Source organism: Ursus americanus, chromosome 26, assembly GCF_024610735.1.
Source record: "Ursus americanus isolate L20-20 chromosome 26, mUrsAme1.1.p, whole genome shotgun sequence".
Taxonomy (NCBI): domain Eukaryota; kingdom Metazoa; phylum Chordata; class Mammalia; order Carnivora; family Ursidae; genus Ursus; species Ursus americanus.
Genome location: NC_142152.1, coordinates 33,415,821 through 33,974,705, shown reverse-complemented (window position 1 = coordinate 33,974,705; position 558,885 = coordinate 33,415,821). Strand labels below are relative to the sequence as shown.

General features: G+C 45.8%; 5 protein-coding genes, 1 long non-coding RNA gene, 1 other non-coding gene and 1 pseudogene across 25 annotated transcripts; 5 read left to right on the top strand and 3 right to left on the bottom strand.

The window, feature by feature from the left end:
* The first annotated feature begins 27,583 nt into the window (after nt 1-27,583).
* CATSPERB (catsper channel auxiliary subunit beta) lies at nt 27,584-141,972 on the top strand. Of its 2 annotated transcripts, XM_045807604.2 has the most exons (23): nt 27,584-28,562; nt 31,600-31,678; nt 33,444-33,532; nt 35,574-35,714; nt 39,660-39,720; nt 50,197-50,292; nt 54,052-54,201; nt 59,505-59,600; nt 59,737-59,855; nt 72,231-72,383; nt 83,536-83,680; nt 94,130-94,284; nt 96,435-96,589; nt 110,748-110,938; nt 113,069-113,404; nt 119,503-119,642; nt 121,421-121,618; nt 122,638-122,748; nt 126,523-126,633; nt 127,914-128,049; nt 130,166-130,266; nt 130,949-131,023; nt 136,250-141,972. In XM_045807604.2, the coding sequence occupies exons 2-23, from the start codon at nt 31,600-31,602 to the stop codon at nt 136,451-136,453; spliced, it is 3,042 nt and encodes a 1,013-aa protein (XP_045663560.2). In that variant the 5' UTR covers nt 27,584-28,562; the 3' UTR covers nt 136,454-141,972. The 2 variants fall into 2 exon arrangements, with proteins under 2 accessions (XP_045663560.2, XP_087712315.1); XM_087856189.1 differs by lacking the exon at nt 136,250-141,972 and having other exon boundaries at nt 130,949-131,791.
* On the bottom strand, nt 48,352-49,408 carry LOC123799058 (pyruvate dehydrogenase (acetyl-transferring) kinase isozyme 3, mitochondrial pseudogene; annotated as a pseudogene).
* A 23,699-nt stretch (nt 141,973-165,671) lies between the features above and the next one.
* LOC123799085 (U6 spliceosomal RNA) lies at nt 165,672-165,778 on the top strand. The gene has a single exon (XR_006781502.1). It is a non-coding gene; the product is annotated as a U6 spliceosomal RNA (small nuclear RNA).
* Nucleotides 165,779-182,597: 16,819 nt separating this feature from the next.
* On the top strand, nt 182,598-220,144 carry PPP4R3A (protein phosphatase 4 regulatory subunit 3A). Of its 2 annotated transcripts, none has more exons than XM_045807610.2 (15): nt 182,598-183,609; nt 194,732-194,787; nt 198,312-198,410; nt 201,992-202,609; nt 205,969-206,046; nt 206,129-206,245; nt 206,810-206,926; nt 208,758-208,889; nt 208,991-209,093; nt 210,333-210,491; nt 215,726-215,895; nt 216,724-216,866; nt 217,545-217,735; nt 218,124-218,350; nt 219,422-220,144. In XM_045807610.2, exons 1-15 carry the CDS (start codon nt 183,468-183,470, stop codon nt 219,530-219,532), a joined length of 2,463 nt encoding a protein of 820 aa, XP_045663566.1. In that variant the 5' UTR covers nt 182,598-183,467; the 3' UTR covers nt 219,533-220,144. The 2 variants fall into 2 exon arrangements, with proteins under 2 accessions (XP_045663566.1, XP_045663564.1); XM_045807608.2 differs by having other exon boundaries at nt 206,810-206,965.
* A 65,655-nt stretch (nt 220,145-285,799) lies between these two features.
* On the top strand, nt 285,800-410,212 carry CCDC88C (coiled-coil and HOOK domain protein 88C). Of its 3 annotated transcripts, XR_015721863.1 has the most exons (31): nt 285,800-286,048; nt 286,777-286,877; nt 293,786-293,894; nt 336,527-336,596; nt 348,563-348,621; nt 349,366-349,449; nt 352,028-352,168; nt 352,445-352,629; nt 353,313-353,394; nt 353,760-353,918; nt 362,656-362,802; nt 363,377-363,521; nt 366,871-367,055; nt 370,819-370,956; nt 371,979-373,049; nt 375,039-375,166; nt 376,240-376,381; nt 377,201-377,389; nt 378,988-379,149; nt 380,302-380,579; nt 383,517-383,660; nt 385,995-386,181; nt 387,884-388,029; nt 390,475-390,564; nt 391,849-392,084; nt 396,907-397,095; nt 399,738-399,803; nt 402,386-402,454; nt 404,287-404,576; nt 405,369-405,554; nt 407,883-408,021. XR_015721863.1 is itself a non-coding variant. In XM_045807611.2 (30 exons), the coding sequence occupies exons 1-30, from the start codon at nt 285,989-285,991 to the stop codon at nt 408,897-408,899; spliced, it is 6,069 nt and encodes a 2,022-aa protein (XP_045663567.2). In that variant the 5' UTR covers nt 285,801-285,988; the 3' UTR covers nt 408,900-410,212. The 3 variants fall into 3 exon arrangements, 2 of the variants coding, with proteins under 2 accessions (XP_045663567.2, XP_045663569.2); XM_045807611.2 differs by lacking the exon at nt 405,369-405,554 and having other exon boundaries at nt 285,801-286,048; nt 407,883-410,212; XM_045807613.2 differs by lacking the exons at nt 285,800-286,048; nt 286,777-286,877; nt 293,786-293,894; nt 336,527-336,596; nt 405,369-405,554 and adding an exon at nt 342,658-342,983 and having other exon boundaries at nt 407,883-410,212.
* Nucleotides 410,213-414,229: 4,017 nt separating this feature from the next.
* Nucleotides 414,230-443,475, top strand: GPR68 (G protein-coupled receptor 68). Of its 4 annotated transcripts, XM_087856188.1 has the most exons (3): nt 423,490-423,687; nt 427,004-427,149; nt 440,127-443,475. In XM_087856188.1, exon 3 carries the CDS (start codon nt 440,244-440,246, stop codon nt 441,324-441,326), a length of 1,083 nt encoding a protein of 360 aa, XP_087712314.1. In that variant the 5' UTR covers nt 423,490-423,687; nt 427,004-427,149; nt 440,127-440,243; the 3' UTR covers nt 441,327-443,475. The 4 variants fall into 4 exon arrangements, with proteins under 4 accessions (XP_045663580.1, XP_087712314.1, XP_045663583.1 ...); XM_045807624.2 differs by lacking the exons at nt 423,490-423,687; nt 427,004-427,149 and adding an exon at nt 414,230-414,356; XM_045807627.2 differs by lacking the exon at nt 427,004-427,149.
* On the bottom strand, nt 414,956-423,298 carry LOC123798893 (uncharacterized). The gene is made up of 3 exons (XR_006781425.2): nt 422,682-423,298; nt 422,441-422,552; nt 414,956-421,667 (listed from the first exon to the last, which is right to left on the bottom strand). It is a non-coding gene; the product is annotated as an uncharacterized LOC123798893 (long non-coding RNA).
* A 1,131-nt stretch (nt 443,476-444,606) lies between the features above and the next one.
* DGLUCY (D-glutamate cyclase) lies at nt 444,607-518,374 on the bottom strand. 12 transcript variants are annotated; one of them, XR_015721859.1, is made up of 17 exons: nt 518,169-518,374; nt 515,659-515,753; nt 490,447-490,573; nt 488,988-489,117; nt 484,850-485,003; nt 482,884-483,082; nt 480,244-480,384; nt 479,699-479,846; nt 478,421-478,543; nt 474,902-475,105; nt 469,523-469,783; nt 463,822-463,921; nt 460,232-460,380; nt 457,364-457,483; nt 452,669-452,820; nt 445,467-448,256; nt 444,607-445,345 (listed from the first exon to the last, which is right to left on the bottom strand). XR_015721859.1 is itself a non-coding variant. In XM_045807617.2 (16 exons), exons 4-16 carry the CDS (start codon nt 489,091-489,093, stop codon nt 448,107-448,109), a joined length of 2,007 nt encoding a protein of 668 aa, XP_045663573.2. In that variant the 5' UTR covers nt 489,094-489,117; nt 490,447-490,573; nt 515,659-515,753; nt 518,169-518,374; the 3' UTR covers nt 444,607-448,106. The 12 variants fall into 12 exon arrangements, 8 of the variants coding, with proteins under 8 accessions (XP_045663573.2, XP_087712309.1, XP_087712310.1 ...); XR_015721860.1 differs by having other exon boundaries at nt 447,996-448,256; XR_015721861.1 differs by having other exon boundaries at nt 448,013-448,256.
* Nucleotides 518,375-558,885: the final 40,511 nt, after the last annotated feature.

Sequence of the window (558,885 nt, the reverse complement as noted above, 5' to 3'; positions counted from 1 at the left end):
TCGCTCCTTGAAATCACATCTTTCCTTAGCTTTCATGTCATTCTGCCCTGTTGGCTGTCTTACTACCTTTCTAGCCTTTCCTTTTCTTCTCTGTTGGCTCATCTTTGTGCACTTTAAACATTGGGACTTCTTGAGGACTTTGTCCTAGGCCATCTTCTCTTCTCACTCTGCGTTATTACTCAGGGGCAATCTCATCTATTCCCCATGGCCTCACATCTACTGGCCAAAGGCTGCCAGATTTTTATCCCTGTCCTAGTTTGCTAATAAGCTCCACTACCATTTGGCTGATGTGGACATCTTTTTTTGAACATCTCCCAAACCAAACTTTGGATTTCCCATTCTACTACAATCTGGACTTCACTGTTCCCCCATCTTAATAGGAGCTGTCATCCACCTGTTTAGTCATCCCACAAACCCAGGAGCCACTCTGGAACTTCTCTCTCTCATCTCCCATACTCAATCACCTTATTCAGTGGTGTGTATGCCGTGTAGATTCTGAATCCGCCTACTTCTCCGTCCCCACTGTAACTTCTCTAGTTAAAGACAGCATCACCGCCTACTTTCCACACCGCCCCCCTCCCGCCCCAAGTTGATCTTCCTGCCTCCTCCTGGTTTCCTCTGAACAATTCTCCACCCAGCAGTAGGGGGATACGTTTTAAATACAAATATAACGGTCACTCTTTAGTTACCATTGCTCTTGGTGTGAAATCCAAAGTTTTTCAGTCTACAAGGCCGTACGTTGTCTGAGCTCTGCCTTTCATTCCAGCCTCGTCCTTCCCACTGATGTGTTTTCAGTTCCTGGGAGGCAGTACGCCCCTCCCTCCTTCAGGTTTTCACACACATCATTTCATCCATGTGCAATAGTTTTCCTCTTCACGCTTCCCTCGGCTAATCCCACTCCCACCCCCCCGTGTAGGTGCTAGCTTAAATGTCTGTTCCTCAGAAGTCTTTTTTTTTTTTTTTAACATCTTAGGCAGTGTTAGATTCTGTTTTCATATGTAACTTTCCTTCATTGCTTTTATCATAATTGTGATTGAATAATTGCATAATTTTTGTTCCATTCAGTGTGTCTTCTCCAGTGTGGTTTCCATGAGAACGGGGTCATGTTGGTTGCTGCTTTCCTGAGGCTAGCATAGTACCTGGCACGTAGGAAGTGCATATCTGTTTATTCATTCACTTAACTGATAAGGCAGTGTTTTGAGTGTTTGGGGTACAGCAGTGAATAAACAGAAAAAAATGAATGAACACATTGAGTCATGTCCTATTTCACAATATAGTGGGACTTGAAGGCTAATATCATCCTGTTGAGAGAGATAATGCTGGATTATTTACCTTATTAGTAAATTTACTTTTAAAATTCATTGATGCGTTTCTTAATTATGGAAAATAGAAATATGATACCCTTACACTATGAGTTCTGGCCCAGAGAAGAAACTTCTGAAATTCTCAGAATTTATATTTATTTCTCAGTTTATAACATATGATTCTATTCAGTAGTATTTAATTTGAAATTTTGTAGATTGCTGAGATAGTAATCAGATTTTACCTAATTATTGCATGATAACAGCTTACTATGTATCATTACCAAGCACAAAAATTGTATTAATTTGTTTAAAACATTTATTTTCTGCAGTTAAGTTTGATTCCTGTATAAAATAAGAAGTGTGCTTAGATTGAAAATTTCCTGTACTATGTAAATAACCTATTTAAGTTATTCACCAGCCCAAACAGGATTTGCATGACTTCTGTAGAAAAGAAGACGAACAGAAGATCGGATCCTTGACAGGTCTAATGCTGGAAGGATAGAATGAGAGATTTGGAGGCCGTCTGTGATAGAATTTAAAGACAGGATTCAGGGAAGAGGCTGTAAGAGAAGCAAGCCTAATCCCACATGTCTCAGTGCTAAGGACAGGTCTTCAATGGATAATGAGTCTGGAGATGAGGAAGGTGGGGAAGATTGCTGAGTTATGTTTTCTTACTCGTAATGGAAAAGGAGCCCTGGGAAGGAGAACAGATTGGCAGCCAGAAGGAAGAGAGGCCTCAAGGAGGAAGGACAGCTTGCGGAGAGCAGTTAAGACGGAGGTGGGAAGGTAAGGATGTTGTATGAGGTGTCTGTATGCTTCCTGATACTGTATACTCTTCCTTTTACATGAGACACCTTGTAATTCAGATTTCCTTCAAAGGAATGTATACAGAACTGTCCCTCCCCCTCCTTTCCTCAGCCCTGTTCCCTCCCCTCCTTCCTTCCTCACTTCCTCCCTCCCTCCCTCTCCCTACTGTTTACCAAAACTCATGTTCAATTTTCGCTTTCTTGATAGAAAATCTGAAAATTAGTTTGGCCTAAGATAGTAAAATCATTGACTTTTATGTCTGGAAAAGACCTGAAGAGTCCTCTAGTGTAAATGCCCACGTGCCTACAACATAGGGATATTTATTCAACAAAGGAATATTGGGTGACTAACAACATTGTGCCTCTCATTTTAGGTGCTGGGAATACACCTAATAAACAAACCCCCACCCCCTAGAGTTTATATTCTAGTGAATATACCAGAACATACAGAGTAAAAATTTGATGGATTTGTGCAGTCAGTGAGCAGATAGATGAGAAAATCTGTTCCTGGTCTTTCCTTCTGTGTAACTGCTTCATATATTGATCGTCACTTCAAATACTCATGTTCATATATTGATGTGTTACTATCTAGGGTTTGTTTTTTTTTTTTTTAAAGATACACTTAAAGATACTATTTTCCTTAAGTTACTCTGAGCTAAAACAGGACACAGAGAGATGTCAAGTGACCATTTGAAAAGAACCACCTCAGAGTTCTTAACCCGGGCAAGTACTGTGATAATTTTAGGAACAACACACTTGCAAATAATTTCTATCTGTGCTGCTTGTGTGTTTGGGTTTTCCTGGCCTCAAAATACAGTAGAGATGAAGTTGATTTTCTAAGTGTGATTTTGTTTTTACTGAATTTAGACAAAAAAGACAATGGACATCTTTGTATTGTAGGAAATTATTTTCAGAGTATCTGGAAGGGGCAAAAAGAAAATATGTTTGATTTTCTGTGTTTACTTTCTGTGTTTGTTCATATTTATACACCTCAGCGTAGTCACAAGTCAATCCTTTGCTGGCTCTTTAAAAAAGATCTGTTTATTTATTTTAGAGAGAGAAAGAGAGAGACAGCATGAGTGAGCCAGGGAGGGGCAGAGGGAGAGAAGCAGACTCCCCGCTGAGTGGGGAGCCCAACATGAGGCTTGATCTCAAGATCCTGAGATCCTGACCTGAACTGAAATCAGGAGTCAGATGTTCAACCAACTAACTGATCCACCCAAACACCCAATCCTGTTCTGGCTTTTAAGGCTGGAAGCTAAAGGAAGGAAAGGCAAAAGCTATCAAAAACATTTTCTTAAAGTGGTAAAACTAGATTGTTTACTAGGTACAGTTTCTTCTCTGGGACACTGAAAAAGTGATTGAGTCTTTTCTAAAAGCATTTCATTTCTTTTTTTCTTAAAGATATTTTTATTATTTTGAGGCCTATGGGCAAGGCAGAAGGAAGGTAGGCTAAAGATAGTGGGCTTTTGTAGGGAAATGGTGACATCGGGGCCCAGAAAACCACATTAGGCAGTAGGATTTGGCTTATGGGTGCACGTGCGTGCGTGCGTGCGTGCGTGTGTGTCTGTCCGTGTGCCCTGCACACATGTCCTTTATCTTGTAGAATTAGAAAAATGACATCTGTTTTCTTGAAAGGAAGGGGAAGAGATGATTCCAACAGGGTTGGAAGAACGAGGGAAACATGATGACAGATCTGATCTACAGTCAAGTGTGTTTCTTTTCCCAGTCCAGAAAAAACCAAGCTTGAGAAATAACAAAGGGAAAAGTTTCCCCTTTCCTAGTCCAGAAGAAAGTACGTTGCAGAAACAACAACAAAATGGGAAAGTGTTTGGAATGGTGCCTTTGTTTATTTGGCTTAGAGAGTGCGGTTCTGATGGGCGGGAGCTGCTCATGTGTCTAGTATTCCATTTCCGCCATGTGGGTAATAAATAATGCATGCTCCAGGGGTTCCTATTCCTGGTTCCCTCCTGAAAGCTGAAAGCGTTAACACAATTTTTCCCCCAAATGATCTTACCTGGGTATGTAAAACAAGATAATAGTTTTTGACTTGGCTTTTTTTCTTCTCCTACATGCCCAAGGGTGGGACACACTTCCGTCACTAACAGTGAGTCACAGTGGCAATAATTTGCACCAGTTTATGGTTCTTGAAAGAAGTCCTCTGGGTGACTTGTTGAGTTATTGAAGTTGGTAGACCACAGTGAAATTCATACATATACCTAGGCTATGAAGTTTTCTGATTTTTTTTTTTAGTTTTTTTTTAAATTGTAAAATAGACATAATATAATATTTACCATCTTAACCATTTTTAAGTGTATAGTTCATTCGTATTAAATATATTCAGGGGCACCTGGGTGGCTCAGTCGGTTAGGCATCTGCCTTTGGCTCAGGTCATGACCCAAGGGTCCTGGGATCGAGTCCCGTATCGGGCTTCCTGCTCAGCAGGGAGTCTGCTTCTCCCTCTCCGTCTGCCTGCCGCTCCCCCTGCTTGTGCTCACTCTGTCAAATAAATAAATAAAATCTTTAAAGATGTATATTATATATATATATATTCATAATGTTCTACAGCCATCACCACCGTCCATCACCATAACTCTTTCCGTCTTATAAAACCCAAACTCCGTACCCATTAAAGAGCTCCCCATTTCTCTACCGTCCTCCAGCCCCTGGCAACCACCATTCTACTTTCTGTCTCTATGATTTTGACTACTCTAGGTCTCTCGTGTAAGTGGAATCATACAGTATTTATCCTTTTGTGACTGGATTATTTTACTTAGCAGAATGTCCTCAAGGTTCATCATGTTACAGCCTGTGTCAGCATTTCCGTCCTGTTTATGGCTGAATAGTGTTCCACGGCACGTAGATACCACATGTTGCTTGATCATTCATCAGTGGTTGCTTGGGTTGCTTCTGTATTTCAGCTGTTGTGAATAATGCTGATACAAACATGGGCGTACAAATATTTCTTCGAGATTCTACTTTCAGTTCTTTTATCTATATACTCACAAGTGGAATTGCTGGATCAGGTAATTCCATTTTTTTCTTAAAGGTTTTATTTATTTGAGAGAGAGAGAAAGAGAGCATGAGCTGGGAGAGGAGCAGAAGGAGAGGGGCATATGGACTGTGTGCTGAGCACGGAGCCCACCGCGGGGCCCGATCCCAGGGCCCTGAGATAACGACCTGAGCCAAAATCAAGAGATGGACGCTCAACCTTCTGATAATTCCATCTCTAATCTTTTGAGGAACCACCATACTATTTTCCGTAGCCGCTGTACCATTTTACATTCCCACCAACAGGGCGGGAACAACAAAGCTTCCAGCTTCTCCACATCCTTACCAACACGTGTTGTTTTCTGTTTTGTTTTGGTTTTTTGAGCAGAGTCCTAGTGGGTGTGAGGTGGTAGCTCCTTGTAGCTTTGACTGGCATTTCCCTGATGATGAGGGACGTTGAGCATCTTTTCATGTGCTTATTGGCCATTTGTATGTCGTTCTTGGAGAAATGCCTATTCATTTTTAACTTGGGTTTTTGGTTTGCTTGTTATTCAGTTTTAGGAGTTTTCTATATGTTCTGGTTATTAATCCCCTATCAGATATATGGTTTGCAAATATAGTCTTCCATGTCGTGGCCTGCCTTTTACTCTGGAGATACTGCCTTTTGATTTACAAAATTTTAAAATTTTTGTGAAGTCCAGTTTGTCTGTTGTTACTTTTGTTGCCTGGGCCTTTGGTGTCATATCCAAGAAACATTGCCAAATCCCAGGTAATGTGGTTAGGTAGTTTTATCTTTAGGCAGTTCACACATTAAAATGTAATTTAATCTTTTGAATTTTTCAAAGCCCTTGTTCCTTTTTTTCTTCCAAATTTTTATTTAGTTCTAGTTAGTTAACATATAGTATAATATTGGTTTTAAGAGTAGAATTTAGTGAGTCATCACTTACATACAAATGCTCATCCCAACAAGTGCCCTCCTTAATGCCCGTCACCCATCTAGCCCTTCCCTACCCACCTCCCTCCATCAGCCCACAGTTTATTCTCTGTCTTTATCTTTAAGAGTCTCTTATCGTTTGCCTTTCTCTCTCTTTTTTTTCCATTCCCCTATATCCATCTGTTTTGTTTCTTAAATTCTACATATAAGTGAAATCATGGTATTTGTCTATTCTCTGACTTACTTCACTTAGCGTAATACACTCTAGTTTCATCCACATCATTGCAAATGGCAAGATTTCATTCTTTTTGATGGCTGAGTAATATTCCCTTTTATATGTACACACACACACACACACACACACACACACTGCATCTTTATCCATTCATCAGTCGATGGACATTTGTCAAGGCCCTTGTTCCTTATTAATATTATTTAATATTAATATTAATAATGATATCAATAATAACATTATTAATATTATTTTTTAAGTCCTAAGAATGAGGAATGTAAATAAAATACATATACTTTATTTTTAAAATCAAAATGTTGGAAGGTTAATCTTTTGGCCTTTGGGCCACATTTAGGAAAATGGATTTAATTACTCAAATTATTCCTCTGTAAAGTAGAAAAACGTTTTTCAAGACCTTGCGTAATTGCTGTTGTTTGCCATAAGAGAGTAGATAAATTTGGTTGTTGCTGGAGAAGGGAGGTGGGAATAACGGGGAGACCAGCACTGCTCAGGACAGCACCACGTGAGTGACATCTCTGAGCGATGTCTCTGGGCACCCAGCTCTGCAAGGCTTGAGTTTTCATTCTGTCAGAACACTAACAAATTTGGACAATTGGCTCAGCTAACAAAACTTTCCAAAGGCTGATGTACGAACTACAACACCAGTTTACTAATTTATGAAGGGAAGAGAGTCCCTTCCATTGACAGTAATGTCTATGTCTGCCTCCGTAATTAATCTGTTTTGTGTCAAGGCACCTACAGAATTGAGTTTTGGAAGCCAGATGATTGTGCAGAGAGCATGAAATCAAAGCAAAGGGAAGTGGATTGTAGACAGAGCTATTACCCAGGCTGTGGTGTGGCCCATTTAGCAGTGTGCCCCTACCGGGATTACTGAAGATCTTACCGTCTGTGTCCGTATTTACTGTCTCTCTCCTGGACCCACGCAGTTCTTTCTGCCTCTTCCGCTTTCCCTTTTGCTGTATACCATTCTCATCATCCTCACTTATTCAGAGTCTCTGGCTGGGCAAGTTTTCACTTAACTGAGGTTTCAGCTTGCCGCTAAGTTATAATCCCATTTTATGATGTCTCTCAGACACCCAGGTCCTCTGAAGTGTAGTTTTAAGAATTCCCCTCACGTTTTGGTAATATATGAATGTATGTCTGAAGTCTCCAGGTTTGTGATTTCTGTTTTATCGGTGGCATTTGAGGTATTTAACACAGTTCGTTATTCCCTCCTTTTAAAAACACTAGTCTTCATTTTTAAGAAACTTTTTTTTATTCGTTTAATACTGCATTGGCAGGGGTAGCTCTAAGCACTGTAGAGATACGAAGGAAATATGGCACTGTCACCCACAGGGTAAGGAAACTAGGTGGGGTTTGTTTTATGCTTGTGTGAGAGGCTTCATTGCACGGGGAGGGCAAGAGAAATTCAACAGTGCAGAATTCGTCTCTGGCTTGTCCAAGAACATCTCCAGTTATCGTCATCCTCTTCCTCCTCATGTGAATCTGCATCCCAAGAACATGGCATTTTGAGATTTGGGTGACTGGAGCTCAGCTCAGATAGCTCAAATAATGATCTGTTTTCCAAAGATAATAGGGAAATTGTTGTTAATGAGACACCTGTCTCATCTTTGTGTGCTGCTCACATTCCAGCAAGATTCCCATTTTTTATTACATCATTTGGAAGTGTGCAAAGTGTACTTTTGATACTTTTTCTCATCTTAGTTGACTTATCTGAAAATGACAGTGCTCTCTTATTTTTTCTGCCTCAGGAAGAAAATGATGAGAAACAGCTTTTTCATTCCAAGTATGGTGTATAGCTGTTTTGAAAGAAACGTAGCCTTATATTGTTATTATGTGTTAAAGATTGAGATTCCCTGTACTGTCACAATAGTTTCTGCAAGTTTCAGGAGTTTCCTTATTATGAGAACATTAGTTCATAATACAAAATTACAGATTTTATACTTACAAATATAAATTAGTTTATACGTCCATAAATTTGAAGGAAAGAGATTCCTTTACGCAGTGCTGTGTTTCCCCCTTTTGTGGGGTGCTGTTACTGAAAGTTACCTGAGAGCAATTTATCATCTGCATTATTAACCAACACGGCAGGGTGGTCATTATCTGTTTGGCGTATTACTGCAGTGTTTGCTGGGGAAGTTGCAAGTTCTCAGGGCTAAAGCTGCTGAGGAATGTACTGACTCTAAAATGCACCTTTATGCTTGCTGTCTTTAAGATATGGCTATAATGACAGGAACCATCAGTAACTTTTTGGAGGGTTACTATAGCGTATTTATAAAAAAACAGCTGAAAGTCTACATTTATGGAAAAGACTATATCTGCTAAGTTTCCAAATAATTTTGTCATAGAGGCGGAGAACCAATGAGAAGACGAATACGTGCAAAATTCTAGCGTCCAAGCGTGGAGAAAAAACACGAGCAAAACGTCACTTTTACCACTGCTAATTGGTTTTAAATGTGATCATGTCCGTTTGAAGAGGTTAATTTCCATAACCAAAGAAAATTACAAATTATAAGTACATGAGAAATAGTTTATCTTATAAAGATAAGTGACTTAAAATTAAGTGGCTTTCAAATCAACCACTGTATACCGAGTATCTGTTATATGTGGGATCCAGAGAAGACTGTGTCTCTGTATTTTTTTCAGTTTTATGACTAAATCTATGTCCCAGTCATTTAAAATTTTTAATTTATTCAGCATGTGTTTATATCTTGCCTCAGATAAATGTCTATGACAACGGGGTGGGAAGGCTCAGCTGATTTTCCTGTAACAGAATGATCATTAATGGTTGGCTATCTTCCAAATTGAGTCTGACTCAAGTTAAATAGCAATAGTTAATATTAACCAAGAGAGATTAATTACATGCCAGAAGTCTCTTCAAATAGTCTTTCCTGAGAAAAAGAGAAGTAATTTGATAATAGGTAAATCCTTATTCTCTGGGAATGCTTATCTCTTATTTTCTCAGAACACAGACTAAGAGACAGATCCTGATAACATCTAAGTACCTGGTATCAGTAGCTCAGGTCTTGGGGTTTATGTATGGGTGCCTCATATACAGTGTTGCCCTTTGGGGCTATGCTCATGGTGCTTTCCACTGCCTTCCCCTTTCTTTTCCACTTTACCTACCTAATTTCTACATATTATGAGAGTCTCAGCCTACAATCACTTTCTCTAGGAAAACTTCTGTATTAGCCAGGTTCTCTGGAAAAACAGAATCAATGGGATAATTCCTATTTTAAAATATTAGTTACTTAGCCCATCTGATTGATTTTAGAACCATGGAACCCTAGAAGCTATATGAACATTTTATAACAAAACACTGGGGTCCAGGGATGACTGGGTGGCTCAGTCAGTTAAGCGTCTGACTGTCGCAGGTCATGAGCTTGGGGTCCTGGGATCGAGCCCAGCTTCGGGCTCCCCACTCAGTGGGGAATCTGCTTCTTCCTCTCCCTCTGCCCCTTCGCTCTGCTCATTACTCTCTCTCTCAAATAAATAAATAAGATCTTAAAAAGGAAAGTGGGGTGCCAAGTCAATGTAGCATAGATTTATTAGCTAATTAGTGCTGGAGCTGAATCAGGGACTCGTGTTTACTGATGTCTAGTGTAGTGATTCAGCAGCATCAAGTACCTGTTATAGCGCCGGGTGATATATTAAATGCTATATTTTGGTTAAAATCGTTTTAGAATGTATAGCAACTTTATTACATAAGTCACTGTCCATTTTAGTTGTAGAAGAGGAAATACAGAAATGTCAAATGTTATTCAGGCCGATGTTGTTGTATAATTCAAAGTTCAATCATTTTGTTGTATCTTTGCCTTAGTTATTGATAAAATTCTACTTGCTCTACTGTCTGCTACTAGGAACTGTTCCTTTAATAAGTATGCTTTAAATATCATTTATTTAATAATTATTTAACCAAATAGAGATCTGCCTGGTTGAATTACATTACTTCCCTTCCCTGTCTCTCCTTTTTGAATAATGAAATGAGGTTATTTGGATATGACTGGACAGGAAACATATCTTACTTTAAGGGGGCGCTTTGCCTTGATTTTTTGTTGTTTCCACATCAAATAAGGATTGACGTGTCAACCTATGAAGAAATCAGGGAAATCTTGTTTTTAAGTTTATTACGATTCCTTAAATACTACAAGTGGCAGTAAAACAGCCTTCATTTGAATCAGTACCCTCAGTCACCCCACACCTTTAAGAATGAATATATTTTACAGAAGCATATTGGAAAATCTGGAGTTGAATCTCAATAAATGTTAATTCCATTTTCTTCAATTACATACAGTGTATGTATGTACACACCCATGAGAGGAAGGGCATAACAGGGGTTACAAAAATTGCCATTTAGTTCTTTTAATTTTGCATTTAGTAATCATAAGAAGTATGAATCACAGTTTAAAATATTTACTTTTCTTCTGACTAAAACGTGGGCAGTTGTATTATTGAGAGCAGATACTCAGCTTTGAGACTTTGGATCCGAAACGTCGGAAGACTGTATCCTGGTTAAACACGTATTGGTTTGGCAGTTGACGGCAGGTGGTTGAAGTGCTTTGTGGTGTGAGTTGTAGCAGTTAGGATCGAGGCCCTTCTCCTGCTGGGAGGTCTACCAAAGACACCAGAGAGAGGAGAATATGCCTCTCCTTGCCCAGTTCCTGATGAGCCGGTCTTGGGGGAAGGGCAGGGTGCAGGCCATCCGTCTCTGGAGCCAAACGAAAACTTCGGGCTCCAGCTCAACTGTTACCCTACCTTTCAATGGGCAGCCACTGGTCTTTAATAAATAAAATTTTAAGCTTCTTAGAAGATTTTCTGATGCACATTTCAATATGCCATTATCAAAGATGAAAGAGAATTCATGATGTCAGACCTACTTCCAAAACTAAGTTTCTTCTTAAATCACTTTCTAAGAAACTAACAATCCAGGAATGAATGTTTTCATTTTCACCTACCTATTGTGGTTACTGGAACAGGGCGCCTATCTGATAATGAAACTGAGAAACCTTTTCGTTTCTAGAATTTCCTGTTGGGAGTGTAGAGTTTTCTAAGTAATATGTGACATTGGCTAGTTACACAATACGTTGGATTTTACTGCCACCTCTTTGTTTAAAGAGGGCGTGAGAGGTTTGGACCAACAGGAATGTGAAGTCAAAGTTAACCATGATGTCATCTTACTGCCTGTCACATTAATAAAACAGACTCATAAGTAAATACATTGTATGTTAAAATCTTTTATTAACGCTGATAAGTCAGCTATAAAATAATTAGCTTTTTCTAGCACTTACCTGCATATGATTTGGGGAAACTTTTTTTTTTAAGATTTTATTTATTTATTGGACAGAGATAGAGACAGCCAGCGAGAGAGGGAACACAAGCAGGGGGAGTGGGAGAGGAAGAAGCAGGCTCCCAGCGGAAGAGCCTGATGTGGGGTTTGATCCCATAACGCCGGGATCACGCCCTGAGCCGAAGGCAGATGCTTAACCGCTGTGCCACCCAGGCGCCCCTGGGGAAACTTCTTCTTTTCCATTCAAGGAACATGTTTAGAGGAGAAAACTTGGCCCCCAAAATTGTATCCACAGGTGAATGGACATGTGAGGGCGGTTTCTTCAGTGATTGCAGGGGAGAGGGATGTGCCCTCATAGAATATTTAAATCCCCTTATGTGGCCGAGAGCTGATTCTTCAGAATCATGTCCAACTTGCTAAGATTCAGGCCTCTGCTGTCCTCTGTCTCTAGCTACACGCACAGGTGCTTAGTTCTGCCACATAACATTTCAAGTTCTGCTTAGAATAAGAATCTTACACAGGAAAGTGTCAAGACTCTATGCTGGGTTGGTTTTTTTTTTTTTTTAAGATTTTATTTATTTATTAGAGAGAGATAGCATAAGCAGGGGGAATGGCAGAGGGAGAAACAGGCTCCCTGCTGAGCAGAGAGCCCAACACGGGGCTCAGTCCCAGACCCCAGGATCATGACCTGAGCTGAAGGCAGGTGCTTCACCGACTGAGCCACCCAGTGGCCTCTATAGTCTATGCTGTTTTTAGAGGTGTATTGAGAGACCATGCTATATAGTTTCCTTCAAAACACGTTGCTTCATTTAACGATCAGGAAAACCTTAAGTTAATATCTAATTTGTCTCTTCAAGACAGGGTTTCTCAGCCTTGGCACTACTGACATTTTGGGCTGGAGAATTCTTCATTGGGGCAGGTGGGACGGGGCGGGGGACTTCCCCGTAATGTAGAATGGTTAGCAGCACGTCTGGTCTCTCTATTCACGAGATGCATCCCTGAGCCAGCTATGACAACCAAAAATGTCTCCAAACTTTACCAATTGTTCCCTAGCGGGGCAAAAATTGCCCCTGGTGAAGAACCACTGTTCTGAGGCAAAATAGAATTTAGAGAAAAAGATCTTAGCAATTATCCAGTTTTCATTTTCTCATTTTCCATTTGGCTGTGATTTACTTAGGATCTCATGACTCCTTAGTCTCAGAGATGACTCGGGTTTCCTGACTTTTTAGTTTCTTTTCCTATCATATCATGGTTTCTTGGTTTGGGTTTCGGATACTCTGACGCCCTCCTTAGGGGCTTGTCCAACCAGGTGGGTTCTGGTAGGGCATAACCACCGTTTAGTAACCTAGTCCATACTATGTACCCCAAATCTGTAGTTATCCTTAAGTATCCATGTGTACATACTGTTTTAGGTTTTTCCTCTCCGGAAGCAACCCTGAGATGCAGATTTGAATAGAAGTGGTTTATTAGGAAGTGTTCTCAGGAAAAATCGGTAGGGCAGTGGGGAAGTGGACAGGGAGGAGAAGGGAACCACGTAAGGACACAATCGCAGGCCGACTTCCAAGGAGGTTATTTTAGCTCAGCTGATAGGAGAGCTCTGGAGAGTGTAGATCCTATCTCAGAAATTTCCAGATCCGGCACAAAAGACCTGAGTATCTACACTTCCCTGCCCATCAGTCATTGTTTATGGTGGAATTTCTCAGCCTAGATGCTATTGACATTTCGGAGCTAGTTCTTTGTTCTTTGTTGCAGGAATCTGTCCCCTGCTTGTAGGGTGTCCAGCAGTGTCCCTGGCTTCTGCTTCCTGGATGCCAGTCATCTCCCAACCCCCTCCCCCAGCCAGGGATGACAACCCAGAATGCCTCTAAACAGTTTCACCCCCCGAGGTCAAAATTACCCCCCAGTTGAGAACCAGTGGTTTAAGGGTTGCCCCTGGGGATGTATGAATTCCCAGGAATCTGAGGCTATCAGGCAAAGTGGTCTTTGGCAGACTGAAAGCAGCCCTCAGACAAAGACACACGTGGTGGCTGTGGGGCGGTTGCCAGTGTGCAGGAAAGGTTCATGAGTCCGAGCAGATGTACGCACAGCGCTGACATCATCTCCTACACATATATGAACTCAGTCCATTTCTACTCGACTACATGAGCAGTAGGAAGGATCCGATACGAAGGCCCCATTTTTCTTTAAGGGCTTGGCCTGGACTGGCTCAACCAAGAGTGACCTCACCACCGCAGCAGTCCTGGAGTCCCCCTGCCGTGGGCCGCCGTGCACCTGAACTGCGTGGGGCTCCACGGGGGCACATTTGAATCTCTGTGGAATTGCTTTGATCAGAAATATGATTTGAGAAAGACTTCAATAACTTGGAACCATTCCTGCAAGACTAGAGTTTCTGATTTTTGTCTGCTGCCTCACAGGAAATCACTGTTCTAGCTGTAATTTCAGACATACTTTCTTGTTTTCCTTCCTCCTGTCTACCTATTCATTTATTCAACAAGTGTTTATTGAGTGCTTCATAGATGCCCAGCACTTTGCTAGATGCTGGGAGGATAGGAGGAGACAAAAGAGATATGGCTCTTGCTTTCAGTCTAGTAGAGGAGAAAGACAAGAAATAAGTAGTAGTTCCAAGAGCAGGGCTGTCTGAAAATGGCCATGAGTCCTCACTCTGGGTTTTCTGGACAATGAGAACCGGGAGCTCCTCTTCTCCCAGTAAGAGGGGCTGCGCACAATTCTTGCAGGACCAGTGGCTTTGTCTTCCCAGCAGAGGTGATTGCGACTTTGCAGGGAAGCTGGCATTCTTAGACAACTCCAGTAGACGGCTGCCTGGCTGCCACAGTCCTGCCTGGCACCAAGTGGTTTGTGCATTCCTCCAATGTGAAGGCTCTATAAACAGGGGCCCGTTGTCTTTCTATCAGAAGCAAAGCCCAGTAGCATGATGTTTCCTGTAGGAAGACAGCAAGATACTCATATCTTTTCTTCTAAACACTGAGGAAGTTAATCCTATGAGGACCTAGGGGAAGAGCCTTCTAGGCAGAGGCAGAATATGGGAAATCCCTGAGGTGGAGAGGAGCTCGATGTGTTTGAGAAATTGGAAGAAGGCTAATTTAGGTGCACAGAGCAGAGTGATTGAGGGAGGGGAGGATGAAGGTGGCATGAAACATAGGTGGAGAAGTTCAAAATACGGTGGGATCAGATCATAATAAATGGCCTCATTGGCCTTGGTTAGGAATTCTTACTTTATCCAAAGTACAATGGGAAGCAGCTGATTTAGGTTTAAAAACGTAACTGTTGTTCCTATATGGAGAATGGTTTAGAACGGGAGCAGCAAGATCAGGAAACTGATGTAGGAGTCTAGCTGAGAGATGGTGATGGCGCTGGTTAGGGTGATGGCACCACTGTACGTGGAAACGAATGTAGAGAGCTGAGATCAACTGTGGAGGCACAATCCGCTGGACAGGTTGGCCAACGGGATGGAAAGGAGAGAGGGCGAGTCGAGGATGACTCCCGAGCGTTTGACCTATGCTGCTGGTAGGTGCTGAGATCAGGGTGTGTGGGGGGAGATGCTGGGAGGAGCAGATTTGTAGGACAGGATACAGACTGCCATTTTTGTTGTGTCAAATTTGAAATGTGAGCCATCTGAATAGAGATTGAAGTGGGCAGCTGAATACATACCACTTAGAAGTTTGGAGACAAGGTCTAGGATGGAAATGTAAGTTTTGGAGTCATTGGCATGCATGTGATATTTAAAGCTAAGAACCTTAATAGGTTTGCCAAGGGAACAAGTGTAGGCAGAGAGGAGTACCACGGACTGAGCCCCGAGGTTCTCCAATATGAAGAGGGCAGAGAGGTGAGGAGGAACCAGGAAAAGATACTCAGATGACGGGCTATCTACAGTACTTTTGGTTAATGTAACAAAAATTTAAAATGGGGGTTGGAAAGAGAAAGGTTTACCATGACTTGTTCTTTCTATTCAGTCTTGGAACTATAAGGAAAGTTATAGATCATGAACACATCCTTGGGCCATAGAGTTGTTTGCAGTATTCGGCTATATAAGGTCATCCAAATGGTACAGAAAATGACTGTTAGCTTTTCAGCATTTTCATAGAAATGAAAACACAACACTGGAGGATCCAAGAAACCTTCCCTATGCCAACGAGACTGGTTTTGTGCTTCTCCTATGTACTCATTACACATATCCTTATCACCGCATTGATAGGTAGGATCATATCGTGGGAAGAACCATCAGGAGTTCACACGCTGTTCCCTCTGCCCTCCCCTCTCACCCCTGTAAGTGCACAACTCTTCACATGAAGGCCTCCTCTCCCCTTTTAGTTTACGTGTCATCTCGAGAGGCATCCCCTCAATAGAACTTAACAGAACTCCCTTGCACCCGTATTCCCTATCACAGCACACGACTACTCATGATCTCTTCCTAATTTATTCAGTCATTTACTAATTTCTGTCTTTCTCCTCCACTGGATTATAAGTTCCATGGAATGCAAAGACATGGCAGTATGTCATTCCAGTCTGCATATATTCGATAAGTACTTTTTTTTTTTTTTTTAAAGATTTTATTTATTTATTCGACAGAGAGAGACAGCCAGTGAGAGAGGGAACACAGCAGGGGGCGTGGGAGAGGAAGAAGCAGGCTCCTAGCGGAGGAGCCCGATGTGGGACTCGATCCCGGAACAACGGGATCACGCCCTGAGCCGAAGGCAGACGCCCAACGACTGCGCTACCCAGGCGCCCCTGTAATCATTTTTAAGTGTGAAGTTCACTAGTGTTCCGTACATTTCATGTAGTTGTGCAGTCAGTCTCTAGAACTCTTCTCATCTCGCAAAACTGAAACTCTGTCCTCATGAAACTCCCCATTCCTTCTTCCCCTCCGTCCCTGGCACCCACCATCCCACTGTTTGTCTCTACGATTTTAACTGTTCTGTGACCCTCCTATAAATGGACTCATGCAGTATTTGTCCTTTTGTGACTGGCTTAGTTCACTTAGCATCACGTCCTCGAAGTTCACCCACGTGGTAGCTTATGCCAGAATTTGCTTCCTTGTTAAGACTGAATAATACCCCAATCCACATTTCGTTTGTCCGTTCATCTGTCGACGGAGGCTTCGGTTGTTTCCACCTTTGGGCTGTTGTGAAAAATGTTGCTGTGAAACATGGGTGTGCAAACATCTCTTCATGTCCCTACTTTTTTTTTTTTTTTAAGATTTATTTATTTATTTATTTGACAGAGATAGCCAGTGAGAGAGGGAACACAAGCAGGGGGAGTGGGAGAGGAAGAAGCAGGCTCATAGCGGAGGAGCCTGATGTGGGACTCGATCCCGGAACGCCAGGATCACGCCCTGAGCTGAAGGCAGACGCTTAACCGCTGTGCCACCCAGGCGCCCCCCGATAAGTACTTTTTGAATGAATGAGTAAAGTGATTAAGAAAAAATTTTGAAAATTAACAATAAGCGGAGACGTAAAGAGTTCTTTTTTCTTTCTCTCGCTATACAAATATCAATGTCTTACCATACGTAATTATTTTGCATTATTACTTTTTGGTGTCTAGCTATGTGACAACGCTTGCCCCCACCTCCAACTTCTCCCAATTTCTTTCAATTTCTCAAGTGTCGTGCTACTTCCGCCTACTCTTCCGTGCACGGCCATACCTGCTGCTCGCCGCCTGTAGTTCTGTGCTCGCTCCTCACCTTTTAAAACAACCTGACCTTTAATAACCATGTTCTTCCAGCCTCCTTCTTGCCTGACTTCAACTTGCTGCGTTGTTCGTATTTCTGGTGCCTGCCTCCAACCTGTCCACCTATTCCATATCACTGGCTTCACATCGGCTTCCAATTTCCAGGTACATTCCTGGGCCTGTGCTCTTGTTGGGAGCCCCCAGGCACTGTACTGATTTGAAGACCTCAGAGAGGGGGAATTGAAAGCGGGGCCAAGCAGTGACTGGTGATGGGATAATCATCTGTTACTTGGCTGATATGCCTGTGCTCTTCCACAGATAATTTACCCCTGCTTTTCTTGGAGGCCTAAGACTTTGGCACAAACAGAGGATTTGCCCTGGAACTTCTCCACTCTATGGATGTCCGCCTACGGTTTTTCACTTTCAGAGGACCTTCAGCTCTGATTTTTTCCAATAAGATCTTTTGCTTGGATTGTGTCTCTGCCTACTCACTGCAATCTTAGTTATTTAAAAAATCTTAAATAAAACAATCTGCCTTAGTTTTGGTCTTATCCTGTTGGTTTTTACTTTTTACCATAATGGTCTGATAACTATTTTTAAAGTATCTGCATATAGTAGACATTATCAAATATGTTGCATTGCCCAGACCCCCTTTTCCTATGTTTGGGATGTCCTAACATAGAGTCCTGGTGTGAAATGGAACCCCAGATCCCACATAGTTGGTATCTCAGCCTTCGGCTTGGTCCCATGCATGTGACCTAGGCTTGATCTGTCAGGTACATCCTCATGGACTTTGAATCTGGAGCGTGTGCTGATAAAAAGCAGAGGTAGTTGGAGAATCTCAGTACCATCCAGTTTCAGAGGCAGTACGCAGTATCCAGTTCCAGTGGAGGTTGTGTGATAAACAGGAGGTGGCCAGTGGTTTGCAGCTGTAGCCATGTGCTTCTGGATTCTTCTATGGCTTGATATTTGGCTCTGATCTTGGCTCCTGTGAGCCTTTCCAGCAATTATGCGGGACCAATGACAGCCTTTCAGTTGACTCCAATTTAGCAATCAGCCAGAGTTAGTTGCATCTAAGAATGCTACCTATTTTCTTAACTGGTTTTTCTTTATATCGTTTCCTTCTTGTACTTCTGATCATCTTTCTGGGGTCCTTTTCTTTCTTGAGATGCAAGCTTTAGAAGTTCCATTCGCGTGGAACTCTTGACAGTACAGTTGACCCTTGAACAATGCAGGGATTAGGGCACTGATCCCCTGCACCGTTGGAAGTTTGCGTATAACTTTCACCTCCCCCACAACTTAACTACTAATAGCCTACTGTTGGAGTGGATGCCTTACAGAAAACATAAACAGTTAAATAACATACATTTCGTATGTTTTATATATTACATACTATATTCTTAGTAAGCTAGAGAAAGGAAAATGTTAAGAAAATTATAAGGAAGAAAAAATACATTTACAATACTGTCATGTATTTAAAAAAAATTCCCATATAAGTGGACCTGTGCAGTTCAAACCCATGTTGTTCAAGGGTCAACTTAAGTGCTCTCTGTTTTTATCTGTAAATGACTATTTCACTCTCATCTTTGAAAGATAGTTTTTCTGGGTAGTTATTTTTCTTAACATTTTGAAGGTATTTTTTCCGTTGCCTCCTGGCCTTAATTATCATGAAGAAAAGTCCATTGTCTTTCTAATTATTTCTTTGTAGATGATCTGCCTCTTTTTTTCACCTACCTTTAAGTTCTTCTTAAGAACTGAAGATTAACTGGGGTGCCTGGGTGACTCAGTCGTTAAGCATCTGCCTTCAGCTCAGGGCCTGATCCCAGGGTCCTGGGATCGAGCCCCACATTGGGCTCCCTGCTCTGCTGGGAGCCTGCTTCTTCCTCTCCCATTCCCCTTGCTTGTGTTCCCTCTCTCGCTGGCTGTCTCTCTCTCTGTCAAATAAATAAAATCTTAAAAAAAAAAAAAAAAAGAACTGAAGATTAACTGATTGAAAAGGTCTAGAAATTACTAGAAATTATAGAAATATATATCCTCAGTAAATTTCCTAATTTACTGTTGTAGTCTGAATATCGACTCCAGGAGCCAAGGAGTCCTACCCCATCTGTAAAATTCATTCAGTTTAGGGCACCTGGGTGGCTTAGTTGGTTAGGCATCCGACTCTAGGTTTCAGCTCAGGTCCTGATCTCAGTGGTCTCCCAGGAGTCTGATATACCACCACCATGCCACATAGCTGCCCACTCTCCATCAAGCCCTTTCCCTCTCTCAGAGTCTGGATATAAAGTCAGTAGGCAAAAATTATGGAAACAGCCTAAGTGCCCATCAACTGACGAATGAATAAAGAAGATGTGGTATATATATACAATGGAATACTATTCAGCCATAAAAAAGAATGAAATCTTGCCATTTGCAATGACATGGATGGAGCTAGAGAGTATAATGCTAAGTGAAATAAGTCAGGCAGAGAAAGACAAATACCATATGATTTCACTCATATGCGGAATTTAAGAAATAAAACAGTTGCCTGGATTGCTCAGTTGGTTAAGTGTGTGCCTTCAGCTTGGGTCATGATCCCAGGGTCCTGGGATTGAGCCCCATGTTGGGTTCCCTGCTTCTTCCTCTCCCTCTACTGCTCCCCCTTCCTTTGTTCTCTTTCGGGCTCTCTCTCTCAAATAAAAAATAAATACAATCTTTGGGGAAAAAAATAAGCAAAGAAAAAAAAGAGAAAGGCAAAGGAAGAAACAGACTCTTAAAAAAAAAAGATTTGTTTATTTATTTTGGAGAAAACAGGGGGAGGGGCAGAGGGAGAAGGAGAGAGAATCTCCAGCAGATTGCCTGCTGAGCAAGGAGCCTGGTGTGGGGCTCAGTCCCACAACCCTGAGATCATGACCTGAGCCGAAAGAGTCAGGGTGCTTAACCGACTGAGCCACCCAGTTGCCCCATGAAATGGACACTTAACTACAGAGAACAAACTAATGGTTACCAGAGGGGAGGTGAGTGGGGGGATGGGTGAAATAGGTGATGGGGATTAAGGAGCGCACTTGCTGTGATGAGCACCGGGTACGGTATGGAAGTGTTGAATCCCTGTTTGTACACCCGAAACTAATATTACACTGTATGTTAACCAACTGGAATTTAAATAAAAACTCAAAAATAATAAAATCAGTAGGCGAGGATGTAATGAACTGAGATAAACGGAGCCCGCCCAAATCGAATGATGTTAACAGATGGGCAAATGTAAAATCAAAGAACCGCGAGCCGCAGAAGGCCAACAGAGACATCATGCCTGATGCGGAAGCACTGGAAGCACTCCCACTGAAACCAGGAGTGAAATAAGGATGAATCCACCGTAGTTACCTTTGTTCTGGAGGTGTGGGCCATTGCAATTAGACTGAAGTAGAGATAAATGGTAAACATAAACATTTCCAAAAGGAGATTAATTGTAGGAAACAAACTGAAGGTCGCTGGAGAGGAGGAGGTGGGGGGATGGGGTAACTGGGTGACGGACGTTAAGGAGGGCACGTGATGCAATGAGCACTGGGTGTTAAATACAACTGATGAATCCCCGACCTCTACCTCTGAAACTAATGATACATTATATGTTATTTAATTGAATTTGAATAAATTTGAATAATAAATATAAGAAAAAACAAATGAAGGAGATTAAACCAATATTTGGACCCCAGGAATCAACTAAAAGACCAAGTGGTGGGATAATTCAGTAAGGTCAGCAAGACAAAAAGCACAGAAATCGAACTTTATATATTCAAACAATAAACAGAAGTAGTGATGGAAGAAATGATCCCATTGCAGAGGTTTGAAAAAGATGAAAGGAATAGACTTAGCAGGAAACATGAAGAATCTCTATGAAGGGAATTGCAAAACACCATGGAGAGAACAAAAAAGAGACTTAAAGAAATATGAAGGCATTGCCACATTTAAGTAGGAAATTTTAACATCTGCGTAATGTCAACTGTCCTTCGGTTGATCTGACTGCAACAGGGTGTTTTTGTTTTTGTTTTTTGTTTGGACAAACTGATTCTGGAAATCGTGGACAAAGAAGTAACAATTACCAGGAAAATTCTGAAAAGAGAAGATTAATGAAAGGGTACTAACTGTGCTTAAAATAAGAACTTGTTCTGCAGTAATAATAATGAACTACTGGCACATGAGTGAATCAACAATTCAAAGGAGCAGACTAGAGAACTCAGACACCGACCCAAATATACACAGCAATTAAATGAAAGTCTTTTTTTTTTTTTTTTTTTTCAGAACAGTGGAGAAAAAAGGGATTATTCAGTAAATGGTGTTGGGACAACTGAGTAGCCATCTGAAAAAAAAAAAAAGTTGGATCTCTACTGCAAAAATTATACCAAAATGATTTCCAGATGAATCAAAGAAGTCACATTAAAAAAATGAAACCATGAATTACCAGAAGATAAACAAGAAAATCCACTTATTTAACTACAAGAAAAAAAAATCACATCACCATAAAAAGAAATCAAAAGACAAAGGGACAGATGGGGGAATTTTTTGTATTTTAACCTCACAGACAAAGGGCTAATTCCCTTAACATATAAAAATGCTTATAATTCAGTAAGAAAAAAGACCCAACAGTCCAGAAAAAAATGGGCAAAACCTATGACAGTTTAGGAAAAAGGGGAGAATGTGCAAATGCACATAGGAGAGGTGCAAATGCAATGACAATATGATCTTTTCTGCAACATGACAGCACTTAATTGGTGAGGGTGCGGAGAACCCGGCGCTTATGCTGGGTTCGAGTGTGCATTCCCACAACAGCCGTTATGGGCAGGCTGGATCATAGTAAAATTCTAAGAGTACGTTTCCTTTAACTGAGCAGCTGCAGTCTCAGAAATGGATCTTACGGCTATATTTACATATGTGAAATGATATGAAATGACATATGGACAGGAAAACTCTTCGTAATAGAAAAAGATTGGAAATGACTGTCTATCAGCGGTGGCTGGTTATATAGAGTATGGTGGACCCACACGATGGAATAAAAAGCAGCTACTATGAGAGAATAGGACAGCTCCAAGAGCTCCAAGATGTACTGTCAGGCTCAAAAATATGAGGCATAACAGGATGTAGAGTAAGCTACTTCAAGTAAGGGAAAGGGAAAGTGTCTATACACACACTCTCATATGCTGTGTCAGATACATAGCATTACTCCCATTTTTCAGATAAGGAAACTGAGGGTTGCAGAGGCTAAGTAACTTTTTAAAGTAACACAGTTATTGAAAAAGTGAAAAAAAAAATAACAGGTAACAATGGCCATAAGCATAAGAATAGGGGAAATGTAACCACAGGGTTCCTACCCTTTACTAACACACATTGTCTCCAGTGGGGAGGAGAATGTGTACTTTTTGAAAGCTGCCCAAATGTTCACTTTCTTTTATTTGGAGATCCACAAGCAGTAACGAAGCAGTAGTGAAACACTGATGATGAAAAGCCACAGTTCCAGGCTCAGTCGGTTCTGGTCATAGCCCCCTCCTCCAGGGGAGTCGTCTTTTAACCGTGTCTGTGTTCTTCCAGTGATTACCCCCCTCACCCCATAACCTTACAAAATACACTAATTCCTCTATTTCTTGATTTGCCAAACTACGCATTGTCAGTAAGTTCAGTTTAAAATGGTGGAAACCAATAAATGGCATTTACATTATTATGACTGTATCAGAGTTCAACCGGAGAAACAGAACGAGTAGGAGATTTTATCTATACAGCTATCAGGCTATTAGGTGTCAGTCTAGCTCTCTATCTGTATATGCACGTGTAAATAGGCATATATACCTATGTGGCGTACACACACATTAGTTTGTTTGCCATTTATTATAAAAGATAAGAATACCATGCCTTTAATATCCGTAGGCTTTCTGCCTTCTCAGTCATACCTTATACTTCATGGGGTTTCTTTCTTATTTTTTTTTTTTTTCCAGCAGGAGTCCTCCGTGATCCTTCTCCAGTGGACTGCTCACCCTCCAGGCTTGCTGCCCATGTGTCATCCCAAGACTCACCTTTCACTGTTCTCCTGGATTGATTCCAATTCTTTCTGGATCCCATGTCTTTTGTTTTGCTCGAGTATGTCCTCAAGCAATTTCTTTTCTTTCTTTTTTTTTTTTTTTGTCAAAGATTTTATTTGACAGAGATAGAGACAGCCAGCAAGAGAGGGAACACAAGCAGGGGGAGTGGGAGAGGAAGAAGCAGGCTCATAGCAGAGGAGCCTGATGTGGGGCTCGATCCCACAACACCGGGATCACGCCCTGAGCCGAAGGCAGACGCTTAACGGCTGTGCCACCCAGGCGCCCCCCTCAAGCAATTTCTAAGAACGATGCATGGGATATAAATTTCTGAGTTCTGGCTGATCAGTTAGATACTGAAGTAGAAATAGACTCACCATTTAATCAAAAAGGAATTTATTTGAGGGATAATGAGGTGCTGCTCACAGACTCAAGGAGACTCAGGCTTAGAAAAAGAAAAAATCAGGCAGGTTCAGGGAGGGTCACAGCAAAACGTGCTCATCCATCTTTCTTGCAACGTACCTCAAGAATGGACTCACACCATTGTCAGTGTTCCTGTTCTGCTCTGATTTCCAGTCCAAGGAGGGAGTACCTGTTTTTTTCTGGTGTGGGTCACATACTTGCCATTTGGCTATGGAAAGGCAGGGGGATTAGTGGTCCCATCAGACTACGTGGAGATGGTGAATCCCCAAAAGTAAAAAATTATTATTAGCAAAGAGTGGTGGAATAGCTGTTGAGTAAAATATGACATATGTTCATTATACTCTGCTTGAGTAAAAATGTCTTTAAATGTCTTTATTCTGTTCTCATACTTCCCTATGTGATGGATTATAGAATTTTAGGTTGGAAAATCATTTCTTTTTCCTGTAGGACCTTGAAGGCTTTGCTCTGTCTCTTCCATCATCCAGTGCTGCTGATAGGACTTGCACCAGCCCTTGTAGTGAGAATGCCTCTCAAAGTTTATTTGGTTTTTGTTTTTTAATAAACACTCCAGTGGCTGTTCAAAATCCAACTTCCTCCAGAGATACTTTCTTGGGACCATCTTGTTGAACCACCCAATTGTCAGGTGACTCCTTCTAAGGGAGCACAGACAGTTGTTGGTGTCAAAGGATGCTGTGATCTTTGGACACATTCCTGATTTGAATTTCAGCCAACCCGTCATGTCTCTTTAATGGCATACAGTAATAGAACAGAAGTCCATGGGAGATCAGCGTTCACTCAGATTCCAGATTCTTTTCTGATACAGATAAATTCAAGTACTCCACAGGTTCTTCCTACACTTTCGGTCTCCATGATGTGCTCGTCATGGACTGCCCCAACTGGATGGCAGGTGGCCGAGGACCGCTGGGTCCCCAGCTAGAGGCAGCTGCCAGCGTGGCTGGAGGGGAGCCATGTGCGGGGAGGGCTGAGGCAGGGAGAAGGGAGAAGGAGCTGCTCTCCAGAAGTTTTAAAACATCTTTATCCTTCTGAAATTTCATCAAGTGTGACCAAATACGAGCCTGTTTTCATTTTTCATGTTGACATTTCAGTCTGTATACTTGCGTCTTTCTTTTGCTTCAAGAAGATGTTGAATTTTCTTTGCCCATTGTCTACATTTATTACTTTTCCTCCAATGATTTTACCATTTTTAAAAATTGGTTTTGTTCTCTTGATAGTTTTCCTTCCTCTTCTCTGTGACCCTTACTATGTTTGTGGTCAAAACTGTTTTCTCTTGGACAGCTTGAAGTTTATCTTTATTTCTGAGATTATTTTGTCTTTTTCTTCCGTTTCCTGAGTTTGGTCAACTCTCATTTCACACCATCCTGTGTTTTTCTCTGTTTCTGTTCTGGCTTATTTCAAGCTTATTATTCAAGGTGATTTTTGTTTTAATGGGCAAATTCTTCTTTTAACATTTTAATTCAGGTTAGAGCGTTCTGTTACGGTTTTCTCTCCTTTGTACTTTTTGTTTGTTTGTTGCTTTTGGCAGGGAGAATATTTTCATCTGTTGAAACGTTTGAATTCTCATGTCCTGTCTTCTAACAGCTTGGTATGATGTTGCCTGCCACTTTGTGTTCATTTTCAAACATCATATTTTATCTGGACAAGCCTCAAGTAAGGGGCGTGAGTTGAGTGTCTAGCTAGGTTTTGTAATTCAAAAGCATCCTCTTCTGTTCTTTTAGTGAAGTTGTTTTGAAGTCGATGGAAACTTCTGGGGATAGGGGCAGTGTGTATTCTAATTTTGTGGTTCTCTTTTATTTCTGTAAGACCTTTAATTAGATTAGATCCACGGCATCTAACCTCTTCTTCACAATGCATCTCTCCTAACCCTGCATGAAGACTTCCAAGCCATTGCTCTAACCTGCCAGTTCTCAAACCTGTTCTTCGAATTCCCCCTCTTTTAGGGAGGACTCTTTTAGAGACATTATTTGTATTCTAACTGTGCAAACTCCTGCTGTTCTCTGTTCTTTTCCAGAGAGTATCTACCTGACCTTTATTGGTGTGGACTCTGGAGTTGGTTCTTCTGGTTTTAGAGATTGATTTATTTATTTTAGAGAGAGTGTGTGTGTGCAAGCAGGGGAAGGGGTAGAGGGGGAGAGAGAGAATCTCAAGCAGACTCTGTGCTGAGTGCAGAGCCTGAAGCAGGGCTCCATCTCATAACCTGAGCTGAGAGAGTTTGATGCTTAACTGACTGAGCCGCCCAGGTGCCCTGGTTCTTTAGATGTTGGTTTTAGATGTTGCTTTTCCTACTTATATGCAAATTGAAATTGTTAGTAATCTCTATTTCCTAGTTACTCTAGGGTTGTTTTATTAATTCTCCTTATTTATGTGATTTTGGGGGAGAATATATGGGGAAATTCAGTTGTAAGAAACCCTCAAATATTTAAATCAAAGCTATGAGTTCATATTGGTACTAAAAAACAAACCTTATTGATTGCTTCTGTGAGGGTGCCAGAGAATTAAGTCATTATTCTCAAACTGACAAGTGAAAGAATGAGGCATTTACTTTGCCTTTACTTAGGAGTGGTACCTCTGAGTAACCAGATGGTGGTTGAAGGAAAATTCATCTTTATAGAAGTATTCCAGCAAATAAATGAAGGATAAATGATAAAACATCACCATCTTGCAGCAATGAGGTACTTTTTTGCCTATCAGATTATTATCTCATTCTCAGTGCTGCATTTTCGGGAAAGCCACTTGCCAACCTGTACCAGGAGTTTTCCGTATATTCATATCCTAAGAAAACATTTTAAATGTAGGGACAGATTTTTGTTTAAGACCGTTTATTACCACCTTATTCATAAAAGGAAAACAACTGAGTGTCTTATGTTTAAATGAATTGTGTGTAGTTATTTTAGATACGTAATTGTGAAAACTTCTGAGAGAACACTTGAATTACATGAGAAAATGGTCAGAATAATGACTGAAAAGCTATATACAGAAGGATCCTACATGAAATATATAAATGTGTAGGGAACAGACTAAATATGTCAAAATGTTAACACTGATTCTGTCTGACTGTTGGTTTATAGGTCATTAATTTCCCTATACCTGTTTGTATTTTTCCAGTTTTGCATAATGAGTACTTCTATGGTCAGAAAAAAATTATGAAGGAAAAAAAAAGTCAAAGTCATCCTTCCAATTAGCCCCTTCCATGGTTCCCAAACCTCCTAACCAGATATCCAGTGCCTGACTTGTGTTTTGGGGGAAGAACATCTCTCATTGCACTGTTACAGGTAAATAATATGCCATGGGAGTTCTCTTGGTACCCATCTGCATCAAAGTTAATTCATCAGTAAGTCTGACTGAAGCAGATCCTTATCTTCTAGGGAAGGAAAGCATTACTCATGGGGGAGGAAGAATCACATGGGGACAAATGGGAAAGGGAAACAGAGGTGTTGCTGGGGGAAAAGAAGGCAAAGTCACCTGCTTCATAATTTTCTTGAGGGCCATTCGTGTGTACCTGCAACAGTGCTCAGACATTGCTATTTTGATGCAGTGTGGGGAAGCAGCTTACCACAGTGTTGTTACAGAGACTTAAAAGTACAGCTCACTTCCATATGAAAACTTCATCACCCTCTGTAATCAGAAACCAGCAACAAAAAGGAGCCCAGGTTTCTGATTACGGAGTTTCTCTTACAGAAGAAACATTTTGTTGAGTAAAGCACATTATTTCAGATGGAGGAATAACTTTCTTCTTTAGGTCAATGTCACCGGAAAAGGTAAGAGAAAAGTGTTTCTTTTTTTTTTTTCCTTAAAGATTTATTCACTTATTAGAGAGCTGGGGCGGGGGGGGGGGGGGAGGCAGAGGGAGAGAGAGAGAATCTCAAGCAGACTCTGTGCTGAGCACAGAGCCCAGAGTGGGTCTCAACCCCAGGAACCCAAGATCATGACCTGAGCCAGAACAAAGAGTCGGACACTCAACCGACTGAGCCACCCAGGTGCCCCACGAAAAGTGTTTCTTATACAGGCTCTCCCACAAAAAGATGAAACCCACATACTAGCAGGTTCTACGTGGCCATGTGAAAGGATGTCTGCAGGAGAGCATGAGTGTAAGACAGGTTTTATCATCATTGTTAAATTTCCAACCTCCGTGACCATTCATGGCTTGTCAGGTGCTTAGTAAGACAGACAGGTTCAGTCTGGGCTCAATAGCCAAAGGCAGCCTAAGTAGATAAAATCAACCAGACAAAGGACGTTCACAGAACGATGAATCTGGAGAACAGATCGGCATATCACTTGGTCTTGCTGCTTCCCATGCATCCACGGCTCATTCTCATCCTTGTGCTTTGTTTACTTACCCTGTTCACCCTGTCAACAAGGTCTTCTCTATTTTTTTAAAGGCCCAATCTTCCTTGAAGACATGGTTATGAAGCTCTCTTCGACAGATTTTCTTCTCTTAAACCCCATTGTGTGTAGTTGGCATTTCTTTTTAGCATTTATGTTTTTCCTCAGGCATATGTAGGTTTCTGAGCCTTCCTGGTGGATGTATTAAAGATGATGGTTTGGAGAAACTCCACCTCTTGGATTTTTTAAAAAAATGACCTTTGGTATTCTGAAGGAGGCAGTTAATTGGAAATTCCAACTGCCTGCCCTTTAGATTTTCTAAGCCCTCTTCTGTACTTGGTAGCAGCTGATTGGCTGTTACCGGAGTTAGTGGACTGCTAAACCAGTAAACTGAAAACTCAGACCTGGGTCTTCTTTCTCAGCCTGGATGGAAGAAAGCTTGGGAAAACACAAAAAAGAAAAGTGCAACTAGTCCGTCATTCTATTAGGAGGCAGTCTCGGTAAGAAATATTAAAATAAGGGCCCTACTTTATTACATACGGATAATGTGATCACTATTCTATCACAGAGTGAGTAAAGATGAATCAGATGGTGGAAAAGGTAGGTTCCTTCTTTGGGGCAATTCTCAATATTTTTTCTTTTTTTGATGCTAGAGAATAGAAATACCCGGATATGTGACTTAAATCTGGCCATTATATAAAATTCATAATAATTAAATGGGATTGGTAACTAGAGGTAATTGCACTGCTAACAGAGTAAGGAGTGGCATGAGGATAAAGAAGTTGCTTCAGCAGTCAGGACATGGATTTAGAGCTAGTATTTATCAGTTGCTTAGTCTATGTAAAGCAGCTGTTAAACCTTTAAAGTGTATTACTCATTCAGTTCTCACAACAATGCCTTGAAGTAGCTGTTATCTCTATTTTACCGAATGAAGAAGTTAAGTAACTTTCCAAAGATCAAACATCCCAATGGGAAGAGCCAATCCTATGCCAAAGTCAGTGCTTCTTCTCTAACCAGGAGATGGTTGGTTGTTGAAAGAAGGTAGTATGAAATGGAGCAAACTCGTAATACTGAAGAAGGGGAAAAGGAGACTAATGAATGTATGGAAGGGAATTACGGCGGACACATTTAGCAGTTTTGGTGAGAGGTCAAATCTGATCATGTCCTTCATCGCTTTGTGTTTTTACATTTTCATTTTGTGGCATCCTTGTAAGCTGACTAAATCTTTTGAATTAGGAGATCTTAGTTCTAAGCCTGACTCTCTAACCCATGATCTTGGGTTCCTAGTAATCGACTTTAGACATGGAACTTCAGGTCTCACATATTAACTACTAAAGTAATTTCCATGTCTAAATTTAAAAAAATGAATATGGGCTGACTTGCTAGAACAAGATAATGTGTAACTACGAGCAGAGCCACAGAGAGCCCAAAGGTCTTCCTTAGCTGTCTCTCCTTTCAGTTATGCTCTCTCAGGTTTCCTGCCTTAATGGAAGCACTTAAAAGCCTTTTAAAGTAGGTTTTTAGTTCTTTGGTCAAAGATAGATACAACCAAATCCACTCAAATGAAATTAGAGATCTTTTCATATTTATTCAAGAGAAATGAATTGAAACAGCTCTGAGGATAATGTAATAATACATCATTCCTCCTGGAGCCCTGGAGCACAATACATTTCAATCTGTTTTTTAGGGAGGAGAAAAACTGTTGGGTTCTTATAATGGTGTGACGTCATTTAATGTGAATGTTTAGCGAAATAATACAAGATTTTCCTGGCAAAAGCCACTATTTTCAAAGTTTGACTGTGATGACTTCTCCATTTAATGTGAAATTCGTTCTTGCACCAAAAACATAATTGAGCATAGCACCACGCTTGTACAGTTTTGCTGTACTTTTGTTATCTTACCATGTGAAAACAAACTATTTTCTCAGATGACCAAAATAGAGCACTTAAAAAAAAAAAAAAGATACCACAATTCTTCCTTGACCATGTGATAAAGATGACCAATTTAAAAATCCAATGAATGTTTGAACTTTATATTGTTGGTTAAATGTATTGAATCCAGCAAACCAATTTTGAGGGAGGAAAAACATCAGTTACATGTAATTTACGCAGCAGTTGTCAGGAACCACCCAGGATCTGGATTATGCTTTACCTACATCTGGCAAGTCTGTCTGTTACTGTTTCGTGGATGCTGGCAAGAGATGTAAGACTCCTAGGTCAGAGACAAAGGACTTAATCACTCACAGCAAAAGCAGTAGCCAGAGTGTCAGCATTCTGCTCACTCCACTTCCCCATGCACCCCCCAGCCAGGTGCCACGGAGCAGATAGCCATCACAGAAGCTGCATTAGCTTACTAGGGATACAATAACAAAATACCGCAGGCTGGGTGGCTTAAACAGAAGTTTATGGATTCACACTCCTGGACATTTAAGGTCTGAGTTCAAGGTGCTAGCAGGGTTGGTTTCTTCTGAGGGCCAAGAAGGAAGGATCCATTCCAGGCCTCTCTCCTTTGTCGTCTTCTCCCTGTGTCTTCACATTGTCTCCCCTTTGCACATGTCTGTGCCCAAATTTCCTTTTCTTATAAGGACACCAGTCACATTGGATCAGGGCTCACCCTAATGATTTCATTCTAACTTAATCACTTTTGTAAAGACCCTATCTCCAAATATGACCACATTCTGAGTACTGGGGGTTAGGACTTCAACAGATGAGTTTTTAGGGGGATGCATTTCAGCCTGTCAAAGAGGCTTGTTTACACACATAGTGGGGTGCATTATAGGAGATTTAGCATGGAAAGAAGCCTGCTTTTGTCCAAGGGGGATGTTACCTCATCCCTCAAGCTTTCTTTCTTTTTTTTTTTTTTTAAGATTTTATTTATTTATTTGAGAGAGAGAGTACAAAAAGTGGGAGGGACAGAGGAGGAGGGAGAAGCAGACTCTCCCTGCTAAGCAGACAGCCGGACATGGGGCTTGACCCCAGAACTCCAAGATCACGACCTAAGCCAAAGTCAGATACTTAAGTGACTGAGCCACCCAGGTGCCCCATCATCCCTCAAGGTTTCTTCCCACAAACACAACTCTGAGAAAAGGCATGGGTAAAAATGTGTCCAGAGCTTTGCATGCTTGGCACACAAAGAACATGCAGGGTTGCTCAGGACCCATGTGGATTCTCTCTCTCAAAATGAATGCAGTCCAAATATCAGATCAAGGTACAGCTCTACCATGCTCAAGAGTCTTTTTCGAGTCAGGCTCTGTTTCACACAGCTATAGAATTGACCACACCTCCCAACAGTTGTCTACATTAAAGAAAAACCAGGGCCACAGCCCTTTAGTTTGCAATAATGATATTTATAAATATCTTTAATACCAGCTAGGAAGTAAACATAGAACTTGGTCAACTGTTACATTGTCACAAAAAGGGAAATAATTTTAACTTAAAGGAATAGATGATTTCTTTACTGTAGAGTTATTTATAGAAAAAGGAACTAAAAGTATGTTCAGAGTGACTGAACAGAAATAATTCTTATTTCTTTCAATAGATGGAATTGCTACTTTTATATATTATAATTTTACTTTGGAACCTATTTGATTTTTCATCAGGAGTAATATATAATAAAGGTAAGTTTCAGACTCTCTTACTCTCTATTTTCTGGCAGGAGTTCTCCTTTATTCCCTTCCTTGCTAACAATTAAAATACTTTTTTTTGGTACTTCTTTACTTTGTCTTCCAATTTTTCCCAGGTATTATTTATTGTGCTTTTGTCCAGAGGTTTCTAATAATATCACTGTGAATCTATTGTTATTAAGTTGTGTACACAGACACCTTTGTTACAGAGTTTCATCACTTATAAGTCATAGAATATTTAAAGTTTAAAGAGCATTTTGTATTTGAAAAACTTTATTTAATTATTTAAATAGCTTTTTTTGCTTTTTCCTACATGGTTACATGTGGTATGAACTGTAAACTGAATTATAAGGCTAACAGATTGAGGCTGAAGATAATTTTCTGAAAGTAAGACATAGATTAAATTACCCAGTAGGACTTTAATGGTGGAAATTCTTTGTAAAAGGAATAAACAAGACAATTCCCCTCCACTTGTGCAGATTGCCTAGATTCTCTAGCATTTTGGACTGGCTCTGCTAGAACATAGTAGATGCTTAATAAAAAAAAATTGTTAACTGACTAATGGAGAGAGGGATTCAGGCTGTCTTCTATTCACAGGTGTGTTGCAGAAATGCTTGAGTTCTGGGATAACCCAGTACCGGCTCCCAGGTTCTGCTGGAGAATGTATAACACACACATGGGTGTAATCTAAGATTGGAGAGTCATAGGCCAGTTTATGAGATTTCAGAGAAGGGAGCATTTACTTCCAGCTGAGGGGGTTGGTCAGGGAAAGCTTTGTACAAAAGAGGGCAATCAATCTATGTCCCCAAAAGGAGTATCTGTGTCAGTGCATGCATGGGGGAGAGGATTTTGCAAAGACAACATCAGGGTAAGTGATGGTAAAGTCACGGAGGTAGGTAATCATATAATGTGAGGGGAGCAGGAAATACTTCAGTTTGGCCAGAGTGAAGGGATAGAAGAAGTAAAATATTTTGGAAAGATAGGAAACTGGTTCATGTCATAGAATTACTTGAATGCCAGGCTGGAATTTGGGCTTTTGCCTAAATTCATTGGGATGGAGATTGACAGAATGGGTAAAAACCTATGGTCCGACTCTGTGGTCTACAGGAGATTCCCTTCAGCTCAAGATAAAGAGAAGGAATCTTCCTCCCACCCCCCTCTCCCTACTTTTGGGAGAGGAATCTGTTTCCTGTCAATAGCTCTCTATTAAAATACAAATTGTCTCTTCAGTCTCCAACTCTTGCCTCTTTTCTGTGCTCACCAAGGACTTTTAAGAGTCAAGAACTATTTAATATTTACATTGCAGATTTTCCAGCATTGTTTTATTGTCGATCTTTAGTTTTGTACCATTGTGGTTGGAAAATACACTTGGTATGATTTCCGTCTTCTTAAATTTTATATTTGTTGTGTTTCTTTTTCTGTGATTTAGCCAGGGGATTCTTCTGTGTGCACTTGAGGAAAATGGGTATTCTATTTTTCTTGATTGGAATGTTTTTATATATATCTTTTAGAACCATGTAAAGTTAAAAAAAAAAAAAGGTTCTTATTGTCTTTGCATCTGGATAATGAAATTTATTGAAAATTTTAAAAAATTTAAAAAATGAGTCAAGAACTTGTTTTTGGCCACTTCTGAATTTAAAATATACAATTATGATTCTTACTCTTTTAAAATTATTTTGTCAGTTTAAAAAATATGATTCTTTTAATGGAAATTCTTCTATCAGTGACCTAAAATACATGTATTTTTTGTATTATTTAGGTGATATGGAGAAACACTTTGCTTGTGATAGCCAAGGCTTCCCCCAAAAGAATAAAATAATCAAGTTATATCTTTCCTCAGATGACTTGGTAAGGTCCCGTAAAAGTATGCAACAATCCCTCACAGTCTTTTTAACTCCACGTGGAAAACCGGTAGCCCTGTATTCTTTTCAAATACTTTCTACTATGTTCAGACTTGGGGAGGTAAAATCCTATGTAAATAATAATCTTTTCTATTCCATTCCACTTGGGTCAGGTGAAATAGTGATTGCATTTAGCCATTGAACAGCCTGGGTGGTTTTGCCTTTTTTTTTTTTTTTTTTTTTCTTAAGATACATCCCCCTTCCCTTTTTAAAAGGTCTGTTATAATGGTCTTTATTTTTTATGGATCTGATTTGTCCTTTTGAAGTTTGACAGATGTAGCCTGTTAGAGAAATTTACTTCACATGATCCAGGGAAAGACTCTTTCCCTTTTATAACAAGTACCACATTGCAGTTGTCATTTGGGGTAAGGAATAATTTGATTTCTTCAGTTCATATAAAGGCATTCAAACTCACACACACACACACACACACACACACACACACACACCATTTTAAATTTTAAAAAATAATGTACTATTAAGATAGCCATCTAACATGCTAACAAAAGAGTAAGTTAAGAAAAAAATGTACAGATTGTTTGAAAATCTCCGATAAATATAATAAAAACAAGGACAAATACATTTTCCCCCAAAGTCTTCTTGACTTAGTTCCTAATTCCTTCTTGATATGCCAAACATATATTTACTTTTTTATTCACAACTGTTGTGAAGTGCATGCCTTTGAGTCAAAAATGCCTTTCCTCCTTGTGATTACATATTATGGAGAAAGAGAGGAAGAGAGACCTTCTGAGCTGGGGTCAAATCCTGGAGCTATGCACAGACATGCATGGTCTGTGTGCCCTGGGGCAGGTTACCTAACCCTTCTCATCCCTAGTTTTATCCTCTTTAAAAGAGAATTAATTATAACCTACATTTTGGATAGTTGTGATATAGTAGTTCTAGAAGTGATATTAGGAGAAATAATGCCTAACATTTATAAAATGTTTATGTGTGTCAGGCATTTTCAAAGTGTTTTATGTTCATGATGACATTTAATGTTCTGTAAGATAAGTACTTAAGATTCGTGGAGGAGGACTGAGCCTACCCTCTTCCATTCGTACCTGGGGCCTGTAAAATAAATGGACAAAAGACAGATTAACAGGAGAAAAAAAATCAGACTTGATTTACACATGCAGTGCATATAGCCACAGGGAAACTCAGCGATGAGTAACTCAAAAGGCTGAGAATTAGAATTTGGGGCTTCTATGCCAGCTTCACAAAGGGCAAAACATTGTAAATCAGTGAAAAGACAGGGGGAAAAGGTTTGAGTTTACTTTCCCTCCAATCTCCGTTAGAATGTAAGTTCCTTGAGAACAGGGATTTTTGTCTGTTTTATACAGTTCTGCTTCCCCAGCCCCCATAACACTGCCCAATTCGTGGTAAGAGCTTGGACAATGTTTTTGAAATCAATCAGTTTCCCTGTTTTATAGATAGGGAAACTGAAACTTGGGCAACTTGCCCAAAGTGGTCTTAACTAGGAGAACCAAATGAGATGAAGCTGGTAGTATCCATCTTGCGTTGGTTTTCAGGAAAACCCACCATCTGTAATTGCTACATTCTCATGTACCCTCTCAAAACTGGGAAACAGCCAATAAAATGCACTAAGATGAGTTTTGCCTTATACATTTGCTCCTTTTAAAATTTAAACACAAAATAATGATTTTAATAAAACAGGGATTTCTACACGTGATGGCAGATGGCTTGGATTCTATGTTTATTAAATGTAATAACTTTATGTCCATTTTTCGACAGCAAAGATTATTATATCGATGAATTGAAACCTATTATGACATATCTAGCAGAACAGATGACTGAGTTCTAGAAGTCTACTTTTTCAAAGGAGATTTTTTCCCCCTAGAGACAAGCATTACTGAAGATAGCATCTACTTTTCATAGATTTCCCCTCACTTTTAAATTATTGTAAAATATGCTTCTCTCCATCAAATTGTCTAAATTACTTTTTTTTTGTCCTCCCCTCTTTCCTAAAGAAAATCGAGTGTTTTTTCCAATCTGAAAGTGAGCTTTCTTCGAAGGAATTTCTAGGTGTGTTCACATCAGGAGGACTTGCTCCGAGCTTGGGAATTATAAATAGTACATATACTGGCATCTTCCACTTTAATTTAACTTTGGTAATAATATTTTATTTTATTCTTTAATATTATTAATTAGAAGCATACTCTGTCTTATAGGATGTGTTTTTTTAAAATAGCTAGTCCATAATATCAATCTATATATGTTTTAAGTCTAACAATACAATGTTATACTTTTTGCTTTAAATAGTTTTTAAGAAATTAGTGTACGTGCTGTTAAAGCAAGCTCTAGTTTTTAAGAAATTAAAGAAAAAATTCGTATGGCTGTTTACTCTTTACGTACATATTTGTGATTTCCATCACTCTTCATTCTTTTCCGGAGATAGGAGTTGCTATCTGATGTTCTATTTCTTCAGCCCAAAGAATTTTTATCATTTCTTATAGAGCAAGTCTGTGGGCAATGAATTCTCTGGGAGTTTTATCCCCTCAAAAATGTCTTTATTTTGCCCTCATATTTTGAGGTAACAAAAAAAGAAGTATATCTTTATTAAGATATAATTTGCATACCATACAGTTCACCTATTTAAAATGCACAATTAAATGGTGTTTAGCATATTCACAGAGTACGCCAATTTCATATCTAATTTTAGAGCATTTTCATGACTGTGAAAAGACAGCGCATCCCCGTTAACAGTCACTCCCCCATCCACCCTCTGCTCTCCAGGTGTAGACAACCACTAAACTACATCTGGCTCTATGGATTTGCTTATTCTGAACGTCTCAGATCAATGAAATCCTCCAACATAGTAACTCTTTGTGACCGGCTTCCCTTCAGTTAGCATAACCTCTCCATGTTTTTCCACATGGTGGCATGTGTCAGGACTTCTTTTTTTTTTTAATTGTCAAATCATATTCCAGCGTATCAATACCATGTTTTGTTTATCCATTCATCAGTTGCTGGACATTTAGGTTGTTTCCACTTTTGGGGCTGCAATGAATCATGCTGCTATGAACACCTGTGTACAAATCTTTGTGTGGAAATACGTTTTTTTTAAATTTCTGTTGGATGTCTACCTGGGAAATGGAATTGCTAGGTCCTAGGGTAACAGTCTGGTAACTGCCAGACCGTTTGCCAGAATGGTTACACTCTTTTACTTCCCACCAACAGTGCATTAGGGTTCAAATTTCTCCACATCCTCACCCACACTTTTTACTGTTGGTCTTTGTTGATACAGCCATCTCAGTGGATGCGAAGCGCTATCTCGTTTGGTTTTGATTTGCATTTCCCTGATGATTAATGCTGTTCAGCATCTTTTCATATGTTTATTGTCCATTTGAACATAATCTATGTTGGGGGTTCTTAACTGGGTTGTCTTTTTATTCTTGTCTGTATTCTCAATACAAGGCCCCTATCAGACACGTGACTGGCAAATATTTTCTCCCATTTTCTGGGTAGTATTTTTACTTTTTAGGTAGTCTCCTTTGATGCATCAAAGTTATTTTGATGAAGCCTAATTATCCATTTTGTTGTTGTTGACCTTGTTCTTTGGTGTCATGTTGGAAACCATTGCCTAATCCAAGGTCACAGAGATTTACCCTTCTTTTTTTCTCCGAAGAGGTTCATAGTTTTACCTTCTACATTTAGGTCTTTGATCTAATTTGGATTCATTTTTGTGTGTGGTGTGAGGTTGGGGTCCACGTTCATACTTTTGTATGTGGATGTCCATCTGTTTAAACACCATTTGTTGAAAATACTATTATTTTTTTCTCCACTGAATTGTTTTGGCACTTTGTTGAAGAATCAATTGACTGTGAAGGTGAGGGTTTATTTCTGGATTCTCAGTTCTGTTGCACTGATCTATACGTCCGTCCTTACGCCAGTACCATGCTATTTTATAGTTAGTTTTGAAATAGGAGGCATGAGTCCTCCAACTTTGTTATTCCTTTTCAAGGTGGTTTTTGCTAGTCTCTATGTGAATTCGCTAGCTTCCATATGAATTTTAGGATAAGCGTGTCAATATTTACAAAGAAGCCTGCTGGAATTCTGATAGAGATTGTGTTGAATCTATAGATCAATCTGGGTGGTATTGCCATTTTAATAATATTACCTCCCCACCCATGAATCTAGGATGTTTTTCTATTTATTTAGATTTTCTTCAGTTTCTTTGGACAATGTTTTGTAGAATTCAGAGTATAAGTTTTATACTGTTTTTGTTAATTTTATTCCTAATATTTTAGTCTTTTTGATTCTTTTTTTTTAAGATTTTATTTATTTAACAGAGAGAGAGAGAGAGGGAGCGTGCCAGCAGGGGGAGTGGCAGGCAGAGGGAGAGGGAAAAGCAGGCTCCCCACTGAGCAGGTAGCCCGATGTGAGCTCGATCCCAGGACCCTGGGTTTATGCCCTGAGATGAAGGCAGACACTTAACTGACTGAGCCACCTAGACTTTCCTCTTTTTTATTCTATTGTAGAGGGAATTGCTTTCTTAATCTCATTTTCAGATTATTCTTTGCAAGTGTGTAGAAATACAATTAATTTTTATATATTCGTCTTATATCGTACAACCTTGAGAACTCATTTATGAATTCTAATAGGTTTTTAGTGGTCACTTTGATTTTTGAATAATAGTTTTGTCAGATACAGAACTTTTGGTTGACACCCATTTCCTTTCGACATTTTGAATATGTTATTGTGTGTTTTGAGTATGTCACCTGACGCCATTGTTTCTGAATGAGAAGTCAACTAATAATTGTATTATTGTCCTCTATATGTAATGTGTCATTTTTCTCTGGATGCTTTTAAAATTTTCCCTTTGTATTTACCCTGATTGGGTTTTTCTGGGCTTCTTGGATTAGAAGTTTACCAAATTTATAAAATCTTCAGCCACTGTTTCTCTGCTCCTTTCTCTATCTCTTTTGTTACTGGAACTCTAATTATGCACATTTTAGAATATACAATATTGTCCTGCAGATATCTAAGGCTCTGGTCATTTTTCTTTACTCATTTCCCCCCTTTTTCAGATAGGATAATTTCAACTGCTGTATCTCTAAATTCATAATTCTTCTACCATCTCCAATCTGCTCATCCAGTAAATATTTTATTTCAGTTATTATACTTTTTGCCTCATTATTTTCATCTGGTTTTATTGTTATATTTTTCATGTATGTGCTGGGATTCCCTATCCATTCTCTCACTAGGACATTTTCTTTAAGCCTACATACATATTTGTAATAGCTGCTTTGAAGTCTTCATCTGCTCTCTGGACTCACTCTGGGTCAGTTGATCATCTAACTTTTTTTTTTTTTTTTATCAGTTACATGTTTCTGTTTCTTTTCATGTCTTATCATTTTGGTTGAAACCCAACATTTAAGATAATAAGCTGTAGCAACTCTGGATTCTCTTATGTCCTTATGAGAATTTGCTGGGGGGGGAGTTGTTGGTTGTGGTGTGAAAGGCTCTTTCTTGCCTTGACACAACTGTAAACTGTCTTGTCTATGGTTTCAGCCGCTGTTATCTCTGCTCAGTTATTTAAGCTTCCATGGTTGATTTTTTTTTAACATGGCCTTCATTGGTCTCCTCTGCATTTGCGTTGCCCCAGGATTTGGGGAAATTTATATTGAACTCTTAGCTCCCCACTCTTGCAGTTCCCTTGCCCGTGGCATATTCTCCTTAAATTCCCCAATTCTCTGTCCACACGAAGCTCTGTTCTCTGACACATCAAGCCAGTAATGCCTCAGTTTTGTGCTGCCTGAGGCCAGTTGCATGGTATGCCACTTGATAGCATTCCACATAATCAATTAACATTTTAGTTATTTCCAGTCTTCTATTACAAGCAATGATGAAAAATATTCTTGAGCATGTTTTATTTCACACATGTGTGAGTATAATGTAAGATAAATTCCAAACAGTGAAATTGCTAGGTAAAGGGTATATGCATTAGATGTTTTTATTTAATTTTCATTTCTTAAAATAGGGCGGGATATAACAAAATAAGTGTTACCATTGACATTACCAAACACTGTATTCTGTTGTCTTCTTTATTCAAGTTCAGTGATCGAATTTACTGGTTGATCAATATTCCCAGAGAAAACATTACAAAAAATACAGGTAAGAATGATCTGAGTTAATTCTTTTACTCATGGGTCTGGGTTGCCAAATGTAGCAAATAAAAAACATTTATATTAAAAAATTATTTGCTATTCCATATAAATGTTTCATGTTGTATTTGGGACATACTTACTAAAAACTATTACAGTTCTTCTAAAATTCAAATTTAACTGGGGTTCCTATATTTTATCTGGCAATTCTATTATAGATAGATTGATTTAACACACATAACATTTATACTGTTCTTTATTTAAGTAAACTCATTTTCTAGAAAGAACTCAAAAATTGTAGTATGGAGAAATTCATATATCCATAGAACCTTAAAATAGTCTGTAATATGTAACATATTATTCACTACGGAACCTACTATTAAGTGTTATGTGGTAGCATAGTTTTATATGCTATCGTAAATACCCAGATGGAAAAAAGAGGAAAATAAAATTCCAGGAGTTATAAGTATTGAGCTAGTGGACTGAGCTAGTAGACCTTGAGGCATGAAATACATTTTCATAGTTCAAAAATGATGGAGGTCATATTATTTTAATATGATAGGTGCAAAAAGCAGAAACCAACTTGGCTTCACTGAGGAAAAAAGAAGAAATTTGTTTTTGTCACGGAGCCCAAAGATAAAAATGCAACCAGGTTATAGGAAGGAATTAGGACTAAGAAATGGACAACCATCAAACTTTCACTCTATTTCTCATTTTTATGTCTCCTGTAAATCTACATTTATTTCTCTCTCTCTGCAGAGTAGCTTTCTAAAGCTGCCTCGCTGCTAGTCAATATTTTAAATTATATATTTCCTGGGGGCCGACCCAATTCCAAATTCCCAGGAGAGTATCTTTAATTGGCCTCTTGTTGATCTAGCACCAACTTGTGTATCATCAAATGGCGATGAGGGACCAGGACAATGGGAATCCTACAGACCAACCCCTCCGGTTACGGGAGTAATTAAAGGGCATATGGGATTGTGTGTCCTTCAGAGTAAATGTGGGGGCTGGTTAGAGTAAGGAAGAAATGATAGAGAAGTTTCCACATAAGGAAGTGTCAAAGACAAAAGTCTGCGAAGAAGCCCCAGTGCTGTAACATCTGATATGAATTAGATCAGCATTTTTATCCTGTATTTGTCTCATTTTTTTCCAAATTAATCTATTGGAAACTTGCTGATTTTTTTTTCAAGGAATTCATCCTGAAAATTGTACTCTTTTTTTTTTTTTAATCTAACTTAACTCTCATCAGTATTAGGATGGATTTTTCTAGCTCCTTGGCATAATATTGACATTAGTTTGAGAATTGAAAAAGTGAAGATCACTTGTTATTTTTGCTCCTTCTACTGACAAACTTTAATTTCAGAAATGCAGCGATTCTAGGGTCACCCAGACAAGAACAAAGGTGATCTGAGAACTTAAGTATTTTATGGAAAGACATCATATGAGCTCTGCCTCTCTTGATACAACTCCCTGGACTGAGTAAAAAGAAATATATTTGAGCTCATAATGTATGAGGAGAGCCTGGCCTAATTAGTATATGCTAAGAATCAGGGAAAAATACATTCGGGGGAAGAAAACCATACTCGCTCGTTCACTTTTTTCCCTTCCTTAATCATATTTTATCTATTGCCCTGCTATGCATTGGAGTATTATGTAAGCATGACATCCTGGGAGGGGTAGTCAAGGACACATCAACCACAAAGGCAGCAAAATGGCCATCAGAGTAGTAGAAGAACTAGCAGGCTCATCACTACTCTAAATACTTTACCGATACTAACTCATCTGTCCCTCACTATGTGCTAGGTACCATTATCATGTCCATTTTCTTTTCTTTCTTTTTCTTTTTTAAGATTTATTTATTTATTTGAGAGAGGGCAGGGAGGGGCAGAGGGAGAGGGAGAGAGTCCCAAGCAGACTCTGTGTTGAGCTCAGAGCCCGATGCGGGGCTCAATCCCACAACCCTGAGATCATAACCTGAGCTGAAATCAAGTCAGTCACTTAACCAGCTTCGCCACCTGGGTGCCTCTACCATGTCCCTTTTCAAATGATTTTACTGAGACCCATGGAGCCCTAAGGAGATGCAGTGATAGCTAGAAGGTGCTGAAGGCACTTTGAAGTTTGAACAGCAATGTAAGGTTGAAAGTAATGCTTCGTAATTTGTCCTTTTTTTTCATTTGTAAATAAGGTAAAATTTGCATTCCGTAAACTGTACCCTTTTTGAAAAGCATCTAGTTCTGTAAGTTTGCACAAATGTGTACAGTTGTGTAATCACTACAATCAAGATACAGAACTGCTCCAACACCCAACACCGTTACCCCACCTATAGTCGACCTCTCCCCATTCCCCAAGCCCCTGCCACCACGGATCTGTTTTCTGTTCCTGTTGTTTTGCCTCTTCCAGAGTCATACACATGGAATCATGGAAAATGTAGCCTTTTGAATCTGGCTTCTTTCACTTAGCATCATTCATCTGAGATTCATCTATGTTGTAATTTCTTCCATTTCCTTGCTGGATAGTATTCCTTTGTATGGGTGTACCAGTGTTAATTTTACTGAAGGGCATTTGGATTTTTCCAGTTTTCAGTTATTTTGAGTAAAGCTGCTACAAACATACAGGTTCCCTTGTGATCATAAACTTTTGTTGCCTTTGGCTAATACATAGGATCGCTATGTTATATGGTAAGTGTAAGAAATTGTCAAACTATTTTCCAAAGTAGCTGTGTCATTCTGCATTTTTACCAACAGGTTATCTGAATCCATGCCAGCAGTTAGTATGTATAAGTGTGTGTGTGTGTGTGTGTGTGTGTGTAATTTTAGCCATTCTAGTAAGTGTATAATGGCATTTAATAATTTTAATTTGCAATTCCCTAGTAACTAATGACATTAAACATTTTTTGTGCTTATTTGCCATTTGAATTACCTATGCAAATCTCTTGCAAGTTTGTTATATATATATATATTTTTAAAGATTTTATTTATTTATTCGACAGAGATAGAGATAGAGACAGCCAGCGAGAGAGGGAACACAAGCAGGGGGAGTGGGAGAGGAAGAAGCAGGCTCATAGTGGAGGAGCCTGATGTGGGGCTCGATCCCAGAACGCCGGGATCACGCCCTGAGCCGAAGGCAGACGCTTAACCGCTGTGCCACCCGGGCGCCCCTGTTATATATTTGGACACAAGTCCCTTATCAGATACATGATCTACAAATATTTTTTTTTTCCCTAGGCTGTGGCTTGTGTTTTTCATCTCTTAAGAGTATCTCTTGAGGGGCGCCCGGGTGGCACAGCGGTTAAGCGTGTGCCTTCGGCTCAGGGCGTGATCCTGGCGTTATGGGATTGAGCCCCACATCAGGCTCCTCCGCTATGAGCCTGCTTCTTCCTCTCCCACTCCCCCTGCTTGTGTTCCCTCTCTCGCTGGCTGTCTCTATCTCTGTCGAATAAATAAATAAAATCTTAAAAAAAAAAAAAAAGAGTATCTCTTGAATATCAGAGTTTTTAATTTTGGTCAAGTCTAATTTATCAGTTTTTTATTTTATGGATTACACTTTTGGCATCATAGCTGACTCAAGTTCACAAAGATGTTCTCCTATATTTACTTTAAGAAGATTATGGTCCCAGGTTTTATATTTAGGTCTATGACTCAATTTGAGCTAATTTGTTATATGGGCTGAGGTTTATTTGGGGGGAATATAGATACCCAATTATTCCAGCACCATTGTTGTAAAAACTATTTTGTCTCCATTGTATTACTATTTCTGTGTTCTCTGTCTTTTCACCAACACCACATTGTCTTGATTACTTCAGCTTTATAAATAATAAGCTTATAATAAGTAATGTTAATCCTTCAACTTTGATATTTTTCAGAATTGTTTTGGTTAGTATACTTCTTTTGCCTTTCCCTATAAATTTTAGAATAAACTTGTTAGTTCTATAAAAAAATCCTGTGGTTTTTTAATTTGGATTGCATTAAATCTATAGTTTAGAGAGAATTGACATCTTACCACTGAGTCTTCCAATCCATGAACACTGTGTACCTCTCTATTTGTTTATATCTTCTTTGAACTATTTCATCAGGGCTTTGTGGTTTTCAGCATAGAGATCTTACACATTAAAAAAAAATTTTATACCTCAGTATTTCATGTTTTTGGTGTATTGTAAGTGGTTATTTTTAATATTTGAATTTCCAAACTGTTCATTGTTAGTATGTAGAAATATGATTGATTTTTGTAGATTGTGTGTCTTGCAACCTTGTTAAATTCACTTATTGGTTCTAGTAGCTTTTTGTATATTCTTTGGGTTTTCTACATAGAAAAATCATTCATCCAGAAATAGAGGTAATTTCATTTCTTCCTTTCCAGTATGTATTCATTTATTTCTTTTTCTTGCCTTATTTGTAGTGGTAGGACCTTCAGTACCATGTTGAATAGGAATGGTAAGAGGACTTCTTGGCCTTACTTCCAAATCTTTCATCATTACATATGATGTTACTGTAGGTATTTTGTAGATGCCCTTTATCATGTTAAGGAAGTTCCCTTCTATTCCTAGTTTGCTGAGTTTTGATCATGAATTGGTGCTGAAATTTGTTAAATGCTCTTTCTGCATCTGTTAAGAAAATAAGGATTTTTCTCTTCAGTCTGTTGATATGGTGGATTTCATCAATTCATGTTTGAATTTTGAGCTAGCCTTGCAATCTTGGTTATGATGTATTATCCTTTTTATATATGGTTGCACTCATTTGGCTAGTAGGTTCTTGTGGCTGTCAGTCTGGAGTTTTATTTTCTCCTAAGGTCTTTCTCTCCTTTTGGTATCTGGTGATGCTATTGTTGTAAAATGATTTGCTCTGCTGTTCAGTTGCTGCTACCGAATGCCAGGGGGGCGCTCAGCTTTAAGCTGAAAAAGGACATGCAGGGCTTTGGGGAGGAGTCGAGGTAGCCCAGCACAAGTGATAACGTCCAGGAGTTCTTATGGAGCCTCAGATGTGTTAGAATCTTCATCACCCTGGGAAACGTCTTCGTGATGTCCTGAAGGATCAAGTTGTTTGGTTCTTGAGCCCCAGGTATGGAACTAGGAACGCACCTGCCCAGATGCCAAGTCTCCATCGCTCCATTCCTGAGGACTTCAAGAATGTTTTTGACTGGGAAACCACTGATCTGCCCAGAATGCCGAAGCTCACAGGAGGGAGAGGGCGGAGAATGTTTGGCAAGATGCATAAGGTTTCCCAGCCACGCTGCTTTTCTTTTCAAAGGTATTTTCACTTTGGTCTCTGAATTGAAATGCTGTCTACTTAAGGAGTTTCAGGCAGGCTTAAATAAGGGGCTGTGATAACATTGCATTCCCCGTAGATAAAAGAACATGTTTCAATCATTTATATTGTATTGGAAGTCAGGCTTTCGCTAGAAACCTGTTTCTGGATATTTCTTGGTTTATTTTTAATAGCCAGCTTTTGGGTTCAAACTATACAGATTTTTTAAAAAGATTTTTACGTATTTATTTTAGAGGGAGGGAGAGAGAGAGCGAGTGAGCTCTGCGTGCGCTAGCATGGGGGGGGGGGGAAGAGCAGAGGGAGAAAGAGTCCCAAACAGACTGCACTGAAAACAGAGCCCATCCCCTGGCAACCCCATGACCCTGAGATCAGGACCTGAGCCAAAACCGAGAGTCCCTCACTCGACCGACTCTGCCACCCAGGTGCCCCAAATTATACAGATTTTCAAAAATCATTTTCATCCAGGAATCTGGGCAGAAATGTTGGCTTTTTAGTTTTGATTCATGCTCTTTACTGGACAGTGTTTATGAATAATGAACAAGCTCTTTGTTGCTGGGTCTGACAGCACTGCTGGGACCAGCAAGGGGCCGTGTGTCCAAATCTCCCCGCCCCACCATCCAGATGGGCTCTGCTTGACAGCTTGGTGCAGCTGGGGTCATCCCCAGGACTTTGAGGGTGAACATTCCCATGGAAGAGAGACGCAGAACAGCAGGGGCAGACGAGAATGCTATGAGAAATTTCGCCTTGTCTTGAGGCCTTCTGTTAAATAAAAGTAACTTTGGGAGCTATTAATTGTATAATTGCTAGAATGATGGTATTGTGACTTCTGAAAGCTGGTGTTTGTGGGTCTGCTTTTCAAGAGGGTGATTTCAAGGTTGAAAAACAATGAGCCTCATTCTAGGAAATACGGCACTTTGCACAGAAGTTGCTTTGAAACGGAGTCCTCGTGTAATTGCCAAAATGAGATACAGGTGACCACTGCTTGGAACCTGCCGCCCCCCCACCCCCACCCCACAGAGCTGCATGCGTTTGTTTGTTGTGGTTTTTTGAAATCCTGACTTGCAGGTAAACCTGGTGGGAAGGAAAAGTAAGTACACAGACTTTTAGAACTAAGTAACCCTGAACATAGCAGATTTCTCAAATGAGAAATAGACAAGTACATAAATAGATAAATATGAGGAAGAGTCCGTCCTATGTTATGGAAAAGATTTTATAGTATCACCCTTTCATTGAATGTTTGGTGGGATTCTTCAGGCCAGTGAAAACATCTAGGCCTGGAGTTTTCTTTGTGAGAAAGCTTTTAACCACAAATTCCGTTTCCTTAATAGATATGGGCATACTCAGGTTTTCTATTTTTTGTTAAGTGTGTTTTGGCAGTTTGCGTCTTTCAAGGAACTTTTCCATTTCATCTACAGTCTTGAATTTATGACACAAGAGCTGTTTGTGATATTCTTTTATTTTCCTTAGAATAGGGAGTCTGCAGTGATGTTCCCCATTTCACCTCTAAAATGACTTATTTGTACATTTTTTTCTTCTTGAGTAGTCTGACAAGTTCATTAGTTTTATAGACCCCTTCAAAGAAATATCTTTTGATTTCATTGATTGTGAATATTGTTTTCCTGTCCTTTATTTCATTGACCTTTACTTTTATTATTCTACTTACTTTTGGTTGAATTTACTGCTTTTTTCCTAGTTTCTTAAATTGGGAGCCTTTAGATTAGGGGTCAGCAAACTACACGTTTGGCCGGCAGCCTGTGTTTGTAAACGAAGTTTGGAACACATCCATGTTCATTAATTTCCGTGTTTGCTGTGGCTGCTTTTGCACTATGATGGCAGAGTTAAAGTGTCGTGACAGAGACCATACGGCCCATAAAGCCCAAAGTATTTACTACTGGACTCTGCAGAGGGCTGTTACTATCTTTATCTTGCTTCAGATAAGGGGTTCATTTCTTTTATTCACTATAAATATTTTCCTGCTATATATTTCTCTCTAGCACTGCTTTATCTGCATCTCCTAAATTTTGATTTGGTTGTGTTTTCATTTTCTTTCAGTTCAAAATATATTCTAATTCACCACGCTTTCTCTTTGACCTGTGGTTATTTAGAAGTATGTTGTAAGCATTGCATGGTGCACTGGGTGTTATACACAAGTAATGAATCATGGAACTTTACATCAAAAACTAGGGATGTACTGTATGGTGACTAACATAATAAAAAATATATTATTAAAAAAAAAGGTATGTTGTAAGATGTCCAAATATTTGGGGATTTTCCAGATATCTTTGTTATCGATTTTTTTTCTAGATTAATTCTGTGTTCTGAGAACATATTTCATACGATAATTTGTTAAGGTGTTTCCTATGAGCTGTTTGGTGCATCTTCCGTGAGCACCTGAAGAAGGTATTTACTCCACTCTTCTCAGCTGGAGCGCTCTGTAAATGCTGGTTAGCTCAGTCGGCTGATAGTGTTCAGCTTTTCTTCATTCTTCGTGCTTTTTGTCAATTGTGACAGGAGTGTTCAAATATCCCACTACAGTTGTGGATTTTTAAATTTCTCTTTTCAGTTTTATCGGCCTCTGATTCATGTATTTTGAACCCCTTGTTAAGCAGGTACACGTTTACAGGTGTCACACCTTTTTAGTGAATCGATCCCTTTGTCAGATGCGTTGCCCCTCTTTATTCCTGATACTCCCTCCATCTGAAATCTTCTTTGTCGGAGATTGATACAGCCCCTACAGCTATCTGTGAATTCGTGTTTGCCTTACGTATCTTTTTTCACACTCTTGGCTTGTTTTCCCAAGACAACCTTTAGAGCACATTAGTCAACAGAGTGGAAGCATGCAAATGAATTTTGAAATAAAACCGAGGCATCAGTAAGTAAGATCTGACACAAATGTACTGATGCCTCCCACTGAGAATACAATCAGATGGAGGGAGTCAGAAATTTAAATCCAAGAGTGGAGGAGGGATGCCTGTGAAGGGGGAAGGACCCTGGGACCGAATTACCAAGGCAGACTCAGCTGATGTCTTTAACCTCCAGATGCCTCCGGCGCTTACTGGTGGTTTGAGACAAGCATGGCCAGGGGTCACAAAGAGCAACGGGAGGTATCTGCTGTGTCAGGAATGTGGGAGAAGTTCAAAATGCTGTAAAGATTGTGGACACTCAACTCTAACAACGAGGTGGGAAGTATGAGGTCACAAGATCTGTAGGGAGGCTCTGTGCTCTTCTGTGTCAGGCACCAAGCACACTGCAGCAAGATTTGGTGAAAAATTACTCAGGTTACTAGTTTCATGGAGGAGCTGGGGCTGTAGGGACTCCATGGAAAGCAACCGGCTGGTCTAAGCCAAAACAAACATTCAAGCACTGGAGTAGCTATGGTGCTATTTTTCCAAGTGGGATACCATCACCTTGGTTGCTGATCTAATGGGCAAGTCTTCTTTATCCAAAGTACCTAGGGTCTTAACAGCCAGATATCCCTGTTCCCTAGAACTCTTCATGCAGTTCTGTTGTTCTCACTGAGTTCTTGCACGGCATCTGAAGCACATGTGAGGGTACACCCACTGCCTGACGAGGTTTGTTTGGGGCTTTGCCGTTGAACTCTTCCACTTCCAGCTTTTGAACTCTTCCAATGACCAGCTAGCCCTGTTTTGCACAATTTTTGGCTGCTTCATATACATCCTTCATTCTATTAGCCACATCGCAGGTGGGATTAATATTTCTTTATGTTTAGGATGAGCAAGATTAGTATTACCACCAAACAGAAGTGTGTGCTGGTTAATACTCATGTGGAAAGAGATGCAGTAGATATAAAACCAATCCAGAAAATAATTGGATGTTACTGTTAATAAAGATTTGAATCCATGCTTTTCCTTGTATTCAGTCACTCCAAATACCATCATAGGAACCACACCATTTCTGACTTCAGTCAGAACTCACAGAGAGTTATTCAAGACCTGTGGATCCTCAGGGCTCTTCATATTTTAAAAGTCAAAGATAGTTAATGCACATACCATCTTTGAAGCCGTCCCACTGAAGGCCAATTAAGTCATATATCAGAAGATTGACTTCTCTTCTTGGGTTAGCCAGTCACACGGGAAGCTCCTTTATAGAAACCTATATGATGTTTTCTCACACCGTTATCTTTCGTAAAGTCCAGCAATTGCTTGATGGAAAATAGTGACAGCAAGAAGCACAAATATCACTTGATCTACTCAGGAACCAGCTGCTTTAGAGCCACTGGGAGGAGGCATAGTCTCCCTAGAGTGGTGCACAGACCCAACTAGATGCCTGGGTATACATGAATGCCTGTGCAGCCAAGGCGTTTGGGTCAGGCATGTTTTTCATGAGTGTGCCCTGATTTTAGCCTCAGCCTTGGCCCATGTCCTAAGAGCTCCCAAGCTGAGTTCACCACCCATGGCTTCCCCAGGCTGCACCCATTCGTTTACTTTTAACTCACCAATGCCTTTATAAATATTTAAGGTGGGTTTCTTGTAAATAGCATATAAAGTTCAGTCTTGATTTTTACATCTACTCTGGAATCTATCTTTTAATTGGTATTTTTAGACCATGTACATTTAATGTAATTGTTGATTTGGCTGCATTGAAACCTGTCATCAGGCTATTTTCTATTTGTTCCATCTCTACTTTTCTTTTTCTGTCATTTATATTATGTTTTATTCCATTTTATCTCCACTATTGGCTTATTAATTATACCTTTAACTTTTTTTAGTGTTGCCTTACAAGTTACACTGTATGTTTTAATTAATCATGGTCTACTTTAAAATAGTAGTATACACATGAGGTGTCATCATTTGCTTTTTAAGCCAGAACAGCTCTTGGAGAAAAATTATGATCTAAAATATTATCCAGGGGCACCTGGGTGGCTCAGTCAGTTAAGGGTGCAACTCTTGGTCTCAGCTCAGGTCTTGATCTCAGGGTCATGAGTTCAAGCCCCACATTGGGTGTGGAGTCTACTTTAAAAAAATTAATTAAGTTAAATTAAATATTATCTGGATTTATGCTGTGGTAGTAAGACCACTTCATAATTCTTTTACTTATTTTACCATCAAAATGTCTGTAGGAAAAACATGGGAAACCTTATATATTAATGCAGTCAAAATGATTGGGAAATGAACATTAATGTTGTTGGTCATGTTTATAAAGCCTTAAATATCATCAACTCAGCATACAAAAAAAATGGCTGATTATTTGCCTTTTGTTTTCAGATATTGCAGCTGTAGAAGAATGGTTAGTAAGGATCACTTTACAACATGGATTAAATATTTATACTACTGAAGGAACACTATTGGATAATGTTCGAGGTAAATGCCAACAGATAAAAGTAAAATGGAACTCATAATATTCTTTCAACAAACATTGTAACCTACTATATGCCAGACTCTGTGCTAAGTCCTAAAGAGAGAGAGAAAGAGAGAGAGATGAACATTACCCTCCAAGAACGACAAAGAATTAAATACAGATGGTTAATTGTTAATAGAGGTCTGTAAAGAGTGCTACAGAAATATGGAAATATATCTTTTTCTATAGCCATGTTGGGGTCATAATAAACAATGGCTCTATAAAGTTAGGTTTTGCATCTTCTAAAAACATGTTATAGAAGATAATGTTCATTGCATTACAGTCTTTATGGTGACTATCAGCAAAAAATTCTTGCTCATTCTTTGTTAGAACATTTACATTTTTTTCCATGAAAAACTGGTTGTTTTAAGGTTATGAACACTGAGTGATAAGATTGTCTAGACTTCTCTTTTCCAATTGTCTGATTTATAGTCCAATTTTCAGATCATCTGTAGCAATATAATATAAAATTTTTTTAAAGTCCTCATTCCTGGACCTTGTACTCATCTGTCCTCACCTTCCTTTAAAAAAAAAAAAAAAAAAAAGTTTTTATTTACATTCATTAACATACAGTGTAATATAAGTTTCAGGTCCTTTTTACTTTTACTCTTTTGCTCCCACTTTGATTTGGTGCTATGTAGAATGCAGAGTAAAAATAAAGAAATATTACAGTTTATGGAAAGAATTTCCTGGGTAGCTTTAACCAGCCAACCATGTGCCAATTAAAATCAGACCTCTGCAAGTGGAGCTAGGCATCTGTAATTAAAAAGAAAAAATATCCCCACAGGTGATTCTGATGTGCAGAGGATTAAGAACAGCTCTAGAGAAAAGGTTGCATATGTGCCAAGAGACACCTGAAAATCTATTTAATTCAGTATTATTTGTAATAGGAGAAATGAGAAACAACATAAATGTCCATCAGTAGGGGAAAAGACAGATACCTGTAGTGTATTCTGTGAAAACGAAGGAAATGGACCCACATATATTATCACATATATTATCAAGAACAGGAATCAAAGCATTGAAAGAAAAATCAAGGTTCAGAATAGAATAGGAGAACATTTACTTAAAATTCAGAAAATGCATAAAGCAATGCAATATATACTGTTCATGGGTACTTACATATTGTAGTAAAAATATAAACATGTGGATTAGAAGTAGATGCAGCAATTTCATGATAATGGTTGCATTTGGAGAGGATTTGGGGATGGGGCCATAAGGGGGCAGAGATATCTTCAATCATATCACTATCGTTTTATTTCTTTAACCAAAATTAAAATATCTGAGACAAAAATGACAAAATTGTGCTTTCTTATTTTGTCATTGTGTCCAAATTTTTTAAAAATAGTGAGTCATTATCTGACTGCAATTGCAAGCTTTTCGAGACTGATATTTTGAAGTCCTGTGCTAGCTATGTTTAAGTACTAAAATAACAATATATAATTATTTCCATTTTTTAAAAAAATTTTGAAATATGAGTCATTTACATATTGAAATGGACCCAGAATATTATATACTGCATTAAAATTTTAGTGTACACTTATTTAGAATGAATGAAAGTACTGTGGTAGCAAAGAGCTTCGCAAGTTAGTTGCTGTTAAAGGTTCCAGATGCAGACATGAGATTCGTCTGTTTGAGCAACTGAAAGGAGGCCAGTGATGTGAACGCACAGTAAATGACAGACAGAGTGGCTTAGAGTAAGTTTGGAGAAGCTGCCAAGGAGCATGGTAAGAAGTGCGGGTTTTATTTTAATTATAATGAAAAGCTGTTCGAGTGTTTTAAGCAGGAGAGTGACAAATTCGGATTTATGCTTTCTAAATGGATCGTTTTGGCTGTTGTGCAGAGAATGGATCGTTGGAGAAGAATGGCAAGAATGGAAAAAAAAAAAAAAGTTTGGTTAGCAGTTTTTGCCCTGGTCCACTTGGAAGGTGGTCCAGAGGATGTGGGCTGGGGGATTAGTGGTGGAGATGGCGAGGACTAAGAGTCTTTAGCATTCGTTTTGGAAGTAGAGCTGGTAGGGCTTCCTGGCAGACTGGGGGTGAAGGAGACAGAAGCATTAGGATGAATCCTAGATTTCTTATTGAGCAATCAAGTGGGCGATGGTCTCATTTCCTGAAATGCTGAAGACACTGGGGAGAAAGCCTGAGAAGTGGCAATTAAGGGTTAAAGTTAGGGTTATAGCAGGAGCTCTTTATTCATTACTAACTTAAAAGAGATGTTTAAAAATATGGCCCTACTTCCTAATCTCCAATCCACACCCTAGACCACTCCACTACAACTGTTCCTAATCACAGGCACTCGTCCCCTTTCACATGGGTCACTTTTCTGTCTCCTTCTTGGCTTCTCGGTAATAGTCAAGACTTTTAATCACTCCCTCATTCTAGAGTATTTAAAATACAGTATCTGACTTTAAGGAGCTCGTACATAAGTAAAGAAAAGGTGTTTTCAACTCAATGCAATCATGCCCTGGATACAAGGTTCAATCTCCCTGTCCTCTAAGATGGTTATTAACTGCCTGCATAGACATGCTATACCCTGGAGAGTCAGCTGCCATACCCCAAATTTCTTTGAATTTCAGAGTGAATTAGTTTGGTTATAAATTGTATCTCTTTCCATTGTAAGCTACACTGTGTCAACCCAGATGGAAACTTAGCTCCATTTCTTGCTTTGCACAAAGTGAAAAATACATCACTTAAAGTTTTAGGGTTTTGTAGCAGATTTGGGGGAGAGGGTGAAGATTTACATTGTAGAAATATAAACAGCTAAAGAATTGATTATTAGATATCTCTTTTTAAAAGTACTTTGACTGTTTTTGAAATTCAGACAGCAGTATTTTGTCAAATTGCCCTGGCTTGCTTTTTGTACTCCCTTGTCTCGTTTTTTCAGAGGAAAAAAAAATCCTCCCATTTTCTTATCATTAACCTTTAACTTCATCCAGCTCCAACCCTTTGCATGAATATCCAAGAATAGATCGCTGGGTTGAAGGGTAGAACGTGTCCACCTCTGATTGATTTTTCCCTTGTAATCCCAGCCCAACTTCTGTGTCTCTTCCAGAAATCCCTCTCAGTGTCTCGGCCACTAATGATACCTTTCCCTGTCCTCTACTGGTATTCTGGATTTATTCTGATTATTCTATATCTGCTGCCGTGTCAATGGAATTGGAAGAAGAGAACAAAAAGTGAATGTGTAGTGTGAGCTGTTGAAGCAGAAGTTGTTCTCTGAATTATAAATGTCCTGTGATCCCACAATTCCATTTCTAGGGATAGGTCCTAGCCTATTGTACTGTAGCCAATTGTACTTTCCAAAGATGGTCAAAGCTGTGTCTCCCATCCCACAGGCTCTTCTATGGTAGTGACTGTGCTGGGCCCGCATCAAGGGCGGTTAGACCTCATTCCTTCTACTCTGGAAAATAAGAGCCAACCTACTTCTTAACTGATGAAGGGTGAGGTAATACACCCATTTTGGGGGACAATCGCATAGGCCCTTTGTATAGTTCTTTTAAAACCCTTAAAGGAGGGCACTTGTGATGAGCACTGGGTGATGTACAGAAGTGTTAAGTCACTAAATTCTACACCTGAAACAAATATTACACTCTATGTTAACTAACTGGAATAAAAAGAACAACTTGAGAAAACAAAAGAAAAAACTCTGAAAGGAAACCAGTAACGTTCCCTTTTCAAGACTGCTGCCACAATTTAAACACCTAAATTTGATTTCGGCAGAACCTATTCTTCAGTGGGATCTTGGGACTCTAATGACAAAAAATGACATCACCAAAGTCTACCCATATGTGGTCGATCTCAAAGTGGCAAAGTGTCCCTGTGCCAATGACGTAGCATTACTTGGCTTCATTTTGAATACAACATATAATGGTAAGTTCGCAGCTTTACTCAAAGTTGGAGGTGAAGTTTTGTATTTTGTAACAGTGATGTTTCACTGGTAGAGCAAGTTGGATGTATAGACCTAGGGGAGTAAAACTGTTTTCTAGAAATACCTGTGACTCTACTTTTCGTCACTTCCCCTTGTCTACCTGCAGGTGTGACTTTTGGCCATGTTCATAGTGACTGTAGCATCTCTCCTAATTTCACATATCCCCTGCCACCTCCTAATATGTTACTTCTTCTCTGAAATTATTCATTGCATTTCCAGTCCACCTGCTATTCCTGTGTAAATAGGTATCATGTTGTAAGGCCTCATAACATTATTTTATTATGTATATGTTTTTAGATTACTACCATAGTATTTAATAGCATCTTTACGCATTTCAACTGTTAATGTGTAATTGTAGTTGTTTTTCCTAGGTCATTGGTGACCTTCGAGCCCCCAGCCCAATGAATGAAAAGGGAAATAAAAGAACTAAAAGATAAGAAACAAAATTTTTCTTTGCACAGATAATATGTGCACCCCAAAATCCCAAAGAATCAGTAGCCAAACTATCAGAACAAATACAGAGTACTACAAAATTGAGGGATGAAATAACAACACATAAAAACCACTCCACCAAAGACTAAAGATTATAATTTTTAAAAATCCCATTCAGAAAGTAACAAACCCCAAAAGGTACCTAGGAATAAACGAAGAAACAAAAGAGTTGTGAGGCCTATTGGACAGAAATTATAAAACTTTAATGAAGGTCAGGAAAAAAGACTAAAATAAATATTTTATGTGCATGAACAGGAACGTCTACTATTGTGAAGTTGTTAATTCTCTCCAGATTTATCAGTCAGTTCAATACACTTCCAAGAAAAATTACAGCAGTATCTTGTGTGTATGTGTGGTAATTGACAGGCCAATCCCAGAATTCATGTGGGAGACTGAAACAATGTGAATAACAAAATTTTAAAGAAGAACAAAAACTTGCCCTACCATGACTTCTTATAAAGTAAGAGATTCAAACACTATGCTTTGGTACAGGGATAGGCAAATGGCTTTGCCCCAAACGTCTTTGAATTCCTAATGGCTTAGTCGTTTTGTGTTCTCTAGTTTTGAGAGCCTGCTTGTGCTGAATTAGTTTGGTTAGAAATTGTGTCTCTTCCCCCTCTGTGTCAACCAGATGGAAACTCAACTCTTTTTCTAATCTTGTTCCATGGATGCCTGGCTAGGACCCTCTCCTTCTCTCTCTCCAAACCTGCCTTACTTCCCTGAGCCACAGGTGAGGAGCCATTCTCATCTCTCCTGCTCCATCCTGCCAGCAACGGAGAGTCACAGGAGAGAAGGAGCAGCCTCCACTCCTTGGGATCTCACTCAACCTCTCGAGAAAAGAAATAGCTTTAGTAACATTTCTCCCCCTAGCTGCCTTCCACTCTACTGAAGCAAAAACGAATCTCCTACAGGATCGAGCTGCCACTGCCTAAACTTGCAGTCCCTTTGCGAGGCCCTTGTCTGTCCCCACCCCACCCACCCACCTCCCCCATCCCACGCACCCAGCCCCAGCCCCCTGCCCCCGGCCTTCATACCACATGAGGTTAATAGTGGGAACAGGTCTCCAGGAGCCCCGTGGGTTCCAGTCTGGACTTGCTACCTGCCTTCCTCCTCTGTGAACTCCCAGCGCATCTGCCCTGCCTCTCATCCCAGTTTTGTCTGTCATCCCCGAAACCTAAGCTTCCTGGGTCACTTATGGTTCCTATCCCACACACTGCTCTGGACTTCCTTTAATTTGACCCAAACTTCTGTCCCTTTCCATCCACCCGGATCCATTCGTTGGCATTAGGGTTCTGTCTGCAGCAATCTCCCCCATACTGCTCATCTTTTCTCTGAATGGCCCCTTCACTTTGCTGCCCTAGAGAGTAAGCTGGCTGGTCCCAGTGACATCCCCTCTTAAACGCCTCTGCATGTCTCATGCTCAGGGGCGGGGTCATCATCCTTGCTCCTTGGGGCTACTTCTTAGTATTTACTTTGTCTTCCCTTCAAAACTCCCAGCTCCTTGGAACTCAGACTTTACCTCCCTGTAACTCCTCCTGGCTGCCTGCCTATGCTGACCTTCCTGTTACTCATACTCCCTTAGGGATGACTTCAGCCTCTGGACCCCTGCCTTCCTCTCCATGCTATTTTTGTCGCTTTCAGTGACCTCACCATCCCATGCAATACTCAACTTCGAGGACTCCTCTTCTCCAATGATCTTCCCCCATCTTCTATGGCCACATTCTGGACCTCATTGTCTCCAATAATGTTATTATCTGCAGAACCTCCGCCATGAGCATCTCACACTGCCTGCGACCTCCCCATTCTGTCAGTCTCTCCTTGCGCTCCTACTCTAGCACTGCTTTGAGTTCGCTGAGACTTTCTCTACTTCTCGACACCTTTAGTTTTCTCTTTACCCCCATAAGTTGCATAGCCCACTCTTATAGATACTACTGTAACTCCCCTGCCCTGCTCTGTCTTCCGTCCTTGTGCAGACCCAACTCTGGGTAAAACCACCTCTACTCCTGCACTGGAAGAATCGAAAGTTGCCTGAGAAAACACTGCACATCATTCTCACTTTCACATTCCACTGACTGGTCTCACTGTAAATTCATGATCACACATCTCAAGTGGGCACTCAGCCCTACCCAGAAATCCTGTCTGTCTTCGCTGGTATGTTTATTTTCCAACTCTGCAAAATGCCCTTATCTCACACCTCTTCCCCCTCCTCCAACCTTCCCCTTTTCCCTCTCAGCTGTGATTTTACCTAATAGTTTATGTAGAGAACCAAGGTGGACCACAGGGAGCGCCCTCATTGTGGCACCTGCAAACCTGCCACTCCACTTGCGTTCATACTTGCACGCTTTGCCTTCTCACCTGTTGCATCGTGGGAAGTGTCTGCTGCTGTCAGAGCCACCCCAACCCTTGTTTGTCTGGATCCCATTCCCTGCAGCCATCCGAAGCACCTGGCGCCTGCGTCTATGCTGCAAGTGTCACCTTTCCCTCTGCACTGTCTGCTCTCCCTCCTTACTGGATTGGGTCCATTTGCATACAAACAAAACGTAATATCTCCTATCATAAGCATTTCTCTGTCCTCCTTCAAAGCAAAATTTATGGAAAGAGTTTTTTGTAGATGGCTTTCCATTTTCCACCTCCCCACTTTGTCTTCATGCCACTACGGATCAGTGTTTGGTTCTCGCCACTCTTCTGAGACGTTTCTTCCCAAGATCACCTGTAATCTCCCTGCGGTCAGTTTCAGCAGCCAATTCTTTTTTTTTTTTTTTTAAGGTTTATTTCTTTATTTATTTGAGAGAGAGAGAGGCAGAGCATATGTGTGAGCTGGGGGAAGGTCAGAGAAAGAGGGAGAAGGAGGAAGCAGACTCCTCCCTGAGCAGAACCTGCCCACGGGGTTCGATCTCACCACCCTGAGATCATGACCTGAGCCAAAATCAAGAGTCAGATGCTTAACAGACTGAGCCACCCAGGCGCCCCCAGCAGCCAATTCCTTATCCTCATCCTACTTTCTTTCCCAACAGCAGTTGATACAGTTGCCTAATCTCTCCTCAAACACTTTATTCTCTCGGCCTTCTCGATACCGCCTTGGATTTTATTCCACCACATTAGTCACTCATTGGTTTTCTAGATGGGCTTCTAGTTGGTATGATCTTCTTAAGTATAAACCAAATTATGTCACTTCCGTGCATCAAACACCCAGTGGCTTCCTTTTGGCCATTAGAATACAATGCAAACTCTTCACAATGGTCTACGTCAGCTTCTGTAAGCCTGGGGTGCAGTGTGGTCCTTGTTATACAGCATGGCTCGTAACTTAATCTGAGTCTAGAAGTACTAACCAGAGTAAGGGATTTATTGCACTTCTTACTTCTCTATTAACTTTGTAGGGGTCTGGTCATGTGATATCACACGGGACACCATTAGTCATCCCTACTTAGAATATAGGATAGTGTTATCTGTGGAAGGAGACTTAGTGCTTAGAAAGACAACACTTGTCGTTGGCTCTGTGCTCCCTTGAAAAAGTGAATGATAACAACACTTCCTGCTACATCTTTCCCCACATGGAAAACAGCTGAGAGTGAAAATACGCATTTCACAATATGAGCCGTCCTATATTCATCTTTGGGAAACAGAATATATGCGTTAGATTATCAGCCGTTTGTAGGCTCCCCCACTGCCCTCAATAGTTACACCTGTTGACTAGACTTTAGGTTAATATTCTGTATTTAAAACAAAAGACTCTCAACATTCCTAGTCATGGCCAGAGAAAGGTGAGATCAAAGTACATGCAGTATGTTCCCTTTTCTTCTTTTACTAGGTTCTCATGAGACATTAGCAAATAATTTTTTCTGTTTTTTAAATCACAAATATTAAAGTAAATCAAACATAGTTTCTCCCTCTTGGAATTTTAATTTTCTTCTTGGAGTTTTTAAAGTATTGACTAAGATTGTATTTCTGAAATAGGAATGTATTTACACTTACAAAAATACCGTCAGAAGAGAAAAAAAACTCTTCCTCTACTCTCTTATGTTCAGAGAATGAGGTCTGTGAATTAAATTAACAAAGGCAGATTAGCAGGGAAAAAAGCACACAATTTTTATTAGTATTTACATTCATGGGAGTTAATACAAGTGAAACCTGAGTGGTTATACTTGGGGGCATCGATACCATTTTAAGAAAAGAAAGAAGTTTGAGCTTCACGGGATGATAAATTATGGGGAAGTGACTAGGAAATATGTGGGGGGACTAATGAAAGAGAAGAGCTATTCTAGTAAAGTCTGTTTATGTAAACTTGTCTCAGCGCTGACTCCCCCTCCCATCTTGCTCTTCTCTTCCTGGTACAGGGGTGGGGAGGCATGTTTCCCAAATGGAAAATTATGCTCTGCTTCTAGGCAGGTAAGAAGAGGACAGAGAACACTTCCTGAGTCTGTTCATTCTCAATTGCCTTCAGCTCAAAGTAATCCTTAAACCAGAGGGGCATATTTTGGGGTGGCATATTTGGATCGCATTCAATAGAAAACAAGAGCCTTAACATTTAAATCAGGTGGTTGGCTAAAACCCTACATTAACCTGAAGTCACTTCATCTTTCCAAAGCTTAGTAAGTGAGATCCCAAGTGAGGGGAGGGAGTTGACGTGGGTCAGAGAATGGTTTGGAAGGTGGGGCAGATGTGGGCTCTGGCCCCAGAAGACTGAGCACCATACGAGTGGGTGACTCACTTTGTCAAGTTATCTAGAATTAATCTTCCTTTTTTCTCATGTTAGGTATTTACATCGGCCTCAGTTTTTCTGGATTTTGGGATTACAATGATACCGTGTGGTATAACTTGACAGATACGATCTATTCCCAAGTTGGAGAAGGTAATTCCTTTAACTGTGCCTCCGTTGGTATCCCGTGTATATCAGCACTTGATCAGTATTGATGAAATGTCTTTGCTTTGCTGGGGAGCTCACCTTTTCCTTACTTTTTAACCCCTGGTGTGATTTCTTCCCTTAGAACACACAGAGCTTTCAGTGGTGGACATGGTTTTAACAAATCACTTTTTAGTCATCCTCACCTCTCTGGGTCTTTTTGTAAGCGGAGATCTCCGTTACCCGTCATCCTCTGTCTTAACGGTATGTGAGTTGCTTTTAAATATCTCCTATAACCTAAAGTGGAGAGTCTTGATACTTGAGCTATGTGTGGTGTATCTTAGAATTTAAATGCTTTTTCCATCTAAAAAGTGTAAAAGAATACAGTGACTTTTTCCTTTGCCTTGTAGTGTTGAATATATCCTTTGAAAATGGTGCTAGTTTTATTGCTATACAGATTTATAGTAAGTTTTAAATAGGTGCATGTAGAAGATTATCTATTTTGTAGTTATATATGTTCCCAAAATACTTCATGGTAACTTATGAAGCTAATTACAAATTAACATAAATTAAAAAGTTAGTTTTGGGATTGAGAGAAGGGGAATATATGTGTTGGTGAGGGTATGTAATATACATACCATGAAATTCTTACTTTTTAAGATTTATTTATTTATTTTGAAAAGTGGGGGAGGGACAAAGGGAGAGGGAGAGAGAGAATCCCAAGCAGACTCCCTGCTGAGCACGGAGCCCCACACAGGGCTCGATCCCATGACCCCGAGATCATGACCTGAGCCAAAATCAAGAGTCGGACGCTCAACTGACAGCCACCCAGGCGCCCTCATTACATGATTTAAAAAAAAAAAAAAATCTCAGATCCTTTCTGAAATTAAGTTCAAGTACAAATAAATTAATAAAATGATGAAACAAAGACCAAAGATGAAATCTCAAGAATATTATATAAACTATGTTAGAGGCCGGTTTTAGTGAGCGATGCTCCCAACTGCTGGTGTATAAAAAGCATCATTTCCTTTAGTATAATTCAAATTGCTATGTTTTGTTATGCCTTCTGATATGCAAGCAAAAATTAAAGTGTTTTTTTTTTCTTGTAGTTTTCAAGGGCAGACTTTTGTGGTTTCGAAAGGGTAAGAAGCTTTAAATTCCCAAGGGTTAGTTGGAAGATAGGTGTTTCCTTGATAACCTAAGAGAGGAGGTGTAAGACAACAATCCACAACATAGATCATTCCTGTTACTATGATCTGATCTACAGTTTGAACTTAAAATGTTTCCAGCAATGATCTTCCCTTCTGTTTCAAAGGAAGAAGTGCCTCTCCTTGTTCAGAGGCCGCCCCTACCCCTTCTTTGTATGTTCTGTCCGGACTGTTGTGGTTGTTGCCGTGTATTGTGCACAATGTTGGAAAGAGAGTGGGGGCTGAGATTTGGCCAACACTTTTCTTTCTTTTTTTTTTTTTTTTAAAGATTTTATTTATTTATTTGACAGAGATAGAGACAGCCAGTGAGATAGGGAACACAAGCAGGGGAAGCGGGAGAGGAAGAAGCAGGCTCATAGTGGAGAAGCCTGATGTGGGGCTCGATCCCGTAACGCCGGGATCACGCCCTGAGCCAAAGGCAGGCGCTTAACCACTGTGCCACCCAGGCGCCCCCATGGCCAACACTTTTCTCCCCAGTCCATCTGCCCCCATATGGGTCTGTGCCTACCTGGAGAAAGGCTAGCCACAGCTCTGCTTCTGGCCTTGGGCGGTGGGGGAGTTGTTCCATCAGTTTTTTTTCTCTTCTATTATGAAGTCAAGTTTCATGATTCAACTAGGTCATTCCCATCAACACATAAGCATTTGTCAATTTGGAAACCACAAACAAAATTATGATTGTTCCTGCCCTTTTGCCATGTCCCCTCCCCCTTCCATTCTCATACAGACCTGTGGGCACACATCCATGTGTGCACACACACACACACACACACACACAGAGTCACTTACACCACCTAGAAGGAAGGGGCACTTATGTCTTAGGACGCAAATGGGATTGACTTCTTGCCATACTAGTTGGAGGAAATGTGAAGCAGAGAACCAGGAAGGCCAGACAGTCAAAATTGATGTACATTAGAAAGGACAGGGGGAAGTACCTGTCAAAATGGAACCTCAAACCTAGCTCAACTCTTTCATTCAAGAATGAGGGTGAAGAAAAGAAATTTTCACAGATAAGACATTAAGAGAGCTTCCCACCCAGAGACACCCATGAAGGAGTGGGGTGTCAGAAATAGTGACAGAGCTACAATGTGAGCTCTCAGCCCTAACAGAGGCAGGCACCTGGTCTGTGATCTCCACTCTGGAATCTGTGTCTAGCATGTGCCTGGCACAAGGTAGGCACTTAGTAAATATTTGTTCAAAGAATGGAGTTGGTATAAAAAATAACAGTTACAAAATTTGTGTTTAGTACTGGGGTGGAACCAAAACTCCAGATAATATAAGGAGGAATGGAGATAATTTTCAGTGAATCACCAACCCATTTTAAGATCCTTGTGTGGTAGGAGAATCAATATGGAAAATAACTTTGGAATTTGATAGAAAAAGGTATAGTCCCATACAGATGATAAAGTTTAAAGGATAATTACCATAAAAGAAAAAGAAATATAACCTAAAGCTTCCAACCCACCAGAGAGGTAAAAAAAGGATTAAAGAATAATCCAAATTGGTTCCCACAAAAAGCAAGAAAGGAGGAAAACAGGCACAAAGATAAAAGAATGGAAAACCAACTATAAAGTCAGATGTTAGAAATCAATCCAAATATATCAGCTAAACTAAATCACACAAAAGTGATAAAATAAGGAAACAAAAGAGACTATAACCTAAGCTTTGTTCCTTACCGCTCAGCTCCCACTAACTTCCATTTCCTGTCCACCTGCCTGGTGAGTCAAGGGTGTTGGGGATGCTGGACAGCTGGACTCACTCGAAGCCCAAGCTTTGAGGAACCCCGCTGAGGAAACCTGGCACATCTTTCCTCTCACGGGTCATGTGAGAACAAGGCCTTTGGCTGTATAGACATGCAGGTGGAGGACTAGAAGGTGGGGGCTCCTGGAGAGAGCTTGGTTTGCAGAGCTCTGGGAACCCCCCAGAGAGGGTTTCTGTCAACCTTGAGAGAGTGGCTGGTCTCCTGGAGAGAAGCCCAAAGGGAAGCCTATATTCTCCCTGCATCTGAGGTGGGCAAGTTGAAAGAAACCAGAGCAAGGAAGCCTCTTTCTGGTTCTGATGAGGGGGGAATGGCAGCCCAGAGGTGGAGAGACCTCCTGGCCTTCTGTCACTCCCATATCACCACAATCTGAGGTGCTCCCCAAACCAGACCTGAGCACTCCCTTGAAAATACATCTAAGCCAGCCCAGCATCCTGAGAGCATCAGGACATACACTGGAGTTGCTGATGGAGAAGACAACAACTGAACAAGGACAACAGAACTTAATTAATCAACTCCTTTAACAGTGATCCAATGAGCACGTCTTATATGGTTACTGTTACTGGCACTGAGATATTAGCAGGAAAAAAAAGACCACTAACATCTATTAGCTTAGCGTTTCAAGTGCCACATAAAAATACTTTCTGGAGCTAAATATCACAAATTGCAATTAAAAATGGAATAAATAGAATAGCCACTGTTCAGATCTAAATAAGTGGCATAGAAAGATGAAGAGGAAGAAACTTCTCAAACCATCTAGGGAAGATAAGTCTTTGAGAATAATCCAGGTCTAAGAGGTGAGAGAATTTTTGGAAGGAATAAAAAAGGAGCAGAAGACAGGTAATAGTACCACGAGTAATAGAAGAAGATTACACTGAAATTAAGAAGGATCCAAGGTTATCTATTGAAAAGGCCCACTAAATCCTGGAAGAATTGACAAAGATGTATGCATAGGCATATCCTAATAATATTTCTGAATTTGAAGGTGAAGGGGAAAATATTACAAGTTTCCAAACGAAAAGAACAAAAGCAAATATACGTCACTGGTATTAGATTCCACTTATGTAACAGTAGAAGCTGGAAAGTAGTAAAATCCACATCTACAGACCGTGAAGACAAAGGGACCAAAATCCTATTACCAGCCAAGAGATTATTCATCTTTCAGACTGAGAAAGAATTCAGAGACTACGTCACCCAGTTTTCCCAGCTAAAGAAAATACTCAAGAAAGAACTTTAACAAAATAAACCAATGAGCACAGATATTAGGGAGACAAAGAGATGAGCAAACAGTGGTGAGCAATGGTTTCTCTCATTTTCTGTAATATCTATGTGTTCGGTCTCTATAGATCAAAGTGGAGTGCGAGATGATCTTGGAACAGAGCATGTTGCAAGGGAAATTAGAATTTTCAACGTCTGAAAATTATTGTTTTCAAATAGTAATACATTCCCCCTAGTTAAAAACCAAAAAGTTTATATAAAGATCTACATTGAGAAGTCTTACTTGCTCCTTAGTGTATACTCACCCTGCTTCTCTCCGTCTTCTCCATCTTTTCTCTTTACAGTGATTTTTAAATGTAAATTTAAATAATTATGAATATAAATTATTCTCACTTTCTTATACTATATTCTAAATATATACATACCTGTTGTTTTCACTTAGCAATATTGGGGGGGGGAAATTCCATATTAGTACATGAAGAATGACCTTCCCCCCCTTCTTTCTTTATAGCTCTAAGTGTTCCATTGTGTGGACTTCCCAGAGGTGACTTAACCTGTTCCATATTGATGGATACATGGGTAGTTTTGTAATCTTCTGCTATTACAAACAATGTTGCCATTAATGATTTTGTACCTGCCAGGTTTGTAGTCCAAGTATATGGATACAATACATTTCTAGAACTTGGACTGGCAGATCAGTTAATAAATACACAATGAATAAATTCTTTTTTTTTTTTTTTAAGATTTTATTTATTTATTTGACAGAGATAGAGACAGCCAGCGAGAGAGGGAACACAAGCAGGGGGAGTGGGAGAGGAAGAAGCAGGCTCATAGCGGAGGAGCCTGATGTGGGGCTTGATCCCATAATGCCGGGATCACGCCCTGAGCCAAAGGCAGACGCTTAACCGCTGTGCCACCCAGGCGCCCCACAATGAATAAATTCTTAATGCAAATCATCCTTCAGAGAGGTTTTTACTATTTGCAAGGATATTGTAATAAATCTTCTTGAGATAAAATATCTCAGGGAGTTTCGGTAGTGATGAGAGGGGGAAAAACAAGTATTCCAAAAGTAGCAAAGTAGCGTGGCAGGAGAGGAAAGGGAACAAGTTAACTATTTCTTAAAAGTATAGGGATTTATCTTTAGATAAGACCTTTTTTATAATGATTGAAGGAAAGATGGTAGGAATGGAATATATGTAGTTATTTGGGCAGGTAGTTGAAGGAGTTACTACTTGATGATTTATTCCTTCATTTATTCGTTCATTCAACAAATACTAGTTGAGCACTTGCTGTCCGCCATGCCGGTTTCAACAAGGGGGATTCTATCTGTGGAATGGGACCAATGAAGTCCACTAGTCTCCCGGGGCCTACCATTCTGTTGAAGGAGGTAGACTTCAAACAGGTTCATAAACAAATGTATAATGTGACTGCTGATGGTAATTCGGGGTTGTCGGCATGAAAGCAGGGAAGAGAAATAGGGAGTGAGGAAGAGATAATAGTGTTTTAAACAGGGTGATTCTAGCAGGGCTTCCAAGGAGGTAAAGTTTAAACAGAAAATCAAATGACTCCTCGGAATGGTTTTGACAAAGCATGCCCAGAAAGAAGTAATAAGAAGTACAAAGGCCCTAAATTGGGAGCTTGCCGTGAGGCGAAATCCATTAGTTAGCCACCTGAGTCTGTTCCGTGGACATAGCAGGGACTTCAGGTCAGTTCTTTAAATATAAATTCAAACTCTTGTGAGACATACAAAAACCTTCCCGGTCAGAGCCTTCCTTACCTTCTCCAGCCTTGTCCTGTCTGCTCTTGCCGCAAGCTATCCTTGCCAGTCAGAGTCGACACTCGCCCTCCGTGAGATGGGCCAACACTTCTGGCACCTCGACTCCATTGTGTAAGATGTTTTATCTTCTCAGCAGGCCGTCCCTCCTTCTCCTTTGGATTTCACGTGGAGAATTTCTCCTCATTCTTCAGGAATCCCTCCCCAACCACCAGGGGGCCCTTCCTGAGCAATCTCCAAAGCTTTCAACACTAATTCCTCTCACTCACCACCCTCTTCTGAGTGGCCCACTAAGCAACCTCACGGGACTTGAGGCGTCATGTCGAGGACTGTCTCACCTGCCATCCTGTGCGAGTAAGGTACCATGCTGCCTTGCAGACAGGGGGTCTCAGTAAATATTTGCGGAGTCAATGCATGAGTAAATGGAGCCAGACAGGAGCCACATCTTGTCTTGGCTTAATAGCCATGTCACAGTGAACTTTGAACCAGCTGTATCACCCTCTGGACCTCATGATAACAAACTTAGAAAAATCGTTGGATTCTCTCCTGTATACGGATAGTCAGAACCTTCTGAAGGCAAAGGACAGAAACCAAACTAAAAGTGATTTTAGCAAAGGAGAAGCTGTTGGCTCATGCAAGTAGTGAATTCAAGGGGGGGATGGATCCAGCTTCCAGACACAACTGGATTTAGAGCCTACCAGATGTCTGTAGGACTCTGTCTTCTCCGCGTTGGGATCTGTTTTCCTCTAGCTTCATTCTCATTCGGATTTCTCCAGTTGTTAGTAGGAATAAGCACCAGGTTTTGATGTAGTTGGTTTACTAGTCCCAAGGAGAATGAATTATCTCTTTCCCAGGTGGTCTGGGCTGACTCATTAACCTGACTTGGGTCATGTGTTCATTCCTGACCAATCCCTGCATCTGGAGCTCATCCTTGGAATGAGGCCAACCTGGTCAGCTTAAGTTACCCCCAAGGATATTCAGTGGACTTTTACCAGTTTGCTTCCAAGTAGGAAAAAAAGCAAGGACTCTAAAGAGAAGGAAAAGGAGTAAGTCGAAGCCCAATAAAAATTCTACATCAATTGCCTAGATATTATAATGATAATTACAGTAGCCTGCAAACCTGAAGATTGATGTAAGAACACTAAAGGTTCGTTTGATATAGCAGCTTGGCTTGAAGATGTTGCACCATTCAAATAAATTGCTGTCCATTCCATTTTGAAGCGCATTTTTGTTTGCTGGGCAGTTTTATCGAGATACAATTCACATAGCATACAATTCACCTATGTCAAGTGTGCAACTCAGTGGCCTCTGGTACAATCACAGAGTTGTGCAAGCACCACCACAATCTATCTTAGAACATCTACTTAAAAGACTTTTAATGCACAGATTACAAAGACTTTCTTGCTGGTCTATGAAAATGCAAGGTCTTCCTTTTGTCTCAACAATACTTTGAACACAGGAATCTTGCTCTAACAAAACCATCTTCGAACTCTCACACATAATTCATATCCAACATATACAGTCTCACTTTCTTGGAAGCTTCTCTCTTATGACTGATTTTTTTCAAGACCTGTATTTTTGTGGCTTTTTTTTTTTTTCTTCTGCTTCTTGCTGCCATCAGGCTTCTGTGAAGCCTCCTGGAGCCTAGCTGAGTCTAATGACAAAGGAAAGATAAACATGTGACCCATCGTGACTATGGTAACTGCCTGACAGCTTCTGGTCAGAATGACCAGTCTTATACTGACCGACTGCAGCATCTGTCACTAACAGAGGCCAATTCACATGAAGTTTTTTTCCTTTTTATTCCTTTTATGTGTGTTGTTCAAAATGCATAGTCTTGTCCCTTGCCCTCACTCTACAACCTTTTCTTTTGTCGGCATACAATTTTCCTCCCTTTATTTGATTCCCATTCCTAAACTATCATACTTTAGAATTTTTTATTAAGTTTTTCAATTTTATATCTTAAGTCTATCTATTCCCTAGATGATATTTTTATTTCTTCATTTATTCATGTAGGTTGACTATGTCAAAGGAAAATTGTGGTATAATGAAAAATGTTTTGCTAACAGAGAACACTTTGAAGGTAAATTGAGAAAAGATATAAACAGGCTGTTTTCAACATAGATGGCATATAAAGATTAAATGACATAAAATAAAAATAGGATAAAGTAGAAGGGTAGGCTTGCTTTGTATAAGTCAGTGGCCTAAAACTGAGGGGAAAAAATTAAATCTGAGACAATAGTCATGCTCTAAGTGCAAAAAAATTGTATGTGAGTATACTTAATGATACATTTAGAAATATAGATACTGCTTGTAATTTCTGTACCTTTATATTTTATAGTGGATTATGTTACTATCACCTTTGAGAGAAACAGGACTCTAAGTGAGGTATTGTATTAAATATTTTATTTTATTTTTATTTTTTTAAGATTTTATTTATTTGAGAGAGAGAAAGAGAGTGTATGCCCAATTGGGGGGAGTGGCAGAGGAAGCGGGAGAAGCAGGCTCCCCACTGAGCAGGGAGCCTGATGCGGGGCTAGATCCCGGGACCCTGAGATCATGACCTGAGCCAAAGGCAGACGCTTAATGACTGAGCTACTCAGGCACCCCTGGAATTAAATATGTTAAAAATTAAGAAATTTTATTTCTTGGGTTGTTTCATGGATTGTTATTCATCTGAAAGATGGCAATTCTACAGGCCGAAAAGCTTCATCCCTCTTTGCACCCAGTTGTGCCTGTACTTGGGTTTAATGGCAGTTACCTAGTGATGTTAAATCCAAACCTACACAGTTGTTCTGGAAAAACAACCCGTGCCAGAAAGAGATGCTTGGCAGTGTCTTCTGGACTCCCAACCCCAGAAGAGAAGCATAGACATCAAAGAGTTATCACTATTATTTGGGGTCGGTCAGGACAACACAGCGGTTTGCTAGTTTGTTTGCTTAAGATAACTGATTAGAACTTACATCTTAAAAATGGCATTAACTTTTCCTTTCTCTTTTTGTAGTCCAGCTCTTGCTTTTATACCAAAGAACCATTTCGTGAATGGTTTCCTTGCTTACCTCATATTTTAAAAGGAATGAAATCTTTTCCTTCAACTTTGGTAACATTTCTTGTTGACCAAGAGCATAGTGCCGGAATCTACCTCTTCTCCAACCAGGTAGGCCATAGGTGGTTGCTCTTGATGACACAACAATGAAAATTTATCTCAGCAAACATTTATTTCCAAGTTCTTTTTTATCTGTGGCAGTAGAAGTTGATAAAATTAGCTACAGCAAAATTTATTTAAGGTTAATAATATAGTTTAAGGCACTCTAGGGATTTCTTGCCTCTGCTGGTCATTCAGTTTGATGAAAGTAGAAAATAGGACGCTCTTTGCATAGTGATTCTTCTTCGCTTATTCTCTAGGAGAATATAAGCTGAGCTTGGTTTATATAAACTTAAGGTTCCATAAGATAGTTTAAATGAACAAAAAATGGAATTAGCCTTAAACTCATAATTTTAGGGGAGAGAAAAAAATAATTGTCCTCTATCCTCTTATGTTCAGTGATTGGGGCCCTGCAAATTAAACAGGAGAAGAGAAAACGATTTATGTGTGCAGTGTACATACGTGTAGGTGAAAATCAGTGAGGAGAAAAACTAAAAAGTGGTTAAAATTTGGGGGCTACAGTGAATATCATTCTTAATGGGGAAAAACGGAAAGCCTTTCTAAGATCAGAAACAGGACAAAGATGTCCACTCTCGCCATTATTATTCAACATAGTACTAGAAGTCCTTGCAACAGCAATCGGACAACAAAAAGGGATAAAAGGTATCCAAATCGGCAAAGAAGAAGTCAAACTGTCTCTCTTCACAGATGACATGATACTCTATATGGAAAACCCAAAGACTCCACCCCCAAATTACTAGAACTTACAGAGCAATTCAGTAATGTAGCGGGATACAAAATCAATGCTCAGAAATCAGTTGCATTTCTATACATGAACAATGAGATTGAAGAAAGAGAAATTAGGGAATCCATTCCATTTACAATAGCACCCATAATCATAGGTTACCTTGGAATTAACTTAACCAGAGACGCAAAGGACCTATATTCTAGAAACTATAAATCACTCTTGAAAGACATTGAAAAAGTCACAAAAAGATGGAAAAATATTCCATGCTCATGGATCGGAAGAATTAACATAGTTAAAATGTCTATGCTACCCAGAGCAATCCACGCTTTCAATGCCATCCCAAACAAAATACCAATGACATTTTTCAAAGAGCTGGAACAAACATTCCTTAAATTTGTGTGGAACCAGAAAAGGCCCTGAATTGCCAAGGAACTGTTGAAAAGGAAAAACAAAGCTGGGGGCATCACAATGCCAGATTTCGAGCTGTACTACAAAGCTGAGATCATAAAGACAGCATGGTACTGGCACAAAAACAGACACATAGACCAATGGAACAGAATAGAGAACCCAGAAATGGACCCTCGGCTCTTTGGGCAACTAATCTTTGACAAAGCAGGAAAAAACATACAGTGGAAAAAAGACAGTCTCTTCAATAAATGGTGCTGGGAAAATTGGATAGCTACATGCAAAAGAATGAAACTTGACCACTCTCTCACACCATACACAAAAATAAACTCCAAATAGATGAAAGACCTCAATGTGAGACAGGAATCCATCAAAATCCTAGAGGAGAATATAGGCAGCAACCTCTACGACATCGACATCAGCCAAAGCAACATTTTTCATGACACATCTCCAAAGGCAAGAGAAACAAAAGATAAAATGAACTTGTGGGACTTCATCAAGATAAAAAGCTTCTGCACAGCAAAGGAAACAGTCAACAAAACAAAGAGGCAAACCATGGAATGGGAGAAGATATTTGCAAATGACACTACAGATAAAAGGCTGGTATCCAAGATCTACAAAGAACTTCTCAAACTCAATACATGAGAAACAAATAATCAAATGAAAAAATGGGCAGAAGATATGAACAGACACTTCTCCAATGAAGACATACAAATGGCTAACAGACACATGAAAAAATGTTCAAAATCATTAGCCATCAGGGAAATTCAAACCAAAACCACATTGAGATACCACCTTACACTAGTTAGAATGGCAAAAATTGACAAGGTGAGAAACAACAAATGTTGGAGAGGATGTGGAGAAAGGGGATCCCTCTTATACTGTTGGTGGGAATGCAAGTTGGTATAGCCACTCTGGAAAACAGTGTGGAGGTCCCTTAAAAAGTTAAAAATTGAGCTTCCCTATGATCCAGCAATTGCATTACTGTGTATTTTCCCCAAAGATACAGATGTAGTGAAGAGAAGGGCCATATGCATCCCAATGTTCATAGCAGCATTGTCCACAATAGCTAAATTGTGGAAGGAGCCGAGATGCCCCTCAACAGACGAATGGAATAAGAAGATGTGGTCCATATATACAATGGAATATTACTCAGCCATCAGAAAGAATGATTACACAACATTTGCAGCAACATGGACAGGACTGGAGGAGATTACGCTAAGTGAAATAAGTCAAGCAGAGAAAGACAGTTATATGGTTTCACTCATTTATGGAACATAAGAAATAGCAGGAAGATCGGTAGGAGAAGGAAGGGAAGAATGAAGGGGGGTAAACAAAAGGGGGAATGAACCATGAGAGACTATGGACTCTGGGAAACAAACTGAGGGCTTCAGAGGGGAGGGGGGTGGGGGACTGGGATAGGCCGGTGATGGGTAGTAAGGAGGGCATGTATTGCATGGTGCACTGGGTGTTATACGCAAATAATGAATCATGGAACATTACATCCAAAACTAAAGATATACTCTATGGTGACTAACATAACATAATAAAAATTATTATAAAAAAATTAAAAAATAAAATTTGGGGGCTATATATCATCTTAATAGTTTAAGGGAACAGGTGAGAAAGGCACTTAAGGGAAAAGAAGTGAAAAGATAATGGGTTAACAGGGAAACAAATAGGAGATAAGAAAGTTTGTGATAATGTTTGTTTATACAAGTATGAGTGGTTTTCTCATCTCCTCAGGGCCATAAAACTCCACAGGAGGAGGGATTTGGGGTTGGTTTTATTTGCATTCTCCCTTCTGAGAGTAGACCTGTTCTGAAGGTGAATTATTTCTGAAGGTAGCCTTATTTCTCAGAAGTTGCTGCTTTTAGTCAGAGAAGGGAAGTCTTCTTTTCTGCATCTGCTGAATCTTAAATGTCTGCAGCTTACAATAATCTCTGTACCACAGTGGCATGTCTTGGGGTACATATCCTGACCCCCTACAACTTCACGATCCAATAGAATTGGAATGTAGCCCAGGCATCCACACTTAAAGAGGTAGTTTGCCATCACAGTTGTAAGCATGGACTTTGGAATCTGTCTTTGGAGTTCAGCAATGGTTCTATAATAAAACCTTCCCAAGCCATTTATTATAGAAGCTTGGACAAATTATTTAATCTCCTGAACTTCATGTTCAACATCTGAAAATGGACACCTAAGGCAGGGGGAGGCAGAACAAAGACATATTGATGGTTGCTGATTCTTCCAGTTCTATGCTGTGTTAATGGATGCGTCCCTATCTTAATCAAAATCCACGTAACAGGAAATTGTAACATAGTCTAGTAATATTAATGGTAATGTTCTGCTGATTTGTTCATGGTTTTGCTTATCTATTTCTAGAAAAGCACCATTGCCTCTGTGAGAGTCCTAAAAAATAACAAACCAGGATTAAACCCCAAATTTCCACTTTTCGTATTTCCTTCATCATTCTCTTCTCCTGTTGGAATGGTATTCCATCCACGAAGCCATTTTCTGTATGCTTACGGCAATCAGGTGCGTACACATGAAATTTCACGCTCTGGTGTAGGTGTAAATCATTCACTTATTCTATGCTGAGTGGTCGTACATCAGATAAAGACCAGAGTCACTCTGGTGATCAGGGAGGTCGAAGGCCCAATGAAGAGAAAATGAGAGGAGAGGAGTTAGTGACAGTGAATAGAAACAAATCTTTTGCAAAGTTTTGGTGAAAAGTGGAGCAGTGAAATGGTAGCAGGAGGAAGGGAGGTCAAGAGAAAATTGAGATACAGAAGGTATTAGGCTGTGCTGATGGGAATTATTCAGTAGAGAGAGAAAAATGATGCAGGTGAGAGAGAGAGAGAGAGAGAGAGGAAGAATTGCTGAAGTGACATTTTTAAATAGGTAAGAGGAGATGCGATCTATTAACTAGAAGACAGGTTAGTCTTAGGAGCTCCTATAGTAACGGGAAGAAGGGAGAGTTTTTGGGTTCCAAAGCTGATAAGTGGGTAGATGTGGTAATGGAACGGTGTGGGAATTTATCTTTTATTTTCTCAACAAAAATCAAAATTATTATTTGAGAGTGAGGATGGAGGAGTGTCAGGGTTTGAGAAAAGAGAACAGAGAGAAATAGTTGTCCAGGGGGGTGGAGAGCAGACTGAAGGAAGTCAGTATGATCGCTTATGCTTTGTGTTTATGAATTCCAAGCATGACCAATTCAGCATTATTGAATGGTCTTCTCCGTGTTCAGTTGAGGGGATCCATACGTATTGGAAAAGACAGAGAGTTGTATTTAACCCCAGTTGGAGTTTTACGAAGAAATTATTAAGAAGTAAAAGACTGTACTGAAGGGAATGCAATAAGACAAAGAAAAAAAATTAAGAAATCAAAGGCATGAATATTAAGTCCTAAACAAACTATTTACTTGCAGAAGATATGATCGCCCAAATAGAAAACTTAAAAGATACTTACAAATTATTAAAAGAAGCAGAAGAGTTAAACAAGGTAGAAGGGCAAGTCAGTTGCATTTCTACACATGATCAACGAATTTGAAAGCATAATTTTTATGACACTATTTACAATAGCAAAAACAAAACAAAGCAAAATGACATACAAAAAAACTATAAAGTGGTGCACCTGGCTGGCTCAGTTAGTGGAATATGTGACTCTTGATTTTGGGTTTGTGAGTTCGAACCCCATGTTGGGTATAGTGATTCCTTAAAAATAGTATCTTAAAAAAACCTATACGTAAGAATAAATCTAAGATTTCTAAGATCTGTATGTAGAAAATCATAAACTTTATTGAGGGGCACTTAAAACTTAATAAAGAAATGGGTATAAACATACTTGTGGATAGGAAAACTAGTCTTACAATATCTTCCTCAAATTAATCTATAGATCTGATATAACTTGAATCAAAATCTCAAGGCCGGTTGTGGAGTTTAAGTTCATTCTTAAGTATATACGATGTATGTCATTTCTACCTCTGTTTAAAAAAATTTTAATGGAATAAAAAAAGAGAATATATGGAAAAACAAAAGACCAAGAATAACCACGTCACTTCTGAAGAAGAATAGGATGAGGGATTTGCACTAGCAGATATTCGCACTTTTTAAAAAGTTGTAGTAATTATGATGATGCTGTTTTGACCCAGGAACAGACAAATTGACCAATGGAATGAGATAGAAAGCCCACGAATAGTCCCACCATATCTAGAATGTTAGTAGAGGCCAAAAATTGTTTAACTCTTCTGAGGGAACACTAAGAGATAGCTCAAAATGGGATGGGAAGTATTGGTTACATATGGAAAATGTTGAAGTAGCTACCCACACTGCAACGAGCATCAAGTCCAACTCCTGGTGGCTTGACAATTTAAATATATATGGATTCTGAGAAACAAACTGAGGGCTTCAGGGACGGGGGGGGATGGGATAGGCCGGTGACGGGTAGTAAGGAGGGCACGTATTGCATGGTGCACTGGGTGTTATACGCAACTAATGAATCATCAAACTTTACATAAAAAAATAAATAAAAATTAAAAATTAAAAAAATAATTTAAATATATAAAAACTTTTATTTAAAAAAATTTTTTTAAAGATTATTTATTTGTTTATTTGAGAGAGAGAGAGCATGCATGCACAAGTGAGGAGGGGAGGGGCAAAGGGAGAGGGAGAAGCAGACGCCCCACTGAGCAGGGAGCCCAATGTGGGGATGGATCCCAGGACCCTGAGCTCATGACCTGACCTGAAGGCAGGTGCTTAACTGACTGAGCCACCCAGGCGCCCCTAAATACAAAAACTTTTAAAGGAAAATATAAGTGAATATCTTTCTGAAATCAGGGTAAGGAAAGCGTTTTAAAACAAGACTTAAAAAAACAGTAACCATAAAAAGTAGCATTACTTTCATTATAAAGAAAAAGTCTGGGTCTGCAAGATGGCAGATTAAGAAGCTTTAGGCCTTTGTTTTCCCGCAGACACACTGAGTCAGCAACAGTATACAGATCAGAATACCTTTGTAAGAACTCTAGAGACTGGTTGATTAGCTACAACACCCAGACCAACTAAAACCAAAAGGGCATTCTAACAAAAGGGGCAGGAAAATTTGCCCATCTATGCCCCACCTTCAACCACTCTAGTGTGACACAACCAGGAGGAATCCTCCTGCTCAAGAGATCCTCCCTTGGGATAGAAACAAAGTTGTGGACCTTGCATGCAACACTCTGGCTTCTCTGAGGGCTGCTCAAGGCACTGGTTTCGGTCTTGCCTACCCCAGAGCACTAATAGGACTTGTTTGGAAACCGCCGAAACAAGGAGGGTAATGTTGGCAAGATGGAGGAGCAGGAACCTTCAGACCCTCCCTTTCCCCCAGAGACACCAACATAACAAATGCAGACCAGAATACCTTTGCAAGGACTCTGGAATCCATTGGAGAAGCTACAGCATCCAGACCAACCCAAAGCCAAAGAGAGTCCAACAAAAGGGGTGGGAAAACTTGCAGCATTTTCCATATCCATCCACACCTCTCCTCTTATCTGACTTAATGCAGCACAACTTGGAGGAAACCTCTCCTGCCAGGGATCCTCCCTCAGGATAGAAACAAAATAATTAACTGTGTGTCCAACATTCTGGCTGGACGGGGGAATCTGTGTCATCTGACTCAGAGCACTGATGGAACTGGCAGACGTGTTCAGAAACTGTTGGAAACAGTTATGATCACTGTCGCACATTAGAGCTGCAGTTCTTTCTTTCTTTTTTTTTTTTTTTTAAGATTTTATTTATTCATTTGACAGAGATAGAGACAGCCAGCGAGAGAGGGAACACAAGCAGGGGGAGTGGGAGAGGAAGAAGCAGGCTCCCAGCGGAGGAGCCTGATGTGGGGCTCGATCCCAGAATGCCGGGATCACGCCCTGAGCTGAAGGCAGATGCCTAACCGCTGAGCTGCCCAGGCACCCCTAGAGCTACAGTTGTACACCCACATGCCAGGGGCAGCAAGAACTTATGGGTGTCTGGAAGGAGAGGGATAAACTGCTTAGGCAATTTGAGACAACTAAAAACACAGCACAAGCCAGAGAAAACACATCCTTCGAAGAGATTTCAGAAGTCCTAGAGCCTCTAGCTGGTCTGATTCGTAAGGGTCTGCATGAAGCCAGTCCATAAACACTGGGAGAAGTGGTTGTGTTATCGAATGCCCACATCTCAAAATAATAGCATGACAGGCATGGCAAAGAAACAGGGAAACAGGGCCCAATCAAAGGAACAGAATAAATTCCTGCAGAATGACCCTAAAGAAATGCAGACCTTTGGGGCGCCTGGGTAGCGCAGTCGTTAAAGCGTCTGCCTTCGGCTCAGGGCGTGATCCCGGCGTTCTGGGATCGAGCCTCACATCAGGCTCCTCCGCTGGGAGCCTGCTTCTTCCTCTCCCACTCCCCTGCTGTGTTCCCTCTCTCGCTGGCTGTCTCTCTGTCACATAAATAAATAAAATCTTTAAAAAAAAAAAAAAAAAAGAAAGAAATGCAGACCTCTGAGGTGCCTGACAAAGAATCTTAAACAACTGTCATAAAGATGCCCAATGAGCTAGAAGAGAACACAGACAACTAAAAGAAATCAAGAAAATAATGAACTAATGGAGAATATAAAAGAAACTATAAAAAGCTCAAGCAGAAGTTCTGGAGCTGAAACATGCAATAACTGAACTGAAATACTAGGGCTGAGTAGCAGACTTGATCGAGCAGAAGGAGCAGCAAACTTTGGAGAGCAGCTATGAAATCATCAAATCGGAGAACAAAAAAGCAGAAAGAATGAATAAAAGTGAAGAGAGCCTCAGGGATGCGTAGGGACTATCAAATGCACATATCCACGCAATATGGGACTTACACAAGTAGAAGAGAGAAAAAGGGGCAGAGAGTGCTTATTTAGAGAAACAACGGCTGGAACTTCCCAAATCTGAGGAAAGAAATGGGTGCACAAATCAAAGAAACTTAAAGAATTCCAATCACAATAAATCCAAAAAGACCAAAACTGAGGCACATAATCAAAATGTCAAAAGTCAAAGACAGGATGGGGGCGCCTGGGTGGCACAGCGGTTAAGCGTCTGCCTTTGGCTCAGGGCGTGATCCCGGCGTTATGGGATCGAGCCCCACATCAGGCTCCTCCGCTATGAGCCTGCTTCTCCCTCTCTCTCTGCCTGCTGACCCCCTCTCCCCCGCTTATGCTTTCTCTCTCTCTCTCTCTCTCTCTGTCAAATAGATAAATAAAATCTTTTAAAAAAAATTTCCAATCAAAAGACAAAAATAAGCTGAATGCATAAAAAAAAAAAAAAACAGCACCACCACCACCAACAAAAAACCCAGGATGCATGGGGCGCCTGGGTGGCACAGCGGTTAAGCATCTGCCTTCGGCTCAGGGCGTGATCCCGGCGTTCTGGGATCGAGCCCCACATCAGGCTCCTCTGCTATGAGCCTGCTTCTTCCTCTCCCACTCCCCCTGCTTGTGTTCCCTCTCTCGCTGGCTGTCTCTATCTCTGTCAAATAAATAAATAAAATCTTTAAAAAAAAAAAAAAAAACCCAGGATGCAACCATGTGCTGTCTACAAAAAATTCACTTTAGATCTAAGCACACACATAAGCTGAAAGTGAAAGATTGAAAAAAAATATTCCTGCAAATGGTAACCAAAAGAGAGCTGGTCTGGCTCTACTAGTATCATACAGAATAAACTGTAAGTCAAATAGTGTTACAAGAGACAAAGAAGTTCATTATATAATAATAAAAGGTCAATTCACCAAGAAGATGTAACAATTAAAAATATCCATGCAGCAAGCATAGAGCTAATTATGAAGCAAACTTTAAAAGAATCAAAGGGAGAAACAGCAACATAACAGTGGGAGCCTTAAATACCCCACTTTCAGTAGTGGATAGAAAAACCAGAAGATAAATAAGGACATGGAAGATCTGAACCACATTGTGGACCAATTAGACCTAACAGCCATAATCAGATGACTCCACATGACAACAGCAGAATACAAATGCTTCTCAAATACACACAGAGCATTCTTTAGGACGGAACATAAGTGAGGCCACAAAACAAGTCTTAATACATTTAAAGTGACTAAAATGGTATGAAATGTCTTTTCTAATTGCAATGAAACAAAACTAGAAATCAACAGCAGAAAGAAAACTGGAAAATCTACGAGTATATGGAAATTAATCGATACATTTTTATTTATTTTTTAAAATTTTATTATGTTAGTCACCATACAGTACATCATTAGTTTTCGATGTAGTGTTCCATGATTCATTGTTTGCGTATAACACCCAGTATATTTTTTTAAATGATTTTTTATTATATTATCTTAGTCACCATACAGTATATCCCCGGTTTCTGATATAAAGTTCGATGATTCATTAGTTGTGTATAACACCCAGTGCACCATGCATTACGTGCCCTCCTTACTACCCATCACCAGACTATCCCATTCCCCCACCCCCCTCCCCTCTGAGGCCGTCAGTTTGTTTCCCATAGTCCATAGTCTTTCATGTTTCATTCCCCCTTCTGATTACCCCCCCTTTCTTTATCCCTTTCTTTCCCTACGGATCATCCTATTTCTTATGTTCCATAGATGAGAGAAATCATATGATATTTGTCTTTCTCTGCTTGACTTATTTCACTTAGCATTATCTCCTCCAGTGCCGTCCATGTTGCAGCAAATGTTGAGAATTCGTTCTTTCTGATAGCTGAGTAATATTCCATTGTATATATGGACCACAACTTCTTAATCTAGTCATCTCTTGATGGGCATCTCGGCTCCTTCAACAATTTAGCTATTGTGGACAATGCTGCTATGAACATTGGGGTGCATATGGCCCTTCTCTTCACTACGTCTGTATCTTTGAGGTAAACACCCAGTAGCGCAATGGCTGGGTCATAGGGTAGCTCAATTTTTAACTTTTTAAGGGACCTCCACACTGTTTTCCAGAGTGGCTGTACCAACTTGCATTCCCACCAACAATGTAGGAGAGATCCCCTTTCTCCACATCCTCTCCAACAATTGTTGTTTCTTGCCTTGTCTATTTTTGCCATTCTAACTGGCGTAAGGTGGTATCTCAATGTGGTTTTGATTTGAATTTCCCTGATGGCTAATGATTTTGAACATTTTTTCATGTGTCTGTTAGCCATTTGTATGTCTTCATTGGAAAAGTGTCTGTTCATATCTTCTGCCCATTTTTTTATTTGTTTATTTGTTTCTCGTGTATTGAGTTTGAGAAGTTCTTTGTAGATCTTGGATACCAGCCTTTTATCTGTAGTGTCATTTGCAAATATCTTCTCCCATTCCATGGTTTGCCTCTTTGTTTTGTTGACTGTTTCCTTTGCTGTGCAGAAGCTTTTTATCTTGATGAAGTCCCACAAGTTCATTTTATCTTTTGTTTCTCTTGCCTTTGGAGATGTGTCATGAAAAAGGTTGCTTTGGCCGATGTCGATGTCATAGAGGTTGCTGCCTATGTTCTCCTCTAAAATTTTGATGGATTCCTGTCTCACATTGAGGTCTTTCATCTATTTGGAGCTTATCTTTGTATATGGTGTGAGAGATTGGTCAAGTTTCATTCTTTTGCATGTAGCTGTCCAATTTTCTCAGCACCATTTATTGAAGAGACTGTCTTTTTTCCACCAGATGTTTTTTCCTGCTTTATCGAAGATTAGTTGCCCAAAGAGCCGAGGGTCCATTTCTGGGTTCTCTATTCTGTTCCATTGTTCTGTGTGTCTGTTTTTGTGCCAGTACCATGCTGTCTTTGTGATCACAGCTTTGTAGTACAGCTCGAAATCCGGCATTGTGATGCCCCCAGCTTTGTTTTTCCTTTTCAACAGTTCCTTGTCGATTCGGGGCCTTTTCTGGTTCCATACAAATTTAAGGACTATTTGTTCCAGTTCTTTGAAAAATGTCCTCGGTATTTTGATCGGGATAGCATTGAAAGTGTAGATTGCTCTGGGTAGCATGGACATTTTAACTATGTTAATTCTTCCGATCCATGAGCATGGAATATTTTTCCATCTTTTTATGTCTTCCTCAATGTCTTTCAAGAGTGATTTATAGTTTCTAGAATATAGGTCCTTTGCGTCTCTGGTTAAGTTAATTCCAAGGTAACGTATGGTTTTAACACCCGGTACATTTTTAAACAACCAATGAGTCAAAGAAGTAGTCAGAAGGGAAACTAGAAAATATCTTAAGAAAAATAAAATGAAAATGAAACACAGCAGATTTATGGGATGCAGCAGTAGCAATACTAATAGGGAAGTTTATAGCTATAAACATACACATTAATAAGGAAGAAAAATCTCAAATCAACAACCTAACCTTACAATTTAGGGAACTATAAAAAGAAGAGCAAATCAAACCCAAAGTTAGCAGATGGAAGGAAATAATAAAGACTAGAGCAGAGATAAATGCAATAGAGAATACAAAAATAATAGAAAAAAATCAACAAAACTAAGAGCTGGTTCTTTGAAAGTTCAACAAAATTGATAAACCGTTAACTATAGTCAGTAAGAAAAAAAGAGAAGTCAACTAAAATAAAAAAATTAAAGAGGAGACATTACAAATGATACCACAGAAATAAGGATTTTGAGATTATGAAAAATTATATGGTAGCACACTGGATAACCTAGAAGAAATGGATAATTTCCTAGAAACACATAACCTACCAATAGTAACTCATGAGGAAATAGAAAATCTGAACAGACCAAAAACTAGTTACAAGATTGAAAAAGGGATTAATATCCAGAATATATAGAGAACTTCTACAACTCAGCAATTTAAAAAACAATCTCATTAATAAATTGGCAAAGGACTTCACTAGAAATTTCAGTAATCAAGTATCTCCCAACAAAGGAAATCCCAGGACCAGAAGGCTTTGAATTGATTTGATTGAATTGTTCCAAATATTCAGTAATCAAGTATCTCCCAACAAAGGAAATCCCAGGACCAGAAAACTTTGAATTGATTTGATCGAATTGTTCCAAATATTTAAAGAATTCACACCAATCCTCCTCAAATTCTTACCAAAAAATTGAAGAAGAAGGGACATTTTCAGGGTCACTCTCTGAGGCCAGTGTTACCCTAATACCAAAGCCAGATAAGTGTACTATAAGAAAAGAGAACTAGAAATCAATATCTCTGAAGAACATTCATGCAAATATCTTCAACAAAATGCTAGCAAACTGAATTAAAGAGTGCATTAAAAGGATTATATATACCATGACCAAGTAGGATTTAATTCTGGAATGCAAGGATGGTTCAACATATGAAAATTAATAAATGTAATACACTGTATTAACAGAAGGAAGATGGAAACCCACACAGTCATCTCAACATGAGATGTTGACGAGAATATGGATCAGTCAGATCTCTTATCCTTTGCTGATTGGAGAATGAATTACTACAAACTATTTTGGAAAGCAATTTGGCATTATTATCCTGTAAATTATAATGGTTGCATGTGCTATGACTCACCAATTTCACTTTTTTGGCCAGGGAAACACATATATGAAGAAATATTTTAAAATTTTCATCATGGCACTGTTAGTAATAGCATTAAATAACTGAAAATAATCCAGATGACCAGGAATAGGAGAATAAATAAATAAATTGCAGTTGATTCACATAATGAACTATTATACAGCAATATAAAAGCAAATGAACTGAGCTATGTGCAGCAGTATGAATATAAGTGAATAATGTTGAGAGGAGGAAAAGTAAGTTTTAGAAGACAATATACGGATGGTATCTTTTTATAAAGAGCAAAAAGTAAATTTAAGCAATATGTTATTTAAACACGCATACATATATATTGCTAAAACTAAAAAAAAAAACTAAGGGAATGAAAACACAAATTTCATTTCAGAACATGATACATCTCTGAGGGAAGATGCAGGATGACAGGATTGGAGAGAAAGAAGAAAATGCAAAGTACTAGCAACATGCTAGTTCCTGGGTTAGAATGTCAGTTCACACATGTTCATTATATTATGAAATAACATAAGAAAGATAAAAGTGAGCTGTACATGGATCAATAATTTAAAATTGAAAAAAATGCAATGAGATGCCATTGTTTTCATTCAGGTAATCGGTAAATATGAAAAGTAAATTTTTGATAATATCAAGTATTTGTGAGGTTTAGGAATACACTGCTAATGGAAATATAAAGTGGTTCAGGGAAACTGGAAAGCATTTTAACATTTCAATTAAAACTATACAAATATGCATAGCCTCTGACTCAGCAACTCAGTTTTTCAGCATCTGCACTAGAGATACTCTTTCACATTAATACAGAGAGACAGGTGAATGAATGCTCCTTGCAGTATTGTCTGTAACAGCAAACATTCTGATACAACCTTTGTGCCCATTAGTAGGAAAATAGAGTATCTCCCGTATGGTGTAGCCGAAATATTGGATACTATGCAGCAATATAGAAGAATGTGAAGATCCACAGGAGCTGTCATAAAATGATCTGAGCTTTCTGTTGAGTGGCAAGTGTAACTTATAGAACAATGGGTACAGTATAATGACATTTCGAATGCATTGTTCAAAGTACCTTCCCTCACCCACCCACCCACCACCACACTCACTAGTAACATTCGCAGGAGCCAAGCCAGAGTAAAATTGGAGGCCCCCCTATCCTGTGTCTAGGAGTATCGATTGTGCTATGCCAGCAATGAGCACTAATCTCCATGTGGTGTTCAATACATTTTCTCTGTAATATGTATGCCCTAAACATGTAATCCAGGGCGAGGATAAAGCTAGTCTAAAGCTAGTATGGCACCCAGATATAGAAAGATATAGCTACAGAAAAGAGAGAGTATATATACGTATATGTAATATGTAGAATTTTAGAATATAAAACAGTGGTTACCTCTGGGAAGGGACAGAGGAGACCACAATTATATAACATAAGGTAAAAAAGGAAAATTATTTAGATGGTGGTCAGACAGACTTCAGCTGCATTTACAATGTTTTAAATTTAAGAAAAGCCTATTTTCAGGTATAATTTGTCATTAAAATTAATTTTTTAAAAAGAACTTTAAAACCCTGAAATCCTCATCTGAGTAAGACTTAGGCCAGTAAAAGAGGTGGCAAGCCGGCAGGATTCATCCAGTACAGGATCCGAGTTATCTCCAAGCAACTGGTAAGTGAAAGATGAGGGAATAGAGAACCTTCCATGGTGGAGGATATATGAAGATTTGCTAAGGTCCCAGGACACACCTGCGTAAGTGTCCATGGGCTCCTGCACACAACACTTGATCACATACATATTTTCCAGATGCCTGGAACCTAAAGACTTACATTAGTATGAGGTAAGCTCTCTCCTTCCCATCCAAGTACACGCAGCCCTTCATCCTTTTATGATCAAGGGGACCCTGCTTGGGAGATGTTAGGATGACTTCATTCTTTTATACACTCACTATGCACACTGTGTTGACCTGAGACTCTGCCCCCAACACTGTCATCCAGACCCTCGGAAGGAGCTAGCTAGAATTGGCCACGTGGGTAAGGCGTCTGTACGTGTGTTCGTGCGCGCATGGGATGGATGTGGGAGTATGGGAAAGACCGTGGGACTTTTCTTACGTAGAAGGATCAGGCTGATAGGTTAGTGCTGTCAGATGGCAGCCTCTTCAGTGAGGTACTATCTTTTTATTCCCTTAGGTGTGGCTTTCAATCGACGGCGGCAACACTTTCGAATTATTAGCTGATTTTCATGATGATATCATAAAGAATACTTACCACAGTTTTTATACTTCAGATATTACGTTTGTTTCCCAAAGTGGAAATGTTTACTTGACAAAGGCAGGTAAGAAATTCACTTTCATTGGTGTAAGAACTACATGTGAGCCAGGGATTAGAACATACATGGAAAAAAGCTACCATATTAATCAACTAGTCTAAAAGTCTCAAACCTATTAGAGGAAACAGATTTTTAAAAATTAGTTTCATTGTGGTAAAATACGCATAACATGACGTTGACTATCTTACTTATTTTTAAGTATTCAGTTTGGTGGTATTAAATACATTCAAAATTTCTGCAGCCATCGACACCATCCATCTCCAGAACCCTTCCTATCTTGTAAAACTGAAACTCTATATCCCTTAAAAAATAAATCCTAATGGGGCTCCTGGGTGGTACAGCCAGTTGGGTGACTGACTCTTGGTTTAGGCTCAGGTCATGATCTCAGGGTCATGAGATGGAGCCCCCTGTCAGGCGCCACTCTTAGCACAGAGTCTGCTTAAGATTCTCATCTCCCTTTACCCCTCCCCCGCCCACTCTTTCGTTCTCTCTCACTCACGCTCTCTCTCAAATAAATAAATAAATCTTTAAGAAATAAAAATAAAAAAATAAATCCTCATTTCCCCCCTTTCCACAGCCCGAGCAACCACCATTCTACTTTCTGTCTCTCTGATTTTGACCACTCTCGGTACGTCATATAAGTGGAATCATACGGTATTTGTCCTTTTGTGACTGGGTTATTTCACTTAGCAGAATGTCCTCAAGGTTCATCCATGTTGTAGCATGTATCAGAGTTTCCCTCATTTGTAAGGCTAAATAATATTGCGTTGTATGTATATCACATTTTGCTTCTCTGTTCTGTTCATCCAACAAGGGACATTTGTGTCGCTTTCATGTTTTTGCTATTTTGAGTAGCACTGCTATGAACATAGGTATACAAATATCCCTTTGAAACTCTGTTTTCAGTTTTTTGGGGTATATACCCAGAAGTGGAATTCCTGCATCATACGGTAGCTCTGTTTTTAATTTTTTGAGACCTTACAATTCTCTTTTCCACAGTAGCTGTACCATTTTACATTCCCACTGCCAGTATAAAAGAGTTCTAATTTCTCTGCATCCTTGTCAACACTTGTTATTTTCAGTTTTTTTGTTTTTGTTTTGATAGTGGTCATGCTAATGGGTGTGAAGTGTAGTGTCTCTTAGTTTTGATTTGCATTTTCCTAATGATTGAGCATCTTTTCTTCTGCTTATTGGCCATCTGTGTATCTTCTTAGCAGAAATTTCTTCGCAAGTCCTTTGCCAATTTGTTAATCAGATTGCTTGTTGCTGTTTTTTATTGCTGAGTTGTAGTTCTCTGTATATTTGGGGTATTAATCACTTATCAAAAATTTGCTGATGTTTTTTCCCCCCTTCTGTGGGTTGCCTTAAATCTCCTTGGTTAAGGTAATTCCTACATATTTTTTTGGATGATATTATAAACGGAACTGTTTTCCTAATTTCCTTTTCTGATTATTTAGTGCTAGTGTAATACAACTGATTTTTGTGTATCAATTTTACATTGTGCTACTTTGATGAATTCATTTATTCTAATAATTTTTTTTTTTAGAATCATTAGGGTTTCTACATACAGGATCCTATCACTGTGAAGAGGGATGATTTTACTTCTTCCTTTGTGATTTGGATGCCTTTTATTTTTTTTTTTCTTCACTAATTGCTCTGGCTAGAACTTCCAATATTATGTTGAATACAAGTGGTGAAAGCAGACATCCTTGCCTCATTCCTGATCTTAGAGGAAAAGCTTTCAGTCTTTCACCATTGAGTATAATGTTCACTGTGGATTACTCATATATGGCTTTTATTATGCTAAGATAATCTCCTTTTATTCCTAGTCTGTTAAGTGCTTTTATCATGAAACGATCAGAGCACAGATCCCCAATATTTGGAGGACAGGGTCCTTTTTGCCCACCCTGGCTCCTGTAAACTGCCCCAGGAATATGTGCACAGCCCTGCCCCATGCCTCTAGTGGCTGATGAGTAGCTACTGCTAAGGGCTGAAATTAACCACAATTTACCATCCAAGCCTTCCTCTGGAAGTGGCAAGCCTTCAACAGACTCCAGAATTCCAAAATAATTACATCAGATAGATCCTGCCAATGCAACTGTTGTCCGGGTGAGGAGACAGATTCCTGGTGCTTCCTTCTCTACCATCTTCCCCGTATCCTCCAGGGGGTGATGGAGCTTTAGGAACTCCAAAAATAGGATCCTATGAACAGCCCTGAAGAAGGGAACCCTGGAACATCATGCTATGTGCTCATTTACAATTTCTGCGATGTTTTACTTTCCCAAAAGACAATAATAGCTCCTATTTAGCTGCATTTGAGCTTGGCATGTTACCAATATCATCTTGTTTAACATTCACAGCACTGGCTGAAGTAGGTAATATTAGCCTACTTTTACAAATTAAATTGATGCCACTGAAATCACCCAACTTGTAAGAGGTGACGTTGTGTAAATGTTATGTGGCTCTCCGTCTACTTTAACTTTGCGATTTCATTGATTGAGCCTACATCGCTCCTCTCAGTTTATTTGTGCAGTAAAAGAAACAGCTCGTATTGATTGACTTTACTGACAGATGCCCAATCTTTTCCAACTCGGTTGAATTTTGTGAACCAGTGTTGGAGCCTACAATGATAAAGGAACATAGTTCTCCATCTATGTCTGTATCTCTATGATCTGCATTCTCATTTTATTTTGTTACTCAATTATTAGGTCTTTGAGGTCTTGTTTTGTTGAATCTATTAATTTATTAAGGCCCTTAGATGCAAAATATGGGGGAATTTTTAACCTGCTCCTGGGATAGGCTTCGTCTCCACTGGATTCTTTATATCTTTTATATGCTGTTAGTACCTTCTCTGCCTTTTCTTTCCCCACTGCCCTCTGCTATCCCCCCACCTTCCTCTTTACCCCTTTTCATTCTTCATGCCTTCTTTCTATCTCTGCTCTTCCTTTCTTTTTCTCCAGTTCATCATTACAGTGTGTGCAGCACGGGTCAGACCTTTTATTTGCTCTGATGTAATGTAGGTGAATTATTCTTGAGACCTGTTTGCTTCCCCTCATCCAGGTAGCACTTGGACTTGTTCTCATAGTACAGTGCCTTGGAAGGTGGTAGACCCGGCTACACTCGAGAGGGCCTGATTTTTTCCTTTGAGTACCGTCGTATCCATTGCCTGCTTCTCTCTTGATAGGAGCATACTACCAAGAGTCCTTAGGATTTCGGTGATTTATCTTCCTTCTCTCTCTCTTTTTTTTTAAAAGACTTTATTTATTTATGTGACAGAGAGACAGCCAGCGAGAGAGGGAACACAGCAGGGGAGTGGGAGAGGAAGAAGCAGGCTCCTAGCAGAGGAGCCCGATGTGGGACTCGATCCCGAACGCCGGGATCACGCCCTGAGCCAAAGGCAGACACTTAACAACTGCACTACCCAGGCGCCCCTATCTTCCTTCTCTTAATATGACCTCAAAGGCCCGGGTGTAGAGTAGTGTGACCTGTTACACCAAAATTTTCTCTTTCTTTCCTTAGTGCTTTATTGTGTATGTTTTGGCATATTGTTCTTTTTCCTTTTTCGACTGTTTGCTGGTGATTTTGTTTTTGTTTTTTGCTACTTATTTTTGTGGTACAATATACTTAGTACAAAATTTAGCATCTTAACCATGTTTGACTGTACAGTGCGGTGACATCAAGTGCATTCACATTGTTGTGCAAACACCACCAGCCATCTCCCTCCAGAACGTTCCCGTCTTCCCACTACACAACAACTCCCCATTCTTTCTCCCCTGCCCCCCGGCCTCTCACAACTACTTTTGGCCCTATGAATGTGACTATTCTAGGTACCTCCTGTAAGTGGGATCATACATTTTTTGTCCTTTCGTGACTGGCTTATTTCACTTAGCACGTCTTCAAGTTTTATCCGTGTTGTAGCAGGTAATCAGTACTTCCTTTTTGTGGCTGAATAATATTCAAGTGGATATGGTGCATTTTGTTTATTAGGACATTTGGGTTGAGGGGCGATGTTTAAACAGTTTTTAGCTCTTACGAATAATGCTTTTATGAACAATTTACATTCAGATTTTTGTGTAGAAATATGCTTTCCATTCCCTTGGGTATATATGTAGGAGTCTCACTGCTGGGTCATATGGTGACTCTGTGTTTAACATTTTGAGGAACTGCCAAGCTGTGGCTGTACCGTTTTACATTCCCACCAGCAACGTAGGAGCATTATTTTTCCACATCCTCGCCGACACTTGTTACTGTCTTTATTTTAGCTACCTGAGTGGGTAAGAAATTGTATCTCATCGTGGTTTTGATTTGCATTTAACTAATGACTAATGATGTAAAGCAACTCTCCATGTGTTTAGTGACCATTTGTACACCTTCTCTGGAGAAATGTCTGTTCAAACCCTTGGCCCATTTTAAAAGTGGGTCGTCTTTTTATTGTTGAGTTGTAAGAGTGTTTTATATATTTTGGCTCTTAGTCCCTTATCAGATATATGATTTGGATATCTTTTCTCTCATTGTGGGTTATCTTTTTGACTTACTGGATGGTCCTTTTTGATGCACAAACATTTTTAATTTTGATGAAGTCCAATTCACTTTTCCTTTTATTGTTTATATTTTTGGTGTCCTATCTAAGGAACCATTCGTTGCCTAATCCAAGGCCGTGAAGATCTACTCCTATGTTTTCCTCAGAGAGGATGATAGTTTTCATACGTATTTTTTTGGTCCATTTTGTTAGGTATTCATAAGACAATGAAGCTATCAATCGTATAAAGAAATAAAGCTAAAATTCAGGAATAGGCGAGGAGATCTACCTTCAGAAATACGGCCTCTCCAAACAGTGCTTAAGTTGCACTTTTGTAGATTATTGGGTAAATTTGGAATTTGGGCTAAACTTGGAGATACCTGATTAGGTCTAACCAGAGTGTGAAAAACATTGATTGTTTTCAAGACAAGAGTGAGGTTGGGTTTTGTTGTTGTTGTTGTTGTTTTTAATATGTCAGCATTCTTGCCTGTTTAGCTTCAAACTAGTTTCTTCTGGTCTCTGACATGATTTTAAACAAGCTTTTTAAAGGTTTCTGATATGACTTCAAAAAGCAAGGTTCTTTAAACTCAGTATTGTGTCCTTGACGCCCACCAGCAGAATTCAGTGTTATCATCATGAAATCTCCTCGTTGGTCCTTCCTTGTTCAAGGATAAGAAGAGACCACCAAATTCATATCCCGTTTCCCCAGATCTTCACCACTGTGTTTATGCATTCTCTATTCTGTCAACAAAACCTTTACTCAATTTCTGTTAGTATCGGGTTAATCTTTCTGGTGTATTTGCTGGAATACTTCTTGAGACAGTAGTTGTGCAGTAGCACTTGAGAATCCAATGATCAGCCATCATTTGATCACAAAATAAACAAAAATGACTATGAGTGATATTAGGAGGGGTTGGAAAGTAGAGTGAGGTACGGAACATTTGCAGTATTCCGGAAAGTTCCCTCATGCTACTTTGCCATCAGTGTACTTCTAAGGGTAGCCATTATTCTGACTTCTAATACCATAGGTTAGTTTTAACTGGTTTTGAACTCCACGTAAATACAATTTTGCAGTATATATATATATTCTTTTATGTCTGACTTTTTTCTTTTTCAGTCAACATTATAACTGTGAGATTCCTCCACAGTGATGTATGTGTTAGCAATTTGTTCTTTTTCACTGCCGTGTAGTCTTGCATTGCCTGAATACTATATTTATCTATTCCACTCCTACTAGGTATTTACGTTGTTTCTATTTGAGGCTTATTATAGAGAAGCCGTGGACAATTTTTGTATTAGTCTTTTGCCGGATGGAGCTTTCACTTCTATTTGGAATATACCTAAGAATAGACCTGTCATAAAGTATGTTTGTTTAGATTTTGTGGACGAAAATATTAAGTTCTGTCAACATTTTCCCTACCAGCAATGTAGGGACAATGACTGTCCCGCCAGCAATATGAAGGAATTCCAGTCGCTCCCCGTCTCAGCAGGACTTCGTATTGTTAGTCTTTTAAATAGCAAGTCGTTGTGATGAGCATGTAATTGTACCCACTGAGGATTTTGTTTGCGTGAGTAATGATGTTGAGCACATTTTCCTATGTTCACTGGTTGATTTTTATATCTTTTTTGGTAAATTATCTCAAGTCTCTTTTTAGCCAAAGTTTTTATTGGAATGACTTTTTTATTGATTTCCATGAGTTGTTAATGTACTATGGACATGAGTCCTTTTTAGAAACATAACTTGCAAACATCTTTTCCCAACCAATGGCTTGTCTTTTCTATTCTCTTTATGGTGTCCTGTGAGGGGCAAAATTACTAATTTTTAGAAGTTCATTTTGTCCATCTTCGCTTGTATGGTTAGTGCTTCTTCTTATATCCTATTTGAGAAGTCTTGGCTATCCCAAAGTTACGAAGGTATTTTCCTATTTTCTTCTAGAAGCTTCTTTTTAGATTTGTTACACAGTTCTGTGTGAAATTTCTATTTCTCTGTGTGGTATGAAGTGAGGGTTCTTGTTTCCCCATATAGCTGTCAAATTTTCTACTGTGACCTTGAGTTTGAATAATCAAGATCATGAGTAAGGTTTTTTTGGTAACCTCTTTAATATAGCCATAAAAGTCATACCATCCTGCAGTCTTTGTAAAAACCATAATTGTCATTGTTGCACCCCATTTGATCATCTAAAGTGTTCCCCTCCACAGACATGCCATCCCATGCGACACCAGTAATAATTTGAATAATTGTGATGCCCGTACTTGCTGTGGATTACCAGTGTCACAGTAGCTACCAGGCATAGAGGTCATCTGTGCATTCCTTAAATATGTGAACAACTCAGTCCCAGAATCCAGCCTTGATATTCTATCTTCCAGGGATATATCTAGTAAAAATCTGTGTCACTTATAGTCCTGGCAGGAAACGTAATTCCACTCGAGTGTTTCACCTGGAGGGCCTTTATAAGGAGACTATTTGCAGAGCAGTGGACTGAGTTAAAGGAACCAACAATGATCTTAAAATACCCAGAGATTAGCAATGGGAGAAAACCATTACAGTCCCTTTGATTTAAGGAATAATGCAAATAAATAGGTGATGATAGATAGATAGAAAGAAAGAAAGACAGAAAGACAGAAAGACAGACAGTAGATAGGTAATAGCATCACCTAAGCCCAGTCAAAGCTGAAATGGAGCAGGGGTCACCCTGCAAGAGGTATAGTCTAGGAGACAAAGCTCGTGTCAGAACTGCATCACTGAAGTAGGGAGAAAGGCAGTAAGAACTACCTAGACTTTTCTCTCCTTCCCTTATTCTTACCTCCTCCCGGTGCCTTTCATTGGCCAAATCCAATCAGAAGGCATCTGGAAACACAGCACAAATATTGCAGTTCATAGGGGTCAGCCTTTCAGTGTACCAGGCAGAGAAAAGAAAGCCTGGGGATGAATCTGGAGGAACAGGCAAATAGAGAATAAATAGCACATATTGTGAAACAAAAATCAAAGCAGACTAAGCAACATTACTTTGGAAACAGTGAAAATAACACCAAAGAAAATGGAACTAAATTGTCCATGTGCGTGATAAACTGTTACATATCACAGATATCACTAAGAAACATGTCTACATGTAGAATGAATAAGTGGAAAGAATCTAAAATGATAAATATAGATGCTAAAGATGGAGAAACTGCAAGTTGGAGGAATTTCCAGTGATGACCAGAGGTCATCAGAGCGCATTCAATGGCTGGATGGGTGAATGAATAAATACTGAAAATAGAAGAAAAACCAAAGGAAACCAAAATGCACAATAAGATGTTATTTTTTAAACTCAAAGCAAAAACGTGTCTGAATTATTTGCAGTAGAAAATGTAAATCAATTTTAAAGGCACAAAAAACCAAGCTAGCCTTGGATTTTGCTGCTGCAACAATGAATAGCACATGTTCTTCTCAGAACCTTCAGAGAAAAATAGTATTACCTAAGAATTTGGAGCCAACTCAACTAGTTATTCGTATGCAAAGCCAACCGAAGAACGTTGTAAAGCCTCTCCTTAACCAAATCTGAGTCACTGATTCTGAGATGACCTTGTTCTATTAACACTAAGAAAACTGTCCAATTAATCTTTTTTTTTTTTTAAGATTTTATTTATTTATTTGACAGAGATAGAGACGGCCAGCGAGAGAGGGAACACAAGCAGGGGGAGTGGGAAAGGAAGAAGCAGGCTCCCAGCGGAGGAGCCTGATGTGGGGCTCGATCGCACAACGCCGGGATCACGCCCTGAGCCGAAGGCAGGCGCCTAACCGCTGTGCCACCCAGGCGCCCCTGTCCAATTAATCTTTAACACAGTGTTTTAACAGCGATCCTAAGTGATGCATAGATTACCCTGACATTATTTCCCCTGCCTATCATTGCATTGCTTGGTGTGTGATAAGGCAATCATTTTGAGTGTATTTCACTAGCAAAAGATAATGCAATTTCATCTACTTGTGAGTTTCTTCCTTTCTAAGGTCCCAGAAAACGCAGTAATTCTTCCAGTGTCATTTGCTTTATTGATAAATATATGCCCTGCTTTATCTTCCTCTCTTATTGCACCCACAGTAACTTTGTTTCAATGCCAAATTATAATGTACTATTTTTGAAGGCATTTTAAACATCAATAAAATTCAACATTTATTATGGTAGTGTTTCAGGAAACTCCAAGGGATGGACAATACAGAGCTGACACCAAGTACGTGCAAACGTAGCAAATTGACCACTGTAGCGTGGGTGCCACCTGGTGGACAATGACTGCAAGACACAGCAATTATAAAAGTGATCTCAATCAAGATGTTAAAACGTGAAAAAACTGTATTGTATGTTTACAGCTGAGCTACGGCATATGAACCACAGCAATTGTAATGGTTCCATTTTATGACTCAACTTGACCGGGCCAAGGGGTGCCAAGATGAAACGTTATTTCTGAATGTGTCTGTGAGTGTGTTTCCGGATGAGATTAGCATTTGAATCAGTGGGCTCAGTAAAGCTGACTGCCCTCCCGGTGTGGGTGTGGGTGGGCATCGTCCAATCCATTGCGGGCCTGAGAAGAACGAAAGGGAGAAGCAAAGTGGAATTCACCTTGTTTGCTTCCTGCCTGCTTGTGAGTCTTTTCCTGTCCTTGGAATGGGACTTAAACCAGTTGTCTTTCTGGTTCTTGGTTCTCTGGTCTTTGTCCTCTGTCTGGGAGTTACGGCAGCCGGTCCCCCAGTTCTCAGGCTTACAGACAGCAGATCACAGGACTCCTCAGCCTCCATGTTTGCATGCGCTAAGTCCTCATAATAAACCTCTTCCCATATCATACCGGCTTGTGCAGGGTGACAGCTGGAAGTGGTAAGAAGAGGTTGCGTTCTCTATATATCTTGAGGCAGACGTCAGTAGCATTTGCTGATGGATTAGATGTAGGGTGTGAGAGAAAGAGGGGAGTTAAGAATGACGCCAAGGTTTTGGACTGTGCAACAAGAAAAATGGCAGTTGCTGTGATGGAGATGAGGAAGACTACAAGGGAGGAGTTTGCCTGGGGATTGGGAACTCAGTCTAGGATGAGTTCAGTGTGTGATGCCTGACCACCATGGATCTGAAGCTGTCAGCAGGAGGCTAGATACACAAATCTGGAGTTGAGGGAAGAGGATGAGGCGGGAGGTTTAAATTTGGGAATCATTCACATAAAAATGGGTTTGAAATCCTTAAACTGGGTGAGATCTCTAGAGATCGTGAGAGAAGAGATCTAAAAATCGAGTCCTGGGGCACTCCACTGGTCAGGGGTCAGGGACAGAGCAATGGACCAGGAAAGTCTGGCCAAATTGGGGTGGGGGTGTGGAAATCAGCCTTTCGCATCTCAAGACCTGAGCTTTCAGGCTCCAGTCAGGGGAGGCAGCTTTCTCTCTCTGGACCAGTGCCTGGTTGGGTGCATGCTTGTTGTATGAACCACCAGATTACTGCCAGTCCTGCTTAACATGTTGCCCTAAGGCATGGGACAAACGCAGGACACCAAATCCGGTTCAACATATTCATCCTGGGATAGCTAATGACCCAGTGGTCTCTGCGAATAATTCTCCTTGCCTCTCCGAGGGTTCCTTTCTTACTGCCTTCTAGCTCTGCAGGTGTCCGGTTTCCTGGATCAGGAAGAGGAACCGCCACCAGGGGGCGCTCAACTCTCCTTCTCTAGACCTCTACCTCGTCCCCCTCGGTCCTTCCTGTACTTCAGCAAACAGGTTCTGTAATGAGATGGAGCCTAGAAAGGACTTCCCAGGAACTTTAAAGACTAACATGTGTTTTATTAATTCCGGAGTCTCGAAGCCCTACTCCCACCCCTTACTTAAGTGAATGGTTGTTTTTGGTTTTTTTCCCCAAGGTATGGTATTGAAAGTTCTCTAGTTGTACTATGTCAATATCAATACACATCTGTTTCTTTCCTAATAGGATTAAGAAGATACAGTAAAATCGGATCTATTTCTGATAATATTTTCACATTATACTACGACCACATGGGCTTTATACATAAACTGACTCCAGACCATTTTGAACCTGATGTGTCACTTACAACCTTGGGGAATTCCAGAGGTATTTTTGGACAGGTTAGTGATATCGTGCTTTGAGACGGTTTGCCTTGTTTTAAGAATAGATGCCACACTCTACATGCAGAATTATAGGAAAACGGGAAGGTGTTTTGCTTGGGACAAACTCTTATCAATGCATTTTGTTCCGTTTGGCTATAGAGGAATCCGCCATATACCAGAGAAAATCTCCAAAACCTTCTTCCCAGTCCCGTACAGGGTTGTATAGATTTAACTCCACCCAGAATACCTCCCTACAAATATTCACAGCAACACCACCAGATAGTCTAAGCTATGACTTAGACCTATCACTTCCAACCCAGGTTCATGGAAGGTTTGATTTCCTACCTCCCAAGGCTGACCAAGAAACACAAGTTATCTTTTTCCCGCTGGCTTACCTTTCCTCTTTTGTATTCACCCTGCCCCCCCTTTTTTCCTTTTCTAATGCTAATATAGAAAGGAGCTATTATCTTCTTCATAGGTGATACTGCACACAGGTTTTTCTAATAATTTTACTGTATAACGTGCCACTTGTGAAGGTACATATGCCTGAGAACTCATCACTGGGCACAGTCGTGACAATGGACTTTCCTCAGTATATCAGCGAAGAATCAGACTTTTTTTCTTTTTAACTGGGGCTTAATAAAACCCTCCCTTGGTCCGAAGGGAAATAGAATAAAGGCTGACTCTGGTTTTAATAGATCATTCCAAATTACCAGCCCAAGACCTGAGTTGAAAAGATGGTGTTTTCACTCTCCTTGTCTGAGATGTGTGGGGAGTGAGGTGGGAACTTCCCTGTGACCCTACAGTGCTGCCACGTGACTTCCCCGTGGACGTGCAGTACTGCCACATGACTTCCCCGTGACGGTACAGTGCTGCCACATGACTTGCCACAGATTTGCTGTCTGTTATGTGGGCTCTGCAGAGACACAAAGGATGTCAGCGGGAGGGTAGGACTTACCAAAAAAAGGAGATACCATCATTTTTCACTGACTTCACAATTTGTAGAAAACGTCTTAGCTCCCTTATGTGAAAGTTTAAATTATTAAAATCCAGGCTGGTCAGGGCTTTTAGCCTCAAGATGAGTTTGCTTCCCAACCCCCAAGGCAAACTATGCATGTGTCCTCTCCGGATAAAAATAATCGCTGGCCTTTATTTGGCTCTACGTGCCAGGCGCTGTTGTGCATTCTTAAATCTTTATAAAAACTATTTTCATTTTATCGATGAGGAAAACGAGGCATAGCAAGGCTAAATAATTGAGCCCAAGTTGCTCACACCACTGGGTAGTTGTTGGATCAGGCATCTACCTGGACAGCGGGTCCCAGGGCCTGTGCTTTTGTCAGTGTGGGGCCTTTCACTGGGCTGGTAGACACTTTTCATGGGATGTTCTTGTCACTCCCAGCCTAGAATAGCATTGGGAATTCTAAAGCACTTTCAGCCTTTTCAAGAGGCTCTTCAGAGTTCAGGACATCAATCAGTTCAGTCTCATGCCAAGTCTCCTTGCCTCTGTTTTCCACTGTCTCCTCTTCTCAGTGGGTTCTCCACCTTAAGAGGCCAGGGGACAAAGCATGACAGAAAATGGGTCTTGTGGGCACCATTGAATGCCTGTGCCCCCAACCAGTCTGTACGATCTACCATCTACTACTCATGTCATGGCCACCAGGTCAACCCCAACATCCCCTTTGGGATGGTCTTTTCAGCACACCCTTCTCTGATCCTGATCCTGTCCAGCTTTGGGAACTTTGGGGACCAACCCAAGGCAAGGAGAATTGGCAGCTGCTTTCAAGTGAGGAGACACATGCCACAGCCCCTTCCTTAAAAAAAACTCAAGTAAGAACTGAACTCTAAAATCTACACCCCCAGACCTCTCCTGCACAATGGAAGACACGTCTCCATGCACCCTCCCACCCCAGACGTCTACCAAGAGCACAGCAATCCTAAACTGAACCTTACTCCCTAGAATGTCTTTGCCTCCTTAATGGAAAAATGCATTATCCCTCGTCCACACACGGATATACAAACAGACCATATGGAGATGTTACTCCTACCGAGAAACAAAACAGTACTGTTGTGGCATGCACTGGAAACCAATCTGATATTTGCATTTTGCCCTAATTGAAGTATAAAATAGTATAAATGCAGTGTGTTTTGTTCTTCTTTTCCTTCTCCAGCCTCCTGATATGGGCTTTGAAACTGCCCTTGCGCCACAGTACATCTCCTTAAAAGAAATTATCTTTTATGCATATGTGCCTGCAAATGAACCCCAGGGAAATATATACACCAAGAAATTCAGCAACATGCACTTGGGAAAAGTGATACATTCCAGGTAATTACTGATTTGCCTCCCATTTATTTAGATTGCACATTGGTTTCTAAACTTCGAGGTGACTTCTTTGAGCAGTTTTCTTGGTGAGATAGAGTACGTCTTTTTTTGGTACCTCGGAAGGCCAAATAAATTTATAGACTCCGAGGTGTCTTGAGTGATGCCCCAAGCGTAGAAATGTGGGGCCGATTACACGCTACAGAAATGTGCTTTGTCATCTGGAGTATCGAATATGTTCTGGGCTTCACTGGACACTGTCCACAGGGTTCACACACATGGCCATTCTCACATGTCCTAAAGACAGACTCATCTAACGTAGGGAAGACCATCTTGCATGAAATACTGCTACCTTTAAGGTCTGAAACTCTCTTTGAAGAACATTATGAATGTTACGACTCCTGAACTATCTAACAACCAGAAAAGGAACAATTTCGTATGACCAGAAACTCACCCTATTCCTTTTCTTTTTTTTTTTAAGGGCGGAGGGGCAGAGGGGGAATCTTAAGCAGACTTCACACCCAGCATGGAGCCCTGATGCGGGGCTCGATCTCACAACCCTGAGATGGTGACCTGAGCCAAAATCAAGAGTTGGATGCTTAACCGACTGAGCCACCCAGGCACTCCTAAACTCACCCTATTCCAAACACAGTGGGTCCTATTCCACCAGATTGAGACCTGTTTATTGTATTTGTACGGGGCTGTTTCAGTATGCTCCCTGTCCCATAGCCAACAACTCCACGTGTCATGGGGCAGCTCACACAGAAGTTGAGGTGAAGACTGAAATCAGATATGATAGAAAAAGTGCTGGATGTAGGCTTTTTTTTTTTTTTTTTCTACGAGGATTATAGAACTTTCTGTGTTGAAGAAAAGCACCTGTGATCTCTAAAACTGTATTTTGTTTTCAGTGGTTTTTGTATGGGTGACATTCCAAGCCACTTGGTTTCTATACGTATGTCCTTGTAGAAAACATACAGAATCAGGGTGCGTGGGTGGCCCAGAAGGTTAAGCATCTGCCTTTGGCTTGGGCCATGATCCCAGGGTCCTGGGATCAAGCCCCATGTTGGGCTCCCTGCTCAGTGGGGAGCCTGCTTCTCCCTGTGCCTTCTTGCTCTGCCTGTTTGTGCTCTCACTCTGTCAAATAAATAAATAAAATCTTCAAAAAAAAGAGAGAAGAAAACATATAGAATCACTTTTTAAAAGAATATGATTAATATGATCTCAATGTTAATATTAATTTTTTACATCCTAATTATTTTAATAAGCATATGATCACTCTCTTAGGTATCCAGATAAAAGTTTCCCTCACTGTCTGAAAGTGTGGAAATTCCTACGAAGCTTATCACAAGCCGAACTAGAGTAGAGCAAAGAAGCAATTGCCCTTATTTTATATGGAAAAATTTCTGAGCATTCCCAGACCCCCCCAAAAACCCTCTATTAGGCTTTTTCTGATACCTTAGGACACATCTTGCTAACAGATGCACAAAATAAATGGTGATAGAGCCCAGGTGTTCAGCCAGGTCGAAGCTCCGGCGGCTCGATGCTGAGATGCTGCGTGTGGTTTGCAGGGAAGGAGCCAGGCGGGGAGCCCCCATACCGGCTCTGCTCACTGCAAAACAAAAGCTGGATGCTATTTTCACTTTTGGTGCTTTTTTTTTTTCCATGAAAGTGAAAATTCTCTTCCGATTTCTTTCAGTTAGCAAAAACAAGTGCTAACATAGGTCTTTTGTCGAAGTGAAGTGGCGTAAGGCGAACTTTGGAAAAGCGAGGGTACCTGTATTTGAAAACCCGAACAGCACATTCTCTGATCAGATTCAGTAACTTGGCTCTCCTGGTGCAGAAACTAGGGAAGGAGCATCTCCAAGCCAGGACAGGGGTGCAAAGAGCAAGGATCAGAGCACTGGAGGCAAGCCAGACTTCAACGGGGCAGGTCAGGGATGGGGGACCTAAACTCCCGAAGTCAGCAATAGGGCAATGCAGATTCTAGATAGCCGGGGGGTGGAGCAGGGTCAGCCCTTCATTTGTTTCTTCCACAAATAATTGCTTAAAACTTACTACATGCAGAGTGCTCGTGGTCCCCTGATGGAGCCGTGAAGAGCGCATTTGAACCCATGCACAGCTTGAACTCCCGTAATGACAGTTGACAGCCGAGGAGCCCTTGTCTGGAGGATGTTGGAAAGTTGCTCAGAGCCAGGGAGCTTATGATGAGATCGGAAGAATGAGGACAAGGGGGGATGTGGGGGAAAGTTCCAGATTGAGAGAATAGTGTGTGGAAGGCCCTAGGGCCAAAGGCAGCATATGTGTGTTTGAGAAACCAAAGGAAAACCAGAGTGACTTCAATGTTGTGAAAAAAGGAGAGAAGTCATTGAAGACCGTGGAGCCAAGTCAGGGAGGGCCTTCTGAGTCCCAGCCAGGGCTGGGAGCAGGGGTTAGTGGTCATTCCAAGTGAGGGAGAAGCATCGAAGGCTCCTAATTAGGTGAATAACTGAATTGATAGATGTGAAATTTGCTCCCTGAGTAAGCTAGAGAGACCACCCTGAATTTTCCTCCTACTGTCCTTCAAACTCCTCCATGGCCTTAACCTCCTTTCTACCTCTGGATAAAGTATCAGGCAAATCCCATAGCTTTTCTCTTTGACGGCAGAGGAACATTTCCTTGGCTTAATAAAGTCTAAGTCAGTCTGATAATCACATGACTTTCTTCTTGTCCAGTGTTTCAAAAGAGGTTCAATTCTTACCTAATTTAAATTTGTTTCCCAGCCCCTATTTGGGCCTGACCCAGACTGGGGAGCCTGGGGAGGTGGGGCTATTACTCATGCTTACTGTTTTCCAACTTCTCTCTTCCTCCCTTGAGGCTTTTGGTTTCTAGCCCTTCCAGAGTTTGGGGGAGAGAAGGCAGGTGAGGTAAAGGGGGCAGAGGTCATCCTGACGAAGACCTCCGAGTCTTTTGGGAGGACAAGGGTCCACCTGATCACAGCTGCCCCTGTCACCCCAAGGCCTCTGGAGCTCTTCTACCTTGTTGGGTCCCTTCACCCTTAGGGCAGTTCCTGGGAACCTTTCCTTTTCTTTCCTGCTTCTTCCCCACCCCCCACGACGCCAGTCTCCCAGAGATCGGCATCGTCTCAAATTTTGTATGAACGTTGAGACATTTTTTTTCTTTATGGCTTTAACAGGCAGCTATGCATCAGAAGGTACCGTTCGGTTCTGCTAGGTGTATTGTTCTTCTGTGGCTCGCCTTTTCCGTACAGCGACGAGGCTTTCTAAACTACTCGCATCGAGGCCGCTGCAATTCACTGGCGTGAGCACGCCTCGCTGTCTTCACCGATTCTCCCGTGTTTTCTTGTAATCGCTTTAAACTTTCGCTTTTCATGTTGAAGTGTTTAGTCTGTCTGGAGCGAATATATGTCGTGTGCAGTGAGAACTGATTTCGTTCTTTCTTTTTTTTATGTGAGTAACCAACTGTCCTTACAAGTCACTCCCTTCCCCGCTGATGAGCTCCCCCACCACGACATGTCAGGGGTCCGTGTGTGCGTGGGTCTGTTTCTCCTCTCTTCTATTTCATAGGATATTTGTCTTCTGAGTAAACCTCTGTGTAACACTCCCCCCCCCAACCCCCCCGCCTCCTGGATTTTCTTGGCCTTTGTCCTTGCATTTAAACGTTAGATTCAGCTTGTCAGGTTCCATTAAGGAGAAAAAAAACACAAAACACCAAAACACACTAATCTGTTGATAGAAATTACTTCTTGCAGCCAAATTCTGCCTGATATCTGCAGTTCAATCTTGGGTGGAAATTTCTGGCTGTTCTCCTCACAATGAGATAATTCTTTGTTCTCTCAGAATTTTAGGCCCGAGACAGCTTTCTGACCCTCTGTAATGGCTACAGAGTTACTATTTTATCCTTCTGTCATTCTTAACGTGTCTTTGCCTGTGCCCCATGGATGAGTGGCTTTGTTTCCTGTCCTCCAGTAGCTTAAAGCTTTTGTTACATAGGGGAAATGGGGGGTGCGGGGGTGGGGGAGGCAGGGAACCAGGGCTTCTGGGCTAGCACCTTCCAGGGACCCCTCCCAGCACAGATCACCTCTTTTGAGGCCTGTGTGCAGAACTGATTTAAGTCCAGCCTCCCATGGCTTAAAGCTTTTGCTTCCTATTAAAGAAGGTTCAGGAAAGTGGGTGATGCTTCATGCCTGTTTCCTCCCATCCTCCAGGGTGCCTAGACCACAGCAGGGGCTCCCTCTGGTTTACTGGCCCTGCTCTGGGCTTTCTAATAAGCCTCCAGGGAAGCCCACGGGAAAAAACTTGTGAGTGTAGACTCCCCTTTGAACGTGCCCTAGCTTTTCCAAACTCACACGCCAGCATACACTTAGGCTTCACCTTTTTTTTTTTTTTTTAAACAATTTTAGCTAATTCTTACTTGTGTGGTGGCCAGCACTGTGTTCTCCCTCCCAGACTCCTCCACAGGTGAGACTGTTCCTGCGTTCAGACTCCCTTTGGAATGGCTCATTCCCCTGGATCTCGTGTGAGTCAGTTATCTTTGTCGGTGACCCTCGTTCTCAGATGGGCTAATGGAAAGTGCTGACTTTGTGCTTTATCTGCTTTATTTTGTTTTGTTTTCTTTTCTTGTTGTCCTGAACTTTCTGCCTCCAAAGTCTGGTAACTGACTTCTGTATAGCAATCGGAAATTGTGCAAATTTGCTAAATTCCTTTAATTATTCCAGCACTCGTTCTATGTGTTATTCTGGATTTTCTGAGTAGTGGTAATGGTTTTTCTAAGAAGATCACCGTATCGCCTGCCAGTAGTTTGTTTTGTTTCTTCCTTAACTTTCTTAGCATAGTACACCTTTTCACTCTTACAGTGGCTAGGATCTTGTTAACTAGAAAGGGACACAGTGGGTGTCTTAGTCCGTTTGGGCTGCTGTCACAAAATGCCACAGACGGAGCGGCTTACCAACAACAGAAATAGAGGTCTCATGGCTCCAGATACTGAGTCCACGCTCAGGGGCCAACATGGTCGGGTTCTGGTGAAGGTCTCTTCTGGGGCAGACTGCTGACTTCTTACTGAGTCCTCACATGATGGAGGGCTTAGGATCTCTCAGGAGCCTCTTTTGTACAAGCATTAATCCCATCTGTGAGGGCTCCACACTCATGACCTAAATCACCTCCCAAAGTCCCCACTTCCTAATACCATCACTTTGGGCATTAAGTTTTGACATATGAATAGGGAGGGGACAGGCACGAACATTCAGGCTATAGCAGGGCTTTCTTGTTGTTCCTCACTTTTTTTTTTTTTTTTTGGAGAGAGAGAGGGAGAGAGAGAACAAGCAGGGTCAGGAGCAGAGGGAGAAGCAGACTCCCCACTGGGCAGTAAGCGTGACTCAGGACTTGATCCCAGGACCCTGGGATCATGTCCTGAGCCGAAGGCAGACGCTCAACTGACTGAGCCACCCAGGTGCCCGTGCTGTTAATGACTTTTAAAAGAATATTTAAAGCGTTTCACCATTATGTATTATGCTTTTCATCTTTTTTTTCTTTTAACCCTTTTTGCTTGTAGAAAAATTTTTTTTTCAGTTTAAGATATGTTTTATTTTTGGTATTCAATGGTCCTGCATCTACTGAGCTTATATATAGAATTTTCCCCTTTAACCTTTTATTTAGCATTGTGATTTTTTTATGGATTTCACACATCTAATTCCGGGATTTACCAAGCAGTATGTCTTGGAATACACCTATTTTGGTCATTGTGTGTTATCTATTTTCAAAATTTCTGGATACAGTTTGCTAATATTTAGGATTTTTGCATCTATGTTCATGAGTGATTTTTTGCCTATAATTTCTTTCTCATATAGTCCTCGTATGATTTCTTAAACAAGATCATACCAGGGTCATAAATGAATTTTTAAATTTTATTTTCTGGAACAGTTTGTTTAAGAGCAGAATTTCCTGTTTCTCAAAAGTGTGATTTTTTTGAATTTGGTTGAAACTTTCTTTATGGTGAAGGACTAGGCTATTTATTATGCTCAATTTTTGTAAATATCTCACATATGTTTATACAGACTATAGACTCTGTTGTTCAGTGCAATGTAAATATTTGTCAGATTAATTTTGTTAATTTTTCCAATTTTCCAGATCCTTACTGATTATCTTTTTCTGCTCAGTCTATTAATTATTGAGAGAGCTGTATTAGAATTTCCTCATGTGTTGTTGGATTTGTCAATTTCTTTCTGTGGTTTTATCAATTTTGTCTTATATGTTTCGAGGCTCTTGTTAGATCTGTGCAAGTTTAGAATTTTTTTGAGGCGGGGAGGGGCAGAGGAAGAAGGAGAGAGAGAATCTTAAGCAGGTTCCATACTCAGCGCGGAGCTGGACGTGAGACTTGATCTCACGACCCTGAGATCACGACCTGAGCTGAAATCAAGAGTTGGACACATAACCAACTGAGCCACCCAGGCACCCCATAAGTTTAGAATTTTTAAATCTTCCTGGTGAGTTAACATTTTGTTGATATTTGGTGACTATTTTTATCTCTGTAATGCTTTGGGTGTGGGGGGGATTGTTTTGTTTTGTTTTTTGTTTTGGTTTGACTTCTGTATATGCTTCAAAGTCAAAGAAAAACTGGACAGGAAATCTAAAACCAGAGCCTGGCATTCCTGTAAGAATAGCTATTTATTCAAAAATCTTCTCAAGTCATGCTGACATCAGCCACTCCAGACAGGGGATTTTGACAAGGTTTGGGAGAGTGTTGAAGAGAAAGATTATTCTGGAAACTGGGGCATTCTTAGTTGGGCAAAAAGAGGGCTTTATGAAGGTGTTTCCACAGTTAGAATGGGTGACTTTGAACGTGGAAGTACTGTTCTGGGGGCTACTGAGCTGTGAGTCATAACAGAGAAGGCTGAAGGGAAAGGAGACAAAAGGTTATCTAGAGGCAATTCAGTCATTTCCCAGTTTTACTTAGGACACATGTAGTGACAACTGCAATTGGAAATTATCCTGAATGCCCATAGCATAGACTGACCATATCTATCTTCATTACTTTGGTCTGCTGTTAGCCAGGTGGGCAGTGATGACTGGGCATTTTGCCCAGGGACTTGAAGACCCATGTTGCTGTAGAGATGATGAATGGGAAGCAACTGGTATACCTTCCCAATCTCATCTTTTTAAAAAAATATACACACATGAATATAAACAATAAATATATGGAGAAGGAGCATTATTAGAGCAACTACACATAAATACTGAAGAGTTAAGTAGGTAGCACTAAAGAGTAAGATTCAGATAAACATTTACTTGCTTTCTTAAATTTTTAAAAAATTTGTTTAAAGATTTTAAAAATTTATTTATTTGACAGAGAGAGAGCACAAGGAGGGGGAACAGCAGAGGGAGAGGGAGAAGCAGACTCCCCACTGAGCAAGGAGTCCGATGCCATGTGGGGCTCTATCCAGGACCCTGGGATCATGACCTGAGCCGAAGGCAGACACTTTACTGACTGAGCCACCCAAGGGCCCCTATTTGCTTTTTTTAAATAATGATTTTATATTGGGGCCCCTGGGCGGCTCAGTTGGTTGAGCACCGACTCTTGATTTTGGTTTAGGTCATGATTTCAGGATTGAGGTCAAGCCCCGCGTTGGGCTTGGTGCTTAGCAGGGAGTCTGCTTGAGATTCTCTCTCCCCCTCTCCCTCTGCCCCTGCCCCTGCCCCCTGCATACTCTCTCTCTCCCTCTCTAAAATAAAAATTTTAAAAATAATGCTTTTATTTTGTATTTAGTCCTTTCGTTGTAGTAAAATATACACAACATAAAGGTACCCTTTTAACCATTTTTAAGTGCACGGTTAAGCATGTTCACATTATTGTGCCATTGTCATGACGATCCATCTCCAGAACTTTTTCATCTTCCAGACTGAAGCTCAGTAACCATTAAACAGGAACTCCCCATATCACCGACCTTACAGTGCCTGAAAACCACCACGCTGCTTTCTGTTTCTATGAATTTGACTAGACTGGGGACCTCATATTAGTGGAATCATACAGTATCTGTTCTTTTGTGGCTGGCTTATTTCACTTAGCATAACGTCCTCAAGGTTCATTCCTGTCGTACCTTGTGAAAGGATTTCCTTCCTTTTTAAGGCTGAATCATATTTCAGTGTATGTCATATATACACACATCCATACAGGAAAATGTACCCCATTTTACTTATCCATTCATCTGTCAATGGACCATCTTTTGGCTTTTGTGAATAATGCTGTTACGAACATGGATGTACAAATATCTCTTTGAGACCCTGCTTTTGATTCTGTGAGGTATATGCCCAGAATTGGAATTGCTGGATCATATGGTAATTTAATGTTTGCTATTTTGAGGAAACTTCCTACCATTTTCCACAGCAGCTGTGCCATTTTACATTGCCAATAACAACAGGGCCCAAACATTCCAGTTTCTCCACATCCTGGCTAACACTTGTTACTCTCTGTTTAATTTTTTTGGTAATAGCCATCCTAATGGATGTGAAGGTGGTATTTCATTATGATTTTGATTCAAATTCCCTAATTACTAGTGATGGTGGGCATGTTTCCATCTGCTTATTGACCATTTATATATCTTCACAGGACAAATATCTATCCAAGTCGTTTGCCCATTTTTAAATTGGATTGTTTGTTTTTTTGTTGTTGAGTTACAGTGGGTTTTTAGGGTTTTGGTTTTTGTTTTCTGCAGGAGTCTGCTATTTGTATAATCTTACTAGCCTTCTTACAAGCCTATACTTGCGTGGTATATTATTTCTTTTATTTTTCTTTTTTACTTCACCTGCCTGTGTATCTCTCTCATAAAAGACATGCACGGATTTTACATTTTTTAGCCAGTCTCACAATTTTTGTCTTTCAGTTGGAGAGTTTAGTCCAATTACACTTATTATTTTTTTGCTAATATATTTGAATTCATTTCTACCATCTTCTGTGCTCTCTCTTTGTCTTTTTCATGTTTCTTTTTTTGTTCTCTCTTCTTTCTTGCCTTATTTTATTTATTTTTAATTCCAGTATAGTTAACGTGCAGTGTTGAATTGGTTTCAGGTGTATGATATAGTGACTCAACAGTTCCATACATTACTCACCACTCATCAAGATAAGTGCACTTCCTAATCCCCACCACCTATTTCACCCTTCCCCCCACCCATCTCCCCTCTGGTAAGCATCAGTTTGTTCTCTGTGATTAAGAGTCTTGTTTGCCTTATTTCGAAGGTCTCTTTGTCTCTCATTCCATTTTTTTTTTCTTTTACCGGGTTGGGACTTTTATATTCTGGTTGGATATTTATGTGTTGTTTTTGTTCTGAGAATTTTTTTTTTCATGTTATACAAGATTTTTATATGTGTGTTAAGTTAAAGTCTAAAATTAATTGATATTTAAAAAAAAGATTTATTTATTTATTTATTTTCGAGAGACAGAGAGCAGGAGCAGGGGTGGGGGGGAAGGGCAGAGGAAGAGGGAGAGAGAGAATCTCAAGTAGACTCCCTGCTGAGCACGGAGCACGACATGGGGCTCGACCTCATGACCCCGAGATCATGACCTGAGTTGAAATCAAGAGTCAGACACTTAACCAACTGAGCCACCAGGTGCCCCTAAAATAAATTATATTTTTATCCCTGCATATATAACCCCAAACCCTAGATGTCTGGTCTGTCTCCACTCTTTACATTTTCCTGGGATGAGTCAAAATCTAATCCCTATGCCCGTCAAACCTCAGAAGACATGTCAGCTTATGAAGTGGTCCCCTTGAAATTCCTCTTGGCTTATCATGGGGAGAAGCACTTTCTTCTTCTCATAGTCAAGTGGCATGGAGATGAGAGGTGAAATGCACAGCACACCATTATTACTGCCTTCTTTAGACTTATAAAGACATGCACTTTTTAAAAGAATACCACTATAGTTGTGTTGTGGAAAATCAATTGTGGATTCATTAGATCATTTAAAAGGCATTTTCAGTGGTCTAGGATAAATTTTGGTGATTTAGTCATGTAGTCTAAAGTGTTGATAGTAGAAATGGAGAGGAATCCAGGGATTCGAGAGACATTTGGGGGGTAGACTAACAGGACAACAGAGCCAAAGCAATTTCCATTACTTTGCTTCATTGCCTGGCTCTCTGTCCAAGCACAAAGGTGCTTGTCTTCTGCTTGCTGCAACATCTTATCACAGTGATGGAATCTGAGGTCCTCATGTTGTGCTTAAGAAGACCGGTACCTGAGGTAGACAGGCTATGGGTGAGGGATCAGGCAGTGTGGCAAATGGTAGGCTTGGAATTCAAAAGAGAGTTTGAGGAATAAGACTCAGGAACAGAGGTTAGATGGCAGAAAAGAAGGGATTCAGAGCATCTGCAAGGAATGTGGATCATAGGGGTCAAAAGCCTTATATAATCTCAACAACAGGCATAGGGTACCACCTACAATGAGATGTTGGGTACTGAATCATACTCCTTCCCACAGTAGGAATTGATTAAATATCCCCCCAGGTAAAAAACTGTATCTGCTTGGTGACTGGAGAATTATAGTCACTTCACAAATGATCAAGTATTGAGAAGGAACTTCTCTCATTTCAAAACAAGGTCAGTTGTTCCTAGGAATCTTCATAAACTCCTAAAAGTGGTAACAATGTCAATATTCCTACTAAATTGCTTAAAAGGAAAGCATCAACATTTACACATTTTTAGTAAGGCTATTCAATAATTCAGTTAATATTTATTGAGTGCCTAATTCGTGTCAAGTCTTATTCTAGTACTGGGAAGATAGTAGTAAACAAAATAGAAAGGGTCCTTGCCCAAATGGAGAAGACATTCTAATGACCAGAAGCAGGTAACAAATAGGTAACAAAAAACAAAATAGTTTTAGATCTCATACATGCTAAGAAGAAAGTAAACATGGTGACCAAGGGATTCAGAAGGATCAGCAAAGAGCTGAGAACAAAGAGCCGAGAACTAAGGGAAAAGCTATCTAGGCAAAAGAAATTGCAAGTGTAAATGCATGGAGTAAGAAAAAAATCCAGTGTGTTTGATAAACAGGAAGGAAGGCTGTATGGATGGTGCATAGTGAGATGGTGTGGTGGAAAGGCCATTGAGGAGGTAGGCCATTGGGGTGGGAAGGGGGTGGGGGGCAGGACGGCATCAGTCTTGGAATGGGAGCTTAGCACGTATAGGTAGTTAAATTTGATGATATTTGTCTGTCCTTTTGCAATGTTTTCCCCACTCAGATATTCCTCTGTCTGAGGAACTCACTGACTCTTCTAATTGTAAGCCCATCCTTCCAAATCTCCTTCCTTCCTCCTTTAAAATCTGATTTCTTACCTCTCCTGGAATGGTAGAGCGTGATTACCCCCAAGAGCAATCCTAGATACTTGAATACAAGAGACTCCAGTGGAGAAGTGGGGAAATTGTTTTGGTAGTTAAGGTGGCTGCCTGGCCATTGGTCATTGACTTCAGATGCAAAGAGGTTAAGTTTTTTGGTTTTTTTTTTCATTAATATACTATTTTTTGGAGAAGTCTTGGGTCCACAGCAAAACTGAGCAGAAATTACAGTTCCCATGTACTCACCCTCCACACCCACACACACCCTTCCCTTCTATCAACGCCCTGCATTATGGTGGTACGCTTGTTACTAGCTAGGAAGCTACACTGACATACCATCGTCGGGATGTACCTCAGTTGTATATCCACTCACCTACTAAAGGACAGCTTGGTTGCTTCCCAGTTTTTTTGGCAATTATGAATAAAAGCTCTTATAAACATCCTTATTTAGGTTTTTGTGTGAGCTTAAGTTTTCAACTCATTTGGATCAATACCAAGAAACGTGACTGCTGGGTGACATGGTAAGAACATTTCTAGTTCAGTAAGAAACTGCCAAGCTGTCTTCCCAAGTGGCTGTACCATTTGGCATTCCCACCAGCAATGAGTGAGAGTTCCTGTTGCCCCACATTCTTGCAGACATTTGGTGTTGTCAGCATTTTGTATTTTTGCCATTCTATTTTTATTTACTTTTCACAAAGTCTGCTTGAGATTTTCTCTCACCCTCTGCCCCTCCCCCTGCTCATACTCAAGCTCTGTCTCTAAAATAAATAAACAAGGGGCGCCCTGGGTAGCGCAGTTGTTAAGCGTCTGCCTTCGGCTCAGGGCGTGATCCCAGCAATCTGGGATCGAGTCCCACATCACGCTCCTCTGCTGAGAGCCTGCTTCTTCCTCTCCCACTCCCCCTGCTTGTGTTCCCTCTCTCGCTGACTGTCTCTCTGTCACATAAATAAATAAAAAATAAAAAATCTTTAAAAAAAAATAAAATAAAAAAAATAAAATAAATAAATCTTAAAAAAAAAAAAAAAAAGAAGAAGAAGAAGAAAAGAAAGAAGGAAATCTCTGCCCTCCCCCTCCCTACCAGGAAAGGCAAGAGGATCTCTAGTCTCCAGAGATTCTATCAGCCCAGAGACCTGAGTGGCATCTACGTAACAAATCTCACTGAGCAAGACTTCTCTTTCATTAGTTTCCCTCGTATATTAACTTTCCCACCGTTTAGCACTCCTGAAAACCGGCATGCCTTTTCCTGTGTCTTGTCACTTCTCTACAAATTTACTGTTCTTTGTTAAAATGCTCTGCAAACCCCAGGTTCTAACCATCCCCTTGAGTTTCTCATCACTGACATTTCTCTCGTGCGTAAACATGACACACAGGTTAATAAACGCTATTTGTTTTCCTCTTGTAATCTCTCTTTTGTCAGTTTAATTTCCAGGGCCCCAGGTGCAGAATCTAGGGAGGTAGAGAACAAAAAAGGCGTTTTTCCTGCTCTGCGGTTTATTTTGGATAACGGTCCTTTATCAAATGTGTCTTTTGCAATTATCCGTGCCCCTCCCCCCCCATATGTGGCTTGTCTTCTAATTCTATTGATAGTGTTTTTCACAGAGCAGAAGTTTTTAATTTCGATAAAGTTTTGGCTTATCAAGTTTTTGCTTTCATGGATCGTGCCTTCGGTGTTGTATCTAAAAAGTCATCCCCATGACCAAGGTCATGTAGGTTTTTTTCCCCATGTTAATCTTGTATGAGCTTTATAGTTTTGTATTTTATATATAAGTCTGTGATCCATTTTGAGCTAATTTTTGTGAAGGGTGTAAGGTCTGTGTCTAGATTTATTATTATTTTTTTGCCTGTGGCTATCCCAAGTTAACGTTTTAAAAATAGATTTTTTTTTCCTCGTACTTACTCATTGTACAAATTTCTTAAAAGTCAGATAAACATGGGCCTGCCTGGGTGGCTCAGTGGGTTAAGCGACTGACTCTTGATTTGGCTCAGGTCATGATCTCACGGTCCTGGGATCCAGCCCCATATCGGGCTCAGTGCTTAGGACAGTCTGCTTGTTCCTCTCCATCTGCCTGCTGCTCTGCCTACTTGTTCTCTCCGTCAGCTAGCTAAATAAATAAATAATCTTTTAAAAAAACGTCAGATAAACATGAAGAAGCGAGTTAAAATCACAACTGCTTACATTTTGATGAATTACCAATTAATCTCTTAAATATGCATTTTTAATTTTTTAATTAACATTTTTCACCTTCTTTCATTTAGACATTATAACATGACCACTTTCCTTATGCAATTAAAAACACTTCCTAAATACGATTTTAATAGTTGCATTTGTTCTAAATTAATGATGTATTATCATTTACTTAATTTTCCTCTCATTGTCTTATTTCTAATTTTTATCATAATGCCATGAGGAACATCTCTGTGTGGAAAGCTTTTTTTTTTTTTTTTTCCTCCTGTGTTTCAAGTTATTGCCTTAGGATAGAGTCCTGTCAGTAGACTTACAGATTCAGAGGGGGAAAAATATAATGCTAGAGCTCTTAATGCATAATGTCAATTTGCTTTCTGGGAAGTTGGTACCATCAGTAGTGGCTGACTGCCTGTCTCCACTCAATCCTTGCCCCTCCTGAACCCTGTCATTTGAAAATCTTTGCTAATTTGATGGGCGAGAAATTGTATCCAGTTGCTATAGCTGGCATTTCATTGATTGCTAGTGAGGTTGAACAAATGTTAACCAAATATTCATTTGTTAGCTTTTGTGGTATATTTGTAAATCATGTGTGTTCACAAACTTGTTCATTTGAACCACTGTTTTATCCAGATGGCTTAATGTTTGTCGGTTTGGCTTTTAGGAAAACTGGAACGGCTTACATAAGAAAGGTATTACAACACAACACTCCTGAAGGATTTTTGTCCTCTATTATTGCGGAAGTGATAAACCCTTTTGGAATAGAAGAAGCGAATGAGAGCTCTTGTTTGTCTAGTTCCCTTTCCATTAATCAAGCTGGAAATGCCTCCTATAAGCTTACTCTCCAATCACAAAGTAAGTGTAATAATGTAGTACATCTCCGAGGGCTAGGAAAAAATGAAGAATTATCTTTTGGGAAGATTGTTCCTGCTCATTTATAGAAGAACAGTAGATTTCAAAATTTAGTCCAATTGGCAAGCTGCTGAAGTCTACATACACTTAGGCTCCTGGAGGAATTTTTAATTTCTAATATAGTAAAACCTAGCTATAACCTCATTAATATTTCATCAATAGCAGTGCCTGGCATTTATTCTTGTAATGTTATTTTTTCTTAAACAGTATTCCAGAGAAGTGAAAGAAAATAGGAAGCCCGTGTAGATTTTGCCCTACATATTAAATAATTATGTAGGATATTTCTATTTGAAGGATTATATGCAATAGATATAAAGCCAAAGTGAGTATCATTTATTGTAAGGATTTGGCTTTTATTGTGAGTAAATGGGAAGCCATTGGAGGGGTTCAAGCAGAAAGTAACACGATTGGGCTTAGGTTTTAACGAGAGCACTTTGGTTCTTGTGTTGAGAATGGGCTGGGCAGATGATAGAAGTCAAGAAGGAAAGCAGAGGAATCAGTTTTGTGATTGCAGTGATCCAGTGAGAGATTATATTAAATTTAAGATACCTGTTACTCATCCAAGGGGAGAAATGAGGCTCCTATTTAGGAAGACAAACCTGGAATTCAGGGAAGGCATCTGGACTGCAGAGAGAAATTTGAGCAGTCAGTGTATGTGTGGTGGTTGATGCTGTGAGACCAGAGGACATCATGGGGAAGTGACTATAAATATGGAAAGGAAAAGGCCTGATTGCAGTCCCTGGCATTGCAACAATTAGTGGTTAGGGAGCCGGGGGAAGAGTCAGGACAGGAGAGCGGATGGTCTGCTCAGGGAAGAATGAAGAGAAAGTGTCTCGCAGAAGCCAGGTGAGGAAGGTCTTTCAAGAAGGAGGGAACCAGTAGGTCAGGTCATATGAGGAAGGAAAACCAGCCAGCAGATCTGTGGGCAAGGCATCGGTCACCTTGACAAAAGCTTCTGTTGGGTGGAGTAGTGTAGACGCAAAGTCTGATTGGATTAAGTTCTAAACAGTAGGAGAGGAGAGGAATCGGAGACAGTGAATGAAAGCAACTTTCTTGGGGGGAGAATTTTGCTATAAGGGGAGGAGAGAGAATATATGGTAGTTGGAGGGAATGGAGAAAAGGATTTTTGTTGATTTGTTTAAAGTGGGAGAAATTATGGGGCGGCTGGGTGGCTCAGTCGGTTAAGTGTCCGACTCTTGGTTTCTGCTCAGGTCATGAATTCAGGGTCTTGGGATCGAGCCCTGTGTCCAGCTCCATGATCAGTGGGGAGTCTGCTTGAGATTCTCTCTCTGCCTCCCACTCTGTCTCTTCCCTTGCTCTCTCTCTCTCTCCAATAAATAAAAAATAAGAAGAAGAAAGTGGGAGAAATTAGAGCATGCATGCACAATAAAGGGAACTACGAGGGTCTCTTCTGACTACTTCTATTGATACTTTCAGAATGAGGAGAACATTGGTGGTGGTGGTATATTCCCTGACCTGTCAAAAACATTTGACTGTGGCGACCTCCCCTTCCTTGAAACAGCCTTCTTGTGGATCCTCTCACATCCTCTTACATGGGGTTGTTCCTTCCGGTCCTGCCCTAGAGTCTAGTTTCTTTTAAATCTTCACACTCTTTCTAAACAATCAATTATTCATCTCCTCAACAAACATTTGTTGAGCTCCTTCTATACAATCGACAGACCTTAGGGTCCTGGGGAAGCACTGGCTGTGTTATCCTTCTCTTGTAGAATCACAATAAAGATTCTAAGTTATTAAGGCTCTTGGCAGTTCTAAAGTAAAGGAATCAGCTTTCTTGTAATTACTTAGCCCTATGTCGGTGGTTTTTGTTTTTTTCCTGTGGAGGATTTTATAGAACTAGTTTCATAGTAAAGGTTTAGGTATAGGTTTGTGCTTGACATATTTGTGATACACTTTCTACAAAATAATTTGAACTCTAACCTCAAAACTGGCCAATGTGTTCTCTGGTTAAGACCATAGTTTAAAAACTCAAATAATGTTTTCATCAATTATGGCCACCAGTATGCTTGAAGAATACTGGCTATTTTAATTTATAATAATTATTCCTTTTTTTAGCTCCAGGTATTAATTCCTCATTTCAAGACCTGGATGTAGAGAAGACTGTGGTGATTCCCGGGTACAGCAGCTTCCTGATCACTCGTGTTTTGGATGCTAAGAATGCTTTAGCTATTGCTACCATGCGTGAAAGAGCACTCAGCAATATGAGCTTCCAGAAAGACTCCTGGTTCTTATACAACTTGGGGCACAAGAATGGACGGATGTGGTCTATATATGCAAAACCATGTAATTATTGGTTTCAACAGGATCACTCCCTATCCCTCAATGTCCTGAAATACATTGATCTGGGGAAATCTCATACGTTAAAAGTTAAGGTCATACCTAATACAAAAGGTAAGTTTATTTTTACTGGGAAACATCAAAAGGAGATGTTTTTCTTGAATGTGAAATATACTCTTTGATATTTCCATTATCTTTGGCTTACATAGTAGCTGGCGTTCTGTTAATAACAGTGTTAGCTTCTAATTATTGAACACTTACGATGTGTGAGGCTCTGTACTAAACTATTTTTATGTACTTTTCACTGAATACTTGCAGCAACTCTAAAAGGCTAGATTTTAATCCTCATTTACAAATGAGAAAAATGAGGTTAAGGTAGCAGCCCAAGTTTACACAGGATTTTAGTTTAGATTCTTGCTGTCCTCTGAAAAGAAATCCATTTAGTTACTTTGGTATTGTTGTAGTTATTTCAAGTATTTATTTTAAGCCAAAAAAATGGCTTTTAAATAGTATTCTGTTTTCCCCATTTTTCCATGGCATTTATTTATTACAAAAGTAGTATTAAACTTACTAAAGATGATAGAGAAATGGCATACCGGAAAAACAAAAATTTTGGTAAATAACTGAGCTAGAAAGAGAGGGAGGGAACGTGGAGGGAAGGGGGGGGAAAGAGAAGAAAATCCTGCCACCAGAAACGAAGCGGGAACTCAAAGCCAAAGAAATTAGCTACTTTGTGGCTCACTGAAAGATGCGAGGCTCGGGTATGGGCCATATAGGCAGAGAGATGGATTTTAATGCCCAAGCACTGGCAGAATATACTATGTGGTCGGACGCTGGAACCAAAACCATTACGTGAAACTGGGAGCTTAAATCCTGAAAAGGGAATTATGAAAACTCTACCTCCCAACCCAAGAGGGAGCTCAGGGGATTATCATCTCCATGAGACTCAAAGTACAAAAAAAGGATCTCCTGTAAAAACCCCAGACTCCAAGACTGTGTATCCCCTAGAGACAGCACATCAGTTGTAGAAATCCCAAGCTGAGAAGTAATTATAACACATGGGCCGCAGCTTAGGCAAGCATAAAACCCTGGGTAGGAATATTTCCATAATCCAGGGAACATAGACTTCCATGGAAAAACCAATCTCCATTGAACATGAATCGAGGAAAACATTTTTTTTTTTTAAAGATTTTATTTATTTATTTGACAGAGATAGAGACAGCCAGCAAGGGAGGGAACACAAGCAGGGGGAGTGGGAGAGGAAGAAGCAGGCTCATAGCAAAGGAGCCTGATGTGGGGCTCGATCCCATAACGCCGGGATCACGCCCTGAGCCGAAGGCAGACACTTAACCGCTGTGCCACCCAGGCGCCCCCGAGGAAAACATTTTTAAAACTACATAACAAAATGACTTAACATAAGAGAACTTGATCTTTATTTTCATTTTATTGATTTATTTACTTACCTACTTACTTACTCATAAAGTAGGCTCCATACTCAGCATGGAGCCCAAAGCAGGGCTTGAACTCATGACCCAGAAATCAAGACCCGAGAACAAGAGTCGGCTGCTTAAATGACTGAGTCATCCAGGCACCCCAAGAACTCAATTGTTAATCTCCAAGGACTTGAAATAATAGAAAAATCAGAAAGACACTATAAACCAAGTATATTTAAAACTCTTGAAGAGACAAAAGAAGACATACGAATCATAATGAAAGGACAACCACAATTTTTTTTATTTTTAAAGATTTTATTTATTTATTTGAGAGAGAGAGAGAGCACAAGAGGAGGGAGGGTCAGAGGGAGAAGCAGACTCCCTGCTAAGCAGGGACCCCGCTGTGGGACTCGATCCTGGGACTCCAGGATCATGACCTGAGCCGAAGGCAGCTGCTTAACCAACTGAGACACCTAGGTGCCCAAAACACAATTTTTTTAAAAGGTTCTTTTGAAAAACAGAACCAAATACAATTTATACAAATGAAAATTATAAAAAAAAAATTGGGGGACATCTTTCTGTTTCAATCAATATTGTGGACCTAAATATTGTAAACAAAACAAAGCAAAACAACCTTCCTCCTGAAACTCTTAAAATCCTTTCTCATTGATTATATGACTAATTGTCCATATTTCCTTCAAGTAATTTTGGAATTTTAATTTTATAGTTTTAACTTTCCGTCTAAATCTTTAATTTATGTAGATTTTGCTTTGGTATATTGTAGGTGGTTAGCTAGTTGTTCCAATATCACTTCTTGAATACTGTGACCTTTTTTTTTTTTTTTTAAGATTTTATTTTTATTTATTCAACAGAGAGAGAGAAAGCCAGCGAGAGAGAGAACACAAGCAGGGGGAGTGGGAGAGGAAGAAGCAGGCTCATAGCGGAGGAGCCTGATGTGGGGATCGATCCCATAACGCCGGGATCACGCCCTGAGCCGAAGGCAGACGCTTAACCGCCATGCCACCCAGGCGCCCCACTGTGACCTTTCTTAACTGGCTTCAGAATACAGTAAATAATTTACCTATCATCTTGACCATTCTGGATTTTTAAAATTCTGTTCCTTTGTTATCTCTTCATACTCTGGTGCAAGTCCTACAGTGTTCTAAATATTTCAGCTTTAAAATGTATCAAATTCATTGTTGAATGGTACAGTTTTACTCATTCGGCCTGATGGAAGCAAATAGTCATCAGTGTATGAACTCAGTTGCCTCTTTGTGAAGCAAAGCCTAGTGCATGCTACTTGAAGTGTGGGTGCCTAGACCAACCACATCAGCAGCACCTGGCTGCTTGTTAGAAGTGCAGAATCTTCTGTGGTTCCACACAAATTTTAGGGATGTTTTTTTCTATTTCTTCGAAAAACCCTATTGGAATATTGGTATGGATTGCATTGAGTCTGTAGGTACAAACATTTTAACAATATTCTTGCAATTTATGAACACGGGTTATCTTTCCATTTACTTGTATCTTCTTCGTTTTCTTTCACTAGTATCTCATAGTTTTCAGTGTACAGGTTTTTTAGCTTGGTTAAGTTTATTCCTACGTATTTTATTCTTTTCGATGCTATTGTAAATGGGATTGTTAATTTCTCTTTTGGATGGTTCGTTGTTAGTCTACAGAAACACAACTGATTTTTGTATTTTGACTCCGTATCCTGCAACCTCACTTATCTCTATATAAGCTCCTGTTATCTGCAAACAGAGGCAATTTTACTTCTTCCTTTCTGATTTGGCTGCCTTTTATTTCTTTTTCTTGCCTCATTGTTCCGGGTAGGACTTCCAGTACCATGTTGAACAGAAGTAGCAAGAGTAAGCATCCTTGTCTTATTCCTGACCTTAGAGGCAAAGTTTTAAGCTTTGAGTATGATAAGTATGATGGCATATGAGTATGAAGTTAGCCGTGATCTTGTCATATATGACCTTTATTGTGTTGAGTTCCATTCCTTCCACGCCAAATTTATCGAGAGTTTTTATCACGGATGGATGTTGAATGTTGTCGAATGCTTTTTCTACATCTATTGCGATGATCAATGATTTGTACCCTTCATTATGTTAATGTCGTATATCACATTAAAAACCCTGAATAGCTAAAGCAGTCTTTAGGAAGAACAAAACTGGAGGCATCACACTCCCTGATTTCAAACTCTATTACAACACTACGTTAATCCAAACATTACGGTACTGGCATAAAAACCATACACATAGCCCAATGGAGTAAAATAGCCCAGAAATAACCCCGCATATATATGGTTGATTAATCTTTGACAAGGAACCCAAGAACACACAGTGGGAAAAAGATAGTGTCTTCAATAAACGATGTTGGGAAAACTGGATAATCACAGCCAAGAGAATGAAACTGAACGCTTATCTTACACCCCTCACAAAAATTAATGAAATGGATTAAAGGCTTAAATGTAGGTCCTAAAACCATAAAACTCCTAGTAGAAAACAAAGGGGGAATGATCCTTGACTTTGGTCTTGGCACTGACTTTTCTGGATATGACACAAAAATTAAAGGCAACAAAAACAGAAGTAAATAAGTGGGACTACATCAAACCGAAAAGCTTCTGCACAGCAAAGGAAACCAGCAAAATGAAAAGACAGCCTGTGGAGTGCGAGAAAATATTTGCAAACCATAGATCAGATAAGGGGTTAATATCTAAAAGGTATAAGGAGTTCACGCAACTCAATAGCAAAAAGCAAACAACCCCCCACAAATAATGCAATTAAAAAACGGGCAAAGAACCTGAATAGGCATTTTTCAAAGAAGACATATGAGTGGCCAACAAATAGAGGAAAAAGTGTTCAACATCACAAATCATTAGGAAAACGCAAATCAAAACCACAGTGAGGTATCACCTCAAACCGGTTAGAATGACAGGTGTCAAAAAGACAAGAGATGACAAGCGTTGGTGAGGTTGTGGACAAAAAAAAAAAGGGAACCCCTCATGCCCCATTGGTGGAAATGTAAACTGGTGCAGCCACTGTGGAAAACAGTATGCAAGTTCCTTAAGAAATTAAAAATAGAACTACCATATGATCCAGCAATCCCACTTCTGGGTATATACCTGGAGGAAACTAAATCAGTTTCTCAGAGATATCTGCGATCCCATGTTCATTGCAGGTTATAATAGGCAAGATACAGAAACAACCTAAGTGTCGGTTGATGCAAGAATGGATAAAGAAAACATGGTGTGTGTGTGTGTTTGTGTGTGCGTGTGTGTGTGTGAGAGAGAGAGAGAGAGAGAGAGATTACTCTTAAGCCATAAAAAGACGAAAATTCTGCCACTTGCAGCAACAGGGATGAACCCGAGGATATACTAAGTGAAATAAGCCACACAGAGATAAATAAGAACTGTATTATCTCACTCAGATGTGGAATCTAATTTTTAAAATTCTAACTCACAGAAATAGAGAGTAGAATAAATGCTGGTTGCCAGGGGTTAGGGAGTAGGAAAAAAATGGGACAGATGTCGGTCAGTGGATACAAACTTCTTGTTGTAAAACGAGTAAGTTCTGGGGATGTAACATATGCCATGGGGCATATAGTGAATAATACTGTACTGGAGGCGCCTGGGTGGCTCAGTCAGTTAAGCATCCGACTCTTGATTTTGTCTCAGGTCATGGTCTCAGGGTCGTGAGATTGACACCTGCTTCAGGCTCTGTGCTGGGTGTGGAGCCTGCTTAAGATTCTCTCTCTCCCTTCCCCGCCCCCACACTCCCTCCAAAATAGTAATAGTAATAATAATAATAATAATAATAATAATAATAATAATAATAATATAATAGTACCGTATTGTGTACTTGAAATTTGCTAAGAGAGTAGATCTTATATGTTCTCACTACACACACAAAGTAACTATGAGGTGGTCGATGTGTTAATTGTGATCATTTCACAGTGTGTGTGTGTATATACATATACATATATATGAAATCATCACATTATATACTTTATATACAGTTTTCTTCATCAGTTATGCCTCAATACAGCTGAGGAGGAGGATGTATGACCTCAGCGCCCTCTGCGGACCCTGGTAAATCGGAATCTGCATTTTAACAAAAATACCTAGCGACAGTTGAGGAAGCACTAGCCAGCTCGCTTTGGGTTAAGGAAAACAGCTGCAGATGAGACTTCGGGCAAATCATTTCCTACTTCTCAACCCTGATTTACTGATTAGTAAAGATGGCAGACAGACTACATGGTCTGTCAAATCTCTTCTTCTAGTAAATTTCTCAGTATGGAGGGATGGCCAGCAGGTGGCCTGCAGACAGAAACTGGCCTGATGACAGTTCATGTTACCTGCCTCGTTTTGTCTTGGCAACAGTGGGCTGATAACTCTTGAAATCAAGCGTGCATCCTTTAGTTTCTTCACTGAGCGTGACCGGTACTGTCCAAGTGACCTTTCCATGCGTTTGAGACCTTGGCTGAAGAATGAGAAATGGAGAGGAGCAATATTTCTGTGAGAAAATATTTGTGAAGTTCAATTTTTCTAAGAGCCATCAAAGATAACTCTATATAAATGCCTAACTGTATTCGTAGCCATTATGAAGCCTTCATAATAGATTCTGTAGATGTTCTCGACTCCTGATGAGCTAGCTAGTCATTATGAAATTGTTGACAATTTTCATGATTTAATTTTTTTTCTTTTCTGGTTTCCAGATTTTTCTTTAGTACAATCGAGACACAATGATTTAATTTTAACCTTTAGCCTTGTTTCCATAGGTGTTCGAACACTCGAAATACCACTACTGAAAGTCATTGTTGGAAACGCAAATCTGTTGGAAGTTAAAGCTGAAGGCTCTTTTGATGATACCGATAGTTATGTAATGAAAATTTCTGCGGCTAGCAAAGCTTTACGTCAAGTAAGATTTTCTTTAATTACAAGAAAGTCTATTAATTATGGAAAACGTAGAATATAAACTAAGAGAAAGAAGGGAAAATTACACATAATTCTACCTCTCAAGAATGACTAAACACTTTTAACATTTGGGGAATTACAAAAAGGCAGTACAGCATTACAAGGGATGTCTGGGTGGCTCAGTCAGTCAAGCATTGCCTTCAGCTCAGGTCATGATCCCGGGGTTCTGGGATCGAGTCCAGCATTGGGCTCCCTCTCCCTCTACCTGCCTTTCCCCCCGCTTGTTTTCTCTCTCTCTCTCTCTCTCTGACAAATAAATAAAATCTTAGCATTACGGAACAGAGGCTCAACGAGCGAGCTTTGGACGAGACTGCCTGGTATAGATCTCACTTCTGGTGCTGTCCGGGAACTTTACTATGGCTAAGTTTAGTCACCTACAAAATGAAGATGATAATGACAATACCCACCTCACAGGGTAGTTTTTGAGAATTCAGTGTGATCACTCAAGTAGTGCATCTGAATGTCTGGCACGTGGAAAATGCTCAATCACTATGAACTGACAGCATTTTTTTTCTTTTTTCCCTAGAACTGGGAAAGCTTTGTATACAAACTTTAAACATTTTGCCCCTTCCACTTAACTATGATTTAATCCTTTTGAGTCACTAAATATTTTTCTACATATTCCAAAATTGTCTTTATCATGAAGACTTTCATTTATAGACCAAAGTAGAATTTCCATATACTTAGTACTCCAACGATAGTCAAGACTTTGCTACTTTTGTTTTATCATCCTCCCCCCACCTTTTGGTTTTGTTTTATAGTCTGAGATATTTTAGAATGAAAGCAAACGTTGTGTCATTTCACTCTTTATGTGATTCAATATATATCTCTAAAAAATATGTGCATTATCTCTCATATAACCATTATCATGCCATTGTTGTTCCTAAAACTTAATTTCCTCGGTATCCTACAAAACCTAGTCCATAATCAAATTTCTCCAATTTTCTCAAAAATATTTTTATAGTTGTTTTGCTTGAATTGGGAGCCAAACAAGATTCTCATGGTATGTGATTACTTTTTCTTTAAGTGTCTTAAGTACTAGTCCATTTTCTTCATTTGCCATTGAATTGTAGAAATCAGATCAGTTGTGTTATAGAATGTCCAACATTTTGGATTCTTATGTTTGCTTCCTTCCTGCATAGATTCTGGTTCAATGTATTTTGGTAAAAATTTTTTAAAACATATCATTTTTAATGGCTGTAGAGTATGGGGATAGAGGTACCAGAGTCTACATCATCATCACAGTTATTAGTATTTCTACATTTAAAAAAATTTATTGATTTGTTTTGAGAGAGACAAAGAGAGAGCATGAGTGAAGGGAGGGCCAGAGGGAGATGGAGAGGGACAAGCCCCCTTCCTCTGCGCTGTTTCTTATATTCCTCATATGAGCGAAACTATGTGATAATTGTCTTTTTCTGATTGACTTGTTTCCCTCAGCATAATACCTTCCAGTTCCATCCATGTCAATGTAAATGGTAAGATTTCATCCTTTCTAACGGCTGAGTAATATTCCATTGTATAGATATTCCACATCTTCTTTATCCATTCATCTGTCAGTGAACATCTGGGCTCTTCCCATAGTTTGGCTGTTGTGGACATTGCTGCTATAAACACTGGGGTGCAGGTGCCCCTTCGGATCACTACACCCATAACCAGCAAGGAAGTTGCAGCAGTAATTGAACAGTTACTTTCAGTAACCTTCATGTCTTTGGATGTTCTCAGGGTTCAAGCTCGTTGGCATTAGTTATCTGGGGAGCATCTACGGAGTGCTTTGTCACAACAGTCGTGCCAACGTTGAAAAACAGCTGCAGTTATCTCAAATCTATGCATCACATTCCTAGTAAGCTTATCCCACTGGAAGACTGGATTAGCGGCGTTCACAAAGACAGTCAGGGTTTCAATATGATCAAAACTTTGCCGGTAAGAAACCTAAGCAGATTGTTTTAAGGGTACCCTTGATTTATTACTTTTGCGTGATTGGCTGGCCATCCAGTCTTAGCATTTCTTTCCTGAGAGGCACAGAACACTCCAGTTATTGTTCAATCTTCCTGTCCTCTTTAGGATGTGACAATTATTTATTTCTAAAATGCCAACTCTTCCTGAAATAATGACTTTTCCTGGTAACTCAGTCTCGCCATTTTAAAAATTATGTTATGCTATATTATGGTGGTATAATCTTGGGGCTTTTGTGCTGTATACAGTTAATCTGCCATTATGTTGACCTGTCCTGGTTCCATCTTACTGGTTCCATTTTGATGTAGTTCCAGTTTTAATTTCTGCCTTGTCAGAATTTGTGACACTTTAAAAAACATGTATTATTATTCTTTGCTGATGAACTTATTATTTATGATTTTCTCTGTGACAAAAAAAAGGCAACTGACCAAACTTGAAGATTTATTTACTAAATACATCACTAAGACTTTTTATAAGGTATTGAAACTTTCTTGCATTTACTTTATGGTAGCTATTTTACATACTAAAAATGTTTTTCACTTATTTACAAGTTCTAAACAATTATATTGCCCTGGGCTAAGGTTGTTGAACTCCCAGAAAAAAAAGATGTAGGGAGTGCAGGGAGAATAGAAATTTACTCTCATGGGGCGCCTGGGTGGCACAGTCGTTGGGCGTCTGCCTTCGGCTCAGGGCGTGATCCCGGCGTTCTGGGATCGAGCCCCACATCGGGCTCTTCCGCTGGGAGCCTGCTTCTTCCTCTCCCGCTCCCCCTGCTTGTGTTCCCTCTCTCGCCAGCTGTCTCTGTCAAATAAATAAATAAATAATAAAATCTTAAAAAAAAAAAAAAAAAAAGAAATTTACTCTCATGCCTGGAACTAAAAATGAAATGTTTGCTTTGAATGCTTTTCTGAAAAATCAAGATTTTTAAGTTAAAGACTTAGTAAATAATTATGAATTACATGCTTTCTTTGCTTAATCACTTACAGATAAACTACAGGCCTCCATCTAATATGGGAATTGCTATTCCACTCACAGACAATTTTTACCATGCAGATCCCAGCAAACCTATACCAAGAAATCTATTTCCTAAGTCAAAGGTAAATAATTTTGGAACCTACAAACCAGTTCTTATTTGAATTCAAGAAACCATTCAGTGAAATCACAGATGGACCTAGCTGCAGGGATTAAGTGAAAACACAGAAATTACCTAAACTGACTGAAAATGAAATAGAAAATCTCAATAACTCTAAGACAAGTAGAGAGATTGAGTCAGTCAGTAATCAAAAACCTCCCAACAAAAAAAAGATCAAATGGCTTCATTGGTGAATTCCACCAAGCATTAAAGAAAATTTAACACCAATCGTTCTCAAACTTTTCCAAAAATAGAAGAGAAGGGAACACTTCTTGATTCTAAGAGCCCATCATCACCCTGGTACCAAAGCCAGATAAAGACATTGCAAGAAAATTACAAACCAATATCCCTTATGAATATAGAGACATAAAACCCACAACATTACTACCAGACCAAATTCAACAGCATGGTAGAAGGATCATATACCGTGACCAAGTGAGATGTGTCCCAGGAACACAGAGGTGGCTTAACATAAGAAATCAGTCACTATAATACACCACTATTAGTAGGACAAAGGGGAAATACACATGATCATCTCAATTGATGCAGAAAATGCTTTCGACAAAATCCAGTGACCTTTTATGATAAAAGTACTCAACAAACTAGAAATAAAGGGTCACTTCCTCAATCTGATAAAGGGTATCTGTGAAATACCCACTGCTAACATCATACTTAATGTGGAAGATTAAAAGCTTTGCCCTTAAGCTCAAGGACAAGACAAGGCTCATGCCTCCTCTATTCAGTATTGGACTGGACGTTCTAGCCAGGGCAGTTAGGCAAGAAAAAGAAGTAAAAAGCATCCAGATTAGAAAGGAAGAGATAAAATGATCTCTATTCACAGATGACATGGGATAGATAGATATATATATAAAATTATATATAATATGTATATGTATATTAATAATATATATAATTTTAAAGAACCCACAAAAACAAAGAAAAAACTTAGAGTTTAAAAAAGAATTGGAGGATACAAGATCAATACACACAAAAAAATTGTATTTCTGTATACTAAAATGAACAAAAGTGAAATTAAGAAAATAATTCCATTTACATCACAAATAATAAAATATTTAGGGGTAAATATAGCCAAGAAAATACAGAACTTGGACACTGAAAGCTGCAAAACATAGCTGAAGAAGTTAAAGGGGAATTAAATGTGGGAAAGATCCCATGTTCGTGTTTGGAAGACTTAATATTCTTACAGTGGCAATACTCCTCAAACTGATTTACAGACTAAATGCATTCCTTATTAAAATTCCAAATGCCTTTTTTGCATGAATGTAAAAGCTGATTTTAAAATTCATAAGGGGGGCGCCTGGGTGGCACAGCGGTTAAGCGTCTGCCTTCGGCTCAGGGCGTGATCCCGGTGTTATGGGATCGAGCCCCACATCAGGCTCCTCCGCTATGAGCCTGCTTCTTCCTCTCCCACTCCCCCTGCTTGTGTTCCCTCTCTCACTGACTGTCTCTATCTCTGTGAAATAAATAAATAAATAAATAAATAAATAAATAAATAAATAAATCTAAAAAAAAAAAATTCATAAGGAATTTCAAGAGACTCTGAACAGCCAAAACAATCTTGAAAAAAGAAAACAAAGTTGAAGAACCCACACTTCCCAATTTCAAAATTTACCATAAAACCATAGTAATCAAAACAGCGTGATGATGGCATAAGGATAGACATATATCTCCATGGAATAGAATTGAGAAATCAGAAATAAACCCACACATCTGTGGTCAATTGAGTTTTGACATGTGTGCCAAGGCCACTCAAAGGAGAGAGAATAGGTTTTTTAATAAACGGTGCCATGACAACTGAATGAATATCTACATTCAATAGGTTGAATTTGGACACCTATCTTGGACCATATGCAAAAGATTAACTTAAAATGGATTGAAAACCTAAATGTAAGAGCTAAAACACAAAAATCTGAGAAGGAAGTATAAGGGTATACCTTTGTCTCTTTGTATAAGGTCATGATTTGTTAAATATGACCCTAAAGCACAAGCAACGACAGAGAAATAAATAAACCGAACTTCATCAAAATTAGAAACTTCTGTGTGTGGATGAAAGGACACTGTCAAGAAAGTGAAAACACACTCACTGAATGGGAGAGAGTATTTGCAATTCATATATCTGATAAGGATCTAGTGTCCAGACTCTCTCAAGATCTCTTACAACTCCACAACGAAGAGACAAACCACCCAGGCAGAAATACATGAAGTCTCTGAATAGACAGTCCTCCAAAGAAGATATACAGACGGCCAACAATGCCATGAACAATGCTCAATGTCATTAGTCCTCATGTAAACGTAGACCAAAGTCACAATGAGATACCACCTCACACCCGTTAGGGTGCCTATAATAGTATTTTTAATGGAAAATGACAAATGTTGGTGAGGATGTGGAGAAAGTGGAACCCTCATACATTGCTGAGGGGAATATGAAATAGTGTAGCTCTTTCAAAATGTTGTGGCGAACATTTTGGCAGGTCTTCAGAAAGTTAAACATATAGAATTACTCTACAGCCCAGCAATTTTACTCCTAGATATACGTCCAAAAAAAAATTGGAAATGTATGTTCCAACAGAAAAATGTGTACCAGCATTATTCATAATAGCCAAAGAGGGGAAACAACCAAACATCCATGAACTGATAAATGGATAAACGAAATAGGTAATAGCCACGCAATGGAATATTACTCAGTCGTAAAAAGGAATGGAGTATTGCCATATGCCGCAGCCTGGGTGAACCTCAAAAACAGTATTTGAACGAAAGACAACAGGCACAAAAGGCCACATATTGTATATTTCCACTTACATAAGATGTCTGGAATAGGAAAATTCATAGAGATAGAAAAACAGAATGAATAGATGGGCTGGGGGAAGGGGGAAATGAAGAGTGACTATTTTTTTTAAGATTTTATTTTTAAGTAATCTCTACACCCAACATGGGGCTTTAAACTCAATCCTGAGATCAAGAGTTGCATGTTCCACTGACTGAGCCAAACAAGAGACCCAGTGGGGAATAACTATTAATAGGTACAGGGTTTCCATTTAGGGTGATGAAAGTGTTCTGGAATTAGTGGTGATGATTGAACAACGTTGCAAATGTACTAAAACTCACCAAATTGTGCACATGAAAATGGTTAAAATGGTGAATTTTGTCTCAATAAAAAGAAGAAAAAAAGAAGCTGGGGGGGGCGGATGATCATCCTAAAAAAAAAAGGAAAAGGAAGAATAACATTTAAAAAAATAGAGTTGATTACCAAAAGCAAAAGCCAATCTCTAGCAAGAGTGATCAAATAAGAAATGAATGACAAGTGGACAGTTATAATGGAGATTTCAAATGGCATTACTGAACGCCACAAAGAAAGGCAAGTATGGAACGGTAGACTTGGAGAGGGTTGCATAGAGTCCACAGCCCCATCATATCCCATCTGCTCCTTCTAAGTCTCTGCCTTCATGCCCGCGATGTGCTGCATTCAGAGTAACACAGGCTTTGTAGGTCCCATGCATGTTAAAAATCAACCTGGCAACCGGCTGATACTTGAGTTCAAATTACCAAGTGAGGAAACAAAATTCAGAAATAGTGTACTGTTAGTCCATTATTAATGGACTTTTTCCTGCTCTTAACTTCTCAGGGATTTTATTCATTTGGGAAACAAGTAGTTAGCATTTACTCAATTTTCAGATGTTCTGCCACAAAAAAAGCAAGTCAACTTATATTCTATTTGCAGAGATCTGGGAAATTCAAACAGTGCGCTAACATGTCTACTCGGGAGGAGTGTAATTGCACAAATGATCAGAAGTTTTCACATGCTGTTGCTTTCTCAGATTGCAGAGAAAAGGTAAGGTAATTTTTAATTGCCTGAAGACAAAGTACTTTCATATTAATATAAGATTTTGAAGTGTGCATTTCGATTAAACATGGAAGTTAAGACGTGGAAATAATGTCTTACTGTGACATAGAAATAAACAGGACACAGAGCTAGGAAGATCTGGATTTAAATGTCCCTAAACAAGGTAATGAACCACCTCTGCAAAACAGAATACCTGCACCACACTGTCCATTTCACGGTATTCTTATAAAGATGCACACACGTGTATCTGTATGAAAACAATTTATAACCAGTCATACACTACACTAGATTACGATGGATATTGATTCGTTCAGAAATTATTGAGTATCTAATGCGTACCAGTACTGGGAATATAGAAGTTGAAGTCCTTGTGACCAAGGAGTTCAGTTTGGTAGTAGTGACAAAATAGAAGACAGCATAGTATGTTGGTTAAGAGAATGGGTTCTGTCTCAAATATTTTATTCTGTTAGTCTCAAAGCATTCAAAGGTGTATCGGATGGATATTGGTGTTTGCCTTAACCTAAGTTAAATGTGCACTTAATATAACTTAATATAACTTTCAAGGGGATCTATTTCAAAGCCTTGTAAGACTATATAATAGCATTTTATATATATTTAGCCTTTATATAAAGATAAAATCACTTAATACCATATCAAGCATAGTGTTAGCAGCGAATTATGAGGGAGGTTGCATATACCCCTTACAACTCTCCCTTCATTGAATTACAATAATATTTCTTGAGCATGTACCATCTACTAAACACTGCTCTAAGCATTCTCCATTTGTCTCTTTAATTTGAGGCACAGACAAGCCAGGTAATTTGCCAAAGATCGCGTCATTAATACATGAGAGAGCTAGATTTGAACTCTGACACCAGAGCCTGAGCTTCAAGAGTGTGGCTGAAAGATCATGGCTGGCCGGGAGAGGGTTGGAAGGGAGGTGGGCAAGATCCAATTCATGCAGTGCCCTGTGAGATATGAATTAGCCAAAAAAGTTTGAATACCATCATAGCAAATTCCTGAAAAGGTCCAAAAGAAAGTGACAAATTTTGTTACCACAATGTTTGTGTATTACTTTTGGAGTTCACATTCATTCTACTGTAAGACAGATTGTTTTTCATGTGCTGAGAAGGCGGGAGCCCTAAGAGGCACATGTCATTTAGAATGGCCAAACTCTTGGGGAAATGTATCTATTCACTCTTTACGAGGAAATGAAATTAGTTTTGAATTTTCCAAATTGACATTCATCCTTGGAATTTGAATTTTAGGTTCCTCGTTTTAAGTTTCCAGTTACACAATATCCAGTTTCTTTGGGAATTTACAGTGAGAATGGACGTATCCCAGTGGAAACCCCATATCTGGTTACCATGACTGAAGTGAATAGGAGGGAAAACTGGAAACTACGTAGGGTTTGCTTTCTTCTACAGTTATTTTGTCTTATAATTAATGTTGTTATTACCTAGGTAAGTGGCTTATAAAACCTGTTTACACAAAGAACGACCAAGAGTTGGACGCCTAACTGACTGAGCCACCCAGGCGCCCCTCTTTGGAGAAGAATCTAAATCAACCGGCACGTTGCTATTCTCTCTCCTCCTCTTGTCTCCCCCGTATTTCATTATTACTTTCAGTGCCCTGGATTCCATGGCAGAAAAGCATTTTGAAGAATTTGAACCATAAAACATTTGAAAGCCATTTTGTAGATGAGTAGTCAAAATGACTGAATTTGTGTTACTTGTTGATCTGGTTGTCTCTTTTGACTGCTTTGGCAATGTTACAGGGAAGTTCTAAAAGGTATGGCCAGACAGCCCATAGAACCTGTCTTCTAGGAGCACCAGGCTGGCTCAGTCTGAAGAACATGTGACTCTTGATCTTAGGGTCATGAGTTCAATCTTCACACTGGGTATAGAGATTACTTAAATAAATAAAACTTTAGGGGAAAAAAAAAAGAATCTATCTTCTAATTATACAAGCAAAGTTTCTTCAAAATTCTATGGTAAAATAATTTAAAAGATGCAGAAGTTTTTGTTTTGTTTTTTTTTTTTAAATAAGAAAAATGAGGGGCACCTGGCTGGCTCAGTCAGTAGAGCATGTGACCCTTGATCTTGGGGTTATAAGTTTGAACCCCACATTGGGTGTAGATATTACTTAAAAATAAAATCTTTGGGGCACCCGGGTAGCTCAGTTGGCTAAGTATCTGACTCTTGATCTCGGCTCAGGTCTTGATCTCGGGGTCGTGAGCTCAAGCCCCATGTTGGGCTCCACGCTGAACATGTAGCCTATTTAAAAAATTAATAATAAGAAAATAAAATCTTTTTAAAAAATGAAAAATGCAATTTACCACAATTCAATTTTACCTTGAATATACAACTTTTTCCTGCATATTTTCTGTTTATAAATACTTTGAGGTAATCGCTCAATCAGTAGGTAGACAGATAAATACATAGATACAATTAAATGAAATTTTGATCAGCCACTGATATGTTACCAAGTATCCAGACATTGGGTATTTGATGAGTTTTACTCTGCCTGGTATATGCATTCTAGAAATGGAAATCTAGCAAAGAAAACTACTAACTATTTTGTTTTAACTAACATCCCCATTTTCTGTGGCGTGCTGGAGACTAATGTGGAGCACCGATTATTAAATATTCAAACATTTTGTGTACCAGTTGTTAAGCCATTAGTAGCTTGAAATTAGCCATGGTGAGACTATTTACACCATGGAAATTGGCGAATGCTACTCTCAGAGCTTCTCCCGCCTTAGCTCTCCTGTACCATTATACCACTGCAACTGCTAACCCCTACATTATAAATCTGATTTTAGAAAGAATTGTAAGAAAGGGAAGAATACCTGATCACATCTTTTAGAAAAGATTTAAATGATCCTATTGTGAACGTTTTCTGCCACCTTATTGAAAATTATTAGCAACCTGTAAGGGTGAATTATCTCCTTGCCAAAGATACAAACTATGTGCAGGTTAAAACTGGTCATGAGCAAGGGCTGGAAGGAAAGGTCAGCCTGAATAAGGTGGTCAGAGGTCTTGTTGTCGTCGTCGTCCTCCTCCTCCTCCTCCTCCTCCTCCTTCCCCTTCCCCTTCTTCTTTTTTTAGAGAGTACATGTGCACGAGTGCATGAGCAGGAGTGGAGGAAGGGCAGAGGGAGTGAGAGAATCTTCAGCAGGCTCCCTGCCTAGCTTGGAGCCCAACATGAGGCTCGATCTCACGATCCTGAGATCATGACCTGTGCTGAAATCAAGAGTCAGACTCTTCTGACTGAGCCATACAGGCGCCCCAGAGGCCTCGTCCTTCCTGACCGTGTCCTTGAGGAGATGCAATTTTAGCTACAAGGCCTAATTTTCCCTAAATATATTTTCTATGCAGTCAAGTCAAACCAAAAGTCTGGGATAACTTAGCCATGTTGCAGAGTGAGATCCTTCCTTGTACCTTGATTATGTAGCAAATTTAATGCAAAATGTGAAAATAACATAAGTGTGCTTAAAATCTACTTCATGTTCTTTTAGAACACAGTGTACCAGAGAATGTAAAAAAGTTGAAAAATTACTTAGAATCACATCTTAATGCTCCAGTGTATAATCCTTTAGGCCTCAACTTAAGTATAAAGGTGAGTTGACAGCACTTTTGTTTATCCTGTTTTGAGTTGAAAGAAAATATATATGTCTCAACTAAGATTGGTTTAAGTTTTAAAGTATAAATGTCCGTCAATTGTAGAAATTGCATCTTTAAAGTAGATGGAGGATGTTTATCTTTCCTCCCTTTCTCTTGATATTATTATTTCTAAAGGTATCTGAAAGTTGAATTGAATATTAACTTACTATTCTTTGAGCTGATAGGCAAAACTAATGACTGTTTTTCAAGGTGGAGGAAAAAAGGTATTTCTAAAATTTGGGAATAAAATGGGTTTGGTATCCTTCATCTAGATGTCCCCAGGTATGTCTTCTGGTTCCAGCTGTCTGTAAGAACACATGAAGTTGATCTAATCTAGGTCATTGCTATAAAAGCCAATAAAGATGAGTGGACGTATCGAAACCATGAATGTGAGGATTAGCCCAAACTGCTTGTCAAGGCCATGTTAGGTTTTAGGTTTATGTTTCCTCACTCTAAAAAGAAGTTTCAGCTACTGTCCTCCCTCCATTTTTATTTTGATACATGAAGTAGATGCCCGAGAGCCTTAGGAAGGGGACTGGAACTTTCTGAGCAACATGTATAGGGAAAGTGCCTGTGTATTTTAACTTAAAGAACGTGCGTGCCCATGCTGCTAATGACCGGGTGTGTTTTTTCCACAGGGCTCTGAGCTTTTTCACTTCAGAGTGTCCGTGGTTCCGGGGGTCACTTTTTGTAACTTAGTTGAAGAATTTCAGGTACAGTAAATGCACAAGGTACTGATGAGTGACGGCTGGGGAAGGAATATGACAAGTGTCAGTGCAAGAGACAGGAAAGAGAAAAATGGCATAATATGTGTGATGGACAAGGCCTGGAGACGGGATCCTGGAAGTGGGAGTGACATTGTCAGTAATGATGAAAGTAGAGTGTATGACACGTAGCAGGACCCATCAACAGTGGGAAAATTTTAATAAGTGCCTGTGATTTGTTTTTGTTCTCTCTCCATCTTCCATTTTTAACTCCGTTTTCAGACTTCTGCCACCTTTCCTCTCACCCCACGCCCCCAAAGAAACATATGTCTATAACATTTTAGTTTCCATTACAATCTTCCTGATTATCTTCATTGTAACGGTAGAGTCTTAATACACCAAAAGCTACCAAGATCCGAAAGATTTGGGAACCAAAATCAGTCTCCCCAAATTACACCATGGTGTTCTTCATATGACATTTGCTACCTGTGGGGGAGGTGGGGTGAGAAGGAATGGGGATTTGATTAAATGGATTAATGACTCATTCATTATCAAATACTGTTACCACATTATCAGAAACAAGATCCCTGTCTCTCCCCTCCCTTCCTTCCTTCCTTCCTGTTTCCTTCTCCCCCTCCTCCCTCTTTCCCCACCTCTCTCCTTTTTCTGTCCTGACCCTGCCTTAAGGCCAGCCCCAGTAATGGATCCACACTGCTGTAAATGTGTGTTAACTAAACAGAATGTAAATAAAAACGTAAAAAATAAAACAAAATAAAATTGGTGAAAATACAATCATTCAAAAAAACAAAAACAAAGATGCATAGCCAAGGTTTCGAAGTAAGCCTGCAGTATAAACACCACTGAAGTTCTAGACTAACCCCTGAGTGACACAGGATCCAGAAACACACAAGAGCATAGCCAAAGTTTTCAAACTGAACTGACGCCGGAGCCACCACAGAGTGTAAAGCATGACTTGATCTGAACTCAACCAGGGTGGCCAACTGCTGAAACAAACAAAAACCCCAACATTTTCCAGAGAATTTTTAATTTTTTAAATTATTTTTAAAATTTAATTAATTAATTAATTTTTAAAAGATTTTATTTATTTGAGAGAGAGTGAGAGAGAGGGCACGAGCAGGGAGAAGGAGCAGAGGCAGAGGGAGAAGCAGGCCCCCTGCTGAGCAGGGAGCCTGACACGGGGCTCAATCCCAGGACCCTGGGATCATGACCTGACCTGAAGGCAGACGCTTAACTGACTGAACCCCCCAGGCGCCCTTCCAGAGAATTTTTAATAGGACTCAGAGTCTCACAATAGAAACATCTTAAATGTCCAGGATAAATCCAAAATTACTCAGTATGCCAATAACTAAGAAACTAGAATCAATTCTCAAAAGAAAAGACAATTAGCAGTTCATTCACCAATGAAACGATCAGACAGATGTTTTAAACCAGCCGTGCTAACCAGGCTCTGTGAGGTAAAGGTAAGCACTTTTGAAATGACTGAAAAGGAAAAGGAAGAAATTCTCAGCAGAGAAATGAAAGCCATTAAAAGAACCAAATGGAAATTTTAGAACTGAAAAATACAATATTTAAAATTTAAAAATCACTGGATAGACTTGCTAGCAGAACAAATATGCAGAGAAAAAAAAAATCAGTGAATTTCAAAACAAATCAGTAGAAATCCACTCTGAGGAAAAGACTTTAAGAAGAATGGCCTCAGGGATCTATGTGATAGTATCAAAAGTCTGACCTTTATGTCCCCAGAGTCCATGAAGGACAGGAAAAAGGGATTGATGCAGGAAAAAGAAGTAGGAAGAGGGCGAGGAGGAGGAGAAGGAAGAGGAATGTGAGGAGAGGGAGGTGAGGGGGGAGGAGTCAGAGATGGGGGAGGGGAGGAGAAAGGGAGAGGGGAAGGAGAAGGGGGAGAAGAGGAGGAAATAATAAAGGCTGAAAATGTCCCAAATTTGGTGAAGACATAAATTTACATATTTAAGACGCTTAGTGAATCCAGAGCAAGATATAGAGATCCTGCCTAAACATAACGTAATCAAACTACTGAAAATCAAAATAAAGAAAAAAATCTTGAAAGCAGCCAAAACAACGGCAAAAACAAAGCCATGTAAGTAAACAATAATTTGAACGACTGCTAATTTTTCCTCAGAAACCATGGAAGCCAGAAGAAAGTTGCCCAACATCTTTAATGTCCCAGGAACAGGGGGTTGGGTGGGGAGGAAGGACGACCAATCCGGAACTCTGTATCCAGTGAAAACATCCTTCAGGAACGAAGAAAAAATAAAAGCATTCTTAGATGAAGGAACACTAAGATAATCCACTGTTGGCAGAACTTCTCTTTTAAAAAAAATGCATAAAGAAGTTCTTCAGGCTGAAAAGAAGTGTCAACAGAAGGAAACAAAGCTTCAGGAATGAAGGAGGAACCAAAAAATGAGTAAAAGAAAGATAGGAAGGGGTTATACAGTTAACAAAGGAAGAGAATCATTAAGAAACAGGAGAAAAGGGTGTAAGTTTCTTGGGACTGTTGACACCTGCTTTTGAAAGTATCCTGAAACGAGGGGGATTTTTGCGCAACTTAAAGGACATTATTGGGATAATTGACAAAATTTGAATAACATCTGTAGATTAGAGAACAACATTGTCTCAGTGTTACTGCCTTGCTTTTGGTAATTATACCATGGCTATTTGAGATCTTTGTGTTTAAGAAATACAAACTGAAGTATTTTGGCAGTAAAGAGACATTGTGTCTAGAACATACTCTTCTATGATTCTGGGGTCTAACCTTTTTTTAGACTTGGTGTGGAATATTTGGATAGTCAAAGAAGACTGGAGGGGAAACATTTGAAGAGAAACTGTTTTCAAAAACTTTGGAGGTGGCGGTTTAGCTGGCGAATACAGAATTCAGAGGTGATATGAGTTTCAACTCTTAAAAAATAATGGATGGCTTAACTGAACAAGTGAAATGTTTCTAGTGTCTGGTAAGGTGACTGAATTTTTATTTTATGTCAAAAATGGGTAAGGAAGGCATTCTGGGTGGAGGGAACAGCTGCAGCAGAGACACCGGTAAGAGAAGGCATAAAGCTTAGCTCTGGAATGGCTTATAACCACTTGGCTGGAATGCAAGGTTCTGTATAAGACAGTGGGTAGGTTAGGGTCAAACTGTGGGAGACCCTAAAGGTCATAATGAGAACCTTAGAATGTTCCTGTCAGCAAGAAGAAGCTATTAAACATTTTTGACAAAAGGTGTTCAGGAATGGACACGTGGACTATAGCAGCCCAGTCAGAGTGAATCGCAGGATTTTTGCTCCAAATGCTGGGACATGAATTTTCTCTTTCTTGATAGCGAAGGAAACAGCTTGTAGCCCCAGGAGCTGCTGTCAGCCATGAGGGCTGTGGGGACAAAGAGGGGCGATACTCAACACTGAGGAAGCAGAACAGAAAGATGCAAATAAAACCCAAATAGACTATGATTACAATGAATTGTTTCCTCTGGCCCTTTCTAACTTCAGCATAGAAAAGAAAATTCATTTCTGCGATTACGATTACACGTAGCATACAATTGTCTCTCTCATTGGCCACAAACAGATTAGATCTTTCTTAACAAAGCTAATTATCCAAATTCTTCTGATGGTCTAACTTAAAAGGAAGATTTTTGTTTTCTGGTAGTACCACCCTGAAGACCACAAGTGAAATATCTACATCCCATGTCTAATATCTTCTATCAAATTCCCAATAATTCCAGTACCATTGGGTACACACCATTGGCTCTAAAGTACAACAGGAGACGGCTAAGCCAGCTGATTCATTGCCACGAGGATACTTACTTGTCCAGAAGGGAAAGGATGGTTTCTCACTGCTTTCCACACCACTTGGCCAGGACCACCTTTTCAATTCTGCTGCTTGTAACATCCCACTTCCCGTTACCAGTTCAGTATGGTCAAAATTTTTCACTGCAAATAAACCAACCTCACTTAAAAAAAAAAAAAAAGTGTTTTATAGACAGACGGGTGTCTTACAAAGACAAATCTGGCAATGTTATTATGTCAACATGGATTGACGGCACAGAGAGGAGGCTCAGTGGTTTGTTTATACAAAGTGTGGTAATAAAGCTCACAGTAGCAGTATTGAACATGGAATGGAAAGAATGAGTCTGAGAGAAATTCTGAAAGAATCGATGGCATACAACAGCTGTTTCTAAGAAAAGGCATACCTCCTTTGGTCGCTGGGAGGATGGTGGTACATTTAACTTGAGCTGTATCCTAAAGCAGCTTACTGACCCTTAGCACTTTCCCGTATTCACCACTGTCCTATTTCCAGTCATCTCTACTTTCTTCTACCTCAAAATATGAGCTAGCTTCCTACTTCACAGAGAAAACCTAAGTCACCGGGCTCGAACTACCTTTCTGTATGCCTCCACTTCTGTGCCTCTTTGTCAATAGTCCTGTCTCTCTTCTTGGAACCTGTTTTTACTAGTTATCCGTTCAGGTGTAGGAAGCATTTTGAATATACAGAAGTTTCCCTACATTAGCACATAGAGGATTTTCTAAAAAGATGACAGCATGAAAGAGCACACGCTTGTTCCCTCTCCCTGGAATGCCCATTCTTCTCCTTGCCTTCTTCTTCTTTTTTTTTTTTTAAGATTTTATTTATTTATTTGACAGAGAGACAGCCAGCGAGAGAGGGAACACAAGCAGGGGGAGTGGGAGAGGAAGAAGCAGGCTCATAGCGGAGGAGCCTGATGTGGGGCTCGATCCCATAACGCCAGGATCACGCCCTGAGCCGAAGGCAGACGCTTAAGGACTGAGCCACCCAGGCGCCCCACTTCTCCTTGCCTTTTGTGAACCCACTCACTCTTCAAGATCCTGAGCTCAGGAAGCGCATTCCCCGGTCACGCGGGCAGTCAGGCATCTCCTACCTGTGCTGCCGGCACTCTGTCCTTCCTCTCTAATTGAATACAGACCACTTTCCTGCCGCGCAGGGATCCTGCCGACCTCTGCGGTTAAAGACCTACGACAATAGAATTTGTATTCTGTATTGTGTGCCAACTGGTACTTGCCAGATTGTCCGGAGACTGTTTCTAGGCTTTGTGGATGCTGAATGTCTGTATGTGTCTGAGCCGGTTTGCTAAATTAATAGTGTCTCCACTGTTACGGAAGTCATATGAAGTTCAGCGTCTTAAATGACTAGATTCAGGAAGCTAAGACTGTGCTTTTTCTGTTGCAGATTTATGTGGATGAAGTGCCATTGCCATTTCCGGGACACACACTGATAGCTGTTGCCGCGGCTGTAGTGCTGGGGGGATTGATTTTTACAGCATTTATGTTTCAAATACGTAACATCCACCCAAGTGATATATGCCAAAAATTTATGACAAGAAACAAAGTGAACTTGTCAAATTTCAGTATCAATCAGATGCCTCATAGATGACAATCTGAATACTGAACCAATGATAATCACAATTTCCTCTTCATGTGCTGGTTTTACAAGACAATTCCTAGACAAATATATTTAAATGTTAAAAAAAAAAACCAAGATAAAATTCTCCAGGATTACCATTTATAATTCAAACTGCTATTTGTCACATACGTTTACCGTTCTATTTTCTTATTTTGAATACGTGGATAATTTCTTCGGTTAACGCTTACATAGGAGATTTTCCTTGAGATTTTTACACAACTATAAAATGATAAGCATCTCTGTATGGAGTGGGTTTTCTGTATTTTTTAGCTTTTATTGACTGGAGCCCATTCTGTGGGATCAGGACACCCGAGCCTTGCTCTGTTCGAGAACGAGCGTGAGTAGAACGCGATCCTGCCGGGGAAAGGTGGGTGTGGGGGTGTGCTGGAAGAGCATCATGGGAATTAAAGAGAAAGCCATTTGGGTTTCTTGAAGCAACTTCAAAACCAGATAGTAGTACCTAACAAGAGGGACCTGTGACCTCCATTATGGGGGTGTTGGAAGAGCACTGGGCAAGGTATTCGTTTACAAACCTACATACAAGCAGGGGGAATTCCAAAAGAGGTGCCTCTGTGTGCTCTCTGGGGGCGCCCATTCCCAAACAGTCAGGAGAGGGCAATACATTCCGAGCGCAGAGCCGCACTCTCTTGGAAAAGCTCCGGAGGGACAGCACACTGCTTTGACCACATAAGAGGAAGCTAAGCATCTAGTCCGGGAGAGCCTGTTTTCCTCATACATCAGGAACCAAAAAAAGCTACATGGCAGTCCCGGTTTCCGACTCAGTGGAACCATTATCGTGTTCACCGGTGGAAGCACTACTACGCTGGCTAGAGAGACCACTTGATAGGCAGAGCCCAGAGTTTCGGACACAGCAAGCAGAAATCTCAGTAGGGTTTTAAGTGAAATCTTTAAAAGAAACATTCACTCTCCATCCCCGTGTTTCCCAAGTGACGGTGCTGTAGCCGTGGGATCCAACCGTGTGTACTGGGGATTAGGGCACAGGACATATATTCCAGCCAACCAGGGAAATTGCCAGTGTCCAAGGGGCCGTTGTGCATGAATTCTCAACAGACCTTCTCTTTATCATAAGACCACCTGTTTCTGGGTGACAGAGTAACAATAATGCAGTGAACCCCAGAACGTCAACCCATTGCCTCACTTATTTTTGTGAAGTTGAGGATAGAGTCAGAGGCAAATTTGCCTCTGAGGGATTCAAACACTTAAGAGTCCCTAGGTGCTGAAAAGATTATTGTGTCTCTCCATGCGTAATTAAAATAAAATGTTGACGTAACACAAAACTTCAATGTATCTGGAAATGAGAATAACTTCTTTCTAGATTTTCTGATTGGAAAATCCTGAATAAATTCATCAAGGCTTTACTATCCTCATTTGGGGGGGGGGGCAAAGATTGCCCCTTTCTTTGCATTGGTGCATAAAGGGGCAGAGATGGAAGAATGCCATGGAAGCATGTGAGGCATTGGGAGCAAACGGGCAGGCTGGGTGTCTTCACCCAGCACCCAGAACTACCTTGTAAGTTTGCAAGTAGGATAAAATCTCAGACTCTTCACAGAGATTGATACAAACAAGACTTAAATTTGTTCATGGGTCTGCTGGTTCATGAGAAGAGAGTAACTGGATTTGTACTACAGCCTCTATTGGACTAGATGCCCCTCAAAGCCGTCCACTTGTAGAAATGCATTAGAGCAGAATATTCTAAATGGTATGGAGTATGTGCTGCCTCAACATTTCCCAAAGGACCGACCAGGTACTGTTTGTGCTTTTATGTGGTAGGGAATGCAAGGTGCTCTTGCCTGTCCTTTACTCTGGATTAGGAGGCCCCCACAGGCTCCAGAATCCCGAATTAGCCCAAACTTTGCTAAAGCGTATTCTTGTTGCGTTTGCTTTTCTACTCTATGACACATGTATCGTATCAATATATCTTAAGAAGTTGCTTCTACGTGCTTCTCAGGTTCATGAAACATACTATTCTAATAGCGTAGTGAGGTGATCAACTCGCTTCCCACCAGACTGGGGCACAGAGCCGGAGATGGCAGAACAATGAAGGTATATTGCTGCCCTGCCAGGGGAAGGACTGACTTTGAACTAGAGCAATATGCCAAGTTCCAGGGCTTTCACTGATTGCCCCTGTACCATGATTACTGTGCCTGCTCTGCTAGCATTGTAATGACGACGCTGGACATGGTTGTCCTTGGCACCTCCCATCGCCATCAAGACTAGGGGTCCAGCTCTAACTGCAGCACTACCCACCGTCATCCCATCCTACTATACAGTGTGGCAGGTAAGAGCTTGGCCTCCAAGGTAGGAACACCTGGGTTGGAATGCTGTCTTTGCCACATTCTGTGTCATCTTGGGAGAACGATTTCTCTGTGTCCCAGTTTCTTTGTCAATATAATAATGTGACTTACTTCTTTGGATTTCTTGGGAATTAAAGGACGTAATACGCAAAGTGCTTAAAACAGAGCCTGGCACCTAGAAAGGGCTGCAGAAGAGTTAGCTACATACAGGGAAGGTCAGGGAGCATGCCTTGAAAGATTCAAATACTTCCCTTATCAATCCACTCTTAATGACAAACCAAAAAAAAAAAAAAAAAAGAGAGAGAGAGAGAGAGAGAGACTTCCAGGTGTCATCAGTCTGAATTCCTCTCCACTGGTCAGGTGCTATATGGCCTCTCATGTCACCTGGCATGGTGCACACACGGGGCCAGATTTGCATTAGTTAATCCAATCCCTTAGAACCCCAGCTAGCAGCGTCAGCGAGCATACTGAATACAGTATCACTATGACAACACATTAAGAATACTCAGCACTCTGTTCCTCAGTCTTTGGCAAAACATCTCAAAACTCCTGGCCCATAAAAATGTCTCCAGAGTTTTGACAATAAAATGTGCACTGCCATTCTGTGATGTAACTCCTTTCTGTTGGACACCTTCCTGTTTATTTTGAGTCCGAATCTACCAAAGAGGGGGACACAGGAGGGATTTTCAGTTATAGCCTGCAAGGGAGGCCCACCAGGAAGCTGTATACATTTTACCGAAGGAAGAATGTAGATGGTATTTGGTTGGCCGAGCGTAGCAGTCAGACTGCAGAGCAGCAGCAGCCCTCACGTCTCAGCTCTCTGGCTCATGACACCAAACATGTATTTCTGGCTCACTGCTCTGTGGGTTGGCTGTGTGGTTCGCGTCTGAGCAGGTCTGCCCTACATGTCTGTGGTTCTGGAACACCGGCTAAAGAGCAGGGGTCACCCAGCCAGCTCTTCTCACAGCACAGGACCAGACACAAGAGACCCAGCCGAATCATCTGAACTACCTAAAGCAAGTCTGCTCACCTTCCATTAACCAGATCAAATTACATGGCCAAGCCCAACAAGACTTTCATTCTAAATAACAGGTTTTAAGATCCCTTTCTTACCTGATTGATTCTGTTTTCTGTTGCTGTGTAACCACCTCCATAGTTTAGTGACTTAAAATAATAACTACTTTATTTGCTCAGGATGGTGTTGTCTGGGCTGGACCCAGTTGAGTCGTTCTGCTGGTCTTGGCAGTGGTCATTCATGCAAAGCCTTCCTCAGCGGGGCACCTGATGTTTGAGCTTCTTTCTCTCTCCATGTAGTCTTGGGGCCTCTCCTTTTCAAGAGACCTGTCCATATAGCCTCTCTATGTGGCTTCTCTACCGGGGTCGCTGGATCTCTTATGTGACAGCCCAGGGCCCCTAAAAATGCAAAAGTGGATGCTGCCACACTTGGGCCAAGTACTGGCATGACATCATCCACATTCTGTTGGCTAAAGCAAGTTGCTAGCCTAGCCCAGCTTCAAGCGAAGAAGGCAATGCCCTGTCATGAATATTGAGAGATGAGGTTCCTTGAAGGCCACCAATGGAACAGACCACCAGAAACCATCCTCCTTAGCAAGTCCAGGCTCGCTCATATGCTGGGGCTGAAATGTCCAAGATGACTTCCTGACTCACATGTCTGGCTCCTCAGCTGGTCTGGCCGGAACAGCTAGGGGCTGGCTAGGCACCCACCTCCCCACATGGCCTCTCCATGGAGCTAGCTTAGGCTTACTCGCACACTTGTGGAATCATGGTACTTGGATTGAACTTCTTGCATGGCAGCTGGCTTCCCCCAAACACAAAAGTGGGAGCTGCCAGATTTTCTTCTATACTTGGACTTCGAAGTCTCAGAGGGTCATTTCTGTCATTCCAATCGTCAAGGTGGTCCCAGGGCCAGCCCAGATTCAACAGGAGGAGGAAGAGACTCCACCTCTTCTGTGTGGCAAGGTGACATGGCCAGGAGCCTTTGCATCTGGAGGGATGGTCATAGTCCTCTTCGGAAATCTAATCTGCCATTTTGATGCTCATCAAAGAAATACACCTGGGCTGCAAACATAACTGGAGATCCCTAAAATCATTTCTGAACCAGGCTTTCATCATCTCGGCTTTTGCCCACGAGCAACGAGAGCTTCATTCAGAAGGATCACAGAGTTGTCTTCCCGCCAAGACGATTTTGACCAGACCACTACTTTTTGGATAGTCTCTCTGACCTATCAGAAGCGACCATCCAAGCCTGAAGTAGTCACAGCCTCTTTCAGTAAGTCAACTAATACCCACCCCCATCTTATGTCATGCTCAGTGGGCCCAGGACTCTGCACTGACTCAGGCAGCTCTAGGCTATAGCAGCAGGGGTTCCTGGCCAGACCTTTTCACACGCTGCCGTTGTGTGACCAAGCTCCCACACATAAAACACAACTACAACTTCCATCTCAGGTTTCCGATTCAAGGAAAAAAGTCCTCATCAGGAATCGGGCTAAAGGAGTCTCCATGAGATGGTTATCCCAAGATCAACCAGCTATGGTCAAGTGACAGGGTCATGAAACTAAGCCTAGCCCGTCTGTTCATTGGGATCATCCTGAGAAGATAAAAATCATTTTTTAACTTGCCAGTGCCTCCATTTGGTGAGGGACGTGAGTCCTCGGGTATGTGGAGAGCAGAGAGGATGACTGAGCATGGTGGGCACAGGGACTGCAGTGTTGTGCTCCTGGAAGGGAGGGAGAAGGAGCTGGGATTGGTGAATGACTGGACAAGGCTGGAAGGGTGGCCAAGCTGTCCTTCTATCTCCAAACAGTGGTGTGCTCCACCTAGACATCAGGCCCTTTCATCTAAAGCTCCCAGGTAGGCCTGCCATGGGCCCTGAGGGTGTCCTTAGCTCAGTGCCTCAGTTTGCCCATCTCCCCTACCCCCGCTGGTGTGAAGAGTAAATATCGAGTGACACATGATGTTGTGAGCGCTGAGCTAGACTGGCTGGCAGTGCCAGCCTGTGTCACTAGAACTGCCTGCCCTGCCTTGGAATTGGGATCCTGCCCTGCTGCCCACAGCTCATCCAGTAGCATTTCCCTATCAGTTCCTCCCCCCTGCCAACCTCCTCCTGTCAGCCTCGTACTTCCTATCAGCCTCTTCCTCCCCTGCCAGCCTCCTCCTTCCTGCCAGCCTCCTCCTCCCTGCCAGCCTCCTCTTTTTCTGGTGTCTTCCTTCTTCTCTGTCAGCCTTGTCCTTTTCTGTCAGCCTCCTCCCTGCCATCCTCCTCTTCCCCTCCCAGCCTCCTCCTTCCTCATCCAATATTATTTGGCCCATTATTCAAGGCCCAGTTGAACTGTCTTCTCTATTGCAAGTTTCCTCTTACCTTTCTTTGATGATGAGTTCTTCTTTACTTTGAGTAGTGTCACATGTGCACATTTGTATATTATCATGCTTATCAGCCCGGTCCTGCTATTTACACACTTGTCTGCCCCTGCACTGGGTGCGGTGCTAATTTGCTGTCACATTTCCTTGAAATGCCAGTCTAGAGTAGTGACTAATGCATGCCTGGTATTCAATAAATAATTGAGGAATAAAAACACTTCATTATCAAATTCAGGGGAGCAAAGGAGATAATAAATACAACACAAGAGCATCTCATTATAAGAGAAGTTCATATAAAGTAGCAAAATACCTAGCATCCCACAGGTGCAAAGTAGATAATAAATATTTGTTGAAAAATTAATAAATGAATACAAAGAAAGGACTCAAAAGAAGAAGCTTTGGGGATCCTTATGATTTTATGTGTTCTGATTTATGATGGGATAGGAGTTTAACAAAAGTAAAAGGAGTGGGGTTTTTTGTCTCTGATTTTAAAAGTAATAACTGGAAAATTTAGAAAAAAGTATAGGAAAGAAAAATTAAAATCATACCACTTAAAATAGCATATTTTCTTAATCTTTTAGGTTTGGGATCTGTGTGCACGTATGTGTATATTATACATAATTAACATGAAATCGTTGGAAGGTAACATGAAGAGTTTACTGCCAAATGACATTTGTTTACTATATGTAGGTTTTCCCTAGTAAAAAACAAAACAAACAAAAAAATGAAAACAAAACCCTCCATGTCTAGATTCATTCAGTGTGACTTTTATTAAAGATGCTTAAAATTATGAAATGTGTGCATTGGCACTAATGGCTATTATGTTGATATTTTTGCTTGGTTAGAATAATCCTTGCACAGGGTCCCTACATCTTAATTGTTCCTGCACTGTCAGTAAACACGGTGCCCGTTTTTGGTTGTTGGTTGCTTTAGCTTGCTTTTGGGGTGGCCAGTGGTGAGCCCAGGAAAAAGGGTTGCCATTTGAGGCATCTCATGTGAAGCAGGAATGGCCAAATTGAATCTCGAAGCATGATAAGGTTTTGAGAAGCCAAAAAGAGAGCAGAATCCAGGCAGAAGAAACATCAGTAACAAAGAAGTAGAAGAAAAAATTTCAGAGAAATAAAGGAACATTGAGTGGCCTTGTGTAGTATAGGAGAGCATGGTAGGAGGTGTGCAAAACATTTCAGGTCGTATGCAGATTTGAATCTGTTAAAGACATTATTTACTTTCAGTTCGCATGTCCGAAAGAAGAAAATGATAGAAGGATCTAAGGCTTTTTCCAACAATGAAAATAATGTGATTTTTTTTTTAAGACCCAGCCTTTTTTTTTCTGCCTACTATTCCCTGCTTCTATCATAATTGTTAACAATCTTGTGAAGATCCTTCTATACTTTTCTTTCTGTTCATTGATAGTTTCCCCTCCTCAATATAAATTAGCCAAGTGGCTATGGAAAGAATAATAGTCAGGGGCGCCTGAGTGGCTCAGTGGGTTAAGCGATGGACTCTCGATTTGGGCTCAGGTCATGATCTCAGGGTCATGAGATCGAGCCTGGTATGGGCTCCACGCTGAGCTTCAGATTCTCTCTCCCTCTCCCTCTGCCCCCACCCCCACTCAGCGCTCGCTTTCTCTCTCTAAAAAATAGTAATTGTTGAAACAAGGAAGTGAATGATTACGGGCTCTGTTCTCAGTGATCTGGTATTTTCCCGTGAGAATGACAAATCACACTAGAACATCTGTTAGACTGACCCCGGATCTTCAAATGTTCCCTTGGGATCAAGAACATTGACTTCGACATTTTTAGGAGGACATATACATTTAAACCTCCTAATAAGGCAGCTGCTGTCCTACTCATTGAAACCTATTCAATTTTTACCCTCAAACTCAAATCAATTGTAACAAGTACTTATCAGATCCTCGGGCATCTAGCCCTGTTTTGTTATCTGCAGGGGAAACCAACAAAGTCAGACACAGCCATCGCCCGTGAGGGTTTTCTTAGCTGTATTTTATAAATAAATTCTAGTTCACTTCCTATTCAAAGTATTCTCATGTATGATTTGTTGATTATTGACACTCTAGATAAAAGACATTCGCATCATAGGAACACCCTTAAAACCATGGGGAAAGTAGACAAATATCTAGTATTTAGATACATTTAAGTTTTTGCTGTAATGGTAGGACTTTAGGTTAATAATAGTAATGATATAAAGGCCCTTCATTTTAATGATGTCTAACCTTAACCCGTTTGTGGCAACCAGCACTCTCCTTTCTGGAATGGCAAAACGTTCTTCCCTTCTCAATTCAAGACCTGGTGAATACGCTAGTGTTTGCAGGAGAACCGGAGTAGCAGCAGCTAGGGATCCTCAGGGTGATTCCCTGTGCTGCATTGCGCTCCAGGATCTATAATGAGGGAGGCCTCTTCTTTGACCTTGGAGAGGTTATTATGTTGACTGTAGGCTCTTGGGCATGTGGCAGAGGGAAAGTTATAACCACAAGTCATTCTGCCTTCTAGACTTGTAATTTGACCTTACTTGAACCATTCTTGCATTCCTAGAATAAACCCTACTTGATCATGATGTTTTCTTTTTCTAATACCCTGTTGAGTCTGGCTGTCTAATATTTTATTCTAGTCCCATTATAAAATGAGTTTGGCAGCTTTCCTTCCTTTACGGAAGTGTTCCTTTTAAGTATGGATATCTGTTCCATAAAGATTTTATAAACTCACTAGTAATGCTGTATCAATGGTAGGCTTCACTAGGCTTTGCTCTTCCTCCTACTTTATACAACGATTTATTTATTTTTAATTTTACTAAGTACTATTTTTTTCATGCCTAGTTTCTACCCTAATGCCTTCTAGAAGAGTTTCTTTTCTTGATCTTCCAAATTATTACTTTCTTCCTTAGCTATCAGTTTGACCAGTTATTCCCATATATTGAGTTTCTTGATTTGATATGATTCACTTATCTGACAAATATTTATTTGGTGTCAGCACTGTTCTGGGCACCCATTAATCTGTATAGACATTTATAAGGATAAGAAGAAGATCTTTTCCCTTCCACCAATGGACCCTTTTCCTTTAGTGATGAAAGTAACATTTTGTTCCTTAGTCAAGCACCCGTTAATATCAGAACAGATGTGTTTGTCAGTGGCACTTCTGTCTTTAATTTCATTTGTATTTGATACTAAAGATACCTCTTTTTTTCCCTATACAGTAATGTGTATTTCAACTTTGAGGTGCTCATTTTCTTTCATTTTAGAGTTTGTATATAGCATGCTTTTGGATTCTTAGTTTATTTTAACTTGGTAGAAATAATTTCCTTCTTGTTTTCTTTCCTAATTCGAGAGCATTAATATCTACTAATTCACACATATTCATTCATTCATTCATTCATTCAGTTATTCATTCATTCATTCATTTATTCATTGACTAATTCATTTACATGTCCTGTGTACCAGGTCCTGTACTAGGTGTTGGGGCTATAAAGATGCAGAGAGGATATTCTCTTCCCTTATAAAAACTGTAATATACTGAAAGAAAAAAATATATGAGTTTAACCAAAAATATTCAGGTATGGTGCCATCACAAAGAAGTGGTTATCAACATGAATAAATTTAAAAGAAAAGGGGATTTAAAATAAAATCAGTGAAGGGTTTGGGTAGGGGAGATGGTGTACATACGGGATAGGTCTTGACTATGAAGAAGGAAGGGTATTGACACATGGGAAGAGTAAGTTATTATTGCCATTGTTTTTGTTTCTTCCCTATGGTCGCTTTTCCAGATTATTGTTACATTTTGAGTGATGAGTAACTTTCCCAGAAATAAAGGGACTCAGGTGTATAAGTCCTTCTAGTTATAGAAATGCTGACCATCATCATGGACCTCTTGGCCATTCTTCATCAAAAGATGTCCCTTCTCCACCCACTCTACATGGAACACAAGAGTAGTGCTTGAAATCTGATTTACTTACTTTTTAAGATTTTCTTTAAACACGTACCATTAAGATTATAAATGCTGGGGCGCCTGGGTGGCTCAGTCGTTAAGCGTCTGCCTTCAGCTCAGGGTGTGATCCTGGCGTTCTGGGATCGAGCCCCACATCAGGCTCCTCCACTGGAAGCCTGCTTCTTCCTCTCCCACTCCCCCTGCTTGTGTTCCCTCTCTCGCTGGCTGTCTCTCTCTCTGTCAAATAAATAAATAAATAACCTTTAAAAAAAAAAGATTATAAATGCTTTTTATGATGTGTTCTTTGTTAAAGAAAACTGATGAGGGGGACCTGGCTGGCTCAGTCGGAAGAGCATGTGATTCTTGATCTTAGGGTCATGAGTTCAAGACCCATGTTGAGTATAAAGATTATTAAAAAAAAAAAAAAAAGGGGGTGCCTGGGTGGCGCAGTTGTTAAGCGTCTGCCTTCGGCTCAGGGCGTGATCCCAGCATTCTGAGATCGAGCCCCACATCAAGTTCCTCCTCTAGGAGCCTGCTTCTTCCTCTCCTACTCCCCCTGCTGTGTTCCCTCTCTCACTGGCTGTCTCTGTCAAGTAAATAAATAAAATCTTAAAAAAAAATAATAAAGACTATTTAAAAAAAAGAAGAAGAAGAAAAGAAAACTGATGAGGGGCACCTGGTTGATTGATATTCCAAGAGAAAAACATCAAGGATATTACAGGTTTAAAATGATTTGTGTTATTTCTCTTACAAGTAGGTTGTAGTTTAAATGTTAATAATACCAGTATGGAGACTTATTTTTGAATTGATCTATTGTGAATCAAATTTTGAAGTTCATAAAAACATTAATAATTGGTTTTAATCACTTTGTAATATTAAACTTAAAAAAATTCAGACCAAAAAAAAAAAATTCAGAGTAATACTTTTACAACAGTGTATCTACTAAGAAAGTGTCACATAACCTAAATTCCTAATATTATTTTAATTTGTTCTGCTCAAAAGTTTTAATGCCGCATCTCTGTGTGGACCAATAAAGAGATTAATTTCAAATAACATTTGAAAGGAAGACATCGTCTCCATTTCCAGAGAATAATAGCATTTGATTTGTATGTCTTGTATCTCTTTTATTTAGAAAACCATGTTTTTCAGGGACACCTGGCTGGGTCAGTGGGTGGAACATGGGACTCTTGATCTTAGGGCTGTGTATTGGAGCCCCACAGTGGGTGTAGAGATTACTTACAAATTTTAAAAAAGAATCTTAGGGGGAAAAAAAGAAAGAAAACCATGTTTTTCAGATCGTCCCAATTCCTATTTTTGTTTCCTTTCCCTACTTTGTGTGGAGAATGGTAAGTTAATCACCTGATAATAGTCTTATTATTTTCCTTTGTATTTCCCACAGTTTTGCTTCATATATATATATTTAAAATATTTTATTTATTTGACAGAGAGTGAGATAACGAGAGAGGGAACACAAGAAGGGGGAGTGGGAGAGGGAGAAGCAGGCTTCCCACAGAGCAAGGAGCCCGACTCAGGGTTCGATCCCAGGACCCTGGGATCATGACCTGAGCCGAGGGCAGATGCTTAACGACTGAGCCACCCAGATGCCCCTTTGCTTCATATATTTGGCTTGGTTTGTAAATGTTTCATAATAGTTAGTGCCATATTTTGTATTATAACTCTGTTATTATTACATCACTTTGTCTCACTTGATATATTTTGTCTGGAACTCAAACTTGTCTGATTTTGTTATTTGGATTTCTTTCTTTTTTAAGTTTAGAGAGACATCATTTATATGTAAGTAAAATTCTCCCTTTCTAGTGTGCAGTTCTAAGATTTTTGACAAACATATGTAAATATTCACATAACCACAATCACAATGAAGATCGCATCACTCTAAAAAGTTTTCTTCTGACCCTTTGTAGTCAGCACCTCCCCACTCTTATTCCCTGGGAACCATATTATCTGTTTCGGCTCTGCAGCTCTTTTCCTTTTCAGAATGTCATATAAGTGGAATCGTATGGTATATAACCTTATAAGTTGGGCTGCTTTCTCTGTGCAGAATGCACTTAGGATTCATTTATTGCATGTCTCAGTAGTTTGTTCTTTTTTATTGCTGAGTAGTGTTCTATTCTATGGACGAACCACAGTGTGTTAAACCATTTATCAATGGGAGAATATTTTGGTTGTCCCTAGTTTTTGGCAAGTAGAGATAAACGTTCAGCGAATATTTGTGTACATTTTTGGGGTGATTTCAACAAAAATCTGAGATTTGGGTTGGGATGGTGTTGAATTAATAGGTAGATTAGAGGAGAATTGAAGGCTTCACCATACTGAGTCTTTCAACTCCTGAGCATGCCACCTCTCTCCATTTATTTAGATCTTCCTTAATTTCTCTAATCAGTCTTTTTTAGTTTTCAGCTTATAGGACTTGCACACAACTTAAAAGATTTATTGCTAAGTGTATCATGGTTTTGGTGCCATTGTAAAAGGTACTGTTGTTTTAATTTCAATTTCTACTGTCAACGAAAAAAAGGAATATACATGAACAAATCTAATACACGCAGGATCTGTCTGCTGACAGCTACAAACACTGATGCAGTAATCAGAGAAGATCTAGGTCAACAGAAGAGATATACTGTGTGGATGAATTAAAAACAATATTGATAAGATGTCAACTCCAATTTGATCAACAGATTAAATGCAGTTCCAATCATAATCCCACAATTTTTTTATAGATCTACACAAGCTGATTCTAAAATTTATATGGAAAGCCAAAGGATCTAGATTAGCCAAAACAATTCAAAAAGAAGAACAAATTTGGTTGCTCACGCTGTCCAATTCCGAGACTTAGTGTAATTCGGCGGTCATCAAAGGAGTGTGGTATTAGGGAAAAGAAAGATACGTCAATTCATGGAACAGAATGGAAAGCCTTCCAGTAAATGGTACTCAAACAACTAGATGTCCATATGCAAAAAAATCAACCCCAACACATACTCCTAATCTTATACAAAAATTAACTCAAATGTATCATAGAAAAAACTTCTGGAAAAAAAAACAAACATGGGAGACAATTTGCATGACCTCAAGTTTGCTGGTGAGGTTTTTAAAAAGATTATTTATTTATTTATTTATTTATTTATTTATTTATTGAGTGCGAGCATGTGACCAGGGACAGGGGCAGAGGGAGAGAGAGAATCTCAAGCAGACTCATGCTGAGCGCAGAGTTCAATGTGGGGCTCCAACTCACAACCCTGAGATCAAGACCTGAGCCGAAATCAAGAGTCGGACGCTTAACTGACTGAGCCACCGAGGTGCCCCACTGATGAGTTTTTAGATACGACATGAAAGCACAATCTATAAAAGAATAAATAATGAGTTATAATTTATTGAAATTAATTACTTTTACACTGCAAAAGACATTATTAAGAAAAGGAAAAGACAAGCCATACTGGGAGAAAATATTAGCAATATTTTATTAGCAAGTCAGATATCCAGTAAAAACCTTGAAAGCAGAATATATAAAGAACTCTTCGAACAAGAAGAACAAGAAGAAAAATATATATTAGCAAGTCAGATATCCAGTAAAAACCTTGAAAGCAGAATATATAAAGAACTCTTCGAACAAGAAGAAAATGAACAATCTCTAAAATAGGCAAAAGATCTGAACAGACACTTGACGGAAGAAGATATACTTATGGCAAATAAGCATTAATATAATGTGGGGGTTGGGAGGCAGGGGAGGAAGCAATATGGTGATGTCAAATACCACTGTGGTCCCAAAGTCACAGTAACTCTTTCTCAGTGCTGGTGGGAATGCAGAACAGTACAGCCATTTTGGAAAACAATTTGTTAGTTTTACGAAAGATAAACACACATGCTCTTTGACTTAGTAATCCCACTCCTAGATATTAATCCAAGTAAATTGGAAGTTTATATTCACACAAAACCTGAATGTAAATGTTTGTAGCTGCGTTATTCATAATCCCCCAAACTGGACACAACCAAGCTGTTCTTCAACTGGTGTGCAAATAAACAACCTGTTTATTCCAGAGAATACTGTTCAGTAATAAAAAGTAATGGACCATTAATTGATGCATCAACATAGAACAATCTTACATGTATTTGGCTAAGTAAAAGAATCCAAACCCAAAAGCCTGTATTGATATTTCCGTATGATCCCACTTACACAACATCCTGGAAAAGGCAAACTAGCGGGAAAGAAAACAGACTGGTGGTTGGAGAGGCTGATCACAAAGGGGTCATACTTGGATGTGTTTAAGGTAATGGAACTGCCTCTGGTCCTGTTGTGATGGATACATGACTCTATCAAAATCCTTAGAAACGTATGCCACAAAGAGTGAGTTAAATGTATACCATTTTTAAAACATCATCCAGGATGTTGAGGGATCTCAGGATGGAATGCACATTGTAACAAATGTATTACAAATGTCTGATATGATCTTAATGAAATGGATGGAGGAAAAGGAGGTGACCTGAGTAACTTTGGGAAAAGAAGTGTCTTGACTGGATACTGTAAGGCTGAAGACAAAATGAACTGGACATAAATACTGTAGGTGTTAAGTTTGTTTCTTAAAGGGGTACAGATTAGAAATTCTGAAACTACTTAATGTGTATTCTAGAGTTGAGCACTTAAGTAAGTAAAGTGTAGATTATAGGAGCCAGGTTTCTCACTGTGAGAGAAAAAATTACAAATAACCAGAGGAAGAGAAGTAGAATGATCCCTGTGATGCTAGATTAAAGTGGGAAGTATTAGTATAAACTCCGGGGTTTTTTAAATTTTAATTTGATTTTAATTCCAGTATCGTTAACATAAAGTGTTATGTCAGTTTCAGGTATGTAGCGCCTGGGTGGCTCAGTAGGTCAAGTGTCAGACTTTTTTTTTTTTTTAAGATATTCTTTATTTAATCGAGAGAGAGCACAAGCAGGCAAAGGGGCAGAGGGAAAGGGAGAAGCAGACACCCCACTGAGCAGGGAGCCTGATGAGGGACTCAATCCCAGGACCCTGAGATCATGACTTGAGCAGACCCTTAACCCACTGAGCCGCCCAGGTGCCCCAAGTGCTAAACCCTTGATTTTGGCTCAGGTCATGATTTCAGCTCAGATCATGATTTCATGGTCATGAGCCCTGAGTCAGGCTCTATGCTCAGCATGTAGCCTGCTTAAGATACTCTCTCTCCCTCTGCCCCCTTCACCCCAACCCCCCCCCCCGCTTGTACTCTCTTTCAAAAATAAAAAATGAAAATAATAATAAATATTAGTTTCAGGTGTACAACATAGTGATTCAACAATTCTATGCATTACTCAGTGCTCATCACGATAAGTGTGCTCTTATCCCCATCACCTATTTCACCCCCCCCCAATATCTCCCCTCTGGTAACCATCTGTTCTCCATAGTTAGGAGTCTGATTCTTGGTTTGTCTGTCTATCTGTTTCTCTCTTTTTGCTCATTTGTTTCTTAAATTCCATGTATGAGTGAAATCATATGGTATTTGTCTTCCTCTAACTGACTTATTCACTTAGCATTATATTCTCAGGCTCCATCCATGTCATTGCAAATGGTAAGATTTCATTCTTTATATGGCTGAATAATATTCCATCGTATATATGCCATATCTTCTTTATCCATTCATCTATTGATGGACACTTGGGCTGTTCCCATAATTTGGCTATTGTAAATAGTGCTGCAATAAACATGGGGCTGCAAGTATCCTTTGACTTAGTGTTTTTGCATTTTGGAGGTAAATATCCAGTAGTACGATTACTGGATCATAGGGTAGTTCTATTTTTAAATTTAGAGGAACTTCCATACTGTTTTCTATAGCAGCTGCATGAGTTTGCATTCCCACCAACAGTACACAAGGGTTCCTTTTTCTTCACATTCTCACCAACACCTGTTGTTTCTTGTGCTTTTGATTTTAACCATTCTGACAGGTGTAAGGTGATGTCTCATTATAGTTTTAATTTGCATTTCCCTGATGATGACTGATGTTGAGCAACTTTTCATGTGTCTGTTGGCCATCTGGACGTCTGCTTTGGAGACACGTACAGACTTTGTTTTAAAGTCTGTTTTGTCCGATATAAGTATTGCTACCTCGCTTTCTCATTGACATCCATTTGCATGACAAATGTTTCTCCATTCCCTCACTTTCAATATGGCGGTGTCTTATGTCTGAAATGTAAACTCAGGTATATTTAATAGATAGACATAGATATGGATGGGTTAGTGTGTGTCCCCTCCCCCATCCCTGCCCTCTGAGAGGTCATACAAGCAGTGACAATCCAGTAAGGACAAGCACATCTACTGCCCAGATCTAGGTTTTTAGATCAGAATTAAGATAATAATTATAAAATACTACATTCTATGTAATCTAAATATACAATACAGCTTTAAAACATAAAAACTGAGAGACCACAAAATTAACAGCGATTATATGCTGGGTGTGAGGATAATAGCTTTTTCTAATTTTGTTATGTCTTGTGAATTTTACAATGAGCTTGTATTAATTTTATAAAAGACAAGTGTATTTAACAATATTACGTAAGATATTTTTAATAGTTTTTTTTCCTCTAGGTAATCAGACTTTATTTGGAGACATTGATGATGGGAAAATTATGGCGACTCCTGGTTACAGTGTTTCCTTATTACTTAAAATAGGGATAAGCAGAATGCTCTGGCACCCATCACAATGCCTAAAAAGCATAGAGAATTAGGCAACCATTACCATGGTCTGATTTTAGAATTTATCATCACCTCAGAAAGAAACCTCATACCCATTAGCAGTCACCCCTCATTCTGTACTTCCAGACCTAGGCAACCACTAATCTACTTTCTGTTTCTACAGAGTTGCTTTTTCTGGGCATTTTATGTAAACTGAACCATACAACATGTGATCTTCTGAGACTTGCTTCTTTCAGTTAGCAAATGCTTTTAAGTTCATGCATGTTATAGCATGGATCAGTACTTGATTCCTTTTTGCCACCAGATAGCGTCCTATTATACAGATACACCACATTCTGCTTAGCCACTCATCAGTTGATGGACATTTGGATTGTTTCGACCCTTTGGCTTTCTTGAATCATACTGCTCTGAACATGCACATACGAGTGTTTGTGTGGGCGTATGTTTTCATTTCTCTTGGGCAGATACCTAGGAGTGGAAGTGCTAAGTCACGTAGGACCTCTAGGTTTAACATTCTGAGGATCTGCCGAATTCTCAAAGTGGTTACATTGTTTTGCATTCTCACGATCAGTGCGGAGGGTTCCAATTTCTCCAGTTCTTGCCAACACTTTATATTGTCTGTCTTTTTTACTGACATCCAAATGTGTGTGAAGCAGTATCAGTGTGGTTTTGATTTGCATTTGCCTGATGACTATAATATGGGGAATCTTTTTGTGTGCTTATTGGCCATTATATATCTTCTTTGGAAAAATGTCTATTTGTATGAAAAGACTATTCTTTCACATAGGTGACTTTTTAAAAGTAAAATTTATTATTTATATTCTCATTATGAAAAATAATATATATAAGGGGCGCCTGGGTGGCTCAGTTGGTTAAGCGTCTGCCTTCAGCTCAGGTCATAATCCTGGAGTCCTGGGGTTGGGCCCCACATCTGACTCCCCGCTCAGTGGGAAGTTTGCTTCTCTCTCTCCCTCTGCCCCTCCCCCTGCTTGTGTTCTCTCTCTCTCATTCTCTCTCTCAAATAAATAATAAAATCTTAAAAAAAGAAAAAAGAAAAGCAATATATATAAACTTGTGGAAAACTTTAAAAATACCAGAAAGAATAAAGAAAAGAAAAAAATCCGTATTGCTACTACCTAAAGACAACTAGTTTTAACTGTTAAAATATGCAGTATGTGCATGTATGTGTTTGACTTGAATGGTATTATGCTGTAAATCTCATTCTGTGTTTTCCTTTATCACTCAAGATTTTGTTTGGTGTATACCGAGTCTGTTGCTTTTAACTAGTGCGTAGTAATTCATATTATAAATGTGCATTGGCCACATTCTAGATACCCATTCCGCTAATGATGAAACCTAGATTTGCCTGCGCTTTGCAACCATAAACACCACCGCAGCAAGCATCCCATTATATGCCACCTTAAGGGCAGAAGTGGTGTATACGCCACTCCCAGATATACATACACGGATGTGGATTTCTCTTTGCTGAGTCAAAGAGAATTTACGTTCTTCCACTAAGTACCTCTAAGTGATTATTTCTAGAATGTCCTAACCAGTTTATACTTTCACCAAAACTGCAAGAGTTCCCACGTACCCTCGCACTTAGTTGCATATGTCTTTTTTATTTTTGTCATTGTGATGTAACATAGTTTTAAAATGTACCTGCCAGATTACTTTTAAGTTTGAGCACCTCTTCGTATACTTAGCCATTAGGCTTCTCTCTGTGTTCATTGCCTGTTGGGATACTTTCTCAATTTTCTGTTGAGTATCATTATTTTCTCTGTGATTTGCTCAAACAAATATCAAATGGTTTTCACTGTTTTGATCATAATCGACAGTAAAATATATTTAACATTATAATCAACATATACACGTTATCTATAATATATATCATATTAGTACATATGAAGATTATATGTAAATACAGTATATGTTGGTTATATTAATATATAATTGTATATTAAGTCTATGTAATTAGATGTGATTAATTATATGTTACTATGTATTGATATGTATATGTAAATATTCTATTCCCCACCAATACACATTGTGTATAATGTATATTTTAATTTGCATTTTATTTACATAACTTAAAAAGTCAATGAGTGTATTTCTCTAATACTATGATCTCTGATACTTTTTTTTTTAAGATTTTATTTATTTATTTGACAGAGAGAGAGAGACAGCCAGCAAGAGAGGGAACACAAACAGGGGGAGTGGGAGAGGAAGAAGCAGGCTCCCAGCGGAGGAGCCTGATGCGGGAATCAATCCCAGAACGCCGGGATCACGCCCTGAGCCGAAGGCAGACGCTTAACGACTGAGCCACCCAGGTGCCCCTGATCTCTGATACTCTCCATTCTATTCTACTTTATATTTTAGTGCGCATTGCAATCACTACACTGAATTTATCACCCAATAATGGTCTATAAATGAGAGTCTAAAATCAATTCTCCAATACAATCCCTAGTCAGTCTGTCATGTCTCTTAATTTTGCCAATGGGTACATGTTTATCAGAAATTTTTCATTTTGATGGACTCAAATTCATGCATTATTTGAGTCTGGGTTAGGACGTTTCCTTCCACTTCCTTCCACTTTCCTTTCATTTCCGCTTTCCTTCCACTTCTAGTTCATAGATATTTTCCTACATTTTCTTCAATTTGATTTGTAAGTTTAACTTTTGAATTTAGGACTTCAGTCTGAGACACCCCCCCCTTTTATTTTAATATAAGATGGTGATTTAACTTCATTTTATTTTTCTCCATAAAGTGAACTAATTTGCCCAGTACCATCAATTAAACAGTTGGTTTTTGGTTTTGTTTTTGTTTTGCCATTCCTTTGTGGTGCCTTCTTTATCATATATCAGATTTCCACATAGCATGAATTTATTTTTACTTCTTGGTCCATTTGTTGGTTTTTACACTAGCGCTCTATGGTTTGATCACTTTTTCATGAGATTTATGTCAAAAACAAAAATGAGACAGGTAAGGAGATTGGTGTTTTTCAGTCAATGAGTGGAACATCCAAAATCCAAAGATCAGAGCGTCTCAGCAGGATGTTTTGCCTTAGACTTTTCTAGGGAGGAGTAAACAAGTTGCAGATGGGGTGATTTATGGTTGGGGTTGTTTTTCAAGCAGGAGAAGTCTCGTTCAGTTATGTGAACAGGAAATGTTTTTCTCTGTGGTTAGCGAGTTTCAGGGGACAGTTTTAATCTTAGCAAATCAATCATGAGACAAAGAACGGGGAGTTGGAGGACCAGTGTCTGGCCTTGTCAGTGGATTCAGGCAAAAGGGGAAAGGTCTGTGTTTGGCCTTGTCAGTGCCCCGTCTTGTGCAAGACAGACATCATTTGTCTTAGAACACTCTTAGGGGTTAGAGTAATCACTGTGGGGTCTTGGGCAAGGCTCAGTGAAACTGTCCACAGAGTCAGCAATTCCTTGTTGGCACTCTCCTTGGAGCACTGGCTCAACCATCTGTGGAGCTCTGATGGTGGTCCGGAGCTGAGAAAGAGTTCTGGAGGCAAGGCATTTAGTTGGGAAGATAATTACAAGACAGAGGAAAAAAGAGATAGCGGCTGTATTAGGAAGCAAAACCAAGACTTGAGGCCAGTGGGAACCCATCTAGTGAATTTGAGAAATTGGGATTGAGCAGTCCTTTGATGATGGGTCAGGACCATGGTTGCCATGCAGTGACTTTCTTGGTTAGATGTGGAGGTCAGGGAGGTTTAGTCCAACAACCGGAGACCTTGAATGTTTGTAGGTAGATGAGGAATAGAGAAGGAAATGATAAGGAGGGCAGAAATGAAAAAGAAAGGGAAGGCATGACTCAAGGAAGTGCTGGAACTAATGGGTGATAGACAATGAAAGAACGACAAGAAGGATATGAAGGACTATGAAGGAGACCAGGTGGGAGAATCTGAGAGACTTGTGTTCCAGCTTTGGGCAGAAGCTGACCCCACTGTGATGTCATCTATTTGTTCCAAAGTCAGTGAGAAAGCAGTCTGTCTCATGTCATTATCAAAAGAGCCTCAGTTTAAGGTCTCCTGTTGGGGTGAATCTCCCCCAGCTTCAAATAAGACTCATGGGTTTGTTTTGTTTTAAGATTTTTAATTTATTTATTTGAGAGAGAGAGAGCACAAGTAGGGAGTAGGGCAGAGGGAGAGGGAGAAGCAGACTTCCAACACGGGGCTGGATCTCAGGACCCCGGGATTGTGACCTGAGCTGAAGGCAGATGCTTAACTGACTGAGCCACCCAGGCACTGCAAAACTCGTGTTTTTTAAGTTGTGAAAAATGAACCCAAAGTTGTACACCTTACAGTTTACAGCAGTGAGTGGTTAGGAAGACGGCACAGTGGTTAGGAAGAACAACATGGGTTTGAAATGCACAGGTTCTCTCGTTCACGGGTTTTTTTTCAATAGTTTTTTTCGATAAATGCAGCACAGTATTGCAAATGCATTTTCTCTTATAATTTTCTTAATTGTCCAATAGCCCCCCCCCCTTTTTTTTTTTTACAAGATTTACAAGTATCCCTCTCTATGGTGGTTGTGGAAGGAGTAAATTGTCCTGGTTGGTTTCTAATTGTTTGAGTTGCGAAGCAACAAAAACAAACTGAAAGAAAATTTGAACCAGGAACCAGAACCAAACCTTAATCAAAATCAAGCCCATATCAAAAGTAAACTACAAGAATACACTACTGCATAACGTGTTTTTAGTTTTTTAAATTAAGTTTTAAATTTTGATTCCAGTATAGTTAGCATACAGTGTTATATTAGTTTCAGGTGTACAATATAGTGATTCAACAAAAATTCTGTACATTGCTCAGTGCTCATCACAAGTACAGTCTTTAATCCTTATCACCTGTTTCACCCATCCCCCCTGGTAACCCCTCTGGTAACCATCCACCTTTTTTCTATAGTTAGGAGTCTATTTCTTGGGGTGTCTGGGTAGCTTAGTTGGTTGTATCTACCTACAGCTCAGGTCATGATCCCAGGGTCCTGGGATCAAGTCCCATGTCACGCTCCCTGCTCAGCGGGGAGTCTGCTTCTCCCTCTCCCTCTTCCTCTCCCCCCTCCCCACCCCGTGCTCATTCTCTCTCTGTCTCAAATAAATAAAATCTTTTTTAAAAAGAAAGAGTCTATTTCTTGGTTTGTCTCCCTCGTTTTCCTTTGTTTAGTTTCTTAAATTCCACATATGAGTGAAATCATATGGCATTTGTCTCTCTCTGACTTATTTGACTTAGCATAATACCCTCTAGTTCCATCCATGTTGTTGCAAATGGCAGGATTTCAGTTTTTTACTGCTGAATAATATTCCATTGTATATAGATACCATTTCCTCTTTATTCATTCATCTACTGATGGACACTTGAGCTGTTTCCATAATTTGGCTATTGTAAATAATGCTTCAGTAAACATAGGGGTACATATATCCTTTCAAATTAGTGTTCTTGTATTTTTTGGGTAAATACCCAGTAGTGAGATTACCGGATTGTAGGGTAATTCTATTTTTAAGTATTTGAGGACCCTCCATACTGTCTTCCCCAGTGGCTGCATCAGCTTGCACTCCCACCCACCCACAACAACCCTTGTTGTTCCACGACCCAACTATTAGAATGGCTCTAAAGATTGATCATTCCAAAGGTTGGTTGTAAAATGGTACGACCATTTTGGAAAACAGTTTTATCATCTCTTAAAAAATTAAACATCTGCGTACCATATGCCTTAGTATTTTCCCAAGAGAAAGGAAAGCACATGTCCATACAAAGACGTGTACACAACTGCTCATAGCAACTTTACTTGTAATACCCCCGAACTGGAAACAACGCAAATATCCATCAACAAGTCAATAAATAAACAAATCGGGCTGTAACCCCACCATGGAATACTACTCCGCCATAAGAAGGGATGAACTATGGGTATGACCAACAACCGGGATGAACCCCAAATCATGATGCTGAGCAAAAGAAACCAAAGAGAGTCCACACCAGATGCAAACCGATCTATAGCGACGAAAGTAGATCAGTGGTTGCCTGGGGGTGGGGTGGAGAAGTGGAAGGAGCGTTGCGGACACTTTAGGGGGTGATGAATAGTTTCATTATCTCCATTGTGGTAATGTTTTTTACTGGCATATGCATTTGTCAAAAATTACCAAATTATACACTTCGTATATGTGTCTTCTATTATATTCCATCTCAATTACATCTCGATAAAGCTAACAAAAGTAAAGAACAGAAACGTGAAAGACAAAATAGCCACAAATATTGGCAAGATGAAAAGATGTACGAGACTTCCAAGGGCAACTGGATGGAAAAAAACGAATTTAAAAAAGCTGGAGGAATGCATCCTTCCCTACCAAATTCTAAATGACCAAAATGGACCTAAGAAGAGATGGAAAGTTTGCAGAAACCAAGTGTCATAAAAGAGATTGGAAAGGGTATCAAGCAACTGTCCCTGAAATAAAAGCCGAATCAGAGAGATTAAGAGCTGAGATTTACGTCATCTAAAAGGAACAGATAATTCCAATGTTATTTGAACATTTACTCGCCATAGAAAAGAGCGGAAACTCCCCCAATTCTTTTTATAAAGTTTATGTACTGTTAATAATAAAAAGGAGCAAAAATTCCGGATATTAGTGAATTGAATCCAGCCATGCAACAAATGAACAATACAGCGTGGCCGAGTCCTGTAGTCCAGGATTGCAAGGAGAGTTCAGTATCAGGAAGCTGATCAACATATTTCAACACAAGTTCTTCAGTAAGTTAAAAGAGAAAAATCAAATAATCATCTAATTTAATTCTTAAATGGCATTTGATAAAATTTGGCAGCTCTTCCTTTTAAAACATAGGAGTAGTTATGAAAGAATGGCAAATCCTATCTTTAAGGGGCAAAACACTACAGCTCCATCAGTGAAAATCAGGAACATGAACAAACATTTGTGGAGCAAAGGTACTCAAAGTCCCCTTCCCTGGCACCCCTTCTAGAATGCAAGCATCACGTGTCCAGGGACTTTGCTTTAGTCCCCCAGGTATCCTCAGCGCTCCCTGCCTGACTCTCAGCAAACATTCAGTGGACATTGGTCAGATGATCTAAACCATTAGGAACAAAGCAGGACTACCCACTACTATTCTAATACTCTGCATTGTCTTGGAAATTATAACAGAAACTCTAGGACAAGGAAGTCAGGGACCTGGTATAACACTGGAAAAGCAAAGATAAAAACCATCTGTTTGCTGCTGATACTACTTTATAACCAGGAAGGCCAAGAGATTCTGATAAGAAAAATGCATTAGAATCCATAAAATTCATGAAGTTCATAAGGTGGTTTATAAGTTAAATGTACAAAATAACTGTTCTCTATTTTAGTAATAATTTCCTAGAAAAAGATACGGGGAGATTTTTTTCCATGCATAATAGCAACAAAATCTATTAAGTACTTGGAAGTAAATGTAACAAGATTAGAACCTATATGAGGGAAACTTATAAAAACCCTTTTTGAGAGCCATAAAATAAGATTTGAGCAAAAGGAAATACACATCATGTTCCTGACTGGGAAAAAAATATGAAAATGTCTTCCTTTAACCCTCCTTTAACCCATCATAAGAGTAGACAAATAGATCACTAAAATGTATTGTCCCTAATATAAATATAATAGCATTCATATCGACAAAGGTATTATTTCAAATAGGTGGAAAATAGTGGATTGTTTATTAAATGGGGCTGGCACAACTGGCCAGCCCCCTGGATGAAAATAAAATTGAATGCCTATCTTAGCACCATCTCCAAAAATATTCTATATGGATTAAAGCATAAACGTCCTTTAAGAAAATATAAAATACCACGTGTATAATCTAGGGGCAGGAAGACAATAAAACTGGAGATCCAAGAGCTATAGAGGAAAGGCGAGCATTTTGACTATATAGAAATTAAAATCATGTTTTGGAAAAAATACCATAATCAAAGTTTATATATAATAACAAATTTAGAATCATTAAGGAGAGGAGCTTTGGTGTCTCAGTTGGTGACGTGTCTGCCTTCCGCTCAGGTCATGATCCCTGAGTCCTGGGATTGAGCCCCACATTGGGGCTCCCTGCTCAGTGGGGAGTCTGCTTCTCCCACTGCCCCTCACCCTGCTCTTGTGCTCTCTCTCTCTCTCTTTCAAATAAATAAGTCTTTAGAATCATCAGGGAAATATAAATCAAAACCACAATGAGATATCACCTTAACACCTCTCAGAATGGCTAAAATCAACAACATGAGATGGGGGCTCAGTTGGTTAAGCACCAGACTCTTGATCTCAGGGTCATGAGTTCAAGCCCTGCATTGGGGTCCACTTTGGGTGTGGAGCCTACTCAAAAAAAAAATTTTTTTTTGTTTAACCTACAACACAACAAACAACAGCTGTTGGCAAGGATGTGGAGAAAAAGCAACTCTGGAGCACTGTTGGCAGGAAAACTGGTGTAGCTACTCTGGAAAACAGTATTGAATTTCCTCAGAAAGGTTAAAAATAGAACTACCCTACAATCCAGCAATTGCACTACTAGGTATTTACCCCCAAAATACAAAAATACTAACTCAAAGGGATATATGCACCCCACTGTTTATTACAACATTACAATAGCCAAATTATGAAAATAGCCCAAGTGTCCATCAACTGATGAATGGATAAAGAAGAAGCGGTTTATGTAGACAATGAAATATTGCTCAGCCATAAAAAAGAATGAAACCTTGCCATTCATTCTTTGGCTGGGGCTAGAAAGTATTGTGCTAAGTGAAATAAGACAGAGAAAGACAAATACCATATGTGGAATTTAAGAAACAAAACAAATGAGCAAAGGGGGAAAAAAGAGAGAGAGGGAGAGAGAGGCAAATCAAGAAACATGATGGTTACCAGAGGTGAGAGGATGGGGGTGGGTTAAAGAGGTGATGGGGATTAGGGAGTGCACTTGCTGTGATGAGAACCAGGTATTGTATTGAATCACTGTATTGTACACCTGCAACGAATATTACACTGTATGTTAACAGGAATTTAAATAAAAACTAAAAAAATAACAAATTTAGAAAATACTGTAAAAATAATGAATTTTTCGTGATCTTGAATATACAAAGAACGCTTACACGTCAACAAAAAGGGATCACGTCAGACCAATGAAAACGTAGATTGTTCGCAGAGAGGCAAATCCACGTGACAACAAGCACGAGAAACTGCTCAAATGTGATGACCCTCGGGGAGATGCAAATTAGGACAACGATGAAATGACCCTTTAACCGGCAGCCTGGCAAAAAATAAAGAAGACATATTGCGTCTATTCCTTTTAAGGATATGTGATCAGAGGACTCTCAGATACTGCTGGTAGAAATGTTAGCATCAGACTTTCTGGAAAATAATCTGATAATAGCCAACAGTCCCTTTCCTGGGGACCTAGCCCACAGACATAAAAGCCTATATGTTCTATGAACTTTACTGTAGCATTGTTTTTATTAGGAAATAATAAAACAAATACGAAGTGAACGTGAATCAGCAGGAAGATAGATACATCCCCCAAACCATGGAATATCATATAGCCTTTATAAAGGCTGATTTAGAGATATACTGGTTGACTTGGATGAATTTCCACAAGATAATAAGAAAAACAAGATGGAGAGAAGAGCGTTTAATTCTAGCTTTGTAAAACAACCTATGTTTACAGGTATATGTTTATTTTGTATGTGACGAAACATAAGGAAAAGACAGGATGACATCAATTAAGTCGTCCACCTCAATCACCCTGGGCCATGGTGTGAAAGTAGGGAAGGCTGTAGTAGCGGAAAAGAAGGAGAATGAGAAGAGAAACAACCAAAAAGCTAACGAAAAAAGACTGCATTTTTTTAAAAGTATACATTTTTGTAAAATTATAAGGGGGTGTTTTCGCAATTTTACATAGAGTCGATTCTTATTATTTGCAGATTCTAGAGTTCCCAGTTTGCCTACTTACTAAAATTTATTCGTAACTCCAAATCAATCAGCAGAAACATACATTAAAACAAGGTTATGATCAGTTGATGAAAATGTGACCAGAGGCTCACAAGAACCTATGCCTGTGTTTCCTTTAGAAGCAATGGTTCAGGGGACACTTGGGTGGCTTAGTCCATTAAACATCTGACTCTTGGTTTCAGCTCAGGTCGTGATCTCAGGGTTGGGAGATCCAGCCCAGCATCAGGCTCCGTGCTGGGCGTGGGACATGCTTAGGACTCTCTCCTTCTCTCTCTGCCCCACCCCCACTGCCTCTCTTCAAGAATGTATCTAGCACACATAATAGGATCTGACTTGTGTCTAGTTTTAAAAGATGAGGTAAGGAAGAAAAGATATTATGTTTTCCGTGCTGAAATACTTGAGCGTTCTTAACAGCTATATTTATCTTGTTCACAGTCATCTTATTAAATCTTCTGGTTAGTTCTGGGAATTTGCTGATTTCTTTGGATTGTATGCTCAATACAATGATGTCACATCTTAGTCTCATCATTTCCAACAGCTACTTCTTGTATTTTTTTATACCTTTATATATTATCAATACTTTTTAAACAACAGGAAAAAATGGTGAAAATGAGCTTCCTTGTAATTTTTCTGAGTTGAAGAAGAATAACTTTGGGGCCAGGCACATCATTTTGCCCAATCAAGTGTCCTGGAAGCGCCCCCTTGTGGAAACTTCATGACAGGCATTGCAATTTTCAGTGTTGGCAATTAATTTAGAATTTTTGAATCCAATGTGTGAGCCAGATACAGTGGAAGGGCTGCCAGTTTATGGCCTCTACTCTAGAATCTTGCCATTGAGTATAATCTTGATTTTTTTTTTTAAACTTAGTTACTTTTTTCATTATCTTACCAGGTGAGCGTTAATAGTTGTTCAGGTTTCCACAGCAACTGCTAGTGTATTGTATTCACCATTTATTCAAGTGTTAGTTGGAAATTTAAATGTGCTTAAAATAAAAACTAGAAATTATATGGATGATGCTGCTAGCTACACAGTAGAAATAATAGCTTCTGGTAAACTCTACCATTAGAAACATGTCTGCCTGGTTCACAACTCAGTATTAAAAAGAAAAAAAAATGTTAATCGTTTTAGAAAGAAAAAAATGGCATTTGTAAAGATTTTGGATTACTTTGATACAATTTTTAGTTTCAGTTAAATTTTCTTATGTTCTCAGCAAAAGAAAAACAAATTAGATAGAGAAACGAAAGAATTAAGGAACCTCAAAAGTGATAAAAAAAAAAAAAGTCACACAACCTAGAGGAATTTTCGTCCTTTTGAAGTCGGCTGAATTTCTGGAACTTAATTTTCTTGCAGATATACAGAGAAAAAATTGTTTTTGAACTACTCTGCTGGCTCATCTGCATAGAGTTACCTGGCTTAGCTGCAAGGTACTTACTGATTCTTCTAAGAATGGTCAGAAACTTACGGGCTTACGGGGCCACGCATCGATAAGGAAGCAGGACAAGTGAACCCTGACAGGTGCGTGCACCCTCTCTAATAAAGCTGGTTTCTGTTTCGTGTCACCTACCCGTTGTTGTCCCATGGGAATGTGAGCAATGTGGCCAGATTTCCCAATCCTTCAAGGGAAGTCAGATGTCCATACTTTTTATGTAAAATTTCCCAATTTTTAAACTATGCAGGCAAATGTACTAGATCAGTGAACTGGACTTGACCCCCAGATTAGTAGTTTGCAACCCCTAATCAAAGGATTAAACTGTTCTCCTGGTAAAGGACTTCAGAGATTAAGCATGCAGAAATCAGAAGCATGTTGACTGTTAAAATTTCACCTGCCATCAGTGGCCCAGTGGTGCAGTGGACCATAAGTTCTGTTCTTTATGTCCTTCTCCTCCATTTAGAAATGTAAAGATATTCTGAATTTCACTTGTCTTTTAAGAATGCAGCTCTTTGCCAAGCATTCTTACAAATAGTTTATCAAAAAGAGCCAACACTCTTTCAATGTTGGTACTATTATTTGATGTTTAAAAGCTCAAGAAGTCAGTTCCATTATGAAGTTTCAAAAAGCCCACTCCTAAATTCAAAAAGATAATGTTGAACTTCTGGGTCAGGAGCTGGTGGAGGACATTGAAGGATGACCACTCCAATGAGAAACGTCTTCACCTGGCTCAGAGAGGCACGCAACAGAGAACAGTATACAGAGCCACGTAGGGCCAAAGCACTTGGGGATGGAAATCCTTTTGAAATGAGTATAAAATTGGAATTTTAGTATATATACATTTTGGCTAACTGCTTACAAAAAAAGTTCTGAGGATGGCATGGGCATTCAAGTTTCTCTGTCAATCTATGTTATACAGGAGGGTCGTCAACCTGCTCTGAATGGGTACCCAGTTCTGGAGCAATCATTGCTAGCATTTCAGAGATAACGTACCCAATTTCCATGCAGCTTTATTTGTTTGTGTGCGGAAAGCATAGTGCACATGTAATCCCTCTCTCTTTTTTGGTAACTGGATTGATAGGAGGATGGATCAGTCCGGGTCTTAGAAGGAGACACTTAGGGAAGGTGGAAGATGAGAAAAGTATAAAGAATAAGACACTTTGCAGTTTGACCCAAAGCAGCCCTGATCATGTCATGCAAAATGTCTTGTGAACGTTTTGCTAGTTGCCAGTCTCCATTAAAAAGATGGAGGAGGGCGTCTGGGGGGTTCAGTTGGTTAAACATCTGCCTTTGGCTCAGGTCCTGATCCCAGGATCCTGGGATCGAGCCCCACATTGGGCTCGCTGCTCAGTGGGGAGTCTGCTTCTCCCTCTAATTTGCCCCTCCCCACTGCTCGCTCGCTCTCTCTTTCTTTCAAATAAATAAATAAAATCTTTAAAAAAAAAGAAGAAGAAGAAGATAGTGCTCGCTTTGGCAGCACGTGTACTAAAATTGGAAGGATACAGAGAAGATTAACGTGCCCCCCGTGCAAGGATGACATGAAAATCCCTGAAGCGTTCCGTATTTCTTCAACTGTGCCATTTTATTTTGTTCCTTTCCCTCCCTTTTATAGAGAAATCAAGGTCTAGAAGTTAAAAAAAAAAAAGACAGAAGATAAAGGATATCCAAGTACCATGGTTGTAATCCTATGATTACCTTTTTCAATTTTATCCTGTATTCTTCAGGACTATTTGAGAGGTTTGAGCTTTAAAATTATCTAGTACCAGTAGAATCCCAACATTAAACACCTAGTTGGTAGTGAAACTGTTATATCAGGTCAATATTCTGTTAAAAAAAAGTAAATCTGGGAGTGCCTGGGTGGCTTGGTTGGTTAAGTGCCTGACTCTTGATTTCAGCTCAGGTCATGATCGCAGGGTCATGAGTTTGAGCCCTGCATCGGACTCTGTGCTGGGCATAGGGTCTGCTCAAAATTCTCACTCTCCCTTTGCGCCTCCCCCTCCCACAAAAAAAATAAATAAAAACAAATTTAAAAAGTAAATCTGTTGCTAAACCGTATGGTGGGGCAATACAAACTTTCTTTAAAATTTAAAATAAAGATTCGACATTCCCTCTATAAATCCTGTTAACAGGCAATAGTAAGCCATGGTTTCAAACAAAGTAACGGGGGCGCCCGGGTGGCTTAATCAGATAAGCCCCCGACTCTTAGTTTCAGCTCAGTTCCCGATCTCAGGGTCACAAGATCCAGCCCTATGTCGGGCTCTGTGCCCAGTGCAGAGCCTGCTTGAGATTCTCTCTCCCTCTCCCTCTGCCCCTCCCGCTCGTGTTCTCTCTTTCTCTCTCAAATAAATTGTTTTAAAAATAAAAAAATAACAAGTAGAGAATATACTTAACACTCCTCAATGTATTAGTATGCTCTTAATAAAAGGGCTTCTTTAGAGGCATTGTATTTGCTATTCGAAGAAGGAAAGTTACACATCTTTTTGATGAGTGGTTTCCCACGGTAGAAAGAACATTGAATTCCGGGTCTACAGGCCACCTTCAAGCTTCAAGCTTCATCTTCTCTCTTACCAGCAATGAGAACCTTGGGCAAGTCCTAATTCTCAAACTTATTTTTCTCATCACTAAAATGAGAGGCTTGGATTTCATGATTTCTGGGGTTCAATCCCACTGTAAACAGCTGTACTTGCATTTATTTTTATTCTTAAGGGTGCCCCTTATTATGCTATTTGATGGAACCGTAAAATAAGATACCATTTTTGTAGCAGAAGACATATAGTATATGAAACTGGGAAAACCCCTTTAAATACAGAGTTATCCCATGAGCCGTCATATCCCCCAGAGAAGCTGAAGTACAATCATCTTAGGAGGAACGCCATGCTTTACATATAATTTACATTCCTCTTCAGAAGCTACAGTCTTTTCAGATAACCTTTCCGGATGCAAAATTTAAAATCAAATATGGAAGGTACAGGTTTCCAGCTATGGAGTAAATCATGGGGATAAAAGGTACAGCATAAGGAGAGAGTCAATGACATTGTAATAGTTTTGCGTGATGACGGATGGTGGGCATACTCGTGGTGAGCGGAGCATAACATATACACTTGTCGAATCACCGTATTGTACACCCGAAACTAATTATGTGTCAATTGTACTTCGATTTTTTAAAAAATTCAATTTAAAATTTAATATTTAGGGGCGCCTGTGTGGCTCAGTCGGTTAAGTGCCCAACTCTTGGTTTCTGCTCAGGTCATGATCTCAGGGTGGTGAGACCAAGCACTGAAGTCAGGCTTTTCACTCAGCGGGGAGTCTGCTTGAGGTTCTCTCCCTCTCCTTCTGCTCCTCCCCCTGCTCACACACACACTCTCTCTCTCTTTTCCAAAATAAATGAATAAAATCTTCAAAACTAAATGAATAAAATTTAATATTTAAAGATGTTTATATTAAACTACATATGAAAATTTTCAAATATGCAAAGAGTTGCTGAATGTAAATTCCTATCATTCATAGACATGTTACTAAAAGGATGACAACGTTTGAATACATTTGTTCTGTATATTTTTACTGGGTTTCTCACTTAGGTAGGTGAGCGAGTTGGTGTTTGCATAATGTGCCTGTACAATTTAGACTGCTGAAAGACATGTCGATATTTTAACAAATCGTATTTATAAAATGGTGTTTATAGAGACAGGATTCTATGTAATCTTAGCAGTTAATGTTAGCATTCAGATTCCAGTTAATCAGCATTCTATTTGATCTTACAGTCTGCTAATGTTTAGCCCTTAACATCCTTTCTCCTAAAAAAAAGAATGATTCACCTTTTTCATTATAAACCGTCCAAAAGATATCCTCACAGTAAAAATTTGTGTGTCGAACTTTCTCCTCTTTAGTTGGCGTTGAATGTAGTCCGATTATGACTTTTTCTCAGGGTTCAACATCACTTGCTTGGTTACGTGATGATATCACCTGAATGCTTTTTATCAACAGTTGTCTGGAACTTGAAAAGTATCTGTAGTTACATGAAAACTTTACGTTTCATTTTCAGATATTCTGTTCTTTTAAATAATTGGGATAGTGGAGTACACCAAGACTCTAATGGTTTCAATATGATGAAAACACTGCTGGTAAGAATTTAAGTAAATTAGATTCAAGTAAACAATGTGTATTAGTGATGTAAATACCAGGTCTTTCTAATCTAGTTCCTTTTCTCTGAGATGCTTCAAACCCTTTATGACTATTTAATATATTACGTGTTTTCTATATTATTATTAGAGAGAGAAACTATGTATGTGTGTGTGTGTTTTTATAGAGAAAGAGAGAGAAATAGAGAAAGAGAGACTTTTTAAGACTTTCCGTTTAGCCAGGCAGAAAGAATGATCAAACAATATTCAAATGAATTTTCTACTGTCTATTATCCATCTTAACAAGATGTTATCACAAGAAGAGCTATACCTAACTTTATTTTACATCATATCACCTGTAGTGGGCTCTGTGGCGTTCCTTAAAAAGATATAGCCGTGTCCTAATCCCTCGAACCTGTGAATGTTACCTTGCAGATGTAATTAAGTTAAGGATTTTGAGATGGGGAGATGATCCTGGATTCTCTGAATGAGACTTAAAGGCCATCACAAGTGTCTGTAAGAGGAAGCAGAGGGAGATTTGATACATGCAGAAAAGAAGAGTAGAAAGCAACATGCACAAGGTGGGAGAGATCAGGGGCGGTGCAGCCCCTGGAAGCTAGGAAAGGCAAGAAACAGATCCTTCTCTCTCCTAGAGCCTCTGGAAGGAGCCCCACTCTGCTGACACCTTGATTTTGGACTTCTGGCTTCCAGAACCGTAAGAGATGGATTCCTGTTCTAACCCAGTTTGTAGTTATTTGTTATGGCAGCTCTAGGAAACTAATACATTACCCTTGTTACACCACTTTCAGATGTGTTTCTAGGACGTCAACTGCTTTAAAATTGTCTGCTCTTTCATAGTTGCTCATATTTATTTGTTTTAATAGCAGAAGCTTTAAAAAAGTGCTTCAGAAAGGACTATTATATTCTGGATTCAAAGATGATTGAATCCGTGACAACAAATTGTAATATTTCCAGATCTTATCGAATGAGGTTTCAATGGTGCATTGTTTCTCCAGATCACGTCGTTTAACTACGTAGACCCTGGTAGCTACTAAGAATTTTGTATCTATTAATTAAAAAAAGATACCATATATTATCCTAGCACAGAAAACGAATTTATAGGGTGAAAACAACTAAAATTGGCGAGTAAACATTTTAAAAAATCTTAATAGCACAACCAATGATAATACGGTAAGAAATTATACAGCGAAAAGTGAAGAGAAACCAATTCCTCAGGAGAGAAGGATGGAATCAAAGCCCAGGACATTAGGAGGAAGTCTCGTTGGACAGGATGGCTGGAAGTAGAACAGCCCTCACAAAATTATAGCCAGTTTTCAAGTCACCTGGTTTGACACGGGTATCTCAAGCCTTAAACTTGCTTTAAGGTGAGTCTTAATTGGTAGTAACTGAGGAAGCTGACAGAGGCAAAAGCAACTCTTCTTTGAAGTAAAGTGCCCCCATTCTTGGCCTCAAGTTCTACCTCCAAATAATTTTTTAAAAGATTTTATTTATCTGGTAGAGAGAGAGAGAGCAGGAGGGCAAGGGAGAGAGAATCTCAAGCAAACTCCACACTAAGCAGAGAGCCTGATGTGGGGCTCGATCTTAAGACCCTGAGATCGTGGGGCGCCTGGGTGGCACAGCGGTTAAGCGTCTGCCTTCGGCTCAAGGCGTGATCCCGGCATTATGGGATCGAGCCCCACATCAGGCTCCTCTGCCGTGAGCCTGCTTCTTCCTCTCCCACTCCCCCTGCTTGTGTTCCCTCTCTCGCTGGCTGTCTCTATCTCTGTCAAATAAATAAATAAAAATCTTTACAAAAAAAAAAAAAAAAAGACCCTGAGATCGTGACCTGAGTTGAAACTAAGAGTCAGATGCTCAACCAACTGGGCCACCCAGGCGTCCCTACAAATAATTTCTAATATAGTGCCCAAACTATGGCCAAAGAATATCAGGAAACCCCCCAAAATCAGACTCTCTGAGCAAGAGAAAGCAGAAAAACAAACAGAAAGAGACCCACAAAGCCGTCAGGCATTGAGGTTATCAGGCACAGGCTATGAAACAGCTGTGCAAGCTAAGTTTAAGAAACAAGTTTGAAGGTATCTTCAGGAAAAGAGAGCGTTAACTGGGTCCCAGGTTGTTCTAACTAAGTAGTCCAGTGAAAAAGCAAAGAATGTCAGATTGGAGAGACAAAATGACGGAAAATACGGAAGAGAAGGTAGATTTAGAAAAGACAGTAGGAGACAATCGGAGTCCCCCAAGGGGAGTTGATAAGAGGGCGAGGGCAATGCTTGAAGAATGATGGCTGAGAATGTCACACAGATGATAAAAAACAGCATATTAGCCAACTTTATAGGGTGGTTACACTGGTTGTTGGCTTCATATTCACATTTTTATTTATTAAATTTTTTATTTTGAGATAATTATAGATTTACATGTAGTTGTAAGAAATAATACAGGGGGATCCCTTGTAACTTTGAACCCACTTTCCTCCAAGGAAATAACTTGCAAGCTATATATAGTACAATATTACCATCAGGATACTAACATGGATACAGTCAAGATACACAACGTTTCCACCACCACGGGGATCCCTGCTGTTGCTCTTTCCCTCCAGCTCCACCCACCCACCTCCTTAACCCCTGGCAACTATTAATCTGTTTCCCATTTCAATCATTTTATCATTTCTAGAATGTTCTATAAATGAGATCCTAGAGTAGGCAGTCTTATAGATTGCCTTTTTTCACTCAGCATTAGTTCTCTGGCTATTCATACAGGTGGTTGCATTGCTTTTTATTGGTGAACGCTGTTCCATGGTATGGATGGACCATAGTTTGGTTAACCATTCATCCATAAAAAAATATCAGGGTTCTTTCCAGTTTGGGGCTATTACGAAGAAATTGCTAGAAATACTGTGTACAGATTTTCATGTGAATGTAAGTTTTCAAAGTTCTTTACAAATGTCCAGGAGTGCAATCCCTGGGTCATAATTAGTTTTTGTTTTTTAAGAAAATAGCGAGCTGCTTTCCAGAAGTAATGTACAGGTGGTCCACTTTCTCTGCATCCTTACCAAGATTTGGTATTGTCACTACTTTTTCATCTTAGCCATTAAGCGTATAGAGACATCTCATCATAGATTTAATGTGCATTTCCTTAATGGCTAAAGATGGTGAACATCTCCTATGTATTTCCCATCTGTGCATCCTCTTTGGTGAAATGCCTGCTCATATCTTCGGTCATTTTCTAATTGGATTGTGCAGTTTGGGGGGTTTTTTGTTTTGCTTTGTTTTGTTTTGTTTTCTTGCTGTTTTGAGTGTTCTTGATATATTTTAGAAAAAATCTTTTGTCTGATATTGTGGTTTCCAAATAAATTCTCCCAGTCTGTACCTTAACTCTTCATCCAGGATCTGTCACAGAGGAAGTTTCTAATTTTGATGAAGTCCTATTTATTGATTTTTTTTTTTCCTCTTACAGATTGTGTTTTTGGTGTCGAGTCCAAGAATTTTTTTCCTTCTCCTCATTCCCAAGAAATTTCTCATATGTTTTTTGCTAAAAGTTTTAGAGCTTTACATTTTACATTTAAGGACAAGATCCATTTTTAGTTAATTTTTTGTAAGGTGTGAAAATGAGATCAAAGGGTTTTTTTTTCGGGTTTTTTTTGTTGTTGTTGTTTGTTTGTTTTTTGCCTGTGGATGCTCTAATGCTCCAGCACCATTTGTTGAAAAGGCTATCTTGCCTCCATTGAATTATTTTTGCATTAAAAAAAATCAGTTGGGCATGTTTGTGTGGGTCCATTTTCTGCATCTATATTCTTTTTTTTTTTTTTTTTTTTTTTTTATTAATAATGATTTTTTATTATATTATGTTAGTCACCATACAGTACATCCCCGGTTTTCGATGTAAGGCTCGATGATTCATTAGTTGTGTATAACACCCAGTGCACCATGCAATATGTGCCCTCCTTACTACCCATCACCGGTCTATCCCATTCCCCCACCCCCCTCCCCTCTGTAGCCCTCAGTTTGTTTCTCATAGTCCATAGTCTCTCATGTTTCATTCCCCCTTCTGATTACCCCCCCTTTCTTTATCCCTTTCTTCCCCTACTGATCATTCTAGTTCTTATGTTCCATAGATGAGAGAAATCATATGATAGTTGTCTTTCTCTGCTTGACTTATTTCACTAAGCATTATCTCCTCCAGTGCCGTCCATGTTGTAGCAAATGTTGAGAACTCATTCTTTCTGATTGCTGAGTAATATTCCATTGTATATATGGACCACAACTTCTTAATCCAGTCATCTGTTGAAGGGCATCTCGGCTCCTTCCACGATTTAGCTATTGTGGACATTCTGCATCTATATTCTGATTAACCTCTTTGTCTATCCCTTCACCACACAATCTTGATTACTGTGGCTATATGTAGTAGGCTGAATAGTGGCCCCCAACAAGATATGATCATAACCTAATCCCCAGAACCCATGAATATCCCCTTAGATGACAAAAGAGTAATATTACCTTAAATGACAAAAGATGTGATTAAGTTAAGGACCTTGACAGGAAGTTTCCAGTGAAACCATCTGGGCCTGAAGATTTCTTTTGAGGGTGATTTTTAATTACATATGCATAGGGTCAACAATCATAGAGCTATTCAAATGATCTATTTCATACTGAGTAAGTTGTGGTAGTTTGTGTTTTTCACGGAATTGGTCTATTTCATCTAAGTTACCAGATTTATGTATATAGAGTTGTTCATAGTACTCCCTTCCTACCCTTCTGATGCCCACAAGGTCTGTAATGATATCCCATTTCATTCCCAATATTGATCATTTGTGTCTCCCCCCCCCGCCTTTGTCAGTCTTTTCAGAGGTTTGTCGACTTTATTGATCTTTTCAAAAAATCAGCTCATTTTTTCATTGATTTTTCTCTATTATTTTTGTTTTCAATTTCATTGATTTCTGCTCTAATCTCTATTCCTTCCTCTTTCCTACATGCTGTGGATTTTATTTTGTTCTTCTTTTACTGGGTCTTGAGGTGAGAGGTTAGATGATTGATCTGAGAATTTTCCGCTTTTCTAACCTATGTGTAACTATAAATTTCCCCTCCACTCTGCCTTAGGTGTGGCCTACGAATTGTAACATGCTATTAAAATTTGCATTTTAATTTTCATTCAGTTCCTTTTTATTGTTGCTAAAACTATGTATTTTTATTGTCCTTCAGTTCAATTTCTTAAATTTCCCTTGAGACTTCCTCTTTAATACATGAGTTATTTATAAATGTGTTGCCTAGTCTCTGTTTGCTGGAGACATACCTGTTCTCTTTTGCTATCAGTTTCTAGCTTGAGTCCATTGTCATTGCAGAACATGTCCTATGATTTATATCCTTTTACATTTACTGAGGTTTGTTTTAGGGCCTAGGATATGGTCTACGTAGGTATATTTTGTGGGCACTTGAAAAGAAAGTTTATTGTGCTTTATGGGGTGAAATTCTATAAATGTCAGTTGGATCCTGGCTGATGGTGTTGTTGAATCCTTCTACAGCCTTGCTGATCTCCTGTCCAGTTGTTCTATCAATTTCAAGAGGGGTGTTGAAGTCTCCAGCCCTAATCCGAGCGTTGTTTCTTTCTCCTTTCAGTTTTAGCCACACATTCAGAAGCGCTGTTGTTTGCATCAGACGCATTTAGGATTCCGACGTCTTGTTGATGGACTGACCCTTTAATTACGATATCAAGTCACTCTCTGCCTCTGGAAATTTTCTTTGATCTGAGTTGTCTCTTTCTGATCTGTAGCCACTGCAGCTTTCTTTTGATTGTTTGCACGATAAATGTTTTTTCTCTCCTTTTACTACTGAGCCGTCTACTTGGTTATACTTAAAGGGAGGTTCTTGGGCACCTGGGTGGCTCAGTTGGTTAAGATTAGTGTGGGAAAGGAGAGACCTGGTCTTCTGCTCAGGTCATGATCCTCAGGTCCTGGGATCAAGTGTCACATCGGGCTCCCTGCTCAGTGGGGAGCCTGCTTCTCCCTCCCTCCCTCCCCCCCCCCCCCCGCTTGTGCTTGCTCTCTCACTCTCACAAAAATAAATAAATAAAATCTTTAAAAAAATAAAGGGAGATTCTTGTAAATACATATGGCGGGGCTGTGGTGGGGCTGTTTTTAGCCCACTCTGCCAATCTCTATCTTTTAATTGGTGTATTTAGACCATTTATATTTTATAATTTTTGATGTGCTGGGGCTTAAGTCTGCTATTTCATTTTTTGTGCTCAGTTCTCTGTTTCTTTTTCCTGCTATTCTGTGGGGTTTCTTGAGTATTTTTTATCAAGGTAAATCAAAATAGATTTCTCTGTAGTGGTTGAAGTGTGTCTCTTTGTATAGCTTTTTAAGTGGCTGCCCTGTGTGTGTGTTTGCTGTCATTCAAATGTCATTCTTTTCCTTAAGGCGGTGTTTCTCTCTCCCTGCTTTCAAGACTTTGTGGTTTTTCAGAAACTTGACTATCATGTAAATGGTGTGATTTCTTTAGGTTTACCCTGTTTGGAGTGGACTCAGCCTCCTGAGTCTGTAGATTTACGTATTTTGTAGATTGGGGGCAGTTTTCAGTCACTGTTTCCCTGAGTACTTTTTCAGGCCTCTCTTCTTTTTACCCTCCTTTTGGGTCTCTAATAACATGAATGTTAGATCTTTGTGATAGAGACTGGATTCACACAGGTGTGACCTGATGGCCTCCCCACAGCCGTGCTTCTCCCTTCCCTCCCCAGGGCTTCTCCGGTGCTGGAGTGTGGGGTGCTGGGAGAAACTGCTCCATGTCCAATCATGCAGAACCCAGAAGTGCGGGAGTATAAGGCTGCCTGGGGCAAACTCTCTCTCTCTCTCTCTCTCTTTTTTTTTTTAAGATTTTATTTATCACAAGCAGAGGGAGCGGCAGCAGAGGCAGAGGGAGAAGCAGGCTCCCCACTGAGCAGGGAGCCCGAAGGGGGACTCAATCCCAGGACCCTTGGATCATGACCTGAGTCGAAAGCAGACGCTTAACTAACTGAGCCACCCAGGCGTCCCTGGGGCAAACTTTTGGCTGAGGGACACGGGAGCTAGGGATAAATGCTTCCCCCTTCTCCCTGCAGATTAATGGTTCTGTGGAACCAAAGACTCATTGAACCCCGGTGGCGCTGTTTGGGACCATCTCCCAGCATTGGTTCCTCCTTCTCTGCCTCGTACCCCTCTTGCTTGCTTTTCTCCAGGGGCTCACACTCCCCTTCTTAGGTCTTTGTCTCAGGCTCTGCTTTCTGGGATACGCCTCAGCTTCAGCTATGCTTCAGTTCTCTCCTTTCCCACACTAATCTGGCGAGCCCACGTTCTCAGTTTTAATCAGTCCTGCAGAAAGCCTGAGAAAGTAACACTGACCTTTAACTGCCTCTTAGAGAAAACACACTGTTCCTATCGTCACTGATAGAAAGAAGGTCCTGCCCCTACTTTTTATCATCATCTCCCCCCTTCATTTTTTTCTCCTTTGATCCAACTTTAGATAGAAATAAAATAAGTAAAAGTTCAGTTTAATAAAACAAAAATGTCAAGGTCACCTATGTTAAAAAAAAAAAAAGAGAGAGAGCGAGAACACAAAAAACAAAAAGCAAAACTACAGAATTTCAGTATTGCAAAACATCCGTACAGTCCCTGTAAGGTTGATTTAACAAGATCTGATCTAGATTTCCCAAATTAAATTTTGGAACCAGAGTCAGCTGTTAGAGATCTAGACCGTGCTCAAAAATCCGTTCATCCGGTCATCGCATCTAGTTCAGAGTTCCATGAAAGGTCAGGAACATATCAGAAGAAAAGTTTTTTGAAATACAAAACTATTTAGATCCCATCTATTCCACCGTTGGAAAATGAATGACAGCATCTCTTTGAGGTTAGAACGAATTACCCACGCAAACATAGGTCCTGGCTACTATTGCTATGTAACAAATGACCTCAACAGTCTGTGGTTTTAAAGTAGCCATGTTATCTTGCGCTCATTTTTATAGGTCAGGAATTGGGGAAGGGTTTGGCTGGGCAGTTCTCATTTGCAGGTTGTCATGCGGTTGCAGTCAGAGAGGGTTGTGCTGCCGTGCTCCAAGAACTCAGCAGGGTCAGGGTTGTTTAAAATGAAGCATTCACCAGGCTGTGGGCCATGGATACTGCCTGTCACCTGGGAGCTCAGCCAAAACTGTCCACCGGAGCAGCCACATGTGGCCTAGCAGGGGAGTTGAACTTCTTACCTGGCGGCACAGAAAGCATCCCGAGAAAACCAAGGAGGGGCGCCTGGGTGGTTTAGTCAATTAAGTGTCCAACTGTTGGTTTTGGCTCAAGTCATGATCTCAGGGTCAGGAGATCGAGCCCAGCGTCAGGCTCTGTGCTCAGCACAGAGTCGGCTGAGATCCTCTCTCCCTCTCCCTCTCCCCCTCCTGCTTGTTGTTCTCTCTCTCTGTCTCTCTCTCAAATAAATAAATCTGAAAAAAAAAAAAAGCACACACACACACACACACACACACACACACAAAACAGGCAGATGTGGCCTAACTTCCAGTGTCGCAATGTCACTTCTGCTTTGTTTTATTGATTACAAACATGTCATCAAGGCCAGCCCAGATTTAAAAGGGAGAGACAGAGACTCCATTTTTAGTGGGGAAAAATGTCAAAGGACTCGAGAGCAAGTTTTTTTTTTTTTAAGATTTTATTTATTTATTCGACAGAGATAGAGACAGCCAGCGAGAGAGGGAACACAAGCAGGGGGAGTGGGAGAGGAAGAAGCAGGCTCATAGCGGAGGAGCCTGATGTGGGGCTCGATCCCACAACGCCGGGATCACGCCCTGAGCTGAAGGCAGACGCTTACCCACTGTGCCACCCAGGCGCCCCGAGAGCAAGTTTTTTAACTACTTTACTAACTATGTTTACTCATGGAACTCTAAGGAAAGAGATTGCATTTATGACCAATAATACAAGATAAGTTTCAGAGGCCAAGGTAGGGAGGGTATAGATGAAAGGACAACTTCATCTCACTTTAAAAAATATATATATATATAATTATTTTTTATTTTCGAGAGAGAGCAAGAGAGCATGGGGGTGGGTCAGAGGGAGAGGGAGAGAGAGAATCTCCAGCAGACTCCCTGCTGAGCACGGAGCCTGACTCACGAGCCTGAGATCACCACCTGAGCTGAAATCAAGAGTCAGAGGCTTAACCGACTGAGCCACTCGGGCAACCCATATTCATCTCACTTCTTAACAACCTCAGAACAACAGACGTGGTCTGGCTTGGGAGATAACTGGACACCCAAAAACATGTGCTGCTCTCTTCTCTCTGATGCAGACATATTTGCCCACACCGGGGTTGGGGTAGGGAGGCAGGGAACACCTGGGGATAGGCTGTCATGTTCGGGAGGTTAGAACATTTCTCACCCAGTGACAGTCTGAAAAATCCAGGCAACATCTTGATTGTTCTGGCTTTTGTCAAGTACTAACCTAACCGCCGCGGTCAAGGGGCAAGGTACAGAATTGTTGCGTCACGTAAATATAACCATATAATTCTCAAATACAAAGTTAGGAAGAATATTTGGAGTGACAAAAACTAAGTCACAAACATTTGATTTCTGCTTAAATAGAGCTAAATAAATAATTTTCATGCTTTCATGTTGATACCACCATCCTTGTCCACCTATACTACCTTTCTGGTTATCAAAAGGTGGAAAAACAAATTAAGAATAAGGAATGTATGGATGCGTTTTTACATTCAGAATATACTTATACTATTTCTTCTGTGACAAATAATCTGAAAAAAATTATCCACCACAAAGCACTCCCTACAAATCAGGAGACCTTGTGATCTGGTCACCAAAGATAGGACCCTAACACGACTCAGTCCTTTTGGGGATGAGTAAAGTGTCAGACATTTAAAAAAATAATAATCCAGATTTGACATGATCTAAGAGGAATCTGGTCTGCTCAGATGAGAGCAGGGACGATATGCATGATCTTTTCATCCTGAAGTCCTTCTCAAAACTCAAACAGATGTAAATTCAAAAAAAAAGAGAATCTCTTTTTTGTTTTGCAAACCTTTTATATTAGAAAGAAATCAGAATTCTTAGGAAAAATCTGAGAAAGAACAAAGTGATAGTTGTATTAGAAACATTCTTCTCGTTCTGTAGAAGAACTTTAGCAAACGTTATAAAAATCAAATACGTCAAGAACATACATATTAACTCTCAGTATATAATCCAGCAGGCCTCAACATAAGGGTAGCTGTGAGTTAATTTTAATTTTCTCATTTCCAGTTAAAATCTTATATTGTGGATATAAATCAAGATTTATCTCTTTTTACATTTAAAGACTTACTGTGCCTAAGAGCTGAATTTAGCACTAGTCTGGGTCCTCCAAAAAGCACACACCAAGATGAGATTAAGCATGTAAGGATTTTATTAGAGGAAACACTTATGTAAAAGGAAATCGAGAGCCAGAATGGCTGGGAGAGGATTGAGTCCAACCCTGAGTGAAGTAAGAGGGACAGAAGGTTGGGTGGAAGCATTCTAGAATGTAGTGCACCCTAAAGAATGTTCGACAAAGCTGCTGAAGGAGTCCTTGAGCCCAAGCCACCCTACAGATGTTTCCCAGGAATATCTGCCTTAGTATCCCGCTGCATGCAGTCACCGGGGGGAGCAGCCGATGGGAGGTATGCTGTTTATAAGCACAGTGAGAACTTTCAGAGTGCAGCAGCTGGGGTCCTGGGTGAATTATGTTCCTTGTAAAAAGAGGTCTGCAAGGAGGGCACCCGAGTGGCTCAGTCAGTTAAGCGTCTGACTTCGGCTCAGGTCATGATCTGAGGGTCCGGGGATCGAGCCCTACATCAGTGGGGAGTCTGCTTGTCCCTCTGCCACTCCCCCCGCTTGTGCTCTCTCTCTCAAATAAATAAATAAAATCTTAAAAAAAATAAAAAGAGGTCTGTAGGGCATGTTCTCATGACTGCCACCTTTGGCATCCCCTGAATAACATGCAGAGCTAGAGCTATTTGAACAACTAGCAAGAAGCAGAAAGGGGCTGAGGGAAATGTACAAAACTGAGAAAGCATGTGTACATTGAAATTCCCCATGGATAATTTCAATACCCAATCTCCTCTTTCTCTTTATTACTATAACTACTTCCCTTGGCCAGTCTTCAGGAATGCTTGCTTTTACTTCTGGATGCATGGAATGTCCTGCATGAGGGCTTGGGCGATAGGTGGGAGATGGTCTTGGTAGCAGGCCGACTGAAAGAAGTCTCTGGGTTCTTCATTGCCCAAACTAATATAAATGCTGATGCAAATGCTGCTATATTCTGCTAGTGCCTGGGAGTGTTCCTCACAGGACTCTGAGCCATTCCATTTCAGAGTAACAACAGTTTCTGGTCACCTTTTGTAACTGAGTTGGAGAATTTCAAGTACAACAAATCTTATGGTGATGACCAAAGAAATAAAACAGCAGAATCAAACCCAGGGGATATGAAAGAGAAGAAAGTTAGCAGGCCTTGGTGAGGGACTAAGTACAAAGGTGAGGGGGAAAAAGTGAAAATGACTCAAATTTTTATCTGAAGTATTAGAAAATGGCTTGGGACAAACTTGTTTTGCAGACACCTCATTTCGAATCTTCATGAACTCTGTGCATCTCCACCACATAAAGCACTCTTTGACACCAGTCTCGAAAAAGGGTGAGAGAGGAGACTTGTCAGCTATGGTAGAGAACAAGGAAAGGCTGTATTGGTATCAGTCACCTCTCTGCTCTCCCCGACCTGATTTCCCTCCCCAGATCGAAAGCAGTCTTAGGAGCTGGGTCTTCTTTTTCAAGACAGATTTGTATGGTGAGTGACGGGACGTCAATGGCCCTTTTAGACCATGATTTAGTTCATTCTAGACCTCTTTTTTTTTCAAGTGCTTGGCTTGTTCTTACCTGGGAAGTTGGCTTGGCTGTGAAAGAATCCACTCAAGGAGCACATTGTATATCATAGCAGCACCTGCCTCCTGAGTAGACACCAGTTTTATTTTTATTTTATTTTATTTATTTGAGAGAGAGCAGAGTGAGCGAGAGAGAACACGAGTGGGGGTGTAGAGTGGGAGAGGGAGAAGCAAACTCCCCGCTGAGCAGGAGCCCAACGTGGACCCCCATCCCAGGACCCTGGGATCATGACCTGAGCCCAAGGCAGATGCTTAACTGACGAAGCCACCCAGGCGCCCCTAGACACCAGTTTTATAGTGTTCCACTCCACGGGTGCCCTCCTACCAACACCTGCCACCATGGCAAGGGCTGATTTTCAGGAGAGGGGTTTTCTTTTTTTTTTTTTTTTTTAAGATTTTATTTATTTTGACAGAGAGAAACAGCCAGCGAGAGAGGGAACACAAGCAGGGGTAGTGGGAGAGGAAGAAGCAGGCTCCTATCAAAGAAGCCTGATGTGGGGCTCGATCCCAGAATACCGGGATCACGCCCTGAGCCGAAGGCAGACGCTTAACGACTGTGCCACCCAGGTGCCCCAGGAGAGGGGTTTTCTTTCAGCGGCTCAAGTTCTTTCTTTTACTTAGAGTAGGGAAAAATGCAAATAGGAGAAATAAAAACATTTTGGCTGGCTAGATTGTACTTACTTGGACCACAGCACCACCAGCTATAATGTAGAGAGTTTTAGAAGGAAGGTAAGAGTGATGGCTGTGAATCCAGGTGATGTCTTTCCTCAAATTATTTCACATTTGGTTTGGGGATCAAGTAAGCAATGTAAATAAATTTAATGATGTCTTACTGCATCGAAAGTGGACAAAATTGCTGTCATGTCCTGTTGCTTGAAATTATTGCGTTTTACTTTTTAGAGACAACTTTTATTTTTATAGTTTTCCTTTTGTTTGGAAAAGATGAAAGTCTCTGACTGTTCTTTGTAAGCACCTCTTTGCATTTGGCAGTGAGGGAGGAAGGTCCCAACCTCTGATTTTAAAGAAAATCCCACATCCTGGGAAACCCCTCAGTATCGGTCATGCTGTCAGGTCCTCTTCCTGATAGATGGGTGTAACTCAAACTGCATTAGCAGGTTTGAGATGAGATTCCTGGTGATGTTAAGCACCTGAACTTGCCATAATGGTGGCCACTAGACACATGTGGCTACTGAACACTTGAAATGTAGCTACTGCAAATAAGGAACTGAATACTAAACTGTAATTTTAATTAAAATTTACACTTAAAAATCAATATTTTGGAAAAAAACTTAACTTGTATATGTGAATCTACTTTTTCAATTGTAAATTTAATAAACTCTAAATACAGATTAAGTATTTCTGCTTCCAAGTAGAAATTTACACCAGGGGTAAAGTACACATCGCATTTTGAACTTAGTACGAAAAAATGAATGTAAAAATCATTAATTTTATATTGATTAATATTTTGAAGATACTGCATTCAATAAAATACATTAACACATATCAGTTTCTTTGTACTTTTTCAAAAATTGGCTACTGTGAAATTTTAAACTACATGTGGCTCATTTTATTTCTAGTGGACAGCAATGACTTCGACGGCCTGGCAAATAGAAGCCCCCAAGGCGGCTCTTAACTTTCGTGAGAATGAGAATTTGGAATGAGATTGATTCCTTTGTGAAGATTAGCAGTGCTTAACCTCCCACGTCGAGAACTACTCATCCCGATTATACAATATCGTATCCGTATCTGGTTTCATGAGCCCTTCAAATTCTTTTTTGCAACATGGAGGACTAGAAAAGAACAGCTCTGATAAAGAGTAAGGGAATGGCGGTAGCAGCTGGACTGTAAGGTGAGGTTTTAGACTTGTCACTTCGGGCCTGGTGCCAGCCGTCCCGTTTCTAGACTCGCCACACCACTGCGTGTCCCATGGCGGCTCCCAAGACCTGCGGCTGCCCTCGCCATGCAAACCTGTGGCCTTTTCCGGAAGCTTTTCAATGTCTCCCCAAAGGAAAAACGCCTTAAGTTCGCGAGGCTCCGGCGCCTCCCCAAGTGTGCGCTCCAGGCGCCCAGGAGAGGACACTCGTGGACGCGGAGGCGCCGCGGGAGAGTGCTAGGGCGACGCGGCCCGCCGCTTGTAAGGCAGGAAGGGGCAAGGGCTGCGGGACAGCGAGGAACCGAGAAGACCGCCGCCCCCGAAGCCCGAGACGCCAGGCGCGCGGCGGGTAGGCGCGCCGAGGCGGTAGGCGGGCTCCACGCCCCTTTCGAATCCCCGAACTGGGCTGATGACGAACACAGGGCGCGACGGCGCACACGCCGCCCCGCGCTCGCACGACGGTGCGTGCAGGGAGCGCGAGGGAGCCCCGGGCCGTCACCGGCGCGACCAGCGTTCCGCCTCCTCCGCTCCCTGCGCTCCCGCCACCTCGGCAACTCGGCGCCCGCCTACCGCCTCCGTCCGAGGCCTCCGCCGCAGCGAGGCTCCCGGCCTCGCTCCTGTCTCTTTAAATGGTGGGGCCAACGGGCCGCCCCTGCAGCTTCTGCCTGGGTGGCCCCGCGCGCTGCTATTGAGGGGCGAACCAAGATGGCGGCGGCTTTGGCTGTGTGAGGAAGACGGAAGAGGCGGTGGCAGAGGCGAAGGGAAAGGGACTTCCAGGAGGCAGGAGCGCTCGTGCGCCTGGGGGCTCTCGCAGTCTCCCGCGCAGTGGTAGCAGCTGCAGCAGGAGCAGGCGCCCCTCGGCTTGGGATATTTGAAGCAGGGGAGCGGAGCGGAGCCACTGGCTGCGGTGGCAGGGCCAGGTATAAGGAAGGAAAACATGGCGGCGGCGGCCTGAGGAGGCGGCGGCAGCGCGGGAAGCGGCTTCGCGGAGATCATGGCGGAGGCGGGAGCAGGGCAGTGACCGGCGCCCCGAGTTGCTACCGCTTGGGGCCGGGAGGCTGTAAAGCGCTGCGCGCCCCTCTCGGGGCGGCCGGCCTTGCCGAGCTTGGACAATAGCGCTGAGGAGTCGGAGGCGAGGAAAGACTGGGGCCCAGAGCTCGGGCCCGGGAGCGGGCCATGCGGGCGGCACCGCGGCCCCGCGGCGGCCAGCGGCGGCAGTGAGGCCTGGGAATCCTCCGCTTGCGGGTGTCCTCCCGCCTTGGCTCCCGCGTGTCCCGGCCCCCCTTCCTGGGCGACGCCAGCGGGGCCTCTGCCCCGGCCCCCGGGCGGCACGATGACCGACACCCGACGGCGGGTGAAGGTTTACACGCTCAACGAGGACCGGCAATGGGACGACCGGGGTACCGGGCATGTGTCGTCTGGCTACGTGGAGCGGCTGAAGGGCATGTCCCTGCTTGTCAGGGCCGAAAGCGATGGTAAGTGAAGCTCCTTGCGGCGGGACCCTTGCCTTCCCCCCGGCTCCGGGCCACATCCCTGGTTGTTGGGGGGGCGGGCAGTGGCCCTCTAAGAGAACGGAGGGGGCGACCGGGGCTGGGGGCGGCTGCCGCCCTGGAAGAGGGCGGGCCACCAGCACCCCAGTCCTCTCGGAATTAGCTGCACGGAGAGCGCTCGAAATGTCTTTTGCTTTCCAGCGCCTGGTAGCACTTGCGGGGACGAGGGGAGCCCAGCACGTTTGAGCTGTGCTGCCTGGGCGTGTGGAGAGGTCGGGGGCCTAGGATCGGGAGCCCGGACTGTGCTGTTCTTTTGCACTAGAGTGACCTTGAGAAAGGCACTGATTAATCCGATCTTCTGCCTTAGTTCACTCATCTGTAAAGCAGGCGTGAAACTTTCTCGGAGCGAAGAAAGTTCTTAGGTGTTTCACTCTTTGGAGAACGTTTTGCTGTGCTTCCCCCCCCCCCCCGCCCCTTTTAAACTATTTTTCTGCCACATCTTTTTGATCCTGTTGCAGGTTGGCTACACCGGTTCATGGATCCGGCAACTCTGCATTCGGCAGAGAAAACTCTTCTTTGCCTTGAGAAGATAGATTTGTGTTTCCCAGTATTGTCTTTTTCACTAATAATGCAGAATTTTGTGTACAGTTTGTGTAAACGTCTTACAAGTGTGAAACTATTTTATGCGAGCTTTTTTGAGTCACAATTTGGTTCAGTTAACAGGTGGGGAGAAGTTGGCAGATTACTTTGGGAAGACCTTTCCTATCTGCCCTAGTGCCTATGCTTTGCGTATTTTGAAATAGCCCTCAAGGTTCAAAGACCTAGTTTGAAAATAACTGTTTAACATTTTTCAAAACTTTCTTTAGGGTTTGCCACTTCCCTCTGTGACATACCTTCAGTTTCACTTAACATGTTCACATCAGGTATTTCCAAATTGTTTTTTCTGAATTGGAAAATCTGGTTACATTAGTCTATAATTTCACTGTAGCTGTTTCAGTTTATTACGATTGTAGTTGTTCTGTAGCTGAATTATTACAAACTCGTGTCAAGGAATTTTAATTGGACTTTCAATCCAATACTCCCAATTCTATGAAAAACAAGACTCACCCTTCTGTAATTAAAGACTGTAGGGACATTGATTTTCAATTGGAATTGAAAAACTGTAATTTAGAGTTCCATTGCCCACAGGTGATCTTTATAAGGCTACCCCAAATAACCTAGTTGGAGAGAAGTTATTTCCCTTCAGAGGCATTTAAAGGATTTTGAATACATTGAGTGTATTTTTCTGAGGTCTATTTATTTGCCTCTTAAAAATACAAGTTTGTGTCGGTGTACTTTTGTATGTTTCTATCACATAGTCATTGAGTACCCTCAAATGTCCTTCTTTGCATGTTTGGAAAGCTTTTTACATAATGAGTTGAAAAGTATGGGCTGTGTAGGTTCAGTTAACTGCCAGATGAAGGTGTGTGTAGATTTGAGATCAGTTCTTTGAAGTCTCGTAACTTACCAGGAATAATTGTCACATCACATATTTAATTGGACTCTGTTAATACAGAGCCCGTTGTTTAAAATATTTTTAAGCATTAAGTTTTAATGTCATACTATGCTAGGGAATCCTACTCTACTAACGTACTAATGTAGGGGTCTGGTTTTTTTCCCATTTTTGTTTTTACCACTTTGGAAATAGCCCCTAAACTCTCATCCTTGGGAAAGTTTGGGACTCTGCAATGAAACAGGTTGAATGGCAAAAACAAAAAGGCCTTAATTTTTTATCCATTTTATTTATTTTTTTCTTATTGTTAGAGAAAGCTGAAATAAATGTAACTGGTGTGCTCTTATTAATTTAAGATGTAAGGAAAACTAAATCCAAAGAGTGGGCTTAGAAGATAGCAGCATACTTATGAAATACTGTCATAAATAATCTCTAGTTTGATGATTAATGTTTTTTTTTTAAACAGGAAGACTCCAAATAGGAACGATAATCAAAATTTATCGAGTGCCTACTGTGTGCTAGAAACTCTTTACTTGTATCTGCTGATAGAAGTGCTGTTATTAGCCATATTTTGCAGATGGGGAAACTGAGGCTCTGACAGCCTATGGCTTGAGACTGTTACTAATTATTCTCATTAACTGTTTATAGTGTGTTTTAAACTCCCCTACTGCTCGACTAGCCTCATATGTCCTCCTTTGCATGTTTGGAAAACTTTTTACATAATTAGTTGAAAAGTATGGGCTGTGTAGGTTCAGTTAACTGCCAGATGAAAGTGTGCGCAGATTTGAGATCAGTTCTTTGAAGTCTTGTAACTTACCAAGAATAATCGTCACATCACATATTTAATTGGACTCTGTTAATACAGAGGCCGTTGTTTAAAGTATTTTTAAGCACTAAGTCTTAATGTCATACTATGCTAGGGAATCCTACTCTACTAACCTAATGTAGGGGTCTGGTTTTTAGCAAACTTGCATTTGCTGCTAAATACTTAAAGGCTCAAAGTTTATTTCAAAGAACATGAAAAGAATTTTTAGCCTAAAGATACTTAAAATTGTTTATCTTCAAGGCACGGGGTGGGGGGGTTATGTACAGACTGCTGTTTTTGGTTATCCATTATTGTATGCTTCTTCCGTTCTCCATTATAGGATAATTGAGAAGTTTCTTTTTATTGTGGTGAGCAAAGTGGAAAGTATTTCAGATTTTCCATAAAATGAGACATTTATCTTGTTAGAGGTGCTTATACACTAAACTGAAAATCAGGAAGGCAGTTCTGAATGGAAGTACTTGCGGCCTCCCTATTAACAGGGCGCATCTTTTCTAAGTGTGCCTTTCCCCTCTGAACTGGATGGTTTGGCAGATCTGTAGCCCACCTTGCCTTGGAGGAGAGAGATATCCTGCCAAGCTACTGAGCCCATTCCCTAGGTTGCATCCTTATTCGGTAGGTTCCTTTTGGCAAAGTGTATTGTAGGAACATGGCCCTTTCTTTAATGAAGATAGATTACCTCATTTCTCGGGTTTTTGTCATAGCCAGCTATCTGCAAAGTTCCATCTTCCAAAAAAAATTACTTGGTGTTGTTTTTTTTCTTCTTTCAGTTTATGCTGTACCTGTTAAGTTGCATGAAGGGTAATAATGTCGTCCCTTACTTGCTTGTCACTTTATGTTCAATTATTGGGGCGCCTGGGTGGCTCAGTCGTTAAGCGTCTGCCTTCGGCTCAGGGCGTGATCCTGGCGTTCTGGGATGGAGCCCCACGTCCGGCTTCTCCGCTGGGAGCCTGCTTCTTCCTCTCCCACTCCCCCTGCTCGTGTTCCCTCTCTCACTGGCTGTGTCTCTGTGTCAAATAAATAAATAAAACCTTTAAAAAAAAAATCATTCTATTATGGTTTTTACCACTTCCACCTTCCAATTTTAGAATTGATAAAGACTTTGGAATTTCTCCACACACTGAAGGATGTCTTTTTAACATAAAATCATATCCATGCTCTTTATTCTGGATTACTTGCCAGGCATCAAGAATAGTTTCATCTATTATCTGAGTTGCTTATTGCAAAGTTTAAAAGGTTAAATTTTCAGTGTTACTTGAGTCACAAAGAAAATGAGACATGGGGAAATGTTTTTGTTCAAGTTAGCACTGCTAGCTAGTGGTAAAAACTAGAATCCTGTACCTCTGCCTCTTGTAGATCTTGGCTGTAGGTAGTGCCTCACCCCCACTCTAAGTAGAAAAGGAGGTCAGAACACTTTGGGTGGAAAGCCTGTTTTGTTTTGTTTTGTTTTGTTTTGTTTTGTGTGGGCTGTTGTGAAAGAAACGAAGAGAGATAAGTATCAGCAAAAATTTTTTTTTCTCTTATAAATTAGTAAGCAGTATAGAATCTTGCCTGCAGTAAGCGTTCCAGATTTAGCTACTGAGAAGAGCTCAATGTCAGTACTGGGAGAAATGCTTCACTCTGAAAAGTTCATTTAAACCCTTTTTTTCCTTCTTATGTAGACCTACTTTGTAGAAAATTACTAGGCCTAGGGTAAGCAAACCCCTGTTTATCATCTTCTGTGTGTGGTAACTTCTGACAGTTTGAAGTCCATCAGCCACGCTGGGTATAGGTGATAGGGCCTGAGTGTAGTGAAGGCCTGACGCAGGCATGGGACCTTTTCATGTAAGGCTACTCCTCCCCCCCCAGCCTTTGTTTCAGTTTTTAAATGCTGTGTGTAATGGTGAGCCACAAAATTAGGAGAGAGGGAACACAGACTAGGTTTAAAGCCTACACCAGTGTCCTGTCCAGATGACGTTTTGGACTGACATTAACTCATTTTTGATGGTGTTTTCTTCCCACTAATGAAACACGGTACTTAAGCTCCTGCTCTTGGTTTTGAGCATTGATAAGGACAAAATATACCAGCGATGCCTAGATGTTGAACTGTGGAGTGACAGAGCTGAACCTGGTCATTCTGAAATCCCTAAGTGTTTATCCAAATCAAAATTAAGACCAGGACCAATGTGTCTTTAACTACCTGAATCTGATTGGTTGGTAGGTTGATATTGAAAATAGAACCATAAAAGTTATAGAAACTCTATAATATATCATTTCTCCAGTGAAAGGAAGTGGTATCTTCTAAATAAGCAAAATTTCTAGCTAAAAGACACTGTATCGGAAAGATTACAAATCTGAACAGTTTTCTTGGAATGTTTCCTAAATATTATATACTAAAATGTTTTTCTTAAGCAGTATAATAAAACTGATGGTTAATCTTTCGTTCTAATGTGTTTCTGGGTTGTAGTTATTATCACTAGTTTTTCTGTTCAGCAGTACAGTGATGCTCGTGAAACGATACGTTGTCCATGCTCTAAGAAAAACAAGTATTGAGTGCTGGTTATGTAGTATATGCTAGTATATTCACTTTAATATGAATTTTTAGTTAATACAGCAACCTTATGAGGTATTATTTTTTCTAACCATAAGTCTCCCTGTATTGATTATTTGATTGGGTAGTTCTGTGGTCTTTGTTTCCTGCACTCAGCCAGACACCTACTTTTTTTTTTAATGTACAGTTTTTCCGTTTTAAAATATTTGCTTGAATTCGGTGTATGAGTATGTGTGTTAGACTGAAACTCAAATAAGCTGTCTGCTGGCTGGATCCAGGCTGCAGGCACTAGTTGTAGTTCTCTGATTTAAACACTTCTGGAATGATATTTCACTCTGCACTACCAGCTCCTTACCACCCCACTCCCTGGAGGTGTTGTTTTGATAGAGGTGTGTTGGGGATTGGCAAAAGAATACAAGAAAAGCTCTCACATTTCGTTTTGCGGGGAGGGAACATTTGTAATGCCTAAAATTGTGCATACTCGTAATTGTACTAAATGTTTTGTCCATCTTTCTTGCTTATTTGTGTTTGACAGCTTCTACTTGCAGTTGTCTTGGTAATGTTCTGAGTGGCATTTTCCCTCTTGTACCATTGTTCCCCTATTTTCTGAGAGTACAGACCTCCTTGTTTATTTGGGGCATCTATTTATGTCAGGATACACAGATCTGTCATCTAAGAGTAGCACAGTATTTCACTGTATATATTTAATTCACACAGTCCTCTGTTGGTGGCATTAGAGTAGCATTTCTGAAACCCTCCTTAGGATACCTTTATACTCTTAAAATAGGGGATTGTCAAAAGCTTTTGTTTATGTGGGTTGTATCTACTGATACTTGCCACATTAGAATTTAAAACTAATTCTTTAAAAAGCTTTTAAGTCAGAAGAGTGTCACTCTTTTACAGTTTTACAGATCTCTTTAATGTCTGGTTTAATTTTTAAAAAAAGATTCTTTTTTTTTTTTTAAAGATTGTATTTATTTGACAGGGATAGAGACAGCCAGCGAGAGAGGGAACACAAGCAGGGGGAGTGGGAGAGGAAGAAGCAGGCTCCTAGCGGAGGAGCCTGATGTGGGGCTCGATCCCATAACGCTGGGATCTTGCCCTGAGCCGAAGGCAGACGCTTAACCGCTGTGCCACCCAGGCGCCCCTTAAAAAAGGATTCCTAACCTGCTTCTGCATTCAGTCTTCTGCAATACCAGTATAGACACTGAGAAAAATAAGGGTGAAAAAGGCAAATAACTTCTTAGTAGTAATACTATGAAAATAGTTTTGATTTTCCAGACTCGCTGAGGTCCCACACGTTGAGAACAGCTGGCATAGAGATTGTTTCTAGATTTTTACCGTTATGAACACTGCTAGTGACTTGCTTGTTCATATACTTGGCACTGTGTGAAGATGTAGGCTAATTTCCTAGAACTGTTGGGCCAAAGAGGACTGTGTTTCAAAAGCTTGGTAGAGAAAGATAAAATGACCCTTTCAAAAAGTTGTGCTGATTGTAGTTTTGGTAATGGTAAACAAGAATTAAGGACCCTCTTTATTTTTTGAAGAAGTATGTGTATAAATATGGACTTGTAGGCCTATCAGAGCTTCTGTGGAACAGACTCTTTTAACAAGCACTCGCTGTGCAGGAATACTCTTTAGTTCACCTGAAGATGGTTGATTTTGCTAGTGGTCTGAAGGAATAGATTTTGCAATGACAAGTGAATTACATGTATTGATGCATTCCCCTTAGTTTGATCACTGTCTTGTTGTTTCTTTGTGTCTCCATATTTCCTTTATGTTGAAAGTGGGAAGGCCTTTCTCAAGTCTTGATATTGGGATTTGCTGTGTAGGCTTGTCTTTCACTCCGTGTGACGGAGTGTCTTTGTCAGATGGTGAGGAGGAGGTGTCATGGAGAGGGTGAGAGTGAATTCTTCTTGGGGGATAAGGGCATTTATTGGAGAGGATGGGTATGTTTCTCAAATAAGTTGGGTGGGGGCCGTTGTGCATATGTGCTTCAGTTATTAAGATAAACTGAACCTACCCTGTATCAAAAGCACGTGTTTCTCCCTTTAACAAGAACCATCTCTGCCTCCCCTTGATGTTGCTTAAGGTCTGCTGCTATGGATCATCTTCCTCATTTTCTCCCCTGTTGTTTCTGTTACCATGATAAATGCCTCTCACCTACAGTTGAACTCCACATCCCCAGCCGTACCCATTTATTACTAGGATGGAATTGCTGTTCCCAGTGCTGTAGCTATAGCAACTGATACGACTGATCTTGTTGGGAGAAAGGATTGTGTTAATGCATATTAACACTCATCTGGATCTTTTTCTATTGATTGGAAAAGCGCTGATAACTTGATCCAGTAGAAACTAAGAGATGGGGGAAGGGAATGTATGACCTAGAAATCAAACTGTGAAGTTTTTGATAGATGACCTAGAAATAAAACTAGAAATATATCTTTGTTATTATCCTAGCCCCCAAACTAAAAGGCAGTTTCACACGCTCCAGCCTCTACAGCCTACTGATTTTCTAGGGAGCATGGTATTTGGGGACCAGAGCTGGGCTTCCTAAGGTGGTGCCTTAGACCAAAGCCATGGGATATGGCTGTGATGTGTTTCAGGAGAGATACTTCCCCTTAACATCTTGAATGGCCCAGTAAAGAAAAACTTGCCAACACCAGAAGCTTCCAGTTATCTACTTACTCTTGTTTTAGCTAGGGCTTTGGGAGGGTACACTTCAAGCTTTCGGTTTGGGATTTTTCCTTTCTAATTATCTTGACCCTGTAATTTTATGTAGTTTTGAAGCAAATGCAAAAGGGATTGGTACTTGAAAAATAATAGTTACACCCCTGCTGGTTTTGTTTTAGTAGCAGCCCAGTCAGGTGTGTGTTTTTCTTTCTTTCCTTTTTTAAGTACACTGCACACCCACCATGGAGCCCAAAGTGGGGCTTGAACTCATGACCCTGAGACCAAGACCTGACCTGAGATCAAGGGTCAGATGCTTAACAGACTGAGCCACCCAGGCGCTCTCTCCTTTTTTTTAATTGAAGTGTAGTTGATGTACAATGTTTCAGGTGTGTTTCTTGAAAGCACAGTTTGAAATGATAACTTTACCCCACTGTGCCATATGTTGTTTACCCCTACTCTTAAACCTTAAAAAAAAAAAGTTTTGAATTGTAATAGATCAAAAAGTTACACAAATGCTAAGTATTCAGCTTGGTGAATTTTCACAAAATAACCAGCACTCTGGAAGCTTGCTTCATGTCCCTTCACAGTTACTATCTCCCCCTGCCTGCTAGTACCATAGATTAATTTTTGCTACTCTTTGAACTTTATGTAAATAGAATTATATGGTATATATTTTTCTCTGAGGTTTCTTTCATTCATGTTTGTAAGATTCATGTATGTTGCATTCACGTATTTGGTTCATTCATTAACGTTACAATGAGGTGTTTCACTGTATGAATATTTACATCTTTTTTTTAATTGACATTGTTCACATGCTGTATAATTCATTGTTTTTTAGTATATTCACAGGGTCATGTAACTATCACCACAGTCTTTTTAATTTTTTAAGTAACCTCTACACCCAGCGTGGGGCTCAAACTTACAACCCCGAGATAAAGAGTTGCATGTTCTACCGACTGAGCCAGCCAGGCTCCCCACCACAATCTAATTTTAGAATATTTTGTTCTCTCTGAAAGAAATCATGTACCCATTAGCGGTCACTCCCCATTCACTCCCCCTTTCCTCCCTAAACCACTAATCTACACATCTTTCTCTGATTTGCATACTCTGTACATTTTATGTAAAAACAGTCATATAATATATAGTCTTTTGTGATTGGCTTCTTTCACTTGTAATATTTTCAAGGTTCATCCAGCATGTATTTTTTTTTGTGTAGCTGAAAAGTATTTTATTCATTAGGTTTTGGACATTTGGATTGTTTGCACTTTTTTTTGCTGTTATGAGAAATGCTAAGAACATGTACACATATTTGTGTGAGCATATGTTTTCATTTCTCTCGGGTATACACCTAGGAGTGGAATTGCTGGTAACTAGCAATTGAGTAATTGCCAAACCGTTTTCCAAAGTGGATGCCTTTTTGCATACCCACAAGCAAAATGTATGAGGGTTCCAATTTCTCCACGTGGTTGCCAACACTTGTTATTGGCAGCGCTGTCTTTGATTATAGGCATCCTGGCAGATGTTAAATGGTATCTTATTTGTGGTTTTGATTTGTATTTCCTTAAGGACTAATGATGTGTTGAGCATCTTTTCGTATGTTCATTGTCCATTTATGTATCTTCTTTGAAGAAATATCTATTCATATCTATTGCCCATTTTTAAATTTGGTTGTCTTTTTATTAAGTTGTCAGAGTTCTGTATACAAATTCCTTATCAGATATAGGATTTACAGATATTTTATCCCATATTGTGGGTTGTCTTTTCACATGCTTAATGGTATTATTTGTAGCACAGATTCTGATTTTGATCATAATCCAATTATCATTCATCAGTGATGTCCAGTATTTTCTTTTGGGTAGGTGTGCTTTTGTGTGGTTTAACTTTTAAAGAGGCTAACTTAGTTTGGTTCTAGGATACTAAACCTTTTGGATCTTCTGAATGTTACAAAGTAATCCGGTTGTTTCATTCTATTATTTATTTAGTTTTCTAGAAATGGATTGTTTTTTAGGACATGATATATTTCAAAGTGGTTTTTTTTTGGAATTATTTTCTCCTAGAAACCACATTTTGAGTATATGCCACAAAAAGTAAGTTTGATCTGTAATGTACCTGACATACTCTGATTTCACTGGGAAATGATAGATGGCAATTTTTGTTCTTGTATTTACGAAAAACAATGGAAGAATATTTACAATGAAAGTTGGAGTCTTACTACTTTTGAGAGACTCTAGACATTGAGTTCATTTGCTTGCTGCTTTTTCTTGTTTTGAGTACATCACTAGACAACTCTTGGTAATTACCAAAATAAAAAAATCCAGTAATTGTGCATAAAGAAAATTGAAGCACTGGGAATTTAATTAATATGGCAAAGATTAGGAGAAGAGGAGGAAGATTAAACCAAATTTCCCTTAGAATGTGAGGATACTTGTCTGAACCTCAGTAAGCCAGAAATAGTAATTTTAAAAAGCCTAAAGAAATGGGGTATTGGGGGTACAGGGGGTAGAGGTGGGAAAAATATGGAGACTGTTTAGTTACCTTAAGTATAGAAAGAATTAGAGACACATTTAGAGTTAAGTTTACCTGTGTTAGACACAGTGGGAGGATTCGAGTGAAGTGGGAGGCTGTGTGCACAGGGTGTTCACAAATTAAGTCCTTACATCTTGGTAAATGCTGGTATTTTACTGTATTTGGTATCACTTAACACTGTTCTGAGCACAGAGGAGTGAACGGTCAGTAAATCACTAAATGGGACAGTATCATAAGATTAGTAAATGAATTTTAACATTAAAAGCCAACTAATTAAATTTGGGAATGTTAAGAATCACCGTTTTCCTCAGCTCCCTAGCCACTATTTGGAAAGGAAAGTTAATGGTGATGTGTAATAGGAGAAGAAATGAAAGATTTGGATGAAGGACAGCTACAGAGAAAACTGCTGCTTCTTAAGCATTTTGGGCCAGTATTTGTCTTTAGATAGTACTTTGGGGATAAACTGGAACTAGAGTGAGGGGAGAGGCATAAAGCTGGTCTTAAAATTTGCTCTTTGTTATAAAGCAATAGTTATTTTCTGAATAGCACAAGTCCTATGATATGGCCAGGGAAAAGATAAAAATGTGCAAATTAAAATTAGTTTACTATGAAAAAATTGATCATTTGAAGACGAAGTGTGATAATTCTGGAACAGAAGTAAGAGACTTTCTGAAAGTGAACTGTAATGTGGGGATGTACTGGGGCAGTGGATTGTATCCAAGTCACAATGTACGTCACAGATTTAAACTCAGGCCACCTGGCTTTATGCTGCGCTGTTTCGCTACCCTGTGCTGCCCGTACGTTGTTAGATTTCTGTTACCATCCAGTCCTTACTCTTCAGATAATCGTGTCCTTGTTAAAAGTAAGCATGCATAAAGCAGGCATTTCTTGGGTTATAAGTTTTGTTATATTTAAATTTGTTTTTAAAATACTATTTCCTTAACTAAAGTTACATGTGTATCAAGTGTTCAGGAAAGGAAGTATGTGTGTATGTGATGGAATGTAATTATGCTGCTTTGCAATGACATAATGGAATGTTTTGTTTTGTTTTTCTGTTTCCTAGGTTCTCTACTTTTAGAGTCCAAAATAAATCCTAACACTGCATATCAGAAACAACAGGTAAAATTTTGAAGATGTTGTGTTTTACCTTGTATGCTATCCTCTCAGTTGGGTGATTAAATGAAAATTTACCATAGATTCCTTACAGTTAAAAATTCAAAACAGGTTACAGCATACTTTCCCAGCCTAATTCTAAAATGTGATTTCAGCCAATCTCTGTGGTGTATAAAGCAGTCATTTTATTTTAAACTTAAAAAAATTGTTTCAAGTTAAGCTAAGTTTTTGCTCCAGATATTTTTGCAACTTAGTTTTCAAAAGTTAAAACTAAAACAATACAGTTTTCCTATTTCTACCTAAAGAATAAAAAGTGACCACTGATGTAATAATCAGCTGTTAACACCACGAAAAGGTAGAAATTGCTTCCTTTGCTCTTGTAGATGCTAGTGCAGAAGGGACATTTCTGTCCCTACACAGCAACCCAGTGTAGATAAAAATCTGATTTCTTACATAGCCTGAATAGGACCTTAGAATAATACGGTAATAGAATAATGCAGTTTGTTAAGGCATCTTTCAGTTTTAGTACACTCTTTCTTGTATCCTTCGGATGAATAAGCAATATCTGAAAGTAAATCTTTCTCTACTTGGTAGACCTACTAGCACTGTCATCAAAAGGATAAGAGCACGTGTGTGCGCGCGTACACACACACACACACACGCACACAGATGTACTGAATACTGTACAAAGCCAACGAAAGCAATATCAGTCCCCTCAGTGCTCTGAAGGTACAGAAATAAAATTTAGAGTAAAGAATATTATTAGCACATTCATATGTATATATTATTTTATAAATATATTACTCTATAAATAAATTATGAAGTGCTTTGCTTCATCATTGACCATTAAAATACTACTAGAAGGAAGTTAGTGTTGGCTTTATTTTGCGTGTTAGATGATCTCTAAAGATTGTGACTTGCTTGAGCTTACACAGATAGCATATAGGAAAGCTGTTATTAATTCCTGTGTCTGCATGATGGTGTTTTATTTGTCCAGAAAACATTTGGTACAATATGAAATATTTTCTTGATAGTCTAATGGTCTAATAGTTTGTTGCTTTTAGTGTTCTTAAGAAAACTGGTTTGATTGGAGTGGCTGGAAACTAGAGTATTTTGTCTTTGATATTCTATACTTAAATACATAAATTCGTGTTTTGAGGCTTCAGTCAGTTGAAGAGTAAAAACACGTCCAAAGAAAAAGAAAAGATGAAGTCTGTTTTGAGGATGAATGAAGAAATCCTTATGGTGTAAGCTGTAGGTTGTTGGATGATAAATAAGATGATTTGGTGAAAATTAGACTCTTCAAGGAAAACAAGAAGAGCAATTCCTAAAAATTCTCAAACTTTTAAATTTGTCAAATGGGCACTTGAGAGCGTATGTCTAGTTGTGCCCTGTTTTAAGCCTACAGATGATTCTGAATTTACATTGCTTATGGTCCTATTCAATCTACCTTATTACCAATGTGATACTGGTTTTAGGCTTGTTTGGATCTTTATCACTGGTTTTCATAACTGTATGTATTATACCCATTTTAAAGATGAAGAAACAGACTCGGAGACTACACAGCCGACTAATATCTGGCGTGTTGATCTTACAATGTTTTGTGTGGTTTTTTTTTTTTTTTTTAAGATTTTATTTATTTGTCAGTGGGTGCCTGTGAACACAAGCAGGAGTAGGGACACAGGCAGAGGGAGAAGCAGACTCCCTGCTGAGCAAGGAGCCTGATGTGAGACTGATCCCAGGACCCTGCAATCATGACCTGAGCCGAAGGCAGATGCTTAACTGACTGAGCCACCCAGGCATCCCTTGATCTTACAATGTTAATGTGAAGTGTTTTGAGTTTGAACAGCTACTTAGTCACTATGGAACAGATGCCTACCTGGTATCCATGCCATGATCTCTAGAAGTTCATGAAGATAGTAAAAAGGGGTCTTTGACCTCTTGTTCAAAATTCTGAATAAAAATTGTGGATTTGTTCTATTAGTAATGCTGTACAGCCCAATCAAATTATCTTTTATTTACTTATGGCCAGTGTCCCTTTAGTTCAGTGACAGACTACTGGTTCTCATCATTGACAGTTACATAATTGACTGAAAAGACTTAATATGCAGTTTAGCAGACAAAATCAGGGGATCCATTTGTGTACAATAGGAGGTATCTTTGATAGTGAAAAGTATTAAAAACTGCCTCCATGTAAACATATTTTTTAAGGTACCTTAAAGATGGTCTATCGTGTTTCCTTAATGTAGGAACTTTTACCCTCCCTATAGATGCTCACCTAGCCTTTGCTTGGCTCCTTTCAGTTACTTATTAGATTGAATTATTTTTTTCTTTATATTGTACTCATATCTTTCTAACTCTGACTTCTCCTAATTTTTCTCTTTGGACCAGCCTGAAAAACTGCTACATGATCGCTGTTATGTTAGGCTTCTTTTAATTTTTTTTAATTAATTAATTAATTAGAGCACGAGCAAGCATGTGCGCTTATGAGCAGGAGGGGCAGAGGCAGAGGAAAAGGAATCTCAGGCAGATTCTGCACTGAGTGCAGAGCCTGATGAGGGGCTTGATCTCACGACCCTGAGATCATGACGAGCTGAAACCAAGAGTCAGTCGTCTAACCGACTGCACCACCCAGGCGTGCCCCAGGCTTCTTTTTTTTAAATGTAACTCTCCCTGGTACCATTCAGTATTTCATACATAAGAGGATTCACAAACCTCTCTCAACGAGCGGGCTCTTTTTTGAAATGGTTGATGGTTTGGAAACAGTGTATGTGTTTATTTTACTGTCTGTAAGTTTGAAAAGATACCTTAGACCCTGTAAATATTTTTATTATGCTATGCATATTGTAGAAGACAGACTGTACTACAGGGAATATAAAATGGTGTCAGTACTGTAAGTATAGTGTCTTGCAGAGATTACATCTTAATAAAAACTGTTGAACTGTTCATTAAACTTAACTATCATTAAATAAAAGTCTCTCTGAACAGGAGTAAAGGGACTGTGGGTGGTAGGAGCATCTTGCTTCTTGAACCATAGCACTTTGGTGAAAGCTAAAAAAAAAACCTATCCAGATAAAATCTCATATATTACAGATTTAGTGAATAATTTCATGGGCCTTGTGTGTCTCGGGTAAAAAACATGCAGTGCTGGTAATAGATGAGAGAAAGGGTTTTGTTATTAATCCCACCCTCCTGACATGCCCTAGTTACTGAATGCTCAGACTTCCTCTCTGGGCAATTTGGAGCATAAAATGAAACCTAGTACAAAGAATTAATACAATGTTTAGTTTGTATCTTTTAGTACATTTAGATTGGTCACTTTGTGGTGCTTCATATTCTGGTTAACTTCTTAAGGAAAACATTGTTTTCATTTTATAGACTGAACAGAGCTAGGTGTGAAAAGGCATTGTCAATCACAGTATCAGAGTTGCTCAGTACTGTCCTCAACTTGTTGCTTTTTTCATTTGTCTTATACTTTGACGTAGTTTGTGATAATTAAGGGATGTTAATTACACTTTTTTTCTCTCAAGGACACTTTGATTGTGTGGTCTGAAGCAGAAAATTATGACTTGGCCCTTAGCTTTCAAGAAAAAGCTGGATGTGATGAAATTTGGGAGAAAATATGTCAGGTAATTTTAAAAACTAGAAAATCAACATGCTAAGTATTTTGGTTTTTTGCTGAGCTTTTAGCTAATACCCAAGATTTTAAATAAATAGCATTTCATATTGATCTATTAAATTCATATTGTCTGTGAAAAGCTTGATTTATAGGAAAGCACAGTTTATTGACACCAAACTGTCCAGCCACGACCTTTGCTGAACTCCGCACTCTATATCCAGCTGCCTTTGAGAGCTCCTCCATCAGCGCTCACTGGTATTTCAGATCTAGTAGTCTAGAACCAAACCTAATCTCCACTAGATCTGTTCATTCTCCCATCTCTCTCATCTCAGTCAGTGTCATCCAGTTGCTGAAACCAGAAACTTGGCTGTTTTATTTATCCTTCCTTCATCACTTACATCCATTTAGTCCTTCAGCTATAAATCTTAAATCCATTCATTTATCCTTGTTTTCACTACTATCACAGTTTACCAAGCCACTCTCATTTCTTGCCTGGATTATTGCTTTCATCTTGATTGGTCTTCCCAAATCCATACCACAGATAGAGTGATCTTTTAAAAAATGCCGATCTGATCATATCACTTTATTCAGTAACTTCTTGTGACTCTTGACTGTCTCTTCAGCTTCATCTTGCTTGTTCTCGGTTGATTCTGGAATTTTCTAGTGACTCTAGTACCTTGGTCTGGTGACATAATCTCCACAGTCTTGTTGGGTGTACATTTATTATGCATTCTATTTTGCATTTATTATATGCTAAAGCCATTGGCTCTTGTTATAGACTCATTTGAACCATTGCATCCTAAGGACAGTTTCTCTATTTCCACATTTATTCTAGAGTATAATCTTCAGCAGATTCTTTGCTTTTTTTTTTTTTTTTTAAAGATTTATTTATTTGAAAGAGTGAATATGCACATGAGAGAGGGAGGAGGGACAAGGGGAGAGAATCTCAAGCAGACTCCCCCCCTGAGTGTGGAGCCTGACACCGGGCCGATCCCACAACTTGCCACCCAGGCGCCCCCTTAAGCAGATTCTTTAATTCATTGGTTCTCACAGCAGCATGACCTGGGAACTGACAGAAATGTAAATTCTGGGACCCCCCCATCCTGGATCTACTGAATCAGATGTTCTGTGAGTACTTCCCAGTAATTGTATTTGAATTATATTTGAACAAGTCCGCTAGGTCAGATTTTCTCCATAAAGGGTGAGATAGTAAATAATTTAGGCCTGTGGGCCATACAGTTTAACAACTGTTCAACTCTGCTGTTGTTATATGAAAGTAGCCATACATAACCCATAAATAAACAGCCATGGTTCTCTTCTAGTAAAATTTTATTTATGAAAATTGTTGGTTGGCCACATTTGGCTCTAGTTTGTCAATTCCTGCTTAAGCTGATTCTCATGTACCCTTGAGAGCCACTACCTTAATAAAGCTACTTGTCCTTGAGGCACAGTGTTTCCTTACCTCGTAGAATTTACTTCTGCTAGGTAGTCTGCTCAGCTCTGTTTTTCATATAATAACCTGTCAAACTTCCCTTTCCTTCTGCTGTGAAGGGCTTACATTTATAGCTGAATGCCTCTTCATACTTGCTGTTTGCTTTCTTTCCTGTACAGCTTTCATAGCCTGCCTTTAGATTGTGTCCTGTGGAGTTCTCCCACAGAAAGAGAGATGAGATTGAAGAGCTTGGGTATTATAAAAGCACCCATTGCTCAGACAGATTTTGTTCTTCACTTTTCTGAGTCGAACAATCCCACCCTGGACACAGTCTTCTATTAAACCAATATTTAACTCACACCTGGACTCAGTGCTTTGCTCTCAGGCCTGGCTCTCCTTTAGTAAATTGTCGGATCTTTACTTTTCCTTGGTCTGTAGTTCTTCACTTACACTTGGGGTAATAGTACTTCTGTACTTCTCTAGAGTAACTTTCCTAGGAATCACTGGCTATTTTTTTATTTTCTATCTAATCTTCCCCTTTAACTTGTGCATACTTTATGATCAAGATATAGTTTTCTACCAGTGTTTTGTGATCCTGTCTGTACTTACCAATTTCTAGATCCTGGCTTGTTCTAGAGAATTCATTACATTTTGCTCTTTGAGATCTTACATGTCTTCTGTTTCTTGAACCCTGCTCATTTTTTGATCTAGAAACAGCAAAAAGTCTCTCCATTTTCTAGTATCTTCCTTGATAGTAGTTATTAAGTCTAGGTGTATCTCTTTTTTTTTTTTTATAGACCTTTCATGGCCTTCACATTCTCATTTTCTTCATATCTGTCCAGACTGCTAAGACTTATCCTTTCTCTTAAGGAAGATTCTCTCTTCTAACTTATTCTACCTTTCTTTTGTTTTCATTCTTCCATTGCTCCGTTCAGTAAGACTGAAACATATTTGTCAAATCATTACAATTCCACCTTAATTCCCTGAGCAGATCAGATTCCAGGAAAATTCTAACCACAGACCTTTTTGATGACCTTTTAGCCTTCATATTTGCAGATAAACTAAAAATGATAGCATTTTCATCCATAGTAAGAGCTCTTGTCCCTTTACATTTGGCTTTTTAATCAAACACTACTAAATTGCTTTAGGTAGAGCCGTAGTTTGAGTTCCAGGAATCTAAAGCTATATTGAGAATTTATGTTGTTAACAAATTGGAGCCAACTCGAGACCATGCCGGGTACAGTCTGTGAATGTGCTTAGCTGCCTTTCAGTGGTACTGCCCACTGGGTTAAGGTCAAGACAATATCAACTTGCAACATATTTCAAGACCTGTTCCAGGCCTTCTTCCCTTCCGGTATCCATTTACAGTCTCTCTTAATCATGATAAGCAATTTAAGTTTCTTGGCCATTTCATATAAGGTCTAATTTTTCCATTTCTTTACTGTTCAACTTGGCCTGTTTTAGTGATGGTGTCTCAAATTATAGGGCCAAGATAGCAAAGCTCATTTTATTTCAAAATAAGTCCTTGACTTTGGGTAAAAATATTCTTTTATCTCAGAATGTATTTGTGAAAACTTCTAAGTTATGTTTTTATCATTAGAGCCCCTATACTGACATAAAGTTGGGGTTTATGACAAACTTTCAGGGCTTCTGGGGGTGATCATGAAAGCTACAGGTTTGGGTGACTAGAAAGGAAAACTTCTATGGTTTGGTTACTTTTAGTAGATATTCTTGGGTGATCTACTGTATTACACTCTGCTACATGTATGCTGCAGTTACTTTTTATATGGTTTCATTTTTGTGTGAGTATACTTGTTTACCACAGTGTTCTTACTCATATTTTCGGGCCACCAACGAGCATTCACAGCGCATCGGTGACCCAGTTTGGTCCAGAACCAGTTTGCACATATTCTTTGGCCCTTGCTTTCTGGAATTAAGGTTACAGTTTTCCTCATTGCTTACAATTACATGTATTTTCTGTGATCACAACATTATGATGTTTGATATTTATTTGAATTTTACTTAAAACTTCGAAGGGTTTGGTGGTGGCTATTCTGGAATATGATGCTAGGATTCTTACAACATCTCTTGTATTCATCTAAGAATATTTAGATTTGTTTGGTTATATTCTATTAGCTCTCATAAATCTTATTTAATAGGTTCAAGGAAAGGACCCTTCAGTGGACATCACTCAGGACCTTGTCGATGAATCTGAAGAGGAGCGTTTTGATGATATGTCATCACCAGGTTTAGAATTGCCGTCTTGTGAATTAAGTCGCCTTGAGGAAATTGCAGAACTTGTGGCATCATCTTTACCTTCCCCCCTGCGTCGTGAAAAACTTGCACTAGCACTGGAAAATGAGGGTTATATTAAAAAGCTCTTAGAGCTTTTTCATGTGTGTGAGGATTTGGAAAATATTGAAGGACTGCACCACTTGTATGAAATTATCAAAGGCATCTTCCTCTTGAATCGAACTGCTCTTTTCGAAGTTATGTTCTCTGAGGAATGTATAATGGACGTCATTGGATGCTTAGAATATGATCCTGCTTTATCACAACCACGAAAACACAGGGAATTTCTAACAAAAACAGCCAAGTTTAAAGAAGTGATTCCCATATCAGATCCTGAGCTGAAACAAAAAATTCATCAGACATACAGAGTTCAGTATATCCAAGATATGGTTCTACCTACCCCTTCAGTCTTTGAAGAAAATATGTTATCGACACTTCACTCCTTTATCTTTTTCAATAAGGTAGAAATTGTTGGTATGTTACAGGTGAGTTAGATCATTTTTTTCCCTACTTACAAAGATACCTTCTTGATTGATACCATCTAAACTGTTAATTGATTCAGCAGAAGTAATTTCCTGTCCCTTTTAAATACCAATTTTGATTTTTGTCTAAAGGTATATATTTGGGTGGTACTAGAAAAGATTATAGTATTTAATACTATGGGACCAGAAGGTTGTTTTGTTTACATCAGGAACATAAATGTGATGAAGTCTAGCTTGAAAAAATTACAGGGGAATGAATGGTCTTAACAAAACGATTAAATGTAGAATTTTCAGTTATGCATAGAACAGAATCAGAGAGAAAGATAAAAAAGATAAAATGAAGAGGCCAAGAAGTATGTCATTAAATATAGAATATAAATAAATAAATTCTGTGGAATTGGTAGCACTGTCAGATCATTATATATTAAAAGCCTAGTATTAGGGTCAAGAGAATATAGCAGATATTGGCAAATTATAGTTGCAGGTATCCTTACCAAAAGGCATGCTTTTGTAACAGATGAAAGTATGGGGAAGTTGGATGTGAATATGAGTTACAGCTCAACCTGTCACTTAATAGCTATGGGCTACTTGGCAACTTTCTTACCCTCTTAAAGCTTCAGTTCCCTGATTTGAAGGATGGTGGTATTAGTATCAACCCTATAAAGTCATCTGAAGATTAAAGAAGATCATGCATGAACATGATCCAAGACTCTTGAGTATTTTCTTTTTTTTTTTTTAAGAGCATGTAGGTGTGTGAGTGGAGGTGTGGGGCGAAGGGCAGAGGGAGAGAATCTTGAGCAGGCTCCATGTCCAGCACAGAGCCCGACACGGGGCTCAATGCAGGCTTGATTTCACAACCCAGAGATCATGACCTGAGCCAAAATCAAGAGTTGGACGCTTAACAGACTGAGCCACCCAGGCACCGGAGCATTGTTTAAAAATATCTATTAGTAATTACTGTATTAAACTCCAGATTTTCTTTCTACAGTATGCCCAGTCTCTCAGGTCTGGGTTTTAGGGTGCTTGCATCAGAATTGCCTAGAGTGTAACGTTTCCTGGATTCTGCACAAAACACAGAAATCAAAATTATGAGAGCTGACAATCTACATTTGTAACACCCCCAAAGTCAGAGAACCTCTCAGTATATTACCCCATAGTGTAGGAATTAGTCTGTTCTAACTGAAATAGAACTTTAAAGTTTGTGTGGTGTAAAGATTTGTGAGTTGCACAGTGCCCATGATTTTTATTTCTTTGATGCCCATGATATTGGAAGAATAACGGATAAATGGTATGACTTGGAAGACTTAAGACCTTTCCTCAGATCTACAAATAAAAATTATTTGAAACCTGGATTTGTTAAAGGAGGCAGAAAAAACATCAGAGCTCTTTGTAGCACATTAGGATTAAAGCAGTAAGTTTAATCTGTATGGCTATTCCTTTTTAGAAAATTGCTGTATTTTAGAGTCCCTGTCTTTGACATCTTCCCAAAAAAACCCAAAAAACAAAACATGAATTCGAACAGAAAAATCAGTTTTACCAACGCTGCTGTCCTGGAGCTAGGAATAATTCTGGTTCATGTTGACCAATTTGATGTGCTTCCCGTTCATTTAAGACAGACATGTAAACAATACAGGCAATACAGTCTGGTAAGGACAATAGTAATCTCTATACAGTATATTGTGTTGATAATGGAGGAGGGAGAAGGTTTTGGTACCAATTTTTATTCTTTGATAAGAATCTCGTTTTTACTGGCTACCTAGTAGATACAGCCTCTGTTCTGGTCCACTTTTGATTCCTGGTTTCCTGGGATAGTCCTGAGTGCGTCTGGTCCTTTAGCTCCACATGATTCTCATTTTGTTATGCAAGGATTTGTCACTTGGGTGTTTTCTTGGTCTTCATACCTGTGAAATGCCAGTTTTATTCATTAAGTATGAATAATTTCAAGTTGTTAAGTCTTTGTTTTGCTACATTATGCTGCTTTGTAAAATCCTGGCTGCCATTGCTGTAGTTCTGTTTCTCTTGATACAGGTACTTACATCCGAAGTGCTGCTATGAAGGAAAGAGAATTTTATACATTTTGTGACAGTGGGTGATTGAGATATAATTTAAAGCAGGTTCTTACCCCCCTTGTGTATACAATCGTATCCTCCCTTTACTATTAACTGCTCTGTATGTAATACTGTTAAACATTCTTGTTTTTTTTTTTAAACATTCTTAATTCTCTCAACTTCTGTACCCCCCCAGTGCAGCAGTTCAGAGACTCTTTTTCAATCATTTGATTTCCAGTTGGTGGGATATATTAGATCTGGGATGTATCTTGAAATTGCATGCCATTTGAGGTACAGCCTGTTTGTACATTTTAGAAAAAAGTAGGAATAACCAATTTAATATCACAGAAAAGATTTCCTAAGAATGTGCCACAGTGAATATGGAGTTTATAATCTAGTGGGAGATGACATACACACATACACATACATTTATACATATGTAGATATATTTAGACTTAGGGATGTCTGTAGGGCTGAAGTAGTGCTGAATCTAGTACTAGCTGAGACAGTATGGAATTAAAGTATAACACTGTCTTAGTTAAAAAATAGTGATGGGAAAAATTTGAACAGATTATCAGGAAGGTCTGTGCCACTTGCTGTGGTTGGTCTTTGGGTAAGTTTCTTAATCTGTCTCAATTATAAAATGAGGTAAGATAACATCTGAGGTTCTTTCCAAGTTCTGTATTGATTTACCCACATTAGCAATTTTCTCCAAAATACGTATTAAATTTTGTGTGTCTGGATGGGATATCAGTCAGATAATAGGTGTATCTTTTAAAGCTCTGCATTTAGCTTTTTGAATAACTGAATCATTTTCTGCATCTTTACAACGTGAAAGCTTTATCTTAATTTTTACCTTCATTTGAGAGGTGGTAGAACTTTAACCTCTAAAGGTAAGATTTTAAGATTCTCTAAATGAGGGGTTTGCAAACTATGGCCCATATCTGTTTTTATAAATAAAGTTTTATTTGAACATAGACATACTTACCTGCATATTGTCTGTGGATGTTTCCTACTGTAATAACAGAGTTGAATAGTTGTGGTAGAGACCTTATGGTCTATAAAGCATAATGGACACAGTGTGGCCCTTAAATAAACTTAGGAAATAAGGCCTTTCCAAAATGTAAAGAAAAATCTTCTGTATAAATCTCCAGTTTATTCTTTAATAGTTTCGTTTTTCCTTCTCTTAAAAAATACTGTTGCCAATACCATCTTTCCTTTTTCCAGTTAGTGCAGTTTATATTTTACAGTATCTGAAAACTATGTTTTAATATACTCTTACCATTAGCATCAATTTATCCTTTGATTTAACAGGAGGATGAAAAATTTCTGACAGATTTGTTTGCACAACTAACAGATGAAGCAACAGATGAGGAAAAAAGACAGGAATTGGTAAGAAATTTGGTACTTATGAAGGGCACAAAGCTAAAACAACAGATCTTTTTATATTCACTTGTCCTTTTCCTTATTTTAGGTTAACTTTTTAAAAGAATTTTGTGCGTTTTCCCAAACGCTACAACCTCAAAACAGAGATGCTTTTTTCAAGACTTTGTCAAATATGGGCATATTACCAGCTTTAGAAGTCATCCTTGTAAGTTTTTCTCCTTACATTTAATTACAATTATATATTTTTATTTTTTAAGATTGATTTTATTTGAGAGAGAAAGCACAAGTGGGGGGAGGGGCAGAGAGGGAAAGGCAGGTTCCCCACTGAGCAGGACCCTGGGATCGTGACCTGAGCCAAAGGCAGCTGCTTAACTGTATGAGCCACGCAGGTGCCCCTATTACCATTATATTTTTAATCCACAAAAATATGTTTTTATGTAATATGCAAGTGTTTGACTATAGCCAATATTTAATATTAGCTGTGTATTACATAAAGTAAAAAAGCTGTAAAATTCTAGTATTACAGAGTCCTTACATGATACTGAAAGAATATTCAGAGGAATTTTCTGTATTTTTAATAATAGTTAATTTTGCCGCCTGTTGGGATGTTAAGGAAAGTAACTTTATCCATAGAACAAGCTTTACATGCCAGATTTCCCTGACCTCTCTTATTTCGGTGTTTTCTTTTAATTGGGTAGATTTTGGATTTTATATAGCTATAAGCTGTATTTTTATAAGTATAGGAGAAATAAGTGCTTTTTATCTGCAGGGCATGGATGATACACAGGTGCGAAGTGCTGCTACTGATATATTCTCATACTTGGTTGAATATAATCCATCCATGGTACGAGAGTTTGTCATGCAGGAGGCACAACAGAATGATGATGTAAGTAAGAAGTTAACAGAGCAAAAAATAACCAACAAGGTAAATATTATTTGCACTAACAGTAAGTATTTGTACATGGGGAGCTAGAACTGTATTTTTATTTATTTTTAAAGATTTAAATAGCTGATATTTGGGGAAAGTGTAGCCAGAATGTCAAATGGCTTATTTTTCCCGAAATTGGCTCCTGTCTCCGTTTATGAATTGTGTGTTACACAGGTGTTTGTTAATGCTCCACTGAAACGTGTTCTTAAGTTTCTGCGATCACGTTTCTTAATTCTGTCGTTCACGTGCTACGTTGTCGTTTTAATCATTTAATCAATAAATTGTTCTTCTGTATGTGGAATTATAAGTAACTTCCCTAGGAAAACATTGACTTTGCTAGGGATAGGTTCTAAAAATCACCAAGAATGAAGAAATGAAGCACAGTCCCTTGGAAAAGTATTTAGGGCACTTTCTTTACCGACTAACCATAAGGAGCAAGCTGTTGTCTTGTTCCCTCACACACATCAGTTTTAAAGTAAGGGAGGGAATCTGTCCTGATAATGTGAAGGGTGCTCCTGGAGTATATGGCACATGGCATATGCAGCAGCCCCACATGTGTGTGCTCTTCGGTTTTAGTTTTAGATCATTAAACCAATGATACTGATTTTTTTTCCCTCCTTTCCCCAAAATCTTACAAGTAACTTTTAAGAATAGACTGACATATTTTGCCCTCAACTGCATCTTAAAAGGGGAGGGGGGCATCCTCTTAGGAAAAAAAAAACCTATGCACCATTCCTATTGTATTTTTACAAAATGAGAAAATAGACTTCTACCTTTGGAAAAAATCTTAATGCGTTATGTCAAAGGGAAGTGGAACGCCTAGTAACTTCTGTATTTAAGGTGCTTTTTGTTTTTGTTTTTTTGTTTTTTGTGGTTTTTTTGCCAGGGTAAGTGTAGAGAAGTACCAGTTTGAACTGTTCAATATTATGTCACATTTTTCTTTAATAAAAGTCTTATCCAGAAAACCAAAATACCTGTATTAATTTAAAATAAAGGCTGTTCTTGGCCCTGAAACCTGCTAGTTGCACATACAGTGATCTACTTCTCTCACACACAGTAGGCTTCTTGATTCCTAATCTCGATCTTTAGGTCCATCCTACTACTGCATACACAGACAAGAGCAGAGGTTTCCTCACTGCATCCCCTTCTGTTTGTAGTTACTCCTTGGGCCAGGAACACCAGTCATAGAGCCTCAGGAAAACTAGTTATCAATTTTCAGTGACATTTGGGATCTGTGTAACAGATTTGTTCTCTGTGCTATCTAAATACCATAATCTTGTTTCCCCTAATTTCACACATTTGGGTACCAACTAGATTTACTTTAAATGGAAACTTTGTATCATTTCCATAAATGGGGAATAGATACAGATCTCATTTGCCAAAAATAGAAGGAATCTATAGAAATGCAGTGAAAGTGGAACAGTGGTGTAAATTCTAGCTAAATATTTTATTAAACTGAAGGTCTATTACCTTTCTTCAGAAGGGAAATTTTGTTATCAAGAAGTATAAAGTTCTATTAGCACCAAACAAAGTTGATTTTTGCTTTAATCAAAGGGACTTAAAAATAGAGAAAGAAAGAAACTTTCTTTTCTGCATTACCTAGTGTAAATGTGCCTGTGCCACACTTGAGGGAAACACTGCCGTATATCCTGTTAAAGCAGTTAGTCGTTTCATTTTGGGTGCAGTTAACGAGACAGCTAGAGCTAGGTGTAATGCTGTAACATGTCATAGTATGTGCTTTTCCATTCTCATAATAAGTGATCCTTATTGTGTGTACTTCTCTCACCAGGATATTTTGCTCATCAACCTCATTATAGAACATATGATTTGTGATACAGACCCTGAACTTGGAGGAGCAGTCCAACTTATGGGCCTGCTTCGAACTTTAGTTGACCCAGAAAACATGTTAGCTACTGCCAATGTAAGCCACAGGCATTTTTCTCTTTCTCATACTAGTATGTTGTTTATTATTGGTAGGAGCCAGTGCAGTTAAAATTCATGTAAATGTTTTTGATTCCTTAGAAAACAGAGAAGACTGAGTTTCTGGGTTTCTTTTACAAGCACTGTATGCATGTCCTCACTGCTCCCTTACTGGCAAATACAACAGAAGATAAACCTAGCAAAGGTAAGATAATGCAGGTTGGTAGTAAGGTTCTTTGTTCTTGAGTTCTGAAACTCAGAGTTGATGTAGAGTAATAGTCTTCAAAAGTTCAAGCCATTTGGTTAACACAGAGGCGTAATAATATATCTTCAAAAGTGTTCAAGGTAGACTTTCTTTAAAGTGCTATAACTGGTGATAATAAGATGTAAAAGAGGAGATGATTGTTGCTTTCAGAATTTAAAAACACTTCTGTTAAAGCAATATTGATATTTACATAGGTTAAATAAATAGAAGGAAGTAATTGTGAAAAAATCATTTTAGGTTAATTGGCACTTCAGATCTGTAGCGCAGAGCTGCTTACTATTAAGCCTCTTATTTGCATTGAGCATTATTCATAGGTAAGGGATTACTCTTATTTCTGCATTTTATTCCTTTAGCTTGCATAGTGTGTTTAATTCAGAAAGTAGTTTTAGGGTCTTCGATGGGAAATCCCTTATTGACATTTCAAGAATATTTTGTTGTATAAATTACCAGTATAGTATAACTTAAAATACAACTTAGTAAATGTTAAATTTACCCTTTTTTTATGATTCTAGAATCACGTCTTAGACACGTGATATTCATTTTTCCTGTCTACTTCATTCATATTAGGTAAAGCTTGAGGCTTCTTTCCAAAGGCATATATTTAGTCTTCAAACATTTATTTAAAAAAACCCATTGTGTGGAAGGCACTGTGCTGTAATCTTTAGGGGCTAAATGGGGGAAATGAAAAAGTGAGTAAAATACTTTCAGAGGCTTGCTGCGAGGAAGAAAGGTAAGCCAGTAATTATAATCCATTGTGGATTCATTCTATGTAATAAAGGACCCATAAAACACATTGGAATCATAGGAGCAGGGAGAGTAATTCCACCAAAGACGAGATGGGATCTTTCTGGATCTCCTGTGCTGTGTGTACATCTTATGAGGGCCGTGTTAAGACATGGTAGAGCATTCTTGCACTTGGGAATAAAGCAGAGCTAATAGATTTGTGTCCCAGCTCTTGCCGTATTCAGACTTGGGTTTTGTGAAAATAATTCATCAGAGTTAAGAAAATGTAAAGCACAGTTCTCGGGGCACATGGTAGGGATTCAGTGTTCGTTCCCTTTTCCTTAACTTTAAAATTTTGGGTCAACAGAAAGGATTTTACTTGGTTGGAACTTGGATACTTACAGTTAGAAAGGAAAAGAATATTAGTCCTTAAATATAATTGTGTTTTGTTTTTAGATGATTTTCAGACTGCGCAGTTGCTGGCACTTGTACTGGAATTGTTAACATTCTGTGTGGAGCACCACACCTACCACATAAAGAACTACATTATTAACAAGGACATCCTCCGCAGAGTGCTGGTTCTCATGGCCTCAAAGCATGCTTTCTTGGCATTATGTAAGTGTTGCTTCCGGTAGAATTATTTATTATCTATATATTATCGTGTTGCCGGAGAAGAAAAGATCACAGACTTCAGGACACCTAGATTCTAACAGGAAACTACACCAATTCTGTAGTTTCACCACAATTGGAGATAATTTTCCTCATTCGCATCTTTCTTTCATATACAGCAAAGGGCTTAGTGTATATCCACAAAATATGTTAAAGTATTCTTCTCCACTAATATGGCACCTAAGATCATTTTACCTCAGTTATTTTTTTAGTACTGCCTTCCTCATTACAAGTTAGGCATTCTTGTGAAACTTACATTAAATCATGAAGAACATTTTTGTAATTTGGAAAATCTTTAGCTAATAGCACTGAGTTGCTAAAACACATTCAGAGTTACAGAAGGCCCAGCACAAGTGTCTGTAGATGGTCAATTCGTTAATTGCACAAATATTTTTTCTCGGCGTTACTGAGAAATATTTGACATAAAACATATTGTTACCTCAGGTACTTTAGAGCAAGGGTGCCAAACCTCAGAAGTGACCAGATCCAGCCTGTGCTCTACTTTTGCATGACCTGCAAGCTGAAAAGTGGTTTTTAGGTTTCTTAAAGGGTTGTTTAAAAACAGCAACTGCAGAGGCCATATGCGGCCTATGAAGCCTAAAATGTGTACTTGTAAACAATATTTATGGGGAAAGTTTGTCAGCTCTTAAAGCAACAACTAGGTTGTTCTTGGTTATGTTATTTTTCAAAAATTAACTCTAACTGTGTTCTTAAGGCCCTAGTTTGTGAAGTAAAGCATGTTTCAGAATTGGAAGTAGGTTATTTAAGACTATTCTTGATCCCAGCAGCCAGCCTTTCTTGGTAAGTTGACCAAGACTTAGAGGCTCAGTAAAATATGTCTGCTGGTAACTTCTGTCTTTTGGTTTCTGTGGGTAAGTTTGGTTGTTTGGTGGTGGTTTGACGGCATCACAGTCATTCACTAATTAGAGGCCTGAACATACATACCCAGTTTTGCTATTTTTTTTAACCTCATTTACAAATTTTTTACTTCATGGATTTTTAAAAATATCCTAAAATTATAAAAACGTGGTTTATAAGGATGTTTCTGATGTTGATTTGCTCTAAAATATTTTATCTTTAAAATAGTATTAGAAATAAGTATCCTTCTAAAAACATGAAACTTTCTATCAGGGTAACAGTTACAGTTGCCTTAGTTTTTCTGGCTAATGTACACACTGGAGGAATGACTGAGAGTACATGTATTCACGGTATGAATTCACGGTTTTCCAACTTTTCAGGTGTTTAGTGCAGTTACTTTCTGTTGATTGTCCAGGAACTTTGATGTTACCTTAGAAATCTTTTTCAGCCAAAAGTAACAGGTAGCATTTTGTGGCATTAACCTAGACTGCTAAGGATAGCAAAAATAAATTATTTTGGTTCTACCGTACTAATATCCATGAGCTTAGCATTTGCAAAAGAAGAGCTTTTAAACTCATAGTCATTTTCCTTATGTACCTACGACAGCAAAACAGAGCCCCACGACCAAGTTGAGAGGGAGTTTGTACAGACCTTTCTTTCTTGTTACCGTAGAAAGTTTTGTTTGAGTGTGGGAAAGGGAGGTTAGGACAGAATGGAAAAACTAAATAAGTTAATCAGTTTTATTTTGATAAATGTATTAAACACCTACCATATTTTATCAGTTTTAAGCTCTGCATTTTAGACATTTATCATCTCTCAAATCAAGGTGAGTCTTAAAATTAATGGCATGTCATCGTGATTGATAGTTCTGTCTGTTTGATTTTCTTAGTAGTAGAGAAAGTTTTTTGCAATCAGGGGCATCTCAGATTTGATGAAGATGCTGGATACCTGGAAATTACAAGGAAAACGCGGACCATTAAGACCTGGACTCCGCTGTCAAGGGGTTTTGAGTTCAGTTAGGAGGAGATAGTCATTTAAAAACCAAAATGTCAAAAGTACTATATTGAGGTGTGTTTGAAAGCATAGTGGAAAAATTTTATTCTACATGAATGAGTCAAATCAGGAAAATTTCGCAGGGGAGGTAAATTGGGTTGTGTCTTGGTCTTGGGAGAATGTGACATTCTTGGTCGAAGGCACAGCTGATGTACATCTGTGGGAAAAGTGTAGCGTGAGAATGGTTTGGTGCAAGGGGACCACACAGTCCAGTGGGGGAGTGTAGGAAAGGAAAAGGCTTTCTCGGTTCAGGTCGTCTCATTGTTTTGCTTGCAGTATTACAAAGAAAGTTTCAGTTTAATGAGAACTATGAAGAGATACATTACAAGGAAGGTTTATATTGTAGGAAACTAAGCATGTTAGCAAAATTTTAGTTATGTTTTATTGTTTAACAATAACTCAGTTCGAAAAATGCTGACTCTTAAATGAATCTATGTGGCTGTCTTCCCAGATTCAGAACATAAGTAGTTTCTGGAAGAAGACGCCAATCATTAGGAATGAGCATTCTAGGACTGGCTTTAAGAGTATACAGTAGGGGTTTTTGATCAAGGATTTCTAAAAGAGCTAAGTGGGAGGTTTAAGATATTTTCAGTCTTCTAAGATTATACACTGAGGGGCACCTGGGTGGCACAGCGGTTAAGCGTCTGTCTTCGGCTCAGGGCGTGATCCCGGCGTTATGGGATCGAGCCCCACATCAGGCTCCTCCGCTAGGAGCCTGCTTCTTCCTCTCCCACTCCCCCTACTTGTGTTCCCTCTCTCGCTGGCTGTCTCTATCTCTGTCGAATAAATAAATAAAAAATCTTAAAAAAAAAAAAAGATTATACACTGAAAGTATTAGGTAGAGTGTTGAAGGGAGGATTTCATAAGTAAGTTTAGATGCCCTCTTGTAAAGATAAAAGATAATGAGTGGTTAAATGTAAACAGTTTGGGGACTTACGGAACTTCTCCTTTTTTATATCTGCTGCTTATTAGAATGCTTTTATCCTATTTAAAGACAACGAATCAGGTGTGTAGGTGAGACAAGCAGTCCTTTCAAAATTTAGGTCTTCGTAAGGTTAGATTCTGTACATACGCCACTTTTACCAGTCTCATTTCTTTGGCCTTTCAGGATTCATGTTGTCTAGTCTTTTGTTAAAAGTATGGAAATCTGTGACAGGAATAAAACACAATTTTATTGTAGATGCTTTTATTCAGCCATCACAAGTTACGTAGGAGGCAAAAAGTCTCAACTTTGTGACATGAAATCTCATGTTGTGTTAACATAAAGATGAATTACTTGTTTTAGAGATGACTGAAACGAAGCACCAGAGATTCCTGGCATGTTAATGAAGGTTAGAGATAAGGGAAGCAGAGTGTACTTTACTTTGGAAGCCCAGCAGTTCTGCCAATGTGACCTATTCCAAAAGCTTTCTCTAATTTCCTTTGAGCGATTCGACTTCATAGAGCTCGCTGGTAAATTTTTGAAAGCAGCTTTTGTTCAGCAGCAAGTAGTGGTTGGCTATTCTTGATGTAGTTTTCTTTTGGGGGAGGGGTTTGAATGGAAATAACCCAGTTCTGGATATAAATAAATCAGGGCAAATTGAAATGAGGAGCAAAACAAAGACCGTTAGAACCCCACCTCTGTCTACACCAGCAGTTTTTGGGACAGAACTACTCTTGAGGGAATGGTGGCACTGCATACCTTGGTCTTAGTGAATTCTAGGAAGGGAGTTTCTTTTCACTTACCTGGGAACTGCATGCAGCCCACGGGGTTCAGCTAGTGTGTGTTATGGTAGGACACAAGTCTCCACGAAGCCTGCAGAGTTGGAGTACCAACTCAAAATAATCGCTCTTGCCCTAATGAATTACTAAAAACTTCACATTTGGCCTGAGCTCTAAAGTACTGATTTTTATTCTAACAAATGGAACTGCCTCACTAGTTCCTTTGTCAAGTGACATTACAAAACACCAAACTCTGAAATCATTGTTTGGGGAAGATAAACCCTTGTTAGGCTTTGACTTAACACACAGGTGCCTCTTACTGTTTAAAATGTCTTATTTCACCATGCTTATGTATTTGGAAATAATTCAGTAGTTAAAAAAAAAATGCAATTACTATTCTATAAATTATTTTGAAACTCCCTGCCCAGAGTGTCACATTAGAAAGAGACACTCTTAAAGAAGTTGCATTGTTAAGGCAGTTTATAGCCAACTGTACCTAACTGGGCATTCACTTGTGGACCTCTTTTCTGCCAACTAAAGAAACATTGAGCTGCTTTACTCCTCTGCCTTCCCACCCAGAAACCGTGTCAGCATGGTTGCCTGGCTACCTGCTCATGAAGGACTTGATTAATAACAAATTGGCAATTTAACGAGCCACTTCCATGATCTCCAAAGAAACCAAAATACAAACACAATATTTAATCTTGCCAACCGAAGACGATGTGACTGCATGAAGTGAGTATGCTTTTTTGAACTGTTTACAATAAGTGGGGCATTAACTTACTGACAAACTCCATGTAGGTAAAGAGGGCTTTGTCTAGCTGTCTGAGTATATTTGGATCTTGACGAATGGTGACTTAAGTAACTCCCCATACCTCAAGATGTAAATATACCTTTTAATCTGTAAGTTAAAGCCTAATTAATTGTAAAAAGGAAAATTAGGAAAAAAATTAAAAAGCATACTCGCTGCAATAAGCATAGAGGACCACATTTTAAACACAACATCCTCTAAATTTATCTCTAAACTATGGGAAGGCAAGTTTTGGGTCATGCAGAGTTCTGTGGGTTTAGAGTAGTTCTCCTGACACATCCAGAAACCAGCCAACGTAAAGTGAACTCAGAACTCTAAAGCCAAATAGTAAAGAGTGTCCAAAAGTGATGATCAAATTATACAGTGGATTGCCCTAAGAAAACAATGGTTTTTCTCTTGTTTTTAAGGTGTATGTAAAACGATATATTCAGAGTTTTCTCATCTTAAGTAGTATGAAGTTAATTCATTTGTTAGCCCTATTTTAGCTTTTATTTTAGATGTAGAGTACATTTTGGTCGTTAGTAAATTCCAGAATTTTTCTGGCTGTCCAAGACTTGTGTTCTATAATGACATACACTACTTTTAGGGTACATTTTTCTGATAACCCTTTTGCAGTCCTTGTCTTTAGGTTCATGCTTCTGGAAGCAGTAACATATCACTGCACGAAGAACTATATTTATTAAGCAGGTCTTTTTTAATAAGTCTAAAATATGGAAGTGTGGTATGTAATTTGAACAATAATGCCTCTGTGTTTCAGGTGCTCTTCGTTTTAAGAGAAAAATTATTGGATTAAAAGATGAGTTTTACAACCGCTACATAATGAAAAGTTTTTTGTTTGAACCAGTAGTCAAAGCCTTTCTCAACAATGGATCCCGCTACAATCTGATGAACTCTGCCATTATAGAGATGTTTGAATTTATTAGAGTGGTAGGTTCTGTATTAGAATGTTGGTTTTAATTGTTTGAGAATATTGAATATGCATTATTAGTATTTTGTCTTATTCGAGATTATATTTGAAGAAAAATTTTAAAAACTTGTAGAAATTCCGTTCAAAGTAATGAAAACCAAAATGATCTTCCCTCAGCAGCTGTGAATCCTTCATAGGATGGCTTCAAAGAAAACTGATCTAACGCTGTCATGGCACTCAGCTCATTTTAGGACAGAATGACAGATAATAGAAAGTATTTGATGTGGTTTTAGTTTGTTTTTAACACTGAGGTTTTCTGACTTTGGACTTTGCCCTCTATTTTTAAAGAACAATTTTGTAACCAGTTCGATTCTTTACTAAAATTAAATAGTAGTCGGCTTGTGGTTCTCCCTCAAGTGTATGTCAGAATTATCTGTGGCATGCTTTTTTAAAAAAATTATGGTTAAATGTTTATCACATAAAATTTGGCGTTTTAAGTGTACCGTTCCTTGGAGTTCAGTACACTAACACTGTTGCACAGCTCTCCCCACTGTCCATCTCTAGCACTTTCCTGATGTGCTGATTTCACTCCCACATTCAACTTGAGTAAAAGTTATCTGGGGCGCGACCTGGGCATTTACTTGAGGAAGACCCGTAGTTAATTCTGAGACACAACAAAAATTGGAGACTACAGAGTAGCCATTTATGCCCTTTTTCATTGTTTTGTTATCTCTGAGATTGGCTAATAATTTAACAAAGTTAAACTGTTTTGGGCAGGTTTATGAATTACCTAAAGCCTATTTTGCTAAAATAACTTCTGTATTTTTCATTGTAATTCTTGTCTATAGGAAGATATAAAATCATTAACTGCTCATGTCATTGAAAATTACTGGAAAGCACTGGAAGATGTAGATTATGTACAGACATTTAAAGGATTGAAACTGAGATTTGAACAACAAAGAGAAAGGCAAGATAATCCCAAACTTGACAGGTAAATTACCACATTTTTTCGCCTATTCATTCAAGTTGTATGGTGGTTGCCTCTTTTTGCTTGTTTCATATTTGGCTTGGCTGGGGGAGGGGATGCACAGTGGTTGTAGCTTTTCTGTAACGGGTACTGTGCATGTTTTCCCGAAGGTGTATGTGGTGTTTGAAGCTAGATAATGAGAAAGAAAACCCAACCAGTACGTGGTAGTGGGGCTTCATGTGTCCAGATTAAAATCAAAATAGGATGTTTTAAAGTCCACGAATTAGGACTTGTTAGTTTCTGAGGTTAACAAGTTTAATAACTGATCTGTAATAGTACAGTTTCCATAATAGTTTGATTCCCCTGGTAACACTAGGTAGGGCGGGGTGCCTAGTTCTATGGACAGTCTGGTTCTTCATTAGCCTCTGTGTAAAAGGATCTGATTTGGAGCACCACTTGAAGACTATCTGAAAGAGTCTTTGGATGAGTCCCTTTACTTTTTTTTTTTTTCTTTTTTAAGATTTTATCTATTAGAGTATGGGGAGGGGGTGAGGGAGAAGCAGACTCCCTGCTGAGCTGGGAGCCTGATGTGGGACTCAGTCCCAGCACCCTGAGATCATGACCTGAGCCGAAGGCAGACCCTTAACTGACTGAGCCACCCAGGCGCCCAGAGTCTATTTACTTCCTTTTCTTTATTCCTAGTATGCGTTCCATTTTGAGGAATCATAGATACCGAAGAGATGCCAGAACACTAGAAGATGAAGAGGAGATGTGGTTTAACACAGACGAAGATGACATGGAAGATGGAGAAGCTGTCGTGTCTCCATCTGACAAAACTAAAAATGATGATGATATTATGGATCCAATAAGTAAATTCATGGAAAGGAAGAAATGTATGTTGAAAAGCTGGGCAAGGAGAAATGGTGGCTTTCCCGCTCTAGGCTTACTCTGTATAACTTGTCAAAAGGAGGAGTATCTACTTTGTTATGACATAGATTTTTAGAGACTTTGTTGCTTTCTAGAATGTGAATTAATAGCTGTGGGTGAAAGTATGGACCAAATTTTCTTAATCTGACTTGACCCAGGAGAAATAACATTATTTCAGGAAGGGGAGGGACACTGAATACTGAAGGTCTCATTCCTTCTCAGTAGTGAACTGAACTTGTGTTTTTCCCTAGCAAGGGAGTGAGCTAGTTAAGTGTGGTTTAGTGCCACCTCATTTGGGGGGATTAAAAAAAGAGGAGGATGGGTGACAACTATTGACACTATTCTTATTTTTAGTAAAAGAAAGTGAGGAAAAAGAGGTGCTTCTGAAAACGAATCTTTCTGGTCGGCAGAGCCCAAGTTTCAAGCTTTCCCTCTCTAGTGGAACCAAGACTTCTCTCACCAGCCAGTCACCTGCAACCAATCTGCCTGGTTCGCCAGGCTCCCCGGGATCCCCAGGATCTCCAGGCTCTCCTGGCTCTGTCCCTAAAAGTACATCTCAGACGGCAGCTATTACTACCAAGGTACATTCGGACTTGCAGGCCTGTCTCAACAGTAATTGTGACTAAGATTTCATTTGGTTACTATCTTTTGGAACTGATCTAACGTTTCTGAATGAGAGAGAGAAATTCTCCACTACCTGAATGTATGGAAAACCTGAGCAATTTCCCGAAGGTTTTTATGACCAACACAAAAGGCTGAATGAATTATTTTCGTTATCTACATTTTAGAACTCAGGTTCAGATTTGTGTCAGAACATTTACAGAAATTTTAAAGTTACTCTATCAGCTTTCCCAGTTAATACCCAGCTAAAGGCTGGTGTGGAGCAAAGGTCAGTATCTGGACACTCTGCTTTTTCAAGCAATATTTATAAAAAAGAATTAACCATCATCAACATTTCATAAGAAAGGATGACAATTTTAACACCAAAAATGTGGACAAGACAATCTCAGAATAAAAACCAATTCTTTTCACTACCTCCTCCTGTCCCAGACTAGCAGTTAACAGACTGGCGTTTGGGACGCGTCGATCTAAGCCAGGAATGTCATGCCCCATGCACAGTTCCTTTTACTCTGACATGAGCGTGAGACCCCTGAGGGCTAAGAAATGAATCAGTGTTCAAATGAAGGGGCAGGCTGAGGGCACCACAGGGTGAATTTCTCCACAGCGCCCCACAGAGGAGCTACAGCGGTGCCTGGAGACGGCAGGGGTCTGAAAAGAGGCGAGAGGAAAGGCAGGATCGCCTTCCTAACTTCTGGTAGTTGGTCTGCCCTCATTTCTGTTAGTCATTAGTCTGTTTATCTTTTGCAGTTTTCAAGATTTTGCTAATGCATTGTTAAGTCTTAGAAACCGTAATTATTAAATTGAAAAGGTTTTATCTCCTGGCTCACTTGTTTAATTTATATAAACTAAAAGTTTTGTTACGGAAAATATAGGAAAAACACAGTGACTTTCAGTTGCATATAATCTCACCGTCCAGAAATAACCACACTTAGTATAATGGGGGCAGGGGTGGTGGTGGAAATCTGTGTCCTTTATCTAGTATTTATGTGTTAAGGTTTGTTTTTTAAAAGCTACGTGTTCTTTCTGAACAGGGAGGCCTCGTGGGTCTGGTAGATTACCCCGATGACGATGAAGATGACGATGAGGATGAAGACAAGGACGACGCGCTACCATTGGCGAAGAAAGCAAAGTTCGAGTCGTAATAACGGCAACTGCCTGTGATCAGTACCTGTTGAGAAAACTGGTTCTCCACCCCTCCCCCCTACAAAATCCACAACAGAGCAGCGGTCTCTCGTGAATGACTGGTCCGGATCAGCCTCGCACACTTGACTCTGCTCTTCAAGTGCCAATTCAATGGAGCAGGAGGAGGGGATACTCTACATTTAGGGGAAAGACTTAAGCCTTTGAGCTCTCCAGCTTGGACCACACATTGCCCTTTTCTCAGGGAAGGAAATGGAAACAAAAAGCCAACAGGGCAGGGGTTTTGTAAGTGGAACTCTGGATTGGCTGGTCAGTTGCTACAATCAGAGTATGCTTTCTCGGACCATGTTTGAGACTCAGAAGAATAGGCTTTTGTGCCGTAATTCTTCAGTAGTTAAGAATGCCAGCAGTTTCTTTGTATAAAGAGACCTGCCTTTAAAATCATACATTCTGAACATTTTAGTCAAGCTACAACAGGTTTGGAAAACCTCTTTGGGGGAGGGGCGAATATAAAGTTTCCTCTTTTTTATCTGTTCCCTTTGCCCTTCAAACTGCAGATTTTTTTTTAAAGTGGGGATTTGTCCCTACTTGATTAAAGATTGAGTGGAATTCTAGATGTGGTCATTTGTGTCATAATTTTTTTTCATTTTGTTTTTGATTTTTTCTCCCCTGAGTGTATGCTTAGTTGTTGAGTATATATATTTGGGACCATTAAAACTTTTTTTGATGTAATATAACCTAACGTCGTGCTGGTACCTGTTTTACCATGTGTAATTTTTGTTCACATCACAGTTCTTAATTTGTTTAGAGTTTTATGAAAGATGGTATAGTTTTTATTGACAAAAACAAAGTAATCTTACAACTATGTGCATACAAAAGCAATACTATTTTGTGACTAAATATTTTATATTAAAATTTACATCAGCAGCTGTCTCGAGAATTCAGGGAAATAGAGTGGAATTTAAAATTTCAACAGTTTTGTTAAACCTAGAAACGTGAAATTAGTATTCCAAAGAGATTCTGAAATTTCGTATCTTGGGAAAATGACGGTACATTAAATCAAAATTGAGGCTGGATGATTTAAAAATAACATTTGACTTTTGAATAATAAAAAGAAAAGTGAAGAGTAAGAGAAACTGTATTAGTTGTATGTTTCTTTTTTTTTTTCTTTTTCTTTCACCACTCCCTTTGGAATACCAGCTGGAGTTGTACGTGGTGGTTCCTAAATAAATACTTGGCCAGAGGACCACCAGCCAGTCCCTTGTTACAGCAGTGTTTTTAAATAGGTTCTTTTTATTGTCTTAGGTGTGCTAAAAATTCTAAGGAAATGAAAAATACTTTAATGTCACAGTCCCTCACTTTTTTTATAACCTTTTAGAACTTACTGAAGAATGTGTTTGCAAATGTGAATAAAAATCCATACCCAGGAAAGGATACTATTTTAAGTATCATCTATTTTAACTGAGTGTCTAACAAGCACTGTGTGCTTCTAGTCTTCTCTTTTGCTTAGTCCTCCGTACATTCTAACGTGTGGTACCAAGAACAAGGTTATACTGAATAGCGGATAGAAAACCAGAAAGTGATAACTTGCTGTAGTCATAAAATAAGTTTTATTGTTGGCTGATTATTTTTTTAACAGAAATTTTAGGTGCATAATTAACTATAAGAGTTTAAGTGTATCTACTACAGTATAGAGCTGCTTGTGAGCCCCAAGTTCTGGCTATTAATAATTGAAGTTAATCAAGTTATCTTGAAAATAAAGAGAAGAAAGATCTTAAGTTTAATTATATTACGTCTTCCTTTGTGCCTTAACCATACTGACTTTCCTGGCTGGGCTCTCGGAGCACTTGGCCTGGTGTGCTGAAGGTTCTTGAGGGGAGGGGCATCCCCTGCTTTCATAAATTCTGATCCAATATTTTTAAAAAGGTACTGACTATTGGCCTTCAACAAGAGATGCCCCTTCACTGACAGACGGTTGCATTTTCTTAGCTATTAGTGATTATAGTGACTGAAGCAGAAAATTGACACAAGTTGCTTTAACAGAAATTAGGTCTACAACAGCTTGTCATTTCATAGAACTTAGCAACAAATTGCTAGAAAGACGACACTGGAATTGACAATCCACCTGATTCAGAAGTCTGAATCTCGAACAGATACTGTCTTGGTAACGGATGTAAACATCATGGTGTGAACAGTTATAAATCGTTATTTTCCATTTTAATGATATGTATTGGTTCTTTTGCATTTTGCAATGTTGAAAATGAAAATAATTCACTTCCCATTTGATTACCCAACAACTTCTGACAAAGACTTATAATTAACTACAGGAAACACCTTGATGTCCTGTCTTATCCAGAAATGCTACCCTGGCTTTTTGTTGTTGTTGTTTGGATAGAATTGAAGCCTGACTAAAGTTTTTCTCCCTGACTGTACTCAAATCCTGCACATAATTTTCTCTGGGAGTCAATTTTTGTGAATTTGGACATGAAGGAGAGGCATGGAATGGGGGAACATTCCTTTTGTTCTTGATTGATTTAAAGCAGTAATCTTTATAAAGTGTGCAAGATTAGAACAGCAAGCAGTTTAAACTGGAAGATATTTTTAAGTGGAAAACGAAAACTTAAGTCAACAGAGTTCTAGTATTTACCATAAATAACTGTTTAAACTGCACGGTCAAAATCACTTTTGAAGGAAAGATCAGGACCTTCAGAATTCTCAATATATATAAGGTTATATTAACTTTTTCTGCCCTAACATCCATTTTGAGCACAAGGGGATTATAAAAACGTTTTTACGGGACGGACTGTTGTCTGCCATGACACTGAGGAAACATGAAGAAGTGGGGCAGTGTCTGCTCTGCTACCTGTGGTACTGATTCCTCTCTTTGGCTTTAATGTTTCCTCTTGGCTCTTGGGAATGATAACTAAAGGAAACTGCGTGTAGAATGCCTCTCTTCAGATAGATAAATGTCTACTGGAGTTGGAGGTCTTGGTCCTTAAAATAGCCCTGGTTGGAGAGACCAATTTCCTTGACCTTTTCGCTGTCTTAGGTAAGTTCTGTGGACTCGGGAAATACAGATTTCTCCAACATGATGCTAAATGGGTTTTGGTTTAACTTACATTCCCACTGTTTTAAAGAAAATACTCTGGTGTATCACATTCTACCTACCCATTGAATGGACCCTTTTCTGTCCTTGTATTTCCTGACTCTTAGGTAAGAAATCCTAAAGCACATGGCGTTACAGAGGCCAAGGTATGGAGAAGACCGCGGATAGTAGCAAATACTGCCTTTCCATCCCCTGATAGCTCCCTTCTTCACCCCTTAAATGCTGGGAATCTCTACTGCCTCCCCATGGGTGCCCGTCTTCCCAAACTCCAGCTAGGGCACCTTCCTTTGCTGTCCCTGACCCAGTCATGCACGCTGTGCCCTAAAGACTGCCTCACCCCGTCATGTGCCCTTCTGAGTGCTCTTCCTGCCTCGCCAGCTGATAAACGTACATTCATCTTTCAGCGTTTGGAAGCGTGCCCCTGACCCTGTTTCTTCCTTGAGGAAGAGGTTTATGCCCTTTTCAGCTTTGTTGCCATAGTAGCTAGTGTGACACCCAGCCCACAGATGGCCCTCCAAAATGTTTACTGGGTGAATGAAGAAAAGACTGAGTAACGTGCACACAGAATATACAGACTGGGAAAGTTTTGGCTGATGCCCTTATGGTCAAGAATGAGTCAAACTCTTGACTCTCTAGATTCCCTCTTTGTGGATGTAAAGGGAGAGCTTGAGGACCTTTGTCCTGTCCTTTGTACCTTTGGGCCTTAGGTTAGTAATACCAACAAGGGGCAACTTTAGTTTACAGAATTACCCCATATAGAGCCATTTCAGCAACTCCTAAAATTCTATTTAAGCTTTCCTGGTCTGTTCCTGGCTCCAGCACCTTTACCTCACTAACTATGCCGCTTACTGGGCCTTTGGATCATAGATCGTCTGTGTAGCCTCATAGCGCTGGACCCCGCCAGGAGCTACCGATTCCACAGAACACTCAGCTGCTGGGATCAGACGTTCATTAAATCTCACTCTCTTACTAAACGTTCGCATCTCAGTTTATCTCCTGGAATGTGAGATCCGAGAAGCAGGCCCAGATGCATGTGATTCTCTTCGTGCGGCTAGCGGTATCACAATACAGATGACAGGCAGGTAGACACGGAGATAGTAAATAGGTCAGAGGGATTTCCTGTGTAGAATCAATTGATACTTGCCAGGCATGATAAAGAGCCTGGAAAATGTAATCACTCAAAACTAAAGCACTTCACTTTAGCATTAAGTATCTTTTCACAGAATCTGTTTTTGTTGCCTTGCAGAAAACAGATTGACCTGACTTTAATGTTACTGTAATTCATAAAGAAATTGCTACTTCGGGTTTTCTTATCCTAAACTGTAAAGCACAACTCAAGAGGAAGAGAAGGAAATAATGAGACGGTTCATTAAATACCCTCCAAGATGGTTCTGTCGGGTTTGTGCTGTGAGGTGGGAGTCCCATCAAAAACACTAAGAGCCCGGAAAAATTTAGCTTTTAGGATTGTAGGGTGGCTTTCAAAATGTTTAGGTGAAGAATGTGAGGAACAGCTGTGAGTGAAAACGTTTCACCCAAATCCACCCTGCCCCCACTGAAGCCTTTCTGAGAGCCTATTCTGGAAAGGTAATAGGGGTTGGGTGGGATGGGTGAAATAAACCAAAGAGGCTGAGGGAGTACTCAGGAAATTTCATAATCTGTGCTCCATGCATGCTGACTGATCGATGGAGTCGAAGAGCAGATTTCTTGGTAGAAATTGGTGAAAAGTTGAGAATATAGACCAAGTATTATAGAAACAGCATAGTCAGAAAGGCCTGGGTTTGAATTCTCACTCTGCTACTAAGACCTTAGGCAAGTTCCTTGAGCCTTGGTTTCCCCATCTCTCATGGAAATAACATCACAACACAAGTGTAAGGACTTCAGAATAGATGTGTGTGTAGAGAGAGAGAGAGAAAGAGAGACAGCAACTCTCCCAGTGGCAGCTACTCAATGGATGGTAGCTAATGTGTTATATTAACATGGTCCACACCCGGAAGGAGATGGCTATGGTGTGAACCCTTCACAACCCAAAACTGCCTGTTTTTAGAAGTCACTCATAATCTCTGCAGTGCAGGGCTCGGTATACAATATACTGGTTAAGATTATACATCCAAGAATGGCACAGTAAGGGGCTTGGCAAATCCTCCCTCAAAAAGCAATTTAAAAACTGGGCAAAACTGTCAGAATGAACCATTTCAGGACTTTGGAAGTTAGTCAAAGACATATAACAAACTGAAAAAAGTTGATTCAAGAATCTCAGTAAGAGGGGGCACCTGGGTGGCTCAGTTGGTTGAGCGTCTGACTCTTGATTTCAGCTCAGGTCGTGATCTCATGGGTCATGGGTTTGAGCCCCATGCCAGGCTCTGCGCTCCGTGGGGAGCCTGCTTTAGATTCTTCCTCAACCTTCTCCCTCTGCCACCTCCCCCTTCAAATAAATAAATCTTTTTTAAAAAAAATCTCGGCACAGTGAACAGTCTGTGGCATTTTGGTCTGGGGTTCCTCCCGTCTCCACCCTCCCCCACTCCCTCAGCTCAACCTGCTGGTAGTCCTACCAGCACAGGACAGCTGTGAACTCACTGTCACAGCTGGGAGTGGCTCACTCGGACTGCAGGAAAACACACATACTCGCCTGTTCACAGAAACAGTAGCTTGACCAAGAAAAAAAAAAAGGATTCAAATTATTAAATTCAGAAATGAAAGCTATTTGGTTGGGGCCGTTGTTACCAACTTTATAGAAATAAAAATAATACAGGAATTTTTTTTTTTTTAAATTTTAGATGTGTGGGCATGCAAGTAGGGAGGGGCCGAGGAAGAAAGAATCTGAAGCAGACTCTGCACTGAGCGGAGCACGGAGCCTGATGCGGGGCTTGATTCCACGATCGTGAGATCATGACCTGAGCCAATAACCAAGACTTGGACGCCCAACCAACTGAGCCACCCAGGTGCCCCAACTATAAAGGAATATTATGATTAACTGTATACCAATAAATTAACTTATATAAAATGGACAGATTCCTGAAAGACACGAACTACTGAAATTAACTCAAGAAGAAACAGACAAAAATCTGAACAGACCAGTAATCAAAAACTTCCCAACAAAAGTCCAAGACCAGATGGCCTCACTGGTGAATTCTACCAAATATTTAAAGAATAATTAATACCAATTACCAGACTCTTCCACAAATCAGAAGAGGAGGGAACACTTCCAAACTCATTTTACAAGGCCAGCATTGCCCTGATACCAAAATCAGACAAGGACACCACAAGAAAATGACAAGCTCATACCCCTGATGAGCACAGACACAAAGATGATCAACAAAATACATTATCAAACCAAGTTCAACAATACGTTAGAAGGATCGTACACCATGATCACCTGGGATTTTTTCCAGGTATATAGGGATGGTTCTGCATCCACAAATCAATGTGAATGTGACACATCAATAAAATGAAAGATAAAAATCCATGGGTGCTCTAGAAAAAGCATTTGGCGAAATTCATCTAATTATGATTAAAACTCTCAAAAAAACAGGTAGATCTAGAGAGAAGACACCTCAGCATAATAAAGGCCGCATATAACAAGCCTGCAGTGGACATCGTGCCCGATGGTGAAAAGCTAAAAGCTTTCCCTCTAAGATCAGAGACAAGACCAGGATGCCCACTCTTGCCACCGTTGTTCAGTATAGCATGGGAAGTCCTAGCCAAAAATATTAGGCGAAAAGAAAAATAAATGACATCCACTTAGGAAGTAAAACTGTCAGTATTTGCAGAGGACAGGATATCACAGAGAGGACGCTAAAGGCTCCACTAAAAACCTGTTAGAAGTGGTAAATTCAGTGAAGACGCGGGGCACAAAAATCAACAGATGAAATCCTGTTGCATTTCTGCACACTGACGACCAACTCAGAAAGGGAAGTTAGGGCTCAGGATCAAGGTAGCGCAGGAAGATCCTGAGAGCTCACCTCTTCCCGCAGAGCCCGAACTGTAGCTGCACACAGAACTGCCGCTGGGGAGGAGCTAAGAGCAGCGGACAGACCACTCCCAAGTAAGGAGATCAGAGAGTCACGACAGGATGCAGGGTGGAGACGTGTCTGGCCAGGACCCACAACCCCACAAACACAGAGGTTCTTCCTGAAGAACACGGGGTCCAGGCTCCATATTGGGCTCCACGGCTTGGGGACCTGCCCTGGGAAGATGAGCCCCCACAGCACCTGGCTTTGAAAATGGGGGGCTTAATGCCTGGGAAGAGCCTGGAAAACCAAGCCTCTGCCTGCAAAGGGCGCCCCCACGTCTCACTCTCCAAGTCCCAGTGCAGAGGGAGCGGTCTGAAAAGTGCCTGGGTTACATGGGAAGGAAATCTACTAACTGAGGGCACTGCCAGAGGGGCAGGGATCCGTTAGAACATTCCCTGGTGAGGTAAGAACTGGTGGGCACCCTTTTTGGGGGACGGTGGGGGCGGGGCACTGACCTTCCACCTGGAAGCCCAGCGCCGGCAGCCACCGTTTCTGACGGTCTCCAGCCGCTCTGCTAGCACTGCCCGCCCCTCCCTGCTGTTCCCCTGAGGACGTGTTCCCCCAACACACCTGATGGACCTGGAGCCCCTCCCAAGTGGCTCTCTGCCACCTCACGAGGTGGGTGGGCTCAGCCAGCACCGGAGCTCTTCGAAGTGCTCTTAACCCACACAGCAGCATGCCGGCAGCAGTGGTGGCCAGGCCGCGCAGGCAGGCAAGCCACGGCCACGCTTGCACCCGAGCCCGCCCGGGCCAGACCAGTGGCAGCTGGACCTCACAGGCAATCGCTCTGCGGGACAGCCCCGCACGCCCGTGAGCCTGCACCAACTGTGACCCATCCCTAAGAGGATGGTGTTCACAGCCCACACAGTGGACACTCCGAGGGCACCTGGCTCGGGGGACCAGGGAGGTTTGTGTTACTGGGTCCTAAAGGACACCTGCGTAAAGCCACTCCTTCAAAACCGGGGGACTACCTGGCCTACTTAACACATAATACTAAGAGAGTTGGGCAAGATGAGGAGACAAAGGAATATGCTCAAAATTAAAGAATAAGACAAAACCTCAGGAAAAAAGGAAACAGATCAGCAACTGACCTCATAAGGAGTTAAAAGTAATAGTCATAAGGATGCTCAATGAACTTCAGTGAAGAGATGAGCACAGTGAGAACTTCAACAAACTATGAAAGGGAACCAACCAGAGCTGAAAAATAGATTAACAAATTAAAAAATACTCTAGATAGACTCAATAGCATATAAGACGATACAGAACAGATCAGTGATCTGGAGACAGGGTAGTGAAAATCATCCCAGATGAACAGCGAAAAGAAAGGACATTAAAAAACGAGGCCAGGGTAAGGAACCTCTAAGCAACATCGAGCATGCTAACATTCACATTACAGAGGTCCCAGAGAAAGAAGAGGAAGGGGCAGAAAACTTATTTGAAGAAATACTAGTTGGAAACTTCCTAACCTGGGGAAGAAAAGACATCAGGCCTAGGAAACAGAGAGACCCAAACGAGATGAGCCCAAGGAGGTCTGCACCAAAAGAGATAATAATCAAAATGTCCAAAATTAAAGATGAGAGAATCTTAAAAACAGTAAGAGAAAAAGCAACTAGTTATATATAAGGGAAACCCCATAAATCTACCAGCTGATTTTTTAGCAGAAACTCTGCAGGCCAGAAGGGAGTGGTATGATATATTCAAAGAGGAAAAAGGGAAAAACCAACAACCAAGCATACTGTACCTGGCAAGCTTATCATTCGGAACTGAAGGAGAAACAAGAGTTTCCCAGACAAACAAAAGTTAAAGAAGTTCATCACTCCTAAGTCAGCCTTACCAGTACTGTTCAAGGGACTTCTTTAAATGGAGAAGAAAAGGCCATAATAGAAGAATATTATAAAAGGGAAAAGATCGCACAAAAGCAAACATGAAGTAAAGGCAAGAGGTCGATCACTTATAAAGCCAGTATAAAGGTTACAAAGACAAAGGTAGTAAAATCAGTTATACCCACAGAAATTAGGTGAGGATCTACACAATAAAAAAAGGACAATATGACATTATACACATAAAACATGGAGGCAAGAGGAGGAAAAATAAATGTGGTGCTTTCAGAATATGCTCGAACATAAGTGACCGTCAGCTTAAAATAAGCGACTATATACGCAGGATGTTCTGAATGAGCCTCACGGTAACCACAAACCACAAAACTCAGACACACAAAAGAGATAAAGGCATTCAAGCATAACGCTAAAGAAAGTCATTAAATCATAAAAGAAAAGAGCAAGATAAGAAGGAACAGAGAAGCATGGAAAAAACGGCCAGAAAACAACAAAATGTCAACCAATAATCTATACCTATGAATAATTACTTTAAAGGTGACTGAACGGATAAAACAAACACACAAACAGGACCCATCTACATCCTGCCTACAACAGACTCACTTCAGACCTAAAGACAAATACAGACTGAAAGTGAAGGGATGGAAAAAGATATTCCATGCAAATACAAGTGGGGGGAAAAAAAGCTAGGTTAGCAGTACTTACTCAGAAAAAAAATAAACTTTAAAATAAAGACCATACCAAGAGACAACAAAGTCATTCTGTAACGATAAATGGATCAATGCGACAATAATATAGTAAATGTAAAGATGTACGCACCCAACATAGGAGCACCTAAATATATAAAGCCAACATTAACACACACAGTAAGGGAAACTGAGAGTAATGCAGTAATAGCGGGGGACTTTAACATCCCATTTACATCAATGGATAAAACATCCAACAGAAAAATCAATGAGGAAACAGTGGCTTAGACCAAATAGAGTTAACAGATATTTACAGAACATCCCATCCAAAATACAGCAAAATAGATACCTTTTCAAGTGCACACGGAAAATTCTCCAGGATAGATCACATGGTAGGCCACGTAACAAGTCTCAATAAATGTAAAAAGACCGAAGTTATATCAAGCATCATTTCTGACCATGATGGCATGAAACCAGAAACCAATTCAAGGAAAAAAACTGGGAAAACACAAACATGTGAGGCTAAACAACATGCTATTAAACAACCAATGAGCCAGTAAAGAAAACAAAGATGAAATTAAAAAATAACTTCAGACAAATGAAAATGGAAACACAGTTGTCCAAAATCTATGAGGTGCAGCAAAAACAGTTCTAAGAGGGCAGTTTACAGTGATACAGACCCACCTCAAGAAAAAAGAAAAATCTCAATCTAATTTGACACCTAATGAAATACAAAAAGAAGAATAAACAAAGTCCTGGGGCACTGGGTGGCTCAGTCAGTCAGGCATCTGCCTTTAGCTCGGGTCATGATCCTGGGGGGTCCAGGAACGGGGCCCCGTGTCAGGCTCCCTGCTCAGCAGAGAGTCTGCTTTTCCCTTTCCCTCTGCCCCCCACCCCCCGCTTATGCCCTCCCTCTCTCTCTCAAATGAATAAAATATTAAAAAAAAAAATAAGCAAAGTCCAAACTTAGAAGGAAATAATAAATAAATAATAAAGGACAGAGTGGAAATAAATGAAATAAAGACTAAGAAACAATAGAAATGATCAGTGAAACTAAGAGCTAGTTCTTTGAAAAGATAAGCATTTAGACAGAGTCATCAAGAAAAAAGAGGACTCAAAATCAGAAATTAAAACAGCAGTAACAACAACCAATACCCCGGAAACACAAAGGACAAGAGACCACTAGAAATAATCATATGCCAACAAATGAGATTAGCTTTAAGAAATGGATAAATTCCTAGAAACATACAACCTTCCAGGACTGAAACAAGAAACAATCTGAATAAATTACTAGTAATGAAGTTGAATCAGTAATCAAAACTTCACAATGAACAGAGGCCCAGGACCAGACAGCTACATAGGTGAATTCTACTAAACATTTAAAGAAGAGTTAATACCTATCCTCAGACTATTCCAAAAAACTGAAGAGAAATGAACACTTCCAAACTTTTATGAGGCCAGAATTACACTGATACCAAAACCAAAGACACCACAAAAAGAGATGAGCAAACCAAATGAACAATACATTAAAAGGATCATTCACTATAGTCAAGTGGGATTTAATCCAGGGATGCAAGGATGGCTCAATATTCCTAAATCTCCCATGCAATACATTAACCAAAAGACAAAAATCATATGATCATCTCAATAGATGCAGAGAAAGCATTTGATAAAATTCAATATCCAGTCAAGATTAAAAAAAAATGCTCAGAAAAGTGAGTATAGAGGGAACATACCTCAACATAATAAAGGTCATATATGATAAACCATATTCAATGGTAAGGTCATACTCAATCGTAGAAAAGCTGAAAGATCTTCTTCCAAGATCAGAAATAAGACAAGGATGCCTACTCTTGCTACTTTTATTCAACAAAGTATTGGAAGTCTACGCCACAGCAACCAGACAAGAAATAAAAAACCATCCAAATTGGAAAAGAAGTAAAACTGTCATTATTTGCAGATGACATGATACTTTAGATAGAAAATCCTAAGGACTCCATTAAACAGTACTAGAATAAATGAATTCAGTGAAGTTGAAGGATACAAAATTAATATACAGAAATCTGTTTCATTCCTATACATTAATAAACTGCCCAAATGAGAAATTAAGAAAACAATACCATTCACAACTGCATCAAACAAAAAACAGAAACAAACAAACCTAGGAATAAATTTAACCATGGTCAAAGACCTGTAGTCTGAAAACTATAAGATATTAATGAAAGAAACTGAAGAGGACACAAATAAATGGAAAGACATACCATGCTCATGGACTGGGACAATGAATATTGTTTAAAATGTCTACACTACCCAAAGCAATCTCTAAAGATTCAATGCAATCTCCATCAAAATAATCATTGTAGAAATGCAAATCAAAACCTCAATGAGATACCAACTCACACCTGTCAGAATGGCTAGTATCAAAAACACAAATAACAAGTGTTGGCAAAGACGTGGAGAAAAGGGAGCCCTTGTATATTGTTGGTGGGACTGCAAACTGGTACATTCATGATGGAAAACAGTATGTGGGTTCCTCAAAACATTAAACAGAACTAGCATATGAACTAACAGTTCCACTACCAGATATTATCTGAAGAAAACAAAAACACTAATTTGAAAAGATACACACACCCCTATGCTTGTAGCAGCATTATTTATAATAGCCAAAATATGGAAGCAGCCTAAGAGTCCTTCCATCAATAGATGAATGAAAAAGATACAATATAATGAATACACACACACACACACACACACACACACACACACACACACACACACACAGTGAAATATTACTTGGCCTTAAAAAGAATGAAATCTCCCATTTGCAGTAACATGGATTGACCCAGAGGGTATTATGCTCAGTGAAATAAGTCAGTCAGAGAAGACAAATTATGCAAAAAAAAGTTATGAATATGATTTTACTTATATGTGGAACCAAAGAAACCAAAGCAAATTAACAAAAACAAAAGAGAAACAGACTCACTGATGCAGGGAACAATCTGGTGGTTGCCAGACAGGAATAGGGTGGGTGATGGTCAAAATACAGGAAAGAGATTAAAAGGTACAAACTTCCAGTTATAAAATAACGAAGACACTGAGACACAAGGTACAGCACAGGAAACAGAGTGAAGAATATGTAACAGCTTTGCATGGTGACAGATGGTGGCAAGATTTATCATGGTCGTCACTCTGTTATATATATATGTGTGTGTGTGTGTGTGTGTTGTACACCTACAGCTAATATTCTATGTCAACTAGAATAAAAAAAGAAATTAAGAAAACCATCCCATTCACAATTGCTCCAAAAAGAAAATACCTAGAAATAAATTTAAACAAGAAGGTGAAAAACCTATACACTGAAAACTATGTAAGACATTGATGAAAGTAATTGAAGACACACAGAAAAGGAGACATGTTCTGTACTCGTAAATTGGAAGAAATAGCTGTTAATATGCCCATACTACCAAACACAATCCACAGATTCAATGCAATCCTATCAAAATGCCAGTGGCACTTTTTGCAGAAATAGAAAAAAACGATGCTAAAATACGTATGGGACTACTAAAGATCCCGAACACCCACAGGAATCCTGGGAGAGAAGAGCATAGGGGAAGGCATCACACTTCCTGTTTCGAACTATATTACAAAGCTGTAAATATCAAAAGAGTAGGATATTGGCCCAACAACAGAAACTAGATCAATGGAACACAATAGAGAGCCCATAAATAAATCCACACATATATGCTCAATTAATTTACAACAGAGAGCAAAAATATACAATGGGAAAAAGACAGTCTTTTCAATAAGAGGTGCTGGGAAAACTGGACAGTTACATGCAAAAGAACGAAACTGGACCACTAACTTACAGCATACACAAAAATTAACTCAAAATGGATTAAAGACTTGAACATAATACCTGAAACCATAAAAAACTCCTAGAAGAAAGCATAGGCAATAAGCTCCTTGAGATGAGTTTTGATGATTTTTTGGGTCTGACACCAAAAGGAAAGGCAACGAAAGCAAAAATAAACAAGTGGGACTATATCGCATTGAAATGCTTCAGCACAGCAAAGGAAACCATCAACAAAATAAAAAGGCAACCTACACTAAAACTAGAAAATATGGGCACATTATATCCAATCAAGGATTAATATGCAAAATATACAATGAACTCATACAACTCAATACCAAACAAAGCCCCAAACAATCCAGTTAAAAAGTAGGCAGAGGGGCGCCTGGGTGGCTCAGTCGTTAAGCGTCTGCCTTCGGCTCAGGGCGTGATCCCGGCGTTCTGGGATCGAGCCCCACGTCAGGCTCCTCCGCTATGAGCCTGCTTCTTCCTCTCCCACTCCCCCTGCTTGTGTTCCCTCTCTTGCTGGCTTTCTCTGTCAAATAAATAAATAAAATCTTAAAAAAAAAAAGTAGGCAGAGTACCTGAATAGACATTTTTCCAAAAAAGAAATACTGATTGTCACAAGCACTTGAAAAAAATGCTCAACATCACTAATCACCTGGAAATGCAAATAAAAACCAAAAGATCTCACTTCATGCCTGTTAGAATAGTTATTATCAAAGAGAGATAATTAGGTTGATGAGAAGAGTGCAGAAGAGGGAACCCTTGTACACTGATGGTGTGAATATAAGATTATGCCACCACCAAAAACAGTATGGAGATTCCTCAAAAAATTACAAATAGAATTCTCATATGATCTAATAATTCCACTTCTGTGTATCCAAAAGAAATGAAAACACCATACACTCCCCATATCACTGCAGCCTTACTTAGCCAAGACGGAGAAGCAAGCCACGGGCCCATCAGTGCAAGAACAGAGAAAGGAAACGCGGTACACATACATGATGGAATATTCGGCCGTAAAAAAAGGGAAATCTTGCCATTTGCAACAACATGGATGGCTCCTAAGGGCTTTAGAGTAAGTGAAATAAGTCAGAAAAAGACAACCACCATCTGGTCTCACATGTGGAACCTTGGAAACAAACTGACAGAGAACATGGGGGTTGCCAGAGGTGGGGAGTGGAGGGTGACGAGCGGCTAAAATGTACCCGCTCCCAGTTACGGAATCAGTCACTTGTGGGGATGTAAGGTCCAGTGCGGTGACTACAGTTACAAATACCGTAGTATGGAATATCTGAAAGTTGCTGAGAGTAGATCCTAAACGTTCTGGTCACAAAATAAAAAACCGGGGGAGGAGGAGTCCAAGACGGCAGAGGGGAAGGAGACCTTAATTTCGGGGGGTCGCAGGGATTCAGCCAGGTCGCTGTCAAACCATTCTGAACACCTGCGAACTCAACCGGGGATCGAAGAACAGAACAGCAGCAACTCTATGAACAGAAAAGCGACCACTTTCTGGAAGGTAGGACGTGGGGAGAAGTGAACCCGAGGTGTTATAGGGGAAGACAGATCGCAGGGGGAGGGAGCCGCTGCCAGCCGCTCCGGGGAAGCGCTAGAGCCTCGAGCCCAAAATCGGAGTTTTGAGGGGTCTGCTCCGCTGAGGGACGTGCTCAGGCTGCAAAGCGGGTACGGGACACTCGCTGGGACAGTGTGGTCTCAGGAAGGTCACGGGAAGACCGGGGGAGGCTGAGTGCGGCAGAGCTCCCAGGTATCGGAGCGGGGAAGCCGGCTGCAGAGTGAGCCGAGGAGGGGGCTCTCAGCTCGGGGTGGCCATAAACCGTGATCCCGGCAGTCGGGCCACTGCTCTTCCAGCTGGGGCCCAACAAGCGGCAGATCCGGGGAGACCTGCCTTCCTGCTCTGGGAGGAGCAGCACGGGAGCAGCCGCAGGAGCCTGCTGACTCCAAACGGGGCGTGTGCCTAGGGCAGAAACGCTCGGTCACAGGCCAGGTGAGCACGGAGTGTGGACAGAGACCAGGGAGACAGGAGTGAGTGACTAGCTTTCTCTGAGGGCGCACTGAGGAGGGGGGCCGAGCTCTTAGCTCCTCCGGGCCCAGAGATTGGGAGACTGCAATTTTGATTCTTGTCCTCTAAAGCTGCCTGGAAAGCCTTCAGGGAACCAAAGCCACAGAGACCAACCGGAGCCGAGGACTTAGCCTGATCCCCGGCAAGGGCGGTGCAATCCCGCCTGGGGCAAAGACACTGGAGGATCACTGCAACGGGCCCCTCCCCCAGAAGATCAGCCAGACCATCCAGCCAAGATCCAGTGTCCCGATCCATGAGATCTACCAAACTCCAGCGCTAGGGGAACGCAGCACACAGAATTCATGGCTTTCCCCCCACGATTCTTTAGTTTTCAACTTTAATTTTAAAAATGTTTTTCTCTTTCCTTTTTCAACTAATTTATCTTACCAACTCTCTTTTAAAAAATCTTTAATTTTTATTTTTACAGTTACATTCTATCTCTTCATTGTATTTAATTTTATTTATTTTTGTATATACATAAGTTTTTCTTTCTTTACAATTTTGGGATGTAGTTTCTTCTAAGACTGACCAAAATACAGTTAGGAGATAGTGTACTGCTCTGTTCTGTTCACCTGTTTACATCCCTTCCTTTTTTTTTTGTTAGTTTTTTTCTCTTTTGTTTTTTTCTTGTCTTTTAATTTCCATTTTTACAGTTACATTCTATCCTCCCATTGTATCTAATTTTACTTTTGTATATATGTTTTTCTTTCTTTATAATTTTGAGATCTAGTTTTCTAAAAAACAGACCAAAATACACACAGAATCTAGTGTATTGCTCTATTCTTCTCACCTGTCTGATTATATTCTTTTTTTTTTCTTTACCCCAGTGTTGGGTCTCTTCTGATTTGTTTAGTGTATATTTCTCCAGGGTCATTGTTGCCATTTTAGTATTTTGTTCTCTAATCCATCTATTATTCTATGAATAGAATGACAAGATGGAAAAAACTCAAAAAAGAGAACAAGAGGCAGTACTGATTGCCAGGCACCTAATCAGTATGGACATAAGTAAGATGTTGGAACTAGAGTTCAGAATAACGATTATAAAGATACTAGCTGGGCTTGAAAAACGCATAGAAGACACTACAGAATCACAAGTGTGATAAATAAAAGAACTGAAATCTAACCAAGTTGAAATAAAAAAAGGTTATTAATGAGATGCAATAAAAATTGGAGGCTCGAACTGCTCGGATAAATGAGGCAGAAGGAAGAATGAGTCATATGGAAGACCAAATGATGGGGAATAAAGAAGCTGAGAAAAAGAGAGATAAACAACTACTGGATCATGAGGGAGAATTTGAGAGATAAGTGATACCATAAAGTGAAATAATATTAGAATAACTGGGATCCTGGAAGAAAAGGAAAGAGAGAGGGGGACAGAAGGTATACTGGAGAAAATTGTATTAGAGAACTTCCCTAATCTGGGGAAGGAAACAGGCATCAAAATCCCCCTTCAAAATAAATAAAAACAGGTAAACATGCCGATATATAATAGTGAAACTTACAAATCTCAGAGACAAAGAGAAAATCCTGAAAGCAGCTTGGGACAAGAGGTCTGTACCCTACAAAGGCAGAAACATTAGATTGGCAGCAGACCTATCCACAGAGACCTGGCAGGCCAGAAAGGACTGGCATGATATATTCAGAGTGCTAAATGAGAAAAATATGCAGCCAAGAATACTGTAGCCAGGTAGGATATCATTCAAAATAGAAGGAGTGATAAAAAGCTTCCAGGACAAACAAACTAAAAGAATTTCTAATCACCAAACCAGCCCTACAAGAAATATTGAATGGGGTCCTCTAAGCAAAGGCAGAGCCCCAAAGTAACATACACCAGAAAGCAACAGAGATAATATATAGTAACAGTCACCTTCCAGGTAATACAATGGAACTAAATTCATACCTTTCAATAGTTACTCTGAATGTAAATGGGCTAAATGCCCCAATCAAAAGACAGAGGTTATCAGATCGGATAAAAAAGCAAGACCCATCAATATGCTGTCTGCAAGAGACTCATTTTAGACCCAAAGGCACCTCCAGATTTAAAGTGAGGGGGTGGAAAAACCATTTATCATGCTAATGGACATCAAAAGGTAGTTGGAGTGGCAATTCTTAACATCAGACAAATTATATTTTAAACCAAAGACTGTAATAAGAGATGAAGAAGGGCACTATATCATAATTAAAGGGTCTATCCAACAAAAGATCTAACGGTTGTAAATATTTATGTACCTAACATGGGGGAAGCCAAATATATAAGCCAGTTAATAACAAAATAAAAAAAAACACATTAATAATAATACAATAATAATAGGGGACTTTAGCACCCCCCTCACTGCAACAGACAGATCATCTAAGCAGAAGATCAACAAGGAAATAAGGGCTTTGAATGACATGATGGACTTCACAGATATATTCAGAACATTCCATCCTAAAGCAACAGAATACACATTCTTCTCAAGTGCACATGGAACATTCTCCAGAACAGATCACATACTGGGTCACAAATCAGGTCTGAACCAGTACCAAAAGACTGGGATCATTCTCTGCATATTTTAGGAACACAATGCTTTGAAACTGAAACTCAATCACAAAAGGAAATTTGGAAAGAACTCAACTACACGGAGGCTAAAGAGCATCCTACTAAAGAATGAATGGGTCAATCAGGAAATTAAAGAATTTTTTAAAAATCATGGAAACACTACACCAAAAGCTAATGATGTACTGTATAGTGACTAACATAATAATAAGAAAAAAGAAAAAAATTTCATGGAAACAAATGAAAATGAAAACACAACTATTCAAAATCTTTGGGATGCAGCAAAGGTGGTTCCTAAGAGGGAAGTATATAGCAATACAAGCCTTTCTCAAGAAACAAGAAAGGTCTCAAATATACAACCTAATCTTACACCTAAAGGTGGAGAAAGAACAGCAAATAAGGCCTAAACCCAGCAGGAGAAGAGAAATTATAAAGATTAGAGCAGAAATCAATGAAATAGAAACCAAAAGAACAGTAGAATGGATCGAAGAAACTAGGAGCTGCTTCTTTGAAAGAATAAGACGGATAAAGCCCTGGCCAGACTTATCAAAAAGAAGAGAAAGAACCTACATAAATGAAATCACGAATGAAAGACGAGAGATCACAACCAACACCACAGAAACACAAACAATTATAAAAACATATTATGAGCAACTATATGGCAACAAATCAGACAATCTGGAAGAAATGGATGCATTCCTAGGGATGTATAAACAACCAAAACTGAAACAGGAAGAAATAGAAAACCTGAACAGACCCATAATCAGCAAGGACATTGAAGAAGTAATCAAAAATCTCCCAACAAGAGCCCAGGGCTGGCTGGCTTCCCAGGGGAATTCTACCAAACATTTAAAGAAGAACTAACATCTATTCTTCTGAAGCTGTTTCAAAAAATCAAAATGGAAGGAAAACTTGCAAACTCTTTCTATGAGGCCAGCATTCCCTTGATCCCAAAACCAGACAAAGACCCACACCAAAAAAGAGAATTACAGACCAATATCCCTGATGAACATGGATGCAGAAATTCTCAACAAAATACTAGCCAATAAGATTCAACAGTCCATTAAAAGGATTATTCACCACGACCACATGGGATTTATTCCTAGGCTGCAAAGGTGGTTCCACATCCACAAATCAATCAATGGGATACACTATATAAATAGAAGAAAGGGCAAGAACCATATGATCCTCTCAATAGATACAGAAAAAGCATTTGACAAAGTACAGCATCCTTTCTTTTTTTTTTCTTTTTTTTTTTTTTTTTTGCAGGGCAAACAGACAGAATTTTTATTAGCAACTAAATGATTTATGGCACACATACCCCGCCATCACAATTACGGCATCTTGGAGCATCCAGGGGTGAAAACATTAAACATTTATAAAAATAGGCTTTTTTTCCCCCCCAACCCTCAAGTCCTTTGTATTCCCCACCTCAACTTTCTCAAGATACGTATGTTTTGCTTAAGCTATACGAAAATTAAATACCTCCCCCAACAAAAAACCCATTCCAGATCCAGGGCGGGGATATTGGGGTGGGGGGTTCAGGGTCTGGGCTCCGAATACTGGAGGGCAACCAGGGGGGTGGGGAAACGACGGGGGCTCAGGCATGGGAGGGCTTATTAGGAACCCACAAAGGCCTTCGGATAAGGCTCAAGGATGCTTGGTGCCTACCAGAGCTGTGCCCCCACGCACAGCCCCTTCCCCTGCCTCGGCTTCCAGCAGCCCTGCGCACTGCATTTACTTTATTTCTGCAGTCAACCCCCTCCCCCAAGGCACACAAGACACAATACCTCCTTTCTCTAAACCCCCTCTCCTCTCCGTCTTTGCTCCTGGCCGTCCCGGGGCCGCACCGGGAACCTCCCGCCGCCCCAGCCGCCACTGAGACCTGCGCGCCATGCTCCAAGCGCGGACACCGCCGCTGTTCCCCTCAGCTCCGGCTATATCAGCATCCTTTCTTGACTGAAACTCTTCACAATGTAGGGATAGAGGGAACATATCATAAAAGCCATTTATGAAAAGCCCACAGCATATATCATTCTCAATGGCAAAAACTTAGAGGTTTTCTCCAAAGGTCAGGAACACAACCGGGATGTCCACTACTGCCACTGTTGTCCAACACAGAAGTCCTAGCCTCAGCAATCAGACAACAAAAGGAAATAAAAGGCATCCAAATTAGCAAAGAAGTCAAACTTTCACTCTTTGCAGATGACATGATACTCTATGTGGAAAACCCAAAAGATTCCACCCCAAGTCATACAGGAATGCAGCAAAGTGGCAGGATATAAAATTAATGCACAGAAATCAATTGCATTTCTCTACACTAACAAGGAGACAGAAGAAAGATAAATTAAGGAGTCAATCCCATTTACAACTGCACCAAAACCCACAAGATATCTAGGAATAAACCTAACCAAAGAGGTAAAGGATCTATACTCAGAAAACTATAGAATGCTCAAGAAAGAAATTGAGGAAGACACATAGAAATGGAAAAAATGTTCCATGCTCATGGATTGGAAGAACAAATAATGTTAAAATGTCTATGCTACCTAGAGCAATTTACACATTCAGTGCAACCCCTATCAAAATACCATCAACTTTTTTTTCACAGAGCTGGAACAAATAATCCTAAAATTTGTATGGAACCAGAAAAGACCCCAAACAGCCAAAGGAATGTTGAAAAAAAAAAAACCAAAGCTGGTGGCATCATAATTCCAGACTTCAAGCTCTATTATAAAGCAGTAATCATCAAGATAGTTTTGTACTGGCACAAAAACAGACACATAGATAAATGGAACAGAATGAAGAACCCAGAAATGGACCCTCAACTCTATGGTCAACTAATCTTCGAGAAAATAGGAAAGAATACCCAATGGAAAAAAGACAGCATCTTCAACAAATGGTGTTGGGAAAACTGGAGAGCCACATGCAGGAGAATGAAACTGGACAATTTCCTTACACATACACAAAAATAGACTCAAAAGGGATGAAAGACCCTCCTACACTGCTGGTGGGAATGCAAGCTGGTACAGCCACTCCGGAAAACAGTATGGAGGTTCCTCAACAAGTTGGAAATAGCGATACCCTATGACTCAGCAATTGCACTACTGGGTATTTACCCCAAAGATACAAGTGTAGTGATCTGAAGGGGCACCTGCACCCCAATGTTTATAGCAGCAATGTCCACAATAGCCAAACAATGGAAAGGGTCCAGATGTCCATCGACAGATGAATGGATAAAGAAGATGTGGTATATATACAATGGAATATTATGCAGCCATCAAAAAATGAAATCTTGCCATTTGCAATGATGTAGATGGAACTAGAGGGTATTATACTAAGTGAAATAAGTCAATCAGAGAAAGACAAATATTATATGATCTCACTGATATGTGGAATTTAAGAAACAAAACACAGGATCATAGGGGAAGAGAGGAAAAAAATAAAACAAGAGGAAACCAGAGAGGGAGATAAACCATAAGAGAGTCTTAATCATAGGAAACAAACTGAGGGTTGCTAGAGGGGAAGGGATGGGGTGACTGGGTGACGGACATTAAGGAGGGCATGTGATATAATGAGTACTGGGTATTATATAAGACTGATGAATCATAGACCTGTACCTCTGAAACCAATAATATGTTATATGTTAATTAATTGAATTTAAATTAAAAAGTTTAAAAAAATTTAGAACTGTGTGTGGTGATAGATGTTAACTAGACTTGTGGTGATCATTCTGCAGTATAGACAAATATATCCTTATGTTGTACACCTGTAACTAATATGTTATATGTCATTGTATTGCAATAAAAAAGAATAGACAATTTGAACAGATTCATATAACTAGTGTAGAGATTGAATTAGTGATCAAAAAACTACCCACAAGGAAAAGACCAGGTGAAATGGTTTCAGCAGTGAATTCTCTAATTTTCACAAATTCTTTCAAAACATAGAAGAGGGGTCACTTCCCAACTCATTCTGGGAGGTCAGTATTCCTTGATACCAATTCCAGACAAAGTCATCACAAGAAAACCACAAAACGCTATCTCACGCATATGGTCAAAACACTCTCAACAAAATACTAAGAAATGAATCCAGCAACAAATGAAAAGAATTATACATCATGACCAAGTGGGATTTCTCCTAGGAAGACATGGTTGGTTTAATAGCTGAAAATCAGTCTAAGTAATGGTGTAATGCACCATTATTGTGAATAATAATGTAATGCATAATAGGTAATAGACCATGTTTAAATAACAAAATACAAGACTACACGATCATCTTAATGCATGCAGAAAAAGCACGGACAAAATTCAACTCTCTTTCATGTTAAAAACACTCAAACAGTGGAAAGAAGAAACTTCCTCAACCTGATACAGGGCATCTACAAAAAACCTACAGCTAACATTATAGTTATTGATGATAGAATTGATGTTTCCACCTACGAGCTGATACAAAACTATCCGCTTTTGTTACTTCTATTCAAGTGTAGTGAAGGGCAATTAGGCAAGAAAAAACAAAGGCATGTAGACTGGAAAGAAAAAAGGAAAACTATTTTGTAGAGGACATGATCCCGCATATAGAAAATATTAAGGAATCTATTGTAAAACTCTTAGAACCAATACACGGGTCCAGCAAAGTTTCAGGATATAAGATCAATATACAAAAATCACTTGTATTTCTATACATTTGTAATGAATAGTACAAAAATGAAATAGAGAAAACAATTTATAATAACATGTAGAATTAGAAAGAAATTTAACAAAAGCAGTGCCTGGAAACTGTAAAACACTGTTCAAAGAAAGAAGATCTAAGCAAATGGAGAAATATCTCACACTTGTGGATTAGAAGGCAAGATTAAGATGGCAATACTCTTCAAACTGATTCAGAGTTAATGCAATCTCTATCATAATCCCCAGCTGACTTCCTTGTAGAAGTTGAAAAGCTACTTCTAAAATTTATATAGAATTTCAAGGCATCCAAAATATCTTAATCTTCAGAAAGAAAAATAAAGTAGGGGGCGCCTGGGTGGCTCAGTCGTTAAGCGTCTGCCTTCGGCTCAGGGCGTGATCCCAGGGTCCTGGGATTGAACCCTGCATCAGGCTCTCTGCTCCGCTGGGAGCCTGCTTCTTCCTCTCCCACTCCCCCTGCTTGTGTTCCCTCTCTCGCTGGCTGTCTCTCTGTCAAATAAATAAATAAAATCTTTAAAAGAAAAAAAAAAAAAGAAAGTAGAATGAGATAGCCTTCCAAATCTCAAAACTTACTAGATAGCAATAAGAGTCAAGACAGTATTGTACTGGTATATAGAAATACACAGATCAATGAATTGAAAGTTCAGAAGTAAAACCATGTATCTATGGTCAAGTGATTTTTTAAAAAAGATTTTATTTATTTGAGAGAGAGAGAGGGAGAGAGTGTGTTTGAGTGAGAGAGTGTATGAGAGAGAGAGTGTGTACAAGCAGGGGGAGGGGCAGAGGGAGAAGCAGACTCCCTGCTGAACAGGGAGCCAGATGTGGGGCTCGATCCCAGGACCCCGAGATCACGCCTTGAGCCAAAGGCAGGTTGCTTAACCAACTGAGCCACCCGGGCGTCCCTAACTAGCGTTCTTATAAGAAGAAATTAGATGTTAACTAACTGGAATTTAAATAAAAACTTGAAACAAAAAAAGGAAAAAGAAAGAGGAAATGAGGACACAGAAACACACAGAGGCAAGATATAGGAGGACAACCCTTTTTGAGCCGAGAGAGAGGCCTGAGAAGAAACCAACCCCACTGGGTTGGACTTCTGGCCTCCAGAACTATGAGAATATAAATGTGTTGTTTCAGCCATGCAGTCTGTGGTATTTCAATATGGCAGCCTTGGCAGAAATATACAATTGGAAAGGAAGATGATCTTGAAAATTGGAATGGGGGCATATGTGAAGATCTTGATGAAGCTGGAGGCATCGAACTCAATTCTTGTTTTAAAAAGCAGACTCCGTGGAGCCCAACGTGGGGCTCAAACTCCTGACCATGAAGATCAAGACCTGAGCTGAGATCAAGAGTCAGACACTCTAACCTCCTGAGCCACCCAGGGTCCTGGGTGAGTCTTAACTCTGAGAGTCTTGCCAGTGGAAGCGCTGCTTTACCTCTAAGGAGATGAACCCCACTGTGCCTCGCGTGCCCTAGCGGTCTCCCTGGAGGCAGTGGCCTTGCAAGATGCTGCTGCCTCACCTCAGCGTCTCCTCCCGCTGCCCCTGAGCTTCTGGAGCTATACAACTAGACTCGAGTCCCTACAGGCACCTAGAGGGGAGGTACGGAGTGTGACCCGGAAGGAGGTGTGCCGCGCTCCAGAAGAACCACACGATTTTCCCAGTTAATACAGACAGAAGTCCAGGGAGTCAACATGGGAGTGGATACGACACGATGCAATGATGGTGGAAGGAGCATAAAGCTGGATCAAGCTGAAGTTATTGACAAGGGTCTAGGAAACATTCTGCATTTAATAAGTTGTACCTTAGGGGGTAGAAGGGGTTCTAACAGTTCGGTTGGTTGGTTGAAATATGGACCAAAAGCTGGCTACAGTGAATTGAGCTGAAATGCCAGACGTGCCTTGGTAGACTGTAGCAGAATGGACTCGAAGGCTTGGGGATGCTGGAGTGTTAGAGATGTTTGTCATTTAAGATCTGCTCACCCGCCCTGGGTGGATACACCTGTCACCGTAACTGTTAGAAATCTGTGCGTGGAGCCCCTGCGTCCTTGAAGTGCTGTGCGGTCACTCTTCTCTGTAGGTGAGGAATTTCAGTGAACTGCCGCTAGGGCCCTGGCAAACCTAAATGCACCAGGAGTGACTGGATCCTGGGATGGTGGCGGTGGGTGGGTGAGTGACAGCACACGGAGGGAAATCCTTACAGCAATCAGAACCCTTAGCAGTGAACCTAGGTGCTCACTTTGCTGGAAAGGAGTAATGGCCAGGTGTCCAATTATATCAATTCATTAGCTGTAACCAATAAGTTGGCTGGATGGTCAGAAACCAGGGAGGAATGTGATTGGAAAACTGGTGACAACGAAGTCTGAGGAAGAGGTAGGTGGGCAGACATCTCCAGGCAAAAACACAAAGATATTTGTTTCCCATGTAAATGCTCACCAAAGTGTGACCTCAGCAGAGGAAGATTTTCATCAAGTGGATATAATGGCTCGTTCTGTGGATATTAGCTTCTTTCCCCAATCACCTGTTATCACCCCGTGAGCTCGAGAACAAAGTAGCCAGGGTAGCAAAGATGGAGGCTAGGCAGGGGCTCCAGCAACATGGACGTCGACTCACCAAAGCCAACATGGCTACAGCCACAGTTGAGTGTCCAATATGGCAGCAGCAGAGACCAACGCTGATTTCTCCATGTGGGACCACTCCTTGGACTGATCAGCCAGCTACCTGGTAGCAGGCTAATTACACTGGACTGCTTCCATCACAGAAAGGCAGTATTTTTTTTTTCTTACTGGAATAGACATTTACTCTGAATACAGATTTGCCTTCCCTGCACACATTGCTTCTCCCAAAATTATCTGTGGACATACAGGATGCCTGATCCACCATCATGGTGCTCCATGGCCCTGCTTCTGATCAGTGAACTCACTTCACAGCCAATGAAATGCATGAATGAGCTCATGCTCACGGAATTCAGTGGTCTTCCCATGTTCTTTACCACCCTGAAGTAGTTGGCTTAACAAAGGATGTTGGAATGGCCTTTGAAGACACAGATACAGCATCAGCTAGGCGGCGATACCTTGCAGGGGCTGAGCAAGTTTTACTAGAAAGCTATATGTGATCTGAATCAGCATCCATGTATGGTGCTGTTTCTCCAACAGCCAGGGTTCACAGCTCCAGTAGTCAAGTCTAGAAATGGTAATGGTGCCACTATCACCCCTAGTGACCCACTAGCAAAACTTTTGCTTCCTGTCCCCACAACCTGATGCCCTGCTGGCCTAGAGGTCTTAGTTCCAAAGGAAGAAATACTTTTATCTAAAAACACAAAGAGGATTTTATTAAACTGGAAGTTAAGACTGTCACCCAGCCACTTTGGACTCTTCATATCTCTGAATCAACACACAAAAAGGGAGTTCTGTGCTGGCTGGGGTGACTGATCCTGTTTACCAAGGGGAAACTGGATTACAACTGCCAAATAGATGTAAGGAACAGTGTATCTGGAATATAGGAAATCTCTTAGGGCATCTCCTAGTATTACCGTGCACTGTGATGAAAGTCAATGGAAAACTACAACAACCCAACTTATGCAGGACTTCCAATGGCCCAGACGCTTCAGGAATGAAGGTTTGAATCACACCACCCAACTAATGAAGGTAAAGAGTCATGACCACCCAGTGCACTTGTTGAGAGCAAAGGGAATGTGGAATGGCTAGTGGAAGAGGTAGTTATAAATACCAGCTACAACCAGGTGATCAGTTACAAAAGTGAGGACTGTTTGGGCACCTGGGTGGCTCAGTTGGTTAAGTGTCCAGCTCTCGATTTTGGCTCAGGTCACGATCCTCAGCGTCGTGAGATGGAGTCCCCCATCGGGTTCCATGTTCAGCATGGAGTATGCTTGAGAGATTCTCTCTCTCCTTCCCCCTCTGTCCCTCTCCCTGCTGTGCTCCCCCCTTCTCTCAAAAAATACATCAATAAAATCCTAAAAAAACAAAAACAAAAACAAAACTAAAGTGAGGACTGTAATTGTCATGAATATATCTTATTTCATTATGAATGAATCTCAGATATCTTTGTTTTTTTCTCTCTTACTCCCTTATCATATAATGTAATGTCCTGACTTTATATATTTAAGTGCTATTAACTACATCAGAGTATTTCAGTTACAGGATTTCAAGTAGAATAGGTCACATCACACAAGGACTGCACATTCTCTTCTGGGAAAAAGTTCAGTACATCTTCAGTTGTACACAGGATAACTGTTACCATGTTAGGCATAAACATTATATTGTCTTTTTTCAGGGATCAAGTATGCTTTAAGGAGATGTGTTTGGGTACCAAGTTGATAAGCAGTAGGCTTGTGATGGTTAATTTTATGCTCCAACGTAGCTAGGCCACATACCCAGAGATTTCATCTAGTATCTGAATATTGCTGTAAAGGCATTTTTAGATGAGATTAATATTTATATCACCAGACTTTGAGTAAAGCAGATTGCCCTCCAGAGTGTGGGTGGGCCTCATCCAATCAGTTGAGGACACAGAGAAAATAATTTCAGTCGCTGGAGGAGCAGGCAATTCTGCCCCTGGCCTGTCTTTGGACAAGATCTGCAACATCGCCTCACCCCTGGGTCTCTAGCCTGCTGGCCTAACCCTGCAGATCTGGACTTGCCAGACCCCACAACTGCAGGAGCCAATTCCTTAAAACAAATACCCCCGCATCCTCTCCCTCTCTTGATAAATTATATACATACACACACACATGTCTGTGTGTCTATACACCTGTGTGTATATATACATACACATATATCAAGTGTACATGCAAATATGACTATAGATACACACATCTTATTGGTTCTGTTGCTCTGGAGAACTCTGAGTAATACACATGCCAAGCTAAGGTCACTAAACAGGGAAAAATAGTCTTCTTGACAAATGTGCTAAAACAATAGACAGCTGCATGCAAAAAAATGAAATTGCATCCTTACCTCACACAAAAATTAATTCATAATAGATCAAAGCCCTAAGTGTTAGAGCTAAAACTATCGTATTCTTACAAGGAAATATAGGGGTACATCTTTTTGATCTTGGATTTGGCAATGCACCAAAAACATGAAAAACAAGAGAAAATTAGATAAACTGGACTTCATCAAAATTTTGAAGTTTTGTACTTCAAAAGACAACGTCAAGAGGGTGAAAAGATAGCCCACAGAATGGGAAGAAATATTTTCAAATCATACACCTGATAAGAGACTTGTATCTGAAATATGTAAAGTACATTTGCAACTCAAAAGCGAAAAGACAAATATGCCAACTAAAAAAATGGCAAAGAATCTGAACAGACATTTATCCGAAACATACACACGAATGGTCAATAAGCACATGAAAACATGCTATACACCACTGGCCATCAGGGAAATGCAAATCAAAAACCACAATGAGATGATCCTTCCCACCCACTAGGATGGCTGGGATCAAAAAGTCAGATAACAAGTGTCGGCAAGCATGTAGAGAAATCACAACCCTCGTATGTAACTGGTGGGAATATAAAATAATGCATTTTGGAAGACAGTCTGGCAGCTTCTAAAATTAAAGAAAGAGTTACTATATCACCTAACAATTCCATTTCTAGGCATATACCTTAGAGAAACGAAAACATATGCCCATACAAAAACTTGTACATGAATGTTTATAAGAGCATTATTCCTAAGAGCCGATGGGTGGAAACAACCCAATGTCCATTAACTGATGAATGGATAAATAAAAAATGGTATGTCCACACAGTAAAATATTCAATCAGAATATGGAATAAAATACTTTGAAAATAGTATGCTAAGTGAAACAAGCCTGTAACAAAAAACTATATACTATATAGTCCCATTTATATGAAATATCCAGAATAGGCAATTCTAGACAGAAAGTAGATTAGTAGCTGCTTAGGGCTGGGGGAAGAGTGTATAAGGAGGTGATGGCTGGTCCAAGATGGTAACATATGAAGACTCTGAGCTCATCTTCTCCATGGACACACCAAGTCTGTACCTACATATAGAGCAATTCCTCCTGAAGGAGAACTGAGGGCTGACTGAACAGCTTCTGCATGACAAAGGATAGAGGGACCACACTGAAAACAGGTAATGACACGGTAATGACAAGAACCACTCCCACCCATGCTCTGAACTGCAGTGGGAAAGGACAGTAGTGAGGGACCTGAAGCAGCTTTATCTGTCCTGGGGCACAGAAAAAAACCTGTGGTTTAAAAGGGCAACTAGAATACAAAGGAACTAGCCTTCTGCCAAATGGTGGGGAACCTGTTGGAACTTTCTCCAGGTCAGAGGGGCTGATGAGCACCACTGTTTACATTCCCCCTCCACGTTGATGGTGCACACAGGAGCAAGGTCCGGGCACCCAAGCTGGCTTGCCACCTGAGCGAGCTCTTGACCCCCAGCCCATACCATCCCCAGTCTTTCCACCAGGGAGGCTCCAGCACAGCACACACCAGGACACCTCTAGACAGTAACCTCTACAGCTCCAGTCATCTCACCAAAGCCACACAGGCACAAAGCACCCTGCGATACCCCAGACTCATACCTGCTTCAGCTGCATGGAGCACCTCAGACTCTTCCAGACCACATCTGCTTCCATTCCGGCTTTCTTGCCAAAGCCTGCACTGTACAGGGTGTCCTGAGACCTCTGGACCACACCCTCGTCAGCAACAGCCATCCCACCAGGGCTGCCCCAGCTCAGAGTCCTGGGACCCCTAGTCCACACCTGCTACAGCTCCAGCCAGCCAGCCAAAGCTGCCAGCCACACAGTCTGCACAGGGAATGTCCCTATGCAAGGCCATTACTTCAATGTTAGAAGTAGCTGTTCTGCCTAATTCATAGAAATAAACACAGAAAGTCAAACAAAATGAGGAGACAGAGGAATATACTCCACACAAAAGAATGAGACAAAATGTGAGAAAAGAACTAAATGAAACAGAGTTAAGCAATCTACCTGATAAAGAGTTCAAAGTAATGGTCGTAATGATGCTGACTAGACTGGAGAAAAGAGTGGATGAATTCAGTGAGAACTTCAACAAAAAGAAAACATAAAAAGGAATCAGAGTTAAAGAATGCAGTAATTGCAATGAAGAATACACTAGAGGGAATCAAGAGCAGATTAGAAGGTGCAGAAGAATGGATCAGCAATCTGGAGGACAAGATAATGGAAAGCACCCAAGCTGAACAGCAGTAAGAAAACAGAATTTTTAAAACATGGAGGTAGATTAAGGGAACTCTGGGACATCAGGCATATTGATATTTGCACTATAAAGGGTCCCAGAAAAAGAAGAGAGAAAAGAAAAGAAAACTTACTTGAAGAAATAACAGCTGACAACGTCCCTAACCTGGGGAAGAAAAGAGATATTCAAGCCCAAGATGAAGAGAGTGCCAAATAAGATGAACCCAAGAGGTCCACACCAAGGCACATAACAATTAAAATGTGAAAGATTAAAGATAAAGACAGAATCATAAAAGCAGCAAGACAAAAGCAACTATTTACATATAAGGGAAACCCCATATTACTATGAGCTGATTTTTCAGAAGAAACTTTACTGGCCAGAAGGAAGTAGCATGATATATTCAAAGTGCTAAAAGGAAGAAACCTACAACTAAGAATACTCTTCCTGGCAAGGCTATAATTCAGAAATGAAGGAGAAATAAAGAGTTCCCCAGATAAAGAAAGGTTAAAGAAGTTTATCACCACTAAACCAACCTTATAAGAAATGTTAAAAGAGGAGTGCCTAGCTGGCTTGGTCAGGACAGCATGCAACTCTTGATCTCAGGGTCAAGAGTTCAAGACCTATGTTGGGTGTGGAGCCTACTACTTTAAGAAAAAAAAAAAAAAGAAAAAGTTGTTAAAGAGATTTAAGTGAAAAAGAAAAGGTCAAAATTAAAAGAAAATTATGAAGGGAAAAAATTTCATGAGTAAAAGACATAAAGGTAATAGATCAGTCTTAGTTAGGGGACTCACCAAAATAAAAAAAATACGACAACATATACATAAAATGTGGGGTTGGGGGAGTAAGACCGAAGTTCTTTTAGAATGTGCTGGAACTCAAGTGACCATCTGCTATATATGTAGGATGTTATATACAAGCCTCATGGTAATCACAAACCAAAAATCTATAATACATGCAGAGAAAGGAATCCAAGCACAGCACTAAAGAAAGCGAGCAAGGGGGCGCCTGGGTGGCACAGCGGTTAAGCGTCTGCCTTCGGCTCAGGGCGTGATCCCGGCGTTATGGGATCGAGCCCCACATCAGGCTCCTCCGCTAGGAGCCTGCTTCTTCCTCTCCCACTCCCCCTGCTTGTGTTCCCTCTCTCGCTGGCTGTCTCTATCTCTGTCAAATAAATAAATACAAACAAAAAAAAAGTGAGCAAGAGAAAAAGAAAAGAACAGAGAAGTACTACATAAAGAACCACAGAACATTTAATAAACTGGCAATGCAAACCTATCAATAATTACCTTAAATGTAAATGGTCTAAAAGCTCCAATGAAAAGACACAGGGTAGCTACATGAATAAAAAATAAAAAAAAACAAGACCCAATCTATACGCTGCCTACAAGAGACTCACTTCAGACCTAAAGACAAATACAGACTGAAAGTGAAGGGATGGAAAGAAATTCCATGCAAATGGAAGCAGGAAAAAAAAAATACAGGGTAGCCATACATCAGATAAATAAACTTTAAAAGAAAAGCTATCACCAGAGACAAGATCATTAAATAATGATAAAAGATCGATCCAACAGGAGGATATAACAATTTTAACTATCTATGCAACTAATAAGAACTTAAATACATAAAACAAATACTAACAGACATACAAGGAGAAACTGACAGTAATACAAGAATAGCAGGGGAGTTCAACACTAATTTACATCATAGATCATCTAGATAGAAAATAATAAGGAAACAGTGTCTGAATGACAAATTAGATCAAATAGACTTAACAGATACATATAAAACATTCCATCCAAAACCAGAATATACATCGTTTTAAGTGTACATGGAACATTCTCCAAGATAGATCACACGCTAGGCCACAAAAGTAGTCTCAATAAATTTAAGGAGAGTGAAATCATATCAAGCATCTTTTCTGACCATGATGGTTTTAAATGAGAAATCAACTATAAGACAAAAAATTGGAAAGAACACAAACATGTGGAGACTAAATAATACATTACTAAACAACCAATGGGTCAACAAAATGATCAAAGATGAAAAGAGAAAAAAATACACAAAGACTAGTAAAAATGAAAACACATGGTCCAAAATCACTGGGATGGACAAAAGCAGTTCTAAGAGGGAAGTTTATAGCATTACAGACCTACCCCAAAAAGCAAGAAAAATCTCAAACAGTCTAAGCTTACACCTAGAGAAACTAGAAAAAAAAAATAACAAGTAAAGCCCAAAGTTAGTAGAAGGAAGGAAATAATCAAGATCAGAGTGGAAATGAGTGAAACAGAGAATAAAAATTAATAGAGAAGATGAAACCAAGAAGTGGTTCTTTAAAAAGATAAACACTGACAAACCTTTAACCAGACTCATCAAGAAAAAAAGAGAAGGGGGCGCCTGGGTGGCTCAGTCAGTTAAGTGTCGGCCTTTGGCTCAGGTCATGATCCTGGGGTCTTGGGATGGAGCCCCACATCGGGCTCCCGGCTCAGTGGGGAGTCTGCTTCTCCCTCTCCCTCTGCCCCTCCCGCCCCTCACGCATGCTTTTGTTCTCTTGCTTGCTCAAGCTCTCTCTCAAATAAAAACAATCTATAAAAGAAAAAAAGAGAAGGGATACAAAATCAGAAATGAAAGAGGAGAAGTAACAACTGACACACAGAAATACAAAGGATTATAAAAGAGTCCCACAAAAAATTACATGCCAACAAACTACACAACTTAGGAGAAATATGTAAGTTCCTAGAAACACATAATCTTCTAAAAGTTAATCAAGAAGGAACAGAAAACCTGAACAGATTGATTACCAGTAATGAAATTAAATCCACAGTAAAAAACAAACAAAAAACCTCCCAGCACACAAAAGTCCCAGACTAGATGGATTCACAGGTGAATTCTACAAAACACAGAGAAGAGTTAATTCCAATTTTCCTCAAACTATTCTAAAAAATAAAGAAGGAAAATTTTCAAATTCATCCTATGAGGTATTGCCCTGATACCAAAACTAGACATAGACACTACAAAAAAAAAAAAAAAAAAAAAAAAAAGAAAAGAAAACTACAGGCCAATAACCCTGATGAACATAGATACAAAAATCCTTAACAAAATATTAGCAAACTGAATTCAATAATATATTAAAAGGATCATTCCACACAATCAAGTGGGGTTTATTCCAGGGATGTAACAATGCTCCCGTATCTATAATTCAATCAATGTGATACCTTACGTTAACAAAATGAAGGATAAAAACCATACGGTCACCTCAATAAACGCAGAAAAAGCATCTGACAAAATTTGACATCTGTTCATAATATAAACTTTTAATAAAGTGGACTTAGGGAAGGAACTGTCCTCAATATAATAAAGGCCATATATGACAAACTCACAGCTAACACCATATTCGATTTAAGATCAGGAACAAGACAAAGATGCCAACTTTTTTTTTTTAAAGATTTTATTTTTTTTACTCAAGAGAGAGAAAGAGCAAGCAAGAGCAGGGGGAGGAGCAGAGGGAGAGGGACAAGAAGACTCTGCACTGAGTGCTGAGCCCGAAACGGGGCTCAATCTCAGGACCCTGAGATCATGACCTGAGCCGAAATCAAGAGTTGGATGCTCAACCAACTAAGCCCCCACGTGCCCCAAGGATGCCAACTGTTACCACTTTTATTCAATATAGTACTGAAAGTGTTAGCAGTCAGACAAGAAATAAAACATAACCAAATAGGTAAGGAGGAAATAAAACTGTCACTATTTGCAGACAACATTATACTATATATAGAAAAGTCTAAAGACTCCATCAAAAAACTATCGAAACTAATTAATTCAGTGAAGTTGCAGGATACAAAATGTAAGAAATCAGCTGCATATTTACACACTAATAATGAAGCAGCAGGAAAAAAATTAAGAAGGTAATTCTATTTATAATTGTACTAAAAAAAATAAAATACCTAGGAATAATTTAACAAGGAAGTGAAAGACCTGTATTCTCAAAACTATAAAATTGAAGAGGACAAATGGAAAGATATACCATATTCATGGATTTGAAGAATTAATACTTTGAAAATGCCCATACTACCCAATGGAATCTTCAGATTCAATGCAATCCTTATCAAAATACCAAGAATATCTTTTAAGATTTTATTTATTTATTTTGAGAGAGCAAGAGCATGAGAGTGAGAGAGAACAGGAGCAGGGGGTAGGGATAGAGGGAAAGGGAGAAGCCAACTCCTCGCTGAGCAGCGAGCCCGATGCAGGACTTTATCCCAGGACCCTGGGATCATGACCTGAGCTGAAGGCGGATGCTTACTTGACTGATTCACGCAGGTGCCCTACCAAGAGTATTTTTCACAGAACTAGGACAAATACTAAAATTTGCACGGAATCACAAAAGAACCTGAGTAACCAAAGCAAGCTTAAGTAAAAGGTACAAAGCTGAAGGTATCACAAACCCAGGTGTCACGATGCATTTCAAAGCTATAGTAATCAAAACAGCATGACGCTGGCACAAATAGACACAGAGATCAATGAATAGGAATAGAGCCCAGAAATAAACCAACACTAATCTGCTCAATTAGTATACCACAAATGAGGTGAGAATATACAATGGGGAAAAGTCAGTCTCTTCAATAGATAGTGTTGGGAAAACTGGACAATTACATACAAGAGAATGAAACTGGACCACTCTCTTACACCTTACATAAAAATAAACTCAAAACTAAATACGAGAATTGAAACCATAAAAGTCATTCTTTTTTTTCCTTCAAATTTTTATTTAAATTATAGTCAGTCAACACACAGTGCAAATATTGGTTTCAGGAGAAAAATTCAGTGATTCATTGCTTACATACAGCGCCCAGTGCTCATCCTAACAAGCGCCCTCCTCATTAACTATCATCCATCTAGCCCACCCCCCACCCTCCATCAATCCTCAGTTTGTTCTCTATCATTGAGTTTCTTATGGTTGAAGAGTTAAGATGGCAGAGGAGTAGGGGGACCCTAAGCTTGTCTCAACCATCCAACACAGCTAGGTGGTTATCAAATCATTCTGAACACTCAAGAAATCAATCAGATGAGAGAACAAAAACTGCAAGTCTACAAGTAGAAAAGCGACCACCTTTTGGATGGTAGGAGGTACAGGAGTGGACTTGGGGGTGATACAGGTGTGGATAAGGTGGCAGGGAGGAAGCCTGCTTACGGAAGCTACTGCAAACTATTATAAATATGGAGTGCAAATCTGAACTTTTGGAAGTCTGCTATCATGGGGGATTTGCCTGGCTTAACGGTGCTCAAGTAGCAAAGTGGGGAGGAATCCCAGGTGTGACAGAGTGGTCTGAGGATTCCCTGCGTCACAAGAACAGGTGGTGGTGAAGTGCTGCACTGTCACCAGGCATAGGAGTGGGGACACCAGCTGAGAACAGTGAGTCTTGGTGTTGGCTTTCTGCTCTGGTTTTGCCATAAACTGCAACCACTTTCTTGGGACAGGGCAGCAAAAGGCAAAAGCCTGGCCAGACCCTCCCCCAGAGGAACAGTGTGCGTCCACACCAAGAGAGTCCCTAAAATTTGCTGGAGTTTTGAAACTCAGTCACACGCCTGAGATAAAAAAATCAAACACAGGCAGGGTGAACAAACGCAGGGTTGTGACAGAAACCGGGAACACAAGAGTGACTGATCTTCTGCGAGGGGGCTTACTGAAGAGTTGGGGGAGGGGAGTGGAATTTCAGCTCCAGGGCTAGAGAGTAGGGCACCACCACATTCATCCCGCCCAGCCCATCGGCACTGAGTCTTCAGAGACCAAAACAGCACCACCTGGTGGAGGCCAGAGCCGCTTACCCAGAGTCCTGCCTCCCTGTGCACTGGAGGCATATTTCCACTAGGGCAAGTCCACCTAAGAATCCGCCCAATAGGCCCCCTTCCCCAGAAGACCAGCAAGTAACTAGCTCACACCAAGTCTACTAATCATAAAGTGCTGCAAAGCTCCAGCTCTAGGGGAAATAGGATCTAGCTTTCTTTTTACTTGTAGTCTTTATTATCATTTTTTCATTTATTTTCTTATTTTTTTCAATTCTTTCAATTTTTTATTAATTTTCAAAATTTTTATTTTTGGGGAGGATGTGGAGAAAGGGGAACGCTCTTACGCTGCTGGTGGGAATGAAAGCTGGTACAACCACTCTGGAAAACAGTATGGAGGGTCCTCAAAAGTTAAAAATAGAGCTACCCAACAACCCAGCAGTTGCACTACTAGGTATTTACACAAAGGATACAAACAGTGATCTGAAGGGGCACCTGCACCCCAATGTTTATAGCAGCAATGTCCACAATAGCCAAACTATGGAAAGAGCCCAGATGTCCATCGACAGATGAATGGATAAAAAATATGTGGTATATATATATACACAATGGAATATTACTCAGCCAAAGAAATGAGATCTCACCATTTACAATGACAGGGACAGAACTAGAGGGTATTATACTAAGTGAAATAAGTCAATCAGATTAAGACAATTATCATATGATTTCACTGATATGTGGAATTTAAGAAAAAAGAGGATCATAGGGGAAGGGAGGGGAAAAAGAAAAGACAAATCAAAGAGGAAGACCAACCATAAGAGACTCTTCATTATAGGAAACAAACTGAGGGTTACTGGAGGGGAGGTGGGTGGGAAGATGGGGTAACTGGCTGATGGGCATTAAGGAGGGCACTTGATGGAATAAGCACTGGGTGTTATATGCAACTGATCAATCACTAAACTTTACATCTGAAACTAATAATACACTATATGTTAATTGAATTTAAATTTAAAAAAGGAAAAAGTTATTTTTATACATATACTTTATATATACTTATTTTTTTATTTTCATTTCATTTTTTTATTTTGAGATCTAGCTAGAAAAGGAACAGCAAATAAAGCCTAAAGCTAGCAGAAGAAGGGAAATAATAAAGATTAGAGCAGAAATAAACAATAAACAAACAAAACACAGTAGAACAGATTAACAAAGTTAAGAGCCGATTCTTCAAAAGAATTAATAAAATTGACAACCCCCTAGACAGGCTTATCAAAAAGAAAAGAGAAAGAACGTGAATAGATAAAGTCACAAATGAAAAAGAACACAACCAACACCACAGAAATACAAACAATTATAAGACAATACTATGGAAAAATTATATGCAACAAACTGGGCAAACTGGAAGAAATGGACAAATTCCTAGAAACCTACAGACTACCAAAACAAACAGGAAGAGATAGAAAATTTGAACAGACCCATACCAGCAAAGAAAGTCAATCAGTTATCAAAAATCTCCCAGCAAACAAAAGTCCTGGGATAGATGACTTCCCAGGGGAATTTTACCAGACATTTAGAGAAGAGTTAATACATATTCTTCTCAAACTGTTCCAAAGAATGAAAGGAAAGGAAAGGACAAAGGAAAGGAAAAAGGAAAGGGAAGGGAAGAAAAGAAAAACTTCCAAACTTATTCTACGAAGCCAGCATTATCTTGATTCCAAAACCAAATATCCCACTAAAAAGAATTACAGAACAATATCCCCAATGAACAGGGATGCAAAAATTCTCAATAAAATACTAGCAAATCAAATTCAACAGTACGTTAAAAGGACTATTCACCACCATCAAGTGGGATTTATTTCTGGGTTGCAGGGGTGGTTCAATATTTGCAAATCAATCAATATGATACACCACATTAATAAAAGAAAGGGTAAGAACCACATGATCCTGTCAATAGAGGCAGAAATAGTATTTCACAAAACGCAGCATCCTTTCTTGATAAAAACCCTCAATAAAGCAGGGATAAATGGATCATATCTCAACATCATAAAGGCCATATATGAAAGACTCACAGTTAATATCATCTTTGATGGAGAAAAAAATGAGAGCTTTTCCCCTATGGTCAAGAACAAGACAAGGATGACTTGTTTCACCATTTCTAATTAACATAGTACTGGAAGTCTTAGCCTCAGCAATCAGACAACAAAAAGAAATAAAAGGCATTCGAAGTAGCAAGGAAGAAGTCAAACTTTGTGTGTAGATGACATGATACTCTATGTAGCAAACCCAAAAGACTCCACCAAAAAAATCACTAGAACTAATATATGAATTCAGCAAAGTTGCAGGATATAAAATCAATGTAAAGAATTTGCTGCATTTCAAAGCAAGTAACAAAGCAGCAGAAAAAAAAAATCAAGAAATCGATCACATTTGCAATTGCACCTAAAACAATAAGATACCTAGGAATAAACCCAACTAAAGAGGTAAAAAACCTGTACTCTGAAAACTATAGAGCACTTACAGAAGAAATTAAAGAGGACACAAAGAAATGGAAAAGCATCCCATGCTCATGGATTGGAAGAACAAACATTGCTTTGGTTAGTATAGACATTTTAACCATCTACACGTTTAATGCAATCCCTATCAAAATCCCACAACATTTTTCACAGAGCTAGAACATACAGTCCTAAAATCTGTATGGAACCACGAAAGACCCCGAATAGCCAAAGCAATTCTGAAAAAGAAAAACAAAACTGGAGGCATCATGATTCCAGAATTCAAGTTATATTACAAAGCTGTAGTCATCAAGACAGCATGGTACTGGCACAAAAACAGACCAATGGAACAGAATAGGGAACCTATATATGGACTCACAACTATATGGCTAACTAGTCTTTGACAAAGCAGGAAAGAACATTCAATGGAAAAAAAGACAGTCTCTTCAACAAACGACGTTGGGAAAACTGGACAGCAACATGCAGAAGAATGAAACTGGATGGCTTTCTTACACCACACATGAAAATAAATTCAAAATGGATGAAATACCTAAATGTCGGACAGGAATCCATCAAAATCCTAGAGAACATAGGCAGCAACCTCTCTGACCTCAGCCACAGCAACTTCTTACTAGATACATCTCCAGAGGCAAGGGAAACAAAAGGAAAAAAATGAACTACTGGGACTTTATCAAGATAAAAAGCTTCTGTACAGCAAAGGAAACCATCAACAAAAGTAAAAGGCAGCCTGCAGAATGGGAGAAGATATTTGCAAATGACATTATCTCATAAAGGGTTAGTATCCAAAATCTATAAAGAACTTATCAAATTCAACTCCCAAAAAACAATTCGGTAAAGAAATGGGCAAAACATGAATAGACACTTTTTCAAAGAAAACATCCAGACAGCTAACAGCCACATGAAAAGATGCTTAACATCACTTATCAATGAAATGCAAATCAAAACCACAATGAGATACCACCTCACACTGGTCAGAACAGCTAAAATTTTTAAAAAGATTTTATTTGTTTGAGAGAGAGAGAGAGAGTGAGTTTGAGAGAGAGAGAGATCATGAGTTGGGAGGGGGTTGAGGGAGAAGCAGACTCCCCACTGAGCAGGGAGCCCGATGCAGGACTCGATCCCAGGACCCTGGGATCATGACCTGAGCCGAAGGCAGACGCTTAACTGACTAAGCCCTGAATGGCTAAAATTAACAACAGAATAAACAGCAGGTGTTGGCAAGGATGAGAAGAAAGGGGAACCCTCTTGTACTGTTGGTGGGGATGCAAACTGGTACACCCATCCTGGAGAACAGCTTGGAGGTTCCTCAAAAAGTTCAAAATACACCTACCCTACAATCCAGCAATTGCACTACTAGCTATTTACTCCAAAGATACAAAAATACAGATTTGAAGGGGTTCGTGCACCCTGATGTTTACAGCAGCATTATGAATAATAGCCAAACTATGGAGAGAGCCCAAATGTCCACTGACTGATGAATGGATAAAGAAGATGTGGTCTATATATACAACGGACTATTAGTCAACCATAAAAAGGAATGAAATCTTGCCATTTGCAACCATGCAGATGGAACTAGAGAGTATTATGCTAAGTGAAATAAGTCAGAGAAAGACAAATACCACACGATTTCACTCATATGAACATATGGGAAGAGTGAAAAGAAATAAAAGGAGAGAGAAACAAGCCACAAGAGACTCTTAATGATAGAGAACAAACAGGGTTGATGGAGAGAGATGGGTGGGGGATGGGCTAGATGGGTGTTAAGGAGGGTGCCTGATGGGATGAGCACTGGGTGCTGTACGTAAGTGATGGATCACTGAATTCTACTCCAGAAACCAATATTGCTCTGTATGTTAATTAAAATTTTTAAAAACAGAAAAGAGAATCTTATATTTTGTTTCCCTCTCTCTTTTCCCCCCTCCCATATGTTCATCTGTTCTATTTCTTAAGTTCCACATGAGTGAGATCATAGAAACCATAAAACTTCTTAAAGAAAACACAGACAGTGATCTTTTTGACATCAGCCTTAGCACCATCTTTCTAGATAGGTTGCCTCAGGCAAGGGAAACAAAAGTAAAAACAAATTACTGGGACTACACCAAAACTAAAAGCTTTTGAACAGTGAAGGAAACCATCAACAAAACAAACAGGTAACCCACTGAATAGGAGAAAATACTTGCAAATGATATAACTGATAGGGGGTTAATATTCAAAATTCATGAAGAACTTATATAACTCAACACCAAAAATACAAATAATCTGATTAAAAAATGGGCAGAGAACCGGAACAGACATTTTTCCAAAGACAACAGATGGCCAACAGACACATGAAAAGATGCTCTACACCGCTCAATATCAGGAAAATGCAAATCAAAACTGCGATGAGATACCACTTCACACTTGTCAGAATGGCCAGTAAGAAAAAGACAAGAAGTAAGTGTTGGCAAGAATGTGGGGAAAAGGGAACCCTCATGCACTGTTGGTGAGAATGAACATTGGCACAACCATGGTGGAAAACTATACGGAAGTTCCTCCAGCAATTAAAAATAGAAATACTATATGATCTGATAATTCCACAACTGGGTATTTATCCAAGCATAAATGAAAATACTAATTCGGAAAGATAAATGCACCCCAAAGTTTACTGCATCATTATTTACAAACAGCCAAGATATGGAAGCAACCTGAGTCCACTGATGGATGAATGGAGAAAGAACATGTGGTGTATATACACTATGGAATCATAGTCAGCCATAAAAAACAATGGCGATCTTCCCATTTGTGACAACACGGATGGACTCAGAGGGTATTATGCTAGGTGAAGTCAGACAAAGAAGAACAATTACCGTATGACATCACTTACATGTAGAGTCTAAAGAAAGAAAAAAAATGAAACAGAATCATAAATACAGAGAACTGGTGGTTGCCAGAGGGGAGGGGTTTGGGGAGATGGGCAAAATAGGAGAAGGAGATTAAGAAGTACTAACCTAGTTACATAGAAATAAGTCACAGGGATGAAAGTATAGCATAAATTATAGTCAATAATATTGTAATAAACAACACTGTACGGTGACAGATGGTAACTATACTTAGAGCGGTGAGCCCAGCTTAATAACCCACAGAATTCTCCCTTCACTATGTCATACACCTGAAACTAAGATAACGTTGTATTTTAACAATACTTACTAAACAAAAGGTTTATTGGGTAGCTAATAAAGGTAGCTAGAAAGATCCAGGGTTTCTTTCTGAGGGGATAAAAAGCTCGAAAATTGTGGTGATTATTGCAAAGAACTGAATACACTAAGTTGTACACTTCAAATGGGTGAACAGTATGGTATGATTATTATACCACAATATAGCTACTTTAAAAATAAGAAAAAAGTTCAAAGCAATGATCTAGCTTCCACTTTAAGAAACTGGAGAAAAAGGTAATTAGACCCAAATCAAGCCAAAATGAGAAAATGAAGAGAAGAAATCAATGTAATTAAGAATAGAGAAGCAACAAAGTTTTTCTCTTAAAAAATACCAAAGTTCAGATCTAGCCAAATTGACCAAGGGAACAAGAAGAGAGAAGACGCAGGGGCGCCTGGGTGGCACAGCGGTTAAGCGCCTGCCTTCGGCTCAGGGCGTGATCCCGGCGTTATGGGATTGAGCCCCACATCAGGCTCTTCAGCTATGGGCCTGCTTCTTCCTCTCCTGCTCCCCCTGCTTGAGTTCCCTCTCTTGCTGGCTGTCTCTATCTCTGTCAAATAAATAAATAAAATCTTAAAAAAAAAAAAAAAGGAGAGAGAAGACGCAAATAGCAAACAATAAAAATGAAAGAAGAAAGGAGCATCACTACCGACACCACAAATGTTAAAAGGATAAGAGACTAGTATGAACAGCTTTATGCTCATTAATTTGACAACTTAAACAAAATAGAGAAATTCCTTAAAAGACACAAACTACCAAAGTTTGATCAAGAAGAAACAGATAACCTGAATAGTTTGTATCTATTATAAAAATTAAACTTGTAGTCCAAAACCTTCCAGCAATAGAAACTCCAGGCCCAGATGTCTTGGGCAAATTGTACCAGATATTTAAGAAAACATAATGCCAACTCTACACAAACTCTTAGGGTAGAAGAGGGAAGATGTCCTAATTCGTTGTAGAAGCTTAGCATCACTCAACACCAAAATCAGAAAAAGACATTGCAGAAAAAGACCACCACTAAGCAATGTCCTTCAAGAAGACATGGGAAAATTGTCAAGAAATTCCTAGCCAACGGAGAATAAGAGCACCTAAAAAGAATCATGGCCAACTGGGGTTTATCCCAGGAATGCAAAGCTGGTTCAGCATTTCGAAGAAATCGACGGAATCCACCATGTCGATAAAGGTGAGTGTATAGCAACATATCACGTTCTCATGGCAAAAACAAGCACCACAGGCAAAGTGAAAAGAAATGATAGACTGGCAGAAAGTACGCACAATGTGTATCACAGATTATGGGGCGAAACCTCTAACTGATGTGAAGAAACTTTTAAAAAAAATTTTAGACAACCAAAAATCTTGTAGAAAAAATAATGGACTAGAGATGTTTGAAAAGATAGTTCACAAATAGAGCTCTCCAAGGGCAGCCTGTCAACACGACGTTCGCGGCCACTCCTAATTAGAGAAACGCAGATTCAAACCACAGGGAGATGTGTTTCTCGTCCTCACACCGCAGACTCAAAAGCGGGACCGCACCCTTTGTCAGTGGGGCGGTGGGAACACAGGCACATTTTGGAGCACATTCACTTAGATCTTAACATTTTTTTAAAAAGATTTTATTGATTTATTTGGCAGAGAGAGAGACAGCGAGAGAAGGAACACAAGCAAGGGGGGTGGGAGAGGGAGAAGCAGGCTTCCCGCGGAGCAAGGAGCCTGATGCGGGGCTCGATCCCAGGACCCTGGGATCATGACCTGAGCCGAAGGTAGACCCTTAATGGCTGAGCCACCCCGGCGCCCCAGATCTTAACATCTGATCACGGAACGATGTGTCCAGAACTGCAGAGTCAGGACACCAGTGAGAGCCTGCAATGGGCCCTAAAACGTTTCGTCCTGTGCCGGCTCGGCTGGTAGGAGCGAAGGTTCTGAGGTAACTTTCTCAGTGGCAAGGTGAAGTCCTTGCTGTTGGTTTTTAAAAATCCCCTCCGGCCAGCCAGGCTTAGGTGCTGGACAATCAACAGAGGCCCCACCCACAGACTGTTCCAAGTGAGCGCGTACTACAAATGTGGATTCCGTCTGGTCTCCCTGCCATCTGCGTGGTCCTGTGCGTCTCAAACCTGGTTCTCCTCCAACAGCCACATACTTCTGATGCCTACACCACTGAACACGTTCACATTGCGACAGGCCTTCCAATCCTGCCTCTTCACCGTGACTCCATCTTTTCCAAAATGGAGGTCCTGCTAGAGGTCAGCTAATCATGAAAGGGGGAATGGAGGCAATGCTTCCCAGAGCCCTGCTTCTCCAACTTCCTGCACAGGACTCAACTAGAGATCTCCTCAAGATGCAGATTCTAGTTCAAGGAGGTCTTGGGAGAGTTCCGAGAATCTCCAGTTCTACCAAGCTCCCAGGTGCTGTTATTGCTGCCGGTCCACAGCTTGGGTTATCAAGGAAGGGGCCACGAGAGAGATGTCTGGGTAGGCTCCCCGGGGTTGGTGGCCCAGCTCAGTCTCCACCCTCTGTGCCCACATTCAGTCAGTCACAACCTCTTCTCCACTTCCTCTGCTCTAGTCTGGACTCCAGTTGTCCCTCACGCGGATTACTGCAAAAATCTCCAGACATACCTCCCGGCCTCTCCTGCATCTTTAATCCATCCCTAAAGGTTGCAGAGATGATCTTCCTAAAACACAGACCTAGTCAGGTTCCACTCAGCCTCAGCCCTTTTGATGACTTCCTTTTTCCTCATGTGAATGTCTAAACTCCCTGACTGGGCCCATCAGGCCCCCTCACAGGCCGCGTCCTGCCTGCCCTGCCAGCATCTCCCTGTCCATGTCTCAGCACGTCAGGTCACTGGCAGTTCCTCCGTGGGCCGGCGCGCATGGTATGCCCACCTCTCTGAAGACAAACCCTTACCCTTAAAAATGCTGGTCCAATATCCACCCTCAGCAAAGTGAAGGGTTAACCACACCCTTCTCAGTACTATTTCCATACCTTACATGGGCTTTCTGAGACGTCTTTGAAAGAGATTTATTCACATGCCGTCCCTCCTATGCACCAGCAGGCTCCCAAGGTCAGGGACCATGTCCTAGTCTTCATCATGTTCTTAGTGAACACAGAGTTGTTGTTGTTGTTATTTTTTAAAGATTTTATTCGTCAGAGAGAGAGAGAGAAAGAAAGAGAGAACACAAACAGGGGGAGTGGCAGGCAGAGGGAGAAGCAGGCTCCCCACTTAGCAAGGAGCCTGATGCGGGACTTGATCCCAGGACCGTGAGATCATGACCTGAGCCAAAGACAGAGCTTAGCCAACTGAGCCCCCAAGGCATCCCGAGCACAGAGCTCTGAGTGGACCCACAGCTCCACAAGGTGGCACCTGTCCTCAAAGTCATCAGAAACAGTCAGCAAAAGACTCATTCAAAACACCTGGCTTTTGGTCCCAAATCTGCCGATGCTCAGCAAACGTAGGCACAACGTAAATGAGAACGCTTTGAAAACCAGCAAGTGCTGCAATCATTGGACCAGTAAAAGAGGCCCCTCTCCGCCAAATGTTTCCAGTATGCCACGCGCTTTCCACTCTGCTAATCCTCACAACACTGGTGAGGTGGGAGGAGGAGCCCACCATGCAGACAGACAAACCGCAGCCAAGAGAAGTTCACGCTCTTACTTAAGGTGATACCCCTGGGATCCTTGTTGGCCCTGACCTTAGGCATTGTCTAGTAAGTCTCATGCAAGGTATTCTCATTGCCTAAAAGTATATTACATTGTTTAATAACCCAGCCTCATAATAAATGACATTTATTTTTATTGCTCTATATATGGCTCTTAAAAATGCTAAACATTTAACTTGACCTGTGTTCATTTCTCACTCCCTCTTGAAAAAAGGTTCATATCTTATCCAAAGTGCCTATCATGTTTAGCATGGAGCAGAGGCTTGGTGTTTATTCAATGCGTCCATTAAGAACACGGTCTTCTAACTGTAAAACAGGAACAGTGAAAATACCCATTTCATAGGGTTGCTGTAAGGACTGAGTAACGTAAAATGCTTAGAAAATGGACGAGCAGAGTAAGTACTAAGTATTTGCTATAAATTAGGTGTTTTTTTTTAGGTGAACCCCATATTAAATTGACATTTTTGTAGTCAAATTTTGATAAATATCAACAATTTCATATGGTTCAACCTGTATCCTTAACAGAAAGTCACAGAAAAAAGACACTGGTTGACATATGTTTACTTAGGCTTCCTGGCTTTCAATATAACATTTATACTTCAGCACTGCCATGTTTTAGTGTATTAACTCCTGTTCTCTCAAAAAAAAAAAATTTCTTCAAAATAGTTTATTGAAATTTCCCTTAAGTGGTGGTGGGACATTAACCAAGAGTGGGCTGGCATAGATACTCTCTTAGGCATTACATCCCGAAGGACTCCGTATCATTTACTCTGTCCCTGCATTTGACAATATTAACTTATTTCAATATTAAAGAATGTTCCAAAATGTCAGATCTGTGACAGAATATAAAACTATCATAGAATATCATCCTTTGTTATATATGTTCATGTTCCATTACTTACTTTACACTGATTTCTGCAGAGATGTATTCCTAAAAGGTGGCATTTAAATTAAACCATTAAAATTCAAATGAAATGACAAAGTTAAATAAATTCAACTAAGAACTGGCCATTTAAAGGACATTTGTGGCAAACCCTGCATGCATAAATATCCACTCAACTTATGAAGATCAAGTTTTCTTATCTGCATTTGACTTTTAAAAAATATTTTTAAGCTTCTCCTCTAAGATCAGGAACAAGGGAAGGATGCCCATTTTCACCACCTCTATTCAACACAGTACTTATAGCCAGAGCAATTAAACAAGAAATAAATGTTGTCCAAATTGGAAAGAAGTAAAATTACCTGTTTGCAGATATTAGGATCTTAAATGTAGAAAGCCATAAATATTTTGCAAAAAGAAAACTGTTAGGATAAATGCAACAAAGTAATAGGATATAAAATTAACACACAAAAATCAGTTTTGCTGGGGCGCCTGGGTGGCACAGCGGTTAAGCATCTGCCTTCGGCTCAGGGCGTGATCCCGGCGTTATGGGATCGAGCCCCACATCAGGCTCCTCTGCTATGAGCCTGCTTCTTCCTCTCCCACTCCCCCTGCTTGTGTTCCCTCTCTCGCTGGCTGTCTCTATCTCTGTCGAATGAATAAATAAAAAATCTTAAAAAAAAAAAATCAGTTTTGCTTCCATATATTTACAACGAATAATCAGAAAAGAAAATGAGAAAACAACTGCATTTACAATAACACCACAAAGAATAAACTATTTAGGAATGAACTTAACAGGAGAGATAAAAGACTTGCAGGATGAAATCTACGAAAGGCTGCTGAAAGAAATTAAAGACGACATACATAAATGGAATCACATCCCATGTTCATGGACTGGAAGACTTAGTATTGCTAAAATGTCATATTACCCAAAGCAATCTACTAAATTTACCCAGTGTAATCCCTATCAAAATCCCAATGACATTTTTTACAGGAATAGAAAAACTCATCATAAAATCCACATGAAATCTCAGGGGACCCTGAATAGCCAAAACAATTTTGAAAAAGAACAAAAAAACTGGAGGACTCATATTTCCTGATTTCAAAACCTACTACGTGACAAAACTAAGAGTTCTTTGAAAAGATAAACAAAATTGATAAGCCTTTAGCTAGACTGAGGAAAAGAGAAGACCCAAATCAACAAAATTATAAATAAAAAAGGAGACATTACCACAGATACACAAAAGATTAAGAGGCTACTATGCATTTTAAACTATACACAAACTGGACAACCTAGGAATCATGGAAAAATTCTTAGAAACATTCAACCCACTAAGACTGAATCAGGAAGAAACAGAAAATCTGAATAGACCAAGTACTAATAAGAAGATTGGATCAATAACAAAAAATCTCCCAGGACCAGGTGGCTTCACAGGTGAATTTTACCAAACATTTAAATAAGGATTATCACCAATCCTTCTCAAACTCTTCCAAAAAAACAGAAGAGGATGTCCAGTTCAAGATGGTGACATAGTTATAAACAAAAAAAAATAGATATTTCAAGTAGATTATCATATGAATTAAATCACATAAAAAAACAGATCAATACCTAGGGGAATATACTAGAAAATGTGAGAGTGATTAAAATATCAGGGGTACATGGATGGCCCAGTTGTTAAACATCTGACCCTTGTTTTTGGCTCAGGTCGTGATCTTGGGGTCCTGAGATCCAGCCCTGCACTGGGCTCCGCGCTCAGCATGGAGTTTGCTTGGGACTCTCTCTCCCTCTGCATCTCCCCACTGCGTGCATGCTCTCTCTCTCTTAAATAAATAAATAAATCTTCTAAAAAAATTCAGCAGGGGCTCCGGGGTGGCTCAGTCGTTGAGCATCTGCCTTAAGCTCAGGTCATGATCCCAGGGTCGTGGGATCGAGACCTGCATAGGGCTCCCTGCTTGGCGAGCCTGCTTCTCACTCTCCCTCTCCCTCTGCCTGCTGCTCCCCTGGCTGAGTTCTCTTTCGGTCAAATAAGTAAATAAAATCTTTAAAAAAATTAAAAAATTCAGTAAACAATCATGTAGCACATTCCATTAGCAGTAAAAAAAGGTGACATAGGAAAATCCTGAACTCCCCTCTTCCCACAGACACACTGAATCTACATGAAATAAGTTCCTATGGGGGGAAAAAAATCCACGAACCCCTCAAAACCAGTGGAGGAATTTTGCATATTGGTCAAGTGAGAAGGAAACCACACAGAAGCAGGTAGGAAAGGCTGAGACACAACCTCGCCACATACCCTTCCTGGTGGTGCAGCAACCCACACTCAGGAGGGAACTCAAAACCCCGAGAGTCTCCCTAAGGGCTGAAGGGTTCTTAACCCAGATGTGGCACCTCAATGCTTAAGACCTGAACTTGAGAGACCAGCACCCAACACATCTAGTTTTGAAAAACAGTGGGGCTTAAGCCCCTAAGCATCATGGGGCTGTGGCAAACTGAGAAGCAGCTCTTCAACGGCTTGCATGGAGACTTACTCGCCCCAGAGCACGGCACAGAAGCCGCTGTTTTAAAAGCACCCATACTTTATGTGAAACAGGCTCATTTGAAAATTTTAAAGCTTTGGACTGAGGGGTAGGGGCCTGCTGGGATACTCTCCAGAAACAGAGGCTGGTGGGTGCCATTTTTTAATTTTTCTTTTCTCTTTCTGCCCCGCCCCCCCACCCCTGGTGCCATCTTGACACTTTTCCTGCCTTGCTCCAGCTGGCAGGCACCATGTCCACACTCCCCCTCCGTGGCACCCTAGAATGCCAGGGGCTCCAGAGGGGACCTCCTTCCTACATGCATCAGGTGCCCTGCCTTTACATCTGGTCATCTGGTTTTTGCAGATGACACCCAGGCAATGTCTGCTTCTGGAGGTGGGGTGGGGGGTGGTCAGGGGTGTCCCATGGGATTGTTAACAATCGGAGAGACAGTTGTTGGCAGACTACCACTCCCAGAGCATTGCATAAACAGCACCCTGAAAACAGCCCTAGTCCTTCTGTGAAAGAGGCCTATTTGCTTGTCTGGAGCTTCAGCCTGAGGGGCAGGCTCCAGGTCTGGCGCACATCTAGGGGTCTACTGAGGGACTCTCAGGGAAGGTAGGCTGAGGGAGGCCATCTTTGGACCTATTGCTTGCCAGTATCTCCCAGAAAGGCACTTACATACGTGACTGGAGCCCCAATTTTCACAACTACCACCTGAGGACACCTCCAGATTGCTCACCTCTGGTGGCCAGTAGGGCTTACACTTATGACCCCATAGGACTGTATAGACATATTCACATAGTTTAAAAACTGCTGCCTTGAGGGTCTGGCTTCCAATCAGCCCGAACCTAGGTGCTGACACTACCAAGTCTTGGCATACCTCAAATACTAGGAGCTATTATAAATGAAATAGGCTGCTTGGACCATCACAAAGATTTGAGAGGCAACCAAGATCTAGGGCAGGTGTGAACGACAAAGTTCATCTCCTACAAGAAGCCACTCCTTCAAGACAGAGAGGTGGCTGTTTCACCTAATGCTAGAAGCCAACACAGGGAGCCAAGAAAAATGAGAAATAGGGTAATATGTTTCAAATGAATAAACAAAATTTAAACCTCAGGACAAATCCTTAATAGAGTGGAGATAATTTACCCGATGAAGAGTTCAAAGCAACAGTTGCAAAAATGCTCACTGAACATGTGAGAAGAATGGAAGAAAACAGGGAGAACTTCAACAAAGAGAAAAAATATAGGAAAGTACCAAACAGAAATCACAGAGCTGAAGAATACACTACAGAAAGTTCCTGACTTACAATGGTTCATCTTTTGATTTCTTAACTTTGCAATGGTATGAAAGTGGTATGTACTTGGTAGAAACGATAATTCAAATTCTGAATTTTCATCTTTTACCAGGCTAGCATATGCAGCACAATATTCTCTTGTGATGCTAGGTAGTGACAGCAAGCCACAGCTCCCAATCAGCCACATAATCACAGAGGTTGACAATGGATACACTTACAACCATTCTGTACCCATAAAACCATTCTGTTTTCCACTTCCAGTATGGTAGTAAATTACATGAGATATTCAACACTTTATTATAAAATACACTGTTAGATGACTGATCATATCGCCCAACTGCAGGCTACTGTAAGTGTTCTGAGCACATTTAAGGTAGTCTACGCTAAGCTAGGATGTTTGGTAGGTTAGGTGTATTAAATACATTTTCAACTTATGCTATTAAACTTGCAATGGGCTTATCCAGATGTAACCATCTGTTCAACAGAATAGATGGAGAAGAAAGGGTCAGTTATTTTGAGGAACTCACTGAATCAGAGCACCTAAAAGAAAAAAATGTTAACAATGAAGACAGCCTGAAACTTATCAGACATCAAAAGGACCAAAATTTGCACTATAGGTGCCCCAGAAGGAGAAGAAAAAGGGGCAGAAAACTTATTTTAAAAAATAATTGCTGAAAATGTCCCTAAACTTCAGGAAGGAAACTTCAGATCCAGGAAACCAAAAAAGTTCTGAATAAGACAAACCCAAAGAGACCCATAAGACACAATATAATTGAAATGTCGAAAGTTTAAGACAGAGAATACCGAAAGCAGCAAGAGTAAAACAAACAAACAAAAAACTTGTTACATAGAGAGGAACCCCAATGAGACTATATGCAGATTCTTCAGCAGAAGCTTTGCAGGCCAGAAAGGAGTGGCATGATATATTCAAATTGCTAAAAGACACCAGGCTGGGGACCAAACACTACCCACAACAGGAAAAGAAAGCCTCTGTAAACAACTGAGCTGAAGGGAAAAGAGGCCAGGACTCAAGAGCAGAGCACAGGAAGCACACACAGAAGACACTCCCTGAAGCACCAGGTGCTGGGGAACAGGGGACACTGCACTGCAGGGCACTACAGGACCTCTTCTTCAGAAGGCCGTTACCTTCAAGAGCAAGAGATGCAGCTGACTTTCCTAACACACAGAAACAGACACAGAGAGACAAAATGAGGAGTCAGAGGAATATGTCCCAAATGAAAGAAGAGGACCAAACCACAGCAAGAGACCTGAGTGAAACTGAAATAAGTAATACGCCTGATAGAGAATTTAAAGTAATCATGAAGATATTCACTGGACTTAAAATAAGAGTGGAGGACATCTGGGGTGCCTGGGTGGCTCAGTTAAGTGTCTGACTGTTGATTCTGGCTAGGTCATGATCTCAGGGACATGAGATTGAGCCCCGTCTCAGGCTCCTCACTCAGTGGGGAGTCTGCTTAAGATTCTCTTCCTCCCTTTCCTTTTGCCTCCCCCTTCCACACACACACGCTAATAAATCTATTAAAAAAAAAAAAAGTGGAGAGCATCAGTGAGACCCTTAAAAGAACCAGAGATGAAGAACATAATATGTGAAATTAAAATACACTGGATGGAATATATAGCAGGCTATAGGAAGCAGAGGAATAAATTAATGACCTGGAAGACAGTAATGAAAAGTAACCCAGGGGCGCCTGGGTGGCTCAGTCGTTAAGTGTCTGCCTTCAGCTCAGGGAATGATCCAAGGTCCCTGGGATCGAGCCCTGCATCAGGCTCCCCGCTCAGCGGAAGCCTGCTTCTCCCTCTCCCACTCCCTTGGCTTGTGTTTCCTCTCTCGCTGGCTGTGTCTCTCTGTCAAGTAAAATAAAATAATATCTTAAAAAAAAAAAAAAGTAACCCGGCTGAGCAAACGAGAGAAAAAGAATTATGCAAATTGAGCATAGTCTAAGGGGACTCAGTGACTCCATCAAGCATAATAACATTCTCATTATAGAGATCCCCGAAAAGAGAAAAGGGGGCAGAAAATTTATTTAAAGAAATAATAGCTGATGGGGTGTCTGGGTGGCATAGTCAGTTAAATGCCTGACTCTTGGTTTTGGCTCAGGTCGTGATCTCAGGGTCATGAGACTGAGCCCTGCCTCAGGCTCCACATTCAGCATGGAGTCCACTTAAGACTCTCTTTCTCTCTCCTCCTGCCCCTCCCCACTTTCTAAAATAAATAAATCTTAAAAAACTCGAAAAATAATAGCTGAAAACTTCCTGAATCTGAGGAAGGAAACAGATATCCAGATCTGGGAGGCACAGAGCTTCCCCCACCCCACCACCAAAAATCAACCTGAGGAGGTCCACACCGCGACATATAGTAATCAAAATGGTAAAAAGTGATGACAAAGAAAACAATTTTAAATCAGCAAAAGAGGACAGTTACATACAAGGGAAATCCCAAGGAGCTATCAGATTTTTAAGCAGAAACTCAGCAAGCCAGAAGAGAATGGCATGGCATGATACATTCAAGGTGCTGAAAGGGAAAAATCTACAGCCAAGTTACTCTATCCAGCAAGGCTATCATTCAAAATAGAAGGAGAAATTTTCTCAGACAAACAAAAACTAAAGGAGTTCATGACTATTAAACCAGCCCTACAAGAAATGTTAAAGGCGACCCTTTGAGCAAAAAGACCATAAATGAGAGTATGAAAAGTATGAAACATAAAAGCAATAAAATTAAGTATTTCTGTAAAAAGTCAGTCAAGGATTCACAAATAAAAGGATGAAAAATATGATACCTAACATGTAGGGGGTGGGAAGAGGAGTAAAGAATGGGCTTGAATTTAAGTAACCATCAACTTAATATAGACTGCTACATGCAGAAGATATTATATACGAACCTGATGGTAACCACAAATCAAATACCACAGACATGCAAAGAATAAAGAGAAAGGAATCCATGTATATCACTAAAGAAAACCAGCAACCATGAAAGAGAGAAAGAATAAAAGATCAGAGAAACTACAAAAACTACCATAAAAAAGTAACAAAATGACAATAAATATATCAATGATTACATTGAATATAAATGGACTAAATGGTCCAATCAAAACACATAGGGTGACAGATTAAAAAAAAAAAAACACCCATCTACGTGCTGCCTACAAGAGACTCATTTCAGAGCTAAAGACACTTGCAGATTGAAAGTGAGGGGAGGGAGAAACACCTATCATGCAAATGGACGTCAAAAGAAAGCTGGAGTAGCAATACTAACGCTGGACAAAGTGGACTCTAGAACAGTCTGCAAAAAGAGACAAAAAGGACACTATAAAATAATAAAGGGGACAATCCAACAAGATCTAATGATTGTAAATATTTAGGCACCCAACATGGCAACACCCAAATACATAAAACGGTTAATAACAAACATAAATGAATTAATCGATAGTAATACAATAATAGTAGGGGATTTTAACACCCCATTTATGTCAATGGACAGATGATCCAAACAGAAAATCAACAAGGAAACAGTGGCTTTAAATGACACTCTGGGTCAGATGGATTTAACAAACAAAACCCTAAGCCAGCAGAAGGAAGGAATAAAGATTAGAGCAGAAATAAGTGATATAGAAACTAAAAATGCACTAGAACAGATCAATGAAACCAGAAGCTGATCCTTTGAAAAGATAACAATACTGATAAACCTCTCTCCAGACTCATGAGAGAGAGAGAGAGAGAGAGAGAGAGAGAGAGAGGGAGAATGACCCAAAGAAATCAGATGAAAGAGGAAGAAATAACACCACAGAAATAAAAACTGTAAAACAGTATTATAAAAAACTATATGTCAACTAATTGGACAATCTAGAAGAAATGGATAAATTCCTAGAAATACATAACCTACCAAAACCAACGCAGGAAGAACTAGATAATTTGAACAGACCAATTACCAGCAATGAAATGGAATCAGTAATCAAAAAAACAAAACAAAACACAAAACTCCCAACAAACAAAGGTCCAGGACCAGAGACCTTCACAGGTAAATTCTACCAAACATTTAAAGAAGAGTTAATACCTATTCCTCCCAAACTATCCCAAAAAATAGAAGAGGATGGAAAACTTCCAAATTCACTGAGGCCAGTATCACCCTGTTACCAAAACCAGATAAAGTCACCACAAAAAAAGAGAACTACAGGCCAATATCTTTGATGAACATAGAGCAAAAATCCCCAAGGGAATACTAACAAACAAAATCCAACAATACATTAAAAAAATCATTCACCATCATCAAGTGGGATTTATCCAGGATGTAAGGGTGATTCAATTTTCCAAGTCAATTAACATGATACACCACATCAGTGAGATAAAAACCCTATGATCATTTCAACAGATGCAGAAAAAGCATTTGACAAAGTACAAAATCCATTTGTGATAAAAATTCTCAACAAAGTAGGTCTAGAAGGAACATACCTCAACAGAATAAAGGCCTTATATGAAAAACCCAGTGTATATGATACTCAGTGGGGAAAAAAAATGGAAAGCTTTTCCCCTAAGGTCAGCAACAAGAAAAGGGTGTCCAGTCTCACCACCTTTATTCAACATAGTACTGGAATTAGACAAGAAAAAGAGATAAAAGGGGTCCAAATTGGTAAGGAAGAAGTAAATCTTTGACTACTTGCAGAAAATGACATGATATTATACATAGAAAACGCTAAAGACTCCAGAGAAAACCTACTAGAACTGATAAATGAATTCAGTACAGTTGCGGGATACAAAATTAACATACAGAAATGTGTTGCATTCCTATACCATGATAATGAAGCAGCAGAAAGTGAAATTAAGAAAACAATCCCTACAGCTGCACCAAAAACAATAAAACACCTAGGAAAAAACTTAACCAAAGAGGTGAAAGATTTGTACTCTGAAAACTATAAAACACTGATGAAAGAAATTGAAGACAACACAAAATAGAGGAAAAACATCCCATGCTCACGGAGTGGGAAAACAAATACTGTTGAAACGTCTATACTACCCAAAGCAACCTCAGATTTAATGCAGTCCCTATCAAAGTACCAACAGCAGTATTTGTGGAATGAGAACAATCCTAAAATTTGTATGGAACAACACAAGACCCTAAATAGCCAAAGCAATCTTGAAAGAGAAAAACAAAACTGGAGGTATTACAATTCCAGACTTCAAGTGATATTATAAAGCTGGAGTAATCAAAATACTATGGTACTGGCATAGGAAGAGACATACAGATTAATGGAACAGAATAGAAAACTCAGAAACAAACCCACAATTACATAGCTAATTAATCTTTGACAAAGGAAGAAGGAACATAGAATAGGAAAAAGTCACTTCAACAAATGGTGTTGGGAAAACTGGACAGCTACATGCAAAAGAATGAAACTGGACCACTTTCTTATGCCACACACAAGAATAAACTCAAACTGGATTTAAGATCTAAATGTGAGACCTTAAACTGTAAAAATCCTAGAAGACAGCAAAGCCAGTAATCTGACATTGGCCATAGCAACATTTTCCTAGATACGTCTCCAGAGGCAAGGGAAATGAAAGGAAAAATAAACTATTGGGGCTACAACAAAATAAAAAGCTTCTGCAAAGCGAAGTGAACAATCAAGAAAACTAACAGGCAACCTACTGAATGGGAGAAGATATCTGCAAATGACATATCTGATAAAGAGCTAGTATCCAATATAAAGAATGTATACAACTCAACATCCCCCAAAACCAAATAATCCAATTTAAAAATGTGCAGAAGACATGAACAGACATTTCTCTAAAGACATACAAATGGCCAGGAGACACATGAAAAGATATGTACCATCACTCATCCTCAGGGAAATGCAACTCAAAACTACAACAAGAAACAACAAGTACTGGCAAGAATGTGGAGAAAAAGGAACCCTCGTGCACTGTGGGTGGAAATGCAAACTGAAGCGGCTACTCTGGAGGACAGTAGGGAGGCTCCTCAGAAAGTTGGATATAAAATGACCTTGAGATCCAGCAACCACACTGCTAGGTATTTACCCCAAAAGTACAAAAACACTAAATCAAAGGGATACGTGCACCCCTATGTTTATTGCAGCATTATTTACAATAGCCAAATCATGGAACTAGGTCAAGTGTCCAAAGATTGATGAATGAAGATGATCTGGTGTATCTACACAGTGGAATATTATGCAGCCATAGAAAGGAATGAAGCCTTGCCATTTGCAACAACACAGATGGAGCTAGAGAGTATAATGTTAGGCAAAATAAGTCAGTCACAGAAAAGCAAATATCACATGATTTCACTCCTACACGGAATTTAAGAAACAAATGATCCAAGGGGGAAAAAACAAGAGACAAACCAAGAAACGGACTCATAACTACAGAGAACAAAGTGGTGGTTACGAGCGGGGAGCTGGGTGGGGGGGTGGGGGAAACTGGTGAAGGGGACGAAGAGCACACTTATCATGAGGAGCTGAGTAGCATATGGAATTGTTGAATTACTATATTGTGCACCTGAACCTAATGTAACACTGTATGTCAACTATCCTGGATTAAAATAAAAAACTGAATTTTAAAAAAGTGCTAAAAGATATAACTTCTGACCAAAAACACTCTGCCTGGAAAAACTGTCACTCAGGATTGAGGGAGAGAGTTTTCCAGACATGCAGAAGCCAAAGGATTTCATCGTCACTAAACCAGCCCTAGGAGACATGTCGAAGGGTCCTTAGGCTGACTAGTAACGAGAAGACGTAGGACAGTAGAAATCTCACTGGCAAAGGTAAATATATAGTAAAAGCAGTAGGCAGATCACATACAGCTAGTATGAAGGTTAAAAGACAAAAGTAGCAAAAATAACTGTACAATGATTAGTAAAGGGATACATAACATTAAAAGATGTGAAATGTGACATCAAAAACATAAAACATGGAGGGGCAGGAGAAATGGACAGCTTCAGAATGCCTTCAAACTTAAGTTGTTATCAACTTAAAATAGACTGTTATAAATTCTTTTAGTAATCCTCGTGGTAACCACAACCACAAACCTACAGCAGATACACTAAAGATAATGAGAGAGGAATCTAAGCAGAGCACTAAAGAAGTTCGTCAAACCACAACAGAGAGCAAGGGGAAAAGTAGCAAAACAACAACAAAATACAGACGGAAAGATATTCATGCAGACAAATCAGGAGAATATTGTTAAAATGTCCATACGATTCTCACAAACTAGATTCAAAACCATTACTATCAAAATTCTAACAGCATTTTTCACAGAAATGAAACAATCCTAGGGGCACCTGGGTGGCTCAGTCGATTAAGCGTCTGCCTTCAGCTTGGGTCATGATCCCAGGGTCCTGGGATGGAGCCCGGCACAGGGCTCTCTGCTCAGTGGGAAGCCTGCTTCTTCCTCTGCCCCTCCCCCTGCTCGTGTGTGTTCTCTCTCTCTCTCTCTCTCTCTCTTGCTCTTTCTCTGTCTCTCCCCCTTATCAAATAAATAAAATCTTTAAGAAAAAAAAATCCTAAAATTTGTATAGAACTACTAAAGACCACGAATAGCCAAACCAATCTTGAAAAACAACAAAGTGGGAAGCATCACGCTGATTTCAAACTACACTACAAAGCTATAGTAATCAAAACAGTATGATAGCAGCATAAAAACAGACACACAGACCAGGGAACGGAAAAGAGTTCAGAAATAAACCCATACATATATGGTCAATTTACAACAGCGAGCCTATAATGCACAATGGGGAAAGGAAAGCCTTCTCGATAAGCGGTGCTGGGAAAACTGAACAGCCACATGTAAAAGTATGAACCTGGATGAGTATCTTACACCATACACAAAAATTAGCTCAAAAGGAATTAAAGACTTGAACATAACACCTGAAATCATAAAGCTCCTGAAAGAAATACAGGCTATAAGCTCTGTGACATTGGTCTTGGTGTTTCTTTTTAAATCTGACACCAAAAGCAAAGGCAACAAAAGCAAAAATAAACAAATGGAGCTACACCAAACTAAAATGCTTCTGCAAGTAAAAGAAACCATCAGCAAAATGGAAATGGCAGCCTAATAAACGGGAGAAAACATTTGCAAATTATGTATCTGACAAAAGGTTAATACCCCAAATAAAAAAAGAGCTCATACAAGGATACCAAACAAGGGGGGGGAAGCCCCCAAACAATCTGATTTAGAACTGGGAAAAATATCTGAATAGACATTTTTCCAAAGAGGGGTGCCTGGGTGGCTCAGTTGGTTAAACGTCTGCCTTTGGCTCAGGTCACAATCCCGGGGGCCTGGGATTGAGCCCTGCGTCTGGCTCTCTGCTCAGCGGAGAGCCTGCTTTACCCTCTCCCCCTGCCATTCTCCTTGCTTGTGTTCTCTGTCAAATAAAATCTTTAAAAAAGAAAAAAAAAAAAAAGGACATTTTCCCAAAGAGACCTACAGAGGGCCAATACATGAAAAAATGCTCACAAACCACTAGGGAAAAGCAAATCAAAACCACAATGAGACATCACCTCACACCTGTTAGAATGGTTATTATCAAAAAGACAAATAATAAGTGTTGGTGAGAATGTGGAGAAAAGGGAACCCTTGCGCGCTGTCGGTGGAAATGTAAATTAATGCAGCCCCTGTGGAAAACAGCATGGCTCTTCCTCAAAACATTAAAAATAGAATTAACATTATGATCCAAGAACTCCATTTCTGGGTACTCATCTGAAGAAAACAAAAGCATTAACTCAAAAAGATATATGCACCCCCATGCCATGTTCATGGCACAAGATCCAAGATATGGAAACAACCTAAGTGTCCATTGACCAATGAATGGAGAAAGAAAATGTGGTACATACGAACAATGGCATGATTCAGCCATAAAAAAGAATGAAATGTTGCCATTTGCAACAACATGGATGGACCTTGAGAACATTGTGCTAAGTGAAGTCAAAGAAAAACAAATATAGTTTGATATAGCTTATATGTGCAATCTTAAACCCACAGAGAACAGTCTGGAGGTTGGCAGTGGTGAGGGGGTTGGGGGTGGGTAGGGAACTAGGTGAGTCAAAAGGTACAAACTCCCAGCCGTAAAATAAGTCACGGGTATACAATGTACAGTTTGGTGACTCTAGATAACAATACTATTGCCTATTTGGAAGTTGCTACCAGAGTAAATCTTAAAAGTTCTTATGACAAGAAAAGATTTGTCACATGTACAGTGACAGGTTAACTAGACTTATCATGGTCATCACTCTGCAACACATACAAATACAGAATAATTATGCTGCATACCTAAAACATAATGTTATTAATTATATCTCACAAAAAGCCCAAAAATAAAAAACACAGAAGAGGAGGAAACATTCCTGAACTCCTTTAATGAGGTTACCATTACCTTGATATCAAAGCCAAAATATTCTTAGTAAAATACTAGCAAATTGAATTCAGCAGCACATTAAAAAAAAAAATCATTCACCATGATCAAATGCTATGTATCCCTGGGATGCCAGGATGATCTGACATGCACAAATCAATGTGATATATCTTATAGAATGATAGGAAAAAAATTGTACGATCGTTTCAATAGACACAGAAAAAGTATTTGACAAAATCCGATATCCATTTATGATAAAACTTCTTTACAAATTAGGTACAGAAAGAACATATCTCAACATCATAATGGCCAGATATGACAAGCCCACAGCCAACATCATACTCAATGGTGAAGGACTGAAAGCCTTTGCTCTAAGATCCGATACAAGACAAGGGTGCCCACTCCCACTACTCCTCTTCAACCTACTACTGAAAGTCCTAGCCAGAGCAATCCGGCAATAAACATAAATACAAGGGACCAGAAATGGAAGGAAGAAGTGAAATTTTCTCTATTTGCAGATGACATGATTTTATATATAAGAAATCCTTACAACTCCACCAAAAAACTTAGATCTAATCAACAAATTCAGTAAAGTTGCAATTTACAAAATTAACATACAAAAATCCGTAGCATTTCTATACACTCACAATGAACTATTTGAAAAAGAAAAAAAATCCCGTTTATAATAGCATCAAAAACAATAAAATACTCAGGAACAATTCAGCCAAGAAGGTGAAAGATCTCTATACTGAACACTCTAACACATGATGAAAAAAACAGAATATACAAATAAATGTAAAGGTATCCCTGGGTTCATAGATTGGAAGAATTAATATTGTTAACGTGTCCCTAGTACTCAAAGGCATCTATAGATTTAATGCAATCCCTATTAAATTCCAATAGCATTTTTTAACAAGTAAAAAAAAAAAATCATAAAATTTATATGGAACTACAAAAGACCCTGAATAGCCAAAGCAATCATGAGAAAGAAGAACAAAGCAGGAGGCATCACAATCACTTTCTGATTTTAACCAATATTATAAAGCTATAGTAATCAAAATACTATATTGGCACAGAAAATCATATACACCAAAGGAACAGAACTGAGATTCCAGAAATAAACCCATGCATATATGGTCAACTAATATTTGACAAGGGAGGCAAGAATACTCAATGGAGAAAAGACAGTCTCTTCAATAAGTGGTGCCATGAAAATTGGATATTTGTAGGTAAAAGAATGAAACTAGAGGGGCGCCTGGGTGGCACAGTGGTTAAGCATCTGCCTTCGGCTCAGGGTGTGATCCCGGCGTTATGGGATCGAGCCCCACATCAGGCTCCTCTGCTATGAGCCTGCTTCTTCCTCTCCCACTCCCCCTGCTTGTGTTCCCTCTCTCGCTGGCTGTCTCTATCTCTGTCAAATGAATAAATAAATAAAATCTTAAAAAAAAAAAAAAGAATGAAACTAGACTCCTATCTTACACCACCACAAAAATTAACTTGAAATGGATTTAAATTTAGAGACTGGAAACCATAAAAATCCTAGGAGAAAATACAGGAAAAAAGATCCTTGGCGTAGGTCTTGGCAATAATTTTTTTGGACAGGACACCTAAAGCACGAGACAAAATCAGAGATAAACAAGAGGGACTACATTAAAGTAAAAAGCTTCTACACAGCAAAAGGAATGATAAACAAAATGAAAAGACAACCTACAGAATGGGAAAATACATTGGCAAATCATCTATCTGTTAAGGGATTGATATTCAAAATATATAATGAACTCCTACAACTCAATAGCAAAAGAACAAATAATCCAATTAAAAATGGGCAAAGGACCTGGATAGATTTCCAAAGAAGACATAAGAATGGGGGTGCCTGGGTGGCTCAGTCCATCTGCCTTTGGCTCAGGTCATGATCCCAGGACCCTGGGATCGAGCCCCACGTCTGGCCCTCCTCCAGCTCGTGCGCACTTACGCTCTCTTTCTCTCCCCCCCAAATAAATAAATAAAATCTTAAAAAAAAAAAGACATAAGAATGTCCAATAGGTATTTGAACAGATACTCAATACCACGAATCATTAGGGAAATGCAAATCAAAACCACAACACCATGTTACCTCACACCTGTCAGAATGACCAAAAAGACAAGTGGTAACAAATGCTGGCATGGTTGTGGAGAAAAGGGAACCCTTGTGCACTGTTGGTGGGAATGTAAATTGGTGCAGCTGCTGCAGAAAACCGTATGGAGGTTCCTCAAGAAATTAAAAATAGAACTGCCATATGATCCAGCAACTCCACTTCTGGGTATTTATCCAAAAAACCAAAAACACTAACTCAAAAAGATACCTGTATACTCCTGTTCATAGCAGCATTATTTACAATAGCCTAGACATGTCCATCCACTGATGGATGAGGGGATAAAGAATTGGTGGTACACATATACAGTGGAATACTATTCAGCCACAAAAAAGACTGAAATGTCACCATTTGCAACAACATGGATGGACCCAGAGGGCACCATGCTAAGTGAAATAAGTCAGAGAAAGACAAAAACCGTATGATTTCACTTTTACATGGAATCTAAAAATAAAACACAAACAAAAAAACCCCACACAAACTTATAGAAATGGGTGAAGGCGGCCAAAAGGTACAAAGTTCCAGTTATGAATTAGTACTAGGAAATGTAATGTACAACGTGGGGATTCTAGTTAACACTGCATCTGAAATGATAGGTGTTAACTACTGGTGGTAAGCATTTCACATCGTGTAAGTTACATCATTATGCTCTATGCCTTTCACACTGTAGTTCAATTTTACCTCAAACTGTAAAAAGAAAACTTTAAAAGCCTGCTATAAAGCCACAGTAATCAAAACACTGCAGCATGAGCATAAAGACAGACATCTACACCAATGGAATGGAGAGTCCAGAAATAAGCCTCTGCACAGGAGGTCAAATGATTTTTGACAAAATGACAAAACGGTGCCATGACCATTCATGGGGGAAGGGGAGGTCTTTTCAACAGATAATGCCGGGAAAACTGGATTACCCACATGGCCGAAGAATGAAATCGAACCGTTAACTAAGACCACATACACACGTTAACTCAAAATGAACCAAGTACCTAAAACAATAAAACTTAGAAGAAAACGTAGGACAAAACTTCATGATGTTGGATTTGGCAATGAGCTCTTGGATACGATGCCATAGGCAACAAAAGAAAGAACAGACAAGTTGGACTTTGTGAAAATTTTAAAACTTTGTATGCTAAGGGACACTAGAAAGTAAAAAGGCGGGGTGCCTGGGTGGCTCAGTCGTTAGGCATCTGCCTTCGGCTCAGGGCGTGATCCCGGCGTTATGGGATCGAGTCCCACATCGGGCTCCTCCACTAGGAGCCTGCTTCTTCCTCTCCCACCCCCCCTGCTTGTGTTCCCTCTCTCACTGCCTGTCTCTCTGTGTCAAATAAATAAATAAAATCTTAAAAAAAAAAGAAAGAAAGTAAAAAGGCAAGCCATGGAACGATAGAAGATACTTGCAAATCAGTTATCTGATAAGGGATTCATATTCAGAATATATAGAGGACTCTTTAAATGTAACCACCACCAAAGACATTAAAAACTGGACACATCTCCAAACGGGAGAATGGCCAGTAAGTACACAAAAAGCTGCTCAGAATCACAAATCATCACGGAAATGCAGATCAAAACTACAATGAGATACCATTCACGCCCACAAGGATGGCTACTATCAGAAAACCAGAAAACCAGAGAACAAGTGTTGGGTGGGTGGTGTGAAGAAATCAGAACTCTCGTGGTCTGCCGGTAGGATACAGAATGGTACTGCCACTGTGGAAAACAGGAGGGAGGCTCCCCTCAAAACTAAAAATATAGCATTGCCATAGGATCCAGCAATCCTACTTCTGAATAAACTCAAAAGAACTGAGAGCAAGGTCTCAAAGAAGTAATTGCACACGTGTTTATAGCAGCATTATTCACAATAGCTAAAGCACAGAAGCTATGCAAGTGTCCATCAATCAATAAATAAACAAAACGTGCTATATACATGCAATGGAGTTATATTCAGCTTTACAAAGGAAATTCTGCAATATGGTCTAACATGGATGAACCTTGAGGACATTATGTGAAGGGAAATAAGCCAGTCACAAAAAAACAAATACAATCTGATTCCTCTTACAGGAGGTGCTTTGAATAGTCAAAATCCTAAAGACGGAAAGTAGAATAGGGGTCGCCAGGGACTGGGGGGTGGGGAGGGAGAACAGAGAGTGATGGCTTAATAGGTATAGAGTTTCAGATGTACAAAAGGAAAAGAGTGATGGGATAAATGGTGGTGCTGGCTGCATAACAATGAGAATATATTGAATTCTACCAAAGCTATACACTCAGCGGTTAAGATGGTTTTATGTTATATGTATTTTGACAAAATAAAAAATTATTTTTAAATCATAAAAGTAATATACACTTATTGTAACAAGAAATCAAATACGGAGACACGTTAACAAACAGCCATTCCTCCTCCAACCCCCAAGTTGTACAAAAAATTTCAGCTCCTATCAGGTAACCTAGACATGCCATCAGCTTACAGTGCTGAGCCAGCATTTTCCAGGAAGGGAAGGAAAATTCCTTTTCAGAATGAAGAACACGATTAAAATAGTTCTGTCCAGGAAGCAATATATAAAGCAGAGAAATTACTTTTTATGCAGAAATGAACAAGAAAAAAAATTTAAAGAAAGGATGATGTCTCAGCGCGAAAGCCAAGGGACATCCAGGCAGGGATGGAGGGACGCTGCTTAGTGGTTAGTAGGTGGTCTGTGTGTACGCTCTCTGAAGCTTATGCCCCAACCCAACGAAGACTTAGGGGAACAATTCTTTAAGTAGTGATAGAACCCAGCAGAATATCAGGAAGATAGTCATTAAGATCTTCATACACGATTTTACATGCAACACCTTGACCCCCCAAATTATAAAGTCATATAGGGGAAAATGTTCTTATTCTAATTTTAGGGATTAAGAGGCTTCTAGGAAGTACCTTGTCCAGGTCGTCCAGCCCTTCAAAGCTTTTCAACCCTGTAACCTGGGCACCATCTAGTTTACCTGACCCCTGTCTCCCACGGAACAAGGATGTGGCAGGGTCAAGGCAATGAACGATGGATACACCAATGATCATGAACCAGCACAGCAGCTAACTGACCCCAAATCAGAAATTCTTCAACGGACTGTGGCCCAGGGACTGCCAATATCCCCAGGGACAAATTCTCTCACCACGATGAGAAATGCCTCACCACAACTGTAAGAAAGCATTCATTAGTCCAATGTGCTTCTCAGTGTGAAATAGCTTGCTTATCAAATAACTTTAGTCTCTCCAAAAGAGCTGGGGTCAATGTGAAAAACACTCTGGTCTCACAGGCATTCCCTGCTTTACAGAACAAGGACCTGTAAACAAAGATGGATGTGGATACCCGTTACACCTGTTTTCCAACTGATTTTACAATAAGGGCAATTAGGGAATTATAGTATTTCTGGTGCATAAGAAAACCATTATGCTAGAAATTTTAGTTCCTCCGCACTGTCCCACTTTTTCCCCACTTACCTTGACTTCTACATTTCTCTTTAGGGACTCCTCGTCTTACCCCCCTTGGCTCCTGGGGGCACATTGTCCCCTCCTCAGCTCAAGATGCGGCAGAATTCGGCTGCAATACCACATTTCACCGGCAGATGCCGCAGCCTCAACACCTGGGAGCCAACTTTCAGATTACTAACAACACAACCGGCAGCCATTTACTGCCTACTGTATACTCTCTCTCTCTCTTTTTTTTAAAGTAGGCTCCGCGCCTTTCGTGAATTTCAACCGGGGGCTTGAACTCATGACCTTGATATCAAGACTTGAGCTGCGGTCAAGAGTCATATGCCTAACCACTGAGCCACCCGGGCGCCTTGCCTACTGTATACTTGCAGTACAGCAATACATTAGGCACTTCAGGTCAGCCCCGCACTGGCTGGCTCATCTGGACAACTCGTGAGTACTAGATTAGTTAAATCGCATTAAGTGCTTTGAACAATGAACTGAATTGTAGTGTGAAAGTATTACCAGCCTAAGGTGAGGTGGCACAGACGGATGGGAACTTGGGTCCACCGCAGCTGTCTCAGCAGGTTGGTCTGGGCCCAGGGCTTGCTTTCCTTCCAGTTGGGACCACTGTCCTTTCTCCTGTCGCCCTCCACTAAGCTGCTGTTATGTCCTCCAACTTGGAATCCGGGATTTGGCTCCTCTACTGCAAAGTGACTGTAGTTCTGGGGGTCGGGGGTCACAGGAGGGGCGGCCGCAGGGCGGTTCGGCCACATCACCGGCCTCTTGCAGGAACTTCTAGAAGACAGGTGGCGCGGTGGGACGCAAGAGGTCGCGCTCTTACGTTCTAAACTCAACACTAAGTTTCCTCCTTTGACCCCCGGGCTAGCGCCCCACCTGCCCGCGAGACCGACACCCCCACGCGAAGCGCGAGGGCTACGCTCTTCTGCCACGGACCCTGGAGGGGCCTCTGGCGGCACCCGGGGGGCTGGAGCTCCGCGCGGCCGATGGGCTGCACCTGCCCAGGGCCGGGAATCTCGGGATCGGGCTCCGCCGTGTCCTAGCGTGCTGTGGGCCGGGACGACTCCGCTGTCAGCGCCCCAGCTTCCGGCGCGCCCCCCGGGGAGGCAGAAGGGCGCCAGCGTCCGCGCGCGCTCCGGCCGGTACTTAGCGCCCGGCCCGCCGCAGACGCACGCGCGCAGGGAGACGCCACGTGCTGGGGCCCCGAGCGCGGAGGCTGCGCTCAGCGTGGGCGCGTGGCGGCGGCCCCACGTGCAGGTTGCCGGGGACGCCGCGCGGAGACCCCCTCCCCCCGCACACGTGCGGGCCGCCGCCGCCGCCGCCGCCGCCGCCACCGCCCCCTCCCGGAGCCCAGCGCAGCCGCGCCCGCACCCGGGCTCCAGGCCCCGGCACCGCGAGGCGGCGCGCCGGCTGCCTAGGGCCGCCGGGGGGCGGGGCTGCCGCCCGCATTGTTCCTCCCCGAGTGGCGGGCCCTCCCCTTCCCCCAGCCCCGGGCGGGGCGCGGGGCCGCCGAAGCCGCGGAACGTGGGCTCGCGCCCCGCCTTTGTCTCCCGGGTGCTAGCCGCCGCAGCCCCGCGCCCGCTGCTCGCTGCCGGAGCCGTTTTGTGCCGAGGCGCGGGGGACCGGGGCGTGGAGCCGGCGGGCGCAGCCTCAGCATGGACGTGACCGTTTCGGAGCTCATGGAGCTCTTCCTGCAGAGCCCGCTGGTGACCTGGGTGAGTGCGCCCAGCTCCCTGCCCCATTGTTGGTGCACTGGCTCCTTTCCCCGCTGCCTACAGGAGCCATACAGCCTCCCTTCCCGGGGGTCCCGGGTAGCCTCCGGGACGCGGGGGACTCAGCAAGTGCTCTTGGCCGAGGTCGAGGTCTGAGCCCAGGGGTCCCGAGGCATTTCCAACTCGGGAGCCCGCGCTCACGGCCCTGCTAGGGGCTGAGCAGGTACACCTGTTCTGACGGGGCGCTGGGCTAACGTCCCCGGAGCGGACAGGATCCAAGTAGTCACCTGGGCCCCCCATGGCTTGACCACTCGAGAAAAGGACCCACTCCCCCAAAATATTCTCGTGTAGTTTCTGAACCTCTGAGACCAGCAGGTGGGTGGCGGTGGGGACTGGAGAGCTCCGAGTGAGCATGTGTACAGGCTGGGGTCGGCGCAGTCATTTCCAGTAGATTTGAGACGTGAGAAATTTACTGAAAAGTCCCTTTTAGTTTTGTTGTTGTTGTTTTCCGCCCTGGGACACTGGAGAAGAGTGGGGAGGAAGTTTTCCTCCTGCTGTCTTGCGTCTGTTGCCTGGCGCAGGGTGGGGGTAGAGGCCCTGGAGAAGGGTGGGCGGGCGTGGGTGACCCCCTCTTCCCACACGGGCCTTGCCGGCCTTTGCCCTGGAGAGCTTTAGACAGTGCGCTCGGGGGTGACTTTTCCTGCCTCTCTCTCCGCGCCCCTTCCCGGCAGGTGAAAACTTTTGGCTCATTCGGAAGCGGCAACCAGGACAACCTGACAATGTACATGGATTTAGCAGACGGCATCTTTTTGAACCAAATCATGTTACAAATGTAAGTTATCTACGGGGAGGAAGGGAAGAAGGAAAGAACGATGCTTCAAAAAGTTTAAGGTCATAGCTATGGACCATGAAGTTCTAACAAGAGGGTTCTTTGCCAGTGGGGCCCCTGGTGTCTCAGTATTAAGGTGACTTCCTCCCATTCCTGTGGATATGAAGAATTCCGCGACAGCAGCGTGCCGGCTTGTTTGGTAAAGGCAATTTGGAATTGAATGACTGTCATCCACATGGTGTAGATAGCACAGTTGACTTCAAACTCAGATACTTGACTGAGGTTTGAGCAACGACGTTAAAAAACACACCCTTTTGGGGGCAAGGAACTGTAACAGAGTCTGGTTACAGGAAGTGTCTAGGGTGGACCCGGAGCCTCTGTGTGACTATAAAGTTGCACTGTAAGTTGGGATGCCTGTATTTGAGCTCCTTTTCACTTCGCTGTACATTTTCAGTTGCCCCATAGCAAGTGCAATTCGTTAAGGCCCTTCCCATGACATGGATTGAAAGTTACTGTGTGAAGAGAGCTCTGGGAGTCAGAATGCTGTGGCACTGTTTGTCTTGATGCACTCAGCTTAAACAGGGTCTTGGTGGAAGTTAAACTTACCAGCATGTGTGTGTTGACCACATCCTTTCCTGCAGCTGAATTCTGCAGAGCCTGTCTGATTGACAGCCTGCCACATGTAGGTGTTGGCTCCTCCCGCTGTATTCTGTTTTTAACTCAAAGTGCCGGGAACATATTGGAACTGACTGTCAGTATGATTCACAGGCACTGGAAGCAAACTAAAACGTTCTAATGTTCTCTGTGGATCAGCCACTGAGGCTCACCTACTCACCTGCAGCTGAGCAAGTTGTCCTACCGGAGCACGAACCCATTAGCTAATGAGTATCAGCTTTGTGGCCCACGCAGGAGGAGCAATTAGCTTTGGCATATTCAGAAAGTGGTTTAAATAAATCTACCTAAAAAAGGTCTGTTTCGAAAATTTCCTGGGAACACTGCTGCTTTTAATAAGTCATTTGGTGTCATGATGTGGGAGAGACACTTCAGTTTTTGTTTCTTCTTTTTTTTTTTTTTTAAAAGGCCCAACTAATCTTACCAATCTTGTGTTTGATTAGATCCTAAAAAGTGTGTTGCCAGCTTTGGCAGCACTTGTCTGAGAACATTGATGAAAAGGACTTTTCCTGGGGTTGTCTAGTGGCATATTTAAATCCTGCCAACTCCCCACCCCTATTTTGGTGGACCCCGAAAATGACTGGATTCCATTGGTGCAGTGACCACCGTGTCCTTACCCAAGCCCGAGACTGTTTAATTAAAAACAGCGGTATCCCGGCCTTTTCATTCAGTATTTACACCCGGGCAGAGGGGAGAACAAAAGCCCTGGGGCTGTTTCTCTTTCTTCCCTGACCTTTGGAATTCCTGAAGCATTTACCACTTGCTTGTAAATCCGAAAAGCCTGTTGGACCATTCCTTTGAGAAACACCGGCCCATCACTGGTTCGCACTTGGCCCGTGGCTAACTTCAGTTTGAAGGGCGTCTCCCCCTCCCTTGACAGTTTTTACCTGTTCTCCCCTCAGGGATATGCCAAGATAATCATCCTAGGAGCATGGCCTCAAGCCGTGCTTCTGGAACCTTCTGGCCAGGGTCAGGAGCAGAGGAAGGGACACCGGGCAGCCGTGTGGGTGGCTTTCCAGCCGAGAAATCAAGGAGTGAGGGGCACCAGCAGCACACAGTTTCCTGATCGGATGATCAGAATAACCCTGTTCCAGGTGATAGGATAGAAATCAGAACATTGTTTGCTCCTGGAGGTGGGTGAGGATTGTCTGGAAAGGAGACACAGGCGAAGTTCGGGGGAGAGTGGTGGTGATATGTTCTCTGTATTCACTGGAGTACATTTTATTTTTCAGAACTCATCAAGCTCTAACTTAAGATCTGTGTATTTCACTCTATGTAAAGATTATCTAAAAAAAAAAAATGTATGCCCCCCCCCCCCCCAAAAAAAAGCGTATTTCAGCCCTAGTGTTGACAGCCTAGGTAGCCAGCCTGGATTAGAACTCTAGGTCTGTCTCCTACTGACCAAGGGATGCTGGGCACACCACTCAACAATTTAGTTTCCTCCTCTGTACAATGGGAAGTAAACTGTCTCCCTGAAGAGATGGTTGTAAGGATTAAATGGGATGATGTGTTAGCAATTAGCACAGTGTTTATCACTTAAGAGGTACTAGGGTCAATTACAAATATGCCATCTTAATCCAGAAAGGATTTGAGGCACCCCATAAGAATTTTTCCAGTCTTTCTTTCTCCCACCTTCTTAGTTCCTAGATTACTGCATAATTCTTAGCCTTGGCCCTCTCTCAAGGAGAAGTAGAACAAAACGGGATTCTGGGACCCCCTTCTAAGACCCACATCTAATGCTGTATGTAAGCCTCTGTGTTCGCTTCCCCTGAATGGAGAAATGTCAGGCTAGCTAGCAGGTCAAGGATAAAGCTATGTTCTGCCTTATCTCCTCAGCTGGTAGCTCCAACTGTGTGCTATTTGCCTATTTTGATAAATTCTCCCCAAGTTGGTAGGACCTAGGAGAATTGTAGAGAGCAGTATGCTAAGTGGGTATGGAGCTCAGATAAGAGGCATGTTACCTAACACTTCAGAGCCATATGGAAGCCGGCGGGGGTCACGTGGCTGCACCTGGGCATTGTCTCTGGCAACTGAAGAAGGCTGCGGTCGTAGTCTCTTGGCCCTGGCCTCCCGGTGACATCAGTGCCTGAAAGCAGGAAAGCCCTGTGGGCTCAGCTTTCAGGGGAGGCCCAGGTGTAGGAGAATTCCCAGTGAAAGGCATTGAATGGTGTGAACCAAGATGCACGGGGAGCCTGTTGAATCGGTCCTCTGTAAATTCAGTCTTTCTGGGTGATCTGCTGGTAGCCAAGGGGAAACAAGATTTCTCATTCACTTTGGACACATTTCTCACTGTGTCGTAGGAAAGGTATTTAAGCATTCGGACTCTGAAAGCACCTGGCGGACAAGTTCACATTCCTGTCTCTGCCACTTCTTAGTTCTGCCTCCTTTGGCAAATTACTTAAACTCTTTAAGCCTCAACTTCCTGATCTGTAATAAGGGGATAGTATTTTATACACTTGGGAGGATTAAATAAGATTAGGCATCTAGAAAATGCCCAACAAACATTCATCATTGTTGGTAGTGAGGCCTAGGGCCCGGTGTGTGTGTGTATGCGTGTATGTATGTGTATGCGTGCCCGCTTGCGTGTGCGCACCTGAGCCACTGTACCTCTGTACTTTTGAAAATGGATACCTTCTGATTTGAGGCAGTGGCTATGGAGTGCAGTTGGGAGGATTGGGCTTGAGAGCTTGTGCCTTTGCGAGGCCTGTGGTAAGTCCAGCTTTATTCAGACTTTATCTCTGGTGCTTACTGCAAAATTCAGGGTAATATATTATTCAGGAGTTGGAAACATCCTCAGGTCAAACGGGAGAGTTTCCTAAATTTCTTTTTTTTAAGACTTTTTTTTTTTTTTAAGTGATCTCTACACCTAACATGGGACTCGAACTCACAACCCCAAAATCAAGAGTCGCACTCCCCACCAACCAATCCAGCCAGGTGCCCCAAGTTTCCTATGTTTCTAAAGGGCATTTTTAGGATAATTTAACTCCCTAGTGTGTTGGAAGAGGACTTCTAGTCCCATTCTGCCTATATAAAAGCTGAGGGCAAGTACTTGTTAGTTGAATGAGTTGTATTGGCGGAAAAGTGTTGGAAAAAAAAGATTTTTGTGAACTTAAGTGATTTCCTTTTTTGGCAACAGAGTACGACACTCTTCATGGGGGCTTTGAGTTCTTAAAAATTACACCAAAAATTTACCTTGGTTGTAGGAGAGTAGCAAGAGACAGATGAGCCAAATAAAATTGCCCGTGATTTTACCATGTAGAGGTAGCAATGCTAATATTCTGGTGTCTTCGATGTTATCTATGGTAGATATATGTATGCATATATGTAGATATATGTATGCATATATGTAGATATATGTATATACATATGCATATATGTAGATATATGTATGAATATGTATGCATATATGTAGATATATGCTCCTTAAGGCATCTTTATACTGACATGGGCTCATGCTATTGTCTTTTAGCATCCTTGTTTTTCAACCCGTGATACACTGTGGACATCTCTGTGTCAACAGATCATTTCTTGATTCGTTTTTAAATTTTGAAAGTCTTTGGAATATAACAAAAAGTTGCAGACTGGCTTTCCCAGGGGAGGGGGGCAAGGTTGCTATAAACGTAAATCATAACTCTTTAAAATTCTAGGGCAAGTTTATTTGCTTTTTTCTAGTTCGAAGTTTTTGTTTTTTAAAGATTTATTTATTAGAGAGAGCAGACTCTCCGCTGAGTGCGGAGCCTGATCTCACATCCCCAAGATCATGACCTGAGCCAAAGTCAAGAGTCGGATTCTCAACTGACTGAGCCACCCAAGCACCCCTCTAGTTAGAAGTTTTTATAAGGAAGTGCTGAGGACCACACAGTTTGGACTTCAAAATCTTCCTGAGTTCAGACAGGCTACCAGATGCTTTCACCCAGTGCCTCCCTCCTGTCCTCTGACCTCTCAATATGCGGCTTGTGGGCTTTTGCATTCTAGGGCTGTTATGAAAAAAAGTTCCTTGTTAGTAATGATGGCTTTTGGGGATGTACAGTCGTGCAGGGGTTTATAAGAGTTTGCCAGTGCAGACCTGGCCTTCAAGAATGACAGCCTAGGGCTGGAAGGATCCTATCGTCATTTTGCAGATGAGCACCCTGGGGCCCAGAGAACCTTGGCCAGTCCTGTGCCCCGAACTGGCATCTGTGCCTCCTGCCCCATTTTGTGCCCCACGGAAAGGTGGGGGTGACTCCGTGCTGGGAGAGTGAGGATGAGCCTTTCCTAACCATAGTTGACTTTTGTTTCCAGTTATTTCTTCATAACCTCTGTACCCTGTGAGTCTTCGTTAAAGGATGGAGTACTAATGATCGTGATAATTAGTCTAATTACTCGTTCGGTAAATGTTGAGGCTCTTTTGGAGTGTTGTTTCGGTTAGCTGAGCTGGGAGAACAAAAGCAGAGCTGGGCAGGGGCTTCTCTGCTGTTATCTGGGGGACGTGCAGGTCCCCACCCAGGGTGTGTGCTGTGCCTTTGCACACGCAGTGAGTGTGCACCGTGTATTCCAGCACGTGTGCCGAGGCCCCCTGACTTAAAGCTGGGACCACAGAAACAAAATGGAAAAAGCTCTGCGTGTTCTCTAAGTTCTGTTTTAAGAAGTACTTTAGTCACTTAGTGAAATTGCTTCTTCTCTCTTGAGGTACCTAAAGAGAGGAGAAGTGAGTCTTTAAGACAAATTGTTTGTAACGTTAAGTATACTTCTGTAGCTAAAAATGCCTTTGTGGTTGAAGTTCTGAATGCCACCTCTATTCCTAAATTAATTTCCACTGAACTGTTAACCTTTGTTTTCTCAGTAATGAATGGCTCCAAGAGAAACGTAACGTGCAAATGGCTTGGCCAGACTCCATTACTGTGTGAGGACAATAAGAAATGTTGTCACATGACGGTTGAAAAGCGATTCCCTGGTTGCCCCAAGGCTGCCCATGTGATTATTTTAGGGGATACAGGTTGATTGAATAAAATCCGTGGCTATTACTGCGTGTTGTAGGTAAAAGGCTTTGCATACACACAACACAGGGTAGGGACTCCTGGTGTATACGTCAAATATTTAATGGTCGAATTCTAAACAGTTCATATTATTAAAAAAAAAAAAAGATTGTGTTTCCAGTAATGTCTGAAATGGTTTCTACTTGTGGATTTTTTTTTTTTTTTCCTGTTTGTCAGTTTTGTGTTAATTACTGGCTTTGGAATGAGCCCTATGGCATCGGGGCTGATCTCCTTAACTGCCCAACTCCGTCTGTGCTCCTGTCCCATTGTGGGGCGATTACCGAGGAAGAGGCTGACTCTGCCCTCGTACCCGTCTCACAGGGCCCGGGATGACAGACGAAACCCTGAAAACACTCCTCATTTGATTAGACAGTGACACGGGAGGGAGGGCTTTCTTATGAGAAGTATCGAGTGGTACGCGGGAAGGTAGGAGCCAAATCCGGTCTACCCAGTCTGTTCTCTTCACGTAAGAAACATTTTCAGAAACCTTCTGGACGTGGATGAGTGGAAATACAAATCCATTGATTCAGATTTCTGGTTTCATCCCAACCAGACCTGACTTTTGCCCGAGACTGGAAAGTAAATGACACCGTGGGGGTTTCCCACATGAATTATTTATATCTCTGTGCTTGGCATTTCTTGTAGGGTACATGGGACACTGTGTCACGTCACACACTCCTGCTGTTGGTTTTTCAGGGTAGAATTGTGTCCCCGAAATGTAAATCACGGGCAGCACCAGCCCTAGGCCAATCTGGTGACAGAGGTGGGGGACCCCGGTGAGATGGAACATGAATGATTGTGATTTATTAACTCAGAAAACATACCTTTTTTTTCCCTCTTTTGGTATTTCCTATATTTTGGTTCAGCTTTTAATCTTTTCAGTCTTGAAATCTGTCTTGGGAGAGGTACTTGGTTTTCATTAAGTATCACTTTTGGGGTCTGCATTGACCTTTGGTGGTGGTTTATGGGTGCTGCTAGCAGTGGGAACGGAAATAATGTTGACTTGGCCCATGATGGGTTGGTGCTGGGGGGCGGGGGAGCAGGGAGGTGATGAGGGTCCCCCCCTCCTAAGATCCATGGCTTGGTAGTAGTGGAATAAGGATTTGACTCGAGCCACACTGTCACAGCCTCGTAGTTACTGAGGACTGGAGCTGGCTCTCAGCTGGGAACAGGGGTATGTGGCAAATGCTGGGGTATGCAGTTTCCATTCTTTTCCTTCTCCAGAGACCCCAGACCATCAAATCAGCGCATCAACAAGCACGTGAACAACGACGTGAACCTCCGCATTCAGAACTTAACCATCTTGGTGAGAAACATTAAGACCTACTACCAGGTAAGGGCCTGGAATCTCTTCCCCTGAAGTCCTGTTACGCGTCTGGTGGTGTCGTCACTGAACGGTTTCCCCGCAGGAAGCCGAGAGGAAATGGGGTTCAAGGTTAGGCATCTGCTTGCTCACGCTTGGTGTGTTTTCACTTGCGTCCTTTTTTTTTTTTTTTTTTTTGCATTGTGGGAAGGGTGTCAGATGTTGGATCACTTTGTCCAGTGAATGTCCTTTGAGCTGCGTGCAAAGCATTGTGCCTGGTATGATGGGGGCTCCAGGGATGGTCCTTGATTCACAGCCGCGGCCCCAAGCATGCTCTTGAGCGGGGACCCTGACATGGTGTCGCCCACAGCTGAGTGAGTCTTTGTTCAGGAGCAACTGAAAGGGTTGAGGGAAAGAGGGAAACGCAGAAGGGTTATGTTCGTGACCCCAGCTTGCAGACAGGAGCATTGGGGTTCACGGTGTGAGGCGTCCACTTGGCAGGTGCTCCCTGTGTCTCAGCAGCACGTAGGTGATGGGTTGGGCAAGGGGGCCTGGTGGGGAAGGGCTGTTCAAATATCCATCCCAGCCTTTGGAAGGTCAGGTGAGAATCGTTGATGTTGATGGGAAATGGATTTAAACTATGTCTCCCTGGTTTTTAAACTTCCTAGCAGTGAGCCTCCTTCTCCACCTCCCCCCTCCCAGTACATTTTTCTTGAAACCCCAGGTGAAGCCCTAGTGACTCTGATTGACTTGAGGGTTAGGGGGCCCTAGTGTTCTCTGCTCAGCACCTTCCTCTCCCGCTGGGGCATCTCTGTGGTTTCCAGGACCTTAAGGAGCACGGTTTGAGAACTGCTCAAGAACAAATCTTTTCCAGATTCATGCTGGGGCTTCGCTGATTCCTTGGGCAGACTCTGAGTTGGGGACCTGTTCTTAGCATCAGCTTCCTGGACTGTAACTCATCTCGGTGCTGGGGTTTAGGGACATCCTCAGAGTAGTGAGGTCCCTGTCAACATGAGGTAGGCCTCGGGCCACTGTGCTCGCTCTCTGTCCTCGTGCAGTCGTTGCTGGTTCTGAGGTCAGCCGAGGCATCATGCTGCATGCCGGGCCGGCTCCTGCCGAGGGCTGTGGTTGCCGTGGGAGCCCTCCTTCTGACACCTCAGGACGAATCTGAAGACGGATGAGAGGGAGGGAGTGGGCGGTGTCCTGGGTTTTCCGAGATGATGGTTTCCATCCTCCCATCGAGGTCGGGTGCATGAGAAGGGGTTACTGTAGCTGGGACGCTTTCCCAGTGCGGCCAGTTCTGCAAGCCACCTGTGCTCACTGCATGGACCATCAGTGGCCCAGCGCTGTGGGCTTCCTGAGCAGCCTCTGCGAGGCTTAGGTCCAGCCCCATCCTTTTAGTCCCAGATAGATGCCTGCTGTGCTGAGGAGGGGCGCCTGGGCGAGCTGGATCTATGGGGCTGAATGGGTCTGTTTTCCTGCCTGAGGGGTGCCACACTCAGGCCCGGGCATGCTGTAGGCAGGTGGGAAATAGTCAGCGAGTGTTTCCCTGGGGATGGCCATGGGCAGGGGAAGCTGAGCAAAGGGCAATGGGGCTGTCAGTGAACTTGGGTCTGGACATGGAGAGGGCTGTCTGGTGGCTGGGCCGGTTGTTCAGCATGTCCTCAGGGCTTGAACCCTATCTGCAGGCACCATTCATGGTGAGCAGGTGCTTTTGATGCTGTGTGCTAAGTGCCAGGGCAAGTGGATGGTGCTGGTAGCTCAACAGACCCCTAACCCATGCTGCGGGGGGTGGGGGAGAAGGCTTCCTGGAGGAGGAGGCAGCTGAGTGGAGTCTTGGTAGGTGACTGAGTTTCCATGTTTGGAGGGTCATGGGAAAGAGAGAAGGGGAGAGGGTGTAGAGGAAAATACGGGGGCATGAGACCGGTTTGTCTTTGATCTCTCAAGGTCCGTGTTTTGCACAGTTGCTCTGATAAAGGTCTGTTTTACCAAGTTTCAGATGAATCCAAACTGGGGAGGATGGGAACGTGACAAATACAGAAATTCAGACCAGGCTTGCAAGGTTGGCCAGAGCCAGTGGCGCTAGGTCGACGGGTGTATCTTGGGCCGCAGGTGTGGCTGGGGAGTGGTAATCTCTCCCTGGTGGTAGCCATGAAGCTCTCAGGTGGAGGCGAGCTCTCTGAGAGCCCCGTGCACAGTCAGGCTCTTGCTGCAAGCTGTTGGCCGTGCAGGGGCTGTGTTCTGCTCTTGCTGGCCCGGGGAGTCCCGCGCTGGGGGTGAGCCGCGGCTCCTGACCGTCCAGATGTGGTCTGGCCGGAGGGAACTTGACACCCGCTTGAGACCGTGTCAGTTCGGAGGCAGATTGCTGCTCTGTGTAGAGTTCCAGAAGATGAGACCCAGTCAGGGGGAGGAAAAGATGTCTAGTCCGTTCTCAGGGCCCAGAAAGACTCACGGGTAGAAAGGACGACCCTCCAACCTTGTTCTGCTTCTGTACTGTTAACTCTTTGTGGCTGGTGCGCGTGGGCAGCCGCAGCCCAGAGCAAGTGTTTGCCGTAAGCGCTCGCTAGCGGCTGCAGAGCTGTCCGTGCTTCTCAGCCCTGCTCGCTGGGAGAAAGCTCCCGGGCTGCTCCCTCTCCGGGCTGCCACAGGTTAGGTGTGGGCAGCTCTGTAGCTTTTTTTTTTTTTCTTTCTGATCTATTGTAAAATGAAGTTAAGTCCTGGTCTTATAAGTAATAGGTGCTCTTTATAAACAGCTTGGAAAATAAGTAGCAAGAAGAAATGAACCACCCGCAATGCCACCACTTCAAGACAATCCCTATTAACATTTTTACTGTTTTTACTGTTTCCTTCCAGTTTTTGCATGAATAGTTTTTGTTTTATACTGTTGTGGTCATGCCATATATACAATTGCATATCCTGCCTTTTTCCCTGCCACCTGACATTGAAGTGTAAGCACAGTTGGCTATGAGTATAAGAGGTCCTGAAAGCACGTTTTCTGAGGAGTGCTGCCCGAGTCCCCTTGTGAAAGTGGCCCTCCAACTTGGGAGGGCTCAGGATGAAGCAGTGCCGCTCCTTGCTGTTGCAGGGTGGCCTGGAAGGGCGAGAGAGTGCCCCCCGAGTGAGTGGGACTCCCGCTTGCCTGTGGCTTTTTGGTGGACTCCTTGAGGTCACAGAACCCCTCCTCTGGTCGGTTCTGCCCACTAGCTGTCCCCTTCTTTTCAGAGGCACCATGGGGCAGGGATAGAAAGGATGGGGACCTCTCTTGAGTAGCATGGGCTTATCGCACAAGGAAGCTCAAGTTGTGCCTCTGAAGACCTGTGGAGACAATAACCTTTGACCTTTTTCTGGGGCAGAAGGTAGACGGTGGGGGTGAAAGCCAGCATGGCCGGACTTAGTCTGACCACTGGTGCGTGCGCCAGGGTCTCAGGCTGCCTCCTGACCTGACTTGTCTGGGGTTGGGACCTAGAACCTGCATTTGCAGAAGTTCCCCAGCTGTTGGTCTTACCATCCTTCCAGCAGGCTGGGGAATCAGTGGGCTTCTCAGTGTGTGGTCCCCAGACCTGCAGCATCAGTATCACCTGGGAACCTGCTAGAATGCAGATCGCCAGGCCTGTCCCCAGACGGGCTGTGGTGGTCCGGCAGTGTGTCTTCACAAGCCCTCCTGGTGATTCTGATGTACACTCTCGTGGGAACCAAGGGTTAGAGTGTTTCTAGTGATGTCCAGAAGATGTGTCTTCGGCCAGGTCTCCCCAGGTGACTCCTCTTCATCACATCCAGCGGACACACATCTCCCCTGTCCTGGGACAGGGAAGCAGAGAAGGGAGCGCTTGGTGTAGTCGCTGCCTTTTACAGAAGAAAAGGCTGACAGCCCAAGGTGGAGGTACCCGCTCCGGTCGAGCCTCCGCAGACAGAGGAACATCTGCTGAGAGGCCTGGAGGAAAGGCAAGCTTAGACCAGACCGCGTGCTGCCTCAAGCCACCTGGCTGGCCAGCTCTGAGCCCCCCCCTCACATGGTGCTTGTTTCACTTGCTCAACAGCCAAACTCCTTTTCCTCGGAGTCCTCAGGTTAAATTTTACGGTTATAGAACGGTTCTCTTTATGTTCACATTCTCGAGGGTTTGCGTTAAATGCGGGTTCACTGGATACCGGAGCCAGTGGGAAAGTGCATCTAGTAGGAGCGGAGATCCTTGGTGTAGCAGTGGCTGATGCGAGTGTATTCTTCGGGGGCTGTGCACGGTGTCGCACTGCCATTCCCTGCCCTGGACACCTGCAGTCCTGCTCCTCCTCCCAACATTTCGGGCCTGCCTGTCACGTCACGTGAAGTTACTGAGGCTCCTTTGGTTTTGTGCACTTCAGACAGCGACCTGGATAAATTCGGCGTGTGTGGCTGTTTGTCGTCAGGTGTACACGTAGATCTCTGTCCTGAAATCGGGACCCTCAGGTGAATGTATGGACCTGCCTGCAGAACTTACCCTGAAATGAGAAATCTGCAGTTTCCTTCAGCGGCCCCCCTTACGGATCATGTGCCATGGTCAGAAGGCCAGGACTGACCCAGAATATGGGTTTGTTTGTTTTTTTTTAAGATTTTATTTATTTATTAGAGAGAAGGGGAGAAGCAGGATCCCTGCTGAGCAGGGAGTCCGATGTGGGGCCCAGTTCCAGGACCCTGAAATCATGACCTGAGCCGAAGGCAGACGCTTAACTGACTGAGCCACCCAGATGTCCCGAATATCGTTCTTTATCTCAGAAGAAATAGAATGAAGAGTCTGGGGTTGCTTTATCTTCTATAGTCTTTTTTCTTTATTGCTTTGAAAAATTAAAGTAGTATGGATGTTTCTAATGAACACTTGTGTATCTATTAAAAATAAATATGAACACATGAATATAGTTCATATCTGCTTAAGGCTTGTTCCCCCCCCTTAAATAAAATTTCTCTTATCCAAGTCCCCAGGATGCCTCCGGTGTGTCCAATTATCCTTCCCTCCCTCCCTGGAGATAATCCTCATTGTTAATTTCCTGCGCATCCAGTTCATGTTTTTATACTCTTGGTCCGTGTTTATGTGTATATATGTGTGTGCATACATACATATGTGTTACTTTGTGTGACATCTCTAGATAAAACTTCCATACACTTGCCTGACCCTTTTCCCTACTCAGCCTGTTTCTGAGATCTGTCCATTTTCGGTGGTGGTTGTATTAGATAAGCACGGGCTGACTACTTAAAATTAGAATTATCTCTAGAAATAATGTTCACTCAGTTTGAGAAATGAATGACTTGTCAAAAGTAAGAATAGAAGGAAATGTACATTTGATATTGTTGGTGGGAACATGGCAAACCCATGTAGCTCGGTCTCATTCGTGTGGTCGGTAGGGTTCAAAGTGAAGCCTCCGTAGGTGGGTGTGCCCTGCTTTCATGGATAGGGATGGTGTTCAGGGGAATTGACAACAGTCCACACTGGCCGTTTCTACAGTACCAGTGGAATTTGCTTTATGATGAATACAGTATCAAATGTGCAGGGGAGAGGTTTTTTTTTTTTTTTTTTTTTTTTTAAGATTTGTTTATTTTGGAGTGAGAGCACAAGCAGAGGGGAAGGGGCGGGGGGGGGGGGTAGAGAGAAAGAAGCAGACTCCCTGCTCAGCGCAGAGCCGGACCCTGGACCTTGGACCGCGGACGCGGGGCTCGATCTCATGACCCTGAGATCACAACCTGAGCTGAAATCAAGAGTCGGATGCTTAACCAACTCGGCCACCCAGGTGCCCCTCCACTTTTGGTTTTATAGAGGAGGGCTGTGAGGCTCCACAGGAGGGTGGATATTCTTGACTTTGTAGCTTATGTTTTTAGCGTCTGAGGACACTGAAAGTAATATCTCTTATTATAAAAATATTTTTTGAATGCAGATTGGGAGAAATAAGGGCAACTAAGTCCACCCATTACCTCACCACTCAGAGATGCCATTGTTAACATTTTGGTAATTGTGCCTTCCATCTTTGCGTCTGCGTGCGCCGTGGGTTTCAAAGTGTGGGCTACCTCATCTATACTATGTGTAACCTGCTTTCTTTTCATTTCCTGTGCAGTGAGCGTTTTCCCATGTCATTAAATGTTCTCTCATAATAGGCAATTCACTGTCTACCTGGCACTCCCATCGTGCGGCTCACCCGTTATGGGAGAGCCAACTCTACCAACCAGCTCAGCTGATACTGTTACTTCTGTCTCAGAATTACAGACACCACCACCACGAACGTGCTTGGTACTTAACCCTTTCACCAAATGTTTTCATTTCCTGGGGATGAATGACTGGTATGGAATTCCCGGGTCAAAGGGCATGAATACTTTGAGGACTTCTGTTACTGCCAGGATTGCCTTTTATACAGGCCTTTTGTGTTTCTTGCCAACTTGCCCGTTCACGCCTGTCGTGTGTCGTGTTAAGATACACCGTGTTCTGCGTTGGTGTCGAACGCATGACAAACATTTCTGTGTCTATGCCGTGCGGATGAAGGTCTGAGGTTTTTACCGTATGCCTGGGCAAGCTTCCTTGCATTGGGGGTACTGTCGGAGGCCGGTTTGGAGTCTCCAGCAGAACAGCCTCCTGGTGATGGTGGCGCAGTGATGGCATGGTGGTGAGGCCGGGAGGTCTTCATCAGAGAGGCCCCTGCGTCCTGTCCCCGGGTCAGCAGTGGGAGCTCTTTTTCTGCTGTGGACTTGACCCAGGAGCGTTCCTGCTTCCCCGTGACTGGGAGCTGTCCGTGTGCAGTTCAAGAGGGAACCTTCCGGACCATGTTGGGAAGTGAGCCCGAGGGGCGGTGGTCTGCATGGACCCCTCCTTTCCTCTTTCCTTCATCTCACTTGCTGGCCCTCATTGTCTCTAGGGTAGTGATGAAATGGGGGATGAGGAAAGCTCTGGGAGCCCAGAGAGGTGGGGTTCCCTTGCCAGGCGCTGCCTGGTTCTTTTCTTTCTTGTTCTTAAGGCCGTTCTTCATGCCTGAGATGCCCACATCTCGTGGCGTGGGAGAGGCCAGGTAAACCAGCCGCTGTAACACTTGGGCGATCACAGCCTGGGAAAGGGTGAAGCTCCTGGGAAGCTTTCCTGTAGTGGGTGACACTTGTCCTGAGTCTTGGAGGATTGGAGGGAGCTAGACCGGCAGAAAAATGGGGCTCATAAGGGCGTGTCCTGGGAGAGGAATGGCACCTGCAAAGCTGTAGAGACAGAAAACAGCCTGAGGACTGATTAAATCACTTCAAGGTGGCTAGAGGTTGGGTGTCTTTGCGGGTGGTGATGGGTGAGGAAGGAAGATGATGAGGTGCGGGGTGGTAGGGGGCGGATGCCATGCTGACGAATTCAGACTTCATCCTGAAGGACTCAGGAGTCTTTGGGAGAATTTTTAAAAGGGCAAGTTGAACAAAGGAAATGCTGGCCCCCATATCAAAAATGGATTGGTTTCAGGAGGGAGTGGGGAGTCGGGGCAGATTGTGGGGGCCTGGACCAAGGCAGGGGCCGAGGGGACGAGTTCTGAGAGATACGCCTGGGGTATTGCCCATGCGGGGCCATGGGCAGCACCTTGCTTGGTGCCCCACCTGGAGCGAGCATCTGAGGGGAGGGTAAATGTTTTCCCAGGCCCAGGACCTCTGAGGCCTGCAGCAGATCTGCCCCCCACTTTCCCCAGGGCCTCGGGGTTCAGGGCCTGCCCCATGGGGCAGAATGGCAGTGGCTCTGGGTCAGCTGGAGGGGAGGTGGCTGGAGGAGGGTGGCAGCTTTCAGGGCCGCTAGAATTTCCCTTTTCTACACTAAACAGAAGGCATTTGCTCCTGACCTATGACCCTCTCTGTCCTGCTGACCAGGGACGGAGCAAAGAGGGCGGAGGACACCCAGTCATGTGCTTCATCACCCCAGACCTTTCCAGAGGCAGGTTTTGTTTCTGCAAAATGGGAGACCAGGTGTCAGTTGGACTTGATTTCTTGTTTTTTTCTCCTTTTCATTTTTAGAGGAAATGCTGTCAAGTCATATTGAATAGGAAGCAGGGACTTTGAGATTCAGCTTTTTGCCCCGGTCAGAAGCTTGAGAGAAGGAAACAGTGCCTCCTGTGAGCCAGGCCTTGGCACTGCGGGGAAGAAGTTGCTGTCTCCATTTTACAGGTTAGGAAAGTGAGGCTCATCAAGTAAGATCTAGAAACAGCCCCAGAGAGCTATAGGTTTTCTTGGTCATCGGCTGCTTGGTGACATGTCTTTCTAAAAATCAGTGTGTCTGCAGTTCATCGTGTGGGAAGATAGCTCGGTGTAGGCAGAGCCTAGTTCTGTGAAGGTTGGCAGGGCCACTCAGGATCTGCCCGGTCACCGGGGTGAGGTGGTTCCTGGGCCAGAAGCCTCACGTGGCGGGCCGGGCTGGGAGTGCTGCCTCCGGAGGGCCTCCTGCTTGGGCTCCGCCTTGTTGAAAACTAGATTTCACACCAGCCTGGAGCCCCAGAGGAAGGGACTGGATTGCTTCAGGCCCCTTCAGAAGCCAGCGCTTCCGGGCTTGGGTCGTGGGTGGGATGCAGGGAGCAGCTGGTCTCAGACTGCACCCCTGGAGCAGCAGGAAGCAGAGAATCAGGGGCTAATTGCAGAGGGTGGGGAGGGGTGAAAGGTGGGTCTGATGTAATTAGTGGAGCTGGAACTTGGCCAGGCCATGGAGGCTGAAGGCGAGGAGGAGAGAGAGACACACACACACACACACAGAGAGAGAGAGAGAGAGAGAGAGAGAGAGGAGGCCGGGAGAATATATGCAGACACCATCCTCTGGTCTCTGTGGGCTCCCCCTCTTGACCTTGAGTCCAGACCGTGAATTGTTGGGGCTTTCCCTGCTGTCCCCGAGCTGCCACGCTCTCCTTCCCTCCCAGGCCCTGTGGGCTGCCGCAGCACTGAGCCCACATGCCCCATATAGGGTTGGCCCACGCAGACCTTCACAGCTGCAAATCTGCCCTTTGTCCTGGCTCCTCTCCTTCTCCTGAATGGCACTTCTTTCCAGAATCCTGGTTCTGATACACGTGCTCTCACCATGGATTTACTTCTCTATACCTTTCATTCCAGGTTTCTCAGAGTTTGTGGCCACGCCTTTAAGAGGTGTCCTTTTCCCACTCTGGCATAGAAGAGACCCGGGGGTGGAAGTTGGGGGGAGTCACACACACCCCCCCATCGGGCAAATGGTCTGAATTTGTGCTTCCAGCAAAATATTAGCTGAACCATGACCACGAAGTGCTCAGATGCTCAGGGTGGGAAGTGAACCGGCCTCCTTTTCAGGTAGCTCTTGTCACACATTCAGAACTGGGCTGCGAGTGTTCAGGGGCGTGGGGATCCCGCACTGCTGGGTGAAAGAAGGTAGAAACCTATTTTTGTTGTACACTGGACTCCAGAGAGGTAGGAAGTGGGAAGAGGTACCCATTCCTTTTGTGACGAGGAGGAGGGAAATGGATTTCTTATTTTAAGGGGGGGGGGGTCTCTCCCTTGCCTTGGGTTTTGGTGTTCGGTGCCAAGATCAGCATGTTGGAGGTTACAACGACTTTGTCAGAAGGAGACTCTGAAGAACTTGCCCGGGCAGGCTTTGCCCCTCCGTAGAGCCGCCCGCATGGCTCACCTCCAGGGCTAATGACAGTTTTTGTTATCCAGCCGTTCTCCTGGAAGGGCAGAGTTTTTCTGCTCCTGAGCTGTAGCATTCAGGGCCTTGGTCCTTTCCCTTTATGACCTGTAATTTGAGTCATTTTTCTGGTATTCAGGAGAAAGACTAACGAGGATGAGGAAGTGCTTGTCTGAAATTGGTGGGTTCACCAAGGATGATGGAGGTGTTGAAGAGGCCCCCGATCCGGAGTTTGTTGGTGATCATTTGAGGGCAGGTGGAGGTTTTAGAAGGGCTGCCGGCGACACCCTGCAAGGGTTCCATTGACTGGGGATGAGGTTTCTCAACAGGTTAAGGGGGGCGTGGAGGTGTTCTAAATACAGGGCCACGCTGTGAGGGAAGAGATGGGGCCCAGGGCGGCTTTTGGGGGGGGAGCCTCCCATTGCTTCTGTCCAGTAAGACTGGAAAAGAACAAGGCCTTCTAGACTCAGGGTCTCAGAACCGCCATCCGGGGAGCACAGGTTCCAGAGTAACCGAGAAGGTCTCCCACCTGTGTGGGGAACGCAAGGGGGTTTTATGAGCAAGAGGGAAGGGGGAATTACACGATGGAGGTAGGGGAGAGAAGAGGACAAAGCAGCTAACTGGGGGCTGACGGGCTGAGCGGCCTCTGATTACTGTCTCATTATTTTATTGATGCTAGCACACAGAGGTGTCCCGGGCATGTATTACTTAACCTTACCATCCTCCTGTGATACCCATGTCAGGTGCTCTGTTGAAATGTTCTGAGCAATTGCCTGTAAAGCTGTTGCCACTTCGGGCCCAGGTCAAGAGTTCACCTGTTGGGAAGGAAAATGGAGCTTGAAAATGGGATCTCTTCTGTCCAGAGATTTTATACAGTTCCATCCACACTTCCGTTGGCAGCCACCCAGTGGTCCCGGCGTTGGCTCTGGAGGGGGAGGAGTCAGGTTTGCTTTCTCAGCCTGGGGGAGGAGGGGGGGTTGGTGGTGAAGGCCAGGAAGGTGAAGCCAGAGGGGGAAGATCGAGATGGAGGCATGGGGGTGGGGAGGGGGCAGAAGTAAGGGCAAGCTCTGCTGCTTTGTCAGCTTGGGTCATTTAATTCTTGCAAGGGTCTAGAAACTCGTGTGTCATGGTTACTACCGGTGTGACTTAGGGTGTGTCAGTTAACTTCACCTATAAAATTCGGCTGATACCATATTACAGCTTGTCGTGACGCTTCACATGAAATGATGCCAAGTTTCTTGAGGCCGTGAGCGCTGACCACGGTTAGCTCGTGCTCCCGGGCTGGCTTGGCGGTCGGTCTGTATGGTGCAGCTGCAAGGGCCAAGCGCAAGCAAGGAACACCACTGCACGCCTCTGTCTGCAGAGGCAGGAGGCAGAGGCTGGGGTCCTTGGAGCTCACCACCCACATTTGCGACCTTGGGGGGGGCTTCATCTCCCGGGAGTCTTTCTTATCTGAAACGGGCATGTTAATAGTGCCTGCCTTAAGGACCGTGAGGTGGGTTGAATGAGGGCCTTGTGCGGGTACCGCGAGGGTGGGATGCCCACTGGTCGGGTAGAGGGGGTCGCGAGCAGATCCGTCTCTCTGGGCGTGCTTCACTGGCTTATTAGTGGGTGGGTTGAGGAGAGGCCCTGCCCCGGGGCCCACTGTGATGCGTTTGGATTCGTCCCGTAAGCACGCACATATGTGCTTGACTCGCCCTACGCCTTTTTCTCCTCTATGATCTTTTTAAGTTTCCTGTGTGCTTACCGTGCACTGAGCGTCTTAGGCCTGTTATCTCACGATTTTATCTGCCCCCAGCAGTGAACTATCTTAAAAGCTGGTACTGCATCTTGGTGTCTCACCACGGCAGTACGGAAACAGGTCTACCAGCAGCATGTGTTAGAGACAGGATACAACACAACAGAACCCATGATTCGGGAGTAAGTAGTTCAGAAAATCAGCCAGTCCTCGCTTTCGGGGAGCTCGTTATTACCGGGCCTGGATCCGGGATCCTGTCTCTAGGCTAGAATGGCCTGACAAATTCCCCGCCCTATTGCTCCTTTGTAGACTGAGTAATTGGAGGACAGGGCCTTGCTTTATTCTGTGTCGCTTGAGTGCCTGACCTGTATCGGGAACTTAGGACCTGACCGTTGAGGTCAGAGATGCGTTGAGGAGGTCAGAGATGCAGTGGGGTGGCTGGAGCCTCTGAATCCCACTCTTCGAGGGGTCCCCTGCTGCTTTCACGCCAACCTGCAGGCTTTTCATGTGGTGTTCCGCTTTGTTGATGGAGATGCCATATGTCAGGTACTGGGGAGGCTCGGTCCCTGGGGGGTGGAAATTACATTGATTGTTTTCAACTTTGTCTAGCCAGTTTGGCTCCCCTGAGCCTTGTAATGTTTAGGCTTAATGACTTTAAAACTTTAAAAATGAATGCCTCCTTTCCAAACCACAGCCACCAAACAGGCTACGCCTCCTGTTTACTTCCCTTTACAGTGTGGAATTGGGGCTGTGTTATCAGAAACTCGGAATCCAGTTCGGCACTTCTGGTGCTAAGCTGGTCTTCTAGACACTTCCCCCCTCCTCCCGCTTTACAGTGAGAATTTGTTATGTTGGAATCTTACAGACTAGAGCTTACAAAATTGGCCTTTTCAGATGGCGGCTCAGTTGCAGCAGTGGGTGTCCCAATGTTGAGATGCCAACAAAAAGAAGAGCTGGTGGCTCTGATAAGCCCAGGCTCTTCTTTTCTGCAGCTGCCTGGGGCAGTTAATCCCGGATGGTTTGGCTTGCCCACACTTTCTGAGGAAAGCACATGGGGACAGAAGTGTAGGTCACCTAGGAGGAAGAGATGCTTGGATCTGACCTGCTTCACCTGTCGTCACCTGTCACTACCCTGGTTTCTTCCTTTGGGAGGTAAACTCTGAGGCCATCTTTACCTTGTCTGCCCCTGGCCCGTATCCTGGGGCGGCCTCTGGACAGCGTCCTCCCCATTGTTGGGCAGACAGCAGGCAGTGAGGTCTTTCCTCCTCTGGGGCAAGCGATCTGACCCCTCCAAGCCATTTCCTCCTTTGTCCAAGGGGGACAGCTGCCCTTGACTCCCTGGGTCAGAGTGTGTACCAGCTTGCAAAATGCCCAGCCTGGTGCCAGCTGCAGAGCCAGAGGCTGGTGCGAGTGGACTGGACCTGTTACCAGGCTGTAGTACAGTCTTTGCCCCTTCCCTGCCCACCCACTCCCCTTCCGTCTACACCCCTGCGTCTTGTTTTGGCACTTTTCTCCCATTGGAGCACCTTCCCTTGGTCCGCCTCTTTGAACCCGGGTTTAATTACTTTCCTGATCCCCATCATTTCAGCACCCACCTGCCTTCTCTGGGTCCTGCACCAGTTTGCAGGTTTTTGTCAGGGCAGGCACTGGCAGCCTTTGCCCTCCCAGGGACTAGGGGGTTCATAAATGCTGGCTGATGGGCCACCCTACCACTTGGTGTTTTCCTAAGAGCCGCGTCTGAAAGAAGCAGGGCTAGCCTGAGAACTGCCCCCGGGCGAGCTTTACGTGACAGGCTGGACCCCTCTGTTCCTTCTCTAGTGCATTCCCTGCATTGAGACTGCGGGTCTTTATTGACACTGAGGCTCAGAAGGTGGGATACATTGATTTCTAAAGGCAAAGACACTTCGATGAGCCCTTTAGCAGCCTTTTTAAACAGACAGTAATCGGAATTGTCACAGCAGAGCCTTTGTCTTTTCCCTGTGAAAGTATCCTTCTCTGGTTCTGACTGAGGTTTCCCTCCCTGCTCTTGGGAGGTCAAGGTCAGGACATGGGGGTTCTGTGTTCATAACTACCCCCCACCTCCCCTCCAAAGGGTATTGGGTTGGGTTCTTTTGGGAGTTGGAGGGGGGCGTCGTGAGAAGGGGTGACTCAGTGCCAAAGTTGTAGGTCATTTACGTTCCCGGTGTGTTTGCGCTCCTAGGTACAATCTGTGGAAGGGAGAGCTTGAGCCACTGGGGATGGCCAGGTTGGCAGGAGCGTGGTCAACTGGGAACAGCTATTATGGTGGGTCCCGGTGGTGACTGCCACCCTCAGAGTCCCAGCTGGCTGGGAGCAGCCAGATGGAGTTGGGAAGTGAATTCATGATAGGACTTTGAAATTGGAGTGTATGTTCAGATTTGGATGGAAAGAGTTTAGAACGTGTAAGAGATAACTACCAAAAGAAAAAGAGAGAAGAACATGGTTATGTTCAGGAAAATTGAACTTTTAGTCTTTGAGTAGGTTATTTGATTTTAGAAATCATCTTTGACTTAAAAAGCAAAGAACAACATCCATGCCAGGAGGTGGCAGCAGCCCAGGTGTCCATCTATGGATGGATGGATAACAAAATGCGTACACACAATGGACTCATATCCTTAAAAAGGGAATTCTGACCCATACTGCCACATGAGGAACCTAGGACGTGGTGTTGTGATGTAGGCCAGTCACAGAGACACACATACTGCGTGATTCTACTCGTAGAAGGGATCCGGAGCAGACAGCTTCACAGAGACAGAAAGTAGAGTGGAGGTTGCCCGGGACTAGGAACAGGGTGGAGGGAATGGGGAGTTACACTGTCCCGTGGGATAGAGGTTCACTTTGCAAGACGAAGAGGATTCTGGAGGTTGCTGTAACTGTGAATGTACTTAAAACTGCTAAACTATACACTTAAAATCGGTTAAGATGGTAAATGTGAATGTGTATTTTATGTGGTTTTATGTTGTGTGTTCTGCCATCGTTTTACCAAAAACAGGATTGAACGCACACCCCTTCCTCCTGGAGGCCAGGGTCTCTCAACTTTCTGGTTCAAATGGGTGACCTGTGCACCCGGGGAGAGGAAGTAGGATGTTTCCACTCCTTTCTCTGGGCTTTGGGAGAGTCCCTGTGTTGTTTAGGATTTCTTTGTTTTTAACTCCTCCGGGCTCTGGGAATCCCCATAGTAGAATGAGACCAGCTGTTGGCTTTTTGTATATGGTACCCGAGAGTTGGCTTCAGTGACACTTTGGAGGAGGCTGCTGCAGGGGTAGTTCTGGGCTTTTCCTCCTAGGGTCTGGCAGTGTGGATTTGACATAGAGCCAGTTAGAAAATCAAGAGATTGGACCGGTGCGGCCCCGAGGATTTCTGCAGCGGGGGCTTTAGTCAGCACGGACACCTGGGAGATGCCCGCCTGCCTTACTCCTGCGTGTAGTGCAGAGCTCGAGGCATGCTTTGCGTGCCGCCCTGAGTTAGATGGGTCCCCAGCCGCTCTACTACGGTCATGAGGTGGAGATGCCAGAAGCATAAATTAAGAGGTTAGAAGGTTTTGTGGAACATATGGCTATGTGCCAGACACAGGTCTCAAATATTTTCTGAAAGAGTGAAGAGAGCATCTAGTATGAACGTACGTGATATTGGTCATCAAGGGCTTGAAACCCCAGCCCCAGCTTAAAAGGGGCGTGTGTCTGTCCCACTCAGGTGGCTCACTGACCACATGTGGCTAGTTGAGCGGGGTCAATCAGCATTTCTTTTATTTCCCTTTCGTTTTTCCTCCATCATTTCTTGTTTTATTTTTTTTCCTGTTTTATTTTTTTTTCTTGTTTGTTTTAAAAGAATAACCTTTTCACCGGGAGTTAGCAGAGGGGTTTTTCCACATCAAAGCGATTCATCTTAAGTCCTGGCAGCCAAGATACTCCTGTGGTTGATGGATAGTCCTAGGAGATGAGGACTTTTTAGAAGCTCTTGCTTAAATCAAACCAGGATTAAATTGTCAGACACAGAAGCATCCCTTTCCCCTTGAAGTCTTTTGGGTCTAGGTCAGTGACCTCAGCTTTGAATTTGGGATCACGTCTGTCTAGAAGAACAGTCCGTGACTTCCCCCGGGAGAAGTCCGGGAGGGTGAGGGGGGAGCTGGTAGCGGAGGTGACGGCCCACAGCCCCTCCTATTCCCATTGTAGGGCCTGGACTTGGACGGAGAGTAGATGAAGCTGTTTTTCTCCCAGCCTCCTTCTCCCCTCACCTACCCCTTCATGACCTATAAAGGCCCCACTCCACTTGGCTGTTGTGGCCGCGGCCTTAACATGAGCTAATTGGACCCTCCTCCAGGCAGAGGATGGGCATACTCCCTGCGTTGCTTGGTCGGTCCTGGATCTGTGGTGGTCTGACATCCAGGCTGATATCCTGCCTTGGGCTGGTGAACAATTGCCGGGGGAGAGGTCCTTTTCCATCTGGAAATGAGCTTTTTCCGTGCACACCCCCCCCCCCGGCCTCCCCCCCTGACCCCCATGAGGGAGATCTTGGCCTGCTCTGCAGAACCAGGTACCTGGACGCTTTTTTTTTCTGCCTTCTGTTAACAGGGTGGTAATCAGAATAAAACTTCACATAAAAAGAGAGAAGGCAGAGGTCGCCCCACCATCCTGCCATCTCAGCACATTAAAGTGGTTCATAGTTCACTGTCCCTCCCAGCCTGTGGCTCTTCCCAGGGAAGGGACTCTCTGGCTTTCGCGGGGACAGCTGGGGGTTATTAATATCCAAGGAAGTCCTTCACACGGGCCCCAAAGGGGAGGAGTTCTCATCTCTCTCCCCAAGCATGCTTCTGGGGCACAGCCCACTGTGAGAACAGATCTCAATCTTTATTTGGTTGAAACGTCATGTGTTCGAGTGTTTCGAGCCTTTTTTAGTCATTTTCTGTGCTGCCCAAGTGGCTGACAGCTTGCCATGTGTATTTCTTGTTTACAGATGGGTTTGAGAGCTTACTGTGAGCATCTGAGTTACGTCCTGAGTCCCACACACGCGCACGGTCTGCTCTGAGAAGCTGTTGTAACTTGGGTCTTACAGGAACGGCGGAAGTCCTCGGCCAGGGTCTAGAGTCGCGATGGTGGAGTGTGACAGACACCTGAGCCTGGGGTGTTTTGGGGGCAGGTGCCACCTGGTACCTGTCCGGACCTCAGTGCAGGGAGCCCAGGGGTTTCGAGGCAGCGTCAAAGCTCTGGAAAGCTGTGCTGAGGTTTTGACCTGGAAAAGGGGATCCGGGTGGGGGGTCAGGGAAGTGGGAGAAGGGCTTGGCTGTGGCTACACAGTGAGTTAATAGCCGAGCTGGACGTCAGCCCTCCTGTGATGTGAGCAGAATCTGCTCATACATTGATTGGGGCTCACTTCTTATCCCGATCTTCTCTCTTGCTGGCCAGAGGCACGGTTGGGACATGCCTGGGGCCTGATAAAGGTTCCTTGGTGGTGGTCAGGCTCAGGAGACTGTCACAGAGGGGTGTTTCAGGACAAGCCCTGTTGGGGTGTGGCTGGTAGTGTGAAAGCCAGAAGGGAAATGAGGAGTGGCCCAGTGTGGCGTTCTCACTCCGGAATAAATAACCGAAGCACCCAGAATATGGCATGTGGACCCCTCCTGCCCCAAAGTGAGAGATCTGGCTTTGGACTGGTCTGGTGGGCTCGGGTATCAGTATTGTTTAGAAGCTCTCTTAGGCTCTTCTAATCAGATGACTGCGATGAGCTGCCAGACTGAGAACCACTAATTCTGGTCAGCCTGCCTCTGGGTTAGCAAATGGGGAAACAGAAGCCCAGGGCCACGGACTGGTTTTCTTTCGTCCTCCAGCGATTTGGAGGCAGCCGGCAGCTGAGTCTAGGACCCGAGCCCTCGGCCCCTGTCTCCCCCTGCTTGCCTTGTTTCCCGGTCAGGCATCAGCCAGGGAGATCTTCGTGAGGCTGCGGAAATTTGCTGGGGGAGCTGGCGTGCCTGCGTACTTCTTGTAGACAGACTTCTTGGTGCCTTTTCCCAGCCTAACAAGACAGGGCAAGATGGCTCAGGTGTTTGAGTTTGCATCTGGCTTTGGAACTTCGGGGGAGACAGAAAGTGAGCGCTCGTAGGCATGTGGCAGCTGTCAGCGCCGTCCCAGAGTGTGATACCTGCAGGGCATGCCGCTCAGGCAACTGGGCCTGAGCGGGTTTCTGGGACAGGACACAGTGGAGCCGTAAACACCACCTGAGCCTGTCGGCCAGGCCTCCCCGAGCTGCAGACTGGTGGGTCTTCCCAGCACAGTGCTCAGGAAAGCACCCGAGCTATTGAAGCAGGAGACCAGGCATAGCCTCCAGGGGCTTAACTTACCAACACAGGCCCTTTGAACCAGAACTGGCTTGTCCTCCTGCCCCTAAAGATAAGGCTGGAAAATGCATTCTGTTGGTAGAGACCTTGCAGGTTGTCCTTAGACAAATGTATTGCCCCTGTTTTGGTGTTAATTATCTTGTTTTAAGCTCTAGCCATCCAGAGGGGTTATTCCAGAGTGTCCGATGCTCCACTCCCATTTTGCTCCTCCTCCGCTAAAAGGCTTTTGCAGAAAACCCTGGGTGCTCATTGGCCCCAGTCACTACTCCGCTCCAGGCTGGCTGCCTCTCAGAAAACCCTCCCTCTGCTGAGCGCCTACTGTGTGCACACCGCCCTCCTTGGCACCCCGAGGGGTTCCGCGATGTGGGAACTGAGGGGCCAGTAGTTCAGCTACGTAGCTAGGCCGAGGCAACACCTTCACCAGGTTCAGAGCCCAAGCTCTCTGATGGCAGACTTCACAAACAAGTTCAGTGATATTTGCATAAATGTTTTGTTTCCATCCCCGTGGTTCATTTTCTTTCCCACCATGTGTCCTCGCGTTAGAGGCTGCCCGTTTTGACATGAGTGGTTGCACCAAAAGCTGATGTCACCTTGGGCTTTTCACTCTACTTCTTTGTGCCTCAGTTTTTCTCATTTGTAAAATGCGAATCACAACAAGGTTGGACTGAGGATAAATAAGTCAATATATTGAAGAGGGCCTGGCACTTAGTATGTAAGTGTTGGCCGTCACGGTCATTATCGTGTCTGGCGTAGAGGATGCCCAGAGCAGCCCGTTGCACCGGGTTCTGGCTGCCCTCTCTGGGTCCCTTGGGCCGTCCCAGCACTGGGTGTGAGGAGGAAGGGTGCCAGCCCAGGGAATTGGGGAGGATGTCCTCCGGTCTGTACAGTCATGTCCCACACCACGATGTGGGCATCGTAGGAAGCAGGCTGCACGGGCAGAACACAGATTGGCCTCGAGAACGGAAACTGTCAGCCACCAGAGCAGTGAGGAGTCAGGATGTGACCATGGTGAGGATGTGTGTGTGCACGCATGTGCAAATATACACAGATCCTATTGGTTCTGGCCTGAGTCTGCTGGCTGCATTTACATTAATTATAGGCTCATCGTAGGGGGGAGAGAGAGAGAGAGAGCGCGCGTGCACTCAGTCATCAGAAGATCTATAAAAAGTATGCGGTGAATGGTTCAGGGATTATCACCCCCATTTTACAGATGAGGAGATGAGGCCTCGGCTTCATTTCCATTGCTAAGTGGCTTACTCAGGGTCACAAGCAGCTCGTGGGTGTCAGACCTGAAATTGGAAACCAGGCCTCTCTGCTCCCAATGCATTGTTTTCTTCTGTGCCACATGGCCTCTGAAATAAAAATGCACGTGGGGTTTTCTAGGCGATGAGAAAGGGGGGCGGAGATGTGCCACAAGTAGCGAGCCTTGTACCCCATGACAAAAATGGACTTTTAAAGCCCTGGAATAGGGGCGCCTGGGAGGCTCAGTCAGTTAAGCCTTGGACTCTTGATTCTGGCTCAGGTCATGATCTCACGTCGTGAGATTGAGCCCAGTGTGGGGCTCTGCACTCACCGTGGAGTCTGCTTCAGATTCTCCCTCTCCTTTTCCTTCTGCCCCTCCCCAGCTCATGCATACACACTCCCCCCCCCCCGCAAAATGAATAAAATAAAATCTTAACCCCCTCCACCCCGACCCCCCAGAATATCCAGACCTTTGGGCATACCCTGCACTTCCCAGGAAGGACACCAGCTTCTGGCTTCAAAGCCATCCACCAGCTGGTGACCTGAAGCCTGTCTCTGAGCACAGGTTTCTTGTGGGCCATGGATGGAATCCCCCCCCCCCTCGGAGGGCCAGTGGAGTTGCAGGACACGGCCCCTTGCAAGTTCCCGCCCATTGGCTCCCTTTCTCGTTGAGGCTGCAGGCGGCTCCCAGCTCCATGACGCATGCCTAGAGACTGCTGTCTGTCGGAACTGGAGGTGGTCTGGGCCACGGGCCTGACGGGGAGGGGGTGCTGGGGAGCGCAGCCACGGGGGGCATTGCTGGTGTTAAAGTTCGCTGTTTCAGCGGGACAGGAGAACGTTGCATGCGGCGGAGGTGGGGAAAGGCGCGTTGGGACTCGGTCTGGATGACCTCTGTTGGTAGGCTTCTTATTTTCCCAGCTTGTTAGAAGTATCTAGAGTCCTACAGAAAAACTCTGGCCAACAAACACTTTTCACCTGAAGTTCTGATGCTTTGGAGTCTTGCAGACCTTTGAACTTAAACATCAAAGCAGTACCGGCCTGGGACACGTGCTCCTGGTGGACCTCTTCTGTCGGAGGGAGGAGAATTTGTGGGTGCTGGTCTTAGCCATGTGGTTCATTAGGAAAGGCTCCTGGAGGTCGAAGTGATCACACTGCAGTGCTTCATGGGGAGAAGGTGTTTGTTTTTTGTGTGTTGTTTAAAGGCTTTATTAGAGGGGTGCATGGGTGGCTCAGTCAGTTAAGCGTCTGCTTTCGGCTCAGGTCATGATCTCAGGGTCCTGGGATCGAGTCTCACGTCATGCTCCCTGCTTAGCTTGGGAGCCTGCTTCTCCCTCTCCCTCTGCCCCTCCCCCTTCTCGTGCTCACTTTCTCTCTCTCTCTCAAATAAATAAAATCTTTTTAAAAAAATAGGGGCGCCTGGGTGGTGCAGTCGTTAAGCATCTGCCTTCGGCTCAGGGCGTAACCCCAGCGTTCTGGGATCGAGCCCCACATCAGGCTCCTTCGCTGGGGGCCTGCTTCTTCCTCTCCCACTCCCCCTGCTTGTGTTCCCTCTTTCGCTGGCTGTCTCTCTCTGTCAAATAAATAAATCTTTAAAAAAAAAAAAAGATTTTATTAGAGAGTGCGGGGGGGGGGGGTTGGAGAGGATGGAGGGAGAGGGAGAAGCAGACTCCTCGCTGCGTGGAGGGCCTGACTTGGGACTCGATCCTAAGACCCTGGGATCATGACCTGAGCCAAAGGCAGATGCTTAACTGACTGAGCCACCCAGGTGCCCCAGGGAGAGGTTACTTTGAAAGAAAAGAAGGGAAAAGTTTATCTTTGGAGAGTAGGGACAGTATTGTCGTTTGATGCTGGGCGGATGCTGACCTAAGAGCCACCCCCATGCTGTGGGCTTGAGGCCTCACTGGATTCAACTGTGTGTCCTCCTCTGGGGTTCTCTGGTGACCAGGGGCCCAGTGGGCCTGGATCCACATGGGCTGTGACCAGGGAGGAAGGGAAGTGAGGGTTTCACAGCCCACACTGATGAGCCTGCTTCAGCAGCTGGCCACTGGAGCAGCTGGAAGTGCAGGAGCGCGTGGCCGGTGGGGCTCTAGGGGGTGTGGTGGAGGAGTGGTTGCTGCCCTCTCTTCCCTGGGCTAGCATGTAGCTCCTGGCCCGGTAGTGGGAGTCAGGGTCTTTCCTCCTGCGAATATCTGGAGGATCGTCGTGGCTTGGATTTCGGTGCATTGGTTCTCTCACCTTGGGCTTACTGGAGGCATGAGAGCAGCATGGTCTCTCCGAGTGTGGTGCTCTCCGAGTGTCCCCAGGATACACCAGTGCGCTGGGACCTGCAGCCGTGGCTCTCCGGAAGGCCTTCCCTCACATGGGGAGCAGCCCTGGTCCTCACAGTGGACATGGAGGATTCCGCCCTTGTGCAGGATTCATGGTGTCACCTGTTACTGGAAGAGTTTACACACAGGCATAAATTTGTCTCTGTCTTCCTGGGAGAAAAACGGGTCTCCTGGAGTTTGAGGTGATCACGTTTCGGTGGTCCCTCGTCTCCATGGGTGGCCCCAGCCCCCTGTCCTAGCATGCAGCTGACAATAAAGAGGTTTATGACCCACCAGGGCGCTTGTGTCTTTTCCCAGTGCTTCTTTCTCCCCCAGAACGGCACTGTTCCCAGGGGTGTCCGGTTTCCCGTTGCCATTCACCAAGCTTGGTCTTTAAGCGGCAGAAACTAGTTTTGCAAAGTAAACTGATACTTCCGTGGGGATTCTTCCGAGTAAGGATGGGGCAGCTTAATAAGTTACTGGCGGACCTTTGAGGAGGCCAGATGACCCCGGCTCCTGGCTTTTTCCCCCACCCCCTTTTTCTCCAGCTTCTTAACACTTGAGTGCACGCGCAGAATGAGGGAGGGCCTTGCCTTTCCTGGGCCTTGTGGGGGGAAGGGCTTGGTCATGGCAGCCGTCTTGCCTGGGGCCCTTCACTGTGGGGTCCCCCGCTGGGGCAAGGCAGGCCTGGGCTTTAAACAGACCCCTTGGGGAGAGGAGCCTTTCTGTCCACCTGACTATTCCTGGCTGACTGCAGCTTGTGGTGAGGAGAAGGGGGCTCCTGCAGGCAGCCGTGGGCTTTTAAGGGTTGTTTTGTTTTGTTTTGTTTTGCAAGGTTTGGCAGGAAGGCCCTGGAGCTCGGGAGCGCGTCAGGGGCCGAGAGGAGGTGCAGTGAAGCATGGGAGCCGGACCCTGCGGTCCTTCAGCAGATCTCAGCTTGACCTTAGAGGCTGTAGTGCGAGAAGCTGGGATGAGGGAGGACAGCCCCAGCCTGGGAGGGTGGAGGGCAGGCATTTCAGGAGTGAGGACCTTGTTCTCTCCCTGAGGGCTTGAGGCTAAGGGACAGGCCCCCAGGCAGGGGTGGCCTCCTCCTGTCCCTTCTGTGGCACAGGTGTTTAAAGAGGCGCAGTCAGGTGAGGCCGTGTGTCCTGAGGGGGATACATCAGGATTTAAGCCTGGTGTGGGTGAGTCTGTGCCTCGTGTCCAGGAGGGCTGTGGTCTCCCCTTGGATTTTCTGTAGACCAGACATTCTGTGGGACCCCGAGGAGCATCCCTTGTGCCTCACCCCTTCTCGGGCTGAAGTCAGAGGAGGTTTTATCCCCCGACCTTGGCGGCTGTGTCTCTCTCCTCCTCCTCTGCCCTCTCCCTCAGCTGCTGGAAGCCTTAGGGTGTAGGGTGGATGGGGCTGGGCCCTGGGAAGGATAGAGAGATGGCGGACATCACCCCTGCTCGAGGAGCTTGGGGTTAAGGTACCTTCACACACAGTGGAGGCAGGGGCTGAGTGTTAGAGGAGACCGCTTTGTCAGGGCCTTAACTTGGAGAACACTTCAAAGTCTGTTATTCCCACCAGAGGTGGCCACTTGAGAGTCCAAATACTCTGGGGGAGGATTCCTTATTCCTATTTTGTGCCGTCTTCTCTGGGTGCTGTGTTGTGAGGCCCCCCGTATTTACAGCGTCCTTAGAAACCATCTCGCCGGGGAGTGGCCGTTCGGTCTACGCTGGGGTGCAAGGGAGCGGTTGTGGTAGCCCCGAGTCCTGTGTTGAGAAGGGCTGAGAGGCCGTGACCTGGATCTGTGGGAAGCGGTGCTTTCATCAGTGGCGGTGCCTGCCACGGAGGTGGGAGGGGGAGGACACTGGGAGAAGTTGGTTCTCGCTCTGTGTTTAATGGTGAGTCTGGAACCAGAACCTCAGGCTGTAATCTCAGCTGCCTGGACACTGAAGACCCCGTCCCAGCCAGAGAGGCCACACATGCAAGGGTGAAGTGGGGAGGGGAAAATAGACTGGCCCAGATGAAGTGGGCTGCTCAGAAAATACACCGAAGAGGGAATCAGAAAGGAGACTGGGAGATGGGCTGGGGCTGGAGAGGGGAGTGAGCTGGGTCTTGTGGGAGAGGGCCCATTTGGATAGAAGGCACTTCTGCTACGCCCCCCCCCCCCAGGGCAGAAAGTGCAGAAGCTGCTGCCTTCAGCCCTCTCTCCATGGCTCAGGCCTTGAAGCACCAAACTTCAGCAGCAGGAAGAGTGTGTAACTTCAGGGGCCTAGGGAAATGCAGAGTCTTAAGATAAAATCCTAAACCCAAAAGATGATTTCCATAGTTGGCCAGCTGGTTTGTCACACCTGCAGTGTCCTCAGCACCTGTGTGCTGGGGTTTCTGAGACTTGGGGTTTTCTTCCCCGCCTCCCCTCAAGTGGCCCTTTTGGTGATGTGTGATGGGTCTGGTGGCTCACAGCCCCCTTCCTAGGATGGGGGGGATGGGAGACTCAGACTCCCCACAGAGAAGGCCCCTGCACCTTTAACTTCTCCCCACGTTACCACACCCCTGCATGTTGTCAGTCCCCGCCTGCCCCACATCCCAGTTTCACATGCTCCTTGGCCAGTGGTTAGGGTCACAGAAGGAACAGATCTGCGTGGGCGAGTACATGGGGAGCCCTCCCTGGAGCTTCTGCAGGCCTCACTAACGTGAACTCCGTATCCACGCTCTCCCTGCCCCTCCTCCCACCCTTCTCTCTCACTTCCGGGCTGGCCTCCAAAAATGTACAGAGTGCTTCATTTTAAGAAGCTCGTAGGGGAAAAAAATGAAAGCATGTACTTGTGGTTATGTAAGAAAATGCCAGTGTTCTTTAGAGAAGCATTCTGATGGGGCGACATGACGTGATGCTGGCGTTTGCATTATAATCATTTTTCGAGCAAAGGGAGGCATGATGGATGAACTAGATCTCGCTCGTTGTTGGAGTGATGGATATGCAGGACTTATTGCACTGTTGTCTTTTATGTACGTTCGAAAACTTCCACAATAAGCTTGTTGTAAGAGCTTGTGTGTAATTTCTGGCTTGTGTGTAATGTTTGATGCTCTTCCATTAAACTGCCCTGCCTGCTTCGAGATGCATGTCTGACCCACACACTGGCACTTGGCTCTCGTGCCCTTGCTTCTCCTGCTGCTTGTTGAAACAGATGTGTTTCTTCAGGTACTATTTTCTGAAAAGTTGGCAGAATGTTCAGCCGCCCCCAGGATGACCAGAATCCTATCCCTAGCATTTTACAAAGGTTTTGGGTGCGCTTGTACAAATAGTAATGTGAGCGTTGTTTTTATTAGACAAGTGTTTATTGAGCACCTGTGTGTGAAGACCAAACAAATGTGAGGAAGTGACGTGGGGGAAGGGCCCTGCTAGTGTCGAGATGACACTCGAAGCTGGAAGGTGATGACCCAGGAGGAGGGAGGGTCCTAGGACCCCTTGGTGCATAATGAGGGGATTTCTCACAGTGGGCTTGTCCAGTCCCCAGCCCTGTCCTGATGTCCCATAACACTTACGCTCAACCCAGACCCCTTTGTTTTAAGTTTTCAGGGTAGACCCTTTCTCCAGTCATTAAACTACCGAAGGGCAGAGAGCGTTCCGTTTTTTGTGTGTTGGTTTCAAGCAGGCCTTCTGGAAATGAGAAGGAGGCACTCCGTTGGGAGGCCCAAGCACCAGTGAAGGTACCTGACCTGGCCATGGAAGGCCATCACTGTCACCTGTCCCTGGAGCCAAGAATGAGAGCAGGTGTTCAAATGGAATGGTGTAGGAGGAGGCAAGCTCGAGAGGCCAATGCTTGTACGGCCCTCGTCAGCCTCCTCCTGGCATGGGCTTGCGTCAAGGGGGCTTGAGAGTCTGGGGCAGCAGATGACAGAGTGAGAAAACTCTGGCTGTTGAAGACCAGTTAGACTAGAACTCGCAACAGCTCATCCCTAGGCCTGGGTGACAAAGGCAGGATCCCGTACAGACCGGCCTGGGTGTCTTTCAGCCCTTGACATGGACCTTGATCCTGATGAGGTGTCTTTGATGTAATCCTCCATCATCCTTGCCCTTCCAGCCTTCTCCCTCTGGCAGGAGTTGGCCTGTCAAGTGGGAGGCCTTTGTGCCTGGGAACACAGGGTTTTAGGGTCAGGCTGGTGAGGGGTCAAGACCTGGCTCTTGCACGCATCCGGAGGTGGTGGTGCTGGGTCAGTGTCTGCTCCCACGCTAACACGAGGCAGTTGGGAAGGATCGAAGATCCTGGCGAACTCTCGGGTGTTGCTGTTCTGTTTAATTTTCTGTCTCTCAGCCACTCGGTGCAGCGACTTTGGAAAATAGTCTGGCACGAATCCCAAAAGTTCAGCATTCACATGCCCTATGGTCCAGCTCACTTTACGCCTAGGTGTGTACCCGAGAGAATCTCTGGCGCGTGGACTCTGGGAGACTCGTACAGGAATGTTCACAGCAGTTCTATTCACAACGGCAAAGACCTGGAAACAGCCCAGATGCCCGTCAGTACGGGAATATGGATGAATACACTGAGATGTGGCCACACAATGGAATATTAGACAGCTGTCCAAACAGATTACCTGCAGCAACGTGCAGTGATGTAGACGAATTTTAGCAATTCTCATAAATATTAGGAAAAAAGAGCATGTGCTCCCAAAGACGACATACAGTACCATTCCTTTTCTTACAACGTGAAAAGCAACAAAAATGTACTTTTTAGGAATATTTACAGATAAAGTAAAGCTATTAAAAAAAAAAAAAGGCAAGGGAATGTGCACTCGTGATTCAGGGTAGAGGTGTCCTGGATGGGAGGTGGCGGGGCGGGATGGGGGCACCATCTGTTCAGATAGATTATTGTCAAGGTCGTAGCCTGTGTTCGGGGTGGTGGGTTTTGCAGGTGGTTATTACATTGTGAAAAGTAACTAAATGAAAGTGAGCCATGTGTGACCACAGAGGAGTGTCGTGAGCCAAGGATTATGATTAATAGTTAACCCAGTTCTGGGCCTGTAGGGTCCGACGTTCCCCGCCCCCACCCCCTGATCCCCCATTGCCAAGTTAGTTTTAGCAAAGGCTGTGATGACCCAGTGTTCATGAGGAGGCTGGGGGAGGGGGGTCTCCTTTTCCAGAACTGCCCTTCCCCTGCTGCTCTCTTGCCACCACCCCCCCCTCCAGCTCAGGCCTCCGTCTTCCACAACGCCTGCTGGCTGTAGCAACCTCGGCTCTGTTCTTCCTTAACCACTTGTTTCCTGTATGTCGAAGTGCCTGGTTAGAGACGGCCTCACCCACTAATCATTTCCACATGTGTGTGTCTTTCTAACGAGACTGTAATTTCCACGAGGCCAGAGGTCGTGTTTTATCTCCAATCTTATACGGCAGATTCCTCCCCAGCTCCCGGCCACTCTCCCCTTCTCCCTTTACTGAAAGCAGCTCCAGCCTCCCCAACGCTGCAGCCTACCCCACGGTGCTCCCCACAGTCACGACCAGCGAGGCAAGGCCCTGGGGCCCGTGCCACGTCTGTTGGCAGTGTGGAGTGCCCCTTCTGGGAAGCGCTCCCAGGAGGCAGCAGCCTGCTTTCTAAGCAGCTTCCTCCTGCTGTTGCCTGGAATGCCTCGCAGCGCCCAGGTCCCTGACACCTGGGGGAGGGGGCGGCGGCAGGGGCATGCGTGGTTGGCCTGGCTTCTCATGTCTTGACTCTTGGGTCCGTCGCTGCCAGTCGGGTCTTCGTTACTCACAGATTACTGTCATTCTTAGGCTGTTATCACGTAACCACCCCATGTCCGTGGTTTCCAGCACTGCAAGGTGTGTCATGACCGCACCGTGAGACCTGTGGACTATTTTTTAAGGTTTTATTTTTATTTATTTGGCGGAGCACAAGCAGGGGGAGCAGCAGAGGGAGAGGAAGAAGCAAGCTCACCGAGCAGGGAGCCCGATGTGGGGCTCGATCCCAGGACCTTGAGATCATGACCTGAGCCGAAGGCAGACGCTTAACGACTGAGCCACCCAGGCGCCCCGAGGCCTGTGTATTCTAAAAGGTTAGCGGGGTCTTAAATTGGCATCTGGACTCCGAGGAGCTGCCATTGGGTCCCACACTCCACACACCTGCAGGTGACCTGGGCGTCACTTAACTCCTCCGAACTCCGCTAGTTCAGGGAGTTAGGAGGGTGCCTGCGGACACCAGGGTTAATCAGCATAGACCATCAGCCGGCTGTTGGGAACCACGTGCGCCGGGTGCTGTAACTTTCCCAGCAGCCCCACGAGCTCTGGAGCGCCGCTGTAGAGGGGTAAAGTCACTGCTCGGCCTGCCCTCAGCCACCGTGCCACTTGCCCGAAATGGATTCGGGGCCCCGTGACACACCTGTGCCTGATGAAGGTGCTCTGTTCCCAGCCTGATGCTGCCAGCCCTCGGCGGTCACTGTGACCCCCCGACTCGAGAGAAAGCTTGGGGTGGACGATGTGAGATGAGATGAGCTTGCTCTTTCAGATGTGGCTGCTTTCTCGTGGCTTCTGTTTCCCTTTATTTTCATGTGTTCTAGCAGAGACCAGCGTCTCAGACACAGGGTGAGAGGCATTGTGCAGAGGGGGTGGGCGGCGATGCCAGCGTGAGGGGTTCAGTGGAGGCATGGTGTGTGTGTGCGTGGGGCTGCGGCCACGGTAGCCAGCCAGCCTGCCCACCTGAAACCAACGGCCAGCTCCGGGGTGCCCCCAGGCAGTCTGCTGTGAGCTGAGCCAACGCTGCAGCTTACCCCATGGCCGCGGTGTTTCCTCGGGCCCGTGGCCCCGGCTGGGAGGGCCCCGCACGCCCCACCTTTCTGCATCTTTCCTCTCCGCTCCTGGGTGGGAGATGGGATTTATGATGACCAGCCGCTGGCTTTCCAGCATTCCTTCTCAGCTGCGTTCGTTCAGGAAAGTTTCCTTGGAGCCTTCCTCAGGCGGGACCAGAGCCCCGTTCCTGACTCGGAGCTCACTAGCGAGGGTGGTGGGTACGTGGCTGGCTCTGCCATGAGTCTGCGTTCACTCACCGTCACGTCCCCGGCTCCTAGCACACCGCCTGGAATAGACCCAGGCTCAGAGAACACTTGTTCAGTGAATTCCCTAATGAGCGTAAGAGTGAGACCGTCCGCGAGTGTACAGAGCGCAGAGGAGCGTGGCTGAGTTTGGGAGGCAGGAGCACTCCCCACAGGCCAGGTGTAAAATGGGCACCTGCCCTACTGAACACAAGATGGTGTGTACCCACTTAGACCAGAGTGAGATGTTCTTCACACACACACACACACACACACACACGCACTCACACACCCCTCCCCCCCATCTAATGTAGGCGCCTATAGTAGGTGCTCAGTTAACGCGCGTAGAGGAGTCTCATCTTCTGGCTCGGGCTGGGAGAGCCCACCTGCTGCGCGGCGGGACAGGCACAGACTGTCGTCCTGCTTGATTTGAGCTCAGGAACAGCTGGCGAGGGTGCCTTTCTTTGCTTGAAGCGTAGGCGCTCCGCTAGCCCCGCGGGAAGCCGGAGCAGCTGGCCTGCCTTGTGACCAGGTGCCGGGGTGGGTCTGCATGCTTTCCTTTTCCCACCTCCTCCCAAAGGTTCTTTGATTTTGCTGGTCCTCACACCCACCTTATCCACATCTGAAGGAAAGCCTCGCTTTTCTTTTTTAAGAGACAAGGAAAGGGTGCCCCCCCTTCTTCAGATCCTCACTGCGGTAAGGCCCAGTTGGTCCAGTCGCAGGGGGCATTGTTTTTGCTCCCGTCCTGTAGGGATCCACAGTGAAGCTGTTCACACAGTGAGCACACGTGCCCGCCCAGCTCCTCTGACAAGCTTGGACTGAGCCCCTCCTTGTGCCCTGCCCGGGGCGGGGGGAGCAGTGGGGAGGGAGATGGTCCAGATCCCCACCCTGGGGAACCCACAGCCTGGTAAGGAAGCTTCAGAAGTGAAGCCAGTTTAGCAGAGGAAGCCCAGTCTGCAGCTTTATAACGCGTGACTGAGGATTGCTGGTTCCTTTCCTCATGTCCCCACAGCAGTTTATACCGCAAGCAGTTACAGCACTCACTTTATCACAGGGGGTTACACCAGGGAGTGCCCGTGTCTTCATGCCTAGCTCGGGCACATGTCACTAACCGATGGTGGCGCTCTCTGACTCTGAGCCCTGGCCTCGGGATTCTCAACACGGCGCCCCAGATCTTCAGGACTGGGCCCCTGCACCTGGTGTCCGGGCTCAAAGTCTTTATAAGCCCCGTGTCCTTGTGAGTTCCTTGTGTGAGAGCTCCTGTGTCCTCGGGCTCCAGAATGGGATGTCTGACCCTGGAAACGGCACCACTCTCAGCGAGCATCGTGCTCAGAAGGACTGCACAGCGTGTTCCAGCCGCAAGACTTTCCCCCCTTGCTGGTCCCTGCGGCTGGCGTTCTCCCAGTCCACATGTCCACCTGGCTCCCACCCTCTTGCCACTCACATGTGTCCCACCATCACTTCACTGGGGGGAGGGGAGGGCTTCTTTGGTTACCTGTCTGTAATTTCTTTTTCCTTCACTCTTGATTATCTTGCCTGCTTATCTTTCTTCTTAGCACTTAGTATTTCTTGGCACCTACGTGTGATACACTTCTGACCTCTTCGTTGCCCGCATTTACTGCGGGTTCCCCACCAACCGAAAATCGTTGTCGATCAAACAGATCTTGCATTGGCCAATAGCCAGCCAGCCAGTGGACCTGGGATACCGCCTGCCGGTTGGGAAGGCTGGCTCATTAGGCCCTTTGACTGTTGTTCAAAAGCGAGTGTCTGTTGCCCTCTGGAAGGAGGGTGAGACTGTGTTCAGTGGCCCGAGGTCCTGGGGCCTCTGTTCTCACCAGGCCCTCCCTCCTTGTGGTCAGTGGGTTCGGTTTAGCCAGCAGTTAGTGAGCGGCTGTGGGCAGCAGGTGCAGAGGGTTGGGGTGGGGAGGAGGGGTTGGGAGATGAGCACCTTACAGCACCCCACGACCCTGAGGTTTCCAGTCACCTTGAACTGACCGTGGGGGTACACTGTGCCGGGGCTCAGGGGGGCCTAGAGGAGGAAGTCATTATTTCCAGCCCAGGAATTTGGGTAGGGCATGGCATTGGACATGAGTGCTGTAGGCTGGGGAGGGTTGTCTCAGGTGTGGAGGGCAAGGGGGTCGAGCCACCGCCAACCCGTTGTCCAGTGACTTGAAGTCGATACCATCTGTTGAGATTTTCACTTCCTGCTGAAACGTTACTCATTACAGACTTGTCATTTCTTAACCTTCCTCCTCCCCAGTTGTTCAACTGTGTCCTGAGCTGCCCTCCCCCAGTTTCCTGCTATAGAATACATTTTTTGTGATAGAGAAAAAAAGAACGTTCCAGAGTTTCTTGCTCTCTAGGTGAAGTCTGGTCGTCAGTTGCAAGCTCCCATAACGATGAGAAGTGACCAGTTCTTATAAGATAGTTTTGCTTGTACCATCTGGTGGTTGTTGTTGTTCCCAGGTGGGTGATCTGTATGAAGGGAATGCTTCTGATGATCGGACTCACGTGGTGACTGTGTTTTTAGAAATGCTGTGGCTTTAATAAAACGGACTAAATACACTCTTCCTGCTCTTAGGTCACTGAACGTTGATTTGAGGATTAATTTTCAGAACTGCAATGAGAAGTAAATGTCTTCTCCCCCTTTTACTCTTCTAACAATGTAGACCTTAGAGTTATTTGGGTCTATTCCCTCCAAGTGCAAGGGTCCCTGCACTCGTGACCCAGCGAGAGGAATCTGTATCACTCTGTGGGTGCTTTTCCTTTGGTTCACAGAAATCCCTCCTCTCAGAGCCAGAAGTCACCTTTTAGTAACTTGTACCATCTGTCTCACCGGCAGCTTTTTTGGAGGGGAGCTGGGGCAAGGGAGGCCATAGTCCTGTCTTACCGAGCTCACCTCTCTGCAGTGGATGGAGGCAGGCATCAGGAATCAACCATGCACACTCTCCCCCCCCCCCACCTCCCCCAGCCTAGGCCTGCCCTGAGTGTTCTTAGCACAGCACCCCCCAGCCCTTCCGGGCTAAGACCTCTGCCCGCCTTTGCTGTGCAGGCCCTCGGGTGTGCTTTTCCTCTGGAGACCAAAGGGAAGAGAGGGAAAGTAAGAGCAAGGAAAGGATGGCAGGTGTTCCTGTTCAGTCCTCCCTCTTGCCTGGTCCTAAGCCAGGGTGATAGAGAAGGAAAGGGGTGTGGGGTAAACCTGGGGGTAGGGAGGATTTCTCCATTCCTGAGGACCTCCAGGGTGAACCCCCACACCCAGATAGCTGTGGCTGTCTTCCATTATGGGTTCACTTCTGGTCTCCCCACGCCTCCTGCATTTGTGCCTCACAGGGCTGGTCTGAGTTGGGACCCTTGAAGCAGGAGGCAGGCGGGTGTCTGGAACAGCACCCCCTGGGGGCCAATTTCATGTCAGGCGCAGTGCTCCGGCTCCTATGGCTTAGGTGTGATGCCTGTCTGCCTGGCCAGCCACCTGGCAGGGGTTTGGAGCTGAGGCCCAGCAGCTGCTGGTGGACTTGGTTTAGCAGCCACGGCTGCTGCTGTGGTGCTGGGCACAGAGCACACATGCAGGGCCCCAGCTCCCCGAGCAGGGAGGGGTTCTGCTGCTTCATCCTGGGACTGCGCTGGGGGGTGTGCCTCCAGTGCCCATGTTGGGACACATGAGGTGGGGGAGCGCCTTCTGCTTCTTCCTCTGCCCTTGTGGCCTCCTTTCCCCGCCACCAGCATGATCTCCATCCATACCCACGTGCCTGGATGGCACCTGCTCTTCTTTGTCCCACTGTAGCTCAGTGCTGCCTCTTCCTGAAAGCCTTTCTGGATTAGCCTCTCCTGTTGTCCCTCAGTTCAGATGCCTCACATCCCCTCTGGCTAGTGGGTCTGTCCCCTGCCAGGCTGCGGACTCTCCCAGGGCAGAGCCCAGCCCCAGGGGCACACACCCTGGTCACCTTCCTGTAGGTTTGCCGAACTTGTCTGTCTGTCTGCATATCGTAGATTTGAGGACAGAGGTCTTCTCTGTGTTAACACCCCCACACACACACACACCAGCACACCACCCAACACCCATTAGGTGCCAAAAATGCAGTGGTGTCAGTAAAAGAGCGATTGGCTGCCCTTGTGTTCTCCCTGCCCTAGGGAGATGGATGTGTGGAGACCTGGCTGACTGGGGAGCGTCAGTGCCTCGGGTCCTGCGATGCTCACACTGTGGGGTGCTGGGATGGCCTGGCTTCCCTGCCTGCCTTTCCCTGCCCTCACAGGTCCCAGCAGGCTGCCACATGCAGCCAGAGGCCCCCGGGTACTCTCTGCCCCCTCCTGCTCTGACTTGTACCCTGGGAGTAAGGGAGCCGGTGCAGCCCCGGCAGGAATGGGTGAGGGCTTCCAGGGTGTGGCACCCGCTCCAGCCCTGCCTGGGCAGAGTGAGGGGGTGGAACAGAGTGGGACACAGTGGATGTGCAGATACCATGTTCCTCCAGCCAGCAGCTTGCTGGGACAGGGGAGAGCCACAGCTCTCCCCCGAAGCTCTGTGGGCATGCCCAGAGCAGAAGGTGCCCAGGAAATCTGCCTGGGGCCCTGCACCTGCCAGGGGTGCAGGGGAGCAGTTTGGGTCCCATGGACCAGGTGGCGTTGGTAGCGCCTCTAGCCTTCCCCCTTACGCACGGCACGCTGGCCGACAAGTGGTGCTGGCTGTGAGCCCAACGACTTCCCTCACCACAGAAATGGCAGTTCTTCCAAGAAGCTTGAAGAACGGGATTTTCCACTTGCTGGTCCATGGCTGTAAGATCCCTCACTGCCATGAAGTGGGGTTCCTTGTGTCAACGCCAAGCACTGACGCTGCTGATTTTGCTGGGAGGAGAGCCCAGGGCAGCCCTGAGCCACTGCAGGTCTTGAGCGTGAGAACGGGACCACCCCTCTCTCCCCTGCAGCCCCTACTGGAGCATGGTCCTGGGTGTAGGAGGCCCCCAGTAGACACTGACGAATGGAAGTGAGCTCCTTCTATAGTCGAAAGAGCTGTAGGACAGAGTCAGAGGAGACCTGGATTTCTACACCCAAATGTGAGGCTGCACCCCTGTGATTTTCCTCTTTGAGTCTCCGTTTCCCTGCTCTGTAGGTAATCTGGAAGGCTCTGTCAGTTTTGAAAGCTGGTCTCACTAGCCCCCTGCTGTTGGCTGGGCTCTGTCGGCAAGGTTGTGTGTCCATCTGCGGGTCCACCTGGGGCGCCGTGCCCCTGCCCCCAGCACCTGCGGTAGAGCCCAACTTTGGCTGCCGGGGACAGGCTTGTATTTACCACATAAAGTGGTTCCTGAAACACCATTTATGGGCAGAAATTCTTCTCAGAGGAGCTGAATGCAGTGCCCTAGCCATGCTTCCGGGGCTCCCCCTCCACCTTTTTTAGCCCAGGGTCTCAGAACAGGCACTTACCAGCATCAGATAAGACAGCTCCTCCCACAGAGCTCCCCCGGCGTCACCCCAGCCCTAAAGGGAAGGTGACAGGCGTTTGCGGGGACACGAGCATCCTCCAGCCCCGTCCTTGTTGGGTTTCCTCTGGGTTCGTCCGGGCCATGTGGGCACTTGCCCGCGTTCAGAGCTGGCAGCCCTGAGTAACTTCGTGAAGATGTGCTGTGCTCCCCTGTGCCAGCACCCCGTCTCCTTTCCCGCTTCTCCTCCCCTGACTTCTGAAGAAGTCAGACATCCCTTGGAGATGGTCCTAGTGCTGGAACAGATGAGCGTGCGTCTCAGAGAGGGACTGTGGCTTGCCTGAGGTCACACAGCAAGTAGCTGTGAGCTTGCAGAGGCTCCTTCCCACAGGTCTCCTCACCGATCCGCTCAGGGGAAATACTTGTTTTCCTTTCTGTGAATAAAGAATGGTCTTAGTTTGTTTTTGTGAACAGAGCCATGAGGAGTGGCAGATACGAACACGGGGGCAGCAGGTTTTCTCAGGCTGCAGTCACCATGGATGGCCCAAGTTGGGAGCTTTCAATCACCGGTTGCTGAGACGCCGTGTGGCCTAGTTAGCGGAGCCACTGCTCTCGGGCTCGTGTGACTCTGAACTGGTTTCAGGCCCTGGGGACCCCAGGATTAATTGAAAGGAGTTAGAACAGATGGATTGAATCTATCAGCAGCTTTACGTGACAGCCTCTTAACATAAAAGCACTTCATTACCCACTCATTTTGCCAGGGCTCCTGCCCCAGTCAGAGGGAATGCGGTAGGAGCCAGAGCCCCTCGTCCAGATGGAATTGCAAGCACGTGGCCCCATGGGCCCAGGCTTTGAGCAGGCGGCCACGAATAAATCATCAGCCTTACGTCTCCTCCCAGCAGCTCAATTGGAAACCCGTGCTCTTGGTGGTGATATCCCAGAAAGTGGGCTGGGGCGCATGGGCTTGGAGTCAGGTCCCTATTGATCTCCGGTGGGGAGACACTGTGGGAGGCACGATTTGTCGGGGTGAGGGCAGCAGGCTGTAAGTACCACGAATCCCTCCAGAAGGTACAAGGCCAGCATCACCGATACGGAGTGTTCCAGTTTGGGCCACGGGGCAATTGGCATGGTCCCCGGGAGAGCTCACCACCCAGAGTGCCATTCCTGGCCCTCGCTCTGGACCCCACCACGAAGCCCCGTTACCAGCACTGTGCGTGGTTCCCTCAGATTGGAAACTCTAGTGATTCTTTTCCTGACTGCCTCCTGAGACTGTGGGGAGCAGGAAAGAGATGGGACCTTTCTGTGGTTGGGTGTGTGTCTGGCAAGGCCAGGCTTTCGGGCAGTTTTTGTTTTGGCCAAGGAGTGTTGAAGGGCGTTAAGGAACCCCTCTCAGCCAGATCTGGGTGGGAGGTTTGAGATGTGTCACATGGAGGACAGCTCATTGATGACATGAGCATAAGCCGTGTGGTTTGGTGGAGGACCCCGGCACTACCCCCAGCTCTGTGGGTCTGTCTGGGGTGCTCCGTGAGCATCTGAGCCTTGTAGAGTCCTGGAGGCATCTCCCCTGTGTGAACCTTTGGCTAGTGCTGTGCACTTCCTGGCAGGGTTCTTGCTGTGGGGTTTAGACATCTCTCATAGGGCACTGGAATAGACACTGGGAGCGTAGGAATTCAGGTGATACCTTTCCTGTCTGAGCCACTTCTGGAATGTAGCGATTTTAAATGAACCTTGTTTTGCGTTGCTTGCTCCTGGAACGATCATATTTGGGAATTAACAACGGGAAAGCATGGTGTATCCAAACCAGCATTACCGACGCACCGTGAGACGTTTTAACTTCTGTTAACATCTGCAGGCTGGTGAGTGTTAAGGCACATGGCAGCTGATTTTGCCAGGATTCCAGGCAAAGATAGTTGAGTTACTTCCGTCACGGTGGAGCAAAGCAGATGGTTTTCAGGACTTGATTCCCCTGTTAGTGTGAGAGAGACAGAGAAGACACCTCTTCCCCCCAAAAAGAGATTTTTTTTAAGTAGTTTCCATGGTCGGTATGGACCCCAACGTGGAGCTTAAACTCGTGACCCTGAGATCGAGACCTGAGCTGAGATCAAGAGTTGGACATTTAACGGACTGAGCCAGCCAGGCACCCCCCCCCGCCTTTTCAAATCTTAATATAAATTTTGAGGAATCTTTTCTGATCAGTCTAATTTTGTCAGCTGTCACTGTAGCAGCTTTTCACTGGCTCTGAGTGCGGTGTTGAGTGACAGGGCAAAATGTGAAAGGGCCACATACGTGGGCAAATGAAGCCTTAGGAATTCAGAGGGAGGAAAATCGTATGTGATTCACGGCATCAAAGGTAGCTGCATGGAGGAGGTGATGTTTTCTATGAGCTTTGGAGGATGAATAGGATTCTGGCTGGGAGGAGTGGAGGCCAGGGATGCGGGGGAGAAGAAAATGTGCCCCAGTGGAAACTGGAGAGTGACTTGTTGGCCACATTAAGCAGTTGAGATATCTCTGGGCTTTCTCCTTCTCCTGTGGGACTGCTAAGCGTTTTGCATACCCCAGCTCAAAAGCCGCCTCCAGGAAGCCTTCCCAGACTTGCGTGAGCAGAGTTTGGCTGTGCTCCTTGTGCTGTGCTGCTCTGACCCCTGCCCTCTCTGCTACGATTTTCTACCTCCCTGCCTTTCCATTCAGGCTGAGAGTTCTCAGCTCACAGCACGGTGCTCAGCGTGTCTTGAATATCTGAACTGCAGACCTAAAGGTGGGCTGGGTGCACACTCAAAGCCGATACCGTGCGTGGTTCTGATTTTCAGTACTGACTCTGAGAGTGTGGTTGCGTCCACAGCAGTGCCCTTTGTTTCTTTGGCTGTGTGGAAGGCACATTCTGCTGTTCGGACTGTCCTGACCTCCTTGGTAACCTTTTGGATGCCTCTGCTGTGTGATTGTCTTGACTTTTCTGGGATTTCCCCTCATTTACTTAGCATCAGCTCCTATTCAAACCCCCATGGAGGGTCACTCGGGGCCTGAAAACTTGGCTTTTAGCAGCATTTATTTTGTCTTCCCGGCACAATATCAAGCCATAAAACTGAGTTTCGTTTGGAGTGGAGAAAGAATTCTTTCAGTGTCTTCATGACATCTGTGTTCTTAATCCAACAGTCCCAGGGTGCAAGCACGCGCACACGCACGCACACACACACACACGCATGCACGTTTCCACCCCAGAACTTCTCCAGCACCTTGCATTTCTTCCACCAGGGGAGAAAGTGACCTTTCTGTTCGAGCGGGCACAGAAGTCCAGATGGGCCCCTGCAGGATTGTGAGTCTCTTCAGTGAGGCCTCTGCATTGCCGCAGGCAGTGGATGGAACTTTTCTGGGACCCCTGAGCCTCCATCTTCAAGGGGCTGGGGTTCTGGAGCCTACCCCTCCCCCCAGGGCATCCCAGGACTGTAAGTCTGCCCTGCCCCCACCCCTGGTCCAGGGTCACCCCCGGTCTCAGGGGTCCTGCTGCCTGGCATCTGCCCTTGCCAGCTGAAGCAGGCTGTGCGTTTCCTGGTGGGAGATGCCCGAGTGCGCTTCGATTTGGGAGTGGGGGGTGATGTTTTAAAAAAATGGTAATCTAGTTCATTTTCCTCTTGGATACGTGGTGAATTGTCTCGAAGGAAAAGATAATTTTCGTGAGTCTGTCATTTCACAGCTCGGTCGCTGGCAAATAGAAGCTGTCGACTCCTGTCTGTGAGAAGCCAGGCCACGGGGTTAAAATACCGTCATTTAAGGCAGTCTGAGCGCTTTACAGGACCCGTGGGAAAGGCTGGGAAAGCTTGCTCTTGTCCTCATGGCTCTAGCAAAGAATGTGCTGTCATTTTGGTAGGTTCCCTTTGAGGGTTTCTCTTTCTTTTCTAACATACCTTCGGTACTGCACGGGCAACTGTGTAATCCTGTCTTAAGCATCTTCTGTGGTCTAACGAACCAGGATGAGTGCTGGGTCTCCCAGGACCTAACCAGCCCCCGGGGTCCATTCGTAGCCACGGTGTTGAGGTTCTCCTCTATCACACACCTCGTCATACTTTCGTTTGTATTTTGAGGTTCTGTGGGGTGTTTTAAGCCTTCCATTTAATATACTGCTGTTGACAGTTATACTGTGTGGTAGACCGATTCCTAAGAGTTTGGGTACATGCACTTACGCCCAGAGGTAAGTGTCGGGGGTTTTAAGGGGCCTGAGCAGAGTCCCCCTGTTCCTAAACCTAAGTGAGGATGTTCTGGGAGAAAGCATGGGTTCATTTTGGTTCTTGCAGGACATTCAGCTGCCACGGTCGGGCGGGTGCAGTCCCTCTAAGTCCTGAGTGGGAACTGGCCAGAATGGAATTGGGGGGCCCACCTCCCACAGGGACCTAACAATTATGAATGGACTGGACAGAATGCAGAAATTGAGCTTCATTTACAAGCCCTGGGAACAGGGGGTCACATCAGGCCCCTGCTAGGGTCCATCCCGGGTCTCTCCCAGCCCCTGCTGTGCTGCCTCCAGCCTCTGACTTGCCCTCCCTATGTCCTCCTGTCTCTAGCCGGGCAGACCTGTCCACAGGGCAGTGACAGAGCCTTCCAGATCTTTTCACCCTGAGACTTTGCTGATACCCGCCAAGTACAGACATTCTGGAAACCTTGAACGTTCCCCTAGAGGAGTGAGGTTGGAGGGGTTTGAGGAGGAGGGCTGGGGACAGGAGGGGTGCCCAAGTTGTAGCCTGACCTTGTGGTGCGAGCCCGCATTGCAGCCTGGGCCCCACAGTGGCATCAGAGACCAGGAGGACAAGCGTTTGGGGTCATGCGCGGTGAAGCCATGCTCTCGGCCCATAGTGGCCACCTGTTTAGCTGTAATCAAGTGTGAGGTGTGCGCATAACCGGGGGCCTCTTGGATCTGCTCATCAGCATCTTCTGTCACCCTTCCTGTCACTAGCAGTGCTCCACCACCCATGAGGCCCAGAATGGGGTCCCCCTCCAGTGTCCTGTGCCCCCCTCCCATACATTTGTACTTGTCAGGAGAGGATTCTAACATATTCCTTCCACTCACCTACCTGGTTCTGTTCTCCAAACTTCTCGCCAGCAGTGACCTCTAGAGCCATGTCTCCCTGGGGTTGCTGCTAAAATCGGGAAGCTGGGAATCCCACGGGGCGGGGGGGACGGGCAAGCCTCCAGGCTTGTTCACACCATGTGCAAACACAGATGCACAGCCCCTGGCACCCACCAACTGGGGCGACAGACGCTCCCTGCAGAGTGTCCTGGCCGGCCCCATCCGTCCCCCAGCGTGAGGGTGGAGGGCCGCGGGAGGAACTTCGGAATTCGGATAAGATCCCAGCTTCTGGATTTGCAGCCTCACCAGTGTCAGGTGGGCTCTCCCCCCTTTTCACGTCACAGAGCACTTTCCAGCCCTCCCTCCGCCTGAGAATCCTATACGCCCACCCTCCTCTCATCCATTCTCGGGACTTTTCTTTTAGTTTGTTTACAGCAGTTACTAATGGGATCCCTCCAGGATGCAATTAGTGCGGCTTCGTTTATGAAAAGGAACATCTGGGGCTTCCCCTGCATCTTATGTTAGGATCTGATAACACACTCAGAGGCAGGGACCGGGGGAGGCGAAGGGAAGAGGTACAGAATCCCCCCACCCCGGATCTCCGGTTTTAACCCTTCCTCCTCCCTGGTCTCTGCAGAGGGTGGGGGGCCTCCGGGAAGGCCGCGCCCTGAGTCTGCCTCTTCCCTCCTGCCCATCAGGCCACAAGGATGCGGTGACAAGACAGAGGCTGCGAGGAGGCTCGTGTGTGCCCTTGTCCCTCATCCTTGCCTCAGCCGCTGACTGTGGCCTTTGCTTCTGCTCGTTGCAAAGGCCTAGGTTGGCACTGGGCAGGCTGGCTGGCAAATTTGAGGGCTGCTCAGAGCACACCACTGGGCTTGTGTTCTCCATCCTGGCTCTTTCCCACCCAACGCAGCCGGCCAGGGTGTGACCAGGTGCCTGTCGAGCCGGCCAGTGTCAGCTGTGGCCCGCACAGTGGCTTTCTGTTCTCAGTCCCGGGCGGGAGGGTCTCCTCGTCAGCAACCACCTCACGTCCCCACTAGATGGAGGGCCTGGCCTGTCGCCTTGGAGGCCCTGCCACCCCGAGGGGACGAGGGATGTATTCTCGTGGCTTTCCTCCGGGATTGACTGCCACCGAGTCCCCTTGTCACCGGTGTTGGGGAGTGACTGTCCTGTCGGGGGCGTGACAGCTGCTAGTCACCTGTGGCTGTGGGGGCTTCCACGTGTGGCTAGTGTGACCGAGGAAGTGAAATTTTAATGAAGTTTGAGAACTGACACAGGATTCAGGCATTGGAAAACTTAAATGTGTTGGGGACAACTTGGGGGTGTGAAGCTACTTTTTTCAGATCAAGCATTTCCAATGAAAATTAAGCATCTGAGTTGAGATCGGCTGTGGGTATAATCTCCTCAGTGGATTCCAAAGACCTTAGTATAAGAATGTGGAATATCTCATTCGTGATTATATGTTTGTTATGTGGCAAAATGATAATATTTTGGATATCTTGGCTTAACATATTATTCGAGTATTTTCATATACAAAAACACACCTTTTTTTCCCCTCCTTACCTTTTTTAGGGTGGCTACTAGAACATTTGAAATTAATATGTGTCTCACATTCTATTTCTACTGGACAGCTCTGTCCACGCTGCTCATACCTTGGAGCCCACTTTGCTGAAAATGTGATTGGTGGTCCTTTAGGGAGATGGTTGATGTCTCAGGAGTGCTTCAGGCCACAGGATTAGATCTTAGGAGACTCACAGGCTCCTAAGTTTTTTTGAAAGGAACAAATTTGAAAACTCATCTGTTCATAAAATATTACTTCTTGATTGCACGAGGGACCCATTTCTTATGGGGAAATTAAAAATACTGATTAGACAAAATAGAACACCCTGATTTGGGAGAAGAATGTGTGGGTTTTCTAGCAATAGTTTCTAGCAGTGTTTCCAACGATCTTTCGCTGAGATAATCATTGGCATGAAAATACCGCCTCGTATTACGGCAGAGCTCTGCGAGTGATTTCACGTTCTGTGTCCCCTTCACAAGCGTGAGCACCCGGACCGTAGCGCCGGTACCCTGGACACTTGGACAGTGGCGGAGGGAAACCAGCCCAGACTTCTGAAGGGACTCTAGCTGGCTGGACAGCGGTAACAAATCTTCCAGAAGCTGGGCTGAGCCCTTGAGTTTAGTGTTGAGGCCAAGTAGGGACTCTGTGGCGGAAAGGGCTTAATCTGGCCTGGAGTCCTTTCTTTTGCTGGATGAGCGAGCTGGGAAGTGGATTTTGCTGATTTTACTCTTCATGTGTGTTTTGCCCCAGGGCAAGACTGTGGAATCCTTTGGCGAGAGCATTCAGTTGAGAGTCCGTTTTGTACGTGTGTTGACTTCTTTGGGGCCCTGAAGGAGGGCCGAGGCTGCTCTTACAGCTCACGCGTATGTCTAGCAGAGGTTTTTGCCACCAAAGACGTGTTTGAGAAAGCATTAGCATCTCACATGGTGACCTGTGACCCCCGATGATAAAGACGTTCGCCAGCATTGAGTGGGGAGGGGTCTGGTGTGTTTGGGTCCGCATCTGCTCCTCTCCCCGGCGCCCCCGAGCTGGTGTGGACACTGAGGGGAAGGATAAAACCGTTTTATATATCTTTTGAAGGTGTCGGCCTCTCCAGGCATGCTTGCCAAGGCTACCACTCTGATCTGACGATTTGGACATCGTTCTGGGGCGTTCAGCGGGGCCCTGTGGGGCTAGAGGATTGTGTGATTGTCCCTCTTTTCTTTGTCAGAGCTAGTTGGCCGTGGACAGAACACAGAGATGCTCGTGTTCGCGTTGTGCAGTAGAGTGAAGCCGCCTCACTGGGAACACTTGTAAAAGGGCATAAGAGAGGGGCGCCTGGGCGGCTCAGTCATGAAGCATCTGCCTTCGGCTCAGGTCGCGATCTCAGGGTCCGGGGATCCAGCCCTGCACTGGGCTCTTTTAGCGGGGAGTCTGCTTGTCCTTCACCCTCTGCCCTGCTCATGTGCTCTCTCGCTCTCGTGAATGAATGAACGAATGAATGAATGAATGAATGAATGATCTTTAAAAAAAAAGGCACAAGAGGAGCTCTGTTGGTGAAGAATTTCTGCAGTGACCACTTTTGGGATATGTTGAGACCGAGAATACTTATGAAAACCCACTCCCTTACTTGTCTTCTGAAAAAAATGAGACTTTTATCTTCTGATTGGTGGAAAAACAAGGCATATGTGGGCAGGGAAGACGACATATCCTGAGAAGTGCTCTGGGAAATGGGAGCGGTGGGTCGGTTCGTTGGAGCCGGCACGCTCTGCTGGGGGAGCTTGTTAAAGACCCCAGACACGGGGGCATGACGGATGGCTGGTGCCTGGGCCTTCTTTCAAAGCCCCTTGGTGTGAGGGCCAGAAGGCAGCTCATTTCCTCGCGACACCTCTAAAGGGTGCAGATGAGCTGTGATTTATCCCCTCTCCCGGGGAAGCCGCCGCCGCCGCTGTAAATGAGAGAAGTCTCCTCATTTACAGCTCGTACCAAAGACAGCTGAATGCTAGGATCCTGAATCATCAGGTTATAAAAGAGTCTGTACGTAGCCTCTCTCTCATCTTTACTCTGGATTTTTTTTTAATTGCACCAGCAAACCGTACCATAAAAATAAAGACCTCCCTTAAAAAGAAACTTACACCTAATCGTCTGTCCTAGCCTGTAGTAGATCTTCTTTTTCCCAAGGTCTCCATGCATCGGCAGGCACGATTTTTGTTACCGATCAAGGCAGAAGTATAATTAAGTTGGCCTTTTCACATTTATTTGTATTCTAAATATTCCTTCCTATTACAGAGGACCTTCATACTTAGTACTTGATAGCCGCGCGTTCATCCAGTGACTTGATAAACTGTAATTTTCTTAGTCATTCTTAAATTCTGTTTCCTGTTCTTAACGGTATCTTTTCCCCCTTTGTTTCTGTAGGAAGTTCTCCAGCAGCTGATCGTAATGAACTTGCCCAACGTCTTGATGATTGGCAAAGACCCGCTGTCTGGTGAGTGGAGGCAGCCGCCTGTGGTGGCCGGGCAGCGCCATGGGCTCTGAGCAGCTGCTGGGCACACGGCTCTGGCTGCCAGCTCGGAGCCAGCACGGTGGAAACACGAGACGGTTCGGGTGAGCTTTTCGGAGGGTGGTTGACTAGCTTGAGGCATGAAGCCAAGCGCACATTTTGTTTTTCCTTGAGGAAGAGCCCTCCCGACCCCTCGTAGCGAGCGCAGAGGCTTCCTCTGCGCTTGGGCGGGGGGGGGTCTCTCCTTAGTAAACGTGGAATCCACACCATCGTGGGATGTGGTAGCTTTTGGCAAGAAAGTCAGAATCTTTTGAGGGAACTGATGTCCCTTCTGCGGGGATCCCGCTACGCTTTCATTCACCCCGTGTGGATCTCTCTAGCATGTCCCGTCTTGTATCTGTTTCCACGCCTCCCGCTGGTCTCTGGAGCCCACGTGGCCAGGGTTTCTAAGTCCTAGGCCACAACACTCGGGGTGACTTTGAAAGACTGAAAGAAATGTCCTCCTGGACACCTTTCAGAAAGAAAATCCGAGTGTAATTCATACTCGCCAGCTAACTCGCTGGGTGAGTTGAAAGGGTGATGGCTTTCTTCCCTGGCACGTTTGTGCCTTGACCCGCACCCACGGCTCGTGGACGTCAGCGTGCAGGCCGTAGGGACAGCGTCCGGCTGGGACTTGTTCCAGTGGAGACCTGGTTGGCGTCGGTCTCTGGCCTCCTAGAATAGGTGAGGGTCCAGGAGAGCAGCAAGGACCCCACGCAGTAGTGACTTTTACAGAAAAGACCGCAGCTTTCCTCTGTGGCATCTCCTCCCCCTATTCCCGCGGGCGTCTGGCCACCCTTGCCCCTGTTCATAGGAGAGTAGCTCAGGTTGCCTCGAGACTGAAGGAAGAGCACCCCGAGTGACTGGCTCAGGACGGTTCTCGCAGAGAAGTTGCATCTGAGTGCCATGGCCCTGAGAGCTTCAGTAGCTTCTGGAGGGCGCCGGGTCAGGGGCAGCTGGGCATCAAACCACTTTGCTCACTTGGGTGTCCTCCGGGGCCCCTGCTGGCTGGTGTGTCTGCCTTTTTTCCGCGTGAGCCAAAAGGAAGAGGTTTCTTGGGCCTCCCCTTAGTCTCTAGCGCAGCTGGCCGTGAACACTCGCGGCCTTGCACAGCGATGGCTCTGCAGAGGCCACCCAGGCCCAACTGGTGGCTCCTGGTGGCAAACGCCCTTCCCCACTCGGTGCGTTAGTAATAGGGAGCCTTTGGTTCGCCTTGCCTCTGCTTTCAGGCCATTTGTTTTCTGGCTTTATTTCAGGGTTCCCCCAGGTAGAGGATGCCAGATGCAACCCATCCCAGCAGCAGCCCCGGGCCCCAGGGGCGGTTGGCACGCTTGCGTTTCCGTAGTAACATCAGGAAAGTGAGGGGTCTGCTTTGCTGAGCAGAATTGTGCTGCCTGTCCTGATTCAGGGGCTGGTTTTATGGGCGGGGGAGGGGGAGATGCCTGTGGGAGGAGGTGGTGGTTCAAGCTTAGTTCTGCTATTCTGTCTGCTCTGGAGGCAGCCAGAGGCGTAAGGTGAAGAGGCAGGCAGAGGAGCAGGAAAGGAGGATGCTCTCTCCTTGAGCCCTCGGTGAGCCCACCAGGTGCTGGGCACCGTGCATGTGTTAAACCATGGGAATGGGATTGTTCTTCTGGGGTGTGGCTGTGCCGTCCCATTTATAGATGAGAAGACAGAGGCTCATAGGGTTGAAGTGACAAGCCCTCGTCACTTAGCCCGTAAGCAGACCCCAGAGCCTGAGCTCCCCATCCGTACCACACGCAGACACGTCAGGTTGGGCCAGTATTCAACTATTTTGACCTACAGACATGGCAGTGGCACATGGTTCAGTCTAACGTTAAACACATCCCACTCCTCCGTCCAGCCACCCCGAAGCCCCCTCATGCAGTATAGCTTGCCCACCCTCCTTCTGCTGGTGCCCCTTCTCTTCCCTGTCAGTGTCTCCCCCTACCCTTCCTGCTGCCATCTGGAAGCCTGTCCTCCGGAGGCCTCTTCACCAGTTACCTCCATACCCTGGAGTCCCGGCTCCAGCCTCCCCACTCAGCAGAGTCTCTGTTCCAGCCTCTGAACCACGTGGGGCCAAGAGAGGTTGTCCACAGACAGAGGACACAGGTCCCCACTTTGTGTCTGGTGCCGAGCAGAAGCACGTGCAGAGATGTGGACTGACTTGTCTTTGAAATTGCTTTATTGAGGTCTAGTTTGCATACCATGAATTTCAGCCATCCGCAGTACACAGCGTAGTGATTTTTTGTCCTCAACGTGTAGAATTGTGCAACTTTACCACCACTCAGGTTTGGAACTTGTGGGGAAGGTGCTTTTGAGGCTGTGACAGGTGAATGGAGTGCCCCTAGCCCCGAATAGAATCAGTACACATCCGTCAAACAGGTGGAGGAGAGGCTGGGAAGAGACGGAGTGCGTCGGCCTGGCAGGCCTGGCAGCAAGCTTGGGGGGCGGGGTGCTCCAGGCGGGGCCTGACTGCCCATGGCTTCGGCAGGCTGCACACGGAGGGCTGGGGCCCCCTTACTGCGGCGTCACGGCCGGGGAGCTGAGAGCGGAACGCACGCTGGGTAGGTTTTGACAGGGGTCCCAGGGGGCTTCTGAGAACAAGGCAGGTTGGCAAGGGAGGCCCACCGGCAAGAAGACGTATTTATGGAATAGTGTTTTCTGTTTTAAATTTTAAAACATAGATGATTCTGAAGAAGCATTTTTTTTTTTTTTTTAAATAAAGAACAAAGTTGGTTTCTTTATTGTGTGGTTGCCTAGAAGTGGGTTTGGGAGGTGGGAGGGGTGCTGCTTCTTTACTAATTCTGCCACACGTATCTTAGGAGCATGCCTGTGCTCTTTTTTGGCTGATATTGGCACCGTACTGTTATTTATAACATTTCACAGTTTAGGGTTTTGTTTTGTTTTTGTTGTGTGGGTTTTTTTTTTTTTTTTTTTTTGGCAAATGCACCTCAATGGAGCCTGGTGCCAGGGATGGGACAGAGCCCAGCGGAGCGTCTAGACACACACACACACACACACACACACACACACACACACACACACGATGTAATCTTTCATGAGGGCAGTGATCTTTGGGTTTTTTATTTTTTATTTTTATTTTATTTTTATTTTTTTAAGATTTTTATTTATTTATTCGACAGAGAGAGAGACAGCCAGCGAGAGAGGGAACATAAGCAGCGGGAGTGGGAGAGGAAGAAGCAGGCTCATAGCGGAGGAGCCTGATGTGGGACTCGATCCCAGGACTCCGGGATCACGCCCTGAGCTGAAGGCAGACGCCCAACCGCTGTGCCACCCAGGCACCCCTGGGTTTTTTATTTTTATATTGTTGCCAGTGTATTGCAGGTGTCTAGAGCAGTGCCTGGCACACAGTCAGTACTCAATAAATAAAGCATGCGTGCTGGAGACCCACCTTTATCTCCTCCTCTCTTCTGTCCCCGCTTCTGTATTCCTTCAAACAAGTGCTCCTGACGAGTATTAAACACATGCTCTCCCAGATGCAAAGGTCGAATGTCCGAGGTCGGGGTCAAGTAAGAGCTGCTCTCTGCTGAGCACCGTGTGTGTGGCTCCGCGAGGCCCGACTTGTAAATGGCCGATCCCACCTACGATGTTCAGAACGGGAGGGAGGGAGCCGCGTAGGTGCAGAAACCCAGCCCAGAGAGGAGAGGGGACTCATTCAGAGGCACACAGCATGAGGACCCCACAGCAAAGGGACATGTCTGTTACTCTGAGTTCCGCAGATGGATATATACGTGGACAGGCAGGAGGGCCGGCCACCGTCCTCGTTCTGCCGGGTGCTTCTTGTAATGTAGCCCCCGGCGAGATTCCCGGGTCCATGGAGGGCCTGACCCTACGGAGTGCTGTCCCTGAATACAGCTGGAACTTTGGAGGATAGCCTGGGGGATTCTGTTCATTGCTATTTAGTGGGCTGGCCCTTGGTCTTTAGTTTTCTCCATATTCTGGGGGTTCTAGAAGGACTTCCAGCAACAGAGAAAGCACCTTGAGGCGTCAGAGCGTTCTGTGCCCACAGATGCTGTGAGGTCCTTCCTCCCAGCCCATGCAGGCCTCCATGATTTGCTGCTCTGGCTGAGGAGACCAGAGGGCCACTTTCCAACCCCTCCCCCCACCAATAGACGATGAGAATGGCCCTATACCCTTCCACTTCTGAGCAGGCTACCCCTCAACCAAAGGCACCACAGAGAAGCTCAGCCTGACTCTCTCCTCCAGCTTTTGTGTCAAATATCCACCCTCTCCTGGGTCCAGGGGCCCTGGAAACAAGTAGGCTGTCTCTGCTCAAGAAGCCCCCCAGTCTTTGTTGGGGAAGGGACGGGGGAAGGCAGCGTTGATAACTATTAGATCTGTTCTAGGGTGAGAAGCGATGTAAGTGTGCTTCCCACAGAGTGCAGAGTAGGTAATGAGCTCTGCCTGGGCAGGCCAGGAAGACTTCCTGGAGGAGGTGTGTGGCAGAGCATCAGAAGGGAAGGTATCCTGGGACGGAGGAGCTCAGAGGGGTGGAACTGTGCTGGGAATCCCATGAGGGGCATCATACTCAGGACACTGGGAGGAAGTCCCTGTCACAGCTGAAGTTTACATTTCAAAGGCCAGAAGGATACGGAACTCCCTGAAACTCCTGGAATTTAATATTTAACACTCTCAGTGTTTGCTCTCCTGTCAAGGGCATCCTGGAAGTGCTTTTCAGATCCCATGGAAACATTCCCTCATAGTCCGCACTGTACACCTCTGCATTTTGATGAGGAACAGGGAGCTTGTGCCGGGCTGGTGTGCCCGTGACAGCCAGGGAAGAGGGCCTAGAATCTGCTTATTAGGAACAATCGTCTTGTCCCTGAGAAGTGCTCTCTTAAACACCACAGGGGCTGGCTTCCTTCCCTTGCTGTCTTCCTGCCGTCCTGCCCTCCCCTCCGCCCTGCTTGCCAAGGGACGTGGTGGCCAGCATCCACCACTGGGGGTTAATGAGAGATTCTTGGGTTCTTTCTCCAAACTTTATTTTTGTTTTCATTTCTCCCTAACTCTGATCTTGTCTTGTATGCATTTATTTTTTTTTCTGATTTATTACAAAAATCTCAGGCCCTTCAAACGAAGACGGGAGAAGTAAGTGAACAAAGGAAAACCGCCCTCGCAGCCATGCCATCCTGCTTCTGCTCCCTGTCCCCTCCTTGAGGGAACAGGCTCAGAAAAGCCCCCAAACCCTATTTCACGTGGCGAGGCCACGTCCTGCTACTTTGCTTCTGTGCTGCCAGCTGGATTCAGAAATGAGTTTTTCAGTGCCATCTAGAACGCGGGGTTCCTGGGCCCTTGAGCTGCAAGCCAGCACTTGGCTTTTCCAGGAACGTGCAGAGCTTGGTTAACACCGGGCCCAGGCAGGCGCTCCAGGGCAGCCAGAGGCCGGCTCTCTGAACAGCCCGGGGGAGCTGCCTGGATACCAGCCTTTGTTTCATAAACTTCTTAGCGATGCTCTGTACACAGACTGCTCCCCTGGCTGCGATAACCACGCCATGGCTTCCAGCGGGACTGTGCCCTGTGGCCGTGGCCGTCAGCGGAGGAGGGACGAGATGTTATTGGTGAAAGGTCTTTCTGGTCCCCGATAGGATTTGGGCTTTGAGTTTTCCCCCTGGTGGTCGGGAGGGACCCTGCCTCACGTCCCCTCCTGCCTGTGCCACCTTCTTGCCTACGACCCGTGCAAACGCTGGGTCTCCAGCTGGATTCCGGCGGTCGATGCTGCTTTTTCTGGCCTTCTGTTGTTGGGGGCTCGGGGGAATCAGCTGTCCCCGGCTGTGGCCCCGGGCAGGCTGGGTGCCGTGGGCAGTCCTGTTTGTGGGTGATGCTGTCCGAGGGGCTTGCTGGGGCTGTTTCAATGTTCTCCGCCATCTGGGAGTGGCTGCTTTCTATCACCGGGCAGAGGCTTCTTGTTTGCCCACGGGGTGGAGCTGAGGGGTCCAAGGGACGGGGCCGGCTTGCTGTGGGTGGTGGACAGACACTGGGATGAGGGGGCCGCTGGTCAGGGTGCACTCGGGAGGCCTCTGCCCCATTTCACACAGACATGTGACTCCGTGCCTGCCAGAGTCCACCTGTGGTAACCATTTATTTAATAACTGAATAAACAAAGGGGTTCTGTTAATGCCTGGTGGGGGCCGCGTTCTGGGCGTAAGAAAGCTGGGTAACGGTTTTGCAGGGTCCGCTCTTCAGATGGGGAGGTAGCAGGTGGAGGTACCTGCCTCAGACTGCATGGACCGGGACAGGGATGTGGACAGTCCCCGTGGGCCCACCCACCAGGAACTCGCCATCCATACTGTTCCTCAGCAGTGCCCGGGGAAGGTGAGCTTGACTGTTAAAATAGTAATAAACAGCAGTTTTTCATGGAAGCGGAGCCCCCAGGAGGGCCGACAGAGCTGTGCCCATGTGGGTGAGTTTTGGGGTGTCTACGTACCCGGGTCATGCTCAGTGCAGTGCTAGTTTCAAATCAACGAGACAGCCCTGTAATCCCCCTTAGGAAATGGCTGTTTTTTGAATAAGAAACCGGGAAGAGCATAGTTGGTGATTGACTCCAGCACAGAAAGCAGAGGAGAACAGCATGCAGAATTATTTAGAAAAAATACGTACGTACGTAAGCGTGGCCTCCGTCCCAACAGGGAAGGAAAGTGAGCCTGTTCTCTGTGTTCTACCCGGGGATTCGAGGTGAACTGTTAACGTGACTGTCCAGTCAGCAGGTGCTGGTTATCGTCCCGCAGGCTGGAGTGCTGGGATCAGACGCTCAACCAGATACAGCCTTGCTCTCGAAGGAACTGTGACCATCAGTCATGACAGGGATGGTAGTGAGTTAGGGCAAAGCAGGCAATGACCAGCCCGGGACCAGATCTGAGTTCTGGGATCCGCTTCTCTGAACCTGTTCTTGTTTGTAAGATGGAGAGAATACTGTCCTCTGGGGATTCAGTCAAACGGTCATGTGTTCTGTGCAAGGGCAGTCATGGTCTGTAGGCATGAAGGGCACGTGGGGAGGGCAGAATTAACTTGATGGGTCCATTTTCCAGCCTGTGAAGCTTAAACCCACAGCCTTGCCGGCGGTTTGTGGATCCTGGGCGTCTGTGGTTGTGGAGAGCGGAGTTAGTGAGACAGAGGGGACTCTGTGTCATTACTTTTCTCTGGTCTTACAGGTAATCGCCATGCCTTCCCACCTCAGCCAGCCGGAGGGTGTGCAAATGAGGGTAGGAGGAGCTCCAACTTAGAAGGGACTGGGTGTCCCCTTGGCTAAATCCCCACCTTCATACCTGTGTGATCGTTTATAGAGGACGAGCTTTATTTTCCGTGTCCAGAGACCAGGAAGTGTGAACGTTCAGATGGCTGCGTCTTAGAGAATCAGAGTAGAACCAAAAAGGACCCTGGAGATCATGTACCAGGCACGGAAGACGGGTTTTGTTTCATGTGTCAACTTCCGTTGATTGACAGTGGCTGTCGTGTGCTCTGTTCGGAAGGATTCCGAGCCTCGTGACAGGCTCAGTAAGAAGCTGATGGGAACGATGAGCCACGTGCACACAGACACAGGATGAGAAGGGGGATTTTCCAACTCAGATCCAGTCCAGCCGCCACGTTTTAGAAGTTCATGTACTTTAATTGTCAAACTACCCTTCTATCCCCATGCCCTCCCGCCCCCGCCACCACACGTGCAATATCAGACAGTTTCCTTTCTGTTTTGGAAGCTGATTGCCTCAACTGTCTGTAGCTTTATATGTAATTTAGATCAGCATTCCAGCTCTGCTAAGAGAGGCTGCTGTGAGTTTCTCTGTGTCAGGACTTCAGGAAGCGGGTAGTAAAAGTTAAGTAAGGTTTTTCTTAGACTCAGACATTAACTCGAGCTGTCATGGGGCTCCCCCTGGGGTTGCGGGCACATGTGGAGGGTGTCGGATGTTTTCAGCCCTTCCCCCACCCCTTGGTTGCTTTTAACTCACTTAGTACAGAAATCCACATCGCTTCGTACCCTGTCCTCATTTCTCACTCTGAAAGCCCATCCTCGTGAGTTTAAGCAGGAAGCATTTATAATTTGACAAACACCCATGTTCCTTTACATCTGGGCCTTGCACGTGCTGATCCCCGTGCCTGGAAAGCTCTGGTTCACCTGCCTCCCACATCGCTCCTCATCATCGGATCTCAGCTCAGAGGTCACTTCCTTGAGGAGGCCTCGAGCCTGAGCCTTACTGCGAACAAGATGTCCTTCCTCTGGGTTTCCATAGTGCTTATCAGCTTTTTAAAATTGCTGGTGGTCTTGGTCTGAGCTCTGAGGACCGTGTCGACTCCATTTCTGTGCTCAGTGAACCCCTGGCACATAGTAGGTGCTTGGGAGGGGTTTGTCTGCAAGTCTGTTTCTTCTTTGCCTGCTTAACTGTGTCACTGAGCCAGTCTCGCTGGCAGGGACCCAGGGCAGAGTCTTCTGGTATGTTTTAAAACTATTCAAAACCCACAATCTGGCGGATTTATGAAAATAGCAGGAGTTTGCCTTAACTGTTGAAATCTTGAGAGAAATTGGGAGCTTCCTGGGAGAAATGAGAGCACTTGTGCTCTAATTTATTTAAATTGCATAGGGATCTGTGTAGGGGTAAAAGTCACAGGGTGCGTTTGTGGTAAGCCAGTGTTTGTACTCACTTCGCCTGGTGAGGCTGGGCGCACACAGCACCGCTTCATTCGAATGAGGGCAGAGGCGGGCGCCTGGGTGGCTCAGGCAGTGAAGCATCAGCCTTTGGCTCAGGTCATGATCCCGGGGTCCTGGGATCCAGCCCCGAGTTGGGCTCCCTACTCGGCAGGGAGCCTGCTTTTCCCTCTCTCTCTTCCTCTGTGCGCTCACTCTCTCTCAAAGAAATAAAATCTTTAAAAAAAATGAGGGCGGAGGTGAATTTCCTAGCACCCTGTTCATCGCTAAAACGTTCATTTTAAATAATTTTTTCCATGAAAATTTTTTGAAGACTCTCTCCCTTTAAAACCTTTGCCCCGACTCTGTTCCGAAACAGAGAGAGCAGGAATTCCATACTTTTCTAATGGGTGCGAGTGAGCGAGTGACTCACGGTCGTCATTGTGTGTGGCCGCTGGTGCTGAGGGAACAGAACCCTTTGTTCTTTCACCGAGCAGCCGCAGAATGTAGTTCGAGCCCTTTGTGTGCGCGCGCACACAGGGTTTCTGGTCTCTTCCCTGCAGTCAGGTAACTGGCCGATGTCCTGCTGCTGGCACTGGGCCTGTTCCGTGCTTGTCCCCGCTGTTGGTTTGCTGTTTTTATCCGTCGTGAGCTGGGAGCCTGGATCATCGGAGGTGTTTAAATTCTTTTAGAGTATGATATCATTAGAACCTTTGGGGCCTTTGCTGTGAACAGAGTATGTAAAGATTTGCCGTGTGAACTCTGACTTCCGTCTGGGCCGATCTGAGACCTTCCAAATGCTTTCCTCCTGCATGTCCGCTCCCTGCTGGTTATACACCAGCGCGTGGCCTGTGGAAGGTGAATCATCACTGGCGACGGCTGACGGGGGTGGGTCTGCACCTGTTAGGTCCACCAAAGGCTTATGAGGGGCGCTTGCCCGGTGTCTGGGGACTGACCGAGGGGACAGAGGTGAGAGCACTCACGTGGGCTGGATGCAGCACTGTGGCCAGGGAAAGATTTTGGTGAGACTGATTGCAGGCTTTGAATATTCAGGTAGGTATTTCCTTGTTATCAAAACTAAAATCGTGATTGATCATCAGCTCAGCTTTAATGCAGAAGGTCAGTCATTGTGGTCATGTATTTATTTATGTTTATGGATCAGAACCTCTTGGGCCAAGTAAAAGGCCTCCAGTTAAAAAAATGCATTAGCCTGAAAATTTTTCCACTTCACACGTTGATAAAGTTCTGCACCTTATCAGCAACGAGAAGGGCTTGACCACGGTATGCTGATGTGCAGGGCAGACCTTAACCGTATTCTTAGGACTGTGGATCTGAGTGCTCTGAAGGGTCCCTGGGGCCCACACCCCCAACGCCTCCTGCCCACCTTCAGGCTGGAAGGTGAGAAGTGGGGCTGCAGTTTTGGTTGAGCTAACGCCCAGCCCCCATACGTAAGACTCAACCATGACCTCGGGGAAAAGCCGTTTTGAGTGCTTTCTCACTTGAGAAATACTAGGACAAGCTCGCATGTCACTCCACACACACGTTACGCCCAAGGACTGGAAATGAATCACAACACTAATTCTTGGGATCCAGCTCGGTTTGTTTATCCCAGCGGTGGTTGGGGATATGTTGGGCCATTTTTGCACAGGGTGAGCGGGTGCCCGTAAGTCTGTCAAGAAAACCATGCTATTTGTGGCATGTCGCTTCTCCCCCAAATGGAACAGGACATAATAGGAAAGGGTGAGCTCTGTGGAGTTTTTCACCTGCAAGCAACCTTGCACCTCACCCACTTCATCACATCGTAAGGTGTGGAAACCGTTTCGTAGATACGGAGACCAGGCCTGCGAGACAGAGTATGACGTGTCGGAGTCACGCCTCTTCGGGTGACCGAGCCTGTCTAGAGCCCAATATTTGACTGTTTGTGTACGTGGTGGAAACTGACTAGGCAGGCAGACGAGGGTGCATTCGGCCTCACGCATAATCGGGGAGACATAGCGCAAAACAGTGAAATGAGGTTTTTTGGCGTCTCTGGCAAAATTGAGAAAAAGTGGTAGGACGGAGGCGTGGGAGGATGGGATTGGGACTTGCTGTTTTTCGGTTGTGAGAAAGCAAAACGGTAAAGCCTTTCAGCGGGGCAATTTATTAAAGAAGGAAGTAAGGATGTGCGTAACTAGCCACTAAGGTGTTCTCTGTAGCATTGTTTAGATTAAAATAGCGAAAACTTGAACCTCTCGAAGAGGATTGGTTGAATTAGTTTGTGGCCTTTGTACAAAGTCGATATGAGACCATCAGAAACGATGCATATAGGGGCGGCTGGGTGGCTCAGTCGGTTAAGCGTCTGCCTTCGGCTTGGGTCATGGTCTCGGGGTCCTGGGATTGAGGCCCCGTGCTGTGCTCTGTGCTCAGCAGGGGGTCTGCTTCTCCCTCTCCCTCTGCCCCTCTCCCCACTCAGGCTCGCTCGCTCCCTCCCTCCCTCTCTCTGAAATGAATAAACTCTTTTTTTAAAAAATGACACATATATGTTTGGGATTTGCTCTAGAATACTCCAGCCAAACACTGAGACAGAGAACGCGGGGGAGGGGGCGGAACCGATGTGCAAACTGTTGATCACGTGAAGCTGGGTGATGCGGGTGGGAGGTTTGTTCCGCTGTTCTCCTTTGTCTGTTTGACGTCCCGCATGATGGAAAGGTGGAGTTCTACACAGCCTTATTTTGGAGGACGCGGTATTTCCCCTGGGGTTGACTCTCTCCTGTGCTTTGCTTCCCACACACCAAAAAGAGCCACTGGTACTGAAGTTAGTTCACTGTCACGAGAGGATAGTTACGCTCTCTGAATGGAAAAGGGCCACAGAGCGCTACGGACGGAATTCCCATTTGGTTTAAAAAATAAACCCATACAGGGGCGCCTGGGTGGCACAGCGGTTAAGCGTCTGCCTTCGGCTCAGGGCGTGATCCTGGCGTTATGGGATCGAGCCCCACATCAGGCTCTTCCGCTATGAGCCTGCTTCTTCCTCTCCCACTCCCCCTGCTTGTGTTCCCTCTCTCGCTGGCTGTCTCTATCTCTGTCAAATAAATAAAAAAAAAAATTTTAAAAAAAAATAAAAATAAACTCATACAAAGAAAACAGATGGGCGTGTGTATACCTAGAGGGGTAGCGCTGGGCACAAAGACTCCTGTTTCTCGAGCTGATCTCCCCTCCCCCCTGCAGCAGACACAGATCCCTGGTGACGTTTTATGAACCGTTGAGCTTAACTAGTTATGTTGCTCTTTTGGTTTAGGGAAGAGCATGGAGGAAATAAAGAAGCTGCTGCTGCTCGTGCTGGGCTGTGCCGTCCAGGTACGGGTGGGGCCGGCGGGGCGCGGGGTGGCCTGCTCTCAGCCATCTTGGGTTTGAGTCATGAGCTGGGAGCTCTTGGGTTCCTGAGAGAGCGGAGGCCGCCATGTCTGGCACAGGGTGCCTCGGGCCAGAGGGCAGGTGGGGGGACCCATGGGGTCCCCATGTAGGAGCATCTAGAACAGGTGTTGATGATCTATGGCCTGTGGCCACATTGACCTGCCACCTATGTTTATAAACGAAGTTTTATGAACACAGTCATGCTCACTCTTTTACACACACTCTGTGGCCGCATTCACACCATCGCGGCAGAGCTGAGGCCAAATGGTCCACTGGGTCTGAGATTTTTTTTTTTTTTTTTTTTTTTTACAACTGGCCCTTCACAGATGAAGCTTGCCAGCGCCTGGCCTAGACTGGGTGTTCTTATTCTTTACGTGTTTAAGACTCCCCTGGAGAGCTGACTCGAAGTGCAGATTTCAGCATCCCCCCTACCCCCCCCCGGTGTTGTCAGTCTGGGATGAGCCCCCCAGGTGATTCTGCTGTAGGTCTGATACAGGTAGTTGGAGCAACTTCTAGAGAAACCTCCGTGGGAGGGCTGGGGGGAAGGCAGGAGCTTGCTCAGTTATGAAGGAGAAGGCTTGGGGGGCGGGTGGGTGGGCAGTTCCTTTTGAAACTGTACTTCGGCGGCAGGGCGGCCCTGGGTTGCCCTCGCACGGGGCTTTCTTTGATACCTGTTACCCTCCACAGTGTGAGAGGAAAGAGGAATTTATCGAAAGAATCAAACAGCTGGACATTGAGACCCAAGCCGGGATCGTGGCCCATATACAGGAGGTAGGTGTGTGGCCCCGTGGGGCGTGGCTGTGGATGGCGCTCCTGTGGCCACATGGCGCTGGGCGCACTCCACCGGGGAAAAGCTTAGAGAGTCTGTCACCGTTAATGATCTTCTGCTATTAGGATTCAGATGCCTCAGACACATTGATTCTATTTGGCAAGGTAACCATCAGCAAGCTAAAATGGGGTAAAAATAAGAAAAAAAAATTTTTTTAAACCCTTAATCGAGTCTTCTTTTGCTTCCTCTTCTTGCCTAATATGGACTCAGACTATTTTTAAGAACTGTCAAGTGGTTTAGGCTCAGAATTTGATTTACAGACCCTGAGAATGTCTTCTGGCAAATGTCACCCTCCTTCGAATAGTTGATCTTTATAGAGAGAGATTCTCTGCTTCTGTCAGTGACATGGCAGAGAAACAAGCCGCCCCCACTTGGGGAGTTAAAAACCAGCAAGTCCCAGGGCTGTGTGCAAAGACCCAGGCTCCTGGATGGGGTCGGGAGGGCTCTGCACCAAGAGCAGCCCCTCCACCATTGCCCTTAGGGTGACATGGTTCCCCAGGAAAATGAGCCTGGAGAGACAAGTGCCCACCTGAAAATTTCCTTCCCTGACCTCCACCACACCCTCTCTCCAAAAGGAGCGCTGTATAGGGGTGCCTGGGTGGCTCAGTCGTTAGGCGTCTGCCTTCGGCTCGGGTCATGATCCCAGCGTTCTGGGATCGAGCCCCGCGTTGGGCTCCCTGCTCAGTGGGGAGCCTGCTTCTCCCTCTCCCACTCCCCCTGCTTGTGTTCCCTCTCTCGCTGCCTCTCTCTCTGTCAAATAAATAAATAGAATCTTAAAAAAAAAAAAAAGCACTGTATGCTTGAATCATCTCAGGAGATACAGTTTCGCTTTCAGTATAGTTGGACAGATGAAGGAGAGACACACAAAAGACACGAGCAGGAGTTCATAGGAGCAGGTGTATAACTGGCAGGAGTAGCTGAAGGCAGAGCTCCCCGTGCTGGCAGCAGGGACAGGCTGCTCCTGGGCTTGGGGGCTCCCGCAGCTGCCCAAGGCACTGCGTGTGGTCGTGGTGAGCTCTGAGCCAGGATTTGAGGCAGGAGATGAATGGAGCTCGTTGCAGGTAGGAGGTCCATCAGGGAAAGTCAGTAATATAGCAGATATTCTCAGCCACCTGTATCAGGGGCTGACCAGTGGTGAGCTTCAGAATGATTCTGCTTTTTTTCCTTTCACGTCTGTTTTTTTTTAAAATTGTGTTTATTCCAGGGCCTGGGTCCTGGAGACTCACCAGTTCTTTCCACTTGCTGTTTTTCCTGCTCAGACAGCAGGATGTTAAAGAGAGAGAGAGAGAGAAGGGATGTGGCCAGAAAGGATTCCTGCATGCCTCTCATGTGGGGGCTGATGGTGGGGGCTGGGCTTCACAATTAACTGGGTGCTTCTTAAACGTTCAGGTGTCCAGACCCCATGAGAGGCCAACTGAGTCAGAACTAGTCGAGGACGGGCACCAGCCTTCAATTAAAAGCTCCTCGGGTGACTGACGTGCACCTGAGGTTGAGCCCCTGTGCCCTGCTCCACAGAGGCCTTTCCCCAGCCTTGGTTTGGGGCAGGCCCAGCAGCCAGCCTCCGCTCCCAGCTCTGACTGTGCCCTGTACCACGGGATGAGATTTCTACTGATCCTTCGTGATCAGCTGATTCCCAGTTTTTCCTTTGTAAGGCGGGGAGAGGTAAAAAAGGGGGGGTGGCTTTTGAGAAACTAAAGGGCCCTGTCTTTTGTTTTCTTTTAACTATTTTCTCTCTCCGTGTACTGCCCTGAAAAATTTAAGAACTTCTGTTGGTGTGCCTCACTGAGTGGATAGCCCTGGTTTCTTTTTATTTTCCTCTGTTGAGGCCTGAGTCTGCAAATACTTCTCTTCCCAAACGGAGACATCAGGCACTCAAAATAGATCTTCTGCCCCCTTGGTAGGTCTGGAGGGGGAGGTGTAAGAAGGTCAGGCTGGCGGCAGCCACGGAGGGGCTGCCCAGTACCGACGTAGTTGTGGGCCTCCGCTCACACCTGACGGAAAGGGGAAACCAGATGATCTTACGTGCCCTGTGGGGATGAGATATGGGCTTACCTGAGGTTGGTTTTAGATAATGACCTATTTCCCCCCAAAATTAAATTGTCACGTGCCCAACATTCTGACATAAGCCTTTGATTTAACTTTTGCCATATTCACATTTGATTTGAAGTAATAACACACGGTCCCTCTCCTCCCCCTTGGAGCCTCTGAGGCTGCCCTTCCTTGTGTTGGAAGTCCATGGTGCTCCAGGAACAGTACCCGAGGGCTGCTTAGGGAAATACTGTATTGTAGGAGTGCTTTCCGACAAGAAAGCAAAATCCAGGTGTTCTTAAAGGTGGTGTTGAAAGCGGGAGCGGCTTGTGGAAGCAGCTCGCACCTGCTGAGGCAGCCCCCTTCTCAGGCAGACCTGTCGGCGAAGGGTTGCTGGTGTCGGTGGAGTGACTCAGCCGCGACCCCGCCTCGTCTTGTGCGGGGAGGTGGGTGCTCCTTACTGGCCTCCGCAGCGTCTGCCTGTGCCCACAGGTGACCCACAACCAGGAGAATGTGTTCGACCTGCAGTGGCTGGAGCTCCCGGACGTGGCCCCGGAGGAGCTGGAGGCCCTCTCGAGGAACATGGTGTTCCATCTCAGGAGGCTCATCGATGAGCGAGACGAGTGCACGGAGGTGCGTCACCAGCGGGAGGAGAAGGCCCTAGAAACACCGAGCTCTGGGCGGGGTGGGGGGGCTCCTGCATTCACACGCTCCCGGTCATCCCTCTGAATATTCCATCTCTTCTGAAAAACTCGCACTCCTTTCTCCTGCCTCCCTCGTGGTTTCTCGCTCCCAGCGGGCGTCTCCTCTCACTTTCTCCCTGTCTTGCCGCGTGCATGGCCGCGTGCGTGCCGGCACCGTGCGGGGCGCGCTGCTGTGACCGCTGCTTTCCCTCCCGCCCCGCCGCAGCTGATCGTGGACCTGACCCAGGAGCGGGACTACTTGCAGACGCAGCAGCCGCCCAGCCCGCTCAAGTCCTCCAGCGCCGAGTCCACGCCCAGCCCCACCAGCAGCCTCTCCAGCGAGGACAGGCAGCACCTGGCCGTGGAGCTGGCCGACACCAAGGCCCGGCTGCGCCGTGTCAGGCAGGAGCTGTGAGTCTCAGTGACCCCAGGCTGTCTTCCTGCTGTTGCGTGGGGGTGTTGCAGACGCTGTCTGTCGTGCGCTCCATGTCTGCGTGGTGTAGCCAGCTGGAGTGCTCCAGTGTGGGCCCCAGCATCAGTGGGCTCTGCCCCGAGCTTGGGCGCTGTTTGAATGTGGACTGGTCACCTCCCTGTCTGGGCTCCTGCCAGTCCGGGTTACAGATTGTCTGCAGAAGCAGCCTCCTGTCCACACTAGTCCCATTTGGGGCAGGAATGATCACACATGGGGGTGTGTTCTTGGCTGGAGGGAGGATGCAGCTCACCCCATCGGGTGCATCTGCTGTCCCCTCTCTCCTGCAGCAGGTGACTATCACTTCACCCCATCTCGGGAGCTGCCCGCCTCCCCCTTGCTGCCTGCCTGTCTGTGGGGAGTGCACCTGTGGCTGGAGCTCCTTACCTGCCCCGCACCCTCAGGGAAATCCAGCGTCTGGTGGGTGGGGTTTGAGAGCAGCCTTTGAAAAGTGAAAAATGGAAAAGGAATTTGAGTCAGGAACATTTTTGCAGGCTCCATCTGCAGACTCCTCGCTCCCAGAAGCGTCCCCTTCCCTCTCCCTGCTGTGGTCTCGAGAGGTGGGGGGCTGGTGGGGGTGCTAGCTGAGGAGGCCTCACCACGGTTCCTCCAAATTGCCCCTCAGGGAGGAGAAGACGGAGCAGCTCGTGGACACCAGGCACGAGGTGGACCAGCTGGTGCTAGAGCTGCAGAAAGTCAAGCAGGAGGTGAGCGGGAGGGCCTGTACGCATGTCCAGGAGGAGGGGGCGGTGGTGGCGGGGACTCCCCAGTAACTGAGGCCCGGAGGTTCGGGACCGTAGCATCCGGGGCTTCCAGCAAAGGCCTCTGTGTCTGTCCGGCCCAAAGCAGCACTGCCCGAGAGCCAGCTGTCCTGAGAATGGCTGTGAGGGGTGACCACGAGTCTTCGTGATAGTGTGTGGGGACCCTCTGCCCAACAAGGACCTGCCCGGCCACCAGAACATGGCTTCTCCTGGGATGTCCTGGAAACGCTGCCCTGCGGGGACTTGGCCCCCTCTTCCCTCTGCAGAGGGGTGCCCTAAGCTGGGTTCCCCTGCCTTTCCCCACCTTCCAGAACATCCAGCTGGCGGCTGACGCCCGCTCTGCTCGCGCCTATCGAGATGAGCTGGACTCGCTGAGGGAGAAGGCGAACCGTGTGGAGAGGCTGGAGATGGAGCTGGTGCGCTGCAAGGAGAAGCTGCACGACGTGGACTTCTACAAGGCCCGCATGGAGGTGAGCCCGTGCCTTCCAGACGCACCTGCAAGATTTGGGGAAAGGGGGCCATTGTATCTCCACGGCGATGCTTTCCCCGTACCTTAGTCTATCTGCGTGTCCCCAGAAGGCCCCCTCTGTGCTCCTTGCCTGGCTGGAGGCATCAGAGGGGTGAGGGAGGGGAGAGAACATGGTTCTGTGATGAAGAACTCTGATTTCTTGTAGGGTTTTTCCTTCTCCCTCCTCATGCCACAGTGATGACCATCTACTCATGGATTTTTCTTTTTTTTCTTCCTTCTTTTTCTGGTTTTCTGTGGTTAACTCTTGCCAGGACTCTGTTTCCTCATCCATAAAATAGAGATAGTCCTACCACTTCATGAGTTTTTTCAGATGAAAGAGGCAGAATTTCTGGCACTTGGGCAAATCCCACAGTGAGCCCTCAGCCGTGGAACCCACTTGGATCCTCAGGTTCTGGGTGGACGGCGGGGTAGGGCGTCAGGGCTAACGGGGGACTGGAGACCAAGACCCAGGTGAGGTCACTGGTGCTTCAGCCACTCACCCTGACTGCCTCACATCAGCCACTGGTTCTGGGACCCTCTTTTCCAAGGATTTGGGGATTTTTGCCCCTGTCACCAATCCCAGGGGGTCTGGAGGTAGTTGTAATAAGCTGGTAAAATCAGGATGTCAGCACATAGCAAGTGGGCTTTTTTGGGAAGAAATAATCCCAGTTGCCACTCAGGAGGCTTTTGAGGGGACTGGACACAGATCTGGGGAGCACGGTGGCCCTCTCCCAGCTGTGCTGCTGGCAGGCACGCTTGGGAGGGCTGTGTGGCTGAAGACCCGGACATGCTCTCCTGCTGCAGGTGGGCCCTGCCCCTGGGCCGTGGGAGGAGGGGGGGAGGCTGTGGTGCAGGGCCTATTTGGTACCCAAGGAGTGTCTATTCCCTGAGGAATGTGACACCCTACCTCCTGCCAAGAAGGCGCCTTTGGTGCTGCGGCCTTGGCCTGAGTCCCACGTGGGGGTGGGAGACCAGCTCTGGCTTTGTCCTGGAAACGGTCCACTGGCCCCGCTGAATTTGAAAGGCATAAATCCCCGGCACAGACAGGTTCTGGGACGTGGGCACACACCGGGGCCTCTCATCACTTACTAGAAATGTCATAATTGGGAGAATGAGACAGTCCCACCCATTTCCCCAGACTGCTGCCCCAGCAGCCCCTCCTGTGCATGGTGGGGACCTTATGCAGCCCCCAGATGGGATCAGAGGTGGAGTGTGGTTCCCCCTCTCATCCTGATTCTGTCCGGTGAAGCAGGTGGATGTCAGGATCCAGTCTCTGATCTCTGTGTTCATGCCTGCCCTGTCCAGGCAGCTTCACGGGGTCCTCCGGACACAGCCACTTCGCGCCTGCCTGCTGCCAAGGCCTGCACCAGCAGCGAGGGATCTAGACACAGGATGATGCATGGCCTGTGTTCACGGAGCTTGCAGACTTCAGGGTTTCTCCTGGGATCCCCTCATCCTCAGATTTCTCCAATTCTCATATTTCATGCCTCTCTGTAGTAACCACATTTTTCACATTGATGAATGTCATAGTGAAGAGTAACGGTGAGATGGGTAATGCCTTAAATTTTGCTTTAGTTTTTATTAACCACAAGAGGAACAGCGTGTGTCTGCGTGAGATGTTGACTTGGGGGCAGGCAGTGGGTGTGCAGACGCTTTGCAGCCCAGGCTGGCTGATGCATTGGGACTGGTCCGTGGAGTTCCAGCCACTGTGGAGAGGATGCTTCTTGCTGTGCTCCCGAGGCCCATGCTAACAGGGGTCAGCGGACGGGAGTACCTGGGCACCCATCCTTAGATTTGAAGTAGTTACATGAGCCTTGCTCACTGTTGGGGGCGGGGTCATAGGCCCCAGTCACGGAAGGTACGTGCCATCCTCAGGAAGCGTGTTAGAGAGGGGAATAGTGTCGTGTGTATTTCAGAAGCACATGCGTGTTGCTGGGTGAGAACAGATCACAAGGGGCGTCAGGATGCCATAGGCTATGAGAAGTCTACCAGCCAGATTTTATCAGCCTGAATGGCCCCGCCGCCTTCTGCCCACTCCCTGGCACAAGGCCAGGAGGGGCTGAGCAGTTAGTAGAGTGACAACCGTGTGCTCTCATTCTCGTCTCACAGCAGCCCCGGGGACGAGCTGAGCTCGGGGAGGTTGAGCGGACGGTGCAGGGCCACTGGCTGCACATGCAGACCCAGGTCTGTCTGGTGTTCCAGCCCCCTTTCTGCTGCAGCTTCCCTGACTGCCGCTGGCGTAGGCCCCGAGGTGGGGGGTCTGTTTGCTTTGACTGTGGATATAGGCTCCGCATCTAGACCAGTAGATGAACACTTGTTGAAAGAATTCTGTCTGGGGTTTTCTTGGGGCAGCATTTGCAGAGCCGGCTGCTGCTGGGGCACAGTGGAGCCCCCCCACCCTCTCAGATCCCTGTGCCGTCTCCCCCTGGCCAGCCGCCTACCAGAGCGCTCAGATGTGCGTTGGAAGTTAACCTGGAGTGCAGCTCAGAGACCTCAAAACAGGTTGCTTTGGGATGAGCCAGCAGTATTTGGGGGCCTGCAGGGATCGAGGTGGGCTGTCTGCCCCCGGGTGCGGGGGCCCAGGCTTGGGCCACTCAGTCCCTCTAGTGCTTCGTGTCGGGGGCAGCGCTGCCTCGATGCGCTGGTGTGTCTGATGGGACCGCGTTTGTGTTTCAGTAAACAAGGTTGCCCAGCTCTATGTGGAAAATCAGATTTTCCAGGGTGTGCTGATGCCCATTTCCAAGGGATTCCCCCATAAGATTCCTAAATGATTTCTAAGCAATTAGAAGTACTCGGTGACATACAGAAATGTGTCTGTGAATTGAGATTGGCCTGCATGTGATAAAACCTGAGGTTAGAAAAGTATGATGCGTACACATCCAGAAACCAAAGACAGAACGGACGGAGAGCTGGGTAGATGGGTGGACGTGTGACAAAGCAAATAGAGTGAAACACTAATTACAGAATCCAGGGGGGTGCGCATGACGTTCAGAATATTTATTTCAACTCTTCAGCACCCTTTAAAATCTCCACGGCACAATATGGAGGGGAAGTAAAAAGACAGCAGTGGGCGTTAACTCTTCTGAATAAGCCGATAGGTGATTGACATCAATTTAATAATGAAATGATTTAAAGTATTAATCAGTTTCAAGCTATGCAACTGCTCTCTGTGAGTGTTAGATCTCTATTTCGCAAGGTGTGGTCTGTATCTACCTGTGTCCCAGTCTGTTCAGGAGGCCTGTTCAAAATGCAGATTCCTGGGCACCACCCTAGATCCTGGGAGTGGCCCCTAGGAATGTGCATTCCGCAGGCTCTCTCCCAGATGGCTCTTCTGCACTGTCAGGCATGCGGCCCCCAGTCGTAGATGGACAGGGCACTCTTCTTCCTGCTGGCTTTTCTCTGCCAGAGGCGGGGTGGGCAGGGCTGACGGCCAGCCTGTGGGTGGAGCTTGGCCGGAGGCTTCCTGTGTTCACCTCCAGCCCCTTAGGCACGGACTGGGTCTTATCTCGACTGCATGCCCGGGGCCTGGCACACACTAGGCACGTCGTAATCACCCCACAAGTCGGGTAAAGCCCCACTGCTCAGCAATAGAAAAATTTAGCCTGGGGAGAAGGACAGGAAGGATCAGGCACCTTTGTCCCCTCCAGAATGGAGTGGTGTTAGGTGTGAACGGGCAGAAGGGCAGCAAGAAGAGCACAATTGTTGTGTTCAGGCCAGCTCATGCTGTGGATACCTACCCTATAGGGGACCCGCTTCTAGACGCAGGGAGTGGCAGGTGGCCCAGGTGCCCTCCCCGAGAGCCTGGCCAGTCTCACTGCTGAGAAGCACAGTAACGCATCTCACGGGCAGGCAGCGTGTGTTAGTGCCGCATGGGAGGAAACGATAAAAGGTCTTGGAGTTCAGGGCGAGGGCAGGGTTGATTTTGGTTCGAAAAATATGGACCACAAGTTTCCACGTTTTGTTGCCAAGCTTCTGGCAGCTCTTCTGTGGCTCCTAGTCTAGTTTACTTAAGGGTTCATGCGACAGGAGGAGGCAGCGTGGGCATCCGCAGGTGCAGCAGGAAGCATGCGGTGGGTGCCCCGGTGGTCCTTGACTTCCCTTTGCAAGCAGGTGTCCCTCCTCACTGCTGCCAGTGGGCCCTATGGGAGGACAATGGAGGCAGAGAGGCTGCCTGGAGGTTCCTCTTGTCCCGTGTTTTGCTTTTGGCTGAAATTCCTGACAGCAAAGGGCAGGTGCGTTGCTGCCATGTGCGTCCTAAGTAGGGTAAAAGTGAGATGGGCCTTGTCCTCACGCCTCTGAGATTTATGGCTTTCTAGGCAGTGCTGGCTCCAAAGTAAACATAGTCTGAGAGGTGGAGACCCAGCAGGGCACAGTCCTAACTGCCACTCCCCTTGCTGGGTGTTGGGTGAGGCTTGCCCCCATCTATAAAAGGGGGTGCCTGGCTTCTTGGATAACATACGAGCATATTTTCAGCTTATCCTGGTGAGACTTGGGAACCGATCTTGCAGCGAGGGGCGGGGTGGGTGGTTGGCAAGGCAGTTAGGAGCTACGTTCATGAGCAGTCCAGCCCACCCCAGCCCTGCCCCAGGTGTTCCCCATCTTCCAGAGCCCATTTCCCCACCTGCCAGCATGTCCCTGCTGCTGCCCGCAGGCAGGATGAAGAGTGAGTGAGGGCCTTTGCCCCTTCTCTGTTGTTGCTCATTGACCCCAGGGCCTGCACACAGGATGCCCTCCATAAGCATCTGAACTGGCTGTCCAGCCTCCATCTGTCCTCATTCACATCCCTCTGTCCTGCCACCACAGTGACCCTTCTAAGAGTTCTTTGGGCACCTACGCCTTTCTCTTGGGATAAAATCCACACTCTGCCCCTTGTCTGGCACTCACCCACTTCTGGTCCCCCATGGGACTCTGTTCCGGCCATACTGAGTCCCCTTCAGGTCCCCCAGTGCCCCTCTGAGGCCTCCTGGGCCCAGCCTACCTCCCCAGGGCCAGATGAGGAGAGGGTAGGCCAAGCTCTCTGGGCCGCATTCCGGGGCCTCCCGCTTCACGTTTCCCGTAGGCCCCCTGCACACCCCCAGCAGAATTCACCATGTGCTGCCGTGATGATGTGCATTCCTGTGTCCCACCCACACCAGAAGCTCCTGGAAGCCCGGGTCTGTGCCTCACTGACCTTGAGCTTGAGTCCTCGAGCATGCTGTGTAGCTTGGGGATGGCCAAACTCCAGTCCATCCAAGGGTGAAGTCTGGCCCCCCATCCATTCTTGTAAGTATAAAGTTTTATTGGAACATCGCCAAATCCATCCATTCACGTGTTTTCTGTGGCTGCTTTTGGTACACCCGCAGAGTTGAGGAGCTGTGACAGGCACCGATGATCTGGAAAGCCAAAAATGTGGAGCTGTGGTCTGGCCCGGGTAGGTGCACAGCAGGGTTTTCGATGAGCAGTAAGAACCGCATTTAGGGAGATTTTTCCGCCCGCCATGAGAGGCTAAGCTCCAGCCACATCATCACACGTAAACCTCATGGGGGCCCACAAGGTTTAGCGGCCACTGCGGGTTCCTCTCATTTTTTTCAGATGAGAAAGCTGAGGATTCATTCACACCTCGTGTAGCTGGCCCTGTCAGTAAGGAGGCGGACCTGGCGCTGGAACGTGTCCGTCTGCCTGCAGGGCCTCAGCCTTGATGAGGAAGAAAATAAGGGAGGGGGGTTCGCAGAGACAAAGGGGGCGCAGGGAGAGGTGAAATGGGGGGACTTGAGGAGGGGGGTGATGATGGAAGGGCGGGGGGGGCCCGCCACCAGCAGCCCATGTGAGAATTCGGACATCATGCGGTAAGTGGGGAAATGTTCAGACTCAGGGAACGGAATGAGAACCTTGGAGCCTTGATCTTCTGTTCCCACCTGTGACTTTGTGTTTCTCTGTGTATTTGAATGGGCTGGATTTCGGTCGCTCTAGATGCCTGAGAGAGGCTCTGGGTGCTGTGGTTTGAGCGCAGCGGGGAGGAATGGGTTGTGTTTGATTCCACCTCCCCCCAACTCCCAGCCTACCCCGCCCCCACTGCCTCTGGTGTTTGGTGCTTCTTGGGGGTCAGGGAGGCCCCGTGGCAGCAAGTCTTCGCCGGTTGTTGGTGGATGGATGCTTGGAGGTCTTACAGCGGTGCGAGGAGATGGTGACAGCCAGTCTGCTCACTGGGCCTCGGGCACCACGCGCGGAATACTTCACGTGCATTATTGCCTCTGATCCCGTATGAGCCCTGTCGGGGTGCCCATCGTAGAAAGGGAGGCATCCCCGATGGAGGGACATGCACTTGCTTCACGTCTCATGGCTAGCAGCGCCTTGGCAGGCCTGGGAACCAGAGCCCGTCAGCCCGTATCCCCTGTCACTGCTCCCGGTTACCAGGCCAGATTAGCGGTGGCAGCTCTCAAGCCCCTTGGGGACCAGCCGTCAGGCCTGGCCTGTGACGGCCTAAATGTGGCCCCTCAGCTGTTTGCAGGGCTGGGTCAGGCCTTTAAATAGCCTCCCGGTTCAGTCGAGGTCAGGTCTGCAGGGGGGCGGGCTGGCTTCGGGCAGCTGCCCAGGGGTGAGGAATAAGGATTCTCAGCCCTCCAGGCGGAGCCCTTGCCTCGATGTAGGAGCTCGGGCACAACTTCGTGCAGATCTGATTTCTCACTTCTGAGGTCGTGGGGTGTACGAGGCGAGCTGAGGTATTTCTGTTGCCTTATATACGGTGGAGGTTGAGGTGGAGGCCAAAGGATGGAGAATTTGAGTAGTTAGAAATCATCGTGTTCCATGCTGTATTTCTGTCCTGCACACGCTTATCCATCCCTGCCTGTTGGAAGTCACTGAGTCCTTAAGTGCCCATGTCATATGTCCTCTGACTGCCCCCGCATGGCATGATTTGGCCAACAGGTGTTTTGGACACATCTCTGAGGCCCACAAGAGCAGAGGTGGGACAGCCCTACCCTGAGGAGTTTACGGTCTGGGGAAGGAGGGAAGGCCGCATTGCCTCATGATGTGTCCAGGGCACTCTGGGAGCCCAGGTACCTGGCTCAGCAGGCAGGACAGAGTGAATTTGCAAGCATTTCTCAGAGGGGGCAACTCAGGCTGGGTTTTGCAGGCTGGTTAGAGGTTGGTTGTGAGGCTGAAGGGACAGCCTGTGCTGTGGGAGCTGAGGGCCCAGCAGTGAGGTGATATGGGGAGTGCTGGCGGGTGGGCCTGCTGGAACTCAGGGTGTGAACAGTGGGGGCAGTGGCTGGGCCTTCTTCCTGCTTGAAACCCCCTATGTGCTTTGGCTCACCTCATTGTTGCTGGTCTGGGCCTCTTTCCCCATGAGCCCCTTGAGGATGGATTGCAGGCAGCTGAGGGCAGTGGAATGAACACAAGTCTGGAGCTCTCGGGCCAGAATTCAAGTTCCAGCTTCGCCCCTTGCCAGCTTCGTGACTTTGGGCTCATTCCTTTATGAACCCAAGTAAGCCTGTTCATCTGTAGGAAGACAGTGTCCCTGCCTCCGTCTTGGGGCTGTTGGGCCAAGTGAGGGAGGTGGGGGCAGGGAGCGCCCAGCGCAGGGCCAGCCACACGGTGGACAGGGTCTCCCAGCAGAAAGAGGGCACTTCGGTAATCCTGAGCTTAAACCCTTCACAGCCGCCAGCCTTTGATCAGAGCCGTGACCACTGATCAGAAGGCATGTGGTTTCCCCTCTACCAGGAATCTTTAATGCAGGGAAAATGAACACGGAGTGGATAAGCAGAGCTACCCAGTTGTTAGGGGGACAAGCCTTTGAAAACTCTGCCACCGAGAAAAGCAGACACATCCCCACATGTGCGCGTGCGTGTTTGCACGCCGTGAAGGCATTTGGGGGAAATTCAGTCCCCCCACCATACTGAGTGGTGCTGGAGGGGCTCCGGGGAGAGGAGGAACCAAGAAGCCCCATAACTGGGGTGGAGGGGAGGAGAAATGGGGTGAATGAGCTGAACTCCGCCTGGTGAGAGTCCAGCGGCTTCTCGTGCATGAAGGGGCTCTGTGAGGAGACGGCCCTCGTGTTCCACACCCGGCACGTGCCTGACACACGGGGCGCGCGGTACTTCTTTGTGGGGTTCCCATTTGTTTGTGTCTGAAGTCTCAGAGACTCCCCATTTCCAGGAGGCTGCTAAGAACCGTTTTTTGTCCAAGAGTATGTATGTAGACTGTTCCCATAGGAGCTGGGTATGGAACAAAAGCTGATCTCAACAGCTCCTTTCTCCCAGGACCCTGATCACGAAGTCTGTGTTGCTGAGGACGGGACTCAGCCCTCGAGCCTGGGACCGTTTCTCAGCCCCACCTCTTCCTGCTTAAGGAAGTGGGGCTCAGCCAGGTCCCGTGTCGGTCGGCAGCGTCCACTTGTCCGTCCGCCCAGATGAGGTTACAAATGCCAGACGCCTTGCTACCACTGGCGGCATGAAGTAGACACTGAGGAAGCGTCCACGGAAGGAGACACTGAATTCAGACATCTTCCCGAGGCGTGGACTTTCTCTTTCAGTAGAGAACGCCTGTTTGGCCTGGGGGAGTGGGAAAGGTGAAGGCGCTGAGAGGTGGAGCCCTACCACCTCCCCGATCCCCCACCGCAGTGGCCTCACCCCTGCAGCGTAGCGTGTGTTTTGGGCCTCGAGCCCTTGTCGTGAACCGGGTGCCTTCGCCTGACAGTTCTCGTGTGTGTCTTTGCGGAGCAGGAGCTGAGAGAAGACAACATCATTTTAATCGAGACCAAGGCCATGCTGGAGGAGCAGCTGAGCGCGGCCCGGGCCCGGGGCGATAAAGTTCACGAGCTGGAGAAAGAGAACCTGCAGCTGAAGTCCAAGCTCCACGACCTGGAACTGGTACTGGCGGCTCCCGTCACCCCATCCCACACGCATCAGGGCCGTTCCAGGTTTACGCTGTGCCCTGCTCCGGGCTCTCACCCCTGGGCTCACGCTGCCGCCGCCTTGGTGGCCTCGGGGCCGTGGAGGGGGCAGCACTTGACGCCCGCAAGAGGGGCCTTGGCTGCTCCTGCTTTTCTGTAAGGATGGATGTACGGGTGTGTCTGTTGCAAGAAGGGTTCTCTGCTGGCTTCGCGGTGTGGGTCGAGCTGTGATTCGTGAGCCCCTTCAAGGCGTGTTGGGCCTGCGCGAGGGCCACAAAGCCGCCCATCCTCACGGGACTTGCTTTAAAGCCCTGCGTGGTATGTCACTTTGTGCAGACCAGTTAGGGACCTCGGGGCTCTGTTCAGCACCTAGGTCACCGGGGCAGGGTGTCTTAGTGGCTGGAACTCTCACAGCTGGCCCTGGGTTGGAGACGGTTCCCTCCAGCCGTGGTTTTTTTGGCAGCGAGCAAGTGCTGGAGTCCCTTCATCCTGGGGGCATGAGGGCAGGTGTCTCAGGGCTGGGGCCTCACTCCTTCCTCTTCCTGCGCCAGGACCGGGACACGGACAAGAAGCGAATCGAGGAGCTGCTGGAGGAAAACATGGTGCTCGAGATAGCCCAGAAGCAGAGCATGAACGAGTCGGTCCACCTCGGCTGGGAGCTGGAGCAGCTGTCCAAGAACGCAGACCTGTCCGATGGTGGGTAGCGCCCCATGTCTTGCGCCAGCCTGGCCGTAGCGTCGTCCTCAGTCAGGGAGCTGAACACTTGACTCAGAAATCTTCATGTCAGTCTCTCCCCTCGCCCCACGTAAATAGGATTTCCTTCAAGTGCCATTTGGAATGGTTTCATTGCAGTTCTCCCCAAGGAGAACATGAGGGGTCTGGCAGCCTCGGTGTCAGGACATGAAATGCAAATTAAGTGTTGCCCGCTCTCTCATTTCCCATATGGACAGTCCTAGGAGCTCCCAGATTACAGCATGCTGGCCCCCAGAGGGCTTCTTAGGCCTGTCTGTGGATGGTTGAGAGCTCCGGATGGCAGGTGACATCCCCAGCGGTCATTAATCTGCTCTATAGCTGGGCCCCGGGCATTATTTCCTCTGTTCATTTGCATAATTGGGCAAGATGGATGCAGTCTGTTTTCTGTCTCTCTGGAGGGGGATTGCTAAGTGGCTGCTCCTCACAGGACCCGGCCTCTTCCTCTCCCCACTGTGCTTGCGTGGCCGCCACTGCCCAGCACCCCAGACGAGGTGTCGGCCCGGGGCAGGTGGGTGGGGCAGCAGTCAGCCCTGCAGCAGGAAAAGCTCCAGCACTAGGCAAACAATGAGCCAGTTCCTTTGTTCAAAAATAGTACTCGTGCACCTGATAGTGCGAGTTAATGTTTACTTAGGACTTTATAGAGCGTTGGTAGGGCATTCGGCTAGTTTGGGAGTGGCTTTTTCAGTTCTAGGAAACATCCATGCCTAAGCGTAATGGGAACGTTGCTGAGAACAGCTGGGTGTTTTTTGTCTTCGAGCTCCAAACCTGAAATCTGTTAATCTGTGGGAGAAGTTAGTTCTGTCCGTGCTTTGGTGCCTGGTGCCGTGGGGTGGGGTGGGGGGGTGTCACAGGGATTCCCTGCTCTGGGAGTTGAGGTCCACTGGGGAGGACCGCTGCCCCCTGGAGGAGCAGAGAAGTGGTGCAGGCTGCCTAGGACAGTCTCAGACCACACGCGAGTGTTTCCGTGAGAGACTAGGGAGGCCGATGGGGTCCAAGCCTCACCGATTCAGACTAAGTATGTTTGTGAGCCCTTTCAGGTCACTGATGACGATTTATTCTTGGTGTTCCCAACTCCTCGTGCTCAGCTGGTAGCTAACGGGCGCTGGTTTGAATGGCGGCATAATGGGAGCAAAGCCTGAATGTACTTGTGCCTGTGTGCTGTGGCGGCTTCTCGAGTCAGAACTAGTTGGCCAGATGACCTCCCTGGCTAGATGATCTGCAAAATGGGGGTAACGAAGCCGCCACACAGGATTGCCCTATCCAGTGACAGGAGGTGTGAAGGGTTACACTGTGCCTGGCCCATGGGCACTCCATAAGGGGCACCTTTCCTCTCATTGCCTTGCTCAAAATCTGTCCCCCACACACATATGCACACACACGCACACGTGCACACACACGCTCATACATGCACCCCTGTCCCACGACCTCCGATTGCTGGAGGGGCTAACGAGTGTGGCCCTCGGTGAAGAGCCCTTGGTTTTGTTTGTGATAAACTGTTGTGTCCTCATCCTGGTCTCTGAGGGTCTGCCTTTCACTGAAGAGGAAATGAGGCTTGTACTCAATTCTATTGTTTAATGTGTGGAACCATCACGTTGATGCCGAGAGTACAGAGCTTCATTCAGCTTGGGATGATGACAGAGTCTGGAGGCGGCCGGCGGGGATGGTTGCAGGGCAGTGAGAATGTATCCAATGCCACCGAGCTGTACGCGGAGGGTGGTTAAAACGGTAAATTTTGTGTTCCGTGTATTTCTCCAAAATTTAAAAATGTTATTTTCCCCACGGATGCTGCAGATACGGTCTGAGGTTCTGAGTCACCGGGCTCTTAGGTCAGGCTCGATGCGTTTGTAGCGTGGTCGAGGCAGAGCCCTCCACGCGCTTGTGTACCCCGAGAGCACGTGTGCTCACATGTGCGTCGGCGCGGGGACGGTCGTCCACCGGCACTGCTGCGTGCCTGTCGCTGCTTGGGGTCTTCAGGACACTGGCTGGTCGGGTCTGTCCTGCTGTCCTCAGTGGATGAGGGGAACTTGAAGAGGGATGCAGATGCCTTCTAGTTCTTATGATCAGGCAGAGGATCCGAATGCGCACGTTTCGTTTGCGGCTTGATGTGCCTGCTGTGAAAGCCAATCCCTCTATGTACCTCCAGCCCCTGGTGTGATGAATAAGAAGCAGGTGGGGGAGGCTGTGTTAGCGACAAGGTGTGGTAAGGCTCCCGGAGCTGAGCAGGTGGCAGTACTGACGGGACAGATGAGGATGGGACAACCCTGATCTCGTCTTTCTTTTTTTTCTTTTTTAAGATTTTATTTGAGAGAGAGAGAGCGAGCACACAGCAGGGAGAGTGGCAGGCAGCGGGAGAAGCAGGCTCCCCACTGAGCAAGGAACCCGATGCGGGACTTGATCTTAGGACCTGAGATTATGACCTGAGCTGAAGTCAGATGCTTAACTGACTGAGCCACTGAGGCACCACTGCTCCCCCTCCCCCCAGTCCCTTCTTTCAAGGGCTTTCACATACATTCCTTTTTACTTTCCAAAAAAGCCACCCCCCCCGAGTTACCTAATGTCATTCAGCTGTTTTGTGGCAGGACGGGGGCCAAGAATTCCAGTTCATGACTCTTGGGTCTGTGCCCCCTTCTTCACTTGTATTTGAGCTGTTTCGAAGCAGTATAGAGAATCTGCCTTTTTTTGTCTTTAACTCACATTTTCCTCTCACTTAGAATTTTAAACCAATTTACATATACCATCTCATTTTTTCCCCATACGGTTGTGGAATTACAAAATTTCTGTCCACAGGATGGCCGGTACTGGGCATACATACCCATACAGCCACCTACCACTCGTGGCAGACATAACTAGTTGATTACCGGGCCTCTCCTGCTGACCCTTCCAGAGCTGGCACAGAAATGTCACTGATTTGCCATCTGTTTGTCTCTACAGTCCTTGAGCTGCCCAGGCAGGTTAGCAGCCTGGTAAAAAAGGTTCCCAGCAGCCAGTCTGTAACTTTTGCATTGCCTTCTTCACCGTGACCTGCTCTCTTTTTAAGCGCTGGCTTGCTCCCCTAACAGACCCCAGCTAAGCCAGGAGAAGGACTGTCACTGTGCGAGGGACTCTCGGGTGCCGACCACACGCATCACATGAATGGGGGGGTGAGGCACCCAGCCAGCCCCTGGGAGCCCCTCCTGGGCCCCTCACATGTAGGGTATGGGAGCTGATGGCCTCATTTCAGGGCCAGGAGGTAGAGAGCAGGCAGGAGCAGAGGCTCCTGGAACCTGGCCTCTGACCCAGCTTTGTGCTTCAGCCTCCAGGAAGTCGTTCGTGTTCGAGCTGAACGAGTGTGCCTCCAGCCGCATCCTGAAGCTAGAGAAGGAGAACCAGGGCCTCCAGAGCACCATCCAGGGGCTGCGGGATGCATCCCTGGCATTGGAGGAGAGCAGCCTGAAGTGCGGGGAGCTGGAGAAGGAGAACCACCAGCTCAGCAAGAAGGTAATAACCCCAGCCAGGGGTGGGGGACCTTCTTCCCCAGCCCTCGTCTGTAATACGCAGCCCGGCAGAGCGTTCAGGTGTCAGCGAGCATGCACAGCCTGGACGACACGCAGAATCCAGTGCAGCCACAGTTAATTGTAACAGAGGGACGGGAGGGCCGTTGACGGGAGTTCAGAGGCAGCGTGGCTCGTCCCTGCACCGCTGCTTTGAGGGTGTGACCCACGTGTGACTTGACCTCTGTGTGCCTTGTCTTCATCTGTGACATGGGGTTCATGGGGGTTGTTACTGTAGGTAAAGGGTCCGGCACAGAGTGAGTGCATTATTAGAAAGCATAGGACGGGGCATGGGGGCGAGGAAGCAACGATGTGAGTCATGCGTATGTGTGCGTGTGTAGACGACACTGGTGGACAGTTTTAGGGCATTGCTGGTGGTAAAACTAGGTCAGAGCTCACTTCTTTCTCTTGGTTTATGGGATGAGGAAGAAGAAATTGCTATTTGCCTTTCAGAACAACTGCCGGGTCTTGAATTTAGCACAGTAGAACCCAGGCCTCTGGGAGGACAGAGAGGCTTGCAAATGGTTTTTGTTCGGTGGTGACGAGGACCCCCATTCATGCAGGGGATGCGGTCTCAGGTGCACAAGGGGGCCGTTGAGAGCTAGGGATTGCCACCACGTGGTGGTCCCAGGGCTTTGGGGCCCCTCACCCACACCGGACGGCACAGTTGTACTGTGGGCTCTGAACACACCAGCTGCCAGATGCCACCTGAGGGAGAGGGCGAGAGCGCTCTTGCTTGCCGACCACCGTGCAGGACTGATGTTCCAGGTGTCGGGGTGTCCGTCCCATCCCACCCACAGGTCCCACCGGCGTCATGTGCTGAGGCTGCACTGGCAGGGGGAGGAGCGTGGCTGCACTCCCTCTCTGGGTGAGGCTCGGCACAGCCCCTCCTGTGAAACGGTCCCTCCGGTCCCCTCCTGGGACCTCCTAGACTCCGTCATTCACCCTCCTCGTCCCTTTGAAGCATTGTGTGCTCTGCAGTGTGGTAGGTGCCAGATACTTTGTCGTCTCCCGGATGACAATGGAAAGCACCCCCTCTCGAGCCCTGGCTCCTAATGCAAGCAGCAAGTGGAAGGCACCTAGACGGTTTGGGGTTTTAGATTCACAGGGGCCTAGCACAGGAAATCTCTTTATAAATGGCAGTCTGACCTCAGTCAAGATTAAAAAAAAAAAAAAAAATGACCTTTAGAGAGATGAGAACCTTTGACTCCGCAGGGCCTCACGGTCTGCCATAGAAAGCTGCAGCGTAATCTCGCTGGCCCAGCTCCCAGCCGGCCTCAGAGGTGACCACTCACACTTTCCCCTGCCCTCGGGGTCCACCCTGGCCCCTCCTCTGCAGACACGACTGGCAGTGGGTGCTGCCTGCCCAACATGACTCCTGAGCCCCCGTCCCTCGGTCCCCCCTCCTGCTTCCTCTCTGCGTCAGCTCCCCAGGGGAACACCAGCCCTCCCCTGCCACAGCCCGTGGGAGGCATGTCTTGGCACAGCATTCCTTGTCAAAGGGAGGTGCCGCTGTTCCCAGACTGCAGCCATCCTGTGTCCGGAGCCGGGAGCCCTGGGAAGAAGGTCCTTCTGCCTGTCGGAGCGCCTCTCCTCCCTGTCCTGCTCTGCCTGCCCAGGGCCTGGCTGGGTCTGTCCTACCTGGCACGGCTGGATATGCTTTCTCCCCCACAGCCGGGCACACAGCGCTGGAGGGATGAGCCCCTTAGCTCACCCTGATTTTCCTTGCCCCAGCCTTAGTCACCTCGCTCTGTTCCCCTCCTCTCTGCGGGGTGTGTCTCAGCCACCAGCTGGCATGTCTTGGTCGATAGGTGAACCACCAACCCGGCAGAGCCCCACAGGGGACACAGCCCTGACACTGACTTTCCTAGAGATAGTCCAGACAGCGTCGCCACTCTGGGAGGTGTCTGCTAGGGACAAGGGCCAGCCGGAACACAGTGACCTGGAGGCCCAGACCTCCTGATGCCAGCCTGGCTCTCCCCGCCCTCCCGAGTGTAGCCCAGGCTGTAAGCTTGCTTAGGTTTGCAGTGTCTGTGGGAAACATCATTCCCCAAAGGTAGTATCCTCCCTCTAACTCACAGAACTTCCGTGGACCTTAGAGAAACTGCCTCCCTCTCGTGACTGTAACTGTGTTGATATCATGAGAATTCACGCCTTGAGCCTAGAGGTAAAGAATCCTTACTTTCAGAGGAAGAGAGCAACCCTTTGGGGGTGCATGCAGCCCTAGGGCTGAGAGGAAGGTCCTTAGCACCCACGTGCTCTGGGAGCCCACAGCCTGAACCAGGTGCTTGAGGAAGGACGGAAAGCCCTCTGAGGGCTAGCAGGCCGGCAGCCAGCTCACATCTTAGCTCTGTGAGCTCCCCCAGGGTCCCTGCAGTCGCTCAGGGATGGATAAGAATTAGGGCTCCAATTCCATGGCAGAAAGAACCAGAAAGGGAGAAAGAGGACAGTGAGCATCCAGCAGTGATAGGTGGGATGTGGGGAAATCCTGTCTTCAGACTAGAAGCCTCTCTCTGGGAAAGAAGGGACGGCGGGGGTAAAGGATTAACAGTGAGGTCAGGGGGTGAGCTAGGAAGGCAGGGAGCGCATACCACAGGTCCCCCGACTGTGCACGAGAGCAGGGCTGGGGTCGCCCACTGTCCTAGCTCTGCTTTGTCCTCACCGTAAGGCCTTGGGCGAATCACTTAGCTCCTCTGGGCCAGAGTCGCCCTCCGCGATGATCGGTAATAACCTGTCAGCGAGGGTCAGCTGACACTGGCGTACCTGATGCCCGCCAGGTGTGTGCTGAGCACTTCGTGCTGACCGACGCTTGTGAGCGTGGACACCGCTGGGCCCATGTCAGTAAGAGAAACTTCCTCATGGTCCTGTCGCTAGTAGCAAGGGACCAGCCTCTGAACCCTTGTCCCTCTGACACCAGTCACTGCCCTTTTCCAACTCCTGTCTGCAGCAATAAGGAGTTTGGTGTTGGCAGGAAGGGACAGCAGCCACCTTGAAGCCCTCGTGCTGCAAACAGCAACGTGGGCATTGCCTCAGCCCCGGCCACGCTCTCTGGGCGTCAGGCACAAGCAAGTGTGAGAAGCCCTGAGCTGGGTATTTCTTGTTTCGGAAGCCTGGGCGCTGGTGGGGCCCAGCAGGAGAGCTTGGTGCCCAGGAGGGGATTGGGTGGTCAACCAGGCACGATGGAACGTGGTCTGGCCTGGGGCAGGCAATGGGCATGTGGGGAGGGGGGCGGACGGGTAGACAGGATAGGATTTGGTGACGAACTTACTTGGAGGTGCAAGAGGAAGGACAGGTGCATCAGAAGACAGCTCCGAGCAGCTGAGCGAGCAGGCGCGTTACCAACCGAGGTGGCCGTCGTGGAGGAGAGGGAAGGGAGGTGGGAGGTCCCTGCAGGGCATCCAGCCAGTGGTCCGACCCTCGCACGGGTGGACAAGGCCTGAGATGGAAGGGACAGACTGGGAGAAGGTTGAGAACATGGCAGTGAGGATGAGGAGGGCTTGGTGCCCAGGACCTTCCCGTCCCCCCTGAGCCAGAAGTGCAAGGTGTGGGCTAAGGACTGAGGTCGCTATGGAACACCTTGTGGATGTCTTTTCCTCGAGAAGAGACCTAGTAAAGTATTCTGTGAACCTGACAGGTTTCTGGTTTGTCTTAAAACATAGTTCACCTCGGGAGGCTGAGCTTTGCACGGGCCGGGTCTTTGGGCTTCACAGATTGAGAAGTTACAGACCCAGCTGGAGAGAGAGAAGCAGAGCAACCAGGATTTGGAGACCCTCAGCGAGGAGCTGATCAAAGAGAAGGAGCAGCTGCAGAGTGACATGGAGAGCCTGAAGGCTGACAGAGCCCGGCAGGTAGGTGCCTCTAGAACGAATGTTCCCGCCTGCAAGAGGGAGCGTCCAGGATTATGGCCATTTCCTGGTAGTGGATGAGTAACGCAGGGGTTACCACGTGCTCAGCTTAGCTGCACCTCAAACCAGCAGTTCTCAACCGACAGTGGAGGAATGGGGGGTCGGATTTTGCCTCCCAGGGGACATCGGCAAGCCTGGTTTTATTGTTGTGATTTGGAGGGGAGGAGGAGAGAGAAGGTGCTCATGGCATGTGGGTGGAGTTCAGATGTCCTGCAATGCACAGGACAGCCCTGCAGGACAAGGAACTGGTGCAGCTGCAAAGGTCCACGGTGTCCTAGCAGAGAGCCCTGGCAAGCCTCCAGGCTTTATTTGGCTCACACCACAAGAAGTCCTGGGGTGGGCAGCCCAGTGTTGGTGCAGTGGCTCAGGGATGCCAGCCAGAAGCCAGGCCTCTCTCTTCCCGCTCTGCCACCCCCAAGCTATGGGCAGGAAGGACGTCATGATGCCCAGGGAAAGCGTTCTGCAGGGTGCCAGGCACATTAGAGTCACAGAGCTGACACTTTACTCTGAGCCCTGAAGGATGAGGAGGAAGGAGCCAGGGGTGCTAAAGGTTGGTGGGGGCGGTGGGGGTTGCAGAGGGAGGATGGTGAGTGTTCAGAGAGAAGATCACCTGCAGTGTTTGCTGAGGGAGAGTGGTGTCAGGGGAGGCCACAGGTGGGCGGGCTCAAGTCGTGGGGGTCTTGCCAGCCAGGGTGAAAAGGACCAGGGAAAATCTCTTTCATTCTTTCAGATCAGGAAGAGAGCCGTGGCTTTTGTTTCTGAATCCCTCCGGCTGCTGTGGGTGTTTTGGCTTCAACTAAGTCATGAGTGTCCATTACCTTGTATCCATACCTGGCCCCTGGGAAGCAGTGGGACGGCTCTGGGTGCTCTCTCAGGGGCCTGCACTTTAGTCTCCCAGTTTGGACCCAGATCACGGAACGACATCCATGCAGCAGCCCTGTCATGCCCGTTCTGTTTCTCTGCAGATCAAGGATCTCGAGCAAGAGAAGGATCATCTCAACCAGGCGATGTGGTCACTGCGGGAGAGGTCGCAGGTCAGCAGCGAGGCCCGCGCGAAGGACATCGAAAAGGAGAACAAAGCCCTCCACCAGACGGTGACGGAGACTAGCAGCAGACTCAGCAAGTTGGAGTTTGAGAAGCAGCAGCTGCACAAGGACTTCGAGCAGGTGAAGGAGAAGGTGGAGCGGGTGCAAGAGCTGGAGAAGGAGCTGCACCGGCTGGAGAAGGAGAACGAGAAGCTGGCCAAGAAGGTGGCCTCCCTGAAGACCACCACCGAGAAGGTCGATGCCCTGGAGCGCGAGAGTCGGGGCCTGGCGCTAGAGAACCGGAAGCTGAGGAAGTCGCTGGACACCCTGCAGAACGTGTCGGTGCAGCTCGAGGGTCTGGAGCGGGACAACAAGCAGCTGGACGAGGAGAACCTGGAGCTGCGCCGGATGGTGGAGACCATGCGCTTCACCGGCGCCAAGATGGCGCAGATCGAGCGGGAGAATCAGGAGCTCGAGCGGGAAAAGGAGGAGCTGAGGAAAAACGTGGAGCTGCTGAAGGCCCTGAGCAAGAAGTCCGAGCGCCTGGAGCTCAGCTACCAGGGCGTGAACGCCGAGAACCTGCGGCTGCAGCAGACGCTGGAGAGCAGCAGCCAGAAGGCCCAGGCCCTGGAGCAAGAGCTCAGGGAGCTGGAGGCCGAAAACCAGGTCCTGCAGCGCGACCTGGAGGCCCTCCGGCTGTCCAACAAGCAGCTGGAGCGGTCGGAGAAGGACAGGAAGGCCCTGGAGCAGGAGGTGGCCCAGCTGGAGAAGGACAAGAAGCTGCTGGAGAAGGAGGCCAAGCGGCTGTGGCAGCAGGTGGAGCTCAAGGACGCCGTCTTAGACGACAGCACCGCCAAGCTGTCCGCCGCCGAGAGGGAGAGCCGCGCCCTGGACAAGGAGCTGGCCCGCTGCAGGGACGCGGCCAGCAAGCTGAAGGAGCTGGAGAGGGACAACAGGGACCTCACCAAGCAAGTCACCATGCATACGCGGACGCTGACCACCCTGCGAGAGGTGAGCCGCTGCGGGCGGGCCCCCCGCCAGCCCAGGTTGGGGGGGGGGGCGGTTAATGCCTCTGCCCCAAGTGGCACGGGCGTGCTGTGTGGTGGGACTGTGCGTGTCCTCCCTGATTCTACATGGGATGGTGTCTGCAGGTCTGAAGAGCAAAGGGCACATCGCCTGTTAGGGTCTCCCTGCCCAGACATAACCACCACTCACAATCTGGCTCCTTTCATCCCGTCGCTTCCCGTGAGCACTTGTGTCTGTGCGCACTTGACGTCCTACTTCACTGCATCCTAACCTCTTCTGCTTTTTGCTTACTGTACCTTTCCCCGTCACAGTGAGCGGGCTTTAAGCCGTGGAGTTCCAGTAGCTGCACGGTATTAATCCAGTAGATCCTGCAGCTTGATTGCGATTCGTTTTTGGACTTCGAGGTGGTTTTCCAATTTTTTTCACTATTTTAAATAACACACCAGACGTCCTTGCGTATACAGCTCTCTTGTCTCGGGCTGTATTCCTAGAAGTGAAACTACAGGATCGAAGGGTATGAACATTTTAAAGTTTTGTGCTAAGGATACGTCCCACTTTTCCCCAGTGTTCATCCCATGGGTCATCCGGGCATTCCTTCAGTATGTTGGGGGGAATAAACTGCTTTCGAAACTAACGTGAACCTCTGAATGGCCCCTCACAGAAGTCGGGTCTCGCGCATGCAGGAGCCCAGTGTGGCTGTTCACGGGCACCTGGCTTCTGCCACCCCGGGGCTCGGCCGTCCCGTGGTGGAGCCCTCTTCTGGCTCCTCCGCCTGCGGCAGGGGGATGAGGGAGAGCGCGAGTGAGAGGGACCACACCGCTCTGTGCAGAACTCTCTAGCTGCAGGTGAGGTGGGGAAATGCGTGTTAGCTGCGTGCCAGGGAAGGAAAGGAAATAGATTAGGTGACCCCACAGCCATCTCCGTGTTCAAAAAGGAGTACAGACGATCGTGCAGGCAGCTCCGTATGCTGTGGGGGGAGACACAAAACACGAGTACGACCCTAGTCCCTGGCTCTGTAAGCGTCACATCGGTCATGCTGCAGTGACGGACAAACCAGCCCGGAATCACAGCCGCTCCTCACACCCACGGCTGCCTTCTCACCCACGACAGCCCAGGTGACTCCCCGGGACCCTGCCGTCTGTGCTGTGACTCTGCAGTCCAGGCTGCCTGCACGAATGGCTGCACCACCCCAGCACGGGGCTTGGGCAGTCGCCGTGGCAGGAGAGAGGCAGCCGGAAGGTCACATGTGCGCTCTTCTGTGCTGCAGCCAGGAGTGACCCCGGGCACGTCCACCCACGGCTCACTGGCCAGAACCGCCCGCCAACTGCAGGGTGGCTGGGAAATCTGGGGGGAGCCGATGGAGTGTCTGGCGAGCCCCACTCTGTCACACTGCCATTGCAGGCCTGAGGATTTGGTGGGGGGTCAGCTTGCATGCCGATCGCTGTGGCGCTGGGCAGAGAGCAGCACCTGAGAGCTCCCGGGATGCGTGGGAGGAAGGTGGGCCTCCAGGAAGTGACCCACCTAGAGGAGAGCACCCATTTTTGCAAAGCAAACCAAAACTAGGGCTTCAAGTAAAATCTTTCCCCTCTTCATACTTCTTGCAGAGAATTTGGAACAGAAAAAGTATTTCATTACATTATTCCACGGGAAAGGCAGTCATGCTAGAATTCAGACCTCCTACTCAAAGGTCAACATACATGGTGTTGCAGACGCATGTTCTGGATGCGTTGCCATGTAGTCTGGTCATCTTCAGTGCCGGGAGGCTGGGAACGTGTGTCTATCCCCTGCCCTTTGGAAGACATCCCTGGGGTTCACCTGTCCCCGTTGAACTGTCTGCTCAGCCCTCAGGACACCTGAGTCAGCTGTGACTTGGGAAAACAGCTGCTCAGCCTTGAGAAGGGCCTGTGCCAAACCCTCCCCGCTGGGCTCGCATCCCACACACGTCCTCTCCCCGTCCTCTCCCTGTCCTGGCAGGACCTGGTGCTGGAGAAGCTGAAGAGCCAGCAGCTGACCAGCGAGCTGGACAAACTGAGCCAGGGGCTGGAGAAGGTCGGCCTCCACAAGGAGCTGCTGCTGCAGGACGAGAGCAGCCATGGTGACACGTGAGGACCTCCCTGCTGTGGTCTGTGGGCTCTCACAGCTCATACCCGTGGCCACGTGCTGCATGCCCGGTTCGCTCTGTAGAGCTCGGGGCTTGTTGTCACGTGGTCTCTGGAAGGGTCCAGTATCTTTTATGGGACAGGGCTTCTTCCTGGAGAATCCCAGGGAGGAATGAAAGGAGACTCTCTTGTCCAGTGGAAAGGCTTCTTAATTTTTTTTAAGTAGATTTTTTAGAAAAGTTTTAAGTTCAAAGCAAAACTAAGGGGAAGGTTCAGAGAGTTACTAAATGCCCTCTGCCCCCCCACCACAGCGTAGCTTCCTCCTTATCAGTATCCCCCCCAGAGTGGTGCACGTGTTACACTCGATGTGCCCCCACTGACCCATCATCACCCAGCGCCCACAGTTGGCAGTAGAGTCACTCCCGATGCTGCACACCCATGGGTGTTGGCACGTGTGCGATGACCTGTATCTACTTACGGCATCGTACAGACTAGTTTCCCTGCCCTACACGTCCTCTGTGCTGCACCTGCCTATTCGTTCCTCTTTCCTCGGGCCCAGTCCTGGAATTTTCAAAAATTTATTGTGCTCTCTGCCCGCAATTCTTTGCCAAAATGATCTCATTTTTCAAGGAAATCCAATATCATGGACTTCTGCTAGACTTGTAACTGACAAGATCCGCGTAACGGATAACGTGACACCCTGTTGGGGTGGCGAAAGGGCCACATGGACTTAGCACTTACCTAGTGGGCACTGTGATCTTGGGCAAATTGCTTAACCTTTCTGAGACTCCATTTCCCCATCTGTAAAATGGCCATAATAATCCCTTCCTAAGACTATGTCTATAAAACGGCAGCAGTGGTGCTTCATTTGAAGCTGTCATAGGTGTGTCTCTGCGGGGAGCCCTGAGGAGGGCTCTGGGTGATGGATTGTGACTTGTACGGTTCTTCTGGGCCAAATGCTGCAGAATTACAAAGGAAACCCGCTCAGTGGGGGAGACAGGTGTTGGCAGCTGGGAGATTGGGAGCTTGTGGGCAGAAGAGACAGATTAATACCATTGAATACTTGTATTTTTCAGAAAATTCAGTATTTTGGAGGGCAGAAACGAGTCAGCATTAAAAACAACATTAGCCATGAAAGAAGAAAAGATTGTGTTTTTAGAAGCACAGATGGAAGAGAAAACCAGCCTGAACCATCAGTTACAGAATGAACTCCAGGTGGTAAGATGTGACCCCTTTCGGGGCCAACTGTGAGTCCCAGCCGTGAGGTCCCTACCTCACCTTCTCCAGCCCCTCACCTGGGTAGCAGAGGGGCGGCTGGATGCCTGTTTCCCGGAGCAGGTGTGCTGACCCACAGGGTTCTGAGGGGGGCTACCATCAGAATCCTATGCACTGGGGCTGGATGGAACCAGAGTGAATCAGAGGCCTGGGGGCAGAGGAGGCCACATCCAGAACAGCATTGATTCTGTTAGGTAGGATCTGGGACATTGAGGAGAACCCACGTGAGCTTGTGAGCATCGAGACTAGGCAGAGGCCTAGAGTCTCGTGGGCACCCTCAGATGGGACAGGTGTGAGTGCATAGGGACTCGATCAGGATGTCCACATTCGTGCTTTCTAGCTCTCTTTTTTGAAGCCTTGGTGCATTTCTGGGCTGTGTGATTGAATAAGGAATCTAGAGCAAAGCAGTTCTCGAGCTGGAAGGGTCTTTATAATATCCCCGGGGTCCGTATTCCCCAGGCTCACCTCCGTTTTATGGAGTGGGCGGCTGAGGCCCAGTGAAATGAGAAGACTTGCCAGGGTCGTGTGGCTAAAGTTGGGACTGAGGCAAATTTCTAGAAGGCGGGGGGAGGCACAGGATGGGTTCTGTGCATTCCTCACAGAGCAAACGCTGGGTGCGGGGCTTGTCACTAGTGCCAGGTGAGGGGTTGGGGATGCTGAGGAATCGGGTTTGCTGTGGGGCCGTCCTCTAGCCGTGAACACGGAGCTCTGAGCCGGCCTCTTCCTGCCCCAAGTCTGCTCTCCTATTCCCACACCCCACAGCTGAAGGCAGAGTGTGAGATCCTCAGGCAGAACCAGGAGGAAGGGAAGCACTTACAGAACTCTTTCAAACACCCTGTGGAGACTTTGGTCACCGGTCACCAGGGGAAGGAGCCCTGGGGGTCCAGCCACAAGGAGGCCACCATGGAGCTGCTCCGAGTGAAGGACCGGGCCATCGAGCTGGAGCGGAATGTGAGTGGGCTGCCATCGCTCAGAGAAAGAGAGAGCGAGATAGTGTGCCCTATTGATTGTCCCACTGATAGGCCACCATTCTGGCCGCCATTCCTGTAAAGGACCCAGAATGTCCGAATCTGTCGAGATTTATCCAGGTCTAGTCGAATACTTCTCTCTCTCTTTTTTTTTTTTTTTTTTTAAGATTCTGTTTATTTGGCAGAACATGCACGCACAAGCAGGGCGAGTGGCAGGCAGAGGGAGAAGCAGGCTCCCTGCTGGGCAAGGACCCCAGGACCCCAGGATCATGAGCTGAGCTGAAGGCAAACGCTTAAGCGACTGAGCCACCCAGGCGCCCTTTCTCTAGTTGAATACTTATTAAGTTGTTCTGGCAAGTCCTACGAACTCCTTTTCATGCGAGGTCTCTTTGCCCTTTGCGGTGGAAAGGGGTGGATTCACATTTTCCCACGGCGAATCAGTCTGCCTGCCCATCATACTTGGCCTGTAGCTTGTGCGCCAGCCCTCTGTCTCCACGGTGCTTTCCCAGGGGCTGACACGCCGTGGCCCGCCACCTGTTTTTGTCAAGTAGGTTTTATTGAACCAGAGACACACCCTTTGTTTACATACTGGATGGGGTTGTCCTCCCACCATAGTGGTGGCGGAGGTAAGTGGTTGGAATGGTGACCACATGCCTGGCAAACCCCAAAATTTGATCTGTCCCTTTACAGAAGTTTTCCGGTGTGTGTCTAGTCCCCTGACGTTATTTCTCTCTGCCAACAACCTTGAGAAGCAGCTAGTGATGATTTTCACCATTTGACAGATGAGAAAGTGGAGATAGAGTTTAAGAGACTCGACCCTATGGGATGCCTGGGTGGCTCAGATGGTTAAGCATCTGCCTTTGGCTCAGGCCATGATCTCAGGGTCCTGGGATCAAGCCCCACGCCGGGTTTCCAGCTCCGTGGAGAGTCTGCTTCTGCCTCTCCCCCAGCTTTTGTGCACTCGCTCTCAAATGAATAAATAAAAAAATCTTAAAAAGAAAAAAAAAAAAAAGACTCAACCCTACATTCTGTGCTAGTGAGGTCACAGCACCAGGCTACAGCCCACGTGTCCCAGCCCCTGGCCCCGTTGGTGGCATATTTTACAGTCTTTATCCATCTCATGGAACGTGAACCGCCTTATTCTACGTGCTGTCACTCCTGAGCAGGGTGACGTGTGGTCACAGGCTTTGACTCCCTGTCCAGTGGGAGAAGCTCACAGAAGTACACGCTCCGGGTGTTCAACAGAAAGCATTAAAGAGAGAAGAGATGATGCCTTGGCTTTAACCCCAGCTCACCCTGGCCTTGCACTCAGATGCTCAGGTTGGAAGCAGCGTCCTCATTACATGCATGCATTTCTGTCTGGAAAGCACGTACCAAAAGAAGTAGTTCTTTCCCCTGCCCCTGCAGTTCTGTTGATTGTCTTTTCCAAGAGGGAAACATGTTACTTCTCTTAACCGGTGGACTCTGGCCTTAGTCCCCAAAGCGTCAGCTCTCGACAGTTCCTTATATCCCCCGTGCCTGGGGCTGGTGGGCATCGACCGAGCTGGTGTCTGACGGGCCTCCTGCTTCCGTTTGCCCTAGAACGCGGCTCTGCAGGCTGAGAAGCAGCTGCTCAAGGAACAGCTACAGCACTTGGAGACCCAGAACGTGACCTTCAGCGCCCAGATCCTGACGCTGCAGAAGCAGAGCGCTTTCCTGCAGGAGCACAACACCACGCTCCAGACCCAGACGGCCAAGCTGCAGGTGAGCGCTGTGCTGCGGCCCCGGGCATCCCTGCATCTCCCGGAGCCGGCCCCGGCATGCTGGCTCCTTGGGAAACGAGGCCAGGCGAGGGAGGGTGTGCAGGGTTTTGTGTTTCCTAGGCTCGTGGTAAACAGTGGTGCCTAGCCTCAGGATCTCTGAAGGTAGTACAGGTCTGTAGCCATTTCCACGACTGAGCGTGCAATGGCACGGCTGGGGATTCGGTTTCTCTGCTCGGCCTTGTAGGGTTGCCTTTTCCCAAAGTCTGCTCCTTGAGATTTTACTAGGAATGATTTGGAAAGCGATCCTCGGCTCGGCTACGTTGAGCTCAACAGAGTTAACCAGGTTCGTTCACTATAAAACCTGCCAGAGCCTCTTCGAAGCTGATGGGAATTTTGAATCTCCGTGAAGGACGGAGGGGACGAAGCGGCTGCCAGCCTGTTGAGAGCTTCTGGCAAAACTCACGTCCCCTGCCACCTACTGGAGGATGCTGGTTTTATTTACAGTTAACAGATTGTGGGGAAATGAATTAATCCTTCATTAATGCCGTTTGTGAGAAGGGGGTTTGAAAATGTGCAATGTGGGTCAGGACGATAAACAGTAATCTATTCGGCAAAGGGGCTGGGGCTTGTTTTATTAAAATAACAAAATAGGATACTGGTTCGTGGTGGTGGTAGTTCTGTCTTTGTCTGGTTTTGAAATTGGTCATTCTGGCCCCAGAGTGAGTTAGGCAGTGCTCCCTGCTCGGTTTTCTGATGGTTTGGTACGTGGTTCTAGAAACGTCCATGGGGTGAGGGTGGTTGATGGCGGTGTTCACGTGCTCTCTGTCATTACTGATTTTCTACTTGTCCTAGAAAAGAGGTGTTTAAAAGTGGTCACAGAGGGCCCCCAAGGAGCTTATCCAGAGAATAGACATAGTTTGTCCCAAGCAGTCACCTGGGGGGAGGGAGCAGGACCCGAGCCCCAAGCATGCGACAGTCTGTTGTGCCTCTTCCCAGAGTAGTGCCTGCAGTTCAGAGAGAACTGTCCTAGGGACGGGTGTTGCCAGCACGGAGGGTCTCCGTGGTTTTGGCGCAGTCGCTGCAGGGGGACGCCGGGCCTGTGGCTCGCGGGGTGCCGGCCCGCGGTGAGGCAGCCCCTCCTCCCTCTCGGCAGGTGGAGAACTCCACTCTGAGCTCCCAGAGCGCCGCGCTCACGGCCCAGTACACGCTGCTCCAGAACCAGCACACGGCCAAGGAGAGTGAGAATGAGAACCTGCAGAGGCAGCAGGAGCGGCTGACGGCGGCCTACGACGCCCTGCTGCAGGACCACGAGCACCTGGCCGCGCTCCACGAGCGCCAGTCCTCCGAGTACGAGGCCCTCATCCGCCAGCACAGCTGCCTCAAGACGCTGCATCGCAACCTGGAGCTGGAGCACAAGGAGCTCCGCGAGAGGTGCGTGCGGGCGCCCGGGGCTCGCGTCCCTGCCCAGGAGCCTTCCCCACCTTCCCTCTCGGCCCCGTGGCTCACGTTGTCCCGGACCCTGAACCTTCCCAGAGGAAGCAAAATTGGGAGTCACACTCCGCGATTGCGAGTGTGTGCACCTGGAGCCCCAGTGACTCCAGGAGGGTCCCCGCATGGAGAAGCCGGTGCCACGCGAATTCCAGCTCAGGGAAACCCAGCCTTGGGGGCCCTGCTTCCCTGAGGCCCCCCACCGCCTCTCCCCTCCTCTCCAAACCGGGCATAAGGAGGACGTTCGCCGGCACTGCTAGTCCACAGTGATGTGCTTACTTGGGCTTCCCGGGCCTTGGCTTCCCATCCAGATGTGGGACGCTGGCTTTCCAGCCTTCAAATGTAGCAGCTTTTGAATACAGAAAGCAAACAGAATAGTCGAGTGAAACCTCCAAGTACGTTTCAGCCATACCTCTCTCTCTCGCCACCTGCCTGCCCTCCTTTCCTTTTTTAATCTAAAATTTGCATACTTTGAATCGGACAGATCTTCTCTTTGCGCTCTCAACAGTCCAGGCTCCTGGGTGTCAAGTACGTTGGGGCAGCTCGCATTGCCTGAGCTCCTGCCCCGGGCAGGTCCCTGATGGCCCCCGGCCCCTGGGCAGCTGTGGCAGGACGCGGAGTCCGGTGGGAGGGAGGCGTGGTGTGTGCCTGACTCAGACACAGGTGGAGCTGTTCTCTGCAGAGAGGCTCTCAAGCACACGGTGCCACCGGAGGAGGGAGCGATCACCCACTTCCTGTGCTTGTCAGGTGTCTCTGCGGCAGCATTTCCCTTGACTCGTCTGGATCACTGGGCCCGCAGAGCCTTGTGAGGGCGTCTGATGATGCCGAGGGCACAGAGGTGGTGACGTCCCTTTATTCCCTCGCCCAGGGCTTCCTCTCTGCCTCTCTCTGGGCTCCTCCCCCTGCTTATCCACAGAGATCTCCTTCCTCCACGGGCTGCCCAAGTGCCTCCTTCTAGTAAGCCAGAATCAGCATCTTCTGCCTCCAGGCGTCTCCGTCTCCCCCCTCCTCCAGAGCCCATCCTGGGTTCATAATACGACACAGAGTGTGTGCTGTGTGCACGGTGCTGCGTCTGGACGTGGCAGGGGTGCCCCGGCTGGCTCGTGAAGTGGAGCACCCAGCATTCCCCGAGCTCTGAAACGAGCTCCATGCCCACCCCTCACCGGGCACCTACGTGTCTTATCATTAACGTCCTGTTACATGTTATGAGAGTGCCTCGTGATACTCTTGGTGTCCGTTTAGAAGGGGAAGGTTTCTGTAGGTGGAATTTGGGCCGGCCTTGAGGGAGGAGCTGACTGTTGTTTTCCGTCTGGTTCCTTGTCCGTACAGCAGGCTGAACGACGATAGTACTTGAACGTTCCAGTTGGTTGGACAGATGGCTGGAGGCCCCTTTGGTCTGTCTGCAGCAGGACTGTGGGTTTGGGAACGTAGGTGCCTGGAACACAGGGGTGTTGGCTCTGTATTCACTAAATTTGACACTTAGATGCTCATTTCCTAATTCCCTTCATACTATTTACTGAGTGCCATGCCTCGTACCTGGGATTCAGTGGTGAGCAAGGTGCACAGTGTCTGTCCTGCCCTTGGGTGGTTACAGGTATCCCTGATCAGTGGGCTTTTATAAGATGTTACAGCAGGGAAGCAGGATTTGGGGAACCCTAATCATCTGCCCGTGGCCCTAATTTGTTGACCCTGGGGGACTTGTCACCACCTGAAAAGCTAGACAGAGCCTCCACTTCCGGCCGTACACCTGTCCCCATTGGGCAGCCTCTGCCCTGGGGCAAAAGGCCGCGAGAAAGTTTGTCCTTGCACAGCTGCCTGAGCACCTTCCGGAGTTTGACTGCGGTCAGGTGGTACAAGGGCGGCTGCTGGGGGGCCGGGGGGCCGCGGGGCCGGGGTGGAGGTCTGAAGACCGGTTGGACGCCCTGGTCTGACTGTGCGTGTGAGGAGCTCAGACGAGGAAGGGGGTCTGGAAAGAGGGATTTCCCTGAACGGGGACTGTTGAAGGGCGGTGCCTCAGTCACTGGCGTGGACTTGAGGGAGATCCTGAGTCCTCCGTTTCCAGCAGGCGGGAGGAGCAGCGGGGGCTCTCAGCAGCTCGTCCTCCTGTGCTCTGCCGCCCTCCAGAGCCGGCTGTGCAGTAACCACGGAGACGGGGCTGGAGAAGGAGAGAAAGTCCCAGCAGAAGGGGAAGGGCTGTGGTCGGGGCTCCTGAGAAGGGGGGTGCGTGTGCGTGTGCGTGCGTGTGTGTGTGTGTGTGTGTGTGTGTGTGTGTGTGAAGAACTGGCCTCTGGCAGCTGTTAGGCCCCCGCCAGGCAAGCCTCTGCCCCCACAACCAGGACAGACCAAGAACAAGGAGACTCAGTTCCCAAGGGGAGGAGGGCAGAGGGCTGACCCAGTCCCCAGTGAAGAGGGATTAGCTGTTACATGTGGTGGAATTCAGCTCTTTATTTTGTGGTTTCTTTTAGATCTGTTTGTGCTTAGCGAACCACTTAGTAACGTATTTATAACTCTCCGAAGCGAAGGGCTCCGAGTGCAGAAAACAGAGTCTCGGCGTGCCCAGGTGGCCAGGGAGGGAGGGCGGCTTTGACAGGGAACCCAAGGGGCCTTGGAGACTTGCCGGGTGGGGAGAAGAGGACTCTGCTGTGGGGCTGGGGGCGACCCCTGGCCCAGACGGCCCTCCCAACTGCCGTTCTCCCCTTCTGCTGCTGCCCTGCCTCTCGCCCCGCCTGTTCCCTGCCCCGTCCCCCTCCGCTTTGCAGAGAGAAGCCGCCAGAGGAACCCCATTTTCCGTGGGAGGTTTCATAGTCTTCTGGGGCGTTGATTCCCTGGAGGAAAGGAAGGCTCCAGACAAGCTCCCAGCGGGTATGTTCCCTCCAACAGGCAGGACGACGTGCTGAAGCGTAAGGCGGAGCTGGACGAGCTGGAGAAGGTTTTGAACAGCGAGAGGGAGGCTCTACAGCAGGAGCAGAGGACGGGCGCCATGGCCGTGGGTGAGAACCAGCGGCTGCGCGGCGAGCTGGACAGGTAAGCACCAGGAGTCCCACCGGCCCGTGCAGGGCGCCTGCCGTCCAGGATCCCACGTAGACCAACCCGGCCCCACCTCGAGCACGTAGGCAGAGTCCCCGGCGGCCAGGTGTTTTTACAAACCCTGTTGTGTTCACAGCTGGGGCACAAGCTAAGAGGGGACTCTAGCTGGTGCTTGGGATGGAAGGGCCTGAGTGACACCTGGGGACAGGTGCCTTGTATCCATTGTGGACCCTCCTCTGATGTAGGCCACATGGCGATCTCATGAAGGACACACCATGGATCCCCATTATTCACACATTCTCTATTTGTGGGTTCACCGACTTGCAGTCTTCCCCAAATTGATCCTCATGGTGCTTTCACGCACGTGCCCAGGGTGGCCTGATGCCTGAGACCCCCGAAGCACATGTTTCCAGCTGAGGGCAAACAAGGATGCTCTGCCTTCTCATTGTAGTTCTTGTCCTGTGAAGAAGCGTCCTTTTTATAGTCTATTTGGTGCCAAGGTGTTTTCATAGTTTTTGGTGGCAATTTTGCTGTTTATTTTTTTAAAAGATTTACTTGAGAGAGAGAGAGAGAGCACAAGCAGGGGGAGTGGCAGAGGGAGAGGGGGAAGCAGACTCCCCACTGAGCAGAGACCCCTGACATGGGGCTTGATCCCAGGACCCCGGGATCATGACCTGAGCCAAAGGCAGACGCTTCACTGACTGAGTCACCCAGGTACCCCTGCAATTTCACTATTTAAAATAGCCCCCAAGTGGAGTGCTGAAGTGTGGTCTAGGACTCCTAGTGCAAGGCTGTGATGGCCTTCTGGAAGCAGTACACATTCGAGAAGCTCCATTCAGGCACCAGCTACGGTGCTGTGGCTGTGAGCATATTTTAAGAGGTGTCTTTAAACAGAAACCCTGGGGCACCTGGGTGGCTCCGTCGGTGAAGCGTCTGCCTTTGGCTCAGGTAATGATCCCGGGGTCCTGTTAAAACCCCACATCTGGCTTTCTGCTCAGCGGGGAGCCTGCTTCTCCCTCTGCCTGCTGCTCCCCCTGCTTGTGTGCTCTCTTTCTCTCTGTCAAATACATAAATAAAATCGTATAAAAATAAACGGAACCCTGATAAAATAAGGACTGTCTTGATCCATTGGCTAAAATGTCACGAGAGCTTGCAGGAACGTATACCCTGTGTGTTCCCAAGAGGCCGTGGTTCCGTATCCGCCAGTCCAGTGACCACGGGGAACTTCATAGAGCATCACTACCTCAAATAACAAGAATCCACCGCGCTACTATCCCAACCTCCCCCACACCCCCCCACCCTTTTTTTTTATAGCAGATAAGGAAACAGGCTCAGGGATGAACTAAACTGTTCAGAGTCAGTGCTTCTAGTTAATGAGAGTCAGGATGTGAATGAGGTCTCGTCTCAGCACAAAGGCACGACTGAATGAAGCTGCGTCCTCTCCATGTCCTTGCATGAATGTGCTCGGGGGCCCCACACTCGGGGGCCTCCAGGGACCCGGGCAGGCTGGGTTCGCTGGTGAGGGAGTGCTGGTGACAGCCCAGACGGGGACATTGGGAATACATATCAGCTGAAGGTTGTCAGCCAGCCAGCCAGCAGGCAGGCCCAGAGCTTTCTAGGTCATTCTTTCATCTTCCTCTTTTTTCTTCAGGGAAACTGGACATCTGAGTGTTGATGGGAGACCTTCAGGTTTTTGAATGTTGGCACACTGACCCATTTAAAAGAAGCGTGTAGGCCAAACAAGACACATCTGCGTCCAGATGATGTCCATGAGCCTCCAGTAATTTGAGCTTTCGGATACGAATCTTCCCCTAAGGAGCCCTGGTTGCATGATAGTTACGATGGTGATAATTTTAGCGGATTTCCATAATACCCTGGCATCTCATACTTTATTCATCTCAGGAGTTGAAATTAGAAAGGAGCTTGAAATTGGGAGGAAGAGCTGGACATAGACACAGGATTTTAGAGCAAAAATGTTCTGGTTCAGTGTTTCTTTTAAAAAAAAAAAAGCTAACAGCCGAACCCTTTTTTCCAAGTACGTATGCAGATACGCCAAAGCTTTAAATGTAAAAGAGATCATCTTGTGATGCTCTGTGGGAGCGGGTGTCTGAGCCGCCCACGCTGTCTCCCCCAGCCCAACGTGGGGCACCAGGGGGTCCCTCACAGAACCCCAAAGAGCATAGTTTGAAAACTGCTCATTTTGTTCAACCCCCTCCTTTCACACGTGAAAAAACTGAGGCCCAGAGAGGCTGTCATCTTGTGTCAGGTTGCACAGCAGGGACAGAGCCTGTCATGCCCTTCAGCCCTCGGCCTGTGGCTCTCCGCCCCCAGGGTCAATTTCCTGCACCGCCAGCTGAAGGGCGAGTACGAGGAGCTGCACGCCCACACCAAGGAGCTGAAAACCTCCCTGAACAACTCACAGCTGGAGCTGAACTGCTGGCAGGCTCGGTTTGACGAGCTGAAGGAGCAGCACCAGAGCATGGACATCTCGCTGACCAAGCTGGACAACCACTGCGAGGTGAGGCCTCGGGACAAGGACCAGAGCCCTGGGCCCGGTGGGGTGGTGACGGGTCCTCGTTGGCAGGGGCGCTCGAAGACCACGTGGAAGGTGGTACAGGGGCTGAGAGGGAACAGAGGCATTTGGAGGGGAGACGGACACCATGACTGGCAGGGAGGGGTCAGAAGACAGCTTTCCGTCTGCCCTCTGCTTCTCGCGTGGTCGGGGAAGTGCATGGGAACAGCAGAGGACGGTCTTCCGTCCGTCCCCTCGGCCGTGTCTACACTTGTCTTTCATCTTTTAAATTCAGCATCCACACTGTTCTAGAGGAGTGGCGGGAATGGCTGACTCCGCTCCGGATCCCGGGGCAGCTCGGCTGAGCTCACTCAGGCGCGCCCCGGTCTCCAGACACGCAGAGCTTTCCCTTGTGGTGCGCCAGGTTGAACATTGTCTTAAGCAGCAGAACCATCTCAGATGAGGTCAAAAGCAGATCCCGGGACAGATAAGAAAGGCAAAGTGGATCAAGCTGGGAAGAGTGGCTTGGTCCCAGCTCCCTTCAGGACACCCCAAGGACAGCAGTGTCCCCAGGACACGGCTCCTCTTGTCTCCCGTTTGTCCAGAAACCCTCTCAGAGGCCCTGTCCTTTGAGCTCCTGGTAGCCCTGTGGGACATCACAGCTGAGGAAACCGAGGCCCAGGGGATACAGATGCCTCCAGGCCCCCCTGGGCTGGGGCAGGGAGCATGTGGAGGAGGTGGGGGCCAGACCCTCGGGCACAGGAAGCCTCAGCCACCGTAGGCTATGTTGTCACAGGGAGGTGCTTTAGGATTTCTGAGGAGACCCCACACTGGGGCCTCCAGTCGTGGATGGGAACTCAGGCTGTCTGAAGCCCAAGCTTGGGATTTTCCTGCTACATCAGCCGCGATGGTATTGTTCTGCAGCGAGAGCTGGCAGACCTCAGCCCGTGAGTCAGATCTGGCACACTGCCAGTTTTGGTCTTTTACAGTTCTAGTGGTTGGGAGAAATCAAGAAAAGAGCGATAGTTTGTGGCAAGTGGAAATGATTGGCGATGTAAGTGTCCGTGATTGGGACGTGGCCGCACCCTTGTGTTTGCATGTCACCCCTGGCTGTTTCGCAGCGGTGGCCAAAGGGGAGCATTGCGACAGACACCCCCGTCCAGCCTGGAAAGCCTGAAATACTTCGTGTCGGGCCCTTCACAGAAAGGGTGTGCCGACCCCCTTCAAGAGCAGAGCTGCCCAACGGAAATATGACGCAGGCCTCATACCTAAGTTAAGGTTTTCTCATCACCACGTTAAAAATAAAAACGGGGGGATTCAGGTTAATCATTTATTTTGTTTAGCCAGCGATCTAAAATATTACCATTTTGACGTGCGACCCAAAAAAGTGTTAATGAGCTATTTTATGTTCTCTTCTTTATTACTATGAAGTCCTTCAGAATCTCTGTATATTTTGTCAGGTCTCGGTTCAGACTAGCTGCACTTTAAGTGCTCCGTGGCCACGCATTGCTGTCGGCCGCCAGTTTGGACAGGGCAGGTGCAGAGGGAATTCCGCTCTCCCCAGGCCGTTGCCTCTCTCAGTCCTTGCAGGTTCTCACTGGCGAGGGACAGGTGCACATCTCTGTGCCCGTGACCCTTCCCTTGGAAGCCGGATTACAGCAGTGGAATCCTGGGATTACAGTGTTTGAAACGCTGATTTGTGTTTTAGCTGCTGTCCCGTCTCAAGGGGAACCTGGAGGAAGAAAACCATCACCTGCTGAGCCAGATCCAGCTGCTGAGCCAGCAGAACCAGATGCTGCTAGAGCAGAACATGGAGAGTAAGGAGCAGTACCACGAGGAGCAGAAGCGGTACATGTAAGGACGCGTGTGGGAGCAAGGCCTGTAGACAGAGGGGCTCTGGCTTCCCCGGCCCCGTGCCAGGGCCTGTGACATCCTGGGCAAGGAATGGCCCCTGGGCCCTTTGGTGTCCTGAGGGCAAGGGGACAGACCATCCTACCAGCACAGCCTTCTCTCGACGTCCCGGAATGGTTCTCGGTTTGTGCACATGGGGTGGTTGGCTCTGGTTTGCTTTTCGGAGGCCGTGCCTACCACCAGAAGCTTCGGAATCTGCTTTTAGAATTAAGCTCACCTTTAAAAATAAGACAGTGCCAACAGAAGTATCTCAGGGAAAGAACTCAAATGGAAGGCTGAGCATGGGTGCCGTAACTGGGGTGTTCCTGTTGCCTCTGGGTTCTCCTGGATTACTGGAAAGCGGGTTATTGGTGTGCTGTGGTTGTCCTCCCTCAGCTGGTGTTAGTGAAGGGCCTGCTCTGGCATGGGCCCCATGAGGTGCACAGAAGCGGTCCCCTGGGAGCCAGGACAGGGTAGGGGCAGGGGGTTTGGGGAGCATGTCCATGCTGGGCAGCTGTTGAGGTACGTGGAAGGCAACATGGTGGTGGGAGCTGGTGCTCTGTTGCTGACATGGGATGGGGAGAAGGCAGGCAGGTGGGGGGACCCGAAGGTGGAGCCGGGAACTTCAGGAGAGAAGGCTGGAGAAGGAGGAGGGCGCTCAGCTGAGGAAGGCTTCCGTGCCCAGCTTGTGAGTTTGGATTCGTCGGGAAGCGTTAAAGGATGCTGGTCTAGTAGGGCCTAGGAAACTTCCAGAAGTAGAGGTCGGGAGGAAGAGCCTTGGTACTGGAAGCCTCGTGGTTTGGAAGTCATGTCATCCAAGACACATCGCACGGATCCTGAGTGATGTTTAACCCTCATGCTCTGATGGTTGGACTGTCCTTCCTCATGAGTGGGACTGGCTGGCCGGCCCTGGGAAGGCTGGGGGAGACGTGCCGGCAGAGGGACGTGGTCATGTGAATGCCAGCTGTGCACTGGCCATGCTCTGCAGCCTAACGGTTCTTCTTCGTCAGTTTTCTGGCCTCACCTGCTCCTGTAGAGGTGGCCCGCCACCTACCGGACGATGGTTTACATTGAAAACCACGCTGTAAATTTGGGGTAGATACGCCCATCCACTGAAGTTGGCCCTCTATAACCCAGCCGATAAAAACTGCCCGCAGGGTTGGGCAGGTGCTAACGAGGAGCGTAGGAGGCTGGTACCCAAGGGGGATGGTTTGATGATGGTTTGGCATTAGAGAGTGGAGAATGCCAGAAGTTGGCATACGAGCACCATTCTGGGCCCTGTGAGGGGTGCGATGCCTGCTGTCTGTGAGTTAGTGTGCATCTGTGGGCCCAGCCAGCCACGAAAGCACCCAGAGGGTAAGGCCAAACAGAGTGGGGTTTCATGGTCAGGGCCAGACATTCACAAAGCTGTCACTCTTCACGGAGGCGTTCATGTGCGGCAGACTCGGAGCCCTCAGTTCGGGTGGACCCCTGGCAGCCTCACAGCAGAGGGGCCTGAGCACTGGCCTCTGGTTCAGAGGCCTCCTGAGGAAACCAGGGTGTGGTGACGTCTGGGCGGTGTGGGTCGAGCGCTCCACCCCCGTGACTCCCTGAGATAATCAGAAGCACGCCCTTCCTATCAGGCTGGACTCTCCCGGGAAGCCCAAGTGGCAGCCCTGGGGTCCAGAGGTGTCTTGATCCTTCCTGTGTTTTTGAAAATGTGAACTGGTTCCCAACATTTAGGGACCAGGAGATTTGGCTCCGTAACCTAGGTGTCCTGGCTTCTCTGCCAAAATCGGCGGATCTGCCCTGCAGGCCTCGCACGTGGCCATCTGGCGGCCAGCAGCCAGAGCTACGGTCCCCACTGCTCCCCCTGCTCTTTCCAGGCCCGCTTTGCTCCTTACCTTCCCTGTCTGGCCCCCAAAAGCTTTCAAGTTTGCCCCCGTGGAAGTGTTACCAGAAACCCGCTGTCACAATAGGCCCAGGTCAGAGGTCTGCCTTTGTGGAAATGGTTCTTTCCGCCTTGATGCCCATCCAGCTCCCTGAGGGCACACCGCTCCCCCTCAGCGGAGGTATTATTAACACACAAGCCCTGTGTCCGACACCGAATGCCCAGTATCCTGCATGACCTGGCCGGCAAGTGTTTGGGGCTTCTAGAAGCGTGTAAATTTTCCGACGGTGAGGGGGTTTGCTCCCTTGAGTTGACTTGCACCCAGACCCTGAGCGCTCTAGCCCAGCTCTGCAAGGTAGCAGGGCTTTCTGGACCCGCGCTAGACGTTTCCATTCACACATCCCCGACTTCATGATTATGACGGTTGTGAGCACGATGATGTCTGAATCCCAGCAAAGGTCCTGGGCTGGGCTGACGAGTAAATTGATGTGTTTTATTTAAAACAGGATTGAGAGTCCTCCTTTCTTCTCTCTTCACAGAGACAAATTAAATGCCTTACGGAGACATAAGGAAAAACTGGAAGAAAAAATCATGGATCAGTACAAGTTCTACGATCCTGCTCCAAAGAAGTGAGTTGATTTAAGTGTCAGGAGGTAAGCCCGGAACGGAGAGCTTCCTCGTGCATGAGTGCAGTGGAAACCGCTCCCACTAGAGCAGCGCCCGGCTTGGAGGGCCCGTGCCTCCTGCTCCGTGGAGGTCCTCTGTGTGCAGGCCACTCCTGTGATAGAAGGAGCGAGATTTTCAGCCCTGCCCTCTGTACTCTGGCTTGTTCTGGGAGGGTCAGCAAATGCCAACAGGGGGTGCGGAGAGTCTGTGGTTTGGGAGCCATTAAAGTGGGACAGAAGGGTGGCCATGTCAGATTCTGTCTCACGATTTCACGGGACATTGGAAATCACATTCCTGTTTCGGGGACAGAAGCTGGCGTACCCGTGCTCTTCGACACGGGAACCTCTGGGCCTCACACAGATTCCTCTGGACTCCCTGAACCCCAGGGCAAGTTCATAAACTCAGTCCTTTCTTCAGGGAGCAGCAGCCCCCTGGTGGTGGAGCTGGCTCAGTCTCTGGGGATGCCAGCCTTGTGCTGGAGGCCCTCCCCTAGTCTAGACCTAGGCCCCAGGAGCTGGCCTTTTCCATGGCCCAGCCCAGCCTCGAAGTCAGGATCACAATGAATCCTTCAGGGTTCTCTGGTGAACCACAGAATTTCTGAACCGCGGTCTTCCTCCCTCTGGCAAAGAAATGAAGGCCCAGATGAGGAGACTGAGTGATTTGTGTAAACACGGTACTGTCTAGTTTCAGCGCCAATTTCTTTTTTTTTTTTTTTTTGTGATATCAGAATGCCTCATTTCCAGTCAGCTGCAACTCTGTTGCTTACTCTTGAAATTCGCTGATTTTAATTTAAACAGCCCACTCTCCCCTCCCTTCCCCTCGCTCTCTCAGACTCCTCAGTGCCAGGGCTGATTGAAGAATGTTAGTTTATTCTACTTACTATTAACTTTAGCAGAAAACGAGAAGGTCCATGACTCAGTTCCAAAATGGCATTTTGACAGAAAAATTGCTGATGGACGTGGCTTTGTTTCACGCAGATAATCAAGAGTTTGAAGTTTGCATCCTGTTTGAAATTCTGTTTCCCCAAGAGGCTAGTGTGGATTTCCACCACAGTGCACACTTCTACCATCCCTGGGCCCCCAGATCCGATGATCATGGTGATGGTGGGGAGGGCCATCATTCTGAACCCCAAATTAATGACTTCCAGGTTTGTGATGGAAAGCTCGGCTCACATCAGGTCACCCCATGACCTGCTGGAGGGGCAACGAGGGTTGGTTGTGTCCTTCCGACAATCTGCTTCTCCCTAGGAAAAACCACTGGATTGGCGCCAAAGCCTTAGTCAAGCTCATCAAACCAAAGAAAGAAGGTTCCAGAGAACGATTGAAGTCAACCGCAGAGAGCCCCCCCTGGCAGGTGGAGTCCCCGGACCCGACCTCGCCATCTCCTCAGCCCCTCAGATTGCAGCCAGAGAACCCCGAGCCCACCCCGTCTGGCTCCAGCGGTGCAGAAGAGCGGGACACCCTCAACGGGCCTGTGGGTAAAGGTAGGAGCGGCTGACCAGGCTGCCTTCGTGCTACGGAGGGGATGCTCGGAAGGGCTCTGCCTGGATGGGGTGGAATGAGAGACGGTGTGCGATGTGCACACGTGTGTGTAGGAGCGTGAAGAGGGTGTGCTGCTTACACACAGATCTGCCTCCTTGCATATGTTCGCAACCCAGGAGAGAATACAAATTCCCGTCAGCAGCTTCGTCCCGTGACGGTTCTGTTATTTTAGGATGAGAAGCGTCACGTATCCCGAAGGCTGTGGTAGCATCTGGGCTGATAGTTAGGCAGGCGCTGTAGAGACGGGCTCAGGAGTGTAAGTTTGGGGGTGCATGTGTCAAAGATTCAGAGTCCGCTGTTTCGTAGGGCGATCCCGGGTGCATCTAACCTGTTCTGTACGTACACGGGATCCTCAGAAAGTCCCCGAGTCCTCCCGGCCGCGGGGCACGGCTTACCTCGTTACTTATGGCTGTCATTTGGAGTTGGCCAGAGGTTCTGACTCGGATTCCTAGTTGCATATGCCGTGTTTCCTCACATCTAAGCAGCTCTCAGCGATACGCTGCATGATTACCTTATATACCGGCGGGAGAACCGCTGGCCGTCCGAGGACGCTGAGCTTTACTGCTCCGCGGGCGTGTTACGCTCTGCTCCGAGAGCTCTTCTGAGACTTCGATAGCCGTGCACAGGCCTAAAGGGAAAACGGGCGCAGTGCATGGGGTGTGGCAGTGACCGTTCCGTCAGAGGTGCCACCTGGCCAGCGGTGACTGTCAGACCCCGTCGAAGCTGCGTAAGGATTTCAGAGATGTGAAGCAATGGGGGAAGCGTGTACCTCAGAATCGACTAAACACAGTAATTGACAGAAACGTTGTTAAGTTTTCAGCTTTACTTTTTAAATATTAGCTTATGGGTTCTTTACCCATAAACCTGCCAAGCATGCACCCGGAATAATTTAAATTTTATGAAGGGCACTGGAACTTTCTGAAGACTGGGCCTAGGCCTGAGAGCCCTGTGCCCCAGGGGGTGATGTTACAGTGCTGAGGGCCGGTGGCGACAAGCTGCCCCGTGTGACATGTGCACAGGCCTTTTGGGGGTGCCATTCAGTGGGTCCTGCTATGTCCCTTTCGAATGCAGAGAAGAAAACGTGCGCACGTGCACACGTTGGGGACAAATGTTTGTGTTCCCGTTCTTTACAGATCAGATTAGGTAAGAGGCTCAGGTGCAGCTAAGCGACGCTGAGGCTGGACCTTTGTTTCTGTCTAGCAGGTAGCGCTCCCCTCAGGTTTTCTTGTTGGCTAAAGTTGTTGACCTTTATCCCCTCAACTTGTATTATTCTCTAAACTGATTTAATTAACTACCATCGGCCTAATGAGCTACGAAAACTTGGAGAGAAAAAAAAAAAACTTGACTGGTCCAGGCTGTTGTGCCGGCCCAGGGACGAGCAGGTCAGGGAAAATTCTTCGTAGCCCCCGCAGCTGTGAGATGTACTGGGCGTTCCTTCCGGGCTCCTTTTAGCTAATTGACGTGCTTCACCTGTCTCGTGGAGTCCGAACTACTGGGCAGGGTGGGCACGATGAATCATCCCTTCTCAGAGCGGAGAAAGGGAGGCTTGATGAAATTTTAAACACTTGCCAGTGTAATCAGTGGTGGAACTGGGATCCGCACACGGGGCCGCGGACCTGGAGCGCTTCACTGCTGTGTGCACTTAAAGCCTTGTACAAACGTGCCGCGGAGTCTGGGGCCCCTTATTCTGTGTCGGGAACGCCGGCCACCAGGTGGCGCCGTGGAGGCAGAAATAAGCAAGGTAGCAGCGTGCCCTCTCCTCAATCAGAAATCCCTCGACTCTGCTGTGTTGCTATAGGTCCTGTTCAGAAAATAAGACTGGGTGTCTGCTCTGACAAGACTCGACTTTAAAGGCCATGAAGTGTAGGACTGGAGTAGAGCTTGTGCAGGAGATCTTAAACGATTCTTGGTGTTGTGGGGCTTGGGGGTACAAAAGGAGGTATTTTCATTATTCTCAAAAGGGGTTATTTTAGATGTACAGAATTATTGGTGAATACTTCAGCAGACTGTCATCTCGTGACATCAGGCCAGAAACATACCATTAGGTGTTTGCGAAGCCCTTGAACAGGAACGGGAGTGGCGTGTGCACCAGATCGTCAGGGGGCCGGTCGTTCAAGTGCATGAGTAAGAGAAGCCAGCTCCTAAATTAATAAGCATCCTTCTTTAATAATTTAACATGCTGAAATTGAAAAAGGTCTCCTCCATTGGCTCCTTGGGCGATACATAATTCTCCTGTGCAGAGTAAAGCGTTGGCACTAAGACGCGCCTCAATTAATCACGTTGAGTCAGAGCATAAATGATTCACCGAGTCCTGATTCTGGGCTTGTCGTGGGTATTGTTCCTGTCTTTCCTGGGTCGGACAGGCTTCTGATCTCCGGCCTGCATTTAGCTAATTCAGAGTCATTTGTTATTATTCATTTCATTTATTTGTTGTTTTTTTTTCCTTCCTCTCCTGGGTTATCCGGGGAATAACAATTGAGCAGCTCAGCGCAAAAAGAGTCCCTTTTTGAGAAGCAAAAGCAAGGACAAAGACAAGTCTCCAACGGCCCACCCGACTCTCTCTAAACGCCTGCGGTTCTGGTCTTCCTCTGACATCCCATCCTCTCCTAACGAGCCTGTCCCTTTTTCAGAAATCGGAGATTTCTAATCCTTTTCCTTTATCATGTGTTTTCATCATGTATCTTCCTTCATTTCTGAAATCCAAACAAACCAAAAAAAAAAAAAAAAAAGTACCTAAAGGCCTGATGACCCCTAGTGGACCCCTCCTCCTGATCCCAATTCCAAGCCAAGTTTAAAGTAGCCAGCGTGGATTCTGATTTCAAAAGAGAAGATGAGTTGTCACACTCTCTGGACCATTTCTCCAGCACAGCACAGTTGTAGGGGAGCCTCGGGACATCCATGCACAGGTCCGTGGGCCAGGATGTCCGTGCTAAGTAAGTCCGGCGGCCGGGTGCCGCCTCCCCGCGCTCGCGCCTGCAGCCTGACGTCGTGCCTGTGCTTTACAAGCAGAACGGGTCGGTTGTCGCTTTGCTTCCTAAAATAGATGGCCTCTGTCAAGTGAGATTTTTTTTTTTTTAAGACTTATTTTTAAGCAGCCAGATTTAAAGCTGCTGCCCTTTTCTCCTCCTCTGTGAGAGCCCTGAGTTGTTGGCTTTTGCTGACAAGGCCCTGTGTAGATGTGCTCTGTGTCCTGAAGGATTTATCGCTCCATTCAAGCATTGTGTATAATTGGACCGATGTTGCCAAGCCAGAGGTCAGCCCAGAATGACGTTTTATGACCGTGCGGTGGCTCTCTGACCTCCTGGACGCGGACGTGAAAACGGTAGCAGACAGCAAGACCATCAGCACGCCGGTCACGCCCAGAGCGGGGGGAGCGCGGGTCGGTCGAGGCCTTTAGCTACTGCGCTGTCTGCTGTCTGCTCTCATTCTCTGCCACCTTCCTGAGTTTTGCCACATCTTTTTATCCACCTGTGTGGATCACGTACGTGTTTTTCCCAATTAACTCACCGTTGCCACTTAAATTTATTTTAAATTAAAGGAAGATTATTATTGGTGCTGTCGATGGAAAACCGGTGTCACTGCAAACACAAGGTAACACACGAGCAAATCCGCACCTGTTAAGCTGTTGAAGCCGGTCGATGTGGCACTGACTTCATGTCACGAGCTCCGCCCCGGGGCCTGTGGGCTGCCATGCCCCCGGGCCTCGGGGACTCTGTCTCGCCAGCATGCTGTCGGCCTCGTCCTGTTTCTCTGCCATCCATGTTAACTGTCCGCTCCCCTCCGCTGCCCTCCCTCCTCATTTTAACTGCGCGCACTGGATGCTTGTCCCCTCGCATTCCACCAGACTTGAATCTTGCTTCTCATCAAGGGTGTCTTTCAGAATCCAAATTTTGCCTTGGTTTTAAATTGTAAGATTTGGGCACTGAAAACCTCCCAGGGAGTGCAGAACCCCGAGTGGTTGAGGGGCCGGCGGGGTCAGCCCCATGGGAGGGTGTGCCTCCGGGTCCCGGCCGTGGGGTGCCCAGAGGGGAACATGGTGCAAAACAGTGCCGTCCTCACGCTCTCGGGAGCTCCGGCTGCACATGTGTTTATCTTCCATTTAGAGAGCCCAGCCCCTTTCCTGCTACTAGTAGTTGGAAGATTTTTTTGTTTTCTTTTTCTAATGTTTTTATAGAAATTTTGTTTAATGAAAGTATGTGTTCGGGGTAGAAAATATAGCGATTGCAGACAAGCACAAGATACGAGGGAAAAGTCACTCTCACAGAGATTAAGACATCTTCAATGACTCTTAGTGTAGGAGTAAGCTGCTTTCTCAAACCCTAAGTGAAGCCAGCCGCCAGGATGGACATCTGTCCATCCATCCTGGATCTTCAGGGCCTTGGCTGCAGGCCTAGAGTGATCCTGAGGCAACATCCTCAGGACCTTTTGAAATCGGATATCCGAGTTACACACAGCGTTACACGGCAGGCATGCCCATGGCTCGTGTTGGCCTTCTGGCAACAGTTGGCTTATCCTCTGAGTGCCTTATCTTGTCCCAGCCTTTCAGGGCTCGCAGTCCGACCCATGTGTAGAGCCGGGGCCAGCCTCTCTGCCCCCTCCCCCATGCCAGGCTTGTAGCCAGGGCCCTCCTGTCGACACCACAGCCCAGCTTCTGTCCTTGTGGTCCGTGTGCCCCGGTGCCCCTGCTTCTAGGCCTCCGTGTAGTAGCCCAGCCTTGGCACAGGACTTTGCTGCCCCGTTTCTCAATGTCCTTCTCTGCCCCAGGCCCTGGGGACCTAAAACCAAAGCAAGGGTCCCCGCACAGAGGCAGCCTTGACCGCACAGATGCCTCCGCTGACCCAGCCATGAAGCTCTGGCCTTCGGAGCTGAGCTCCCGGACCTGTTCGACCTCAGCCATCACTACAACCCCTTCCAGCTCTACCCCCCTCTCCCGGCACCCAGGCCGCACCAAAGGTGAGTCGTGGGCCCCTCTGGAAAAAGAGGGATACCTGTCCAGGGTCGTTCCTGAAGACCCCAGGCTTGCAGAGATAGGTGGTAAGCAGAGTACTTAGGTTGTAGACGAGCTTTGCCATCACGTAGGCACAGCTTCTGCCTGTCAGCTGTGTGACGTGGGGCAGACAACCTCACCGCCTAGAGGCCCAATCCTAAGCCGCTCTCACCACCACTGTTCAGGAACTGGTGGCGCTACCTAGCTCCAGAAGGGAGGTGAACTGCAGTTTGGGCTGAAAGCAGGCAGTGCCCTCACCCCAACCTGGTAGGAGTTTGGAGGGTTATTCTTTATGGAGGAAACACGAGAGCGTCTCTGAACCTGGTGGTGGCTTGGGAGAGGAGGAGGCAGGCCTCCTTCGCTGAGAACAAGGGGATTCGGGGAAGGATTGACACACCGAACATCTCCCAGGGGGCCAGTGGCCATGTGTGGTCACACCTTTACATGTGAGATTAAAATGTTCTTCAAGCTATCTGATAAGCTCGAGAAATTCCCCACAAGACAGCTCAGTCAGATCTTGTCAAATGAAGCCTCTGGAAGTTCAGGGATCGCCGGGCATCCAGCAGCAGTGACCCAAACCAGTGGCGGGCCACAGAGTTAAACAGATGTTAAGCACAGAGGTGACAATTTTGAAGTGAGTGCCGTTGACGTAGTCTGGGATAGGCGAGGTGGTTATACCTACGGAACAGGGACAGGATGCTGTAAAAGAGAGCAGTTAAGGGAGAGGCACTTGGAAATCTAAAATACGCAAACAGAAAGGAAGATAAAGCCGAAAACTAAAAAAGACATTCTGCTCGTAACTTAGAAACGAAGCAACAGCTGGCAGAGCCGGAAGGGGGGCTGCGTCTCGGGTGTTGGGAATCGGAGAGAACTGGGAAGGATGGTTTCGTTTCATCAGAACACCACCCACTCGACTCTTGAAACCTGGCTGTGCAGAACCTTGCTTTGACAGGCAGAGCCCACAGGGTCCCCGCCCTCCAGGCGCACCTGGGTTAGCCTCACAACCTTGTTCACAAGTCATCAACAGCCCTGGGGAGAGAAGCAGAGCGAGCACAGGGCAGCCAGGCAGTCCTTCTCCACTCCTGGCCAGACCCTGGAAGCAGAGTCACTCGCTGCTGGAGGTCGGGAACGGTGCTGCGTTCTGGCTGGGACAGGCATGCTCTGAGCCCGTTCTCGGCAGTCAGCAGGGTTCCCCTCCACCACCCCCTTCTCCCTGGGCTTGGGGTGCAGAAGCCCTGCCTGATCTCGGGGAGGGGGCTGGGTTCTCCATCTCCCCTCGGACTTAGCGGCTTGTGTGGCTCAAGGTCCAGCCCTTCAGACTAACCCATGGGCCATGTCAGCCTAGATCCCATTCCTAAACCCGAGCCTAGAAACACCTCTGGCCGTTCCTATGCCTGCAGAGCCCGAGGGAAGATCGGTCGCCGCTGCAGACCCAGCCCCGGCCACACGATTCCCTGGCAGCCTGTTCTCACACTCTGGCGTTCATGGCCAGTGGGCCCATAGCCAGCCGGCTTCAAATAGAAAGAAGCCTCCTTAGAATCCACCATTTCTTTAAGTCAATCTGGTTTCTTTTAGAGCAGAATTTAATAAACAGGATCTGGGCCTATGGAGTTGCCATTGCTTCTAGGCCCTTTCAGTAAAGGAAGATAAGACATACATATTACTGGTTTGTGTCAGTATTTCCAATTCAGATTTAACATCACAGGGATTTCCTATTTGCGTGTCCTTTTCTTTACAGAGTGCTTGTCTCCTGAAACATTTTTTCCCCAAAATATGCAATAATGGCTTAAAAAGTAATCCTACTAGTGCTACCAGTCACCATAAATTCAGCAAGCAACATTTTCTTTATAGTTCTTTTAGTCCCTAGATTGTATTTCGCTAAGGACGCTCTCACAGAGTTTTACACTCAAAATTCACTGCAGATCAGTGTTTCTCTCTGTGTGAAAACGTTGATTTGACGAAGTAAAGTTCATTCCTGTTTTTAATTTTACACTTTTTTCTTTGTAAATTAAACCCTGTGTGTTTTAATGTGTAAAATTTTAGATTCAAAAACCTGAATTATGTGAAAAGCTGTACTCCGTGCTCTAGGCCCCCCCCCCCCGCCAACTTCGTTCCCAGACCACCCTCAGGATAACCTTGTTTCTTAGCTCCTTGTTTATACTCCCGGTGTTTCTTTCTGCAAAAATAAACCAAAATGGGGCGCTTGGGTGATTCAGTTGGTTAAGCATCTGACTCTTGATCTCAGCTCAGGTCTTGATCTCAGGGTCAAGAGTTCAAGTCCCATGTTGGGTTCCACGCTGGGCATGGAGCCTACTTAAAAAAAAAAAAAAAAAACCCACATAAATAAATAAAATCTACACACCTTGATTTTTTTCCACCTGGGCATAGATCATGGGGATCTTTCTTAGTCTCTTTAGAGCCGCATACTAAGGAAAATGGCCACACATGATCTTTTCAACCACCCCACCCCCAGAGTTGTTTCCTGGAAGTAGGATTGTCATGTCGAAGGACAAATAAAAATATACTTTTCCTAAATAAGAGTCCGTAGTTGTTCAGAGTGTTCCAGAAAACCCTATCTTAATAACCAATGACCTTACTGCCTCCATAGGCTATAATTCAGATGACAGCCTCTGTGACCCGTCCCTGGAGCTGGAGTTCAACCACAGGCAGTACGGTGAGTGCTCAGTGCCTCATGTCCTTGGGCCTGGCGTCTCAGACTGGTTTTCATCGACAGTATTTTTCCTTCGAGCGCAGTCCCATGTGGGAAACGGGTAGATGTGACGTTGTTGCGTTGAAGTGGGAATGGGGAGGGGCCTCGGTTCCTCCAGGCTCCTTCACGCCCTCCCCGGGGGTCTGGGCGTGTGACTTCTGCTTCCATACCTCCCATGACAGGGAAGTCACCACCTCCAGAGTATCTGACTTCTACAGGCTCCAACTCCCCTTGCTTGAAAATGCTCCCTCAGGTTTGCCAGGACATTCTGCTGACCCTACCGGGAGCCCTGATTGCAGGGAGGCCTCTCACTGTCCTCACTTGGGTTCTAGTTGACTGGAGTACCTGCGTGTGCTCTTAGAAATTGTTAGAAGCACTCGGGCATTTGACTTAAGATATATTGTGAGTTTCTGCAGAAGGGAAACAGTGACTATAACCAGCCTTCTCAAAAATTAAAAGCTGCTTTGGGTTTTTATAATTTTTGAAAAACAAAAATCCTAGAAGGGTGGAAAAATAATTCTTAAAAAAAAACTCAGCTCACAGTGAGCTCTGTTTACTCTTAATCAACAATAAATGTAGGAGCTAGCATGGTCTCCTACCCTAGTCATTGTCTTTTTTTTTTTTTTTTAAGATTTATTTTAGAGAGTGAGAGCATGAGTGGGGCAGCGGTGCAGAGGGAGAGGGAGAGAAAATTGCAAGCAGCCTCCCTACTGATAAGGAGCCGGACTGGGGGCTCGATCTCACGACCCTAAGATCACGACCTAAGCCGAAATCAAGAGTCCAGTCATTGTCTTAAACGTTCTATGATGCTGATATTCATACAGATACAGACACTGGCACTCGGCGTGAGAAAATACAGGCTCTGTGGCAGAACAGTTTAACACACGCGCCCTGTGTCTACGCACTGAGGAGAGGGGAACACACCTGGGGGTATCGGCCATGGGGCTTTATTAAGTTGGCCGGGGAGCCAGGTCAATGCTGCAACCGCTGACCACCGAGGGGTTTTCTTCCTAAGTACTCCTGAATACTCTGATTCCTCGAGCTTTTCTTATCAGGAAAAAGAAGGAAAAGCAGTCTTCAGGGTGGTACCTGCATAAACAAAAGTGCTTTGGGGGCTAGAAGGCGCCTGGGTGGGTCAGTCAGTTAAGGATCTGCCTTCGGCTCGGGTCGTGGTCCCAGGGTCCCGGATCGAGCCTTGCATCGGGCTCCCTGCTCAGCGGGGAGTCTGCTTCTCCTTCAGATTCCCTCCCCCCATCCCCACCATGCTCTCTTCTCTCTCTAATAAAATCTTAAAAAAAGGCGGGGGGGTTGGGTCCTGTTGATTTATATCACCATTTTCTTTTAATAACACTTAAAATTCCTTTTTAAAGAGAGATGTGCATTTTTATGTCCATTTTTCCCTTCTCAAAGAGGGGACTTACTCTGCTTTTACAGAGTTTCTCGCAAAAACCAAGTATTTTTTGGCTCCTCCCCAAACCCCGTTTGCTAATAAGAGTTTTCCATATGCCTGCTATTTGCAGAGCACACCAGTACTTGGGAACCAGGAGCCCTATAGACCAATGAAAAGGAAAGTGTCCCCAGGGGTGTGGTAAGCCGAGCGCCTCCTAGCGGATCTCCGGTTCTCGGGGTGGCTCGACTCCACACCAGCTGCGCGCGGAGGGGATGCAGGGAAGACCGAAGTGCAGCTCCTGACCCCCAGGGGTTCCTGGCCCAGCAGGACAGACGCTGGTGCGGGGCTGGCTGGCAGGGCACCTGGAAGAGGGGACCAGGAGAAGCAGGCCTGCCGGCCTTGAAGGGGCAGCTGCCCTTTGCGGGGTAGAGCCGCCCCTCCTGCCCCTGGGCTCCTCCGCGACCTGAGAGCTGCCACACGCCTCCTCGGGCAGCACCAGCAGCAGCAGCCACGAGGGCTGGTTTGTCCAGCCCTTGTCACCGTACCAGTCGATTTTTCCCTTGGGGGTGGATGTAAATTTGAGACAGGGGAAGCAGGGAGCTGACGGACTGCAAACGACCAGGGAAAGCGAGCTCTCCCTCTCCTCCTCCAGGTCCCAGCACTGGCTCCTGTGGATGACGGGGGTCACGGTGGCCTGTGCGCAGGCACACACCCCCTTGTACACATACGCACGTGTTTCCCCGCTGTTTCCCGGCTCCCACTCTCACCAAGTCTCAAATGGGTTCCAGAAAGCTCTGTGCAGTCGTAGGAGTGGGCACTCCCTCCTCACTCGTTGGCTTACCCCAAGCCGCCCTTCTTTCCAGTCTGCTTATTGTACTGGAGTTCGGTGTGAGATTTCTTTTAGCCCTAGACCTAATAAAAAATGCTAGTTGTCGTTTCTGGATGGCCTGCTGGATGCCATGCCTCGCACCCAAGTTGGCGAAGCTAGATCTCCTGATGGGAGAATGCAGAGAACCCCAAAGTCCATCCTTCCTGAGGACATCTGCCTTAACTTTGGCATAGAGTGGCTTTGTTTCGCAGCTTTTCTCGGACTAGACGGTCAGTCTGGGGCATACGTGCCCCCTGGCCGTTTAGGCTGAGTGTCCCTTCCTTTCAGTGTCCCGGCCAGACAGCTTGGAGAGCAGTCGGAATGCGTCCAGTGACAGCTCGCCTCTTAACCTGAAAGGTAGGTCAGCCTTGGCCGCCATGCACTTTTCGTTGTATTTGGGTCTTTGGTTCTGGGCTCACGTTATTTTCATGGTTCAAGCGCTAACACAGGATTCTCCGCTGCACCCACATTTGCATGTATGGTCCGCGTCATGCGGTTTCAGGCACAGGCCTGGGCGCCTGAGTGAATCCCTTTACCCCCAGAGACCAGCCCAGGGCACCCGGGCACGTCACCCTTGCTCCGAATCCAAGCTACTTCATCTGTAGAATGGGGGTGGCGATTGTTACCAACAGCCCATGGTGGCCAGAGAGCACAGTCGGGCGACTTTGATCCTTTTACGTTTTTTAACTTTATTTTATAGCGTACAATATCATCTGTCTCAGCGAGCGTTTCTGTGCATTTGAAAAGAATGTGTATGTTGTCCCAAGACTAGAAACTTTTCAAAGATTTTTTTTTCTCTTAACCTGCTCATGACCAGCCCCCGGAAGAACCCCAGCACGTAACAGGCAGTAGATAAACCCTCAATAAATGAATGGATGACGCCTGATATGTGCGCTGCCTTATAGCAATTAATATTAAATAATAATTTAAACTTCACCGGAAGCTTTCCACTTTTATCTCAAGTTATTTTGTTTTCAAATGCCACACTGAAAAAGGGGAACCCTCTTATACTTGGTGGGAGTGCAAGCCAGTGCAGCCGCTCTGGAAAACAGTATGGACGTTCCTCAGAAAGTTGAAAATAGAGCTACCCTACGACCCAGCAATTGCACTACTAGGTATTTACCCCTAAGATACAAATGTAGTGATCCGAAGGGGCACATGCACCCCAGTGTTTATAGCAGCAGTGTCCACAATAGCTAAAGTGTGGAAAGAGCCCAGATGTCCATCGACAGATGAATGGATAAAGAAGATGTGTATATATACATACATACAGTGGACTATTACTCAGCCATCAAGAAGATGAAATCTTGCCATTTGCAACAATGTGGATGGAACTAGAGTGTATTACGCTAAGTAAGATAAGTCAATCAGAGAAAGACAGTTACCATATGATTTCACTCGTGGAATTTAAGAAACAAAACGGCGTAGGGGAAGGAAGGGAAAAATAAAACAAGATGAAATCAGAGAGGAAGACAAACCATTAGAGACTCTTAACCATAGGAAAGAAACTGAGGGTTGTTGGAGGGGAAGGGGGTAGGGGAATGGGGTGGCTGAGTGATGGGCCTTAAGGAGGGCACTCGATGAAATGAGCACTGATGTTATATACAACTGATGAATCACTGAACTCTCCCTCTGAAACTAATAGTATCCTATATGTTAATTGAATTTAAATAAAAATAATGCCAGACAAATTCTGAAGCTGTCCAGAAAAAAAAAATTTTTTTTAAAGATTTTATTTATTTATTTGATAGAGATAGAGACAGTCAGTGAGAGAGGGAACACAAGCAGGGGGAGTGGGAGAGGAAGAAGCAGGCTCACAGCAGAGGAGCCTGACGTGGGGCTCGATCCCAGGACTCCAGGATCACGCCCTGAGCCGAAGGCAGACGCTTAACTGCTGTGCCACCCAGGCGCCCCCAAAAAAAATTTTTTTAAAGTAAGTTCCACACTGGGTAGAGGGGGAGCCCCTGAGATCAAGACCTGAACTGAGACTGAGGTCAAGAGTCAGATGCTTACCCGCCTGAGCCACCCAGGCGCCCCTTTCTAAGATGTTCTTAACATCAAACTCCGAGCCTGGGAGAAGTTCTGTTTTTGGTGAACCCAAGGCAGCACAGAGCCCCCTCCCTGGAGGCGGGCCAGACGGGGAGGGAGACTCAGGTGTGTTCCTCTGTACCGCCCGCCCCGCCCCCCAGGTTCCTCCGACCAGCTGCACGGCAGGTCTGAGAGCTTCAGCAGCGAAGACCTGATCCCCAGCAGGGACACGGCCACTCTGCCACGGGATGCCAGCGCCCTGGTCCGCAGCGCCCTCAGCCGCCATGAGTACCCCCCACCCCGGAACGGGCCTCTCCCCCAGGACGGCGTCCAGAAGAGAGGCGCCACCCAGCCCCACGCGGGGGGACGGCCCTGCTCTGCCTCCCCGAGCAGTGAGATGGTCACCCTGGAAGAGTTTCTGGAGGAGAGCAACCGGAGCTCGCCGACCCCCGTGAGTGGCCCGGGCTGGGGACACAGCGTGCCTCCTTTCCCCCGCCCTCTCCCTGTTTTGGGACAAGGGACAGAGACCGTGGCAGCGAGGTCACAGAAGGGGTCGGGGTGGGGGTGCCATGGCCCCGGTGTAGAGCTGGCTTGGGTGGAGGAGGAGGCCCACCAGCCAGCAAGGCGTGGAGCGCTGGCCGCCAGCCAGACCTCGGGCTGTTCGCTCCATCTGTGGAGTGAGCGGGCAGGAGCTTGTCGCCAGCATGGAGGGAAGGGATGGGGTGTGCCCACCCCTGGGAGCCTCTCTCAGGAAAGGGCCAGCACCCAACTGGGCAGGCGGAGGGTCTCACAGTAGCTTTTGTGGCAGAGCCCAGAACACGCACTCTCCCTGAGCCTTCACCAGCAGAGGTCGGCAAACTTTCTGTAAAGGCCTGGATAGTAAGTGTCTCAGGCATTCCGGGCCACACAGTCTCTATTCCACCTCTCAGCTCTGCCGTTTCAGTGAGGACACAGACGGAGCACATCTGTCAGGGAACAGGCGTGGCTGTGGGCCTACGAAACTGTACTCACGGACGTTGGCATTTGAACGTCGTATAATTTTTACGTGTCATGGAAGGCTGTTCTTTTTAAGAAATTTTTTCGATCATTTAAAAACGTAAAAACCATTCTTAGCTCATAGGCCGTGCAAGAACTTGTGGCAGACTGAGATGAAACCACAGCTGGAGTTTCCTGACCTGTGTTCTGCAGCTCTCACCCCCAGACGTCCCCAGCACGAGGGTCCCCTCCTCTGTCCCCTTTCCAGGGTCTCAGGCCAGCTTTTCTGAAGCTACAGGTGTGTCTCTTGCACACTCTGGCTGACTGCAGTCGTGTGAGCAGTTGAGTTACTGGACACGTGAATATGCGGTCTTGCGGTTGAGATCCTTCAAGGATTTTTAATGCTTCCAGGATTCTGTCTCATTCTCCTTAAACGGTTGAACTTAGCCGCACGGTAAGCTCTGTGACCCGCATTAGTAGGCCATGGCGGACCACACGGTCTTGTTCAGTGGATATTTACGGAGCGCCTACTATGTGTTACACAATGTGCCTAGTGTCTGCCCTCGAAAAACAAAGCAAACCAGCAAATGGCAAGTTTTTCTGGCATGCTCGCTAGTGCGGAGTCTGGTGATTGGCCCTGAAAGGAAATGGAAAACGTGGTCCCTGCCCTCCCTCCATTTATATTTCCGTCTGGCAAGCACTTACTCTATGTCCTGGGAGTTGGAGAAACCAGACAGAAGCCCTGCTGCTTTCAGGAAGTTTCTGGTCTGCTCGGTGGTTCCCACGCTCACCTGGCAGCCTTGCCAGGACACAGGCTGCCCTCTGGAGTTTCGGGCTCCGCGGGTCTGAGGTGGGGCTCCCTGAGAATCTGCATCCCTACTTGGCTTCCCAGCTGATGGTCTGGCTGTCAGCGTGTGTCCAGGCATCCCACACTGAGAAGCCCCGATCAGGTGAGATAAATGAGAACAGTCCAGAAAGCAATGGGGAGGCTTTCCTTCTCTACCCTTTTCTGATTATATACCTGTCAGTTTCCTCTCCCTTTGCAGATTTCGGGGGGGGGGGGGGGGAGTCCTGCACAAGGATGGGGCCCTGCCCTGCTCAGCTCAGACCTGTCCCTTGTAGTCACTGTTTCTCACTCACTTTCTGTAACCTCACCTGTCCCTTTTCAGCCTAAACAAGCCCAAAATAATCTCATGGCGGCAGTTCGTGTTGGGAGCTGACGTGTGGCCCTGGAGAGCCACACTTCCCTCTCCGCCTGCCCGGGATGCATACCTCTTGCCAACTCCATGCCCCTGACTCCTCCCACCCTCCCCTGACCAGCCCCAGAAACATCACATCCTGCCCCACCTGTGCCTGCTCTCCCTGCGTATTGATGATGCTGGGAAGGGGGTGTCTGAAAATGGGCTCCCTGGGTGGCCAGAGAGGGCGGCCCCCAGATGGTGCGTATCCGAGAATTAAAAATGTGCCCCAGGGAACCAGATGGTGCAGGCCGCCGGAGTCAGACAGCAGTAGGCCTTCTCCCCGGTCTGCTCTCCCGATGCAGGGCCTGTGGAACCCCTGTGGCTTCAGCTTCCTTCCCTATTGAAGATTGTTTTAGTCCAACCTTAAACAACCTCGCAAGGTTGCTCTGAAAACGAAGGGAGGTTTTGGTTTCTTGGTGATGACACCGCGGTCCTTAGCACAGTGCCCGGCGCGCAGGAAGCACTCGAGAAGTGGTTCCTATCCACGTTAACAACGGAAGGCCTTACCACAGCCTCCACCAAAATCTCTGGCTTCAAACGAGCATCAAATAGCAGAGTGTGTCTCTGTCAGGTGCAGCATCCAGATGTTTCCATAGGCCAGGAGCTGTTGGCAGGTGCAGACGGTTTCTGAGCTCTGCTGCCCCCCAACCCCACCTGCCACGTGAATGTACTCCCTCTCCCGGTTTTGCAGGGTCCACCAGCCTGAGGAGGAGCCTCCGCTTGGCTAGTCCAGGCTGTGAGGTCCTGACAGAAGGCTGAAGTTACCGAGCAGCGCACAGACCTTGGCCTCTGGTGGCTCCGTGGGCCTGCAGGGAGTAGCAGAGGACACGTTCACGGGCCAGGGGAAGCCCAGCCGGGGCGACGGTGCCTTGAAGGGAGCAGGCTGGGGGGCTGGGCCATCCCATGCACTCCGTTCCCCCCAGGCAGCCTCACTGCCCTCCCGCCCGGGCAGTCTGCCTCGGTGGCCCCCACCCACCCCCACTGTGCCTGCCTCTCACGTGTGGCAATGGTCTGGGCAGCGGTGAGGCTTCTGGCTTTTTAGGAGCTGCTCTTGTTCCCTTTCCTCTGTGGCCCCAGACAAAGCCCTTGCAGTGTGTCTGAGCAAGGTGGACTGACTGGGAAAACAAGGTACCGTGCTACCCGTGAGCTTCCTCCTGCTGCCCTGCCAGGAGAACAGGAACAGATGGGAACAGTTGGCTGTGGTCAGGCTTTCAGCCCCGACCTTTCCACAGCGTGCATGAGCTTTGCGGGAAGTCCTTCTCCTCTCTGATGTGTTTTCTTGTTTGTAAAGTTAGGGGCCTGCCAGAGTGGTGTCTGGGGTTCTCTCCCTGGTGATCCGTGTATTGTCCCCCAGTGCTGAGCGGGGGCAGTGTATGTGGTGGGGCAGCATTATATCTCGAAGAGGCCGAGCAGGAGCAGGAAACCTGTCCTGGCCACCTGCACTGCCCTGGGGACGTCCTGGGGGTTGGGGGGTGGAGGGCTGTCCCAGCACCAGCCTGGCCCTCGTGCCCACCTCTCGCTTCTTCCTCTCTTCCCTGTAGGACACTCCCAGTTGCCGGGATGACCTGCTAAGTGATTACTTCAGAAAGGCCAGCGATCTCCCGGCCGTTGGAGGCCAGCCAGGACCACCTACCAGGAAAGAGGGGGCCAAGATGCCCACCAGCTTCGTGGCCCCTACCATCAAGATGGCTGTCAACACCTCTGAGGGGAAGCTGCTGAAGCCTGGGCAGTATGTGAAGCCAAACTTCAGACCCGCTGAGGCCGAGGCCCTGCCCAGTGCCCCCCCAAGACAGGTCCAGCCTCCCCAGAGCCTGTCTCTGGGCAGACCCCGGCAGGCCGCGATGCCCCCGACGTCCCACACGCCTGCCAGCCGGAGTGCGTCCCTGAGCCGGGCCTTCAGCCTCGCCTCTGCCGACCTTCTCCGGGCCAGCGGGCCGGAGGCTTGCAAACAGGAAGCCCCTCAGAAGCTGGGGGGTCCTGACAGCTCAGGGGGCAGAGAAACAGGCAGCCATGTCGTGCAAAGCCCCACACCCCCCAGCTCCCACAGCCTGGCCCGGGAGCGGACCCCACTTGTGGGAAAGACTGGCGGCTCTGGGCAGAGTCCAGCCCCCCGCAGCCGGCCCCCGGACACGAGGCGCTTCTCCCTGGCTCCCCCAAAGGAGGAGAGGCTGGTCCCCCTGCAGCAGTCCGCCACGGCCCCGGCCATTGCCACTGGGGTTGGTGGCGGTCCCTGCAGCAGCTCCCAGACCCAGCACTTCCCACCAGCCGCAGCCCCGGCCACCAGGACCAAACCCCAGACGCCCCCCCATATGGCGGAGGTGGCCACCATTGCCCCTGTGCGGGGGCCGCTCAGCCTCTCAGAGGGTGATGGGGTCCCAAGGCAAGGCCACAGTGAGGGGCTCCCTGTCAAGAGCCCGGGTAGGTCTCCTGACTTGGCTTCCCACGCCAGCCGGGCCCCGGAGGACTTCAGCCGAGGAAGCAGCTTGAAGAGCACGCCGGCGTCCCCCGAGCCCGGTGGGGACCAGCAGACGGTGTGGTATGAGTACGGCTGCGTGTGACTCATCTGGACCAGCAGCTCCCGAACCTTCTAATTATGATGGCCTTTTCTTCTGTCTGCCTGTGGTGCCGGGAAAGGGTTTTAGAATGCGGACAGGGTTCCTGGGCATCTCTCCTGATTGTTCTGTTAATGAAAACACTGTGCCAAGCCCTAAGAGGATTACACTCCCAGGTGTGTGTGTGTGTGTGTCTCTCAATCTCTCTCTCTCTCTCCTCTTCCTGAATCTGTAGCCTCCAGCAACGGCTATCTTTTGGACAAATCCACTGCGGCATGGGGACACTCAGAACACAGTGACAAAACTGACTATAGAGTAGACACTATTTGAACACATCCTGGCAGAACACTCATTTGCAACTTGTTGACCTCTCTTAAAGCATGCGTGTGCGTGTGTGTGTGTATGTGTGTGTGTGCAGACACAGGTTCACATGGCCAAGCCCTAGTGGCTCTGGAAACTCCATGCCCTCTTCCTAAAAGCCATCTGATCCTCGGAGAAGTCCAGACTGGCCAAACTACAAAGAGCTTGAGGACCTTGGGTAGACCCCAGAATTAGGATCGCTGCTGAAAACCAGGAGAGTGGCCACATTGTTCCTGGGGTCCCAAGCAATTCCCTTTTACCCCAGGGCCAAGGTCGCCTTCCAGGCAGGTGGCTGGTGGCCTTGGGCTTTGGCCACCTGCCAGCAGCCGGCTCCTGGGCTCTGCAGGGTGGGCTCTGGGGGCCACATGGAGACCCGCCTTCCCTGGCTCACTCTTCTACAAACACTGGATGTGCTGGGTCTGGGGGCCAGGCCAGAGAGAGGCGCCTGCCTCCGCCCCCTCCCAGCAAGGATACGCCGTGCACAGAGGGGAAGTATGTGCGGGAGTGGGGTGCAGGCCTGCTTAGCAGTGTGGCTGCAGCCTCTCCACGTCCCCGATCTCAGATGTTAATTATTTCTGAATAACTTCTTGTGGTAGAAACCAAATTTCATTTAATATATATGTACACACGCCTGTGAAATATATGTACTTTGAGGGGTATCTATTTATGTTCCTTTGGGAGTCTTTCTTTCCTGTCAGGAGTCTGACCTGCTGCTTGGTGTATTCGGTCAGATTCCTGACAACGTTTTGTTTTCTGTTTAGTAAAGGTGCTCTTTCTGGGATGTACTAAACCTGGTGATTATTTTTTTTAAGAATTTTTTCCTTTCAATTTATTATACCGAGAAAGAAATGGGACTGTTAAGATCAGTTGTAGGAGTGCTTTGGGTTGCGTATTAAATAGCCGTGCATTCTGGAACACAAGGACAGGATGGTAATAAAATGAAACGGCAGAGAACCGTGTCCTGGTTTTTCTCACTGGACGGTGCTGGTGGCATTGGACCAGCCATTGGGAGGGTCTCGGGGCGCCCTGCTTCACCTCAAAGAGCCTTCCCGGCCATTGGAACCCACAGCTCCCTTTGCCCCCAGGTCAGAGAACACAGAAGAGCGAGGTCTCTGTGCTCACTCTACAACGGCTTTTTCCCAGACTCGAGTTTATTTTCGGCTAGTAGGAGCTGGATCCCGTTTTGGTGGGGGATCAGCTCGTGACAGCAGCTCAGCTCTGCTGGTCCTTTGGGTTTTCCCAAGGCTCCTCATCTAGGAAGGGCCGATCTGGAATTTAGATCTCCGGGACCTCAGTTCGGATGCTGAAGTAGGATGGAGGAGGGAGGTCGGCATAGACATACCCACGCGCGACAAGATCTTTCTTCAACTGGTTCTCTGTCGAGCGGCTCCCTCAGTGTCTCCTTCCTCCCTCACCAAACTGTAAGAGTCCCTTCCTGCCCCCTCGCCTGTCCCTTCCGGAGCTCTGCCATCTAGCCCGTGACCGCTCAGCGGGAGCTGCCATCCACCGCGCTCGGGCCCAGCTGAGCAGCGGCCTCCTCGCGCCTTCCTCCTGCGCGGCCCTGGCAGGGGTTGATACCTGGCCGGTTACTCCTTGAACTTAGCCCGCGACTCTCTGCTCTCTTGAACATCTCTTCAGTGCTCACACCTGCCAGCCCCTCATTCATTCACTCATTCCTTCCAGACTCATTGAAGGGTAAGGTGTGGAATATTACTCCCCCATCAAAAATGAAATCTTGGGACACCTGGGTGGCTCAGTCGGTTAAGCGTCTGCCTTCAGCTCAAGTCATGATCCCAGGATCCTGGGATCAAGCCCCACATCAGGCTTCTTGCTCAGCAGGGAGCCTCCTTCCTCTGCCTGCCACTCCCCCTGCTTGTGTGCTCTCTTGCACTCTCTGTGACAAAATCTTAAAAAAAAGAAAATGAAATCTTGCCATTTGCAACGACATGGATGGAGCTAGAGGGTATTATGCCAAGTGAAATTAGAGGACAAGTGTATGATTTCACTTACATGTGGCATTTAAGAAAATAGGAGCAGAGAGGAAGGGAAGGAAAAATAAAACGACAAAATGAGAGAGGGAGACACACCATAAGAGACTGAACTATAGGAAACAGGGTTGCTGGAGAGGAGGGGGTGGGGGGCTGAGGTAACTGGGGGATGGGCTTTAAGGAGGGCACGTGATGTAATGAGCACTGGGGGTTCTGGCAACTGCTGAATCACTAAACTCTACCTGGGAAACATACATTATATGTTAATTGAATGTAAATAAAATTTTTAAAAAGCTAAGGTGCTAGGTCCTAGAGGCTTCCCCTTCCACGAACCCCCAGGGCTAGCCGAGTGTTGACCACTCCCAAGCTTGAGGCCTGAAGTCACACTTGCTGTGGAATCCCTCTGCCTGGGCCTTTAGGCCTCAACTCCTCTGCCTGCCCACCCCCACCCCCACCCCTCTGGCTCCCCTGGCTCATCCAAAGGCAAGCTGTCCTACGATCAAAAAAACCAGAAGCCCGTGGTGCAGGCTTGGCCCTTCCTCTCTCCGCACCCCACATGTTATAGGTCACATCCTGGGCTGAGAATGTGTCTGGCATCTGCACCTCCCCCCTTTATCTTCGCCAGCTGTTCTCATCCCAGGTCACACGCACTGGGGTTGGCGCTGGGGTTTGGCTGTAGCTGCCTGCCTCAGACAACCCAGCCCTCCTGGCTCCTCTCAGGGCCTTCATTCACCCCAGGTGACCTTTTGAACCATCCCCCCCCCCCCCCACCTCCGCATTAGCCACACCCATCCCTTTGTGGACTGGGTCCTCTCTGCATGGCTCAATTTGAGGTGCGCCCAGCCCTCTTATCACTCCCTCCTCTCACCCCAGACAAGCTCATACACATCCACAATTTTAATTACAATCTGTTCCCAGAAGGCTCCAGACATCTCCAGCCCCAGCCTCTCCTTGGAACCTCCAGACCTTCCCTGTGTTTCCAGGTTGGATGTCGCAAAGATGCCTCCAGCTCAATGCAGGTCACCATCCCCCCCCACCGAAGCCTCTTTATGTTCCCCATCTTGTCCTATCTGTCTCCTTACATCAAGGCGATGTCAATATTCCCTTCCCTCTTCCCCGTCTCCTACCCATGACTTCATCAGCCGGTTCCAACTCTGACACCTCCCTCACAGGCACAGCCAACCCCAGGCTATGAACCCCCCCTCCCCCGCCCCAGACAGCACCACAGGGTCCTGCTGCTGAGCAGGTCCCAGATCATGCCCTCCTGAGCTCCAGGCCCTCACCCTCTGCACTGGCCTGGGAAAGAGCCAACTGACAGCTGGTATTCATGTCCCTAGCTCAGGGGTAAGGTGTGCCTGGAAAGAGATGTGGGATCGTCTCTGGGACAAGCGGGGCTCACCCTGGGTAGGACACCAAAGTGAGAAAACGAGAGCGCATAGGACAAACCTTGGGAGCACCAAGCCAGTGTTAACCATCCAGCCAAATGTTTATCAACCAACTGGGGAAAGAGGAGCAAATGTGTGTACACACACACACACACACACACACACACACACAGATATAAAGTTTGGCTGATATAAAGATATGTAACAAAATTTACAAATAATAAAATGTGTAATACTTACGGCTGCAAAATCCACATAGCCAAGTGCTTCTCTTAGAAAGTTCTCACTGATTTTTGCCAAACGCGTGTATTTCCAGCCAACCTGTGCTTGCGACTGATGGATACGTGTAGTTGTGGCAGGAATGTCGGTTCGTATTTTCATTTATGTGAACCAGCAAGATGAAAGTGGAACAAGCCAAAGATGCGTGTCAGAACGTCACTCCCTTGTGGATGACAGGGTGACGGCTCAGTAGTTCCTCAGTTTCCCCGCTGTTCACATTGTATTGGCTACAAACACAACACACCTGACATTATACGCACCCCAGGCCCACTTTTCCGTTTAATGGGCACTCTTAACATTTTCTCCATCATTTTCTTAACTCTAGACACTAGGCGCTGAAGGAAACAGACATCGGGCCTTGCCTGGGCCTATTTGGAAGTTTCTGTGGTGTCCGTGCTTTCACCATGGCGTCAGGAAGCTCGGAGGTGGGAAGCGATGTGCGGTAGCACTTGTCACAGACCCCCTCACACACACCTACAGAGTGGGTGTATATAACCTCAAGAGTATAGGAAACAGTAAAATAATTAGGAAGTGGCAAGTTTTATGTATTTATTACCTTTGCTTTTAATATACAGTATTTAATCACTGGTTTACGTAAGTCAATTTTTAATGATGGCTGTTTAACAAAGGGCTTGCAAAATCCCTGCATACCACCTGTTTAGGGATGGGCTGAAAAAGCAGAGACAGAACAACTGAGAAGTGACCAAAGAAGGAGGAGGAACCTGTGAACAGCTGCCCACCTACTCCACGTTGGTATGCTGGACCCTGTCCTTCCCGGACCCCAGGGGCTCGCTTCCCTCCCATCCCCCCTCCGTGCCCTTCCGCAGGGGGTAGAGGGAGAGAGTGGGCCTGAGGAAAACCCATCATCTCTGCCTCTGTCAAGTGGGCCGGTGAACAACATGAGGTCGGGCAGGGGCCTGGGGCGTCCTGGCACGTGCCTGGGGACGCGTGGAGGGGTCGTGGCAGCACTCAGACGCGTCCCCCCCTTCCCAAGCTCTGGCTTTTGGGCCCAGCCCACTGAGGTTAAGTTCACGGGGGATCCCATGGCCCCGGCAGTCTGAGAGCTGGCCGAGCAAAGCCAGCCACCTGCCCCCCAGCCCCTCTCCCAAGGGACCTCTGATAAAGAGCGGGGAGGAAATCTCGGGGCTCCTCGATGCTGGGAGCGCAGTGGCTCTGGAGCAACGGTGCTGGAAGCCGCACCCTCCCCGGGTCCCTGGAGCCGCAGCTCGGTGCCCGCCGGGAGCCCCCGCCCCCTCCACCGCCTCCCGAGGCGGCGCGCGGGCCGGAGCCGGGGCGCAGGGCCGCCCGCACCACGCCCCCCGCCCATCCCCACCGCCCCCGCCGTCCTCACTCGGTCCCCGCGCCCCCGCGCCGCCGCGCGTCCCTCCGCTCCCGCCCGCAGGCTTCTGTGCTCAGCCGCCGCCCGGCTTCCTGCGCCCGGACCGCGAGAGGTGAGTGCGCCCGGGCAGCTGGGGTTGGGGCCGGGACAGCGGGCCAGGCAGTGTGGGGATGACAGCGGCTGTCGGCCGCCCGGCCGAGGGGACCCCTGGACCTTCAGCAAGGCTGGCTCCCCGACATCTCCTGCGGCGGAAAATTCAAAATCCAGTCTCCGGATAAAGGCCTTTGTGGGGAGTGGAGGAGAAGGGCTGGGAAGTAGGTCCCTGTCATTCCGAGGTCCACACTGATAGGGCTTTGGGGGCCCAGGGACGTACCACCCAGAGGGTGTGTCACCAGGGGTGGGCAGCAGGCTAGAGGGGGCTGCCCTGACCAGGGTCCCTGTGGTGGGGCAGATCTCAAAAGTCCAACACCATTCAGGTCCCCTGGGGACATGCCCTGACCCTGCGTAACTGCAGCTAAGGCCCAGGAAAGGGCACTGGGGCAGAGTCCAAGGACCAGGTCCCAGGCTGGAGACTTCCCTGATGGGGAGGGGGGAGAGCACAAATTAACAGCTACTGAGTGCCTGCTGGTGCTGGGTACCTCTCCGGCAGCATCTCCCACCTGTCTCAGCTGTTCCCCCCTCCACTCTGTATCACTCATTCAGCAAATGGGCCCGCTCCCAGGCTGAAACCCGAGATGAGGGAGCTGGTCCCTGCCCCTACAAGTCACACTCTAGCTTGGGGAGACAGGCTGTAATTCAAGGAGTAACTGGTAGAAGGTCCACGGTGCTTCTCTTTGCTGCCCTAAATGATCAGAAGCTAAGGCAATAATATCCCTGCACTGATGAGAAATTCTTAAGCCCCCACCATCAATACTCACAGGACCCCTTCTCTATCCACAGCACCATACACACCAGTCACTGGGAGGATTCCCAGGATGCCTCCTCATCCCCTTGTAGGTTTCAGTTTAAAAGTCACCTCTTCCAGGAAGGCTACCCTGACTGCCCTCCTCTTGATCAGATACTCTGGCCCTCACTGTCCATCATCCTCTACTCATAGCTGTTATCAGAGTATCGTCATTGCTGTGTCAATCCTAGCTTTTCCTCCTAAGTCAGTTTCAAAAACTCAGCCATTCAAGTTCCATTTTATTATATACATAATATTTTTCTTGAATATTTTTACTTTGGATTATGGCAGAACCTCTATTCGGGAAACAGAAACTCGAAACTTAGTCTCTTGCTACCACTATTTTTCCATCTCCCCCAGGCTGCTCCACAGCTTCTCGGGCAGAGTCCAGCAATTTTTTGGTACCTTGGGTACAAGCCCTGATAACCCAGAAATACCCCTGGGGCCCCTGGTTGAGGACAAAGAGAACCTATATTCTGAAAAGAGGACAGGGACCAGGGCCCCTTCCTTCTCCCCTGCTCCAGGGCCTGACTCCCTCACTGTGTTGGGGGCAGGAGGGAGACAGACCGAGACCCCTGTCCCATCATGAAGCCTTCCCCCATCCATGTCCTCTCACTGGTGGTCCTCTCTTCTCTCTGGCCAGCCTGCACTGGCCCTGATGGTCCCTGGGTGGCTCCTCGGCAGCACAATGCAAAAGGTCCCCTGGGGCCTCCCCACTGTCCGGATCCCTGACACGGGAGCCTGGGCTCCAACATGATCTCCTCCTGCCCCCTTGGCTCCTGCAGCACCAGACAGCCCTCTGGGAGCTCAGCTCCTGTCCTCCATATCCACTTAGCCACGCCAACCTGCGTGACAAATGGGGGACGTACAGGCCGCTCACTCTCCCCTGGCTGGCTCCTGCCTCTCTCCAGGCCTCTTCTCTTCTGGAACAAAAAAGCACGCCGAGCGGATTGGCATGCCCCTGCCTAGGCAGACGGCCCGCGGGGCTCCTCTCTCTGCGGCAGCCCCAAGCCCGCCCATGAGAATTTGTCTGGAGAATCTCAGCCTCTCAAAGCTCACCCTCTGCTCCCAGTTCCTGCCCGCCCTCCCCGGCACTGCAGATGTGGGTCAGGGGTGCAGATTACGATGTCCTAAGGAGCGGTTTGGCCCATCACTGAGGGGTGCCCTTCTTTGTCTTCAACCGGACCCCAGTGGTCAACTCCAGAGAAGGAGGGAGAACCCCCTTCTCACTCTGGGTTCTATGACACTTAAATACCCTTATTTTTAAAAGGAAATTGCGTTCCACTGGCACGAGTGTAAAATCAGTACCCTCTGCCACAAACGTAAGGTAATTAAACAAATAAAAACAAGGAAAACCGAGCGGTGTTGGTTTTAAACTTAGATCAGCACCTGTTGCCTGCAGAACACACCTGAGGCTAGCTTACACAGGGAGCTTAACAAGAATTAAGACTTAAAGACACACTAACAGCCAGCTGAGACATTCTCCTTAGTGCAGTAAAACAGGTTAAGGGATAATTGGATAAAATACACAGCTAAACTTCTGTCAGTCGGCACCTACTGAGTACAGAGCCCCACACAGAGCCTGAAGTGATGCAGAGCAAGCCTTCAGTTTATCTATCCCTGAAGGGCCACTTCTTCCAGGAAGCCCACCCAGATGTGCCTCCTTAACCAGCTGTACTTCTCCTGTTGTGAGGGTTGTTATGCTTTACTGTAACGGGGTATTGGCTTCCACTCCCAAGGATAAGTTCTATTAGAACCACCAACAGGCCTGTCTTACTTCACCCTCCAGGTGTCTGCCCCCAAAAGGGCCTAGAGCACAGGTGTTGAACAGATGAATGAATAATGAATGGATAACTGGGTTGACCTCCTTGACTTTGGTCTTGCTGGGCCCCCTCCAGCAATGCCTTTCCTTCCTCCTCCTCCTCATCCTCCCTGTCCAAACCACACACCTCCCATCCTTCAAGACCCTGCCTGAGAGTCCAGCTTTTCCAGCAGGCCTTTTTCAACCCACTGAGCCCACCCTGAGCTCTCCTGCCCTGGAATATTCAATCCCTGGTGGTGCCCGTGCCCAGGGGACATTCAGTGCCGTGGCCCAGTGTGCTCCCCACACCTGCCCAGGACAAATAGTATGGGTGACACCCCAGACGCTTCATGCCCCTGTGGAGCGACGCAGCGTGGGTCCTCCTTCAAGGATGCAGCAGCGTTGGGTCTGGGCAGCGGTGTGAGTTCCCTCGTGCTGCTGAACAATTACTAGAAGCTTAGCGGCTTAAAGCGCAAATTTAATCTTACGATTCCGGAGGTCAGAAATGGTCTCGAGCTGTCAGCACAGTGGAGTTCCTTTGTGGAGGCTCCAGGACAGAAGCCGCTTCATTTCCTTTTCCAGCTTCTAGGGGCCGCCTGCATTTCTTGGCTGGTGGCCAACTCCTGTCTTCAAAGCCGACTGACTCTTGCTGGTCGTGTCTCTCCCACCCGTGGAAAATCCGGGATACTCTCCTCATCGCAAGAGCCTTCAATTAATCACACCTGCCAAGTCTCCTTTAAAGAAAAAGAACCATTTATTCGTTTGACAGAGAGAAAGAGAGCAAGGGGAGGGGCAAGCAGGCTTCCCCTGAGCGCTGAGCCAGACGTGCAGCTCAGTCCCAGGACCCCGATTTCACGACCCAAGCCAAAACCAGGAGTCAGATGCCCAACGCACTGAGCCACCCAGGTACCCCATCTCTCTCTCTCTCTCACTTTTTAAATTAATTAATTTGAGAGAAGGAGTTCGTGAGAGTGGGGGAAGGGGCAGAAGGAGAGAATCTCAAGCAGATCCCCCCCACCCCCACCCCGCCGCTGAGCGTGGAGCCAGACACGAGCCTTGATCCCACTACCCGAAACCTTGACCTTGACCTGAGCTGAGTGGCCCAGGCGCCCCTGCAACGTCCCTTTTGCCACGAAAAGCAACATATTCCCAGGTCCCAGGGATTGGGACGTGGATATCTCTGAGGAGGGGCATTATTCAGGCTGCCGTAATCACTGTCCCGGGTAATCAGAGGGACAGCACTGTGGTGGGTGGTATATTTATAATAACTGACGTTTACTGAACGTTCACTCTGGGCCAGGGACCATTCTGAGCCCATTCCCCAACACTCTGAGGTGGGTGCCACTGTTCTCACACTCACTGTAAGGGGAGGCACTGAGAGATTGAATAACTTGGCAAGTGGCAGAGCGGGGATGCGAACCCGGGCAGTCTGCCTCCACCACGTGCATCCTCCAAACCTTGGGGCTCCCCTGCTTCTCTCTGTCACCACTCTCACCTCCAGGATCCCAGCCCACAGCCTGGGAGAGGCCAGGCGAGGTCTGAAGCCCAACACAGAGGGAGAATTTTCACTGAGATTTCTGGGCGAGGCCCCACCTGGGTCACAAATTCTGTGCCAGTCCCCTCCCATTGTGGCCCTGTGTCCAGCCCATCAGAGGCACCTAGTTCTATCCCAGGGAGCAGCAGGGAGCTTCCCGTGGCTCTCTTTAGGGGCTCCAGGCAGGTGAGTTTGGACGAGCTCCTGGATGCCACCTACCAGTCAAATTCACCTCTGCCCTGCCCCCACACCCACATCCCAATCCTATGAGTCCCACAGGAAACAACCAAAGAAACTGAACCTCATTTCCCTATCTCACTATCACGAAGAAGCCTGCATACCTGATCCAGAGGGGAACATGCAAGCCTTCCACAGGCACTGGGTGGAGAAGGGGGCCCTAACATCTACTGAGCACCTAGTAGGGGCAGGCATATTTCTAAGAGATTTATGCTTATTAATTCATTGACTACAACAACCCTGTGAGGTACTGCTGTTATCCCCATTTTTCAGATAAGGCAACTGGGGCACAGAGCAGTCATGTAACTTTCCAACGTCACACACCCTGTAGGAAGAGCCAGGATTCAATCCATTCTCCATAAGCAGGAGAACCAAGGAAGAGAGAAGGAAGAGGCTGATCAAGGCTGGTTGAGCACTTCCAGCCTGACCCACGCTATGTCAGTCAGCCAAGCCCCCTTTTGTGCCTTCCCAGCATAACCTGCTCTCTTTGCACCTGCTAGGCTGGGCCCCTAGTTTCTACGCCAATAGATTTCTTGAGAGCACTTTTATATCCCATGCTTACACCGATCTTCATTATTACCCCCATTTTTAAAGAAGGAAACACGGGCTGCAGGGAGGCTGCAAGACTTGCCAGAGCTCTCCCAACCACAAAGCAACAGGTTTGGGATTTGAATGCAGTCAGATGCTACCCCCTCTCCCAACGGCCTGAGCCTGAGCAAACCCAGCCTGAAGGCCTCCTCCAGAAATCTGCAGTCCGGCCAGGCATGCAACAGGGTTTCCCCCGCTCACCAGATGTGTCCTCACACTTCGTCTAGGTCTGCCCTCCCTCTCCACCAGCCTCAGAGTTTCCTGCCTTCGGGTGGCCACATTAGTCACACTCTGTCTGAGAGCCCAAGGATTATCTGAGTGGGAGCGGAAACAACGTTGTGTTAATCAGCTCAGTCTGATTAATCAGTTCAGGCCCAAACCTGCTGGAGTGTGGTTGATGCCAGGAAAGTGAATTCTCAGAAAAACCAGCTTCTTGCTGCTTGAAACTGTCCAGGGACGAGCTTGACTCTGCAGTGGCAAGCATTTCTCAAAAGGAAAGTCAGACACACCAAGATGAGTTGCTAGGAGGCCCACAGCGACAGAAAGCACAGGGCAGGGGAGTCTGCAAGAGGCAGAGCCCCGGGGCTGAGCTGGGGCAGCAGCGAGCTGGCGCGGTAGCAGAGTGAGGAAGCAGGGACTCATTCTGTTATTCTGGGGATAAAGACAGATTTCCTCTGAGGCTGGCCAGCTGTGCTAATTGGAAGAAACAACTGGAAAAAACAGTAATTTTTTTAAAGTAGATAATCTGTGCACATTCTAAACTATGTGCCTATTCTTCCATTAGTGCGAGTTTGCAGGGAAGACGCATCTGGCCCCTCCGTTCGTGTGTGTATCAGTCAGGGTCCTGGCAGGAAGCAGAGGCGCCGACGGGCAGGGTGACCGAGGAGAGGCTAACCTAGGCACGGTTTTTCAAAGGTGTGGATAGTTAAGGGAACCAGTGCAGGACACTGCAGCAGCCTGGGCCTGGCATCTCTGGGCAGCTGCCACTACCCCAGGCTGGAGGGAGGAGAGGACAAGGACTCCAGCAGCACCTAAAGGGAGGCAGCCAACCCGAGCTGACCCTAGCAGGAAGAGAAATAATCCCTCCTCTTCACTCTTCTGCCATCCTCTGATCCCAGTTGGTGTCTTCCATTCGCCAAGCCCAACAGAAGCCAGAGGGCAAGGGAGGCTGGGGATCCAATCCATGGAGTAGCATGGAGACAGGTAGAGAGTGGATCTGGATGGGCCGATAAAAAGTCCTCGGCACACTTCCGGCCCTGGTGCGACACTCTCTTTCATCCATCCCCTCTGCTACCATTGCCGAGCACCTGCAGGGGCTTCCCTAACCAGACACTGGGAAAATGCAAATGCCAAGACCAAAAACCCAGGAGAGACTGGAAAAGCAGCAATGGATGTAAACGTCACTTCTGCCAGGTATGGAGAAATTCTGCCTGCGTCTCTGGAGTCCAGCTCATTGTGGGAGATGATTGCTGTGGGCAAGAAAGACGGTTATTAGTGCAGTGTCTCAAATCAGCATTCCAGGAGCATGGGCCATAATTTGCCATCCCCTAGAACCAGGGAAGTTCTGGAAAACAATGCATGCTTCATTTTAACTTAGTGAGCTGTTTGTTGTCTACAAGGCCAATGCTTGGTTTTATTTACAAAAGAACAAATTCTGCTGCCCCTGCCAAGGACTGGACATCTTAACACCAAGAAACACAGCCAACGCTAGCCGAAAGGTGACATTGTCAGCAGCGTGATGAATCTCTTTGCTTCTCCAAATCTAGCATCTTCTTAGGGAGAGCATGGCCAGAGATGCCAACCCTTTTCCCACTGGCCAATTCTGGATCTTCAAGTAACTAGTATAGGTGCCATGTTGTCCTGTCTCTAGAAAGTGAAGCATGAATCCAAACGGAACTTGTTTTAATTGAAGAGTATTGACACTTCTAAAAGGTTCTGGGTTTAGAGATCCATAAACAGAGACTGTGTGCTAGAAAGAGAAAGGCAGGGAGAGAGGGGGCCACCATCTGATAAGTTACAGTGTGTGTACCCGCGCCCCCCCCCTCCGCCCCGGAATTGTGCATCTGGCAGCCGGGACAGGATTCACTTTGTAACAAACTTTCTACATGGCATGCACCGTTGGACCCTTGGGAGCCAGAATCCTGGATCTGGCAACTGACAATGCGCTTTAAAACACCCCCACTTCTCTCCTGGGGGGTCAGGAGGAGGCAGCACATAATTGCTGCAAGTAGCAGCTTCAGTTGGGACTCTGTTCAAGTCCTGGTTCAGACACTCAGAACTGAGTGGGCTCGGGTAATTCATGGAGCCTCAGTTTCCTGATCTGTAAAATGGAAAGAAGAAAACTACTTGTTGGAATGCAAAGAGACCATTCACAAGCACTAGGGACATAGTAAGCATTCAACAGATAAGAGCCATATATAAGAGGGTATGGAGGGGGGACAATAACAGCAAACACCCAGGGAGCCCTAGTATCTGCTGGGTGTAGAGCTAAGAGCTTTCCCTGATTTAATCGTGAAATCACCTCAATTCCCTTGTGAAGCAGTGTCCCTGTTTCACACATGAGGAGCTAGGCACAGAGAGGTTGAGGGATTTATCCAAGGTCGCCCTCCTAGTAGGGAGCAGAGCTGGGGCTCAAACTCTAGACACTCGGGCTTTTGAAGGCAAACTCTGAACAACTCAGCTTGGCTATTTTTTAGATGTGCATTTTTATGGCATACATGGTTAATCCAGAAAACTCCATTTGTGAAGATTTTGCAAGAAGGAGGAATTTCAAAATGAGAACTAGCACAAGAGGCTGTTGAAGCCTCTGAGAAGAGCTTGCCGGGAGGTTCTTGTTTCCCTCTGCTTCCCCTGCCTCCCCTCCCCTCTTGTCCACTGTCCATTTCCCTCCAGAGCCTTACGGAGGGGCCCAGTCACAAAGTGGACGGCTTTGAGCCGCCCAGAGGGCTTAGCTGAAGGTGAGACATCGACCTCTCTCTTCAGCCCTCTGCCTGCTCTCTGGTTGCCCTCCAGCCTAACCCCTGACCATCGGCGCTCATGACCAGTGGCACAAGCCTCTGCAGACTCCCGCAGTGACCACTCCCAGACACTCACTTTACAAACAGGAATGGGGTGCTCTCCTCTGAGCCAGGCGCTGGGCCAGGAGTGAGTGTCCTGCAGAGAGACAGCTGGGTGCCAGTGACCCCAGTGGACGGTGCAAAAGATGCTGGGGAGGGAGCCAAGGGAGCACAGCACAAAGAGGGACACAGAGTTAAGGAATGCGCATGTGAAAGAGCAGAGGTGCTGAAAGAACGTGTAAGGGTAGCTTGGGGTAGGATGCTGGCTCTGGACTTACCTGCCTGGGTTTGAATCTCAGTGCCTCCACTTATTAGCTGTGTGACATCGGGCTCATTACTTGACCTCTCTGTGCCTCAACCCCTCCATGTGCAAAATGGGGATGATAACAATAGGTACCTAATAGAGTGGCGAGGAACAGAGAGTTCCGTGCATCGAAGCGCTGGGCACAGTGCCTGGCACACAGTAGGCACTCGACACCGCAAGCTCTGGCTACTGTTACTGCCGTGAGCTTGTGGGGCAGAAAGCAGGCAGACCGCCATAGGCCTTCTTGAATTCTCAACAAACCCAGCAGGAGGTCCTCTGTGTTGTGCCTGGCCACCCATGACTCAGGCACACTCAGGCCCGGGGAAGCACCAGGGCAGGGATCCAGGAGGCAGAAAACCAAAAGGCAGACTCCTAGGCTGGGCCGCTGGGGCTGAGGTCAGGGGCGGTGGACAGAGGCTCAGGGCAGCAGCCACGGGATTGCATGTCCTGAGTAGTGACCAGTGTGCTGGCGCTGACAGTAAGGACGGGAAAGGACAGAAAGGTGCTTCCCGGACTCTCCTCTCAGCTTACCTGGGATGTGGCTGAGAAGGACCCTTATCCTTTTGCAGGCAAGGCCAGCCTGAGCCCACACTTGGCTGCTCCAGAGCCTGTTCCAGGGACACAATGGTAGTGGGGGTGGGGAGTGCTGTGCCGCTAGGACAGGTCTGAGCGACTGTGGTTCTTCCTGGCGGGCGCCTAGCCTGTGGCCTGCGGTCAGTGAAGGGCAGGGCAAGGACCGGCAGGGCTGGGTGTGCCCGACGGGGTGGGGGGAGGGGGAAGAGGGGCGAGGATGGGGGAAATCGGGCCACCACGAGGAGGAGGGCCTGGCCAGGAAATGGACCCGCCGTTGCTCCCAGACCACCTCTGCCAGCAACCAGAGGAGGCCGTGCCCACCCTGCTTGCTGCGCGCTGGCCCTAGCAGGGCGCGCGGACAACGTGAGGGGTAACTGCGCCCGGCACCCTGGACCTTCACCGCGGAGGTATGTGTCCCCCGGAGCCAGGCCTCTTCCTCTCGCCACGGTCGGTCGTGGGGTCCCTGGCGCCCCAGGAAACCGCTTGCGAACAGCTGCCCGGGTCGTGGACACAGGCAGCCAGATCTGCGTCTTCCCCCGCACGGCCCCGCTAGCGCGCACGCTGAGGCCGCAGGCCCGTGGGGGCCACGTGTGCGTGCGCCGGGCGCAGCGGCCAAGTGCGGGAGCGGCCCGGGTGCGCGGGACGGGGCGGGGCGGGAGCGGCCAGGTGCGTGTGTGCGCGCGCAGCGGCCAAGGGCGGGAGCGGCCGGGTGCGCGCGTGGGTGCGCGAGGCGGGGCGGGCCAGTGCGGGAGCGGCCGCGTGTGTGCGCGCGCACACGTGGGGGCCCGGGCGGAGGCGGCCAAGTGCGGGCGCGCCCTGGACGAGCACCGCGGGCGCCTAGAGGAAGCCGGCAGACGCGGCTGCGGCCAGGCCAGCCTGGTGTCTGCCCCCGAGCGCGCCGCCGGCGCGTCCCGGTCCCCCTCGGGGGTAGAATGTCTCTGCCCGCGGTTGCTGCCTGGTTTGGCAGCCACCCCCTTGGCTGGCTCTGTGGCCACCTGGTAATTACACACACACACACACACACACACACACACAAAGACAGCTGACCCTTCGTTTCCCAGAGCTCGTCAGGCAGCACAGTGACACAAAGATTCGCCAGGTTTTCCTTTCCTTCCCCCGAAACCGCGAAACTGCACGATTGGCCGGAGGGTTGGCAAGGTGTCCTGCCTGGCAGTTCGCGGGCCCACATCATCCTCAAGCTGGAGAACAGTGATATGGTGGCCAAATGGCTCAGGAAGACACTTTGGGATTTAGGGGGAGGAACAGAGGAGGGAGCACTGATTTGGAGCCTGAGGCCGTGTGACTTTGGGCAGGTCACTTTCTGGGGCTGGGCCTCCGTGAAACAGAAATAACTATTAGCCATGGCCACCACATAGAGGGGCGTGAGGACAAAAGAGATGTGAGAATGATCCAAATCTGAGATGATGTGATTGTTTGCTCCCCCTGACTTCCGGCACAGGTAAGCTGCCAAAGAAAAGAAGGCGGGAAAATTCCTGAGCTTAACAGAGGACATGGGGCTGGAGCAGTGTGGGTGCTATAGACTAGAGCCCCGTTCCAGAACTAGGTGACTCCAGTCCACGTCTCACCTCTTCCTCTTATTAGACCTTTACCTTAGGCAGATCAGCTACTCCGTTTTTTAAGCCTCAGTGTTACTTTCTCTGAAATGGGCATGATAGTAGAGCCTGCTTCGTGGGGTGGTTGTGAGATTGTGCAGGTAAAGATCTTGCCTTGAAAGCTTTGCAGTGCCCCCTAAACATTAGCTATGAATATTGTTATTACCATGACGCTGCACCCTTCTGGATACAGTGCACGCTGTAGGGAGAGAAGACTCACCCAAAACTGGTTTTATCCTTCCCAGCTGCCTGGTCTCAAACAAGATACCTCCCCTCTCTGAGCCTCAGTAGCTCATGGGAAAAATGATTATTATATCCACCTCACAAAGTTGTTATAAAAATTAAAATAACCATATCAATGAACCCAGCACATGATAAGCCCTCACCTGATTTTGGAGAAAAATAATACTTGTGTTCCAGTTATCTACTGCTGTATAACAAACCACTTTAAAGACAGCTGCTTAAAATAACCTCATTCCTCTATTTTGCGTAGGAATCTGCGATTTGGGGCAGGGTTTCGTGGGGATGTCGTATCTCTGATCCTTGCAGCATCTGCTGATACAGCCCAGCTGGGGCAAGAGAATCTTCTTCCAAGATCACACACTTGTGTGACAAGCCAGTTGATCCTGGCGTTCAGCTGGGACCGTTGCTTAGGGTCTGGGTTCCTGTCAGTATGGGCCACGCCAAGAGGCTGCTTGGGCCTCTTCCCAGCATGGCAGCCAGGTTTTAAGGGCAACTATCCCAAGTGATAGGAAGTGGGAGCTTCTAGTCTCTTCAGAGTCGACCTTAGTAGCAACAGAGCCCACCACGGTTCAAGGGGAGGAGACTTAGACCCTGTCTCTCAATGAGAAAAGCATCACATAATTTCCAACTATCTTGAATCTACTACAACTTGAAAATCTTCCCTTGTGCTTTTGCTTTTTTTCCCCCCTGGGTGCCATGGTGACAAATTAATTCAACTTTGCAAAGAAGACCAGCAGAGATCCAGATATCCACAACTAGGGCCTTATCACAGAGCCTATTTTGGTCAGGATCCCTTTCCGCGGGCCTGATTCCAGGCTGACGGAGCAGGCATCCTATATAGTGGCTTCTGGAGTGCCTATTTCCCTGGAACCTCTGAGGCTTCAGTCACGAGCTCCACCAACCCCTTGTCCTTAAAACAAGAGGGCGCCTGGGTAGCGCAGTCGTTAAGCGTCTGCCTTCGGTTCAGGGCGTGGTCCCGGCGTTCTGGGATCGAGTCCCACATCAGGCTCCTTTGCTGGGAGCCTGCTTCTTCCTCTCCCACTTCCCCTGCTTGTGTTCCCTCTCTCGCTGGCTGTCTCTCTCTCTCAAATAAATAAATAAAATCTTTAAAAAAAATTTAAAAAAATATAAAACAAGAGGGAGAAGCCAGGAAGAGGGTAATTTGGGTTCGGAAAAGCAGATTTTTAGCAGGTGGCCCAGGCTGAGTATAATGAGCATCGATGCAGCTCTCAGTTCCCTAGACAAATCTGTTTGTTTTTCAAGAGAGTTGCTGCCTGGGTGTTTGGAGTGACTGTTGTCCTACATTATTAGGTTATTAACTGATGGGTTGGAGCACCGTGGGTGGGGAGGCAGGAGGCCAGAGAGGGCAGCAGGCCCCGGAGTCGCTATGGCAACCTTCAGATCTGTGGTTTGCGCTTTGGCTCCAGAAGGAAGGATGTCCGAGACAGTTGAGACCTTCTCAGGGAGACCACAGACTCTCCAAAGAGAGACCAAAGTTTCCATTGTAATGTATTTTCACACATGGCCACCCACCCATGTCCTCAGAGTCAAAACCAACCCTCTTCCTGTTGCCTCATCCCAGAGTCTGACTGTCTGCCCCAGCCTTTATCTCCCAACTTCAATTGCAGCCACAGTGGGCTGCAGAAAGAAGTGGATTTTAGATGCACGTATACATTCACACATTCAACACATTTTTGTTGTGCATTTATTTTGGGCCAAACCACCTTCTCCCTGAGAGAGAACAAAACAGACCCAGCTCCTCCTTCCTCCTGGGGCTTCCTGTCTAGAAGGGGAGATGGGCGTGAGCACACAATCATACAAATGCCCATGCATTACATTGTTACTTATTGAAATATAATTAATTTAGACTTGACTCGAACCGCCGCGTTGCCTTGAGCCAGCTCTGTGACCTTGGTCTCTTCGGGGTGAAGCCAGGACAATCATACTGACCTTCACCATCGAGGCGCGCTCTGGGAGGCACGGCGGCTCGCACGCAGTGGTAACGCCAAGCACGTAAGCACCCACCCGGCGCCCCTTGTCCATCGCCTATTTGTCATTCGGAACGCGCCGGCCACCTTCTCTCTGTATGAGGAGCCCTGGTTCCGGCTCCCTGGCAGTCAGGGCAGTAAAACACCCAGACCTCACCTTTCAGAAGTCTCAAGTTGGCCTAGGAAAGACAAAAAGAACCCAAGGAGGGATGTGTGGAGGAGATGGCATTTGAGCTGGGCCTTGAAGCTCTGGTTCTCAGACCCCTAGAACTGGTGTGTGTCAGAAAAACCCGAAGGAATTGCTCAAACGCCAGACTCTTGGACCTCATCCCGAAGTGATTCTGATTCAGTGAATTCAGGGCAGGGCCCGGGAACACTGGTGCGGGCTTCTGGAAGCTCACCTGGGAGACACCACCTTGAAGACCGGAGCAGGGGGTTTGGCCTTGAAGAGTAGGGAGGAGAGGACAGGAAGTGGGTGGGCCATGTGTTGGGCCTCAGAGCAAGGGCCGATGGGGCCTCATTCCTTCCTTCACACTTCAGCCTCCTTCTGCCCATCTTGCCTGCCCTCCACTCCAGGGACACAGCTCCAAGCCCATCCCCACCCAGAGGCTCTTCATAACTCCCCACACCTCCCAGGGGGCTCTACTGCTTGGGCCACATGGCTTTGGTTCCATGACGCTCCCTTCTTGCTCCCTGTTAGACTTTGTCCTGGATTCGGAGTGGGGGTGGGGGACAATGGCCAGGTACTTGTTTCCTTCCTGACCTCCTCCACCTCCAGCCCCTCACCCCAGCTGCCCCCCCTTCAGTTATCAAGCATTTTTTAGTGCCAGACCCTCGGGCAGTGTGGTACTAGGCACTGTGGGGCTACAAAAGAAAGAAAGGCAGGCCCGGCTCAGAGGCCTGGGAACTTGTTAGACGTGCTCAGGCCACACCCCAGACCTACGGAACCAGATTCTGCACGTAAACGAGATTCCTGGGAGACTCATGCCAACATTTGTGAAGCACTGTTCGATAGGGTTTTTAATAAGGGTGATATAGTGGCGTGGTCTGCAGAATAAGGACCCCCAAATGATGTCTAGTTCGTCGTCCCTGGAGCCTATGAATACGTTACCTTTTGTAGCAAAGGGAAATTAAGGCAGCAGGTAGAATCAAGCTTGCTGATCAGCCGACCTTTAAAGAAGGACACTGTCCCAGATTATCTGGGTGGACCCAGCATGATCACAAAGGTCTTTAAAAGTGGAGGAGGGGGCAGCAGGGTCAGTCAGAGAAGGAGATGTGAGGTTGGGAGCAGAGGCCAGCGTGAACAGCGTGACACGGACTGAACCCACCACTGCTGGCTTGGAAGCTGAAAGGGGGCTGAAAGCCAAGGAATGCTGGGAACGTTTAGAAGCTGGGAAAGACAAGGGAAGGGATTTCCGCCTAGAACTTCCAGAAGGAATGCAGGCTTGCCAATACTGTAATTTCTGCCCAGTGAAACTAATGTCAGACTGCTGACCACTAGACTATAAAACAAGCAGCTTATGTTGTCTTAGGCCACAAGTGGGTGGCAGTTTGTTCCAGCAACAAGAAACTCATACAGAGGTCAAGAGTCTTTGGAGTCAAACAGCTCTGCTCTTCCCTAGCAATGGGACCCTGGGCAAGTTGCTGGCACCCTTGGGTCTCCGTTGCCCTGCCTAGAAGACAGGGGTAACCCTGCCACACAGGGTTGGTGCAGAAGCGGAAACAGAAAGCATCTGAAAGGTGCTCCCGCCAGCTACGAAGCACACACTCCCCCAATGGCGATGCCTGCACTCCTTGATCCTAAGTTGCCCCCCCCCCTTCCCTGAGCCCACCGGGGCCGTGGTGCCAGGCCCTCCGGGAGGTTCTCTGCAGGTTCTTTTCTTGGTCCTTGAAGCCACCTTCACTTCACACCCGGCCACCTTTGAACCTGCAGCGATACTGTGCCTTGCGTCGGCTCCTGTGACGTAAGCCTGTGCGAAAGTAAGGCCTGGGGAAGGCCGGGCTGGTCTTCGAGGCGCAAGTCAGCCAAGGTCCCTGCAGTCAGAGAGCAGATGGCTCACGATAAGACACTTCTCGTACTTGTCCGAGCCCTCAGGGAGCCTCCGAGGTCTTCACCCCAACCAGCCCCGAATCAGGGGAGTAGCCAGGGGAAGCAGGTTGTGCACCATAACAAGCTCCTCACCGAGTTGGCCTGCCTGCCCTTCACTCTTTCTAGGGTAAATCAGACCATGGGGCAGGACCTTCTCCCCTGTTCCCACTATCATCACCATCACCATCATCACTGTATCCTAACATCAAAGACCTACTAGGTTCCAGGCACTTGCTGGACCTTCTCTCCTTTGGGTCCCATAGAAGGCCATTGATGAGCAGGGCATGTGGCTTCTCAAGGTCCCACGGCCAGACAGCGGTAGCATGGGGGTTGAGTCTGCACGGTCTGGCCCAGCGCCTCTGCTCTTAACCTTCATGCCGTGCCCTTGGGCTCGCTGCCACGTGCTGGAGGTTGGAGGTCTTTCACGGTGCCGCCAGCTCAGGGCAGACCCCACGGTCCTCCCTACGATGATGCTCAGATTGCCTGCCCTTCTAGGGGCCAGCGGGTGCCCAAGAGCCTTGTGGCCTATGGTGCTGTTGCCCTCAAAGTAACAGGCTCCAGCCTGGCTCAGAAAAGTCCACCAGCCCTTCAGAGTCGAGTTTCTTGGAGGAGCTGTTTATGCTGGGGGCAGACAGGGATGCCAGGGCTCAGTCTGACCCTCTGGGGCTGCCGTTCTCGTGGGGGGCCTACAGCGCTTCCTGATTGCTGTCACCGAGGGCGGAGAGCAGGAGACTGTGATTTCAGGTGGCAGGCCTGGCGCAGTTTAGGCCTACGTGTTTCCAGGGTGGAAGGAGGCGCAGAGGTGGACCTGGCAGCCCCTGGGAGCTCACTGTACCCCACAGAGCTCAGGCATTCTTGCCGTTCACTAAACTCCCCCTCTGCTCAGCGGCAGCTCCAAGGTACTGTCACTTTGGGCTTAAACACAGACGTATGAATGGGGGAGGCAGGCCAGGGGCTTCTCTTGAGGCCATGTTTTTATTACAAATGCATTACTTTGTACTTAGTCGTAGGTTTATTGAGTGAGGTTTGGGGGAATTGAAGCAATGGGGTCCCTAGGACCCCTCAGGCCACTGCTCAAGGCTTGGTGTCATCACAGTCTTTCCTGTTTTAGGTTAAAGACAAAATCCTGGCACCAAAGTAGAACATAGCACGGGCTCCTTTCTCTCTTCTGAGTAGGTGTCTCAGAGGATGTGGGCTGAGCTGATTTGAGCAAAACTAAAGTAAGCCTCACCCCTCCACCTGCAGTCCCAAAGGCCCACTGGGCAGGAAGTGGGGATCTCTGGTCCTGGAGAGAGGAAGGCTCCCCACTGCAGGTGAGATATGATGCCTATTGCTGGCAGAGAGGGCTGGATAGCCTGGGGCAGCTCCTCCGGGGTCCTGGGGTGGGGGAGGGGATGCAGTGCCATCAGTGGTTTCCGCAGGTATAGACAGTCTGCACGTGTTTGTCCTTAGACTGGGCCAGCCCGCAGAGAGAGCCAGAGGCGTTCTCTGTGGCCCGTGTATCCGCCAGGCATTCACCACGAAGTTGTCTGTGCACTCCTTCCGCACCCGCTCCTTCCTGTGACGTGAGGGAGTGCCAGCCACACTGCTGCGGCTCGGGGAAACATCTGGGTCTACACCTGCCCTACGGTCTGTCAGACGCGGCCTTCTGCCGCAGCTGGCATAGAAGCATTTGCTTGGAGGGCCCAGGCCCCACAGAAGGGGACTTTTTCTGACACCCCCTACCAATATAGTCCCCCCCAAAGACTATAACAGTGATTCATCCTCTGGACAGTCCCACAGATCTCCCGATGGGGCAGAGAGAATGCGCTTTCTCAATGACCCCCATGCAGGGTGGGCGTTGGCTTTCTGGCTCCGGCAACCTATCCTACAAGCAGCTTCCAAGGAGATCACGTCAAAGGGAGGAGGCTCTGCCAACACGGCCGGCGCCTGAAGTCAGCAGTACGTTTGGAGAATCGCGGCTCTCCCATTTAGCTGTAAGGCCCCCGTCTAGAGCCTCGGCCCCTGGGCGCCTGCGTTTCCCCATTTGTAAAGCGAGGGGCCTGAGCCGGGTCGCCTCCAGGCGTTCTCTCAGTCCTGCCGCGCTGAGGAAGTTTAGCACATGCTCCTGAGAGCCGGAAAACCCCACGAAGCCAGAGCGCTGGGCTGGCTCCCTGCTCAGGGCCAGGCTACTTTAAAACATGGCTGCTTGCCTTATGCACAGCCCAGAACCTTCCTCTGTTGCCCTGGCTCTGTTGGTCCGCAAAAAAGGACAGAACTTGCTTCCACCCCATGACTGCGGCTGCACCGGGCTGCCTGCTGGAGTTGTTCAGAGACCTTTAAAAAACACTGGTGCTCGCACCTCCCTTCCAGAAAAGATGATTTCATCCATCTGAGGTAGGGCATGGGCATTGGCATTCATTTTTATAAGCTCCTCGGGTATTTTCTTAGGTGAGGTGTGACCCACTGACCCAGATGTTGCTTGGGAGCGGCTCAAGGGTGACAGTCTGGGGTTGGAGTGGAAATGGCCAGCCTCCCCTCTCCTTGACTGTTATCCCATTGTTCTTGCAGGTGTCCTTGGTAGATTCTGGTTGTAGGAGCACTGGCCTGTCTGAATGGCTCAAGCAGGGACCCCTGGGGCAGGGGTTCAGCCTCCTGCACCTTTTCTCCTGGTCTCCTGCAGGCACTTGAGCTGGTTCGATGGGTAGAATTAGTGCACTTGGCTCCCCCCGCCCCCCCAACTCCCCAGGCCCCCTGCCCCTAACTCAGGCTTGCACAGTCCTGGCGAGCTTTCTCCCTGCGCCCTGGGGTGTGTGGCAAGCGTTGGGAGGAGGATGCGTGGAGGGAGCAGTCCCCCGCTCTCATCCTTGGCTGGGGAGTGTTCCTCGGCAACCGCCCAGCCTGATACCAGATCGGAGTTCACATGATTCTGCCTCAGCTCAGGAATGGGCAGCCTCCAGCTGGGATTTTCTAGACCGAGCTGGGAGGTGTGGTCTGTGGAAAATCTCCGGAGGGGAAGCGCGGGTCCAGGCTGCGGCTGCAGGGTGGCCTGCCTGGGGCGTCCTCCGGCTGGGAAGGTGGGTCCAGTCTCCTCCCCCAGGCCTCTCCAGAGCGGCTGGAGGAAGCCCGGCTGTTTGAGGTTTGAGGGCAGAGCTCAGCGGGGTGGACAGGCAGAGAAGACCCAGATTTCCCCCTTTGCTGCCGCTCCCTGCCTGCTCCTCACCTGGCGGCAGAGACCGTCATCGCCTTCCTGGGGTCTGGCGACAGAGCAGGGCGGGGGATCAGTCCAGCAGTTTCCGGAACCGAGGATGGTGGCTCTTTAGTGGGTCAAGAAATCAATTTAGTAGCTAACGACCTGTATTTCGAAAACCAAATAGAAATGATCAGAGTGCGTGGCAAGTAGTAGGGTAAGTATTGCTTTGGGGAAGTTTGTGTGTGATGTCTGTGCATGCTTGGTTACAATGTCAAGTGTGTTCTTGCCGTGGCTTGTGGTCCAAAGAGCTTAAAAGCAGCAAATTCGTGCCATGACGCCGGGTTCTGGATTCAGATCCTCCCAACTTACTGTGTGAACTTGAGCCACTGGGTTGGGCTCTCTGGGCTCCAGGTTCTGTGAAAGGTGATAGCCGTGCCCTCCTACCTGCCTCAGAGCCACCGCCTGAGCCCCGATGGGACCGAACTTCGAAACAGGTGCGAGGGCTTTAGGAATGACATTGTCTCCTCGGTGGTGGTGCTGGAGCAAGGCTATTCGGGAGCCAGATGGGACTAAGGCAGACCGCAGTCTGATTTCGACTTCGGTCCCAGAGGGAAATGAGCACCTCTGAAACATGGGGAGGTCTGACCGCTGAAAGGAGGGGAAGCTGGGCCAGTAGGAAACTCCTGCTCTGTGGGCTCGGGGCTCCGTGAGTAAGCGTCTGTGTGCGTGCCTGTGTGCAGCACACGGAAGAGACGGAGATTAGATCACTGTTTATGCCCCAGCTCAATGCCAGCAGCAGGCACCTTGGCCTCCTGGCTGGGAATGTGCACGAGATGCTCTGCTTGCGTCAAAGAGGCGCTTCCTTCCTTTCAGGGCTTGTTTCTCATGGTCGTTAAAGTCCTCGGAGACCTCCGTGCTGATGGGCATTTGTGTAAAGATTTGCTTTTAGGTGTTGGGTTGTTCCGTGTGCAGTCTCTTGCTTGCTTCGCTGGACAATGAAGTGTTTGAGGTTAGACGCAGGGGCCCCTCGTGTTCGTTCTTTGGCCTGATCCCCACCCCGACCACAGACTGGGTGCCCCTTGGCTTTTCTCAGGGGGTGTTGAGGAAACAGTTGACCTGGAAGAGCCCATGCCAGGTGCAGGGGGCTAGCCCAGGACTAAGCCTGGGGGCCCTCGTGGTGGCATCGGAGGACTGGGGTTCGGTGAAGCCTGGAGGTGGAGCGTGGTTGCTCGGTGATGATCGTGACGAACAGAAAGAGAACGTGACGCAGAAGAAAAGTGTGGGCCAATGTGAGTTCAAAACCTGGCCTGTCACATCATGACTGTGGCATCTTGAGCAGGTCGGTTCATCTCTCTGAGCCTCAGTTTTTTTGTCTGTAAAGTGAGCACTGATAAGAGTGGTGTTGAAAGAGAACGAATGTATGGAAACGTTCCTGGCAGGTGGAGGGCTCTCTGCGGACGTGGCTTGGTTCTGCCACTCTGTCTACATTTTTCCATTTACAGATCACTTTTGCATCCAAGGTGTCCCTTGATTTTTGAGGAACAAGTTTCCTGTGGAGACCAAGTAGGAAAGGACACTCCTGGCAAGGTGTAGGTTCCATCTGGGGGCACGTGTCCTCAGGAACCGGTAGAAGGGGAGGCTGGCTGGGATTAGACCTGGGTGAAAAAGCTGGAGCCTCTGACCACCTCTGGAGGCTTGAGCAGATGCCAGGCTGCTGGAGTGGAGACCACAGTAAATCTTCCTTCTTGCTTTTCTGTTTCTGTTAATGACATCCCCACTGTCCCAGCATCCAACCTCAAACCCATCTACCTATCCACCCACCCATTCATCTATCTCTCTACCCATTCACTCATTCATCTATCCGTCTAACCCCATCGTACATTCATTGACTCATCCACCCGCCCCTCCATCTATCCAGCCATTCACCTCTCTACCCACCCACCCACTTACCTCTCTACCCCTCCATCCAGCTACGCAATAATTTTGGAGAGCTTATAAGGACCCAGCACAGAGGAGCATCTCAGACTCGCCCCTGACTCAGATTTGTCCCCCTCCCTTCTAATTAGTGTCAGTTGCTACAGCTTCTTCTTGTCTCCTCTCTGGCTGTGCTTCCTCATACCTCGACCCCGTCATGCCAGGCTACTCTCAGTTCCCCAAAAGTGCCCATTCTCTCTCATATTCGGCCTGTTGCACACATTGTTTCCACAGACAGAAACTCCCCTCTGCTTGGGCAGCCCTTCCCCCTTCTTCTGGCTTAGCCTAACTTGCTGCTCAGGAAGGCTTTTCGGGCTGTTTTGGGCTACCTCCTATGAACTCCCTTAGCGTCCTGTGCTCTCCTTGGGAGCTGGTTTCACCTGTCTTCTTCACTGTCCCATGAGAGTAAAAGCAACTTGAGTTACACTAAGTGAGAGCGTCTGGCACAGTGGCTTCCAAACAACAGATACTCAATAAGTATCTGGTATGCAAATGGGTAAGTGAATGGATGGATGGATGGATGGATGGATGGATGGATGGATGGAAAATTGGAGAGCTACTGAAGGAATTTGAAGTAGGAATAATTATGTTAGATTTGTATTTTAGAGGATGGCTTTAAGGGTGGTGAGATGAAGCCAAGAATCCAATAGGAGGCCATGGCACTGATTCTGGGGATGAAATCTTGACCAAGCCAGTCTAGGGCACTGGTGAGGGAACTGAAGAGGAAGACACTGAGTGGGAAATATTTAGGAACTGAAAATGGTAGCACTGGGTAATTAACTGGATGCTTTGGATGAAAGATGAGGAAAGAAGCTGAAGGCCATTCAACTGGGCAGGTAGAGATGCCCCTTCCAAGAGCAGATTAGTGCAGAAAATGATGGAAGTGGGGTGGGCCTCACTGAGCATGGCCGGTGAGGCAGCAGGACGCTGGTTATGCCCACCGTCCATCTGGTCTGGTGGGAGGTCTGGGAGTTTTCAGAGTCCGGATGGGACTGAAACCACAGAGGGAGACTGTCCCCCAGAGGATACGTATGGAGTGAAAAGAACACACCAACATTAAATGTGAGTGTGAGGGGTGCTCACAGCGCCTCCATACATGGCCCCGGGGGGTAGTAATTTGTGCAGGTGCTGCTCCTGTCCTGTGGAATTAGAGGCTCCCTGAGGGTGGGAGAGGCACAGAGAAACTGGACTCTTGGGCAGGCCACTCCATCTCTCTGGGCCTCAGTTGCCTCATCCCTCAAATGGGGGAAGTAACAGGGCCATTGTTTAGATGGGGGAGAGCAGATGTGAAATGCTCTGCAAACCGTAAACCATTTTGCAAATACGAGGTGTAAGTACCCCGACAGATCCAATCCCTATTTCCTGAGAGATTGAGTCAGGCTATTGACCTTGCGTGGGTCGTATCCTGGTTCTGCCCACAAGGTCCTGCTGGGTCTTAAATTTCCCTTCCAGCCGCCTCTGCTCCCCAGCTTGGGAACTCGTGTTATCTGGGTACTTACCCTGCCTCTCGTCAGGAGCCACATCCCAGAGCTTCTAGACCTCTGAGCGCCTTGCTACTCAAGAGTGTGCTCGGTGGGCCAGCGGCACAACGTCGTCTTAGCAACGCGTTGCAACTGCCCAAGCCCCACCTCAGACCCCCTGACTTGGAAACACTGACGGTGAGGCTTAGTAACCCAATTCACGCAGACCTTCCAGGGGGCTCGGATGCACCTAAGTGTGAAACCATTGCCCCAGCACACCCAAATCCTCTTTCTGCTACAAGTACACGTAGGAGGTGCTTTAATCTAAACATAGTAAATGTTTCTTCTTTGCCCTGCAGGCTTGAATAGTTTTGACTCTGGTTGCCCGAATTCGATTATGGTTGGCTTAGGAAAGAGGAAGGGACAAGCCGTTGCCCCAGCGCCTCCCTGCCCCCCACAGCCGCGCCACACACACATTTGTACACTCACCACTAGTAAACAATAGGCTTCAGCCTGGTGACTCGCAACGAATTCCTAAGACCTGACAGGACGTGTTTTCCGCTACGGCTTCATTCGCCCTGAGTGAGCTCTCCTGGGGAACCGTAAGGGGCCCTGTGCTGCTGTCCACTTCTCCAGTGGAAGCCAGCCGAACCGTTGGCTCCACGGGTGTGGGCACGGGATTCGGGGATAGGAGGGCTGGCAAGGGGAAGGTGAGTGGGGCCACAGTTTGACGCACTGGGCTATGGGCAGAGTTTCGGGGTCACAGGCCTCCTCTGCCCCTTTCCCCTTGCTTTCACCTTCAAAACATATAAGCAAAACCAAAACACACAAAAAAGCAAAAAACAAGAAAATGCCCTTGTGCACCGTTGGTGGGAATGTAAAACAGTGCAGCTGCTGTGAAAAACAGAACGGCAGTTCCTCAAAAAATTAAAAATAGAACGACCATATGATCCAGTAATTCCACTTCTGGGTATCTACCCAAAAGAACTGAAATCAGGGACGCAAACAGATAAACGTACACCCATGTTCACAGCAGCATTATTCCCCAGAGCTGGTAGGTAGGGCAGAAACAACTCAAGTGTTCACTGACGCGTGTGTGGAAAAACAAAAGCTAGTAAACACATACAATAGAATATTATTCAGCCTTAAAAAGGAAGGAAATTCTGCGATATGCTACAACAGGAATGCATCTCGGGGACGTTTTGCTAAGTGAAATAAGCCAGCCACTAAAGGACAAACCCTGAACGATTTCCCTTAGACGAGGGCCCAAGAATAGTCACACTCCCAGAAACAGAGAGCAGAATGGCGGGTGCCATGGACTTGGGGGGGAGAGGGGGATGGGGAGTTAGTGTTTCATGGGGACAGTTTCTGTTTGGGAAGATGAAAAAGTTCTGGAGACGGACGGTGGTGCTAGTTGCCGGACAGTGTGAGTAATCAACTGTCCACTTCAAAGCGCTAAACACGGTCACTTGTATGTTATCTGTATTTAACCACTGTTAAAAACACCAAGAAGCACTCCCCTCCACCTCCACCACCACTGAGGTTCCAGGCTTGTGTCCTGGGGAGGATGGGGAGCTGAGCCCGACCGGGAGCCCTGCTCTTCTGGAGACTGAGAGGTTGTGAGTGAGTCTCAGGTGGGGACTGGCTGGCAGGAGGCAGGGAGGTGGGGCATGTAGCAGGGAGACCCAGGCTTCCTTCCTCTGTCCGGCTTTGGGCAACCTTGGTTTCCTCACCTGTAAAATGGGGCGGTGGCCTTCACTTGTTCCTTGCAGAAGCATTCGTGAGTGTGTGCGAAGTGCCAGGCACTGTTCAAGGCGCACCTGGCCTCTGGCCTCTTGGGATTCGCATTCTCATGGAGGAGACAGATCAGTGGCCGCAGACAAGCAAACCGACAAGAATAATCTCGAAAGCTGCTGGGGGCTCTGAGGAGCAGTCAAACAGGAGGTGTGAGGGTGGCCGGGGAGGGGCTGCTTATGTGGGGTGGTCAGCTGAGGTCTGGCATAAAAGGAGCCAGCCCTGAGTGGAGGTGGGAGGAGGGCAGGGGACAGCACTCCCGACAGGCAGGCACTATGCAGCCAAGGCCTGAGGCCCGAGCCACAGACAGCTGGCCTCTGTGGCTCGTGCGTGGCGGTGGTGGGCGAGGCCGAGGGAGCTGGGGCCAGATCATGCTGAGCCTTGTAGGTCCTGTATGGAGTTTGAGTTTTACTGTAGGTGTGATAAGAAGCCATTTCAGTGGCTTTTAAGCAAGGAAGAAGAGGACCAGGTTGTATTATAGAAAGAGGGCTGTGGCTTCCATGTCGGTCACCGGCGGGAGCATGAATGGGAGAGCTGGGGTGGGGAAGGGTGGCTCTGGAGGGAGCCACAGGGAGCCCAGGTGAGAGGGTGGCTTTGGTAGAACCATCTCTTGCCTGTTTAGGGACCCTTATGAAAGTTACAGGATACCTTCCCAGGGAGAATGCCCATACTTACGTATTTACAAGATTGGGCAGGGAGTTGTAGGGGAATCCCTCAAGTTTACCCCCCAGGACTGGAACGGCTGGGCTGGGTGTCTCTGAGCCCCTTCCCAGCACGCTGCACCCGCTTCCATGCTGAGCCCTGGCTCCAGGGGCCACAGGGCCAGGCAAGAGCCACAACAGAGCTGCAGAGGGGAGGTGGTGGAGGGAGGGGCCGTGGTCAGCAGGCGGTGAGGTGGCTGCCGGTAGACTCTGAGGGGTCTCCTTTCTGGGTCCCTGAGTAGCAGCTCGACTGTGGTGGAGAGACGAGGCAAAGGGTGGGTGAATCTGTGGGTACTTCAAAACAGTATAATTCAAACCTCACGCACTCAGAATTTGCAACCATATAGACGGCACATGCTCAAGGGTGGGGGTGAAACTGGTTCTCGGGTGGGGTGAAAAAACCTTAGCTATGACAACGATTTGTCACCCTTCAAAGGGCCACAGTACATAAACAGATGTGTAATATATTTGGGGTATTAAAATTTCATGGAAAGGGGGTGGTCAGGAGAAAAAAGTATCTAATGAGTCTCTCTGGGAGGATGATTCCTAAACAAACAAACAAAAAATTGAGAAGTTCTGGGGCGCCTGGGTGGCACAGCGGTTAGGCGTCTGCCTTCGGCTCGGGGCGTGATCCCGGTGTTATGGGATCGAGCCCCACATCAGGCTCTTCCGCTATGAGCCTGCTTCTTCCTCTCCCACTCCCCCTGCTTGTGTTCCCTCTCTCGCTGGCTGTTGCTCTCTCTGTCGAATGAATAAATAAAATCTTTAAAAAAAAAAAACTGAGAAGTTCTGATTTAGAGGCAGTGAGATTTTTCAGTGGAGACAGAAGAGTTCAATCAATAGAGGCCTTTCATTTGATATATTAATTTATAAAGTGGGCTTACAACAGAAACCGCTGTTCTATCTTGTTCAAATGTATCTGTGTACATAGCAGTAGCATTCTCCTGGTTAAATTCTCAACAACACGAGCTTTTCATCATAAGACTTACCGTCTTTTACTCTGCCTCTCTGCCTCTGGCAAAACAATGACGTGGATTTTGGCACCCATCATTTTACGTGGCCCTGATACGGACCTGAGGACAGTTGTTTCTGCACCCACATTACAGATGAGGACGCTGACACCCAGAGAGGGGACATCACTTGCATCACCCGTAAGCGGCCGATCCTGGCCTGGTGCTCATTTCTATTGGTTCCTTGTGCTGTTCCCCACGTGGGGTCCTCAATTCCACGGAGAGGAGGTGAGGGAGCAGCTCCTGATGCACGTCCAGGAGTCCAGGCAATGCCCCGTGGGAAGCATGGTCTTTGTTTCTGGCCAGAGCGCAATAGGATGCGGCAAGGTTGGGCCCCTTCCGGGCTGTCTGGAAAGGCCCCCAGAGGGGGCTGTGGCCTCAGTGCTAACTGACCCGGTACATTCCTGGGAGCAAGTAGGAAAAACGTGAATGATGAGTAGTGCTGTCCTAGGGAGAGTGGCCAGGGTCCTCACTGTTGTGTGTGGGCTAGAATTGCTCTTTACCTTGAGCGTCCCTTGGAGACGGGGCTCGGATGAGTCCTGTGCTCACAAGAGCTCCTAGCCTTGCTTGCTGCCCTGAGAGACCAGAAAAACAAACAAGGGACAGGAAGCCAGGGGAGGGGATGGGGAGGCATAAACCACCACTTCGTGTCTTGGTGCGTGACCAAGATGGTCAACTAGATGGTCGAGTTGAGTTGAAGTTGGTCCACCTTCTCCGGGAAGCGAGGCGCTTAGACACACAGGAGGCGCTCCATGAACGTTAGCTGCCCTCACCCCGAGCCTTTCCTGCCTTTCCCTTTCAGGGGCTTCCCCGCCGCCGCCGAGGCCCAGCTTGAGCCGCGTCCCGCGAGCAAGATGGCCGTCGAGAGGCCGGCCGGTTCCCTGAGCCCATGAGGGGGGCGGCGCCCTGAGGCCCCAAGATGGGGAACGTCACCGCGGAGAACACCTCGCTGTGCGCCATCGACCACACCATCCACCAGACGCTGGCCCCCGTGGTCTACGTGGCGGTGCTGGTGGTGGGCTTCCCGGCCAACTGCCTGTCGCTGTACTTCGGCTACCTGCAGATCAAGGCGCGCAACGAGCTGGGCGTGTACCTGTGCAACCTGACGGTGGCCGACCTCTTCTACATCTGCTCGCTGCCCTTCTGGCTGCAGTACGTGCTGCAGCACGACCACTGGTCGCACGGGGACCTGTCCTGCCAGGTGTGCGGCATCCTGCTCTACGAGAACATCTACATCAGCGTGGGCTTCCTCTGCTGCATCTCCATCGACCGCTACCTGGCCGTGGCGCACCCCTTCCGCTTCCACCAGTTCCGCACGCTCAAGGCGGCCGTGGCCGTGAGCGCGCTCATCTGGGCCAAGGAGCTGCTGACCAGCGTCTACTTCCTCACGCACAAGGAGGTGGTGGAGGACGAGGACCGGCACCGCGTCTGCTTCGAGCACTACCCCCTGCAGCCATGGCAGCGCGGCATCAACTACTACCGCTTCCTGGTGGGCTTCCTCTTCCCGCTCGGCCTGCTGCTGGCCTCCTACCGCGGCATCCTGCGCGCCGTGCGCCGCAGCCACGGCACGCAGAAGAGCCGCAAGGACCAGATCCAGCGGCTGGTGCTCAGCACCGTGGTCATCTTCCTGGCCTGCTTCCTGCCCTACCACGCGCTGCTGCTCGTGCGCAGCCTCTGGGAGGCCAGCTGCCAGTTCGCCAAGGCCATCTTCAACGCCTACCACTTCTCCCTGCTGCTCACCAGCTTCAACTGCGTGGCCGACCCCGTGCTCTACTGCTTCGTCAGCGAGTCCACGCACCGGGACCTGGGCCGCCTGCGCGGCGCCTGCCTGGCCTTGCTCACCTGCGCCGGGCCGGGCCGGGCGCGGGAGGCCTACCCGCTGGGCGCCGCCGAGGCCTCGGGGAAGAGCGACGAGCCCGAGCTCTTGACCCGGCTCCACTCGACCTTCCAGGCCCCGAACTCGCCCGCAGCGGGGGGGTCCCCCAGGGGCGGCTTGGCCTAGTGGGGGGCCCGCCGTGGGGGGTCCGCTGAGGCCAGAGCTTGCGCGCCGCTGGCCGCCCCGCTTTGCCCAGTGCAGGTGCCTGTTTCTGCTGGAGGGAACGACGGGGCCGGGGCCGCGGCGAGACCTCTCTGGTCCCGGGGAGCCCGCTCCAGCTTGCTGAGCCCGGTGGCGATGAGCCCCGATGGTTCGTGGGTGTGGTCTGCTGCCGGCTGGGCTTCTGGGGAGGGGAGGACGGTGAGCTGTCACCTCCAGGAGGTTCTCGAGGACAAGCTGGGGGGGGCGGGGTGCAGAGTGTGACGACATGGAGGATGGGGATTGGGAGATGACGGTGGGTACCTGGGTGCACGGGTGCCAGAAACTTCCAGTGCCATTGACACAGATGACACCAGTCCAAATGCACTGGTGCCTCCTGGGGACACAACACATGAAGCTGTATTGTCATTGTTAACAGCTGGGCCGCACTGCTTATGGGAAGAGGACCTGTCAGGAGCTTGGGCGGGGAGAAGGGAGGTGGGGAGGTGGTTGGGCACTGGGAGTGTCTGGTGGGGGACGGTGAAGGGAGTGACAGCAGAGGAGAGACCCCAGCTCCAGGCAGGTCTCACGTTCAGAAGGAGAGTTGAGCAGATTCCCCACGCCCCAGGACTGGTAGAAGACAAATCCCAGGGCTCTCTGGGGCTCCCTGGGGCCATGTCTGTGGTCCTTTTAAACAGCCAGTACTGAAAGTTCCGTGTCAGGACAGAAGCCTAAAGCCAATGTGTCTGACAGAGTTCCCAACACACAGGTCCTCCTAATTAGTTTTCTGTTTCCAACTGCCCAGAAGCACTAGATGCAGAACCCAGGGATTATGTGTGTGTGTGTGTGTGTGTGTGTGTGCACGTGCACACATGAGTGCATGTGTTCATGGTTAAAATGCCAGGGGCTCCAATGACAGCTGTGTGCCAAGACACTGAGGCTGGGGTTATGGACTGCTGGCAGTGTTGTCCCCCCCCCCCCAACAGTTCCCACCTTTGTCCCCTGCCACACCACCCTGTGGAGTGTCTAGCAGTCTCAGGAGCATGACATGCTCTCCGTGTTCTCAGATACAGCAAAGCAAGACAGAGACACATTCTTTAGCATCTCTCAGCCCAAAGGCCTGGGGTTAAGCACCACAATGATTTAAGCAGTGCCTGGGACAAGGAGAGGAGGGGGCCCCAGGCTTGTCCTGCCTCCTTTGTTCTCCAGCACTGCTTCTCTGCCAAATGTCCCACCTCATCACCTGGAGGGTCCACATGTAGCCCAGGGTACTGACTGCCATCTCTTGTTCTGTCCCAGAAGGCTCGGTACGGGTCTCATCTCTCCTACAACATTGTGCCCAACCATGTTGAGCCTCCACGCTGGTGAACACACCAAGGACCAGAGAACTTCTTACTGCTCCAAGGATCTGGCCACCTTTGCAGAAATGCTAGCCCTTCAGATTTCCTGGTCGGTGGACTGGGGCCTGACTTCCCTCGGAGTGCTGGGATTCAAGCTCCCCACACCCAAGGGGCTAGGTGGACTAGGTGGACTAGGTGGACACAAGCCTGGAGAGGGACCAGGGATGGCATCCCCAGAACATTTCTGGAATCTGCTAAAAAGAGGGCCAAGCAGAACATCTTCAATCTCTCTTTCCCTCTCGTCCTGTCCTTCTCTAAGAGGCAGATTTATCCTGAGTCTCTTACCCTCCAATCAGGAGTACCCAGAGGCAGATACCCCAGATTGGAAGTGGCTTTGGCTTTGACTGGATAGCCCTACTCTAGCTCCTTATGGAGGGCCTCCCATGCCCTGGGGAGCTTCTCTTCCCCTTCCTGAAAGAGGAAGTGACCGAATCTGAAGGTGGCAGAAATGGTCACCCTGCCAAGAAAAATCTTTCCAGCCCCAGCCCAGAATCTTACTGGGGCAATGGCACTGGTTGAGGCCTCCATGCCTCCTCATCCCAAATTCCCCTCTATTTTGACCTTAAACATGGGCATTCCCACTGAGATGGACTGGGATGAGCTGAAGGTGGTTCCTTTTACTATCAAGAGTTGTATTTTTGTATTGTCCTCTCTTTTATGCCAAGTATGTGTGTGTTGGACTGTGCAATGGATTTATGTAGCAAACTTGAGTCTGCAAATAAAGCAAAGTAACCAGGCATGGCTGGAGTGTGCTGCAGTCCTTATGGGGAAGGAGGGTCTTTCAACACCAGGGGGATCGAGAGGACTCTTGAAATACCCAGCAGAATCAGGAAGTTCCAGGGATTGGCTTTCTCAGAGAAAACTCAGAGAAATTAGAGTATTTGCCCTTGGTCTCCCAGCAGTGACCAAAAAGGATGGAGCCTTCAAGTGAAGCTGGGTCTTCTCTTCCTCCACTTGAAATTCATAAATTATCTCCGACTCTTTAGTTCATTGCTGCAAATCCACTCTGGGACTTAATTTGGCCCCCTCCCTTTTGAGGGCAGAGTCCAGCCCTGTGATTTGGAGAATGTCACTCCCTCTGTCCTTGGACACATGAGCCCTTCTCCCCTCTAGGGGGCTGTTCCCTAGTGTGAGGAAAGCCTCGATCAGACCGACCACCCTCCTCATTAGGGAAGATGGCCAAGGTCGAAAGACCTGTTGGAGTCCTCTCTTGGAGCTGTCCTCCCTGCTTGAGCTTTGTTCGGGGAGGCTCACATTTGTTGACTAGCCCTTTTAGATTTTAGCATCTTCTCCAGTGACAGTGACAGGCTACATGTTTATTGCTCAAGATCACTGCATCATATTAAAACGTAAATTTGGTTTTGGTTACTCAATCCTTTTCTGGGTCAGATTCCTGGAGTCCTGAAGGATTCTGCAAGAATTGACCCTTCTTCCAAACAGACTAAGTGAAGACATCATTGGGGATTAAGACTCCTTTCTCTCCTGAGAGAATGGATGGAGGAAAAGGCCCATCTGGTTTGGACAGAAGGTGACAGAGTCATTAGATTCCTTTCTTATTCACCAGTGTTGCTTAGCAAGATGAGGGCTCATCTTCCTGTTTATATACACTGGTCTGTGGGTTGGCCAGACAAGAGTGGGAGAAATTTTCAGCACAGAACACATCCCCATCTGCTGCTTTCCTCTGATGGGTATAACCAAGAGAACCAGAAGGTGATCCTCTTGGTTCAGTGCTTTTCTGAAAAATCTGCTTCTTGAAACTGGTGATCCTATAGCCTCCATGCCTGGAGCTCATCTAGCAGGACAATGGCCTTGGATGGCCATCACCCTAAGGTCACAATGGTACTCAATGACCAGGAGAAATGGTAGGATTTCAATTCCAACTGCTTTAATTCAACAACTATCAGGACACTGCTAGATTAGACATTAGATAGTTGTGCTGGAATGAACCATAGAGGTCATAATATCCAATTTTCTCTCCATTGAATTATCCCAGGTATATCCCCTCCCCCCCAAACGATGGTCTAGTTTCTGAGCAAATACCACTAATGACACCAATTTGCTACTAATCAAAGTAAGTCATGCCAGGGTTGGGGAGAAGATCTTAACTCCTAATGAGCCAAAGTGGAACTACTTTCCCCACTGTCCTTAGAGCACATAAACTGTGCCTCTGGGACACATGGTCCTTCAGGTACTGGCATCTAAAGACAATTTTCTAATCCTAGTTCTCAGTATTAAGCCTTCCAAGTTTGTATTAGACAAAGCTGCATTATACCAAAATAACGAATATACCCTCCCAAATCACAGTGCCTTCAAACAAGAAAAGTTTGTCTCCTGTTCATGCAAAGTCCAATGAGAGGCTGCTAGTTCTGGTGAGTCTTCATCCAAGTGGCAGCAGTGATTCAGTATCCTTCCATCAAGAGGTTCCAGCATCTTGGGGTCTTTTCCTTCCAGCCACACAGGTAGGGGAAGTAGCACAAAGAAAATCTCTCAGGGCATCTGTTGCCAAGTCTGGAAGCAGTTGCTATCCCTACTACTCACACACCATTGGCCAGATTCCAGTCACATGGTCCAACCCAACTGCAAGGGAGGCTGGGAAAGGTAGTTTTCCTATGTATACAGGAAGAGGAAGCAGAAGCAGTGAGCGTCCAGCCTAGTCTCTGACAGACAGCTCTTTAAGCCACCTCCCTCCACTTAACAGGTTTTAAGCTCTCACCTTCGTGTATCTCACCTGAACAAACCTCATGTCTTCAGATGTGATGCTTGGATCTGAAGTGAGGTTAAGCCTGTCTGATGTGTACTGAGGAGAAAGGAACCATTTACCTCACTGTGCTTCTGTTGATACATTGGCTTTTCTGGCAAACACATCACATCACTGACATACATTGAGCTTATGGGAACGGCTGTTAAGCCACATCCTGCCTAGAGCAGTGGTCTTCTGAATCTGAGAGTTAGACTTCATTAAGGAGCAGTGGAACCTACATGGAATGGGTAGGAAGTAAAGGAATGTAGAGGGTTGGACTAAGGTGAGGCTGGCCTCAGCAGGGCCTGTGCAAAGAGGGGCAGGAAATGAATTCAGAGGAATGTCTTGCCCAGATGAGCAATGGGACAGCATTTGACCAGAGGACAGCAGGGGGCTAAGGAACCCTGACCCCATTAGCTGGCTTGCTTGCCAGGGTCTACAGGCACATGCTCCTTGGTGTGCCCAATGTCTTCAGCCTGCCCTCGAAGACCCAAAGAGCACCCCAGGCCCTCCTTGTCAGAAGCCCCCCTAACATTCCGGGAAATGCCCAGAGATGGTCACCGCCCCCACAAATCCATCCTGCTGGATGCCCCAGCCCATCTCTTCCCCTGGGCCACCTGCCATTCCCTGTAGGACCCTCTCGTCCCACTGTAACTGGCTTCTCCAGGTGGGAGCCCTGCTCACCGTGCCACCCCAGACGTGGACACAGGCTCTATATCAAAACATGGCCAAGATGAGGACAAACTTGAGCAAAAGTTTACTAAAGGCTTGACCAGGAATCTTACTTGGAACAGAAACACATGAAAACTGGATCCTGGAGCTCAGAGCTCCAGTGGCCCTTGGGCTGGACCCTACTACTCCTGGCTCTCTCTTGCACCTTAGCCCTTTTCTCCCTGCAGACGGGCCTTTGGATGCCTCACTCCAGAGTGAGGACCCCCACTCTCAGCCTTCTCTGGGCTCCACCCGGGTCCTGGCCTCTTTCCCAAACAGAGTCATCATCTCCCCATAAACTTCTAGCCACAGTGCAGATAACCTATTACACAGTCCTGCCTTGAACTGCCCCACGCCAGAAGAGAACTCTGTTATTACTATTGCAAAACCAAAGGCCCATTAGTGTCTTTCCCCAAAATATGAATCAGAAGAGTGATAGCAGCTTTACCAAACTGAGGTTTTCTCTCTCCTAGCCATCGAGACTTCAAAAATGCCAGGGGATGCTCTCAGAGGCCCGCATGACATGGAGCTCTGCAGTTGCATATCAGGGACCAAAACTGTCAGGCGGGGATCCCCGGCGCGTGCAGCTTGGGGCTGGGAGGGACCCGGTGAGCCGTGCACAGCTGCAGATGGAGGCAGCGTGAGCTCATCACAACGAGCACGTCAGCCCTGAGCCCACACCAGCGGAAGCACAGACTCCCGGCCACAATGACATGGGGAGGTCTGGACGGTCCCCCCCCCCCAGCTGCTGCTGGCCAGGGGCTTTGCCATGCCCCGGTGTAGGGAGCCGTGGAAGGGAAGCCCAGATTGCTCACCATACACTGAGGCTTTAACTTCTGCTGACTAGACGATTTAGAGCAGTATCCATGCCATGCTTTACAACTAATGCCCTTAAAGAACTGAAGTAGACATGTTTTAAGGAAATAAAATGAAGCAGGCCCAATAAGCATGTGGGGCCGTAGCTGGGAAGCCGGCCTCTCCCATCTGGATGAGTCAGCCATCGCTCAGCCGGGAACCAGCACACGACACTGCACTCGTTCGATACGGGAGTGAAATAGGATGTGGTCGGTGACTCTGCTTCTAATTTTGTTGGAAAATGTGCAGTGGAAGATTGTGAAGGAGATGCGGGCGAGCTGACTACAGTTGTCCAAGAGGATCCTGTGAGCCACCTGAGCCCAGCATGGTCCCGAACCCCCCTCCCCAGGTGCAGGAGTGTGCCTGCCCTCCTATGTGGGGAGGCCCAAGCCTCCGGCTCCGGTCTGGGGTGGAGCACATGGGGAGGGAGTGGGAGAGGTGTCAGGCGCTGCGGGGTGGGGGGTGTCAGGACCTGTGGGGCTGAAGAGAGGTGGGGGGCAGGCAGGAGCTGATGGTAATAAACGTTAAGGTTTGAACGCCCATGTAAACAAAACGTTGTTTGAAAAAGAAAGCATTTCAGAGGTATAAATATTTTGGTGGTGGTGGTAAAGTCCCAGAGCTTCGTAAATGTACACTACATATTTGTACAGTTTACTATTTCTTAATTAGCCTGGGGGATTATCCGTGGCCCTGGTCATGCCTACTCTTGTGTCTGCCTGGCAAGGAATATTTTTGCAGGTGTCCCCATACGTGGCTGGTCAGAAGACTCTCAGAGCAGACCACGTGGGGGCCCTAAAGGAACCAGGGGGAGGAGGATGGAGATCAATGCCTCTTCGCACGTAGGAAGAAAAGAGAAAACCGGAAACCCCAAAGAAATGTTCTCCTTGGTCTGTATCACCCGCATGGCCCCGTCCCAGGCAGTGGTCATGCAGGGTCTCTGGCGGGGCTCACCCAGGGCCAGTGTTTACTTGCAAGGCCATCGTGGAAAGAAGCCGGGGGGCCCCCGGGGAACTCCTCCTGAGGTCCAGGGATGGCCATCTGGCATGTGGTCCACAGGCACAGTCACACACGCACAGTGGTGACATCCACCAGCTTCTGGATCATCTGGGCGTGGGTGCCGTGGAAGGGCAGCCCATCCACCTCCATGCCCACGATGCCCGAGACCCCACTCCGAACTTTGTGCCGCGCCAGGATGCCCAACATTTTTTCTTCCTGGAAAAAAATGAGGCCAGAGACAGAAGGGTGGAGGGGGAGGAAAAAGAAAGAGACACATACATTTATAGGCGGAGGAAGAGTGTTTGACTCGGCATGGTCTTTTTTCTAAAAATAAAATTTTGCTTAACTGTACTAATGCCCCTGGGACTTGTCATGAAGAATGGGTGTCCTACATCACGCCTCCTCTGCCCCAAACCCACTCCTCGGAAGCCGCAACTTCGAACGGTTTGGGGGGTTCCTTCTGGGAATTAGGGTCACATAACTAAATGTGGTTTTTCCGGAAAACCACACTTAGCGTTTGTTAAAAACATGGAAGATTCACTTCTGCGGGTACCTCGTGAGCTACTTCCTGCAGCCTAGCCCCTGCTCAGCTCCGACCATCTGCCGGGGGCCACGGCCCATCTCCTGCTGCAGCCGTCCTCTCAGCATACCCCAGTGTGGCAGGGTGTGGGATCAGACAGATCTGACTTGAGTCTTTCCTGCAGGTGTTTGAACCTCTCCGTGCCTCAGTGTCCTCATCTGTACAATGGGGATGATGATGATGATAATAATAATAATAATAATGTCTCCTGAGTGGGTTGTTGAAAGGATTAAATGAGATAATGCAAGTAATGCACCAAGTGTGGTCCTTGGCACACAGTAGGTGTTCATGAAATCAGGTGAATTATTATTGGCAGGGTTGGGTCCCCTGGCCTTTATTTAGCTCAGAGCGTTTTTTCTTTGACACACTGGCTGATTTTTTTTTAAGTGATTCGATTCTCCTCCTCTCTCCCTCCGAAAGTAAGGTCCTAAAGAACTGCTTGTCTACTTGCCCACCATGCGTCTCTCTCTGGTTGAAAAGTTCTGGTTCCCCTGAGGAAGGTAGGTCTTAGGTGAAGACACAAGAAGAGAGGATGGCGCCCGAGGGGCAGAAGTCAAGCACGTCCTCTCCCTCCTTCTCCGTCAGCAGAGGAGGCAAATGGGTGGGGGGAGAGCAGGGACTCTACAACAGGAAGGTTAGGACGGGTCTGAGAAGGGCTCTCACCTTCCTCTCCAGGCACATGCTCATTCACCCCATCCGCCATCAAAGTTTTCTTGAGCACCTGCTATGTGCCAGGCCCTGAACCAGGGATACAGTGGTGAATGGGACGCGGTGCCTGCCCTGGGGGTTCACAGTCCAGATGAGTGATCCGGCAGGCACAATCCGTGGGGATCATAGCACAGAGCAGGGGGATCCAACCCTGTTTATCACAGTGGCTCAAGAAAGACTTTCTGGAGGAGGAGCAGATAGGACCATAGGTGGCAAAAGAGTAGGAATGAGCCAAGCCAGGGGCTCTGAGGAGCACTCACTGAAAACTTGTCCAAACAATGGAGAATGTGCCGGCAAAGGTCACAAGGGAACTGCCTCTACTCTCAGCTGGCCTGCGAGCCTGCATTTCCACTCTGTCCTGGGAGGGACACCCAAGGGCGTTTCCTGGCATCTCTTTGTCTACCAGCCCCTTCCCAGAGGCTGCCCTGCCCAGAATGCCATTTCCTGCCCTTTGTTTGGGTTTTATTCTTCCATTTCTCTCTCCATTGGGTCATATCCTCTCTTTAAGGGGGAGTGCTTCTGGGACCTGGGAGTCGGGGTTGGGGGGGTGGCCATTTCCTCCCAGCACACTGCCTGCTGGCCCCATTCCCATCCTTCTGGGCCGCAGGGAGGGCGTTGGGCTGTCAGGGTGCATGTGACCCTTCAGCAGCTTAGGAATGGGCTGGCACTCAGCCTCTAGGAAGAGCCACAAGGAACAGCTGGGCCAACACGGACTGCCTGCAAATGTCCAGGAATCACTGGACGACCGCACCATCTTCCAGGAGACCCTACCAAGTGGAAGAGGTGGCTGAGGGAGAGAACGAAGTGGAGGCAGAGCACCTGGAGGCCAGGAGGAGACGTGAGAGGTGGGACAGACCCTGAAGTAAGACCGAGAGGACAGGGCTTGCGGCCCAGTGTACTGTGAGCAGGGAAAGAGACCCAGACGACTCCTGGGCTTGGACACTGTGTGGGTAGTCTTTGGGGTTCACCCCCACACGGGGAGCCTGGCAGGCTGATAGTCATGGGTAGGTGAGGATGCTTTTCAAAGTGGGGCAGGAGAAAGGGGCCTTCTGGGAAGTTAGAGCTGTTCTGTATCATGACCTTGGCAGTGGCTGCATGGATGGGATGTATGTAAAAATTCATCTACTGTCCACTTAAGGTTTATGCACTTCTCTATTCTATGTAACTCAAGGTTTAAAAGCTAGTAAGAGAAGTGGAGTGCGATGAAAGTGCTGGAAGAGAATAGGAGCCCAGGCTGAAGCCATGTTCCTGCCTCTCTGCATTATCCGTCTGTCCATCCATCCATTCATCCTTAGTCCCTCCTGTAAGGTGTCATCAATCAGCTCGTAGCCCCTGGCAAGGTCTGAGGAATGCCCTCAGATAAAGCCCCCAGACACAGCGGAAGGCCAGAGCGGGCAGGGTGTGCCCTAGATGGTGGCCGCCGCCTTCCCTGGGCTCCTCCGCATGGTGCCCACACCTGCTACAGTCACGATCAGATTAGACCCCTGAATACAGGGGGTCCTGCTTACAAGCGAATGACTGAGCAGAGATGAGGGGCATTCCTCATCCCACTAGCCAATCAAGCTGCACCCGCCGCTCAGGCCACAGCTCTGCCCAGCACTTCTCGATGACTCAGGGATGCCCAGAGAATGACCCACAGAGCTCTAGCACGAAGATTCTAGATCTTCCTCCTGCATGTGCATTCCTTCAAGTGCCTGCACCTTTGCTTTGTGGGTCTTGCTGCCCGGAAGGCCATTCCCACCCTTTCTTACCTGGTTGCTTACAGCCTACTCACCCTCCCAGACCCAGCTCCCTGCCACCTCCTCCAGACAGCCTTTCTTGAGCCCTCAGAGTGAGCTAAGGGTCTGTTCTGTCCCCACGGCAGCTTGCCCTGCACACTTCCAGCCTTCCATCTTCCAACCACCCCCAGTGGATCCCGAGTTCCCTACCCAGGGGCTGGGTCTGACCCCCCATCGTCTCCCAGAGCAAAGCTGGCCTGGCCCAGAGGAGGGGCTCAACACACATGTGTTTGTATTTTTGCTTTGAAAATGTTCCCTTTTATTTTCCTTACAAGGGTGATACATTATTAATGTATTTATGAAGGACTGTGTGGAAACCCGAAAGGAGAATTTTCCACCCCTGGAGGGTAAGCGTTTGGGTTGTAAGAATTTGTCTGGATGGGTTCATTCTTTTGTGTCTGTGTGAATCAGGCATCATGTGTGAGGCAGCCCCCTGAGGCTTTTTTTCCAGTTCAGATCCAGGAAATGCAAAGAAAGCACCTAAGGCCCTCTGAGCCCCACTGGGGCAGACCGTTTCCCCTGAAAATATCACTTCATCTGCTTTAGTCCCCCCCAACCCCACCCCACATGGCACCCTGGCATTACTAGGAACGGGAAACTTCTGAGCCATGGAAACAGCCCAGAGAATGGAGTCAGAGACACCCAGCTCAGGTCCCAGCCCCACCTCTCAGCTGGGTGTGTTGGGCAAGCCACCGGCCCTGTCGGAATCCCAGTTCCCTCGTCTGTAAAGTGGGCACAACGTGCATCCAGAGATGTGTTGGAGAGAGATGGGGTGGCAGGAGGGAGAAAGAGACAGAGAAGAGAGGGAGAGACAGGGCTCTGGATGCGCCTGCTTCTTAGAAGTGAGGGGCTCTGGGCCTTGGCCACTGGCTGCCTGGGGACTCATCACAACCGCTCACCCCATCTGAGCTGCTATGTCCTGGCTCAATGCTCAGGAACCTTCCTGCCCTCAGCCTGCATTCCCATCTCCCCAGACCAACCCTCTCAGGCAGGGTCTCCGAGTGTGGTCACCCAGAACGTGTCAGAGATGCGGCTTGTCCACCTCAGACCCCCCAGTGTTCCCCCCTCCAGGCCACACAGCCCAGCTCCCTGCACCGATTCTCAGGCACTGCAGCCCCGTCAGCCTCCTGCCTGCTCTCAGGTGAAGCCGCAGCGCACAGGGGAAGTCACGTCAGGCCTGGGATTTAGACATAAAGTCAGTGCTTTGGTGCCAATTTCCCATGATCCAAATCACTCTGGAAAATTCCCCCAGAAGGTGTTCCAGGAGGAGCAGGGGATGAAGAGGTGGGTTTGAGTCTGGAATCAGTGTCCGTGGGTGGGGCCATGGGAACTGAGGCCCAAAGGGAATGGCAGTCTCATTGAGTCCTTCTATTTTTTTAAAAAATAATCAGCCTAAAATAATCCACATGCCAAAGAGCCACGTCTTGTGATGGCAAATTCTGCTCCCCTACAGAAGCAGGCTCTGCTTCTGGCTGCCGACAGGCAGCTGGGTGCGGGCCCTCGGCTTATAGCCTGGAACAGGCCTGCTCCTCACGCAGGGCGTGGCCGGCTGGGTATGTTACCTTGGCAACGGATGGACGAGCCTGAGTCCAGTTCTGTTCCCCGGGCACTCTGGAGGGCCCAACAGCCTTCCTTAGATAACGTCGGTGGACCTCACATGAGTTTAGGATGTATAACGCACAGGCCAAGGCATAGCCTCCCCAGTTAGAAACACCTAGAACAACAACAAAAAAAGATTATATCATAGAAGTGGAAAGGTGATGGGATCCGTCACCCGGCCTCTAAGCAGCTAGAACTCATCTCAAAGAATGGCCCCAAGGTCAGTGTCACCCATGGTACCGAGGAACTTGTGAGAAACAGATTCTTGGGCCCCAGCACAGACCTACTTCATCAGAAACTCAGCAGGGAAGACAGGGAGCACAGTTTCAATAAGCTCTCCAGGTGATGCTGATTCAAGTTCAAGGCTGAGAGCCACTGCTCTAAACCAACTGGGTTATGTACTGTTAGCGATGGACCATCAGAGAAGATGATGTAGGCTCCACCCCTAGGAAGCTGTTGCAGAGCTTCTGACATGAAGAAACTCCCCCGCCTGGCTGACCTGGATACCTCAGGCTGCGTGGAAGCCGGTCCTCGGAAGAGCTAGCTGACAGCAGCATCGCCTCTTCCTTGCTTGAAGAATGCTCCCAAGTCAGCCTCTGGCTTCCTTCCTCTTCTGTCCACCAGCCTCAAGGCGCCTATTACCCAGTTTGGGGACGACCTCACTGGCTCTTCTCTGAAACCCGCCTGAATTCTCCATTCACCTGAAGGATTGATCAAGACTTGCTAGGCTCTAGGTGTCAGAGCAAGAGGAGCTCCGAACCAGGGAAGAGAGTCTGTGCGCACAGCCAACGCGCAGCGAGGGAGGACGGTGCTCACAGAGGAGGAGCACTCAGGAGGGGCCACTCATCCTGCCTGGTTTGGGAAAAATTCACAGAATTAATATTAATATGGGCCTTGTAAGCTGGGAGGGTTTGCAAGAGGAAGGGTGGAGAGTGGGGGCACTTCGGGTAGGAAAAAAACTCAAACATGCAGTGAGGACAAAGGCGTGTGGCCCATAAATACAAGGCATATATCAGAATGTGGCAGGTGAGGACCACGTGAGCCAGGAGAAGGGATTGGGGGAGGGAGAGGCAGAGGGAGAGGGAGAGAGAATCTTAAGCAGGCTTCACGCTCAGTGTGGAGCCTGACATGGGGCTCAATCTCACGACCCTGAGATCATGACCTGAGCTGAGATCAAGAGTCAGATGTTTAACCCACTGAGCCACCCAGGCGGCCTTCAATTGTTTCCAGTTAGTTGATGGTGGTGTTGATTTCAACTGTGCCCTTACTCATTTTCTGCCTGTGAATCTGTCCCTTTCTGATAGAGGGCTATTCAAGTCTCCATAGATACTACAGTGGATTCATCCATTTCTCCTTGTGGTTCTATCAGTTTTTGCCTCACATATTTGACACTGTTTTAGGAGCATTCACTTGAAGAATTTTATGTCTTGGGGCACCAGGGTGGCTCAGTCGGTTGGGCATCCAGCTCTTGGTTTCTGCTTGGGTGGTGGTCTTGGGATCATGGGATTGAGCCCTGCCTCGGGCTCTGTGCTCGGCCTGGAGTCTGCTTGGGATTCTCTTCCTCCCCTTCTGCCACTTCCCTTGCTCGGCCTCACACACACTCTCTCTAAAAATAAATGAATAAAAACTTCAAAAGAATTGTTAGGTCTTTTGGGTGACTTTAGTCAGAAAAGTGGGTGACTCTTGACCTTGGGGTTGTAAGTTCAAGCTCCATACTAGGTGTAGAGCTTACTTAAATAAATAAAACTTAAAAAAATTGTTATGTCTTCAAAAACAAACAAATAAACAAAAGGAATTGTTATGTCTTCTTGGAGTATTGACCTCTTTATGTTATGGACTGCCCCCTTTGACTCTAATAACTTTCCCTGCTCTGAAGTCTGCTCTGTCTGAGATTAATACAATGACTAATGCTTTCTTTTGGTTACTGTTAGCCTGGTATATTTTTCTCCATGCCTCCACTTTTAATCTATTTGTGTCTTTATATTTAAAGTGGGTTTCTTACAGACAACTATAGTTGGGTCTCATTTTTTTATCCACTCTGGCAATCTTTGCCTTTTAATTCAGGTATTTAGACCACTAACATTTAAGGTGATTAGTGATATGGCTGGAGTAATATCTGCCACATTTGTTACTGTTTTCTGTTTGTTGCCCTAGCTCTTCCCCCTCCCCTCCATTTTTGTCATCCATCCTTTTTCTGCCTGTCGTGGTTTTAACTGGGCACTTTATAGGATTTTATTTTCTCTCATTTCTTAGCATATCAATAATACTTTTTTTTTTAAAGATTTTATTTATTTTATTTGACAGAGATAGAGACAGCCAACGAGAGAGGGAACACAAGCAGGGGGAGTGGGAGAGGAAGAAGCAGGCTCATAGCGGAGGAGCCTGATGTGGGGCTCGATCCCGGAACACTGGGATCACACCCTGAGCCTAAGGCAGACGCCTTAACCGCTGTGCCACCCAGGCGCCCCATCAATAATACTTTTTTTAAAAAAATTATTTTTAGTGGCTGCCCTAGAGTTTGCAATATACATTTACAACAAATTCAGGCTCACGTTCAAACAACCATTTCACAGGTAGGGCCAACACCTTAGACAAAATATTCCTTATTCTTCCCTCCATCCCTTGTATGACTGCTACCATCCACTTCACTTATATACATGAGCATAACTGAATGAGTCATTGCTATTATAATTTTGAACAAAGTGTTATCTGTTAGATCAATTCAGAACAAGAAAAATAAACATTATTTTACCTTCATTTACTTATTCTCCAATGCTCTTCTTTTCTTGGTGTAGATCTGAATTTCTGACCTATGTAATTTTCCTTCTCCCTGAAGAATTTCTTTTAACATTTCTTGCAAGGCAGGTCTACTAGCAACAAGAGCCCTCAGTTTCTGTTTGTCTGAGATTCTTTATTTCTCTTTTATGTTTGACAGATAATTTCACAGGGCACAAAATTCTAGGTTGGTGATTTTTTTTCTGTCAACACTTTAAATATTTCATGCCACTCTTCTGGCTTATGCGGTTTCTGAGGAGAAGCCGGATGTAATTCCTACTTGTGCTTTTCATTCATCCAGCCTGGTGTTCTCCGAGCTTCCTGGATCTATGGTTTGGTGTCTGACATTAATCTGGGGGGAAATCTCAGTCACTATTGCTTTAAATATTGCTTCTCTTCCTTCCTGTCTTTCTTCTCCTTCTGATAGTCCCATTACACCTATGTTTGCAATTGTTCTACAATTCTTGGATATCCTATTGTTTCATCCAGTCTTTTTCTCTTAGCTTTCTAGTTTTAGAAGTTCCTATTGTCATATCTTCAAGGTCAGAGGTGATTTTTCTCGGCTGTGTCCAGGCTGCTAACAGGCCCATCGAAGGCATTCTTCATTTCTGTTGCCGTGTTTTTGATCTCTGACATTTCTTTTTTTATTTTTTTCTTAGATTTTTCCATTTCTCTGCTTATATTGTCCTCTGTTGTTGCATGTTGACTATTTTTGGGTATTTCCCTTCCCCCAGGTAGGTTAGGCTCTGAGAAAACCTCAGCAGGCTAGGCTCTGGTTAAATGGACTCCTGAGGGCAGGCCTTGTTAAGAATGGAGTGCTCTGGGGGTACCTGGGGGCTCAGTGGGTTGAGTCACTGCCTTCAACTCAGGTCATGATCTCAGGGTCTTGTGATCAAGCCCCGTGTGAAGCTCCCTGCTCAGTAAGGAGTCTGCTTCTCCTTCCCCCCACTTGTGCACACACACGTGCTCTCTCAAATAAATAAAATCTTTTTTAAAAAAAAGAGAGAATGGAGTGCTCTGATGTATTTCAAAATGGTTTCTTCCCCCTACCCCCTAAAGCACAAGGCGATTTTTCTCTGATATCCATGGTGTAGACTGGATAGAGCTAAAAGTCACAAAAGTGTGGGGACCCCCTGTGATTGGGGCCCCCTGGAGCTCTGAACTCTCAGACTTGTCCACACTGAGCCTCCTGCCACTCATCAGTTGCAGGTTTTCCTCCCTTGGCACTAATTCCCTCAGGGAGTGCTATTCATCTCCAAGCTCTGTTTTGAGGATGAAATGGGAGAGCCTTTCTTGGGTATCTGTCAAAATCCCTGAGACTTGTGGTGCAGTCCAGGAGGAGAGCTGGGGCCTGGAAGGACATGGACATGGGAAACGTCGGTCCTGAGGGGGAAGGGGGGACGGGGCAGCCTGGGGCCGAGGTAAGTTTGAAGAGAGGTGGGAAGCCTTTTGCCCCCTCCAAACATTTACCAGATTTTTCTCTTCCTTTCCACCTGGCAGGAGGCACAGAGGAAAGCATGGATGACCCCTCTTCAGAAAGGTCTTCTCTGACCACTCATCTAAAGCGGCCTGCCTGTCCCTGTCTTTCATCTACCTGTAGCTCTTAGCACTGTTTAGCATGAGCTGCTGTATTTCTTTCGTAGGGCTCCTTGTTTGTCGGCCAACACTAGAGCAAGAGCCCTGGGGAGCCAGACCCTTGCCACATTAACTCCAGGACCAACATTTGTTGCATGACTGAATGAGAGGCCAAAGGCTGAGACCCGGTCCCCTTCTTGCCCCGCTGCCCTGGAGACTCCACTCACAGAGGAGGGGAGCTTCTGGCTGGACAGGCTCCAGGCCTCCAGGTCCCTCCTCCTGGGTAGCCAGGCCTGACTGGCACTCACCAGTGATGACGGCAAAGTCAGCCTCGACGTCACAGGCGATCACATCCCCATTTCGTATGTGTCTCTTCACAGCCTCCTTGACTTTGCCCATCCCAAGCTCATTGCCACCGTCACCGACCCCTGAAGGGAAGGAGAACGAGGTCAGTCAGTATACAGGATTGGGCAGAATGGGGGGATGGTGGTTTGGGGGCCGGGCAGCCCCTCCACATGTGTTTTGTTGCTTCAGGGAGGGGAAGAGTTGGCTCGGGGTCTATTTTCAGACAACCAGGAGAGGTACTTCTTCAGGTCTTCCAGAAGCTTCTTCAGTTACAAGTGAGTTGAAGTTTGGAACTCACCAGCATGTGGCCATGTCCACTCCTAAGTCACGCTCTCTAGTCACAGATGGAGCACCCCATCCTGGTGCTACCAGGCCCTCGGGAGAAGCAGGTGTGGGGCTCCTCAGCTTTCGAGTGGCTCCTGCTCAGGGGTGGGCTGCAAAGCCGCGAGCCCCATCCGTGTGTCGGGGAACTGGTAGAGATGGTTAAGGTCAATTCTGTAATTTACTTTAAAGGCTTCTGTTGAACGAGTATGGAATACATGTGTGTCTGTTCATCTTCGTCTACACCAGAAGGGGGCCCGGTGCCCCGTGAAGTAGCCGAGTCAGGAATACACATACCACAGGGGTAGCCAGTTAGCATGTGAAGAGACCAGGTCTAAAGGCCGGTCTGGCCAACAGCACCTGAGGGTTTGCTAATTCGCATAATAAATGCTAGAACCAACATGTGAGAATAAATCAGGCTTAGAGATTATTTAATTCATTGGTGAAAGGACTGGTGTTGACGGTGGGTGAATTGGCTAAAAATAATTACCAGGCAGCTCCCCGCCTACAGGCACAAGGTGAAAAAAATCTAATCAGCCCAGCAGCCCGCCGCCGTCTCAGGTGGCGCTGGAGGAGCACCGTTCGGTCCTGGGTCCAGGTGTTTCTGGAGGATTCTGTAGGTCAGAGGTCAGCTGAACCTGCCTCCAGGAGATGGTTGCAGTTGCCTCAACATAACGGCTCACCCAAGGCACTGGTCCAAGCGCCTCAAGGCCAGAGGGCTGGGCCTCGCGAGCCTGCCCCACGGCTGCACGGCTGTTCTGTGCGGGTTTCTATGAAGGCCTGGAATGTGTGGAAGAAATCCACCCGAGGCCAGCATTCATTGTGAGGTGGTAGATGGGTGGGGGCACCAGAGCTAGACCACCTCGAGCCCCGGAGACCTGGACGCGGCTGAAAGAAGCGGACGGTTTGAACGGCCTGGTGCCTCAGGTCCACACCCTGAGGATTTTTGGGGGGAGCCTCCTTTTCCTCAGATTAGGATGAACCGACACCCATCATTTCCTAGGCCTACGGCAGCTGGCTGAGTGGAGGGAAATAGTAACAAACCTAGCGCTGGTGTCTGTACTTCTGTCTCTGCTCTTTTGCACTTTATGAATTTCGTCTCGTTTGCTCCTCGGGTCATCCTGCCCATGGACGGTTTTCCTCACTTGAGGGCACTCCCGGAGTCTCCGACAGGGGGTGGGACCTGGGTGCTAAGTGGAAGGGCAGTGTTATGTCCATGACAAGCCAGCTGCCTGTGGAAACTGGGGAATGGGGTGTTGATGGAGTAGAGGAGAGAAAAGACAGGGGTGACCCTACTGGTCCGTGGGGACCACAGGAGAAGGCTGGGCTCCTGAGAGTAAGAGAAGGCTCCAGGGGTCCATAGAGGGGCAGTTTGAAGGTACAAATAACCAGCTCTACAGGCTTCCTCTGGGGTCTTGGGGGCATCCTTGAGGGGATCAGCAAAGATTGGGGGTCCATTTGGTGGGGAAAGAACAGCTCCTTCGGATCCTGATCGCCCCTTTGATTCGGAGACCCCTTCCTTCTCCACCCTGGGCACTCCTTCCTCCAGCCCTCAAGCCCTCATGCTGTCTGGCCCAGAGAGACAGGAAGCTGAAGCCAAGCGTGCTGTGGGTGCCACACCCAAGGCCTCTTCTGGGAAAGACCAGGCGCTTTGGAGAAATTTTCTACTCAGCCAGGAAGACGTTCATTGTCTCATCAAAACCTCAAAAGCCAAAGGTGACTAATGAGTCTGGGAAACACTCTGAAGTGTTTGAACGAAGAGAACAATTAAACACAGAACAAGAAACTTGCCTTCATTACCCGAGCGTCTATACCTACCCCAGGGGAGGAACGTTGTTCTGGGAGTTACATCAAGCCTTTCAGAAATTCATTAAGGCAACATGATTCCATGAAAAGCATGTTGGAAGGGGTTCTGGAGTCTGGACTCCTAATTCTACCAGCAACACTAATGGGCTAGGTGACCTCGAGGAATCTCGCTGGGCCTCATTTTTGGACATTCTGCCTGCCTTATCTACTTGCCAGGGTTTTATAGAGCCTTAATGATCTATGGATGTGAAACCTCTTTGAAAATTATAAAGTTCTGTACAAACACAAATGGTCACATTATATTATTAGCAATTCAAATATTGCACTAATCCCCTATTTAAGTCATACTAAAAATGAACACACTAAGATGGAACACAGTATACATGGTACATTTGTCCTGTATGACCAACAGAATATACCATGGCTCAATTTTATTATTATGATTTTATTACTAGTTTTAATATTTTAGAGCTGGGCGAGTAGAACATGCTCGATTAAGCGGCATTTCCCTTTCTTGCTGGTGGGAATGTTGGATTTCTAAGTGACGGTGTCTTTATCGTCTATACCAACCATAATAAACAAACATCTCTGGAGCAGAAAACTACGGTCCCCATAGAACTCTTTCTTGTCATGCGTTCCATAGTCAATAAAAAGGCAGCGAGTGTCAACACATTCTTATTGAATTCTCAGTGCTCCCTACTTACCAGTTGATGAGATTCCAGGAATCTTCTGTGTTGCCAGGAAAAGGTCATCAATGGGGTCAACCAAGTGCTTGATGTTCATTTTCCTGGCGTTGTAGTAATTGCCATCGGCAGCCCTTCCTGCCCGCTCGATTGCCACCAGATGGTCGAATCTGCCAGGAAGCAAGGGCAGGGGGGCCTTATGGAGAGGGTGGCTGCCTGGTTGGGTCGTGTGTGTGTGTGAAAGGCCCTTGTATACTTTCTCTGATTTCTTCATTCCTTACGAATTTGGCTGAGCATTTAGGTGTAAGTGCCCAGGCCTGCGCTGGGGGCTAGCCTATCAGATCATTTTTAAAAATATCATCAGAATCTTGGGGCATTTGGGTGGCTCAGTGGGTTGAGCATCCGACTCTTGATTTCGGCTCAGGTCTGATCTCAGGGTCGTGAGATCAAGCCCCACGTTGGGCTCCATGCTCAGATCAGGGTCTGCTTGAGATTCTCTCTCTCCCTCTGCCCCTCCCCACTGCATGTGTGTGCGTGCATGTTCTCTTTCATATAAATAAATAAAATCTTAAAAAAATAAAAATGGCATCAGACTCTTCAGCAATTCGTTCAGTCAGAGGCTGTGGGCCGAGGAAGGTTGACAGTCAGGGTCACGTGCTGGGTGCTGCTGGTGTCCTGGCCCGATCTCCACTAGCCAGCGGGTGCCAGCACCCAGAGCTTTGAGTGTTGGCTGCTACTGGCCCACCTCTGACTTCTTCCAGGATCTTGTTCCATTTATGTACACAAATAGACTTAAAAAGAGTTGAAATGGAAGACAAATGAATCTAATGCAAGACAGAGATTAGATGAGAGGCACAGATGGTGGCAGTAGGCTCGTGGGCTGTGGAATCAGATGGCATGGGCTCCAGTCCAGACCCTCATGCTCCTGGCCTTGGCCAAGGGCTTAGCCTCTCTGACCCACATTTGCTTCATCTGATGACCCGACAATAGGACCTGTCTCATCCAGTGGTGAAAGGAACCTCCCTGGGCTTCATTTTTGGACGCTGCATTATCTACTTCAGGGGGTTTTAAAGAGGCTTCAACAATATCGTGAGGAAATGCACAAGAGGTACTTCGCAGAGAGCCCCGCATCCACTCAGTGCACAGTATGGGGTAGTAAGTGTGGTTGCAATCGTTATCAGGAAGAATCTGTCTTGACCATCCAACTTAAAAACATGAAAATTGCACCTTTATATCTCTCTAAATCCCCCCATGGTGGAGTTCTTTATTTTTTGTAAGATTTATTTATTTATTTTAGAGCGAGCGTGAGCGGGGTGGGGGGAGGGGCAGAGGGCGAGGCATAGAGAGAATCTCAAGCAGGGATCCTCGCTGAGCGTGGGGCCCAAAGCAGGGCTCGATCTTATGACCCTGAGATCGTGACCTGAGCCGAAATTAAGAGTCAGGTGCTTAACTGAATGAGCCACCCAGGTGCCCCATGGTAGAGTTCTTTAAACTCTTTGCTATGGAAAACTGTGTGGCAGTGCGTCAAAAACTGTGAAATAGAATTACCACACAATGCAGCAATTCCACCGCTGGGTACACACCCCAGAGAATTGAAAGTGGGGTCTCGAAGAGATACGTGCACACCCTTGTTCACAGCAGCATTATTCACACCAGGCAGAAGAGAGAAGCCGCCCAGCGTCCCCTGACAGATAAGCAAAGAGGCAGAGTGTGGTATGTCCATACGAGGGAGTATTGTCCAGCCTTAAAAAGGAAGGAAATTCTGACACATGCTACAACATGGATGAATCTCGGGGATAATTTGCTAACTGAAATAAGCCAGTCACCGAAGGACAAATGCTGCATGATCTTGCTTGTACGAGGTACGACAGCCGTCGATCCATAGAGACAGCAAGTAGGGGCCGGGGTTGAGGGGGAATGGAAAGTCATTGTTTAATGGGCACGACATTCCCGTTTGGGCAGATGAGAATGTTCTGGAGGTGGATGGTGGGGATGGTTGCTCGGCAATGCAGATAGACCTTAATGCACGGAACTGCACGCTTAAAACGGTTAAAATGGTAAAATTTATGTTCTGTAGATTTTATCTTACTAAAAAAATCGAAACTCTGAACGCCTGGCTACGCCCCCCGGTTGTGTAGAATGTGGCAGAATTATAGATGCTTGGCATCGGGCCACTGAGGAGGTTTGGAATGTCATCCTGAGGCTACACACCCAGGGCACAAAAAAGCAGCCACGGAGAAGGAGCGTCAACAGGAGGGAGGAACTTTGACCTTGAATTTTCCCCTACACCTATATCAATGGGGATAAAAAGCTTGTTTAGAACAGGACCTCCAATTGAGATCAATATGGTCTCTGTTCTGCAGGGAGACACCACTTCTGGACCTTCCCCCCCCAGGAGAATTTCACTTATATACCTCACGAAGGGGGATTGATTTTTTATTTTTTATTTTTTTAGGCCAGCAGGATCCATTTAGCTACAGTGGGAAGTAATTCACTCCTGGGAAGCCGGCTCCCTGGGAAGAGTTAACGCCTCTTCTCCAAAGAGAGCACAAACCTCTCTCCCCACAATCCGACCTGCCCAGCCTCCCTCCGCTCAGCGAACAGAGCAGCACCTGGGTTAACTGGCATCAGGAATCCCACCCAAGAGAATTTTCTAGCTTCTCCCTGAAGATCTCCAGAGCTTTGTCTGTACGTCAACCATTTGGAGAATATAAACATCTCTAATGTGAACCACACGTGGTTTTGCAGCTTTAAATAGCATATGGGACCCACGATTGCACTTTTTCTTGCTGTCAGGGTCCTCATTATGATCATTAGATTCTGCTGTGGCTGCGGAACAGCTATGCCTCCAGGCCTATTTCAGCAGTGTTTTTAAGTTCTAACTGGACACTTATTAGTGGGCTGTGAAATAAGTTTATTAGGCCAGGTCAGCATTTCCAGAAAGTAAAACAGAACACTACAGAATAGAATCGAGCAGACGGGAATAGAAAACATCAGGACATACCGCACACAGCAAGAGTAAACCCTGTGTTTTGAATCTTCGTTTTAGTTGTGGGTGTGGGTGCGCACATGTGTGCATATACCGGTTTGCAACGCAGAAGGTATTACTGTTGTCCAAAAAGTTCAAAAACACTATTAAAAATGATAAGATCAAAATACTTCCCTACATACAATAAGGATGTATTTTTCAAAATGTCTGATCACGACACACAGTAAAAAAACCACAGGTACTTGCCCAAAATTTCACGAGAGAGTACTTACCGTTATGACACAGGACGTGCAATGGTATTTCTCTTGCTGGTTCCCCTTGCAAATGTGCCGGTTACCCCCACCAAAACGACTCACTGCTCTCTAATGGGTCATGACCCAGTTTGAGAAACTGCTAGTTTTTGGTTCTAATAATTTTCCTATTGTCTCCCTCCATCAGGAGGACACGCCATCTCTTAGGGAACTGCCACACCCAGAGATGCTTTGCAAAGCCCCCAGGACACTTGAAACCCAGCAGCCTGGCCCGTCAGAATCCCTGGGCTCATGGTTCTGGAGTCATCAAAGTGAATAGAGCGTGGGCTTTTCCACCATCACCCACTTATGCTGGGATGGGACCCACATACCTCGGTGACTTGGGGTCCCCATCTTTGCAGAGAAATGCCTGAGCGGCTCCAGCTGGTCCACCTTGGAAAGTTAGTATGGGGATCTGTGTCTTCAGAACACCTTGAAAACAAAGGCAGAGGGTGCACACGTCAGCTCGGGTGCTGCATTTTGGAAATTCATGTTGGCTTTTCAAAAGCTTCTCGGGAAAGTATCACTATTCTTACTGAGCAGCACCTACCTGTCAAACACTCTGTCAGGGAAGCCGAGACCTCAACACAAGAATGCTTGTTTCCTTTTAGTCCTGAGTAAACCGTAGGGCTGGCGGAACGTGTGACGCTGGGTGGCGGTGGAATTGGGCTAGTGTCACCACGATGACAGGCTAGCAAATATGCTGCCTGTAGACGTCCATGAGACCCCGTGACCAGAGGCCTATTCTGGCTCACTGCCATTGTGAGGGCTGGGGACACGTGGTGCCCATGGTGACGGGGAGCTAGCCCTCTGCTAAGCACGTGACACGCGTGTTTTCACTTAATTGTCACAACAATTCTATGTGATAAGAACCATCATTAATCCCATTTGACAGAAGAGGAAACCTGAGGCTCAGAGGTACTACAGAAGTCGAATGGAGCCAACGATGGAGGTCGGTGTCATGACCCCAGTTTCCACCCCAAGTTCTCATCTGGTCCCCTCCCTGCATACCTTCAGGGAAGTTCTAGAACAACAGTGGAGAGGTCCCAGAGTCTGGGTGTGGAATTAGCTACTGGTAATGGAGTGATTGCCAAAGTGAATTTGACTCTCAAAAATAGTACCTTCTCTAATTACAATAATAATACATATTAATGTTGAATATGTGGGAAACAAGCAAATCCCAAATTAACAGAAAAGTGACTTAGTTTTCATTAACGAATCCACCTCATAGCAGTTGGGGGCAGAACGCTTGTGCATTCACTGGCCCAGGATGAGGTCTCCACGCAGAGCTTGAGACGGCTAACAGAGGGCCTTTGACAGGGATAGACCCAGTACTTATGGTCCCACTGGTTCTGCAGGACCCCCCTGGCCCGCTCTGTGGACCAGAGGGGGTGTCATAATCTCCATCACCAGCCCCTCACACATCTCACATAAACCCAGCCCAAGTAAGCACCCCGTCTATGTTAAAACCACATGCTTGTATTATAAATGTGGCTTCAGGATACCTGCTTCCCACCCCAGCTTCACCATATGGCTGCCCCAAGCCCTTTGGGAGCTGCCCCCCTCCCCAGCGGGTAGAAGAGCCAGACTCATTGTCAGAGACCTTAAGGGACCTACAGTGTGGCTCCCTCCATCCTCCCTCCCCAGTCCCACCCCATGTCTAAGGGAGAAAGACAAGGAGAGGACACTCAGCCCATCAAGGGCTCCACATCGAGCACATGAGACAAGCCAGGGGACAGGGATGTGGGTGAGGGGATGGTCACAACCAGCTGAAAGACCCAGCCCCTTTCTGTGCTGTGAGGAGTAGCCTGGTGACCCAGCAACGGGACTGACTACAGCCAAACAACATTTCTAGCTGTGTGACCCCGGACAAGCCACAGAAACTCCCTTAGCTGTGGTTTCCTCCTCTGCAAAATGGGGTTAATCATGACCCCCGATCCAGGACTGCTGTAGATGCCATGTTGTGATGAGTGCCAAGCCCTGAGCTGGGGGTCTCGCATCTAGTAGGTGCTAACTTAAGGCTGTGCTTTCTTACTTCCTTGACATTGGATCAAGGATACAGGACACTCGTAAGAAGGGGCACCGGGGAGTCAAACAGGGCAGGCGACATAACATACCCCCAGAGGGGCACACAGAGAGAAAGAGCCCTGCAAAGGAACGTCAGGGCAAGAGGAGAACCGGCACCTGAGCTACAAAGAACCAATGTATCCATTTGGTCCATTTACGCTCAAGACAGGGAAAAAATGACTCGGCTTTTTCTTCTTTAAACATGTGCAGCCTTTGGTTATAAAAAGAACTGAACTAATTTTCATTAAAAGGACAAATCTCTTTCCCTTTCTTCGTCCACATGTAACGGAAGCTCTGCAAGATCGAATAGAGCAGATGCCACCTTCCAAACCACCCCGCGCGCGAGCCCCAGTTCCGAGCTCCTGTGCAGCCGGAGCCTCGGAGCCAGGCCAGCAGGTGAGCCGCGAGCGCAGAGCTGCTTCTGGGAAAGCGGGCAGCTAAAAATATCCAAGCTGCTTGTCAGATGGGGAAGGCTGCCAGCCTGTTGGCAGCAGCTGGCAACGTGGTCCATCCCTCCTCCTTGTTCGCAACATGGTCCTTCGGTTTCCCTTGGTTCTCCGTGCAGCCCCTTCCTGACCTCCCTGGCTGGCTCCCCCCTCCTCCTCGACCTTTCAACGTGGAGCATCCCGGGGTGTAATCCTGGGACCTTCTCTCCCGTCTCTTATTCTCTGGGTGATCTCACCCTGTGTCTGGACTTAAAAGGCCATCAATATGCCAACCGGTCTCTGATTTATCTTTCCAGCCCAGACGGCTCCCCTGGACTTGACTCGTAGATCTGTCTGCTTGACGACGCCCCTTGTGTGGCTAATAGACTGCTCACACTGAGGCTCAGACCTGCACTCTGCAAATTTGTTAAAAAATTATAATTGTGGTAAAAATACACAATGTAATTTTCCTTTCTTAGCCATTTCTAAACGTACAGGTCTCCGGCATTGAATACATTCACACTGTGGGGCAACCAGCCCCGCCATCCATCTCCAGAACTTTCTCGTCTTCCCCAATGGGAATTCTGTGCCTATTAAACACTAACTCCCCAGCCCCCCCTGAGCCTCCAGCCCCCCTCAGCCACCGTTCTGCTTTCTGTTCCTATGATAGTAGTTGCTCTGGTCCCTCGCATAAGTGGAGTCATACAGTCTTTGGACCTTTGTGACCGGCTTCTTTGTCTTAGCATGATTTCTTCCAGGTTCACCCATGGGTCAGAATTTCCTTCCTTTTTAAGGCTGAATGACATTCCATTGTCTGTCTATACTGCATTTTGTTTACCGGGTCATCTGCAGCCAGACACTTGGCGTGCGCATGGTGAATAACACTGCTCCCAACACGGATGTGGATGTATCTGCTTTGGGCTCTTTTGGGGGTAGATACCCAGAAGTGGGATCGCTGAATCACGTGGGATGCTCTACATTTTTTGAGGAACCGCCATACTGGTTTCTACAGTTGCCGCACTGTTGTGTGTTCCCACCAACAGCGACTCCCCCGTGTGGGTCCCCGGCAGCTGCGCCCTGTCAACCTCCCCCCGAACTTGGAGTCACCCCCATCTCCTGTCTCATAATTGCGTCCAAGCCACCCAGAACCATGACTCTACCTTCAAAATATAGACAGAGCTGGCTACTTCTCGAAACCTCCACCTGCACCATTCATCTGTTTGGGGTTCCCTGAAGCCAGAGTTTGACACAAAGCCTTGGGTGCAGGTGGTTTATTTGGGAGACAATCCCAGGAGGCAGGTGGGAGGCACAGAAAGTGGGGGCAGGAAGGAGGAAAGACCAACACGAGGGTTTGTGCTCTTTCGAGGTCGCTGCTCTAAGCAATGGGGGTCCCAGTTCCACGGAGACCTGCCTGGCTCTGAAAGACAGGAGGTAGGGCTCCTGTGTCCCACTGGATGAGGGGCTCCTGGAGGCATCAGTCGCCTTACTTCCAGACTGAGTGGTTTTGCACAGCTTTGAAGAAACCCTGAAAACACTGGCTCGCAATGGGGCCTGGTCAGGTCCGTGTGAATTGCAACTTCCACTCCAGCCGTAGCTGAAATCACTGGGGGCCAAAGGGACAGGCCGCAGGGCACCGTGCACCCCAAGCCGCCCTGTCTCCTGCTTGCAGGGACCTGGCCAGTTTCTACCCTTGTCCCTATAGCTACCTGGGTGTTCCTTTCTTATTTTATTTTACTTATTTGACAGAGAGAGAGAGAGAAATACTGAGAGGAGCACAAGCAGGGGGAGCAGCAGGCAGAGGGAGAGGGAGAAGCAGACTCCCCCTGGGGCGCCTGGGTGGCTCAGTCATTAAGCGTCTGCCTTTAGCTCAGGTCATGAGCTCAGGTCATGATCAGGAGTCCTGGAGTCCCGATCATCAGGATCTGCTCAGCAGGGAGTCTGCTTCTCCCTCAGTACCTCCCCCTGCTCATGCTCTCTCTCTCACTCTCTTTCTTTCTCAAATAAATAAAATCTTTTTTTTTTTTTTAAAGAAGCAGATTCCCTTTGAGCAGGGAGCCTGACTTGGGGCTCGATCCCAGGATCCTGGGATTGTGACCTGAGCCAAAGGCAGACACTTAACTGACTGAGCCACCCAGGCGCCCCTGGGTGATCCTTTAAAACTGAAGTCAGAACGTGGCCCTCCTCTGCTCAGTGCCCTCCTAGGGCTCCCCATCCCACCTGGAATAAAAGCCCAGCTGCTCACATGTCCCTTGAGACCCTTCCAGGCTGGCCCCGTGACCCCTCTGTCCTCCCTTCTGTCTTTTCTTGTCCTCAAGCATGAGGCCACTCGGCTGGTCAGTAGCCCCTTCTTAAACCAGCCAGCCCCCCGCTCTACCACCTGGCCTCTGCTCTGGTCATTGTCACAGCCCGGGGCCTCTTCCTTCAGCCAGCCCTGGCCTCATCCCTTCATCAACGTCATCAGTCTTGGCTCAGATGTCACCTTCTCCATGAGGCCTTCCCTGACCAACTTGTTGAAAACAGCAGCCCACCATGTGGGCTGTCACTCCCCATCCCCTTATCCTGGTCCGCTCTCCCCCCCAGCATCACGCCTTCTTACGGACCACATACTTCCCTTTATCCCCATGTGGTTTACCGCCCGCCACACTCCCCTGGGATGCACTTGTCCACGAGGGCAGGACAGTGTCAGTCTCGGCCATCGATGGCTCTCAACAGCCCATGACAGTGCCTGACACATGTAGGTGCTCTGCACACATCTGTTGTGTGAAATGGCTTCTGTATGTTCAGATACAGCCTTTCGGAAACTTCCAATGTCACGGGGCTATAGGGCATGCCTTAACTGGAGTTGAAACCCTTTTGAGAGGCTAAAATGGAAAACTATGCCTCTAAAGAACGCATTTTCAGGGACACCGAGACATAGACAGTGGGAAGCAGTTTAGAGCACTAGGCTCCCTGCTGAGGCCTGAACATCCCTTGTAGAAAGAGGAGCGGTGAAGAGCAGCTGCTCTCAGTGCACCCTAGACTGATCCTGGCACACGGACAGCAGCATCACGGCCTCACACCAGTGTCGCCTGCAGCTCTCATGCCACCTGTGTGCTCTGGGAACCTGTGGAGTGTGGGACATCCCGGCCCAGCTGGCCTGGGGGGGACGCAGCCACCTGTTCTGACTATCGCACCTCCAACCTGGGGGCGGGGTCAGGGCTGGCCTGGGTTGCTGAGTCTCCGCAGGTCACACAGGGAGGGGAACAGGTGCACAGTGGGACCTGGGCTCTGGAGCCTGGAGGACGCAGGTTCAAACTCGAGCTCACCATTCCCACCCGGGGAACTCACCTGGACCTCTCAGAGATGCAGCCTCTTCATCCATAAAAGAGCTAATGCTGCTGATACCAGAGGGGTTTCGAACAGGAAGGAAAACGCCCCCTGTCTAGTGCATAGCCCTGTGCTGGGTGCTTGGCAGGAGTTCATACACATTGGTCCCCCCCCCACATCCTCTGCCCACAAGGCCCATCTGGGGGAAATGGACTGTCCTCATCACACTCCTCACCTTGCTCAACAGCCTCTTCCACAAGGTTCTCGAACAAACTCACGGCTCTCAGGTCAACGATCATGGAGACCGGCTTCCCCAAGGCCTGCAGGAAGGCAGCCAGAGCCATGGCTCCCGGCGGGCCGTCTGTCTCTTCTGGGGGCTGGTGGTTGAAGTGTGTGGGGAAGCCGGTGGTGACGAGCACGGCGCGGGCATGGGACAGTGACAAGGAGGCTCGCAGCAGCTCATCTCTACAGAGCAGGTGTCCGATCCCCCGGTGGCCTAAAATTATTATTTTTTAAGATTTATTTATTTTCCTTAGAGAAAGAGAGAGAACAGGGGGAGTGAGGCAGAGGAAGAGAGGGAGAGAAGCAGATTCCGCACTGAGTGGGGAGACCAACGTGGGGCTCGATCTCACAGCCCTGAGATCCCCGCCTGGGCTGAAACCAAGAGTCGGTCGCTGAACCAACTGAGCCCCCCAGGTGCCCTGTTATTTTTTTTTTTTTAAGCCATAATGTCATGTGTTTCAAGTAGAAACTTAAGTAAACAGTAGTTTGGTTTTTTTATTTACTCTTGTTTCCGAAGTGGATTTGAGGGGATGTGGTGGAGACTGCCGGTTGTTCCCTGAACGCCTTCTCCTCCCCCAGTCACTCCCCCAGCCCCACATTCCAGTCTGTGGCTGACCAGCAGCCCTTCTAGTTAGAGGTTCCAGTCTTCCACGAGCCTTGGTTCTCTCTGCCACATCCGGAGAGCAGTCAAAGGGAACAGGAGTGGAAGTCATGTATGCCCCCTCTGGGCCTGCGCCTCCCCTTCCTCCCTTCCCCCGCGGCTGGGGTGTTGAGACCAGCACCTCCTGGGGGTCACAGGGTGTCATGGCAGAGCTTCTGGCTGGAGCAGGTCCCGCTTCCTGCTGAACCCCAACACTCACCAGAGAAGGCCTGCCCTGGACAGTTGCATGAGTGGCACACACTTGTACTGTAGTTGAGGAAAGCATCTTGGGGTTCATTTGTTATAGTGGTCTAGAAGACTCTAACGCAGGAATGTCGAACGAGAGGCGACGGGACTGCCCCAGTGGGGGAGTCACCAGAAGGCCCTCAGACAAGGACTTGGGTGCAGGTATTTCTACAGAAAGTGAGCCCAGGAACACTAAGTCAGAAGATGGAGGAAGTGTGAAGAAAGGGAGAAAAGCTCCTGAAGAATGAACGTGTGAGTGAGCAAATTAACTGCAAAGGGGACTGGGGCTCGGTCCTGCTTGACATGCTCTAGGAAACTGTGGGGTTCACACCTCAGGGCTACCCTGCCAGAGAAAGGGGGACCAGGCCCTGAGGCACCTGCTTCTGTCCCCTGCTGGGTGCAGCTTGCCCACTGGCTGGGCTCTCCCTGCTGTGGCAGAGGGGGTCTGGAAGTACAGGAACACCCTTAGGCGGAGGGACAGAGAGACCTGAGGCTCAGGGGGAGGGGGGAGAGGCTGTCCTGTTGGGAAGGGCCAGTGGCAGGGGCAGCTGACCCCCGGGGAGCAGGGAGACAGGCGGGGCAGCAACACCATCTGCTGTGACACCCTCCCGTGGCCGCCAACCTGGTCCCAGCTGGGCAGCACAGCCTCCCAGGGCCCGTCACGTATCATCGTACCCCTGCCCATATTCAGGTCCCCTCAGAGCATATCTGTGCCTGCTGAGGGCAGGATGTGACTCAGAACGGCCCCACCCAGCTGTGGCTGAGATGAGAGGTAGACTGAGGGGCGTGGCCAGAAGGTGTCAGCTTGCCCCTGAGGTACCTGGAGAACACGGAGGGACCCAGGGTTGGGGTTCCTGTTGTGGAGGGACAGTTCCAGACTCGGAATCCGGAAACTTACATTCAAGCCCGAAGTAGCTGTGCAACCTTGGCCTCGGCCCTGGATTGCTCTGGACCTCAGTTTTCCTACGTGGAGCATGGAGGGGTGGGGAGGGGGGCGGGTCCGGGTGGAGGGAGGCTGCAGGAATGGGCCCTCCACACGCCTGCAGTGGGAGTGGGAGTGGAGACTGGAACAGCTGTCTGGAGGGTGACTTGTACTCAGGTTTGTATGTTCCACTGGCACCAGCTATTCACGTCTAGGAATTTACCCTAATAAAGTGATCGTGGGGTTGTACACACACGTGGTCAGAAGGGGGTCATCGCAGCCTTGTTTATGTTGTCAAATGATGGATGTTAATAAAAAGGGTGGAATGTTTGTAAAATGGAATTCTATGCAAACATTACAAAGGATATTGTAGAAGACTAGTGACATGGAAGGATGTTCACAATATATTAAAAAGGGAAATAGATGCATGTATATATATAAAGAATATATATTCTTTTTTCAGTCTTACAGGCTTAAGACTGAGGAAAAAGACTTTAAGGGCAAATTTTGAACTGTTTGTGAATAACAGTTAATTGCATTGGGATTCTGGTTATTTTCACTGCCTCTTTATGTTCATATATTTTCTGATGTTTCTACGACGAATGTGAATTGTTGTCGGTGAAAGGGGAGAAGAGTAACATTTTTAAAGAAAAAAATTGGAATGTAACCTATTTCATAGGATGTGCTAGACATCAAAAGAGAGAGGAGGGGAGAGAGAACTTGGTCAAATTTAGAGTGGTTGATGGTTTCATCACTTTTGATGGTTTTAGCCTGAGAGCAAACGTCATCACCATAAACTCTGTGTTCCTTCCTGTTCTCCAGGTACCTCAAGTGCAGGTCAGTGTCCTCTCAAAAATGACTGGGCAGCTGTATTATTATGCCCAGCGAGCAATGCTCAGTATGCTGCCGTTAATCTCATCTCTGCTTTTTTAATAGAGTAGGAATCAAAAGCATCTATCGTTCTTGAGGATTAACGATGCTCCGTAATAGACAGTATTGGCACGTTCGGACAGTCATAAATCTGCCTTTCCCCCACGCCTCACGCTTCAAACCTAGACACAGTCTGCACAAGCACAGAAGGGGGGGTTGTGGATGACCTCCCGGGTCATTTTTATTAAGCTGGGGTGCACTGGGCCTGCAGTAAATTTACTTCCCACTTACTTTTTTACCTGAGCTAATGGCAGAGTTAATAATTCATCTTCCCTCATGACCCTTGTGCTGAATGGAAGAACTGTCAGCCTGGGTAAGAAGGTTTGTGAGGGAGAAAGTATTGCAGAAATTTAAAAAATATCCACCCAGGGGATCAGCTACGTAAGAGGCTCCATGTACACAGAGCCACGAGTTTCCATCTCTATATATGCATGTATCCTAAACGGTGCATCAGTGGTAGGCATGTAGGGGTATGGGGTAGTGGTAGGGGTTATATGCAATAGAAACCGTACTCTCTGTTGTAAGAACGAATGAATGAACAACCTAGCAGACAGACAAAACATCAAAAAGGTAAGCTTTGTAGTTTTGAAGGAAGTTTTGCTACTGCAGACCTTTGGTCCCCAGCCCAGGGGAGAGAGCAGACATTTTTAAGGCTGTTCTACACTGTTCGATTCTTGGCCACAGTGTTAGTTCTCACAAAAAGGCACCCAGCTTGGTAGCTCTATGAATCTGCCCAGGTGCTGTTCTCTGGACCAATGTCACTGTAATCGGCTCTGTCTGGGTGCTGGGACTTGGCCAGGAGGCTTGACCTCTCCAGGCTGGCCTCACTCCTCTGCTTTCTACACAGACCCCACCACCATCTACTCGGATATCTGCTTGGCAAACAGGGGTCTGATGGGCCGACAGGGAGATCACATATGCCTCCTCCAGAACTTCAAAGTACAAAGAGCACCCAGGTCAAGAATTACGGCCCATGAGGAGGTGTGAGCCAGGAGAGGCCAGAGCACGGTTTTAACTGGCCTGGTGGGGCTGTGATACACCATGTGAGCTCAGATTCCAATTTGTCCAACACTAACTGATCGTGGGCCTTGGAGTCAGTGGGTCAGTGGGTCAGTCAACGTCTGCTCCCATCATGTACCAGGTGTGTGGACTTGGGCAAGTTTCTTAACCCTATATGCCTCAGTCTCCTCATCTGTTAAAGGCAGTTAGTAATAGCTGCCTTATAGGGTCAGGGGAAGAATTTAAGATGAAACGTGCTTAAGCTTTTAGCACATGCCTGGCCCGGAGTAAAACTCAGTAGATGATAGCTGTCATTCTTATTACTACCACACTCCCAAAAAGGAGGTCTAGCTGTTATTTCTCCTGTTATACTGATGAGAAACTGAGGAAGAGAGGGGCAGGGAAGGCTGCACCCTCCTCTCTGGAGCCTTTGCCAGCAAATGGATTGCATTTCCGTGCACATCAGCGCCCTCTGCTGGCCACCCGGGATTGGGATTGGCTATTTGGCTCTTCAACCACCAGGCAGAGGGAAGAGAAAAGCCCCTCAATTAGCTTGCAGCCAACCTCCTCCTAATTGGAACCAGAAGACCCACAGGGATCCCAGGTCTAGAAGCCAGTGGATCACAAGCCACAGAAGGACTATTCTTTCTCTGAGATGCAATATATAACATACACGTTAGCTGCAAACACTTATGAGGGTCCTGCCCCACCAGCATCCTCAGGGAAGCAGGGATCTAGCCCCCACCCGTACCTCTGCTGTCCGGGACAAAAAATCTATTCTACGCCCAACCCCAGGGCAATGGCATGGAAGGAGATTAGGGACACAGGGATGACTTTAAATGGTGGCGGTTGATGACCTAGGAACCATACTACTCCCTTTTTTCTTACCATCCCAGTCCCAATTTAGTCGTGATGGCAATGTGCCCAGCTAATAAGCTCGCCTTCCAAACTCCCTCTTATGTTTAGTGTTGAAAATTTAGGGAGAAAAACATAAGCTAAAAAAACAAAATTCTTCAAAATCGAACTACCCAGAGATCATCAACATCAGGATTTTGGTGCCTTTACTTCCTTTGGGGATTCATATGCACTATAAGCATTTAAAAAAAAATCACACTGTGGGAATGCACAGTAGGGGCAAAGAAAGAATTTAGGCAGCTGACCCTTGTAAACGGAGGCGGAGGTGGAGGGGAAAGAGGACTCAAGCAAACATCTTAATGATTCCCAAGGAATTTTTTGAAGAGTTTGGATTCCAAACACCTTGAACCCTCATTATAACATTGTTTTTGAGGTTTATGCTTTAGAATGACCTTATAGGTGAAAACTTACCCCTCATTGGATGAAGTCTCAATTTCCATAATTTAATGAAAAACGCTATAGTCTAGTAGCCTGACATTAAGGCTATGCCTATTTTCTGGATAAAATAGCAATCTCTTCTCTTTGATAGTGTTAGCTAAATAAAGAGGAATACATTCTTCTCTCTCTCTTTTAAATCCATACTGTAGATGCATGTAGTTTTCATGCTGCCTTTTTCACTGACCATTATACCAGTGATGCATCTCTCCAGGTCCTTAAGGTGAGAACGCTTTGTTCCTTACCTGGGTCTACGGCAATGATGCTCTCTAGCTCTCTGATCTTCCGAACCGCCGGAGCCGACGCCATGCTGTAGTGCAAAGGATCTTGGGAAATGCGATGGACCTCTGGAATTCCCTCAGGGGTCAGACAACCGGCTGGAGCCTCTGTATCCTTCAGGTTGGTCATGACCGTGCAACCCGGTGCACTGGTGAAAGCCAGTGGGGTCTCTAGAACACACAATCGGACGGACTGAGCCCACTCCATGAAATTCAGTCCATTCTCAACTAGCCCGCGGCTGACGGGCAAGATGGCGCTGGGCACCGACTCCGCCAACAGCGCTCCTCACACGGCTTGTTGCCCCGAGTCGGAAAAAACTAGCCGCTGGCTAGATGAAGCCCCACTTAACCAGGTGCCTCCAATGATTAGGGAAGTGAAGATGAGCCGAGCGTGGGAAAAGAAGGGAGCTATAGCCGCAGCTACAGATAGGAATTTCCATCAATTTAATCCTGTGGGTATCAAAGTACTTACTGAACTCTTACGGGTGCATGAAGCCACCTTTCTGGACTTCGCTAATAAATAGCTCTCACCGAACGTAGCTTCTGTTTTTCCCATGGCACTTTGATTTTGCCTTGGTGTCTGCTAATTTCGTTCTTTAAAAAACTCTCCCGTACTAGATTCCGGGCAATGTGAAACACTCTAGCATCGTTATTAAGAGCGTGGCTTTCGTGTGCCAAACAGAGTTTGAGATGAGACTTTATCCTCTCTAAGCCTGTTTCCTTGGCTATAAAATAGTGATAATGCTTCACATGGTTCTTGTCAGAGCTAAACTGGAAAATGCACATAAAAGTGTTTTTGCAAAGTGGTTTAGAGTGAGCCCTCGGTAAGTGATGGTTTGCATTACTGAATCAGGGGCTGTATCTCACTCGCTCGATGTCCCTGTGCCTGGCCCGTTAGGTGCTTCATACTTATTACACTCAATTTACATCATCTGCTTTCTTCGGTGTCATTATTATCCTTGGGTACTTTAACCCCACTCAGCTGTGTGCTCCCAAAGAAGAGGACCATTGTTCATGGATCTCAGGGTGCTACATGGCAGCTTGCACATAAAAGGGGCTCCGTGTGAACTGGGAGTAAATAACAGTCTTGGATTTCACAGAAAACAGTAATACTTTTTTTTTTCAAATTCAACAGAAAGCCAAAGTTAGTCAACACTTCAGAAGGAAAACCGCCTGATAATTGCATGAAGCATTCTAACTTAATTTTTAGAGAGGCAGGAATTAAGGATTTTGATGAATGCAATCACTGTTTTTCTGTGTTTTGGACAGAACCTACAACTGGTCGCTCTAACACCAAGCTCAGAGTGTGACACAGGCTTCTGCCCCATTGGCTTGAGGTGTGTAGCAATGAATCTATCGCTAATAGAAGTTTATTTATCTATTTTTTATTTTAAAAAAGATTTTATTTATTTATTTGAGAGAGACAGAGACAGCATGAACAGGGGGAGGGGGGAGGGAGAAGCAGAAGCAGACTCCCAGCTGAGTGGGGAGCCCGATCGCAGGACCCCGGGATCATGACCTGAGCCTAAGGCAGGCGTTTAACCGACTGTGTCACCCTGGTGCCCCGCTAATAGAAGTTTAAATATTGAAGTTTGAGCATGATTTTTTAAAGATTTATTTATTTATTTTTAGAGAGAGAGAGAGAGAGCGCTAGTGGGGGGAGGAGCAGAGGGAGAAGGAGAGAGAGAGAGAAGCAGACTCCCCGCTGAGGGCAGAGCCCCACGTGAGACTCAATCTTACGACCCTGAGATCACAACCTGAGCCGAAATCAAGAGTCAGATGACCAACCACCTGAGCCTCCCAGTCACCCCAGCATGATTTTTGTAAAATTAGAAATATTCAAGGTCGTCCCTAAACCAGTGATGTCATTTGGCCTCATTTACAAATCCGGTGTGCTATTTCAAGCAGAGCTAACGGGCTGCAGGTTGCTGGGATACCCGTGGCAGTGAGCCCGCTTCTGCAGCGCACCCTTCGTGGCTGGTGGCAGGAGAGGGATGACACCATCATGCTGGACAATATTTACCACACGTGTATGAATGTGTGAACACACATGAGCATACACACACACTCAGAAATGACCACAAACTCCCTGAGACCTGTATCTTGTCTCGTGCAGCATTGTATTCCCAAGATCCGGGTCCCTGTCTGGCACATCGTAGATGCCCAATACATTTAATGTTAAATAAAGGAACAGGGGCGCCTGGGTGGCTTAGTCGGTTAAGCGTCTGCCTTCGGCTCAGGTCATGATCCCGGGGTCCTGGGATCGAGCCCCACATCAGGCTCCCTGCTCTATGGGAAGCCTGCTTCTCCCTCTTTCTCTGCCTGCCGCTCCCCCTGCTTGTACTCTCTCTCTCTCTCTCTGTCAAATAAATAAAATCTTTAAAAAAAATAAACAAACGAATAGAATGCCATGGATCTTAGCATTTATGCCTCATCACTATATTAGAAATAGTCTTCATCGTGAGGCCATTCTGATAGCTAAACTTATATGAATGCTTTCAAAAAAATTAAAGTAACATTAAATTCTGTGATTTGTAGTGCAAGTGTGGCTGAGCTGGCTAGAATTTTCTGATGTCTACTAAATGGGCTGCAGTAGTTATTAACGTTTCTGTCACATCCCTACCTTACCCGTGAGCTAGTTACGGCACCCTCGTGTGTCTCTTCATTGTAATATCACCCTACGTCTTTGAAAAAAATAAATGGACAGTATTGCTTTAAAATGCAGAGCCCCCCCTTATCAAGATTTGTTCCAAGACCCCCAGTGGATGTGAAACCGCACATAGTTTACATAGACTATGTTTTTTCCTACTCATACATCCCTATGATGAAGTTTAATTTATACATTAGGCCCAGTAAGAGATTAACAGCAATAACTAATAACAAAATAGAGCGATCACAAAATACACTAATAAAAGGGTTGTGAATGTGGTCTCCCTTTCTAAAAATATCTGACTGTGCTGTCCTCACCCTCTTCTTGTGACGATGTGAGATGACAACACGTGCATGTGATGAGAGGAAGTGAGGGGAGTAATGTAGGCATGTGTCATAGCATGAGGCCACTATGACCCTCTGACGATTCGTCAGAAAGAGGCCCATCTGCTTCTTGACTGCGGCTGACTGTGGGTAACGCAGAACTGCAGGGAAGGAGGGCCCCTGTGCCCTGCAAATACCACATGAGGTGGGGTGTTTAGTGGTGCTTCACTCTTGTTTTCAAAGCCCCACCAACCTTCAAAACGTCTCAGAAAGTCAAGCTAAATATTGGTCTTTCTATTAGAATGGACTGGGAGCCTTGTGTAGGTGGGACTATATTTAATCAAACATACAAGGTGCTGGTGAGACCCAGCCCCGGGACATCTGTATGTCTTATTTTGTTTTGTGACTCCATTTCTTAAGTCTCTACACTGCAGGTCTAGGCTTCCGAGAACTAAAGACCCACCCGCTTCCATCCTGGGTCATAGTCATAGCCCCCTTTAAGCCCGGACGTACTGCAGCTGCTGACAGCTTCGAGACTGGTCATCTGAGAAGGCCAGAACACTGGGACGTCCCCTGGCTGGCACGCCACAGGATCCCCATAGTCAGGTTTGGAAAGGTCTTTGATTCCCAACAATTCTACAAATAGAAGAAGACAATGAATTCTATGGGTCCTGCCCTGGCAGGTCCCATGCAAGTTGAACACATTGAGTAGTTTATGTTTCTTTCTCCCAGAAAAAACTCTAATCATAGGATTGCTGTCGCTGGTAGTGGAGAAAAGGATTCAGGACTTTAACAATCCGGGACGCTGGCTAGCTTCTAGTCTATTCTGAGTAGTAGAGTTTTAGAACAGAGAATCTCAGACCCCTGCCGTGATTGCCGGGGAGGGGGGGAGGCCCGGGTGCACTCAGCCTGACACCTGGTGCAGATTGCTCACCAAGCCAGCATTTGTGAGCCAGCGTTTATCTTGGTACAGGCTGAGTCACATAACACAGGCCTCAACTCGGTCACTTGACCACCAACAGCGTCCCTACCCCTGGCTCGGCATCAGAAGGCTCCCGAGGACAGGAAAGATGGATGTGTTGGGCCCAAGCCAGCTCCACTGATGAGAAGACAATTCAAGGATTCTTTCAGCAATGCACTTTGCTTTGGGTGGTCCTGAGATCTTTCTGTGAGGGAGGTGGCCAGTGCTGACTGCCTCGTTAGAGAACGCAGGCTTGGTCTGATTCTGCTTGTTACACAGCTGAGCGAGCTGAGGTATGGCGAGCTCCAGCTCTCACCCGAGACCCAGTCCCAAGCTTCCATCAGGTTCTCTGAGAAGCACAAAGAGGCCTAGGCAGCTGCCAAGCTTGGATCTGCTCCCTCACTCTCAGACTGAGTTAATACACCGGGGATCAGTTCAAGTTAACATTTGGAGCAAAGCCTCTCCTGCCCAAATATGCTACTGAACAACAGCCTAAGTTAGAGGTTGCTCTGAGCTCAAGTTCCAGGACAGTAGTTCAGCTGCTGCCCTCTGTCACCTGCTCCTCCCACCCCAGGTTCACCTGAAGTTCACAGGAGGTAATGGGTGAGGCTGGCCATTCTGCCCAGGGCGGCACTTTCAAACCTGAGCGGCCTCTGTAGATCCAGACCTCATGCTGTTGCGGGAGTCCGAGCCTCATTCAGGACCCCCGGGGAACCCCGGGGGGAAGACGAGGGCAAGCCAGGGGAGTTCAGGAGCACAGCAAGTTCCCGTCTTCTCGGGATGAAGTTCAAGGGTGGCTGTCAGAATCATGAATGAGAGTGGACGCTCACCTGGGTCACCGATATGAATGGGTTGTCCCTTGTTTCCCACAGAGCAAGTGGCCTGCACCAGCTTTTCCAGCTTGTCCTTGGGGATGGGCCTCATTGTGACCACCAGGGGGCAGCAAAAGCCAGCCATGGCGGCACAAGGCACTGTTGTCTGAAAAGAAATCAAGGAAAAGATGTTGAGAAACAGAATTGACACAGATGGAAACCCTGAGCACCAAGAGTTCAGGGCAGCTGAATGAAGGAGGGGGTCCAAGTAGCTATTCTAAAAATACAGCTTCTACTTTCATGTGACATAAAAATGAGAAGGTCTGCTGGTAATGATTGGTTTAAAACAGAGAACCTTCACTTTGTGCTGTGGACACTTCTGGTAGCCTGGTGCGGCTACGGACCCCCACTCCAAGTAAAGTTTTTAATTGCATAAGAGGAAATGCATAGGTTTACAAAGGAAGCCAATTATATTGCAAATGCAGTTATCAGATTATGAAAAATTGTGATACAGTGATATGTCTGCTTCATTAACAGCTTAAGGAACAAGATGACAGATGGACCTTTGTAATTATGAAGTAGTGATCAACATAGGAGATTTCTGAGATATCAGGAAGAACTGCCATGGGACACGAAAATATCTGGGAGTTCTCTGGGCAGCCAGAGTCACAGTATCTCCTGGTACAACAGCAGTTCGTTGCCTGCTTTCAGAATGGAAGGAAATACTCAGTTTCAGTTTGAGGCTATGACAATCAAAATGTAATTTTTTTCATCCTGTCCCATGGGCCTCTGAATTTTCTCCATGGACTTCAAAGGGCCCGTGGACCACAGGTGAAGACCTCTGGGAGAGTCAGAGGCAGAGCAACTCAAGGGCAAAGGATCTCGCGGGAGGCACTGGGGTCCGCTCTGCCTCCTGTGCCCAGACCCCACCGAGCTCTGCCTCGCTCCTCCTGCCTCAGGATGACCTGTGTGACTTTCTCTGGTGGTGGTGTTTTCTCCCCTGAATGGTTTCTGGTCGCTGCAGTGGGGCTTATGAAAGATTTAGGACATGGCCAGGATGATGATCCGCGGGGAGAGTCGTGGCTGCTGCCCAAAGGGCTTGCTGTTGGCACAGAGGGGGAAAACATGCCTCCCCCAAATGCACCACTTCGGCATACTGATTATTTTGAATTAAAGTTACTTGAGAAAATGCCAGTGGAAGAAGAACACTCTGACACCCCTCCCCCTGCCCCCCGAAAAGCAGGAAATAAATCTCCCACGTGAAGGTACCCTCTCTGTACCAGGAGGGTAGAAGGCATGCTTATCGCCAGTGATGGGAAATCCAAGGCCAAGAGGGCTCTACCAACAAACCTTGCGACTTCCTCACTAATTCACTACCCCAAGCCCAAACTTCTCTGTCTTGTCAATCCTTCACAAATTCATTGTTTTTTTGTCTGAAAGGCATAAAAGCCACCTGCTTTGGTCACTTCTTGGAGCCTCACACCCTTGGCGCTCCTGTAGGTATGACGCTAAATTTGTTTTTTTCCCACTAATCTGTCTTATGTCAATTTTAGTAGTAGAGCCGCCGAAGGACCTCGAAGGAAAGAAGGGACAGGCTTCCCTCCCCTGCAGCACTCTGGCTGTGTCTGCCTGGTTGGCGTCTGAATCACAGCACTTGGAAAGGGACACAGGTCAGGGACTTTCACGGGGGACAGGCAGGGCTCCCCTCAGGGCCAACGCTGAATCCAGGAGGGCTGGCTGGCTGGCCTTTTTGGATAAAGCCCTGGGCCAGAGGCGACCAAGTTGAACCGAAGCCTATTGGTAAGTGCGGTGTCATGAGAGAAGCGTGGCTCTGCTGAGCACGGACTGGGGGCAGCGCCAAGCACTCTGTGCCAAGCATCCCTTCCTCGTCACACCTCTACTGTGACATTTTACAGATGGGAGCCGGGGGTCCTGGGCTCCAGGCTGGCTTTGGGAAGTGGCCAAGTCCTTTTCTCTCTCCAGGCTTTAAGCTCCTCATTGAAGTGAAAGCAGTGCGTGACATAGCTGCTGTAAATGGCCGTGCGTTTGGGGGGCCAGACCCTGCCCGGGAACCCCCCACCCCATTAGCTGCACTTCCACCCCCCACCCTCCCCTGCCTTTGGAAAACTGCTCGGGCACCTAATTTACACATGAAAATTGCTTCTCGGGGAGCCTGGGTGGCTCAGTGGGTTAAGCATCCAACTCTTGGTTTCAGCTTACGTCATGATCCTGTGGTCATGGGATCGAGCCCCACATCAGGCTTTGCACTCAGCATGGAGTCTACTTCAGATTCTCTCTCCCTCTCCTTCCCGCTCACTCTCTCGCTCTCTTTCTCTCTCAAATAAATAAATAAATAAATAAAATCTTAAAAAAAGAAAAGAAAAGAAAATTGCTTCTCATCAGAGGCAACTCAGGCCTCCCTGGCAGGAGCCCACACTGGGCAAATTGTAATACCTGGGAGCCCAGGACAATATCTGCGGTCTGAGGCCTCCACAGAGAAACCCGCAGCCAACTGCCCCTCCAGCACGGTGGCCTCCCGAGCTTTATACAGACGTCCCAGGAGGGCTCAGTGGCCGAGGGAAGCTGGTTCTCTCCCTTGACGAGCAGTGGCTGGTGTGGAACCGCAGAGACACAGCAGGGGGGCGACCCCTAACAGCGCCCGTGTCTCGGAGAGGCGCCCACCCTGCCTTTTGACCACCGGGGGCCACCGCCGGCCGAGAACATGACCCAGCTCTCCCGATAGAAACCCAACCCCACTGCCAACGGGCTGGCCCAGGCTCTGCCCCAAATCCCCGGGCCTTCCACCGGCCAGGCACGTTCTCCCCGATGCCAGCAAGTTGGAGCCAAGGAGGATTTTCCAAAAGCTCACTGAGATGATCTGAGTAAAGGAGCCAGACAAAACTCCCAAGTTTGGTTTACACAGTTGCAACGATCTGTCTCTAAGGGCTTGACACCTACGCTCAAGGCCACATGGGGTGCTCACAGGGAGCCCACTGGTGGGCGGGGGAGAGGTTGGACATCCTATTTTCCTGGTGAGGGGACAAGCTCGGAGAGGTTGCACACCTGGGCTGCACACCGAGAAAGAAGCTGAGCTGGGGCCACGTCGGTCTCCTGCCTCCCGTGTCAGTGTCCCGCCCCCCCGAGAAAACGCAAGGTGACCCACCTGTTCAAGTCATCCTGCCCCTTGTCGATTGTGTCCTTACCTTGTAGGCCCCCACAGGACCGTGTCCCACCGAGTCTCCTGTGGGGAGCCCCACCTTCTCCAGGGCTGCTTCTGGGGAGAAGCCACAGTCCAAGAAGAAGGCCACCATGTCCCCCAGCTGCTCCGTGTACTCCTCCAGTGAGGTCAGGCTGCCTGTGCAGGCCCCAAGCTCGTACTTCAGGAACCGGGGACTGCCCGCCCTGGGGACACAAGGGAAAGCTCACAGGCCCCAGACTCATAACGGCCCCGGACTATGCATTGCTTAAAGGGATGCGGGAGAATGAAGAGGATGTGTGGAGCTGAAATTTCAGGCACCTTACTGGCATCCTTCAAATCATGCTGGATGAGAAACTGTTAAATCAGCGTGCATTTAATGTAGTCCCATTATATTTTCTATAACCTGAGCCCAAGATCAGCCAAACCAGCAAGAAAAAAACCCCAAAACCAGTGGTGCCCTCTCTGCCACTGAGGCAGGGCCAGCAGACCAAAGGGACAGAAGACACGTGTCTCAAGAAGTTTCCAGGGCTAGCAGTGGGTGAGGTCTTTCTCTTTCCTTAAAGAAACTTTTCCGTAGAGTTGAAAGATTCTGGTTATAAGCCTATTCTTCATTCACTCCAAAATCATTTTGCAGAGCCATTCCTTCATGCCAGGCACAAGCCAGGTGATTGGACCATAGTGACAGAGAGGACACCGGCCCGGCCCCTAAGAAGCATGCAATCCTACATTGGCAACACAAAATACTTGCAACACAGAGCAGTGAGTGTTAACAGTCCAGGCAGAGGAGTGACCCAGAGAAGGGTGAAATCCATTCTCTCCCACAAAGGGGGTGGTGCTGGAGCTGGGTCCTGAAGGATGAATAGGAGTTCACCAGCCGGACAAGGAGGAAAGCACATCCTAGGCAGAGGGAGCGGTATGTGAACAGCATGGAGGCTTCAAACATGTGACCCACTGGGCGATGATCTGCTCTAGGAGTCCCTGAGATGGCAGCATGGGGGTGCTAGGGAAAAACATAAGGTGCCGATCTCGGGTGCGAGTGGGGTCTCTGAGGGACCCTCCCACCCCAGAGTCCACAAAATGATAAAAGAAGAATGTTTTTGAAAAGCTTTCTCTTTGGGGAAAGGGCTGGGGATGGCTGGAGTGTCGGGGTAGGGGAGGACACTGAACAGGGGCCAGGTCATTACAGGTCTTTTTTTTTTTTTTTTTAAGATTTTATTTGTTTGAGAGAGAGAGCACACGCATGTGAGCAGGGAGAGGGGCAGAGGGAGAAGGAGAAAAACAGAGTCCCTGCTGAATGCAGAGCCCGATGTGGGGCTCGATCTCACAGCCCTGAGATCATGATTCTGAGCCGAAATCAGGAGTCAGACGCTCAACGGACTGAGCCACCCAGGCACCCCATACAGGTCTTGCTACCAGGCTAAGGTGCAAGCCACAGGAAGGCACCGAGGATTTGAAATGGGACAGTCGTGTGATCAGATGTCGCATCAGGAAAAGTCGCGCTGGTGGGTCAGGGGAACACAGAGAAGATGTGAGCCTGAGCCGGGGCGGGGGGAGCAAGGCGGGCTCCGTGCGATGCTACTGTGGAAGCAGAATGAGTAGAGCCGTGTTACAGTATGCTCTACTTAGGGCTGGGAGAACGTACCGCACAGGGTCAATAACGGCTCTCTCTGGGTATTGGTAATACTAGTGTTTTTCTTTTCTTCCTCATGCTGTGCAGACAGGTTTCTGGCCTGGGTGACGAAGTGGGTGGGTGACGGTGCCAGCAGCATTTCTGCAGCCAGTGCGGAACTTTCTGGGTGATCCCCAAGATGTTTTCCAGGGCAGGGGCACAAGACAGGAACGGGTAGGGATGGGAATGGAGGGGAGGACAGCTCGTTTCTGAGCGAGTCATGAGCGAGGCTCGGTGCCAGGCACGGAGGGTCCCTGTAGCTGGACACAGAGGTCCCTGTTGACACTCCCAAGCACTTTACCTGGGGTCCGGGACAGCATTCAGGGCAGGCAATGACCATGTGTCTGGCTCGCGGAGGCCCAGCAGGGGCAGAGGGCCACTGTTGGCTTGGCAGAACTTTTCAAAGGCTGGAGCCAGGGACCGGTGCAGGACCACCACACTGGCCGGTCGGAGCCCTGGGTTTGGCAAGAGAAGACACGTGCATAGTCAGTTGCTTCTTGGTAAAGCCTTCTAATCTGAACTCCTTCTTGCAGCACAGCCCAGAAAATGCCCCTAAGCGTACAGCGTGGTGAATTTTCAGGAAACGAACACACCCTGGTTGTCAGCACCTAAGTCAAGAAACACCGTTATCTACGTCCCAGAATCCCTCTGGGCCCCTACGGTCATCACCCCAGCCCCCGCGGTAGCCACTACCCTGACTTCTAACAACGCAGATTACTTTTGCCTGTTTTCATCTGATGGAATCTTACAGTGAGAGCCTTTTGAGTCTGGCTCCTGTCACTCCACCATCCGTTTCAGAGATCCATCCTTACTGCCGTGTTTGATGGTAGCTGGTTCATCCTCGGTGCTGGGCGATATGCTCATTACCACAATGTATGTACCCAGTCCTGTTGCAGACGGACATTTGAGTGGCTTCCGGTTGGGGTTATTATAAATGGGGTGCTGCCCTGAGCATATTAATACATGTATTTTGGGGTACGCGTGTTTGGCACAGACCTGGGGCTGTAGGGGAGATGCACATCCAGCTTTAGTAGCTCTGCTAAGCGGTTTCCGAAGTGTTCTGTTGCTCTGCACGGTGAGTTCTTGCTTGCTCCCTGTCTCCTCCAACGCTTGGTGCTGCCCGTCCTCTCCGCTCTAGCCACCCCAGCAAGTGCTCAGTGGCGTCCAGTGTGGGTGTAGTTGGCATTGCCCTGAAGCCTAAAGCAGCTGAGTGCCTTTTCGCACGTTTGATGAGCCATTTGGGTATGCTTTATGGGAAAGAGACTGCTCGTGTCTTTTGTCTGGGCAGATTCTTGGCTGAGCAGGCTCCCCGAATCCTTGACTCTCCCTCCAAGCAGACGGCTTCCTGCAGCGATGGAGGAGGACCCCCCCTACTTGCATGCCATGACCCCCTCTGGGGGCATACAGCCCTCCTCTGGGATAAACAAACCTGTGTTTGAATCCTGATTCTGCCTCTGACCAGCAGTGTGACCCTCAGCCTTGGTACCCCCACGGATGAGATGGCAGTAATGACGCCCACCTCAAGGAGAACCCCGTGAGTTCATTCCTGTGTGTCAATTACTCAGCACACAGGCATACAGGCAGCAGGGGCTGGAGTTACATTCATTCAACGGAATCTTGTGTAGACATTTAAATTATGGTACAGCAGAATCTTTAATGATATGAAAAGATGTTTGTAACATACGGTTAAAGAAACAATACCAGATAACAAAACAGTATGTTTGGCATATTCTCCTTTTAATAAATTGATGAGAGAAAGAACTAGAAGGAAAACATCTCCATGTTAATCATGGTTATCTCCAGTGACAAGACTGGGTGATTTTTTATGTTCTCTTTTATGCTTTTTGTCAATATTCTCAAATTTATGTAATAAATAGGGATCATTCTGTAACTGGAGAAAAAACAAACAAGAAAAGTTATGTGGTTTTTTTTTAAAGGATTATTTTCTTTAAAAAGACCATCCCAACGAAAAACGTAATTAGGCTGTTTTGGAGAAATAATCTTGGTGACAATTCTAAATGCTCAGTTTGCTGTATCAATATGTGGACATCTCTTTTCCACAATCATACTGTCAGCTAATACTTTCGGAGGGCTTATTCCATGCCAGGCCGTCTGTGCGAAGTGATTTATAGATGTTATCACTTGTATTTTATACACGAGGAGAACAAGGCTCAAAGGGATGAAGTAACTTTGCACAGCTGGTACGTGGCACAGCCAGGATTTAAGCCTGAGATGGGGGGGACCCCCGAGTCCCTCTTGGGTCACCATGGGGCTGCAGGCACTGGGCCTTCCTAGGATGGGCCCACCATTCTCTCCGGCACCTTCCTCCTCGGGGATGGTAGAATGAAGCAGCTGCAACCATCCTCAGGGAAAGTTCGAGGACCAGCTTCTGCTCTAACGGCCTGGAACTCATGACCTCAAACCCTCAGTGCCTGCCAACGCGGCAGACTTTCAAAACGAGGGCAGACTGCACACTCCCAGTCCCCGAAAGCCCAAGGAAGCTGACTGCATGTCTCGAGCAAGCCCAGCGTGTCTCCAAAAATAATCTGGAGTGAGCTGGAAGGGAATTCAGCCAGCCTAGAAGCCTGGCTTTCCTATGCTGCCCCTTTCCCACCTCCAGAGCCTGTTGTGAGAGCAAATTGGGTTTTTAATACCACAAATCAGAGAGGTATTATGTACACAAAGCTTCTTTGTTTCCTTTTAAATGAAATGTTCGGAGGGCATTGTGTTCTGGGTTCATTCATCTCCACTGCTGCTCGGAGAGTCCCCCGAGTTGTCCCCAGTAATAACAGGACACCAAGAGAGGGCTCTGTGGCAGTGGCTTTTTGGAGGGGGTGGTGGACGCATGAGGGGAGGGTCTAAAGTGATTGCTGCATCCCCTGGGTCTCTCGAGCTCTATCTAAGGTCATGATGGCTTTTCCTTTGTCAAGAGAAATGAAGTGAGTCTTCAGAGTCCTTTTACTTCAACGCAAGGTTTTCCTTTTTTTTTCTTCACTTTATGTCCCTTTAATGTTCCTAATCTGATGTAAGGGCCTGGAAGACATAGTCCCACACTGGAGGGTTCCAGCCATTCTGCAAAATGAGCGTCTTTCCTCATGGCACATTCCATGACAGTGGCCAACTTGGATGGACCGTCTTAGCCACATGAGCTCAATTATTCCTCCCAACAGCTCCTTAGGGAGGATTGTATTGTTACTTCCAGTTTCCAGGTGAGCTTAGAGAGGTCACACAGCTCACCCACAGCTATGGCCAGTAAGGAGCCAAGCGGGGACTCGCACCCAGGCTCTCCGATGCATTCGGCTCTCTTGGCTCCCCGAAGTCCTAGCGAGCAGTGGGGTTCAGCTGGTGTTCGCTGGTACGTCATGTGTGTGTGTGAGGGGTTGTGGGAGACTATTATGGTTTTCTATAAAGCACATTCCCCCATGTTCACAGCCCAAGAGGCCCCTTCCCTGTTGACGCTGTCCTTCGCCGCATGCCTTGTTTTGACAATGGGACGTTAGGAAATGTGACACAAGCAGGTGTCTGATATGTGCTAATTGGAATCCTGTGCTACCTTGTAAAGAAGTTGGGCTACCACTGCTGGGGAGGCTTCACGGCGACAGAGAAGCGTTAGGCCAGCCCCGGCTGCTCCCGATCCTCCCAGTGGACACTCCAGACACGTGAGGAAGGAGCCATCACAGACGGTCCGGCCTCAGCAGGCAGGACAGCACATGAAGCAGAAGACCCACCCTGCTAAGCACAGCCTCCTGCAGAATATGGTTTAAGCTGCTGAGTTTGGAGGTGCTTCGTTGTGCAACAGTAGATAATTCTATGGGCCCAGAAATAGCCACAGAGCCAGACATGTCAATCAACAAAGAAAACCGTCCTGCTGTAGCGCTGGAAACCACGCTGCCGGTTTCCCCTCTGGCGGTTCCCATTACCAGAAAAGTCTTCCTCGTCATGAAATTTTGCTGGCACTGGGCTCAGGGGCAACTTTGATGTCTGTTTTCTTTCACAGGACCTTTCAGAGCCTTGCATGTCCCGCGTCACTCTGGGAAGAGTCTGGGGAGATGGCGCCCCCGGAGGAGACCAAAACAGGGAAACTTAGTCCGAATCAAAGCCAAGTTAAAATGCAGTGTCATCTGGGGGCACCTTTCCCTGGAGGGAAAACCCAGCGGGCCCCATCATCTGGGGCCATTGGCAGTTCTCCCCGTGTGGGGTGACTGAGCAGAACTGTTGGTGCTGAGCCGTCCAATAAGGTTTTCTCACCTGAGTCTTCTGACCTACGTGCCAGAGCTCCTTCTGCGAAATTAAGTAGTGACCAGAAGTAATACCCTCCTGCCCTTACTTCCTGTTTCCCAAGCAGAAGCTGGAAACCTCAGGAATTCCTGGGCCCTGCACAGCTGGTATTTCCAGGGATTTTTTTCTTCCTTCTTTTTAAAACATCTGGCACCACTTACCCCCAGCCATGCCGGACACATGCCTGATGTTGGGTTTCCTTTGTAGAATCAAGCTCCTAATGGCAGGGGGAAGGCAGGCCTTCAGGCGGACTGTGAAGGTTATCATGCCGTCCTTGAAAGGGGCCAGACTCTGGGTGAAGGAAAGAAGGGGGACGAAATGAGAGGCACAGCTTCCCCCAAGGTGGCAGATTCGGCATCGGGTACCTATCACCTCCCCTCTCACCCTTGCTGGTCCTGCCCCGAGTGGGCGACGTTTGGAGCAAATTCTCCCCACCCACATTTCCACTCCCTTCATGTCTCAGTTGCTTGCTTGCTTTCTTCTTTTCTTTTTTTAAAAAAGATTTTATTTATTCATTTTGAGAGAGAGAGGGAGAGAGAGAGAGAGGAGGGGCAGAGGAAGAGGGAGAGGGAGAGAATCTCAAGTGGACCCCCGTCCCCCCCTCCCCCCCGCCACCAAAGGTGCAGTCAATGCGGGGCTCAATCCCACGACCCTGATATGACCTGAGCTGAATCCTAGAGCTAGATGAGCCACCCAGGTGCCCCTCCTGTCTTAGTTTCTAATGAGAAATTCCTAAACTTTCAAGACCTTTGCTCAAGCCCCTCACCTAGCCTGGAATGTCCTCTATCCCTCCCTCTCCTCAGAACTGGTTGGAATCTTCCCCCTCCAGGCAGCAGCCCCCGGGGCCCACACTGGCTGCTGCTGGGCCTCTGTGCCCCCAGACTGTTCTTTGAGCCACTGACTTTGGCCTGATGTTATACTTGACTCTGAATCCCCCCTTTCTCTTTCCCGGGGAGACCCCAAGTACTCGGAGAGCAGGGCCACCTCCTGGGCCTGTCCCAGGGCAGACAACGGCATGCCACGTGTAATCACAAATGAAACAAGAGGCCAGATTTTCTGTCTACGTGTGACTCCTGTTATTTAGAATTGGGTGCCCAGAAGGAATGGATTTTATGTTTTCTGCTTTATATCCCCTGCCCCACCCCCCTACGACTCTAGGTACAGTGCCTTACAGAGATTTTTGGTGAATGAATAAAATACTGTAGATTTTGAAATATAGAGGTGGTGTCAAAGTTCCAGGAAATTACACTCAGGAAGGAATCCTGTGTGTTGACTCCCTGTGAAAATTAATAAAAGGCAATCTTTCGTTTCAGTTTATAGTTTAGTTTAGAATGGGGTTGGGAGGCCAGCAGGGGGCGCTCGCGCCCCCACCCTACCTCTGGGCAGACCCCACAGAAGATCTACACCTTGCAAGTCCGATACTGTTTAGCTTCTGTTTTACTGCCCTAGCAGGAGGAAGAGCAACCGCCTGGTCAGTGACAGTCACCGCTCAGCCAATGAAGAGCCACTACCCTTCTACCCCGAGTGGGCGCCGATGGACTTTTTGTTTCTGTAACAGCCCTTCCAACCTCCCCCTTTTCTCTGGAAAAGAGCTCCCTCTCATTTGTTCCCCGGACTCGCCTCTGGACTTGCGGGTGGTTTGGCCAGAGCTTGCTCATCTTGAACTGAAATTCTCTGCTATCTCCGAATAAACCCATTTTGGCCGGTAAAATAGAAAGAGGTTTCGACATGTCAGCAGAATCTAGGGCTAGGTAGATGAAGAAAGGGAAAAAATGACAGAGATGAGAAGTATAGCATAGAGAATATGGTCAATAATATTGCAGTCCTTTTGTGTGGTGGACAGACGGTGACTGTCACTATCACGGGGAGCACTGAGTAATGCATATCCATTATTGAGTCCATATTTGTACACCTGAAACTAATATAACATTGTATGTCACCTATACAATTATAAAAAAATCTAGGGCTAGACAGTCACATCGTGTCAACCTCCAAGGCACAGCCCAGGTCTCCTTCATCTCAATATGCCGTGCGCCCAGCACTGTGCCTGATGCAAAAGTGGGAGTTTGGTGTTTGTTGAATGACTAGCTGACTGCAGAATGGTTGAAAGCAGGAATCCAGGGCAGTGACCACAGTGAAAGTTCTAGACAAGCAAGATTTTTCCTTAAAGATTTTATTTATTTATTTGAGAGAGACAGAGAGAGTGGGTGTGAGACAGAGATAGAGACAAGCCAGGGGTAGGGGCAGAGGGACAGGGAGAAGCAGACTGCCTGCTGAGCAGGGAGCCTGATGTGGGGATCGATCCTGATCCCAGGACTCCAGCATCATGACCTGAGTCGAAGGCAGATGCTTAACGGACTGAGCCACCCAGGGTCCCTTCCACGGCTCTTTCTGTCTAGAGAAGGACCCAATGAGATTCTAAACCACCGATTTGTGTGTTTTCAATTTCATAGACAGAAAGCCATGCAAACCCCACAGCTATTTTAATGAAGAATTTGAGATTGTATGAAATCTCTAACAAACAAAAGAGAAGAAATAATTGCCCTGGAAGGGGTAGAGATGTATTTTAAACCGACGGTGAGTGCTTTAATAGCCACAGAACAAAGTGCTTCGGGGACACAGGAGAGGACAGTTGGTCCCACAGGGCTGAGGGGGGTGTTTGCCTGGAGGGTCAGGTGAGGAGGGTTGAAGATACTCAGTATTAAAGCAGCTGCTTTGGCAGGTCAAGCCTGAGCTTGCCTGCCGGACGGAGAGAGCCCTCTGGGACGTGGCAGGCCTGACCTCTCGGCCAGGCATGCATCGCACCAGCTGACGTCCTGATGTCTGTAGTGCCCCAGGGTTGCAGCAGAAGGCTTAGCACCTCAGCCAGGCACTCAACAAAGGTCAAAGAGAGAACCATTCCATAATCAGGTGGGGATGGTGGCCAGACCCCTCTGATAATGGCCTTCACTTCATAGCTGTAGGACAGAATGGATTTTACCCCAAACCTACCGAAATGAGAGAGCCCAGGGGCACCTGGTAGCCCTTGCTCCTCATTGTTATTACTCACTAAGACAGCAGGTGGACGTGGGGTGCTGTTTTGCAAATAAACTGTAGCCCAAACACCAAAACCTGAGGGTGATTGCCTGTCGTTTCTTTTATTTATTTATTGTTTTAATATAAATTTAAGTGGATCTAGCTCATTCCTGTAATAATGTTGCTTCCCTGGCCTGGAGACAAACGAGTGTAGCTGGCACTCCTGCCCTGTGAAATGCACCCTGGGAGTGTGCCAGACACATGAATATCACCCACTGCTCATGTCGGGAGGGAAAGAGGGCTGAGAACCCCTACTTTACAGAGTCGTCCCCTCGAAGCGGGGGTCAAACAGCATGAAGTACATGCTCACTGGCTTCCGCCAAAGAAGTGCTTTCAATACACGACCAGAGAATATGCCCAATCATGTAATAAATGATAGCAGTCACCACCCACCATATATGAGAACCCACAGTGGGCCAGGCACCGTGCCAGACCCTCTCCCCTCGCTGGTTTACAACCATTGGTTCCTCACCACTGCCCCACAAAGAAGACATTGTTAACCCCATTATGGACAAGAAATGGGTCTTGGGGAGATCAAAGAAGCTCCCTAAAATCCCATAACTAGTAAATGGTAGAGCGCAACCCCAAGAACAAACTCTAAGTTCATGCTTATTTGGCGGATATTTACCTTTCTATGTCTATGTCTTTATGTACCATCCATCCATCCATCTATCCATCCATCCATCCATCCACCTATCCATCCATCCCGCCATCCATCCTCTGGTGTTAATAGGAATCACATCCTGGGGCGCCTGGGTGGCACAGTTGGTTAAACATCTGACTCTTGGTTTCTGCTCAGGTCGTGATCTCAGGGTCCTGAGATTGAGCCCCATGTCAGGCTCCGCGCTCAGCGCAGTCTGCTTCAGATTCTCTTTCCCTCTCCATTTGCCCCTCCCACTCATGTTCTTCCTCTCTCTAAAATAATAAATAAATCTAAAAAAAAAAGGAATCACATCCTCAGTAGGTGTAGCAGGGACCTTCCCTTCTACCCACACAAGGTGATTCCAGAGCCAGAGTCTCTTGAAATTGTGGGAGGGACTCAATGAGCTGACACATGTGAGATTCTTAGAACAGTTCTTGGCCGGGTCCACACTTAGTGCCCTGGAAGCCTTGGCTGTTTGTCACTCCGCACCCAGCATGCTGCATGGACTGCGGGGCATAAGACAGCCACAGCCCATGCTCGTGGGGGTCTACCATCCCCGGAGACAGACACGAAGCACATAATCATGGCTGTATCTGGCTTCTGTAGCTGTAACACCGTGTGCTGAGCACTCCCAAGCCACATGGACTGGGAGTGGGGGAGGAAAAGAGGCTGGGTCCACCAGGAAGAGCAGGGGTCAGACTAGCAGACGGGTGGGGAGGGGGCTTTCCAGGCCAGGGGACAGCATGAGCCAAAGCAGGGAGGCCTGCAAAGGTAACCGGCTTCCTGTGCCGCTGGGATATTTGAGATAAGGGAGGAGGTTGGGGAACATGGGTTGGGAGGGCAAGAAGAAGCCAGCTCCTGAGCGCTCCAAAGAGTGAGGGGGAAGTCATGGTGTTCGCAGCAGATTCGCGGTAGAGGGACTCGGTAAGACTTGCCTTTTACGAAGAAGGCTCTGGGCGCAGGTAGGGGACCGGACCTTGGGGCAGGCAAAGTAGGAGTCTGGCAGAGGAGAGGGGAGACCTGCTGAAAGATGAGCGTACAGAAAGTCTCACTCCTAGACGAGAAACTTGAAGGAGAGCAGGTGCCTTAACCCTTCATTTGCTGGGCTGGACCAGCCAGCGCTCACCACCCTTCCGGGCAGCCGCAGCAGTTGCTCTGCCGAAATGTGGCTACGAGGGGCGCCTGGGTGGCTCAGTCAGTTAAGCTTCTGCCTTTGGCTCAGGTCATGATCCCAGGGTCCTGGAATCGAGTCCTGTGTCAGGCTCCTTGCTCCACAGAGTCTGCTTTTCCCCCCGCTGCTCCCCCTGCTTGTGCTCTCTCTCTCCCTCTCTCTCTCTCAAATAAATAGATAAATCTTAAATAAAAAAAAAGAAATGAGGATAAGAGATCACACACACACACATAAGGGGGAAGGCTTTCTGTTTCCCTTCAGTTCTTCCAGGGAAGGACTTCCGATCTGCTTTATTCTTTGCTGTATCTTGGAAAACACCCAATAAATGTCCACTGTTGGGGGAGACAGGCAGAGCAAGTGACATGCACAAAGGCAACCGTGATGAGAGAGCCAGGGAGGCAGGAGAGAAACCATACAGCTCAGAAGCCCAGGGAAGCCAGCATTACAAGGAGGAATTTGTGGTCATGGAGGTCAAGGAGGATAAAACCCAACAAGTATCCATTGGCATTTGAAACTCACACCCTTTCTCCCTGACGGCCATGATGAAGTCATCATGGTTCTGTCGGTTAACAAGCACGGGGAGTACCCACGCCAGAAGCAGGATTGTGCTTAGCACCTGACCCTGAAGGGTACCAAAAAAATATAGTAGGAGACCCAGTCCATTTCCTTGATGTTCGTAGTCCGGCCAGGAAGATCTCACTTATTCACAAGCATAAGCAAATTCATAGAAATACAAAACTCCATTTCTGGTTTCTGTCGAGGTCCCCTGGATCCCTTGCGCAGAGTCCCACAACTTGAAAATGGAAGCACAGAATAAGTAGGTGTACAGACCTTGTCTTCACTCATTAATTTTTGTGGTGGGAGTTGCTCAACGTTTGCCAAGAGAGTGGCTGGTGACAGCCTAAATACAACGGCACATTTGCAAACTAGATGTTGCCCTAAGGAAGGAGCCATCCTAACTGTCCAAATATCTAATAAATTTCTTTCATTATAATAACAGAGACAAAAAATTAGAGGAAATGCTGGCAGTCCTGTTTAGTATTGTTTATCTAATAGGTCAGATACACACGCTCCTGATAAGCAGAAGATTGTTAACGAAACACGTACTTTTAACCAAAGCCAATGGTGCTCCTTTTACTTCCCTGTCCTAAACAATTCAGTCCTAAAGTCATTAGGTAGAACTGAGGGAGGTAGGAGTCCATGGTGGGGGAAGGAGGACAGGAACCATGGTGGCCCAAAGCAGGGCACTGGAGCTCAAGTGATGAGGAGGACATCCCTGGGGAGGGTGGCCTGGCCTGTGATGTCACGGCCTGATCAGGGCAAGGAGGGATGCTTCCTAGGGTCAGAGAATGGCAGCCTGGCATGTAGCATCATAGGGTAAGTAGTGTACCCACGTGTGTGTGTACATATATACTCCTTATCTCTGCCTGGGATATCGAAGGACCTCCCCATAAAATACCTATCCATTACAAAGAGGAAGAGACTAGTTTTATAGTGGAGAAACCTGGGAGACACCACCTTAATCATGTGATTAAAGTATAGGAGCAAACCAAAATGGCGGACCCTTTGGTAGGGTACAAGGAGAAGAAGGCAGTGTCACTGCTATGATATTCCCGCCACAAGGGACGTTCTACAATATCTGTGATCTTTAAAAGTGTCAAGGTCGTGAAAGTCAAGGAAACACTGAAAGGCTATACTTTTAGACTGAAGGAGACTAAACAGACACACCTAAATCCAAGAGGGATTCTGAACTGGATGCTCTTGTGATAAAAGACACGACTGCAATAATTGGTGCATCTTGTTTCCTGGTTTTGGTGGCTGTGTTGTGATTGGAGGGGAGGTGTCTTTGTTTGCAGGAAAAACACAGGAAAGTATTGGAAGATGATGGAGTATTGGACAACTTATTCCCAAGAAGTTCAAGAAAAAAAAGAGGTGGTTTTTTTTGTACCACCGTTGCAATATTTCTGTCACTTTGTGATTGTCTGAAAACTTAAAAATGATGAGAAACACATACTGAAAAACTTAATTGTAATAAACAAAATAGGGCATACACCTACAATGGAATATTATTTAGCCTTTAAAAGGAGGGAAATTCTAACAGATGCTATGACACGGATGAAGCTTAAAGACATTACAATAAGTGGGGTGCCCGGGTGGTGTAGCTGACTGAGCGTCCGACTTGGTTTCTGCTCAGGTCGTGATCTCGGGATCATGGGATCGAGCCCCGCATCGGGCTCCACGCTCAGTGCTGAGTGTGCTTGGGATTATCTCTCCCTCTCCCTCTGCCCCTCCCGCTCGTGCTCTCTCATTCTCTCTCTCAAATAAACAAATCTTGAGGGGGAAAAAAGGCATTATGGTAAGTAAAACAAGCCCATCACAAGGGACAGATACTGTACGATGCTGCTTATAAGAGGTACCTGGAGTAGTCAAATTCATAGCGACAGAAAGCAGAAGGGTGGTTGCCACGGGCTGGGATGGGAGCAATGGGGAGCTAGTGTCTAGCAGGAACAGATTGTAAGTTTGGGGTGATGAAAAGTTCTGGAGGTGGGGGTGGTGATAGTTGTACTTATAATAGACATATTCAATGCCACTGAACTGTGCACTTAGGACTGGTTAAGAGGGTTAATTTTATGTTCTATCAGCTTTACCACAACATAAAATTTAAATTAAACAGAGAAAACCGCGATTGTTAGGGTGCATTACATTAAATCTTTAGTTTTAGATTGTTGCTGTGAAAAGTGACACTGGCATCGGTGTGTGTCCTGAATTCAATACCAAATATTCTCCAGCTCGGGGTTCCTGTTACACCTCCATGAAAAGGAGCTTATCTTGCAAAAGGAAATTTTTTGCATCTATGCTTCACATGGCCAAACATTCACTTTACGGCTCTGTGGAAATTTAGGAAAAACTCTCTGCCAGACGTGGCTGTGAATGTCCATTCTTAGAGAGTTATAGAATATTTGAGAGCTCATTCTTCAAAGTAAATCTGCTTTTGGTTACTTAGCTAAATAAAGCAATCCAGCCTAGTGGCAAAACTCCAAGGTATGACATGGCTATGGGCAAACAGGACAAACCCTTCTGTTTCATCATTTGCTTGGCCTATAAAACTAGAGCACGCGTGTGTGCGTATTTAATACAGAGGTTCTGGAAGGGTGTGTCAGAGCAAATTCCCGGAGCCACGAAACGTGACACAGGCGTCCAGATGGGGGTTAAGTATATGATGTTACTAACAGTAAATGCTGTCATGGAGTTCCATGGGTGAGTCCCGGGGAACCAAACGGTTGCTTTAACGTCTAGCTACCCTTCCACTGCACAGCTCAACGAATGGCATGACCTACAAGCCTACTTCAGGGTCACAGTGCACACCGCTCTCCCCTTGGAGGGGCTGGAAGCTCCAGGTACTTCCACTGCTGGGAAATGCCTTGCCTAGTGGTAATACTCGGGCACGACATAGAAGATTCGACGAACCAAACTGAAAAGCACTTTGGCTCTTTGGGCCATGGTCCCTTTGTGTCAAATGCCAGACATGCCAGGATAGACATTTCTTCCTTTCTTTCTTTCTTCCTTCCTTCCTTTCTTTCTTTCTTTCTTGATTTTATTTATTTATTTGAGAGAGAGAGAGCGAGTGTACGAGCGCGAACACAAGCAGGAGGAGAGGCAGAAGGAGAGAGAGGGAGAAGCAGACTCCCGGCTGAGCAGGGAGCCCCATGCGGGATTCGACCCCACGCGCCTGGGATCATGACCTGAGCCGAAGGCAGATGCTTAACCGACTGAGCCACCCGGACGCCCCAGGACAGACATTCCAGGTCTGTGGTTGTCACAATTTGTATCTACTATTAGGCAATAATTTATGAGTTGATGGTGGTATTGATTATTAACTTTTTAAAAATTCCTTTGTTGGAGTGTGTGTGTGTGTGTTTCGTTCAGAGTGATATTGACTCTTAGTTGGTCAGTTCTTGGTCTCAGAACCATACATTGGTCCAGAATTACACTTGCCCTACCCTGGAGGAAGCATGCCACCTGAGAGCAGAATTGTATGGCAACAAATACATATAGTAACAGAGCGCCAGTCCAGAAGAAGATATAATGGGGCAGATAAAATAACACAAGCCCTTTAGACTTAATCCTCTTATACCAGGCCTCGTATAATTCAGGTTTAAAGCGCATAAGTAGCCGTGGGTCACATTTCAGAAGACACCGTAATTGGTCTAAACCCAAGTAAAAATGAGCTAAGCTTGGACCTGTTTCATGTACAGACATCTATGGACAGCTGTGCAGAGACGGCTGTGTGAACGCTCCCGGATGGCCTGGGCAGTTGTTTCCAAGGGCCTTACAGTCCCATTAAGGCTGCGTCCAGAAATAGCCGAGGCTGGGCCTCCGTCCCAACTGCCGGAGCTTTCACAAACTGAAAACCACGCTCTCAGACCTGATGATGCCCCCGTTCTGTGTTCTGGTGGAGATTCTCTGAGATTTCCTTTTATGAGTATTCCCGACCACCAGCCTTTGGGACCCAGAGCCTGCACTACAAGCTCCTTGTCACCCATTGCGTGACACCATGCTTCATGCCGGTTCCTCATGTGGGCAGGACGGGGACAGTGCAGGGGACCGTGTGCTCCCAATGGCAGGGCAGTGGTTCAGAGGCCGCGGTTTGCCTCGATGCTCGCGGTGCTGGGCAAAGGCTGAGCCCCCGAAGGGAGTTCCGTGGGAGGCCCCAGAGAGAAGGGCCCCCACGGGTGCCCTCGGAGGGACACCAGCAGAGACCTCAGACGGTCACAGGGAGAAAGTTAGGAGCCTCCAGGGGCCAGCCTCCCGCGGCACCTTGTCCCCTGACTGAGCAGTTGGCAGGTGTGACGGGGCCCCTGGGGGGTCCTGTCGTGCCGCCGAAGCCTGGGCTCGGCCCAGCGCTCGGTGCATTTCCATGGGAACGGCTCGGCAGCCCCACACTAGGCGGGGTGCCCCGTCTATTTCTATGGCACCTATCACCATGGCACCTACTTGCTCTGAAAAACACAGGCTAAAAACAGAGCCTGAAGGAAAGGGGGGCAATCCGCCTCTCCGCGGTGGCCTTCCCCCGCAGCTGTTGTTACACCTTGTGAGGGCTCCCTCGGACCTTTCGCCTTCCTGGTTCCCTGCTTTTGTTGGAGGTGGCTTTAGAAAATAAAAGGCTTACTCTCAGCATCCGCCTCGTCTTGGGGGTGAGGTGGCCAAGGCTCCCGGGAGTTGGCACTGTACCTGTCGCAGGTGTAAAATTCCCAGGCACAGGGAGCCCCTCTGACGTGGATCCTCCCAGGGCTTGTTGTTGGGGGGGGCTCCTGGGAGGTGTCTGGGGAAGTGGGGGAAAGTGGGGAGGAGGGGAAAGGGATGGTGACATCAGCGTACACAGATGACCCTTGAAAGGACCCGTGTTTATTCCAACAAAGTGGATCACGAGCTTCTCTGGGAGCACGTGAGATCCTCTCTTCACAGGGAGATCCACGAGGCCAAATGGCTTCCCTCCAGGATTTCCCTAAGTTACAGGCCACCCTTTCCAGCACCGCCCTTCATCCAGGCTCTGGAGTCGGGCAGAGCATGACTTTGAATCCTGACTTGGTCACTTGCAAGCCCTGTGACATCCGTGGGCCACGTCTGAGCGGTGGGCTCCCCTATGACATCGGGATGAGAAGACACACGGCCCTTCCTGTGACCTCAGCCTTCACGGTTGTTCCTTGGTTTGCCCAGCTATAGAATGGGGGCAGTAGCCAGGCTCGAAAGAGCTTCACGACTGTGGGAGAGACACTCTACGTAAAGCACTGAGCAGAGAACGCAGAGCTGCTCAAGTGGAAGCTGGGGGGGTGGGTTGGTGGTGACAATGGCCAGGACAGGGTGCTCAGGCTGTCTTGCTTCTCCTGGCCTGGCTTCCTGCCTCGGGCCTGGTGGGGCAGGTGTGAACAGGGCCCCTGGGCATGAGTCACCCTCTGCCTCCAGAGCCCCACATTCCTCAATGTCTTTGGGCATGAACGTGGCTGAGGACAAGCTCGCGCTCCACAGCGGGAGTCACCGGGCAGAAGGGTCATCAGTCCGGCGCTTGCTGTGACACACAGGACAATGAATTCCCCCAAACTGGAGAAAATCCCAACTCAATTCCCTGCTTGTGGGCTTTTGGAGTCAAGCAGCCCTGGGGCCTCAAACCTCCCCTCTCCCTATCTGTTGGCTGAGTGACTCAACTGCCCTTCCCTTTCCTTCCCCATCTGTGAAATGGGGTCATGCTTCCTGTCTCAGAGGGAGGTTGGGGCAGTAAAGAAGATGCAGGAAGAGCCTCCAGCCCAGACTCAGGTCCTAGTGGGCTCCCCTCTTTTCTATTCCCCCACTGAATGTTTTAGGGTGGAGTAAATACTCACTTTGATGAATTAAGGGTTAGTCTTTATAATAGAAGGAAACCAGTGTGCTTCCTGAATTTGCTGAGGTGCTGGTAAATGCTGAAACTCCCAAGCTCACACAAGACCAGCCCTGGGATTGGCATGGCTGGCTCCAGGACCTCCTCTCTCCTCCCTCACCACCCCTCTCAAGAACGCTCTGCCAAACAAGACGGTGGGCTCGCTCTCACACACTGCTTTCTCGTTCCTTTTTTTTTTTTTTTAAGATTTATTTATTCACTAGAGTGGGGGAGAGAGAGAAAGAGAGAGTGGGGAGGGGCAGAAGGAGAGCGAGACTCTTCAAGCAGACTCCGCGCATGGGGCTCGATCTTACAACCCTGAGATCACGACCTGAGCCAAAATCAAGAGTCAGACGCTTCACGACTGAGCAACCCAGGCGCCCCTACTTGTCCCTTTTTATTTTCTAAGAGTAATTTCCTCCATGTGAGCACTGTAGCTATCTCCTTGCCAAGTCCCACCCCCCAAGAGGGCCCACTTTCCACTTGAGGATTCATGTGCTTCCAAGAGTCTGGACTCTCCTCCAAGGTGCTGGGGGTGGAACCTGTGGCCCGAGCTAAGCCAATCACATAATGCCATCCCCTGCATGCAGGGAGTGGTTCATGGGGCCTCCGAGGGTCCAATCAGAATGTCCCCTGGGACTGTCCTGTGAATGGGGAACAGAAGGTCCACAGGGCTGTAGATGTGAGCCCTGGACTGCTCCAGTCATTCGACTATCATAAGCAAGACAGACTGGGCAAAACAGATGCACGAATGGCAACCGCCAAAGCCCCCCCGCCCAAACCCGGTGCTGGCGCCATGATGGATTTAGAACCCCTGGATCGCACCGTGTCTCAGACTCGCTCCCCCTCTGATTCTCTTGGGTCTGTGAGTCAATAAATCCCACTTGTGTTTAAACCAGTTTGAGTTGGGTTTTCCATAATGCGAGGAAAAACGCACCAGGAACACGATTTCCTCTTGAGAGTTCCAAAGTGCCCATCACCTTCAGACCTCAGTTCCTAAGCCAGGTCTTGAAGAAAGCCCGGCGAATCCTAGGACCTCCTTTCCCCTCAGCTCCGTGTGCTGTTTGTTTAGGACTCAACCGCCCGTGCGATCTGCACAATAAAACTGGTAGTGTCTCCGTTTTCCCACTGAGGACCCTAGGCCCAGGGAAGTTTTCTCCATGCTACCCGTTTATTAGTCAGTAAGATCGGGACTAGAAATGAGGACCCTGAGGGATAGCGAGGCTATTAATAAGCTTTTATCCCTCTTTCTAAATATGAAATTATTTTAATTCCCCAGCTGGATTCTAACTTTCTCGAGTCCAAAACTATTTTTTCTTCCTCTTTTGACCATCCATTGTAGTCACATGAGACGTGTTTGTTACCCAGTGGCCAAGGGAACCTCCTACAGCCCAGAACACCCTGGCCAGGGGCCTGACGATGCCTGGAGGTCTGCAGAGTACTTCAAGAAGTACCAGGTGCTGGGCGAAGTGCTTGACATATGTATTCTCATTTTTAAAAAATGGCTCATTGTCTTTACATTATTCTTGGGCCGGAGGGCAGGTGGCCTTTCTCCAAGGCCTGTTAGCAGAACCTGTTTGGACTGGAAGTGCAAGATCTCTTCCGAAGGCAAACACGGATGACAGGGCCCCTTACTGTGGCACATGGCTGTGCGGAAGGGGCCAGAACTCTGGGTTCGATTCACGGCTCTACTTCTTATCATCTGGGTGGTCTTGGGCAAGTTACTCTGTGTATTTGTGCCTCGGTTGTCTATTTGTCAAATGAAGATATAATCCCACCACCTCTGTGGGCTGTGGGAAGATTCCATCGTATCGAACACTCGGCACAATGCCTGGTATCCTTTTTGCTCTGTTCCTGCCACGTTTCTTCTTTGCTGGGCACGAACCAGTGGCCGGCCCTCACAGGCGTGTGCCCCATACCCCTGCTCCATGGATGATGGCCAACCCCACCCAGGAGCCAAAGAGAGATAGAGAAGTTCAAGGAAACCCAGGTGGGGAGAAGTTTCCATTCCCTTCCTTGCCAAACATAGATTTGCGGCTGGAAAGTCAGAGCACGCCAAGGAATGGTTGTGGCCCGAGCTGCTTTGTTTCACGGCAAGTTCATTGTGTTTGGATTATAACAAAGTGTTTTTCCTTTTGTCTCTGCCCAGCAAGCCATGAACAGTTCCAGATCCAACAGCCTGAGCCCCGGGTCTAAGAAAGGAAAGTGGATTTGCAGTATGTGTTTTTCGATTAAGATGTGACACCGTGTCTCAGAGCAGCCAGGCTTCCCCTCAGATTTTGAGCATTATTGTATAACCAGTATGCACTTGCTCAGGGCTCTTTGTCAGCGGAGGGGAATGTTCTACCTCTTTCGGTAAATGTGACCAAGCCGCCCTTCTCTGTGGCTTAGGCAGGGTCTGGGGCAGGGAAGCCGGAGGGACAGGAAGAGATAAAATGCCTTACATGTTATCACTTCTTCTCATCTCCCCTTGTGTTCAAAGAAGGCAGGTCGGCCCAGCATCTTGTTCCACCCCAGAACCAGGCTTCTGGGGTTACATAGTTACATGTTTCTGCTGGAAGCAGTTCCGTATCTATTTATGGGAGGCAGTGTTCTCGAAGTATAGATCTCCAGGACACCTGCATCAGAGTCCTGGAGTGCTTGATAAAATTGCAAGTTTCTGGCTCTATAGGATTCCCACTGATCTAGACCCTACTAGAGACTGGGAACCTTGGGTAGCAGGTGAGGAGCGTGGGTTTTAGAGTCAGATCAGTATGCACTGAGCCCCACGTTCCAGCCCCAAGTCCAGTACCTGTGGGCCTTGGCCAAGTTATGTAATCTCTCTGGGTCTCTGTTTCATCACCTATCCAAGGGGAAAGCTGAGCAATCGAGAGAGATGGAGCTCACGTGGTTGTCACAAGGATGAAGTGAAATAATGCTTGTTTAACCATGTTTGGCGTATAGTAAACATTCACTACATCTTAACTCTTTTTTTGTTGTATATATAATACCTGCTCTGAAAAAGTCTCAGAACCTTATTATGTACAAGAAATAATAAACTTGGCCATCACAACCAGTGTTAAGAGTCCTCCTGGTACTTTCCACTGGTACAGGTTTTGACAAGTCTACAGACCAGCAACCAGACCCGGAGGTATCTTGAGCTGTCGGAACTCCACCAGGACTCACAGCAAATTCTCAACAACGAGCCAGCCAGAAGAGGGCAGCAACAGAGAGCCAGAGTCTAACTGCAGCCTTCCGAGTCACAATGCCTGAGTGTTGGAGGCACTTGGTGTGGTCCAGGTTGGTCCTAGTTTGAAAAGACACTAGATCTGGTGGGTGGAGACGCGGTAGTGCGGATTTCACACTGGGTGGCGTACGTTAGCGTGGTGGGTGGTGGCTGTGTCTCTGACTCAGCACTTCCAAAGATACTTGTACTTTAAGAAATCACACAGGCATCGCTATATTGTAGCAAACAGCAAAACTTCATTGAGAATGGGAGTAATCTAAACCAGGGATTGGCAAATCCTTTTGTATAGTCTGTGAACTAAAAATGGTTTTTATACTTTTTAAGCATTGTTAAAAGAGGGGAGGTGGGGAACAATATCAGTAGCAACTAACAAAATAAAAATAATAAAACAGACAAGTAACAAAAACAAGAATATTGTGATAGTTAATTTTTTTTGTCAACTTGACTGGGTCATAGGGTGCCCCGAGAGTTGGTTAAACATTATTCCTGGTGTGCCTGCGAGGGTGTTTCCAGATGAGATTAGCATTTGAATCAGTGGGCTGAGTAAAGCAGGCGGCCCTCCACCCACGTGTGGGCATCGTCCAAGTCAAGGAGGGCCTGAATAGAGCAAGAAAGCGGAGGGAGGGAGACTTGCCTTCTGCCCGGCAGTTTGAGCCGAGACATTGGTCTCCTGTCTTCTAATTAGGACCTCCACTGGCGCTCCGGGTTCTCAGGCCTCTCGACTCACTCAGACTGAAAGCGCACCACTGGCTTCCTTGGGTCTCTGGCTTTCAGATAACAGATTGTGGGACTGCTCAGCCCCCATGACCCCTTGAGCAATTTCTTCTCTATTAGATATAAGATACAATAGATAATATAGATATATCTCCTATTGATTCTGTTTCTCAAGACAAGAAAAAAAGAATAAAAAAACCTACACCATACTCAATGATGAAATGTTGAAAGCACTCCCTTTAAGATCTGGAACAAGGCCTAGGAAGTCCCATTATTACCACATGACACTGGCCGGTGTACTAGAACAAGGGGGGGCGGGGAAGCAAATGGAAATGTGTAGAGATTGGAAAGGAAGGAAAAAAAACTCTTGCAGCTCTAAGGATTGTCTGGATGGAAAACCCAGCATCATCTACAGATAAATTATTAAAATTGGTATGAGAGTTCAGGAAGTTTTCTGGATACAAACGCAATATGTAGAAGTTGGTTGCGTCTCTATTTACTGGTAACTATTAAAAAATGTAATTGTAAAAGATACCACGTATAAGAGCATGAGCAAATATCAACACCCAAGAGTAAATCTAACAAAACATGTGAAAGCCGTTATGGGGAAAATAATAAAACTTTACTGAAAGACTTTAAAGGACCTAGGGAAGTGGTGAGCCAGCATGCTCACGACGGAAAGATTCACTATTGTAAATGTATCAGCTATTCCCAAATTGATGTACATATTCCAGGCAATTCCAACCAAAATCCAAACAGGATTTTTAAAAAGAAACTCAACAAACTGATTCCAAAGTTTATTTGGAAGAGCAAAGGGCCAAGAAATGCCAAATCAGGGGAGCCTGGGTAGCGCAGTCGTTAAGCGTCTGCCTTCGGCTCAGGGCGTGATCCCGGCGTTCTGGGATCGAGCCCCACATCAGGCTTCTCCGCTACGAGCCTGCTTCTTCCTCTCCCACTCCCCTGCTTGTGGTCCCTCTCTCGCTGGCTGTCTCTCACATAAATAAATAAAAAATTCTTAAAAAAAAAATGCCAAATCATTTTTAAAGAACAGACATGAATGGGTCTGTTTGGCGGCAGGGTGTATTTCCCCGACCAGCTATCAAGACTTCTTGTAAAACCATAGCAATTAAGATTAAATGAAAGAACTCCCACAACTCAACAGGAAAAACAAACTAAAAACAAAAAAACCTCAACCCAATGAAATAATGAGAAAGGACTTGACTAGACATTTCTCCAAAGAATGTATACAAAGGGCTAATAGGCACATGAAAAGACGCTCAAATCACTAATCGTTACAAAAACGCAAAGGAAAACCACAATAAAATACCGCTTCAGGGTCGCCTGGGTGGTACAGTCGGTTGAGCGTCCGACTCTTGCTTTTGGCTCAGGTCAGGATGTCAGGGTCGTGGGATCAGGCCCCGCGTCGGGCTCAACACTGGACACAGAGTCTGCTTAAGACTCTGTCCCTCTGCTCCCCTGCCCCTGCGCTCTCTCTGTCTGTCTCTCTCTAAAGTAAATAAATACATCTTTAAAAAAATTACCACTTCACACCACACCCATTAAGATTGCTATTATTAAAAACAAAATGATACACAAAAAAAGAAAATGGCAAGTGTTGGCAAGGATGTGGGGAAATTGGAACACTTGTGTATTGCTGGTGGAATTGTAAAATGGTGTAGGTAGCCTCTCTGAAAACAGTATAATGCTTACTCAAAATCATTAAACATCAAACTATAATCCCACTCTGGGTATATACCCAAAGGAATGGAAAGCAAGGACTCAGACAGACATTTGTACACCTATATTCATAGCAGCATTTTTATATATATGTATATATATATAATAATTATTATTATTCCATAGGTGGAATATTCACAATATTATTAGTCACAATATTCTGCGATAGGTCCACTGATGGATGAATGGATAAACCAAATATGGTACACACATATACCGGAATATTCCAAAAAGGAAGGGCATTCTGACACGTGCTACCTGAATGAACCTTGATGACATTACACTTGTGAAGTAAGCCAGACACAAATACCATATGATTCCACTTATCTGAGCTACCTGAGATAGTAAATCAATAAAGACAAGAGTAGAACGGTGGTTACTAGGGCTAGAGGAGGGGGATGGGGAATCATTGTTTAATGAGGACAGAGGCTCAGTTTGGGATTCTGAAACAGTTCCTGAGTTGGATGGTGCTGATGGCTGTATATTGAGTGAATGTACTTAATGCCACTGAAATGTATACTTTAAAATGGTTAAGATGGCAAATTTGAAGTTATGAATATTTTACCACATTTTTTAAAAAGATTGGGTGAGGGGCACCTGGGTACCCAGTTGGTTGGGCATCTGGCTCTTGGTTTTGGCTTGGGTTGTGGTCTTGGGGTCGTGGGATCAAGCCCCACATCGGGCTCCACTCAGCAGGGAGTCTGCTTGAGATTCTCTCTCTCCCTCTCCCTCTGCCCCTCCCCTGCTCGCATTCTCGCTCTCTTTCTCTCATGTTAATAAATAAATAAATAAAAATTTTTTAAAAAAGACTGTGTGACATTAGAGCAGGAATAAACAAACATATCAGTAGAGCAGAACAGAGTAACACGACTCAAAATGTAGTCTGTACATTGCTTGTTGTCTCCCCCAAACTGTTCGTCATGGGCCCACAATAGTACAGACATAAAACCTTTGGAAACTTGGATAGCAACAGACAGAGTAAGTTTAAGTTCGTTGAATCTATTAATAAAAACTTGGGACATTGATTTTGTGTTTCTTTTTAAATTTCTTTTTTCTAGTAATTTATTTTTATTATATTTATAAAACTATTGATCTGCAATGGATTATGGGAAAAACTGGTGCTCAACACAGAAAGTCTGGGAGCTCGGAGGAAAAAAAACAACCACTCACACATGGAAAGTTGATTTCTGATGGAGAGGACATTGCAAATAAGTGGGGAAGAAAGTAAAACCGGGAGCCGACCATCTTAGAGCAATCACAAAAATCAAAGCCAGGTAGATTAAATACTTAAAACACGAAAGATTTAACACTTTAAATATGAAAGACAAAACAAGAAATTCTTAGAAGATAATATTGGGAAATATCTTACTGCAAAGGCAATCCCAAACTTCGGGTAGATCTCTGAACGTACAGAGCTGATATCAGATTAAAATCCTATAAACCCATAGTGAGCTCTTATGAATCAATAAAAAAAAATACTAACAGCCCGTTTGAAAATAGGCAAAAGACATAAACAGACATTTCACAGCGGAGGAAAAGCAGATGGTTCATAAACATGGAACGAATCTGCACATCAATGGTAAGCAAATACATGTGATTTACAACCGCAAGGAGCCACAGACCACGCCCATGCAACTGACAAACGTTAGAGTTGACAAGAATGAGGTCCACCAGAACACTATCGTTGACCGCTAGCGGAAGCATAGATCATTACAATCTCTTTGGGGGGAAACTAGCTTCATCCAGGAGACTAGAGGGTGTGAGCGCCCTTCCAACAGGCAATTCCACGCATAGGTACACACTCGAAAGAGCAGAAGAGACACGTGCAGTGTGGGATACTCCCACAGTGGACTAGTATGCGGCAATAAAAATGACCACAGTGACTTGCATCAACGTAAATGAATCTCAAAAATGTAACGTTGGATGAAAGAAGTCACAGAAGAATATATATTGTAGCATTAAAATAGGCAGCCATGCTCTGCAAGACCAAGTAATACACTGCTTAGGGATTTAAGCATGTGTGTGTGTGTGTGTGTGTGTGTGCACGCGTGTGTGCGTGTGTGGTACAACTATAAAGAAAAGCATGGCTGATGCATTCTGTATAGGTGCTCTCTGATAGAGCGAGGAGTGTTGACTGGGGAGGGGCATTCAGAGGCTTCTAAGAAACTCACACTGTTCTATTTCTTTCCTTGGGAGGTGGGGATGCAGGTGTTTTTTTACTATTCTTTAAGCTGAACATATGGCTTATAAGTATGCATGATACATTCCACAATTTTAAAAAACATAAAGGATAAAAAGCCTCTCCATGATGGTTAAGGATGCAGGAGAAAGGTCAAATCCCCTGAAGGTGCAGGCAAAGGCTGGGCAGGCTGTCGTACTCAGGACCAACAGGAAAATGCAGACCAAGAACCTCAGTTAGGCTCAGAGGCCTAACTTGTGAACATTTATTTTCGCCTCTCAAGCATTTTTTCCTTTCAGAAACTGCCATTCCCCGCAACCCAGAGGGTCTGTCTGGTGGGCATGGGACTCGGGACAGTTAATCAGGGTACCTCCTCTTGTCTGGCCTCAGTGGTTAATACAGGGATGAACAGAGGTCCCAAGCCAGCCCAGTCAGAGCTGTCCGTGTCCTTCTGCTGAAACTATCAAGAAAGGGGTAATCTTGCTCTATGCAAATGCATGGGAGGCCTAGAGCTCCAAGAAATCAGCCTGGAAATGAAGGCAGCAGAGAGAAAAGCAGAAACGAGGACTAGGGAGTCACAGAGGGGCAGAGAGAAGGGTAAGAGACAGACAAAGCCCTCGTCCTGTCCTTTGAGGGTCTTGATCCAGCTATTCCTGATTCCCATTATGTAGATAGTTGCAGATCCAGTTGCAATAAAAAATGTGCTGTGTAGCATAGAATTTTCTACCAGGAGCAGGGCTTTGCAAGTGACAAGCCCTAATATGTGGCATTGGCTGTGTTGGGGTGCGGAGTGGGACAGTGTGGAGCTCCCACTCCCTGACCAGGAAGTGAGCAATATCTGTTAAGTGGAGCAAAGCTGATAAATTCTCTCTTGTTGAGTCTGGGGATTCAAACTACATGGAAATTCAAAGAACTTGTTAAAAAAAAAAAAAAAGCCAGGTTATGGGTATGCAATGGCTACTTCTTCATCTTTTTTCTTTCTAAAGATTTTATCTATTTGAGAGACAAAAAGCGCACAAGCCAGGGGGAGGGCAGAGAAGCGGACTCCCCTCTGAGCAGGGAGCATAATGTGGGACTGATCCCAGGACCCTGGAATCATGACCAGAGCCGAAGGCAGATGCTTCACCGACTGAGCCACCCAGGTGCCCTTCTTCAGTTTTTAGTAAGGTACCGTAACAAAAAGACACACTCGAATCTCAGCGGCCTTTCTGAAAGCAGGGAATTGGGAAAACAGAGCCATGAGATCCTCCTTCTGCCTGTGGCCAGTAATTCAACCGAGCTGAGAGCCAGACATCATCTTTCAGGACTGCAAAAGTCAAATCCCTGCCTGGGGCTAAGTTTGTTGGCAGCGCAGTCTGGAAGAAGGAAGACACAGTGGGAGATAAGAGAGAAAGCCTAAGAGGGCTTCTTCCCCTCCAGCAGCTCTTGCTGGGCCCTCCCAGACTGGCCAAAGTGGCTATTCCCCCCACTGTAGACTCCCATCCGATGGGAAAGAGCCTGAGGGCAAGTGGCCCAATTATCCCTGCCTCTCTCCCACCACCCAGTGCGTTCAGCACAGAGGCCAAATGGCTGTAAGTCTAAACGAAAGCCAGGGGAGGGCAGAGCACAGAGCTGATGTGTGCAGACAGACGCGGTGAGGACAGGGTCCAGATTCCAGAGCATGACTTGACTGGGCTCCAGCTCTGGTTGCCAGCTCACGGAGTTATCAGAAAACTAACTGCCCAGCAACTGTCTCAAAGTTTAGAGAGTCATACTGCCAGAGACACCCCAGTCTAGCAAACCACAGCACGAGATTGCTCAACTGCTGGGGCCAGGCCCAGACCTCTGTACTTAGATCCTCATAAAGGGGCCTGTGCGAGTATACAGTGTCCAGAAGGCACATTCTCTCTGATGCTGCTCGCGGACGGTAATGAGCAAGGGAGAGTCTTCCAGAGAGCAGAGCCCAGGCACCCCTGGATGACGGAGGAACCGCTATCCTCCAGAAGATATGAAGTGGCCTCTTGCCAATCGTCTTCTACAGCATGTTGGCTGAGTGACCGCCACACGCTGTTTCCCTTATTCCCTTTATTCAATGCCAAGTGGTTTTTCTTCCAAGTGTCTTATTTTTTTTCCTCCACCATTAAATGCTGGGGTGTTGAACTTGATCAGTTAGCTGTCAGCTGACAGATTCTTAAGAGTAACATCCAGGCCCGACCAAGAAGAATGTGCAGCCGCCTGCTTTCCTTGCATGTGGGCAGCCTGTACCGTGCTGGGGTGGTGCATTTCTGGAATTGTTTATATGCGAGGCGGTCAAGGGGGACAGTGTAGTGTCTGTCTACTACTTTCTGTCTGCCCTGTAATTAGTTTCATTATGCCCTCCTCCCCCCAAAAATATACGTCTAAGTCCTAACTCCCAGCACCTGTGACTTATTCAGGAAAAGGGTCTTTGCAGATGTAATTAAGTGAAGGATCCGAAGACGAGATCGTTACGGATTGATCAAGCAGACCCTGAATTCAACGACGAGTGTCTTTACAGGAGGACGAGACACAGAACAAGGGAAACACAGAAGGAGTGGCCTCAGGATGGTGGAGGCAGAGACCAGATGAAACAGCTGTAAGCCAAGCAACACCAAGGACTGCCTGGGGCCAAAGAAGCTCGATTGAGGCAAGGAAGGATTATTCCCTCGAGTCTTTGCAGGGAATGTGGCTCTGCCAACACCTGGCTTTCAAACGTCTGCCCTCCAGAACTGTGAAAGAATACATTTCTGTTGTTTTTAGCCACCAAATCATGGTAATTTATCGTGGCAGCCTTGGGAAACTAATACGTACCCAGACATTCTGACTGTCAATCACCCTCTCAGACCCAGGTGACCCATCAACACACCCTGTCCCTCGAGATCACATTGATTGGTTTGGGGATGGTCACTGCAATGGACTATTTATCTGTCCCCAGAATTCATATATTGGAATCCTCACTCCCAGTGTGATGGCATCAGGAGATGGGCCTCTGGGAGGGGATTACGTGATGGGGGTGGAAACCTCATGAATGGGATTAGTGCTTTTACAGAAGAGACCCCACAGAGCTCCCTTTCCCTTCCGGCCTCGTGAGGTCTTAGTCAGCCAGGAAGCGGGCTCTACGCAGACACCAAATCTGCCCACACCTTGATCTTGCACTTCCCAGCCTGCAGAACTGTGAGAAGTAACTGTGTGTTGTTTAAGCCCCCCGTTTGTGGACTTTTTGTCTTAGCAGCCCAAACAGACTCAGATAGTCACACCACCCAGAACAGGCAGTCAGAGTTACCTTTTGAATTTGGATAGCTGTTGAGAAAGAAGTTTCTTGCCCGGAAATCGCTAGATGCAAGGACAATTTCTGTCCCTCCATAGAGAGGGCCGGCCTGAGAAGGGAGCTCGCTGAGAAGGACGCAGAGCCAAGGGGTATGAAGAGAGAGGCATGGTTTAATGATGCTATCCCTGGCCCTACAAACAAGCATAGCTAAACACAGATCTCCCGCTGGGATTTCCGGCCAGTAAATTCATCTTTCTTGCGTAAGTCGTAAGTTGGGACTGTCACTTGCAAACCCTGGGTCCTGATCGGCATATTCTGAGAGGTATCTGATCCCGGCCGATCTCCTCAGCCGTGGGGAGCCCAGGAGAAGTAGAGGTCTCCTCTGGTGGCCTGAATGAGGCTCCTGGCATCTCTGGCTCTCCTGGTCTGGGCCATTGGACCAGTCCCGGTCCACACAGCTGGACAGCCAGCCAGTGTCTTATCTGAAATGCTGAGGTGATTACCACAGACAGAACCCCGGCCAGTCCAGAGAACAGATTTGGCAGCAAGTAAAGTTCAAGTACAGAGGTGAAATCCCATCATAATGAACAACGAAAACTTCTGTAAAACATGAAGATTTGCTTCTATTGAACCACAGAACCCGAGCGAGAGGCCAACAACGGCTCTGGAGCACAAGGCTTCCTTCCCCCAGCCCGGACAGCATCACCTTCCACCAAGGCTTTCTCCAAGCCTTCCATGCTCCTGGCTGAGGAAAGTCACTGTTCACAGAAAGTCCAATCCACCACGAATTTACAAGCAGCTACCCCCACAGAGACCCCGTTTGCTACCTGAAGCCTTAAATCCCACTGAACTGTCAACCGCCCAGGCCGAAAGCCATAACTGAATGAATTCAGAAACCCCAGAGAATAAAGAACCCCAGGGCAAATGCAAAAATACCATGTATTCTGACAGCTCAGAGGAAAGACTCAGTGGGAAGGGGGGACAGTCGTGCTTCCTCCTTATGCTTAGCTCCTTGGGAGTGAATTTGCAAGGACTAACTGCTCTGCCCTCAGCTGACTGGCTGTGCAGCTTCTAAATGTCTGATTGTCAAGGCCAAACCATGCTTCCATTAAAAAAACCGGATACACCCTGGAGAGTTTTTACAATGGACCTTAACCCGATGCCTCAGGATTCCTGAGCGAGAGTTAGAAGTTTCTGAAAAAATAGTCTATTCCTTTACCATTTGTAGAGCATCTTCTATGTGCCAGACAACATGCTTCCGTGCTTCAGCCCCGGAGCTGTTGATGGGGAAGTTGATGAGTGAAATTGTGAGAGCAGCGCCAGGCAGTCGTGGCCTGCGAGATGCTGCCTGAGCTGAGTTTTGACAGACAACTGGAAATTAGCCCCAGGAGGAAGGTAGAAGAAGGCCCTGCTGGTGAAGACATGTCCCAAGGCATGAACCTGCAGCCCCCTGAGTGGTGGGCACACTTGGAGTCAAGATGGAGAGGGGCTGGACTGGTAGGCAAGGAATCAGTCAGGAAGGGTCATGTGATTAACTGAAGGCGCGTGAACTTTATTGGAGATCTTTGGGAGCACTGAAGAGCAGGAGGATGCCCTGAGCCAATGGCATTAGCGGGATGACCACGGCAGGACTGCAGTGAAGGACAGAAGTAGAGACAGTCCCTCGAGGGTCCTTTGCCATAGGTGGGTGAGAAGCAATAGAGGCTTTCCCCAATGGTAAGGGAATGAGGGGAAAAGGGGGGGGGTACAGGAGTTGGAGGATTCACTGGAATGTGATAGCTGATGGAAAGCAAAGGTGCGCTGAGAAGTGGGATCCAAGATAATGACTAGATTTCTTTGCTCTGGCATAGGAAGATGGGGTCATGGTACCATTCCTAAAATAAGGACGTAAGAAGATGGATAAGTCTTGGAAGAGCCTGATGAGGAGTCTGGCTTTAGAATGCTAAGTGGGAGGAACCTGGGGCCTGCCATAGCAGCTGTCCATGAGAAACTGGACATTCTGGACCAGATGTCAGGAGGGAGAGTGGGGAGCACACCAAGGACAGCAAGGGAGAGGGTGAGAAGAGCAGTGGGTGAGACACAGAGGCCCAGGGGACATTCAGGAAATGGGTGGAACAGGAGGTCTCCATAGGGAAACCATGAGGAGATGGAAAACAATGTCCAGCAAAGTAAGGTGGAAACCTAGAGAGCAGAGGCACCTGGAGAGAGAGGCTCAAAATGGGGGGGGGGGGCAATAGTACCAACGTTCTAGAAAGATGGAGTCACCTCAGGGAAGAAAAACACTACCTGGACCTGGAGAATGGCTGTCTCTCATGACATCAGTCTGGGCATCTGATCATGGGAACGTACACCAGATCACAATGGGTGATGGAGGACTGAATGTGCAGGCGGGCGGTGTCGACAGCCAGTGTAGACGATTCTTTCAAGAATCTTGGCTGTGAAGGGGGAGAGAGAGGGAAACTGAAGGGAGAAGTTAGACAGAAATATGGGATTAAGGACAGAGTACTGTTCAGACTGGGGACACTGCTGAGAATGTCGGTAGACAAGAGGCTGACAACGCGAGCAAGAGAGCACAGTGACTGGAGGGGGCTTCCTGGGGGGGTGTGGGGGGGTGCCTGTACACGATCAGCCATGGGCAGGAGCACACCCCTTCCCTCGCATGGGAGCAGTGGAGAAGCAGAGTAGGAGACACACTGGGGGACTACCAGGGAGGACCTAGAGAATTTACTGGGCCCTCAATTTTGTTCAGTTTTATCAGTGGACAGGACAGATCCTCGTCATCATAATGACAGACAATGAAATGGAGGTTCAAACAGAGGTTGATGGAAGAGGAACAGTCAGGAGGGGAACCAATTACAAAACAGGACAGGGGAAGGTCTAGGGACACTTGGAAGGGTTTCCCAGCAGCCTTGGGAACCCAGGACTCTAATGGTCCAGATGATGTGATGGACAAGTCCTCCTACAGCAGTCAGAGCCCCAGGAAGGAGCAGGGCGGTTCAGCTGCGTGGGTGCACACAGAAGGATAAGCGGGCAAGAGGGATGAGAGAGAGATGTGGGTTAGAGTGAGAGCCCAGCCCCCACAGTCAAGTGAAGCCACGCCCTGAGTTAATAGCAGTCACTGGTTCAGGTGTTTAGCACAAGGGGCCAGGTCACTTCTGTGTATAGCCTAGTGTCCCTTTTCAACAAAGACAGTGTCCGGAGGCAGATAAACCAAAAATGGAAAGAGCAGGAGTTTTAGAATCAGGCAGATATGGGGTTAAAACCATCCCTACCATTTCCTTCTCTGAGCTCACATTTTTGGTCCACAAAATATGAAAAATCCATGCTTTGCAGAACGTGCAAGGATTAAATGAGATGGTTAATGCGGCGTACCCTGCTAGGCTGTAAAGTCCACCAGGTGCCTGTTCTGTTGCTCAGGGCTCGCTCTGACTTCTGCCTTGAGTGGGTACTTGGCACATGGTAGGCCCTCAACAAACACCAATTTCCCTCTTCATCTGTTAGGCAATATACATCAAAGTACCTTCTCTGTCCCTGGATTAAGCTCCCCCTAGACCATTGGTATTCCCTTTTTTGGCCCATCCAATCTCAGTTCCTTGCAACGATAAGAATGGAATATCGATCTACATTCCCTTTCATTGAGCCAGGTTGTTATTTAACTTAGTGCTTTCAGAAATGTAGACACCATGGAGGTTGAACTCAAAGGCCACAGAGCTGTGGGACCACACGGCTGCCCAACCACCCACCAAACATGTGGCTTGATTTCTTTATTACAACCCTGTGGGCTCATAGGTAATCTTTGATGAGGTGGGGGGAAGGTTGCCTCTTCAACACATGCAAGGATGGATTCCAGGAGAATGGAAGGAACAGGGATCTTTCCTTCATCAGCCACCAGGACTCAAGATCACAAGGAATAGTGACTCTCTGGAGACTCTGGAGTATGGAATTTACATTGCAGGTTGGGGAAGTTGTCAAAAGACCAGAAGAGAACCAACAAATAAACAGAGCCAATGTCACCCTTGCTAGGAGGTTTGGGCGGTAAGGGGACAGGCTGTCCAACCCCACGGACAGTCGGTCTGGCAAGCCGGCAGGAGATAACTGCGCTGCTGCCAGAGGCATTTATCTGAAACATGGAGCCAAGAGCTGTCCCTAGATTTTGCTAAAGAACAAATCCAGGAGTATATCAGGCATCCATCAGGAAGTAGAGCTCAGGCCGGCCGAGAAACTGGCAGCCTGAGGGGGCACTGGTGCCCCCTAGTCCAAAGCGCCCATCTGGGACAGGTATGGCCCCATGACCAGGACCGGTCCCCAGTTTCCGCCCTCCCTTTCTTCCTTTTAGTAAGAGGACTCCTCCTATGTGTTACCTGGGCATACTTAGTGGGCCCAGCTACAGACTACATTTCCCAGACTCACCTGCAGCCAAGTGTGCCGGTTCCGGTCAATGAGCGATCTGAGTGGAAGGGCCTGAACAACTTCCGAGGTGCGTCATCCAGAAGGGGGCTGTTTGCCTGCAGGCAGGAGCAGAAGGTGGAGGTGGTTGAGCAGCTACAACCAGGCAGAAGAGGGGGACACCCTACACCCCTAGGGAGTGGGAAGGAACACGGTTCAGGGAGGCTGGGTTCCTGAAGGACCCTGTGGAGCAGAGCTGTTTACATCCTGGCCAGCAGGTGTAAGAGAAATACCCTTCCATCCTTCTGGAGCCAATGTATTTTGGGGTTTTTGTTACAACTTAGCCTGTGCCCTAAGGCATACAGAGTGTTTCCCACAGGTGCAGATACTAATAGTTTGAGTACTGACAGTGATATTGATTAAAAACTTACAGTGTACCAGTCACTGTTCTAGACACTCTGCATATGTTATCTCATTTAATCCACACAACGCTCCCTTGATAAGGGCTGTTATCCCCATTTTATGGAAGCAAGCACTGGGAGGTTTGGTACTTTGTCTGAAGATGCACGGCTACTGAGGGACCTAACCAGTAGTCCAACCAGTACTCTAGATGGAGATCCTACCCTTAGTCACTATGCTTTTCAGAGCAGAACGTTTTACAGTTCCATGCAGGGTAAAGGACACAGCTTACTCTGACTAACTTTTCTTCAAAATGACTGCAGGACCAAGGCAAGTCATTTGGTTTCTCTGCTGTTGGTTTTCTCCAAGAGAGCACAGGAAGGGGACCCAAACTAGTGATCTCTCGGAACTGCTGGAAGGAGAAAATGAATTCACGTATATTTAAGAAATGCTTTCAAAGCTATCCAGTGTGGCATACGTGAAATATCGCCTTAAAGCAGGCTGGGAAATACTTAAAACCAAAATAAGAAAATGCACTCCGTTTTTTTAATGCAAATGTCATCTAGCAATTGGCAGATCGCCTGGAAAGGCTGTGGAATCTGTTAAGGAGAGGGGTATGTCTGGATTTGTGCATCTGTCACCCTCCACCGAAAAGGGGAGAGATTAATTGAAATTCATTGAAAGAGAGCACACCTGTGTGCATGGTGTGTGTGTGTGTGTGTGTGTGTGTGTGCACACAGGCTCACACACACACACCCAATAGAAGGCTCCGTAGAAGAGAATCATTATTATCAAGACCAGGAGTAGTAGCAGTTTGCAATGCCTGTGAGAACCGGGCAGGTACAGAGGTTGGGGGGTGCGGTGGGGCAGGCAAAATGCTTGCATGTGAGTAGGGACCTCTGTGTAAGCCTGGTGTCCAGGGCTTTCAGAGTCATACATGAAATCTCCCCATTTTCCAAGCATGCTCAAATTAATAAATAAATAAAACATTTCAGGGGCCAGCAGTTGATCTCTGGGATCTAACCCTGCAGCCGGATGTCACATCTGGCTCTTTCTGATGCCTCATCGTCATGATGGACAAGCCCCGGTTCTGCGTTCTCTCCGCTAACCCCACCCTGCCCTGCCCTTCACCCCAGGCCACCTTCCTCTTCCTTCCTTCTCATCCTCACTCCACCTGCTGGTAAAGCCAGCTTTCTCTTTGCTCCCTACTCTCAGACCTCCCCTTCCCTTCCTTTTAGCATGTACCCAGTGCTCTTGAAGGCACAAAGTAGCTCCCCTCCTCTGCGTGCCAATCAATGCCAACCTTCTCCTTTCTGCCAACATGATCTCAGCCTGCTACCCGCCCCCAACGCGGGATAATTTTTGCACAGTCTCAGGAAGTAAGGCGGATTATAGTTAGCTCTCAATTGTCCGTAATGGAGGAGGGGGGCAGGGAGGCACAGATAACATGAGAGAAGGGACACCCCAAAGTCACAAGGCTTTGCCTTTAGTGTTCGGTGGCGCACGCGTCAGAAGCACGCCGCTGCAACCCCCTGTGCCAAGTTGGTCGTGGCCCCCCAGTGGAGACGGAGATGACTCATGGCCCGGGGAGAGCCTGGCAGAGCATTCACAGAGCTCTGCCTCCAGCCAAGGTGGAGGTGATGGTCTGGCTGCTGCCTCCCCTCCACCTTTCTCTCCTCAAAGGTCCCTGCTGATGTCCCACAGGTGCCCAGGAAACTCTGCAGGCCGACTGCCTCATGCCAGCCACGGCCCCCTCGGCCACCCCCGTTGTGGCCATTAGCTTCACTGCCTCGTGACAGGCAGGCTTGCGGCCCCCAGCCCGACAGTTACACCGACAGGTTTCAGTTTTACTTTCTCTGCTTTCACACGACCTTGGCATTCTCGGGGCCGTGGCATGGACCTCAAGGCCCGGGCAGGCGCAGGGACAGAGTGGAGACTCGCCACCCACACCTGAGGTGTTGTTGGGTGGCACCTCTTGGGGAGCTGAGCCCTGACTTTCAGAGGCCCCCCGTGGAGAAACAATTTCAGGGAACAGCCCGTGCGCGGCCCACAGCTGCTCCGCTGCCGGTGGGTGTGTGTGTGATGTCCTGGGGCGCGGAAGGGGCTGCACCGGGTCCTGTGCCCTCCTGACTTACTGTTGGTTTGGGACGTCTGGACTAGGGCTACAAACAGTTCCTCTCTTTGTTTCCACGGCCTCGCAGAATGTGTGCTTCCCCCAAAAAGGCATAAAGGTCCCCTTTCTTCGGCTTGCCCGCGCCACCGCCACTGGGGCTGTTCGCAGGGCTCAGGTCTGCAAGCCCAGGCCAGCCCCAGCGCTGACTGTGGCAGCCTGCAGCCCGTGCTCACGTGGCCCGCGTGCAATGGCGGGGTGGCCTCCTGTGGCCTTCTGGGCAGGCAGCCAGCTCCCGTTCTTAAAGCTGCAGAGCCTCCAGTGGCTGGGTGCCCGGTCGTTCCTGCAGGAGTTAGCCTGCCCTCCGTGGAAATGGGCACGCGTAATGCAAAAGGCTTGGGGAAACTTTGAAAAATCCTGATGCCTGAGTGGCAGCCCCAGAAATGCTGATGTAATTCATCCAGGAGTAGAGCCGGGGCACCGTCCAGGAGATGCTAATACGCACTGAGTCCTGGGAATCACCTTAGTGCTTCTCAGACCTCAGTGAGCTCAGGAACCACTTGGGAATCCTGTTAAAAGGCAGATTCTGATGCGGAAGGTCTAGGGCCGAGGTTCTGCATTTCCAACAAGCTCCTGGGAGAGGCAATTGCTTCTGCCCCACAGACCACACTGAATAGCAGAGATGAGGGTTGTATCCGCACCCTGCCACCCCCATTTGGAGGCCATGGTAAGTTCCTCTCTGGACCTCATCGCTCACCTTGGTCAGCTGTCGTGAGGGTTAACTGGGGTAAGCACGAAGCACTGGAGGAGCACCCAGCCCTCGGAAAGGGCTCAGTAGATGGTGGCTCCGTCAAGGGTAGAACAGGATCTACTTTCTTCTCCTGCTTCAAAGCCACTCGACTTCTCTTTTGTGCCACGATGAAGCCTAAACACCACCCGAGTTCCCTTACTGAATGGTCCCTGCTCACACCTGTGGCTTCACCTCCTGCCTCTCATGAATCTCTGCACCCTCACCTCAAAACGCAAGTCACACACGTACATAAATCAACTCTTGTCTTCCCTTTCATCCCTGGGCACTCCCGGGCCTCTTCCGGGCCTGGTTCAGCCTTTCCATCCTCTGCTCCACTGGCTAACTTCTTCCCTTCCCTAATGACTTGGCACAGGTGCGAACTTCCTCCAGACAGCCTTTCCTGGCACCCAGGTACAGGAGAGGTGCCACCTCTGGGTTCCCACAGGGCGCCACGCTGCTGCTCCCAAAGCCCTAACCCTTAGGCTCTGTCGGTGTCGATTTGCTTGTCTCTCTGCCTCTAATGGTTGGAAGCTCAGGGCAGTCTGAGCTCATGACTGTGTTAAACAATATTGGAATGAATGAGCGAGAGAACAAATAGAACGAACGGGTTTAATTAATTGAACGAACGAATGAAAGTTCTCTTGACTGAGAGAAGCAGAACCCCCGTGTTGTGCAATCCCACCCAATCAGGGTGCTATCTCTGACCGGCCAGACCCTCTGTGTAGCTCTGCAAAGGTCCCCAGTGACCACACATACTCATCCTTCACCGTCCCTAGCCCCAGCCTTGCCTGCAGAGCCCTGGTGGGAAGTTGCTCTGATTGACGTCCTGTTTCTAGAGGATGAACAGAAGTAAATGGTCGTTGTTACATTGGTCCCAAGTCACAGAGGAGCCAGATCCCACGTATTATGTTAAACGTTATTAGACATTAGCCCAAAGATGGAAATAACCCAAGTGTTCCACCGACAGATGAATAGATAAACACATGGGGCATAAATACACACAATGGATCTATAAAAAGGATGAAAGTCTGTACACCCCACAACACGGATGAACCTTGAAGATGTTACGCTAAGTGAAAGAACTCAGACACCAAAGGACAAATATTATCTGATTCTACTTACGTGAGGTACTTAGAAGAGCCAAATTCATAAGAGTCAGAGAATAGATGAGTGGTTACCAGGGGCTGGAGGAGCAGAGAATGGGGAGCTACTGTTTAATGGGTACAGAGCTTCTGTTTGGGATGATGGCTAAGTTCTGGAAATGGATAGTGCTGAAGGCTGCATGACACTGTGAATGTACTTGATGCCATAGGATTGTACACTTAAATATGGGGAAAACGGTAAGTTCTATGTGTCTATATTTGACAAAACACACACAAAAGGCTGTATTAGAAACCTAAACTACGGTGACACCCTAACTAACATGCATCCCTCAAGCAGTGACTATTTATAAAGCGGCAGAGTTTCAGAGCCTGGAACACACCCCGGCCTTTTCTTTCCATGTTTCCTTGAGGCTTAAGGCTGTAATGGAGAGCCCCAGAAGGTTAGACTGCGGGGACTACCAGAGGTACGAGGAATGTCAAATATTTACAGTTGGTTTTTTCAGTGGGTGAGATCCGGCCAGACTGCTAGGGCAGGGAACCAGTACAATGTTCCGATAGTGTCAGAGCATGCTTTGGAAAAGAAGCAGTTGCTTGTGTCAAAAGAATTTAGGAGTATAATCAAGCCATTGCTGGTAATTGCTCAGCTAAAATGAGTTCCCCTCAAAAGCAAAAACAAAACAAAACAAAAAACCCTAAACCCAGGTGACTATTGTATGCCAGGTAATTGAAACTATTCCAAAGTTAAGAAAAGGGAAGGCGATGGAAGGGATTGAGTGGGTGACAGAAATAGGAATCGAGATGCTTTTCCCAGCCTGAATTAGATGGGAAGCTTCCAGAAGTGGCTGACCCATGACAGTGGTGGGCTGAGGGATCAGTCCTCAAAAGTGGATCGGGCCTCCGGTTAGAACTGAGGTTCCTGCCAGCTGCTGAAGAGAGATCAAAGTCCATGTCTTGTTCTGGCTCCACGGAGACCTCGAGGAGGAGAAACCACACACCATTGGCCCGCAGCCAGCACCCCTTGGCCTCATTTCGCTCGTTTTACATCAGCCCGGGAAATACGGGTTAGGGAGGAAGCCTGCAAGTCCCTGTCTGCTGAGTCTGCAGAGGTAGCCGAGAAGGGCTTGGATTCTGGTTGCCAGCTCTCTCCCGTTCAGGCTGGGCCTCCAACCAAGATTCTGCCTTCTCGGGCCCCATACAACTTCCCCTTTCTGCAAAGTGCACTTGTTACTCTGATCTCTGATCTGCTCCACCTCTCGAAGGGAAAGCAGGGAGGGAGATCCCTGAGTATTACGATCTGCACTTTACACCTGGCGGAGGAGGCCCCCAGAGTATAGGGCAGCCGACGTGTGAAGTCCTCCAGGCGTCAGGGCCCCCGCAGGTCCGGGGCGGGACATAGGGCAGACTTCATCACTTCCCTCATCTGCAGATCTCAAATCAACCTTTACTTCCTCCAGAAGTGTCCCTGGCCCCCCAGACCAAGCTGCCATCTTCTATTATAAATTCTCATAACCGCCAGATTTCTCCTTCAAATCACTTTAGGGACCTCTAAATTCATAAAATTATTTGATTGATTCTCCCACTAGACAGTAAGCTGCATGAGAGCAGGGAGCATGCCTGTTTGGCTGGCTGCCATGTCCCCTGCTTGTAACAAAGTGACCAGCACATAGTAGGCGCTCCATCCATGCCTGACCGAGTCAGTCAACGGGAGCCAGAGGAGAGTTCTGCAGCATTTCACGGGGGCCCTGAAATTCAACTTGCTCCCATGTTTATTGCATTTTATTGCAAAGTTATGTTATAATAGCTACCATTTCCAACCACAGCAGTAACTATAGTAACCATTTATTGAGTTCTTACTATTTGCCATGTTCATGTTTTATCTTAGTTAGGGCTTTGTCTCTTTTGATCCTGACCACCATGCTCTGGAGGATTTCACTGTTGTGATGCCCTGTCAAAGATGAGAACACCGACGTTCCGGAGGGCTAAGTGTCTGGCCCACAGTCATGTGGACATCCAGCCACAGAGCAGGGATTTGACTACTGCTGGGTTCTGTCATGTAAACTCCATGAAGGAGCTAAGGCTCAGAGAGGTCAAGCAACCTGCACGACGTTACACAGCTAGGAAGCCACAGTCAGGTTCCAACCTAGACTCTGATTCCAAAAGACTACTCTCCAAAAGAATGTCGTCATGGCCTAGTAAAAAAAAGCAACTAATGAATTATCGAACTTTACATCAAAATAAATAAAAAGGTCATTTTAGACAACGACCAGAGAAGTCCCAGGTAGTGAGTCCACCAGGGTGAATCAGAGCCAGAAATTCCAATTCCACTGAACAGGGACTAGGAATTTCTGCTGAAGGCTCTGGCGTCCTGACTCCAGCTCCGGGCCCAGGGCACATTCCTGTCTGCCTCCGTCTCCAGGAATTACCTTACCTCTGCGTTTCCCCAGCCAGCAGCCGCTACCGCTACCGCTACCTCGGATTGAACCATTTATCTAGGACAAAGCCTGGGGCGGGGGAGGGTTTCCTGTGACCTCCCTGTAAATCTCCCTGCTTCACAGGGCCTAGCTGGCCCTCAGCCAGCCCCTCTCCTCTGCAGTGCCAGGACCCCACGCAGCTGGGAGTTCCCGAAAGCCTAAGCAGCCTCGTCCCCTGTCTTAGGAACAGAGCAGCTCTTGAGTTCATTCTGTGGGCAGAGCAGGGGGAAGTCGCCACCCCTGTTGGAAAGGGGCCCACCCGACAGGAGGTTCTGTAAGCACGGCTGACCTGCAGCACAAGGGACCGATGGTTTTTAGAGTTCTCGAAAGTACGTTCCTCAGCCACAAATAATGCCATTGTCACAGCAGAACTTCCTGTTTTGCACAAATCGACCATATTGAAAACAGAAAGAGGCAAGAGACTGGCATTCATTGTGTCTGCTCAGTTGCTTGACTTCTGGGGTGGTTTAGGGGCAGGCAAAGACACGTGAAGGGCATGGGGCCACCAGGCTTCCTTTCCACTGCCTACTGTTCCCGCATCTCCAGGTAAGTCACAATACATTTCCCCGACTGGTCCTGGCGCTCTGGTCATTTCCGCTCATTCTCCACAAGGCTTGCAGACCAAGAATCCCCAGCTGGTATTTTTGGTCACATCATCTACTTGTTCCAGACCCTCCAGGGCTTTTTCCAAAGACCACAGAGTAAAGTCTGAAGACTTAACCAGGCATCTCAGCCCTCCTCTCGTGCTGTGATCACATTTATGCAGACCCTGCTTCCAGGGCTGAAACCAGGGTGTGAAATTTAAGAGGGTACCAAAGAACTCAGTAGCCAAAAGTACTGATTTAACAAAAAAAAAATCAAAATTAATGCAAAAAAATCCATGATGAGCAAAATACCAAAATTTCACATAAAGACAGGGTCAGATCCTGCACTTGTACGACCCCTCACTGGCCTGTTCCCTGTCTCCCACCTGCCCCTCCCTCCCCATGCTCCTGACCCCTCACGGCCTGCTTTGGCTTTTTCTAGAGCTTCTCACCATCGGATGCGTCCTCCTGTTTATTTCTCTCCAGTTACTGCAGGAGAATCTAAGCTTCATGAGAGCAGGGCCTGATGTCTGTTTGTTCATAGCTGAATCCCAAAGCCTGGAACAAGGCCTGGTGTGTGGCACGTACTTGGTTGGTATTTGTCAAATTAAATCTCTTCAATCCAACTCCAGTGTGCAACTTCAACACATAAAGCAGATAAATGAAGGTTTTTAGTTAGTATGAAATAATTTTCTACATTCAAATTTATATAATTACTTAGAAAGACAGCCGAAGGAAATATTTTGGTTCACTTGAACATAAAAATTTGAAAATTGATATTATGGACACTTGTGGACATCACCCCATAGCATCCTCATTTTGCTTTATTATTGCATTTTCTTTTTAAAAAAATATATATTTATTTATTTTAGAGAGACAGAGCGTGAGCTGGAGGGGCAGGAGGAGAGGGAGGGAGAATCTCAAGCAGACTCCACGCTCGGTGTGGAGCCCGACGTGGGGCTCCATCTCGCGACCCTGTGATCACAACCTGAGCCTAAACCAAGGATCGGATGCTTAACTGACTGCATCACCAGGCACTCCACCTGCGTTTTCTTTGTACAATCTCAAGAGAATCCGATTCACCAAGATAAGCAGTTGTAAATCATAATTATTAAAAAAACACAAACTTTAAATGAGTGAATTGTATGGTATATGAACTATAACTCCAATAAAGCTGTTAAACAAAACAAAATAGTCCCTCTTGCAACTCTTCTCTAGATGAATGAGGATTTTCTTCTATGAAACAGAGATGGAAGGAGACGCTTACCTCCTCGGTCTGGAGGAAAATCTGCCAACCTGAAACAAAGCTCAATGGTAGATGCTATCTACCATCTTGAAATTTAGCCCATAAGCCATTCATAAGTGCATTCTTCTTATTACAATTTTAAAATAGTCCGAAAGAGGCGTGCCTTGGCTGGCTCAGTCAGTGGAGCCTGTGATTCTTGATCTTGGGATGGTGAGTTCAAGTCCCACGTTGTGTGTAGAGACTACTTAAATAAATAAATAAAACCCCTAAAACATCTTAATTAAAAAAACAATTTAAAGTAAATCTCAAAATAGGAATTTGAATATGGGATCATTACACTGTACACCTAAAACTAATATGTTATGTGTCAACGATCCCTCAATTGAAAAAAAATGCAGCGATTGGATTTCAAAAGTTTGAGGACCTACCTGAGGCATCTTTGACGAATCCGTTTCATGGAACCCTGTCTGAGAACCGTGGTCTTCCAGTAATTGGGCACCCATCCTATGCTAGCTATCACTTCCTTGTACTTTTCTGTGTCTATTTCCTGCAAGTAAGCTCTCCCGGGCAGGAATTCCTAGCCTAGTACTGTGCCTGGCACACAGCACATGCTCAAGTTGTATTTCTGTCTAGTTTTGTTTGGAATTAGATTGAACTTGACCCCTGTCTTGATTTGATCTGGTGAGTCGTCAGTATCTATCTGTTTTTGAGCTCTCTGGTAAAAAGGAAAAAGACAGGCAATTTTCATGTCATAGAGTCAGAAACACCAATAATAACAATTAGCGTGTGCATTTAAACTCTGTTGAGTTTTACTTGGTTTTCCTCATTCAGTGATTACAACTTGGTGCAGGAAGTGCTATTATTATCCCCATTTTACTGAAGAAGAGACTAAGGCTGCCCAGTAACCGAGAAGAAATTGTTACTACGGTCACACAGCTGGGAAGCTGAGAGCTGGCACCCAAACCAGACAGGCTGGCTCCAAAGCCCTCGTGCGAATGGTAGGAAGCCACTGGACGGGCCAATTAGGAAGAGAGAGAGAGAAGAGAAATATGAGAAGAAAGCCCAGGACTGAGTCAGCTAGAAGAAGAACGTACTAGGGGATGGCCCAAAATATAGGTGGAAAACCAAGAGAGAGAGAAGCATCACAGGATTCAAGAGAGAAGGGCTGGTGCGTTGAGCATGGAAAATAGTTGCTCAGACTTGGCATCATAGGAGCTCTTGGGAAACTTGACAAGAGCAGTCTCTGAAGCAGGGGTCTCAACGGCTCCTCTATTGATATTTATGGCCAGTTAACTCTCTGCTGTGGGGGGCTGTCCTGTGCAGTGTAGACTGTAAAGCAGCATCTCTGGACTCACCTGCTAGGGGCCAGTGGACCTCTCCCCTGCGTTGTGATGACCAAAAATGTTTCCAGACATTGCCAAATGTCTCCTAGGGGACACACATGTGCCAGGTTGAGAACCACTGCTCTGTGGAGTGGTGGGAACAGAAGCTAGATTGGAGGGAGGAGAGGAGAGAACGGGAGGTATGGGGGAGGGGAGGGGAGAGCCAGAAATGAGGTGGGAGGCAGGGCCAAGGGGGCTATCCGTTGTTGTCTTTAAAACCCATATATGCTTATGAATTTTACACAGTTGCATGTGTATGCACATATACATGCATATGTGCATATGTACACACCCACACATATGTGTATACATATTTATTTTTACATGTGTATATTATATTATTATTCCTATATGTGAAAGTTTAAAAACTCTCTGTGTACATATGAGAGACAACAGAGAAGATCTATAGGTGATGGCAATGATCCAGGGGAGAATGAAAATTTGCTGCGGAAGGAGAGAGAGAAAGAGACAATAGATGCGATTTTCTGAGATAGGCAAGAAGGAGTAGGATCCAGACCATGGGGTGAGGGATTTGCCTTTGGAAAGAGTAGAAACACTTGTTCCAGTATAAGAGAAGAGAGAGAAGCACGTTACCGAAGTAGATGTAGGAAGATGTGTACATTTGATGGTGGCGAAAGGAGGGAGGTTCCATCTGTTGGCTTCTATTTTCCCGACCAATCGGTCAGCAGCAGAAGCTGGGATGGAGAGCGGGGAGGAGGAGGGAGGAAAAGGCACAATACTTATATTGGAGCAAAGCAGAGCAAGCCAATAGGAGAAGAGGTAGTGTGGATAGCCCATTTGCAGTCTGAGACCAGGAATTTGAAAGGAAGCCAGCCTGTGTGGTGTGAGGATTTTCTCCAGTAACTTCATCTGTGCTGGTGTCGGCACAGAGCAGCTGGATGAAGCCTCTAGGGACTGGCGGCAGCTCCCCCCAGGCAGCCTTCAGGAGCCAAGCCCCAATGTTTGGTGATTCTTCCTTTAGCAGGAGGGAAACGTGCACCTTCAAGATCAAGAACCAAGGGCCACAGCACCCTCTCATTCCCCAGGAGCAGATGCACAAATCTCCCAGCCCATCCCCCACCCTCCAACTCAGTACTCTGTGCATGCACCTGTGAGCCCACTAAGCTGTAACCAAAGTCCACGGACCCTCCTTATTCTGCCAATGATGCCCTGCCCCTCTGTAAGTCATGCCTGCTTCCCACTTCCAAGGACGCTTTCCTTTTGCCTACTGTTCACCGTCCCAGACAGAGGGACAGCAGGTCTGAGGAATGATTCTATGCAGGAATCAACATGCAAAAATTCTATACCTTATGATCTGCTCATCTTAAAATGAGCCAAGTCCTCTACTAGACAGGAAACAGAAGGAAATTCCAATGAGAGAAATTTCAATTCACCCCAACACCTCCTTCTGGAATCCATCCATCTTCTCTCAGAGAGCACCCAGAATTCTGGAGTGCTAATCACCTTTTTGGAGCCAGGAAGTCAAATTAGAAAAACGATCTCTGGCAGCTTATTTTGACTTGATCCGAGAATGCTTCAATAAGCCAAGTTTAGGATTCCTGCTGCATTTGGAACACCCCTAAAGTGTTAAGATGTTACCCCCTATCCAGGGAGTGGATGGTTTTCAAATGTCCTGGTCATATCATTGTAAGGGCATCAGAAATGTCGACTTTCTGAGCATCTCCACGGTGTGACTGCTGAACCAAGCTACGGGCAAGGGGCAGCCTAACATCATACAGCGGTTCTCAAATGCAATGAGCATCAGGATCCCCTGAGGGCCTTCTGGGCCCCACCCCCAGACTGCTTGATTCAGTGGACCTAGGGGATTGGCATCCCTACGCTTCCAGGGGATGCTGCTGCCCCCGCTCTGGGGACCAGACTTTATAACCGCTGGCATAGTGGAGGAAGACAACATGTTGGTCGGCATCAGGTTCAAGTTTGAACCCTTGTTCCATTGAGCTATGGAAGCCTGGGCAAGTTACTTCAGTGCTCACTTATAAAATGGGGATCACACTGTGCACTTGGAGAGCTTGTTTTGCAAATCCGAGAGAATCATGTCAAGTCCACGGCCCTTAGTAGGCAGTCAGTAAAGGAAAGTGACAACTATTTTTAATCACTCTTCTAACACACCTGCACAACTCCTAGCTATTTGGATTAGGCATTCAAGACAAGCATCGACTTGGCCTCAGAAGTCGTGAGGAGGTTACTGAATTGGTAATCTCTCCACCCTCTCTTCCTCCTCTTCTGAGCATCCAGGCACCAAAATAGCCCCCCCCCACGCCCACCAATGCACTTCCAGCGATGACACTGCCAAGCGGAGGAGATAACTGATCACTTTCACATTTTGTAATATTTTAAGTACATTATCTTTAAAATCTAGGTCAGGATGAAAACTGAACTTGGGCTCATGAAATGTTCGAGCTGAGTAGGAACTTCAGAACCATCTAATTTTCTTATTAAAGATGGGAGAGCTAGAGGTGAGGAAACTGAGACCTGGGGCCAGGCAGGGCGGGGCAGGGCAGTGACCTGTGAAGGCAGCACAGCAAGTCAGGGGGCAGGTGCAGCCCCGGAAGCCAGGTGTGCTGCCTGCCAGCCCTGGGTTGTCTATCACCTCCTGATTCTCGGCCGGGGTGGGAGGTGAGCGTGGGGTGGGGTCATTGAAAAAACAGCTCACGGGACCAAAAATGTTCCACTTTCGTAAATACAATTGCAAATCCCCCAGGCTGGTGGGGAGACCCAGGAGTTCTGAGTGTGAGAGGTTGTCATCCAAAAGCAATGGTTATATTTCCTAAGGGGACAGATCACAACCTCTGGGGAAAAGGGGGGAATTTTTATGCTTATCAGTGCAGGGCACATATTAAAAAGAGTTTGGAAACACTGACCCTATGCCATGCCATCTCCATGCTTAATTTTTCGTTCTCTTTCATAGGTCAGAAGGTAGGCCAGTTTCTTTGCCTTAATTCTTTTAAAACTACTTTCTGCATGAAGATGCCTTCTACTCTTCCCCATCTTCCCGCATCTTCCTCCAACATTAGCCCCCAAGTGCAGAGAGACCTTGCTCGGTGCCCAGCGCAAGAACAGATACCGTTCACTTTGATTTAACTTATAAAAATGAATAGGTTAAAGACGTATTTGCATTGATTTTTCTCTTATTCTATTATTTTCCTCTGTTCAGAAGCCTCTAATTTGCCAAGCACTCTTGAACTGCTGCAGGGGTTCAAAGACAGCCCCTTGCTGTCCGTCAGCAAGCATGTGCTGAGTGTGCCTCGTACTTGCCGGCCACCGAGCCACGCAGATGACTCGGTGATCAGCAGGATGGGCGCTGTCCCTGCTCTTGAGTGTCCAGGCTGCCTTCTAGGAAATAATGACTTTCCAGCAAAAGGCCAGGCATGGCCAGGATGAGACAGGTGGGATGCTGGAGCTGGCTCATATCAGCTTGTAGGAGCCAACTGTTAAAATTTCAGGGATTTTATGAGCCTGTGGTTAAACACAACCCTTATTTAAAATTCAGTTATATAAATGTACAACCAAGTGAATTAAAGACAAAGGGACACACTCAAAACTCATCACAAAGGTGATAGAAACACACTCCAAGGTGATATGCACTCAAAAGTCATCCCCTCCCAACCATTTTTCAATGTTTTACTACGCTCCTGAAACCTCTACGTCTATATGGTAGAAATGCTACGTAATGGTACCCTGCCAGGCACTTCCACCCGCTACAGGGTAGCACGCAGCTGCGTACCAGTGACATGGTATAAGGCGGGAGAACAAATGAATAACTAAGAACATTTGGAAGGGGTGGGTCTAACTGGTCCTTGCATGCTAAGCAGAGAGAGGTAGGGTGAGGGAAGTGGTGGGTAAATCTGTCTACACTCCTGTCTCGAGGGGATTGTCAATGTTGAATTGTCTTTGGAGGGAAAGATGAGGCTATTTTTTTCGACACTAGTTTTATTGAGATGTAATACATATACAAGTTGCCTGCTTGAAGTGCACAACTCGATGATTGTTTTTGGTATATTCATGGTTGTGCAACCCTCACCACAATTAATTTGAGAATGTTTTCATCACCCTGAAGAGAAACCCTGGCAACCACTCATCTACTGCTTTAGAGATTTAAGGCGGATTTTTACAAAAGCTGACACAGAAACCAGAAAGCGTATGAGTTAATCTTGGAGAGTGTGTCATGGGTTGCGTGCCCTGTGCCAGTCAGTAATTTACCCAGTTTCCCCAGTGCGAGCTTGACAAAATGGCCTCCTGACTGTCACTGACCCAGCCCCTCCCACTGGGCCAAATGGCTTCCCTGGGAAGGAGCAAGGAGGAAAAGTTGATACAGGTGAGCTGAGTCGTCATTTGAGCGGGCCCCAGGCTGAAGGCGCGAGCTGCAGTTGTGAGAGTGGAGGAATTCGGAGAAGTAAGCCAGGGGGCTGTGCACCGCAGCAGTGACCCGATGTGACTATAGGCTCAGAGCCTTCCAAAGACAGACAGGCCTCTCTGGAGAACTGCGGTGTGGTCAGTCTCCAGGCATTTCTGAGAAAGCCCAAAGCCTGTACAGCTGGAAAACTGTTCCACCATTGACTTGGTGGCCCTAGGAGGAGTGGAAAGGAGTCTCACTCCCCTGTTTTCAACAATGTATCACTCCACGGTTCAGGTGGTCACTTGTGCGATATAACTTGAGGACATGATGAAGACCTCACCTATTTCAAAATAAATGCCCACCTCCAGCCAACAATAGGGCCTGAAGTCCCTGTCATTCCTCTGAGTTACGCCATCGTCCCCAGAGGCTACAGGTAAGATTCCCGCGATGTGGCCTTGGGTCAGATGGTCCAGGCAAGCAAGATGTTATCTTGGGGAGCAGGGACTGGATCCTGTGTGCAGTGGGACATTGAGATGTGAGGTTTGGATTGAGGTGGTGAGCAGTAGTGATCATTCCAGATTGTAACGATAAGGGGGTGTATTTTGGGAAAAGGTGGACCCAGATGAGAAACTGGGAAGGGTGGGGTGGGCCATCGAAGAGTACCAGTGAAGAGATATAGAAAGGAGAGGGTCCCAACATTTGAGGAAAAATCTGAGGTGTTTGCTGCATCCCACCTGGTTCCTTCTTCAGGCACCATCTTCTCTCTGCTGTTTGCACAGTCTTCTTCCTCTCCTCCCATCCCATATGACAAATAATTGCAAGTCTTTGTTCCTTGCCTCCTTGCCTGCAGCTGTTGCCACATATCTGAACTGAATAAAGCATCTCTTTTGAAATTCACAAAAGAAATGGATTGAACTATGTGTATTTTTTTAAGAGGCTGGACTCCATTAGGAGAAAAACACTCCTTTGGAAAAGAAAGAACATGGAGTGCATCGAATGTTTGCTTTCTTTCATGTGCAAAGATGTAGCAGTGAGCACACCCTTACTGGCCACTTGCCTTGTCGTGGCAGGAGGTGAAACCAACGAGATCAGGCTGGAAGGAGAGCTGTACCCTGTGAGGATCCTGAGAACCAGCCCCACTCCCTTCTATGCTCTGCAGGAAACGGCATTTCCCAGCCACGGCTCTTGGAGCCTCTTTGGGCAGGTCTGGGTTAATTTCCTCGCAATAGTGACTGTTTTTGTGATCCCAAAGCACTCCCACCTGTGTCTACAGGCTCCTCTCGTGCTCTTTCTGAAGGGTCACCCTGTTACTGGGATCCCGTCTCCACATGGGCTGTTGTTACTATTTTTGCATGTTTTGTTGTTGTTGTTGTAAATTGCGGTAAAAGGCACATCATATAAAATTTGCCACTTTTAAAGCGCACACTTCCATGGCATTAAATATACGCATAGTATTGTGAAACCACTAACTAGCTCCATCTACTTCCAGAATGTTTCATCACTCCAAACGGAAACCTCATACCTATTGGGCAGTTACTCCCACTCCCCCGCCTCCTCCCAGCTCCTGGCAACCCCTAACCTGCTTTCTCTCCCTATGGATTTACTTATTCTGGACATTTCATATAAATAGAGTCATACAATATGTGGCCTTTTGTGTCTGGCTTCCTTCACTTAACATAACACTTCCAAGTTTGTCCACGTTGTAGTATGAGTCAGCCCTTCATTCCTCTTTGATGGTTAAATAATATTCTATCGCATGGATAGACCGTACTTTCCATATCTGTTGTTGCTTATCTACCCAAACGCAAAGCTTGGCTCCTTCCTCCATTTCCGCAATGACCCCCCACTCACAGTTTCCTCCCAGAATAATGATGTTTCATAGTATTCTGGGAGGGTTAAATCATGCAGAACAAATAAAGTGACCCAAAGCACCCGGCAAATAGCACTCAATAATACGTCATTAATGCTATCATTAGGAGCATATGAATTCCTCCTAACCCCTTTTTCTGTTGTATCCATCTATTTGTTTTACAAAATAGCTTAAATGCTATCCGGTTTGATAGCAGAGAGAGACGATGCCTGGATTAGGTACCTGCAGGCATCATGTTGAACGCATCCCCCAGTGGTCTTCAATCTGGGGACCATGAAGCCATGGGGGGGTCTCTGCTACAGAGTTACAGCAAGAAGTTCCTGAACCAAGTCTGCAGCGAACATTCTCCAGCGCCCAGTGGCTGCTCTTAGTCTCCTGTGCACACAGGCGTGACTGTTCCTCACGTGTGGGTAGTTGCTGTTGGGATGAATAAAAGCTAAGTCATCCAAAGCCTTCGTCATCATGTGCTTCCCCAGTCCAGCAAATATTAGACTATTGCTCATCTCAGATGGAGGTCCTCAACTTCGAACAGGTTAGAAACCACCAGCACAATGACACCGAAAGAAACTGAAGTATTTCCGCTCAGTCTGGACATCAAACCATTCATGAGAGTTGACTGAACATCGATGACAAGTTTGGTACTCCTCTAAGCACCATGGTGGGGAAGTGGATATATGAATAAGCAGAGGGTGGTTTCTGTCCTGCACACTCTGAAACAGAGAAGACCAGGTCCACAGGCCAGTGCACGAGTGGAGAATGTGTCTGCACAAGATTGTAGGGAAGGCAAAGATACAGACGTAGTGAAGAGAAGGGCCATATGCACCCCAATGTTCATAGCAGCAATGTCCACAATAGCTAAATCGTGGAAGGAGCCGAGATGCCCTGCAACAGATGACTGGATTAAGAAGTTGTGGTCCATATATACAATGGAATATTACTCAGCAATCAGAAAGAATGAGTTCTCAACATTTGCTACAACATGGACAGCACTGGAGGAGATAATGCTTAGTGAAATAAGTCAAGCAGAGAAAGACAACTATCATATGATTTCTCTCATCTATGGAACATAAGAACTAGAATGATCAGTAGGGGAAGAAAGGGATAAAGAAAGGGGGGGTAATCAGAAGGGGGAATGAAACATGAGAGACTATGGACTATGAGAAACAAACTGAGGGCTACAGAGGGGAGGGGGGTGGGGGAATGGGATAGACCGGTGATGGGTAGTAAGGAGGGCACATATTGCATGGTGCACTGGGTGTTATACACAACTAATGAATCATCGAGCCTTACATCGAAAACCGGGGATGTACTGTATGGTGACTAACATAATATAATAAAAAATCGTTATTAATAAAAAAAAAAAAAAAAAAGAAGTTGACCCTTAAAAAAAAAAAAAAAGAAAAAAAAAAAAGATTGTAGGGAAGGAAAAAAACATTTTCCTCCACCCTTCCAGGTTCTTGGCTGAGACACCTTCTGAAATGGAAGAGAAATTAACAGGAAAAACACCAAACACACAAATATAATTTAATTTGTATGTACTGGGGCCCCAAAGATATGAGATTCAAAGAAGGGACCAAAGCAGGCAGCTTCTATGCCTTTTAGACAAACGATAAATTTGTGAAGAGTTGACAAGGCTAACAAGCTTGAGTTTGGTGTCATAAGTTAACGAAGAAGTAACAGGTTGTTAGTACAGCCTTCTCAGCCCTAAGTACTCTACCTCTGGCGATAAGGATGCCTTCTATGCTCCAGGTGTAGAAAGAGTACACTTCCCCTGGGGAATTTATTTTCTGCTTTCAGGGGGACAGAGGAAGGTCAGAGTGTCCTTTTTATACTGGCTTTTTCCAAAGTAACTTTAATACAAAATAATTAATATACCAGAGTGGCACTCCATGGCACAGCCTGCCCTGAACCCCATCAAGATCTACTGTTAAATTAGCCATATGGCTAATAAATGAAATCAGTGGGGGCTGAAATGCTCAGGAAAGGCTTCAAGGAAGAGTCTGGCTTAAAGGACAGGCAAAGTTTGAAAGGGGCAGGGAGCTCTCTGTCTGGGGGAGAGGGGAATGAGTAAGGAGTATGGGAGGCTAGGTGTTGGCTTGCCTGGAGTCCAGAGTCTGATTTGGGAGATATGGTGAGTCCCTATGATGAGAAGGTCAGAGGTTAGAGCTCCAGAATTGCAAGGTCATGGATGGGCTGCCAAAAGCCCTGACGTTTTAGTGCAGTAGATGGTTGAATGTAAGGTGTGTCCCAGGCAACTCAGCCTGGCTGGAGCAGGAGAGCCTGGAGCCAGGGATGGGTTCAGGGGACTCATGGACCTTTATTCCAAGCTGCAGTTATTATAGACACTCCATCAGGGCTGGTCTCTTAGGGCAGGAACTGGGTGTGTTTGCCTTCTATACCACCCCTCTTCTGCTCTGGATGTGCAAATTTGAATTGCCTAGACAGGCTATGGACTTTTGCCTAGTTTCCAGAACTTTTTGCATTATTTCAAGGTTCAGTGAAAGGCCTATGCCTTCTGGGAAAGGACAATTGGACTGGAAATTTGCCAAAGATGGTTTTATAGATATCTTCCCATCTTGACACTCCTAGAAGCAACAGCCTTTCACATGGCAAAGTTCACGTAAGCCACACCTTTCTCCCACTCTTGTTGAGGGCAAAGGGTGGAAGAGTAAGAGGGGAGGGAGGGATGTTTCGAGAAGCGAGAGTACTGGTGGATTTCCCCCGGGGGACGCAACCTCTGGGGCTAACCCTTGATAGTCCCTGAGGGCTCACCCTAAGTGACCCTGGGGGACTGGGCCATCACCATCCTCAGTGTGTATATTTCCTGGGATTCGGACCAGAACAGCATAGAGGAAACAGCCTGGCTCCATGATTAGCCATGGGCATCTCCCTATCCTACTTGTCTTGAGAGCTGACCTATGTGATTTCTCAAATGACATCAGAGGAGTTAGGGGGACTGGAGGGCCTGGGTCATGCACCCCATGGCCATCAGTGGACTCTCTTTCTTTTCTTTTTTTTTTCCAAAGATTTTATTTATTTATTTGTCAGAGAGAAAGAGAGAGCAAAAGCAGGGGGAGCCGCAGAGGCAGAGGGAGAAGCAGGCTCCCTACTGAGCAGGGAGCCTGATGCGGGACTCGATTCCAGGACCCTGAGATCACGACCTGAGCCGAAGGCAGATGATTAACCAAAGGAGCCACCCAGGAGCCCCTGGACTCTCTTTCTTGCCATCAACAAGCTCCTGCTGGTGGCTCCTAGCTTCTTAACTAGGACTCACTTTCCCCAGAGCCTAGGGTGGAGACACTGCTCAACCCTCAGGAGCTCCTTGTCGTCCTCAGCTCAGATGAGGAGGGATGCTTACGGTCAAAGTAATCTGGGAGGGGAGGTCTAAAAAAAGTCACAGGCAGGTGGTAGCTCAGAGGGCAATGACATCTGCAACAGGAGAGCAGAGCTCGTGGGGACAGCATTGCTGTCATTCAACAAGTTCCCTTCCCCTCTCCTTTTCTGGGTTGAGGAAATTGGGGTGCACAGAGAGTATGTGATTTTTACTGAGATCCACGGCTAGGACGGAGAGTAGTCTAGTTCCTAATCTGTGGGGTTCTCCCCACAAGAACCCCATGCAGTTTTGGAATAAGGCTGGGACACGGTGCTTTCCTCTGTGTGCTGTAGAAGTGTGGCCAGGCAGAGGGGAGGGAGGAAAAGCTAGCTGGGCACAGTTCTGCAGCTGCTGGCTGCATACCTACCCCAGCCAGTATCCCATCCATGTTCATGGTCCTGCCCGCTGCACCTGGATGCTGGACGGATTATCTCCCCCATCACTGTATTAGTGGGTTATAGGGAGGGTCTGTCCCAGGTTACAGCTACTGTCCCAGAGTAATTATTGCTAGTGAACTCTTTCATTCTTAAAATGTCCTGGTTTGGACAATACATTCCTTGGTCATCCTAGTTAGGAGGGACAAACTTACATAATGCACACGAAAGAGCTTGAGCAAAGGGAGGTTCTGTGGTCCCGTCCACAGGACAGTCAGATACAGTGGGAACAGGGGACTTGCACGGGACCCCTTGCTGTCCATCCTTTCTGCTCTTCTCCACTTTGCGGCTTCGGTGCCTTTTCTCTCTGCACCACCATCCTTGTCGTCGTGACAGAGCTGCCACCAGCTCCTGAGTTGTACGTTGGACAGCTTCAGTCATCAAAGAGACATTGCTTTTCTCAGCTGCTAGTGCACAACTGCCCCAAGGAAGGGACTTACGGCCACATTGCGGGCAGGAGGGCCAGGGACTGCGGAACGTCACGGCTCTCCAGGGAACCAGAGAGACAAGGGAGGAAGAGGCAGGTTTTAGAAGGGAGAGGGGTGTAGAATGGATGGTCCCTTCCGTGTCCAGCACAGTCAACATCAGGTAGTTACTGGGTGACCCCTGTGGCATTTATCTGACTGTTTGGCTGTTATTGACGTACCGGAGAGCAGTCCTATTCCTTCTCGGTCCCCACAGAGAGAGATCAGTCATCCTGGAGCAGGAGAAGGAGGGGCTTCCTTGCTCAAGGGTGGGATTCCCGGGGAAAGATACTGGTTTCCAGAATGCATGTGGCTTTAGGTTGGGAGTTCCCGGCCCCTGAGGTGGTGTGTGTGTGTTTGTGTGTGTGTATCTGTCTGTCTTCACAGGACCTGAGGCACTGGGGGTTGAGGTCCACTGTGGCCCATAGCATCCCCCACTGAGGGTGACCCCATGGAAAGGAGGCCTCTTCCCTTCCCCTCCCCCTGACTCCTGGCCACATCTCTGTCCTGGAAGCACTTTCTGCCCTGGATGAACTCTGACCCAGGCTCCCATGGGTCAGTAGAGCCACTGCTGGCAGCAGCAGCAGTAACATGTAGAACAGGACCCTCCAGGGGTCTCCTCAGCTTTTCTGATTTTCTCTCCAAGAGGCAGAGTCACTAGAATGCCCTCATGGACTGCGGAGGGCCCTGGGATTGTAGGATTCATACAGGTGCCCCTAAGAAGAGAGGAATGCATTCTCAAAATAATGGCAAGGGGGCTCAGGACCACGTTCAAACTGTCACTTTATTGGAGCACCTGGCTGGCTTAGTCGGTACAGCATGTGACTCTTAATCTTGGGGTTGTGAGTTCAAGCCCCACGTTGGGGGTGGAGCCTACTTTAAAAAAAAGTGTACCCCCTGAAGTGGTGCAGGTGAGCGAAATGCTCTGAACTGTTATTTATGTCACTTTTCGTGTATTTTTTTTTAAAGATTTCATTTATTTATTTGACAAAGAGAGACAGCCAGCGAGAGAGGGAACACAAGCAGGGGGAGTGGGAGAGGAAGAAGCAGGCTCCCAGCAGAGCAGGCAGCCCGATGTGGGGCTCGATCGCATAACGCCGGGATCATGCCCTGAGCCGAAGGCAGATGCTTAACGATTGAGCCACCCAGGCGTCCCACTTTTCATGTATTTTTTTTAAGATTTTTTAAAAAGATTTTATTTATTTATTTGAGAGAGAGAGCACGAATAGGGGGAGAGGGAGAAGCAGACTCCTCACTGAGCAGGGAGCCCGATGCAGGACTCTATACAAGGACCCTGGAATCACGACCCAAGCAGAAGGCAGACGCTTCACCAACTGAGCCACCCAGGCGCCCCTTCCCGTATCTTTTACTGTAAATTCCTTGAGGGCAGGGTCTCTGTTTTTTACTTTGTTGTCACCCAGAGCTGGGAACAGCACTGCTTGGCACATACACTGAATTCTCGGTAATTTCAGTAATTACTTGCAGTTCCCAATGGGGCCCTGTGCTGCCTCGGTTCCGGCTTGCCTTCTCTGCCTAGAACATCTTCTTCTGGCCCTTTGCCTGCCTAACCCCTCCTTGTCCTTAGAGACCCCATTCAGGTGTCCCCTCTCTAAGACACCTCCTCCACTTCCCAGGCTGGACGAGTGGCTCCTCCCGTGGGCTGTCTCATGGCACAGCCTATATTTATACTGCACTGTTGTGGCTGGTTGTGGGTCTGTTGCCACCACCCCCCGCCCCCCGCTGCCCCGGACAGGGGGCTTCTGGAGGGCAACATAATTCCTGGCACCCAGTAGGTGACCAATACATCTTTTTTGAATGGACAAAGATGATTTTGTAAGCAATGTTTGATTCTAGGTACAGGTCAGAGGAATAAAATACTGGCAGAGTCCCTTGAACTTCTTCGGAGATTGACTTTCTCCATCTGAGGCAAGGAAACCAGGGGACAAGATCAGTTTACATGAACATTGTAGCAAATTTCTAGACTCCATCTTGTCTCTGACTTTCAAAGGTGGGTCCTGGGAACTGCCCCTGCTTGGGACCCTGGGATCAGTCCTGTCCTCAGTCAGGGGGAATTTAAGGAAACATATGTTCTTTATTTAAAAATGTTTACTGAGTTATGGACCGAATGTTTGCACAAACTCCCCTGCCTCCCCTCTTCTCCATACACTGAAGATGGGGCTTTGGGAAAGTAATCAGGTTTAGATGAACTCATGTGGGTGGATCCCTGGTCTGATAGGATTAGTGTCCTTATGAGAGACACCAGAGGGCTTGCGTGCGTGCTCTCGCGCTCTCTCTCTCTCTACCATTTAAGGACACAGCAAGAAGGTGGACACCATAAGCCAGGAAGGGAGTTCCCACCCAAACCTGACCATGCTGACACCCTGATCTCAGACTTCTAGCTTCCAGAACTATGAGAATAAAAAATTCTGTTGTTAAAGCCACTTGGTCCATGGTATTTTGTTATGGCGGCCTGAGCTGACTAAGTAAGATACCGACTGCCCCGCCCTCAAGGACCACCCAATCTGATGGGGAAACTGAGCAAGTACAGAATAATTACCCGTCAGAGCTGTGGACACAGTGCTATGGAGCTTAGAGAGTGGGCAGTTGGTTCTGCTGAGGAAGAAGAAAAATATGTGGGCAGGCATCACAGAAGTGCCCTTTGCACTGGTCCACGAAGAGAAGCACGAGTTCCAGAGGGAGCACCCATGTGGGTGAAGGCAGGGCAGAGGGCTGCGATTTCACAACCTCTTTAGGGGGCAGAGCAGTGGACAGCTACCGTTTTTACAAACCACACCCTCGCCTCCTTGATACACACACAGTCTCAGGCTCTTCCCTAACAACATTTGATTAAAAGGAAAAAAAAGTAAATATTGTGAGTACAGAACAAAGCAAAGCTAGGGCACGAAAGCACAGCTTTGCTTTCATTCTGCACATCCCCGTCCTTCCTCCCACCTCCAGTTCCAACGTAGCCCTGGGGATGCCCCTCTCTGTCACTATCACGGTGATTTGCACGGAGTGGCAATGAAGGTAAGGCTTGTAAATGGGGAAGCACAAGGAACACCTCGTGGCAGGGTGGAATAGAGACTGAGGCAGATAGAGCACTTAGGACCACCATCGTCTTAAGGGCTGAACTTTAGTGCTGGTGTTAGGGAGGACGGAGAGGAAGAGAGGGACTCAAGATGAGTGATGGAGGAGAGAACAGTGCAAACGTGGAATTGAGTAGATGTGGGGCAAGCAGGAGCTCAGGGCCTCGAGCTAGGGTGTACGACTCACTCATGCAACAATATGCACTAGGAGTCCTACTGTGCGCCAGAGACGGTGCTGAGAACTGGGCATTCAGCAAAGACCAGCACAAGGAATCCCCCAATTTCCACGGAACTTGCATTCTAGAAGGCAGAAGATGGGTAGCAAACAGGCAAATAGATACATGAACAAGACCGTCTGGTCAGCGGTTGGGGCCGGGAAGACAATACAGTGGGGTGAAGAGATGGGAGTGAGGCAGTGCTTTAGCAGAGAGCTGTGGGGAGATCTGGGGGCAGAGCATCGAGGGCTCCAGGGCAGGAACACCTATTTCTCACATATTAAAAAAAAATTTTTTTTTAAAGAATGAACATTGCTGGTATCCTGTTCTTACGTTGACATAGAAGCAAGGTGACACCCCCATTCCCCGGGAAGGAACTTCCCGGAGCATAGTCCCCTCTCCTTCTGTTCTTGCTTGCCCACAGTCGGACATCTGGAGACTCATTCTTTGCTGGGTCATTCTCTCTTTGTTCTATAAGAGTGAGGCAGACCGCAGTTCCCAGTGTGGCGGTGGTGGAAATGTGCTCAGAGCAGGCCCCCACATGAGACTCGCCTATGTTGTTCCCAATGTACAGATTCAGGGCTGAAAGTAGGGGCAGGGCACACAGTGCCTCCCGATCCTTCTGAATGAAAGATGCATAACTGTATGTCCAGTAAAGTTAACCAAAAGCCTGTGTTGGGGCTGATGGAGTCTATACCCAACACGAGCTTCACTTCCGTCTGCCTTAAACTGGCTTCCAGCACTGAAGGGAGGACGGGTGATTAACTGGCACCATCAAACATCTAAGATCTGGCCTCAATCTTACAGAATACCAGAGTTCCACAGTGAGGGCTGGGAAATGTTGAATTACAGGAATCACAACCTCATTAGGTCAAATGTAGGTCATATGCTCAAAAGAATTGCAGGTCTCCCTGACACTGAGACCCAAGAAACATTTCCCCTCCTAAAGGGTGTGCGAGGTGCACTTGGATCTCAAGTGATCACAATAACAAGTTCCAGGTGGCTGCTTCTTAGAAGGTCCCTAAAGTGCAAGGTCAAGAGCAACTCATAGAAGCAAAGCAGTTTGGTCAGAATGGTGCAGAGATCACTTTAAAAAAATAAAATCTTAAAAAAAATTTAAAAAAAATTAAAAACCTAGGATAAAATATTAGGAGAAAGGTTCCCAAAATCGTAGTGGAGGTTGCCTCTGCATGTTTGGAGAGAAGGTTACTCTCCCCCATTTATTTATTACTTCCTCGTACTCTCCAGTTTTCTTCAGAAAACATGTATTACTTTAAAGACCAAAAACCAAAACCCCAAAAGGTCCCAAACCCCAAATCTTCAGTGTGGCAGAACTGCTGTTTATTTGGGGCTGCCACATCCTCCCGGGTATGAGATTAAATGCCTTTCTGACAACTGCTACTTAATCCTAGTTGTTCAGGTCAATCTAGCATTTTCACAAAGAGGCACAGGCTTGTCCACGGAAATGCAGACAGACGAGTCAGTGAATGAACGCGTGGAAAGACACAGAAAGAAAAGGACTGTAAGGAGGAGTTCGGCTGGGGGAGAAAGTGTTTCATTCTCCCCCACTGGAAACTCACCATGAAAAATTAGGTTCTAAAACCATCAGTTTCTGTTTTCAGAATAAAAGCAGATGACCAAGTCCCTTGAAAGTAAATTAAGGTCAAGGTTATTAAATTCCATTTTTGAGGGGAGCGCAATTTAATTGCTCCCTAGCATACCATCCAAAGTAGCTTTTATTGACATTGATACTGCCTTTAAAAATAATTAAAACAAAATAGCTTCGTTTTTTTTTTTTTAAAGCCCGCCAATGCGTACTGCACCAGAAAGACCCAGTAAGCAGGTTCTGTTTTGCAGGATGTTATTAAAAAGAAATTTATTTTCCTCGGCCATCAGTGATTTCCCAGATCCTGCAGAGGTGCCGTGGCCCCGTGGCTTGGCATGTGACTCCCTCCCTGCGTGTAGCCTCATGACTCTGGGCATTCGCAGTCCCTGCTACTTCCTGGGCTGTGTTGTGCCTTTTTGTTTTTGTTCTTAACTGCTCTGTCTGCCTGGAATGCCTTCTCCATCCCTTGCCCGCACCCACGCATCTTTCAGGACTTAACATTACCATGGCCATCTCTGAAGTTCCCCCGCCCCCCGCCCCTCCTAGTGGGTTTGAGCCTCTCACCCCTTTTCACCTCCACTAGGTTCCTATCAGAACCCCCAAGACACCCTTGCATACACTCATTCCCATGCCTGTCTCCTCTTGCCGTGAGCCTCCTGAGTGGAGGCCTGCTTGGGATTCATGTTTATAACCCCGTAAGTAGCCTCAGCACGCAGAAAGCTTTGCCTTGGGAACGACTGCTGAATGAATGAGAAAACCACCCACCAAGCTAGCACAAATTGCTTCTTTGGTGGTGTCGAGAACTGACTTAAAAGGGGGTATTACAAGATGCATTTGGTCAGGGGTAAGGGGCAGCCCTGACTCCATTTCTCTGTTCCCATGTTGGCCAGCTCCAGAGTCAGGCCATCCTGTCTGAGTCTCAATGAATTGTCTCCTAATTCATCCCTCTGCCACCTGCCTCTGTGCCCTGACAAGTCACCCTAATCGCCCATGGTCTGTTCTGTGCACACCCCAGGGGTGATGAGAGAGATCACGTGAGCATGACCCGGGAACAGTTTAGGACTTTTATTATCATCCCCTTGTTTTAAATTCTTCTTTGTCGTGCACAGATGATAATACAATGTTTGTACCATTATTAATAACTCCTATTTAGCACTTACTATGTTTCAGGGATTGTTCTAAGCACTTTACATATATTCACTAATCTAATTCATGCAACTACCCAATAAAATAGATACTATTTTTATCCCCATTTTTCAAAGGAGGAAACTGAAACACAAGGTCTAGGAAATTTGTCTAATGTCATAAAGCCAGTAAGGGGCAGGTCTGGGATTTGAACTCAGGCAATTTGACTTGCTAGTTCTAACTATATTCCTAGCCCTGACTACGCTGTTTGCAGACATTAGTAATGTAATACACAATAAATATTAAATAACATGTACTTACAGGACATGCATGCCCCAACTTTTTATTGGTGAGACAGTATTCAATAAAATAATTATACTCCGTGGCTTTTTTAAATCACAGGTTATGCCAGAGGTTGGCAACATTTTTCTGTAAAGGGCCAGACACTAAATATTTTAGGCTATAGACCAAGAGGCGAAATCAAGAATATTATATACAGAATCATATAACAACTTTTCACACATTTTTACTGAAGTCAAAATATAATAATAATTGACTATTTTATCGTAGCAGTCTACCAATGAGAAGAACGGAATTATGTTCTATGGGGTAATATTTCACCTAAGTGGGGTTCAAAGTTCATCGGATCAATGGTGAATGTTCACCTGTAAAAACCATTCTTGACTCATGGCCCCAAAACAGTGAGCAGATTCTCCCTGCAGACCATACTTGGCCCATCCCTGTACCGCTATTGCCCAAACTAGTGCAAACTCCTCCGACAGGTGCCGCCCTCACCTGTCTGCAGCCTGCAGACAGTCCCAAGGATCTTTCCAGCTTTGACCATAGCTGTCCCCCTGATGATTTTTTTCTATCCAACTGGATTACTGGTGTTCCTTGGACATTCTCTGGTTTCTCCTGAAAGGCCTTGTGGTCCAGTAGAACAAGCAAAAGTCAAGAAGATCTGAGTTCAAATCTGGATTCTGTCACTTTACAGCTCTATGCCTTTGAGCAGGTGAATTAACCTCTCAGTGCCTCAGTTTCCCCATCTGTAAGCAACCTGGTTTTTACGCCTCAACATACTGGGGGCAAAGATGGAGTCATCAGTTTTCCTGGTGTTCATCCCCATCTTCTTATTTAGGGTCCTTGGTCCCTGTTGAAGCCTTCCTCATGACTTCTGGGGGTCCCACCCCTACAAGCCCATGCCTGCTGGGCACCACCATTATCCCACCAAGGCCCTATGGACTCTCCTGGTGCCCTGGGTCTGCCCATGAAACCAGGGCGATATGCTGGGTCTTCTGGGATGACTTGGGAGGGAGGTTGCCTTGTCCTGTTCGTAGTTCACTGTTAGAGGGGCACCAGAGCAATCTACTTATGGCCCAATATTTAAGAGTTTCTGGTAAAATAGGGGTGCCTGGGTGGCACAGCGGTTAAGCGTCTGCCTTTGGCTCAGGGCGTGATCCCGGTGTTATGGGATCGAGCCCCACATCAGGCTCCTCCGCTATGAGCCTGCTTCTTCCTCTCCCACTCCCCCTGCTTGTGTTCCCTCTCTCGCTGGCTGTCTCTATCTCTGTCGAATAAATAAATACAATCTTAAAAAAAAAAAAAAGAGTTTCTGGTAAAATAATCCTTCCATGTCAGCCCCCACTCTACAGAATTCAAAGAGAAGATCATTAGAGCCTGAGCCAGGAGAGGCCTCAAAGGCCGAGCCTGGAGACTCACGTCAGAACTGCCCTATTTCTCCAATGACCCTGACATTCTTATCAGAGAAATCTCTCTGGGCCTGGCTGGGCTGCTTTTTCTCCTGGGATGTTCACTCTCGAAGGCTTTCTAGCTCCTCTGAAAACAGTCTTCTGTTGAGCTTATCCAACCCATTCACTTGGACTTGAGGTAACACCCCCTCCCCCCCCAACCATTACATGTCCCAGGCTCAAGAATAACAGCAATGACTTAATTGCAACTTTCTTTTGCTTAAATAACAGCTTAGATTAAGCATACAGAGCTCCGCTTCCGCTGAAACACACCGCCGAGTTCCTCTTAGATCTTTCGTCCCATGTCCTGGTGACCTGGCTCCTCTCACTCCAGACGACATCGCTGATGGCAGCAGTGTCCCCACATGCAGCCTTCTCAGAAAATGTGTACTAATGGCTTCTGCGGGGTTTCCCAGGTGCAAGTGTACACAGGTTTTGCAGGGTCCGTAGCATCCATTTCCCCTCGAAGGCTCCAGATGTGTCTGCCTGGTGTGAATGGCATCACCTCCGACAGGTGCAGCCCTCACCTGTCTGCAGCCTGCAGATACTTACCAGCACTGCACAGCCATGCTACATTATTTAAAGTCACGATTCTGTGTGGTCTCAGCTGGCATGTACTGGACAGGAGTGGATGTTCCCAGCCTGCTTCGGACCAGTCCAGCAGAATTACCTCTGTATTGCTACCATTCCCCCGTAGGAATCACTGTGCAAATACACTTCAACTGGCTGCCTAATCCTTCATCATAAAAATATGTTTTATTTAATCATTCTCTTATTGTTAAGCAAATATGTCATTTTCAAATGGTTTGCTCTTGTAAAAACTGCTTCAGTGAACATATTCGTGCCTGAATCTTTGTGTCATTCAATATGAAATGTACACAATAAAGATGAAACTGAAGGACAGAGCAGACACTGTTTGAGTCTTGGTCATAATCTCCCAACTGAAAGAAATTTAGAAGTCCCTGCTCTCCCGATGGCTGGGTTGACTTAGAATTCAGTGTGGCCATGACACCACAATTCTCTCTCAGTTTTCCGAAAGACTGTAAGTTGTAAAAGGGATTCTTTGGGAGGAAGGAGACCAGCACATAAACAGAGTTCTTGAAAACTTAAGGAGGAAGCATGTGTTCTAGAAACGCTCTTAGTACGTCGTCATTTGGGTGTGGGAAGTCAGCGTGTTCCAAGGACTTCTGATGACAGGCTCACTTTCTTTCCAATGTATCTTGTTATTTCAGGTGTCTTGTTATTTAAAGACGTTTAATTAAATAAAATAAACTGTAGTCCATTGCATCAGATGGGATGACATCAACCTGAAATGACTGGAAATTTCATCACAGAGTAACCTTGGGATATTTCTGAGGTTTGTTTCCTGCCCCCACCTGGTACAATCCAAATGCATTCTTAATTTCTCCAGCAGAGGTGAGAGTGTATTTGCAATCACAATACCACCACTTTGCACATTATCTCATTTGATTCTCGGAACAATACTCTGAAGTACAAACAGCTATTTTTATTATCTCAGTTTAATAGAGGCAGAAGCTCAGGCTCAATGATGTTAAATGGTTTCTGGTCCAATTCCCAGTTTCCAGGCAGGCTTCTGGCTAAAAACCACCTCTTGTCACCAGAGTATGCAAACCAAGCGGAAAAGGTACACAAGCACCAAATCACTCTGGGGGTTCTTTCTTTTCTTCTTCTTCTTTTTAAAAAATGTTTTATTTATTTGTTTGTTGTTTTTTGTTTGTTTAGAGAGAGAGTGCAAGCAGGGGGAGGGGCAGAGGGAGAGTGAATATCAGGCAGACTCTGCGCTGAGTGCGGAGCCCAATGTGGGACTTGATCTCAAGAGCTGAGATCATGACCTGAGCTGAAGCCAAGAGTCTGAAGCTCAACTGACTGAGCCACCCGGGTGCCCTGGAACGTCACTCTTAATTAAGAACGGACAATGAAGAATCTCCAGATACTTTAGGAAAAGATTCCATAATAAAAGAGAAAAACTAATCAGAAAAAGAAAAAAATGGATGTTAGCCAAAACTACTGTGGTCATCATTTCACAGGATAATGTAAAGCAAACCATCACACTGTGTGCCTTAAACTTATACAGTGAAGTACCTCAATTATTTCTCAATAGAACTCGAAAAAAAGTAAAAGTAAACAGGAAAAACACAACTATCTTGGAAGAAACAATTATTTGAAGAAGAGAACCCAAATCAAAGCAAACTGGAACTAAAAAGCTCCAATTAATATATTCCGAAAGACTCATGAAGCTATTTCATCCATAAAAGAACAGAATGCTATGACAAAGAATGAACAAGATAAGTTCCTATAAATTAAAAATATGCCTGTTAAAGTTATAAAAGAATCAGTAGAAAGTGTGAACGTTAAATTATGGTACTCTCTCTGAATATAGAACCAAAAGACAGAGATTTTTAAAAAGGTAAGAGGGGCGCCTGGATGGCTCAGTTGGGTAAGTGTCTGCCTTCACCTCAGGTCATGATCTCAGGGTCCTGGGATCGAGCCCCCACGTTGGGCTTCCCTGCTCAGTAGGGAGTCTGCTTCTCCCTCTCCCTCTGCCCCTCCTCCCTGCTCATGCTTTCTCTTTCTCTCAAATAAATAAATAAACATTTAAAAAATTATAAAACAATAAGAAAGAAGCCGTAGAAAATAAATACAGGAGGTCCAATATCCAATTAATAGTAGATTCAGAAAGAGAGAACAGAGAAAACCAAGGAAGAAGACAGAAGCAAAGAAACATGACAGGGGAGTTTTCCAGCCCTGAAGGCCATACATCTTTAGACAGAAAGGGCCGACAGAGTGGCAAACACAGAGTTGGAAAAAAAGATCCACTTAGTCACATAATCTGATTTTAAACAAAAAAGTTAAAGAAAACAATTGGAAAACTTCCAAAAACCAAAGTTCATCTATAAAGGAATGAAAATGAAACAGATATCTCATGGGCAACCCCAGATACTAGAAGGCAAAGTTTAATGCCTTCAGTATTCTATAGGAAAATGATTTTCAACCTCCAATGTCATACTCAGCCAAACTATCATCCAAGTATGAGTGCAGAATAAAGATCTTTTGGGACAAACAGGGCTCAGGAAATGGACTACTCACACACTGTTTCTTAGGAAGATACGTGAAAATGTGCTGCAGTGAAACAAAGGCATAATTTAAGAAGTAGGAAGATGTGGATCTAGGAGAGTCGGGAACTGACCCGGGAAAACCATCAAGGGCAATCCCATCATGTCAGCTACACAGCAGGAGGATGGTGGGCCTCAGAGGGGAGGGCTTAAAAACTCCACAGAATACCTGATTGGATGAAGCAGCTGGGGGACAAAAGAGCAATAATAAAGAAAAATGCAACAAGATAAAAGAAAGACAAATGGAAAAAAGAGCAATAATAAAGAAAAATGCGACAAGATAAAGACAAATGGAGAAGGAACAGAAAGTTGTACCATGAAAGGAAGAGCAACCTTCTTCATAAACATTTTGCCTCCTCAGAAAACAATATTTAAAAAGCTACAACAATGTAAATGCTGTATAAAGGATTGTTATTTTCTATGATCAGTCTATGGGAGAGTTAGTTATCAAGAAGAGAATGTAAATATTCTTTATCCTTAAAATTGTATATGGCAGAGATTGAGAGGTGGACACAAGCGAGAAGTGTAGGGATGCTGTTACCTTCATCTTTTTTGGTGAGCAGTCAGGAGACAACTGCCTTTAGTTGATGGAATAAGAAGTAAAGGTAGATTATTGTAACACGGGAAACCTATAGAAAAGTGAAGTTATGTAACCTTATAAAGAGGAGAGTGGGTGTTGGTGAAAATGCATTAAACTCTCATTTATCTCATAAGGAGGAAACTAGATAAGGTATAAAAACAAATCAATCAATAATGATAAAAGCAAATTACTTAAAGCTATCGAGGTAACACCAGAAGAAATACCTAAAAGAGATAAAAATGATTGTATACCAGGACTGGGAGAAAGAGGAGGTGGGTCAGAAATATTTTCACTATGCTTGTGTATTCAGACCTGCACCATGTTGGGGTCCTATCCACTACTCACCCACTCCCACTCCGTCTCCTTCTTCTCTAGCTCCCTGGCCCTATTTTGTCTCTTTATTCATTTAGAACCTTAGTTGTTTGTTTGTTTGTTTGGTTGGTTGGTTTAAAAAGTCAGGTAGTACAAAGGGATAATCTGACTCCAAGTCTCCACGAACATCTGATCCCAAACTAGAGTCTTCCAGCTGTTACACAAAATAGTCCATTTTCTCACAGAGTATGTGAGAACACCTGGGCATGTTCTGAGCTCTGCCGCCAGAGTAAGAAGGACTTGCTACAGGGCGGGGATGGCACGGGCAGGCTGATGATGTTGATGACGATGATCTGATCCCGTGTGGCTGGCGTGGAGACAAAAGTGTTTACTACCTTTTTTTAGTTTCCTATCGCCGTGTCACAAACGACCGCAAACTTAAGCAGCTTGAAACAACATCCATTTAGTATTTCACAGTTCTGTAGGTCAGAACTTGCCAGATCAAACGGGGTCGCTGCTTAGGGTTTCACAAAGTCGAAACTGAGGTCTAGGCCAGGCGGGGCTCCTATGGGGGGCGGGGAGGGGGGGCTCCGGCAAAGAATCTACATCCTAGTTCATTCAGGGCGTTGGCTGATTTAGGTCCTTGCAGTAGGGCTGAGGGCCTTGTTTTCTTGTTGGTTTTTGACAAAGGGTTGCTCTGAGCTCCTAGAGGCTGCTCTCAGGGCCTTTCTATGGGGCACCCTCCATTTTAAAGCCAGCACCAGGATACCTCTCCTGAATGGGAGCCTTTTTATGCTTCTAATCTCTGTGACTTTGGCTGCCTGCTAGAGAAAACTCCCAGCTTTTCAAGGGCTCATATGATTAGGTTGGGCCCACCCAGATCATCCCAATCTTAAAGTCAACTAATTAGTAACCTTAATGACGTCTATAAAATCCTTTTGCTGTATAACATGACATAATCACAGGAATAACACCCGAGGACAAAGGTCACGGGGGCCATTTTATCGTTCTACCGCACTACTCAGAAAACGACTGTTATTTTTATATATATGATGTGTTTTATGATAAAAATAACATAGAAACATACAAACAGGAAGTTTTAAAAAACATGCCCCAAATCTCACCAGAAACAGCCATCAACATTTGGAATCTCAACTGGGCCTTGTGCATACAACCCGAACAAAAAGATCAAGAGACAACAGCGGGATCTTACTTTGTAAACGACTTTTATTACTTTTTTTTACAGATTTTATTTTTAAGTAATCTCTTCACCCAACATGTGTAATCTCGAACCCACAGCCCTGAGATCAAGAGTCGCACACTCTACCAACTGAGTCAGCTGGGCGCCCCTGCGAATTACTTTTAAGTAAAATGATTAAAATTAATCTTATAGAAAAAGAAACAGAAGTAAAACAGAAGTTGCTGAACTTGCACTGAATGTTTCTATACCACAAAAAATCTTACAAGATCCCCTCTGAAGATAAGAAAAGCTATTATAAAAATCATCAAGAAGTTGGAACCATGCTTGCTTAAAAACCTGCAATGATTATTTCCCTACCATTAAAGATGAGTAAATGTACATCTTTCCAGCTCCTCCCACTGCAACTTTTCCCTCACTTCCCAATTTTTGTTCAGTATACAATTATTTTTAAAGTGTAAGCATTACAGTATTTACATTTTGTTCTTTAACCATAAATTCCACAGCTGTTTAGTCTTCATTCCATATTTAAAAGGATTCAAAACTCATCTTTGATATTTTTTTTAAATCCTTAATTCTGCTCTTGATTTCTTTTGGTTCATCCCTTGGTTGACTGCATTTCAGTATAAAGGACGTTTTTTAAGAATGTGGCAACCCTGAGTTCTTTCATGTTGCAGATTGACTGCCAATAGCCTTTATACTTAATGGACAACTTGGCAGAATACAAAATTCACGAATCACATCTTCATGCTCCTAACGTTTGTAGAGCTTGCTTTATTGTCATTTAATATTAGGTGTGGCTTTTGATTTTTTTTTTAAGATTTTATTTATTTATTTGACAGAGATAGAGACAGCCAGCGAGAGAGGGAACACAAGCAGGGGGAGTGGGAGAGGAAGAAGCAGGCTCATAGCAGAGGAGCCTGATGTGGGGCTCGATCCCATAACGCCGGGATCACGCCCTGAGCCAAAGGCAGATGCTTAACCACTGTGCCACCCAGGCGCCTCAAAGATTCAGCTAGTGTTGGTGGGGACTGTGATCTCCTTCTACTCTGCTTTGTCTCCACCTTGCTTCTCCTCCGGTCGGGAGGGGTAGAGTGGCCGCGGCATCTCGGGGACCTTGTTACGGGGAAGTTGAACAGGAGAGACAGGTTGTTAGGCTGGTAGACGAGGTTTTTTTTTTTAAGATTTTATTTATTTATTGGACAGAGAGAGAGACAGCCAGTGAGAGAGGGAACACAAGCAGGGGGAGTGGGAGAGAAAGAAGCAGGCTCATAGCGGAAGAGCCTGATGTGGGGCTTGATCCCATAACGCCGGGATCACGCCCTGAGCTGAAGGCAGACACTTAACCGCTGTCCCACCCAGGTGCTCCTCGATTATTTTTATCTGGTATATTTCATTATTGTTCACTCTGAACAAATTTTACCTTGACACAGTGTGTGCTTTCTACCTGCTGACTCAATCTTCATTTCAGTTAAGTTCCTTCTGTTCCGTGTGTTCTGGGTACTTCTTCAGGCATGCCAATTACTCATGTACTAGGTCTCCATTGCTTATTTTCTGTAACGATCGCATTTTTGTAATTTTTAATTTTTCTTTATTACTTTCCACATTGTTCCATTATGTTTTTTATTTGTGCTCATTTTAGTTTTGGTTGATTTTTTTTAAGGTTTTATTTATTTATTTATGTATTTATTTAGTGAGCATGCACAAGCGGGGGAGGGGATGAGGGGGAAGGAGAGAGAGAATCCCAAGCAGATTCGGAGCTGGGCGCAGAGCCCGACATGGCGCTTAATTCCATGACTCTGAGATCATGACCTGAGCCAGAATCAAGAGTTGGATGGTTCAGCCCACTGAACCATCCAGGAGCCGCCATATTTGGTTGACTTCCAAGTGGCTTTCCTCTCTCTACTTTCTTGAGCTCTGCCACTCAGCTCCATCATCTTTTGTTGCTATATAATTCTTTATTTGTACCCCTCAACCTCCTCTTTGAGATTTTTTTCTGTAATTTTGTAATTTCCCCACTGAGATGGGGCATTCTTCTTCTTCCTTTTTTTTTTTTTTTTAAGATTTTAAAATTTACTTTAGAGGGGGGAGAGGCAGAGGGAGAGGGAGAGAGAGAATCTCAAGCAGACAACACGCTGAGGGCAGAGTCTGACGTGGTGCTGGATCTCATGACTCTGAGATCATGATCTGAGCTGAAACCAAGAGTTGGACGCTTAACTGACCCCTACCCAGGGGCCCCAGGGCATTCTGTTAAAGAATAACATGGAAGGGGTGGAAGAAAAATGTTGAGGCACTTGGGAGCTTCCTTTGGTGTGTTTCCAAATCTGTTAATTTCTTCTCCGTGAGAGAATGTCTCTTGAATTCTCAAATGTGGGCACTGAAGAGGTTACTGAGGCCCCCAGCACAGCACTCTCAGTCTAAAGCTCTGGGTTATAATCTAGCAATTCCTTCTCCATCATTTACCCTATCATCTCCAGAAGACTCCTTTGGTGTAGAGGCCAAGTCATAGACAATAGAAAAAAATGAGCATCTGCCTGGTTTCTTCTTGGCATTGCCCTTCCCTGTTATCATCCTGGTTCTTGGCTACAACACTACCTGTTTCTCTTGTGAGGTCCTTGGACTTTGTTACTCATATCTAAATTTAAGTTATTTCTACAATTTTTGCTTCATCTCCATATCACCTCTATTATAATCAAGGTTCTTTGAATCAATTCCTAATTTTTACCTACTTAAAAAGGGGGCACATCACTATCAGAAATGAAAAGCCAGTACCGTTTGTGACAAATAGGAAGTAACTATTAAATGCAATGAAAACAAAGCAATGATAGTATGTTTTAGTTAGATACAGTTGTCTGCTGGAAGCGGAGTCTGAGAGCCAACGTATTCCTGGTTAGAAAGAGAAATGACTACAAACTCGAAATAAGTTAAAGACCATTGGCACCAAACCAAGACTTTCTTCTCGATGTAATCACAAGTGAACGAGAACTCTCAATGAATCACTTTTTCATTATGCTGTTTGATGTAATTAAATGACTGTCCATGTGCCACCTAAACTTGTTTCCTGTTCCCCAAGTAATACAAGGCCTGCTGGCCTTCGAGAAACCCCACTCTTATTCAAGGATCAGTGACTCGGTCCCTTGGGACTGTGACACTAGCATCTAAGAAAAGGTGTTTCCTGATTCAAGGCTGGAGACAGTGAGTGTTGGCTCTCAGCATTTCACCAATTTCAGTACCCATTTTACAGTATTTGGCAGGCAAACCTCATGGTTTGCGGTTTGAGGTTTTGAGAGTTTCCTTGTTTCATTAAAAACGGGGCTTTTTCTGTGTTTTTGCTTTGTTTTGTTTTTCGTGGCTTCCAGCAGATTTTGAGGGTTGGGGGGGTGCTGGGGAGGTGGGGGGTAAACATATCTTTACTGCCTTTCACTGGATGCGTCTGTGAGGTGCACAGCTCTCAAGTTTCTCCCACTGTGCACCCATTGGCACAGGTCCACACAGCCGGCGCTCAGACCAGATCTTCCAGCTTAGCCCAGCACTCCACGTCTGCCACATTCAAGGATTTCTGAGCTCGTATCTGGGACAACAGAAGGTAGAGTGCAGAACTGCCTTAATGCTGCTGCCCCCTCACAGAATTTCCTTCCCGTTTGCGGACTCCAGGTGTGGGTGCCTTCCTAACATCCTTTCTGAGAACAGCGGCCATATGTCAAGTTCAGCAGTGGATGGTGTCTTCCGAGAGTATGAACCTTACACCCCCTAACTGCTGGTCTCCGTATCCTGCAGTGACTCCCTGACATTAACTGGATCTCTATCACACAGAGGAGGCTCTGACCAGGTCAAAAACAGACTCAAGATGTCGATAATGTCACTTTTGACTTTTTTGAAAGGAGTTCTTTCCTCTCTGAGTGTATATCCGAGTGTTTTGATAGAGTCAGTTAGAGGGGGCAAGACGTGGAAAGCCTCTGGTGCTCCCTAAATCTTATAAATCCAAAGATGGGGAGCTTCCTGCTTACACGGCATGAATGGTGAGGTCATGAAGCTCTAATGGCTCACACGAAGGAAGGTCCTTCCCAACTTTGCTTCCACCCTTTCCCCCATGCTAAGGACAAGGGAGGTCACGGCATGGAACCATAGACACAGGCCCACAAGATAAAGGGGTGAGCGGGGTGGGGGGGCATTCTGGCACCAGGAACCAGAAAGCCTGATGAAAGGCAGTTTCTAAGGGGAACAAACATATTTTCAAGGTTTTTCTCTGTTACTCTTCTGGCCTTAGCAGAAACTGATGTTCTCCTGGACTCCATCCCTTTCCCAGCCTCTTCACAAACAGGTCTGCCTCCACTACTTGTCCATCTCTCAGTACTAGAGGGAACAGTGATATTTTCCTTAATTCCAGCAGTGACATCCAGACCGTCACCCACTGTCTCATGTGCCTTCCACAGCTTATCCTCCTGGGATTTCAAGCCATCCTCTCTATCACTGTCAGCTAAGCTCCTCCCACCCATTTTATTTGGCGTGTTCAACCACTGATTTGTCATTTTTCTTCCTACCCTATCTAGCACCATCACTACTTACGAGCAGTTGCTGTTGTTTCAAAACTCCAGTGTGCTTTCATTTACCCTTCCTCTACTCTAATGGCTGTGCATTAGAATTGGACATTACAAAATCGGTTCTACCTAACAATCACTAGGGAACTTTATTTTTTTTTTAAGATTTTATTTATTTATTTGACAGAGATAGATACAGCCAGCGAGAGAGGGAACACAAGCAGGGGGAGTGGGAGAGGAAGAAGCAGGCTCATAACGGAGGAGCCTGATGTGGGACTCGATCCCAGAACGCTGGGATCACGCCCTGAGCCGAAGGCAGACGCTTAACCGATGTGCCACCCAGGCGCCCCACTAGGGAACTTTAAAAAAACATCCCCAAGTTCAGGCATATTCTAGAAGCAGGGGATATTGAGATGAGATGACCAAGTTATCCCCAATTCTACAAGGTAATCCCTGCCCACTTCCGGCCCCTCCTCCCTCTTTCTAGCCACAGTGAAGAACCTTTTTCACTCATAGGCAAACCTCTCAGTGAGCTCAGGTCCCCAGCCTCACCCACTTTTTAAGAGATTCTCTTCCTTGGTTCTCCTACCTCTCCCCGTCCACCTATCTCATAACTACTCAAACATGTCCCAGTATTTCTCATCTTAAAAGACAGTCAAATAGAAAACTACCATCTACAGATTATCCTGTCATATAACTGCTGTAGGCGAGATCCACCACTGGATGCTAAAATTAGTGGGTGAAAGTTTAAGCAGAAACAAAGTATTTGTGCAGTCTACAAGTATCTCACGCACTTTCCAAATGCTAATGAATTACAATGGGAAAAACAACACCTTTAGAGTAACCTGGCAAATGCCACCTTAAACAAATGATCAAGGTTAACACCACAAGTAATAAGAATATAAACTTCTAGCACCCCTGATGTGGTGAATTGACAACGAGCACATCACCCCTGTTACTCTTGCCCAAAATGCATTACTTCAAATTTAATCATAACAAAACATCAGACAAACTCAAATCAAAGGGCATTCTTCGAAATACTTGACCATTGCTTTTCAAAAGAGTTAAGGTCATGAAAGACAAGGAAAGACGAAGGAATTGCCAAGGACTGGAGGAAGAGCCATAACAACTACATGTAATGTAGGATCCTGAATTGGATACAGGCACAGAGAAAGGACAGGGTTGTGTTCCAATAAAACTTTATTTATGGACACTGAAATTTAAATTTCATGTGATTTTCATAAGTCACGGAATATTCTTCTTTTAATTCTTTTTCAACCATTAAAAAATTTAATCATTTTTATGGAAAAAGGGGTGAAATTGTAGAGTATATAATTTAGGAATATTTTACCAATGTCAATTTCTCAGTGTTACTGATTGAACTGTGGTATGTGACATATTAACGTTAGAGGAAGCTAAGCGAAGGGTATGTGGAAACTGTATTGTTTTTGCAACTCTTTTGCAATTTAAAAAGTTTTTGAAAATAAAAAGGAAAAAAAAAACACGTCAAAAAAACTTCCCTGGGTCCCTCCAGCTAGGGCCTTCCTTCTCTATTTTCCTTCAGTGGAAAACTCCTGGAAAAATATGTCCACACACACTATTTCTACCCCTTCACCTCCCATTTGCTCTACCCAAACCACTCTGGATATTGTCACAAATGGCACCCGAGTTGGCAATTCACAGGATCTTTCCAGACCTCATCTTATGTGACCTCTCAGGGCATGTGACTCAGCTGACCCCTCCCTCCTTCTTGAGACACTTCAGCTTCCAAGACACAAAACTCTGTGGGTTTTCTTCCTACACCTGCAGCTCTACCTTCTCATTCCAACATCTCAGTGTTGAAATTCCTTAGACTTCAGTCCTTGGCTCTTCTTTTCTTCCTTCTGTACATTTTTGCCCCAGGCAATCTTATTCATCTCTCTGGCCTCAAATACCATCTATCTGCCAGCGATTCCTAAATTTATAACTCCATCCTAGACCTCTCTGCAGAGCTCTAGACTCATACATCCACATAGCTCCTTAATATTGGCATTGGATGTCTCAAAATAAAACTTCTGATCTTCACTCTGATAATGTGCTCTTCCTTTAACTCATCCCTCTTATTAAATGATACCACCATCCTCTTCCATCCGCCTAGTTGCTCATGCTAAAAAACTTCAGTGCCATGTCAGGCACCCCCTTTTCCTCGCTCAGCAAATCCAATCCTTTATAATGTCCAAAAGACATATCTAGAAACATTCCATTCCTTACCATATCCACTGCACCCACTGCCATCTTTTGCCCATACTACAGCGATAACCTTCCAACCGGTCTCCCTGTGTCCCCTCTTGCTTCCTCCAGCCTAGGCTCCAAACACTAACCGCAGTGGCCTTTTGAGCATCACATTCCATTATATCATTCTCCTGTTTGTACTCCTTCCATTGGTTTGGACTTCACACAAGAAAAACTCCAAAAATATTAATAAGGCCTCCCATACATTCATGATTGCGTCTCTGCCTCCCTCTCCCCGACCTCATCTCTTGATCACTGTGTTATGGCCCCACTGGCTTTCTCTCAACCCCTAACACACATAGACTCTTTGCCTGCCTCCGGACTTGGCATCTGCATCGTCCTAAAATTTTCTCCCCTACCCTTCCCCCTCCAGCAATTCCCTTGTGAAATAGTCAGGATAGGCTAGATTTTGCTTTGGTAGCAAACAACCCCAACATCTTGGTATCCTATACCTGAGGTTTATTTACTGTTCACCTCACAGTCTGATGTAGGTCAGGGTGGCTCTTCTTGAGGTGGCACCCCCATATTCAAAACAGAGAATAGGGTTCTCTGGCCAGGCCTGGAAATGGCACACATCATGTCTGTCCACAACCCATTGGCCAGATCACAGTCACATGACCCTCGCCTAACTGCAAAGGGGGGGAAAAAAGTAGTTTTCCTGTGTGTCCAGGAAGAGGAAATGAGATTGGTGAGCACCAGGCCAGTTTCTGCCACATCCTGGTTAAAAACTACTCATCTTTAAAGAATCAGCTTAAATAATACTTCCTTATTAAGGTCTTCAAGTTCCTCCAACCTAAATTAGGCCCCCCTGTTATATTTTATTGTAACAGCCTTGTTTTCCTTTAGAGCATGATCATTATGGAAAGTTCGCATTTCTTTATGTGATTACTTAATATTTATTTCAATTTCTAGACTGTAGGCTCTATGAGAGCAAGGATTACATCTGTTTTGCTTCCACTGTGTTTCTAGTGTCTTTCACAATACTTGGTATATAGCCAGTGCAAAAGTTGTTGAGTGAACAAATGAACAATTGCATGCAGTCATTCCCTGGTTCCAAATAGCACACTACTTGTGCAGGAGAAAGGCAAGTGAGTAGGCAGTCCTGGTTTAGTGGGATAAATGTTCCAGGCAGGTAAGCCCAGGTTGCTCAGGCAACCTGGAGGGGCTGTCAAGGCTTCTCTGCCTTCTCTTCCATGGCAGTCTAACGTAGGAGTCTGCAAACTATGGCCTGCAGGCCAAATCTGGTTACTGCCTGCCTTTTTATAGCCCAAGAGCTAAAAATGTCTTTTATATTTTTAAATGGTTAAAATGAATTAAAAGAAGAATATACTTTGTCACATGAAAATTATGTGAAATTTAACTGCAGCGTCCATAAATAAAGCTTTATTGGAACATGACCATACCCATTAGTTTACTTATTGTCTATGGCTGCTTTCACACTACAATAGCAGAGTTGAATAGCTGTGAAAGAGACCACTTGGCCTGCAAAGCCTAAAATATTTCTTGCTTGGTCCTTTACAGAAAGTGTTTGCTGACCTTTGACCTAATCCATGCTTAGTTTAAAAGGTCACTTCTATGTGAAATACATCCAAGTGCCCATCTTTATTTAATCTTCCCCTTTTCCCATTCTCAGGTCCACTGCCAGAAATTAGGCCCCCATAAATTCTGCGAAAATCAAAAAAGAGGAGGCGAGAAGGGGAACCTACTATTTCACAGCAATTAGAGGAAGAAATTGGCAGTTACAGACTCCAACAGGTGAATACACAAGAGGAAAGAATCCTCAGTTACAGGCTCCGACAGGGAAAGATGTACACTGCCTCTCCTACGTGAAACTGCAACTCAGCCAATGAGAAACCATCATCACCCTGAACTCTTGCTCTTCTCCAATGGACTTTCCTTCAAAACAACCCCTGCCAACTTCCTCCTTCTTCTCCAGAAAAAAATTCCTCTCCTTTGTTTATTGGACTTGTCTATGGTTTTACCATAGCTTGTGCATCCCAAGTTGTAATTCTCTGCTATTCCTGAATAATTCCTTTTGCTGGTAAAATAAATGGCTATTTTATTTTTTAGATTAACAGTTCTATCTTTGCAACAGTATTCTTGCCCTGTTGTCTTTCTCCTGTCCTCAGTCCATCCTCTCACCTTAACTGGAGCTAACTACCAAAAGAACAGCTTTGCTATTGCAACTACTCTTTGGGACTCCCCAACCTGTACTAAATAAAATCTGCTTAGCACAGTAGTCAAAGTTCTCCATTGTCCTCCATCACCTTACCTTTTTAGCTCTCTCTTGGGTCATACTTCCATCCAGTCTTATCAATTGCTTAACCCTTCCTTGCCTTCTCTACCTCTAGGCTGATGCTCACAGTTACCATTCCTGCATGAAGTGTCTGCTGCTGGTATTTCTATCTTACCCATCCTTTGAGTTGGTTATCTCAAATTCCTCCTTGCCCTAAAAGCCTTCCCCAGCTCCCCTACGGAGAATAATTATTGACATCTGTGCGATTCTCTGTATGACCGTTTTGTTTCAAATTCTGCTTTATCTTCCCTGTGTATATACAACTTGTTTCTCATGTTTGTATTGGAAGCTGTTTAGGCGCTGGGATTGTATTGTATTTTATTAATCTCTGTATCCATTTGGTGCCTTGGACGTATCTCGTACAAATTGGAAATGTCTATCCTTTGCAAACGTCCTTATGGAGAGCTGGGATTGTGAATTTCTGCGAAGTCTAGGAACTACCTGCATTTCCGCACAAATTCCACTTAACTGGTATTGGACACACTAGCGCAAGACACACCGCCTCCCAGCTGGGAACACCTCTGGGGATCGCCCACCGGGACCCTCCGATGTCTGCAAA

Coding starts and splice junctions, on each gene's coding strand:
- CATSPERB (XM_045807604.2), top strand. CDS start 31,600: ATGGAATTGCTACTTTTATATATTATAATTTTACTTTGGAACCTATTT. Junction 31,679..33,443: donor AGGAGTAATATATAATAAAG/GTAAGTTTCAGA, acceptor TGTATTATTTAG/GTGATATGGAGAAACACTTT. Junction 121,619..122,637: donor ATATGATCAAAACTTTGCCG/GTAAGAAACCTA, acceptor AATCACTTACAG/ATAAACTACAGGCCTCCATC.
- PPP4R3A (XM_045807608.2), top strand. CDS start 183,468: ATGACCGACACCCGACGGCGGGTGAAGGTTTACACGCTCAACGAGGAC. Junction 206,047..206,128: donor AGGAAAAAAGACAGGAATTG/GTAAGAAATTTG, acceptor TCCTTATTTTAG/GTTAACTTTTTAAAAGAATT. Junction 216,867..217,544: donor GATAATCCCAAACTTGACAG/GTAAATTACCAC, acceptor CTTTATTCCTAG/TATGCGTTCCATTTTGAGGA.
- CCDC88C (XM_045807611.2), top strand. CDS start 285,989: ATGGACGTGACCGTTTCGGAGCTCATGGAGCTCTTCCTGCAGAGCCCG. Junction 349,450..352,027: donor TCGTGGCCCATATACAGGAG/GTAGGTGTGTGG, acceptor CTGTGCCCACAG/GTGACCCACAACCAGGAGAA. Junction 376,382..377,200: donor TACAGAATGAACTCCAGGTG/GTAAGATGTGAC, acceptor CACACCCCACAG/CTGAAGGCAGAGTGTGAGAT.
- GPR68 (XM_045807624.2), top strand. CDS start 440,244: ATGGGGAACGTCACCGCGGAGAACACCTCGCTGTGCGCCATCGACCAC.
- DGLUCY (XM_045807617.2), bottom strand. CDS start 489,093: ATGATAACCTTCACAGTCCGCCTGAAGGCCTGCCTTCCCCCTGCCATT. Junction 480,385..482,883: donor GTCCTGTGGGGGCCTACAAG/GTAAGGACACAA, acceptor CCATTCTGAAAG/CAGGCAACGAACTGCTGTTG. Junction 460,381..463,821: donor GGGGACCCCAAGTCACCGAG/GTATGTGGGTCC, acceptor GCTTCCTGGCAG/ATTCGACCATCTGGTGGCAA.